The sequence below is a fragment of the Triplophysa dalaica genome, chromosome 19 (assembly GCF_015846415.1).
Source record: "Triplophysa dalaica isolate WHDGS20190420 chromosome 19, ASM1584641v1, whole genome shotgun sequence".
Classification (NCBI taxonomy): domain Eukaryota; kingdom Metazoa; phylum Chordata; class Actinopteri; order Cypriniformes; family Nemacheilidae; genus Triplophysa; species Triplophysa dalaica.
This window is the reverse complement of record NC_079560.1, coordinates 12,864,214-13,321,543: the sequence shown is the minus strand read 5'-3', so window position 1 is coordinate 13,321,543 and position 457,330 is coordinate 12,864,214. Positions and strand designations below refer to the sequence as shown.

The 457,330-nt window shown below is 38.3% G+C and overlaps 42 protein-coding genes and 2 long non-coding RNA genes across 52 annotated transcripts; 23 read left to right on the top strand and 21 right to left on the bottom strand.

Annotated features, from left to right (window-relative positions):
* Positions 1-446: 446 nt before the first annotated feature.
* On the bottom strand, positions 447-3,240 carry cryba1b (crystallin, beta A1b). 2 transcript variants are annotated; one of them, XM_056730937.1, is made up of 6 exons: positions 3,091-3,240; positions 2,599-2,671; positions 2,260-2,378; positions 2,026-2,167; positions 1,032-1,174; positions 447-821 (listed from the first exon to the last, which is right to left on the bottom strand). In XM_056730937.1, exons 2-6 carry the CDS (start codon positions 2,641-2,643, stop codon positions 674-676), a joined length of 597 nt encoding a protein of 198 aa, XP_056586915.1. In that variant the 5' UTR covers positions 2,644-2,671; positions 3,091-3,240; the 3' UTR covers positions 447-673. The 2 variants fall into 2 exon arrangements, with proteins under 2 accessions (XP_056586915.1, XP_056586914.1); XM_056730936.1 differs by lacking the exon at positions 3,091-3,240 and having other exon boundaries at positions 2,599-2,766.
* Positions 3,241-5,009: 1,769 nt separating this feature from the next.
* Positions 5,010-25,876, top strand: unc119b (unc-119 homolog b (C. elegans)). Its single transcript, XM_056731296.1, has 5 exons — positions 5,010-5,466; positions 21,941-22,054; positions 22,998-23,088; positions 23,328-23,500; positions 24,489-25,876. Exons 1-5 carry the CDS (start codon positions 5,172-5,174, stop codon positions 24,599-24,601), a joined length of 786 nt encoding a protein of 261 aa, XP_056587274.1. The 5' UTR covers positions 5,010-5,171; the 3' UTR covers positions 24,602-25,876.
* A 658-nt stretch (positions 25,877-26,534) lies between these two features.
* slc13a2 (solute carrier family 13 member 2) lies at positions 26,535-34,397 on the bottom strand. Its single transcript, XM_056730973.1, has 12 exons — positions 34,225-34,397; positions 32,456-32,584; positions 31,935-32,071; positions 31,621-31,847; positions 30,477-30,660; positions 30,102-30,224; positions 29,728-29,937; positions 29,398-29,525; positions 29,150-29,289; positions 28,707-28,868; positions 27,505-27,642; positions 26,535-27,285 (listed from the first exon to the last, which is right to left on the bottom strand). Exons 1-12 carry the CDS (start codon positions 34,330-34,332, stop codon positions 27,139-27,141), a joined length of 1,833 nt encoding a protein of 610 aa, XP_056586951.1. The 5' UTR covers positions 34,333-34,397; the 3' UTR covers positions 26,535-27,138.
* Positions 34,398-37,084: 2,687 nt separating this feature from the next.
* Positions 37,085-41,573, top strand: vtnb (vitronectin b). Its single transcript, XM_056732041.1, has 9 exons — positions 37,085-37,224; positions 37,307-37,426; positions 38,036-38,245; positions 38,318-38,457; positions 38,540-38,696; positions 38,805-38,951; positions 39,697-39,928; positions 40,026-40,180; positions 41,282-41,573. Exons 1-9 carry the CDS (start codon positions 37,170-37,172, stop codon positions 41,401-41,403), a joined length of 1,338 nt encoding a protein of 445 aa, XP_056588019.1. The 5' UTR covers positions 37,085-37,169; the 3' UTR covers positions 41,404-41,573.
* Positions 41,574-47,502: 5,929 nt separating this feature from the next.
* aldh3a2b (aldehyde dehydrogenase 3 family, member A2b) lies at positions 47,503-56,061 on the top strand. Its single transcript, XM_056731665.1, has 11 exons — positions 47,503-47,684; positions 48,830-48,992; positions 49,084-49,315; positions 50,000-50,085; positions 50,416-50,624; positions 50,709-50,826; positions 52,358-52,499; positions 52,807-52,973; positions 53,977-54,076; positions 54,212-54,450; positions 55,276-56,061. The coding sequence occupies exons 2-11, from the start codon at positions 48,831-48,833 to the stop codon at positions 55,291-55,293; spliced, it is 1,473 nt and encodes a 490-aa protein (XP_056587643.1). The 5' UTR covers positions 47,503-47,684; position 48,830; the 3' UTR covers positions 55,294-56,061.
* Positions 56,062-58,199: 2,138 nt separating this feature from the next.
* On the top strand, positions 58,200-68,968 carry traf4b (tnf receptor-associated factor 4b). Its single transcript, XM_056731995.1, has 7 exons — positions 58,200-58,533; positions 63,149-63,200; positions 63,843-63,947; positions 64,711-64,872; positions 65,687-65,848; positions 66,216-66,371; positions 67,008-68,968. The coding sequence occupies exons 1-7, from the start codon at positions 58,391-58,393 to the stop codon at positions 67,662-67,664; spliced, it is 1,437 nt and encodes a 478-aa protein (XP_056587973.1). The 5' UTR covers positions 58,200-58,390; the 3' UTR covers positions 67,665-68,968.
* A 1,436-nt stretch (positions 68,969-70,404) lies between these two features.
* On the bottom strand, positions 70,405-72,196 carry LOC130408470 (uncharacterized). The gene is made up of 3 exons (XR_008904755.1): positions 72,066-72,196; positions 70,774-70,896; positions 70,405-70,688 (listed from the first exon to the last, which is right to left on the bottom strand). It is a non-coding gene; the product is annotated as an uncharacterized LOC130408470 (long non-coding RNA).
* Positions 72,197-79,930: 7,734 nt separating this feature from the next.
* On the bottom strand, positions 79,931-85,125 carry ddx52 (DEAD (Asp-Glu-Ala-Asp) box polypeptide 52). The gene is made up of 15 exons (XM_056730735.1): positions 84,996-85,125; positions 84,358-84,544; positions 84,104-84,249; positions 83,583-83,768; positions 83,336-83,479; positions 83,151-83,262; positions 82,995-83,067; positions 82,052-82,255; positions 81,608-81,698; positions 81,348-81,470; positions 81,062-81,212; positions 80,907-80,982; positions 80,563-80,634; positions 80,316-80,414; positions 79,931-80,036 (listed from the first exon to the last, which is right to left on the bottom strand). The coding sequence occupies exons 1-15, from the start codon at positions 85,080-85,082 to the stop codon at positions 79,997-79,999; spliced, it is 1,791 nt and encodes a 596-aa protein (XP_056586713.1). The 5' UTR covers positions 85,083-85,125; the 3' UTR covers positions 79,931-79,996.
* A 3,279-nt stretch (positions 85,126-88,404) lies between these two features.
* On the top strand, positions 88,405-93,513 carry tlr22 (toll-like receptor 22). The gene is made up of 2 exons (XM_056730734.1): positions 88,405-88,439; positions 89,214-93,513. The coding sequence occupies exon 2, from the start codon at positions 89,244-89,246 to the stop codon at positions 92,115-92,117; it is 2,874 nt and encodes a 957-aa protein (XP_056586712.1). The 5' UTR covers positions 88,405-88,439; positions 89,214-89,243; the 3' UTR covers positions 92,118-93,513.
* Positions 93,514-95,096: 1,583 nt separating this feature from the next.
* Positions 95,097-102,735, bottom strand: hnf1bb (HNF1 homeobox Bb). 2 transcript variants are annotated; one of them, XM_056730736.1, is made up of 9 exons: positions 102,219-102,735; positions 100,912-101,111; positions 99,903-100,179; positions 99,569-99,789; positions 97,949-98,094; positions 97,459-97,579; positions 96,290-96,439; positions 95,932-96,029; positions 95,097-95,791 (listed from the first exon to the last, which is right to left on the bottom strand). In XM_056730736.1, the coding sequence occupies exons 1-9, from the start codon at positions 102,587-102,589 to the stop codon at positions 95,771-95,773; spliced, it is 1,605 nt and encodes a 534-aa protein (XP_056586714.1). In that variant the 5' UTR covers positions 102,590-102,735; the 3' UTR covers positions 95,097-95,770. The 2 variants fall into 2 exon arrangements, with proteins under 2 accessions (XP_056586714.1, XP_056586715.1); XM_056730737.1 differs by having other exon boundaries at positions 99,903-100,107.
* Positions 102,736-106,053: 3,318 nt separating this feature from the next.
* Positions 106,054-120,441, bottom strand: LOC130408193 (uncharacterized). Its single transcript, XR_008904730.1, has 3 exons — positions 120,318-120,441; positions 107,415-107,511; positions 106,054-106,302 (listed from the first exon to the last, which is right to left on the bottom strand). It is a non-coding gene; the product is annotated as an uncharacterized LOC130408193 (long non-coding RNA).
* A 2,516-nt stretch (positions 120,442-122,957) lies between these two features.
* Positions 122,958-131,390, bottom strand: heatr6 (HEAT repeat containing 6). Its single transcript, XM_056730140.1, has 20 exons — positions 131,092-131,390; positions 130,830-130,937; positions 130,614-130,754; positions 130,412-130,527; positions 129,692-129,806; positions 129,506-129,607; positions 128,445-128,588; positions 128,040-128,293; positions 127,757-127,934; positions 127,476-127,682; positions 127,281-127,380; positions 126,319-126,680; positions 126,078-126,200; positions 125,662-125,748; positions 125,451-125,585; positions 125,233-125,355; positions 124,706-124,830; positions 124,520-124,616; positions 124,044-124,248; positions 122,958-123,928 (listed from the first exon to the last, which is right to left on the bottom strand). Exons 1-20 carry the CDS (start codon positions 131,377-131,379, stop codon positions 123,294-123,296), a joined length of 3,645 nt encoding a protein of 1,214 aa, XP_056586118.1. The 5' UTR covers positions 131,380-131,390; the 3' UTR covers positions 122,958-123,293.
* A 1,684-nt stretch (positions 131,391-133,074) lies between these two features.
* Positions 133,075-135,655, bottom strand: dynll2b (dynein, light chain, LC8-type 2b). The gene is made up of 3 exons (XM_056730740.1): positions 135,496-135,655; positions 133,776-133,912; positions 133,075-133,581 (listed from the first exon to the last, which is right to left on the bottom strand). The coding sequence occupies exons 2-3, from the start codon at positions 133,905-133,907 to the stop codon at positions 133,444-133,446; spliced, it is 270 nt and encodes an 89-aa protein (XP_056586718.1). The 5' UTR covers positions 133,908-133,912; positions 135,496-135,655; the 3' UTR covers positions 133,075-133,443.
* Positions 135,656-139,730: 4,075 nt separating this feature from the next.
* Positions 139,731-143,543, bottom strand: srsf1b (serine and arginine rich splicing factor 1b). 2 transcript variants are annotated; one of them, XR_008904667.1, is made up of 5 exons: positions 143,221-143,543; positions 142,415-142,629; positions 142,066-142,238; positions 140,963-141,772; positions 139,731-140,329 (listed from the first exon to the last, which is right to left on the bottom strand). XR_008904667.1 is itself a non-coding variant. In XM_056730739.1 (4 exons), the coding sequence occupies exons 1-4, from the start codon at positions 143,409-143,411 to the stop codon at positions 141,584-141,586; spliced, it is 768 nt and encodes a 255-aa protein (XP_056586717.1). In that variant the 5' UTR covers positions 143,412-143,543; the 3' UTR covers positions 139,731-141,583. The 2 variants fall into 2 exon arrangements, 1 of the variants encoding a protein (XP_056586717.1); XM_056730739.1 differs by having other exon boundaries at positions 139,731-141,772.
* A 207-nt stretch (positions 143,544-143,750) lies between these two features.
* pigs (phosphatidylinositol glycan anchor biosynthesis, class S) lies at positions 143,751-147,842 on the bottom strand. Its single transcript, XM_056730738.1, has 12 exons — positions 147,800-147,842; positions 147,381-147,520; positions 147,180-147,291; positions 146,987-147,076; positions 146,666-146,757; positions 146,344-146,581; positions 146,019-146,161; positions 145,815-145,929; positions 145,574-145,719; positions 145,373-145,473; positions 144,621-144,831; positions 143,751-144,537 (listed from the first exon to the last, which is right to left on the bottom strand). Exons 1-12 carry the CDS (start codon positions 147,816-147,818, stop codon positions 144,259-144,261), a joined length of 1,686 nt encoding a protein of 561 aa, XP_056586716.1. The 5' UTR covers positions 147,819-147,842; the 3' UTR covers positions 143,751-144,258.
* A 334-nt stretch (positions 147,843-148,176) lies between these two features.
* On the bottom strand, positions 148,177-157,079 carry aldocb (aldolase C, fructose-bisphosphate, b). The gene is made up of 9 exons (XM_056730930.1): positions 156,963-157,079; positions 153,236-153,369; positions 152,947-153,158; positions 150,571-150,625; positions 150,319-150,479; positions 150,011-150,094; positions 149,732-149,906; positions 149,435-149,634; positions 148,177-149,210 (listed from the first exon to the last, which is right to left on the bottom strand). The coding sequence occupies exons 2-9, from the start codon at positions 153,345-153,347 to the stop codon at positions 149,118-149,120; spliced, it is 1,092 nt and encodes a 363-aa protein (XP_056586908.1). The 5' UTR covers positions 153,348-153,369; positions 156,963-157,079; the 3' UTR covers positions 148,177-149,117.
* Positions 157,080-157,864: 785 nt separating this feature from the next.
* On the bottom strand, positions 157,865-165,338 carry rskrb (ribosomal protein S6 kinase related b). Its single transcript, XM_056730294.1, has 12 exons — positions 165,078-165,338; positions 163,977-164,252; positions 163,785-163,868; positions 163,556-163,624; positions 162,915-162,984; positions 161,195-161,302; positions 160,636-160,676; positions 160,486-160,513; positions 160,017-160,106; positions 159,748-159,836; positions 159,426-159,536; positions 157,865-159,056 (listed from the first exon to the last, which is right to left on the bottom strand). The coding sequence occupies exons 1-12, from the start codon at positions 165,102-165,104 to the stop codon at positions 158,715-158,717; spliced, it is 1,335 nt and encodes a 444-aa protein (XP_056586272.1). The 5' UTR covers positions 165,105-165,338; the 3' UTR covers positions 157,865-158,714.
* A 1,008-nt stretch (positions 165,339-166,346) lies between these two features.
* mrm3b (mitochondrial rRNA methyltransferase 3b) lies at positions 166,347-169,643 on the top strand. Its single transcript, XM_056731274.1, has 4 exons — positions 166,347-166,753; positions 166,924-167,168; positions 167,253-167,420; positions 167,998-169,643. Exons 1-4 carry the CDS (start codon positions 166,350-166,352, stop codon positions 168,561-168,563), a joined length of 1,383 nt encoding a protein of 460 aa, XP_056587252.1. The 5' UTR covers positions 166,347-166,349; the 3' UTR covers positions 168,564-169,643.
* A 3,226-nt stretch (positions 169,644-172,869) lies between these two features.
* Positions 172,870-224,447, top strand: plrdgb (PITP-less RdgB-like protein). 3 transcript variants are annotated; one of them, XM_056731961.1, is made up of 20 exons: positions 172,870-173,206; positions 187,935-188,030; positions 193,951-194,055; positions 200,142-200,212; positions 200,295-200,515; positions 205,511-205,700; positions 206,148-206,267; positions 208,549-208,736; positions 210,673-210,809; positions 210,924-211,094; positions 212,332-212,496; positions 212,711-212,859; positions 214,648-214,764; positions 216,652-216,768; positions 216,944-217,092; positions 217,185-217,334; positions 217,419-217,602; positions 218,185-218,313; positions 219,521-219,902; positions 223,665-224,447. In XM_056731961.1, the coding sequence occupies exons 1-19, from the start codon at positions 173,188-173,190 to the stop codon at positions 219,869-219,871; spliced, it is 2,829 nt and encodes a 942-aa protein (XP_056587939.1). In that variant the 5' UTR covers positions 172,870-173,187; the 3' UTR covers positions 219,872-219,902; positions 223,665-224,447. The 3 variants fall into 3 exon arrangements, with proteins under 3 accessions (XP_056587939.1, XP_056587938.1, XP_056587940.1); XM_056731960.1 differs by having other exon boundaries at positions 210,673-210,815; XM_056731962.1 differs by lacking the exon at positions 172,870-173,206 and having other exon boundaries at positions 187,936-188,030; positions 200,078-200,212; positions 210,673-210,815.
* A 2,126-nt stretch (positions 224,448-226,573) lies between these two features.
* Positions 226,574-231,465, bottom strand: LOC130408108 (uncharacterized). Of its 2 annotated transcripts, XM_056731566.1 has the most exons (6): positions 231,244-231,465; positions 230,439-230,735; positions 229,902-230,188; positions 229,385-229,480; positions 228,029-228,069; positions 227,282-227,411 (listed from the first exon to the last, which is right to left on the bottom strand). In XM_056731566.1, exons 2-5 carry the CDS (start codon positions 230,727-230,729, stop codon positions 228,036-228,038), a joined length of 708 nt encoding a protein of 235 aa, XP_056587544.1. In that variant the 5' UTR covers positions 230,730-230,735; positions 231,244-231,465; the 3' UTR covers positions 227,282-227,411; positions 228,029-228,035. The 2 variants fall into 2 exon arrangements, with proteins under 2 accessions (XP_056587543.1, XP_056587544.1); XM_056731565.1 differs by lacking the exon at positions 228,029-228,069 and having other exon boundaries at positions 226,574-227,411; positions 231,244-231,464.
* Positions 231,466-231,847: 382 nt separating this feature from the next.
* On the bottom strand, positions 231,848-234,619 carry tmigd1 (transmembrane and immunoglobulin domain containing 1). The gene is made up of 6 exons (XM_056731651.1): positions 234,517-234,619; positions 234,191-234,265; positions 233,664-233,951; positions 232,714-232,998; positions 232,511-232,614; positions 231,848-232,390 (listed from the first exon to the last, which is right to left on the bottom strand). The coding sequence occupies exons 2-6, from the start codon at positions 234,246-234,248 to the stop codon at positions 232,373-232,375; spliced, it is 753 nt and encodes a 250-aa protein (XP_056587629.1). The 5' UTR covers positions 234,249-234,265; positions 234,517-234,619; the 3' UTR covers positions 231,848-232,372.
* Positions 234,620-241,785: 7,166 nt separating this feature from the next.
* Positions 241,786-253,598, top strand: slc47a1 (solute carrier family 47 member 1). Of its 3 annotated transcripts, none has more exons than XM_056731909.1 (17): positions 241,786-242,182; positions 242,849-242,950; positions 243,931-243,999; positions 245,068-245,216; positions 246,240-246,282; positions 247,248-247,292; positions 247,366-247,463; positions 247,644-247,741; positions 248,186-248,299; positions 249,257-249,324; positions 250,175-250,283; positions 250,380-250,455; positions 250,559-250,628; positions 250,926-251,058; positions 251,178-251,272; positions 251,370-251,543; positions 252,909-253,598. In XM_056731909.1, exons 1-17 carry the CDS (start codon positions 242,009-242,011, stop codon positions 253,236-253,238), a joined length of 1,947 nt encoding a protein of 648 aa, XP_056587887.1. In that variant the 5' UTR covers positions 241,786-242,008; the 3' UTR covers positions 253,239-253,598. The 3 variants fall into 3 exon arrangements, with proteins under 3 accessions (XP_056587887.1, XP_056587888.1, XP_056587889.1); XM_056731910.1 differs by having other exon boundaries at positions 242,136-242,182; positions 242,849-243,595; XM_056731911.1 differs by lacking the exon at positions 241,786-242,182 and adding an exon at positions 243,310-243,595.
* Positions 253,599-254,376: 778 nt separating this feature from the next.
* LOC130408406 (multidrug and toxin extrusion protein 1) lies at positions 254,377-262,259 on the bottom strand. The gene is made up of 17 exons (XM_056731913.1): positions 261,915-262,259; positions 261,556-261,657; positions 261,389-261,457; positions 261,155-261,303; positions 260,835-260,877; positions 260,625-260,669; positions 260,407-260,504; positions 260,161-260,258; positions 258,855-258,968; positions 258,704-258,771; positions 257,277-257,385; positions 256,729-256,804; positions 256,188-256,257; positions 255,650-255,782; positions 255,451-255,545; positions 255,296-255,374; positions 254,377-255,205 (listed from the first exon to the last, which is right to left on the bottom strand). Exons 1-17 carry the CDS (start codon positions 262,095-262,097, stop codon positions 254,976-254,978), a joined length of 1,761 nt encoding a protein of 586 aa, XP_056587891.1. The 5' UTR covers positions 262,098-262,259; the 3' UTR covers positions 254,377-254,975.
* A 1,554-nt stretch (positions 262,260-263,813) lies between these two features.
* LOC130408405 (multidrug and toxin extrusion protein 1-like) lies at positions 263,814-270,911 on the bottom strand. Its single transcript, XM_056731912.1, has 17 exons — positions 270,711-270,911; positions 269,647-269,748; positions 269,486-269,554; positions 268,828-268,976; positions 268,625-268,667; positions 268,471-268,515; positions 268,286-268,383; positions 268,102-268,199; positions 266,423-266,536; positions 266,256-266,323; positions 266,013-266,121; positions 265,710-265,785; positions 265,436-265,505; positions 265,078-265,210; positions 264,647-264,741; positions 264,495-264,573; positions 263,814-264,408 (listed from the first exon to the last, which is right to left on the bottom strand). The coding sequence occupies exons 1-17, from the start codon at positions 270,909-270,911 to the stop codon at positions 264,173-264,175; spliced, it is 1,785 nt and encodes a 594-aa protein (XP_056587890.1). The 3' UTR covers positions 263,814-264,172.
* A 241-nt stretch (positions 270,912-271,152) lies between these two features.
* Positions 271,153-279,194, bottom strand: LOC130408281 (multidrug and toxin extrusion protein 1-like). The gene is made up of 17 exons (XM_056731772.1): positions 279,030-279,194; positions 278,635-278,736; positions 278,466-278,534; positions 278,231-278,379; positions 278,107-278,149; positions 277,122-277,166; positions 276,608-276,702; positions 276,430-276,527; positions 276,221-276,334; positions 275,641-275,708; positions 275,342-275,450; positions 275,151-275,226; positions 273,544-273,613; positions 271,887-272,019; positions 271,668-271,762; positions 271,519-271,600; positions 271,153-271,417 (listed from the first exon to the last, which is right to left on the bottom strand). Exons 1-17 carry the CDS (start codon positions 279,192-279,194, stop codon positions 271,158-271,160), a joined length of 1,773 nt encoding a protein of 590 aa, XP_056587750.1. The 3' UTR covers positions 271,153-271,157.
* Positions 279,195-280,647: 1,453 nt separating this feature from the next.
* On the bottom strand, positions 280,648-282,027 carry med31 (mediator complex subunit 31). The gene is made up of 4 exons (XM_056731403.1): positions 281,874-282,027; positions 281,601-281,675; positions 281,319-281,415; positions 280,648-281,128 (listed from the first exon to the last, which is right to left on the bottom strand). The coding sequence occupies exons 1-4, from the start codon at positions 281,893-281,895 to the stop codon at positions 280,912-280,914; spliced, it is 411 nt and encodes a 136-aa protein (XP_056587381.1). The 5' UTR covers positions 281,896-282,027; the 3' UTR covers positions 280,648-280,911.
* A 273-nt stretch (positions 282,028-282,300) lies between these two features.
* Positions 282,301-291,621, bottom strand: slc13a5a (solute carrier family 13 member 5a). Its single transcript, XM_056731473.1, has 12 exons — positions 291,403-291,621; positions 290,244-290,372; positions 289,963-290,099; positions 289,698-289,885; positions 287,533-287,713; positions 287,277-287,399; positions 286,719-286,931; positions 285,750-285,856; positions 285,497-285,618; positions 285,182-285,343; positions 283,346-283,483; positions 282,301-283,261 (listed from the first exon to the last, which is right to left on the bottom strand). Exons 1-12 carry the CDS (start codon positions 291,505-291,507, stop codon positions 283,136-283,138), a joined length of 1,731 nt encoding a protein of 576 aa, XP_056587451.1. The 5' UTR covers positions 291,508-291,621; the 3' UTR covers positions 282,301-283,135.
* A 1,890-nt stretch (positions 291,622-293,511) lies between these two features.
* On the top strand, positions 293,512-297,292 carry serpinf2a (serpin peptidase inhibitor, clade F (alpha-2 antiplasmin, pigment epithelium derived factor), member 2a). The gene is made up of 8 exons (XM_056731639.1): positions 293,512-293,641; positions 294,182-294,252; positions 294,357-294,543; positions 294,689-294,832; positions 295,204-295,392; positions 295,487-295,629; positions 296,188-296,386; positions 296,521-297,292. Exons 1-8 carry the CDS (start codon positions 293,527-293,529, stop codon positions 296,955-296,957), a joined length of 1,485 nt encoding a protein of 494 aa, XP_056587617.1. The 5' UTR covers positions 293,512-293,526; the 3' UTR covers positions 296,958-297,292.
* Positions 297,293-297,417: 125 nt separating this feature from the next.
* On the top strand, positions 297,418-302,532 carry serpinf1 (serpin peptidase inhibitor, clade F (alpha-2 antiplasmin, pigment epithelium derived factor), member 1). Its single transcript, XM_056731641.1, has 8 exons — positions 297,418-297,650; positions 298,904-298,967; positions 299,052-299,238; positions 299,317-299,472; positions 299,565-299,768; positions 299,904-300,043; positions 301,249-301,459; positions 301,564-302,532. Exons 2-8 carry the CDS (start codon positions 298,905-298,907, stop codon positions 301,827-301,829), a joined length of 1,227 nt encoding a protein of 408 aa, XP_056587619.1. The 5' UTR covers positions 297,418-297,650; position 298,904; the 3' UTR covers positions 301,830-302,532.
* Positions 302,533-305,226: 2,694 nt separating this feature from the next.
* On the bottom strand, positions 305,227-328,053 carry slco2b1 (solute carrier organic anion transporter family, member 2B1). Its single transcript, XM_056731569.1, has 15 exons — positions 327,680-328,053; positions 327,083-327,189; positions 325,518-325,655; positions 323,791-323,953; positions 323,449-323,658; positions 323,270-323,362; positions 322,793-322,923; positions 321,515-321,620; positions 320,635-320,799; positions 318,321-318,510; positions 316,461-316,602; positions 308,572-308,741; positions 307,587-307,651; positions 306,402-306,522; positions 305,227-306,104 (listed from the first exon to the last, which is right to left on the bottom strand). Exons 2-15 carry the CDS (start codon positions 327,104-327,106, stop codon positions 305,903-305,905), a joined length of 1,920 nt encoding a protein of 639 aa, XP_056587547.1. The 5' UTR covers positions 327,107-327,189; positions 327,680-328,053; the 3' UTR covers positions 305,227-305,902.
* A 9,920-nt stretch (positions 328,054-337,973) lies between these two features.
* On the top strand, positions 337,974-338,930 carry LOC130408280 (olfactory receptor 1L3). The gene is made up of 2 exons (XM_056731771.1): positions 337,974-338,322; positions 338,452-338,930. The coding sequence occupies exons 1-2, from the start codon at positions 337,974-337,976 to the stop codon at positions 338,928-338,930; spliced, it is 828 nt and encodes a 275-aa protein (XP_056587749.1).
* A 2,021-nt stretch (positions 338,931-340,951) lies between these two features.
* On the top strand, positions 340,952-346,833 carry LOC130408445 (olfactory receptor 52Z1P-like). Its single transcript, XM_056731979.1, has 2 exons — positions 340,952-341,859; positions 346,649-346,833. The coding sequence occupies exons 1-2, from the start codon at positions 340,952-340,954 to the stop codon at positions 346,695-346,697; spliced, it is 957 nt and encodes a 318-aa protein (XP_056587957.1). The 3' UTR covers positions 346,698-346,833.
* Positions 343,388-346,007, top strand: LOC130408444 (uncharacterized). Its single transcript, XM_056731978.1, has 2 exons — positions 343,388-343,791; positions 343,895-346,007. The coding sequence occupies exon 2, from the start codon at positions 344,493-344,495 to the stop codon at positions 345,564-345,566; it is 1,074 nt and encodes a 357-aa protein (XP_056587956.1). The 5' UTR covers positions 343,388-343,791; positions 343,895-344,492; the 3' UTR covers positions 345,567-346,007.
* A 10,610-nt stretch (positions 346,834-357,443) lies between the features above and the next one.
* Positions 357,444-358,373, top strand: LOC130408042 (olfactory receptor 146-like). Its single transcript, XM_056731448.1, has one exon. The coding sequence runs from the start codon at positions 357,444-357,446 to the stop codon at positions 358,371-358,373; it is 930 nt and encodes a 309-aa protein (XP_056587426.1).
* A 6,688-nt stretch (positions 358,374-365,061) lies between these two features.
* On the top strand, positions 365,062-366,000 carry LOC130408043 (olfactory receptor 146-like). The gene has a single exon (XM_056731449.1). The coding sequence runs from the start codon at positions 365,062-365,064 to the stop codon at positions 365,998-366,000; it is 939 nt and encodes a 312-aa protein (XP_056587427.1).
* Positions 366,001-384,196: 18,196 nt separating this feature from the next.
* LOC130408035 (olfactory receptor 52N5-like) lies at positions 384,197-385,135 on the top strand. Its single transcript, XM_056731439.1, has one exon. It carries the CDS (start codon positions 384,197-384,199, stop codon positions 385,133-385,135), a length of 939 nt encoding a protein of 312 aa, XP_056587417.1.
* A 3,951-nt stretch (positions 385,136-389,086) lies between these two features.
* Positions 389,087-392,702, top strand: LOC130407990 (olfactory receptor 52N5-like). Its single transcript, XM_056731366.1, has 2 exons — positions 389,087-389,099; positions 391,756-392,702. Exon 2 carries the CDS (start codon positions 391,764-391,766, stop codon positions 392,700-392,702), a length of 939 nt encoding a protein of 312 aa, XP_056587344.1. The 5' UTR covers positions 389,087-389,099; positions 391,756-391,763.
* Positions 392,703-413,265: 20,563 nt separating this feature from the next.
* On the top strand, positions 413,266-414,204 carry LOC130407949 (olfactory receptor 146-like). The gene has a single exon (XM_056731310.1). It carries the CDS (start codon positions 413,266-413,268, stop codon positions 414,202-414,204), a length of 939 nt encoding a protein of 312 aa, XP_056587288.1.
* Positions 414,205-422,747: 8,543 nt separating this feature from the next.
* LOC130408017 (olfactory receptor 146-like) lies at positions 422,748-423,686 on the top strand. Its single transcript, XM_056731406.1, has one exon. The coding sequence runs from the start codon at positions 422,748-422,750 to the stop codon at positions 423,684-423,686; it is 939 nt and encodes a 312-aa protein (XP_056587384.1).
* Positions 423,687-429,279: 5,593 nt separating this feature from the next.
* On the top strand, positions 429,280-430,218 carry LOC130408278 (olfactory receptor 5B12-like). Its single transcript, XM_056731769.1, has 2 exons — positions 429,280-429,625; positions 429,755-430,218. The coding sequence occupies exons 1-2, from the start codon at positions 429,280-429,282 to the stop codon at positions 430,216-430,218; spliced, it is 810 nt and encodes a 269-aa protein (XP_056587747.1).
* A 4,932-nt stretch (positions 430,219-435,150) lies between these two features.
* Positions 435,151-436,101, top strand: LOC130408277 (olfactory receptor 146-like). Its single transcript, XM_056731768.1, has 2 exons — positions 435,151-435,502; positions 435,632-436,101. The coding sequence occupies exons 1-2, from the start codon at positions 435,151-435,153 to the stop codon at positions 436,099-436,101; spliced, it is 822 nt and encodes a 273-aa protein (XP_056587746.1).
* A 13,787-nt stretch (positions 436,102-449,888) lies between these two features.
* Positions 449,889-450,821, top strand: LOC130408052 (olfactory receptor 146-like). The gene has a single exon (XM_056731463.1). It carries the CDS (start codon positions 449,892-449,894, stop codon positions 450,819-450,821), a length of 930 nt encoding a protein of 309 aa, XP_056587441.1. The 5' UTR covers positions 449,889-449,891.
* Positions 450,822-452,067: 1,246 nt separating this feature from the next.
* Positions 452,068-453,009, top strand: LOC130408276 (olfactory receptor 146-like). Its single transcript, XM_056731767.1, has 2 exons — positions 452,068-452,413; positions 452,543-453,009. Exons 1-2 carry the CDS (start codon positions 452,068-452,070, stop codon positions 453,007-453,009), a joined length of 813 nt encoding a protein of 270 aa, XP_056587745.1.
* A 2,810-nt stretch (positions 453,010-455,819) lies between these two features.
* On the bottom strand, positions 455,820-456,803 carry or6at1 (odorant receptor, family 6, subfamily AT, member 1). The gene has a single exon (XM_056731765.1). It carries the CDS (start codon positions 456,777-456,779, stop codon positions 455,820-455,822), a length of 960 nt encoding a protein of 319 aa, XP_056587743.1. The 5' UTR covers positions 456,780-456,803.
* Between the last annotated feature and the right edge of the window lie 527 nt (positions 456,804-457,330).

The window sequence follows — 457,330 nt, the reverse complement described above, 5'->3', positions numbered from 1 at the left end:
TTATACTTTAGAACTTATGAGGTGATAAAAGGCCTATCCATGTGTTGACACATGACAAAATGCTATTTTGTATTTCAGGCTGTCTTCCCTGTTTTTCACATTTCATAAATATTTTGACACAAATAATTCATATTTAGTTTTTAAACACTGCATTATTGTTTTTTGACAGAGACTCATGCAAACTTGTTTTTTTTTATCTTTGGGTTTGTCATGTGTTCTCTGTTGGAGCCTGTTGTCAGAAAGATCATCACACATTAATCCATTAAAATCAATGATTGAGTTTTTTTGTCTTTGGCTTTTATGCTCTTTTTTATTCATCATACATCATACAGAAGTTGACCGTGAAAACTGCAATGACTACAATCATGCTGATAGTCATGACGAAAGCAGAGTAACGTTCACGGTTTCTCACCGCACCGTGTCCAGTCGCCTGTAATCACAAAGACCTTCTCTTCTTTTTCTTATAGTTCCTGCTGTGAATAGTCTTTCTTCGCGTCGTGGGTAAAAAAGTGCTGTGGGCTTGTTACATTGGTTTAGCACCAGTTTACCAGCCAGCCTGGTCAACAAACCATCCTGCATGGCCGGGAACGGAGGGATAGAGGGAATGGAGGAAGGAGAGGATCAGAAGGAGGAAGCTGAGAGGTGAAGTAGGGAGGACACAAGACGGTTCCTCTCAGTGCTGGATCCTACGGATCGACTGGATCTGGGGGGTCTGAGCATGGCATCCGTACTCCCTGTAGTGCCTGTACTCGCCTCCATGGCAGTCACACTCCATTATGTACTGGTAACCACGGTAACCGGGATACTGATAGCATACAAAGCTAGTGAAATGAGAAAAGAACACAGAGGCATGTGTGTTAGCATGGATTCCTAGTGCAGCATTAACCTCTTCGTCTTTCAAGATTTAAAGCTTTTTTCATATGAAAGTCGCCCATAAAGACGAAAGCCATCATAACCTACAACCACATTTTTGGATAACAGTGTTATGATTCTAACTAAATGAACTCAAGTGAAGCCTCGGGGATACTTACGCGCCACTCATGACCTTGATGGAGCCAACCTCATTGTTGCACCATCCCATAGCCTGCAGGGAGGGGTAGTCATTGCAAACCTCCCACTGCTTTCCAGTCATGTTCTCACAATCGAAAAGAGTCATACGGGAATCTTTGTGCATCTGATTCAGAAAAAAATGCATAAATTGAATTTAAATGGTCGTTCCCAGTCTAAATTCTGATTGGTTGATCCAAGCTGTTGTAAATAGAACTGGTGTAAAATTTGTTTGAACACACACCTGTGTCATTCCATATTCATTTTATGTTAGATTGATATACAGCATATATTAAATATGATAAAATATCTTTTTTTACTAAAACTAAATAGCGTTTTTACTGAACATTTTGTCTGCTTGTCAAATTTAAGTTCCACTGTTTAAAAAAAATCAATAAGCCAGTCTTTCAACTTAAATTACATATGTGACCCTGGACCACAAGCACAGGTATAGCAATAGCCAACAATTCCTTGTATTGGTCAAAATGATACATTTTTCTTTTATGACAAAATCCATGAAGATATTTTGTAAATTTTCTACCGTTAATATTTAAAAACTTTATTTTTGTTCGTGAATGCAGCTAAATCGTCAACAAAAATGGCCGGAAACACGTCTACAAACATTGCTCACTGCTGCTGGCTCTTTGGGAATAAGTCCACTCAAGTTTGGTCTCTATGTAAAGCTTAGAATTTCTGCTTTCGTGTTCATCTACTCTCCTCAACGTCATTACAAACCAGTTACTTCTTAGCAACGGCCTGCTACAGCGCCTCTGATGGACAATATTTTTTGCACCCTGGGATTCCAAATTTTCAAATGGTTGTATCTCGGTCAAATACTGTCCTATCCTAACAAACCATTAATGGAGAGCTTATGTACACAGCTTTCAGATGATGTATAAATCTCTTTTCCAAAAAATTGTAGTCCAGGGTCACATACTGTATATTGATAAGTGTATTTTATGTTTCCATATGTCTTACAGCAGAATAGACAGGACGGAAGGACATCATCCTCTCGATGCGATAGGCATTGTTGCCACTCCAGCCCTCCCAGCAAGGATAATCTCCCTTTTCCAGGATGAACTGCTGGCCATTGAAGGAAGTGTGCTCAAAACCAACCCAGCTAGAGTTAGAAGAAGTGATTTATACACATTAAGAGACACGAGGAAAAAAAAGAGATGTACTCTGGCTATTAAAGATGTTGGTTTTACTCACGCGCCACACTCCACCTTCAGGGAGCGGACGGTCTCCATACCGAACTCCATGATGTTCTGGCAGCAAGCCGTGAATTCGCAACGCCTGCCCTGGAAATGCTCCTGGTCATACACGGTGATCTGGAGAACAATACAAGTGAAGTAGTTTTTTGAAAATCACAGCGAACTGGAGAAATGCAACATGTGTCTGTATGATTTAAATCAACATTGATTCAATACACGGCATTTCAAGATACAAAGATTTTTAGATATACAGATAATAATTCATGATGCATTTTAGTGTTTCAATGGTAGCCAGTTGAGTTAATCTGAAGTCATTGAATAGAGTTGCAAACTGTACCTTCCATGGTCCCATGGGCATGGACATAGGGTTTGTCAGAGCCATTGTTTCAGGTATCTCAGCGCTGACTGACCTGCATGAAAGGAAGGTCATCGGATGAAATAACTCCACATATGTTCATTGAACCTGTCAATTGCTTCCCTGTCAACGGACAAATAACCATCCTGAATAATCACAACAGTACTAAACATGAGAGCCTTCTTGTCAAATGTAATGACACGTGAGACTTTATTGCTGTCTGACAAGCATGAACGCTTCTTATGTGATGGGCTTCAGAATCCTGTCTAACGCATGTCACTTCTCCTAATGAAAGCCGTCTTCTTCAAATCCCCTTGTTGAATCTCATAAATTTCTGCTGTTAATGAGCCTCATCATCATTATAATCAGCATGTCTGGTTGTATCTGTGGATCTTTGTTTGATATGTCATTCTGTGCAGTTAATTGTATTCTAGTTTGTTTAATCACTATCAGGACAGGCATCACCAGACTTACCAAACAGAACGTGCTGTGTGCGTTGAAGGGAATCCACCAAGCGGTCGACTGTTCAAGCATTTGTGAGGGTATTTATACGGACTGGGCTTCAATGGGGCTCCCTGACCAACGGACCCAGGCTGCTGTCAGCACTTTGCTTTGGATGCCTTTTGTTTCTGACCTGAGCTGTCTTTTCTTTCCTCCTCACGCTCTTCACAATGAGCCGACCTGCAATCTCGCGAGCAATCTCACATATACACTACATGACAGTCCACTTTGCACTAAAGAGGAGGCAATGCATAGTAGACTAAACGTTTTATTTTTAGGTCTTATTTTAGTGAGGCATGAATTTCAGTGCCTTCTCTACGGCGATGAAGCTGATACTACTTCTTATCAGTCAGACGAATATACAAATACACCATTTAAAGAATATAAAGAATGCATTCACATTGGAGGCGGTACTGTGTGTCATTGGAAATTGATGCAAATAGGTTCAGTAATCCAAATGAAATAAAACACAACTTGACACAAAACCTCAACATTCCTCATGTTTTTCTCAAAACAATAGCCGTACACATTGCAGTCAAAGCATTGTTTGGCCAACAGAATGTCCAAATGTGTACACTGTGTTTATGTGTCGGGCTTTGTGTGTGTGTAGTTTGAATGTAGTTGTTTGTCTCTGCATGTGCATGTGTGTGACGGGGTTTCTGCTGATGAGAGCATTCAGACTGTGATGACAAAGAGACGAGCCAGCTCAGCAGGCCCAGATGTAACACACACACACACACACAAACACACACACATATGCTTCCTCATGAGATCTTATGACATATTGCATAAATGTGAGACGTGAAGTCACCAAGTGGCAATTCTGATAATGAACTTACTATTGGCGTAATATATTAGTTGAAGTAATATATTAGACTTATTGAGAATGTCCAAGCTGCAATTAACTGTTTGGAAGCCACATTTAGAGCCATAACTCATGTTATGGGAGTACGCACACATTCAGGTGCTATGGTCATCTGTGTACATTATTATAATATCTGCAGTGGCTTGTTTGCGGAGTCTATGTAGCAGCCAGCGGCTCGGGACACTTATTCCATTGGCATGGATTATAATCGTTCCTTGGTTTTGTATTAAAGTATTGAAATAATCATCAAAGCAATACAGGTTAATGGGAGTTTTTAGAACTGGAAAGTAGGGTCTTTATTTGCACTTATTCTACAAATTGTCCAGTGTATTTGATCACAGGAGGTCACAGATGCTTTTTATTCCTGAAAAACTACATGTGACTCTAGTAGAATGGCCAGTCTTTTCTTTTTGTGTCCATTGTAATTTCTTTTGGGATTGTGCACATTTATAAGGGACATAAATTCTGATTATTATTACAAGAGTTTTTAGTTCAACCTGTCTTGTGGCGTCCTCTAGTGGACTCTTCTAACAGCTCACAGCTGTAAAACGGAAAACGGAAGTTCTTCTGGACCAGCAGCATTCCTTACATTTTCCTAATTGGTCTATACATATTATAAATATTTTAAAATATGAATAGTGCAAATAAAACCCTCCCACAACTGGATAAAGAAAAACGATTCAGAAATTGTGTTTTATAAAGTTGATTAAGTTTTTGTTTGTTGCAATAATGCACGTTTGAACAATCGACGAATCAATTTGGACTGTACCACACGACAAATAGGGGCGAATGCAAAGCGTTTTTATCAAATATCCAGAACACACTTTATACTAGAATGCCCAAAAGTCACTGACTCACTATATACCAAATGATTTCCCAAATTTCACTCTTTACTGTCCTCAAAACAGTGACTTTACCGAAGTCAAGAGATAATCATCAAGTGGTGGTGTCGGTTGTTGCCACGCACTAGTGAGCGTCAAGCGACCCCGCCCCCTCTATCCTACATTGGTACAGTCCTCGACCGAAGCGCCACAGTGATTCAGATTGAACGCAGACAGACGTTGAGCGGAGAACAGGAGGATTTAAAAACCTCTAAGCGGGCGACCTGCTCAGCCCTTCGGGTGTGGGAGGGTGACTGTTTTGTGTCTTTGCTAGACCGGGGGAGCAGGGGGAGGAGGAGGAACGGATAATGAGCTATTCTTGTACCAGCACAGGCAACAGCCAGGACCCATCGAGCTCTAAGAAATCCGGCGTCGTTAATCCCGGTAGTTGCAGCGGCGGCGGAGACACCGGTAACGGCAACAACAGCCACAGCATCCGCGGCGGCAGAGCGAACTCGAACCCCGATTCAACCGAGGCCATGAAAGTCAAGAAGGGATGCAACGCGACGGATGTCGGGGTCCCCGTAACCACAGAAGAAGAGCTGCTCGCGAACAAAACCATCACTCCCGAGGATGTGCTGGGATTGCAGAAGATCACTGAAAGTAAGTGCTCGTGGGTTCGGATCGCGTTCGGGATATTTCGCATTTCTTCGGGTAACATACAAAGCGGTCGTGTAGGTTGCGACGTAGGAGGCTGATTCAGGATTTAGCATTATGAGTAATCGCACAGATCATCACGTTTATTAACGCTTGACTATCCTTGGCCATATTCTAAATATTATAGTTCACCAAACAAATATCCGTCATTAAAACAGTTACATTTAAGAGAACAGATGGTAGAGACTGTGTGTTTATCAAGCATCAGTGTTTATTACAGCCATCAACATCTCAACCCGCTGGCGTCTAAACATTACAGTGCATTCATATATCGTAAACATTATACAGGATTCAGGGTTGAGTTGTGTCTTCCACACTGCTTACATTTTATTATAAAAGCGAAATTTGCAGTAAACGCAGTGATCGCAGGAATCAACTATAAGTAACCTCTTCAGATCTGTTCTTTTCAGTACTAAGCATGGTTAGGTAACAGGTGGCAAGTAAGCTCTCCATCCATGGTTTTAAAGGGACAGTTCACCCAAAAATTTCATTTTTACACACTCATGTCTTTCCAAACCTGGATGACTATCTTCGGAACACTAGAGGAGATATTTTGAAGAATGTTGGTAACCAAACAACACTTGCCCCCAGTGACTTCCATTGTGTGGAAACAAAACCACTGGGATATTTCTCAAAATATCTTCTTTTGTCTTTCACAGGTTTTGGACAAGATGAGAGCGAATAAATAATAACAGAACTTCGTTTTTGGGGGAACTTTCCCTTTAAGGTCTTTGTAAAGCCATGTGCGTTGGATCTAAAAGAGACTTCATAAAATGCTTCCTAAAACTCTAAAGTCTGAATCCATTTGAGACTTGTATTCAATATGAGCTCTTTCATCGTTACTTCTTCATATGAGTGACATGAAATTGGTTGCTCTTCGCCTGCAGCTGGTGGTTGTTGTTCATGATTTGTGTTGTGCCTAGTCATCTCTCCATCTCATTTATCTCTCTCTGTTACTCATGCATACATTGTTGAACGAATGAGTTTTACTCGCAATTCTCCCCCACTCACTCTCACTCATATATTTACTCTTGCTAGGAATGTACCCTTGACATGTCAGCCATCTTGATCGGTTTATGGTTCGTAAAAAGCGCATCATTCATGTGTTTCATATGCACTTCTCACTTTGAGTAAGTCACAAACATGCAAGATCAACTTGGTTTGGATGATTCAAAGTCTTGTAGGCTTTAAAAATGAGGTAGTACATGCAGTTCCTGCCAATCTCATATAAATCTTGAGGACCTATACAGTAGTATTGCATACTTCGCATCTTCTAAGAGTATTACATTTGATCAGATTATAAAACACAGATACATCTGTGTGGTAATCTCCGGAAAAAGATGAGCGCCTGGAGGCATGCAGGGGGGGCGGAACTACAACACAAACACACAATACATCATCGCATTGATTCATTATAAATTTGTGTTGTTTACATTATGCACGTTCAAACCGATTGCCCAAAAAAAACACAGACATGATATGACTCAGTTTGTGCGTTACGGCGTGCAATCTATCAATTTTAAACAATCTCCAAATCCAGTCATATATCCACCGTTTATTTAACTTTTGTCACCGAAATGCTGTACGCAAACAAGCACAGCTAAACTTCCGTCAGCCGCGTGAAGCGCATTGATGGATGTGCTCTTTCTCATTCTGGCTGGTTGACGCGTGGGCGTGCTATTTTGCTCACTGGTAGACGTGTGGGTGTGCTTTTCTGGGAGAATTGTCGAATATGGGACTCCGAACCCTTGTTTCGAAACGAGAATGCCTAATGGTACTCTGCTTTATTAATGTTGATTTAAAGAAGAAGAGTTTTGCTTGCTGAGTAGGCAGTTTCTAATGTGCCCTAAATATAATGTGAGGTTCATACTGGATTCCAACCCACTCAACCAACATGTTCATTTGGTCAAAGCCGTTACATAATTTCACCTGCTTGTAGGATTTGACTTCATATGCTATCCTGTTTGGCCTCGGTAAACATCTGAAAAAATCTGCCCACACAAATCAACAAACCTCTTCGCTTATTTTGCTCATGACATATTTTTATTTTGGTTGGTTTGTCGGTGTCATCACAGAGATTTAACCTCAGCTGTGATGAGTGTATTGTTACACCGTCAGATCCTGACAGTTTGTCAGCATTTGAAGCCATTTAACTGCTCTGTTTTTCTCTTAAGAGTCATTTATCTCACTTTGGCGACCAAGTGATTGTTTTCATTTTTTGTCTGTGATGTATTTTTAAGGACTGAACAGTCAGCTCTTCAAATTCTGCAAGCTGAAAAGATTGCTTTCCTTATTGGACTATTATCATGATCTGAGAACAGATAAGAGAAGGTAAATACCCAAAATGCATTACTGGGTCATATGTTGTGGCTTTACCATGGAGACTGTTTCTGTAAATTGCAGGTGAGGGTTTTCCTGGGGCGACAAAATCCTTAAGGGAAGGGATTTCCTTCAAGTGCGTTGCAACAAAGGTCTCAACCATCACCCTTACCTATTAGTTTACACTGATTATTCTACTGTAGTTTCTGTCAAAACACAGCAACAAAGAAGCGGTTGCCATAGTTGCGCAATAGAACATGCATACCTTTAAAATAAAACAAATTTAACATTACAGCTTCTAAAACATTTGACAATATGAGAAGGACAGGAAAAAGATGACACTAAAGACGTTAAAGATATTATTTAAAATAAATATGCATGAAGGAAAAACACTCTAAAACCGGTATAATGCGTAAACTTGTATTTTTTGTCATTAATTGTGTATCATTAGTCTCATCTTTGAAAATGAGCGTCATACTTTCTCCACTTAAATGAACATGATAGCATTCATTGCGTTTGGGACTTAAGGGAGCTGTATTGGTCCTTTAATTTGTTAAGTTAAAAAAGGACTTAGTTGCAAACACTTAATAGAATTTAAGACAAACAATTTGAGATTTTTTTTTTTTTCGCCACTTCCCGGCAAAACAAGCCTCTGATTCAAGCGTAGCAGAGGGATAATGGAAGTTAAACATTTACGTTAATAGCGCTCTAAATCTGGATATTCCTCTTAAACAAAGTCAATGATTCGCTTCAGTAGACCCTTGTTAAGACCACAGAGCCGTGTCGAGCAGTTCTTTGATCGATGGATTCACTTTTTGGAGTTTCCAAAAATTATTGTTAACATTATTCAAGAAGAAAGTCATATTCAGTCAGGTTTCGTTGAGAGTGAAGCTGAAGGGTTTTTTGCCTCTGAAATATCCCTTTAAGTGAACCCTTAGATTTAATTTGCAACCCGTTTCTCTTAGTGGGGGGTTAAAAAGGATACACCCAGCCGTCAGTTTAACCCAGAAAAAAATAGTTTGACCCAAAAATGGGTTAAAACATACAAGCATTTTGAGAATGTAGGGCTTTGGCTTCTGTCAAAAAATATATTTTCTAATGTGTTTGTGTAATGTTGGAATGATATCATCTCCAAATTGCCATGTATCCAGTAACAACCCTTTACTACAAGGTAGGAAAGGAAGTACAAGATGGTAAGAGCCTATCAGTGACATTTGTTTGCCCTTAATCAAACAGATGTAATGGTTCCATTATGTAGGTTTGAGACCTATTAACAAAAAAATAAATTTTCCATTTCAGGAATCATTAGCATGTGGTTTGGGTCTCTTGGTTTTGTGATTATTAGGTTGTTAAGTGAAAGTTGTGATCCTTTTTGTTTGAGGAATAGTTCCCGAGTAATTAATCTTCTTTCATCGTTCTGTTCCAAACCTTTATAATGTTCTGTCTTCTGAACTCTATCATAAAGTGAAAATTGATGGAGACCAAGAGTTGTCATTCAAACCTCCTAAAAATAATATGAAAGTGCATTATATTCTAAGGCTATATGATAGCTTTGAAACAAACTGAAATGTGTTTAGTGGAAAATCTGGCTTGGCAGACATATCATTCACTTTCATTGTGTGGAAAATAGCTTTTTCGATATCTTGCAATAAATGACTGCTTTTGTATTCCACAGAGGAATGAAAAAGTATGTTTTCGGTTTTAATGTCTGGACTTCAAAAGATCCGGCAGATTTAACCGTCACAAATTTAACAGACTCTCATTTATGGGTTCTGAAGAGAAAAGGGATTCCATTATTTGAGCTGTCTGACCTTTAGTTAACCCTATTTTAACCTTAAGCCGCGGTCACACTTGAATTTTCCCTCCATTGACTTCTATTCATACGCTTGCGAATGCGACAGACAGGAAACGCAAGCCCATGCAGAAATATTTTGAATTTCGCTGCGAAAAACAGTTCAAGTTTGGTGAACTCTGACCTGCGAATTTGCGTCACGTGAGTGTGTGAGACCACGTCAAGATCAAAACGTCATAGCGTATCCTCTCGGTACAAAAAATTCCAAGTTGGAGGAGTCGCTCATTGATGCATTGTCGCATCATCCCGTTTTGTAATACACAACTTTAAAAGATTACAAAGACCAAATAAAAAGAGAAGCGGCTTGGTTTGTGGAGGCAATAGAAACTGGAGTGGATGGTAAAGTTTAAACAGTAAAACGTGTTATTTTATGTGATTGTGCGTGTATGTACTTGATCAACTGTTCCCGCTCCTTTTTCGCAGCACCGTCGGAACGAATTTCGCATGTGCAAATTCAAGTGTGACCGCCGCTTTAACCATTACTAGGTGAAATATAAGCCCCTCATGTTTAGTATTGTGAACTAGACTCATAGTTCTGAAATCCAATTAGTTTCTTTTGTAATACTCTGTGCCATTTACAGGAGAGAGAGAGTCAAACAATAGAAATTCTGATTTTTCGGGCATCACGTGATAATTGAAGACTTCAGATAGTTCAAGTTTTTAGTTCCAGATTAATTCTTTATTGCTTTTATTTTTTTTATTTAACATATCATGTTTTTAAATGTGTTAAAAGTTGACCTCAATCTTTAGCCACAGCTCCATGCATTACTAGTAGCTTCCGGGAACTATTGAGAGGCTCAATAAACTGACATTGTGAATCCTATGGAAAAGTTTTTTTTACAGCAAAGTCGACGTGACTCTCTCTCTCTCTCTCTCTCTCTCAGTGGATCTGTTAATACTGAAAAAATTCTTGCATGTATCAAATGGTTCAGGTGAAATGTACCACTAAAGGCTTAAATGCAGTCTGGATAATTTTCATTATTTTTTGACAATTAAGGTATTTTATGAAGGCAGTTACTTCTTGACAAGAAATTACATTTGACATTTTGATTTTATATTAAATAAGTTACAAACACATTATGAATTTAATTTTAAGCCATTGGAATGAATTAGTACAGCGTCTGAAGAAACATAACAGTTCTTGGTTGAAGTTCATAAATTAAGCGGACTTGTAATTCAGTAATGGTCAGATGTTAATTCAGAAACAGTTCTGAAAGATTAAGTAAATTTGTGCTTAAAAATATTGAAATACTTCTGAATTAATAATTTAGAGTTATTAAAGGAACAGTTCATCCAAAAAATGAAATTTTGTCATTTACTCACCCTCAGATTGTTCCAAAACTGTTTACATTTCTTTGTTCAGCTGAAAACGAAGGAATTTCGAAGAATGTCAACAGATCTCATCCCCCATTTACTGCCATAGTAGGGAAAATAAAAATGATGGGAGTCAGTGGGGCAGGAGATCTGTTTGGTTACTGACATTCTACCAAATATCTTTCTTTGTGTTTACACAAACTCATTTTTCAAAGAACCAACTCATAAGATGAATTTTTTATGATGTGGACTATATTAGTGGTCAGGTTTGCTTTAATATACGTTATTAGTATAATGTCAAACATTATAATATTTTTACATATCAAGCAGGCAGACCAGAAAGTATCTTATAAATTTAACAATGTTGTTTTGCTCCTAAAGTCACACAACATACAAGATGGTGTTTTATGTAGAAGCTTGATGGCAGTTCTGTGCTAAGATTTTCTAAGATCTGCTAGGTGATTTTAAAACAAGTCACTCTGTAACCTCAACTTCTCCAGAGAAAATAAAAGCATTCTTGAAAATAGAAGATTATATTATCATCCTTCCACAGGCCTGTAGCTTAAACGTATAGAATTCAGCCTCTTAAGAATGCAATGAAATCCATGAGACTATGCATAAAAATGACATTTTTCAAATGCATGAGGGTTGAGTTTGAGAAAGTAATTTTGCAGTTATACACCTAAAGAGGTAAATACAATAGAAATCCTTTGTTTGATGTACACTCACATTAGACACATTTGCCACATGAATGCTTATCCTTTTTTAGCTTCGATTTAAATAAATGCTTGACATTCAACACCGCCTCCCACCCGTTCTTTTACTCTATGTTTTCCAGTGTCCGTTTTTACTGTCATTTCCTATGTCTATATCGGCACCTCTAAACTCCAGATGGCTAATCTGATGAGCTTAATGCGCAAAAAAAAGACGCCGCTTCTTTGCAACCTAGTATCCTTAGCATAGCCTGACTCCTTCAGCAGCTTTAGAACAGTAATGGATGGTTCACACACCACCCTGATCACTGTTAAACACTATTGTGGGAATTAAGTGTGACCACAAAATGACCTGTTCCCCATATTCACCACTACATTTGTATAATTTTTTTGTTCCAAAGAGTGTTTATATCATATAACACTTTTTCATATGCCCAATGTTGTTTATTATATTCTGTATTTAAGCATGAAAATAATCTTAATAAGCCGATGGTCGAGTGGTTCGTGCTCCAACATATGGTGTTGGTGCGTCCCAGGCGAGCTGAGTTCGAATTCCGGCTCGTGGTCTTTTCCCAGACCCCACCCCTCTCTCTTATCCACATTGCTTCCTGTTCTCTCTAAATAACTGTCAGTCCAATAAAGGAAATAACGCCAAAAAAAGAAAGAGAATTATCTCAATTATAAAAATATAGTTTTTCCTTCAAAAACACGATATCAAATGTGCTCTTCAATATAAAAAGTTAACGTTGTATTTACTTATTTTATGTGTGTCTGAGAAACCACTGTCAAATATGTTACCCACAAGGTGAACCCCTCTCAAAAAGGAATGGATTGTCCCAATCTCACATAATTTGTATAGTATGATGTAGTAGAAACATGTGAATTAAAGACTAGAATGTACGTCCTCTCTCTTCCCAAGTATTGGCTAAAATAGCAAACCATGTCAAGACTGAATTAGGGAACTGTCAACAATGTTACGAGAAGAAATGGAGTAAAACCTTTGTTATGCGTAGGAAAATGCATTTCTAATCATACCATGTGATCAGCAGTTCTAGGCTTCCATGTTTAGTATAGGGCCAAAACGTAAAAAAAGTGTCAACTCTGTTACTGTACACTATGTTACCCAGTAAAGGTTAAAGATAAAGGTCAATGTAAACTAAACAAACCAGTTAACCATGAGATTGTCTTGATAAAACAAGTGGCTTAAATAGCATACCCGTGTCGAGAGTGGATTAAGGAATGTCAACAATGTTACAACAACAAATAATGAGTAACATTTTTGTGATGCTTATAAAAATGCATTTCTTATGAGATGAGCAGTTCTAGGCTTCCATGTAATACCATGTAATAAAATTAGGTCTTAAAGAATTGGTGTCTGGGATCAGTACACTTTTATTTCATATAACATATTTCTTACGTTTCAAGCAATGATGCTTAAAGACACATGCACAGAGAGAGAGAGAGAGAGAGTGAGAGAGAGGGCGACCACACAACATAAACTCAGAACACCCAGTGGCTGACATACATTTGGTGGTTTCCTGTTGTCCTGTTGACTTTCACTCTGTTTTATGATCATGTGTCTGGTAAACTCATGCCAGTAGGCTGCCGAGTTTGGTGTGCAGCTTATAGTGGACAAGCCTTTTGATATTAATGTAGGGCGATCCAGGGTCACATACAAACTGCCAGAGGCGCGGTGGTCATGTCTGTGCTGACCGTGATGCAGGTTTCATGGCTGGGCATTTGCTATGCTGAGCCTAAACCATCCGGACACGCTTGCAGTTTTGTGACCTCTATCAGGTTTCTCTGTCTGTAGCGTCTCTGCGTGTTTGTGTGCAAATATGAGAACATGAAGTACCTGAGGTTTTTCGCCCCATGCCTCCACATCCTGTTTGTGTCTGTGTGCACAAGCGGTTTGAGATGGCGGTAAACGATGCAAATCATTTTTCAAAATGACTAAGAGCAGCTGTTGAAAAAGTCAAGTCATGATTGTAATTCAAATGTCAAAGGATTGCAAGCATGATGCTTCCATGGGACAAGGCACTTAAGAGCTAACGGTTTGTTTGTTGTCTGTTGATGTACTTCGTTTTGAGGAGGAATGGTAAGAATGGGTCATAAAATGTTAGAGAAAAAATTAAGGTTTTCCAATTTTATTATAAGTGAAACCTGCAGGTTCGATTTTTGCCGATTCAGATTTTCTATCCACAAACTATAATTGACAGTGCATATATAAAACCACATTGACTTCTCTTTAATGCTTATCAGTTTTTAATGAAATTAATTTAAGACAAATTATTGAAAAATAATTGAAGAACTCTTTGACTGATAAGAAGTATAAATGATAAATATAAATGAACAAATGTCAGTTAATTGACCCTTTTCTCTTTTGTGTTCATCTCACATAAGTCTAAGATTAAAAACCCATAGACTTTGGGCCGATGGTATACCGAAAGTGCTAAAATGCTAACTCGCTTCTGGGTTTTGCATACAAAAATACTTATCCCTGGTACACTCCATTCCCATAATTATGTTTGGTTTATTAAAATATAATGCAAAGTTCACTACTTAAAATAATCTAATGTGTAAGTGACCCTAAACCTCTTACTGGTAGTGTAGGAGCACCATCTATTTTGCACAGCTTTGGCTTAAGTGCACCTGCTTGTAACATGCTTTGAATGGCTCTTACAGGAATTGCTTGAAATGAGATGTCTGCACTAGTGATAAAGATTAATGTGATTTAAGAGTGATTCATATTTATTTGAGTATTAACAAGTCTTGTAGATTTGCTAATGAACTAGTTGTGTTTCTGTGCAATTATAGCAAACATCAAGTGGTTGTTTCTTGTTAAATATTCCCACAGAACGAGTTCAAATGGTAAGTTTTATATTTTTATATGTAATTCACAATATGAGATAATATTGGAGGCTTTAAATGTGAAACAGTTTGTGAGTTTTGTCAGTAAAATAATTATACAAATACAATTACAGTTTAGAGAAAACTATTGTCCAATAGGAATCGTTTAGATTTGTCATAAAATCCATTTTTTTACTTGGAGAGCTTAATCGATTATAAATCGATTATTCATTTTTTAACATGCGGTTGATTCAATGTCGATGTGAATAGCTGTGAATTTTATTCTTTCATATTTCCCCAAGCATTTAACATTCATTTAGGGCTGCAACAACGAATCGATAAAATCGATACAAATCGATTAGTAAAAAAGTTGTCAACGAATTTCATTATCGATTCGTTGTGTCGCGCGACGCGGAGACGTTTGGTTATTAAAAAAAAACTTTATTTGAGCGCAGAGCGAGGTAAACACACTCGGTCTCTCTCGCGCACTGATGCTAGCAGAGTTCGGCGCCTGATGATCCAGCATCTGAAACTCAAACATGTTTGAGTCTGTGATGAGGAGGAAGGGAGTTCAACAGCAGGTTAAGTCACTACAGAATCCTACTTTTGTTCCGTTTCGAAGTGAAGAACGTAATGTCCCTGGTGCGGATGTTTACTCGTTATCCAGATTGACAAGCATCACAAGTTAGCATTAGCTCGTTAATAACAGTATAATCAGGGGTGGTGTAGTTACTTTGCGCTTTGCATTGTAAGACTAAAAACACGTTTTTATTCACTCGCCTTTTTTGGACCATTCATTTATCAATCTGTTGTCATGTGTAGCTACACTGCAAAACTTCCTTAGTAATTTTGTCTAATTTCCAGTCCAAATATCTAAAAAATCTTAAATCAAGATTACTAGACAAGAAAATTAATTGATGCTTAAAACTTCTGTTTGAAATGATATCTCATTAAGATTATTTTTGTACCCCATTGGCAGATAATTTTTCTTGCTTTAAGCAAACAATCACTTAATTTGACGTGTTTTTTCAGAAAACAAGACATAATTTCTTATGCTTTTTCATGTGTCTAGTACATGTTTCTTGATATAAGATTTTTTTTTAAATTTGGACTGACAACGGGACAAAACTACTAAGTTAGAAAAGCAATTTTTGCAGTGTATAGGCTATTCTGTGCTTTCTCCCATATAGGTTATTATTGACAAATATATTTGTGTGTGTTGTACTTTTTAATTTAATTTTAAAGTTCTTTTATAGCTCTTGGTCATCTTAAGCTTTGTTAAAATGTGGTGTATAAATGAAGCTTGCACTTACTACAATGATGGTAGTAATTGAATGAATAAGCTTCAAGTGAATTTGAGAGAGTGTGTGTGTGTGTGTCAGTGTTTGTCAGTGTGTGCGTCTGCAAAAGTGTGTGCGTTTGCGAGTGTGTGCATCTGCGAGTGTCTGTCTGCAGTGTAGTGTAGAGAACAAGTTCTTACATTCAAACAAATCCTGTTAAGTTTTCTGATTTGTATTGTTCTTTAGTTTTTATAAATTATTTATTGTTCTGGCAGCTCAGGTGGCACTTTTATTTTAAAAAAGTCTATATATTTGGCAGATGTAAAGCATACATGTGTATGTTTTTTGTGTTAGTCCATTTTTGTTTGATTTTATTATTTTTATAACAGCTCAGGGATGTTCAAGGAGCAACATGCTTGTGCACTTTCTAAAGATTTTAGTTCTGTTTTTGAATAAAGGGTTGGAAATTATTGCTTTTCTTGTGTTTTTTTTATCCGATTCATCGATTAATCGAAAAAATTATTTACAGATTAATCGATTATTAAAATAATCGTTAGTTGCAGCCCTACATTCATTAACGTGAATGTAATTGCTACTTATATCCAGTAGATATCACATTTCTTTTTACAACAGGTGGATGTTACAACACGGAGCATATCGTTCATTCATTGCTTAATTAACAATAAGAATCGAATCGAGAGCTTGTGAATCGGAATCTAATCGGAACATCAGAATCCATACCCAGCCTTATTTCATAAAAGTCTAATTTCCGAGTGGAAAGGGTTTTATTGCGTGCTGCGTTTGGTCAGTATTGCTGTTACATCACCGGAGAGGTACATGGATCCTCCCTTCCCTTTAAATCCCCTGATCGCCTCCCAATCCAACCCTGTGATGCTGAGGCGCCTTAAGCTTCTTAGGGCCTAATCTAGACCCTGGTCTCCTAAAAAAAGCACATGTACTGTGAGTTGGGTTTTGTTAGCTACATTTGCTAGGTAGTATTATGTAGAGTGCAATCTCATTCTAGGTAGAATTTGATTGGACAAAGTTTTGAAATTAATTTTGGTTGTGTTTCCACTGTTGTTGTTGTTGTTTTCGTTATTTTAAAGCTGTATGGTACAAAGTTGGATTGTGCAATGTTATTATTAGCATTATTAGCTTTGGTCATTTGTCCCATGCTACAAATTTGTAGGTCAAAGTTCACCAAAATTGCATTATTGCAGTCTTGGAATGCAACAAAATGTTTTTTTTTTTCATTGAAGCTGAATGTCTGAATGTGACTGAATGGAAGTCAGTGGAACAAAAACTATAGTGTGGTTCAGGGACGTCACTAGACCCCTCGTACCCCAGTATAAACCTGCTGTAACCCAGAATAATTTTAATTGTAAGTTTAAGAAAAATAAAAAATTAGTCTGTGCTATCATTTACATTGATATATTGGATCTATATTCAACCAATTAATTAAATTCAAGCTTGTAAAAGGGATGCAGTCGCACACTCGTGCAGAGTTTTGTGTGTTTCCTTTCAACAAATGCAGCTGCGCAGTGCGCACCTACTAGTGAGGTAGGCTATGAAAACATGACGTCATATATTTTGACTGGATCATTAATAGCCCCTGTAGATGCACATCAGAATTTGTTTTTGCAAAGCAGGGAAATGGAAGCAGAATGGAGATGATGACTTTGAGGAAGGTAAGATTGACAAACAAACTACTGTAAATTCCCAGCCAGTCAGGTCTTAGACATTAAAGGAACATTTCTTTTAGGAAGGCTTTTGGTTTACACCTAGTTTTAAAGTAGTAGAAATTCTTTGCAAGAGGGGCTGTCAAATGATTAATCACAATTAATCGCACCGGGAATAAAAATTTGTGTTTACATAATGAAGGTCTGTGTATTGTGCATATAAATTTTGTATTTATAAACATATACTTATACATGTATATATTGAAGTTAAATATAAAATATAAACATTAACAAATGTTTATATATAATTTCAATTATTGATAAATATAAATAATGCATCTAAATATTTTTAGTTTAGTTTTTCTGTTTATAAATACACAATTAATATGCACAGTACACAGACATGTACAGTATTATGTAAACAAAAACTTTCAATCCGGTTGCGATTTAATGGTTAGACATCCCTACTTGCACGTGTTAGTTAACACATTCTGATACAGTGATGAAGAACTATTTTAAATATGACTGTAAACACTAATTTCAACTAAAATAACATTATTTAGCCCTGAAGTCACTCTCAGCACTGTCTGCCGAGGAAATCAGGAAAAAACAAACAACTGTGAATATTAAGTAGCAGCGACTCTGCATCTTAATAAAGAGCTCATTTGCAATTGAAATGTGGTTGTTGTGTAAGCGCTGATGAATTGCACGTGATGTTTTTGTTCCCATTATTGTTTGCTCTTGTTGTACTGCTAAACTACATGCTGCAGGGTAGACATTTGTTTCCCTTCAGACATTTTATACATCTCCATATTAGTTCATCTGGTGTGTGAGACAGACAGAACAGAATTTTTCAGGTCGATGGAGTTGAATGCATCTATACAATTGTCTTTGTCTTTTATCTCTCTGTAACAGGAAATACAGATTCATTAAGATGAGTGGCATTTATAATGATTCATGTTTAATGGCCTCTGTATGTGTAAGAGTCCCTAAACAGGATATAATTTATGTCAAATAACAGCCCACGGAAACAAGCATTCTGGCATCTCTAATGAACTGCCTTACAATGAGTCACAATTCACAGACCTGTGCAATTTATGGCTGTATTGAAATACCCACAATGCACCTGCAGAGTGACAAACACTGACTGGCAGCGTCACGTCTGAGTCTGAGAGCTACAGGGATTACTGATGCAAAAATAGCACGTACTAATGTGACTGCACGTGTGTTTAAAGTGTTAGTGTTGACTGTGAAGGTCTGTGCCAAAAGAGACACATACTGACTTTTTAGCAAACACCACTAAAAGTCAGCATCAGTTTACATGTAGAGATATTTACACTTACATTTATGCATGTGGCAGATGCTTTTATCCATACTTACATTGCATTGTATTATACATTTGTTTCTGACTATATGCAATCTCCTGGGATCGAACACGTGACCTTGGCAATGCTAGTGCCCTGCTCTATCCACTGAGCCAGTGGAAAGCTGTGAATGAGCTTTGAAGCCCATTATGTTATGTTGCCTAATAGCTTGTATAAGAAGCATGTTTGCCTAGAGGCTTTACTAAAGGATTCGAAAGAAAGCAAAAACAGCTTAAGGCGATTGTGAAAATTAATAGTGAAGATCGCGGTGAAAGTTCATACGTAAGGTCAGGTGAACCGGCTGGGTAAGTCCTGTGCGATTTGCTAGAAGCTTCGTAAGCTTTGGCCTCGGGTTTATTCACAAAAATCACGAAAGAAATATGTATTCTGCATGCATGGTGAAGCATTGAAATAGCAGAAAATTAAGCAGTTGCTAATTATGCTTTTATCTACTCCAACAACTCTCATCATAGACCCCTTTATCAGAATCAGAATCAGAAAGAGCTTTATTGCCAAGTATGTTTGCACATACAAGGAATTTGTTTTGGTGACAGGAGCATCCAGTACACAGAATAAGCAACAACACACAGACCATCAAACAATACAAAAAACAGTTACACAGATGATTTAAATAAGGGCCTATGGGTATAAAAATAAAGAAATACAATACAATAAACATAAGAGTAAAGTTATGTGTGTATGTAAATATGTACAAGTAAAAAATAGAATAGACTATTTCAGTAAAAGGTATGTGTTATATACAGCAAGATGAAATATAATTTACAGAAAAAGTTGTATAAAAAATAGATAGTGTATTATCTGAAGGATATTGAAGATTAACTTTATTATTATTGCACAGTAATTAGAGTTAAATGCACATAAGAAGTCTTGCACGCAAGACATTTTTTTTTTAAATAAAATTAACTGTTCAAGAGGTAGATGGCCTGAGGGAAGAAGCTATTTTTGTGTCTGGTTGTTTTGGTGCTCAGTGCTCTGTAGCGCCGACCAGACGGCAGCATTTTGAAGAGATGATGGCTTGGATGTGAGAGGTCCAGGGTGATTTTCTGAGCCCTTTTCCTCACTCTGGATGTATACAGTTCTTGGAGGGTGGGCAGGGGAGCACCAATGATCTTCTCAGCAGTCCGAACCGTCCTCTGTAGTCTTCTGATGTCTGACTTTGTGGCTGAGCCAAACCAGACAGTGATGGATGTGCAGAGAACAGACTCTATGACTGCTGAGTAAAACTGTTTTAATAGAGTTTGTGGTAGGTTGAACTTCTTCAGCTGATGTAAGAAGTACAACCTCTGCTGGGCTTTTTTAGCAATAGAGCCAATGTGATTGTCCCACCTCAGGTCCTGAGAGATGGTGGTGCCCAGAAACCTGAATGACTCCACTGCTGCCACAGTGCTGTTCATAATGGTGAGAGGGGGGAGTGAAGGGGGGTTCCTCCTGAAATCCACAATCGTCTCCACTGTTTTAAGCGTGTTCAGCTCCAAGTTGTTATGACTGCACCAGACAGACAGCTGCTCAACCTCCTGTCTGTAAGCAGATTCATCACCATCCTGGATGAGGCCAATGAGTGTGGTGTCGTCTGCGAACTTCAGAAGTCTAGAACTTCAGAACATCAAGCCTGAAATGTGTTCACCCAAAAATGAAAATTCTGTCATCGTTTACTCTCATTTACACATTTCTTGTCATTTCAAATCTGAATGACTTTGTAGTGTGTAACATTGTTACATTGACATCCATTATAAGGACACAAAACCATTTCTCAAAATATCTTCTTTTGTGTTCAGCATAGTGGTCGACCGATTATCAAACTGGCCGATTATCGGCGTCGATATTAAGGATTTAGCCGATAATCGATATCGGTCATATTCAAAGCTGATTTGCCGAAAAAGTCATTTAATTTGGAAATGCGCTATTTGGCTCTGATGCAGCCAAGGATTTAGTGAGAGCAGTTGGAACACGTCACTCTAGTTTGTTACCTAGAGTAATGCCCGCCCACTGCCCCTCTGATTTGTTGGGACTAAGTCACGAGTCCGGCCAATCAACGCGGGAGGCTGCGGAACAGAACGTTTTTTTCACTCTCACACTGAAAGCACTTACTAACTGACTTACTAACTTACTAACTGGAGCTGTTCGGGTTCATGCTCTCTGAGGTAAGGCAGCATCAGACGTTGAAATAAATCTCAATCCACTGCACTGAAGATGCAAAACACTTCAATATAATTAGTGCCTGAATTTCGGAGCAGCTTTGTGGGTTCTCAAGCTGCTCGCGACAAATGTTAGATCAAGTTATTTTTCGCAACTTATTTATACACATAAATGTTCAGAGACACACATGGGTGTGATTAAATGCCCGTCTTGCAGACAATAAACTCAAGGAATAGGATAATGTACTAACTAAGTGTGTCTAAAATATGCTTTTAATGTTATAGCTTCATGAAAACATTTGCGGTCTTTTCAGCAACATACACAATAAAGCTATGAAGGCATTTAAATTATTTTCACTTATTATATAAATTCAAATTGTGCTAGTTAATCCAATGATGAGCAAAAGGATTAATTGAATAGTTCTAGTATTGTATGCAATGTTTAAGTCATCGGATCAAATGTTCACAGAATTCTGCTGGGTGCTCCCTTCTTTCTTTTGTTATTATTAATATAAGTGTTATGATTAAGATTTCTCAGTCAGAATTAAAAATGTTTCAAATGTTTCAGAGCCTGTGTTCTTAATTTTTATATAAATTTACGTTTTTACACCATATCTGTTCAAAATATCGGTTATCAATCTAATTCACATGGTAACAATCAGTATCGGTATCGGCCCTGAAAAACGCATATCGGTCGACCTCTAGTTCAGCATACAGATTGTGAATGACATAAGGGTGAATAAATAATGATATAATGTGTTTTTGGGTGAAATATCCCTTTAACTTAAATTATACTGGGTGTAATCTAGCAGTACAAAAAAATAAAATCAAATTGACTTAAAAAATGATGTTAATATGTAAATGGAGCTAAATGTGTTTCTCTTTGTCTGCAGATTATCTGTGTAGTCCGGAAGACAATGTGTACAACATTGACTTCACGAGGTTCAAGATCAGGGACATGGAGACAGGAACGGTCCTCTTTGAGATCACCAAACCTCCGACCACAGGTGAGAATGAGTTTACAGCCCTCCCTCCATCTCCAACGCCATATTTCTGGGTTTTTTAGTGTACAGACCATTGTTCATATAAGCTTATTTGCTTAAATTGATTTTGATGTTTTGCAATAATACCATCCATGTGTTTATTCTTTAATACAGAATTATAAAGAAAAAATTGCACATCTTTATTTATAAAAGATAAATGGGCTATGTTTAGATTAGTGAAGAACAGTTGATTTCCTCTGTATTATTTATATTTAAAAATGTTATACTGCACCTGGCTAAGAGAATTTGGATGTGTGTACTTCAACTATTTGTTTATTCTATATTAACAAATGACCCTGTAAACATAGTAGATCACCACACTACAAAGAAAGGTGCGGTGTGGGGTCTGAAAGCCATGAATAATGTATTGCAGTAGTGACACGTGATGCTAATGTATCAGATGTCTTGTGTTCTTCAATAGGCGTTTGTTGATGGAAAGTTGACATACTGTAGGAAACTCTGAACCACATGTTACTAGCAAGGGCTTATGACATTTGACTTGCAAAACACTTTCCTTTTTTAGAAACCTGCTTTACTCTTCAGGTTTCTAAGATTAATGGTTCATTGTTTCAAGTGTATTTGTTTGTACTTATAAATCAGTAGTTGTAATTCAAATAATTTCCTTAAAATAACTGCAACTTCTAAGCAAAATGTCTACTTGTGGTGATATTATATAACTGCTTGTTAAGCTTATTTCTTTTGGTAGATTACAGCACACCAGGACTGTATTTTAGCTATGTGTTTTGTTTGCCTATGGCATCTTATTTGGCAGTTGGACCTGGAAGAGGTGGTTTGTGACGTCTCATTTAACATTGGATTAATTTTTAGATCAAGGTCATGATGCACATACTTTTATATCTGTGATGTAATAAGTTGTTTTTAATTATTCTGTATGTTTTATACAAAGGGGATAAAAGAGATGTTGATCCAAACGCTGGACGGTTTGTACGTTATCAGTTTACGCCGGCTTTCCTGCGGCTACGACAAGTAGGAGCCACGTAAGTACCAACAAGTTTTGTAAAGGCTTACAAAAAATGTAGGCGAAATGTAGTTTTACTCGCTCGCACCTATGTGTGAAATTTTACCATCGCAATTGCGACCATCTCGGTAAAAGTCTACAGACCTGCAATGAATGGAGGGCTTAACAGTTTGAGGAAACGAAGATGTGCATGCATATGGGTCAATACATAGTATGTAATGCACCATATAATATCTTCTCTTGATGTCGTCCCTTCAGTGTTGAGTTCACAGTAGGGGACATCCCCATAAATAACTTCCGGATGATCGAGAGGCACTACTTTCGTGAGCAGCTGTTGAAGAGCTTTGACTTTGAGTTCGGCTTCTGCATCCCCAGCAGCAAGAATACATGCGAGCACATCTACGAGTTCCCGCCACTCTCAGAGGATCTCAGTAAGTGACATTGTCTTTAAAGAGATGAGATTCTAACAGTGACCCCTGTTGGGTGTTGGCCCTTACCTGCAGCGAGTGTTTTAGATGGATCACTGTTTGTTGAATCATTTACATTTATTTTCAGGACGGCTTTAGATATTGAAATTAATTTCAGACAAAAGAGTTTAGGCCATGGTGCTCATGTATGGGTGTTATCCTTTTTCAATCTTTTCAATCAGTATTCAAATTCTGTGCCTTTTTACTGTACCTCTATATAAGAGGCAAAGACTCTTTATAATTCATTAATTCGCTCTGCAACTACATTAATAATTGTTGAAGATACACAAAACTTAAGTAAAAAACAAATCCTGTTTTAAGGGACTTTCAAACAATTAATTGAGATAAATAACATCCAGAATAAAAGTGTGTGTTTACATAGTATATGTCTGTGTACTGTGCATATGAATCTTGCATTGATAAATGCAAAAATATATTCAAACACGTGTATATACTGTATATATACATTTAGGAAATATTTATGTATTTATTTACATTAACCAATAATTGAAATTATATAATAACATTTATAAATTTTTATAGTTTTCTCAAATATATACATACATGTATGTAAATATTTATATAAATACAATATTAATAGACACAGTACACAAACTTTTACTCTGGATGCGGTTGTTGTCATTTGACAGCTCTACCTGTTTTACTTAATAAAAGCTTACAAAATAATTTTAATCTAGTGCAGTTGTTTAATTGTATAAGGTAAAAAATTATAGTTTTAACTTGTATAAAATAATATAAATCAAATTATTGTAATATAAAATTTTTATATTTTGTATTAAGTATTATATAAAAATACTTAAAGGAACAGTTCACCTTCAAAATAAAAATTCTGTCATAATTTACTCACCCTCTTGTCATTTTAAACATGTGATTTTCTTTTTTCTGCAAAACATAAAATATATATATGATATATTTTTGTTCTTCATTCCAGTCTGTGAGATGTCCCTGCATCCCTACGAGACGCAGTCCGACAGCTTCTATTTCGTGGACAACAAGCTGGTCATGCACAACAAAGCAGATTACTCTTACAGCGGAGGCCCTTAAAACAGCAGCCGAGAGTTTGACTGACAGACCTAAGAACCAATCACATGTCTTTCTCCACCAGCCATGCCCTCCTCGAGTCAACGTCATAGACGACCGGCGACAGTGCGTCAAGACAGAGCGTTTCTAGAGAGTCTTACCATCATACATATGCATACATGTTCAACTCTGATTACACACTGCCATTGTTCACAACACATCAGCAAGTATTTCTATTCGTTTATTTTGTTATATGCCCAAACAAGCAAATTAAATACAAGTGCAGGTCCGTTTTTGTATGGGCAAGGTACTGTGAGGTAATGTGAATGGTACTTAGGTTTAACGTTCATTGTTTGTGTGTGTGTGTTTTGATGACTTTATTTTGTGCGTGTTTGTTTGTATGTGTGGGGGATACATTAGAAACAGATGAGATCATTGTGTATCGCCGATTCCTTTTCCTTGTCGGAATAAGCTGCGTGTTTCATACTTGTGAACTTTTCATCACATGGTAAATAGATGATTTTATGGTCAGACCTCGACAAACAGTTGGATAGATTTGTGTTGCATTAGATATATTTTGATACGTGAACCAAGTTGAAACTTGCTTACTTTTGAGATGTTGATATTTGTGTGGAATTAAAAAAGCAAAAACGTATGAGAACAAAGATTACAATTGTCTTGGATGTCATTTGTATAGCCAATGGCGTGCAGTTGAGTACATGGGAGTCTGGTTTGGTTACATGAGAAAGTTACTGACAGAACGTTATACATCATTCTCACACGGTGAACAAATGTCAGTGCCGATGATGTATTTGTGTGAAAACATCTAACAGGAATGTGGCGCACGTTGCAAGCTTTGACATCTGAACTGTCTGGATAGTGTGGTCTCTTGTATTCGTAGAAAAATACTTAAAGTACTTTAAAAATCATAGTGGTCAAGAGGCGTCACCTCTCTTCACCCTTTCTCCCACATTCCAGTGATCTCTAGGCTCCACATGGATGTTTAGTACTTACGTGTAGCGGAGGTTAGATCTAACATTTTACATAGGGATGTGTCGGAATTATGATCCTTCTGCATTCAGGAGAATGTTTCCGGTTTAGTGAAAATTACGCTTTCAAGAACTCGGAGTGTCTGTTAAAATGGATGAATAACTTGAAAATGTTTGTAGTCAAAGATGTAACGGCTTTATTTATGATTGATTTATTGTAAATGATTTTGAGGACATAAAGTGAAAATATGTTTTGGACATTATGGAATAAAAGCGAAATAAATGTATATGTTGAATTTTTTTGAAAATATTGAAGTTCTCTTTTTTTTATTCATGAATTGTGCTTAAATGTTCCATGTTGGTGTTTTGCTTTTGCTTAAATATCAAATCGGAATCTTCCAATATATATCTATAGGCTCTTAATAATAGAAATAATAGGTAATTGTAGAATAGAAGATAAATGTGTCGCCATCTAATGGTAAGGTTTCGAATTTCAACCAATAGCTCATTCCATGCTGATGTAAGTGATGTAAAGGACACTTTCTCACACATTTGATATAGTTGTTTATTGAAAAAGGGACATTGACATTGGGTAAATAAGTGCTGTCAAATCGATTAATAGTGATGTGTGTAATATGTGTGTGTCATGTACAGTATATATAAATACACAAACATACATGTATATATTTTTGAAATATGAGTAATTTTTGTTTAAACAATGTAAATTATATTTCAATCTAAATTTCTATGTTTTGATATATATATATATATATATATATGAACACACACAAGTGTGTGCATGTGTCTGCTTGTGTGTGCTTGTATACATGGTTTACGAGGACACAAATATGTGTAATAGCACGTATAACAATGTAAGCATGGTTTACGAAGACATACTCATATATACAAGTATATGTGTGTGTACACATTTTTATATGAATAAATATATAGTACATGCCACACAAATGTTATATAAACACAAACATTTATTTTGGAACCGATTAATCACAATTATTATTAATCGAATTGACAGCACTGATGTGCATAAAACATTCCGTACAAAAAGATTGGATTGGAGTATATGTGAATTTACAGACATTCAACTATGTATTAAAAAGTAAATACACGCTCAGTGATCCAAAAAGGGATCAGAAATATAAATGGTCTGAACGAGACCCTATAAATTACATTTTCGTGAACTAGCACAAATGGAAGACCAAAAGAGCTCCTAAAAACCAAAGCCCTAAATATATGAATCTTGCTGATGAATCTACATCTTCTTCTACCACAATGGGCCAGCAAAAGCGTTATGTGGAGCCAACTGGAGTGACATTAAATACTGAAGCATGGGATACAGAATTCCAGGCATAAAGGTCGTGAATCCATATGGATTATTTGGCCATGAGTGCTTGTTTGCGAGGGAATTGAGCTTTTGCTCCAGAGGTCAGCAATGAGGGCTGAGGATTATGATATAAAACTGCTTACTGTAATGCTGTTCTGCACTTCATGACAAAATTTGAATTCCCTCCCCTTCAGTACTTCTCTAAACCAAAAGATCCAGTAAGAAGCTGATCATGGTGTTCCATGTGTATTGTTGACCCACGTGCTGTTTGCCCATGTGGGAAAGGTGTCGAGCTGGAACATGGCTCTTCCCCACGTGTTGATGCCGAGATTGATGCACAGAATACCAATGAGGTTGAGCATGAAACCTGCTTTTGCCTACAGAGAGAACAACACAAAAATGAATCACTCACATGATTTTTTTAAGAGTGACATTTTCTCACTTAAAGTGAAAGTTCACCCAAAATAAATGACAAGGAAGAGATCATAGCATTTTGGGCTTTAGGGCACATGGAATAAAATTAGATTGTGAATGATTAATATTATGTAACAATAAAACGATAAAGGAAAGGGCTCAAGTGAAATGTTCAGCCATACCATGTCCAAGACTTTGAGGTTGCCGTAGGAGAAAGCAATGGCGTTGGGTGGAGTGGCAACAGGAAGCATGAAGGCTAGCGATGCGCTAATGGTGCAGGGCAGCATGACATATAGAGGATGGAGGTGGATAGTCGTGGCCTGAACACAAAGGCAACATATTCTTATTATTTCATATCTTAACATGTATGAAGCGTATTATTGTTAATACTCAAGGATTCGTCTTTAGATTTCGTATTATAGTTTTGTTGGGAAAGATCAACCAATGCTAACTACACCTGTTGCTTAACTGCATGCTATAGGATGTACTCAACAGTGCCGGGTAAATTATGTCAAAAAAGTAATTAATTACTAATTACATTGTCGACATTGTATTTGAAACCTTGACCACATAGACAACTTTAATTTAACTTTTGAGAATTTGTTTATTTTTATCAGAGCCAATAGCCTAGTGGGCAGTTCTCTAACATATGATGCCATGCATATGGTGACCCGAGTTCGAATCCTGGCTCAATGTCCTTCGCCAATCCCATTTCCCTCTCTCCACCCTTTAGTTTTCTGCATTCCTAATATACTGTTCTATTAAAGTATAAAAAGGCAAAATGCCCCCTAACATACGTATATTTTTAATAATAATTGATTTATTCGAACAATCAACTAAACCCATATTCCCTGAAGCGCTGTTGTATGCCGCTTTTCCAAATCAAATCTACATAAAAAATATATGTAAATATAAAACAACGCATTTCTAACTTACTTATTTAAATTTAAGAATTTAAATTAAATAAAGAAATTAAAATCAAGAATTGTTGAAAGCAATCACAGTTTGTGTTAAATGCTGTAACCGTTATTAAAATAAATTTTTCATTTTCCTCCCAAAACCTAAGATTTCCAAAGTCGTTGTTTTTAAGGAAAGGAAAAAACACATTACTTCTAAAAATCATGAATTACTTTTATGGTCAAAGTTGACAAGCACTTTTTATTACTTTTAATTGGTTAGATATTTGCTAAGCCTGGTGAAAAATTAAAAGGGTGACTAATAATAATGATTTATGACGAAATATGGAGTTACAAGGTTTCAGAAGGACAGCATTGAAGTATAAAAAAATAATAAAAATCCAGGGCATTTCTTTTTCAGGGAAAAGTGATTTCATTACAGTAATGAGTGACAGTTTAATACATTTACATCCATCCCTGTTACTCACCATAGAAGCGAGAATGGGCAGGAAGAGAGTGGTGGTGGCTGTGTTGCTGGAGCACTCCGTGAACATTCCCACCAGCAGACAGAGTATCAGAGAGATGGCAAAGGGTGGGATGCTCTGCAGAGGGGCCAAACTTTCACCCAACCACACAGACAATCCTGATTCCTGTACACACACACACACACACACATTATAAAATCGTGACTTCTTATATTAGCTCCACAGTCAAGATTCGTAAGTGTTGATTTTACCAGCCTATGTGTATTATTGCTTATACTACTAAACATGCGATATTATATTGTATATTATGTTGTTAACATTAATATGACCCAGAGCAGAAGGGACCAGACCATATCCTAATCGTAATTTAAACAGATTATGCACTTGACATGTTCCAGAATGCATATTCACTGTCATTGTAATGTGTTTTTGAAGCGTGGTTTTACCTCGCTTCCACTCGCCAGAGCAAATCCTCCCCCCAGCAGCAGAACTATATTCCAGGGCATCCGTTCATGCACCACCTTCCAGTTCAGAAGAGTGGGAGGAGCCTTCAACTTTTTAGGTGCTCTCTTCTCCTGTTTGTCCTCTGTGTTTTGAGAAAACCGATCTGATATAACATCTGATATAAACTAATCTGCAGAACGTTCTGTGGAGAACAAATATGCAGCATGCTTTGAATGAAGGTGGACCTCACCGTCCTGGTGATCTTCTTCTTGTTCATCACAATAACCATCTGTACTTTTACAGCAACACTCCACTCGTGATGGAATGATGAAGAACAGGGTTGACATTAAAATGGCCACAGTGCCATCTGTGACGTATCTTTGAAAAGACAAACACAACAATTATTATGATAATGATTATTATTATGAACGATAATAATCCATACCATAAAAATATTAATAATAATTATTGTTGTTATATAAATTGTTATGATATAAATTATTTGATATAAAACTTTTGAAGGTTAATAATGACATCATTTTCATTTCAAACATATATTTTTTAAGCGAATCTGACTCACTGTCCATTTTTGTTAAAAGCCTCACTGGCCCAGCCCGGCATGAAACCCGGTTCTCGTGTGAACCACAGTATCACCAGCAACACAAAGATGACCAGCACAGCACCCTCGGCAAAAGACATGCGTCCCAGTTTCTTATATTCGTTCTTCATCACATTGTATGCCCCTTTGTCTCCCTCGTTCGACTGACCACAGCCGAAGGATTTTTTGAAGCTTAAGAATACAAGTACCATAAATGAAGATAACATTTCTGAGATAACGTTTACATTTAATGACTTGTCAATTATTTCAGCACAATTCACAGCAAACTAATCTATCCGCCTGATAACATTCAGTACATTGACTGACACGTTGTGTACAGGGGGCGTGTTACTCACTTTAAGCCCATGTATAAGCACTGAAGCCAAACCCAAGCCAGAATGAGCATCATCACCATGTTAGGAAAGGCAAAGCCGAACCAGCTAGCGAAATTGATCACATCGGGGTTTTGTGGAAAAATACTGTATAAAACAATGTGAGAACAATTAGAAAACATTGACAATTTACCCACAAATGTTTAAATTAAAAACAAAGGAAAACTGAAAACACTGGAAATGTTGTCAACTTCTTACATACAACCTGAAAGTTCCTAAAAAATGAGTGCTCTGATAGTTCAGTATGCATTTTTTAATCACAACTTGGTTCATTTATTTTATAATGTGCTGCTTTATTTTTGTTGGTGTGAGACATAACACAACACATGATGAACTTACTCGTCCATCTGGCCCTTGAGAATGAGATTTGGTGTGGTGCCTGTTAAAGTAGCTGTTCCTCCGATGCTGGCGGAATAACACACAGAAAGACTCATCCCTTTAAAAAGATGAAGATATTTGGCCTCACGCTCTATCCTCCTGCGTTCAGAAGGTGAACTGAGTCCCGCTTCGAGATCTGAGTTTTCTGTCGAAGTTTAAAAGCATAGATGTAGATTAAACTTGCTGTCAGTTAACAAAAGTATATATTAAAGGGTACAAATAAAAGTAATTTATTCACCCTCAAGTTTTTTAAAATCTTTAAAGATTTAAGGTTGGACCTAAGAGATATCCAGCCTCAGTCACCATTCACTTCCTTTGTATAGATGCAATGAAAGTGAATGGTGACTGAGGCTGTCGTTCCCTAACATTTTACCGTTTGTGTTCTTAATCATAAAAAATCAACATGAGGGTGTGCAAATTAAATATTATTACTGGTTGAATAAATCCTTTAAACTTTAAAGTCAGGGGCATACAGTACATACAATAGCCCATATGGATAAATCAATATTTAAAGGGACAGTTCACCCAAAAATTTGAAATTTTGTCAACATTTGCTCACTCTCTAGTTGTTCCAAATCTGTATACATTTCTTTGTTCAAATGAACACAGAGAAAAATATTTGGACGAATGCTTGCAATCAAACAGTTCTCGGACACTATTATAGCATCAGACCCAAAACTTATGCTCATGAAAACCACACACATGCATGTGATATTAGCGCGCGGAACAGTTAAAAGTGACCAATCAAAGGATCGGAGTCTGCCATTGTCCCGCCTCCAAAGTCTCAGAAGTCAACTATACAAGTGAGCAAGTGTTGAGCAGTTGCGAGAGCATAGAAAGAATTGCATGCACGCTCATTAAAGCCTCTGCTCGTGGACTTCATTTTCGAACGCGGATACTCTTCTGCACGCTCGCGGAGCATTAATGCGCTCTTGCGAGGGTGTGTTTACACTCGTGGAACTGTTCTGCTTTTGGGTCTGAATAAACTGTTTGCTTTCCTACATTCTTCAAAATATCTTCTTTTGTTGGAACAACTCGAGGGTGAGTAAATGATGACAGGATTTCCATTTTTAGGTGAACCGTTCCTTTAAGAAGTCAGACATACTATCAGGTTTGATCCCGGTGCTGTTGTCCAAAGGTGGCTTGGTATTAGACACCTCAGCCAGCTCAAAAGCCTGGTTGTCTTGGCCTTCTTTCTCATCAGCCTCTGCCTCCGTGGCACTGAGCTGCTCGAGAACAGCCTGAGAAATGGGCAACATCATGGCTGTGGTGGCCGTGTTGCTGATCCACATAGAGAGGAAGGCTGTTACCATCATGAACCCCAACATTAACCTGTAAGAGACGACAGAGAGCCATCATTGAAAGAGCTTGAAATGATGTAAGACAGAAATAGAAGACAAGTTTAATGTGTGATCTTACAAAGCAGGTCGAACTCCGACTATTAGGAGAACCCGGAGAGCGATGCGCTTGTGGAGGTTCCATTGCTCAACGGCAATAGCCACCAGCAACCCCCCAATAAACAGCATATTGGTGTCCTTTAAATACTGCACACACACCTGAAAGACAAACAAACTAATATGAAACTAACGTCCAAATGTAATTAAACAATGAGTTCAAGGCCTCAATCCCAGCCGTGAACAACATCAGACATTTTGATAAGAATGATGTGGAGAAAAATAAAGAATGTGAAACGTAGATTCAAATCTGTCCTGAGGTTCATAAAAACGCTTTTATGGCCCATAAAGTGTTCAGATACTGTTGATCTCATGATGATGTAAGGAATTCTCACAGGACATGTGACAGAGTCCTAAACACTTTTGTGTGTCTTATGTGTTCATGCCTGTGATAATATCATGCATCCTCGAATAGCACACAAAAACTAACAAAAAAAAAAGAATTAACAACGTTATTTGACATTCAACAGACAGAAAGACAGATACCTGTCCAGATTCCATGATTCCCATCATTGGGAAGAGGACCACAGGCAGCAGGGCTGTGATGGCCAAAGGCATGCACTCTGTGCACCAGTACAGTGCCATGAGGATGATGGCATATCCACATTTTGCTTCCTGAAAATCAGAACAGTCACTTTTAATCAAATGCAGGTAAGACCAAAATAGAGACAAGCAAATCACAAAGACTTATGAGTAAGATATCATATCATTCCTAAGATTTAGAACATAATTCAAGTATTCAATGTGGTTATTTATATCTCTCTATGACATTATTATTATACATTTCTGCATGATGAAGGTACCCGAGGTCAATACTGTATCTCTAGGATTGCTGTCAGAACACTGATAAAAGGAAACATTGACCGCAGACCACTATAAAGCACTGAGATTTATGACAAGATGAAAGGCAATCAAATACATTTTAACTTTCCGATACTCATCCGTTTGTTGTATTCAAATTTACATGAGCTTAAATATCTTTGGTGGAACAAAACAAACAAATAGTTCAAAGTAAAGTTATTATGGCTTGTTTTTAGTTTTTTTGTAGGTTTAGTAATATTTTGAGTTGGCTTTTTATTTGTTTGTTTTGTTTTCATGTTAATTTTGGTAACATTTGTAATTGTAATTTGGTCTTTTTGTCATTTATTTGTTTGTTTTACTATGTTATGTTAATTTGTTTCAGTTTTAATTGTAGGATCGTTTTTTTAGGAAATAGTTTTAGTGCCTCAACCAGCATTTCCAATATTCCTTTAGTTTGAGTTTTTTAAATAATATTTATTTAAATTGATGTTAATTTAAAGAAATGTTTGAATAGCTTTTAATAAGCAACCCTAAATAACTTCTTGTTTTGAGTTAGATGAAACTTGAAAAAAGTCATTTTTTTGTGATTTAATGTTTTGTACAAGAAAAGTCATTTCACACAACAGAACGTTTTGTGAAAAGATAATCTTGATATCTTTAACATTGACTGAGTAAAATCATCTCAAATATTGAAATCGTTGCAAATGTAATGCTTGTTGTCTCAAAATTGGATGTTGGGACTGCGTGAATTTCACAGACTGGGTGACAAATGTTTTAATAGTTTTAGATATTTATAAAGAACCTTAAATAATGTTTTATAATCAAGTAACAACTTTTTTTTATTTTATTTTCCACCAGCTTTGCATTATTAGATCAAAACTTGATCCTCAGTGGTGTGAAGTGGGGTCTTTGAGGACAAAATAAAGAGTTTCTGGAGTAACTGTAGGCCACATTGTTTTATTGTCTTTGTTTGTAACCTCAACTGTTTCTGACATCTGCAAGCTGTGTAAATACAGTCCCCAGTGTGCCGCATCCCATAGATAGTTTCTTTTCCAGCCATCACTACTGCATATACAGCTGTTGCTTGTTTTTAATACAATTAAGTTCAGCTGCAGGAGGCATGATCACTTATAAATAAAACCTTATAATAAAGTCTGTTCAATTGTTATTATCAATTAATATTTATAAATAATTTATTTAAATTGTATCATATAAAACAACATTTTAGGTAATCTGACAGAGCATTTTAGTAACAATTTATTTCACAGTCCGATGTGAATTTACTAGGTAACAACCCATTTTAGGTCCATATAGTTACTCTTTTGTGTTTTGTTTGGCTATTGTTGTAAAATGTAACCACATTCTCACAGGTAATACAAATCATTTTGTTTAAATGTGTCAAGCCCCCTGCCGGACTTTGTCACAAAATACTCACTGGACACAAACGCACTTACTGGTGTTGGGATAACCAAAGGCAAAGGTAGGATCACAATAGGTGTGATGAAGATGATCAGGTAGTTTCTGTGAACCAACATCCACCGCAGAACTGAACGGAAGTCCATGTCTTCTGGCTCTGATCTGTAGATGTCAGGCGTGTGGTGGATGGAGAAAATGCCAAACGCTGATAATGGGAGTCGAGCAAAAGAGGCTGAGCATGATCAATGTGTTTATAGGCATCGTCACATAAGAAAAATTAAACATTAACTGTGTGAACAAGGGGAGGATAAACAGGGGTATGAAAGGAGTGAAAAGGGGAGGGAGAAAGACAGCAAACAAATGTGATTTATTCTGTGGTCAAAAGATTAACACGTCTGTGGTTAGAAACTCAGTGTGATGGAATTTAATGCTGTTTAATATTGCTGATGTCATGTATAAAAGAACAAAACGCTCATATATAATGCAATCCCAAAAATTTGATACATCAGCACAGTTCCTGCATTATAATCAAAACTGCTTGTTATTTTTGGTAAAATGTGATCATGTGTAAGAATTACAGGAAAAAAAGATTAACGGTCAAAAACCACAGGCTAAAAATGTCAACTGAGGCGCACCTTTATCTACACTTCAGAGAAATGTGTCGAAGTTGTTTAGAAGATAACGCATTGTGCTTTTATCTTGTTTAACACAATCCTGATATAAACACACATTGTCAAAATTAAAACAAAATAAAATGAAAACATGCTATATATTAATACCAAAAATTGATAGAAATAACAATAATGAAAACATTGAAAATGTATAATAAATTATTTTCATAAAATGACTACAATTAAGATTTTGGTTAATGAATTTAATCAAATCATAAAAATCAACAAAAAAAGACATTACACCCAGTTCATGAATGTGAATAAATGACACATACTCGGCTGGAACAGAAACGATAATTAATATCAAGAAGAAGAACATCAGTGTGTGAATCACCTGATAATCTTCAGTTCAGTACAGAGAACACTGCTTATACTTCCAATTTTATAATTAATTATTAATCTTTAAAAACTTTGAACTCTCCATTTCACTATAAATAGGTTTATATCTGGAAAGGAATATTCTCCCTAGTTTCAAACAAATAGTCTGCATAAATTCCAGAAGCTTTGGCCGCATGTAAAATACATATTTATTTCACACTGTACAGCATTTATGAAATCAAAGTAATATTTTGAAACTCCTTGACCAGTGCCATAAAAAAATCAATTTTAACATTCTTTTCAGTGGTTCTATTTCATCTGTTTTGATCGTAACCACCTGATGTGTGCCAAAGGTTCAACATATACAACATTTATTTGTAGCTTTGTTTGTCCCTCATAGATTCTATTCCTTAGAGATAAAGTTCCTTATGTGTTGCATAATCTCACTTGCACAACCTTTGGAGTGTCATGGTGCTTATGTGAGGACAGGTTACAAATACATTACTTTGGACAAAAGTACAGTTCAAAACATTTCACAGTGCACAACCCATTGTTTGCTATATTTAGGAGGTTACAATGTGTATTATCATGCAATGATAATGCAATATTACTGTTTTTCTTTTGCCTTGAAATGGAAAATAAATAGATAAAGCAGGCTCTTTTGTAGTGTGATAATAATAGCAGGTGTTAGGATGAGTTCAGCATTATTATAGTTTCCATATCACAAGTCTCCATAGACTCTGTAGACATCTTCATTGTTGTCCAACCGGCAGTAACTAGATAAAAAAAATGATAGTCACACTAGTTGACAGCTGTTGGCTTTGCTCCAAACACAATCGACTGGAAAATAAACTTCAAGGTCACTTCTGTTTCTTAACACTAAAACAATATGACTTCCTGAACAAAAATAAGGAAAGTTCTAAGTACTTGCTATAATGTTTCTGTAATTCTGCTGTAGGTTCTTGTAAAAGAAAATCGATGTGCTTCTGTTTCAGGCTTTTATCACACTCACTTTAAACAAGAATTATCAAATGGATGAAGTCAAAATAGAACTTTAATACTCTTCTTGAATTGACGGATATCTTTTTTACAATTATCCACTTATGGATTTTGACCTCAATAAAAGTCAAAGTCCAGTCGTTCCACATATGACTGTCTAATATAAAAAATGAACAATATCTTCTGGCAGGACATCAAGTTATTGCCTTAAAATAAATATTAAGCACACTTATGATAAGAGGAGTTATCTGAACACAGAGATGAGGAAATGTTTTTTAATACAAATCACACAAAAAACACTGTGACACTGATTATTATTAATAAAGATCATGTACACTTTGTTTGATTGACTACTAAACCATGACATGAGCATACAATATAAACAAACTTGACCATGAAACTGACTTAACTAAACTCGCAAACAACTACATAAATACATAAATAAACTACATGGACCAATTTTACAACTACAAGGACCATGGAAATAGACAACAACAGGATGTGACATCATCAATACTATAAACAAAATCATGTTATATTTTAAATGAACAACTCTTAGAAACTTACACATAGGGTCAAAATCTTACAGCTCGTACATATACATTTGATAAATGAGTCTAAACATTAACCATCTTAATACAAACAAAGCTAGAGTAGTTACTGTGAGATAAACAACAGCAACTTGTTTTTTGCTGCTGTTCACAGTTCAATACTTTATTCAGGCATTCATGTTCAGTACACCATCACTTTAACATCGACTGTGCCCTTAAAAATCACACACCAATGTTCTTAAATCTTTATTAAAGCATCTTTAACAAAATTATAATATTTAGAGGCACAAGGACAACATCTGAGTTATTGATTCATTCAGACCTAAATAAACATGGGGTTGGCTGACTTTTGGAACAATCGATCGACCAAGCTGTCCTCCATCATTCTGTTACACTGCTGTTTAGAGAGAAGTTTATCCATTGCTGTCAGATGTATCAATAAAAATGAGATTTGTGATCTTATTGTCTCTTTTGCTGGCGACTGCTTTTGCTGCAGAGGGTAAGTGCACAATACCACTTCGTTTTGATCGATTTTTTGGCGTATTTTTACCTGCTTTAAAAATAACTTGTATTTTATGCAGAAACATGTGTAGGAAGATGTCAGAGTGGATTTGATCCTTTAAAGAAATGCCAGTGTGATACAATGTGCAAGTATTATGGAAGCTGCTGCGAAGATTTTGACAGCGCCTGTCGCAAGAAAAGTGAGAACTGACTGTAGTTCAGCTTTGTGATTTCCTACACTGCCAAAATTAAGATGATCAACAGTTCATGGCAACATGTTTTAACATCAAATTATTTCAAATATAAATAAATTAAGTTCAACATTACTAGTCAGGATTTAAAATAGTAAGTAAAATGACTTGTAGAATCTTTTAACATAAGAATTTAAGGCAGCAACATTTTTTCAAAGTGTATTATTTGGCAAGCCAAATAATCATTAATTTATTTAAAGCTACATCCTTATATAATATAAAATGATTAGTTAATGAACAAACAATAAAAATTGTCAACTTGCATTAACGTACAACCCATATTTTGCCTTTTTTGTTTATTCAACTTACTGTTATGTACCCTACTTTTGCCATTTTGTGCTTTTTAGTTAAAAAAACTGATATAACAGGAATTCTGAATTCTTAGAAAAACATTGTACTGTTTGTGTGAACTTAAGGCCGACACAACTGAACTGGAGCCAACGGTTCGGCCAACCAGTGGCGCAGAAATGACACATTGCACGTAAACCAATGTAACATAGAAAGGGTCAATGTTGTGAAAATGCTTTACAATGATCTAATTTCAAAATGATTTCTCAGCCCGCGGTGACACTTTTGAAGATCCCGATAACTATTTGACATCTCCAGTACCACTGAGAGCTGAACTGAACCCCACCAGCACCGTTCTGCCACTCACCACCACAGAACCAACACCCACAGCACCGGCTGACCCAGATGCCCACGCCTGCAGCAGCCGCACCTTTGATGCTTTCATGCAGTTAAAGAATAGTTCTGTCTTTGCGTTTAGAGGTGAGTTCAAAATGTGAACGCCCATTCCTCATTCCTCTTGAATGATGCCTCATGCCTTCCTTTGTGTTTCAGGGGATTATTTCTTTGAGCTAGATGATAAATCTGTCATGCTTGGCTATCCCAAACTCATTAAAGACATGTGGGGTATTCCCGGTCCCATTGATGCTGCATTCACTCGCATCAACTGCCAGGGAAAGACTTACATTTTCAAGGTCTGTTTTTAGAAATATAGAAATGTTTGCATATATTCCTTCAAACCAAGAATATTTTTTCTCATTTTCTGTCTAATGGCAGGGAAAGAAATATTGGCGTTTTGATGGTGATGTCATGGATGAGGATTACCCGAGAAACATTTCAATGGGATTTGAAAATATTCCAGATGATATTGATGCTGCATTTGCAATCCCTGCCCCGGGGCATCATGGGAAGGAAAAGGTTTATTTCTTTAAAGGTGGGTGAATTGACGACTCGGTGTGACAAAATATACACCAAATCCAGGATAATCCTGTGTTTAGCATCACATTATTTGTCAGTAGCTGTTTCATTATTTGTGCCACAGGGGACCAGTACTACCAGTATGAGTTCAAACACCAGCCATCTCATGAAGAATGTGCCCAAATGACCAAGTCTTCACCTTCAGTCGCATTCACACGTTACACAAACCTATACTGTGTGGATAGTCTTTTCTCCGTGCTCTTTCAGGGCCGTAAGTCTGTGTGCATGTCATCATTAAACAGTTTGTTCTGTAAGTCAGTGGTTTTTAACAAGAAAATATTTAGGACAGACCACAATCAATGCTGGAAATGTTTGTTATTAAAAATGTCTTCAAATTTGTTTTCTTACCACATACTGCATACACACAAAATGTGCAAAATTGCATGACTGCAAAGTCTTAATATTAACTACGGTATATTACATAACTTTTATTGCACATACAGCCTTTGACCTCATCAATAAAACATTATGAGACGGATTTTATCCTTCCTATTAAAATTTGCAAAGCTTCGCTATTTTGCTTTCCTAACTACTATGTGCAATTGTATGGTTGGCTTTATTATTATATTTGCATTATATGCATGTTTTAATAAATGTTCATTTTTAATGTAAATTCTCAATGTTTAAAGGGATAGTTTACCCAAAAATGAAAATTCTGTCATCATGTACTTTAATCATCAACTTGAATTGAATGTTGGTAATCAAACAACGGCGGTATCCATTCACTTCTTTTGTATGGACACAAAACCAATGCAAGTGAATGGGTGCCGCTGCTGTTCAGTTTCCAGCATTCTTAAAATAGTTTTTTGTGTTCTGCAGAAAAAAGAAAGAAATAAAAGTGTCAAGAGGGACAGACATTTTTTTGGGGTGAACTATCCCTTTAATATAAATGCTCCACTAGTGAGAATGTTTCATGTGCTATAATTGACATCTCTTTTTCTTGATACCTGCTTAAGCTCACTGGCATCACAAAGGACCACGCTTCATCTCCAAAGACTGGGTTGGCATCAAACCACCCGTGGATGCCGCAATGGTCGGTAGATTATATTTAAGCCCTGGGCCTACATCTTCCCCATCGACCGGCCATGGCAAAGGCCGAACCAGCCGAAGAAAGAAGGGCAGGCGTCGAGGATCCAGAGTTAGTCGCTCACTGTTCTGGGAAGACTTTGGGCTGGACTATGAGGAAAGGTCTGAAGGCAAAAATGAATATGTACATAGAAAGTAGATTTGTATGTGTGTATGTATGTTACACTACCTGTGAGCTGTATGTCTCTGGGTTGCATAGGTATTTTGGTGCAGAAAGTCCTGGGAAAAAGAAAAAGGGTCGTGGAAGACATCCATCCTTCTTTGACATGAGCTACGACTCAGAGGACTACTTGGATTTGGAGGTTGTCCAAGAGAAACCCACGCCTGTGCAGAATGTTTACTTCTTCAAGAAAGGTACACATCAAACTATCATTCTATGGAGTATCACAGAGATTAAGATTTTTCGTAGACCAACCCAGAAATTAACCCCACACGGGTTCCCTCGACCAAAATACTTTTACAAGATCTCAAAACATAACCTTGGTAAGTACGAAAAGGTTTATGATACTTCAACGTTTTGTCTATCAAGATAATCTTTACAAATGAACACAACACAACATTTGCTATTTTCGTAAAGTAAACAGCTAACATGAGGCTATAAACAGACTACTTACAGTCGCTCGATATCAACGTCACCACCAAGCTTCCGACACTTTTTCAACTTAATTTAAAACGTGTTCCCTGGAAGGTAATTCCTTCGTGAATGAATCCCCATCTACATTTTTGCTGATTTGTTGCCATGTTGCATTATTTGTGAGGTTTATCTGGGTGAAGACGTCTAACGTCCCCGCCAAAGGATGAAGTTGCTTTTAGCAACTTGTTAGCAACCACTGTACACAATAAAGCTTTTAAAAATCATGAGCTGGTTATTACTAGTGTGTGTAATACTGTTAAAAGTAGAGAAGGAAGGAGGCGGGAACCGGCGAACATTCATATAACGTTTTTAATAAAATAAACAAACAAAAACACGGAAAATGCTGGTGGGCCCGGTCCTCTCTCGCCGGCAGTCCTGTCGATTCGTCCTTTTATGCTCCCGAACTCCTCCATGGGGGACTGGTGTGCACACAGCTGATTTCCACTTACATTCACACCACCGGCCCTGCCCCACGGCTCCCGTCCCGCCTTCCTCGCTACAGTGTGTTTTATGTCAGGGATTAAAACGTTTAAATATTTAGAGGTTTAAACACAACTCTTATTTTAGACATTTAACCAAAAACATTAAGACAACAATGTACTTTAGTGCAATGGAAAGTGCTAAAATGCTAACTAGCTTCCGGGTTTTGCACAGAAAAAATGTCATCTCTGTGATACTCTATCAGTGTAAATCTTAAAAATGTATTTAATGAAATGATAGTTACATTGCTTTGTATAGAGATTTTTACAAATGTGGTGCTTTAATGTTAATACAGCATTTTAGATTGCAATATATAAAGATCTGTGGTATCTGTCCTCTAGATAAATATTACAGAGTGGACCTGCAGACCAAGCGGATTGACTCTGTTAACCCTCCTTACCCAAGATCCATTGCCAAATATTGGCTAGGATGTAAAGAGAAGGATTTGTCAGAGAAGAGATAAAAACAAGGTTTATTTCAGTTTAAAACCAAAAAACTATGGAAGGATTGTATTGTGCTTGTTTAAATGGATGATACTAATAAATCAAATGAAAAACATATATTTGCTCTTGAATATTGAGCTTCTGGTGGCACTATATATCAATGCTGAATTAAAAAACATACTACATTTAATAGTGTATTTTGTCTTATTTTGTTTGACAGTGTGTTCAGTCTAATTTAGGTTAAGAATAAGTATTTTTTGAACACAGACATGCACGTGCACGCACACAGGCACATATAGCACATGTATTATGGTTGTAAAATCTTAGATATGACTAATAAGATATAACTATATAACTCAAGTCTGCCAAATGTGGTTGGCATCACTACGTCTCTAATCTCTCATCAATCTCAGTTTGTGGAAACCCCTGAACACAATTAAAACCAAAATGACTGACAACAACCTGTGTTAAAATAAATCAATTTTAATAGTTTAAAATAAGTAATGTAAGATCTTCAAAATATAGCTTTAATAGAATTAAAGATATACTTGTTTGATACTGTTTTTACTGTTAAAATGAAGGTTAGTAACAACAATGTTTTAATATATTTCCAAAGCAATACTTAGAGATGCTCTCAAGGTTAAACTTGACCCTCAGACTCTACAGCTTGTTTACTATTTCTTCCCTGCAGAAGAAAGCTCAAATTGCTATATTTGGCCTGAAAACAGTTCATTCTTTCCACTCAGGTCAGGGTTTGGTACCATTTTGTAATTGAATGTCCTCTTTACGATATTTAATTCACTCCCAACATTTCTTTTTCTTGTGTAATAACAAATTGTTCAAGACAAGTGATGTTGTTTTTTATGATTTTCTCTTCTGTGTAGAAATAAAAGATTGTGCTTGTCGTACAATAAAAGTGAATGGTGACTCGCTCTGTCATTCATTAACATCTTGTGTCTTTTCGTGTTCTTTCTTTTGTGGGGCATAAAAGGACATGCCGTGCACGTGACTGACAGAGTGAGTCACCAATGCATTGTATTTAAAAAGTCATATTCAACAATTCTCCACCTGTTTCTCACTAAAGGAGGAAATTCAAAGGGAAAAAATTTGGGTCAAAGGTGGTGTTTATATGAGAAATTCTGGGCAAACTACGCCTTGTTCCAATTTAATATGAGATCACTGCAAACCATTAATTTAAGTTATTCTGACAAATGTACACATTGTGCCTATATTTGCTTCTAAAAAAATGTTTTGAGAGTTGTTTGTTTGAACAGTCAATATTTGTTGATATTTTTGGTTCTGCCTTAACCAGAAGAGTTTGGTGAAATTCTCATTTGTATCACATAATTACCAAAAGTCACAGCACCCATCTCTTTAGGTTTTGGTGTTGCCCTCTTGTCTGCCCGTCAGAAACGTTTGATGGTTAGTTGGGTTAACCTAATGTTTCTTTTGATGATATTCAGCAAAGAGTGACAGTTGTGCCAACTAACCCCTGTCCCCAACATGTGCTCAAATACAGTCCCCGTGGGTCAATATTTGGGTCCTTTTCCCAAGCATTATTCCTATTCCTGCCTTCCCTGGGATCAATGTTAACCTAAAAAACATTATTCACTGACATATATTGAGCATTCTTGTAGCACTTTAGTATCATCAAAGCATATCTTGATATTTATCTGGTTTAGTTTGCAGGCCAGAGGTGTAGTCTCATACTAAAGAGGTCATTTCTCTGAAGTCTTGAGTGTGAAAATTGCTCCATCTGTTGGTTGACAGACCTTGGTCAGTCTGAAAGGGCCTTTTTGTGCGTTCCATTGGAATTTTAAGACATTATTCAACTCAATTCAATTTGCATGACCCTTTTCACAATTTCCATTGATACAAAGCAGCTTTACATACATAATCAATTAAAAATGTAATAATAATAATACAAGGTGAAAAATTAAAGAGATTCATTCAAATAAATAATATTATTAACTGACCAAAGTATTACAAATGTGAGCACAGATTTTAAAGTAAGACTTTGAATTTTGATGTCAATTACACTATTGCACACGCATATATTTCACAAAGTATTTAGTTTAAGTACATCAAAAGTAACTGTAATTAAATTACAGAAAACATATGAGTAATCCCGTACTTTACTTTTTCAAGGGAAAAGTAATTAAAATGCAGTAACTAATTACTTAGTAACTAGTTACACCCAACACTGGCCATTAATCATCCCATGTGCTCTCCCGTCCATAGCCCCACCCCTTTCGTTTACTTATTCATTATCCTATCATTAGTTTACACCCTTCACCTGTTACCCACATTACCTCCCCTTAGTTTCTTCTCTACTTAAAGCCTGTGTGTTTTTTGTCTTGTGCTAAAGCATTATGTTATTCCCCCGCCACGTCTTGTTAGCCCTGTAAGTTCTTTAGTCAAAGTTTTGGTTTGTATTTATCCTGTTATGTTCTGGTCTTGTATTTCCCCCTTTAGGGATTTTTTAGTTCAGTCTTGTTTTCATTCTGCTTTAATAATTGTGTTTTGTTAAGACCTGTCTGCATCTGGATTCTGCTTCATGAACTTCATGACATAACAGTCCAGCCATCAAAGAACCCAGTAGACAGCTCACCAGGCACCTCTCCAATGCGGATCTCCCTGGGGTCCCCTCCAGGGTTGATCTCCTTGCTGTCCCTTTGAGGGTTGAGGCCAACGAGGTCCCCCTCCAGGGTCAATATACTCTTCAGGGATTGATGCTGCCCGGATCCACACCAGAATCTGCTCCTGTCTATGGCTCTCCTTAGTGTGTTCCTTTGCCTCTCATGCTACAGTCTGACAGGCCCCCACGGGGTTGTTCCTGGGCGTTGGCCTTCCTGCGATGTTCCTGTTGAGGCCCATCAGAGTGTGTTCCTATTCCTGTGCCTCTCAAGTGTGTTCCTGTTACCGGGCCCCCCAGGAGATGTTCCTGGGTATGGGCCTACTGATTGATGTTCCTGTCTGCGCCCACTTGGGGGTGATCCTGTCTCTGGGTCGCTAGTGTGCTCCTTTCTGCAGGCCCCCCCGGGGATGTTCCTGGGTGTGGGCTTTCTAGCCGATGTACCTGTCTGTGGCCCACCAGGTGGCGTCCCTTGGGGGAGGGGTACTGTCATGATCCCGCCTTCTTAGCAGCTTTATCTCTTGTTCTGGCCAACGGGATCATGACAGCCCCATTTCTTGTGCTGTTCTCCACCTTCGCCCCACCACCTCATTTCCTTATTCATTATCCTATCATTAGTTTACGACCTTCACCTGTTACCCTCGTTACCTCCCCTTAGTTTCTTCTCTAGACCGTTTTGTTGTTCCGCCCCCACGTCTTGTTTGCCCAGTAAGTTGTTTAATTAAAAGGTTAGCTTTGTATTTATCCTGATATGTTATAGTCTTGTTTTTCCCCTCAAGGGATTTTTCTGTCCAGTCTTGTTTCCATTCGTTTTTAATAAATGAGTTTTGTTAAAGGGCTGTCTGCATCTGGGTTCTGATTCATGCACTTCATGACAGTAGGAAAAAGCAAGATTTACATAATTCTACTGATATAAGATGAAGAGTTCATTTGCAAAAACAGACAAATTTTATTCAAATTATGTTTGTTATTATGTTTTTATTGTGTAAGTTAGCTGTAGTGTTTGAGTTGGGCTATTATAACTTGATCAAAACAACTCAATCTGTTATTTTTGCTAATAAAAAAATCTTTGAAATATGGTTCGACTGGTATAGTGTGAAAATGTCATGGGGTCATATCATGCATTTCTTAATAATGAATTATTCTCTTCTAAAGTTATAATATTAGAGATATATTTTGTGCCACAAACTTTTATCCATTATTTATAACATGACAGTATAAATCGTCATGAAAGAGAGAGCATCTATCCCATCAGTAGTCCTCAGAATTAAATTTCATTTTAACATTTTGTGTAGGCCTATGTGTACGTTTTTGCTCTGTGCATGAGTTCATGCATATGGTATGCACGTATATGTGTGCGTGTGTGTACATTCATTCAATTTCTTCCAATGACTCCTGTGTTTTCCCGCTTCTAGGACACATGCAGCACTGCCACAGACGTGCTAATGACGCGTCAGCGCAGGTGTGCTCCTCTCCCCTCACAATCCGCAAGCACCTGACGCCGCCTCTCTGTTTGATGTGGAAACATCTACCATTCATGCTGTCAGTTTGAAGAAAACATTTCGAGGAGTTCGTCCAGCTTTCATACTTTAGAGCTACAGTGCTATTTGGATGAAGTTTTGATACATTGCCAAAATTCTGCCACAGAGATCCACCCGAAAGAGATCTAAGAGAGCTATGTGCATTGCTAGGAAGGAGAAAATGTATTATTATTCTTTTTTTAAATATTTTAACAGCCTTAAATACATTTTAATAAAAAATAGGCTACCCACCACATTCAAACACAATTAGTAGAATATATTGTAGATTTGTGCTTTGTGCACCATTTATACATTGTGTGTTTAATTTAATTTCATTAAAATGATTTTAATATCCCTTACGCAAGTTAATCAAACCATGAGTTACTACAACAGCAATACTGGTTAAACTATGCCAAAACCGTGGTTAATTTGTGTGCACCATGGTTTTATACCTATGTCAATCATATTTTTAATTCATTTATTTAATTTGTAGTAAAACTAAAATACATTTTCGTTACAGGTAGTTTATACTTTCTACGCATTACCCTATTCGCCTGTAATATAAAACAAAACCTCTATCTTATATGTGGTACAGTATTAATCAGTGCTCGAATGGAAGGGAGGCTGGGGGGATCCGGGACCCCCATAAAGCATTAGGGACCCCCCTTAGAAACAAAAATAGACTTAGAGGGGTCCACAAATATTTTTATTTCAGTGAAAATGATAATGACAAATGTGATTAATTTCATGCTATCGATATTGTACATTTCGTGAATTCATTATTTACAATAATTTATATTAAGTTTGTTTATTGTAGTTGTCATGTCTCTTTAAATTTAAACACCCGCCCCACGTGTAAAGACAGCTAAACCTAGGAGATCGTTGACATGACTTCAGCTAAAAATGGAGAATAGTAAACCTCCACACCCAGTCGAGAAGAGGAACACACAAACGGACAGCCGGTCGTATTACAATTTATATTTTAAGATCTAATAAACTAGTTTCTTGCATTCAAACAAGTCCTTTGGAAGAAACATTATTATCACAAAGTCTCAATCATCCAGTTGTTTTTAGGGAAAACAGTAAATACTACCTTGGTAATGCTAGAATTATTCTGTTGTACGCACACTACTGTTCAAAAGTCATTCAGTTCACCAAGCCTGCATTGATTACAGTAATACAGTAAAAGAAGCCTATTCTTTATGTAAGCCTGTTTTTAATAAATAGTATATAGTTATGCATCTTATTATAAAAATATAGTGTATTTTGTATAAATTGTATAGTGCGAGACTAACCCCCACCAAAAAAGCTTATGGGGGCCCCCCTTTAGACTTGGTTTAATTCGAGCACTGGTATTCATGGTAACCTTTAACACCGGACGCGGCGCGGCTCGTTCTAAAGCGATTATCGCGCCGCACTTCGCCACGTCCGGTGTGCACAACATTTAAAATTATAATGAGTTCTAATGCGTTCTGTTGTCTCTTGTCCTATCGCGCTGCATCCGGTGTAGACACGGTGTAAAGACATTTTCCTCTACACAAATACTAATAATTTGGTTCATTTCTTTTTAATTCATTACGTTGGCGAAACACCGCTCTGATTTTGTTTACAACTGTAACCAGGAGCGAGAATGAGCGACGTGAACAGTGGCCAATCAGAACGCTGCCTCGTGCTGCCCGTATCTTAAAACGTGGAGCGGAGCACTGATGTCCAGCAAAATACGCCCACAAGATTTAGTACTGGACATAAATATCATTACTCTGACATAATTAGTAGTTATCCCTCTCCTAAACGAGTATATAATCGTCAAATTTCGTCTTAGCGTGGTTAATAACATCCTTAAAATATTATTTGGGCACGACAAAATAGGCAGAACGGAACTATTTAGGCAAAGTATCCTCTGCTTGTGTGTTTTCACTGTTCCCAGCTACACAAAACAGTTCCTCGCGACTACGATCACGCTCATAGTCCTCGAGGCTCCGCCCCCTGTGCCTGCGTAGTCTACTGTTAACGGAACAATGGTGTCCCATGTTTGCTATGGTCGGATCATATCTTTCAGCCTGTAAAACTATATGAGCCGAAGCTCCACGGACACATTCACTTACTGTACAGTGACAGGCGTGGACGGACTTTGAGGAAACACAAGGTAATGTATCGTTTTTAAAGGCTTGCTGTTGCATTTCGCATATTGATCGATTCCCAGTATTAGCTGCGAACAGGAGCTGCGTGGTGCATCGAATATTGAATGGAAAAGACAAGATCAGCATTTTATCCAACTTCTGCTGTGTTTCCAGTCTGTTCCGGTGTAATAACGTAGTCAATACGATTGCGTAAGACAGTCATACATCAAGATATTTAAATATTTCATATCTTATTCTGTGGTCATATGCAATGGCTTATTAAAGCGTATAACTATGCGAATATGATATGATTATGTGTCTTCTTGCATGCATGCACACATTTGTGTCGTTACGTAGGCATACTTGCTAACTTTCACAGCATTGCTGCTAAACTAAATGAAGGCTGTAAATAATAAACAAACTGTAATTATTTTAGGTGTGTCGTTGGCTAATGTCTGTTGGGAACGAGGTTTAGGTCACGAGCTGTGATCATATGTGACCCTGGACAACAAAACCAGTCTTATGGGTCAATTTTTCGAAATTGAGATTTTTATATAATATGAAAGCTGTATAAATAAGATGTATATTGATGTATGAGTTGTTAGAGTAGGACAATGTCTGACTGATATACAACCGTATACAACTCACAAATCTGAGGGTGTGAAAAATCTAAATATTGAGAAAAGTACCTGTGAAGTTGTTAATCAGGGACACTTTGGCTGGCCATCCACTCCCAAAAATAAAGTTTTAACATATTTAAGGTGGGAAATTAACAAAATATCTTCCTGGAACATGATCTTTACTTCATATCTCGATGATTTTTAGCATAAAAGAAAAATCGATAATTTCGACCCACACAATGTATTTTTGTCATTTACTACAAGTGTTCCCGTGCTACTTAAGACTGGTTTTGTGATCCAGGGTCACATATATGCCTCATATTCATCTGTGAAAGTGATCATTTTAAACATTCCTAGAAAGATTTTGTCAGTTTGATTTGTATGTTTGTCATTTTCCTTTCATTCCATCGCCAAAATAATACACAAAATCATTATAGAGAAAAGTACTTATATATATATAATGGGCTGTCAGTCATACTATATGGGATCAATGGGTACCTAAACGTGTCAGAAGTATAGCCGAGTGAAATGAACGCCTTCCTCTTTCACAGTATGTCTCGAGAGCAGAAAGCAGTGGAGCGTGCCAGAAAGGCCTTCTTCACAGGCCGGACCAGATCACTGGACTACCGCATCAGCCAGCTTAAGAACCTACAGCGTTTTATCAATGAAAGGCAGAAGGAAATCGCAGACGCGCTCAAAAAGGATCTTAGCAAGGTTGGTGGTCACCAATTTACTATGTATTGTCTTGAATGAAAATGAGGTAAAGAACAAGACGGTTTAAGGGGTTGTGTCTTTCTGTCGACAGAGTGAGTTTGGAACACCTTTGTATGAGACTTTGGGTCTGGAGAGTGAGATTAACCAGGCCGTCAGCAAGCTGAAAGAATGGGCAGCTCCTCGATCCGTGACCAAGAACCTTCTGACCATCTCAGACCAGGTGTACATCCAGCCCGAGCCTTTGGGGGTGGTGCTGGTCATCGGAGCCTGGAATTACCCTTGGGCTGTTACCATCCAGCCCTTAATAGGGGCAATAGCAGCAGGTAATTGTATTGAGGATGATTTATCTGGGAGAGGTTATAGAAGAGCTTAACAAATGTCACTATTTTACAGTGCATCGAACGTTTCTGAATTTATTGATTTATTTATGCATTATATACCATAGTATTTATAAGTGGTTTGTCTAAACAATACATTTTGGAACGTTATTCCATTTTGTGTTTTCATGGCGAGGCAACAACCAAAGGGTCAGTAACATCACTTAAATAACCATATTATGGATTTTTGTACCACATTGTACTTTGCCCTAATTCTTTGATACTGCCCTGTGCTAACAGAGCAAAGTACAATTCCTGTTTCCAAAACCTAGCCACTATCTAACTCTTTGTAAGACTTTGTCGTTTTTTTTCACATTTCTTTTAAGAAGATTGTATAAATGAGAAGCTAGTTTAGGAAGGTACACTTAAAACGCAATTGCACAATTGGCACCAGTTCATTTTTATCTCAGAAGAAAGGACAGATCACACCACACTCTTGTGTTATCTTCAAAAATGTTGTCATGTTGTTATGTTGTTAATGAACTAAGTGAAGGGTCAAGGGCTTATGTGGTTAGAAAAATATGAATGTTAAAGTTAAGATTGTTTTCATTTGTGTAAGCACCACATCTACACCATTATTATTAGGTAAATTGAATAATACATTACAATGAATATTGTGTTACTTGACAGGTAACGCAGCTGTGATCAAGCCATCTGAAGTGAGTGCGCACACTGCCAAAGTAATGGAGGATCTTTTACCTCTCTACCTCGACAAAGTAAGATCTGGGTGTCATTCATTTTTGACTAAATACTGAATACAAACGTTTGGTGTATTTGGATAAATGACTTTGAGGCCAGTTTGTCCACAGTCAAATCAGATTCAAGCATTCAAGCAATAATGTTAAAGAAGTAGTTCACCTTATTAAAAAAAATTCTCATAATTTGTTTATGCCATCCCATATATAAACTCTTTTTTTATCATGCAAACAAATGATTTGATATTAAAATGTTATAATGTTATCTTATATAGCATCGGTTGAAGCTATACAGTGTAATGAGTATACAATATAACTGACAACTACTCGTTCTGATGTTCATAATCTCAGGAGATGTATCCTGTTGTCACTGGTGGTGTCTCAGAGACCCAGGAGTTGCTCAAGCAGCGTTTTGATCATATCTTCTACACTGGAAATGGCACGGTTGCCAAAATCATAATGGTGGCAGCGGCTCAATATTTAACCCCTGTTACTCTGGAGCTGGGAGGAAAGAGCCCGTGCTACATCGACAGCAACTGTGACCTCGCTGTTGCCTGTCGGTCAGTTAATGTCCTTGTTTTATTCTTTGCATTAAAGTTGTGAAAAGATTCTGAGAAAATATTTTCTCTTTGGCGTTGCCACAGGCGTATAGCGTGGGGCAAGTATACAAATTGTGGTCAGACCTGCATTGCTCCAGACTACATACTCTGCGACCCCAGTATCCAAGACAGAGTGATTGAAGAGATAAAGAAGAATATTAAGGTATTTGTGATTATTATTTACACCACTAGAACATATGCAGATACAATGTAAACCTATTAGTAATGATATATGTTTAAATGTCAAATGTAGTCCTAGCACACATACTGTATATTTTTTTATTGTTTTGTAACTTTTGAACACGATGTGTCCAAAATACTTATATTTCGTTTTTTTATTCAGCCATAAAGGTGCAAATTACTTATTTAAGTCCACTAGGAATTTATAAATTTTGTTTTTACAAAGACTTCTCTATTATTTGCTTAATGGGAGTCTGAGTATTAAACTCAATCACGTGTGGCTGTTTACAGGAGAAACACGTACTGATATACTGAGGCACTTTAGAGAAAAGCGTCTGACAAATGCGTAAATGTTAAAGCTAACACTTGCTTGTGGTCACCAGGGATAACTTTTACATCTCTAAACTTATACATACAACATTGCCGCATCTGTTCAAGCATATAAAAATGTGTGTGGAAAGATCGGTTTAGTATTAAAATATATTAAATAAAAAATGGGCCATGATTACAACAAATTTCCACTTGTATTTGCTAAAAACGAAATAAAACAAACACATTCGGTGTTTTCGTCATTATTTGTTTAATTTCACTTACTGTCTTCAATGGTTTAATAAACATTTTTCGTTCGGCCCAACTAATGTAGCTTAAATTAATTCCCCTTTGGATCGTCATCACTTGCACGTGCTGATGTAAGGAATTTGTGTCAGGTGACACAAGTAGGCTAACCTAAACAATGCATCCCAGGCACAGGCTTTTGAGAGAAATGCAAGATACTTCTTCACAGAGAAGAGAAAGGGGAAAATCATAATTTCTTATTAATATCTCTGTATGAGATTTTTTAAGTATTGTACAGCTCTGGCAGAGCCATTGAAAGAGAGTTCTGCCAACGGAAGTCCAAAACCCTCCAGCGTCATGTGAGTCATGGAGCCTTCTGATAGATCCAGGAAGTTATGTTTTCGCTTTGAATGGTTTATTTCTTTCATTTTTTATTCATTAAATGGCTTTCGTCTTTAAATGGTTTAGAAGTTTACCTCAGTTAGTCGCAGCTCCATGCGTTACTAGTAACTTCCGGGAACTAATGAGAGCCTTCATGAACCTGTTCCATTGGAGTCAACGAAGATGACGCAACTCTCTATTTCAATGGCTCTGAGCTCTGGGAAGTCAATAAGATTTAGAACGATCTGTTCCTCCATCTTTTCAACGTTCGTCTACAAGATAAGTGAAATAATTGTAATTCTGTGATTGGCTGGATATAATCTGTTCATTGATTGGTTAAATCCGACACACCTGCCGCTGCCGCTCACAAGAAGATAAAATATCTGTATCTTCAGCGGTGCCTTTCGCAAAGAGCCGTGCCCTTGGAAGCGGCAGGATTTTGGGTGCACAAGCACCGCTTGCGCATCGCCTCAGCTCCGCCGATGAAACCCCCGCGTTTTGCCACTTAACGCATGTTTCCCATTGAAAATTATCATTATTGTCATAAAAGCTAATATACTTCTATTTATGATTATCAGGACTTCTATACAGAAAATCCCAAAGCATGCCCAGATTATGGACGCATCATCAATCAGCGTCACTTCAAGAGAGTGATGGCAATGGTAGAGGACAGCACTGTAGCGGTGGGGGGAGAAAACGATGAGTCAGACTGCTACATTGGTATAATCTATATAGCTGATAACTTTAACTATTAAATGTATAATATTATATTACATTATATTTTTTCACTTACAGTCATTAAAAACCCTGTCTTTGAGATGAGGGTCTTTGCCATCGGGGGGCTACCAAAATATATTATTATATATTTGACAAATCTATTCAAACTTTTCAATGTGTCGGATATGTGACTCTTCAATAAATAAAATGTTTTTTCATACATCTTAACATAATGAAAGTTAATGAAACAGATGCTTTGTTTAATCCTATATATAACTGTGTATATTCTTTTATCTATTTCCCTTTACAGCCCCAACTATTTTAAGAGACGTGAAGCCGGATGCAAAGGTCATGCAGGAGGAGATCTTTGGGCCTCTGTTGCCCATTCTGTCAGTGAGCACTGCAGATGAAGCCATCAAATTTATCAATGAAAGAGAAAAACCCCTTGTATTGTACATCTTCTCCGAAAACAACAAGGTTAAAACTTATTTACTGAATTCATGATATGTAAATTGTATTTAAAGGAGAGTTTTTTTCTACTTTTACACAAATGTAATATAAATCATAGGGGTCCACAGAATGTGTCTGTGAAGTTTCAGTTCAAAATACTTTATTATACCATGCTCTAATTTCCCAGTTTTAAATGTAGGGAGAAATGCGCTGTTTTGGTGTGTGTGTCTTTAAGTGTAATTGAGCTTCTAGTCTCCGCCCCCTTTTCAGCAGAAAAAGCAGCCAGGGCTGTGCTTCCAAAGACAAAACAAGAAAGAAGGGTCACATAAAGCGAATGAGAAACAAGGCCTCGTCTTTAAACACCAAACACATTGTTTTCTATAAGCGAATAGCCTCCCAACAACGCGTCACGTTTTCTATATGTGAAAACACACATGACAAACCGATCGCGTATTTACAAACCAAACACACTGCTTTCTACAGGTACAAGTAGCCTACTCAAGAAAGAAGGGTCACAAAGCTAATGAGAAACTACTGTGTCTCGTCTTTGAACACCAAACACATTGTTTTCTATAAGCACACCTGTTTCCCCCCGGGCCATTCGCGAAGGCGCTCCGGTCTATGTTGGTCCGGTCACGACCGCTTTCGGGAGTGAGACCCACGATCGCGTCACAGGTGAAATAACAAAATGGGAAGGTGGCGGGAACCGATGTAACCATGACAAACCCACCATGTGTTTACAAACCATATACAAAGTTTTCAATGAGTGAACGGACAAATGTGTCACGTGACATTTTATCTACTTTTAAGTTGCCACAGGTCCCTTAGGTCTTACTTAAAAAGTACCGGCACTTTGAATGTATTTATTTGCAGCTTTGCCTCGTTCAGTGTGCAGGATTTCTTTTGAAAACGAAATCAATCTATTGGTCTCTTGTCTCCTGTGTGGCTGCGGAACATATTTCTGGTTTTCGTGAAATGACCCCTTTAAGACACAATTCTACCATTTGCTAAACTCTACTTTTCATTTCAGCTGATTAAGCGTATGATTGCAGAGACCTCTAGTGGCGGAGTGTTGGCCAATGACTGTTTGATCCACTTCTCAGTCAACACTTTGCCCTTTGGTGGAGTTGGTAGGTTTTTGTTAAAGTATATTATTTTTTGTTGATTTGATATTTTTGTAACAGGATTATTATTAGGATTTGTTATTTTTTAAACACACACTTCATTATCTTTTCTGATTGAGAGTAACTCAGCTCTCTCGACAGGTAACAGTGGGATGGGCTGCTATCACGGCCAGTTCAGTTTTGATCGGTTGAGTCACCTGCGAGGCTGTCTTATCAAAAAGCTGAAGATGGAAGGGGTGAATAAGATGCGTTACCCACCACATACAGCAGAAAAGCTGGGCTGGGCGCGCTTTTTAATTCTCAGACAGGTTGACTTGGGCAGTCTGGGCCGAATGGCACTGCTGGCTATGTTGGCGATCTTTGTTGCTGTGATATTAAAGGTAAGCAGCTATAATATCGGGAAATCAGATGTTTTTAAAATAATTAAAACGTTTTTATAGCATTAGTTGTGATTCGAGTTAAATGTGTTCCGAGTGATTTATTATTTAAAAATGTATTTGTTTTATATTATTTATTATAATTACGTATGTTATGCAAGTATTATATAATTTATTTGTTTTTTAATATTTGTATTATATGCAAGTCAAGTGTTTAATATTTTCTATTTTATAATTGTATTTAATTATAATTTTCATGTTATATAAGTTAAATATTTAAAAAAAAATGTAATATTTGTATTTATTATTATTAATATTTCATACAGTATAAGTTAAGTTTTTAATAATGTATATATTTTTGGACAAAATATTTACAAATTTAAGTTGTGTGTGTGAATGAGCTTCAATTCAGTTTTAATTCAATTGTTGCACAAGTCTGCGCCGGTGAGCTTTTGGGATGCCAGAGTCGGCAGGGTTATTTCCAGTCGTATAACACTGTATGGGAAAAGGGGGGCAAATATGGGGGTTTTTAGATAAAAAGAAGAAAGTAATATATCAGCGATATGACAGATCATTGTTGAAACTTTAAATTGTTGAGCACTTCGCTTAGCCAAAACAACACAATAATGTTATACACTCGGAAATTAGTCTGCGTACTCTGGCTCACCGGCGCCATCTTGTGCAACTGGGCCATTCAATACAGTTTGGTTTCTATACGTTTTTCACAATGAGCTTGCTAAAAAAGCAGCTTTACTTAAATATATTTGACCCCAAAAATCCTCATAAGCCGATCCTGTCTGACTGACCGATCCTGATTTTTCTTTACAGAAATACTTTACTGACTAGGAATGTGAACTAATATGATGAAAGTTCATCTTCACCATAAAGATGTTGGTTGAATGAGATGATTCCTCTAGAAGTGCTGCTTCACTCCTTTGCCTTATAATGTCGTAGGCCCCGAAAAAGGGCCATGATTTATTTCAACAATTAACAATGTTGAATTTTTTCAGAAGTAATTTAAACTAACATGATGTTTCAATGACTGGAATATTTGCAATATAGCGCTTTAATCAGTGTTTTTTTTAATATACACTCTTTTAATGTTGCTAAAAGACCTGCTGTCACATCCAACATGTTTGGGTTTTTAAATGAAGGAAATGTCAGAATACACTTGATTTCGTGTTTGTTTGTTTGTTTTAGCAATATAAGTGTCATACTTTAGCTATTTTGAATACAAGTCCAGCATTTTGATGAAATGCACATTTCAAACAGTCCAAATGTGGTAGTTTTGTACGGTATACCAGGCGACGTTACACATTTTGTTCTGTAGTTTATTTGACTGATCTGTTATACCTGTTAGAAATGATGGTTATATGGTCCAATTTGTCATTATGAAGAACTTAAGATTTTATTATTTTTTAAAATTCAAATTTATCATCATCTTACTTAAACAGACCAACTAGATGTATATTGTGGATTGCTTATAGATATATTCTGTATCTGAAGGATTTCTATTAAACCGAACATCTGTCTTATAGTAATGCTACTGATTTAAAGAGAGTTTTATCACACACAGAAACAATGTTGAACAGAATAATAAACATGTTTCACACAGCTGCGTGAGTGTTTTCTGGTTTATGTTGTTTCTCATGTTTGTTTTTGTTTTACATTTTATTCTTGATTTTTGTAATCTTGGTCTTTGTTTTCTTCCTACACAAATGCAGAAAAGAACAAATGTGTTATCAAACCACATCAAGTCCTGTTACACAACTCTTAAAGGAACAGTTCACCCAAAAATAACAATTCTTCAATTACTCACCCTCAGGTTGAAAAAAACATTCTGATGAACTCAACTCAACTTTATTTATATAGCGCTTTTTACAATTTTCATTGTTACAAAGCAGCTGCACGTGAGACACATTGAATACAAGACAAAACAACTAAAGGCATATACCTGTAAAAACAAGAAAAAGGTGAAAACAACAAAAGACAGACATACAAATGCTCCACACACACAATATGCATACATACTTACACACATTGACATAGACGCAAACACACACGCACAGTGAAAGCACACATAGGAGAGAGAACCACAGGTCAAATATTAAACAGACTATAAGTTCTTATATGCAATATTAATTATGTCTAAATTCTAAAGCAGCCCCTCCCGGCCAGGCAAATAGTGCAAAACAATATGCAAACGGTGGCGAGGAACCCAAAACTCCAATCGAGAAAAATAACCTCAGGAGAACCCAGGCCCAACCAGGGGATTCCAGTTCCCCTTTGGCAAAAGCTGCTGCCTCTGCACAAGCTCAACAGTGCTTGCAAAACAAGGCTAAATAAAAAATAAATAAACTTACGAATGAGGTAAAGTATAGATTTAATGAACACAGAGAAAGATATTTGGAAGAATGCTTGCATCAAACAGTTATTGGCCACCATTGACTTCCATAGTAGGAACATTTGCTTTATGAATTTCTTTGTTCTGTTAACCACAAAAGAAGATATTTTGAAGAATGTAGGACCGCTTCTTGGGCACAGTTGACAACCATTGTAATTTTCCTGCTATGGTGGTGAAGAACTGTTTGATTACAAGCATTCGTCCAAATATCTTTCTCTGTGTTCATCAGAACAAAGAAATGTATACAGGTTTGGAACAAATCGAGGGTGAGTAAATGATGACAGATTTTTGGGTGAACTGTCCTTTAAAAGGCAGTGCTTACCCCTGACACACTGACACTTATTTGAAGAATCATTTTTAACACTACACATCTTCAAACAATTGTGACCCTGGACAACAAAACCTGTTTTATGGGTAGATTTTTTGAAATTGAGATTTTTACATAATCTGAAAGCTGAATAAATGATTTATATGATTTATATTGATACAACCGGTTAAAACTCTGAAAGTTTTTATATATTTGAGGTAGGATTTTCACTAAATATCTTCATGGAACATGATCTTTACTTCATATCTGAATGATTTTTGGCATAATAGAATTTAAATCCCTAATTTAAACCCATATAATGTATTTTTGTCTTTTACAAAAAATGTTCCCGTGCTACTTAAAACTGGTTCAGTGATCCAGGGTCACAATTATCATTCATTTTTCAGTTACTCATCCCCAAATAGGTGCTGGACAAAAGACATGTGATCTTCACAGCACCAGAGGCATCATTACAGATAAGTGCAGTGAACTTATTACAGCAAGTCTATGCTATGTGCTCAGGTATGCTTTGCACCGTGTACTTTATGCTGTCTGGGTTTACACAAGAAGGTCAACATAACTATTGCCGTGTGGAATGAGGAAGTCAAACTGGTTTTGCAGGATCAAACTTGTTTCGATGAAACTGTCTAGAAGTTGTTCATGCACTACAGAAAACACTCAAATCAATTCTTATGATGCAATGTTCTCAATGTTGTCCAATTTGACACTCTGGTCCTTTATTGAATGTGATTTGTGAATCAACAACACCTTAAGCGAAGGATGAATACTTATCTGTCAAGCTTCACCTTATGAATAACGAAAAGTCCCTGGGGAGGTGAAAAAGTATCACATAATAGTGGATCTGTGCTATCTGTTAACACTGCAAAGTGGGTTAAAGAGTCACACAATATCGTGTATTCATCATTTCATTCATTTCCCCAGAGAGCCATTAAATATTAAATCCATACGTTAAGCCCCTCCCATTTCTCTCCAGTGGGCGGGCAGAAGAGAAGACGGACAGGTGCGCGAGTGAACGTTTCCTATCGCTCAGAGGTTACCTTACTGAAGACGGAAATGTCGTGAAAGCTCCATTGTTTTGCCTAGTTCGTGTCGTTAAAAAAGTATCAAATAAATCGTCTCTCGACTCGAGTCGTCTCTCTTCGGGTTTGATTCAACACGATAAAGATCGGCTCTGTTTTAAGTCAACTGAAGCTGGTATCTATACACGCATTATGCCAGGTTTAGATTTAAAGTTTCTGGATCGACCGAAGAGGAGATTTTATTGCCCTTTGTGTAGTAAGCCGATGAGGGAACCTGTTCAGGTGTCCACCTGCGGTCACAGATTCTGTGACACCTGTCTGCAGGAGTATCTCAGGTAATGCTCTTTTAAATAGGCTACAATACAAATGTAAAATGAAAGCGAACGTGTGGGCGAAACAAATCAATAAAATTTAAATTTAAAGTAGTCCTTGATATATACCTACTAAGTAAATGTGTTATTATGTTGTTAGTATGTATTTTTAATTGTTTAATGCATGTTTTACTGCAACTATTAGTGTGCTAGTATTAGTAAGCTAATTATCTCCATTAACAGATTTCATTCTGTACTGTGAAGTGACCTAAATATGCGCATACAATAATTATCTTGAGTTTTCCAGAAACGTTTAAGATACTAGTTTCGACATAATATTTGATTTAATGACTAAAAGTGGCGAAATCATCTAGTGAAAACTAATCAAAAATACTCCTTACATTGAATAGCCTACACGTGTGCATGCCCATCTTAATATTATGACAAGGTTATAAATATGCACATAATCATATTATACTTGAAATTGTGTTTTTTGACATTTTTATAAAGTTAAATTGTCTGTTCAAAAACATATTTTACTTGGTGTACTTTGAGGGAGATACACTCCCACATAGCAGAAGAAGGTCAAACCATTTGTAGGGTACAGTGCATTTACATGAGTCTACATTAAAAAAAAAGTTATACATTAAAAACTTTCATCAAAACATCTATCTGAACCTTAATTGGGCTGTGGATGTATCATATATATATATATATATATATATATATATATATATAGAGCTATTAGTGGCCTATGATTGTTAATTATAAAAAATTAAATTGATGTCATAAAAAAGATGTATTATTATTTTCTGAATTATTAGGATTTATATGTGTTTTAAACAACTTAATAGACACAATTGTTCTTATTGTATGTTTTTTCGGTACAAAGTATGTGAAAATTCAAATATTACGTAATTGGTACTTTGACATGAATAACCAAACAGGCTGAACAGGATGTCAGAGATTTCAGTGACACCAAATACTTTTTCTGTATTTCACTAGAATTTTTCAGATTTATGATTAGCCCATATGACAAGTTAAATGATTTTTGTGCAGTTACCTGCATTTTAATACAGATTTTGATTGGATTTCGATGCTGAAATTATCATGTCATAAATTGACAAGGAATTACATATGCTTGCAAATATGTTTACCTTTTATTCACCTATATATTATACATAGGTCTTTTTTACTAGAAATACTTTTTCCTCATTTAACTGTGAAGATTTCTTACATTCAAATTGTGCCAACTTCAAATGGGATGAGATGACAGTATAATGAAAGACAATACTGTAGTTGGCAGCGTTGTTTATTTGTAACGATAAAGAAATCTACATTTAAAATAACTGATGTGGTGTGGACAGGAGGCATGCAGTGGGTCCGTTTCTTTAGGAAACCCAGTTGTGGGTTATGGTCCATTCTTGGCATTCCAGCCATCTACTGGCCCTAATGACAAAACACAATGTTGTGTTGTTAACAAACAACTGCACTTATTGTTCTGAGATGTTATCATTGTAGTGATTGACAGCATTCTCCAATCTTATTCTAACATGTGCTTTTCAAGCTACAGTAAATTATAGGTTAAGAAGTTTGAATCAATTATTCAAAAAGTATATATATTGAGATTTAATCTTTATACAGAAACCTCCTTAGATGCTGATGCTGAGGGTTTAAGCCCATTTTTATTAAAATTGTCAGCTGCATTCATGAGTAAATCTACTGTTGAAATGACTAAATGAATACACATCATTATTGTCTTAATAATTAAGCCATATTTTTATTCTGTGAAGAATGCAGACTCCTAAAACTGTCTTCAAAATGTTGTGACGTGTGTCACATGTACTGTAAATGTCACAGCTTTATTAATATTCCGGTGATGTGAGGGTTGTACTGATACTTCACATCACGTGTGCTGCGGGACGTCACCATCCCAGATGGATGATACACTCAGATGTCAATTTCAATTTTTGGTGTGGGAGGTGGTTGTGATATTCTCTCCCTGACGTTTCTGTAAAGATGTGCTTTATAACGGTGGAGCATCATTTTTGAACTGCTTCTCAACCCACAAGCTATAATGTACAGACATGAATCAAATAAATGAAGTTCATGTGACTGCTGCATTCCGTTATGAATAAGAGTGTAGATGTGCAAAAGGTAAATATCTCTTAGATTGCGGTCTGTCAGCTTTAGGGATGTTTAGAAGTCGTTGTTCATCTTGTATGAATATCAGCACGGAAGGTATTTCAGCACATGTAGTGTCAGGGCTCCAGACTAACTTTTTTCACCAGGAGCACAGTGGCCCCCAACAGAAAATTTTAGGGGCACAACCAGAAAATGTAGGGGCACATACCGTAAATCAACATGCTAACCAAATCTACTAATTTCCACTGTATTACTAATAAATACTTTAATAATAGATGCAGAAATTACAATGTTCTGTTTCAAATTCAGTGTCACATTTTATTCTGCACTTTTGAAGATGCAACAACAAGGTAAACTGACAGCACCATCGCTGTCATGACAGTACATATAGTAAACAAAATACCATACATTCAGAATAAAAAAAGTGCTTAGTAACAAAGTGCTTAGTAACCTTTCGGTCATTTCACAGTTACAATGTGACTTTTTTTCGCCACACCAACCTCTGAATCTGCATCATCATCCGATGGTGACACTGTAGACTCTGGCACTGGTACACTAGCCGCAGGTCGGATGAACGAATCAATAGTTCGCTTGCTCATAGCTCAGACACACGCACATATGTGACCCTGGACGACAAAACCAGTCTTATGGGTAAATTTTTCAAAATTGAGATTTATACACCACATGAAAGCTGACTAAATACACTTTCTATTGGTATATAGTTTGTTATGATAGGACACTATTTGGCCGAGATATAACCATTTAAAATTCTGGAATCTGAGAGTGGAAAAAATCAAAATATTGAGAAAATCGCCTATAAAGTTTTCCAGAAGTAGTCCTTAGCAACGCATATTACTAATGATGGGAAATAAATGAAACTTACACCATTGATTTACCACAGCTTAAACTGTATACACACACAATTTCATAAAAATAATTCTCCAGGAACATATAAAATTTTACACTTGAGCTGGCCACGAGTCATCATTAACAGAGGCAGATCTACATGCTAAGATGATGTTTTGTTTACATTTTGTCAAAGCAAAATTGGCATAACTTTGACATAAACAACTCATGAAAACCACTACTTTGTAAAGAAGGTATTTAAGAACGTATGTGACTGACTGACCTGAACTTTGAAAAATGTTCCCACTCAAGCGTGTTGAATTCTGAGTCCGCAGTGAACACTTTGTATTCCTTCATGGCATGGAGTCGAAGCGATCTAAACATTGATTGAATTCGTCGTCTTCCGGGGCATCCCCTTATGTCAAGCCGGTCTCTGGACATTCTGTATTATCTTCCCAATGATTTGCGAAACAATCATTTACTAGGTTCGTTAAATTATTGCTGTCATTAGCGTTTAGATTGAGCAAACGCGCTTCCATCAGAATCCATGTTTTGAAGCGCGATCATGACGGATTGTGTACGCTGCGCACGTGAGACGCTATAGCAGGCCGTTGCTAAGAGGAAACAGGTTTGTTTTAACACTCTCTATTGGCTTACCCTTGTAATGACATAGAAGAGAGTAGATTAACTTGAAAGCGGAATCTCTTAACTTTACATAGATAGCAAACTTGAATGGGTAGTTTTCATAGAGCGGACAGCAGCGAGTTAAGTTTGTAGGCATGTTTCTGACCATTTTTTGTTCGCGATATTAAGGGATCGACTCACAAAAATAAAGTTTTGACATATTTAGGGTAGGAAATTTACAAAATATCTTCATGGAACATGATCTTTACTTAATATACTAACGATTTTTGACATAAAATAAAAATTGATCATTTTGACCCTAACAATGTATTTTCGTCTTTTGTCAGAAATATACCCGTGCGACTTACGACTGGTCTTGTTGTCCAGGGTCACATATCAGGTTGTGATGATATTTGTCTCCGTTTCCTTCCCACAGATGTTTACGCGCGCTCGATTATCTCTAGGCCCCTCCCCCTCCACGCATTTTAGCCACTTACAGTGGCCATTTCCTATTCTTCTCACACGCATTGGCCGCCTCACAGACAGGCATCACTCAATGAAACGCGAGTGTGTGCTCGCGTCTCATGAGTATGTTTGCGAGTGTGTGTGTGTGCGTGTGCGAGTGTGTGTGTGTTTGCGTGCGTGTGCGCTCGCGTCTCATTGATTATTTCATTGCTCATTTCATTGATCATTGACGTGCCCCTTCCACGTTTAATGTATAAAAAAATACGGAGGGTGGGGGAGGCAAATTTACTGGTAGCAAATGTGCGACTGGATGTAAAATTCAGTCGCACACTCTCAAATTTTGGTCGCAAAATGCGACCATTTGGTCGCAGTCTGGAGCCCTGAGTGTTATTGTTTGCACAAGTAGAAAGTTAACCAAAGTGTAGCATGAAAGTACACTACATCAACTATGATGCTTCTTTATTGAATAGCTCGTGCAACAATGATTTGTGTGAATCCATGTGAATTATTTATAATCTGAATTTTAACTTTGTTGTTTTTTTCTGTTGAATATCAATAGTGAAGGTGTGTTCAAGTGCCCAGAGGACCATCTGCCATTGGATTATGCCAAAGTGAGTGCACTGTTATAAATCTTTAACCCACCTGAAATTTCCGCATGTTAAAATATAAATTCGACCTCACGTATTTTGTATCCGTACCACGTATTTTGAGTGGTTTACTGTAACTCATCCTAGCTTCTTTGCTTTGTTGCTGTGTCATGTTGTTATGTGTTTGTTGTTTTGCTGCATCATACATGGATTGACATCACTCTCCTCACAAATTGAATGAACACATTTCCGTTTCACCAGTCTTTACCGCAACATGTTAGTCATGCTATACTGCACCAAAATAACCACACAGTTTAAACTCTTTTGCACTCTTTTGCATTAAACTGTTTTTAATGTAACTTTAAGACATCTATACAAATTGCTTTAGTGTTTTTGTTTGTGATTGCTAAAGGTATTGGATGCTATTTAGATTTATTCATGTAGAAGACACCTTTATCCAAAGCGAGGGAGCGTATTTATTATTTTGTCAATGAGCCAACATTAAGTGTAGTCTATAAGCCATGTTTATATGTAGCATCATTTGTGGTTGGTCAGGTGTAACAGGTGTTTTTTTACCAGTTTTGTTTAAATAAAGACATTGCTGTGACTGATGTGTTTTTAAGGTGTGTCTTACACAAACATTCATTAACGTGGAATTCTGACTAGATTTTTCCAGACATGGAGCTGGAACAGCAGATTCTCTCTCTGCCCATCCGCTGCATTCACAGTGAGGAGGGCTGCCGCTGGTCCGCACAGAACAAGCTACTCCAGGTAAAAAAATCACACACAAACATATACAGTCACGGAAAAAATGAAGAGACCATTCCAAATTTTTAGATGTATTGTGGCCATTCCTGTCCAGTGTCTGTTGAATTTCGACAAATTCAAACCTCAGGAGTGACAAAGCCATCAAACAGAAATGTGAACGACTGACAGCATGACAAAACACATGAAAACTAAATTCAAGGTTATCACCTAAATATTGTTTCCAACTTTTCCTACATAATAATAGTTGATTACATTTATATAGCGCTTTCCTGGTACTAAAATCGCTTTACATCGAAGAGAGGAATCTCCTCAACCTCCACCAATAAATAAATGTACAAATATTACTGTTGTATTGCTTTAAAGTAAATATGAACGATGAATAGAGCATCACAGAGCTTCTTTTCTGTTCTACTGCTTTTGTTATTTCTCCAATGTTTATTTTCTGCAAATAAAGGAAAATAGACTCACTATATTTATTTGAAATGTGAGAGAAATACTGTTAGTAGTTCACAAAATAAATTAAAATTATTCTTTTTCCCCTAAACACATACATAGTTAATTCAGAAAAACTGAAAATGGTCTTTGAAATGGTCTCTTAATTTTTTCAACAGCTGTATGTTCATCTTTAGGGGGGAGAATCACAAAGAATCACAAAACCAGAAAACAGGTGACAGGATCCTGTAACTAAAAATAAATGGTCAGGGTCCTGATAAAAATGTCCACTCATACTGGTATATAAAATAACAATGAGTACAATTCATTACAGGCCCATTTGTCCGTGTGTGAGTTTAACGTGGTGCCGTGTCCGAACCGATGCTCTTTGAAGTTGCTGAGACGAGAACTGCCCGAGCATATGCAGCACGATTGCGCCAAGAGAAAACTGCACTGTGATCACTGCACTGAAGAGTTCACCGGAGAGGCATATGAGGTCAGCCAATACCACAGGAATGTACACGATTAAATGAGCACTTGATTATTTACTTACTCTCATCGTTTATGTTTTAGTCTGGTGTTAGAGAATCAATTGTCACACGCTTTGATAATAATTGCAAAGACATCCAACCCTACTGCTTGATATTGTGGGGTCAATCAAAATATAAAAAAACAGGCTTGGATAGCTGTAACACTTTATTTTGAGTTTTTAATGCACAGGCCTGAAGAAGAAAGCCTTGTCGCCCTCTGTAGGTGATTGATGACACACAGACTCTATAGCACTAGAATAATACCATCACATAAACATAGGTTTGATTTAGTGTCTTTTTAAGGACTGGCCATATACTTCTATTGATTTTATACTGATCTAATGGTATTTTCTAAGCACAACCCTAAACGTAACTATCACGAAAACATCTTTTTGCGATTACATTTTTATATCATTTAGTAAATAAACACGTTTGTCTAAATTGGTATGTTCCATTGACTTTTTGTTTTATACACTGAGTTATAAATACACAAACACAAAAATGTATTTACTGTATTTAAACAGCCTTTTAGCAAAATAGGATGTCCCAAAATAATGTTTTGCTCAGGTTTGGTTCAGATTTTTTAACTGACTTGTCAGTAAGTAAAATAATCAATTAAACAGCTCTGATATTATGGTAAATGTAAGTATAATGCTATCTTAATAGACAACTGTAATCTAATGCAATAACATGAATTACTTTTAACTCATTACCCACAGTTTTCAATTTTTATTTATAATATTTATAAATATTATGTACCGTCTGTCTGTGCTCATACAGAGTCATCAGGATGCTTGTCCAGAGGAACGTGTATACTGTGAGAGTAAATGTGGTGCACGTGTGATGCGTAGACTGTTGACCCAGCACACCGTGTCCGAGTGCCCCAAACGCAAGCTGCCCTGCAGATACTGCCGAAAAGAGTTTCTCTATGACACTATTCAGGTCAGTCTTCCTCCTATATTACATTTGGCAGATTTGATTGGTTTGTTTGTTCTTTGTCGAACAACACTGGTGATCACCTGCCATTTCAGCTACGGGAACACATATTTCTTAAAGGTCCGGTGTATGAAATTTAGCGTCATCTAGCTGTGAGGTTGTGAATTGCAACCAATGGCTCAGTCCACCTCTTACCCCTCCCTTTCGAAGCACTACGGTGGTTGACACAGAACTAAGATGTTGTCACGTTTTCGCTTCATGCTGAAGGAGTTTGCGTATTTACGAAAGAGAAGTTTGTCCGTTTAGGGCTACTGTAGAAACAACATGGTTGAATTCCATTTAAGGGGACCTGCTTCTCTTCTGTAATTCACAGAATCATCAGCAACAGTGTCCACAGTTCCCTGTGCAGTGCCCTGGTAGGTGCGGCACACCTGGACTCACCCGAGAGAGCGTCATGGCTCATGTAAAGGAAGGGTGCAGCGGTGCTACGGTGATCTGTCCATTTAAAGAGGCTGGCTGCAAACATAAGGTATGATCTTGATATTACCATGTGTAATGTGTTAGAACCAGGGTCCTACTTAAATTGAAACCATACAATACATGAATGTTATTGAATTGGTCAACTACATTTAATTTATTTAAAAAAATATATACTGAAAAAAAACAAAATATGACGGTAGTTAATTTGAACTGGTCTGTTAATTTTACGGATTTTCCATTAACCCTAACAGACGCATGTACAATTCAAAATACAGGTCTGGAAAATTGCTCATAAATAGTACATTGTTCCCTAGTTTTATAAATGTGTAGATTTTTGTAAAAACATTGAAATAGATCATTCATATTTTTAGGTGTTGCTTAGAAATACAAGGGAGGTAAACCAAACATAAAATGGTGTATAAAAACAGTCCAGATCCCCCTTTAACTTGTAATTTTATGGACAGTAAACTGTATTTCTTTCCATGAAAGGAAAAAAACCATAGGGACATGGAATGACATGAGAGCAAATAAATGCTGAGAAAATAGGAATTTATCTGCAAACAATTTAGTTGTAACTTTCACTCAACTTTTAAAATCAAATGCTTTCCCATATTTACTAAAGTGTTTAAATCTAAACATCAATTGCATTGTTATTATGACCATCTCGTCTCCGTTCCTCTCACAGTGCCCAAAAACCGCAGTGGAACAACACCTTGAGGAGGCAACACACACCCACCTGTCTCTTCTGTGTGGTCTGGTGAACCGTCAGAGATTGGAGCTCAGGGAACTCCGGCGTGGAGTGGAGGAACTCTCCGGGTGCCGGGATGGAACCCTGCTTTGGAAACTCACCAACTACAGCCAACGACTGCAGGAGACCAAGAGCAGGACTGAAGGGAGCTTGGAATTGTTTAGTCCCCCATTCTATTCCCATAACTATGGATACCGTCTACAACTGTCCGCCTTTCTCAATGGGAACGGCAGTGGGGAGGGCTCATATTTGTCCATCTACATTCGAGTTCTGCCGGGAGAATATGACGGGCTGCTGGAATGGCCGTTCCCGTACCGCGTCACCTTCTCGCTGCTGGATCAGAGTGACCCGGCGCTCACCAAACCCCAGCACATCAAAGAGACCTTCAGCCCGGATCCTAACTGGAAAAACTTCCAAAGGCCACAGCCAGGAGCTCTGGGGAGCATTCGTGGGGGCTGTTTGGATGACAGCATGTTGGGGTTCGGCTACCCGAAGTTCATCTCCCACGAGGAGATGAAGAAAAAAAATTATATCAGAGACAACGCTATTTTCATTAAAGCCACCATAGACGTGGTCCGAAGAATAATGAACTGAATGGGGTTCAAGCTATTCTGGAATACTTTAAAAAGGTAAAATGCAGCTTTTTTGCTTTTTCTGGAATCGATGATGACAATTTCTGCATCATTTTGACTTTTCATATCATCAGTGATCTGCCACAGATGAAGGATAGTTTGGTACTGATTATGTCACTTAATTTGTGTATTTGCATTGACATTTACATGTGTCTTCTCTGAAATATGTTTGTAAGTAAAGAAAGGAACTGTTTTAAAAGTTTCTGTGTGTTTTTTCATGAATGCTTTTTCATGATTATCCTTAGTAGCTATGTTCCTGTCTAAGGCAAACCAACTGGACAGAGGTGTTTGCTAACTTTACAGTTTATCTTGATGGCTGGAGCATAAAAGACTGCTGCCGTATAGCAGTTGGGTTGCAAAGGGTTGTGACAGAAATTGCTCAATGGACAATGAAGCCCAATCCAAAACTAAACGCATCCTACAGATAGTGTCCATAAATCCATGTTTTCGGAATTGCTTTTAATTGTAGGAGACCATAACACAATAGAAACAGTATACAATTGAACAAACAATGTTGTTGTTAATAACAACAACAATAATAATAATTTAAAATATTAATTAAAAAATGTTTTGTTTGTGTGTTTTTTCTTTTGTAAGTTATTTATATTTATCCTTCATCTTTAGCATGATCTTTTGCTTTGGAAGGTAACAGGAAGTTGGCAACAGGAATGGCCTCCATGTCATATATTATGAATCCCTTGTTTCCCTCGGGGTTCTCCTGACACTGGACAGAAATCAGAAAAAAGTTTACAGATCATATTCCAAACATATAGAACATAACATCATATATAATGTTAAAACCATTATGTCTTTGTCATACCTGAACTTGTTCGGGTAAACCACATGTTATGTCTATCGAGTCGTAAACCTCATTGTCTTCCCTTAATCGGACATATTTCTCCTAAGAATCAGATTGTTTAACTGATTTGCAGGAGGTAGAACCCTTATTTGATAAGAAACAAAACTTTTTAATCTTTATTTGATAGATTACTTTGTTACCGTGGAGAAACTCAAACTATAGATAAAACACAATATTACGACTCAGAAAAGTTTCATTGTTAGCATTCTGTGTCAGTTCTGTCTTACCATATTGATAAATGTTGAGTTTTCTTACTTAAGAAGTAATACAATTGTGCTGCCTTCACAACGTCTTGGTGTTGCGTTTATATTATCTCGCCGAATATTATGAATGAAGTCAAAAAAACTAAACAGGAAGATACAAATTTGTGTATCCGGGTCTTTTTTGATAGAGATGTGCATTTGATCAAGGAGCTTCAACATCGATCGACACAAATCTGAAAGGATTGTACATGCCGTAAAAACTTTCAAACTCATTGAAACCTCGGATTGATACAACCCATTGAAGGGAAACTTCAGCCAAATATGAAAATTTTGTCCTCATTTACTTGCCTTCGAGTTGTTCCAAATGTGTATAAATGTATTTGTTCTGATGAACACAGAGAATAATGCTTTTAACCAAACAGATCTCAACACCCATTGACTATCATAGTAGGAAAAAAACAATGGTACTAAAAAGTGCCGAAAACTGTTTGCTGTCCTATATTCTTCAAAATGTGTTCTTTTGAGTTCAACAGAACAAAAAAAGATAAAGTAATTTTTCCTACTATGTGAGTCATATATTGTACAATTCTGTTCAAGCTAATTTTAAAAATGCTTTTCATATTCCTATACTTCACCACTAAAAACGTATCATATTGATTAATTTCTTCTTAGCTTTAAAATGCAGAATTAGAGCAGAATTGCTTGAGTTTGCTTACCTAGAAATAAATTCCAGTTTTCTTTTCTTGATTTAAAGCTTTCCTGCAACGAGGTGTCATGCATTCTGACTTCTTTACAATGTTAAACGTGCTGTCTTCTCATGCTTAACATGGTCAACTTGTCAAACAACGAGTTTGGCGTATTACGTAGTATTTCTGTGCTCGATACACTCCCCCAGCGATCCTACAGGTCTCGGAAAGTTTTTTTCGAACATATAAAACTGTTTCTTAACAACTTTTCATAGTCCCGTATTGGACAATTCTCCGGAAAATCACTCGGCACGGCCACATGAGAGCAGGAGAAGGAGCATGCGCAAACGTCACTTTCACTTGTGTGCAGGAGAGAGATAGAGCATACGTTTGCGAAGTTAAGGTGTTTGTTTGTTCACTGCATTTGGGTGAAGAATATTATATAAAATGTGGATATAATACTGGATTTGGAGATTGTTTGAAACTGATATATGGAACCGTCCCAGCTATAAAAGATGCCGGACATGAACCGCCTGCGATGAGTGAAACTGATGTATGTGTTTTGTTGACAATGGGTGTGCACGTGTTTTGGTTCAGCCTACCCCTCTCCCCCGCATGAGCCTTTTGTTTTAGGAAACAATCCTAAAGCTGTATCTATCTTTTATAAATGTGATCAAACTAAATAATCTTCGAGCATGCGAAGTATGCAATACTACTCAATAGGTACTCAAGATTAATATGAGATTGGCAGAAACCCTGTATGTTACGCCTGCTATTTATTGCGCAATGCACATAAAAGGTAGTGAACCCTACATACAAAATGAGACGAAATGAAACAGATGACACAAATATTAGTCAAATAAATATTTTTTTTATTTTAATTAATAGTTCAAATTAATAAATACAATTAATTTAATTAATCAGAAACAGAAAGAGATTAGGTGCCAAGTATGTTTGCCCATATAGGAGCATCCAGTTCACAGAGACCATAACACAAAAGAATACACAATGTTGTTGTAGGTAATAACAACATGAATAATAATAATTTTAACAAAGTAATAATATAAAATTGTTTTTTTGTGTGTTTTTTCTTTTGTAAGTTATTTATATTATCCTTCATCTTTAGCATGATCTTTTGCTTTGGAAGGTAACAGGAAGTTGGCAACAGGAATGGCCTCCATGTCATATATTATGAATCCATTGTTACCCTCAGGGTCCTCCTGACACTGGACAGAAATCTGAAAACAAAAGTTTACAGATCATATTTCATACATATAGAACATAACATCATATGATGTTAAAACCATTATGTCTTTGTCATACCTGAACTTGTTCGGGTAAACCACATGTTATGTCTGTCGAGTCGTAAACCTCATTGTCTTCCCTTAATCGGACATATTTCTCCTGAGAATCAGATTGTTTAACTGATTTGCAGCAGGTTGAACCCTTATTTGATAAGAAACAAAACTTTTTAATCTTTATTTGATAGATTACTTTGTTACCATGAGTAGAAACTCGACTATACGTAAACACAATATTACGACTCAGAAAAGTTTCATTGTTAGCATTCTGTGTCACTTCTGTCTTACCATATTGATAAATGTTGAGTTTTCTAACTTAAGAAGTGATACAATTGTGCTGCCTTCACAACGTCTTGGTGTTTCGTTTATATTATCTCGCTGAATATTATGAATGAAGTCAAAAAACAAAACAGGAAGAAACAAATTGTGTATCCGGGTCTTTTTTGATAGCGCATGTGCATTTGATCAAGGAGCTTCAACATCGATCGACACAAATCTGAAAGGATTGTACATGCCGTAAAAACTCATTGAAAGTTGGGCTTTTTTCCTTAATGAGTCTGACAACATTACACACAATATTCTAGATAAAATAAGGCCTGTGTGAATCTGTGTTGAAATTCATATCAACATAAAAACAAGCAGCAATCGTGAATATAGCGAAGAAAATCTGATGAGCCAGATGATTTGTATGAAACGTTTACATTCAAAAATTACAATGAAATTGAATCAAAGATAATAGTTTTGTACAGAAAATCATGTTCTGTGAACGTAGACTTAAAAATTTGTGGGTTATTTTATCCAATGGTTGGGTAAAATATAAACAAACCCAACCGTTGGTAAAAAAAAAATGACCTAGAATATGTGCATATATTTCACTCAACCTCGGATTGATACAATCCATGAAAGGGAAACTTCACCCCAAATATGAAAATTTTGTCCTCATTTAATTGCCTTCGAGTTGTTCCAAATGTGTAAATGTATTTGTTCTGATGAACACAGAGAATAATGCTTTTAACCAAACAGATCTCAACACCCATTGACTATCATAGTAGGAAAAAATCAATGGTACTAAAAAGTGCCGCAAATTGTTTGCTGTTCATTATTCTTCAAAATGTGTTCTTAGTTCAACAGAACAAAAAAAGATAAAGTAATTTCTCCTACTATGTGAGTCATATATTGTACAATTCTGTTCAAGCTAATTTTAAAAATGCTTTTCATATTCCTATACTTCACCACTAAAAACGTATCATATTGATTCATTTCTTCTTAGCTTTAAATTGCAGAATTAGAGCAGAATTACTTGAGTTTGCTTACCTAGAAATAAATTCCAGTTTTCTTCTCTTGATTAAAAAACAGTAATCCATTTCGTTTGGTTTTCATATTTATCTTTTCCAGTACTAAACATGATATGACTGCAAGAGAGACTAAAGAGAAGTCTATTTGGGTGTAACGGAACAGGGATTCTCCGTGTAGTCTCTGACAATTGAAACATCAAAACCAACATAATTTTAACCGCATCACACAATGTTGTTGCATTTCGGCTTGCACTGCAAACTACAGCATGACATTAACCATCTGACTCAAAACCATCGAGAGATGACAGAGAATGATTTGCATGCTACCATTATAATACCTCAATGCAGACTGCGACTGCAAGCAACTCCATAGACCACAAAGATGATTCTCAGTTCCTTTCATAGTTAGGCTTTATTGTTTCATTTAAAACTAACAGTGGATTGCTTCAAACTGCTTACTAAACACAATTAGGCCTGTAGTGATTTTCCCTCATGACAAACCTACTGTAGTACTTTGACTAAAACAAGAACTTTCATGCCTAGACATAGAGGCCAGACTTCAGTGCTGCTTGATCTGAAAAATCAAGTTTATCTGTTTGGATTACAACACACTGGAGCAACCAAAGTTTGTCTCCCACAAGAAGAGAGAAAAAGGACTTAGACTGGGCTTGACATTAAAGGTTGGGTGTCATGCTATGTCATGCATTCTGACTTCTTTACACTGTTAAACGTGATGGCTTCTCATGCTCAACACGGTCAACTTGTACAAAACGAGTTGGACGTATGACTGTACTAGGCTACATTGACATTGGAACTAAAGAAATGTTTGTCTCTTCTGTGTTTGTCTATTATACTCTGTGTGTATATTGCAAATATATATGCTTATGATGATAACAATAATTAAAAAACATTTAATAAAATATAATCTAAAAAATATTTTAGACGTTTACTTGAGTAACAATTTCTATAGTTACTTTTACTTTTACTTTAGTAAAGATTTTGGCTACTCTAACCACCTCTGTCAATTTGTGGTCATACTTAACGCAGAGAGCTACATATTTACTGTGGTTATGTTTGTCATGTCTTTGTACATGTTGAATTGAAGATTTCATCTCATTCGTCTCATTAAAAATAAAAATACATTGTCTGTGGACTTTGATCTTGTAGACCTTGACTTCATGCGTTCTGAACTTTCTCTTGATCCAAATTCACTCCAGACAACAGTAATCAAAGATAATAATTTTAGTGATGCCACTGAATATCAGCACAATAAACGTATTGTACATGTATCATCCTAAGGATGTTTGTAGATGACAGTTTCTGCACTTGAGGTAACATGGTGCTCAACAAATGTGGTTTAACTGCTAAAAATAATGGCAAACTTGAGAAGTGTACTTCACATGGATAGTAAATCTCAAAACCAAGAACCACACCAGGTATGTTTTCATATTCTTTATATAAGCTGTAACAGGTGTATATAAAGTACTGAAACAAAGAATGCATCACACAACATGAAGTTTATCATTTTAATGTATACATTAGAAGAACAACAGACATAGGTGTAAATCCTGACACCAGTAACATGATTCAAGACTAGAAACCAGAGTGTCGGCCAAGATCCAAGCAGCATGCTCTGACAAAACGCAACACATGGAGTAAAGGAGTCAGAGCATGAGTCCATACCCTGACACAAAAGACGAAACGTAATTCTTTTAGGATTTGATTGGGGTTGAAGGGATGGCCAATCACATGTCCAGTGTAGCCAGAGAGGGCGATCGGAATACTCTCACGAAAGACCAATAAAACGCCTCCGAGAATGACGTACACCTCCAAGAATATGTAAACGTTATTGTAAGGTAAACAAACTTCAGTTGAAATATTAAACACTCAAAGTAATATGTTCTTTGTTTCCTCACTATTTACTTCATTAACTATCCTTTTTAAAAATAAAATAATTTATTTAAAATCAATGACAACAATACAGTTCACCTCACGTTAAGCAAAGTGACTCATAAAAATTACTTCTTTTTCACATTTTAACCTAAACAACCAAAGTACTGTAACATTAATACAATTTCAAGTCTTCATTTTCTTCTATTTCAGTTATGATGCCTTCATCATCAGCGTCCAGGTCATTCAGAGGTTGGAGTTAAATTGGATATGACACATCTTCAAATACAATTTCCCTGTGAAGGCCTTCATCGTTCTCCATACACTGGATTGACAACTAAAGTACAATGAAAATTACATAATGAGTCAAAATGAGTAAAGACAATAAATAAGTAATCCTGCTCTGCCCATCACAGTTAACATTACCTGTTCAGTACACTGTACACAATTTTCATGCGATATGACAGCAGGTCAAACAATATCTGACCATCTTGACCTTCCTCATTGTCAACACATTGGACAGAAAACTTGAAAACATTGAAAAACAGAACTGATTAAAATCACTGGCACATACTTAACAGAATTTCACAGCGTTCATCTTAATAACTGTCGTAGCCCTTTTTGATCCTACACATGAAAACGCATGTTGAAACTAAAATGGCGGTAACTCATGAATTCTTTGGAATTCGTTTGAAAAAAGAAAAGTAGCTGATTATTGCAAAAACAAAAAAGAGTCTAAGACCTTTCCAATGATATATAGTTTGTCATGATTCGATGAGAAATTACATGCAAAATATTGACGCAAATTTAGGTGTCCCGTATACGGAACGGGTGACAGTTAACAGGCTACGATGACTAACAAAATAAAATAAAGTGGCAGAAGTCTGGCAGACTTATAACTAATAACAACACAGTAAACATATGGTAACCTAATAATGTAACTGGGCATACATATATAATATAAACAAATATAACTGATAACAGCAAAGTCTTATAATAATGTAACAGAGCATATAATACTAATATAACCAATACTAATAATATATAATACTAATACAAAATCTGGATTAAAATAAGGATTTACTCCAGAAGGGGTACGGATAATCCCTTTGTGTTCATCTTTCGCTTTCTTCACAATCGGTAACATTTTCAAATATGTTTTTTAGTTGACCATGAATGTAGGGCAAACAAAAACGTATATACCAGATGTTATCGGCTTAATATAAACCATGGCTTCCATCATCGAGATGTTCGAAAATCAAAACTGAAATGATTAAATCGTACAGTTATAGTGTGCTCGAATCTAACAAAAACCTGCTGTTCTGACTCCACACCGTTCACCGTTACATCAATACTAATCTGTTGATATATTTAAATCCAGCTATTCTGCATCTTCTAACTCTTAGTAGATCTAAAACCTAAAATTGACGAACAAGGACATTATAAAAAGCTTCAGATACACGGTAAGGAATATATCCCGGAAATGAGACTAAAAACGTGTTGGCACGAAGTTGTGGAGCATGCGCATACTGCATTATGAATGACTGACGTGAGACCAGTTGATCAACTATTACAATCAACTATTCCCATAAATAAATGTTCATAGACTCAGAGAAAGAGTCCATGTCTTACTGTACATCTGACGTCCTTGTTGACTTTTGGTTCATCCAGTAGATCTTCATGTGCTCTGAACTTTCTCCTGAACCTTCATCTTCATTCCAGACAACAACGGTATTTCAAAATACACGTTTTAGGGATGCCATTGCCATAATAGGCAGAATGAATCTTATACACTACAAACTGTATGTAATGTACTAAATATTACATGAATAAAGCAAAACTAAGGTTCCTAAGATAAAGCAGTGCCACTGTCAGGAAAAAAATTTAACCTGTTTAATGGGATATCTTCTAAATCTGTTCACATACAGACTCCACCCAGACCATTTCTGCTTCCTTTAAAACATGTTTCAAGTCCAAACATGAACCATCAATTATTTTATGATAGAAAGAAAGCATCAGTTCACATTTGAAATTTTCACATGTTTTAGTATCATTGAAAGGGGTCAAATGACACGGCTAAAATGAATATCTTTGTTTTTTCAGATGTAATGCAGTGTCTTTATATGATTAAAAGCGCTGTATTTTCCACATACCGTGCATGTTTGTATCTCCTCTTTGCCCCGCCTCTCTGAAATGGACACATTTTTAACAAAGCTCATCGCTCTGAAAAGCGAGGTGTGCTATGATTGACTAGTAAACCAGTGCGTAGTGATTGGTCCAACACTGCAAGCGCGTGACGGAAATGTTACACCTCTTACCATATATGGACATCAGGTTGTACTGACAGGTACGCCCACCTTACTTGCGTATACATTCGGGCGGTCTTAGTCAAATCATACCACAGACGCAAAGCAGATCGGTCTTGTACATTCTGAAGGGGCTTATTTCGCAAAAACAGCCGGCTGCTTGTACATTAGACCGCTTATTACACGACTACTTACCACATGAGAAAAAACTGGACACAAAATGTGAGTTTTATTAAGACTTTATTAGCTCATTTTTAATGAATACAGACCATTAACATTCGATAAGAAACGACGTTCAAATGTCACGAACATTCAATTTGGTTTAATCATTTGTAAATATACTGTCATATATCTGATTAAAATTGTGTAATATTAAACTGTACCTGTCAAAATGATTTGCAGCATCCAGGTTGCTGGGTGGTATTTGTTTCGAGTGGTTTTTATATGATAATAACAACCCTTGGAATGTCGCAAATGGCCAATCAGAATCAAGTATTCCAGAGCGCCGTGTAATAATGTGAAATAAGGCAGCTTGGCCTCGGGTCCTGATCACACTGTAGGGGCTTATTTCTGCATAACAACCAGCTGCCTCTACATTATCCCTTACTTAATCCTCTATATATAAAATTTTCAATAGGCTACAGGACGTTTCCTTCTTTGTATCTAACAACCTACTTATTAGTTGTGTCCCAAATGACAATTAAGGTTCACAGTTCTGGAAGATGAGGAGGTTTCCCAGATGAGGGGAAATGATATCAGACGCATAACAAAAGGTCACAATCTTATCTCAAGACTAAAGAAAACACAAGGATGTGTTTGGCATTCCTGCACTTGCTCCCAAGAATACAGAAATGTTACTGGTATGTAAACACACTTCCACTGAAACATTCAATACTGAAATAAATGTTTCATTCATTGTCCATTTAACTTCATGAACCGTTTGTGCTTCTAGTAAAACTTCGAACATTTATGTGATATTATATAATTTGCTTCATTTTTAAGTAAAGTAGCGGTGCCTCATAGAAACTCCTTAATGTTGTCCACTTCTTCATTCATTCATACAAAAGTGCACTTTCAAGTCCTAAATGTCTTCCATATTAAATGCAATGCCTTCATCATCAATGTCCGGGTCATCAAGAGGTTGGACATTCATGGTATATGACACATCTTCAAACATAATTAGCCCTTGAAGGCCTTCCTGGTTCTCCATACACTGGATTGACAACTAAAGTACAATGAAAATTACATAATGAGTCAAAATGAGTAAAGACAATAACTAAGTAATCCTGCTCTGCCCATCACAGTTAACATTACCTGTTCAGTACACTGTAGTAGTGCGTTGTTCTCTTCAAAAGTGTCGTCCAGAATTTTCATGCGATATGACAGCAGGTCAAACACGATCTGACCATCTTGACCTTCTTGGTTGTCAACACATTGAACATAAACCTTGAAAACATTGAGATCAGAACTGATTAAAATCACTGGCACATACTGAATAGAATTTCATTTTAAGAAGACTGACAAAATAATATGAAGTGGCAGAAGACTTGCAGACTTAAAAATGATAACAAAACAGTAAATAATAATATGGTAACCTGATAATGTTACAGGTCATACATATATAAAACAAACAAATACAACTAATAGCAGCCAATTCATATAATAATGTAACAGAGCATATAATACTAATATATAACCAATACTTATAATATTATGCTAATTTAATACTAATGTAAAATCAGGACTTACTCCATAAGGGGCACGTATAGTTCCAAAATCCCTTTGTGTAGCGCTCTCGCTTTTTTCTGCCTCCGTCACGTTCTGTTACATTTCAGAGATGTTTTTTCATTACAAATTTAAAACAAAGCTTGTATAACAGATATTAACGGCTTAATATATACCATGGCTTCCATCATCGAGATGTTCGAAAATCAAATCTGAAATTGTTGAATCGTACAGTTATAGTGTGTCGGAATCTTTCTGCTGTTCTGACTCCACACCGTTCACCGTTACATCAATACTAATCTGTTGATATACTTAAATCCAGCTATTCTGCATCTTACTCTTAGTAGATCTAAAACCTAAAATTGAAAAACAAGGACATTATAAAAAGATTCGGATATACGGTAAGGAATATATCCCGGAAATGAGACTAAAAACGGGCGCGAAGATGTGGAGCATGCGCATACTGCATCATGAATGACTGACGTGAGGCCAGTTGATCAACTATTAAAATCAACTATTCCCGTTAATAAATGTTCATAGACTCAGAGAAAGAGTCCATGTCTTACTGTACATCTGACGTCCTTGTTGACTTGGGTTCATCCAGTAGATCTTCATGTGCTCTGAACTTTCTCCTGAACCTTCATCTTCATTCCAGACAACAACAGTATTCCAAAATACACGTTTTAGGGATGCCATTGCCATAATCGGCACAATTTGCACACTCCATAGTGGTATAACTACATATTATTTGAATAAAGCTAAACTAAAGTTCTCAAGATAAAGCAGTGCCACTGTCAGGAAAATAAATAGAACCTGTTAAATCTGTTCACACACAGACTCCACCCAGACCATTTATGCTTCTTTTAAAACATGTTTCAAGTCCAAACATGAACCATCAATTATTTTTGTATGCAAGTTAGCATCAGTTCACATTTGAAATTTTCACATGATTCAGTATCATTGAACTTTCTTTTCAGGCAAACTCTGTTTTTCAAAATTGTACATTTTCAAATGTTCATGTTTTTAAGTGAAACTGTCTTCATGTGCATAAAATGACAGTGTGCATGTTTAACTGCATTTGTCTGGGCCAAATGTTCTTTCTTGCAGTGAAATATGACAATATGTCCACACTAGATTAATAAGGCTTAAATGAATGAGCACAATAGTTTTTCTGTGTTTCTCTAGGGCTTAGATGTAAATAGCTCGAGCATTAACACTCATTCGCATTAACAGTCTTAACAGCTGATACTACCCGCAACTCATAGCGAAATGGAAGAGTTTAGTGATGCTAGACTGAATGAATAAAGAAAAATTGAAATCTGAAAAGTTGTTTTTGATGTGTGTGATTTAAAAATAATGTTCTTGTGTAATAGTATGTCCCAGTATTCTTCTGCAATGAATTTGTCCTCCCATACTTGAGAAAATCCACATTAATGTAAATCAGTGGTTCTCAAAAGGGGAGCCCCAGATGACATCTTTGGGGCCTCAAGATGACCAATCTTTTACAATTAGACAATGAGCATTGAAATACATTAAAAAGCTCTATAATTTGGCCATTTTTATAATTAAAATGTTTTCCCAGTTAATGTTAAACTCTAAAATATTTTATTGAGGTTTTGTGAGTGGGGGGGGCTTTGAATATTGTTGAATACAATGGTGGTCCTTGGAGTCAAAAAGGTTGAGAACCTCTGATGTAGATGGATTTACACTAAACCCAGTTGTGTCTTGTATGCTTCTCTAAAATCTTTTAACTACAAGATCCCAGGGATACTTATAGCACCCAGGGTCAGCTATCCAGTTTCATTAACCTTTATATTTCCTAAGAATCAAACTGTCATTGTTAGCACGATGCTCTACACAATGAATTACAGAAAAGGCATATTTTTGCCACCTGGAATAGCACTAGAGCCATCGACATCTCCGTTCACAAGAAGAGCAAAACAATGGAAAACTTCACATGACGTGGTCACCATTCATTTTATTAGAGACAATGATGTGGACAGGTCTGTACAACAGTGTGAATCTCAGCTCATGCTGATGCTTCTGTGCTTGCTTTAGCTTTTTTCTTCCTGAAACAGAAAGTGAAAATCAAACCTCTTACCCTAGAAAAAAATTACAAAGTCTTAATTACAAAATAATTAACTGCTCAATGCTAGAACATGTAATGATAAAACCATACTTCTTATATTGCTTTTAACCTCTTCATCCCTGATTGTACATACCCTCCCATCACAAACACCATATATACTTTTAGGGCATAATGTAGCCGAATTGGCACGCAGGACAGATGTCAACAACACATACAACACTTCCCTTTAATTTAACCAAACTCTCTCATAAAAACAAACCTTTTCCCCTTGCTGACTTTTTTCTGAAAGAGGATGCGTGGGGTTGTGCGAATAGTCGACCGTCTGGGTGGTTTCATTGCAAGCTGTCGCTTCACTTTGCTGAGGGGAGAAAAAGAAGCGTATTTTAGAGCTAAAACAGACACCTGAGTGAGTCTTTCAAGTTTTGAAAGTTAAGAAAAGTAGTACAAGTGTTTGATGAAATGTGGTATGAAAAGCACATGTTAGGTATATAAGAGAGAAGCTTCACCTTTTGATTTTCTTGAAGCCGAGCATGTAGTCAGGCACAGGACATCCGGCCTGTTTTATGACTGTGGCAATGCTGGACCAAAACAAAGCAGATATTAAAAGACACAGACTCGGAATCAGCATTCATTTCTCATAAAGCCACAAAATTGGTCTGAACTATAGAAGTCTGAAAAGAAACAATTCTGTGTCAACTGACTCCATGACCATAATTATTTACACTCCTCTGAAATACCAAAAAACGATCTTGAAATAGCCATAAACAACAAATCTGAATGAAGAGTTACTAAATGTATTTTTAAATATTTAATTTAAAAATATCACTAAAACTGCTTGTAGTTTTACTACCTGCGTAAGAGAGGTTTGTCATCCTCTGTGAAAAAGGTTATTGCTTTTCCTTTGTGTCCTGCTCTCCCAGTGCGCCCTATAAATCACAAAGTGTCAAGCTTAGCATCACAGGACACAACGAGAATTCACAATCTTTACTCAGCTGGTAAACTCACCAATCCGATGGATGTACTCGATGGCAGTAGTTGGGAAGTCGTAGTTGATGACGAGGTTGATGCCTTTGAAGTCAATTCCTCGAGCCAGAAGAGCAGTGCAGATCAACACCCAGATCTTCCCCGAACGGAAACTCGTAACAACATTGTCTCTCTAGAATAAAACAAAATGAGCGATTACAAAATGTAAATTCAATTCTGTTTGTTTGCCATCCTACCTCCACAGATTTTATTCTAAATATGGTTACACTCATATTTAGTGATATGCATTATTTCTCTCACAATCTACCTGCTGTTGGGTGCGTTCTGCATGGATCACATCAACGTTTATTCCCTCGTACACCAGCTCATGGAAGAGCTCACGGGCTCGATCGATAGACTGAACAAACACCAGCACAGGTGGCAGAAAGCCCTGATAAGTTTAAAAACATTAAGTCATCAAACAATTTTAATCATTAGAATCATCATTCAATTCAAAGGCTGATAATCCATGACATTTTTTCCATCACGAGATGACTCATTTGCGACTGAGGCGATGATGTCACTGACCTTCTTTATAAGGTCTCTAATAGCCAGCACTTTTCCACTCTCTGAACCCACAAACAGCAACTCTTGCTCCACCGTCTCAGCTGCTGTGTTCCTGAATATGTGTTAAAGAATCTTTTATAATTGAAAAGGTTCCAAAATTGGTTCTTAGTTGGGCCGTGTGGCTTCATAGAGATTCACAGAATCTTTCTGTTCTTGAAGCGTACAAACATAAAAAAATTGTTCTATTAAATTCGATGGGGAACAAATACTGCATTTTGGCGTCTTTATTTTCAGAAAGTAGGTCTGATTTCTTATTAACATAATGACCACAGTTTAATATTTTGTTAAAGTTACAGTTAGAGATCATGCATTCATTGATTTTAGCAGAGTTAAGTTTTGCAAACAGGAAATTTTCTTAAAAGTTGTCAATCAAATATATCGAGATATCGAGGAAAGCTGTGATACCTGGGTCCAATATTGACAGAGACGAGATTGTCCAGGTTCAGTCTACACCACTGCTCTACATCTGTGCCGAAGGTAGCGCTGAAAAAAGCCCGGCGGATTTTAGGAGAAGAGCAGGCCAGGAAAATGGTGGCGAGCTGCTCTCTGAAACCCGTCTTGCCATCCTCAAAGAGTTTATCCGATTCATCCACCACCAGCCACTCCACTCTGAACAGAACAAAGATCAATTAAACATTCACACGTGAGACGGACTGCTGAATATCTGTGTATGATAAAGGTTGAAAACAGAAAAAAATATTTGGTTAGCAACCGACACTTCTGAGGCACCATTGACTTCCTTTGTAGGGAAAAAAAAGTGTATAATTGTTTTCTCTGTTAAATATAAAAAGATATTTTGAGGAATCTAGGAATGCAGGAAGTTCTTTGACTACCATTTTAGTTTTTCCTACCATAGTAGTCAATGGTGCCACAGAAATCTCAGTTGCCAACATTCTTCCAAACATCTTTGTTTTCAACCGAACAAAGAAATTGATACCGGTTTAGAACAACTTGAGGGCGAGTAAATGATGACAGAATTTCTTTTTTTGTTAACTATTCCTATAATGCACACTTGAGGATTTGTAAATGTAATGTTTATAAAAATACAATGAAGCAATAAACCCCAAGCAGCAGTGGGTTACAGTGCATATTAGAACAGATAAGGGCATTATGGCCAGACAGAATACTTTTATAAAACAGTTATTCCATATGCGTAGCAAGGTTTCATAAAGTAAAGTAAATAAAATGATACTGAGGCTATGTAATGCGGTCAGCCGTCAGAACTTGGCTCGGCGAATCAGAATCAAGTACCAGAACTGACCGTTTTATAAATGCTCGTAAAGAACATTTTAGGTAGACAAAAAGGTAATAAACCTAGTGCTTTATTTCCTTTGCAAATCTGACTTGCCTACTCAAATCGACAGCAGGGGGATCTTGATTCAGCAAATATATCAATCTGTTAGGTGTGGTCACCAAAATATCTGAAAAAAGAATTTGTATAAGAAAATTAGCTTGCAATAAATTGTTCCAAACAAAAAGCAACAAAAAAAAATAGTGTACATACCAAATTTCTTAGCTGTCTTTGGCCCGAATTTTTTAACTGCGTCAACTCCTTTATTGATGATGTGAACTCTGAAGCCCACACCTTCTGACAACTTCACCAGCTCTCTGTGCGTCTAAATACAAACGACAACTTTTTTATTACCGCCTTTGTCAGTATGTTTAATACAGCTAATGCTGAGGGTTTACCTGACTGGCGAGCTCTCTGGTCGGGGAGATGATGAGAGCTCTGAATCCCTTGTTGAGGGGTTTGCGAAGGTGGGCCAGCAAAGGCAAACAGAAGGCCACGGTCTTACCAGAGCCTGTAGGAGCACACGCTAAAATCTCTCTATCCTGAAACAGACAGTTCGATGGAGAAAATGCAAAATTCAGAAAAGGCTAAATTTTCGATTACTGATTCACGTTCAAAACATAAACGAAGCCAGACGTGACTTACGTGCACCATGAGAGGAATGGCTTGCATCTGAATGGGTGTGGGGGTTTGGAAACCCGCTGTCTTAATATTCTGAATGATTCGTGGGTCTAGATTATATTCTTTCTGTAGCTCCTCAAAAGTAGACACAGGATCTGGGATGTCTGTACCGTGCACGTTTATCCGGTTCTGGTGCCGTATTCGATTAACCTAAAGAAGACAAACAGTTTAAACAGCATTGTTATTCAATCAATAATCAACTTAAAGAAAACATCAACTTGTATACATAACAATTAATATTACAACCACTACCTCTTTATTTTTGTTATTTCTTCAATCAATGTAAATTGAACTGCTTTTAAATAAAGATAAAACCACAAAGTGAGTTTAATGGAAGGTTCACCCAAAAATTTTAATTTCTGTCATCATTTATTCACTCATGTCAATTAGGCAATGTATGTGGCTCTTTCTTCTTTCTTCTGTACAAATGTTTTAATAGCAGTATTCTATAGAGCTGTGTTACACACAATAACAACTTTCTGTACCTTTTCCTGATGAATCTGCCGTAGTTTTTTTAATGAAGTTTTATCTTTAGTGTCCGTCTTGGGGTCTTTCGCATTGCCTTGTGATGACATCCACTGAATGCTCTCTTTCTCCTCCTTTCCATCACTGCTGTCCGCATCCTCTGCTTCTGTATATAAACATCAAAGAGCGCAAAGCACTGAGTACCAGAAGAATGTTGTATAAAACATGTGCAGATTTACACGGTTAAATTTCTTCCGAACAAGTTTCAGCTTACCTTTAGCTTTTCTTTTCTTTTTTGATGTCTTTACCGGCTCATCCACTTTGGTTCTTTTTCGTTTACTGGTGACATCATCTTCATCACTTTTGTCATCCTCTTCTTCACCGAGCCTGGATTTCGGAGGTGTTTCTGTGCCAAAGAAACTGACTCCAGCCAGCTGATCTAAGATCTCAGATTTGGTTCCCTAATAGAAAAGATGCACAACCGTAAAAACAAATAGAAATGAAATATGATATGATACTGAAATTTTCGAATGGATTTTTATGGAGATTAAATAGCTTTAAACGAAACCTATATTGATATATGTGGGTCTCAACTGTTAATATGCTGGGTTACTGGATCTGTTGTTATATTGCTAATATGAACTAACAACACACTATTACACTCCTATTGGAAGCCCAAAACACACAACATTAGAATTTATGATGTTTTTTTTTAAAAAGCACATTTATCAACTCGTGTTTTGTGGCTTTGATAACATTAGCATTAGCATTTCCAGGCTCGCTCAATAAGAAATGCAACACATGTTAGCCATGTGCCAGGTTTTCGAGTGGAAATCAATACATACCTGTCATTTGAAATAACAACAGTCAAACATACATTAAAATATTAAAACACTTTACTTAAAAACACACCTTAAAGCGCTCTGCATCTTTGGCAAATCTTTTAAGATTAAACTTTGCCCCTGCTCCAAGCTTTCTAAACAAGTCAAACGCGTCCATTGATACAGCGTTAAGACACGACTAATCGATTCAGAGGTTACTCTTCTTTCAGAGTTTATGGCAGTTGGCAACAAACATTTGGCGCATTCCCGCCACCTATTGGGCTGGAGTATGAGATGTTGGTGGATAGTTAAACGTAGAGTTTAATAGAAACAAAAATAATACTGCAATTAATTAAAATAAAAGAAGAAAAAGGGGAAAGTCCCGTCACCTTATGAATTCTATTAAACAGATTCAGACGTTACGATGCAGAGGCGCTCGATTATTACCCCTGTCTTGTATTTTGTCGTCCACTAGAGTGCGCACGAGTAAACTTTGAAACACGAATGCATTTATATAGTATATTTTAAGCATAATAGTTTCAACATAGTAATATTTTGGGTCCGTGCACTTTCTAAATATTTGATGGAAAAGATGGAAAGACATTTTTTTCGTTTAGTTTGACAAACGTAAAATAAGATAACAATCATTACACATGTGATACTGACAAGTTTTGCAATTTAATAAAATATTGCAGAAATATGAGCACATAATCCACGCTGCCCAACAGGCATTGATTTGCAAGCGAATCCCTTTAACCCAAAAGGTCTCATACCCCACTGACTCCCATTTCCCCTTCTATGGCAGTAAATGGGAATGAGATCTGTTTGGTTACTGACATTCTTCCAAATATCTTCCTTTGAGTTCAGGAGAACAAAGACATTTATACAGGTTTGTAACAACCTGAGGGTGAGTAAATTATGACATAATTTTTGGGTGAACTGTCCCTTTAATGTGAACTACATTACTGACACAGATTGTTTCTTTATGTTACACTATTGATGAAATACAGTGAAAATACATCAGTCTCTTTGGATAAAAGTGAGGATAAAAAATATAGGCCTAATAGTGTAAACATTAGCATGATGTTTTAGTAACCTTTTCCACTCGATGGGCAGGTTTGTGACATCCAAGGACTTGTTACCCCAAAGTGGGATTTGCGTGAGCAGTACCCTGAGGATGTTATTAAACAGAATTGTAAACACTAGAATTACAAAAATAAATAAATTAAAGAATGATAAAGTTCCTTCTGTTAAAGTCTAAAATCAGAATCTGTCCATTGAGGGTAGAAAACAAAGAAAGAGTTGGTTAGCAGGAAAGAGTGTGTTCATTGTGATAGATTGTAAGACAGGAGACAATGAGACAAAGATGTGCTTCCTCAACTTCATAAAGAACTTTACAGCCATGATTAAAGCAGAGCAAACAAAGATAATGATAAGACAGCAGATATGTATGGATGTGTGTCATAGCCAAAATGTTGCAATGTTTTAATATGTAATTATATGTAATAGTACTGTATGTATGTTTTTTACCTTTGGCAACATTGTACTGATTCATGAGAGAGAGAGAGAGAGAGAGAGAGAGAGAGAGAGAGGCTGTTCATTCTTCCTTATTGTCACAGGGGCAACATTATTTCTGCAAACCTAATATTGATCAACATTACTGAGAATGTTGCTTATGTTTAATGTGTAAAACATCTGTGATCAATAAGTTATTATAAAATTCCAATATGCATATAGCACAGGAGTGATGAGTAAAATATGGATAAACTCATTTTAAGTATGAAGTGTAAAACCTGTTCTCATGTTCCATTCAAGGCCAAACTAATGAAATGCATTATTTTTCATAAAATGCTATAAATGGAGAGAAAAGTAATCTTAATTTATTATTCATTACAATGTTAAACGTGCTGTCTTCTTATGCTTAACATGGTCAACTTGTCAAAAAACGAGCAAGGCGTATTACATAGGATGTCTGTGCTCAACACACTCCCCCAGCAATCGTACAGATTTCGAAGGCCCTTTTTGGACAATTCTCCATGAGAAGCATTAGATAGCAAGTCTCTATTTGATGTTAATGTAACCTCATTTATGTCTTGCAAAAACCTTTGAGATGTTGAAGGTTGATTCTATGTCATTCCTTAACACAATTTCAATCAAGCACAATACATGCATTGACATATTTTTGTGATCGTGTAATAGTTTAATGTCGATATATAGACATGTGTGTGTGTGTGCGTGTTTACTTATTTGTAGTTAATTTCTTATAATTTTCCTTATGAATCTTCTTTTATTGTTCTTTACTATTTTCATATATTTATTTAATTAGTTATATATTATTTAATTATATTTTTTACATTATTTTTCCAGAATGTTTGTCGAGTTATCTGGAATATTCAAGCTTCAATATCTGCTTCTCAAAAAAAGTCTCAGCCAACTACAGGGGACGCAGGGAACAACTCCAAATCACTTTGCAGCTTTTGTATTTGGTCATTCTTGCAGCTTGGACAGTAATTATTCAGTTTGATTCAATCAGATTGAATTCCTTGTTTGGAATATGCAGTGCATGTACAATGCTGGGCTTTAAAGATAAATTTAAATGAGTCAGCCTTGACATTCCGAAATGTATAATGCATGTATTTGTATTTGAAATACATTTTATCCATGCTAAGTATACTGCAAATCTATTTACATCTTTTATACTTCATTACAAAATAATCTTGTATTTGTGTTATACTAAATTGGTGTACTTAAAGTCTGCGAAATTGGAACAACAAGTTTTGTACTTAATATACTTTAAATGTGCAGAAATAGTACTGTAGTCCAACTAAAGATACATGTAAGTGTATTTGCAAGTATGCGTCAGGTACACTTTAAATATCTTGCATTGAAAGATTGATTTCATTAACAAAATCATAAAATCCTTTTTAAAAGTGGCATTAGAACACATTTTTATTTAAACACAAGCTTAATGTAAATAAATGTTCATTGTGTATAAATAGTACTCCGAATAAAGTTTCATTATAATTTTATATTAGTGAGTCAGTAAATATGTTAATACATTTAAACTATATTTAGTATGAAATAAATGCAATTTAAATGACTTAAATAACATTTTATTTTGGAGATGTAAGTGTGCTTATTTATGTTGTTCAAGTCCAAAAGGGAACCAAAACCCTTGACCATCACATGAGTTCATATAGATAATCATGGAATCTGAAGCTATTTTATATGTTCTGCTTTTTCTACCTTAGATTACAGCACTTCCTGATACATTTACATTTACATTTACATTTAGTCATTTAGCAGATGCTTTTATCCAAAGCGACTTACAGGTGGGGTAAGCAATGGAAGCAATTGGGACAGCATAAGGACAACAAAAGCATAAGTGCAATATAAAAAAGAAGACTGGTCTCATATAACGTATGAGAGACACATAACAGAGAGACACGCCTTATGTAAAAGTAAATCAGTAAATTTGAGACTCAGTTGTCAAATGTTTCATTTCTGCAAATCTTCATCTAGCTGAAGGAGCATTGTAAGTATACTACACACTCTATTGCTATTATTTACCCTTAGAAGAATGAATTAAGTATTAATTTTGATATGATAACTATGAGTTTTAAAGTATGTGACTAAACATTTAAATACAATTCGTTTTTCTGAAATTAATGGTTAATATTTAGTTGGTCAGCAAGTATTTAAAATTGGCAACACGTATTTAAATATGGATTATTTCTTGCAAGCTATTTTTGGCCACAGGCTTAGGAATTGTCAGCTATGTTTCCCAACATTATCAATTCTGTTATAAATAACTGACAGCTGACAACGATGCTGTTTATTGGCATGTGTCGGATCGGTGAATACACTCCTAAAGTGAACAGAGTTCCTTATTTAGGTTTTTCAGTAACACTTTTCAGTGATGTTCACATAAAACCCTGACAGTTCTCTCTTTATTGTTAATATTATTTTATAATATTTACTATCTTCCTATTGCTTACTTTAAGAGCTTGCTTAAAAAAAGATATTATATTTAAATCAAACCAATATAATTCAAGAAATATTACATTAGCTTGCAGGTAAAGGACGTTTCATGTAGGTAGTGGGGAGCCAGGTGGGCTCAAAAACGTTTTGGGAGCCACTGCTTACATGAATTTACAAAAACCTGTTGATTTTTAAATGAGCATAAACTTAGATTAAAACTGTAAATGTTAAAAAAGTTTTTTTTTAACAAATACAACCTTACTGTAACAATAAACGTTCTCATTTCCTGTATTTGAAGATGATTTTTAAAATAACTTATTTATTGTAGGCAATACTAACTCAATGACTGCTGGAAGGGATGCATGGAATACCAGTTGAGCTTTGTTTTCACATGAAAACCATGAAGAAAACCATGGGAACCATAAAGATACTTGCAGTCTATATTCTCTGTGGCTTAATTTCCCCCTTAAATGCATTTTCCTTAAGAAATTGCACTGTGGTTACTTCTCAAAATGACATCCAACCAAAAGTGCTTTGCTACAAAATGGGCTTTTTCAAAGTTCCTTCATACATACCCACCAATGCAATGGTTTTCGATATTTCCTCTAATTCCTTTTCACAAATCAAAATCGGAGATTTCAAGGATTTGTCAAATTTAAGATATTTGAATATCTCCAACAACAAGATCTCCTGGATTGAAGATGGAGCATTGGACAGTCTTTCTAATTTAACTCATCTTAATCTGGCCAGCAACAAATTGAACAGAATCTCGAATGGTTTACTGTACGGTTTGGCCAATCTGCTGGAACTGCGGCTTGATGTTAATGATATCAATAACATTGAAGAGTCGGCCTTCATCAACCTTCAAAATTTAAAGGTGCTAAACCTTACAAAAAACACCCTGCGGCGTATAGAGAGAGTCATGCCTGTTCTCGCGGCATTACGTCTGGAGGAGTTGTACATTGGAAGCAACCATTTTGATGTTTTTAACTCTTACGAAATATCAAAAAAGCCCTTATCCTTGACCAGGCTTGATATTTCAAACAACCCATTGACAACATTTGGACTCACAGAAAATATATTTCCCACTCTCAATCATCTTGATTTGTCTAATTGTGGTCAAAATGGAAGCGTTGTTTGGAACATTACAGAAAAGTCCTATTTTGCATCTGTAAAGACCTTATACTTCATGGATGTTCATATGTCATTGCAGAGTGTTTCAGCTGTGCTTAAGAGCTTCAAAGGCACGCTGAATAAAATCCGTCTTAACAGAAACGTCAAATTCAACATGGAACCCCTTCTACCTAACGCGTGTTCTCCTATGCTGAGAGTTTTACGGCTAATTGGAAATGGAATGACAAACCTCACTGAGCACATGTTTGAACCCTGTTCTAATCTGACAGAATTAGATTTAGGAGAAAATGAAATATCCCATCTGTCACCAACCATATTACGAACATTTACCCAACTGAAAATTCTGCTTTTGCAAATCAATAAACTTACTCAAATAACAAACACCTTTCAAACACTCTCGACTTTGGAGTTCGTCGACCTCAGCATTAACAAGATCACCAAGCTGGATTGTAACGATTTCGGCAATTTAACGCATCTGAAAGTTCTGTACCTGTACGGTAACAGAATCTCACAGATCAGTTCCTGTCATTTCCGAGATCTGAAGAGTCTTGAGGTCCTCAAGCTGGGAACCAATGACCTGTTAAGGATCAGCGATGCTTTTATAAATGGCCCACATTCCCTGAAGGAACTGCAGTTGTCTTTTAATAAGCTGAGCGTCATCGAAACGGACACTTTTCGAAATTTATCGCAGCTTAACAGTTTGGAGGCACAGGACAATCAGATTTCACAAATTAAAGCCTTTGCGTTCAGAGGACTGAAGAATCTAACATACCTTTCGCTATCATCAAACAAGATATCGGCTAAAACTTTCAGAGGCTCTAACGTGTTCTCGGGCATGCCTAATCTTCAAAATCTAGATTTGTATTCCAACAGCATAACATTTATGGAAAATAAATTGAAAAACCCTCCATTTGCAGAACTGAAGCAACTCAAAATAATCGCCATACACAGTCAACGTCGCGGTATCGGCAACGTGCCCTCAAATCTACTACAAGGCTTATCAAACTTGGAGATGTTTTGGGGCGGTAACATGAATCTGTTATATCTAAATCCCTGCACATTCCAGTTTAGCCCCAAACTCTGGTTTCTGGATCTCTCCAAGAACGCTCTCTCAGATGACAACGCCATTCCCGCAGAGCTGTTTCATCCCATCTCAATGCTTACTAAACTCATTCTCTCTAGAACTCAGCTTCGGTCGCTAAACTTCCTGTTGGATGCAAATCTCTCTAGACTTAGTACCCTGAGAGCCCCAGGCAATGAAATCGATGCCATAAACAAAACGTTGATTCAATCTTTTCACAAACTGAAAGTCCTCGACTTGCAGAAAAATACGTTCACTTGTGACTGTAACAATGCATTCTTTATTGACTGGGCCATGAGGGATAATTTTACTCAGGTCATCTATTTGAACAAGTACGCTTGTAGCTATCCTTCCACCTTGCGAGGTATGAAATTGACTGATTTTAATACCGAATCCTGCATCATGAATATTGACTTCATCTGCTTCCTTTGCAGCAGTATTGTGGTCGTCATTACACTCCTCTTAGCATTTTTCTGGCAATTTCTGCGCTTGCAAGTAGTTTATGCGTATTATCTCCTCCTGGCCTACCTTTATGATAGCAAGAAGAAGCACCAACAAGAATTCATGTATGATGCATTTATTTCTTACAACGCACAAGATGAGCCTTGGGTCGTGGAGAAATTGATTCCTGAATTAGAAGGAAACCAAGGTTGGAGATTGTGCTTGCACCACAGGGACTTTGAACCAGGAAAGCCGATCATGGATAACATCATTGATGGAATATACAGCAGCCGGAAGACCATCTGCCTGATCACAAGAAACTATCTGAAGAGCAACTGGTGTTCCAGTGAGGTCCAGGTGGCAAGCTTCAGACTCTTCGATGAGCAAAAGGACGTACTGATTCTGGTTTTCCTGGAGGACATTCCCTCACATCAGCTGTCTCCTTATCACAGGATGCGAAAGCTGGTGAAGAAGCAAACCTACCTTCGCTGGCCAAAAGATGGAGAAGATAGCAGGATTTTTTGGCAGAAATTGAGAATAGCTTTGGAGACCAAAGAGGTCTTATGCGGATTATAAAACACCAAATGGACCACATAACTCATGTATGAAATATGCTAAACATGTTGTTTTAAGGTTTACGGCCTAATGTGACATAAATGTCACCACAATATTTGATTAAATTGTTTTATGTCCATTTGTTCAAGAAGTGTGTTCAAAGATTGAATGTAATGTGTAAAATGAAGCGTTTATTTGCAAAAACAGATAACTCAGTGTTTTTAAAATGTTCAAAATGTTCGCGTTTTTATTGTGTTGGTTAGCTGTAAAACAACACAACTGTAGTTTGATTGATACACAATCATTTCTGAACATTTAAAAAATTCAGTTATTGAATTTTGCAAATAAGCTCTACACACGTTATTAAAACATTAGAGTTCTTAAATGGGTTTAAATCTACTTTATAACAATTTTGGAAATGTTGTCATAACTCACAGACCTAACCCAGATGTTGATATATCACTTATGGAAATTCATTTAATTTCAATTATTGAAGTGTTAGACTTTTATGTCAGTTTTATGTTTTTTTAAATGTTTAACATTTATTCAAATTTTTTGTTGTGGTTTTTTTTTGTTTAGTAAAAATGAGAAGATTTTCGAACTGTTGAATTTTGAACTTTGGATTTTTTTTAACTCCTTTAAATGTACAATTTCTGTCACAGTTTTTCGAATGCATTGAAATGTTACTTAGTACTTCTTAAAAACAAAATATCTTAGTCAGCATATTTAAAAACTGTCCATGTAAACAAGTCAAGATCTAGAGGTGTCCGTGGGCTGAAATCTGGCCCACACAGTGCGCCCCCGGATAGTCGGAGACGGGGGTTGAAAGTGCTCCTCTGCAGGCAGATTATATTATATTTAACTGTCTAATTTAATCAAACTAAAATCATTGTGGTTCAATTAGCATGCTAAATGTAACTAGTTTCTCAGTTTCCCATTTCTATCTGCATTAAGTGTCCCCAAAAGGAAACTGAAGTAACGTGTGCATAGAGCCCATTATCTCTGAACATGATCACTGTTTTCATGGAGTAATGGAAGTGTGGGAGGAGAGCAGGAGTACACTCAGCTTTTCTTCTTCCTGTCATTCTGACCTTTGACACCAGCACAGTAGCTGACATAAGATCTATCTGCTGAAGTGTTGTGAACAACATGCCTCCACGTTCTCCACTCCACGCCTCCACACTGTCTGTCATTGTCCACATCCCAGCATGTCCCCTGCTGCCTCACAGAACCCCTTTAGACTCAAGAAGCTCTTATGCTCATTTCAAATGAATCACAGTTACAACAATTGAGTCTGTTAAAGATATTCTGCATGTGCAAATGATATCAGATGGAAAGATGTTTTAAGGCACATGTTGCCAAAAATACGTTTGTTGCATCACAATGTTCTGGTGTTGGTAAAGGGACAATTGTTCAGATGTTTTAGGGAATCTTTGCAGCAGGCATTTCCCTGTCATCTCAGTTCCTGTAGGATCATATATGATGTGACGCAATAAAATTGTGTGCTCTGCACTTTCTTTGCTTATGTGTTTTTTGAGTCGATAAATTTACATATTATTTGGATTTCGTATAAATGTTTTATTTTGGGAGCATGCTGGAAACATAACAAATACAGTCTGTTTATACACAGTTTGTTGGATCAATATGATTGGGACATTGTGTAATACAGTGGGTCCAGAAGTCTGAAATTCCTTTAATTTGCATTTGTCTAATTGATTGCATTTTTAAAGGGACAGTTCACCCCAAAATGAAAATTCGGTCATAATTTACTCATCCTCAAGTTGTTGTTAACCTGTGTACATTTATTTGTTCTGTTTAACACCAAAAATGATTTTTTAAAGAATGTAGAAAACTAAAAAGTTCTGGGGCACCATTAACTACCATTGTAGTTTTTTCCATACTATGGAAGTCTATAGTGCCCCAGTTCTGTTTAGTTGCAAAATTTATCCAAATATCTTGCTTTTTTAACGTTCAACAATCAAATGAATGTATATAGCTTTGGAACAACGTCAGGGTGAGTAAATGGTGACAGAATTCTTATTTTGGGGTGAACTGTTAGTTTAAGTTCCACATTCTGGTTTTAACACATTCACTTCTTTTGTGTATTTTCAGGTTTAAATAAGATTCCCTGATTTTCATTCTTGTAGCACAGAATAATAACTGCAGCCCTAGATTTTACTTTATTAAGTCTCCATGAAAACTAAACTGAAATCACACGCAAGAGAAGTCATGTAATGAGAGTAAAGGAAATTATCTCACTTCCTTAAAGTGATTGTGAATGATACTTGCTCTTTGACCAGAGTGACAGCAGGGGATATAGACCTAATGGGGCATGGACAACAAAAACACACCCTTTTATTGCCTTAACTCTCTGCTCGACTTTCACACCTTTGAGTTTAAAAACATTCCAATGCACACGACAAACGAAAGGAAAGTGTGGCCATGCTTAAAGTAGTAAACTTCGATTCACATAATTTTTACGTAAAAGAATCACATCACTTAAAAAAATATATAAAAAATTCAATCAATTTTTATTTTATTTATTATTATTTACTTGACCATATGTTGCTCCAAACCTGTAAGACCTTTTTATGTGAAACTATCTCACAGAAAAACTGAACTATTTTATGAGGTCTCTATATGATGTAATGTGTGCAATGTGAATCGTACATAAATGTATGTTTTTTTTAAAATAAGGTGATAACTGGGCCGAGAGCAGATCAATCGAAAAAGTACAAATAATATTATACAAAATTCCTACAATTTAGCCACCAAGTCACTAAATATGAAAAAGCTATGAATTGCCATGAGATTATGGCAGTGAAACACAAAAGGGGATGTTAGAATGCTTGGGACTGCGAGCATCGGTCACCATTCATCTTCACTTTATGACAAAAGTGTTTAAAAAGTGTTCATTTACACAATGTTAAGGGAACTGAATCTTCAAATGCAATATCTGTAGTAATGTGATATTGGGGAGAAAGCACCACTGCAATGAGATATTCTTCAAAAATGCATTGTTTATTTCTCAATTTACACAAATATAAATATGATTGCGGTGATTCCAAAACATATATAAAAATAGCCCAGCCTTTGGGCAGTTACACACATCTTCAAAACATTAACTGCAATGGAGTAGTGTGAAATCAATCCCTGAGAAGCAATAACATCGGTAGCATCTTTTGGGATTTTACCATTTATGTGCAAGTCCATGCATTGAAATGGAGACACCATTTTCTAATGTACAGGAATCTGATTTTACATTGCAATGTGATGATTTTTCTATTATAGATATTTCAAATCTCAGACATACGTGTGGTCAAAAAATTTGTTTTGTTTTGGCTCACATGTTGACCTCTTTTTATCAATTTATAACAAAACATTGTTCCTCATTAAAGTGTACAGTATATACAATATCATAGATTTCATCATCCGATACAGATCGGAGGGAAACCTTCGGCTAAGTATTTCATCGTCATGACAAGTTCCAGCAGTTTGTGCTTATATCTGCTATGGCTTAGAGGTGTAATGTATAAATCAGTTTTTCAATTCAGAGGCAGTGCTGCACCTTTCGGTTCTCCAAGCTGAGAGGTTACCAGAGTAACTGAGAATAGCAGATGGTAGGCCCTCCTGTTGCTAAGCTGCCGAGGAAGTTCTCACATCAGCGTGTTCATTCACCAGGCCTGCAGAGGACACTGCCGTGAACAGAGAGAACACCCATTTAACATCAAAGGCTCATGCAGTACAGACACATAGTATACGTACAGAGAAAAATGTGGAGATTTGCCACTTCACAATGCCGTAATGAAATAATCCAACGTTTAAAAATAAGAACCTGTTTGCTGGAGCCCAAGTGTGTGAGGGCGCTGGTGTCCATAGTTGCGTATCGAGAAGCATGAGAAAACTGACCAACTTCCTGTTTAGGAGAGTACACTGAAAGACACAAGAAAAAATGTTAAACTTAAAAATGACGTTCAAAAATAACAGTAAATATGACTTTCTTCTGTAAAACAAAAGTAGATATTTTTATAAAAATCTTTGTGGTTTTGTGTCCACACAACGGAAGTCAATGAGGGTCAATGTTGTTTGGTAACCAACGTTCTTCAAAATATCTTCTTTTGTGTTCTGCAGAAGAATGAAAGTCATACAAGTTTGGAATGACAGGAAGGATATGAGGAATGTTGTATATGTACTGTGTGACTGTGTGAAGGGCTGCTGGGAGATGTGTGCTGTGGTCAGCTGTGTGAGGCTGGAGCTCGGGGAAAACTGCATAGGCTGCAGGGTAGTGAGTCCAGACATGCTGTTAATGACGGGCACGCTCTGAGACTGAGGAGATGCCAGACCTAAAAGCAAGAAAAAGTGTTATTAACATTCACATTTTTTAAAGTGCAACTTGTGTGGTGACATTTTTTTTTGAAAGCCACATCATGCACTTTTTAAGTGTTTTTTCCCCCATGTGGTGCAATTTAAATGTTTTCCTGTCATTAAACAATCACATGATTTTCCACCACCTACTGTACTTTTAAGACTTCTGGGTGTAAAAATGTACTTTATTATTATTTGTACATTTCAGTTTACTAACTTAGGCCAAAAATATACTCACGTTTTCAAACACACGCTTGATGTTTTGCAATGAACAACCATTTATTTTTTAATAATTTTAAGCAAACTAAGGACAGTGAATGAAATGTTGATATGCATAGATATATATAACCAGGTGGCTCATTTCAAAGCAACAACATAAATAACATCTCTCCTACATGTAAGTCGCTCTGGATAAAAGCGTCTGCCAAATTAATAAATGTAAAAGTGAACAAACGTTACTGCGTATGCAAACCATTTAACAAATGTTTATTTAATAAAATATTTATACAATAAATAATATACTGCAAATATATAGTAAAATAATAACATAAATTCATATAAATTAAATTGAATATAAATAGTATATTATAAGCCACTAGCCAGACCGATCAACAAACACAAGAACGGAAGTTAACTTCGGGACAGGCGCGTACATCCGAAATATAGTTGTTTGCCTTGTTTGCAGCTAGTTATACGCGTGTACGATAATGAAAACTTATTTTTATTTGTTAAACTAATACATGACAACAACTATAGGGTAATACATTTTTCAGGGAATTTAAATCCACGTGGTTCTCACAGACATTGGCTGCACAATGTTGTGCATACTAGCAAACTATGAGTGACGTCAGTGGACCCTTCCGATATGGCGGACATGTCTACGTGTCAGGATCCTTCGAACAAGCCATCTAGTTATATATATCTATGTTGACTGAATGAAATGAAAGCAATAAAGGAGAAAGAGGAAATGTGAAAAGAGAAAATGTGATGCACTCACTTTGAGCAGCCAGGCTCATAATGAGACTCTGTGCTTGCTGGTGATGATGAGATGAGTGAGAAAGACTGTGAATGTTGGTCAGGGTGCTCACAGGAGGCAAAACTCCACCTGACACCGTGATCTGGACACACACACTATGTAAATACATATATGATACACAAACATAGCGAGTAAGGACATGGTTCCTTTCGTCCGTGGTATGGAATGGCTTATGTGTGTGAGTTTTTAGACTGTGTGTGCACTAACATAACTCATGTTTATGGGGGGCAATTCATCCCAGTCATAAAACTGAATAAAGACGTTGATGCAGTGTTATATGTACCGCCTGTAGCACGTCAGTTTTCAAATTAAGGCTGACTTTATCAACCATATCTGTTAAAAATGCATTGATCTCTTCCGTGCCTGTTACTTCTCTATTTGATCAAATAAATAATGCTGAATGTGTTTTCTCGTGCATGTGACAAGACACCATTTTTTTGGTTTTGCTTACCATTTTGGCATCCGACGATAACAAACTGTGGCAGTGATCCAGACCACCTGGAGACACCTGTTGCAATACCGATTGGCTGCTTCCATGGTGACTGATGGCTGTAGAGGAAGTGACCTCACTGGTTCCTTGTTGACTGTACCGGAGTTCTGCATGAGAAAAGACAAGAAACAAGGAGATACTGTTATTCATCATTATGTCTTTGACTATTGTGGCGGGTAAAAAATCCGTATTTTGTCACATCACAAAGAAAGAAATGTGCTTTTTGTCACATCGCAAAGACAATTGAAATAGTGAGGAAGACTAGTTGCACACACTGACCTGATTCTGTTTATCTCTATTTGACATACCAGCTAAAAGTGATAAGCGTCTGCACAGTTCAAACACTAAAGACTGTCTTCATATAACCGACCGTTTCACACACATGCCCTCTTCGCTATTTAAATACATTACTCCAAAACATACCACAGGGCAAATCATACAAAATGTTGTTCCGTTTCTTTCTTCATAAAGGCGAACAATCAAAGAGCTTTTGAAGGGTTTAAGGTCAGTGACTGGAGCAGAATACACAGTATGAGCAAACACGCTGTTCTCTGACTCACTCTCCTGACGTAATATTAATCCATTTGTAAACATTCTGCGGAATTCGTCCTATTTCACAGGCTGGCAATTTACGGCGTTCCAACAGAACAAACTGCTCTGTGTTCAACAAATGTTAAAAAAGACGTTTTATAATCACGTTTCTTATTATTTAAATGAGCTATCAAATCTTTCGCAGGAGAAAATGGGCGTTTTAATCTGATCACTCCCTTTCTGTCACCAAACTTTGACTTGACCCTGGTTTGACCCCAAGATTGTGGCAAACGATTTTTTTTGTCCTTCAATCTCACCTGTGTCTACGGGTGTGGCTCTGCAATTTGTTCACACGCTGATGGAACGGTGGAATTCCAATAAAACGAACACCCCTCATGCTTATCTGTGACCCGATTTACACCTGGTATTAACATTCGTTTCAAGACCAGGCCAAATGTGGGTGTAAGTTGGCCTGAAATGTATTGTCATCCAATCACTTAAACCACATTTACTGCAAAAAAAATACAATCAACTTTCATTTCAACTTTTCTTTACATTACTTCAACTCAAAGCAAATCCGCGTTTAGATTTTTTTTTTAAGTTATATCGACTAACCAATGTAAAATATTACGTTGCAATCACTTGTAAAGCAAAGTTGACTGTGCTTTTTGGATCAAATAAGTTTTATTTAACTTAAAAATAATGATTGAATAATTGTATTTCTTATATGCACAAATACATTCTTTTAGAAAGAGTTAAAAAAGCACTCTGTAATATTTTTCTGCCCTAAAATTTTAAGTATGTAGTCAAGTCATAAGTTACCACAATTTACCAGCGGCCAAAAATTAAAACAGTTGAAATGACGTGTAAAACCATTTTGTACATAAAAATTTAAAGCACTTACATTTTTTTAATTTAGTTCAAATAAATGTTATTCAGGCGTAAGCGGTGCTCTGTCTCATGTGATGAGGTCACTCGTGATTGATTTTAATGGCAGATGTAAACAAGACGTGTGATTCTGTTTGTGTTTGCATCGCAGTGAAATCTTACTTGTTTCTGAGTTACTGTGATGGTGATGCGCGTGTGATGATGCGTGAGACAGAAGGGGTGTCATACTGTGGGGGGGGTACGTGTCCATCGCCAGCTTCTGTCGGAAAGCTTCCTCTTTACGCCGGTTAGCAAACCAGTTGTACACGCGAACCTCCGTGACCAGATTAGACCCCAGTCCATGAGCTTTAGAGGGTGACACACCTCTCTGCATACACTCGGCCCTGAAAACAACCATCAAAACACTGAACTGATCAAATTTACTGATTTATCTTTCATTTGTTTATCTGAGATCATCGCCATCAAGATCATCATCCCATCTGCAGTCACAAGTTACCTGTTGCATTCCTCCACCAGGGCCTCCCTCTCTTCTTTGCTGGGGTTCTTCTGTCGTTCATAAGCCTGGTAGAGGATCTCCTGAGACGCCGGACCCCATTTGAAACGGTTTCGTCTCATTCTCTTGGATCCTGGCTCGCCCTCCTCTACGAGCGGCCCTCCGGAACCTCCCGCAGTCCCCGGATTCTGTCCGGCATGATTGAATTCTGGGAAAAAAAACAGGACCTGATCCTGACTGGCTGAGTCACTGTGGTCAAGGCCCTGAACACGGTCGAACTCTGCGAAAATAAGAGGGGGACACGATTGGGGCAGAGTAAGGCAGAATCATATAGTGTTCGGATGGGGGCTCCAACAATGATGGAATGAGCGCGGCTAAGATGGGTGCAGTCATGGGAATTTTAGAGCAGAGCTCAGGGATTGTCCTTGTCTAAAATGACCATCAGAATGTTTGTTGCATGGAAATTAATTTTGTCAGTTTACAATATAAATGGGTTTTTTTTTTGCTTTTGTGAAAACAGTAAACTTCACATTTGATCAAAGTCCGAAAACAGTTGGAAATATAAATGGCAGAATAACAATTGTATTCTCATATAAAACTTGTTGTATATTGTACAAACAATTTAAAGATATGGTATTCAATTATATTTAACACAATATAATACAAATAATAAATAATCTTAATACATAATATAATAATGAACAATATAGGCCCACGTTTTATAATATTCAATAAATTCAATATCCTAGAAATTCAACAATATACTTTATTAATTTAGAGACCCCAGAAAGTACAGTTTATGTAATATAAATTGAAATAAAAAATGTTTTTGTAAGTAAATGCATTAATTGTGGTTTTTATTTTCTAATTCCATTGCATTCGTTCATTTTTAAGGCTACTTGTTAAATTCTATTGATCCAACAGTTAAATACATCTAAAATCATATCTAAAAATAAACAAGAAAGCAAACGTTTTGATATTATAGGCTATGTGAAAAGGGGCGCTGACTTACGTCGGTCGATTTCGCGCTGTTTCTGGATGTACCAGGTGTAAAGCGCGGCTCGTTTGGTGGTCTTCATCGGTGTGCCTTTATTGAGATGCTGCGACAGGTGAGACTGATTCAAACCCGTGACGTCCACCACCTCGCGCTGAGGAATATTGTGCTGCTGCATGTATCCTTTAACAGTGCGCGCCACGCGCCACGGGTCCCCTCTGAAACAACACAAAATAACAATGCGTAATTTAATATTTATTAAATCATTTGTATTGTTCAGCATTTGTTTTGTTAAGACCTAACATTATATGCATATGTTTTATAAACCTTAAATACGAAGGCTAAATACCACGAGATTAAAACAATATAAGTGTAAATACAAATTGCAAATTAAATAACATTAAATTAAGCAAACACAACAGACATATATATGCAAATAAACAGTACAATAATTAAGGGTTATAATTATTAATGGTTTTTATTATAGATTAATTAATATCTAATTATCGTGCTATCAGTTTTGAAGCTAACAAAAGTTTACAAACATTTTAGAGGAATAACTAATACAATATTTTTCATTATATCGATATTAAGACGACGGTCATTTCGAATTAATAACCGTATTAATAACGAAACATCTAGCTAGAAAATCAAATATCTATATTGCATAATTACGATAATAACGACAAAAAAATAGATATATTATCAAATGGAAAGAAAATCCGCTTTAAGGAATGAGAAGGCCGCTGTCTGTATTCGGAAATAAGCCCTCACATTAGAGTGTGGTCGAGGATGTTGGTTCAAGCATATATAACTTTGGACAATGAATAACTAGATATCTTTTGCCTCTATTCATACGACATTGTGTATCTTTCTGTTGATGATTTATAGAAATAAATTAATAACAACTACACGTGGTTTCGTTTTGCCTTTACGTGTTGTCTATTATTAAGGTAGCTTTTTACAAATATTTTCTATATGTTAACACGTCTGAAACAGACCATTAGAAACCTTTTTAAATAATTGTTTAGAACTGCACTTAAATAAAACAATACTGAAATTAAAGATATTTTAATAGAAATAGGCTAAATATTCCAAATAATTTCGTGGTTTGTTTTGTGTCAAACAAAACAAGAAAAACAATTATGAACCATTCAAATGTGTAAAATAGGCCTACCTTTGCAATTTTTTTGCCATTAATTCTAACGCGTAGCATGGATACAATAGATGTCATTTTATTCTTGTACACAGGCCTAATATTTTTGCTAACAACGATGCAATTTTTTGTACACATAATAAAGTCGAGAATTTGATGAATGACTCACGATAACATTCGCTCGACCTCCGCGCGCTGCTCCGCGGCTTCCTCTGTGTTCAAAGACTGCAGCTCGCGCAGGATCGGTGGGGTGTCGTAATCATCCCCGTCATCAGAGCCTTCATCGCCGGACAGTTTGCTGCCTTTACCGTGCGCGCTGTTCAGAGTCAAAAACACCGGCTTTGAATCACCCGAGTCGCTGCCGCCGTTGGCACTTGACGGGGATAAAGGCTTTTCTATTTTAATTCCGAATTCAGCCGGGCACGGACATAAATCCTCCAGCGCCTGAACCAGCACATCCTTGGTGACCCCCGAGTCCAGCAAGGCGCTCAGGAGTTCCTGCTGAAGCGACGTCAACTTGGACACCATGTCAGTAAACATCAATCCGGTCTGGTTGAAAGATCCTCCGGCCTCGGTAAACAGACGTGTGAAATGAAGTTTAATGCCTATACCAAAATTACAGACAGAAGCCCACGAGACCACACTGTCCTTTACGCAAACCTTTGCGGTTGTCCAGAGTAGGAGCGCACCTGCTGAAGGAAGTAGTTTCGCGTTCCTGGTGGGCGGAGCTCTGGACAGGACCTAATGGTGATTGGCTTTGTACATTATGCAAATAGTCATTTATGAGTTATGCGAAAACAATGTTCGATACTTGTACAATTGAAGTATAGGTTTTTCCTATAATATTGCCATTGGGTGATAGTTGGTTTCATGACACTTATGAAACTTTACTTCATTATTTTGAATAATAAACAAGCTGTAAAAAATGTTCATGTGTTCATTTAAGAATTTATTTATACAAGAATATTCTATAACTATTCAACTATTCGAGCTACATGCTGCTTATAAGCTTAGTGTTTGTGGATTTATGAATCATATGACAGGTAATTTATATCCAGACAGATGTTGCATTAGTATGGTTACATAATAAAGGTTATAAATGTACTTTGTCGGATTTCACAAATAAAGTGTGTATTGTGTATTCACTATTGTGTTTACTGACTGACAAATTAATTGTATTTACAAGTTGACAAAAGGATAAAGCCTTTCTCTTTTGTAAGTCACTTTGACTAAAAGTGTCTGTTAAATCCATATAAATGAAATGTTCTTCCATTAACTACTGTCAGTCTGTTATTTTAATTTTAGCTTACTTTTTCAAATAAAGGAGATGAGTACCTTCGTTTCTGCAAAAAAAAATGTTTGTCTTTTTATTTTATATAGTTTCGTGTTCCTGATATTGTCATATGAATGCTTTTTCTCATTTTAGCAGAATTACCTTATAATTGTAGTTATCACCTCATTGAAGTAATGTAAAAATCTGAGAATAAATGCAACATGTGTGAACACGTCCATCTCTCACTGACATATATTTCTAAAGAGAATCAAAAACCTTCAATCTCAGGTCTTAATCCAGTTATCACAAAACCAGATTTGCTGCTGGAACAGAATTTTAATGCATTCTGGATGTCAACCTTTCTCACACATTTTGGGGACTGGTCAATACTCAATGATTAACAGTGGTTAATAACAAACTTACAGAAATTACATATTTTTTTCCAGGATGTGAAACTGCTTCTGTTGTGAAAGCTGCAGTGGAGTGTGACTTTATCGGATGAATAATTTGTTAGTTTTTTATTCCTTTTTTAACCAGGAGGTTGTTATGTTGTCCTATGACTCCATCAAAGCTCTGCTGTTTCCCTTGAAAAGCCCCTTCCTTGATGTTCTGTTAAAATTAGTTTGATTTGCCTGTGGTTTGAAAGCCAAGGTATTTTGTACTGTATGTTATCAGAGTAGATCAATATGCTCCATTGTATTCATTTACTGGGAACTGTCTGGTCATCTCAATGAGGTTTGAAGTGCATTTATTACACCAGTGTTCTTAAAAAATGCTAAATCAAATATTTCAGTTGTTTCAGTGGCTCAAATGTTTGTGGAGGAGAGCAACAGCAAACTCATGATGATGGGCATGCTGGGAAATCAGTGACCAGAAAGTCGAGTTCCGAGTCAGTAAGTCGGACCTTGACTCGGACTCATGAGTACGCACATATCGCTGCTGTTCTTCTAAAACATTGCCTTTTTTATATTTTTTTCACCCTTTACTGTGTGTTTGTCACAGGGTTTTGCAAATATCTAACCAAATAAAAAATATTCTTGTCAACACAGTATTTAATCATTTTAAAGTACAGCGTTTTTGCCTTTTCTATAAAAACTGAATTTTGACATCTGAGGGTATGGAAAGACGATAAGAGATAGAGAGGTCTTTATTCCTTTAGAAAAATGACATTTTGTAAACAGAACGTTTTCCTTGAGATTAAGGTGAGGTCTGCAGGCATTTATTGTCTGTGTTTGCAGTGAAAATGTAGTGTGTCACATCATATAAAGACTCAGTTGATCACTCTGTTAGACATTAACTTCAGTAATCTAACCCACATGAGCTTCCATTTCATGATGAGCAATCATTAGGATTGTTTTATGTTATAAAACCAAGAGTTGGTATATAAATATGCACGACAAATCTGCACGTTCCCAAAAAACGGCTAAATAGATCTGTCATCTAAATCAAAAAATAAACTTGTTACACAATTCCATGTGAAAACAAAATGGGTTGAATGATTTCATAAAGGAACCAGTTCACATTCGTAGAACCTTTGTTTCACAAAAGTAAAAAAGGGTTTTTAATACTAAAGAACGGTCTTAAAATGGTTCTTTGAGTAAACAAAAATGATTATTACATGACAGCACTGTGAAGTATATTTGCACCTTTACTTAAAAGGGTGTATTTTGTTTAAAAATCCAGATGATGTCTGTAAGAGCCATTGCCTCTATAATTGTTGACAAAATTCTCAATATGACTTGATCATTTATATTTTTGTCAGATTGGTAAAGTAAAAATCTGTTAAAAATCTATTTATTTCAAACCTTAAATGTACGCACACATATCATTACAATGCTAATAATTATACTAAGACTCATTCTCTTACATACTCATCTTTATTTTGTAGAAGAAAGTCTTAAAAAATGAATGGGATAGTTCACCCCAAAATCAAAATTCTGTCATCATTTATTCCCCCTTAAGTTTTTCCAAAAGCGTACAAATATCTTTATTCTGATAAACACAAAGAAAGATATTTGGATGAATGTTAGAAATTTTCAATTTTGGGACATCGTTTACTGATAAATGTATATATTTTTTCTCTTCTGTTAAAAACAAAAGGCAAACATTTCTGGGGCATCTTTGGCTACCATTTTATTTTTTCCTATTATAGGAGTCAATGATGTCCCAGAAGTGAAAATTGCTAACATTCTTTCCAATATCTTCCTTTGTGTTCAGCAGAACAAAGTCATTTATTAAAGGACATTTCTTTAAAAATATTTTTTTGTATTTGTTACTAACCCTAACTTATAAGCAGTTTTAACTCACACCGACTATCGTTCATTGAGTCTAATGAACTGAAATTCACTGAAAGCATTTATCAAAATTAAAGTGACTGAAGACATTAGACTCATTTCCTTTAAGGAGGTAGAGAAGCAAATGAGATGAGCTGTAGAGGAAATAAGGAGTGTGAGTGAAGCTACTCTCCCAGAACGCACTGTAGCGCTGAAGCCCCCCGCTGACACTCACTCACACATACACTTTACCATAGTAATTATAGTATAGAACACATAGTTTTTGCTTTTACAATAAAGCAATAGTAAACGGCCACCGACACAAGTAAAAAAACAAGTAAAAAAGTAAAAAAAGAATTAAGAAATAATTAAATATAATTCATATTCATTTATTTACGTACAACTAAACCTATTCTTATAAACTTATTCTGAACTTGTACATTATGTCCAGAGTATAAACACATTTACAAATCACCTCGGTCATCATTGCACAACAGCAGAAACCAAATGCTTTTTACAACTCATGCTGTTTGCTAAAATGCCTTCAATTTCATGCAATCTGCACAGATCCCAGGACTATAACACTGTATCGTGCTACTGTGGTTTTACAGCACAGTAAAGAATTCATGGCCGTTTTATAGATACAACGTTCAAAAAAAGAGTTTGATTGTTCCCCACGAGAGGTCAAAATCTGAAGAAGTCTTGCCCTGTAAAAGTAAAGAGGAGAGTTATTTCAGACCAAACATGTGATGAAGAGATTTCACGTGTATGTGATCTGTGTGTATTAAGTATTCAGAAGAGATATTGGCACATGATATAAAAGATTTCAAAGATTTCTGAATCATATTGTGTCTTTTACTTATTACTCTGTTGGGGGAACATCATTCACCCGTACCGTACACTCAGTGATTTAACTATAAGGGTACTCAGGTTAATTTCTTAACCAACTTGTTGCAAATCGTTCAACCAACAAAAACATTGATTATGACACCTGCGGTCATCATATTATCACATGCAATATAATGCTTAACATATAGAAAGCTTTTTGTAATGTTTTTAAAAAGAGATATGAAAAAAGAAAATGAATTGAGAAAAATTCTGTTTCAAAATATTATGTTCACTTCCTGAAACGTTTTTGATTCAAAAGATAAATCCAATAGACTTTTGCAGGGATTCATACCCGACCATTACAAAACATCTTGAGTTTTATAGATCTTAATTGTTCCTCTATTTACCCCCCACAACTTGGGCCCCCCAATGGGAAGCGGGGGGAGGATTTGGGTGAATGCACAGGGACAGACGTGCTTGAATCAGCAATATACACATCCAACCCACCCACCCAACTCTCCGTAAGGGCCAAGCGGACTTTGCCCCACTGAACCTCACGCTCGCTTGATCTGATCTTCACAGGAATCACACGTTCTGTCCTCTTCTTCATCCTGATCGCTCTCCTCCCTCTGCTTTCTCTCTCACGCCTCAGTGACCCCGGGGCCCCGTGAGGGCCGGAGTCAATCAGGCCATCACCTCAAGCTGAAATTCACTTTATTTCAGCTTTATACAGGGTTTTAATGGATTTTGCATTCTAAAGAGTCGGTCAAAGTAATAATTAAACTTTTCTAGATTATAATATAATAACAATATATAAGGGAAAATATAAACCTGTTAATAAACAACTTTGTTTCTTCCGTTAAAAATTATAAATAACTATCCTGACTATAAAAACTGTGCTTTTTTAAGCTATTCAAAACTTGAAATACAAATGAACCTTTTTCACCAATTTATGAGGAATATAGACTGTAATATATGACATTTCACTTACCTGTCTATAAAAGCTATGCTTTAAAAACTAAGAGAGACTTCACATGGGTATTTAAACCACTGAACATTGACGTCTGATCTGTCAGTATGATGGAAACCTTAGGAAAGAAACAAGATTTTTTTATATTAAGTTCGACAATTTCATGGAATTCCCCTTTTTCATTAATCAGATAGTTAAGTTAAATGAATGCAGGTCACATTACAACTCTTAAAACTGAGAGTAAAAGAAAATATTTGTGAGGTGTACACTTTTAGTAAATGACAAGGGAATTAAAAGGAATTGAAGGGATAGTTCAATTCTGTCATCATTTACTCGCCCTCAGGTTGTTTTAAAAACGGTATAAATTTGAACAACTGACAGTTCTGGGACATCATTGAAAAACGATGGGACTATCGTAGTAGAAAAAAATAAAATGTTGAACTGTCTGCTTTCCTAAATTCCTCAAGATATCTTCTTTCATGTTCAACAGAGCAAAAAAAAGTTCTACGTTAGTAGTCAATGGTCTCTCAGTGGCTAAAATTCTTCCAAATATCTTTCTTGGTGTTAAACCGAACAAAGACATGTATACAGATTTTCCTTTTTGGGTGGAGTATCCCTTCATCATAAACTGATATTCAGCAGTCCGTCTCACGTGTGAATGTTTATATGATCTGCACTGTAAAACTGTGCTGTAATTTCGCAGCAGGTTTTCCAGTAACTTCCTGTAGATTTAATGTACAATTTAGTTTTAAACATAAATATACCTAGTTTATATATTTTTCTTTCATAAAACAAGACTTAATCTCTTGGGTCACTTTTCCTGTTATGTAAATGGAACGTAATTTAAAGTTTTAAATATTTTTACATAAAAGAAAAGAAAAAGGCTTATGAAGAATGTCATTTTTTGCAGTGTTGCTGTGCTAATACCAGTCTCTTTTTGCACATTTTGAATCTCCAAACTCAAAGTGTTTTCATTTTGATTAAAGTTATTGAAATAGTACTAATTGGAAAGTATATTGAGTAGAATTTAAATCTACAGTAAGTTACTTGCAAACCTGCTGCAAAAACTACAGCGATGTTTTACAGCGTATGTTCTGTTCAGAGTGGAGTGGCTGGTGGTGGATGAATCAGATAAAATCTTCGAGGATGGCAAGACAGGTTTCAGAGAGTAGCTCGCCTGCCATTTTACTGCTTGCTCTTCTCCTAAAATCTGCCTGCCTTTTTTCAGCGCCACCTCCAGCCCAGATTTAGAGCAGTGGTGTCGACTGAACCTGGACAATCTCGTCTCTGTCAACATTGGACCCAGGTATCACAGCTTTGATCAGCCCCAAACTACAAGGAAGAAGCTTGTTAATAATTTCAAGACAGATGGAACTACAATTAGCAAGCAAACCATTGGTAACACGCTATGCCACAATAGATTTAAATCCCGAAGCACCCGCAAGGTCCTCCTTTCAAGAAGGCCCGCCTGGCTTAACTAAAGTCTGACAACGAACAACAAGATGATTCAGAAAAGGTTTGGAGAAAGCGATGTGAGACCAAAATTGACTCCTGTTTTTGGAGGGAGAGAAATGTTGACTATGACGCCAAGAAAAACCATCCGTACATAGAAGCACGGTGTTCGAAACATTATGCTTTAGGGCTTTTTCTCTGCTACGGGTACAGGATGACTTCACGGCATTGAGGGGCTGATGGATGAGCAGTGTACCGTAAAATCTTGGACAAGAACCTCCTCCCCTTAACTAGATCACTGAAGATGGGTCATGGATGTGCCTTTAACATGACAAAGACCCAAAACATATTGCCAAGACAACCAAAGAGTGGCTTAAGGAGAAGCACATTAAATGTCCTAGTCAGTCTCTAGACCCTAGTCCTATAGAAAATCTGTGAAGGAGCTAAAACTCCAAGTTGTTGAGCGACAGCCAAGAAACTTTTAAAAAAAAATTGTGAGGAGTGGACTAAAATGTATCCTGACACATGAGGAAACTTGGTGACCAACTATCAGAAATGTTTTACCTCTGAGCTTGCCAACAAGGGTTTCTCCACAAGTACAAAGTTATGTTTGGGGATGAAATACTTATTTCACTGACTGAAATCCAAATCAGTTTATAACTTTTATATAACATTTTCCCCTGATTTTGTCTCTATCAGTTATTCACGAGTTCACCTATGCAGATAATAAACGGTTAGCAGAAGTGTAAAAGGTATGCGTGTTTGGCGTGCTGTCCGGGGAGCGGGCTCCGAGCTCGCCGGTTCCTTCTGAACCCGGAACACTCCCCCTGCTAGGGTGAGTGTCCCGAGCTCGGAAACGGCCCGAACCCAGAGCAAACCCCCCGGATTCTGCTAACAGGGGAGTTCGGGGGAAGGAGCTGGGGAGGTGGGGTGGATGTTAGAAACAGAGGAGATGTCGCAGGTAAGAGGTCTTGCTTATTTATGGGCTGGCTCGCTTAGCAGGTAGGGTGGAAGCCATGATTGCTGATTGCGAACCAGCCGGGTTTGATTATATGCTCCGGCTCCTCCCGAACTTTGTTTATAAAACATCATTTCACGAGTTCACCTATGCAGATAATAAACGGTTAGCAGAAGTGTAAAAGGTATGCGTGTTTGGCGTGCTGTCCGGGGAGCGGGCTCCGAGCTCGCCGGTTCCTTCTGAACCCGGAACACTCCCCCTGCTAGGGTGAGTGTCCCGAGCTCGGAAACGGCCCGAACCCAGAGCAGACCCCCCAAAGGCGTAGAACTAGACAGCAGCCGGACAGCGCATACCCCCCAAAGGCGAGGCTAGAGGCTGCGTGGTGTGCGAGTGGGTAGTTGATGTGAGCTCCGGCGAGAGCGGATGGAACTGCGGTGCAAGGGATGACACTCTTGATAGGGCAAGTTCCTGCTGTGGCGTGGATGATAGCTGGCCTGATGAGTTGAAATAGCTGGGTTGGAAATGGGAACTGATTATTTTGTGTGGGAGGGTGTGTAGACAAGGCGAGCCCCCTGTGGGGGGGAAACTTGGGTGGGAAGGGCTGAGGAAGGTTGTGACTGCTGCGGCAGAGCACTAGGAAGAAGCACGGGCCCCTGCGGGGGCGGTCGCTGCGGCGATACTGGCTTCGGGAAGGAAGGTGAGTGGGAGGATTTGGATAATGGTGTTGACTGCTGCGGCAGAGCACTGGAGGAAGCACGGGCCCCTGCGGGGGCGGTCGCAGCGCGATACTGGCTTCGGGAAGGTGACTTGGAGGGACTGGATAGTGGTTGTGACTGCTGCGGCAGAGCACGAGGAAGAAGCAGAGCATGAGGAAGAAGCACGGGCCCCTGCGGGGGCGGTCGCTGCGGCGATACTGGCTTCGGGAAGGTGGCTGGGAGGAATTGGATAGAGGTTGTGACTGCTGCGGCAGAGCATGAGGAAGAAGCACGGGCCCCTGCGGGGGCGGTCGCTGCGGCGATACTGGCTTCGGGAAGGTGGCTGGGAGGAATTGGATAGAGGTTGTGACTGCTGCGGCAGAGCATGAGGAAGAAGCACGGGCCCCTGCGGGGGCGGTCGCTGCGGCGATACTGGCTTCGGGAAGGTGGCTGGGAGGAATTGGATAGAGGTTGTGACTGCTGCGCCAGAGCATGAGGAAGAAGCACGGGCCCCTGCGGGGGCGTTCGCTGCGGCGATACTGGCTTTGGGAAGGTGGCTGGGAGGAATTGGATTAAGGTTGTGTCTGCTGCGGCAGTGGACGAGGAGGAAGCACGGGCCCCTGCGGGGGCGGTCGCTGCGGCGATACTGGCTTCGGGAAGGTGACTGGGAGGGATTGGATAAAGGTTGCGACTGCTGCGCCAGAGCACGGGAGGAAGCACGGGCCCCTGCAGGGGCGGTCGCTGCGGCGATACTGGCTTCGGGAAGGTGACATGGGGAGGGATTGGATTATGGTCGTGACTGCTGCGGCAGAGCACGGGGCCGAAGCACGGGGCCCTGCGGGGACGGTCGCTGCGGCGATACTGGCTTCTGTAGAATTGGTGTCTGCTGCGGCAGAGCATGAGTTTGCTGCGGGAGAGTATAGAAAGCATTGGCCCCTGAGGCTTCTGATGAAACGCTTTTGCTGCGTTGGATCGTTGGGGGGAAACAGGGCTCTGGCCGAACTGAGGGTGGCTGGGGATTTCTTATTTGATACTTAGATGAGTCTGGTGATGAGTGTCCGATGGGCTTCTCTGATGAGGGCCCGGTCAGACCTGATGTAAGTCTTGAATGCTTCAGATGACCAGCGTCCGAGCGCTTGAATCTGAAGTTGAGAAAGGCCCTTTTGTGATCCTGTAGTTGCTGCGCCAATGCGGAATGAATGACTAGAGAAATGGTCTGCTGGAATGCCGGAGTGGAGCAAAACTGACTTCAGGTGTTTTTGGAACCAGAAGCATGTGACGGGTAGGTTTGAATCGTCTACGAAGAGCGGTTCGGATGGTGATTTGACTTGAGATCTTCTAAAACGGAGGTAGGCTACGAGGGTTTGGTATGGCTGGAGTGGAGTTTGAAGATTGAAGATGTAAATAAAATGTCCTCTTCTGGCTTGATCTGTCTTGCTTTGCTTGATGAAAAAGGAGATTGTTTCCGAATCGAGCACTGATAGATCTGAAAAGTTGGGATGAATTGCGGGATCGTAATTTGCTGTGGTGGAGATTTCCGAACATCGGAGAAATCCAAAGAAAGCCAGAATGAACATGGCATCTAGCGTGCGAGCTGTATGTTTGGATTTGTATCCTCTGCGAAGGGTTGTAATACATTTGCTCAAAATTTCTATAGTGATGGGTTGTCTGGCATCTGGGAGGGCGGGTCGGTTTCTCTGGATGCCTTTTATAAGCATGGAAGCTTGGGAGCTGGCTATGACTGGGGAAGGGGCATTGAAAATTAATTTATGGAAAAATTGGATTCCGCTCAAGTATCCTTTAATTGAGCTTGCTTGAAGATTTTTAATGGTACTTAGGAAGGAGATAAATGATGTGATGGAGAGGAGAGAGAAATCTGGGAAGGGGAGGTTATAGGTGTGGTGAAATACTTTGAAGTTTCTCCAGGCTGTGAGATAATGCTGTATGGTCCTTGGGGAGACAGCTTGAATGATGGCGTCGAGTGAAACGTCCAGCATGGCTTTTAAAGGGTGATTTATATGAAGATCAATTCTGAATATGGAGGTACAGGTGTTGGATAGAGGTCCGCATCCGGCGCTAGCTGCCTGAATTTCTGAAATGAAAAGCGGGACAGTGCGTCAGCAATCTGATTTCTGGAGCCGGGGATATGCTTGGCTGTTAGAACGAATTGATCGCGTGCCGAAATCCATGTCAGGCTTCTGAGAAGGGGCATTAAGGCGGTTGAGTGGGAACATCCTTTATTTATGCACTGTACCGTTGCTTCGTTATCGCAATGGACCATTATGCTGGAGGCGGACCATTCTTTCCCCCATAACTGAGCTGCTACTACCAATGGATATAGCTCGAAGAGGGCTGATGACGCGAGATGCTGCGGTAATGTTGCGAGTTGGGGCGGCCAGGTAGATGCGAACCAACGTCCTTGGTAAAATCCCCCGAAACCTACAGATGGGGCTGCATCGGTAAAAAGGCGGATGTCGACGGGAAGAGACAACATGTCGTTGTAGAAAAAGGATATGCCGTTCCATGATTTAAGGAATTTGATCCATAAACTTAGCTCGTCGCTGCATGCGCTGTTTATCTGGATTAAATCCTCTAGAGCGTGGGCGGAAGAAGCGAGTGAGAGGAGATGCGCTACGAACAAGCGACCTTGCGGAATGATGCGCATCGCGAAATTCAGGTGACCGAGTATTGAAAGAAGCTCGCGTTTTTTGCATTGCGGGGTATCTATTAATGATTGGGCGATCAGAATGGTCCTGTCAATTTTTTCCTTGGGTAAGGAGGCTTGGAATTTGAGCGAGTCTAACTTGATGCCTAGAAATTCGATTGAAGTGCTGGGTCCCGCCGATTTTTCTGGTGCTAGAGGGACACAGAGTTTCTCGAAGACGTATAGAACTTTAGAGAGATGCGCGGCTGGGACGGAGTCGGGAGGCGAGATGATTAGAAAATCGTCTAAAAGGTGGATGAGGAAAGGGATGTCGTAATTGTTGGATAGGATCCAGCAAATCGCTTCTGATAACATGTCAAAAATTTTTGGGCTGCTTCTGCATCCGAAGGTGAGGCGGACGGAAAAATAATATTTTTCGCGCCAACACATGCAGAATAGATGCCAAAAGTCTGGGTGAATCGGCATTACTTTGAACGCGGATTTAATGTCTACTTTAGCCATCCAAGCTCCGCGACCGGCTTTTTTAATCAGGGTGATGGCTTGCTCAATGTCGTGGTAGTGTAGCGAAAATTCTTCGAGCGCGATGAGACTATTAATGCTTGGGAAGGGAGCTCCGTGAGGGGATGAGAGATCAAATATAAGACGCTTTTTTCCCGAGAATTTCCGCGTGGCTATGCCTATGGGGCTGACGCGGAAAACCGTGAACGGTGGTGCGGAAAAGGGGCCGATCAAAAACCTTTCGTCGATCTCTTTTTTGACAAGGAGATCTACGGTCTCGGGCTCGGCTAGCGCGGACTGAAGGTTGGGGCAGACGAGACTGTGGGAAATGGAACTCGCAATGCCGGGATTGAAACCTGATGAGAAACCGGACACAAGGTATTCTGTAAAGGAAGGGTCGGGGTGGTGTAATAGTTCGGCAGACAAATGTGAAACATTGACAGGAGTCGAGAAATAATTTTTTGATTTTTTATTTGCAGCTTTGTAAACGGGGCAAACAAGGCGGGCATGGGCGCCGCCGCAATGGTTGCACACGTGCAAGTACCGACACCTCTGCCTGGTGCACCGTCCTGTATTGAAGCTGATACAAACTTCGTGCGAACGGGTGTTGGAAGCTGCAGAGGTATTTAGATCTAGCAGGCGCGGAATTTGACCGGTTGAAACGGGATGAGGCGAGACTGGGCGTGGGGGTATAGAAGGAGTGACCAAGGGGCAGGCGGTGGTGCTGTGTGCCATGGATCGGCACACCGAGCATGAAATGTTTTTGCAACCCAAAAACACCCTATTGTGAAGCTCAGTGTCCAGTGCTCCCCAATAAGGGCACTGGTTCCACTGAGCCACCCTAATTGCGCATTTCGCCGAAAATAACTTGTGGTAGGTGTAGAAATGGGCCCCCCCATAAGAGAGTGCGAGCTCCACGACTATGGCAAGATAATCGCTAAGCTCGCGTCTCCTGTGAGGGAGCACCGTGCATATGACATCGGAAAATCGTGAAAATGCAACTGTAAATTCTGGGAAGGACAACGTACGGGAGTGACTGTGGGAAGTGTTTTTAAATGTGAATTCTAGATCGCCGTATGTGATCTGGCGATCCGTGGGCGGAGGTGAAAGTGGAGATAAAAGGTGAAATAAATCAACATCCGCACCTGCTAGAATCTGTGCCCTGATGTTGCTGGACACTGGGGGCGGTTCCAGGACCGGGGCGTTGATGGGCACCGGCATAGGAGCTGCTGAGGCCAATGAAAATTGAGGGCGGGCCTGAGGCAGAGCGAGGAGGGAGGGAATTGCGGCCGCTGGAGCAGCTGACGGAGGAGGCCTTTCGATAGCGGCGGCATCCATGGCGGGGGCTTGAGGGAAGGAGGGATGGCCGAAGCTCTGGGGGAGGTAAGGGAAATTTTGAGCCGGGGCCTGTGTCGCTGACGGAGGCGGTCTCACGTTAGTGGATGACATTGGCGCCGCTGGCCACGAGCTTGCAGATGTGAGGGGAAAAGGTTGGAAGCGATCTGGAACCGCATGCTGAGGCAGGCTCGTTGGATGTTGGTAGTTGAAGATGGTGGGGGCGGGCCGAATTTCCTGTGAAGCCGCGGGGAGAGGAGTATGTAGCGGCTCGTGCTGTTCATCCGGCGCGCGGCCCAGACTGGCCGAAATCCTTCTGCGACGGGCTGGGGTTTCCCTGACATGCCCTGCTGATGCGGCGGAAGGCCCTGCCCGGGCTGAAGGAGGCCTGAAAGCCTGAACCGGCTCATTAGCAACTTCCTGTTGCGGGGAAGATCTGGCTGGTGGGTGTTCTGACTGCAGCGCGACGTAGATGTCGTACAGCTCGGCTTTGCTCAGCCGGCTGCTCAGGTTCACATCCCGATTGGACATTGCGAGTCGCAGTCCTGCGACTGTCCACTTCCCGATGGCTGGGATTACTGAGTGCGCCGAGGCGTATGATGACGCCGGTGAGGAGGACGGGGGCCTAACCTGGCTCTGTACGGAAGAGCGGTTGCGTTTGGAGGCTTGACGAGTCGGTCGGCTTTGCTGGCGGCCTCGTTCTTGTTCTGCCGGTTGGGATGTAGCTTTCGGGCTTAGGATGGAACGCTGCCGAGCGCTCGAAGAGGCCGGAGTATCTTGCAAAATTGGGCTGTCGTTAACAGCGGATTCGTGGGTCTCAGACATGTTAGAAACAGAAGAGATGTCGCAGGTAAGAGGTCTTGCTTATTTATGGGCTGGCTCGCTTAGCAGGTAGGGTGGAAGCCATGATTGCTGATTGCGAACCAGCCGGGTTTGATTATATGCTCCGGCTCCTCCCGAACATTGTTTATAAAACATCATAAATAAACCTACCATAAATTATAAACCCTTCATTTCTTTGTAAGCAGGCAAACTAAGAAAATCAGCAGGGGATCAAATAATAGTATGTACTGTATGTTACAGGCTTTACTTTGCGAAGATTCGGAAGGAGACCAATGAATCTAGGACGTACTTTTTTAATGGTAGCTTAGTTTCATCCTGATGTACCTCGTCGAGAGCCACACCTTCTGACCCGACTGGTACTGTGGAGTTTCCCTGCTCAGGGTCTCAGCGTGATCTAATGTCGGAGTAAGGCTCTCTAAAGGTTTTGAGTTCCAGACCCTCTTGCTCTCCTGGAACTAGTGATTGACAATAGAGGTCTACGCGGGACTGTTTTTTCCTTCCACTGCCGGTTAAAAGGTATTCCGCCCACCCACTCACACTGAAATTTCCCTCTGCGTTCACCCGCTATCTGCTTAGAATGATTTTCGTTGCGACCTGGCTGATCATAGTAATTTTATTATTATTTAATTATTATCATCTTCTCAATATACAACATTTTTCTGACATTTTAATGTCAATGCAGTAGAAAAAAATTCACAGAGAAAATTTAATTAAATACATACAAAAAAATCCTGAAAATGTAATTTTCTGCGCCGCAGGATCTGTATCGGTTCCCACGAGTCCAGCTGGAGCGCCGTCGGAATGCAGGCCTCTAATTTACAGTGGGTACCTCAGACGTTCCCCCGTCCAGGGGAACAGGGGTGGTTGGTACCCGAGTACACATTGAAAAGGAGTGAGTCCAGTGGCTGGTTGGCTTAGAGAATTTTGGGTGTACTCGGCCGAACTGAGGTACTGGTTCCATATCTCCTGGTGGTCTTGTCAAAAGGTGTGCGAGAATCGTCCTCCTTCCTGAATCTTGCGTTCAGTTTGCCTGTAAGATTGATGATGGTATCCTGACGAAAAGGCTTACGGTCCCAATGAGGATAGAAAAGAAAGCTTTCCACCTCCTGGAGATGAACTGAGGACCACGGTCAGAGACTATGTCTTATGGAATGCTGATATAGCGTAACACATGATGGAACAGGAGATTTTTTCCCCTTTGCTTTACTCATGCTCATCTATGCTGCTTTGACTATGTGCTTCTACAGTTCTGGACAGTAACTTAGTGTTGGGCTTAGTGGTGCGATGTGACAGGCTGGTGTGCTGAAGTCTTTGAGGTCGTGGGTTTGAATCCAGTGTGTAGCATGTTGAGTATTTTTCACATGTGTTCCGTTTAAGCAGTTTTTTCACTCTCTTTGCTCTGCACCACATTATTGTTGTAGATATAATCTATGAGTTCAAATACCCTCCCGGTTGTCTTAAAGGAGCCAGTCTTTTGCTGTTTTGGAGACTTTGATTATGTTTTCTGGGTGTTTGACAATGGGTGTTAATGTTTCTAATAAAAAAATACTTTATATTTCACATATTTCAAGTTCACCGCTGTCCCTCTTCTAACAAAATGACTGGATTTCTTCCGGTCTATATAAAGTCCCTCCTTCCGAAACGCTCTAATTGGTAAAGCTGACCAGGTCTGTCGTGATTGGTTCCCCGCTTAGTGTGTGTGTGAAGATGTCCCACCAACACCATATCAGCAAGCTTCCGCTTCTCAGGCTGTTGTGATTGGTCAGTGCCCCTCTCAATGCACGTGTATTCATAAACTTTGTTTTTTAGCAATAAAAAGTAACAATGGCATCCACTTCACTTTGTCAGTTAAAAACATGCGGTGCGATCAATGTGTAATGGAGGTCTGTTAGTGCATGTGCAAACGTTGTGAATGAAAATAAGCAGGAAAGCGATTTACTGCCCTTATGGAAAGTCAATACAAGACGCCGCTGGTTTGCTGAACGCTGGGATCTTGATGGGGTTTAGGAGGGTTTAAAAGTATGCCAGTGCAGGTCCAGTGCATTCCTGTAGGCAAGCATTAGTGACTTGAATCTGATACGGGCTTCAACTAGTTGCCAGTGGAGAGAGATTGAAAGGGGTGTCACATGACCCCTTTTGGGCTGTTGGAAGAAGAGGCGTGCTGCTGTGTTCTGAACCAGCTGGAGCAGTTTGATAGCCTTTGCAGGAAGACCGTCAAGGAGAGCATTGCAGTAGTCCAACCTAGAGATTACCGGGGCCTGGACAAGGGGTTGTGCCGCATGGTCAACGAGACAGGGTCTAACCTTTCTAATGTTGAACCAGGCATATCGGAATGACCACGTTGTCTTTGGAATATGATCATTGAAGGCCAGCTGTTCATCAAATATGGCTCCAAGGTTCCTGCCTGTTTTGGAATTTGTGATTGTGGTATTGACAAGTTGTATGGTGAAATGACACCGGACCGAATGGCGTCAGACCAGTTATATTAAATAACACTAATAACAGAACCGTCAGTTTTGCCTTTTTATATTGGACCTGAGTTGGATAATAAATCAAGCAGATTGACCAGGAGACATTTGCAAGCAGGACTTCAAAGGACGTGTCATAGAAGTGTTTTAGAGGTAAGCGGACACACATACAATATCAGTGTGTTACACAGAAAAGCTTTCACAGCCGATGTTAAAGTCATGGAAGCTGTTATTTGACCGTTTTTTATCTTACAATATGTGTCATCACAAGTTGGAAGCGGGAGTCGAACCCCCAACCCTGGAGGTGTGAGGCGAACGTGCTAACCACTAAGCCACCGTGCCCCCCAACCTTCAATTCAACATGTACAAAGTAAATATGTAGTTTTCTGCTTTAAGTATAACCACAAATTGAATACAGTCTCAACACAATAACCACAATTTAACTACAGTATTTGTAGTTAAAATATTGTTAAACAAATGGTCATCAATCTAAGAACACACAGTAACTAGTGCTATACCTAATCTATAATATAACCATGGTTTTATTTCCCCCATCGGGGAAACACAACTCTTGAATAATATTATATTTGGTTAGTTTTCTAGATGAGCAAGACAAGACTTTGTGAGTTTAAATGAAAATTGTTTCTTTTATATTCAAAAGATGTCTATATATTATTGAAGCTGGTGGCTATTGACGCACATGAACAGACATGGATTTGGAATGACAGCTCAAAGCTCCAAAACTTTGTCTGAAGTAATAAATAGGCTTCGTGCATAAGATAAAGCACAATACATGCTCGGTTGCATTTAACAGTGGTTGAAGATACCCGTCACAGTTATGCTTGGACAGAAAAGAAAATAATTGTATAAATAAAACTGAAAAAAACCCTAGGGGGCAAAACAGGAAATAATAATGTAAACAGAGAACTTCCCACGAGGGGGCAAAACAAGAAAGTCTGACAATATAATACAATCAAAAAAAGACACAGCTGGGCAGAACAAGGACACAAAATATCACTTAGGGAGCAACAGGGCATGAATACTACGTAGCGAACTGGCACGAGACAATAAGCAAGAGGGACTTAAATGGGTTACAAACGAAGGAAAATTACATAGGGCAGGTGACGGGAAGGTGATGGGAATCAATACTAAGGGCGAAATTACAGGAAACAAGGGGGCGGGGCTAAGAGACATGACAGGAGGACACATGGCTCAAAATCACAGCAAAGGCCACGTGCCTCTACACACAACACAACTAGCACAAAAGACAAGGTTACCGTCACGACTCTGTCTACAGAAATAGAAAGCTCATGACAAGTGGGACAGAATCTTGACAGTACCTTGAAAGGTTTTATTCATCACTGTTGTTCTATCGAGACACTTTCCTTAAGAAAATGAACCATGATTTTATTATAGAAGGGTTTAAAGTAGTTATTGCCAGAGGAACAAACTTTCTCTTTTAGATGTTCCTTTAAGCCCCAGGCAGGAGCTTGATCATCCTGTCAATCATTTTCCAAATGTATTTGAGCAGTCGCCTACTGTATCTTTGCTGCATCCGTCCACCATGCCACTCCTCCCATGATCTCTGGACCGAATCTCCCATGATCTCTGGACCGAGCCTCCCATGATATCAGGACTGAGCTCTTTTTCCTAAGACACCAAGACAAATTTGTTCAACATTATTATTTTCAAAAGACTAAACTAGTTTACCTTTATTATTTCATTAAGACAGGATGGGCATGTGACCATGCTGTTTCATGTACATGTTTTAATTTATAATTGAATGTAACCTGATGGCTAAAATTAATTCATAATAATTCAAATTTTAGTTTTATTTTTTTAGCGCTTTTCACAACATGAATTTTTACAAAGCAGGTTTCCACAAAACAATTAAGTAGACAAACAACAAAGACATGAAGAACAAAACTGCAAAATGACAAAGAATTTCAATAATATAAAAACATACAATACTTTAAGAAACCACCATACATCATTACAGACTCTCATTACCTTCTGGTTGACGCAGACTTCAGCAGTGGTCATCATTTAAAGACACGAGGCTCAGAATCTGACTGAAAAGGAGCTGGCTCTGTGCGACTCAAGGATTAGACATGAAACAAGAGAGGCTAGTTAGTGTACAGATATCATTTTAGAATGACACATTATTACTAGTTTTCCTTTGGTTCTGGCTAAAGCAGCATAAACCTACAGTTAATTTCCTAGGAACTGCCTACCTGCCAATGACAAAAGTTTAAAATGAAATGGTTTGATCTATTGTGTAAATAGCTGCATTAAATTTGAGCCAATAGCCTAGTGGGCAGTGCTCTGACATGTGGCCTGGTTGCGCATTGGGCGACCCAGGTTTGAATTCTGTCTCGTGGTCCTTTCACGTACCAACCCCCTTCTTTCTCCCACTTCACTTCCTTGTCCTGTCTGCCACTAAACTGTACAATTAAAGGCAAAACGCCAAAAACAAATCTGAAAAAAAAATGCTGAATTAAGATGCTGTAATTCTAGAAAAGATATTCAGATGCTTGAAGACAGTTTCTGTACACATTCAAGCAATTATAAATCTTAGACTTAAACTCACTGAGGTATAGAAGCTGATGCGGTGGGGGATTTGTTGTCATTTCCTCTGCACCGAATGTCGGACCTTGTGCAGAACCTATTGTGAACAAATTATAGTAGATAAATGAGACAACTGTTCATCCAATGATTGACATGAAAAACTAGACCAAAATGTAGGTTTCGACAAATAAAAGAGCTTTGAAACTGGTGGACGGAGAGAACAAAATGTAACCCAACTTCGAAAACATATTGTGATATATCAGATAGAGGCTTCGGTGTCATAACAGGGCTTAATTCAGGAGCATTACACTGAAAAAGGAAAAATTCTTAACGTTTCTGCAAGCAGTCAAGCACTTATGAATTGAGTTATTTTATTACACTCACTAAAGTACAAGATCTGGTATGAAGGGGATATGCCTACGGGGGATGCCTATAGATACAAGAAAACAACTTTGAAGCACAAATTCAAGCACTTATACATCTGAGAGAATGTGTCAAAATATACTGAGGTACAGAAGCTGGTGGGGGGGTTGATATAAAAATGTATAACAGTTTTGAAAAATTGAACGCACTTTGAAACTGTTGGTCTGAATAAAACTAAATGTGACTTATCAAATACAGCAGACATCAGCAGATATCAGTTTTTTTCTGGAAGGGTTCAGTAACCAAGGCCAGACTTACCATTGGGCTCTAATGCTCTCGCTGGGACTGGAGGTGACAGGCCTTCACGGTCAGACCCTGACAACGCAGGATGGTATATCCAGGTGGTCGTAGGATTTATAAGCTTCCTTTCTTAATTCATCATACTACAAATGATGTTATGGGCTGATAATAATAATAAGGCATCGAAAGTTAAACAACTGGTGAATTCATGCCCTAGATCGTGAACGGTAGAATGCAACAAAGTCACTAAAGGTGTTTCTGTGGTGCTGCTTTAATCGCTTAAGCAACCTGAGATGTTCGGACGATCGGGAGGAGTCAACAAACAAGTTTCCTTCACCTTCACGCCATAAATCAAACCCACCACTACTAGTGTGATGCAGAACCTTATATAGACCAGAGAGAACGCGTCATAATTATGTCAATATCAGAAACCCTGACCGACAATGACACATTACATTATACAATATTATAGTGAAAAGCACACATTTTATTTAAATATAAATATTATAAAATCGTATTTATTACTTTGTTTTGCTTAATCTCGTTAAATAAAAATCTAATATATGTCCATATTAATTTACATTATTAGCCTATTTTGTGGTATAATAATTGTATTAAATAAATGATTTGTTGAATTTTGACATACATCAATTTAATTAAATAAAAAAATTGTTGAATGGGTTCTGCAGTTTTGACGCTCATTGACATCTAGCGGTTGAGCTTGGTATCGATAAATTCAAAATATTGGAGAGACATGTTTAGCAAAGTAACGTTTTTTGTTATCAAAAATAATCTACAGCGCCTGCCCTAAAGTTAACTTCTGTTATACAGTTTGGTTGTAATATCACAATTTTATTTAAATTACTTTATTCTATATTAATTTAATTCAATTACATTACTTTTAAAGTAATCAATAGTTATTGACTCTTAAAGTTGTTCCAAATCTGTTTACATTAATTTGTTCTGATGAACACAGAGAAAGATATTTGTAAGAATGCTTGTAATAAAACAGGTCTTGGCCACCATTGACAACCAAGTCGGAATACAGTATACAGTTAAAAGTTCAGAATGGTTTGTGGCGCAATGCCATCCAAGGCCTTATAGGTAAGCACGATAATTTTATAATCTATGCGAAACTCAGGGATCTGAGAAGTAGACCAAGGTAAAAAAGGTACATGCTAAATTGAACAGGACCCAAACTGATGCCTCGTGGGGAATTCTGTAGTAAAGCATGATGACTCTAATCTTCTGATTTATTACATAACGTCAACCTGAAATACGTGTAAAAAGGTTAAATTAAAACTAAACAGTGTAAGTGGGAAAGTTTCTTTCACTTGATGGTAATATTACTGAGAATACAAATACATTTGAGGTTTTTACTGACAACTTAGAAAGAAAAGAGACCATTCAGTCGCCAAATATGTTGAACACGATTTTTTAATGAGAGTTTGTGTCCTTTTATAAAAAGCATATTTTACATGTGCAAAATGAGACCTCATTTTGAAGGCACAAGGAAATTTCTTGAGGACAGAGAAAAAAATTTTTTTATGGATTAAAAATGCAATTTGCCAAAAATGATGTTGCTTCAGTATATAGGGTCTTAATGATGTACTACTTGTGAACGATCTGTAGTCCATGGTTTTAATAACATTGCGATATATACAAATTCGTTTTTAATTTAAGTTAAAAAAGACCGTCTTAAATGTCATACAGTCTTGTCATACGGCTTTATCACAGCTGATTGTTTCTTTCATCTCAACTTGTTTTCTGTGGTGCTTCGCTGTGTGTAAAAATAGAAACTTTGCAATCTGCTTCTTTCATCACCTCAGCATCTCTCACTAAATCCTCCAGAAAATCAAGCACAGTCATCAGGTCTTCACTGCTGTCCGTCACAGCCTCTCGCTGGAGTTCCTTCAGTCTCCTCAATGTCTCACTGAGCACCATCAATCCATCTTCAGTCGCTGTGTGATCCTCTGTTTCATCCTCCTCAACGCCATCACCCCCGGCAACCAAAGCCACATCTTTATCGCTAAGGTAACGAACTAGGAAGTCTTTTAGGATTGGTCTTGATTGGTCATTCAGTGATGACCTCACTGCTGGAAGGTCATCAAAGCCGCATACAGACAGTAGATGTAGGAGAGCGTGACAGAGCTGGGTGCGTAAACTAGCGCAGTAACGGTATTCAAGGAAATCTTCAGTTTCTTCACTATGTTCAAGTGCCTGTGCCAAAGCGTGCCAGACCTCGGCGAACATGCAAGCGTCTCCGTAGCGGTCTCGTGTCACTGGGATGGAAAGCGCAGCGGCGGATTTGATGCGTACTTTGAAGTTCTTGCAGGAAGTTACAACGTGGGATAGGGCAGAGTAAGCATCAGTGGACCAGAAAGCTGTACCTGATGGGAAAATATTAGAGATAAGATGTAAAATTGCGTGTGTGATGTAAATTTCATCATCTTATAAACTTCAGATACTAGATACTAAATTCTGCTTTTGTGTATCTGTACTCACCAAATGGTAGGTTGGGATTTCTAAAAGCATTCCCCAGTGCATAGCAGGCGTTCCAGCGGACTTTCATGGTAGCGTCCCCTCTAACCGTATCGATGAGCGCCTTCATGGCCTCCTGAAGAGGCTGAACAAACACAGGTTTACCCAGATGCCCCGGCTGCAGGAAGTGCAGCAGATTCCCCAGCGCACGAACAGCGTTGCTCTTTACCTGTAACACAAGACACATCAGTTTTTTCGCACAGTAATTAAATTTACAGACACCTGAAGACACTTTTAAGGCGGTTAGATAAATTGCTTCTTAATCAAATAAAGATTTGATTACTATCTCTAGTACGTAAAATAGAATAAAACAATACAAATTTGATCTTATAGAAGCACACTTGGGTTTAATATTTAAGGTTGAGGTTTGCTTTCAAGGTTTGAGCCACAACAACATGAAATATACGCTTAATAAGTTTTATCTGTCACCCTGGATTTACCCTGTCTTTATCTCCCGAGGCTTTAGTGGCCGATCTGAGCATGTTGAGCAGCAGCATATCAGAGAACTCCTGCTGAAACTCCAGCCCCACTGACTGCCTACAAAAGGATATAGAACCAACACTATATAATCCAGCTAGATTTTTAACATAAACACATGCAAGCTATTGTGAATGTTTGACTCTCACATGTTGACGATGAGTGTGTCGGTAAGGTTGCCGAGCGACCAAGCGGCTTTTGCTCGGACGTTGGGCGAGCGGTCGTCTAGAGCAGTGAGGATGGCGTTGGCTGTGTCTGCCACAAACATCACATCCTGTGAAGGCGACACATAAGAGTTAGAATTATGATTAGCAAATGTGGTAAGTAGCATTTTTGTGAGGGGTTATTAACCGCCATTAGCGGAAAAGCTCACTAAAACATCATTTATTCACACTAATGTCATTCAAAACCTGTATATGAATCTTTCTTCTGTAAAACACAAAAGAAGATATTTTAAGAAATGTCTCAGTGGTTTTGTGACCTTACAACGGAAGTCAATGGGGGCCAGTGTTGTTTGGTTACCAACATTCATCAAAACAACTTTATTGATAGTTACATTACATCCTAATTCAATAAAAATTCTAATCAAATGAAGAAAATAATATGTGGAAACTGAATGCACATTACAGATGCTATTATAAAGCTCACATTGTATTTGACCAATTTTATCTGTTACCTCTCTCAGACAGGGGAACAGAATATAAACCCCCAGAGCTCTGACCGCCGCTGCTTTGACCAGAGAGTTGTCGCTATACGTCAGTCCCAGCAGAATCGTGATACACAGCACCTGTGTCTTATCCTGCAAATGTTGATGCACACATTCTCACATAAACCGCGTCCACATTTATCTTAATCTTATCATAAGCTCTCCAAAAACGCTTGCTCAACACTCACGGGCAGCTGGCTGAAGGCCTGAGGTAAGATGGAGGAGAGGGTGTCGCACGCACTGGTCTGTAGGGTGGGGTGCTGCTCATTTTGTAAGGCTCCGATCAGCGGACCACCCAAGACCTCTGACCAGAACTGAACCACCTGTCAGCGACAGCAGACCAGCATTACATTCACAATCATGACTGTTAAGAAGTGTTTTTAGTTCACTGTTGGTTACCTGGCAAACTGGCACACGTTTAGCACTGTGAGTATCAACATCAGCTCTGTAGTGCTGGATAATGCATGTCCCCAGTTCTTCCAGAAGCTGGGAAAAGACGCAAAACAAGAATGTTATAGATCTTATATTTAGCTTATATAGGAAATAGATTGTTTCCCTCTCAAGTTTATTTGTGGGTAGTTGACAAATAAGTGTCTCCTATGGTGTGACTTGGTGAAGCCAAAGATTTTATTGTGTGATTTTTTATATTTATCATAAAAAATAACATAAGCGAGATGTATCTTCATTGTACGTTTTTTCTAAATTGTTGCCATCCCACGATAGGATAAATTTGCATACAAAAATGTAAAACCTATTTAATACAAAAAATCTATGAAGAATAAACAATAAGGAACGTGAAAGAAATGATTTAATACTTTAGTGCCGTGCAGTTGTACAGAAGGGTCCGATTCTGTTAGACACCGGGTGCCGAGTTGACCCAGCTCCAAAAGAGACGTCTGAACCAATGAGAAGTAAGCCTTTACCAGATGAGCCAAAACCTGAAATAAACCCACACACAAACTATCAGACACAGAAATTATCTGCATCCACACAAATCCTTATGTGTCTGGTTTTACATGTATACTTATACATTTTGGAGACCAACAGAAGCCTCACCTGCAGTGCTTCAAGTCGAACAGGTGAAGGTTCGAGCGCTGCAGCACCAGACCCCCCAGCATCACTATCTGAACAGGGTTCCTCGCGGGGCTGCGTGATCAGAGCCACACACAACTGCAGGAGCCAACACTGCCCCTCCACAGCACCCTCAGCTCCTCCTCCTGGAGATGCAGAGGTTTCTTCCTCTCTTCGTACCGGCTGTCTCCAATTTTGAGACAGCTCCTGAGGTGTCGTGACGCCTGGTGTGCTGTGGCTGGACGTGGAGCCAGGCTGATGTAATAGCAGATGGATCTCAGGCAGAGGGGCTTGAGTTGACACTAATGCACCGAAGAGCGTGAGACTGGACACACGCACGTTCACATCTAATAAGAACGGGAGGAAGATGGATGATGATGAATACTTGGATTGGCTTGATCTTTGTAAATAACTCAAAAGTAAAAATTCTGTAATGAATTATTGACCAATGTGTCATTTCAAAGTCTGCAGTGCTATTGTTGCTATTATTACCCCCAGAAGTTATTAAAATATTTTTATTTAATATAATGTTTCTTTATTATTTTATTTTGTTTCGTTTTTTATATTGGTATACAAGTTACATTTATTTGAGTTTGTATTCATTTATTTGTTTAGTTTTGTAAATTGCCATACAAGTTAGCATTCTTGTTTTTGTTTGTTTTTTATTTATTTATTTTTGCATATTGCTATATAAGTTACCTACATATAAGTTTTCTATAATGCTATACAAGTCCAATTTGGTTTTATTTTAGTTTTAACTAAAAACTATAAGTACTCTGAAATAAATGGCAGACGTCAGATTTGTACTTTTGGTCAGTCCTGCATTACTTCTATGAAAAACAAGCGAAAACCAAGTTCGGCTGAGGCAAGGTTTGAAACAATTAGAGGTTGAATAAATGACAAAATATTCATTTTTGGGTGAACTGTCCCTGGTTTTGTGATATTACCTCTGTGACGCACATATGGACGGATCTGTTTCCATAGTGGACTCAGCAGTCCTGGTCTTAGACGGTTATAAGGCACACTGGACACCAAGTGAGCAAGGCACTAAGTAAAAAAACAAACATTTCCATATTCATTGTGAAAAAAGTGGCTAAACAGCTGTGAGAATCACTTATTTACTCTTATTTAGGTTCTGTTACTTTCAAGACTTGAGTGAGGGTCTGGTATGAGGACTCTGCGAGGGCCGCTAGCAGTAAGCAGCGATGTAGCTCTCTGATACTGGCAGCTAACGTGGCAGAGAAAGGCGTGAAGGCCTGGCGGGGTGCGCTGGTGTCTTCGGCGGTGGATAGAAACTGTCGTGAACCTTCTAGTAGAGCTGACAAAACCTGCAGCGAGCCAGCCCGCACCTGAGCGAAAGATGTGCGTCATAAACCAAACAGCAGCCATAATGAAAGAAATGAAATCAGTAGGTTTGTGTTACCTTTGGAGAAGGGTCCTTCAAAGCAATGGTCAAGAGAGTGAGAGGAGGAGGACCTCCAATCCCAGGAGCATCAGGAACAAAGGATGACCAGTAGCCATAGAGGACACGTTTTTCAACACATCTGACAACACCTAGGAAACACTGTAGCGCACTCTGACGCACACGCGCTTGATATAACCTAGATGACACCAAAAATATACATTTATATTCTAGGTCACTACTAGTAAATGTTTTATCTGACATAAGGTAAGAAAGCTTTGAGGACAATGTCCAAGGGTCAAACCTGAGTTTAGTTTGCATTCCTCCCTCTGGGTCGGAGAATTCAGAGTCAGAACTTCCTTTTACCCAGGAGGACTGGAGATGTGGAGTCACTCTGGATGGAGAAGTCACACATGGTGATTGCATGTCGGTTGACCAAACACTGCATGACGGGTGATCCACACCACCTGCTCCAGTTTCACTCTCTCCATCTTCCTCACCCCTCGTACCCTCAGCTCCAGCTTTCTTCCCCTTCCCACGAGATTTACGTTTCTTGTTCTGCTTAGAGATAAAAAGTTAAAATATGATCAGAGTTTATCTACTGTATGTTTATACACTCAAGAGTGTACAATACAGGGAGAAATTATGTTTTTTGTGTTCACATATTCCATGACTTTAACTTATTCGCTGTAATGCTCTGGCTACGCACCCCTGTAGTTTTTTTCTGAGCAGTTGAGTCTTGCGAGGATTCAGGTTTTGGAGCAGGAAGGGTTTCGTACTGAGGAAGAGGTGCTGGGTACAACACCGGTGGCATTTCCACATTTATTCCCGGCAGCCCGTGGAACATGTATCTCTGCCACGGTCAAACACATATTAAAGGTTACATTGAGTCCCTGTACATTCTGAATCAAATTAAAATGCACAAGAGCAAAATTATTAACACATTTGCTTGTATTGTGTAAAATGTACCTTAAATGCACTATTGCTTTGGATAAAAGCGTCTGCCAAATGCATAGATGTTAATGTTAAAATGTTCATCTACTTTAAACAATTTAGGATTTTAGAAGCAGGAGATATAATCAAATTCAACTCAAAGTTCAAAGTGTCACCAAAAGTTAAAATGATATTAAAGGTTATAGACTATTTACTTGATTAATTTTAAGACATAACAGCACTTCCTTTTTTATTTTGGACACTACAAAAGCGTTAGAAAAAAATACAACCAACCAAAAGGTTTGAATTTAACCTAAATGTTTATTTTTATTAAGTAAATACAGGAAGGAAGTGCTTCTGGACCAATGTGGTTTACATCTTGCAAAAAGGTCTACAAGTAAATATACAAGACCCATATTTACTGACCACACGTATAGCTTCTGAAGAGACTCCTCAAGAGACCCTGATTTTACCCCTAATAATATATTTTCCGTGTGTTATAAGTTGCCCATTCATGTATAAGACACGTAACATTGCAAAAATTAAAGGGTCCGAACAAAAAGATGCATTCGATCTAAAGTGAATGCTCACACAGACCCGCCTGAAACGACTTGTGTAACCACACCCCCACAAATCTATGTCAGTTAGTGGTATGATTTGACTAAGACCGTCAAAATATATGGTAAGAAGCATCTCGCATGCAGTATTCGACCAATCACTACGCTCTACTTTAACATTCAAACTTTTATATGCTCTCCTCCTTGTAAGTCGCTTCGGTTAAAAGAGTCTGCCAAATAAATAAATTTCAATTGAAATGCATATAGAATTGTTATTTACTTTAAATACAGCCAGTAAGGTGCCTAGATCCTGGTTTGGCACAGCTTTCCATTTTCCCCCATTAAGAAAACACTGCATTCCTCTCAGAGCACTATGCAATAACTGAAACAGAGATAGAATACGTAAACTTGCAAGATTAAAAACAATCCGGGCAAAATGGTGTCAACATAAACGTTGAATACTGACTGTACAGAAGATGATATCCTCCACATTAGGCGGTTTTGGGGACTGTAGTGTGCGCAGAAGGATTCCATAGCATACACCTTTATACGGATCCTCTAAACATGGCTGACCAGAAACACTACAGAAAACACAAGTGTAAATCATTTCACTGTACAGAAGAATAGAAGTGTCTAATATTTACTTTATAAAGAAGAGCAATAGCCTGTTCTAAACTATGAAAAAATGAAGCAAGCATACAGTGTGACATATTTGAATAACCATTTAAATATCACATTTTGCATTAGCAGGTAAACGAGTAAAGAAGTCATGTCTTAAAAGGATAGTTAATTAACAATTCTGTCATCATTTACTTGCCCTCAAGTTGTTCCAAACCTGTATAAATGTGAGATATTTGGAAAACGAAAGGAAAAACAGTTCTAGGTCAATACTAGCTACCATAGTAGGAAAACAAAACTGCAATGGTAGTCAATAGTGCCCCAAAAATACTTTGTTTTCTGCCTTCCACAAAGTCTCTTCTCTTGTGCTCAACAGAACAAAAACATACAGGTCTGGAAAAACTCAAGCGTGAGTCAATGAAATAATTTCTCCCCTTGTGGAGAAAAAAAAACAGTGCCCGAAGAACGCAATGCAAGTCCAAGCCAATTCAAATCAAACTCTTCAAATGATTTGTCTTCATTCTGCATTAAAAGAATGTAGTCAACTAGTAATAAAGAAGCAGCCCACCTAAGGCATAGATTAGCTATGCAATGCACAGCAGAGCGACGCAGCTCCATGTCAGGCTGAACAGGATCACCGTATCTCACCAGAACACCAGCTTCTCCAAGAAGATCTGGAAGATGCTACAGGAAAAGTATTATTATTGTTAATATTAACTTATTTTTATGTTGTACTAGATAAGATTAGTTACCGGATCAGTCACTCTTACCCACTGACATTTGTATCCATTTCCATAGACCAGTGATGAGAGGGAGAGCATCACTTCTGGGTGCGTCCAGGAGTTGCATGTCCTCAGAGCACGAGTGCAGTATGACACCAAAACATCAAGCGTTTGCTCATCCACTATTACCTGTGATTGAACAGTAATGTGGGTTACCTATCAGAATAAAGAGCCATGAGAATCTTTAATGTGACCGCTACATACCTGCAGTTGGTTTAGAAGCTGATGAATCAATTGGCACAGTTTGATGACCAGATGCTCCTGGCTGAGAGGAACCAGACGGCTTGCGTGCACAAGCAGATCACACACAACCTATTGAAAATAACATCTTTACTTAGTGACATGCGTATCTGCTGGGCAGCTTTAAGGTGTAACAGGCTTGTATGATGACACTTCTGACAGCACTATTGAGCCGCATGCGACGTAACTTTACGCATTAGGAAAACATGAGAAAAGTGAATCGTACCTGTGTAGGAATGTTGTCATGAGTGATGTTAATGTAGTTTTCTGAAATCAGCTGGTCGAATAGTAAATTAAGCTCAGTTTTTAGAGTTGGGTTGTCAGAGGGCCTCAGTGATCTCAGTTTATTAAAGCAGCGACCGATCTGATCCTGCGTTTCTGTATGTTGCGCTTTTGATGGTGACTTAAACCTCAATGAATTATCGAACGATCTGGACTGAAATCTGTCCGCGTTACGATTAACGTTAGATGAAAAGTTACAGTTGGAATCAAAGAGCTTTGCCTTACCCGCCATCTTAACACTGTCTAAATAGCGGCTTTACTATGGCAACCACCAACCACATCCTAGGTCGACCGGAAGTTCTCCTTTCAAAATAAAAGTTTTAGGTTCATTTATATTTACGAATTTTATTTGTATTAATTTACTTCCACGTTTGTATTTTACCGTTATGCATGTTTCATCGGACCCACGCGCCTGTCCCGAAGTTAACTTCCGGTTTGTGTTTAGTTATCGGTCTAGTATCAATTTATTTTATATTTTATTTATATTAATTTGTATCAATCTTTTATTAAATATTTTTTCCATTAAATTAAAACGACTCAATAGGTACCGATTCTTTGCGGATGTCTACCTACCGGAAGTTAGGTCACACAATGACACTCAATGTTTATGTTGTTGGTACGTTTTCATTTTAGGAAGATTCCAACAACGTTTTGTTTCAATACTTTCATAATTGTATGATGGTTGATTTATTCAAATGAATAACTATAATTTTAATTATTTTAGTACTAGAAATATCAGGTTACAATTGTAAGACCATGTTTGTTATTATTAAAGACAACTATGGGTACAACAGGAAAATCATGGTTAATTTTCTCAAGTGTTGTATTAGAAGATGAAGTCCTAAATCCATGTGAACAATCGGAATAGTTGCTCAATAAACAGAATGACACTTCATTGATACAGTACATGCACTTTTTCAGGAATAATACTTATGTTATCTGTTTTATTTGCAAAAGCCTTTTTTAACTTCATTCAAAAAAATTCAACAAATCATGTTTTCATTGTGTTATTACTTAATAAAAATAACTGCAGTTTGTTTAATAAGAATTGGAATGCACAATAAAAAAGTTATCTGCAAATCAATGTTTTACTTATTTAATTAGTAATTTAGGCGTATTGTCCATAATCTTATTTTGAATATGGTAACAACTATATTTGAACATAACTACAATTTTATTTTAAGATCTTAATTTAAATCTATCGCTTGATTCCTCGTGCTTTAACATTTTTATGATTAAATGACTCACAGAGATCCATCTCCTGTTAGCCAACCACTATGGGCATAGTCAGTAAGCTTGCTGACATCACCCATAGCAACGAGGAAAAACCCAGCCCTTCCTCCTTAGTAAAAGTTGCTTTCAGCAGCGTTGTAAATAGGTTTTAAGAGGAAACTAAAAACTTTAACTGTCGTTTAGGAGTGCTCTTGGTGGTACGATAAAACGTTTTGTGAATTCAGGCCCTGGTCTCAAATATCAGACAAGGATGCTTATCCTAAACAGGAATAGATACAGAACATATTTGGAGTGGGTCTACCATTCCTCTAGGAGAGATTTAGTGTCATTGTGACTAAAGGTTTGCGAGGAGAACCCTTGCTTTCCCAAGGCGGAAAAAAAGGGACAAAAGCCTTTTGTAGATGCTTGTCCGTGAAATCCAGTAGGTGTAGTATGCTTTTAATGGTCCTGTGTTTCCAGACGGATCGGCTCATTAGTAACCAAACTCGACCAGCAAACTACCTGCCTCAGCAGAAAAAGTGCTCTCCTATCCAGAGAAGATTGTTCAGCTTGCACGTCATAGAAAGGTAATGAAGACAATTGACCATCTTACAGTATCATTCATGAAGCTTTTAAATTTAGACCATACAGCTAGCGTTAAAAAAAAAAAAAACAATGTTAGGCAAAAATAATTGCTTTACACAAATAAGCAAAATACGTATGACATAAACTTTAATATCATTTAAAGGCAGCGATTAAAGCATTTTGTACAACTTCAGTGCAAAAACAAATCTGGACTTGGAAAAATGAACATAAATCATCTTGTTGCTTCAACTCGTGCAACTACAGAAAGCAAACGTTACTGTATTGCCACATATACAAATTAAATATTATACATGGTCTATGCATTTATGCACAGCCTCTATAGCTAAAGTCATGAATGTGTATGTGGAACAGAATGTAAGCATTGTTGTGTGTGTATGCGTGTCTGTGTGTATGTATCTGAGAGTGGCTCAAGCCATCAGTGCATCACAGTCCAGTTTTGGAGCCGATGTCCAAGCTTTCATAAATGACAGATGTTCCTTCAGCCCGATTTGAAGAGAAGAATGGCCACTTGACCCAGGTAGAAGTAGATGAAATGCTTTGTTTCATGTGTTACGTAACTGCCAAAGTTTCGTCCCACAATGCAATGCCATGTCGGATTATACTTCTTATCAAATTCCTGTTTAAAGAGCAAGAAGAAAACAGATATTTTAGTGGGACCACCAGTATTCTCAAACAAACATGATCTCTTAAAAGGCTTCTTTAAGCAAAAGTAAGCACTGATATATTAGAATAGTATTGCTTTTATTTTGAAGCACGTTGTACTGTCAATTATAAATATTTAATTAATTTAATTTAATTATAAATAACAACCTTCTTGATATAAGCAGCAATATCCTTTTCGATGTTGTACTTCTCCATGGCCTGTGTTGCACAATCCACTGCATCCTGCTGCATGTCTTCAGACATATCAGCATTCTTTATTACTGCCTTTCTGTCAGTCATGATAGCTGTGAATACAACGAAAGAACATACCACATATTCACATACCACGCGCTAAAAGTTAGGATACAAAAGCAGAAAATACAGTGAGAATTGTCAATGAACGATTTGGAAGTAATATTTGCAATAAGCCAAAGAAATGTTAGTTTTAAATCAGAAACCGATGTGAATGGCCTGCTTTGAACCTGTCTGAGTTTACGAAGTCATCTACCTTTCCAATCAGCTTATTAAAGAACTAGTGCATCTACGAAAAAAGAAACGTGCAGTCATGATTTGAGAAAAAGGAGGCCACCTCAATCAGATCCCTCTACAGGACTCTCAGACACTCTCAGTTGGGCCCAGGAGAGGGAAAAGATGGATGAAATCTAACAGTAAGAGGATGTATGACAAAGTGTAGTAAACACATCTTTATCCATCTTAAGTTACTGAAAATATTCCTCGAAATTACAGACAAAAAATAAGGTTGAAGTTTTCTTAACTTGAACTAACTTTGTAAATAAATATCATACTCACTGCCATTGTTTTGCCTCAAGATGCATGGCATTAAATGTTCTTTCTTGTTTTCTTAAATTCTCAAATTTAACTAACGTATGATCCGTGCTTAAGTCAAGTCTTTGAAACTGGGCCTTAAAGGCCTATTTTAAGTGTTCCACACCAAACATTCTGCATTCCTGACAATAACCAAACCATGACATGAAAACAATAAAAAAACAAGAATGATAAAATGCTTAGGAAAAAGCTTGTTTATTATTTTAATCTTTTTTATCAGCATTTATCATTACCTGCATTGTATTGTTTGCAAATTAAACTATGACAAATTGGAAATCTGTAACAGGAATCATTTTAGCGGGCTCCTGAAAGGAAAAATATAGCCATATAAACTATTGTTTCTTATGAACACCAACTATAATCTATGTGTGTGTGTGTATTATATGGGAAACTATGCAGTTGCACAAGTAAGAAGATTAAAGCATAAGTTAAGGCTTGAATTTCATTTGAGCAGGAGTGTAAGTTAGGCTGCAAAGGACAATGAATAATTTACACATCACAGGTGTCTGACTTTTATATAGAGAGGGCTGATATAACCTCACATTACATACTGAGGTCGCTACAGACTGTGGCCTTTTAACTTCAAATCAAAATAACTTTCAACGGAGTGCTCGGGTGTCAACATAAAACCTCTGTCTGGCCTCTGGTGTCCAGGGCTGAGGCCACACGGCGGTGATGTCCTCAGCATCTACTCTCATCATTATCAGAATTACATAACAGCCTTTCTCTCCAGACGGCGAGCACTTCTAACTTTCATGTCACGCCAGCGCCCCATTTATCTCCCATTGAAACAATTTACGCAGCGTTTTCTGTTGCTTTCGCCATTACGTCTTTGTCATCAAACCGAACAGCAATGACGCTATGCATATGTAATGCGAACTAGATGTACAACGCCGACAGACGCAGCGTGCCCATGATGCAACCGCGCTTAATACCGAACTTGTCAAAACGTATGCAAATAAACGCATGCGTAATTTCCCTCATAAACCTCACATACAAGACTTCGGATGCATGCACATGAAATAAAATCCACACAGCTCACCTCTTGTGGTGTTTTTACACTAGGACACTGTTTGGTTCAGGCTTTTCTTGAGCCGCTGTGCTTCACGCTTGACTTCTCTAACCACTATTTAATTCGTAACTCTACCCATGCGGCTGCCCTCGTAACTCACATCCAACTGCGCGTCACGAAACCCGGCGAGCCCCGCCCACCGTACTGCACCGGCTCTCTGATTGGTTTCTTCGCGGCCTCACCCCGCAAGTTCGAGCGTTTTCCACTAGCTTCCCACTGCCCGCATTTTATTTCATCCCATAATGCACCGGTGCTAACTGGGCCCATGCTGGACACAGACGCTTACGTCCACCGACCAATAGACTTGGTTAGTGTCGTGACATAGCTGGGGGCGCGGTCTGGGAAGGAGTCGGCGTATGGGGACGCGATGGTTCTTTTTCCCCTTTCATTAGAAATGCATGGCGATAGCCAGATCGCTCTACATAAAATCACGTTTACCGTTCAACAGAGCAAGATACATAGAAAATCCAGCCGTATTAGGTGTGAGAGTCCGGGCGGTTTCAAAGACTGATGAAACGACCCAAACGGCTTGCGACATTTTTTGTACCTTATTGAGTATCCAGCTAGGTGACAACTGTGACGTCAGTACCCGAGGGTCATTCAACAGTCTATATTATTGTTAACCCATGTTCATTAAAGCTTGACTACAGCACTCAACGGTTTCCCGCATAGACGTCCATTGACAGCAAACATCTTACTGTTGATAAAACCTGCATATGCTGGGTTGGTATGTTTTGATGCTGGTCATGTGTTGATCAAAAGCTGGTTTAATCTGGTCGAACCAGCATCAAAACCTACCTAACCCAGCATATGCTGTTTTTTTTAACAAAGGGGAGTAAAATAAGAACACGTATATTTCTGTTATTATGTTGATGTTTGATATCAGTGGTAAAGAAATGTATTTAATTATGTGTTTATACATGGTGATTGGTTAGTTTTTAAGCTTTATTTTATTAAAATAACAGTTCAGTATTGCAATTAAGAAACATACGATCTAAGATTAATTGCCAAATGAGGTCCACACGCATTGATTGTAATGGATTGTTTTCTTCTTTCCCACACGGCACAAACGGATATGACGTTGTATGACCCAGTAATGCCGAATAACCCAGCCTTAAGTCTATGGGGTTGGCTGATATATTATTCAATCAGCTCTTCACATTCAATGAGAAATGTAACCTTTCATGCATGTAGTGGGTACCAAAATGGTGTTTACCTCCAAAAAATGTAAATGTTAAGGTAAAAAGTTTTTTCTTTGTTAAACACCAATTCTGAAGAAAAAGTACATATAGTTATGCAGGGTGAAGTCTGAAGTTCCAAAAATATAAATAAGTTCTCGTTTTTTTTAGCATTTTTACTAAAATGTCCTATGGTGTGACGTCGCAAAATATCTTAATAACATATACAAATAGCATGAGAGAGATCTATATTCTTCATTAGACTCTAATTTTAATGAAGTGTTATTTATGAAATTATAAATTACATTATTTTTCCCATTTACATGTTTTCAATAAATATGAGAAAAAATTCGCTGTCATCCTCTCAAAACTGCTTAAAATGTTACTATTTTAATAAGAGTGATGACTATATCTCCCCTGCTGCAAGCTGTTCTTTAAGATATTATGAGATAAAAACAAATGTGTGGTTCTTTTCTGTGCGTCACACCATTGGACATTATGTCACACCAAAGTACAGAAATGGTAGTTATTGCATTAAATGAGAAAGTGAGAGGTATTGCACTTTTAAAATTTTAACTTTAACAATATTTGTGATTTATTTATTTAATTCATAGACAACACATGACAATATTTGTATGATTAATTAACTAATTAATTCATTCATTCATAGTGTGGCGGGGGTACAGATCCAGGATCAGCATCGCCTAGGAAACGGCATAAAAGCCACGTGCACTCACCACTCTGGGGCTTGTTTCTCACCCAGACTAACCCTGTGTCCTTTCTATCCTGCAGAGACAAGCGAATGAGCAATAAGGAGCCAAATCACACGAGCACCCGGGTTGTCACTTTTGGACTTGTTCACCATTTGTCACAATAAATTCCCTTCCAGGGTTGTTTACACCCGCCGTCTTGTGTCCGTTGTATCTCTTACCCTGCCACAATAGACATAACATTACAGTCTATGGTTAAAAGTAAGAAAAAAATGTAGAAACATATTTTGTTTGTCAAGGTCATTCAGTATGTTACTGAAACTTTTCTAGTGTCTCCTACTGCACAGCCAAACTGATTGATTTTAAAACTATATTAATGTAAATGTTAATTAAGTATAAGGCTGCTCTTTCCATAAGGAATCATTTTTATATTATTTCTGTAACATTCTCTTAGGATCTTCTCCATTCTGTATGAATCATTGTTAATTTGCTCTCTGTGTGCTCTCCTTTCCATGCATTTTTCTCCCTCACTTCTTTCTTTCTCAAAACCAAAGAAATATCACATTTTAGTTACTTTATGTCACTTACAATGATACATTTTCAGCAAAACATCAGAAAAATTGTAATTAATGTAACTATTTCACTTGAGAACACCACAAAAATATCAAAAATGAATAAGAAATTTGTTATTTTTATACAATTATTATTATTATATTAATATTCAATTGTTTAAAATGCTTCTTAAAAAGACCTTCTCCTGACAGTACGGTTGTTACACCAGAGGACATTATCCGTCACACCGGTAGACAATATCTGTCACACCGTACGATGTCTCAGCCTTTTGTATCAAAAGACCTTGCTGTTTCTAGCAAACCTGTCAGCAGCTGTTAGCAAAAATAATTTGCATTATTTTCCATGATTATGTAGTTTAACATATTGTTTTTTATAAACAAAATATAATTTCGGGGCGTCATAGGAAAATATAACTTAACACTTTCATAGTGGTTCCAAAAAAGTTAAGACAAAGATGTTCTATGTACACACGTCATGTGCTTCATAAACCCTGTTAAGTTAAGATCAAATTTGTGGAAACTTATCTCAAAACTGAGTTGATAAACTCAATTCATTTGAGTAAAGAACGCTAAACACATATGAACAGTAAAATTAAAACAATTTATTTGGAAGATTTTAAATAAGTCTGTTTTCATCATAGGCAAATGCTCTACTCGTCTGCACAATGGTAACCCCTTAAAATCACTAATGTTACAAAACTCTTTAAATAACAGAAAACTAAACATTTATAATCCTCTTCCCGTTGTAATCGTGATATACATATATAAAATAACACCTTATATTGAGATTTACTTCCAGCATCCAGACTAAACAAATCATGCAGGGAATCACTCAGACTTCACATTTTTGAGTTAAGTGACTTCTTATTTCTGTCTCACTGGAACTCAAAATATCAAAATCATCAAACACACTAAAAATTTTAAGATAAATGAACCTTGCACAATTCTGAGATTTGGCTAAATAAATCTAACAATAAAGCAGTTTTTTAACAAAAGGTCTATGTAAGATAAAGATATTCTTAACCATTTACTGCATTTCAAATTATAACAATTCTAATCATGTTAATTTTAATCTTGTGTGACAGTGAAAATGCCATGTCATACCAACTACTAAGCTACATGTCATGTGTAGTGTAGAAAATATCAAAAATACTTGTGTTAATAACGATTGCCTATGAAGTAGTGAAAGACGTTTTTGTTCAGGCAATATTATGTTTTTAAAGATTACCACAGCAATTTTTGTTATAGTTTCATTTCTCCAAATGTTGCTAAACCCCTTTAAATTGCCACCAATATATTTTACTTACATCTTGAGTGTAATAACACCTTTAAAGGAAAAGCTTGCCCAAAAATGAAACTTTTGTGATCATTTACTCACCCTCAAATTGTTACAAACCTGTATTCACAATTTTGTTATGTATACCACAAAACAATATTTTAAACAATGTCGGTAACTAAACAGTTCTGGGCACCATTGACTATCATTATAGATTTGTTTACTACTATAATAGTGAATAGTGCCCCAAAAATTTATTTATTTTTGTGTTTAGCCAAAAAATCAAAACAGGCTTGAAACAGAGTAGATAACAGAATTTTCCTTTTTGGTTGAACTATCCCTTTAAGATATGTACGAACTGCCCTTTAATCTGCATCATTTATAATTGTTTGAACACCTTGTTCCAGACCAAACAACAAAGAGTAAAACAGATATCAAGAAATAAGAAGCAATAACCACAAAAAGTGTGTCAATTGGACATTTAATCTTTATTTAAAGGGTGAAAGAGAACACTATAACTAGAAACTTAATTGTGAGGGGAACACCACTGCCAACACAACAAATACCAACAAATGTAAAAGTAATATGTTTTTGAAACCCTAAATAATCTACAACATCCCATTCAAAGTGTGCCTATTACCCACCCTCCCACTAATTCCCATCTATTTACCACGCTCCTCATGTGGATTCCATCCAAAGCAACTGATCCAGCCTTCTGGTTCCTTGCTCTGCTCCTTTTAACACCAAAAAACTTATCTCAAAACAAAACAGCCTGGATACCTTCTGCGCGCATCATTGGGTCTCCACGAAAAAAGAATGAATTTGGTTTTAGAGAAGCCAATTAAGACATCGGGTATCCTTTCCTGTGTTTAACTCCTTTAATTGCGGTTTGGTGGGGGGAAGTGGGGGCTGGGGTTGGGATCCTCTCCTATGGTTCCCGCTCCCGGTAAAATGATCCCGCTCCATGTATGTATCCATCCTTATCCTAATCCTAATCCTGATCCTGAACTGATCCAATGATCCGGCTCCAAGGATCGGGACACTGTGAGCCCTTCCTCCAATCCAAACCTTTGAATACCGGCAAAATCAAAGAGAGGGAGGTAACAAGTTAGAATCACAGCTAAATGAAGAGCTTCTGTGTTATCTATCAATGTTTCTAGAAATTGGAGCGGTCTGTTTTTCTCCCCTTTGTAAACGATAAAAAAGGATACCAGACTATGATATGCCCTGGAAGTAAGTAAGAGCACCTTCTAAACACGTTATATTGTGCTTATAAATTGGAAAAACAAGCATAACTCACATACAGCACAAAAGACACTTTCCTTGAACAACTGCACAAGCTTTTTTTCTGATTGGTTTATAAATCTACATGGGGATCAATAGAGGAAAACTCCCAGCACATTCTGGACAACAGGCAAAAATGTTTTTGGATTTAAACACGAAACGCTCAAAACAGAAAAATAATGCTGTCTTAATGTATGCACAAGCTTTGCAACATCCAGACAGTACGCATGCACGCTTAAGCAGCAATGACCAGTGAGAAATAAATAAAAAACGGGAAAGGGAGTGTTGTGAAGGGGGGAAATGCCAAAGCAAAACTAATGTGTTACCGAACTAAGAAATTCCAGAGTACTGGACGTCTTTAAAAAAATAAAAACTGCCTTTTTTTTTAAAGGTGACTAAAGCTGCTTGCGGTCATACCATTGCCTTAAATGAAATGCCTGCTCCTCCTCCTCCAAAAACGCTTTATCCTAATATGAATGAACTTTGCTTCAAAATCCTTTATTCCAAAGCTTTCTTTAATCCTGCTCTTCTGTTGTCTATAGAAAGACATGAAAAGGTAAAAAATACATTTTGCAACAAAATAAAAAAATTCTCACCCCAGGAAAAGTAAAAAACGAACATTGTTAACAAAATAAAAACAGTATCATATTAATCCTTCAAAACAGAACTATTCAAAGCATTTCAACATGTTCCTTGTTTCAAATATAGTACAAGGGATGAGTATAAAGATCCAGTTTAAATGTGAATGCAAGACGAAGACATGACAGGGTCATGGGATAGAAGACAACAAAAAAAGAATCGATAGGGAGAGAAGAGAGAGGAAGGAGAACATCCGTTAAGCTACTCTTAGCTGTGTTTAGCGAATAAAAATCATCAAAACAATTTTGGAATATTATACGATAAAAATGAGAGAAAGCAATCTGGGGAAAGTGGAAAGACAAAATGAATTGAGAGAGCAATGAAATACAACAGTGGGTCCAGTAGAAGGTGACACAGGGTGTATGATTGTGGCCAGCCTATTAGCTGTGAAGTGGATGTTTAGGTACGGGAACGAGAGCGGCTGTGGCGGGGCGAGTAACGGGGTGATCCTCGGCTGCGGCGTGGTGAGTAGCTGCGACTGCGGCTGTTGCTCCGGCTGCGAGTCTTGCTGCGGCTGCGAGAGCGCGAGCGCCCGTAACTGGGGCTGCGCGGGCCATCCACTTTTACGCGGATGTAAGCCGTTTCCCCCTGAGGAACACACAATCGGAATGATTTCTAATGGAGGACTTTCATTCAAGGTTACCAAAATCTAATTTATGGCTCAATTGATGTAGACTTAGATTTAAGAGCGCTATGCCAAATGACAGAGGTTCTTTCTGAACATGGCTCACTTACATTCAAAAGATCCATTCCATGGATCCTTCTAGTCCATGTTGCTCCATCATGGGTCTCTGACATCAATCTTACCTTGAAATTCCCAAATCCTTAAGCTATGCCCTGTCCTGTCCAATGGCGGTCTACATTTATAAACTCACACCTACCTCGTGTGACCGGAATTTAGTGTTATCCAGCTTTCGAACGGCGTAGGTCATGTCTTCTTTGCGCACAAACTCCACAACGCCGGTGCCATCCCGGAATACGTCAGCATAACATACATCACCTGCTTCACGCATGTGATCCTTAAGGTCCTGCCAGCTGCCACTAGGAGGAAGTCCTGGAAAAACATTTGTTCGTTAAAATCATTTACACAAAAAAATTATCCAGTCGTGGCATTCCTTATTGTTAATCAGAATCAATATGCAGAAGTTCTCAGATTTCTTGAAAGACCTGTTTTGAGAACGGGGGAAGGACAGAGACATTTTTATATGAACAGTCTACTCATCTACTTACCTGACACTATGACCCTGTACTCAGAGCGCCTAGATGGGGGACCATATCTGCCTCTTGGAGCTCCAACTCCACCGCCACCGCCACCGCCACCCCCTCCACCTCCACCTCCACCTCCACCTCTTCCACCTCCCCTTCCGCTCCTTGGGAACTCCACTCGAAGGCGATAGCCATCATAGTCATAGCCATCTCGTCCGTATACAGCATCCTCTGCATCCCTAAATAGTGAAGGCATACAAAATAAACAGGTACATTTCCATGCAGCAGTGTTTAAACAAGTCATAAAAATAAAATAGAAACCATCACAGAAATTCAAACGGATTTAATGGGACTTGTAGTGATTCAACAAAAACTGTAATGGTCTTTGTGGGGCTCTCTGGTAATGTATTGGCTTTGAATGGTGGGATATTATCAGGTGGATCACTAAAACCTAACAAAAACACTAAGACGTTTTGTAATGGTTTTGAAGTTACACAACTATTTGTATTTTTTTTGTGCAAAATAAAAACACAAAATTTCCTTTATCAAAAAAAACTATATTTTTTGTTTGATAGATACCGGTCAACATGACAGGTACATTTCACGGCTACTTTTAAACTTCCCTTGTTATGCTTAAAATATATATAAAAGACAATATGTACTCAACTTTCATTTGTATATAGGAATTCACAATTAAACCATAAAATAAAGATATTAATTAGTGGTGTTTTAAAGTGATAACTGCAGGATTTCAAAACAGCACTCTGTTCACGAAAGTTAGATCCGATCCATGTAACAGTTAGGAAAGATCTTTTGGTTTGTGTGTTTACCTTGGATCTTCAAACTCCACGAATGCAAACGGCGGACCCCCTCTTCTGTTTTTAAGGTCGATATCCCGAATCGCTCCGTATTTATAAAACACATCCTCGACGTCCTTGGTGCGAATATCGGGAGGTAAATTACCCACGTAAATCCGACAGTCGTTGTTTCCTGCAGGGCCTCGGATAACACTGCCGGACATTTTCAACGCGAAGATATGCTAACAATGTTGAGAACTAGCTATCGAGAACGGAAAAACAATAAGATCCTTAACAATATGGCGCCGACACATTCACCCTCACAACACACACTCGCGCCTGCGCAAACGGAGCTACGCCGCGCGGAGTGATACGAGTCTGACTGAATTGTGAAATATTTCAAATTATTTGTGCGAGACGCGCACTAGAAGAAATAAAAATACATTTCTGGCTCCAAAAAGCTGGAAATGTAGAACACAGGTGCAATACATGTAGTATTTAATAAGGTTTAGTAGTGTAATAAAGCTCAGCCTGAATATTCTGGCACGGAACAAAAACACATTTCAAACTGTGGGATTCTTGGACAAAAATGTATGACACTACCTCGTACTACAAAATTTGCATAATGTAGTAAATAACACAGGCTGCTATAAAAAATATATATTAACAATAAAGAAAAATGTAAATAAGCTAATTAAAAAAAACATTTCTGGTTATTTTGATAATTTTTTAGGTAGAAATTTATTTTGGGTTATGGCTTTGATAACAACATTACTCAAAATGAATAAAAAATATAATAATAAAACAGAAATATCCAGTGTTACAGACTGCAAACAGAATAATTTTTCATTTCATTCAAATATTTCAGCATAGCTCTGGTAAAACCGAAGCAGCATCCCAGAATTCACACCATGACACACTTCAATGTAGCATCACAATATTTTTCTAATTTGATGACTCTGCTACACCCCGACATAATAAATATAAAATGTACACATGCTGTCTTTTAAAGAATTTGTAAAACCACATCACTCTTGCAAGTGCAGCTGTCTGTGTGCATGCACCCTCTTCTCAGTCATTTTTGGTTTGCTTTTCTGCTCGCATCCGCTTAGTTTCTTTCCCAATTTTCAGCAACGAGAGTACAATAGGTACACACATGGGTAAGAAAAGAGGAATGTAGATGGCAAACTTCTGATCATCTGGAAAATAGAGAAGATGCAAAAGTGATGGGTTGAAAAAGGCCCTCTCTGAGGCCAAAATGGCTTCCCTGCTGTACTGGAGTGCAAACGCCAAGTTCCCAGCCTCCAACTCGGCGACAGCAGACTGTAGTGAGGTCACTGCATTGGAGACCTGTGCAAAACATAGTTACTTTAGAATTCATTCAGTCTTCAATGTGTATGTCAAACAAAGTATAAGTCTGTGCGGATCCCTACCTGCTGAGCGATATTATCATTGATGACAATGTTACCAATCTGGTCGAGCAGCTGAGCAAGAGAGGTGATGGTGGTGCTGGCGGTGGCTATGTTCTCAACGCTGCGGCTCCAAAGGAGTCGGTCCAGCTCCCAATCAGCCAATCCAGCACTGCCTGGACTCTGGAGCATGAAACCTGGAGGGGGAGGCGTGTGCTGCACACCCAACATAAGTCTGGAAATGCAGTGAGCAACAGAAAATGATACAAAAGTAAAAGTAGAGGGGAAATATACATTAGTCTATTTTGCAAATAGCATTTTATAAAGCTTCCAAACAATACACATTCAGATGCTCCTCTAATTTTAGATAAATACAAAAAATAAAATTTGTAACAAAACGATATGCTTATTGTTTTAAGATGACGATTTAATGCTCCAATAATTTTTTTTATATTTTTTATTTGCGCCTTTCCTGCTATAAAGTATTTTCTCTCGAGGTTGAGCTGCCTTAATTCCTTTCTGAAATCTTAAATCGGTTTAAATTTTGTTTCATTTTTCTGTGACAGATCAATTTTTTTGTGCACATTTACATACAAAAAGTTTAATTAAAATATAGAGTGTTGTCAATTATTTAAAAAAATAACTATAATTGGAAATGTTAATGTTAGTAAGCCTAGTATTGCATTGAATCACAAGCTGAGCATTTTATTACACCCCTACAATACAATAAACAAATACTTTCATTGATATATAAAAGGAAACATACAGGAACTAACCGTAATTGTGCCAAGAATACACCCATTACTTTAGCCATATTAATATTTATGTCTACAGGAAGTTGAGCTTCAGGTCCATACATGTCATTCACATTGTACACCTAAGATAGAGATAAAAAAAATCAAGTTTATAACACAGATCTGTTTATAACATGCATCATTGAACATGAAATAACAAATCTACCGTAAATATTAATATACCATGATCCCACCCCAGCGGGGGCTGTGAAAAGCATTGGAGGGCGCCTCCCGTTTGCTGCGGTCTTTGATGAAGAGAGGAGAATGGTGGGCATCTGGCACATACAGCAGGAAGTTCAATACGGGGTTAGAGGAAGCTGCATTAGAACCTGTGAGGGAGAGGTTAGTAAAAAAAAAGAGTAAACTGGAGTAAGTGTACAAACTCAAACTATTCTTCTAATTCAAAGTTCTAATTCTAACTCACCTAGTCTGGCCTCCACAGGGTTAATGACATGTGACAGACTGTCTGCACTCAGTGTGTATGCAGAAACATTGTTGTCAAATCGAGGGTTAACACCCAGAACAGCAAAATAGAGAATCTGAAAAGAAGATCATGTTTTAAACTTTTTATGATAAACTACAGAATACTTTCCAGTTAAAAGAAAATGTAGTAGGAATAACTATGTACCTGCGAGTCAACAGAAAAGTTGGCTATGGGAGCAAGTTTATTCAGCAGAGGTTGAATGTAGCTATGAACGGCACCCTCGATATTCCATTGAACATTGTGTGACTTTGGGTCTGGGTTGAGCAGGCTGAATGTGATCTCATAGCCTAAAACACCAAAGAGAAAAAGGAAGACACCGCTCAGATATGTCCATCGACAGTCTGATCACAAGTAAATCCAAAAACAGTGTTAACAGGGATCTTTCCAAACTGACCACCTGGTACCAGATCATCTTAAATGATCTTAAATGATAATGCTAAAGGACAAAAACAAGAGTAATGATCCTCACCCGGACTGGATTTAATGGCCCTCATGCTATCTGCCATACTCTCCTTAGTCACTTTGGCTAAGCGGACACGGTCACTCAAAGCAGCTATAATATCCTGGTGACTGAAGGACATGGTGTTCACTATCTGCTCCACTTGTGGATCCAGACTAGAAAGGGCCTCCTTTAAAGTCCACGAACTTCTAATGGTAGTGGAACGAAGCAGTGCAGTGCGCCGTCGCCCAACATATACTTTCACGTCCTGAGATCAAAGAGCCAAAAAGAATTTAATTAGGTTTAAACTATTATGTTTATGTTTTCAGTGTATGCATGCCCTAGATCTCACTTGTGGCAATAAGGTGGAGGACTCCGGGATCACATACACAACCACGGATCCACATGCACTTTCTGTGAGCATATGTAGAGAAAGATCCGCCTCTGTGCAGAGAGAGGGAAAAAAGATTTGTAGATTTGGTTAACATTATTTATTTATAAATGAAAACACTTGTTTATCCTACTGACAGCATTTAATGAGATCTATATGCAACTTTAAACAAATCTGTGCCTCCCTATCCTTTGAACATGGATCATTTTACATACATGCTAGATTTTCCAAGGCAAAGGAAGTATGCGAAAAACTCTTTGTGGCCAAAGTTAATGTCTCTACCTGCCGCACTGGGCTGATTCAAGGCATCTTCCTCCATTATAGTGGCAATGCGGTATTTGGTTTCAAATTTGTACCGCAAACCTGTTTTACCTGAAAAGTAAATAGAAAATGTGTTTTTAATCAATCCCTTTGTGGAAAATAGTTGTTAATGGCATGGCTTATGAATAGTTGAATGAAGAAAGCTGTCACTGACCATCCACTTCATGCTCTTTTTCTTTAACATGGCTAAGTGGAACCTTTTTCTGCTGTTCTGGGGTCAGTGTGCCCCGAGAGAAGATCACCTCTATATCAACACTTAGCTGGAGCTGGGAATCACACCCAAAGGAAACGCACAGTTAAATGATCACAGTTAAAAAACATGATTCATGCTAAACAGAGGTTCCTGGATGTGTACCCGTAGCGTGGCGAGCTCGCTGATCTCAGAAAACGGCAGCCAGGCGCGGTACGTCTGCGTTGTCTTCCACCATAAAGGGATCCCCACCACTATCACCACTGCAGCGATGGCGAGGGCAGCATATCGGCCTCGCTGCTTTTCTTCACCGCGAAACATTAAGATGGATTAGCAATCGATTACCATTAAAAATCAAAGTTTAGACATGGACTGAGGTTATGCTAGTTTAAACGAACATAAGAGTGACAAGCCTGTCATTTCAATTGACCAAATCTCAACACATATAAGCTAACGATACATTAGCATTTCACGTCATAATTCCATCCCAATAAAAAAAAGGGAAGGCAATGATTAAAAATCAAAAATGTTTGGAAAAATCTCGATTAACGCGTAAAAATCGTATGAATAAACACTATACACACCTAGCTGCAGGGCTGCCATTGCTGTTTGACAATACTACCGCATGGGCCACTATTGGAGGACACTATCCAATCGGAGGCTAGATCGTCCAGGGACGTCCAATCACAGGTAAAGGGAAGCTTTGGCTGTAGCCAATAAGCTATATCTAACTCATTTTATTTCCGGTTTGCGCTTATATTAGTTTCAATAAAAATCAATAAAAACAAGATGTTTAATTCATTTTAAATCAAATTAAAACATTTTTTTATCAAAGAGTTTGTTTAATTTCACAACAAATATTGTTTATTTTTTAAATTAAAAATGTATTTTTTTTATAGATTTTCGAAAATAAGCCCATAATATCACGCTGTTAGCTGCAAGAATAATAATGAACAGGATCTGAGGTTTTTATTATTTTATTTTAATTGTTACTATTTGACACACAAAGTGCTTAGAGAACAATATCACACCACAATATCATATTTTTGTCAACAGAGCAGTGACTGCTCCCCTCCCCAGAAGCGCCACAGTTTGGTCCGCCACTCCGTTTACAGCCAATAAAATCTAATTATTTATGTTGCACTGTGTCACAAATAAGGGGAGGAGAGGAACAGCATGGAACAGTCAAGCACACAATCACAACAGAGCACAATTTCAAAATAAATCCCATGTTTTTAAACTAATATTGTTAGTATTTTATATTAAATCTTTTGAACAGTATGCGCACAGCCCAGACAATACATTCATATTAAATGTGAACACAACACAAAATAATATTTCTGAATGTCTAGTGGAGCTAATCACATTAACCTTGCTGTCATGCTGCCAGTATTTAATACAAGACTACTGTGCAATTATATATATATATATTTCTCTGTTTCTTTCCTACAAATTTAAACCAACACCGACTCCAGCACTATGTCATCCACACAAGACACAAAGTCTTTACTATGAATACATACTGCACTGAAAAGGAATGTGAAGAGTCAACTAGAGCAGCTGGTGCCTAAATTGGAATGATGTTGGAAAAAAGGCAGAATCAAATATACATACATAACTTAAACCAGCTACAGGTCCACAAAAATACTGTCTCTATAATCATAGCATGAAACCATCCACAGAACTTTTAAAAAATAATCATTTTAATCCCCTGCGTTACTTTCTTTAACTCACGTTTCTAAAGTTTAATATATTTTAAATAGTTACAATATGAGACATTGCAAGGACAACCCTAAAGTACAGAAGACAGCGCAGGCCTGTGATTGATTGGTGACAGGAAGGTTAGCAGCTGTTCACTATACTATCGGCTGGCGGAAGCTGGAACGTTGCTATGCAGGTTGTTCAGTAGGCATGGTTGGCCACGTAAAGGGACTGTCCCGCCGCTCCACCAGTTCCAGTGGAGACATACTTGCCCTGAGCAGCCAAACCATTAACCTGAAAAATTAAAAAGGTCAGTTTAGGTTTAATTGCAAAACAAAGACTGCAGACCATTGATGTGACAATTACTTCCTCACAAATTCATCAGATACTGTATCTGCTATCCAATTGAATCTAACATTAATGTGAATAAGTCCACTAGGACTGTCAATTTAATATATTTATTTAGTATGATTAATTCAGGAGTCTATAAATTATAAGAAAGGATTTAAAAAACTGACCATGGCACGTTTGATAAACTCCTCTGTGGCCGCTTTCTCATTTTCTTTGGCTCCACGCCAGGCGTTAAGGGCAGAAGCCTGCAGGGCACGACCGTAAGAGAAGGTGAGGGCCCAGGGTTTGTTCAGAGGGCAGGTGTTGATGGCGTTCAGGTTAACGGAGGCCTCTTCCTCACTCTGGCCTCCAGAGAGGAACGTCACACCTGGGCGTTTCGAAACGAATTATGGAGATGTTTAGTATTCTGACCTCACCACATATAGATTGCAAGAAACTTTACTGACTTTTGAAGTGCGACTAACCTGTTACTGCGGGGGGAACAGTGCGGCGCAGCGCTGTCACTGTTGCCATGGCAATCTCCTGATTGCTGAATTTGGTAGGGCAGGAGTGTCCAGCGGTCACCATGTTGGGTTTGAGAAGAGTACCCTCCAGATAAACGTGATGATCAGACAGGGCTTTGTAACAGGCAGCAAGGACCTGGAGATACATGGGAAACGGTGGTTAGATGCTGAGCGTAGCTGCATCTGCCTTGTTGTCAGGTATAATTAACTGCAATACTCCATCCCAGTCTTTTCATGTACCTTTTCTGTTACATACTGGCAGCGCTTCAAGTCATGGTCGCCATCGGGCAAAATCTCAGGCTCCACAATGGGCACAATGCCATTCTGAAAAGACAAACCAAGACTTTTCAAAGAGCTTGTAAAGACATCACACCTTTACAGCTTAAATGTGTTATCAGTTCATTAAATTGACCTACGACAAAACACTCATATATTTATATATACACACAGATAAAACACACTTTATTCACTTTGACAGTTTTATTTTATGAGGTCCTGCCTGTGAGATTAACACAAAGTTGTATTTGTGTGGGTATTAAGGAGCTCACCTGCTGGCAGATGCTGGCGTAGCGGGCCAGGACGTTGGCATTCTCCATGATGGCCAACTCTGAGGGTGTGGTCTCGCTGATTTTCAGCACAGAGCGCCACTTGGCGAAGTCGGCACCATCTTTCTTATACTGAGCACAGCGTTCTGACAGGCCATCGAGCCCTAAAGATAAACAGAGCTAGAATTAACAAAAACAACTTGCAAATTTGTCATTATTTTTATCAATGTGGCAGTAAACGTTCCATCTGTGTACCCTGTGTTGTGGTCTCGCCATTTGTTCCCGCCAGAGGGACGACACCCTTGTCAACCTGATAATAAGGAGAAGAGCTTTTATAAGAATCAAACAGCCATATTAGCACTAACAAATCCTTTGTGAAAAATATAAAAAAAAATACAGAACATAGTTATGATTAAGAAAACAGTGTTGCACTGTAAAAGCGAAAAAAAGGCTAAATAGCACAATAATCTATTTAGCAAACCTGGCTATAGAAGCCTTGAATACATACAGAGTTTGAAGCAAACATGACTGACTGCCTTTAACCTGATAATCTCATCCTAATCCTCTACCTGCTGAGTTATTTATGAACTCTATTCTTTTCTCCTGATAAGTACTGATATACAATACTAGCTAAGAGCTACTGGGGTTTCAATAGATACCAGTGGCTCATTTTTTACATGAAAACCACTTACATTGAGGAACATTTTCTAAATATACCTACAGATATATTTTTTGTATTTATATCAAGTAAAAACGTATTGTGTGGCAATTGGCAAACATACTTTACAGGGCTGTCAAACGATTAATCGTGATTAATCACACCCAGAAAAAAAAATTGTGTTCACATAATATATGTCTGTGTAGTATGCATATTCATTTTTTATTCATGAACATCCACATATTTCAGAAAAATCTATAATTTAAACTATTGGTAAATATTGATAAATACTTTATTCCTAAATCAATAAACATGTATGTATAAGTGTATTAGTTTATAAATACAAACTTAATATGCACAGTTACACACAAATTATACCTGTCTAGGTCGATTCTGAAATCGGCTTGGATTTTGTGCTTTATGCACAGCTCTTCCGTGTACTATGGCTCTTTGATAAGTAAGAAATCTAACAATCTAAGTGATTGAGTTGTTTATAACATGCATTTGGAAAGGAACACGTATCAAAAAACATCATTATAAATTAGGGATGAGTCATGAATTTCGAATATTCGATTAGTTTTTTAATTATAGAATTTCGAATAGTGTGTGCGATCTTTAAAAAAATCGCAGTGTTTTCACACGTAACGTGCTCATGTAACCAAAGGGTGGCGCTGCCAATAACGACGCACCTTAAACCTAAAGGCTGTCAATCAAGAGACAATAGAGGAAATCATTTTCTCACAACAATTGTTAACGAAGTTACGCACACTGTAGTGTCGCATAACGGATAGGATAAATTGAGAAGGTGTCAAAAATGAGTTCTGTGTGGGGTCCTTTAATAAAATGAATGAGAATAAAGTGCAGTGCAAACTCTGCAATGCAAAGCTGGCTAATCATGGATCAACAACTACTATGCACAATCATTTGAGGGTGAAGCACCCAGCAGGTCCATCCACAGGTCAGCAATCAGTTGCTAGTTTTATGGTTACACCAACCAATTTGGATGCCAGACGGGCAGAGCAAATAATGGCTCTAATTACTAAGATGATCGCTAAGAATGTGCTTCCGATCGGCTTTGTCGGAGAGAGGGCTTTAAAAATCGTATGGAGTTTGTACAGCCCGAGTTTACTGTTAGTCTAGAAAAACGATCACTGCCAGACTGGAGAAACCTTTTCATGTTTTCATGAAATCGTTCCGGACTGTTAATTAATGCCGTCATTCGGTTAATATGTTTTAACACGTTTTAAGTCAGGTCTAAAATCTTTATGGCTTTATAATATTTTCCTTGATCAACCACACTGCTGTTTTTTAGTTGGTATAAATGTGCATACTCATATTTTACAAGGAAATGTTCTAGCATTAGGAGCGGTTGATGCTGATCGACGTACTGTTAATAAGTGCCGTCATTCGGTTGTTAATATATTAATGTTTCAGCGCGTTATCTTAATGCATGGCTTTATTTAAGATTGCATATTCCATTATAATTAAAGCAGTGTGTCGTCACGGATTTAAAGCTTAAATGGGAGGAGGGGTGCGAATTTCGAATAATCTTCGAATAGTTCTCATCGATCTTCGAATATTATTTTTGCTTTAAATGCCCATTCCTATTATAAATATACTTCATAATCATGAAAAAATCTAAAAATGTTTGAAGAACAGCAATAAAATATGACCATTGGCATTCCCTCAAATTATATGTGTAAATCGTTCTTCTTCTGTGTAACAAATTCAGAGTTTCTGCGCGAGAGTGCCCTCTGGCTTTCGGATGTGGCGGCATTTAACTGTAATTTATTGAGAAACTGACCATAAGAATTGCAAGATATATGGTCCCAACCCTATGTAAACACAACTTTTATTCTGGATGCGATTAATTGTGATTAATCGTTTGACCACCCTAATACTATATGATGTATACACTACATCAGAGTTCACTTTAAGTCAAACTAAATCAAATTAATAAAACAGCCTTGTACCTTGATGCCCACAACCATTCCCCTGTCCTTAATCAGTTGGGCGAAGTTGGTGCCATCATCTGCGTTCTGATACAGGGTCTCGTGAAAGAAGATGACACCGCCGATGCACTTGTCAATGCGCTCGTCAGCTGAGAAGAGGAGCTGGCGATACAGACGACGGTTCTCCTCTGTGTTCTCAACACCGATGGGGTTCAACCGCTTAGCCATGCTACCTGAAAGATGAATGCTTGTGTTAAGGGTACCATCGGACAGTATTTGTTTTGTTATTTTGAATGTAACCCAAACAGACCAGTGGATTCATCTGCAGCCAGGATGCCCTTTCCGGGAGCTACGATACGCTGAGCGATCTCCTGCAGCTCTTTCTTCTGCTCGGTCGTGAGAGCGGGATACTGGTGCGTCATGATTTCTGAAGCTCAAAGAGACCTGCAGACACATGTTGTAAACCTTAGAATTTAATATTACAAAACATAGTGTACAGTTGGGCACAGTCATTAGCAAAACAATGTGTTTTAGAGTGCGCCTGCAAATATACATAATGTAAAAAAAAAAGATATATGCAACCATATACATAGAAATCTATACCACATTGGTTCTTAATTTGGAAACCAAATCATGACTCGCTTGGGAAACAGGCAGTGCTCCCTAAAGCTTAGAAAGCTTTTATCCGAGGAAACTAAATCAAACAATGACTCGACAACAACGGTCTCCTGGTAACGCCACTGCTGGCTACGGATAAACAAAAATGTGTCCCATTATCATGGCATCAAAAACGGTTTGGTTAAAATTCCTCCCACTCTCCCTCATGGCACGGCTGGATTGCATAATAACCGCTGACAAAAGCCAACGCTCAGCACATCTCACTCAGACGGGGTTATGCAATGATACTCCTTTAATCTCTGCTGTCATTATACATTAGACATGCCTCAACTGTTCCTGCTGCTGTCTGTGTCCTATATTGACAATATATATCAGTTATATATCCATTTTCCCTAGTGATAGCTGAGTTATTTGCTTGACTACATCTCTTTTGTCTGAATATAAGATATCAATATAATATTTCACTATCACACTTTGTTTTTCAGTGCACCCCTACATCTGTGTTGAATGGAATGAACCAAAACCGGAACAAACTGGCTACCCTTTGTGGATATAAAGCACAGACGGGGGCACTCTTATCTAAACACAGACTAGTTCAAGCATTGCCTCAAATACCTCAAACATCCAGTACAGTACAGGCAAGACCTAACCTTAATACATAAAAGGATTGATTTAATGAAGCTATATTTCTATCTTACTAAAATGTATTAATGGAATAAAATAACTAACTAGTGTACAAAAAGAACGATTCGTTCACGAATGTAACATGAATAATACATGTTAACAGCCAGATAGCATTACTATTGGTATTGTTTCATTTCAATGATATTGTGTTACCAGCAAAGGGCAGATGGAGGTCATTTTGATGTGTGACCACAGTCTGTGACCCACAGTAATGACCAAGGTCTGAGTGACCTTTCCCGACCATTGTCTGCAACACAAGGTAAACCTCAGCCATGCATGTGAAATTGCTTCAGCATGGATTAGCCTCTGGGTGCAAATTTCATTGTTTCCAGAAATAAAAGGGTATTGCATCTTGAAAAAAGTAAACATGCTAACAAATAATACAATAACAATTTACCAAAATAAATAATGAATGCATTTAGCTTAACAAGTGGCGCATACAGTAATGTACAGTTTGTTTTATCTATTCAAGAAAAAATATTTATTTTTTGTCTCCATGCTCAATATTTTAAAAAAGTCACTATAATATCTAAAAGCCCAATTTTTGATATAATCTTATATTAGGTACAGTAATAATAATATGGGTTTATTAATTATATAATTTAATATTATAATATTATTTATTATATAAGTATTTAGCATAAAATTTACTCAATGGTATGTCGCAGCTGAATAATCATCAACCACCATCCAAAAACGCACATTCCAGTTATAATTCAACATCGGTTATTTAAATTGAAATGGATGCACTTCTGTGTTATGTAGGATTAGTAACAGCCTTAATTCATTAAGGTATTTTAAACAAATCACAGAGTGGATTAAATAGATGTTAAGAAGGCATTCATCTAGTATGATCCTTGGATTCAAGGCTAAATATAGCTAAATGAATCCAGTCTATAATCAATTATGGGCGTAAAAAAGACCAACAACCCCCCTACTCAAGATCAGTGACATCATGTACCCGATTAAACAGTGCACAGAATTGCAATAAATCTTCTAAATTTATAAACAAGAGGAATAGGAAGCTTTAGAAACACAGGTGAATGACGACACAACGTCGTCGTCAAATACTGAACACTGAGCTGATACCCTGATGAAAAAACAGCATAAACTGGTTTGGAATGTTTTGATGCTGGTTTGCGCTGGTCATGTGCTGTTCCTTAGCTGGTTTAAGATGGTCAAACCCACATCAAAACATACCTAACCCAACATATGCTGTGTTTTTCCACAGGGTAATGCAGTCTTATTATAAATGTCATTATTTATTCCTTAATCTATTATCAAAAAATGCTTCAGAGTATTTGCTGGAGGCATGAATGTCCTTGTAAAATATGCTAGTGATAAAAAATGGTTGAGGCAGAAGTGATGGATGATTGATCCAATGTGCATCCCTATGATGAGATCTGTTCTTCTGCACTGCATCATGTTGGGGTCAAACCCTCCCCCAGCGCACAACAATGACCAGACGCTTTTTCTTCTGCGTTTATGTTTTTGCTAGAAGAGATTTTTCTTACCACAGTCCATACATGTCACACTGTGCTTATTGTGTCAACAGGACTAAAAACGGATCACATGATTTATTATGGTTGTGTCTCATCTTTAAATAGGTGCTGTCACGCCAAGAAAAACGCAAAAGTTAATAAAAAAGAAGATAATATTTACAAATATACAGAAATATTGGGCTTATGGGTTAAGATAACTGTAAATTACATTTGCTGTGCATAAAGTCTTGATCATGAGCTTAGGTCGTTTAACCCGTAACCCGCATATGGCTAACCCATGGCGTCATCACTGCTGTACGTGTCATCAGAGAGAGAGACATCAGCTTCAGCACGTATGCACCAGAGGATGAGAGCACCGCTTGATTCACGCGAGTGACGCAATAGCGACCGCAGCTACGCTCCCATTACGTCCCGCGTCTGGTTGAATTTTATTGGAGCGTCGAGAAATAACGTAGCCTGCCGATAAAGACTTGACGACTCTTTCATTTGATGTACAATCTTCCGTGAATGTACATTCTTGTCGAGATCGTGGTTTTAAGTAACGTTACGTGAAGCTAGGCTAAGCTACACTGATGGAGGAAATGGTCATTGCGCAGTACGTGCAGATTCACCACACACCCTTCCGCAGACATCTGTCGCATCCCTGATGCTTTACGGTCTCTAGAATGGGTCTTTATTTATTTATTGTGCGAATTAAACGTAGCTACACGGTTTAGGTTTGTCTGTTTTCTCCTGGCTCTTAGGTTGCATCCCAAAATATGCGGAAGAGAGAGGATGACGGTGATAGCTTAACCCGTGCTCAGGGTGACATTGAATGCCAGGAATGTCAACATGCTAATGTTAGTCTTTACAGATATTTGCATTGTTTTCTAAAGGCTTACAATTGAACCATATACGCCGAAATAACACACTTTGTGTAAGTATAGCTGAATTCTGACTTGACAAACATACGTCTTATAAAATAAATACTGTATCATATTAGACAAGGCCTAATGTTAGTTAACTGTGACAACCACCTGTCGAATGATAAAGATTGAATTACTTCCGATTATCTGAGGTAAATCAAATAGCATTTTTCAGCATTATAACATTTTATATATCACGTTAGAACTAAAATAACAAATTGTTTTTTGTTTTCTTTTGTGTGCAAAAATAAATTACATTGTTGTTACTTAAGTCAGATATAACTAGAATTTGTTATCATTTTTGTTAAGAAAGAAATGTAGATTTTACCTGTTTATGCGATGAGTGATGCAAAGGATGTACTTCTGTCGACAGCCTCCCGTTTTAATGCCGCAACGCGACGTGACCGCTCTGAAAACTCAGCCCACTTTGGGGGCGTGGCCATGGGCAGGGCCTTATTGTGATGTAAGTGAATATTCATAAGGCTATAAAGTGACCTTGCACGTCATGGTTAGTGTCATCATCGCGCTGGACGATCCCATGGCTGAGGTGCATCGTAACGGCACGTAGGCATTTGAGAAATATAGAGGTGAAAACAAAAGGATATTCAATTTATAGCCAACTAGTCAAACAAATAAAAGGATGCAACGTGACCTCTTTAAAAATATGAATCTCTTTTTTGAAGCAAAATTATCACTTACATATGAATTATTTTGACAACATTCAAAAGAATTGACATTACAACAACTCTTTATTTTTTGTATCCTATCATGGAAATATCATGGCCGTATTAAATATGTGCTATTTAAGTCCTGTTTCATTCACAATACTTTTTATATTTTTAGAGAACAAATCTCAACTATTTATTAGTAATCGTGGTGTCTACTACAGCTAAGCCTAAAAAACAATATGAGATTATAATGGCTATCTTTATAAAGAAGAGAGATTGTAGCTTAATATAGGCTGGAGCTGACACAGCGGCACTGTTTGCACTGGTGGGCGGAGCTTTTGAAATGACCCCATATCAATTACAAACTGACCCCTCAAACTGACCGCTCAGCTAGTTCACATCTGTACCTGGTGTTGTGATGTTTACATTTTTTGCATTAACGTCAGCAAGTCATTATTGAGACATTCATAAAGGAACTGGCCACAGAACATTATGACAACTTGCATTATATGCATTTTGTTGAGAAATAATTCAACATTTATTTTGTATTCTGAATTTGCTAAACATGTTATATCCTTTTATAAAAGGACCAGTGATTTCAGGCAAGAATCAGCAGGAATATGAGAACTGTCTCTATCTAAACAAGACAAGGTTAACCTCAACATAGATTCAACCAGGGCCTCAACTTCGGCTAAAACAGCAGTAAAAACATTAGGAAAATAAGTAAAACATATATAAACACTTCTTTTTATAAGGATAAAAAACATTTTCCATAGATGTTTTATGTGTGCTTACATGGAAGTGCAAAACCAAGCACGTTATGACATAAAACTACATGTATTCACTTTGGAGGTATCAACGTTTTACTCATAACCAATAAACTGGCTTTCTCAAAAGGGGTTTTGTATTACAGAGTATCAGAGACTTAAGAGTTTTCCCTGAGGGTTTGTCTTGATAAATTTATAAAACATTTTAACATTATAAACTTCATAAATGGTTGTTATTGAAATAAACTGCAGTGTTGGTTTACAAAACAGTCAAATTGTATGACAAACTATGAACCACATTTCACAAAAAGTCTCAACAAACTGTAAGGAATTTAGTGTTGCGCTAAACCGTCGCAATAAAAATGAAATACACAACAAATACCCCTTCATCTAATCCTCTTTCATTAACTATTTACATTCCCATCTTGTACCATGTCTTACCCAGATGAATGTGAGCTTTTATGCATGTTTGTGACATCGTGACTCCTGACTGAGTCTTAAATGTCTCTGTTGCTCAACTTGTAGAGCACTGTGCACAAAACACATATTGGTAAAACATATACCTTGTATAGACTTTAAGTCACTTTGGATGAGAGCATCACTCAAATGCATACGTGGAATAACTTACTGGTGTCTCTCTGGCACTTAAACAAAAACCTCTCTTTTGGAAGCATCGTCTTGGGGTACATCATGGCTTTGCATAAGTGCTTCAACACGCTCCATGTTGGCTAGCGTTGGTGACAGGTCTGAAGTCATAAGTGTGCACGGCGAGCTTAAAAGGAAGTCACAGTCGAAGTTGGGAAATGGTTCTAGAGTCAGGCCTCGACGGGCTTTGGCAGGGCGGTCGGGCCGGTTCTTCAGCTCAAGGATCAGCTCCATTGGGGTCTTTTGGAGCAGATGGGAATCAAACGGCGTGCCGTGGAAAAAGGTTTGGCGCTTGAAGCGGTCCAGTGTCCGAAGGCGACGTGTCGGTGTCTTACAAAGAAGCTGGGAGAGGGTTTGATTTCAGATGACATTGATAAATTAAAAATATATTTAAAGTTAAACTAACTACATAAAATGACACTTTTATCTATTCAACACATCAAAATATCTTATCTACATATGCTTTCCATTATGGTTCTATATGTCAATAAAACACTTTTTATTTCCCCTTTTGATTTTCAGCCATTTTATAAGAAACTACTGAGACAAAATCAATCCTTGAATGAGCATAAACCAGAACTCCATTAAATCTCTTGCGCTACGAAACACACAGACGATAACATTTTCTCCAGATCTTGTTGTTAAGCATTGGCCTCAAGGGGAATACATTTTGGGCAAAAAAACCTTCAGCAACAGGAGTTTAGCTGTCACCTCTGTGAGCAGGAGAGCAAAAGGAGGAGAGAAGTGTTTTGGCATCTCGTAGGGGAAGCTACGGACCCTCCTCAGCATGCTGCAGTGGTCTGACTCTGGATACACAGGAAACTGAGAAGGAATGGGAGGGGCATGTTTAGAATGACTTGGCAGAAAAGTAAACAAAATAAATTTAGATTTAAATTTAGGGTTACACATGCAAAAACACTAATGTTGAATGTCCAATTATAATGCATCTCTTCAAATGTGCCCCTAGGGCATCATCCACTATTGTATTAAGCATGTTCTAGACATTATAGCATTCACATGCATCTGACCTCACCTTGCCAGTGGCCAATGCAAAAAGAAGAATCCCGAGAGACCACCAATCGGCAGCGTGGTTATAGGGGCCACCACTAAGAACTTCAGGAGCTGTACAAATAGAGGTACATTCATAATCTTGTTTACAGTAAAGACATTACTGAACATATAAACATCTTCGCATTAGCCAAGACATAAATATAATTTATGAGTCAGGTGACAATGTTATTCCAATAATAATTCAAGTTGATTTTTTATTTGTTTGCATTTCCTTTTTTACTATAGATTTACCCATGTACTGGATTGTTCCACATATAGTAAAGGCCCTTCCTCCACGCTCAAGACGGCGGGATAATCCAAAGTCAGCCAGTCGTAGGTGACCTGTAAAAAGCACAAGGGATATAAAGAAGCTAATTATATATCTTTTGATTATGTCTTCACATAGTTCTTAATGATCATGGATTTTTATTGTGGCTATACTATATGTAGCATTGTGTTGTTTGTTGTAGTGACATTTAAATTTTGACATTTTGCTTTGGCAGGAAATATTGAGATGATTGCTAAAATAACAAACAAACATATTTCATTTGAAATACACTCGATTTAAAATGTAACATTGTATTGCTTTTCATAATAATGTCTCTCATGCTTCTACTAATCTTCTATTCTATCTAGATGTTCTGGAATATTCCACGTTTTTATGACAAAAATAAGACATATACTGCCCTCTACTGGAGGGTATAAAAACAGTCTGTCTTACCTTGATCTGTCAGGAGGACATTTTCCATCTATTTAAATGTAAATATAATTGAGACATTTTTGGGTTAAGATATTTTGCAGTACACATACATTTTTTAATATGACACATTGGTTGCAGGGTGAATATTTACTAGCTACCATAAGTCCATACCTTTACATCACGATGGATGATCGCACAGTCATGAAGGAAGCCTGCAAAAAGCGTACTACACATTACAATAAAATAAACAAATATTCCTATATAATGTAGTTTACAATATATATTAACAAGCCTTTTAATTCATTTTGCAATTAAATTAGCAATGAAATGTAAAAAACATTGGGTATAAGTTTGATTTACGTAATAAAATCCCCCAAGCTCCACCGTTTTTTTTTACATTTCAGATGAATTAAATGAATTAATTAACTTTTTAGTAAATTACCCCTAAATTTCCCCTTTGTGTCTTTTTGTAACGTGAAAAATGCTATCAGAGATAAACATGCAAAGACAGAAACGTCATTAATACATAAACAATGTGTTCATTCCCTTAAAAATATTAAACATTGCAGCTTGAGTTTTGGGCAGAATTGTTTGTTAACCAAATGAAGAAAAAATTTAGAAATGAGCTGTAATTATTTTTATATTTGGAAACAATGGTGACACATAAATTACACTTTGCTGCTGCTGTACAGGAAACCCAGATGTAAATTCAATTAAATCCAGTTCTTACCCAATGCAGAACCCATTTCAGCGGCAAAGACTTTCACCACATCCTCTCCAAACTGACCAATCATCACCCAGTATGTGTACAAATCTCCCGTGCTGAAGTATTCACACACTAGAGAGAGAATAAACCGAATCAAATCATTTCAACAGTGCCCAACTGTTCACTTCCAACACTCCACACATAAAAACAACTAATACACAGAAAGAGCAAGTATACGCAGGGAAAATCTGTCATTTTGGGAGATGATTCATACTACATCAGGAGCATCTGTTTTAAACACAACTCACACACAAACATATAGTACAGACTAAGAACGGGAAAAACATCACAGTCAAAATAAGCACACAACATTCTTTGTAGGAAAAGAGGATCTGGAGCTTAAAGTCTTTGGTCTTTCAATAGTGATCTTGACTGAGAGTTGTCACGCATAATGAAAAAAGGAACATGTGCAGGTCCATGATGACAGTAACATTTTAGCCAGGAGAAAGCATTGAAGGGGTGAACATCATAGTGGAAAGAGGACATTCACATGCACAAAGTCAGTTCGGATCATTGGGAAATCAGATCAATCTGGGCAGGAAAAGTACTCGAGGTTTGAGGCATCAACCAGGAAGCGTGACTAATAAGCAAATGAAAATAACTGCAGTTCTGCCAATGTATATCATAGAGTGTCAAATCACTTTAACATGCAATTTCTCTCGCTTGAGCTCCGCGTTCTATATAGCAAATGTGTCTTACTTATGTTTATCCAGTATGACTGGCCAGTGTCCACTCAACAAGAAAAGATTGCCACTTTCCTTAGTAGGGAATGCATAAAGTAATTCTAGGTGGTTGTATAAGAAGCGTCATGAAATCAGTACTATGGAGAGTGACCACATTCTTTACACAATGATAGTTCACCCAAAAATGAAAATTCTGTCTTCATTTGCTCATTCTTTTATCATTTCAAACCTGTATGACTTTTTTACTTCTGCAGAACACAGAAGAAGATAGTTTGAAGAATGTTGGGAACTGAACAGTTATGGCACCCAATGACTTGCATTGGTTTTGTGCCCATACAATCGAAGTCAATGGGTGCTGTCGCTGTTTGGTTAGCGACATTTTTCAAAATATTTCAAAATAAGTCCTGCAGAAGAAAAAGTCAAGATGTGTCAAGAGGGTGAGTAAATTATGACTGAATGTTCATTGTTGCGTGAACTCTCCCTTTAAATCTATAAACCGCATAAAGACTTCATTCTTTGGGATCGTGAAAATTCTTGATCTCATACCACGTATACAGCAGGCCACACATGATCAGTTTAACAATATAATCATAAAGTGTTTCAATAAAAGAATACTTCCTCATTGTGTAAGTCATTCATAGGCTGATCCCCCAAAAATTGTAAGTAGAGCAGTGCTATCAAATCGATTAATCGTAATTAATTGATTCAAAAATACATGTTTGTGTTTTAACAATATACGTGGGGCATATTTTATAAATAAATATTTGAATATAATTTACATTATGTATTATAAGTAGTAAATATTTCCTAAACATATGGAACATGATTTAGAATTGTGAAAAAAGAAATAAGTATCATAATGAAGCTGTAATTTAGTGTGCAAGAGCTCCAGAGAGAAACACATCACGGACGTCTTTGTGGGAAGGGTCTTGTGACACCTGGTGTAAGGGTATATCGACTTTCTGGTGGGGAAGGAATCACTGGTGTTCTGAATCACTCACTAATGTAGATGTGCCGCTGGGTCTGCCAGCAATCCTTCAGGTCATGAACAAAAGGGTGTCGGACCTGACGCTGCAAGGCAACAGTTTGACAACAAGACAAAGGTTTGACAACAAGGCTGTTCCCATAGCACGAAGATAGTGGGTTTGATAACCAGAAAGCACACGTACCTACTGATAAAACCAACAGAGGTATAGTTCATCCAAATATGAAAATTCTGTCATCATTTACTCACCCTCTTGTCATTTCAAATCTGTATAAATGTATTTGTTCTGCTAAACACAAAGGAAGATATTTGCAAGAATGTCAGTAACCATCTCGCCCACATTGACTCCCATTGTATTTATTTTCTCTACTATCGCATTAAATGGGGCATGAATCTGGAATTCTTCAAAATATCTCCCTCTGTGTTCAGCAGAACCGATACATTTAAACAGGTTTGGAACAACCTGAGAATGACTAAATGGTGCCAGAATTTTCAATTTTGGGTGAACCGTCTCTTTACATGCAATGGATAGAAGCATCTAATGTAAATCTGATAAATCTCTTAAAACTTAGTCTCTCCTTGTACCCAAAGTGATAAAGAGACCTGAAACCGGAAGCACTGTTTTTTAGCATATTAGCACTGGGCATTCAATCTCACCTGGACAATTACTTCTTCTTTTGACTGCTCCAACACTCCCAAGCGCAGAATCTCAGATTTCGGAATAACCTACATCCGTCAAACATTAACAAACATCACCAACTGTGCTACTATGATGATATTCTTCCTTAAAACATGAAACTGACTTAACATGCAAAAATATTTTTCATCATAACTTTCCTATTATCAATGATAAACTTTTCATTGGTGGTGTAGATCCAGTTTTTACCTTAACAGCATATGTCTTTTGCTTTGACTTATCTTTAACCTTTAAAATGGGACCAAAAGATCCTTTGGCTATGTAACCCAGGACCTAAGGGTTTAAATACAATGTAAAATATAATACAATTAGGAGACAATGAGAAAATAAAGAGATTTTGGAACTAAACTTATTTTGACTTTTGACCTATGGGTCTCTCACCTGAAAATGTTCATGCCCTGGGACATTGCGGTGGGGGAATTCGGGCAGAAACATGTTAATGAAGGTGGGGAGACTCCACTCCCTACGTAGTTTCTCAGGGCATGGCATTGAGGAGAGCAGGTGGTCAGGAATGGATGGTTCCTTGTCACCAATCATCCGATGTGACTCCATTTGCAGAGGGCTGACTCGCCAGAGAGCGGCTGGCAGAGAAATACCCACAGTGGAGAGAAATTTCCTCCATCTGGATGTGTGAGAATTCTCCTCTGGCCCTGTATACTGCAGTAAATGTGATAAGAGAAACTCAGCGTCATTAAATAATTATTAAGCTACATGGTTCCTGTGTTACTCATATTTCAGAATACACTTACTCTTTCAGCATGCTCACAACAGTTTTTTGTTTTAACTATGGGATGACAAATTTATCTGAGCACATGGAGAATTTACAATAAATCTGAAACATGTGGAATAATAGTAATTATTATAGAAGTTCTAATGGTAAAATACTGGTTTAACTGGGAACTAAAGTGGTCTCTATGTGATTGATACTAATGGTGGGCTGTTATCTGGCAGATGGTAACCAATAGATCACAATTAAATCGTATTGGAATAATGCCCAAAACACACAACAAAGAGGAATTTTGCAATGGTTATAATGGAAAAAGAATAATGGTCATAATGGTATTTTAATGGCAGCCATTAGAATTTCTGTGATGGTTCTTACTGTTTCTTAGCAGGGTAATTGGCCCTATTAATTCACAATAAGTGCTATTTCATTTTTAACAATATTATAGAAACTTTTTTTAACAATTTCCAAATATAATTTGTGTTCAGCATATATATATATTTTATTTATTTAACATTGAATTTAAACATAATTTGAATACTCTAACAAACAAGGAAAGACTCACAATAAAGCTTAATGCTTTAAAGTTTAGAACATTTTTCAATGTTAACTGATTGGTTGAGACCAAGATTTTACCAATTTAAAAATATACTACGGAAAGCCCGAGTGCCACAACGTCCAATACTAAATTTGGCTTCTGTGAAATAGATGGGTTAAACAAAAGGGTAACACTTCAACTTTTATATTAAACGACCTACCTGGTCCTTACTACCATCGGTACCCATCACATTCGCTTTGCTTGAAATATCACTTTAATATCCAACATTCAGTTCCTCCATGTTTTGTTCTGTAGTTTCATAGCTGGCAGTTATCTATCGGCACTTGTGCTCTATTTTAAAATCTCTTGAAAGATGTGCAGACAGGGCATTACGCTACATGTCATTTTTAACATGCAGACTCTTCTTCCATCTGTTATCAGCCTGAAAGATATGGCGACAAAAACAAGATAATCTCTTTTAACGTCGATGACCGCTGTGCATCCACCCAGGTTGATGACATCCAATGAGATTTTTCGCCGAGTGTTTAGACCACGCCCACATGGAGCTGTCCGGTGCTGAATTACTCACGTCCAACTACATCCACATACATACATATGTGAAACATTTACCCCGTTAGTGTGAGCATGAATAGAATTACATGCATACGTTGTTTTTGCAATACTGTGGAAAACGCAAAGAGAAAGCAAATGCATGTTGTAATGTTTTCCTTTATGGTGATTTGTGGTTCCATCATAGTGTTTTTGTGTGTAGAAAACGGGATGGAAAGTAAGGCATGACGTAGTGTTGTGACGGCGCATCTGTTCATCATTGACAGATTGCATAAAATCGGATTATCTCATATAAAGCGTCCTTGGAGATTGGACAGATGATGTGAGTTTATTGATGGTCCCACAGTGCAAAACCATAACTTAATCCCCCTAACACACCCACATACTGTCACATACTTTACAAACATAAATTTGTCAACGATCTGCATAACAACGTATTAGAAACAGTTTCTGCACAATTGCCCATAATGCAAGAATGAAGATGCTGAGCGACGCTGAATTAATTCTTCCACAAATCCCACATGTGACTTTTTGAAAAACACGTTTGACGTGTTATTTTAGGGGAAGATTTTTTTAATTGTCATAAACATGTTATGCCTAAACACGACACGTAATGATCTACAATATTTATTTATAAAGCACATTTAAAAACACTAGAGACCACAGCGCTGTACACGTAGACACGTAAAAAAGCTAAATCATTGCATGGTTGTATATTTGCTATGGCACTGCCATCGAAATACTATTTAATAGGAAACTTTCATCTGCTAACCTGAAAGGACATGTCTTATAAACAATAATGAAGTTATTCGACGTTGCTCCAGGTTCTTCCAATCGCAAAGATCTTATTCATCAATATTAATAAGTAGGCGGTCGCTATGGCAGCGTCAATACACACCCCGGAAATTCTAACGTTGTCAAGATGGCGATGCACATTGCAAGCATGAGATGTTTGTCCCCAATATTCCAGTCAGTTTTCACATCGCGATGTAATGTAATATATATCAAACGATATGTACGCAGACGAAGACCAGTGTGTGTGTTACCGTCAAAAAACGAGCCGACGGAAAATGCGGAACAATTCGCTAACGTAAGTCAATTCAATGAACGTTTATTAAATGAGAACATTCACAGAAGCCCAGAAAAAGCGAGAGGGGGGTCAGAAAGTGACACAAGTGTGGGCCAGAAACACGACAACAATCCGGAGTCAGTCCAGTTTTCTCGATCATCTCGGGCAATAGTGATGAACGCCACCACATTGCCCCGTTATGGAGAAGTTGATGGTTTGGTGTTTGATAAATCACGTCCTGGTGACAAGAGTCTGACGTAAGTTAATACTGTGCATTCACTGTTAACTTTCTAAATGTATAATAATAGTAATATACAGCAAGAGAAACGTAATAAAATAATAGACAGCTTTTCACTTAAAGAGAACACTAGCAATTTGTATTAAAAGTAAAGGTGAACTAAATTAAAAAGTGTGTTTTATAATGCAGGAGACTTGTCAACATAGCTCGATCTAAGAAGCTTCGTGAGCATCAAGGTAAAGTTATTCTAGAGGGAGGACATCTCATCCGCTGTGCTCTGGATGCTGGGGCTGTAGCACAGAATGTCTTCTTCAGCTCTGTGAAAGCGCTGAGGGAACTTCCCCTTGATAATCTGAGAGGAGCCAGTCTTGTGAAAGTTAAGATGGAAGACACAAAATTCTGGTCTGATCTCGACACCTCGCAAGATGTAATAGGTAAGTTGTAAATCAGGTATTGCCATACATCAACAATCTGAATTTGTAACGTTAAATCATGTCTGGCATGATCTCTCACTGCAGCCATATTCAAACGTCCTGTGGCCGCTCATTTGACATTTCCAGAGGAAAAGTTTGGCAGGCCTTTGCCTTTCACACTGATTTGTGACAACGTGAGGGACCCGGGAAACCTGGGCGTAGTGTTGCGCTCCGCTGCGGCAGCTGGATGCCATAGTGTGTTGCTTACTAAAGGTATTAACAAAGCCAAGACTTTCTCTCTCCAATAACTTCTTTTAATTATAGACTGTTTCATCGGACGCACTTGCCTGGCCTGAAGTTCCTTTCTGTGTTTGGTTATAAATAAAATAACAATTTATTTAATATTTCATTTATATCATATTAATATGAATTCATTTGAATTTATTGTATTTAATTAAATGAAAACTACTCAACACAGTTATTGATTCTTTAAAGAGGTCTCATGGAAGTTAAGTTTGGGCCACATAACGTCTGTTTATGTTGTTGCCGCTGAAATAAACAAGACACATCTGTAAATGAACAAGTACTAATGCTTAGATTTGTGTTATAACCATGCTTGTATCGTTTATTGAAATATTGTAATGCTTATAACGTTAAATAGTTATTTTACTAAACACTAACACGGTGTCTACACCGGACGTGTCATGATACAACGTGACAAGAGACAAAAGAACGCGCTAGAACCCAATTATACCCGCACTGGATGTGGCGCGACAATCCCATTAGAACGAGCTGTGTCGTGTCCGGTGTAGACACGGTGTAAGAAACTCCTCTGGTCATCTCTCCTCAGGTTGTGTTGACGTTTGGGAGCCCAAGGTCCTTAGAGCAGCCATGGGGGCTCACTTCCGTCTCCCCATCATCCCAAGCTTAACATGGAACGATATTCCAGATCAACTGCCCACTACAGCCACCATTCATGTAGCTGACAACTGCGGCACCACCACGAATGAAGATGAGCCCCGTGTGACTGCTCAAAACAAAAGAAAACCACGTGATTACGGTTGGGTCAGAGGTCATCAGAACCCAATGAAGTTGCAGTGTGATGATGACGGTGATTCTGAGGATTATGAAGGTAGCAGATGTGCACACACAAGCAAATCCCTAGACACCCTATATTACCACACTGACTGGGTTGCTAGGCACACGGGCCTCGTGATTGGTGGAGAAACGCACGGCCTGAGTCAGGAAGCATTGCGATTGGCTGAGAGGACAGGAGGCCGGAGGTTATTAATCCCCATGGTGTGTGGTGTTGACAGCCTGAACTCTGCCATGGCTGCAAGTATTTTGCTCTTTGAGGGAAGGAGGCAGCTGCAGCTACAGATAAGAGGAAAGTTGACGGAGATGACAGCTTCATGAAAACAGGATGTTGAAATATTAAATGCACCAAAGTCGAAAATATGTGCAATAAAGAAAAAGTGTTTTTTATATGTGATGTAGAAGTATCAGTGTTTGCTACCGAAATCTTAAATTTAGTCATTTTGATTAAAACTTAATTAAGAAGCAAACAACATTTTAGTTGATCTTTGCTGTATGAAAAAGCTTGGTCAAAGCATGTTTCACTTCACCTAAAAACGAAAATTATTTTTTCATTTGTCATTCCAAACCTGTATGATTTTCTTTCTTTATCAGAAGAAAAATAATATATTTTGAAGAATGTTGGTAACTGAACATCTTTGGCACCCATTGACCTCCATTGTATGGACACAAAACTACATAGACATTTCTCAAAATATCTTCTTTTGTGTTTCACAGTCATTTACAGGTTTTGCAAACATGGGGGTGAAAAAATGATGAGTATTTTTAGGAAAGAAATTTATACAGATACAAACTTAACGATTAGACGGTTTATTTTTTGTTGAACCTGTCCATTTAAGACAGAAACTATTTGCATTGTATGAAAACAGTGGAGGTCCTCACTGACATAACAAAATTAATTTACATTCCACTCACATACGATAATTATAATGTAGGGAACTTGAGCACTTTGTTTTAAAGTGAACGCTCATAAATTATAATGTTCCTCTGGCCCTAAGCTTAGTCATTCTCATAAATCTTCTCTACGCTATTTACAACCAAAAAAATTTCTTCTGACCTGTATAACAGTTTAAAACATCCCAAGTGTATTTGAGAGTGTTGCCACTTTTTGAGAGGATTGCTATTTTGAGTGCACAGTCTGTATATGTCAATGAGGAATCAGATCTTAAGCAACTCCTCTGCATGCCTTCATGTGTTATTTATGAAGAAACGTTGCATTTTAATCAGCTGAGTTCCTCGTTCCTTGCGCTTCTACAAACAGCAGATGCAAGGCTTCCCACACACAAGAAATCATTTAATCATTTAAATTCCTCTTAAACAAGGCACTTTCCTTAAAGTTTGTGAAACCTTGTTTTGTGTTCAAATGCTTTAACAAAAAGTAAAGTATTTATTAACATTTAACACACATGTCTTTTTTTAAAGAGGTCATATGGCGCGAATACGTGTTTTTCTGTGTCTTTGGTGTGTTATAAGTTGCCAATGCATGTCTTTGACACGTCAAATTGCAAAAATTAAACCTGCCTGAAATGCCCCGTGCAACCACACACCCCAAATCTATGTCAGTTAATGTTATGAGTTGACTGAGACATCCCAAATGTATAAGCAAGTAAGGTGGGCATACCTGTCGGTACAATTGCTTTAGAATATGATGTTACAAATATGGGGAGAGGCGTTACATTTCCGCCACATGCTTGCAGTATTCGACCAAAACGATAATGTTCGTTTTAGCCTTGTCATATGACCCCTTTAAGAAAAATCAGTGACTGTTTTTATATTTATATATAGCCTATATATATTAAGGATATATCAATGTAAATATATAAACGCAAATATTTCCCGAATATATACATGCATGTGCTTATAAATACAAAATAAATATGCGAAGTAGGCCAACACAGACACATATTATATCAACACAAACTTTTATTTTGGATGCAATGAATCGCAATAAATCATTTGATAGCCCTAATACACAATAACTCACACATGTAGAATAAAACAAGTATTGAACAGTAATGATCAATATTTAATGTTACAAAATCTGTGGCAATAAAAGGACCAAGTGTGGCAACCCTGCAAGAATGAAACCACTAGGGGCCGCAAGTGTATATAAAATAAACCTACATTTGCCGCATGTTTAAAGTTGAATGATACTTCTCATTGCTTTTAAACCAATGTGCATGATTGAATTGTATATCTTTAGTTTTTTAATTGGCTAGTTGATCTGACCCACTGAAGAGTCATGATTGTGAATGAATGATGAACTCATGATGAAGTAGCCGTGTGCATGTGAGAATACTGGAAAGACAGCACTGGAGGCTGATGAAGTGGGATATGGGGACCAGTTGTTGATTAGGAGGGAAAGAGGAGCTCATTACAAGCAAATTATATGTAATCTGAGCTGTAGTTGTGGCCCATCAATTCATATTTTCATAGGCAGTTCTTTTCTGTCCATTGGACGTCATGCTTACACTTTTTTAGACCAGTATTTCCAATCTATAATAGGAGGCACACTTATATAAAGATGACAGTGACGTTGACATCATAATTTGACAGCAACAGATTTCAATTACATATATAGAGATATACAGATTAATTCTACACACTCACAAAATAAACAAGCTGAAAGTAAACAAGGTTGTAATAATCTTGAAAATTCCCCAAAGTCTAAATGCTAAATATGATTCAACACAAGAATATTTATCAACACTTGAAATCATTGAATTTGATTATGATGATCACTTTCTACCGCTTTAACAGATTTCGACATTCAAACACACAAAAGGTCTGAGGTTTTGTGCCGACTACGACAGTATCATCGAAGATACATCCAGTTTCAGTCCGACAGGCTGTCAAAATTGAAAGCTCAATTGGTTTGTCTTGAAAGAAGATGAGATTTATTGTACTCTTCTTCTTCAAGGAGAACGTTTAACACGTGTTATGATTGCATAAGATTTTGTGCACCTCGGACTAACTAGCACATCAGCCCACGCCATCTGACAGCCATTCAACCTCTGAAAATTGAATTTCAAGGCAACAGAAAATGTGAGGAACAGAAATGGACATTGTGACAGACTATTCAGATGTGGCCATGGAGAGAAAATTCTGGGCCGGAAGCAGCCACGCTACCTTCCAGCCAGCACTGATGGTAGTCTAAAAATAGCAACAGAGAGAGAGAGAGAGAGAGAGAAAGAGAGAGAGGTGAAGCTTTTGATGTCATCGCAGTGCCAATTCTCTTGCGGTGGGCTGTGGATTAATTGTAGCCACATGTTGAGCCTCATTCACCTATCCGGCCCTTCAGCTGTCTTTTCTCTCATCCCTCAATAGCTGATGTTAAAAACAGTTTTATCTCTGCAACCAGTGTTTCACAGCAACCTTAATCCTCTCTGAAAGCCACTGACAATGGGTCACTAAACAATTCTCCATTTTATAGGCCTCAGGTATCAGTCCACACATCAATTAAACTCTAATTGAAACCATTTAGGGACTTTAAAAACAGTGCTTACACCTTTCACAGTACATTTCCTTTGTACCCGGGACTGCAGAAAACCACCAACGCTTGACTTGCAGCTGTCCAGCTCCTTTAGATGTATCATACTTATTTGAATTGGCATTGATAGGTGATATATGGAGCAATGAAGCTAGTGTGAGAACACAGCTAAAGAACATTGCTGTTGTTTCCAGATACTGATGCAACGCCTCCAGAGACGTTGTGCAGAGACGAATAAAATGTTCTCGCACAAACTTTATGTGGAATTAGTTTGATAAAAGCTAGTGAGTGTGAACATCTCAAGAAGGTTTCATCGGACGCACATGCCTGGCCTGAAGTTAACTTCCAGTCCATGTTGTTGATTGGAATCTATTTATGTTTTATTTAATTTATATTTATAGCAATATTTAATCTTACAATAATTGTATTTTTTATATTTTAACTTTTATTAAATGAACAATTTGTTGAATGGGTGTTGTAACCTTGTTGCATTTAAGATTAGCCAAGTTTTTCTATTGAAAACCCCCAAAAAACTTAAGACATACTTTTAACTTGCTGTCTAAAGAACCACAAATTCGCGCATGCGCAGTAACGTTTGTTTATGTTGTTGCGTTAAAATCGTCTAAAAACATCATTAGAGCAGGTTCATGGTTTTTTAGGGTGCAGTATTCTTTAAAATATAGGCATATTATTTTAAGAACAATTTGCCCAAATTTGAAAAAATAATTACTTATCAAACCCTTCAACTTAAAAAAGAATCTTATTATAGTAAAAAAACTAACCATGTTTTTTGGCTCATCATGCATATATAACCAGTTTCCATAGTTTAATATATAGTTTTGTCAACCTATAGTTCTTATGGTGAAACGATAGTGTTTGATGATTAGATAACAAATAAAACCCAGAAATATGGTTAAAGCATCGTCAATTTGCATAGGAATGTCTCCTTCTATTTCATATAGGCTAAGGGAGTTCCGTCAGATGATCAAAAAACTTATGAAGCTGACTCCTATGTTAATAATTAATACCCCACAGTGAGCATACACGCACATACAGCAGTTACCTTCCCAGACGGCAGGATCCATGATGCTCGTCATGACTCGAGCGCATTCGTCAGAGATGCGTTCACATGACGGGATAGGCTACTTTCCGTGCGGTGCGTCACGGTAGCTCTCATCCGCATCACTTTTGGCGCGATTCTGGGGATTTAACTCTCGCAGACAAGACAGAACCCCTGCGAGGACACGCGCGACCAATCCCATGATTTCAGTGTCCGATGACCCAAAGCGGGGGCTGCACTTGACTGGCATTAGATTGGCGTAGGTGCACGACAGGTAGTTGGTAACTAATGTCAGGTCACTTGTGCGAGCGTAAAGGTGGTATTTGAGAATACGCGTAGACTGGGAGGGACACGTTGATTCAAAACTAACAGACGCGCATATATTACGGGGCAGGATGGAAAAAAAGACGAAAGGTAAGTCCGACTGTGATTTAACAGCATTCGTTTTCTGGTGTGCATGCCTCCACGTTCCTCATGCGACGTTGGGGATGAAATGCCTGGCATTTTAGTTGGACCATTGTCTGGAAAAGTGTGCGGTGTCTTTCTTCTGATGGAAAATATGCGATCGTTGAATCACTGACACAGAATGGCATTTTAATTAGGAAATTATTTCAGCGAGGAAGAGCTTTTGCTCACATAAACATTAGATTTTTTTTAATGTTGTCCATGCTGATTGGTTGTTACTGAATCTTTAAAAGCTTTGCGTTGTGTGAAGTCCGCGTTTGCATGTTGCATTTACATCATTTTGACACATGCATGCTTCAGAGGGAAACTGTGTTTTACACACCTCAGTCCAGTGAATATTTATTTTTTATGTTTAATTTTTAAGCTCTTATACATTAAAGCTCCAAACAGCCTTACCACAGTCGTTGCCCCGGAAAGAAGGTTCATTTAACACACATGTTTGTTTGTGCATATATGACCATTGGCTATACAGGCTAAAAATGTGAATTTGCCATCGTTAGGATGAGCTTTGCAGTAAAAAGTCAACCAAACGGAGCACTGAACAGAAATAGCAAAAAATGTTTCCAGAAATTGAAAACATACTTTTCAAATAATAGGCTAATAACATGTCAACCCCAATATGTGACAGCCTGTCCCAACTTGTCGTGTATAAATATCTTTGTCCTAAAACAATATGAGCTTGTGTTATGTCTTCTAAAAACGCGTCCAAATTTCCTGCCGAATTCAAATGTGCGCTTTTGCGCAATGCATTGCGCAGGTATAAAACTTGAGCAAACATCGTCATTTATAACCATGATAGTTGCTGTTACATTAATCTACTCTTAAGCCTAAACATACATTTAACACTACTGATAAAAACAGCATTTATTCACTTGTAAATGAAGAAGTTTGCATCAAATTAAAACTGGTTTGATTTTTGGGGTAGTTCAAGCGTAGTCCCCTAGAGAAGCGATTCGCAAACTTTTTCATTCCAGGACCCACCTAGACTGGTATAATCTATCTTGAGACCCACCAAAATATTTTTAAATGGAAATATGGGGAGAAAATACACATTCATCCTCTGTAAGTAGAATAGTTTTTATTTTCCCTAGAATAAATGAAATTTAAGCTGCAATACCAAACTATATAATGATAAAATATCAAAGCTATTGTTATTGCCAGTCATTAACTGGACTAAACAGTTTTTTTGTTTGTCATTCAAAAGCAAAGTGACTTTCCACGACCCACCTCGCGACCCACAAGTGGGTCCCGACCCACAGTTTGAAAACCCCTGCCCTAGAGGTCCCCTAGTTTGCAAAATCGGTTTAGAAAATTATGGAACTTGAAAAATAAAATAAAACATACACAACTACAATTAAAGAAAAAACAGACAGTGGTGTTAAACCATAGCGTCACAACCTGCCCCTAGGGCTAGATGTCAGAGTCTGTGATTATTTTATGAGATTGTTTTGTTATTAAAATTTCATATATGTTAACTTCAGGAACTGTCAAGGCTTTCTGAGATGTTATATAAAAGCACAAGAGAGTCACCCTCAAAAACAAGTGAGAAAGCTGCCTTTGCCTTGTCAGTTACATGAAATGTTATTTAAGAACTTGTCTCTGTGGACAAGTGTGGTGTTATTAATTTTATATATTTATCCATTTGCTGACATAAATAGAACATTGTTTACATGTTCACCAGTGAAATTCTTTCATTAAATTGTACAACAGATGCTTTTAAAATGTTCTGTACTTAAAATTTCCGGTAGAAAAGGACGGTGCCATTTACACCATATTTTCAAATACACTCTTGGGGACATAAATAGTTTTTCACATACCAAGGTCACATTACTTTGTATGATTTTTTGTTGAAGTTTCTGTTATTTAACATTGGCACGATTTCTTTGTGTCAAGATGTTTATGTTTTAGTACATCAAAAGCTGTGCCTCTCTCATCTTATGGGTTTCAATAGCCTTTTATTAACCCATGTCTCTGTCCTATTCAGCCTCTCTATGTCTGATCATACATAATTACAAATTCAAAGGCACTGTTGTGCCCTGTGATGCTCTTGTTGTTGTTGGACCGGCTTATATAGGCATTGGATTGGACAGCTGTGCTGTCTGATGCTTATGTTTTGTTGGTGAAACATTGATTAAAATCCTTGTGATACCGTTAACAAAACAATAAATATCTGGGTTGATCTGATTATCATTTGCGAATCTTTATTTACTTGCTCAATAGGATGGCAGGAAGGTGACATCTTGGTTTGACCGGCAGGCATAATGCCAAAGATCCAAAATGTTCAATTTTTGAAGTACACACTTTAAAGTAACCAATGGAAAACAAGATGTATGTAAACTCACATGTTTAAGCTGACGTTAATGAAATATGTCAGAGAGACTCACATTTTAGCTCTCGGTTCTAGATAATTATACAGATTACCCAACTATTATTGTTCATTATTATTTTATACGGGAGAGTCACAGCAGACAGGGCAGCTTTTATTCTTCCACGTTGTTTTTGAAAACTTGAGATGCATCGATGCATATACAGCTATCGGTGCATTTGTAAGTCCCAATAAAAATATTGTTTCGTATTTGCATTTATTTTCTGTAAATTTAATCATGACCAAGTTGGTCGAAATAACAAAAGAAGATGCAAAATTTGCAGATCTAAAATACTATTAAGAAAATATGTTCATATGTTTTAACAACACATGTTTACATGTTTTACATGAATTTTAGGATCAGTTTAAAAATTATATTTGATGGAATAAGCCAGATCTTTTCACAACTTCTTTTCTTTTTTATGTTTTTCACATTGCTGTTGAGAGACTTAAAATTCATCAGACACTGGACGGAAATTTCCACAAAACATGTAGAAATGCTGATTAAAGGCAAAACTTCAGTTGTCTCTTCATTTTTTCAGTGGCTGTATAGAAGCCTTAAAGGGATACTCTGTTGTTATCGCATGGTGCTGGCAACGCCAAGGTCCTGGGTTCGATCCCAGGGATTGAACATACAAACAAATGTAAGTTGCTTTGGATAAAAGCGTCTGTCAAACGCATAAATGCAAATGTAATAATCCACCAAAAAAAAAAGAATTCCCCTACCAGGGTGAGTAAATAACGACATTATTTAGATTTTTGGGTGGAGTTTCCCTTTAAGATCATTAGAAGATCTCTGTAGCAGCTGGTTCCTGCATCTAGATGTAGTTTAAGTCACCTGTGTACGGTTTTCCAGACAAATAGGACATCCAGACTTCTGTGTGTCTTATCAGAGACTGATTCTTTGTGTCAGGACTTGATGACAGACAGACAGCAGGTAGACAAAACAACTGGGACACATCTGCTACATACACCAGCAATGACAACATGTGAACTGAATGAAAGCGCAGACAGACACAGAAAGAACGTGACGGAGTCTAAGGTCAAGAAAAGAGGTTTACAGACATTAATCTTCTCCCTTGTCTGCTAGATTCAGGATGTTCTGCTACAGTACATTTCTCCATTATTGCAATATTGAGTTTGCCAACAACAAAGCTTGATGTTGTGTAGTGTCTTTTATTAATAAAGGCAACATGGTTTCAACAATAGATATTGTGCATATTTAACCTATACTGTGGTATACGTAATATTTAATCAAAATGCAATAATGTGCTCATTTGCATCATTTACATTCCTTTGACATTTCTTATACATTTTAATTTTGCTATTTTAGCAAACAGTGCAGTGATATGGAAAGCACACTTTTCACAATATAATCCATTTGTGATTGATAGTTTCGTCTTACATTATTTCTCTATCTCACTTAAAGGCGGGGTAACTGATTTCCGAATTATGCTTTAGACAAAAGAGTCGGGCCGAGTACCAAAACAACCTTGTAGCGAAACAGCAGTAAGGTGCACAGGACGGACATTTGTCGAGCCGATCACTGAAGAAAGCGAAAGATGTGGGTAGGGGTGTGTTTGTTTTGGTGATTTGAACATGAACAAGGCTAAGAGAAATCGGACACCCTGCCTTTAAAACTCATTGTCACAATAAAAAAAGTTTATGTTGACTATTAATAGATGTACCGTAGGCCCTCATTTGAAAGACAAATTTTATTTTGCATTTTTCCGTGTCAAGCTCTGCCATTCCCCTGTTTTGTAAACCAGTCAGAATGATATGTGGTTTCATGAGAGCCCAAGTTGGTCTGAATGTTCAGTTCATATGTTCAGTATAAATAGACCTTCATTTATATATTTACATATACAGTTTGCATTTGGCAGATGTCTTGCAAAGTGACCTTCAAACCATTCAAGGTACATTTGATAACTGTCTGCCACTGTAAAAAAAATCCCTAAAAAAACAGAACTATTCTGGAAGAAATAAACCATGAAATAAACTCTGTAAATTCTCATGTTTCTCCCTCTTTTTTTAATTTGCGTCATTTCATTTTTTTGTATAAAAAATTACAAAAAAAATCTGTATAGTACAATTCTGTAAAATTACAGTTTTTAATCATTATATACGTAGAAAATCTGTATAAAAACCCTGAAAATTCAAACCCATGACCTTGCTGTTGTAGAATCACACTCTTCAAGTAGACCTTGAACCTAAACCTAAACATGTTTGAAAAAAATGAAAAATGAATAAAAATATACTGTAACATTAAAAGAGAGATGAAATGTGCATTATGTTGTAATACACACTTTAATAAGGAAATGTGTCTAATCAGATGGAATTACTACCAGCAAACGGTAAAAACAACACTGTTGATTTTAAGATAAAGGAAGAACGATGAACAGAGACTATTGATGTTCAACACCAGGCAGATTTTTAGATGGATTAAAAGAATTCTGCTTTCATTGTGAGCTATGGCAGCAATACACACATATGACATCAATGGAAAAAGCAAAGATACTCGATATTCAGTCTATACCGTCTGCACCAAAAGATGCTTGAAAGTCAAAATCAAAGCGTGAGACACAAAGGAACTGACAAAAAGGAACCCGTGTTGTAAGATGTGATCTTGGCAAAGTAGATGAAGTCAACACAGTTTGAAGTTCCTGCTGTGGTTTTGGAGCAGATGTTGTTATTGAAATGATCAAAACCAGTGATAGAGTAAGAGTTTTTAAATAGACGTTTAGCATCTATAGATAATTCACTTCATGTTATTGTGACTAGTTCTTTTAGATCACTGACTGTATTGCCAGGGTGATATGCTCCTTTTTAGGAGGTACAAGTGATGATCCTGTCTCAGTTGTTGCCATTTAGGGAGATTATACAAAGGAGAAAGACAAGTTGTATTCAAAGCTTAAGATGTGATAACGTGCCCATACGTTTTGTTTAGGGCAGACACCTTGGTTTCAACTGGCATGACATTTTTGAGGCTAATGTATGAATGCCACATCATGTGCTAATGTTGTCATATAATTTAATAAATCGTTTTATTATATCACCAAGGCAACTGTCGCTTGAACTGTGAGAAAGGAGAACAAAAAAAAACCCCATTCAGTAATAGGTCTCTTATGAACACCTGGGAAATCAAACAAAGTTCTGTAATTAAAATCTATTTAGCTCTTCTTTTTTTAACGTTCAGATCAACGTCAACAGATTGCCAACATGCATATGAATATCAAGATAACAAGTTTGCTGTCACTTTCTCACTTGCGTTTCTGTTTTTACTCTGTTCTTCTCAAGAATAGTATTGATATGATATGATGCAGAGAGTAAATCAGGCCACGTGGTCAAAAATGATCTGATAATGCTTCTTAACCATCTAAACGCCCTTGGCTTCAGAGACTTGAGAAGGATTTTAGAAAGAAAACTGTTAATCAAGACTGAGGATTGTGGGAAAGTGGGACTAGGAAGGTGAGATAAAGGTTTTAATATGAACATCGGATGATTCAGATAAATGTGCAAAGGAAGCATGGGTACATGAATTGTGAGATCTTGCAGCTCGCTCATTACAAGCCTCATTTGAAAACAGCAAGGTACCCCCGGCGGATGTGAAACCATCTGCTTATCTAGACATCCATGAAGTGGATCCATTAGTGAAGTTAATTATGTTATCCGGAAATATTGTGATAGACATGCAACACAAATATACTATAAAAATGTTCATTACCACATAACCATATTGTTCATTGCTAGCTCATGTTAATCATGCTTTACATTTATGTTTTTTACATTTTCTAATGTTAACAAATACAACCTTATTGTAAAGTGCTACCCTATCCATTTAACACACAGAATTAAACGTTTATCTATATGTGACACTGGACCACCAAACCAGTCATTTGTAGCACGGGTATAGCAGCAATAGCTAACATTGCATTGATTGGGTCAAAATAACATTATTTTCTTGTATGCCAAATATCATAAGGATACTGGAAAGATAATTTTCCATGAAGATATGTTGTAAATTTCCTACCGTAAATATATCAAAAGTTGGATGCAGCAAAATCGCAAACAAGAATGTTTGGAAACACGCCTACAAACATTGCTAACTGCTGCTGCCCGCTCTATGGGAATACGTCCACTCAAGTTTTGGGTCTATGTAAAGCTTAGAATTTTAGCTTAGCTTCATCTTTACAGCGGTTAGCCAAAAGAGAGTGTTAAAACAAACCTGTTTCTTCTTAGCAACAGCCTGCTACAGCACTTCTGATAGCCAACTTTAAAGGCGATTTTCTCAAAATTTATATGTTTTTACACCCTTAAGATAATAGTTGTATCTCAGTCAAATGTCCTCTACCATACATCGATGGAAAGCTTATTTATTCAGCCTTAAGATTATGTATATTTCAATGTCAAAAAATTGACCTTTATGACTGGTTTTGTGGTCCAGGGTCACATATAAAGAACACTTTATGTAAAATCCTACATTTTGTATTCCAACCTCATAGTTTGTTGAAATTTTGTGTGTGTGTATTTCCCTTATGTTTGTGGTTATCAGCTCTGTGGTAACGCACTCTGTGTCGTCATGTGTCACTGGCGAATAAATAAGATGATTTATGGTGTATATAAACCTCATGTCATCACAGTTCTCATTCTGCTTGTTTTTGAGAAGATCTCTCATGTACACCTGTTGTGAGCAATTGTTCGCCCCTTTCACAGACAATATTAGCTGCAGTTCTGCTTGAGCTGAAGTGGCAGCTTGTTGTCAACATTCATGCTATTCACTTTCTGTTTTAAACTGACGGTCGGATGCATGTTGAAAGCATACAGTTGATTTTTGAGCTGGGTAATAGAATAAACCCCCTTTTTAGGCTTTATATGTGGAACCTGAAACTAAATGGTTGTTGCTGTGAAATTAGGAATTTGATAATGGTAGAGAAGTCGATCTTTGGGTTCACTTTGGAAGGTTACGTTTAATTGCAGAAGCATTTCTAAACAATGTTTCGATTTCATTTGTTTTCAGAGAGAACGCAGACAGCTGATGGAAGCCTGTATTGATTCTATAGATCCATTTAGCAAACACCTCCAGCCTTATTAAACCAGATTAATGCTTGGAATACTTAGCGGCGCAGATGCATAACTAAGGTCCTACTATTCTCTCCTTGTAGTTTGTGAAATGTGCGTTCAAAGGCAGAAGATGAGGTTTATTGGATGGTCAGGTCACTGTTTCGTTTTTCTGGCTTTAATCTTTACCCTGGAAGTATACAGCAATTATCCCAAGAGTCATTTGATGAGCCACCAGTGACAGATGCTTGGCAAAAGCACATCAGTACAGCCACTTCAAGATATTCACTAGAGCGTTCTTCAAACCAACCCTGAGCTCTATTCAGCTTTATTGAAAGATAACTTATTAAAACAGTAGCAAACTTTCCTTATAAGCTATGAATATGTAACTTTATAGTAACTTATCGTCTTCAGCTGGAACGTAGCTTTAAAGAAGCCTTTTTTCACAATCACAGCTGAAGTCTTTGAGGAACTTCTGTTCTTTGGAATCTCTGTCTCTGTTTAACTTTTAGGCTCACTGTTTGCAAATATAATATAGCTGCAAGCATTGAAATTCCCAAGGTTATTAAATCCAGGCTTTTTTTATTCCTGGGCCTACTTCTGTGCAGCGAAGAGAAGATGAATAGCTTCATTATAAGCCTAAACGGAAGGGGAAATGAGCATTTGTGTATATGTGAAGGGCTTTAGAGACAAGAGATTAAACAGCCCAATAACTTTTTTAATAAGATGAGAGAGAGGGAGTTGGTATAGTCAGATGAGATAGCTCTTCAGCAGAAGGGAAATAATTACAACTGTTAATAAATCAACTGTTGATTTATCTGCTCAACATTGGAAAGGTTATGCAAGATTATGCTCAACATTAGTGTAGTAGAGTAGACGGGGCGTGACCGTGGTACGATTCACGTAGGAGATTGGGAGCATATAAAAGGAACGAGCGACCGGACCGTCGAAGAGAGAGGACCGGGCCCGAACTTGTGTTTATATTTTGTATTTATGTTATTTCGCTGGCGGTCGTCCGTGAGGGGCCGCCGGCTGTTATTATTTCTGTTATTAAATGTTTAAGTGTTTGCCGGTTCCCGCCCCCTTCCTTCCATATCTTGAATTTTGTTACAATTTGAAAGATGAAACTACAGTGTCACAGAGTAAACTTGTAGTTGTATATTGTGTATATAATAAAAAATATGAAATATGTAATGACACAATAATTGTATGTTTTTGTAGAAAGTACTGAATCAAAAGGTCACAAGCTTCTTCAGTTACTGAGGATAGGCTACATTCAATAATAAATGAAATTTCGCATGGGGTTGGAAATTCCTGCACAGGCACTTTAATGAGCCTCTCATTAAGATCTCATCATCTTCATCTGGATTAATGGACGGTAATAAGAGTGTAATGTCTCTGAAACACCCAAACGGTATTTCACACCTCTTTAAAGGTGAAGTGTAGTCAGTAAAATGTACCATAATCTTCCAGTGCAATGTATTACTGCTACAGCACCCTAATGCGTTTTTAGTGCACTTTAACTACTTTAGCTACTATTTTTACTACTATACGCAGCATAAAATGGCAAGATGAATTAGAAAATATCTGCAGGTACAATACACCTCTGTTTAAAGGTCTGATGAACTGTGCTTGTTTATTGTTTTATACCGTTATATGAGGTCTACATATGACGTTCGCATGGATTTTACATCCAAAAACATCAAAATCAATAAGTTATAGGCTATATTCTACCCAGGTTTTGAGGCAGGCTCTACAAACACTTGGTTTTAATGGGTGTGCCGCATTGAAGACACTTGGAAGTAAATGCCCAGTGCTTCGATTGGATAGCAGTTTGCGAAGTTAGAGCCTTCTGTGAATTTTGTTGGAGATGTTACATTAGGTTACACATTAGCACCATTGACAGTTTTCGCATGGCATTATATGAAGACCTCCTGTGATTTACAAATTACCTCCCCACATCAGGCGGGATGATTTTACTTAAATTTACAAATTTACCGGATGTGATGGCATGGCTTTGCGTATAGTTTTTATAGCCTATAGTTGCATTGCATTTAATGATATATGACCGTACCTTACAGCATTTGAGACCCTTGATCCTGAACCAGACAAAAGATCACCACGATCGCGGATCTCAAATGTTACGAGGGTTTCCATGATAAACAAACAAATGGGACTACCGATAAGTTATGGATATCACCCAGCACACAAAGGAATACCAAAACACTTCAAAACAGCCATTTACTGTAACCAATGTGAAGTAACTAAAGCATGTACAAGAATAGCTGTAGAATTTGGTGTAAGAATTGATGAGATGGCTGATGTTCCCCAAGTGAGAATATGCAGACCGAGTAATATTATTCACGTTTTCAAAGGATAAGGTAATATCGAGGACAACACCCAGACTTTTGACTTGAGTAGATGGGCAAATTATATAATTATCAACTGAAAGTGAAAAACTATTGTATTTTGACAAATTAGATTTGGTTCCAACGAGGAGAATTTCAGTTTTGTCGGTATTCAGCTTAAGAAAATTACATGAAACCCAGAATTTTATCTCTTCTGAGCAATCCAAAAGAGAGGAAGATGGAATGGTAGAATTTGGCTTAGAAGACAAGTACAGCTGTGTGTCATCAGCTAATGCTATATTTCCTAAACAATGTGGCAAAGGAAATAATAAAGAAAACAGGGCCCAAAACAGAGCCTTGAGGGACACCAGCTGTAACAGATCAAATGTAAAAGTTGTACAAATTGAGTCCGGCCACAGAGGTACGATCTGAACCAACTAAGAGGGATACAAGTAATACCTATAGAGAATAGTCTGTCTAGGAGGATTTGATGGGAGATTGTATCAAAAGTCGTGCTTAGATCATTTAATTTAGGGTCAGCCCCCGGTTTCTTGAGTCTAGGGGGGATAACAGCAACCTTGAAGGAGGAAGGAAACACACCTGGAGTGAGAAACGAGTGTATGACATCGGTTATTATATCAAATAAAGAAGAGGAACAAACTTTACCAAATGGTTAGGTAGTGGATCTAACTGACAGGTAGAAGACTAAAAGTGTTCGAAAAACAACATAACTGATTGGCATCTGGGACTCACGGTGAGTGGCAGTCCTTTGAGTAAAAATGTCTTGTTAATGAGTGAGGTCAGAGGAAAATTACTAGATTGGTTGATGCTCATAGTAACTAACAAAACAATGAGCTACAAAAATCCACAAAAAGCAACAAATGAGCTCTGCTGAATTCATCTTCTGAAAGATGCAAACAGGTATCTGAGGCTTCAGTAGACAAAGCTTAACAAAACTGGACAGAAGACAAAGCTTAAAATGGGGATGGTGGGAGTCCAAATGGCATTCCAGTTAAAAATAAGGAGGATTTCCATCTTTTATGCATGTAATAGCTCATACATAAAATAACGAGATTTCCTGCATCTGTGGGTTAAAAATATGAAATATGTCCCCAGCCACATTACCCCAAGAGTATCTGATCTATTTCTAACACTGGCAGTAGATGACTTTAAAAATGTTTTAATAGGGTTGGAAGAAACGCCTGTAATCTTTAATGGCAGTAGAAAGATTTGGTTCGGGAAGTCTCTGGTGGATCACGTACGTTACTACGACAAGGATGAAAGTTTGAAACATATAGAAAACAACATGCACTTGCTTATTATGTATTCAGTATACAGGCATGAGTCATAGTTGACAACCAAAACAAGCGCATGACATCACAGTTGTTCATCACAAAACAATTTTTTCCTCTAACATGACTTCAGTTGAGGTCAACACAGTGAAGCTGTGAATGAAACAAAGCGTGTCAGCACTGAAAGAGAGTGAGTCACACATGATGGCCACTTTGTTTTCACAATAGGTCATGAAGTACTCAGATGTGAGTAGAGATGCTGGGAAAGATCAGAGATTGAATGAGAAGGTGTGAAACAGATTCAAATACATTTGAGATGAAAGTATTGAAATAATGGAACGTCTCGGCTGATTTGACTTTAGAGAAAAATTCACAGCAGAGGATAAAGCACTTCTCAAGGTCTTTGGGTGAATTGCTTTTCCTCTTGTAGTTTTATTCCGTCACTATAGATGGTTTTAGAAGAGCGGATTGGCCTGTCTCTGCTGCGATGGAGGACCGGCTAAAAGAACATGAGATGAAAATTGAAGGGAGTTTCACTGGCGTTTGATCGCTGTGGTTTTAAGATCCAATTTGAAATGGTCGGCAGAACTTTTCTTATATAGTAAATGGAAAAACAAGCATGACGCAGAACTTTTTAGAAGTGAAGGTCCTGATTTATCTACATCATAAATTGATGTGAACATGTCGAAGTAATCTTTCAAAGGCTGTTTATTTTCACTTTACAGTTCCCAAAATTTGTTTCAGACACATAAATCACGGCCATAATATAATTTAAAAAAACATTTGAGGCAGTCCAGTCCTTTTCTGGATCTCATAAGAAAGAAAAATCACACATGGGATCACATTAATATCTCAATTTTCTCACAAAGATATCAATAGGATTAAATGGAGAAAACATGGTAACTTCAGTTTTCTCTCCTGAGAAAAACACCCAGAAATCTCACAAATGTCCCCATTAGAGCTTCAGAAGTGATCTCAACAGTGTCAGAAACTTTGCTCAGATTTGGCAAGTCTACATTTAAAAGTCAATATTGTTTTGAGATATGGAAGATTATTGAAGAGATTTGTGGGTTCTATGTATAATGCATAATAAAAGTAGTTTTAAAGCATTGTAATGCACCTTTTAATGCATTGTATTGTCTTATAAATAATTATTATTACAGTTAATACATTATAACACTTAGCTATTCATTATTACCCTACACATTTTAAACCCATTAATACCCATTTAAAATGCATTATATATACATGCTTCAAGGAATGGGTTACCGAGATTTCTCTTAAAAGTTATTCAAATCTAGATTATTTTAAACGTATAATTTGCAATTTTATGCATTTTAGCAATTGTGTTTTTAGTCTATATTTTTATTAGAGACATCTGATACACAAAGTCCCCTGTGATGAAAATCAGGTTTACATTGATGTTTATTTGTCTATGTTGTCATGGATTGTCTTGAGAGACAAGACGAGAGGACCCAATTGCAGGCAGACAAGGCAGATGAGGGGTTAACAAGACTTTAATGATAAACATAAAACAGGAACAAAACAAAGACCCACGATGTGGTATGGATACACAAACAGGACGAGAACTAACTGACACTAACTGAACTAAACAGCACTTGATATAAACTAAACTTGAACACTTACTAAGACTGGACAGGAGCTTCGACCAGGTAATACAGGACACGACTTGGCAAAACACACTTAGCATGGGGTATACAAAGTACAGGCTACAAGGTACAACGTACAACGTACAATGAACGAGCACAGGACAATGAACACGAGGAAGCTTTAAAGGGGATACAGACAAAGGATAATTAATGAGGACCAGGTGACAGAGATCAAACACTAGGGGAAAACTAGACGAAAAGGGCAGGAAACACTGACGAGACACGAGAAAGCGCATGACAAGCCAATATAAGGAAAGCCATGTCTTTCTCACACAAAACCCTAAGGCTATGCCATGACTCCGCTCCAAGAACAAGAATAAACATGACATGATAGCGGAATCATGACACTATGTGGTGTTTTATTATGTTTTAAGACAAACCATGTGCAAAATCATCATTTTAAACCATTGAGGAGATTTTCTCCATTATTTCACACGTCAAATGAGGCATCTACCTATAATCATCGGTCCGAGCTCACACGATTGAATGAATGCGGGGACAAATTTGCATATCCATAAATCCGTGATTACTAATTGAAGGGTGTAGAGTTTCTTTCAAGTCATTTTAAGGAATGAATAAGAAATTATAACCACAGGAAAAACTTTTAACTTTGCTATTTTAATGCTTAAAGACAAGTTTTAAGTGATAAAATGATCAAATGCGGTGAGACTTTACTGAGAACTCTCTAGCATTTTTGTATCAGCTATGGTTTGAACTATCCATATCTGTGTTTAAACATTCTGCATGAAATGATTAACATAAAGAATAATGGCCATATTCACAAACATCACACATGTATTTTTATTCAGTAAGCACGGACAGTCTAATTCTGTAGACACGTCTCATGTTTACATTAATTAAACAATTTGTTAAAGAGTGAGCACGACCCGTTCTTCTTTCATCTCTAAACAGCCACTAATGTCTCAACAAGAGTCAAGCAGAATGACACTGCTGTCAGTTGAGTTGTAAAGAGGGAAAATGTGCCAAACCTACAAAGCAGCCAGAAACAACGCAAGCATTAACGGAAAAGTCTTTGCCGGCTTATTGGAGCTCAGCAAAATCCAGCACTGGCTCTCCATGTAGGCGTAGGCGTGCTTTTCCTTTTTAATTAGCTACGTTCAGCTTCAAAGTAGATCTCCCTGGGGAAGATGTTTTGTGGAGAATCGGCTACCAGAGAAAAGTTTAGCAAAAAGAACATCGTTCTTCAGGCTATGCACCATTTTGTCTAATGTTTTCTAAGGACTTTTTGTGCTCCCTTAAGTGACAGGACACAAAGTGGTTGCCAATAACTGCTTAAACAGTCAATTTGCATAACTGTGGTAGGCTGCATTGTAAAATGTAATTGGGATATTGTACTGTCCCAAGAACTCTTTGAAATGTTCAAACCTCAATCCGTAAGTTTTGCCTCAATATCACCATCTCTGTTTGAAACATAAAAGTATAGGTTAATTTGCATATTTACCTTAAAGGGACAGTTCCCCCCAAAATGAAAATGCTGTCATATTTACTCACCCTCTTGTCATTTGACTTTTTTCTTTCGCAGAACACAAAAGAAGATATTTCGGAGAAATGATGACACCCATTCTCTTCTATTTTATAGACACAACACCAATGCAAGTCAATGGGTGCCGTCGGTATTTGTGACCACCATTCTTTAAAATATCTTCTTTTGTGTTCTGCAGAAGAAAGAAAGTCATACAGGTTTGAAATGACAACAGTGTAACTAAATAATGACAACATTTTTGGGTGAACTATCCCTTTAACATGGGTTATATGACCCGACAGCTTAAAATATTATTATAATCTTAACATTACAATGTTACACATATCGGAGTATCAGAGTATCTGTTTATTTTTGACGCAAAAAGTTGTCACAGGCGTCACAAACGTACTTGTTCTGTACTGTGTTCTTATCTTCTAATGTATTGTCATTTTGTTTCCTAGTGCCCTCTCGAAAACACAGCGCATCCCACTGGATATTCCAAAACATTGCGCAGGAATCTGTTGAAAGCTCTGATGAGGAGTTTTTCGATGCAAGAGGTAAGCTGTTATTGCTTTTAAACATTTATTCATGAAAGGCATTGGGTATTCATTGAGCCATATAAAAAAATCTCTTTGAAGGCAACTTTGAGTTTCCGGACATCACACGACTGAAAAAAATCTATCAGTCAATGGAATTACAGTAATTTTCTTTCAGATTGCAAGTTCTTTGTTGTATTTGAATCATATGCCTGTAGAACGGTTTGCAAATCACGATTATAGTGCAAAGTGCAAATATGATTTTGAGCATTCAGCTGGGTTTTTCTGAAGTTTGCACTGTCTGTGTCTACAAAAAAACAGCAGCTGAAATCACTCTTGGAATTAGGACACTGAGAGACTGCCGAGCTGTTGGGTTTACAGTCTCCAGACTTCAAAAGACTCACAGAAATCAGCAGCAATTTGCCAATGTCAAAAATCAAAGATAAATGGAGAAAGAGCATCACTGCAATGATTAAATCCTGAGACTCTAAATGATTTTACGGAAGATATTAATGTATAGGCTACTGCATGTATAATAATTTATAGAACAGTAGCATCTTACAACACACAGAAATCCACATTCACACACAAATCTCAGCATGGGTGTTATGGCCCTTAAGGACAAACTCATTTAAATCAGTTTGCATGCTGAAGCCTTTGCGTCTTTCATCTTTTAGCCTCACTAAAAATCTTTCCGTATGTAATCTCTCTTCTGGTTATAAGGTAGCAGTAAATTGTCTGAGGTTATTTATCTATGAATGCTTCCCTTCCTTATTATCATTAAAGTTGTTTTCAAAGAATATTATCAACATTTTTATAATTTTATCAAATATCATGTCAAGTATTAATTAAAAATTTCAGATCAAATCAGAAATCTCTTGCGCTTCAGGCGAGACACATTCCTCTAAACCCCATCGGATTATGATGAGGTGGGGGGGCTGAAACCCGCTGGTTTTACTTATGCGATATTGGAGTGTTTAATTCCTATTAGGCCGTGTGCAGATTTTAATTTGTAGAAATATTACTTGTTAGTGGGGTGGAGTTTCACGCAGAGTCATGTAAAATGATAAAGCCACACCAGACATCTTAATGACTCGCACACATATGCCGATGTCATCTGTTGTGTCTGTTGGGTGCAAGCCAGCAGGCTCAGTTATTCATGAAGTGTTGTTTTTCAAGGGCCAAGTGCTCTAGCACAACTAGCTTTTGTCTGAATTTTTATGCACAAATTGTTCAAGATTGCTGTGGATGGAGCGGTGAAGTACCTGCAAGAGTGTTTTTGTCTGCAAATTATAAAGTTCAGAATTGTAGAATATGTAAAATGTAAGCGCATATGTAATTTTGCGTCGGGACATACCATACAGATAATGACAGCAATGCTTTATATCCACATTTTTACATCACTTCTTTGTTTTTATATATTTGTCCAGAATGTAACTGTTTGTATTTTTATATTTTATTGCACCAGTATATAGACAGACGCGGATTAAAATTAACGACCATCACAAATTTTAATTGAATTTCTAGTACTGTGTTGAATTTTCTAGTACAGTCCAGTGTCTGTTGAAGTTTAACAAAATCAAACCTGAGGAGTGACATAAAGTCATCCAACAGCAATGTGAAAGACTGACAGCATGAAAAGACACATGAAAAATAAAGGGTTATCACATAAAATACATTTACAAATATTAATGTTGTATTGCTTAAAAGTGACTATGAAATTGTTTTCTTTACAGTATTTGAGGTCCGAAAAATACAGAGCTTCTGTTTTTCCTAACTGTTTCTGCAATAAATGCAAATAGAAACAATCTTTTTATTTGAAATTTGGGAGAAATATTGTGAGTAGTTCACAGAATGAAACCAAAATAACAATGTAACCTAAACGATGTAACATACTGTACAGTACATTCAGAAAAACTGAAAATAACTTTGAAACGGTCTCTATTTTTGCGCGGCTGTATATTGCCCATTTATAAACTGTCTAATATTCTCATAAAACATTGTACTCCATATTCACATTTTAGCAAGCTGGAGAGAGTGAATGAAATTAAAAGTAGTAGCTTTAATAATTTATGTGTGTGGTATTGTCTTGAGAACATCAGAACATCCTTTTTTACTGTAACATTTGTGCATTCTGTGCATTCTCTGCGGTAAGTATACATTATCTGCTTTTAAATTAACATCCTGCTGAATTTCATTTGACCGTTAGCCCAAATATTTAATGAGCCCATCAGTAGAGACCTGAGAAGCAGGGCCACCCATTTGTCTGCATCCTACTGTTATCTCGATAAGATCCCACGGGCACACAGCCCTTGAAGCTCAGCTCATTTATTACCCCAACACCTGTCAGCCTGTGCCAGCAGATATTATGTTAAATAAGGATGCTAGAACTGCTAATTGACTTTCAGTTCCCGGCCAGAAATCGACTGGCATCTCTGCATGATTGTTATGGGGTCCAGTTTCTAGAGCGAAAAGAGATTGTAGTGTTTGACAGCAATAGTTACCTAATTTCACACTCCATGACATTAACTGTTTACATTTTTACGTGAAAAAAACAATAATAATCGCATAACAAACATTTCTGTACGCTATATTTAAAATATATTCATGTGTAGGGGTAAGGTTAGGGGAGGGGCTTCGGTATTGCTTTTTTCTAATAATTGTCTTTTTTTGTTCTTTTCTTCTTTAATTGTTCTTTATATGAATTAGCCGCCTTATAAAATTTGTGAGATCAGGTTGGATGGACTGACCTTGACATGAAACAACTGGCCAATCAGAATCAGTTATTCCACAGCACTGTGTTGTAATTATGTTTCAAGTGTAACTATAAGCTTTTCAGATAACTTTATATCTTTAAAGGGAACCCAGTGTATAGAGAGATGTATGGCTTAATACGTTGTAATAGTCTTGCACCACTAGCATTTGTCATTAGAAACAAATCTTTTTAATTCTTTAAAATAAAAATGTTATACTCATTTTAACCTAAGGAGGCCGCCATTTTCTTTTTCGATGATGTAAAATGGTTGCACACACAGGCAACCAAACTGAACTGAACGCAATGATCAGCTCTTCAGTAGATATAAGGTGGTGTAGTTTACACACCCCTTGCAGAATCTGGAAAATGCTGAAACGTTTGGAAAAGTAAGAGGATGTTTGAAAATGAAGCTTTATTTTTATATTTTGTCCTGCCCTGAGCAAGTTATTTCGCTAAAGAAATGTTAACATAAAGTTCACGCTAAAGAATAATAACAGAATTTCTAAAAACAGATCAGTGCAAAAGTTTAGACGCCCCTGATTCTTGATACTGTACGATGTTACTTAAACAATCAATGACAGTTTTTATGTTTAGTCATAATTGTTTAAGGGTTTCTTGTTTGTCATAAGTCATTAGACTGTCAACTGATCTTTAGAAGAATTATTCAGGTCCTCCACAATCTTTGCTTTTTCAGCATTTCTGGATATTTGACTCATGTCCAGCAGTAACTGTATGATGTTGAGAGTCATCTTTTTACATTGAGGACGACTCAAGAGACTCAAACACAACTATTACAATAGATAGAAACATTCAGTGATGCCCACAAAGTCAACACCATTCATTTTTAGTCAGGTGGGTGTAAACCTCTGAAAATGGTTTTGATGTAAAAAATTATATATTTCATTTCCTGTAAAACATTTATGTATTTTTAAATCTTATGAAGGACAATAGTAAATGAAAAAAATAACAATTTACACCAAAACCATTTTCAGAGGTTTTACACCCACCTGACTTTAAATGAATGGTGTTGACTTTGACTGTTATATATGGAACATTTGTGTGCTTCGCTGTAGCGAAAGAGAGCAGGTTTAGATTGCAACTATTTGACGTCACGGACTTTGACACAAAATAATGGCAGCCTCTGAATAAAAATATTTTTTCAAAGTGTATGAATATTGTTACAGTAACACTGTTTTTTAATTTCACATGTATAAAGTCAACGCCATTGTTATAAAACTAAGCCATACCTCTCTCTATACTCAAGGTTCCTTTTAAGAAGTCCTCCACAAAACAGTAAAAGCAATATCTAATGTTCGTCAGATTATATTTGTCAAATACATAATGTATGGTTTAGTGCTGGCAGAAATTGGACTGCGTTCTCTCATTAGCATGCTGCTGCGGTTTGCTTCTGTAGCAAGAACGATTTTTTCGGCTTGTTTTGCTTTCTCAGTTTCTCGCCAGAGTTCGTTTAATTTCCTCTCTTTTTCGGCTATGGTCTCTGTCTCTCCCTTTCATTTGCCACTGGTTTCTCTCAGATATCAATACTCCAAACAAGTTTTCGCCGAATTGTTCTTGTCCCACCTGTCAATTGCAATTTTGTATGAAAGACTTGACATGATAACATGGTTTCAGAGTTTCTAAAGAATGCTGTTGGTTTGTGTTGCAGATGCTCTTGTGGTCTTTCTGCGTTCATGTTTTCCATGCTTTTCTGGTGTTATATGCAAATACATGTACACATGAACACACAGACCCCCACTCGAGCTTTGTTTTGGTTTTCTCCTCAAATGCCCTTTTCCACACAAACACACACAGTCTGCCCCATGGACAAAATCATTTAGCATCTATAAACAGTCATATATCTGCCTTTGGAAGTTTCTGGTCTCTCTTCATTAATAGTACACAAACTGTGGATTAATACAGTATGTTCATTTATCATTTAGTAACTGTGTACATCACATACTCTCCATGTTCTCTCTTTTTTTGAATATTTGGTGTGTTGGAAATAAAAGCCATTCATTCTAAAATGAGTAATCTTCTAATTGGCCGTTATAAATTTGGTTAATGTAATTGTCGCAGATGTGAGTGAATGGCCTCTTGCAGAAGACACTTGATTGACTGATCTGAACAAAATAGTTTGCAGACTTATTTATTTAAACTGTTAGAGAAGACAGAGTTCATCCTTTGAAACAGGCTAATCTGCAACTGGAAGAAAACAAGAGGAGAGTGATTCATCTTCATTAGTTTCTTATCATCTTGTTCCCCAGCCTCTTCTTCATCCTCTCTCCGCTATCACACTGGTTTATTTTTGGCTCCAACCAAGGATTTTTTTGCCCTTAAGTCTTTCGGTGTTGTACTCTGCTTTTTAAACGATTCCCCCAGAGCATTTTTCTTTCAGTTTTAAGTGCACTGAAGAGAGGACCTAGAAATAGTTCCTTTCTTATTTAATACTGATATTCCTGTTTTCCTGTAATGAATTTCTATACCTATTGGCCTTAAAGGCAAAATCTCAACTTGAAATGTTTGTGAATAGTGGTTGTCAAAACAGATGCAAAAATGATTTCCATGAATAATAAACGCTGCTTATTTTCAACAAACGGTTAAAGGGCCATATTAACACTACAAATATTCAAGGTTTGAAACATTACATTGGTTTTGTTATTTCTAAACAGTTTTCATTTTCTGCATTCTACATTTTTATTTGGAATTTGGGAGAAATGTTGTCAGTAGTTCACATGAAATAAAAATGATAATTTGAACTAAACACATACATACAAGCAGTAAAATCATAAAAGCTCAAAACAATTTTGTATTGGTCTTATTATGTTTCCAGTGCTATATAATTTAATATTGTCCTAATATTAATAACCAGTAAAATAATTGATTACCAATAAAAAGCTAATATTAAAATGTATTAATGATTGAAATTAGTTTCAAAACATAATACATTTAATATCCATTCAACATATGTCTACATTTTGACATGATATGGATTCTTGATATACATTCAAGCAGGTCAGGTTTTTGTTGAGACAGTCCATTTTGGGGTGGAATGGGGGTGAAAGACATTCTTGTCATATTTTGATTCTCTATATGCTAGGTTTATTTTACAATTGTGTTTAAAATGCAAAAAGACCATGAAGGCCGATCAATGTATTAAACAGTCTCATGTCTCATACTGGTGTGTAGATGTTATGGAGGGGAAGGCGGCCATACTTCTGGGAATGAGCCAGTGGAACTCCAATGACCTGGTGGAGCAGATTGAGACGCTGGGACACCTGGACTACTCAAGAGGTATGTACATAGATCTCACACAAGTATCCTCCAAAGCTCTGTTTATTTGAAGTTATAATACATTAAGATCTTAAAGGGATAATAAACAGGCTTCCAGTCTTTATCTTAAGATAATTCCTGAAAGGGTGAACATGACCTGACAGAAAGACAATTATCTTCCTGAAGGGGTTTATTCTGTATTACGTTTACCTAAGTACATGCTGCATACCAAATAATTGAGTTGAAACCACTGAATGCTCTGAGAGAAAATAAACTAGCACATGATACAGAATAGTGGTTTTTGAGTTGGGGATTTTACAATTTAGCATTCAGCTCCATGTATTTCAGTGTGGTAAACCATTATAATGTATCAATGAGATCATGTGTTTTATTTCTTTATATTATTTAAAGACATAACTATAAATGTATTACAACTGTGGTTACAATTACAGTATTCAAAGAACAAAAATAGTCTAAAAGTTTTATTAAAGGGCATAATTATCCATTACAGTTACTTTTCTGAGTTATCGTGTGCATGTCAAATTATACTTTGTCCAATCTCAACAGCATTTTTTTGTTTGACAGAGCAGTTTGTTTCAGCAAATTGACCAGCTTAAAGTAAAGAAATTTAGTCATCAAAATCGTGAAAAAATGAGCTGTACTCTATGACCTCAAACGCTGGGGGCGTGTCTGCTGTCTGAGCTGAAGCCACGCCCACTCGGGTCTCTCAACATGAGTCCCCAGTATATGTGAAGAGTTTCACGGGACGATTTGAGTTCAAACACAGGTGATATTCGTCAATACAGAATCACTGAAGCGTGTGGCGATCACGCGCAGTGACCACCTTCCTTTCATTTGCGTTACTCTCCTCTGTCCATACGTGTGCGTTACCGTTCGCTTGTTGTTTGGCCGGAGATTTGTTTATTTGTGCAGAGCGAGAGTGTGAAGAGAGCCTGAAAGCGTGTGCATGAGAGTTGGCAACCCTGACCTCGTGATTGACCAGACCACTCATGCTAAGGCACTCTAGTGTTCACTCCATGCAATGCTCGCACGCTCCATTGCATCATCGAGCCTCCATTTTAGCTCCGCCCCCAAAAATCGTGAATTGGTGAAAAACTGTTTAACGCTTTAACTGTACAGTTCATTACTACTTTACATACTTCAGAGTCTTTGTAATTTTAATTAGCAATACATTACTAACATTTATCATGTGTTTAGAAACAATTATCAGAATTCTCTTTACACGGACTTTAACACAGCAACCAATGGCAAGCGTTTATCTAAGACTATCCGTTTGATGGTCCAATGGGTGTCTGAGATTGCGAAAACCACATTTATTTCTAAGTCAAACGCTGTTATAAACAAATTACAGATGCATTTTCCACAGTACACAGTCTGGGCACAGCGGCTGATGCGGTGTATTCATATTACGAGCGTTTGTTGACAAGTAAAATTGGAGTGAAAGCCAAGCAGAATCTCAGTACCGCTCCTCCCTAATTAGTTTAGTGTACCCTAAACAGCAATTTCCACGGCACACACTCGTGTTTGTTGTGGAAATGAATGTAGGGAAGTTCAGCAGAGGGAAAATCCACATTGACTAATGCAACTACAAATCCTGTTTTACTTCTTATACACTCTCTAAGTCTTATTAGTACCACAGGACGGACACAGTGAATTAGTTAGATGAGAAAGCACATATTTAACTCCTGACTCTCTAATAGTGCACAGAAGATTTAGAGTTCTTGTAACACAGCATGACAGCTACTTTCAAATGAGGAGAAATAGGCGACTCACTTTTGCCACTTATTCGAGAAAAATGTGTTTCATTAAAGCGTGAAACAGTTGTGCTGAAGGAGCGATGGGGCTCATAAATGTGGCAGTTTGATAGGGAAAAAGCATCAGTTCTTCAACCATATTTGCTTCAGGTTGCTCAAGATGTGATATAATCCGGGTTTTGCGAACGATTCTGTATTCGCCCTGGTATAAAAATAGTCTCAACGCAATCGCAATGGTTTTTCACACAGCTCAGATATATGCTGGGATTCAAGGATATCTTTAAAAATCTGAAAGTTAATATCATGTGAATTTGGTCATTTTGGGTTCTGTTATGGTACGGTCACATTTTAGAGAAAGAAGGAGAGAGAGAGGATTATCTCAAACAGTTATCCATTTTCATTTCACAGTTAATGAATCTAGAATAGATATACTTATTTATCATCAATGCTGGATTTTAACATAACCCTGAAATGTTTCATTTAGAATAAAAACAACCACATTTCCAGTGACAGCTCTGAATTTAGAGTGAATTTAATACAAACCCGATTCCAAAAAGGTTGGGACACTGTACAAATTGTGAGTAAAAAGGAATGGAATAATTTACAAATCTCATAAACTAACATTTTATTCACAATAGAATATAGATAACATATCAAATGTTGAAAGTGAGACATTTTGAAATGTCATGCCAAATATGGGCCGGAAAAGTTAAATGTACATATAAGGAACAGCTAGAGGACCAATTTGGAAATCATAACATGGGCTCAGGAATACTTCCAGAAGACATTGTCGGTGATCACAATCCCAGTGCCATTTGCCGTTGCCGGCTAAAACTCCATATGGCTAAAAGTCATATCTAAACATGATCCAGAAGCGCAGGCGTTTTCCCATGAAATTTAAAATTAACTTATTTTCCCCTTAAAATGATACATTTTCTCAGTTTAAACATTTGATATGTCATCTATGTTTTATTCTGAATAAAATATTGAAATTTGAAACGTCCACATCATTGCATTCTGTTTTTATTCACAATTTGTACAGTGTCCCAACTTTTTTGGAATCAGGTTTGTAGATATGCAGTGAATGACCTCACCTTTGAAACCCTCAACAAACTAAAGCAGTCAAGACATAGCCACCATTCCATTGCATTATACTGTGAATTGAAATGCACCTGAGCACAGCAAGCTTGAGAAAACACCTGTGACCTTACGCTTATGAAACACAGAGTGAATGTGGGAGCAAGACATGAGAATCTGTGGATCATACAGTATATATGCTGGCAAATAAAGAGAATAATGTGAAGCTAAATATGTCAATAGACTTACTAGACTAAACGTTATTACAAATTTTCAGAGATAAATGCATGTGTATTATTTAGCTTCATCATTCCGATGGAAAATATGTGTCATTTCGTTGTGTCAGTGTGTGTGTGTGGTAACGTGTGTGCACATGTTTTTTTCCTCAGCATGGAATATGCGTGCGTGTGTTTGTGCGTATGTGTTCGTGAATAATTCAGTAAGTGTCCTTACCAATCAATGTCTTATAAATAACTCTGATCTTCTGTGTTACTGTTATTAGTTGGATTATTTTATAAATGAATGATAATTTCTCTGTGATTTACATTATCAGTGAGATATACATGTAGAATAAGTTTGCTTCTTGTTTAGAGAACAATATTTGATAATTTTAATTGTTCAAGTGATTAAAGTGTCAGAGTGTTTATCTAAATTCAGACTTATTTCTATTGCTCTTATTGAAATGTTTTTTTTTTGAAAGCGGTTTTACAATAGATACAGATTAATACAGATGGTAGTGAGTAATGACAAAAGCAAATAAACAGGAGATACAGTATATTTAACCATTCATAGTGCTGTTGAAAAGAAATGAACGAAAATTCTGCAGAAGAAAGAAAGTCACACAGGTTTGAAATGTCAAGACAATCAAGTAGATGATGAAAAGATTTTCATTTTGGAGGAAACTATAATTTTAAGCATTTAAGATGAAAAAAGGAGAACTATGTGTAATACAAAAAGTATCTAAGAATATAATCGGTTTCAGAACAGAATGATGACAAAATTGATGATACCGTATCCGGTAACTAACATAACCTTGGTTCCCTGAGATACCAGAACGAGTACTGCGTAGCAGGACGCTATGGGAAAACTCCTTTTTCTCAGATGACTGAAGCTTTTTAATACTGCACGGCCATTGGTAAAACTTTGAACCAATGGCAGGGCATCTGCACAGACCTATAGCGATGGAGACCGCCAAACTGGGTGGGGCTTATGGCTATATAAGCAGGCACATCGGCGTAGGGTCCTCAGATTACTTCGACTGAAGCAACTACCAGGCAGCTTGTAACCACGGCCAGGAATGCATTACTCGTTCCCGTATCTAAGGGTACTGAGGTTACTTTAGTAACCGAGTATGTTCCCTATCGATACTTCACTCGTAGCGCGTAGCAGGAGGCTATGGGAAACCAGTATAATCCTGCCGTGCTACAAGTGGAACGATAAACACAATTTACCGCAGAAGCATGGGTCGGGGGCCAAGTATGAAGCAGGGGAGCCCTGCAGAAGCAGATAGGGCCAAGCTAAGAGGTGGCCCAGTCAGTAATTGTCCCAATGATAGAGCATTTGGTGCCAGTGCGGATGGAAAGAAACTGTTAGTCCGGTGACCTTAAGTGAGCCCTGCAAGGGTGGGATGTCAGACTATAGAATCCGGTAAAGGTGGAAGGCGAAGCCCAGCAGGCTGCCACACAAATCTCCGCTATGGACACACCGCTAGACCAAGCCCAGGAAGAGGCGATTCGTCTAGTGGGCATAGTGGGCTTTACTTCCGGTTGGGCATAGAAGGCCTAAGGAAGAATATGCTAGCGTAATTGCCTCAACTATCCATTTTGAAAGTCTCTGCTTCGTGACTGGGGACCCATTAGTGTGGTCACTGAAGCGAAAAAAGAGCTGCTCCGACAGCCTGAAGTGGGTGTAACGCTCAATATAAACCTTCAGTGCTCTGATGGGGCAGATCAGGTTCAGAGCGCCACTACCTGTGCTCTAAACGGGGTAGAGAGCACCTTAGGTACATAACCATGTCTTGGTTTGAGAATGACTCACTAGGCTAGTTATGCAGACTTGGTCCACGCAGAGACATAGGCGTCCGAGACAGCAAGCGTGTTGCGGAACTCCCGGTTTCAGCCAGTACTGAAGCTGCCACATGTGAAGGATGGCTGAATGCAGTACTGGAGACACGGAGGCCATGAGACCAAGTATCTTCTGAGGGGGATGAAGTCCCTAGTTTGAAGATGGCTGCGAGCTGCCGAATACCCAGTGCACATTCCGGCACAATTCTAGCTGTCATTCAGTTCGAATTGAAAACTGCTCCCAGGAACGAGATCCGTTGGCTGGGAGACAGAGCACTCTTGGCGAAGTTGATCCTGAGCCCAAGGCATTCTAAATGGCTGAGGAGGAGGGACCTGTGGGACAGTAGCTTGTCCACTGACTGTGCTAGAACGAGCCAATCGACAATGTAGTTCAGAAGGCGGATTTCACAGAAATCCTCCGGTGCTTTTTAAAAAGGCTAAATAATGGGCCAATCACAATATTAGTTGAGAACTTTAAAAGGGCAATTTAGCTGCAGCTCTGCATCGATTCAAATAAATTTTGTCCTCAAAAGAGGCAGTTTTCCTACATTTTAGTCCTAAAAAAATCTGATCAGGGAGGAGAAACAATAAAACTTAAAGCAGGTGTCGCATTCAAAAAAACGGTTTATACAATTATTTGTTTAGGTTTTTATAGTAAAAGAAACATAAAGTGGTTACTGTATATATAAATGTATTTTATTTTGAAGTGCAAATTGTTATTTTAGAACAAACTCATTTTTTGTTTATTATTGTCTAAAAATGTTTTGCTGTATCTTAATATTAAAGCACTGCTTAAAACCTAACAGGGTTGTATTTAAGTGCTGTCAAACGATTAATTGTGATGCTATGCATAATAATTTTAAATTTATAAACACATACATGTAAATATATTTAGGAAATATTTACGTATATTTATTTATATTTAACAATAATTTAAATAATATAATTGTATGTGTTTGTGTTTGTGTTTATAAACACAAAATTAGTACACACATACACAGACATATATTATTTAAACGCAAAATTTTATTTTGGATTCAAATAATTGCGAATAATCGTTTGACAGCCCTAGTATTTACACAACAATATTTAAGCTTTAATTATATAAGATATGTTCGATCGTGTCAGTTTTCTTTCAGGTCCCCCAAGTTCAGTATCTCGTTCTTTCTTTCCTTATCTCATTCACAACTAGAGAACCTCTATAGACTGCGACACCCGCGCTGCGCCCCACAGAGCAGTGTGGATGGTCTGGAAGACATGGAGGTAAGTCTCTGCTATCCTGCTTCGAATGATTGTCTCACTATCACTATCTTCTACTTCATCTCCTTCTCTCACTCTCCCGCAGAAGAAGTGCAGAACACAACTGCTCATCTTGGTGATTCATGGAGGTCACATCTTGGATTCGGGAGGCGGCGACCCTGGCGGGAAGGCGGGCGACGCTGCCACCATGGCGTCAGTGTTGGAGCGTGTGGCGCGGGCTCACTTCCAGGCCACCGCTGACAGCATGCTGGTCAGACTGGTGCCCTGCCCATCGGTGTGCTCTGATGCATTCTCCCTGGTCTCAAAGTAAGAGGGAAAAACAACTGTTAGGGCGAGATATGCTAATTATTACTCATAATTATGCTAAATCAGTCATGCTAGCAAAGTGACTAATTTATCATTTAAAAACACATGAACCTCTCAACCTTGTATGGGCGATATATTCATATTTTTTAGAATTACACACTTTAACTTAAGTACCTTCTCATTTGAAAAAGTTTTGACTTTAAATAAATAAGTACTTATTATTGATAGTAATAGTACTTTTAAAAATATATTTAAAATAACGTACACTGACATGAGGACTTCTTCCCATGTCTTACTCACCCTCAAGGCTTCCTATTTATATGACTTTCTTCTTTTAGAATAATGCAGTTGTAGATGTAACACCTCCATGGGGTTGATTAAGGCCTTCTGAAACGAATCAATGCGTTTGTTTAAAAGAAACATCCATATTTACGATGTTATTTATGCAAATGTCTTACTTCCGTTAGGCCCAGCTTCAGATATGAGATGAAAGACTTGCAAATGCATCTTTGTATTCCCGCAAGAGTTTGCAAACAGCAGAACATTCATCACAGGTCCTGTTTGATAATCCCGCACACGCAGTAATGAAAAGAACACCCGACATCCTACAGCAGCAGTAATTGAATTCGGTACCCGACCCCTACCCTATTTTGACAAAAATGATGCGACCCGCATTACATCTAATGTAGACAAACCATTTATTTTCTCACGCTACAAGCAACAAATATTAGGAATTCCTGGTTAACGCATTTTTAAACATGTAGTACCTTAAAATTGCAGAGTTTCGGGAGAGACAACCAGGAGTGAATCCAAAATATTGTTAGCTAATAGTAGCTATTCTATGTTTGATTAGTGATCTATGAAATGTGTATTGTTCAATGTGATATTAACAATAGTTTCCCTTACCTTTTTTCTGTGAAATTATACCAATTTTTAGTTGATAAAAAATACATATAAAAAATACGGGTCGCAAAAGGATAAAATCTAAGCACACTCTTTAGAAAAAAGAATCAATTACTCTCCCTACATAAATTATTAAAAAAACACCAAAGAAATCTGTATTCTAGAGTCTTAGACCTTTCCAGTGATATATAGTTATGTTTCGATTAGAATTTACTTGCACAATATTGAGGCAAACTGAGGTGTCCCGTATACGGAACGGGTTACAGTTATCCCTTGGGTGAATGTGGCTGCCTGTTATATAATATATGTAGCATGGTGTTGCATTCATGCCACATGGAGTCAATAGGCCCTTTTTTCATGATCTAAGCGCATGGCGCAAGTCCACACAGGGTGTTTCCGAATTCACTTTTGCTAGTTTAACGACGGAAAAATGGTCGGCATTTCTAATCCGGCCACATGGTCTAAACTGGTTGCCCCAATTCTCGGTGTGTCTTGGGCGTAACATGCAGTAAACCAATCAGAGTCTCATCTCTCATTACTTTTAAGAGCCAGTTGCGCTCGCGCCATGGCGGATCGGCTATTTACACGGCAGAATTTGCAAGAGCAAAGACTGGACGCTTCTCTAGAGAGCAGAGACATCCATAGGACAAGCCAGATTTTTATTATTATTTCTAAAATAATCATCTTTTACATTGTACTCCATTAATTATTATATTTGGCATGTTTGTGTGCTGCGCTTCCCTCTGTGTAATAAATAAAGTGAAAGGTTTAAATAGTATAAAAAGTAAAATAACAGAAAAATATTGCGCCATTGACTTTAGACCAGGTTTGAGTCTATTTTCAGTTCCTCAAAATAACAACGCACCAACAATGCGCTTGAAAACTCCTCTTTTTTAGACCGACATGCCCATGGGCACATACATGAGCGCAAGTGTATTTGCTATTTAAACAAAGCAGGACGGGAAAATAAGAACAGCGTCGGGCTGAAACTAACAAAAACACTTGCGCTGTGCCTTGCGCCGGGTGTATGATAGGGCCCAATAAGTCCAAAATTGCTGCCATCAGCCATCACAACATTAGCCAGAGTACTGCTTGAAATTCTAAAATTAGACTGAGACTTGTTAAAATGAACCAGCTGATGACTGCCAGCATGAACATTTCAGATAAGAGAAAAAATTCTCCCTACCATGAATTCATCAAACCTGCAACACTTAGAACCCTGGAGGAAAATTAAAAAATTGAAGGTGCAGTTATTCCCGGAGTACCAACAAGGTTAATTTAGCCTTATTAGATGATGTCTGTAGAAATAAAGCAGAGCCACTCAAGCATCTCCTGTCCCAGCTCTCCTTATAAATCATCATTCAGACATGCTGAAATATCTCCTGTGTGAACACATGCAGTCAAAGCACAATGAATTTTACATGATGACATTTGGACCTTGTCTTTGTTGTTGGCCGTAATTTTTTGAGCTCAAGGGAGCACAAGCATTACAATCATTTTTTTCATCACATATATGTAAATTCATTGCTTTATGAAAGGGCTTGATCTGCATGCTCAACATGTTCCAGCTTCCAGCTAAACTATTTTTTCGTTATTGTTTTCTCTCTCTTTTTAATTCAATGAGTTTATTCATTTCCTCTCATGTTTTACACATCAGTCGTTGTGTCTCATTGAGACTTTCATCAATGTGTCACTGTTTCAATCACGGTTGCTGTTGAAACATGCAAAATATGAACATTAAGAGCATTTGAACAGCTTGATGAAGGAGTACCGCGGCGGGTTGTTAATGAAACTGCCAAATTTTGTGACAGAAGCTGGCATGATTAAAGACATAGGAGCTCTAGTGTGCACATTTCCTAAGGTGACGTCCTAAATCCCACCTCTGAACTGTCCTTTAAAGCACATTTAGCTAATAATACATCTTCCAATGAATTTGCTTGTTCAATTTGACTAATATTCAGATATTTAATGTCAAAGGCAACATCTGGCCATGTGTTATGTTTAAGGCTATTTATGGTTAAAATTATTATATTTTAATGTTGCTGACAGCAGGGGTTTTCAAATTGGGGTCCAGGGGGCCCCCAAAATGGGCCTCCAGAAGCAAATGACAGTACTAATACTAATTCAGCTGATGATTGTTACAGTCTCATCTGAACAAACGATATGTTGTCTTTATAATAGACATGAGGTCTAAAGGTCGCAAAAGGTTCAATATATTTTATGATCCCATCAGAAAGTTAGAAGTTTCCTTACAGATAGTGTAAGAACTCTCACAAACTCTGGATCAAACAGAGTTGACAGAGAAAGTTCATACCAAGCGTTGTGCTACAGCTGAACCTGATCTAAACCAGGTTGGGTTTGTCTGGTTTGGTCAACACAAAACTTACTCTCCAACTCAGTGTTTGTTCACCTCGCTTTGTGATACAGGCCACTGATCTCATGGGTCATGAGTTGTGTTTTGGAATCTGTACTGAGGCAACTGTTAACATGACATGATGTTGACCATCTCTTAAATGTGGAAAGAGACTCTGGAGATTGGAGACTCTGGAATGATGAATTCATACACTGCAGATAACACACAGTCCATTTTTAAAATAAGCTTGGGAAAGCCAGGGCCAGATTATCTAATGGACATTATGGGCACAGGCTCAGGCTCAGGGGCCTGACTGTGAATAAAATGAGCACAAAACATCATTTCCTACAACCTGTCACTGTTATTGACTGTTTAGATATATAAATATGAACAAAGTTCATTGGTAAATACATGTACAAATACAGAACATGTTTGAAAAACGTATAGGTCTAGCCGAAATCACCACTTTTTATTGTGTGTCATGAACAGAAACTGAAAACATGTCAATGAGAACGGCTTTATTTTTGTAAATAGTTGATATACCCTCGGGGCTGTCTTAAATCTTAAAAGGTAAGAGTTTGTTTCACATTTATTTGTGGTGTTTCCTTGCGAATTATGAATTATTTTATATTTATATAATGTTGATCAGTAACTGCCTTACTTAACCAATATTTAGCCTTCATTATTAGATAATCCACAGTGCTTTTACATACATTGCAAAATGTTTACATACCCACAAATATTTTTACTATGTTGTAATATATAGGCTAAATAAGTATACTTAAATTCTTATTAATGCCGTTTACTGTAACACATTACACGTTACATAAGCACGCGTTACATAAGAACGTGAGTCGCAAGGTGCTTGTTACACAAATAAAGTTTAACAAATGGACAAATTCCTCTTGTAGAATAATCATTGACAAAGACAGTCTGTTTATTGTTAGAAAAAATTAAGATGAAAATATTTAAGAATTGCACTTTAGAATATTCTTAAGAACGTACATTTTGTGTATTGTAATTTATCTTAAGAAAGCTCTTATATGTCCTCTTAAGACCAGTTTAGTGAATTTAGTGAATAATTATGTTAGAATCTGATGGAACTGAATTGATAGAGGTGCAGTAGTGTGTGTGCTTGCATGTGTCAATACAGTTACAGTATGCTGGGAAATGTCTTGATATTGTCGTTGCTGGTCAAGGAAAGCATTGATGCAATCGTGTGGTGTAAATCCTGTATGATTGAGGATGTAAACAGGTGTTGATATTGTCAGGTTGTGATCATAGTTTGTAACTTGTCAATGTAATCCTGTATATGATAGAGGTGTTTCATACATATAGTACCTGTAGGCTAATTTAAAACTTTATTATGCACACGTGTCCATAAGACACTTGTGCCCAGGGGCCTCTGAATTCTTAATCCGGGCCCTGGGGAAAGATACAGTTATTTAAGGAGTTGGTTGAAAAAGATGTTTATCCTCTGTACAGCAGTCTTAGAACTGGGAATTTAATAACATCCTGTGACAGGATTATCGCAATTTAACAGCAAGACTGTCCACCAATCCTTACACCAATACATTCAGTATATTTGAATTTTCATTACACATAGTATCCGGTACCCTGAGCTCACTCCATAACATGCTTTGATTTGGGATGGATTCATTCTAATTTCAAATACTGTTAAGGACTATATGGTTGTTAATTTTTAAAAATGATTTTCTCATAATAATATTTTCTTGTAGTTTGAATCCATACAGCTACGATGAGACGTGTGTATCCAGCAGCGTGGATCACTTGCCGCTGGCTGCTCTGCCCATCCTCGCCATCGCCGCACCCCATTACCAGAACGCCGTGGCAACAGTCATTGCTCGCGCCAATCAGGTTTACCGAAACTTCCTTCAGTCCCCAGAGGGCGTAGGCTTTACTGGACAGGTATAACTCAGATTTTACTATGAAGCTTCTGTGAAAATATTTTCACCAGTTTTACTTTTGAAATGCCTTTGCTTGCCTGAGGATAAAAAAATAACATCAGAACAGAAAGAAATGTCAGTCAGATGCATTAGCAAACAGAACTCTGTGTGTTTGTGTAAACAGTCAAAATGAGTCATGAAGTTTTCAGCTAAAATGAGCTGCCGGCGCATGAGCTCCAATTCAGCAAAACTTAATTCACAGTTTCACTGTGTAATTGAAGTGTATTTCGTTTTTTACTGTAATGCCACACATTGTCATTTAGTAAATCATGTCTAAAGTTACGAATGTCACAAACGTCAGAATTGTAATGCAACTAAAGCAATATGAAATATGTCATTTAGTAGAATTAAGTGTTCTGTTAAAATACTAATGTGGTTGTCACAATCTTGTATTGTGTGTTTCTTTCAGGTATGTCTCGTGGCAGACTGTGTCGGCGGTGTCCTCTGTTTTGACGCTTTGTGTTTTAGTGGTGACAAGCAGTACAGAAGCAGAGAGGACAGCAGCAACAACAGCACAGAGAGTCTGAAGGTGCAGAAGAACACAAACACACATACGATCTCCCTGAACCCGTGCCCTTCACTTCTGTTATTGAAGCTGTCTTCCATTTTGTCCATATCAGACCTAAATCCATGTTTTTCCTTGAGTAAAGCATCACATCTGCCGCTTGTCTCAGTCCTTCAGAGTTTTTACCTTTATTTCATATTTCTGAAATGTCATCGGACTTTCCCACTCTTGTTTGTCTCATTCTCAGCTCTCGCTCACACTTTCTTAAAGGGGCAGTTCATCCAATAATGAAAATGTCATCATTTACTAACCAAAATGTTATTATTCTTCTGTGAAACACAAACAGTATTTTAGGATTAGATTAAAGCATTTGTTTACCATACTTGGCTGTACGCTGTAAAACTTTGATTTGTTGTTTCAACAAAAGATCAAGTTAATTCAATATAAAAAAATTGTTATTACATGAATTTGGTGCAAAATTGTTTTGATAACTAATATTTTTAAGTTGAACTAACTAAAAATGTAAAGGTAGCTAGGTAACATGATTTATTAAGTTAAAACAACAAATTATTTTTACAGTGTACCTGAAAAATGTATTAAATCTTTAGTACATGTTAAGTAGAGATGCACTAATACAAAATTTCTCCACCGATAGCCGACTATCAAGGGGTGCGTTTCCCTGAACAACGGCATAACTTGCTGGTTAACCACCATTGTACGATGCATCGTTGGGGAAATTAACATTGTAGTTACGACTGTTTCCTGAAACCGTAACTCTGTCGGAGATCAATCGTTTGAACCAAGTTGGTTCAGCAATCTAGTTGATGACGCCACATAGGTGGTGAAGTAATGACGTCTTATAATTAATATGTTCAAGATCGAATGAATGTCAGATTCTTGCAGTAAAAAGATACATACGTTTAACGGAGACTTTTGTTATCCTATTTTGGTTATCTGTTGTTTTAATTCACGATATTTCATTCATTCATAAGTTTCCTCCTACGTCACTCCGCCCAGGGATTGCCCTGGGTTACAGAGCACATAGGTCCGTGCACATGCACACTTGTCAGAAAACAGCGCTTGTATTTTCTAAACAAGTTAAAAGATGTAACATTTAATTTGTATGTATTACGAATGATAGTTGAACCATTGAACTATGCTGGAATGACAGAACTTGCGACCATAGTTGGCCAACAATGCTTTTGGGAAACGCAGCCCAGAATGATATCTGCCTATACCGATTATGATAATGTAATTCATATTTCATAACTTTCTGAATAATATTCCTGTTTTAGACAACATCTGCTGTTTCCAATATTACTCCCAGAACATTGATTCTCTGTAGTCCTGTCCTTCTTAGGTCCTGATGCTTATGGTTTAATAAAAGCGCAGTCATCTATGCATATGGCAGTGTTTGATAAAAGGACAACACATGGCACATCAGCTGGTCACCAGATGCCTCAGTGCAGCTCAGGACTCAATTCACTGTTATAGATGTGAATATTGAGTGCTGTGGTTTGTGGAGCAGGACTGAAAAGTTAATGACAAAACACATGTCCAATTTAATTGTCATTTTTATTAATAGATTATTTTTTGTTTGGTAGCCTTGGCAGCTGCTGTCATTCTTTTCTCATATGGATTGATTTTTTATAAACAGGTGTACAGTATACGTTTTATTTATAGGTCACATTAAAGGGATATTTCAGAGGCAAAACAAAATGACACTCACCCTCAAGGAATCCCAGGTGTACATGACTTTCTTCTTTCAGGCGAATGTAGTCAGAGTTACAAAACCATTTATCCTTTTTCTTCCAAGCTTTAGAATGGGAGTGAATTGTGGATGAGTTTTTGAAGCTTCACAAAGTGCGATTAAAGAACTGCTTGACACGGCTTCATGGGGTTATTAAAGGCCTTCAGACACGAATCGATGCGTTTCTTTAAAAGAAATATCCATATTTACAACTTCATAAAATGTAAGAAGGTCTTGTAGAATGAATATATATTGGGTTGTTTTACCATATGTCAAACCCAGGCTTTAAGTCTAAAAGTTGTCATAATAAACACCAAAAATTCTTCATTAGTCATTGCAAGATTGATTTTTATCATTTAATCTCAACCAACAGCTTTTGTGCATCATAAAGTTGTATTTAAACTCAAAGTACTTGGTTATCAAAGAGAAAAAGTGTAAAATGCTGCATTATTATTTGTATATTACTACTTTGATACCATTTCCATACGGTGCAGCACAGAACATCAGTTGTGAGGTTCATTGTTTTTAAGTCGTTCAATTGTGAATGTCTTGCAGGAGAAGCCAGATGTTGTGAACTCTCTCAGTCCTACTCTGAGAGGCAGTAAGCGGTTGAGTAAGAGTAACATTGATGTGTCGAGCCCGTGTGACGTGCTGTCTGGAGTTCGTCATCCTCTCATCCGCAAGCAGAGCGACTCGTGTGATGCAGACGTGGCCAGCGGTCAAGGTGATGTGTTTCTCAGCAGGTAAGATGTATAGCATTGGCTATCAAGGCTTCATGTTGTTTAAAAAAATAACACCATAAAACACTATAACTGATAACATTAGTATTTGCTTTCTGGCCTAAATCAATTCGACATGCCTTAAGTATCACTTTTTCCATTTCGTCGTTATCCATTTCTCACTTTCATTTTAATTGAATTTCACTTGTCCCAGAGGACTAACGTCTGATGACACAGGGGGGACGGATAAATTGGCAGGGGACGGATATAAGAATAAAGAATGAAATATGCCTTGGAGTCCAGTTACTATTTCAATTATTAAGAAATGTAAAAAGTATGACAGCTGTAAGTCTACCGAGAGCGGAGCATGACCATGCATGAAGGAGACCACCAAGAGACCAGCAACAGCTCTGATGGAGTTATAAACCTCAGTGAACCAGATTGGAAAGACAACAGGCGTTTTACCAGTCACAGTTTAACAAGACACAGGCGAGAACCGAGAAGAAACCAATGTTATAAAATGCCATATGAAATTTCAGCTTGGAAGAAGGCATGTCGGAGACTCTGAAGCCAGCTGGAGGAAGATTATGATATTATGAGACCAGAATTGAGCGCTTTGGGCAAGTACTGCACATCAGCAGAAACACAACATCCAGAAAGCGTGATGGTGGCAGATTGTCTGCAGTAGGCCCTGGAGGAATGTAGAATATGGAGGATAAATCAATGAAGTGCAATACAAAGAACTGTTGGGGTAAGGCCAGTTGAAGACACCCATGAAATGAGGAAGAAGTTTTTTTTAATGTTAATTGGATTGGCCAAATCAGAGTCTTGATCTCACGCCAATGGATAATCTCCATACAACCTGACTAAGCTTGTACAAGTCTACAAAGAATAATAGACATGGGCTCCATACAGACTTAGGAATGCCACTAACGGGATCGTTCACCCAAAATCAACAATTCAGTCACTATTTATTCATCCTCATGTCATTGAAAACCTGTACATGACATTTTCTTCTGCGAAACAAATAAGAAGATACTTTGAGAAATGTCTCAATGGTTTTGTGTCCATACAATGGAAGTCAATGGGGGCCAGTGTTGTTTGGTTACCAACATCCTTCAAAATATCTTTTTTGTGTTCTGCAGCAGTAATAAAGTCATTCAGGTTTGGAATGACATGAAGGAAAAAAGGATTATAATTCACTTTATAAATAACTTTACTTATTTTGTTGTCATCCGCTGTTCAATGTTGTAAAACAAGACAACAAGAAAAGCTTGGCATGGTAAATAAACAGGGATTCCATTCTGGCCTTAATGATAAACATTCATAGACATCCTACTTTTACGTTCCTTACAGCATGGTGTAAACAAATGTGGATTGGCATGAATGTGTGCTTGAAATGTGCTGATGCGTTTAGTTGTGTTGTTGTGAATTTACTGTACACTAATAAACTAAAAGTCTGAAAAAGCAAGCATAAAAAACACACTATTCACTGTTCAAAAAAATATTGGAAAAATACATTGTGTCGGAATGATTGAATAATAATGAGATGATCAGATTCAGATGGAATGCTTTGGATTTTTATTTGGTTTATGAAGTACGCAACAGGATTCACACCATGCTATACGCACGTTTGTCCATCTTTGGATGACTTTAGCCTCGTTTCTTCTCCATGCTTCTGTGATTCAGTCTATTATTTAAAATGGTTTTGTGACAAAATACTTGCATCTGTGGAGGACATATTTATATAATTTATATTAAGAATTATTACACACAACTCAAGAATGCAGGATAAATCGTTTTTGAAGATCTTGCTTTGCCATAAATCTTTTAAAGCGTGTCATAGGCCTCTTTGAAGACATTAGCATTAGAAGAAAGCATAAATTTTGGATTATGATTAATCATTAATAAAGAGTTAATAATAAATGAAGATAACTTACCATGCCCTGCTGTCTCACAGTCTGTCTCAGGACGATCAGTACGGCTCCATGCATCCTCTCAATCCGGGTTGCTTTGAGTTTGAAGTGTCGGACTGTTTTATGCTGGGCTGCCCGCTTGGTCTAGTGCTCGCTATGAGGAGGACAGTGTTACCTGCCTGTGAGGGTACAAGTCACACTTTCTCTTCCGCACACACACAGATTCAATTTTTCATTTTGAAGAAGTAAAAAATTGACATTTAATTTATTCCTTTTACCCTGTCTATTCTGTCAGTGACTCAGCTCCGTCCGGCTTGTTCTCAGATTTTTAATCTCTTCTACCCATCCGATCCCTCCGCCTCACGACTGGAACCCCTGCTGCATCCAGTTCTCACCCAGCTGCCCCCGTTTCCGGTTCCCCGCTACCAGCGTTACCCTCTGGGTGATAGGCGCTCATCTCTCATTGGTAAGAGCCTGATTTCACATTCATTAAATGTCGAAAGCTCAACTAGATCTTTAGTGGTTGAGCAATAGCAATGCCAATGTCATGAGTAAAACCCCTAAAAGAATTCACATTGTCATATTTGATCGTTTGATATCTTGTTTAGCACAGTTTTAAATGACTTCTTACCTTGATAGATGATTGAAAGTCAGGCTTTTGTTCTCCATTAAACTTTACAACTTAACTTGCAAAGTGGTCTGCAGTTTTTTAGGAAATTTCTAAAGTTGAAACATATTAATAATTCACCCTAAGAGACGTGACATTTTTGGCGGTTTGCTGTTTTTAAATGATGCATGCATGCTGCGTTCTGATGGGTAGGAAAATCCTGAAATTGGAGTTATATGCAGATGCTTTATTAATATATATTACAAATTAAAGTTGCTATTCATGTGGGGTTTACTTTCATCTGAGAAAGACATGAGCATGAAATTTTCTCCTGGCATGACAACATTAGAAACAGTGATCCTATAATCCTAAATCCTTGTTTAAATGCTTGTATATTTCATTCTGCTGTATAGCAAAATCCCTCTGGATTTCACAAGAGCTGGTAATCTTAAAAATCACTCTATATTTGGTGAAAACTAATAAACATTTATTTACAATTTTTCATTACAGGTTATAATTATAAAACATTTGAAGACCTTTTTATCCCAGTATCCACAACTTACAAATGTGGTCTTAACTTGCACTTCAGACCTGAGCAGTTTTCAGCAGTTTGGCTTTCCAAACTGACCTTTCGTGTTAAGCCCTTCATAGCCATTTCCCACGTTAAATGGGGTCACAAATCTGAAGTGTTTCCAAGCGATGTTCCCCTCCGATCTCTTCGGGATGATCAGTATTCTGTGGTGTTAGTCAGCATCAGTCTGTGTCAGAAAGTGTTCTCGAATTAGTCCCATTATGCAGGCAGGCAGAGGTCACATCAGCTGAAGAGAGAGTCTAAAATGGAGCAGACATTGAATGCCAGGAGAGAGAAAACACATTTAGATGCTCACAGATCAGCTGGCTTTGGGAAGGAATCAAATTAAATCCTTAACACGTCATTAATTTTACAAAATGTTACAAAACATTTTCAACATTGCCACACCAAGACCTGGTTTTTCTATCTTACATTTGTTTGTTTTTCCCTTCACATTTAAGAATATCTGCTTTTTACTGTAGTTTTTGTATTTATTGTATTGTATTTATTTATTTCTGCTCAAAGCTGACCTGGCGCTCAGACGTATGTCAGACGGCAGTGTTTATGTAGACGGAACAACAATACATTCTTGTGGAGGAAGCGGGTCGCGCAGGGGTAGCAATCGAACCATCCCGCACGGCCCTGAGCGAATCGAACCTGCCCTGAGCGAGCCTGTTAGCATCTCCAACAGTGAGTCTTACAAACAGTGTGTCCTTGAATGTTGGTCCTAGGTTCTATATTGATTTTAGTCTGTTCAAATCTGTCATTCATCTCTGTATGGAGGTCAAAGGCTTTTATAGATACTGAGATATATAGACCACCTATATGTCATTCAGGCATTAAAAATGTATCAATTAAATTGTGCAGTCGAATCTGAATTCTTCCCTTTTTCTGTTTCTTTCAGTATGTAATAGATGGTGGGGCTCAAAGCGATTAGATTACGTGCTATACTGTCCAGATGTGCTCACTACATTTCCCACTATAGCGCTGCCTCACCTGTTTCATGCTTCATACTGGGAGTCCACAGATGCTGTAGCTTTTATTCTCAGACAGGTGAGTGTACATGTTACAACAAACACCAGTTCCGCTACAAAATACAAAGATCTACTACAATGAAAATTTTATTTTGTATAAACTTCATATTTTTTATGATACATTTTTAATAAATTCTTAAAACAAGATACAAAGGTTTTCACCATCCTGATAGGTCAGATGTCAAAATTTGGTTGTTTAAATATCCATGTGAAGCCTCGCTTAAAGTTTTTAAAGCATTTTTTGTGTGTTTTTACTGTATAGTTTTCTATAGTCAGGCTAGTGAACTTTCACATGCATAATTGTCCACATTCCTCATAAATGGCCACTTCTGGTTTGCATATTTAAATTCACAGAAAGTATGTTGTCTATCAATTTTCTAATGTTTGGACTCTATCATCGGGGGCTTAGTAAAATATTAACAGATGGTTCAGTATATTGATACGTTGTCTGAGAATTTACATTTCAATGTCACATCCATAACAGTGAAATTGCACAGATTACTAAAAATGTTTAGTCTTGTTTCCCCCCAAAAATATCCAAAATAAGTTAGAAGTGGAGTTGTAAAAATAAAAGTTTCAATCAGCTTAATTTGAAAAATAATACTTTAATAACTTAATAACATTTTTCTTGTCAAGTATATTTGTAGTGGTAAACAAGAAATAAATTATTTTTTGCAGTGATATATAAAACAAACAATTTCTGCTATTTCTGCCATCACTAGCAATATGATAGCCATTTCTGTGCAAGACTGAAATTTTGAGTACATTTCTAGCACAGATGGGATTAAAATATGTCTCTCCTGTCTTCATTGCGACTAAAGTCAGTCTATCCAAGACTTCTATTGTTAGGAGCTGCCTGTAAACAGATCGATCAGTATACACTCCTAAAATTGGAAAAATACTGGCACAGAAACCGCTTCCTCTTCATGTTGGCTGTATATAGTATATATTGAAGGACGTAACGTAGAGCCTTTGAACAAGATCAATATAAATACACCAGTATCAGTCCAGCCAAATTATTACTTTTTTAATTAAAAATGCTCTCAGTGTACATTGGGTCGGACCTCTCGACATATACCAACAAAATACAATAGAAATACTGATGTTATTTTACAGTCGAGTTGATGTTTTCTCTTTTTAAAGCTGCAATCTGTAACCGTTTTTGGTTAAAAATAAATAAAAATCTGTTATTAAGTGTACATCAATAACCATTGTTGAAATATTTAAAATGTTGGAATTTGTCAGTCTGTGGTCAAAGATAAGGATGTAATTTAACCTGCAATTCTATGTTTCAACCAGAGATGGAGATAGAGATGCAAAAGTAATTGATAGCAGCTTTAAATCTCTGAAGTATCACCAAATGATATTGCAAAAGTAGTTTTGTATTCAAGTGGAATTTACAAAGCTAAACAGCAACTTTAAGCATAGGTGCCCCAGCTGAGCAAAATCCATCGAGATGAATGAATGAATGCCTGAGACTCACGTGCGTTTGTAACAACTCACACGTCGATGAGAGCTCTACAGGGACGCTGTGTTAAACAACGGTCGCTCCTTTGTGCTGCCTCCTGAACAAACAGAGAAAGACGAGAGAAGGCCAAACAGCACAGACTACATAATGATTCTGAAATGCGTCATCCAGTTACTATATTTGGAACGTGCATTGATCCAGCCGAATGATATGAAGAATCACAGCTCTTATGTCTCATGTATTTAGCAAATGTTGACTTATGTCGTAGAATCGATGGCAAACCGTTTAAAAATGGAGGAGATTTAAAAACATAAGTGACTGTGTCATGTTTCTGCTCAGGTGATGCGGTGTGACTGTCTGAAGGCTGGAGAGGCTGATTGTTCAGACATGATGCCCATCTCTCCCTCAAGCCCACGTGAGAAGTGGCTTCGGAGACGGACGCATGTCAAACTACGGGTAAATGTCACCAGAAATGATCTTCGATCTCTCGCAAATTGCAAAGTTGATTACAAAACGAAAGAATGTCAATCTGTGTGTTTTTTTTAAAGATTCTTCTTATTATGATCATTTTTCAGGCTAGTATTGATTGGACAAACCATTTTTCATGTTAAGTCTGCATGTGCAATTTAATAGAGGTTCCTGCAGAACGGCAGGAGATTTATAATTGGGTTATATTCAAATATTCCACCGCAGGGTGACACATGAAAAAATGGTGCTTGTTTTGTTGTGTCAGTCTAGCTGTAGGAGCTCATTAAGAGTTTTCTGAATATAATTTTTTATGATCCTCATCCTCTCGATTTCAATATTTTGCCTGTCAGTGTTGCTATTCGAGTGAGTTTGTCTAATTCATGTTTAAAGTTCTGAATCACAGGTTGCTTTCAAATACAGCTTATTTACTGTCAACACTAAATCCTCTGAGAGGTTTTTAACTACTACTTTAATAGATGTGAAGTACCTGCAAACTACTGAAGAAGAACGTTTATATGTTTGCATAATGTCTTAAAGTCAGACAATGTTGCAATAGTTGAATATTTTTTTTTTGCGCAGCATTATGTTTGATGAGTAGCCCATGTTAGCCCAAAACATGCGTCCTACCGTTTCATAGTCTACAGTTAACTCCAGGTCTGTTTTTGGCTAGTGCGTCTAATAATATAACTAATAATATAACTAATCATTTAATTTATGTTAATATGAATGTATATTATTATTTTATTGTATAATAATTGCATTAAATAAATAATTTGTTGAATTGAATTGTGTGTTCATTGTATTAAATAAACAAATTGGTTGAACAGGTCCTTAGTTTAATCGCAATTAATGAAATCGTATGGGACATTGACATCTAGCGGTTGAGATTGGTATTGCAGTCTAAATTCAAAATATTGGAGAGACAAGTTTAGCCAAGTAATGGTTTCTTTTGATTGTTATCAGAAATAATGTACAGATACTCTATTGTTTGTGAATGTGTACCGGAAGTTAAAGGCAGTCCACAAACGCGCACAGGCGATGCAAAGTTTGTTTATGTTGGCACTTTACGATTTCAGCCGCAACAACATAAACGTTATGTGGCCCAGACTTAACTTCACAAGACCTCTGCAAAGAATCAATAACTGTTAAATAGTTTTCATTTAATTCAATACAATTAAATTACAAATAAATATAAATTTAAATGAATATCGATATAAATTAAATACATAAATAAATGGTTATATTATAACGAAACACGTGCGATCAGACACGTGCGTCCATAAAACCATCTATACATGATCGAAAATGTCTGTAATATTATATGTCTATTATATTATATAACTGTCCATAATTGTGAGAATGTTAATTGTCAGACGTTCGCTGTCTGAAACAGACTGTTTATTACTACTGTTATTATGGTTGGGATTTTTTGCTTTTATTTGTTCAGGTTCCTGTTTTGCAAAGTTCCTTAAAATTATGCTAACATCACGTGAAACTAGTGAGTTCCTCCAATAATAATTCATAAGTCTCATATGCATCATTTTCCGGAGTGTCCGAAAACCTTTCTCGATGTCATAAAGACAATACTTCCAGTTCTCCTCAAAATTGTAATTCTTTCATAATTTCTTGCCCATTTCAAACCTTAATGACTTTCTTTCTTCTGCAGAACACAAAAGAAGATATTTTGAAGAACGTTGTTAATCATACAACAGTGTTCTCCTCATTGACTTCCATTGTATAGATCAAACTCACTGAGACATTTCTCAATATATCTTCTTTTGTGTTCCACAGAGGAAAGAGTCATATACAGGTTTTAAACATGAAGATGACTAAACAATGAAAGAATGTTCAGGATTTTTTTTATCGCTTTTACAGAACGTAACAGCGAATCACAGAGTTCATGATGTCATTGCGACAGAGGATGGCCTACAGACGCTGGTGGGACGGTTCATGTACGGACCTCTTGACATGGTGACCCTGACCGGAGAAAAGGTGAGAGAGGATGATTCCTGCCCGTTATAAGAGAATCTGAATTTTTCAGTTGCTTGTAATACATCTTCATTCTTGCAGTGTTGTTGCCATAACAACGGGCCTTGTGCCTAAAATTGTTTTATTGAAACTTAAATGTGCACTTGAGTTTGAAATAAACATGTCATCTGGTTCTCAGGTCGATGTGTTTTTAAAGACTCAGTCTGGCTCTGGGCGTTGGGTGATGTTTGATACCGTGATAACCAGCAATAGCGGACGGGTCTCCTACACCATCCCTTCAAATAAAAGACTTGGCTTGGGGGTCTACCCTATCAAAATGGTGGTCAAGTAAGTAGAAGAAAAATGAGAGAAATATACTTTTAAAAGTATTTGAAGAATGATTCTTGAGCTGGTTATCCATCTTTCTTTTTTCTTTATAGAGGTGACCAGACAAGCGCGGAAGCTTTTCTCACAGTGTTGCCGAGAGGAATGGACTGTGTTGTGTTTAGCATTGACGGCTCCTTCGCTGCCAGCGTCTCTCTGATGGGCAGCGATCCCAAAGTCCGTGCAGGTGCCGTTGATGTGGTCAGGTAAATGTTTTTTTAACCAGATATGTTGGAATCCCTCATATCTAACGCACAATTGAGTGGACCATGTGTTTGATTCTTCTTTAGACACTGGCAGGATCTTGGCTACCTGATCATCTATATCACTGGTCGTCCTGACATGCAGAAGCAGAGGGTCGTGTCCTGGCTCTCTCAGCACAACTTCCCTCAGGGGATGGTCTTCTTCTCTGAAGGTCTCGTTCACGACCCCTTGCGTCAGAAAACCCTTTTTCTCAAGAGTCTGGTGAAGGAGGTCTGTCCCTTTTGTGGTATATTTTGTACATTTTGTAGTCATTCTTTTGGGCTTTAATCAACTTTGCTCATTTGTTGTATGCAACCTGATCTCATGGGAATTCGTAACTATTTTTCTAGGTGGCTAATTCGTATACATGCATGCCTTTGAATCGTACGCAAACGTACGATTACTAGAATAAAGCAATGCTGGAGCCCCACCCCTTAACCTAACAATACTGGCACAAAAGCAAACCGTACCGAAATGTACAAATAAAATCGTACGAATTCATACGATTAGCCACCTTGTAAAACAGTTGCGTTTTCGGTTTTGATGTGTTGGTTTTACGTATTTTTTTCCAAGCCATTGTTTAATTCTTTTCAAAACGGAGCTTCAGTTAACACTCCGTCCAGACTCATCAATGCAACATGCATACAATATTTTGAATGCATCTTTAATCTTTGAACATCCCTTTTGGCCCCTACTATATGTGTTGTTTATGCATGTGATTTATTTTGAATTACTTTCTGATAGCACTGTAATTAAAGTGAACGGCTTATTTTGTTAGAAAAATAACATGAAGTATTTGTTTTTTCCATCTAGTGTCACATCAAGATCAGTGCGGCATACGGTTCGATGAAGGACATGTCTGTTTATAGTACTTTGGGTCTGGCACCTAATCAGATGTACATTGTGGGCAGACCATCTAAGAAGCATCAACAACAGTGTCAGGTAAAATTTTACCTTGTTTGTAAGTCGCTTTGGATAAACGCGTCTGCTAAATGTATATGTAAACTACACCAGTGTGAGGGACTACACCTGTGGTCACCTGTTTGAACTGGGTGGGAATAGACAGCATACAAAAATTGGAAACGGTATTGGGCTGCGTTTCCCAAAAGCATCGTAAGCCTAAATTGATAGTAATCGATCCCCATGTTTGCCAAAAACATCGTAACTAAAGAAGCATTTGAAATTCAACGTAGATCTACGAGTGCTCTGGAGTAATTGTAAAGCCCTAAGTGCATCGGAAGAAGACAGATTTATGAGGTCACCTGCAGGAGAACCAGAGAATTGCGCTTAAACTTAAAACACGCCTATACGTGACTTGTCATGTTTTAATTATTTCATTTTTTTCTGTTTTTTTGTAACCTTGTGATTAAAGCTTTTCTGGCTGTTACAAACTTTATATATTACACACTGCCTATCATATGTTCCAACAACTCCAAATGCCTGATTTGCTGAGAAATTGGATTGATTAGCTCTTCCCTTTGTCGATCCCTAATCGAAAGGTTCATATTCATAATGAACACACTTTGTGCTTATTATTAATGAAGTGCTGGCAATGTATGTGTACAATAAACATTTTGTTTTGAGCTATAAAGATAGATAATCCATAGGCCCTAATAAAAACTTAACTTGAAATTTCCACCACCCAAAAGTGTTCAACAAACAAAACATGTTTTTTGATTGTAACTTTTTTATTTACCCTTGGACGATTACAGTAGATAAGTCCCATCTACACATAGAAAAAGTATAACACGTTGCACAAAAAATAAGTTAAATAACATTAAACAATATTCACCTACCACATGCACATTGGGTGAAAATAATTTGCGTAAACGTTTAAAAAACAATGCTACAAAAACGATCCATTGTACAAGGTGACATTTCCGCACCTGACAGACGTATAGCGACTCGAAAGTAGCACTTAAAGCACTGCTACGTGCGATCGCGTTAAGTGCATTGTTGGAAAACGCACGTGAAATGATGAAGAACATTCAAAAATTGCTGTTAGAATGCTCTTAAGTTCTAAGATCCATCGTTATCGGGAAACGCAGCCTGGTAATTTTCTGCAAGGACATTAGCCATTAATAACACTCAAAGATGTGGCAATTTATCTAAATAGCCAATGCACAACTTTGTTCTTAATCTTTCTTAGTTTCTAAGTGAAGGCTACGCAGTCCACCTGTCCACACTAGAGTTCGAGCACGGCTCGCGCGCCAAAAAGAACCGCATGGTGCTGCGTCAGGGATCTTTCGGCCTGTCCGCCAAGACGGACTTCCTGTCTCCATCTCCAGACTTCCTGTCGTGCAAGCGCACCCCGCTGCTACGTCGAGCCATGTCTGTTCAGCAGCCGTCCCCACCCTCCTCATCAGTCTCCACCCCCAAACCCGAGCGCGCTCTGAGTCAGCCCGAATCTCACAAAGATGGACCGGAGATTATCATCCAGACGGAAGAGCCGGAAGCAGAGGAGGAGGAAGAGGAGAATGCACAAGATGTTGTACTGTAACTCCTTTGGTTTTAGAGACAGTTTTCCTTCAGTAAGTCAACATTTCAGTTTGCATTTTACATATTCGTACTGAAAGGAATAGTTAAAAATATGAAACTCTTTCATAATGGATGTTTATATTCCAATGACGTAAACGTTCGACTTGCTTTCGAATCTGGAGACAAGCTGCATTTGGCCATTGAGGGGGAAGCAAGATTATATTATATAATATGGCTTTATTTGACAGGAGAGTATAGATTTGACGGGAATGTGGTGCGGAGAGAAGGACCAAATCAAACTAAGGTCGCCGCAGGCACAGTTGCACCAAATGTCGTTGGACTGCCAACAAAGCTATTGGCTCAGATTAATTGAATTTCTTTCTGTTTATCGAATAAACCTGAAATATAGGTGTTTTTATACTGTTTTCACAATGAACTGTTGTGGTGTTTATCAAAGATCCAGTGTATGAAATTTAGCGGCATCTAGTGGTGAGGTTGTAAATTGCAACCAAAGAGAAAATTTCGTCACGTTTTCACTTCTTTGCCGAAGGAGATAACGTAATAATGAAAATCGGCTCTGTAGAGCAGTTTGTCTGTTTAGGGCTACTGAAGAAATAACATGGTGAATTCCACGTAAGGTGACCCACAGTGTATGTAGATTGAAATAGCTCATTCCAATGTAATGAAAACATAAATTTTCTTTATGTAAGGTCTTTATACACCTCTGAAGACATAGTTATGTATATTTTATTGCATTTCTGTGAATAGATCCTCCAAAAGATGACACAGCACCTTTTAGAGTTGCATGTATACATTGGTGGCTAAAAGGGAGATCCAACTTTGGATAATTAATATATTCGCTCTTTATTTAAATATTTTATTAAAGATAAATTAAACATTTTGTATGCTTGTTGCATTGGTATGTCTGAAATGTAAACACAATTTCAGGAGGATTAGCAAATAATTACACACAATGCATAGAAGAGGTCCAGAAGAATGACTTCTAAATATTACTATACACGACAATCGACAAAAATACTACCAACATGTGTCTACATTGGACACGACCGGCGCAATTTGATGACACCAAAGACAACAGAAACTCATGAGAACCCATTATAATTTTAACTTTGTCCACTCTGGATGCAGCGCGGTGCGACAAACCTATTAAAACAAGCCATGTTTCATGTCGCGCCGGTTGCGTCCGGTATAGACAGTGTTTAATAATAATAATTTAAGAATGGAATAATAATACAATTATTATATATATTAGTGGTGGGCATAGATTAATTTTTTTAATCTAGATTAATCTAGATTAAAATGGCTCATTTGAATTCTGCCGAAGGCATTCAGAATATGTGTGCTACCCAAATAATGACTAAAAGTAAGTCTTTGAGAACGGGTTTCTCAAGCCAGGTGGCGCATTAGACCAGGGGCTCATCTCCTGTTTCCAAAATGCATCACAAACTGCTTGAGAAAGCTGTTCTACTATGATAATTGGTGATGAAAATTAAATTATGTTCAATAAGATGAACTTGTGTTTACTTCCGCATTAGCTAAGGGATGATTTCCGTTTAGGTGGTACTTGAGACTGGAAGAGCTCCTACAGTACATTTACATTTAGTCATTTAGCAGACGCTTTTATCCAAAGCGATTTACAAAGAGTGAGGGAGTAACAAGAGATGTGTCATACAGGAGCCATAATACATTAGATCTCAATACAAAGTTACTGGTTTCAACTAAAGCTAGACCACTACCTGTTGAGAGAAAGTGTTTTTTAAACCAATTCCGCATTGCACAAGGTGCAAACAACCTTAGTCTTGTCGATGTTTCTATTGGGAAGCTTCTTAAAAATTAATATTCCCTGAAACAAACCCGGCGGCTTCATAGCTGCATCCATGTTAGCACGTCACGTATGATGCGGTAATTTCACAGTAACGTTATGTTGTGTTCAGACCAAACGCGAATGGCGTGTCAAGCGCGAGTGATTTATATGTTAATGCAAAGAGGCAATAGACCTACTTGCTGCGCGAATCGCGCGAATGAAGCCCTGATTATGAGATGATGAGGCGGCTTCTGCTTCCGCGAATGACGCGAGTTGAAAAATCTCGTTCTCGCCCCGTACAGTGCAGTTAAGCTGGTATACATCCGCGCTAAAATATCAAGGTGAAAGTCATCATAGCTTGCGTAGTATAGACCCAGCTCACAACCCAACTTTGAGAATAGATTAACGGCGACATTTTTTTTAACGCGCGATAATAGTCTCACTGCCGTTAACGGCCCACCACTAATATATATATATATTATTATTAATATATATATATGTATATATATATATATAAATATATATATATATATTGTCCATTTTATACTATATACCTCATATTGATTGATTAATCATACCTGGGGGGCATTAAAGGGACAGTTCACCTAAATATAAAAATTCTGTCATAATTTATTCCCCCCCAATTTGTCCCAAATCTATATAAATGTCTTTTTTCTGATGAACACGTGTTAAGATATTTGGAAGAATGCTTGTAACCAAACAGTTATTGGCCACCATTTACTACCATAATAGGAAAAATGACAAAAGTCAAAAGGGCTCCAGAGCTGTTTGCTTTCCTACATTCTTCCTACATATCTTCTTTTGTGTTTAACAGAACAAAAACATTTATAAAGCATTTTTTTCCTACAATGGTAGTCAATGGTGGCCAAGAACTGTTTGGTTACAAGTATTCATCCAAATATCTTTCTATGTGTTCATCAGAACAAAGAAATGATACAGATTTGAACTCGAAGGCATGCCTGATAGCATGCTGACACGCTCATTGAAGATGCTCCTCTGCAGTTGTCATGGAGACACTTGTTTTGACTGATTTGAAAAAGCCCCAATTCAGATCTCCATTCATTCAACAAACCTGTGGAGATTCGCCGTGATATTTGATTTAATGCACTGACAAACACTTTCGTGCAGAGCTCATTTGAAAACGGGCCCTCATTTGGATCGGATTGCTTATAACCGAAGCAGCTCATTGGCTCACGGACGACACTGGGTCCCTTCTGGGCCGCTCTGACGCACTTGTGTTGCTCTGGATCGCCCCGTTACCCTCTCACTGCCATGGGCTCATTTACTTGCAAGTGTCTGGAGGAGACCAGGGGAAACCGCTTTATATTGGCAGGCATGATTCGGTGGAGGGGCGAGTACAAATGTCATCTCTGTTATGAACTTTAGGGAGAGGGGTTATTGGGTTCTGGAGACACTGATTGCGTCAGATGATGTTCCTGTTGGCTTGTTTCTCTTCATAGTCTAACAGAGCACAGAATTTAGGGTGAATCCTTCAGGAGTTTGTTTGAAAATAGATGTGGTCAGCCTTGAAAATGTGTGTTTATATTTTATTTATACTGTGTACATAGGCCTCAATAGACCAAATGTTTTTCATTATCTCAAAATTCACAATGCCAAAAGCAGATGAGTTTTTAAAATGTCATTTACTGTAAAAAAACAACATAATTTTACAGAATGTTTCTTTTACGTTACAGATTTACCTTTCCATGTAAATGACATTTTACAGTGGTTTACAGATGTTTATTTATTTTTGAAATACAGAAAATTTTACAGGGAAAACATTTTTTTACAGTTTAATATATGTTTTTTAACAATATTTGTTTTTTAACACATTCAAAAACTCTAAAATTATAGAAAAGACAACAAATTTACAAGAAAAACAGGGAAAACTATTTAATATATATCCTCAAATCCTGTAATTTACTTGAAAAAAGTATTTTACGGTATATTTCTCTTTCTCTATCCACAGATCCAGAACACACATTAAGATCGCATATGAAAACTGAAGAATACATCATCTCATCTTTAAACATGCATTTTGCAGCATCATAACAACCAACATTAATATTTTAAATCAATAATGTTTTTGGTGTTACAAAGTTACAAGCAAATACGTGAAAGAGGCGTGATGAAGCCGAGTGAAAAACGCTTCACCATGAACCGTAAGAGATTATTTTCTTGAGTGGTAAAATGTCTCCACAGGTTTTATGTGAAGGTAACCATGGACATGAACACCTGAATCTCATCTATTTATAGCAGAGCTTTGTGTTCTTCAGAGCTCTCTGGTGACCTGCACCCTCCCCCAGATGATCCGGCACGTCTGGATCTTAGAAGACTGTTTTCTTTTGGGTTTTAATTAGGCTTGAAAAAGGACCTTAGATTGGGGATCGTACAGATTTCTGTAATAAAAACATTCAGCAAGATATTTATTTGACTTTTGTGTGCATGTTTACATTTTTTTATCAAAAATTTGCCTCACATTAATTCCCTCATTCAATGCGGCATACTCATACATTATGTAAAGATTATGAACTGTACTGTTGCCTTCATTTAGGATGCAGTACGTAATAGTAATGTATTGCCAGTGCAAACACGCCATGCTGTGATTTGATGTTTATAGCACTTTCAGAAAGAATCGCTTCTTTTATGAACATAAGTGTATTGCACAAACCTGTATATAATTGTATAAATGTATTTCATAGACAGTGTAATTTAATGTTATAAAATGTATCTGGTGAAATTAATTTGTCAAGTTATTTATGAGCACAAAACATAAGTTCTTAAAGTTTGCTAGGAGACTACGTGAATTTAAAGACCCACATAAGTGGGTTAAAATGCAAAAAATAATGAATGTGTTGATCCACTAAAAAATAAAGTTAAAGTGATAGTTCACCCAAAAGAAATTCTGTCATCATTTACTCCCCCTCTTGTCATTTCAAACCTGCATGACTTTCTCTCTTCAGCAGAGTGAAAAAGAAGATATGTTAAAGAAAGTTGGTAACCGAACAGCACTGACCCCCATCCAATTCTATGGACAAAAAACCAATGCAAGTAAATGGGGTCCAGTTAACAACATTCTTCGAAATATCTTCTTTTGTGTTCTGCTCAAGAAAGTAAGCCCTATAGGTTTGTAATGACAAGAGGGGATGTAAATGATGACAGAATGTTCATTTTGGGGTGAACTATAACTTTAAGTATGTTTGCTCAAACATTTCTAAATATAAATATAAGAAACAAATCTTAAAAATATTTTTTGTGATTTAAGAAGTTTATAATGAACGACAGGGATGACTATGCAGTTTTTTATTAAGTATAAAATGAACTCTGCTGTTCTTGACACATTTGCAAATCATTGAAAAACTTAACTAAAAAACTACACTCAGCAAAAAAAGAAACGTCCCTTTTTCAGGACTGTGTATTTCAACAATAATGTTGTAAAAATCCAAATAGCTTTAAGATCTTCAATGTAAAGGGTTTAAACAATGTTTTTCATGCATGTTCAATTAACCATAATCAATTAATTAACATGCACCTGTGGAATGGTCTTTAAGACCTTAACAGCTTACAGAGAGTAGGCATTTAAGGTCACATTTCTAAAAACGCAGGACACTAAAGAGACTTGTCTACCGACTTTGAAAAACACCCAAAGAAAGATGCCCAGGGTCCCTGCTCATCTGCGTGAACGTGCATTAGGCATGCTGCAGGGAGGCATGAGGACTGCTGATGTGGCTAGGGCAATAAATTGCCATGTCCGCACTGTGAGACGCCTAAGACAGCGCTATAGGGGTGCCATCTGATCATCCTCGCAGTGGAAGACCACGTGTAACAACACCTGCACAGGATCGGTACATCCGAATATCACACCTTCATGACAGGTACAGGATGGCCACAAAAACTGCCAGAGTCACACCAGGAACACACAATCCCTCCATCAGTGCTCAGACTGTCCGCAATAGGCTGAGAGAGGCTGGACTGAGGACTTGTACGCCTGTTGTAAGGCAGGTCCTTACCAGACAACACCAGCAACAACGCCACCTATGGGCACAAACCCACCTTCGCTGGACCAGATAGGAGTGGCAAAAAGTGCTCTTCACTGATGAGTCACGGTTTTGTCTCACCAGAGGTGATGGACAGATTCGTGTTTATCGGCGAAGGAATGAGCGTTACACCGAGGCCTGTACCCTGGAGCGGGATCGATTTGGAGGTGGGGGGTCCGTCATGGTCTGGGTCGGTATATCACATCACCATCGGACTGAGCTTGTTGTCATTGCAGGCAATCTCAATGCCTTGCGGTACAGGGAAGACATCCTCCTCCCTCATGTGGTACCCTTTATGCATGCTCATCCGGACATGATCCTCCAGCAGGACAATGCCACCAGCCATACTGCTCGTTCTGTGCATGAGTTTCTGCATGACAGCAATGTCAGTGTTCTGCCATGGCCAGCAGAGAGCCCGGATCTCAATCCCATTGAGCACGTCTGGGACCAGTTGGATCGCAGGGTGAGGGCTAGGGCCATTCCCCCAGAAATGTCCAGGAACTTGCTCACTTGCTTACATCTCACAGCAAGAACTGACAAATCTGGTCCAGTCCATGAGGAGGAGATGCACTGCAGTACTTCAAGCAACTGGTGGCCACACCAGATGCTGACTGGTACTTTTGATTTTGAGCCTACCTTCATTCAGGGACACATTATTCTATTTCTGTTAGTCACATGTCTGTGAAACATTTTTAGTTTATGTCTTATGGTGTTGACTCTTTTAGTGTTCATACAAATATTTACACATTAAGTTTACTGAAAGTAAAAACAGTTGAAAGTCAGAGGACGTTTCTTTTTTTTGCTTAGTTTATTTTGACATGTTTTACAATGTATTGATCACTATTATAAGTATACCATCTTTGATTTTGTGCGGTAAATTTCAGTTAGTAAAATTACATACTTGCCTTTAATGTAACATGTGAATAAAACTAACAGTCCATAATTTACTCAGTAAAGTCAAAGCACGAAAATACAGTTATTAAAAATCAACTAAATAGCTTAAAGGTTAGTAAACATAGTAACATTTCCCACAGGCGAGACTATCTCCCGATATCAGTTTAGTGTTAGGAACTGATATTATTACAAAACAAAGGCCTATACTCATCATCTTTAACAATATACAGCCCTAAAAAACCCTCTTCAGAACTGCTTGTTCTCTCAAATCTTGACGGCTACATATTTATTTAGAAAATGCATATTTGGTATTCACATTTTTTTTCCAAAGTACATGTTTCATGGCTTTTCACAGCAGAAATAATTTAGAGTACTAAATTTCCCATTGAATGTGCATTAAATTCTAAAAAATAAGCAGCTTCCATATGATGATACAGTATCTTTCCAACAAAAGTCACCCATTACAATGAACACTTAAAAGACACAGACAGTCAAGAATAAGAAATGTGACCTCTTCAAAGTACTACATGAGGTCTCTGCTCACACACACACACACATAGAAAACATACATGTATAATACCATAAGAAAAAACGTAACAAAGATCCTTTTTCACGGGGCATTGCGGGTGTTTGACAGTGTTGCATCAGTCCAGCGGCTCACTGCCTGCTGCATGCGTTTCGTCTGCTTGCGAATAGAAGTCCGGGTCAGTCCACTGGAAACATTGTCTTTGGTGGAGCTGTATCCCATGGTCATGACTGTTTTGTAGTGTTCCACCGCCTGGATCCTGCAGACACATCAATAAATGTTACAGCATTACATGAAGTAAAAAAGAGGTGTTTGAAGGTTAACATAAAGGTTCAAGTGATATTTCACCCAAAAAAAATTATTCTGTCAATTACACCCCCTCTTGTAATTTCAAACCTTTATGTCTTACTTTCTTCTGCAGAACACAAAAAAATATATTTTGAAGAAAGTAGTAGCCGAACAGCACCGGTCCCCATTCACTTCTATTGTATGGACACAAAACCAATGCAAGTGAATGGGGACCAGTTATCAACATTCTTTAACGTATCTTCTTGGTGTTCTGCGGAAGAAAGAACCGTGCAGAAATGATGACAGAATTTCATTTTTGGGTGAACTATCACTTTATATTCAGACATTATGTATGTAGCAGCAAAGTTTGGCAAGATGGGGGTTTTCCTATCATGCCTGCTAGAATCTCCCATCTAGTCTAATAGCTAAAACATGCAGATTATAACACTTAAGACCAGACCGGCGACATAAAGCATTCATGCTTGCACAAACACACAGCCACAACGACTACGTACTACGGTATAAGTACTGTACATTTGCATTTATATTAACCCTTTTTAATACAGTTTCAACCAAGAGGGACTTTACCTCAGTTTTAATCCATGAGACGCGAGTCCCTGAATCTGTCGCTTGCAGAATAAGAGAGAAAATATAATTCAAGACACTGCATATTAATACACCCGAAAGCCTTTTACACTGCTTTCCTTCACTCCAACAAATGGGATTTTAATCAACTATAAAAAAAAGGTTTTAAATAAACCTTTAGCATGATTTATCAAAACTGCTTTCCCAGCAAGGAATGAGAGTTCAGTCATTTGAAAATCTTGGCGGGAGGAAAGTTATGTGTGGAATTCAAAAAGGAGGGGGAAGAGGGCCCTTCAGATAAAGAGGAAAAGCTGGGAGATATTAAAAGTTACAGCACGATAAATATCGCGTCTGCAAGGTCTGTTTCACAACCCGATGAACCAAAGCTTAGTTTTGACAAACCCAACATCTTATAGAAAGAAACGAGGACAACAAACCTTCACATTAAAAAAGCATTATAATAATAAATCGAACAGTCAGGCTCTTAATCAGTTCCACCATGTGCTTCCTATTAGACGACAATTCTCTGAGCAGAGCCCTCAAACTGATACAAGCGACCCACAAATTCCTTCACTAGCTTCAAGCGGACGAATGAAGGCTTTTTTAAACGAGGGTCTAGTCAGCCGTTGAGAGAGGCGGCTCCCAATAAAACAGGAAACAGCCAAATGTCACGAGAGGGAACTGGGATGACATCATGCCCGAATGACAAGACGTACTATTCCTCTAACAACCCAAGAACTAGGGCTGCACGATCATGGGTAAAATGTTAATCACGATTATTGTGCTCAGAATTTTAATCACCATTAATTAACACAATTATTTTGTCAGTTCAGAACTTTGGTTTTTAATTTCACTTCAGCATACTTTACAGCACATGAAAATGTAAGAGCCTGCTGCCATTGAACTTCATCAACGCAGTATTTCTAAGCACTCAATCAATCAACTAAACACAAAAATTCACCTTTTGTGACCTTCAGTATGAAACCTTGCTACTCCATCTTTCATTTTTTTATAAATCATTACTATTGATCATCCGTAATGTTTGTCTGTGGGTTTTTAAAAAAATATTAAAATAGTACAAATGCAGCGAAAAAATTATGGCTTTTTTATTCCCTTCAAAGTGGCCATTTATAAGATACAAGCTGTGAGCCGATTTTCTGAACTTATCTGGAATTTTGTGCTTGCTTTTAAAACATTAACGCACCGATTATGCTTTGTTAATTGTGAGAAGCATAAATCGTTATCACGGTTAAAATACGATTAATCCTGCAGCTCTACCAAGAACTGATTTTGATCAGAATTGTCCTTAATTTTATTCAATCCTCTTTGTTAAGAAAATAAAAAAGCAGTTTTTCTCACCTGTCATCTCTTCCAATAGCATCATCAAAAGCTCGAGAAAGACGCTTTAGTCTCTGGAGGCCATTTGAGACACTGTCCAGTTCTTCATCAAATTGCCTGTAATTTGTAATAAGATGAGAGTTGATGTGTACATTCATTACAGTTGAATAATACTGAAGCAATATGTTGATCTTTATTGGTTCCTTATGTGTCTTGTGATTAAAAGTAGTTCAAAAATGCTGTTTTTGGACAACTCTTATGGTGATTTATACATGGTTTCTGAACCGTCATTCAATGTCTAAAGGCTCTATTAAGATTCTTTACTTCTGTGTTACAGGAATTTGAGGGTGGGTCATACATTTTTTATTTTTTATGAGCTCTTCCTCACAGTCTATTTACAAAAAATGTTTTGACAACCATATTCAAAAACAATCCAACCAAATTAATTTATTAACCAATCCCGAAAAAAAAGGCATTGAGTCAATGCTCTAATCCAATTATACATGCATGTTCTGAATGCAGATGTGTGCCGTCTCACCTCCTCCGGTTCATCGTGTTGGGTGATGCAAAAGGACTTCTGAGTGCAGCCATTCGCACCAGCTGTCTCCTGGTGCCTCTGGACTTCACTGTCCTAACCGTGGAGTCACTGGACCCGGGGGTCTGCGCCCCTCGCTTGCTGGTTGACCGTGGAGTTCGCCTGGGGGTTATGGTGGTTCGGGAAACAGATCGTTTCGGGGTTTGTGAATAGCCTTCCTCCACGTCAGATGCTCTACCAGGTGTCATCACCAGACACTCACCACGTGACTGTCTGCTCTTCTGAAATCTCTGATTATAGGTGATGAAACGGTCAAAAAGTTCAATTGATTTTTGTTAATACCCTTTAACAAATAACGGTATAAAGGCTGACACATTGATCTGGCTGACATTTGGCAACGTTGAGATGAAGCGTACCTGACTAGACAAAATAATTGCTTTCACACTGCCAAGTGCGAGTTCAAATATGTTTGAAAATGGCCAAATTGCATGCTTACTACTATTTCTTACTCAGCAGTGGTAAAGGAGATTTCGTACACACCTGATACACGTCTCCAATTGAGTTTTTTGCTCTGCGGGTCATTTTGAGGACAACATTCGCCTTCTGGTTCGCCTGAAGTGACTCCCAGGTGGGATTGTCAGAGATGTTGGCGGTGGGCTGCACGGGTTTTAATGGCAGTCGTTTGCGCAGACTCATCCTGAGTGAGTTTAGTGAGCTGGATGAGCGCATCTTCTTAAACTGCTGCGGAGCTTCGGGTGAACAGTCGTGGTCCGACTCGTCGAGGACTGCGTGCGACCTCCAGACACCGCTCACAACATTTGACGTCATCATGTAATCCTAAAGGGAATCTAGTAAAGTTACGTTGAAGTGCATTTCATTCATTTTAGACCACGTGTCTGATGACAAATGAACCTTCGTGATTTTTCAGTTGCACATTTAAAAAGAAAATGATATACGTACATAATGTAATATAAATATACATGCATTACTTTCTCAGTGAGATTCTTTATATTTTATATAAAGTTTGTTACATAGAAACACTGTAATGTTCATTGTAAAGTGGTCTGCTCCGTGCATTGTCTATAAAGTCGAATAAACCAATATGAAAAAATATGAAAAATAACCGAGTACGACCGCAGACATGATGAAAGATAAATGAATATGAATAATGTTTAACGTTACACCACAGATTTGAGTAAACATGACCGCTGCGACTTTTGAAAACGTTTAACGTTAAGTTACGCCTTTTATAACAAACGATTTTATAGTATAGACCAATGGGAACCTAATAAAAAAACTCAAGTGACACATCAAATGCACAATAAACGTAAACATTGAAGCTTACCGTTCTGTTCACTAAACCTCAGTGTGGTGGAGTTTACTTTGTTCAGCGCGGCTGTTTGAATTTGGCGGACCGCTCCCTGTGGAAGAAAGACCCCGCCCACTAGTGTCCAGTTTCACCACTGTGATTGGCTCAGCGTGGCGTTGCGACATACTCGACGTGTGACGTAAAGGGTGACCTTTTTGTACTGGATCAGTTGCATTGTTAACAGACTCTATTCATAAAGCTTTAACTGGAAAGTGTAGAGAATGTAAAGTTAATCATGAATAAATCTTAAACAAATCGTCAAATATAATAGAATGTTGTACAAAGAAAATGTTTAAAGTGGAGAAAATGTATCAAGAATGTAATTAAGAAAAAACTTTCTCTTTCTCTCAACAGGTTTTGTTCTGGCTTTTTTTGAAACTAGTAACTTTGTATTAGCACATATTGTATTATTGCTCCTGTATGACATATCGCTTATTGCTCCCTGAACTCTCTGCAAGTCGCAATAAATGCAAATTTATGCTATTATATCTTAAATGATTTCGTTTATATATTTTTCCTTTCCCTGAGACCTAAAGGAGCGGTTTAAACAATTGAAACTTAACCAAGCATTCAAGAAATCTGAAATATAATTTACGTTTTATTTGTTTGAGCAATAAATCTGATATTCTGTGTGGATCAACATACATAGGCATCAAAGAATATAAACCTGACGACGGACAAGGAAGTTTCCTCTGTGACCATTACTTCACATTATACACAAGGTTAATGACTCCTAGGTACATTTCTATTTACATAAAAATAAATCTTTGACCTTGAGAATTTACAATGGTTTGTGATTTACGTTAACAAGTTTATATGACTCTAACAAACATGGCTGTCAGTGTTCTTGGTTGGCCATTGACATGACTGGCTCAAATAATTTTTTTAAAGATAAAGTATAATTTAGGGACAAACTCACAAGGAAATCATCTGAAAGATTTATAAATATAAACACACTTATACATGATAACTAAACAAAGGCATTTGGGTTTTCAATCAGATTTAAGAGGCATGGTGTTCCATTGACCAGAACGGTGGTACTGCATTCCAGTCAGGCATGTCTCAAATAACTCTGGTTTGGAATGCTATTCTTCTTTGAAGAGGTTTAATTTCTTTTGCAGCACTAAAAAACATAATGACAAAGAACTGTTTTTGAATGGATCGTGTGCCTCTACACCCCCTCAGGCCCAGGACAAAATTACAACACCTATGGATGTTAATCAAAAAGAATTACGCTACAGACCTTTTTGATTTTGTCCAGCCTGGAGATGATTGCTAATACAATTGTGCAAGCAACCACAACCAGTCCAGCAATCATGGGTTCTAAAGGGAACTTTAAAGTTTTGTCTAGAGAGGAAGTAAAAATTGATTTTAAAACGATAAAACATGACAGAGTATGACAAATCATATAAAGGATCCTTTAAAAACATCAAAACAAACACAAACCTTCAACTGTGATTTTAAAGATCTTGCTTCTAGTTCCAAAGACAAGTGAGATCACCTCACAGATGTACGTTCCTTGATGTACATCACGCTTAATATTTGGGATTGATAACTGAGCAGTTATGCCATTATTGGTGGTTTTGTAACTACCAGTGGTCAGATCGAGAACTTCGCCATCTTTTTTCCAGACCACAGTTACTGCAGGATTGGCATTGACATCACAGGACAGAACAACATCACTTACTTCTTCAACCAATATATCTTCAGTGTCATTAAGATAAGGGGCAACTGTAACACAGATTTATTCATGTATTTATTGCCATAAAAATTCATGTTAAGTTCAAAATAGTTTAAAGAAGCAAGCATTATTGACAAAGCAATTCAGAGTAGAATGGAACAATATTTGACTAAATCTGCCAAACTTCTAACCTTTCGCTTTTACAGACAGGTACAGGAAAAAAACTTGTGTTGATTTAATATTAAAACAATTTTTTAACCCATTTTAATTCATTTGTATTAGTAAAAATTAAACACACTTCAAAGCATACACTGTGAAAATATAAAAAAAATTGGCGAGGGGGGCACACATTTTTACGGTAAAATGACAGCTGATTCCTGTAAAATTAAATGTTTTTCTTGTAACTTGGCTTTTTCTGTAATTTTACATTTTTACTGTATTTCAAAAATAGACTATATTAAAAAACATGCAGCCTAAAACTAAAATTTTCCAAAAGCTGGGGTGCCAGAAATAAACCATAAAAATAACATTTTCCCCCGTAAAATTACTTGTTTTCCTGTAAAGGAAGTATTTTTCTTTAAGTTTTTTGACCGTGTACAATATGTAGAAAGAATTCACAGGTGTGTGGATAAATGATGGACATTTTCTCATTTCATGTTCTCAAAATAATATTTCTTTGTCATTTTCATGAAAAGATGTCAAAGATAAAACTTACACTGGACGTCGAGCTCAACAGAGCTGTTCACGCTTGCGTCCCCCTGCAGCTGACATCTAAAGATGACTCCGTTTTCCTCTTTTGTGATGGGCTGTACACACAGACTGCTTCGGTACAGTCGGTTTTCTTCTTTCAGATCCACGATGTCACCATTGCGGTACCACTGAAGTTCCATTTGGTTTGATGGGTCGACGCCAGCATCAGTGACACAAGTCAGCGTGATGGTATCCTCAATCTGTGCCTGAATGATGCTTGCAGTTGCTGACGGACATGACTCAATAGTGATCGCTGGTCAGAGTATGTTTAGTTAAACACTGAACAATTCAATCGTATATAATAATTATTTTCTAATACAGGCATAGTGTTCAAAATATGCATTGTCTCTATGGGTATTGTTAACAGAATGAATAGTCAATTCCTTCAGTTATAGTTTTTGTGTACTATATGACCAAAATCAGCAAGATGTCTAAAACTGTCTGGAATGAATTTAATTTGTTTAGAGTTTCAAAACATAAAGTGTAATTTACCTTCTACACAGCAGACACAACACAGCATGAGCACCGACACACTTAATGACAATTTCATCTTTGTACATCTGCGGACTAGTTGAAAAAAAAGAAGAAAAGATGCATTTTTGTATTGTTTTGAGTTGTTTTTCTTATACCTTCATTCCTATCAAATGGATCCATATTATTTGAGAATTACTTTGAAAATAAAATGAAATGCCTTTAAACTTGTTGAATTCACAAATCTTACAATTTCTGACAGTTGAAGTGTGGCATTTCCATGAATGGCTTATATTTTTCGCATAAAATATGTCTTAATTGCGTTCTCAGAAATTCTAAAGACTTACCAAATCTTGTGAAGAATCGCTAATGCCTGACAAAATCCAAAGGTTGCGAGAGAGGCCTGTGTCTTCACAGCAGTGGTTTATATTCTACAAGAAAGAGGCTTTACAGCACTTTACGGGACCTGAAAACACCTCCCCTCACGGTCACAGACCTTTATAACAATGTGCAAAAACAAGAAGGGTTTGGCTTTTTTAGTGGCATCTAAAACTGAATGGAAAGGATGGATAAATCTCATAAAGATACTGTATAGTCTCATAAAAACAGTTGTGATAAGAGAAATTTGGTGTTCTATAAAATGTTAAAACCCTAAAATTATTTATGCATTCTTTTGGTGGTTGCACAATATTTGATATCTGTATACTGTTTGAAGGGATTTTACAAGGTTATATTGTCTGGTGTATTTTTGTTTAATGGTTCTGTGGATTACATGTAAATTACATGCATCTATTGCCTTTAGACAATCTATTTTATCCATGAGGGTATAATTTTGAAAAGGCAATGAGGTAAAAAAAGTTTTGAAATCTTATTGAAAATCTGAGATTTTTCATTAAACCCTTAAAAATCTGTGCAATGTAAACAAAATGAAATTGGGACTGTCAAATTATTAATTTCATTCAAAATCAGAGGTAATTAAGATAATTAAAATAATGTTTTTATAAATACAAAATGAATGTGCACAGGACATAGACATATATTATGTAAACAGAAAATTTCATTTAGGATGCAATTAATTGCAATTAATCATTTCACAGCCCTAAAAAATATTTACATTCTGCATAAGTCCATCCATCCATCGATCCATTTTCTACCGCTTTATCCGAACTACCTCGGGTCACGGGGAGCCTGCACCTATCTCAGGAGTCATCGGGCATCAAGGCAGGATACACCCTGGATTGAGTGCCAACCCATCGCAGGGCACACACACTCACTCATTCACTCACACACTCACACACTCACACCCTACGGACAATTTTTCCAGAGATGCCAATCAACCTACCATGCATGTCTTTGGACCAGGGGAGGAAACCGGAGTACCCGGAGGAAACCCCCAAGGCACGGGGAGAACATGCAAACTCCACACACACAAGTTGGAGGCGGGAATCGAACCCCCAACTCTGGAGGTGTGAGGCGAACGTGCTAACCACTAAGCCACCGTACCCCCTCTGCATAAGTCAACTTGTTGAATTGTGTTGATCATTTGAACTCCTTTGAACTCTTGTCTAATAAAGCACAAGATGCTCTTTGGAACATCATCAAATCCTGCTGGGCTAAAATGCATCATCGGGTTTTACACAGACTTGTTAAGTCCATGCCAGCTGTTATGAAAGTGATGCATACTGAAGCATTCCAAAATGTATTAATTTTTATTTAAAAAAATGATAAAACAAGAAAACCAGGAAATACAGAAACCTTTTCACCAGTAGTCTCACACATTTGAACTTCTGACCGGTATCACGGTATAACAGTTGGTTAAAATTACTTTATAAATAAATAATTTTGTAAATTATCCATGTTGAAACACAGTTTTTGTCCCAGTTTTTAAATCAAAGGTGCTTTATGACATTTAGATTAGATTATGTAAAGATGTTGTAGCATCTCAGTCTCAATTATTTTCCACCAGGGGGCCCAGTTTATCTACTGTAAACTAATGGCTCATTCTGTATGTCTTTAAAGTCACATATGTGATTAAAAACAACGGATATTACGTGTAAATGTTGTAGCAGAGAAGTAAATATGATCATTGCTGTTTTGCTTGAGTGGACATTAAAGCGGCCCTAACAGACGGGGTTTCTGCCAATTTCATATAAATCTTGAGTACCTATAGAGTAGTATTGCATATTGTATTGTATCTTCGAAGAGTATTTAATTTGATCACATTTATAAAAGATGGATACAGCTGTACGATTACTTCCGAAATTATACTGCGCTTGCGGGGGGGAGGGGTAGGCTGAACTAAAGCACATTGTCAACAAAACACAGACATCAGTGTCACACACCGAATGGGGTTCATGTCCGGTATCTTTGAGCGCTGGGACGGCTCCATATATCAGTTTCAAATGATCTCAAAATCCAGCGTTATATTCATCGTTTATATAACAATCATCACCCAATAGCACTGAACAAACAAACACCTGAACTTAGCGAACATATGCTCTCTCTCTTTCCTGCTTACAGGTGGAAGTGACCTCTGCGCATGCTCCTTCTCCTGCTCTCCTTACTGCCGCGTGGGCTCGCCACGTGCTTTTCCGGGAAAATTGTCTAATAAGGGACTAAGAAAAATTTAACAAAACAGATTTATATGTTGGAAAGCGCATGCATATTTTAGTCATGGCTAATGAAAACAAATAAACAAATAGTAACCTTAGAATTATAAGGTTCTATCTGACATTTTGGTCAAAATTGAGTTATTCACATTTTTTAAATGTGTGCATTTTTAAAAAGGTTCTATCTAAAAAATCGAATTGCAATTTGATGATATAAGGTTCTATCTGCCATAGCACTTTCAATGCAAACTAGAGGACTAATCAGGATCAGCTTTCTTTGTCATGTGACCAATGACTTCTCTGTGACAGGGGAGTATCTGAGGAAAGACAAAACAATCTTTAAAAGAAACCTCAAGTTTGACTGTTTTATTGATACTAATGTCAACGAGAACAGCTCAAACAACAGTATTTTCTGTTTTTCGGGGAGAACATGCAAACTCCACACACACAAGTCGGAAGCGTGAATCGAACCCCCAACCCTGGAGGTGTGAGGCGAACGTGCCAACCACTAAGCCACCGTGCCCCCCATACACTGATTTCATGTTTCACCAAAAGTTTTTAGGTAGCCTAAATAGTTTGTATTGCTTGAAGATGTATTGCTTTAATGACTGTTTTGCAGATATAACCTTATAATTCTTAACCGAAAGTGATTTTTCAGAATAAGAAGTTTTTATCTGAGTTTGACCTGTTCCAAAAAAAAAACAATTAGAAATTTCAGAAAATGTGATATTGTCCATTGGAATACATTAAGGGTCTCGGTCTTCTTAACGTATAAGGGGGATTTGTTCCTCATATCATTTATGAAATGCAAAAACTTTAAAGATATGTAAATATATAAATATCTCAAAACTGCTCAGACCTCAGATTTGCATTTATTCATTTGGCAGACACTTTCATCCAAAGCAATTTACAAGTAGGAGAGCATATAAACATTTTGTCAACAAGCTAAATAGTCCCGTTAGTTTACCAGGCCATGCTACTATAGGAGGATTAAAGCTGGAGTTAGGAAAGGAAAGAATGAACAATACGTTTTTTTTAGACAGTCATTAGCCTAGGGTTTCACATACTTTTTCCACCCTGCACTATGTTTACATGTTGTGTTCAATAAAAACATGAAAACGTATAATGTTTGTGCGGTATTAGTTTAAGCAGACTGTGTTTCTCCATTGTTGTGACTTAGATGAAGATCAGAACACCTTTTATGACCAATTTATGAAGAAATCCAAGTAAGCCCAAAGGGTTCACATACTTTTTCTTTCAACTGTATATTTTTATTTTGTTATATTTGTATGCACAATGGGTCTTATAGTAACGCAATTTCTATCCTCCATATGTATGAACTGTACATGTGGCAGAATTGACAATAAAGAAGACTTTGACCAGGACTTCTGGATAATTTCCAAGGGCTTGACAGCATTGGATGGAAGGCCGGCCAGTAGAGAATTGCAGTAGTCTAGTCTTGACATGACATGACCAGAGCTTGGAATAGCAGCTGAGAGGCAAGCTCCGACAGGAACGGCGTGATTTCCTGAAGTTGTAGAGCACATACCTGCAAGCTTGAGGGTTTGCTGATAGGTGGGAGGTGAATTTCAGCTGGTCATCGAACATCACCCTAGGTTCCTCGCAGACTTGGTAAGTGCAATAGTTGAGGATCCGAGCTGAATGGTAAGGCGGTGTTCAATTGATGTCTGGGCCGGTATAACCAGGAGTTCTGTCTTGGAGAGGTTGAGTTGTAGGTGATGCCCTTTCATGCAAGGATAGATGTCCAGAAGGCAGGCAGAGACATGGGCAGAGATGGTGGGGTCATCTGGCTGAAGTTAGAAGCTGCGTGTCATCTGCATAAAAATGGTTTGAGAACCCACGTGCCTTAATTGTTGGATCCAGGGAGTTGGTATATATAGAAAAGAGGAGAGGAGCAAGAACTGAGCCCAGAGGAACTCCAGCTGGTGAGATTTGGATGTCTCGGGTCTCCAGGATATCTTAAAGAATCTGCCTCTGATATAAGAGTTAAACCAATTGAGGATAGCAAGGGGTAAGAGAGAGAGATCAGGGATGTATTAAGCAGAGAATTGCCTGCTGATGGTCTCCACTTTATCAGTGAAGAAGTTGGCAAAGTCGTCAGCGAGGTGTTGGCGGCAGGTGAAGGGGGACAGAAAAGAGAGGAGAAGGTTGAAAAAAGTTGACGCGGGTAAGATGCAGTTTGGATTTTGTACCTGGTTTTGGCTGCAGATACATGTATATTAGTAGCGAAAGAGTTAAGATGTTGTTATTTGGTGAGATCAGCAGGGTCTCTAGACTTGCGCCACTTCCTCTCCGAAGCCCTTAGGTTGGTACATGGTCGCGAAGAGTCTCAGAAAGGCAGGGGCAAGAGGGTGTTGCACGTGCAGGCCTAGAGGTAAGAGGGCAGACACCGTCAAGAGGATGTTTAGGTTGTACAGAGCTTATCAGTAGCTTCCTCACCGTTGAGACATCTACTAATCAGTAGAGGGTTGTGGTGGACAGGGAGAAAGAAACAATGGACGAAAAGCAAGTGGGACAGGGGGAACGATGATTACGTTGGAAAGAAACAGGTAAGGGGGGAGGTGAGATTAAAGGGAGTGTTACAGTGAATAATGAGATTAGACTGATTTGCGAAGGCCGCGATGAAGTCTGTCTTGTTGACAGATGATTGGCAGTTCCAGAGCCCTACAGGCAGACAAGCAGAATGTAGATGACTAGTGCAGAGTGACTGAAGATGGTGCTAAGGTATCCGCTGTTTACGTTTGTAAAGTGCGTCTAGGATGTTCAGTCTGAATGTAATGGAAACACATGTTAGTAGCAAAACAAAACAAAAGACAAAAGTAAGGGAAATAAAAATGTAATCAAAGCTTAACGTGGCGTGACCTCTCAGTACCTTTGCTTGGTGGAGTCGCACAGAGTCTCAGGTCTTTACCTCGTCGATCTACACATGAGATCATAAAGCAGTGCTAATATTATACAGGCTCCCTCATTGCTTAATGGGTCAGTGATTGCTTCACAGCCAAAGTGACTAAAGGTGCTAGGTAAAAGGTAACTTAATCTAGATGGTTTGGTGCTAACAACAGCTACTTAACAAACAACAGTTACTTTAAAAGCAGTGCTGAAAGTTCAAAAGTCCTTTGTTAACAAACAGCTACTAGTCCAGTTCAAGCATACACAGCAAGTTCACTAAAGCTACAGCTAGCTAGGCAGACAAAATGGTTTTCTAAATGTAAACGTAAATGTACTCAGACCGCAGATAGAACCTTACAAATCCAAGATGTCGAAATGTTGTGCACTTCTGCAGCCTAAACTTAACTTCCGGTACTCAAAGAATAGAGTCCCTGTGCATTATTTCTGATAACAATCAAAAGAAATAACAATTAAATTACATTAGCTTGCAAGTTAAAAGTGTCTAGCCAGTATTATTTGGGGTTGCCAGTAGAAGAAGCGTTACTTGGCTAAACTTAAATGCGACAAAGTTACACGACCCATACAACAAGTTGTTTATTTTATACAATTATTATCAAATAGAATACGAATGTAAATTCACAGTAAAATCAATTGAATAAAATATAAATAGTTTTATTATACCAGACCGATTAACAAACATTGACCAGAAGTTAACGGCAAGTGTGCATCCGAAGAAACATCTAGGCATCACAAAGCACTTTTCTGAATATTACATTAATTACTTCATTATTTAATTTTAATGTAAACTAGGCTGAATACATTTTTTGCTTCTTAATTTTAACTCTGGTTGTGATTATTACTAAATATTTGTTCAGTGTACGCATGTATTTTCCTTTTTTTATTCCACACTGCAGACTCTCATGGGTCATATTTCCCATGTAAGGGACCCCTTTTCAAATCCATTTTTGTTACGAGTATGTATCTCCTTCAACAGTAAAATGACTTATTTCCAAAAACAGACAGTGGATTATGACTATTAGTAAAAGCATTGCAAATGCTGATGGGTGTGAGTGGGAAAGAGTGACCTTTTTAAACATTCTCAATGAACAATAGTGATTTGTTTTGTCTATTCATGTCATATACACTTGTGTCATATATGTGAGACAGACAATATAAAGATTACAGGACAATTTACTATTTTATTGCATGTCAGTCCTTAGGTGTCATTTTTTTACTATTGCCCTCTCATTTACTCTTGATCATTTCTTATTACATTTCTGATAAGAACTGCATACCATGTCTGTGAAGACTAAAGGTTACTCCTGTTTGGAACAAGCAAATAATGTAAAATGTAATGTACACATAACTCAAAAATAAGATTGTCTGACAAATTTGTGCATGAGTTTGAATATTTGAAAAGATTGTATTTTGTTCTTTTTTAAACGCCTTTATTGATTTCTTTCAGTTTATTGAATGATGAGAGATAGTTGTGCAAGACCTTTGGAGCTGGCTGAAGTTAAACATTACATTCAACCAAGGGGAACGTTAATGACCAAAGGTTACGTGCAATGTGCCAACCTTGACTTCCGGGCATTCTAGATGCTCTGCAAGCTTTTGGAAGTTGATATCCCATTAAACTACAATATGTACCAACAGATTGATCCGGTTGGATTTAGATCGATTTAACAAACGATATTTTCTCGGTATTAAAATCTGAAACACTCACTGCAAATCTGTTAAAATAGAAACTAGCATAGCCTGATTTTGATTTCCAAAGTGGTTAAGTAATATTATCCTGGTGGGATTCTAGCATAATCCCACCCAAGAATCGTACAGTTAGTCAAGGCTTATACGTGCGACCCTGTGAATTTGAGAGCGTTGAGTGCCTCTTATTAACTTGTGCTGTTCATTAATAAGCTGTGCCTCAAAAAGCAAGAAATCTGGCACGAGCCCTTCAAATGAGCTACAATCTGTTATTTACATAGACATTCCTGATAAGATTACCGCTGTGTTTAAGAAGTACGAAAGGCTAACCCGCCCCTTTCAACCCCCCCCCCCCACACCAGTGCTGTTGTGCTCCATACAGGGAATTATAAAGAGCTTGTTTGTGACCTGCCTCTCTCGGGCTCACTCTGTGACTAAAGACAGCAGGTTACTTCATCATTGGCCCAGTCTGATTTGATTTGATTGCTTTTGCCTCCATGGACTGATAACAACATTTGGGAAATCACAGCGCTCTTTAAATTGCTCCCCTCGTTTTCTCGTCTATTTCTCTCTCCTTCTCATCCTCTTCTCTTATTTTTATTCACTCAACGCTTGAATGGCCAATGCTGAGCGGATGCTTGAGGCTTGTGGCCCCCCGACGGGCAATGAACAAGTCACCGAGGCAACAGCGGCTAGTTCCAAACTGTTCGGCTGCAGCTGTGTGCATCGCTGGCTTCCCCTGGCCTACAGAGAGGAGCTCTACCATGTCCTGCACCTAACTGGGCCTCTGGTGAGTTCTCTGACTATTTCAACAATCACTTTTGTGTCCTCAAAGCACACTGTATAAGGATAGGAATTGCCACAAGAGACAGATACCCATTATTTGTATTGAAGTTATGTGACGTTTGTTTCTCATTCTGTGTTTAGGTGTTAAAGTGAGTAGTAAATCTTATGACTGATATGATGAATTGATGAACTTATCACTGTGCATGATGTTTATCTGACTGACTCGGATTTATATAACCATAACTAAGAAATGATTTTAATAATCCTTCTTTTTTGAGATTTCACACTGTTTGGGGTTATTTGCATGCAATATAACCAATGAGATAAACTTAAATTAAGATGTCATGACATCACACTGTGGAACGAAACTGTGAAACTGAAGTACTGGAAAATACACTTTCTTCATGTCTATTTATTAATCAATTTAAGCAAACAATGAAGTTCTCATGCACATTCAAATCCTTTATATTCATTGCATTGCAAACGTGCGCCCAAATGAGCAAAATATCCACAGCGATATGAATGCTAAAATGCATTTGCAATGACTTGACCCACGGGCCTACAGTGCTAGTTACTGCATGTCCAGTGCTGACAGCTGTGACTCCATTAATCTGGGAGGTATTCTTCAATTCAGATGTGTGGTTGACATCTCTGTGTTCTTGTTCTACAGCTCGTCTCCAGGATCCTAAATTTCCTTCTTCCATTTGTCATCACAATATACTGCGGTCATCTTGGAAATGCTGAACTTGCTGGATATGCCTTGGCCTCTGCGGTAAAACCTTCATCAGATCAAAGTGCTCCCTGTGTTCTCTTTATATAGCGTTATAGTTCATATATACAGGGATAGTTCAGGTGATACATTTCTGTCATCATTTATTCACCTTTATGGCATTCGAAATGAATATGAATCTTTATTCTGTGGTACACAAAAGAGGATATTTTGAGAAATGTTTCAGGGGTTTTGTATCCATACAATGGAAGTCAATGTCGACCAATGTTGCTTGGTCACCAACATTCTTCAAAATATCTTGTATTGTGTTCTGGAGAAGAAAGAAATGATGTTTTATTAACAAGGTTCGGGAGGAGCTGCGCAGATAATTAACTCGGATTGCTTTCAATAAACAATCACAGCAATCATCCTACCAGCCTATAAGTAGTCAAGCCTACTCACCTCCATTCCCTCGGACGTTTCGCAACATCCCTCCTCCACCCCTACTCTACACCACTAGTCCGTTTCTTACCTCAGAACCGGGGGGTAGGATCCGGGTCCTGGCACACACATCTTATTTTGAGGAGGATTACCGAGCTCGGAGCCCTTAGCCCCGGGACAACACGCCAAACACGCATACTATCCGGCCCAGTTCATTAGCTGCAAAGCGAACTCGTGAAAGTCATACAGTTTTGGAATGATATGTTGGTGAGTAAATGATGAAATCATTTTCTTTATGGGTGAACCATCCCTAAAACGTACATTAAAGCCAATCAGTGTACATACGCTGCATTGCTGAAAGACATTACAGTCTTAAATTCTTGACTGATTTGTTCATTTCTGAAAATAAGAATGCTGTCATGTTATATCTGTTGTTTGGACACCAAGTCGATATCCTTTTCTAAGAAGAAAAGTTGATGAAAATCCAATTCCTGTATCTCTAAGAAGGAACCGGTTAAATATAGTGAACTACAGTAATGTAACGCTTACAGTAGTTGTCAAGAAGGATTTTTGTATAACTAAAGCAGAATTTATTTCCTCAGACTATTAATGTGACCACAACAGCCACAGGATGTGGACTTGCTCTCGCCTGTGACACGCTTGTCTCTCAGGTATTAGTTTAAATGGTTGAATAGTCATGTCTGTTGGCTTACCTGCCAATTTATGGAATCATTAAAATACATATCCCATTGTTGTGTTTAATGTTTGTATAGTAGAGTAAATTCCCTAAAAGCTGAATCGACCACTTTGGATGAGAAAAACAACGATGGTCTAACACTGGTCCAGAAAAACTTCCTGTTTCAGTTCTTTAACACTTTGTACAAACGTTTGAACAAAATACAACCAACAAAACTGTTACGAGCAACGCGGGACGAGAGCCGTGAGGGAACGACGCGAGGCCGGTGACGCGTGTGATAATAAGTGTAGGCTGCGCGTTGCACCGGTCTCGCATCTCTCACGGACGAGGTCCGAAGCATATAAAGGACGAGCGACAGGAGTGTACGACGAGAGTGGACCAGGCATGGATTTTATGTTATGTTTTATCATGTTTGTGTGGCCGCCTTCTTCTTCTTACGATTGTTACTTCGTTTTGTGGTTTGTTTGTTTTATTAAAAAGCTGTTGAACGTTCGCCGGTTCCCGCCACCTTCATCGATACCTGGAAAATTGATACAAAAACATTAATTTATAAGATGTATTAAAAGATTTAAAATAATGATCATAATAAATAAATAAATACTAAACCCGGCGTGCTTCTGGACCAGTGTTTACATTTTGCAAAGTGATCTATATACATTACATTTGACTGCGGTTTCCCCAAATGTTTTGAAAATGTTTACAAATATTAAAAACAGCCCTTAAAATAAAATCAGATGGTAATACCTTAACTATTCAATGCCAAGATACTACATTATTAATATAACAATATATTATTTACATGTCCTCCAGGATGAAAGAAATCCATGATGCATGTTCAAGAATTAACAATAGTCATGGTACCATCTTCAATGCTTTAGTATTGCCATTACTGTATTTATTGAAAACCTATTATTATTAAACAAAGCGTGAGAGATGAAGTGTAAAACAAGACTCTTTTATTTTTGGACACAGAACAAGGTACAATACTACTTTATTGCGCGAGTTAAACTGTATTTGCTAATGGTCTTTTTTACATGTCCAGACATTTGGCAGTAAGAATCTAAAGCGAGTGGGGGAAATTCTTCAGAGGAGTATACTCATCTTATTGCTCTTCTGTCTGCCATGCTGGGCTATGCTCATCAATGCTGAGTCAATACTTCTCGCTCTGAAGCAGGAAAGAGAGGTGGCAAGGTCAGACTAATCCAAAATATAAGCAATACTATTCTGTCTAACATGTGGATATTTAGGCTCTCTGGACAGTTTTTCACTCTATGGGAGACTAAAGGGACCTTAGAATAGTTTCCTAAAGTTTGCCCAATGTTGCATCATTATTTATTTACATTGGGAATGTTTGACTGCTAGTGAAAACTTTCCAAATGCTAATTTAGTGCATAGTCAGCTGTGTCTGTAAAGCCTTTAACCAACACCAATCCATGGCAATTGGTGAATTTCACCAGTTCATGTAAATTTGTGTCATCTCATTCCTATTTTAGTATCTTTTGCTTTAATTAAATTTGGGGGAGGGGCTTCAGGATTGCTCTTTGTGCTATATGTTATAAGTTTTTGAATGATTGACATCATACAAATTCATACAAATTAGCTGCCTTGTAAAATGGTTATGAATGGTTGTGAAACAGCATAGACAAGAAAAACACCCATCTTGGAGGAACACTTCAAACTTTGAGAAAAGTAAAGTAAAGGGGGAAATGAAGATGATACTGAAACATTTCTGAGATATATGAGGTCATGAAAATAATTGAAATCAAATAAGCGTTCTTCTGGCTAGTTTGAAATTGAAGAATAAAATATATACGCTGGGTCTTCATTTTCTGCTTCACTAGTTCATTTAATTCCATGTGAAAATTCCATGCAAAGATGTTCTCTTGGCATTTTATCAGACAGTTTATTGAAGTCTCACTCTGAGATGCATTTAAACCATTTGTTCTGGGCACATTTTGGGTGCTTCTTCTTCATTATTTGATTCTTTTTTTTATATTTTTGTTATCAATAGAACTTAAAATTTTATTATCATTCATTATTTGTTTTGGCACATAACTAATTCCAAGATTAAAGGTCTTTTTAAGACCATAAATACTTTAAAATATATACAGAAATGTATTGAAGTTGCATTTAAAAAGTGATGGCTTGTGGTAACAAAACCATTTAGGCATCACACTGTTCTGAGATTGTTATTCACGAAGTTCAATTTTTCAGGATTGCACATCTGTATGTTATGGCTTACCTCCCTGCTGTTCCTGTAAGTATAACAACATGTTTTTCCAAAACATTCAGTGCTTGTGCTTTCATCTCTATCTTTGACTTGTTTTAAAGAGTAGAAGTTCAAAGGTTCCCTGCTGTTTTCTTCAAATTGTGCTTCTCACTTTTCACGACACGTTTTTTAATTATTTAGTCTATTTAACATGTCTTATAAACAATTGCCTTATTTTTTACATGAATTTATACTATTTACTTCCACTAAAAATGTTTCACAATAAAACTGCATGTGTTGTACTAAATCAATTTCTTGGTTTTATAGATTTGATTTATATATTGGTGTATTTTGTACTTAAATATACAGAATTAAAAGTTTAGTGTCATCTGAGTGAAACGTTTCTCTTGAACTTTCAGATCATTTAATTTGAATGTGTAGGCCTAAGACAAAGATATAATTGTTCAAACATATCGGTTTCTTTCAGTAGAAAACAAAGATTTTAGTCATAAAAATGTTTTAGAAATGGTGGACTAAATTATGAAGAACTGGCAGCCAATGAATGCCCACAATAGATTAGAAGTCCTTACAGTCGAAAAAGTAAGGGTAAGACCTCAAAATCCACAAATCCAAAAATTTTGATTTTTTTTTGAATTTTGAAACAAAATTCCCATAAACTATTAAAAAACTTGAAAAACTATAATTTTATGGCAGCTGGGGCGCCATAAACCATAGTATAACAATTTTCCCCTGTAAAATCACACGTTTCTACTGTTTTTCTGGTAAATTTGCTTTTCTGTAATAAATCAATTTTTGACAGTATTTTTGTAAATCAGTAAAAACACAGTAAAACCATAACATTTAAACTGTAATATATGGAAAAAATATGGACTACAACATTAAGTGAATAAGTGAGTGACCATAAACTTTTGAACAACAATGTATTTTTTCCCTCGATATTACATTTTAATGAAAAACTCTTACAGTGTTGTCTCTCCATCAAATCTCCATAGGCCATGTTTCTGCACCATTTGCAGGTGTCTTATCTGCAGAACCAGGTACAACCATTACAAGATATACACTAGCAGAGATGATATGAAACTGAACAAAGAATGTAATGTCTTGTTTCAGGGCATCATCCTGCCCCAGATGTACACAGCAGTTGTTGCCAATATTTTAAATGTAGCGACAAACTACGTCCTTCTTCATGTACTAAACCTGGGAGTGATGTATGTATGCTTGTTTATCTTACATCAAAACCACATTCAGCTGCATTGCCTGTATTACAAGCCATTCCGTCATTCCAATCATCTTCCAGTGCCTCTGTGCATTTTGTCAATACATGCACTGGCCATAAGAGCTGAGAATTAAGGGTCCTTATGATAAACGGGTGTGTTTGGTGTCCGCAGGGGCTCTGCTGCAGCCAACAGTATCTCACAGATTTCCATCTGCCTCCTGCTGTTTGCCTACATACGCTGGAAAAAGCTGCATGTCAAGACATGGGATGGTAAAGAATATATAGAGAGATGCACACACAGACACTCATGTTTGCTTTTTACATATAATGGGAAATATTTTCATGCAGATGCACTTGAACCATTACATTGTAACTCTACTGTTCTATTGTTTTTATACCGACTTACTGGTATTTTCATCCCCCATGAGCACCCCTAAACCTAACCATCACAGAAACCATTTACGTATTCAAAAACGCATCATTGCTATGTTAAATAATTTTTGGGAACACAAATGGTACGTTGGTAACCACAGGAGAAGAAATTTTGCTAAGAAGGATAGCCTGTAGATGTGGATTGCATCTTTTGCTATCTGTTCGGATTGTTTCATCAATCAATAATGACAAGAGAATTGGGAAGTGGAAAGAGCTGTACACTCATGGGATTGCAGTGATTCCAGTGAATGCTTATGCGTTTGTCTTTGTCGCCCCCTACAGGCTGGTCTACTGTATCACTGCAGGAGTGGGGCTCTTACATGAAGTTGGCTATACCCAGCACCCTCATGCTGTGCTTTGAATGGTGGGTTTATGAGATTGGAGGCTTCCTTGCAGGTGTGTACATTTGCGTTGGCTTATGGCGTGTTTATATTGAAATTTGGTCAATGCTTGCCTTTATTTTGTTTTATAAAACAGTCAGTTCTGGTGCTTTTTTCTGATTGGTTGAGCCGAATCCTAAGGGGCTGTGTCCACCGATGCGGTTTTCCTGGCTGACAGCGCCCGCTGAAGGCCCTGCGTTCTGCCCCAAGTTGAGCATCTTTCAACTTCGGTGGCCTGGTCGAACGCCTGGTGTTGAGCGCGGAAAAAAAACACCAGCTGTTGGTGTTTTCTAAAAAAACACTGTTTTCATATGAAACAATTGAAAAAACACGCAAAACACCTGCAGAAACGCCTCGGTGGACACAGCCCCTAAACTGTTATAAAATGTACTGTAACCCATTGCTTCTTACGGCTTGCATATGAGTTTTGTTGTTGATCTTTAACCTAAAGTGCGTCTGCAATCATATAAGCCTTAAAATTCCAGACAGATTTGTTAATAATTATTTTTCTTGTGCACCACTGAAGATCTCAGGGGTCAATGGTCGCTTTATAGCTTTGTAATTGTTTTGTAGTTTTACAGTACGGTCGTTTTATAGCAAACTCATCTCTTCGGGTTCCTTGGTTTTTGTTGCGCAATTCCAATGTCCTCTTTTCACCTCTTTCATGCATTAAATATCCTTCATGTCTTCCAATATTCTGGAATTTAACTTTGTATACACAGTACTTACAGTAACACAAGACTCTGATTTAAATTGAATGCTTTGCTTTTCTTCTATACATAAATGTATCCGTCATTGATGTTGTATTATATCAGAGTCATTCCTATTATCCTTGTTCATGTTCATTTGTTTGTTCTGCATTTATAAAATGTATTAAATAAAAACTAGAACCTTTTAAATAAACATTTTTATTTTATGACTTCTTTTCACGCATAATTAAATGACAGCCCCTCCCTTCTCTGCTGATTGGCAGGAATGCTGGGAGAGGTGGACCTTGCTGCTCAACATGTGCTGCTGGAGTTAGGGGCCATTACTTACATGGTAAGACTGTGTTACAACATCACACTTTCTTGACTTATTTAAAAAAGCTATTGACTGTTTCAATCGGCTTATCTTTGATTGCCGTTGTCGGCAGGACTCGTCAGACATTTATAAAGATGACAAGCTACATTTTCTTTTTTTAAGTGTCTAAAAACGAAAGAAAATTTAAGTACTGAAGTTTATTTAAAGGCATTTTTATGCACCCAGAGGAAATTGTAATCGTTCAGAGGCTGATCTTTCATAACTGAGCTTGGTTTGCTTCAGTGTTGAGATCTTTTTAAGAGACATTTGTGAGATCTCTGGGTGTTTTTCTCAGAAGAGATATCCGAGATGTTAAATAATTAAAAGTTTCCAGTTGTCCTCCATTTACTCTCATTGAAGTCTAGGAGAAACTATTGACACTGTAAAGGTCCAGTGTCTGAAATGTAGTGGCATCTATAGTGGTGAGGTTGCGAATTGCAACCAACGGCTCACTCCACCCCTTCCTTTTGAAGCACTACAGTGGCTAACACAGAACTGAGATGTGGTCATGATTTCGCTTCTTTGTTGAAGGAGATAACGCATTTACGAAACACACTCTGTACATCAGTTTGTTTGTTTATGGCTAATGTAGAAACAACATGATGAATTCCATGTAAGGGGACCCATGGTGTATAGAAATAGCTCATCCAAAGATAATAACAACACTTCATTATATAAGGTCTTTGTACACCTCTGAAGACATAGACATTTATATTATATTGCCTTTTTGGTCAACAGATCGAAAAAATTACACAAAGCAATTTTAAAGAGTTTGCTTCCTTGTTTTTTATACAAATGATTGTGTGTTTTAATAAATGTATATTTTTAGTTTCCGTTAGGTGTGCACGCAGCTGCCTGTGTTCGTGTGGGAAATGCACTGGGGGCGGGAGACACTAACAGGGCCCTGCTCACCAGTAAAATGACTCTTGTGATCTCAGGTCAGTAAAATACAGACTTTCTAAAGTCTTTAGAATACCTTTATGATCATCGCTGTTTAGAAAGGATATATCATTTTAACCTTTAATGTATTGCAGGAATTTTGGCTGTTTTTCAGGGAATCATTCTGGGTTCAGCAAAGTCTGTGGTGGGCTACATTTTCACCTCTGATGAGTATGTTCATTTCCGTCATGATACATAAATATGCTGCATTATAATAAAATAAGGATTTGACAGTGTTATTAGTGACCTAATCATTATTTTCTCTATCTAACAGGAGCATTGTAAAGATTGTCTCAGACAATCTCACTCTCTATGTTTTTCTGCAGTTTTTTGATGCTCTTGTGGTAAGTTGGTAAAGACTGTTGTTCAGTTATTCAGTCATCAGCTGTTGAGTCTTTATGACCAAGCCAATGAGGTTTTTAATTGTACACTATAGTATATCTGGGATTGAACCCATGACCTTGGCGTTGCTGGCGTCATGCTCTAACAACTGAGCCACAGCAAAGCTTCCCAGTCTATATGTGTTCTAAGATACAACTACAGTAGTCTTTATCAGTAAAAGGCAGTAACTCTGCATTTCTTTCTTATGATGACATACAACCTGATTACAAAATCTCACATATCTCTGTGTTGTGTTTTAGTGTGTGTCTTCAGGCATTCTTCTGGGTGCAGGGAAGCAGAAAATAGCTGCAGTGTCCAACTTGATCTGTTACTACTGCATTGGGTTACCAGTGGGAATAGCGCTGATGTTTCTTGCTGAGCTCAGGATACTTGGTAGCTTTCTTACATCTGTTTTGAAAAAAAATCGAATAGCTGATTCTTTACTCAACCTCCTCTAAATCTGTTCTCTGAAACTTTTAAGTGTAACACTATTTTCATTTGCGCCCATTCAGGACTGTGGCTTGGCCTGTTGATTTGTGTCATTATTCAGACATGTTTCTTCACTACTCTTATCTTCAAGCTCGATTGGAAGAAAGTGACAGAGCAGGTAGAATGTCATGACTAATGCCTGCCCTGTCATCTTACAAACAGCAAGCATGTATGTAAAACGTTTGCTATAAAATGTTGACTAATGACTACTTTAGGCGCAGAAACGTGCAGGCAAAAATGCAAAGGTGATGTGTGTGCGGCAGAAGCCGTCAATCGGGCAAGTTGTGGTTGATACGCTGGTCTCTGAAGGGCAGAATGATGAACAAGCACCTGACGCTGGAGCTTCTGCATGTATACCAGAACCCTGGGATGACATCACTGGGAACAAAGTAATTAGAGCTAATTACATTTATTATGTATGGACAGACAGAGAAAGACAGATAGACGGACAGAGATAGAGATGGGTAGTTGACAGACCAATATGCTAATAACTAAAAACGTCAGGTTCCAAAGCAATTTTACTGACAGGTACGCCCACCTTACTTGCGTGTACATTTGGGCTTAGTCAACTCATACCATGAACTGACATGGATTTGTGGGGTTGTGGTTACACAAGGCATTTCAGGCAGGTCTGGGTGAGCATTTGGTTTTAGATAGAATTAATCTTTTGTCCCGATACTTTAATTTTTGCAATTTTACGTTTCTTATACATGCATGGGCAACTTATAACACACCAAAGACACAGAAAAACACGTATTCTTGCCATATGACCCCTTTAACAGTTTGTTTTCTAGATTTTGCAGATACACAGACAGCCATATACACATACCGTATATATGAAAGACAGACAGACAGATGCACAAATAGATAGACATAAAGACATATACACAGAAAGATGAAATACCGATAGATAGATAGACAGACAGACAGACACAGATAGACAGATATATAGAAACATACATAAAATACACATACGCATACTGTATAGATGAAACACAGACAGACAGAAACACAAATAGACATACACACATATACAGAGACAGGCAGACAGATACACAGATGGATGAAACACAGATAGACGGACAGAGATATACACTGACAGACAGACAGACATATACACAGACAGACAGACAGACAGACAGATACACAGATGTATGAAACACAGACAGACAGACAGACAGATACACAGATGTATGAAACACAGACAGACAGACAGATACACAGATAGATGAAACACAGATAGACATACAGACAGAAACACAGATAGACAGACAGACAGACAGGCAGACAGATACACAGATGTATGAAACACAGACAGACAGGCAGACAGACAGATACACAGATAGATGAAACACAGATAGACATACAGACAGAAACACAGATAGACAGACAGACAGACAGGCAGACAGATACACAGATAGATGAAACACAAACAGACATATAGAGAGTCAGACAGACAGATACACAGATAGATGAAACACAGATAGACATACAGACAGAAACACAGATAGACAGATGTATGAAACACAAACAGACATATAGACAGTCAGACAGACAGATACACAGATAGATGAAACACAGATAGACAGACAGACAGGCAGACAGACAGACAGATACACAGATAGACAGACAAACAAACAGACAGACAGACAAATACATTGACGGACAGCTAGATAGACTGGTAGAGATACAGAAAGATTGATGGAAAACTACTTTAATTTGACGATTACTGTTTCTATATTTCGCATCATTAGGCACAGCTATCAAGTAACAGCACTGAAGCAGTGGGCTATTTGAAAGTGAGCACTCAAGATCAGGATAAAGCTGAAAGTGGACTAACGCTGGCGACTGAAACTGGAGAAGCTAAACAAAAATTTCTGCTCTCTATGAACCAGCTTGTGTTGAGAAGAGGACTGACTTTGTTGACTGCTGTCTTGATTCTGATAGCTGGAATAGTTATCCATATAACCTGTCCTCTTCCAGAGCCTGTCAGTCCACCTCACAGCAACCTTACAATCAACTGGAGCAACTTCTCCACCCCAGACACCTTTATCAACACTACAGCGAGTTCAATCTACATGTAACTCTGCTCATTTTGCAAAGACACATTTCCCACATCAACACACTTCCCTCATCAACATCTTAAGGAACCAGAACGGTTCTTATCCATTCAATGCAAAAATCATGTGAATGCTTATGAGCCTTTACTGAAGTTCTACAAGGATTTTCATCAGTGTTATTGAAGAGAAAATCTCCCCATCATTAGTCACGGATATAACTCGGGTTTACAGACTATAGCAGTACTTTATGTAGAGCATTACTCTGAATGTAGATTCACTGACACACTCCAAACCATCTTAATAGGCCAAATATTGAAATATATTATCCATTGTTCATGTTTTTTTATTTCCTAGTCAGGTTAAACATTTTAAGTATTTCTTATACATCTGGTCTTGTGTTTATATTTTGCACATTATCTTTTAGGTTGTAGTTGTCTTTGTAAATATATGTATCGTATCAATGTAAAGCAAAAAGAAGAAACAGTTCAATAGCAGTTTAATACTTCTACATATTTAGTTTTGCAAAATTATGAATGACATCCATTCTTATTTGCTCTTTTCTTATAATACATGTTCAAACACACTTTTTCACTGTCAAACATGCCGGATAGATTTTTTAAATTCATTCAGTAAAAACATTCTACTACGTACATCAAGTCACAATTATACACTGTACTTTGACAGATCAATTATTCACTCTGTGAATCATGCACTGTTGTAGAACATGTCCATTTAACAGGACTTATGATTTATATGGTACATTTTTACTAAAAATAATGTAGTGAAGAGAAATTGCTGCTTCATCTTTTTCCACAACTGGTGTTACAACGAAAACTTTTACAAGAGCATACATAATAATTGTACTTATTTAAAGCAAGCAAGAACCGTATGCACTGGGTGATGTAATAGCTAACATTTGAAACAATCTAAATGAATATTTATAAAACATTGAAAACAATCGCTAACATTAGTCTTAATGAGAGGTACAAAGTTACTGTAACACAGTGTGCTAACCAAACGCGATGTCACATTGCATTTGGTTAGTAACGTGGTGTGACTCTCGGTAGGTGCAAAGTGTGACCAAAAATGGAATTTGATTAAGAAAATGAAATGCTAAGTAACTTGTTTTTGAAATGGTAACATACAGCAAAAAGTAAAAACAATAGTTTGATCTTTTATTCAAGATTACCACCAGAACTTAAAATATCAGGCCAAATGTGTCGTAACTCTGTCTGAAAATGTTATTAAGATAGGAATAGCTACGTTTCTAAATTGAATGCTTGCCATTGGAAGCTAAAGCACTCTTTGAATGTTTCCCTGTACAACAGTGATTTCTAAACACTTAAAAATCCTTTATCATCCAAATATATTTTTTGAATCACTTTCTTTTCATTATTGCATTCAATATACATTTAAGTGCTGTCATGGTTTGTCAAGTTTCTCACATTGGTTTGAATGGCTATAGTCGAATTGTGCGTATCAATCAATCATCAAAATGGCTGAACATACATTAGCTGTTTCTAAATGCCTTCTGCTTTTATGTGACCTAGTATTTTAGCGTCACAAATGAGTACTTTGGTTTGATTAATACATCAAGAAAGAGCTCATTATTAAACTAAAAAATTACGATCACGCTAGTTTCACATCATCAGCCCAAGCTGTGCTGTCAATATATATGTTCCCCCAAATAAAATAGACACTGTGCTTATAGAATGCCCTTAAATCTTTGATAAGAATGGCAAAAGGTTTCTTAACTACTGATTATGTGGACTTGAGAAAGCTGGTAAGCATCTCATTCAACACAATCCCTCCAGCTAGGATAGCCAACATAAGAATAACAGCAAGTCCTCGACGGACCACAAGCTGCCGGGTGGTCAAGACCTCTCCAACTGTGACGATGACACCAGTCTCTGCTTTTTCACTCCCTCCTTCCAGGTCTGTGTTTGTGTCACTTTGGCCTTCTTCAATGTTTTGTGCACCCTTTGAAACGTCTGTAAAGAGACATGCAAAATATGTTCTTCACAAGGAAACGTCCAACTTAAAACTTAAAGGGTCACCATATGCCATAATATAGATGCTACCTTCTGTGCAGCCATTGTTTTCCATCGCATAAGATTCATCTTTAGTTTCCAGTTTTTGCACACCTGCTCTCACCAAGGCCTGCGAATCAAAAGACAAACTGGTGTCATCCTCAACAAACACGAAATCATGAAGTGGATGATGGAATATAACCCACCTCTTCAGTTGCTTTCTTCCAGTCAAGTTTGCAAATGAGGATGATGAAGAATATAGACTGTAAGAAGACGCATACAAACATCCCAACCCACAAACCTATAAAGAGAGAGAGAAATAGAGAGAGATTGAGAGAAGACGGCAGGTGAGTGATGGAGGTCCTCAGTGTATCACTTACAGTTAACACTACAGGACATTCTTACCAACGATACCCATGCCCACAGCAAACATCAGGGACACTCCTATTGGAAATCCCACAAAATAATATCCCACAATGTTGCAAAGTGCACCGATCAGTTGCTTTCCAGCACCTCTGACTATTCCACCTGTAATGCCCTGTAGATAGAGACACGGCTATTAACAAGAGAACAAGAATCACATAATCATAATGGCTGCAAAGCTTGAAATATTAAAGAAAAACTGAAAACACTGAAACATAAATTGTTATTTAAATGTGAAGTCCATGACTTTAGGGGTTACTAAGCAACACCATTCCTTACCTTTCCAAGATTCACAACAGTAAACTAATAATAATAATCTATGATATATATTGTCTGGTCAGATTTCGTAGAAAATGTAATGGAAAGATAAGAAGTTAAACTAAAGTATCCTGCATTTTTATTTTTCAAACAGTGATGGCGATAGAGAAGCAATCGTTACAGATTGTGGGTTTAATCTGTCTTTTGCCACTCAGAAACATTATTTTGAAAACAACGACAGCAGAAAAATTGATGAACTCACCGCAATTGCATCAAACAGATGAAAGAAGCCATACATAATCATGACCTGTGAAACTCTGAGCACAATTTCTCTGTGAAAAGAGATCATGATGATGAGGAGAATGAGGTGAAAACACTAATCTCACTATTTAATTTCTCATATTGTGACACAAACACCTTAAAATTGACGTTATACATGAGAATTTGCATTTAATCTATAGTAGATTCAGAAATAAGATTTCATATGTTTGGGTTTCTTTATCTTTGAAAACAGACGGCATCAAAAGGTACAAGGCATACATTAGGTGTTTAACACACATTCTCATCCTCCTGAGTTTGATGGGCAGATACATAAATGATCAGTGAAATCATTCCAAAGTAGGAAAAGACCTTCATCTACCTGAAGGTAAAACATGTTGAGGTCTTTCAATGGTGCACAGGTTAGTTAGCTATTTTGAAAACCCACACCAATATTACTCTAATGTTACGTAAGTACTATCAAACGTGTGCTTATAAGACTTTTTCTATTTAATATTAAACAGCAGATCGCTGTATCTACTTACTCTTCTATGGTGAAGACGTATCCAATAATGTCTTTTGTGGATCCAATAAAGATTGCAACTATACAGGAAACAAGTACTAGAAGATAAAAAAATGAAAAACACAATAATTAAGAATCTTACCCTTGTGAGTTACTGATCTATAGTTTTAGTGGTAGTAAATACGCTACAATATTCAAACCTTTGGGGTCAATTTTGTAAACTCATAAAAACTATGGCACAAAAGAAATGCAACTTTGGGAACTTTTGTTCAGAATGAAAACTCCAAAATAAACCCAAAATATGTTATTGTGAAGCCATTGGCCATCCTTTGTCTAGAATTTCTTATTATCAAAATTTTTGCTTAGTGATAAAAGAAATCTGTCAGTTGGCACAATTGTATTTCCCTATATATTTCTTTGCCTTCGGATCAAAAGCCTTTCAGTCACTAAACATAGTCGCACCTATACAGACCCTGAATGGTAGTGTATAGTATTATATTGCTTTAATGTGCTTTATTGACTCATATTGTTTCATGTATGTAAATATTCTTCTCATCTTATTTCACATACGTCCACAGACTAATGAGACTTTGGCAGACAGTTTGGCTTGTTCTGTGTTTCCAGCTCCGAGTGCATTTCCCACCCTCACACTGGCTGCTACAGCAAACCCCAGAGGAAACTAAAAAATAAAGATAAAAAACATCTATTTAGTTATAAAAAAACAAAGATGAAGTGTTTAAATTGCAGAATATGGTACATAATGTTTTCAGATGGGTCAAAACTAGGGATGTAACAAAATCAAAATCTCACCGTACGATAATACCTATATATAAAGTCCACGCTACAATATTAATTGCAATATTTAAAATGACAAATGATGACTTTGAAACATGCCATAAGCATCCTCTTTTGTTTTTTAATCCTCTGATCGCAAATGTTGCTTGAGGTATGAGTTATAGTATGGGATGGGTTAAATGCCTTGGTATAATTGGTATAATAAAAGGTAACATTTTTCAAACATTCTCTATGTTAGGGCCGGAAGACCTACCGTTTCATAAAGTCATGTGACGATAATATTGAGGTAATATTGCTATTGCGATAATATTACATCCCTTGTCAAAAATGTTTTGTGAAGTGGGTTATCTCGATAAAAACTTTTCTGCATGCCTTTTGCCTGTGACTTATTTAAAACCTAATGAAAGTATAGATTCATGCTGCTGTTGCTTAGCAACAACACTGACCAGTATAAGATGCAAAATTAAGTGCATTTTTGTTTCTGCTTGTGGGGTTTTTGAAAAAACTAATTTAAATCTTTTCAAGTTTGACCCAGTTTTTAGATAGGAGTACTTAGAACACATTTTAAAGGAAATTGCTGAAAAAAAAGTTGAAATGCAGCACAGCCACATACACTTCAATTACATACACATTATAAACCTCTTTGAATGACAAGTGGAATATCCAGAAGAACTTCCTGTTACACTTACACAAACGTTTATGTTAGACATATATCCTTAAGATATTATAATATATAAAATATTTAAAAATACTAATAAAAACTGAAACTGGAAGTGCTTCTGGACCAGTGTTTACATCTTGCAAAGTGGTCTGTAGCGAGTGAATTCAGACATTTGATTTAAAAAACATCTGATGGAAAATCTATGTGGGTAAATAAATCTCTATGGTTTGGTTGCTTTCACCAACCAATGTCTTTAACTGACCAGGCAGAAGATAACACATTTTTATTTGCTAATGGAACGCAACACCTTATGTTCCTTTAAAACAATAATCCAACAGAAAGATGAATGTGGGAAAGGGAACCATGATACAATAAACAGGTTCCAATTTCAGTTTATCTTTCATGTAAATGTAGAGCTGTTATTTCGACCCGTTGACCAGCAAACAGCTGGTGCTGTTGAGATGTTGAAACCAGTAGTGTATGGTTTCCATGTCTTAAACCAAGTACATTTGCGATTCATGAAAAACCTTTGTAAACCTACCATAAATGCAATATTAGCAAGCTCATAGACGACAGACTGAGCCCCCAGCTCTGCCTCACTGATCAACCCTATAGCGATAAAAGACAATATTCACAAATATGTGTGACATTAACTAAATTAATTCACCTCAATGCAAAATAAGTCTGCAAACCTGCCAGGAATCCACCAATCTCATATGTCCACCACTCCACACACAGCATGAGCATGCTGGGAAAAGCCAAGCGAATGAATGCCCCCCATTCCTGCAGACAGTCAACGGACCAACCTAATATTGTGTGAGAGACAGATGGAGGTAGAGGAGAGACGATTCATTAAAGGAGACAGGGGCCTCCTTAAAAGAAAATTCTAAATACACTACAGTGATTAAATTAATCCCTTTAACCATTCACATTTTCATTAATATTGTACATAATTTGGATGCATATAAAGAAAATAATTGAGGTAAAATCAATGGATGAATGCTATGAAATTGAAGGGATAGTTAACCAATCATTTATTCACCCTTTTAAAGTCAATGCATCCAGTTTGTGACAACCCTAGTCCGCGTTTCCCCTGTGTTTGGGAACTTTTATGTTACTTCCTATTCTGTGCCATGTTTTGTAGTCCGTTGTAGTTTTAGTGTTAATAACTTCCTCGTGGTGAGTCTTGTTATCTTATTAGTTTCTACGTATTTAAACCCCAGTTTTTCCTTTCTCTAGTGTGAATCGTTGTATGTTTGTTCCGTCCCAGTGTCGTTTCTCATTGACAACCAAAACTATAGTGCCCCATTGACTTCAATTGAATTAACACAAAACCACACCACACCTCTCTTTGAATGACATGAGAGTGAATAAATGATGTTCAATAAACGCAATGAGGTCTGCACATCCAATTAACCCAGACTGGGCTCAGGTGCCGGACAACAAAAAGTTAAATCACAAAAGGAAGAAATGTGTAGTCCGTACACAGATGAAGATCTGACGGTCGAAACGTGGCGCTATCTAATACACTTTGGAGCATTTTACATCAGTGTGTGGACTACACATTTCTTCCTGTCAATTTTTTTCTTAAGTAAACTTTCCCTTTAACAACCCTAAGATTGTTACACACCTGTATAACCAAAAAGATCTCATCCCCCATTTACCAAAGTAGGCAATAAATGGGGGCTCATTGCGGGATGACATTTAATTAAAAAATAATAATTTATACAGGTTTGAAACAACCTGTCTACATTTGAGACAACCTCAATGTCAGAATTTCCATTTTTGGGTGAACTATCACTTTAAACTAAGCTAACATGACTCAGGTACGTCTGGTCAAATATTACAAATGTACAGAAGACACTTTGCACCATGACATTACTGTTACACATTTAGTCTGTGGAAACTGCAAGTGTCAGACACTGAAAAAGCAAATCTGGGTAAAATTTAGTGAACTGGTAAGTAATAAACTAGACAGACCAACAGACAGACACTTACCGTCCCATGTGGCTTTATGCAGGCCCTTCCAGCGAATGTAGACATAGAGAAACACAGCTAATGAATACTGAGAAATTGTGTTCGCTGCAGCAGATCCACTGTGAACACAGGACAAGATCAAAAATAAGATACAGATAAAAAATCTGGAAAAAAAGCCATTTTGTTATTCATAATCCTAAAATAATAGTAACGATTCATTACAAAGACGACAGATATTATGAGAGGAACAGAATCAAGCCTTCTTACGCAACGCCAAGTTCAAGAACATGAAGGAAGACGTAGTTTATTAAAGCATTGAGGACATTTCCAGCTAATCCTGTGATGACCTGAGGCCAAATAATACCCTAAAACAAGAAAACAGCCCCATTAATATGATAAGAAGCAAAGCCAAGGTCAGGCAAAAAACAATAAATAGACATATTCATAAATATAATATAACACATTCTCAGCACTAGACGCATTACCTGATTTTGAAGATATTTGCCCTGAAGCTGGTACATAAAAGCAGCCTGTAGACAAATACAAAATCAGTATGAGCGTAAGAAAAAACTCACGTTTTCATGCTACGAAAGTTAAATATTCTAATGGAAATGTCAAATTGCATTCGTATGTTAATCTCATACAAATTTAAAAAGAAGAAGGAAGTTCATCAATAAAAAGGTTGTGACACTCACAGGCAGTGCGGGCATAAATATTTTAACATAGAGCTGAGACAGACTGTTGAAAAATAGAAAGAGACAATCAAACACAGCCTAAGAAACTTTTGTAACACGTGAATCTCGCATTTCTAGAGGATGAAATCATGTTTAAACCAGCTATGGTTTATAGCAGACAGACTTGACAAGAGTACAGGACTACAGATTGACTACTTGCTCAGTCAATGCAGTTTTGGATTCTTAAAGTTAAAATGTGTCAAGCAATTAACCCTGTCATCGTCCTTTATGGTCTCATTCTATCACAGATACTGTAGTAGTAACTCTTTAACATGTCAGACCTGGCCACCCTGGGGCTCTGTTTTACAGTCAGGAGGATGGGTTCTGTGTTGATGAGCAGCGCCCAACAGGGAAAACAGGCCAATAGCAGAATGAGAATCCCTCTCTGCAGTATCACACCCACCCGCTTCAGATTATTACCACCAAACGTCTGCAAGAACACACAGATCCATTACAAGCTTTGCTTCACATTCACACCACAATGGCCACATAATACACTTATTTCGATATCCTACCTGTGATATGAGTGTATCACATGCAGACGCCAAACCAGAGCCGATAGAGATCCCGGTCACATTAATAACCTGTGAGAAAAATAAAAATAATGCACATTGCTGTTCTAATGAAGACTTATGGATGTTCACCACATAACACATTTTTATCAGGAACTTCATAAACTCACAGCAATAGCCAGAGCAACACCAGCCAGTTCAGTTTTTCCCAAGTGTCCACAGAACACAGTGCTGACGAAACTGATCAGAAAGATCATCAGCTGAGATATAAACTACAGAAAGACGACACACATCAGCATTATTAAATAAAAGCTATACGAGATTTTAAGTGTTGAATGTATAATAGTGTCATTCATAATGACAATCAACATACATATATCTGAAGGATGTAACAGCTCGAAATTCCCCCCCCCCAAAATGCAATACAGTTGTTACTAATGTTAATAACAATTATAATGTTGTCTTTAGTTGGCTATGTAGAGTGAAATACGTGCCACATACGGATACAAATCTATTCGTTGTTTCTTACCACTGGTCCAGCCAGTTTTACCAAATGTACAACTTCTTCTTTATAATTTACTGGTAACAGGCTTCGCAGTTTCCTTCGACATCCTCCACAAACAATCTGTGAACTGGACGTTGACAGGGCATCATCGCATTTCTCTTGTTTTGATTCTCCATTCATCTGAGTTACTGCTTTAATACCGTCCATTCTCTCTTTCTGAAGTCAGTCCTGAATGCCTTCACAAACTCAATAACTTGTTGTTAACAGTATAGGGCTACATCAGCGTGTAGGAAACTTTAAAGCCCTGAATGTCAGCTACAGGGAGACGAGTGGAAGACATTTGAATAACGGTGTGACAGCGAGCGTAACCCCGCCTGTCTGCCTGCCGGACTCCACGAGGTTATTACATAAAGTCAACGCGTGGTCAAATTTCATTAAAGGGACACAGACACGCGCGACTCTCAACCTCGGCAAACATTCACTCTATGGAGAAACCAAACGTGATTCATTTATGATGTTCGTGTTTCTTTGTTCGAAAGTTGTGGAGTGCAAACACGCATAGCCCGAGACACGATATTGCGTTTACAATACAGCCGTATACCGAGATATGCGTTGTCGTTTAGCAGACGCTTTTATCCAAAGCGACTTATAGGGAGTTCTGGCAGCAATATGGGAGCAATAATTTAATAGGAGCAAATACAAAACTAGTTTCAACCGTATAAAATGTTTTCAACAAAAGCTAAACAACCACCTGTTGAGAGAAAGAGTTTTAGTTTGATCTTTTTTCTCATTTGTCTGTCAAGTATTCACAGAAGAGATGGGTAGTTTTTTTAAACTAGTGAAAGATGTGAGATATATGTAAGGAAAATATGAAAGCGTCCGGACGTGTTGGCAGAAAAGATTAAAAGAAAATATTGTAATATAGAAACCTCGTATATCGCCGTTTATTAGGAAATAAGAAAGCTATTTTATTAGTTTGTTTTGTCAACCACTTTTTAATACTGCTTATTGGTTATATATTTGCAATACTCAGTAACAAAGATAAAGGGTGACTAATAACAATTGATGAAAAATATGGAGATACAAGGTTTAAGAAGGACAGCCGCGAGGTAGACCTCTGCACATAATCTTTTGAGTAGTTTTAATTTAATTTATATACAATAAAATACGAATATCAGTTAAATGTAAAATAAATAGTTATATTATAACCAAACAAAGTGTGCCAGGCGTGCACTCGAACCATATGCAATGTTAAATAGAATGACATCATCATTGGTCCCCATAATGTATTGAACACATACGTCCCTGATATGTAAAGTACGAGCCTAATATTGCTGTGATAAAAAAACTGTAAAGAGTGCAGCTGTGATTATACACGAATAAACCACAACTGTGCAATCAGCATCGAAGAAGGGAACTTTCCGTTTTATATGAAAAATCAATCTCACTTCATGATGACTCATCAGAGAGACTCATTTCCACTCAACATAATTTTCAAATGTCGCACAGTAGACTGATAAAAAGGTAAGGGCAATATTGAGGTCAAATAATATGTGTTTCAGTGTCTTCAAATAATTAAATAAAATTAGATAAATGAAATAAAAAGATAAATGATAAACATAAATGAATCAAATAGAATTAATAAAAAATAAGGGGTTCCCCTGGCAGCTGCTCTTAGATAAACCCACCATAATTCAAACAGTCTACACATCCTGTATAAGCCACAAGGTCAAGCAAAAAAGTTATCGAGGGGAAGCACTTCTCCACATTCACGGAATTTAAACAATCGTATGCACCTACAGAATAAAAATAATACAGAATTACAAAACAAAAATTACAGCAATTAAGCTGAAGTGTACGTCCATCTCCAATAATATGATATGAATCAACCTATACAGTTCAATTCCAAAAACTACAAATACATTTTGGAGAACATAATTCTTTATTGAAAAATCTACTATATTCTTCAGATTGCTTAAAATGAGAAAAATTATGAGAAAGCGATAGGGAATTAGTGACATTGATCGCAGGTTATGGGAATTTCATATCATGTAAAAAAAAGGTCGCTAGAGTGCACGTGTTTTGAAGTTCATGTTATCTGTTATTGTTATCTGAGTGTTTCCAGTGTTGATAGCATGTATACTTTAAACTTTAAACATATTTTGTACAAGGATTATGTTTGGGGCATATGCTACTGCCTGTGAAAAAGAAAGCATTTAACACGTGAATGTGGTGTGAGGTAATATAAAATTCAAATTTTGGCTCAAGAATAAAAATGTTCTCTATCTGAGAAAGTCTGTCAATATCTCATTCAGCACAATCCCTGCAGCTAATAGAAGCAGCATTAAGAAAACAGCCAGTCCTCGACGGACCACCAGCTGCTTGGTGGTCAAGACCTCTCCAACTGTGACCAGTGCAACACCCTCTGTTAGTCCTCCTTCTGCTTTACTCAAAGCTTCGAAGTCTGTGTTTGCATCTGTTTGACCTCCTTCAATGTTTTGGGACCCCTGTGAGATCTCTGCAAAAACAAGGACAAAAGATTTCTTCAGAAGAACCATAGATGATAGTATAGAGGTGTGATCATATGCTATAGACAGATGGTACCTTCTATGCAGTCCATGCTTTCCATTGCATAGGATTGAATCGTGGTATCAGGTTGTTGTACGCCTGCTCTGACCAAGGCCTGAAAATAAAACAGTTTAGAAAAATCAACAAACATAAATCATTCATGATGTGGATGAGGGAGGGATACCCACCTCTTGAGTGGCTTTCTTCCAGTCTAGTTTGCAAATGATAACAATGAATAACAAAGACTGTGAGAAGGCACCAACTAAAAAGCCAACCCACAAACCTAACAAGAGAGAAGACAACAGCAGGGTATTTGATGGTGGTCTTCAACATACTATAACACCTAGAATTACGGAAACACAAGATGGAGATTCAGTTCTTAGCATCATAGTGAAGCTTTTCAACAATTGTTTCCGATTATGTTTTGTTGAATGTTCAGCGATGTTCAGAAAGTTAGAAAATAAGTTAAGATGGATATTTTTTGGTTGTGAGTACTGTAGTGGATTACATTAGTGGTTGTTCTGGCAAATACTTAATTCACCAAGTTAACACTTAAGTTCTACAACATCGTGTGGTTTCAATGGTTATGACATAATACACTGCAAACTCATTTTCTTACCCATAATGCCCATGTTGACTACAAACATCAGGGATACTCCTATTGGGAATCCCACAAAATAATATCCAACCATGTTATAAAGAGCACCAATGGCCTGCTTTCCAGCACCTCGGACTATTCCACCTGCAACAGCCTACAAATAACAATTATTACAAAAAGGTAAAGGATTGTAGATTCACATTATGTTTGAAACACACAATTATTTCAAATGATTAAATTCCAAATAATTATTTAAATTAATTACAAAAATTAGCATGCACTATTTATTATTATTATAAAATAAAACAACTAAACTGGTTTAAATAGGCAATATTTACTTGGAAGTTCATTTTTTTAAGAGACGAATGAATAAACCTACTGCAACAGCATCAAAAAGATGAACAAAGCTATATATGGTCATGACGTTAGAAACTCTCATCACAATTTCCCTGTAGGAGAAAAAAACTTGAGCTTATTTGAAATGTAATAAGGAACACCTATGTCTCTAACCTTTAAAGGCTCTGCTGTTTTTTTGTTGCATTTTGTATTAATAACGCCACATTACAAAGTGCTACTTGGAAAAAAAACTTGTTCAAAAATGTTGAAATAATAAGATCACAATGCCATACTGAACTGTGGAGCTTTGTACTCACTCTTCAGTGGTGAAGATGTAGCCAATAATGTCCTTGGAAGCTCCTATAGTTGTTGCAGTCACAGTAGCAACAAGTACTAAATCATTGAGAGATTTTAAGGAATATTTTCAATTCATTAAATTCTTATTCGCTTTGGATTAAAGCATCTGCTAAGTGACTTAATGTAAGAATGTAAGAATTGGGAATTTACGAAAAACCCTTAATTTGGTGCATATGTGTTATTTAAAAATGATTAATGTATCATATTTATTATTTGATTTAAAAAACATTGCAGTTAAGGCTGTTAATGACATGACTACATACGTCCACAGACTAAAGAGACTTTGGCAGAAAGTTTGGCTTGTTCTGTGTTTCCAGCACCGAGTGCATTTCCCACCCTCACACCAGTGGCCACAGCAAACCCCAGAGGAAACTAAAACAACAGGAGAGACAACAACCTTTTAAGTTACAAAAAGAAGACAATGATTTTGTGCAACTCAACAACCATCAAGGGATTGTAGGTCAGACCATTCAACGTTAAGTTTGAAAAAACGTTGATAGTTTTACCATATATGTAATATTGGCTAGCTCATAGACAATAGACTGGGCCCCAAGTTCAGTCTCACTGATGAGCCCTGAAATAAAATAAAATACAGCAAAACTAGCCTTTAGTGTCAAATACATTCATGATATGTAAACAAATCACAAAAAATGGATAAATATAACAAACATACCCGCAAGGAATCCACCGATGTCATAGGCCCACCACTCGACACAAAGCATGAGCATGCTGGGAAGAGCCAGGCAAATAAAGCCGCTCCATTCCTGCAGACAGTCACGAGACCAACCTAACAGAAAGAGAAACAATTAAGACTAATGTATCATCTAATTTTATCAAATAATTGGAATAAAATAAAATTAAATCAATTTGAAAGGAATTGAAAATGAAATGAACTGAAATTAATTTAATGAAAAAATAAAAATGAATTGAAATGGAAATAAATTTGAAATGAAATGGAATGAACTGAAGTAAATTGAATTGAAATGAAACAGAATGAATTGAAATGAACTGAATTTAGCATGCATTTGAAGTGAAATTGACATGAAGTTAGTTGTAATGTTAAAATAAATTAATACAATTAATATTGTTATTATAAATATATTAAATATTATAAATTAAATTAAAGGAACAATACGGCGTTTTTTAGGAGGATCTATTGACGGAAATGCTATATAATATACAAAGCTATTTCTTCAGAGGTGTATAAAGACCTTACATAATGAACCATTATGTTTCTAATACTTTAGAATTATCTGTTTATATCTACATACAGAGCGGGCCTAAATAATTTGAATTCACCGCCATGTTTTGTACAGCAGCCCTAAACGGACAAACAACTCTACAACACGCGTTTCCTCTTCCTCTCCACCGCGGTATGAAATGGATCGCGGATGATCCGTACGGATCTGTACTCTACGGTTCAGAAAGTATGTGACCCACTGATTAAATGTATGTTTATTAATCATTGAGTAAGATGAGTTTTTATGACGATCTTTCGCTCCAACGGCTCTCTGAGTATCTCTATAGATATCTATGAGTATCTCTGCAAAAAGTCTTAGCAGGTCCTAAGCAGTGTACGAATTGAAGGGGGACTGGGGGGATCCGGGATCCCCCATAAGGCATCAGGGACCCCCCTTAAGAAGTAAAAAATGGACTTTGGGGGTCCCTCAGATGTTTGTATTTGAGAAAAAATTATAATGACAAATGTGATTAAATTCATGCAATGGATGTGGTAATTTTTGGGAAGTAATTATTTACAATAATTTATATTCAGTTTGTTTATGGGCTAGTAGTCATGTCTCTTTAAATTTGAAATGCACCCCCCAACGTCTAAAGCTAAGCGCAGGACAGTGAAAGAAGCCTGTTCTTCTATGTAAGGCTGTTTTAAATATAGTAGTATATAGTTATGCATATTATAATCAAATATATTGTGTATTTTGTATAAATTGTATATTGCCACACTAACCCCCACCAAAAAAAGTCTTATGAGGGGGACCCCTCATAAGACTTGGTTCAATTCGAGCACTGGTCCTAAGTAAACGTCTCTGCTGGAAAGTCTTTATAATATTAGCGCAGGTCCTAGCTCCTGCCTGACTTTTATCCTTCCCTATGTACTTAAAACCCACAAACCTTTTATTTCATGTAATAAATAAGACATCGATCTTTCTACAGTCTTTCTAATGCCCGCATGATCTCTTCCCTGCGTCAACATGACAACGACATCTTTTCGTACTATGGTGGCCACTGTCGAGTTTGGACTATGCGATTTGTTGCAAATGTATAATACAACGCTAGTGCCCGCTGTAAATCAATAACTGCGCCTTTAAAAAATAAGTCCTGTGACAGTCTCACCACTCCATGTGGCTTTATGTAGGTCTCTCCATCGAATGTAGACATAGAGAAACACAGCTAATGAATACTGAGAAATTGTGTTTGCTGCAGCAGAGCCTCTGTGAACACAGGACAAGGAAATATTATAGAAATGAAATGAAGACCCTGTTTCTAGTCTCTGAATGCGAGACAAACAGCTTCTTACGCTACACCAAGATCAAGTAGATGAAGGAAGATGTAGTTTATTAAAACATTGACGACATTCCCAACTGCTCCTGTGATGACCTGAGGCCAAATAATACCCTAAAACATAGACACAAAGAAAACGTTCCTTCAAATTAAAGCATTATGAACACAGATAAGTGAAAAAACTTCAACAATGATGTTTACCTGATTTTGAAGATACCTTCCCTGCAATTGATACATAAATGAAGCCTGTAGACATGAACATACTGTAGAATAATTTTGAATGTACATATGTAATTGGCAGATTATCTTACTATTATTTGCATTCAGAGTAATGTAATTTTAATAAAACACTTACAGGCAAAGCAGGTATAAATATGTTTATATAGAGCTGTGACAAACTGTTGGAAGAGAGACAGACAGACAGCTTTTGACAGTGGATCAAATAAGCAACCGTCGCATTTAAGTAAACTGTAGAGTTTAAAAAGGCTACAGTTTAAAAAAACAGAATAGCCATTCTTAAAGTAAGGTCTAACTAAGATTGTAAGACCAAATAGATACCTGGCCACCCTGGGGCTCTGTTTTACCATCAGCAGAATGGGTTCTGTGTTGATGAGCAGCGCCCAACAGGGAAAACAGGCCAATAGGAGGATAAGAATCCCTCTCTGCAGTATCACACCAACCCGCTTCAGATTATTACTGCCAAACGTCTGCAGGACAACACAGATGCATTACAACAACACCCTCAACCTCAGACACTAACTACTGTGATTCAAATGCACATTGAGAAGAAACAGCAATAACATTCCATTCCATTCCATTTTCTACCGCTTATCCGAACTACCTCGGGTCACGGGGAGCCTGCGCCTATCTCAGGAGTCATCGGGCATCAAGGCAGGATACACCCTGGATGGAGTGCCAACCCATCGCAGGGCACACACACTCTCAGATTCACTCACGCACTCACACCCTATGGACAATTTTTCCAGAGATGCCAATCAACCTACCATGCATGTCTTTGGACCAGGGGAGGAAACCGGAATACCCGGAGGAAACCCCTGAGGCACGGGGAGAACATGCAAACTCCACACACACAAGTCGGAAGTGGGAATCAAACCCCCAACCCTGGAGGTGTGAGGCGAATGTGCTAACCACTAAGCCACCGTGCCCCCCCACAGCAATAACATACTGTAAAATAAACATTTAAATTTAAGCCTACCTGTGAGATGAGTGTATCAAATGCAGAAGCCAAACCGAAGCCAACCGAGATGCCCGTAACATTAATAACCTGTGAGAAAATGTACAAATGTAATTTATGATTTTAATAAATACATCTGGACTTCCACTTAACCATGCATCTTTCAAACTATAAAAACTCACAGCAATAGCCAGAGCAACACTAGCTAGTTCCGTTTTTCCCAAGTGTCCACAGAACACAGTGCTGATGAAACTGATCAGAAAGATCATCAGCTGAGATATAAACTACAGAAAGATGAGAAACAGGTCATGTCAATGTTTGGACTGCTAAACGGTTGGTTTCATTTATGCACACTGCATGATAGGTTGGTTTTAAAACAATTTCTCTAAATAAAGAGTTTATTTACATAAGTAAAAACAGGTGTTTTATTGTATTTGTTAGCTTTATTTTTTCGAGTTTTTAATACTCAATCCAAACAGCCCAGCTGCAGTTTAATTGGTGTAAAAATAATAGTTGGTTCAACTTAAAAAATAATTTTCCTGGTCAACTTCAATTCAACTTGACAAAAATATTAGTCAGCTCAATGAGTTTAATTCAACTTAAAAATATCAATCAACTAAACGAATTTCTCATTGACTTGAATCATATTTTTAGTTGAGTTAACTTAACACGATAAAGCAACCGTTTTAAGTTCAACCAACAAAAAATAAATATACTTTTTTACAAAGTGTGTTAATTGGAATGCACAATAAAAAACAGATTTTGTACATTTTCTTTGCAAATTGCAAAGATTTTCTAAAAGGATTTTCTAAAACCACCCATTCCTATGTCTTTTAAAACATATTATAATCATTTTTAATTATTTTTATTATTTCATATAGAAATTGATTTGTAACTGACTTGAGATATGCATGACATTGAAATACATTAAAAAATGTAAATAGTTGATACAAAATAGAACGAATGGTTTTAAAAGTTAGGTGACGGATTTAAATAAAGTTACACCTCATGCACATTGTTATCAAATACACTTAAATATATAGATAATAACTCTTAAAAAGTTGTTTACATCCAAAGAGCCTTTCTTTTTCACCAAATGTTCTTTGTCATGCAGAAAGTTTATTTAGATTATAAAAACATAAGAAAGAAATCCTTATTCTATATGCCATCGCTGTAAAGAACCTTTTGCAGCACTTTTAAGAGTGCAAATGAATATATTACACTATATATTTTAATGTTTACTTACCACTGGTCCAGACAGTTTTAGCACCTGTAAAAGTTCATCTTTATAATTCACTGGTAAAAGACTTCGAAGTTTCCTTTGACATCCTCCACAACAAACCTGTGACTGAGAATCATCACGCTGCATCTGCTTTAAGTCTCCCTTTATTTGAGGTATTGTTTGAATACTGTCCCTCTCCATAATTCCCATGCGATTACAAAGCATTATGTAAACAGTACAGAATGTACATGCATGCAACAAGTAACAGAGAAATATTTAAGAGACACTTTGTTAAAAGTCTGCCCACTGAACTCTATTTGATACAGAAAACATTTCAAGGCCAAATTGTAAGGCGGTCAGGCAGAGGGCCACCTTAAAATATTTTCAACCCTTTTTAAACAGCCCCACATTACTGTGTGTGTTTGAATTTATGTTGAACATTATTTTCTCTGCCTTTTTTAAAAACTTTTTTTAATTTATAATTGTGTTATTTATTGCTCTAAGAAAGTCAGTCGGCATCTCATTCAAAACAATTCCTGCAGCAAATATAAGCAGCATAAAGAAAACAGCAAGTCCTCGACGGACCACCAGCTGCCTGGCGGTCAAGACCTCTCCGATAGTGACCAGCGCAACACCCTCCTTCTGTCCTCCTTCTGCTTTATTTAGAGTTTCTAAGTCTGTGTTCGCATCAGTTTGATCTCCTTCAAGGTGCTCAGACCACTGTGATGTGTCTGCAAATGGACAAACAAAAAGGAAAAAACATCTTGAACGTTTGTTTTTTACGGAAAAAGACCACAGGGACATTATATGACATGTCATATACATGCAGTACCTTCTGTGCCTGTCCTGTACTTTTCAATCGCATTAAATTTATCTCTGGTTTCAGGTTCTTGTACACCTGCTCTGACCAAGGCCTAAAAAGACAAATATGTGTCACCATCTAACACAAACAACATGATGTGGTGAAGAAGTATGACTTACCTCTTGACTTGCTTTGTTCCAGTCCATTGCTCCAAGAAGGATAATAAAGGACAAGGTTTGCAGGAAAACACATATAAGAAACCCAACCCACAGACCTAACAAACAAAAAAATAGAAGAAGCAAAAGGAGGGAGAGAGAGAGAAATCCATTACAGAGTTTTCATTTTTGTGTGAACTTTCCCTTTAAAATACAGTTATATGTACAAAACCACATTCTTACCCATAACGCCCATGTTGACAATAAACATTAGGGAAACACCTATTGGAAATCCCACTAAATAATATCCAACATTGTTGCAAAGAGCACCAATCGCTTGCTTTCCTGCACCTCGGACTATTCCACCTGCAATAACCTACAAACAAAACATTTCAAAGAAACAAAGGAAACAGAATGGTTTCCAAATATTTTGAATATCAGAAAACCAAAATATTTTTTTCGTTATGCTCTTTTACATCCAACAGATGATTTCATAAATATTTGAGCATCACTCAAAGTGTTAAGATTTGGAATGAATCACTGAACAAGTCCACATACAGAGTAATTAAAACAAGAACCTTTGAGCATTTCAAAATCTTTCAAATGGTCAAAAGTACCTTTTCTTGTGGCAACAGTTTAGACACGACCAAATATTTCTGTTAATGTCTGTGCAAACACTAGGGATGGGTATCGTTAAGGTGTTAACGGTACTACTACTTTTATCGATACCACTTAACGATCCGGTACTTTAACGGTACTCTTATCGGTACTTTTTTTGTGTTTTTTTATGAAAGACAAAACTAAAGCTGGAGTTTTTTTTCACTATTTAAAACATTCTTATTCTTTACATCCGTTGACCTAACATAGCTTAATGCAGGTAAAATATGACTCATACCCGCTTATTATTCATAGAGAATTAAAATAAAATGCATGTGGTCTTAAATTTGTTTGAGTTTTTTGTTGTTTTTGTTTAATAATAATAAAGAAATGGTATTCCAATTACGTGTTGTGGCTGGAGATCTTCTCTTTTGTGATGATGTGTGTAGTGTAGAACATATTTCCTTCATTTGTGTGTTTGTGCATTTAGTACTTATGATAAATAGGGACATAATATGTATAAACACACAAACACAAAAAAGTTTATGTATTTCATCGCTACAAATTAATTTTTTAGGTAAACTCTGATTTATAATTTCTAAGGCATAATTTATTATTATTCATCCATTTTAAATGCAGTACTGTGAAAGCATATTTTATGTTTAAGATTTATTTAGGCTACTGCTGATAAATATGTAGGCTATTTTTTTATGTGATGTGTGTTTATTAAATTATTACATACTAATTTAAAGAAATCTTATGCAATGTTTATGTCTGTGTTATTTCGGAAGACTGCTAGGCTAGCATACGTACCTGAGGACGTGGATGATGAACTATTAGCTAGCAGGCAGTCGAAAACTTTGCATTTATCAGTCTGCACATAATGCACTTTAGATGTAACCAGACTTTAGACCGTCTGATTCTCTCCGCAATCGTCACTCTATTAAGCGCGAGCTCTCGTGTTGTTTGTGCGCGAGCTCTGTGTAATGTACGCGCGAGCTCTGTGTAGTGTTGCACAGACGGACATTTCGCGTGCGAGATTGCGAATATCAAAAATGCAGGTAAATGTCTTTAATATTATCGCAAATTAGACATGGTTGGTCAATTAAAATATGCAAGTTAACGTTTATTTAGCAATAAGAAATAGTAAATGTTTTTCTTAATTTCTCCAGTACCGACAGCAGAACCGTTAACGGCAGAGTTTATCGATACTTCGGTCTTTTATAATTTAGCCCCGAGACCGATAAAGTACCGAGTTTCGGTACCCATCCCTAGCAAACACACAACAAATTTATGATCTTACCGCAGAGGTATTGAATAGATGAAAAGAGCCAAACACGATTAAGACCTTTGAAGCTCTGAGCACGATTTCTCTATGAAAAAAAATAATGACATGAGCTCATTAGAAATCAGAGAAAGCTGCATCACTGCAAAAACAATGTCTAATAAAGTGAAATCATTTAAAGCGATCATATGGCGCGAATACGTGCTTTTATGTGTGTTATAAACTGCCCATGCATGTATTAGACAAATTGCAAATATTAAAGTGTTGGAACAAAAGGTGTATTCTATCTAAAAGCGAATGCTCACCCAGACCTGCCTGAAACAGCTCATGTAACCACACCCCCACAAATTTAAATCAGTTTGTGGTACGAGTTGACTAAGACCACCCAAATGTATACGCAAGTAAGATGTAACATCCTCAGCTCCTCAACCGGCCACACCCCCTACATCAGCGCTCACACCACGGTTTACCCGATCTCTGTCACCGGACTTTTAACAGACTACATTCCCCATCATGCACCACTCCGTCAGCCATCTTTTATTTCCTCACCACCTGCACCTAATTACCCGGACAATATTTAAGATTGTTGATTTTCCCTTTCACATTATCTGGTCTTGACGTCATCTGCACTTGATTTACCCGTCTTTTGAATCATGTGGATGTTATTTTTACCTGATCTGTACTAGTACCTGAGTAAACCAGGATACACTTTCCAATTGTTTGTCTGTATTTGCAACTTGACCAATCTCCGGTGAACCTTGTTTAGTTTCTCCTTTTTGTATTTTGGACTAATACTTTTTGGACATTGTTTTTTTTTGGTTTAGTTCTGAAATAAACCTTTTTTGAACTTGTATCTTTTTCGTGTTATTTCCACCACTCCTGGCCTGCACGAGACTCTGGGGGTTTAACAGTCTGTTAGCCCTCGCACGACATATGGTGGGCGTACCTCTCAGTACAATTGCTTTGGAACCTGATGTTCCAAATGGTAAGAGGCGATACATTTACGTCACACGCTTGCAGTATTTGACCAATCACCACGCACTGGTTAACTGCCCAATCATAGCACACCTCCCTTTCAGACCGATGAGCTTTGTAATATATCTGTGCTTTACAGAGAGGCGGGGCAAAGAGGAGATACAAACATGCACGGTGTGTGGAAAATACAGAATTTTTTAACCTTAAATCGTGTATACAAACTGAATTAGAAACTACATGTGTTATATTAATTTAAAGGTTACATATTTTGCAGCTCCAGACCATTTTTTTATCTCCTTCGGCAAGGAAGAGAAAACGTGACCCCATGTTTGTCCTGTGTCAGTTGCCATAGTGTTTTGAAGGGGAGGGGTGGAGTGAGTGGTTGGTTGCAATACGCAACATCACCACTAGATGCCACTTAAATCTCCACATTGCTCCTTTAAGGAAGAAAAGCTTTGCAAAGTTCACTTTTTAATTTTTTTAATTATGATACCCATACCAATAAAGAAAGAAAAAACAATATTCAATGTTTGGCATTTCATGTTTGGCATCAACACATCATGAATTACGTAATGCACTTTATGCATTATGAAATGCTAATGAGACCACAACTATGCAACATTAAAGTGTAGATCTATAGAGATACTTACTTTTCTGTGCTAAAGATGTATCCAATAATATCTCTGGTAGCTAGAACAATGGCTGCAATCACACAGGAGACGAGTACTACAAAAAAGTATTGAAAGAAATCAATCAAGAAATCAATGCTTTGGCAAATGTTTTTTGTTTAACTTAACATTGTATTTAATGTTGGTTTGATATGAAATGAAGGACTGCATACGTCCACAGACTACAGAGACTTTGGCAGACAGTTTGGCTTGTTCTGTGTTTCCAGCTCCGAGTGCATTTCCCACCCTCACACCGGCGGCTACTGCAAACCCCAGAGGAAACTAAAGATAGACAACAAGTTACTGGATGACACAAATGAAATCAATTTGGAATTATTGAAAGTTTTTACCGTCATGTTAAAGAGCACTCATTGTTATCACTAACCAATGATTTTAAATCAATGTTTTAGTTTGAGTTTAGATATTGTTTTATATATTCAGTAAATATATTGACCAGTATTGATAATCTCACCATACATGTGATGCTGGCCAGTTTATAGATAATATACTGTGCCCCCACTTCAATCTCACTGATAAGCCCTACAAATTTAAGAATAAGACATATCAAATATAAACCAAAATGGACATATTATGTCAAATATATCAATGACATTAAAGTTCCAGTGTGTCATTTTTTAGAGGATCTATCGACAGTAAAGCAATAAAATAAACACAATTATGTCTTCAGATGTGTTTGAAGACCTTACGCAATGAAACTCCTTTTCAGAGCTCGTTTCGTGAATACATTTTGCAAAAGAAGCGAAAATGTGACGGCCTGTGTCAGCCATCGTAGTGAAAGGGAAGGGGGCTGAAGTGAGCCATTGGTTTCAATTCGTAAGTGTCCTAGATGATGCTAAATTTCATACACTGCACCTTTAAAATAAATCATTCACATTCAGCTCAGATTTTATTAAAGCGACTTGGACAAGAACACAATGAATCTTAAGAAGGCAATAATATTAGAAGTTCAAAGTTTCCATAATTTTTAAAGACACTACCCCTTTCAGGAAGCAGAAAAAAATTATAAATAAACAAAGAAATATTCTGCAAACCTGGCAAGTATCCACCAACTTCAAATGTCCACAATTCCGCACAAAGCATGAGCATGCTGGGAAGAGCCGAGCGAAGGTAGACCCCCCATTCCTGTAGACCCTCGCGAGACCAGCCTGATGGTGTAAATATGAGTGTGACGCGTGACAAAAATAACAATTTTAAAACCACAAAATGGCAGTAAAAACTCATTGACTTGAGAGACACTCACCATCCCAGGTGGCTTTATGCAGGTCCCTCAAGTGGATGCAAACAAAGAGAAACAACGCTAATAAATACTGCGAAATGGTGTTCGCTGCAGCATATCCTCTGTGAACACAGGACACAGATAATAAAGAAATGAGATGTAAATCAAGACTCTAATCTATATGAGATAAACAGCCGCTTACGTTAAGCCAAGTTCGTGCCAAACAACGCCGATGTTCAATAAAATATTAAAGACATTCACAATTGCTCCTGCTATAACCTGAGGCCAAATAATACCCTAAACAAAGAGACAGAGAAAGAGACCAAAATTACAAATATATAACTTATAAAGCAAACAGTACACGTGCTGCAAAGTAAAGCTATTTGATCGCCCCCTCGTGGTTGGCTGCAGTATATGTCATAAACCCTTCTCTCTCCATGTATGGGAGGTGAGCCAAACTAAGAAAATCAAATTAGACTGCAAATTAATATTATTTTTTGTCAGAATTAGTTCCTGTCAGTTGAGTTAGCTTACAACACACTTATGTATATTCACCTGTTCGTTTTTCAAATAAGCTTTTTTTTAATTAGTTATTGTGACTAATTAGGTGTTTGGGGTGTGCAAAAGGGGTGTGGCTACATGGAAAATGGCTGGGATATTGATACCGCAGCTTGCCTCAACTCATGACGTCATCGGCATTTCTTGGATTATTTTACCTGATTTTGCAAATATAACTCCTGCAGCTTGTACATAAAAACAGCCTGTAGATGTAAACAAAAATAGTATTAAAAGCAAAACCGTTTGCACAATGGCCCATAATAAAATAAATGGAGGAAGTCCCCACAGAATAAAAAGAGAGAATGAAAAAAACTCTTTCAAACTTTATTAAAAATGCGTGTGCTGGTATATGTAATTACTCTGTGAATGAATTTGCATCTATGTTCTAAGAGATTTTGGCCTATTTTGCATTATTATTGTTCTTTTTTTCTAGATCCAAGAATGTTTATTTGTCCAAAACTGCTATTTTATGCCAAGTGCGTAAGCTGTGGAGGATTCGTACTTCCAGTTGGGTGTAAGTACTCTCTTTTGGTCTTGAAGAAACGGACAAGCCTGTGGATTCTGCTATGAACCAGAATCAGGCGGAACTTTGCATCCTCATCCTTTCTGTTCCTTTCCAAGTGCTTCCTGACAGCTACTGCCTTCTTGATGAGGTGGTAGAGATCCTCGGGCAGATCAGGGGCAAAACGCTTGGACTTCAGGATCCTAAGGATCTTGTTGCCAGTGACAAAACGCACATGGGCAACACCTTAAGAGTCCCTAAGTATCACACCAATCTGAGAAGGGGCTAGACCCTTCTTGGCCTGCTTGATGATTTGCTCTTTGACATCATGTGATGTCAATACTTTGACCAATGTGTGGACACTTCATCTATAGGGCAGTGCTGACTGGGACAAACCCTTGCCGGGAGCGGGCATATGACCCATGATGGCAGTTTTGAAAGTCCTAAAATGCTAACTCGCTTCCGGCGTTTGCATAAAAAAATATGTCATCTCAGTCTGCGGCTCCCTATGGCCAGAATCATAAACAAACACAGACTGGAAGTTAACTTCAGTCCAGGTGCGAGCGTCCGATGAAACGGTCTATAGGATAAATCACACTTTTTATACCGATAGTTCGGAAATGAAAGAGAATGGCACTCACAGGCAGTGCAGGCATGAATATCTTTACATAGTGTTGTGCCACACTGTTGGGTGAGAAAGAGAGAGAGAGTTTGTTATATATATTTATTTTATCTTTAATTATTTTATCGTTTAACACGACCAACCTTGCCACCCTGGGGCTCTGTTTGAAAGCCAGTAGGATGGTCTCTGTGTTGATGAGCAGCGCCCAACAGGGAAAACAGGCCAATAGGAGGATAAGAATCCCTCTCTGCAGTATCACACCAACCCGCTTCAGATTATTACTGCCAAACGTCTGCAAAAATTAATATCCATGAACTAATCCATGACTGTTTGGTTAGTAAACCAGCACATGCACTTACTCAACATCCTCTATCTTACCTGTGAGATGAGTGTGTCACATCCAGATGCCAAACCAGAACCAATAGAGAGGCAGGTGACATTAATAGCCTGTGAGAAAATTGTGAGAACGTTTGCAAATTGCTGTTCTGTGAATACGTATGGATATTCACTAAACACATGCTTCTGTCTTTATCAACAAGGAACTCACAGCAATAGCCAGAGCAACACCTGTCAGTTCAGTTTCCCCCAAGCGTCCACAGAACATAGTGCTGACGAAACTGATCAGAAAGATCATCAGCCGAGACAAAACCTACAAAAAGAGGTATAGCATCATTAATAGTGTGACTTTTTAAAAAATAAATCTCTAAATTATATCTTTTGTTTTAAAATTAAGTAGCCAGACGGTATACGAGCATTGTCGCATTACATTGCTTTGTAAAAAGTGATTTTTCTTCAACAATCCATTTATTTGATTGCCTCCAAGTTGAACTACAGTGTAAGACCCACAACTCAATTGTATTCTCATCTAAATGTAAATCTAAGACATTGAACAACACTTTAGAGGGACAATTCTACTAATAATATTTTAATGTTCACACTTACCGCTGGGCCAGCCAGTTTCACCAACTCCACAGCTTCTTTATAATACAAGCTGCACAATTCCCCTCGGCTGTCATCGTGTATCTGTGAACTCCACGTTGATGCTGCATCACTTTCCATATGGCTTGAGTCTCTGTTACCTTTTGTCACTGTGTTTTCTCTGTCCATTTTCTATATTGTCCTCTCAAGTATTTAAAGGAAACTTTGGTTTAAAAATTAACTACAAGGGACGACACCTAAAATAACACAGCCTCAAGGTCCTATACAGAAAGTGGTTTCAGTAGATTCCACTGGTCGGCAGTGAATTGTTCATTGCCGCCTGCTGCACTTGATAACAACATTACTGCATTTTCAAATCAGATTTTGTTAGACACAGACACACCCCGTTAAAAGCATCCAATAAACACTTTAAAATATGTGGGGAAAGTGTCATAACGCCACTTTGATGGCTATGTAATCTGGTTGTTGTCTTTTACATGAAATTAAAGTTCAGATTAGACTCCTGCGAGACAACTGGCAACTTGTGTCATTCTGTTTTAATTGAAAAATCAACATAAGTGAAAAGTGGAGCACACCACATGAAGTGTGTAAAAATGTTATAACTGTTAATAAAGAACTAGGCCTAACACATTAAAGGGCAAAAAATGAAAATTTTGTCATCATTTACTCACCCTCGAGTTGTTCCAAACCTGTATATATTTCTTTGTTTTGATAAACACAAAGATATTTGAAAGAATGTTAGTAAGCAAACAGATCTCATTCCGCATGCCATATAGTGGAAATACATACTGTGGGAGTCAATGGGGGATGACATCTGTTCGGTTTCTCACATTCTTTCAAATATCTTTCTTTGTGTTTACGAGAACAAAGAAATTCATACAGGTTTGAACCAATTTGAGGGTGAGAATGTTTGGTTGGAGTGTCCCTTTAAGTAGATCAGTATTAAATGTTCCCTTATTGCTATAATGCAGTTTTGTTTGTTTTTAGTACAATCCTTCCGTATTCAGAATCAACAGAAGTTTATCAAGTATGATGAAATGACGACAAATAAGTTGGTCATATAATCGCTTTAATATTGATTTAATATTGTGGGTACTTTTACCACAACCCATTTCAGTGCCTGTATCACCACTACAACCACAAGAGGGCATAGTTTGCCCATTTTAATTTAAATCTGCTTTCAATGTTTCCTTGAAACAGTCCTGAGAATATTTGATTTTATTAAATCAACAAAGATAAATCTAAAATGGTAAATAGACTGTGAGACCCTGTTAGTTTTGTAGGCACCTATGAGAGGCTTTCATTGTTTTAGCCACATGAAGACCATCATACCAGTCAACTTTGAAATTATTCTATAAACCAGTAAATGTTTTCAACACAAATTTTTTTGGTCTAAGAAAATCTCAGGTCCCTGACGTATTTTTATAATACTTTAAATCTTCTCCAATACTGCTAAAGCATTTTACGGTAGGTGTTGTCACCGTATGTGAAATGACTATGTATGTTGTTTACTTCCACATTATCATTTATCAAAACTCAAAATACCTGATAACAGTGGTTTTTATACATAAAAAAAAAACTGAATACATGCTTCACTGACAGACATTTAAATTCAAGCACACAAGTTGATCAATTATTTATTTTCCAATACATAAGACTGTTAAAAAAAAAAAAAAAACCTGCTGAAAGGCAATTTCATCAGCCTCATCTTACCGAATTCATTTCTCTGACGTTTCATCCAAGTGGTTTACAAACACACAACATTATGGGCCTATAGAGAGCATTCCGACAGTCCAAGCCTGATTTTAACTACAACTAAAAAACCCCACTTGCTTCTATTTACAAAAATCCCTATCTGAAACACAGACGGAGCGTGTTGATCACTTCACTTGGAGGTTGCGTTGCTGTGTGGTGGAGCCTGCGGCTGCTGTTGTTGCTGCTGTTCTGCGAGAGCCTGCTGCAGACGTGTTCGCTTCCGTGAGTAATGCTGCCAGTGCAGGATCTGCTGCTCATCTATGAACTTGGCACACTGAGCGTTCACCAGTTCTTTCCGAAAGTGTTCGTACTGCAACAGCTCTAACATGTGCAGACAGTGAGGATACCTAAGCGAAGTAAGATATAGACAGCATGAGTCCAACTGTCAATCATAACCAAATTTACATAGAAATCTATGTGCATCTCTACAATTGATGAGATGTTGTAAATAAAGAATACAAACTGTATGCTATGATTAATGTATATGTATTACCTTTTTCATCGTAACATGAGCATAACCATCCATATACAACTTACTTTAGGAATTTAGCATAATCTGGCTCTTTCCAGTAAAGCAGATACTTCAAGTAATTCACGAAAGGCTTCTCTCTCAGGTAACCCCTTTGAGCCAAAACTGTGTGAGGAGGAAACACAGCTGAATACAATAAATGAAAGAATAAATACAATACCATCTTGAAAAAGTGACATGACTACATTACATCTGGCTACAATATTTATATCATGACCACAGATTGACTGTACAATACAAAATCAAACAAAGCATTTTCAAAAGGTTAAAACAAGGATTACAGTCCTTACAGTTAAGGTAGTTTGGGTTTGCTAAACACTGAACAAACTCCAACTCCAGCTGGAAACGGTTTCTCGCCTGTTCCTCTGTCAAAGTATAAAAACATGTGGTTTTATGAGAGAAGAAAAAAATGAGATATGAATGTACGCATGAATACAACTATTAATAGATGGATACATTAGAATAATAGTAACGTCACTAAAGTTGCATCGCTTTAAATTATATTTACAGCGTTGATGAAATCTGCCTGGCTAACATAGCTCGTCGTTTTTAACATTACAAACCTGTTTCCATAACGCCAGCCATGGCAGACGACTGAAGAGCAAACGTGGTAAAATACGCTGGAAATGTTGAATATCTACACAGATTTAAGGACGGATTACTAACAGAACATTTCCCGTTTTGTCTGGTAAGATTTACGCTGACGCCATATTTGCCAAAAACATGCGCTGGTGTCGTAAAATAGTTTACGACGTTACTTCACTGTTGCGGGCACTTTCTTTTGCTTTGAACCAAATTGTTTAAAATCTTTGTCATTAGGCTACATGTGCACCGGCTACTTTAAATATAAGGCAGGTTGTCTGGACTAAACTTAAATATATGAAGAGTTTGGTTCCAAAATGAGTTTTTTTAAATCATGTTTTTATTATGCCAGTTGTATTTATTGATTTATTATGACTTAAACCAAAACAAACCAACTGCAGTTTGATATTAATATTAATTTGTGACAAAATAGTTTTTAATATAAAATATGCAGGCTATCTGCATACACACACACAGAGAAACAGACTATGTCTAAAAATGTATTAAGAAATATCAACAAAATGAAAACGACTGAATTTACAATGCTAAAAAAATAAATTTTACATAACATTGCATTGATGAACGTTATTTGCACAACAGTGTTTAAGTGACATGTTCAAATCACAATATTACTAGATTAAAGTCAACATTTTGAGCAAAAAAATCGCACAATTATATTCGATAGATACAATCATTTCAAACTACATTTTCCCAAATATGAAAACATTGACTACATCATTTAAGGTCTTTCACTGATCCTGTTAAAACATTATCTTTTTTAACTTTATTCCCATAATTTTGACTTTATTTTTAAATTGCAATACATTTTACATTTTAAATACATTTTTTACTGTACATGATTACACTGTACATGAAAGTATACAAACCTTTACATTGCTTAGACTATAAACATCATCATTACTTTTCATAGTATATGATTTCAGCCTTTTGGCTTTGCAGTCATACACCTCTTGTAGCATGTGCAGTAAATCATTATTGCTTTTGAGGCTTAACCTTCTTTAGATTCAAAATGTTAGCCTCAGCGTTCAATACATTTACAAATGTATTTAAATTTAAAAACACCATTTGAGCTGTTGAAGTGATCGCACTTCCTCATTCCCAGCCACTGGCTTTACCCTGCTTGGCCTCCTCAGTTTGAGGTGAGATGTGCATGGTGAGAATATTGTGGAATGCTGCAGTTTGACGGCCGATTGATGTCAGGATTTCAGTCTCTCTCTGTTTCTCACACAGCTGTAGTGTTTGCCCAGCTAGGAAAGGTGTCTAAACTGAACAAAGCTCTGCCCCAGCTGTTAATGGCCAAGGTAATGGAAAGAATACCAATGATATTCATGACGATGCCTGTTTTTGCCTGTGGATCAAACAGATTTTGATCATGTGAATATAATATAGTGGGTTGCATCAATAATTGTTTCAGTAAATGGTTAACACTCACCATATCAGATACTTTCAGGTATCCGTATGAGAAGACTATGGCATTTGGAGGGGTTGCCACTGGAAGCATGAAGGCGAAGGATGCACTGAGGGTGCAGGGGATCATTACATAAAGCGGGTTGATGCCTATAGACTGGGACTGACAAAAATAAGACAAAGTTCAGTCGAACTCCGACACAGATTCTAATCTCTCATTACGTAAACTTGATCTATTCTAACAGCTCACAGGTAACAAAGAAAAGACAATAACACTCGATCACACAGCAGTGCCTGGATATCTGCCTAGTCTTGGATGAATTAACAAGTAAAGTTACCAAAACACCCTTCCCCCAACCCTTATTCTTCCTCTTTTTTTCCAGTCAGACAACAATGGCACATCTCCATGGCTCTCCCATATGTGGCACTTCAGCCCCCTACAAATCCCTCCGTTCACAGGCTCTCTTGCATAGGCTAATTCATGAGGATAGGGCAACCTGTGCCAACTGCACAGAATGAGGCAAGAAAGATGTATTCCAATGAGAGATTTATGAAGGAGGAGACTATGCTTATATAAATTAATGTGTGAGAAAACCTTTCTTGGACGCTTTAGCCGATTTAAAAAATGTAGCCTATTAACGTAATTGCATTCAATTATAAAAGTGGATTACGTCTTAAAGGTCCAGTGTATGAAATTAAACGGCATCTAGTGGTGAGGTTGCGAATTGCAAACCAACAGCTCACTCTACCCTTCCCATTGGAAGCACTACAGAGGTTGACACTGTACTAAGATGTCGGCATGTTTTTGCTTCTTTGCCTAAGGAGATAGAGTATTTATGAAACGCGCTGTTTCGCATTTTGTCCGTTTAGGGCTACCGTAGAAACAACATGGTGAGTTCCATTCAAGGTGACCCACGGTGTATGTAGATAGAAACAGCTCATTCTAAGGTAATAAAAATATAACGCTTCATTATGTAAGGTCTTTATACTAGGGTTGCACGGTGTACCAGTGCTACGGTAGCACCGTGATGCTAAATCTTCAAAATACTTGCGATGCCTCTCAATTTTCGAAACGGTAGCATCGTAGTACCGTAGTTAATGTTGCATATGCGCATTAATATTCATTTGAAGACTTACATTTGCCTTTTTGCTGTGTTTATCTCCCAAATGAATGTGTGTTTTTATAATGACTCAGACGAGATAATGATTCAAATTAGCGTTTTGAACAAGTAGGTTAAATGTTTCACTAACTCAGTGGAAAATTGACGCCACCCACTGGCAGTCTTAGTTCTGCATTTAAAGTAAGCCTTATACTTCCCTTTATAAAGACTGCTTTATCATTGAAATTTGTCCAACAATTGAATTAGTTCCCACGTGAAAAATTATCTTGTGTCCTTTAGTATTTACTACAGTAAACTACTAAACTCTTACCATAGTAAATATTTAAGTATACTACAGTATTTGCTATAATTTATCCAATTGCTACAGGTAATACAACAACTTATTCTAGTGCAAAGTATAGTACAGTTAACTATAGTAAATACAAATTGTTTAATCTAAATCTGTGTTTTTTTGTATATATTTGAATTATATGGCACAGCATCGTGATACTACTTGGTATCGAGATACTTCAGCTGGTATAATATTGTGAGACATGTTTATGGTACCGTGACAACCCTACTTCATACACCTCTGAACACATAGTGATGTATATGCAATTGCATTTCTGTCAATAGATCCTCCAAAAAAATGACACATTTAACCTTTAAAAGATAGCGCAAATGAAACATTTGAACCAAAAAACTTTTGTTTTAATGGTAAAAACCAATGCATGCGTAGTTAATATGAGTCACGTACGTACCATCGATGCGAGTATAGGCAGAAATAATGTTGCAGTGGCAACGTTGCTGGTGCATTCAGTAAAGGTAGCTATCATCAGACACAGGACGATGGCAATACCCCAGGGAGGAATACTTTCAAGAGGCGACATCTGATCTCCAAGCCACTTTGACAGCCCAGAGACCTCAACAACAAACAAACGAATAAGACTTTATTGCACTTAAAGCTGATCTTTGGTACTATAATTGTTATAGCACATGATCTTGATTCATCCTTGATCTCGCCCTATCAAACAAAAACACAAACACGAATATTGGAATAACGTTTTTTTTTTTACCTCACAGCCCTTGGCTAGTGCAAAGCCCCCTCCCAGGAGCAGGATAATGCCCCACGGCATTTTTTTCTGCGTCACCTTCCATGTGAGCAGAGCTGGAGTAGGGCCGCTGTCTGATTGAGGCACTGACATGAGACACAATCAGATTCATTGCATTAATATAGGGCATAACTCTCCATTTTCTCCCATTACACACAAACAGATTGGGTTGCATTCTTCACAATCTAGACAACAGCCTAACAGGTGTATTGCTGACCTGTGTCATCACTCTGCTCCCTCCAGGAGCAAAGTTGTGGTGGTTTCGAGGGGAAGACAAAGAGCAAAGCAGCTACGAACATAGAAACTGTAGCGTCCGTCACAAACCTGCACACAGGTGAGCCAGGGGTCAGAGGTTAAAACAGGTGATTCTTAGGGGGTGCAATAAAACACGAGTGTAGAGGTCTTAACTTATCCTAGATAATCATGTATTGACTCCCTGCCCATGTACGTTTGGAGTATTTGTGTACCCTACATCTCTTCTGTTCTGTTTTTTGTTCTAGACCTTTCACCCACATAACATCATTGTCTTCACGGTTATAGGCTCAATATCTGGGCACATCACTGGTCACTGTGCGCTCCATCAGAAAATGTACACAAGTACTGATTGCAATGTGAGGAAAAATCGATTGCAATGTGAGGAAACGCCATTCACAATTTTTCTGGACATTTGACCTACAAATAAAAGGACACGCTACAACTGATAACAGAAGAACATGCTATTTGTGTTGAGCAAACGTTCAATGTGTATGTGATAGCTAAAGTCTTGATAACTTCATTCAACTTTAGGGGTATTCTGTCCGTGGGCCAAGGTTTGCCTTCCTAAATAATTGTGTGGTTTGATTTTTTTTTATGAGTTGAATTTCTTTTCAAAGTTATCTATTTTCGCATGCTTGAAAATTAAAGATTTGTTTGCATTCAAAGGATATCATAGAACATTTGATATTTCATCTAGTAAAATTTTGCACAGTTTTAGAGTGCTTCATTACAATCACAAATTTGGTTTAACACAAAAAACTAAATTTAAATGTAAAATTTTTGAAGAAAATGTAAATAGTCCTTGGCCACAAAAGTAATCCTCATAATTATGTGAGAGGTTGCCAGGGCGTTGCTATGCAGATCACCCAAAAAAAAAAAAAAAGTCAAGTACAACTCGAATTCTTCATCTCATTAGTGTTTTCACTCTTACTCTTTATCAGCATTGAAAAAGTGCGTAGCCCATCCATCCACAAAGCCTGGCTCTCGGGTGAACCAAAGCACCACCAGCAGGACGAACAGGGCTAGGACACTCAGCTCCCCAAATGACATGGGCCCGAGACGCTGGTGCTCCTCCTTAATCACATTATATGCTGCGATGTCCTTCTCTGTTTTCACTGTCCCACAGCCCCACGTCTTTTTGAAGCTGTAGAGATGTTTGAGGCATGCATGAATTTTACAGTTACAAATAAACATGCTAACATTTAATACAGACTAATTCTTGTTGTATGTTATATTATGTTTTTGGTCTTGGATGACACGCCCTTGGAACACCCAAAGTCCATGTTTCCTTACAGTTCAGTTAACTGTCTGATGCATATTGTGCAATAAATATTTTCCTGATCTAGCACGCTCTAATCTGATTGACAGATTGAAACACGCACAGAACTTTCTGCGTTTTTGAGAGTTATGTCTGTGACTAATACGTCTATGCACACAGTATCACTTTAAACATGTTATTAAGTTCAATTCGTTGCAGAAGAACACATACTTGCAACCCAGAAAGACGATCTGAAGCCACAGCCAGGCCAGTGTCAGCATGATGATCATGTTGGGGAAGGCAAACGCGAACCACGAAGCAAAGTTTATAACGTCAGGGTTATCAGGGAAAAGTCTGTAGATCAAACAAACATTGATTTTATTAAACTGGATTTGCTGCATTGCTTTCACTGAGATTACATTATGCACATAAGACCACCAAAAAGTAAGAAGGTAAATCTAGAAGAGCACTGAGGTGAGGTACCTACTGGCTCATCTGTCCCATAAGTACCAGATTTGGTCCAGTGCCTGTGAGTGTTGCTGTACCACCAATGCTGGCTGCATAGCACACACATAGTGTCAATCCTTTACACAAATTTAGTTTTTCCTCCGTCTCACTGTGATTCTCCTCTCCGCCTGAGTCAACTGAGATGTGTCCATTCAGAACCACTGTGCACATAGCCAAGCTAAAGTTACTTTCCGCATTTCACCGAACAGAGGTACAGATGAAATCTACATTAGATTTTCAGTATTTATGTAACATGTCTTCAGGATATGTCAAGATGATTTTAATACAGTGGGTCATTGTGATTTTGCCAAGTAAGATCTGGTTCTGGATCAACATGTTTTTTTTGGCCTGAAACAACATTACTGTCAAAAAGACTTAAAATGAACCTGACCTAAACGCTATACCTTAAAGGTGTGATGAATTAAAAAAGTAATCTTTTGTTATAAATATCTTTCCTGTAGTGCAGTGGTAAGTGCATTGCGTTAACAAGGCAAGGTTGCCAGTTTGATCCCAGAGGATCGCACATACCTATGTGCAAATGTATAGGATAATGCAATGTAAGTCGCTTTGGATAAAAGCTTCTGCCAATTGCATCAATGTAAATGTAAAAGTAAATATAAGAGGGAATTGTATTCATGCGAACATCATGTAAGTGTCAGAACTGAAACCGCCCTTGTTACTGAGATTACATCTGTTATTGAACCCGGCCCAGCGAACACCAGGTTCTGGAATTGTTGAACACCGCCTCCTTAGAAAAATATCAACAACTACTTCTCTAGTCCCGCCAACTGGTTTTGCGCATGACATTCTGAAGAGGTGCGGAACCAGATAGAGTGAGCAAGCAATAAACAAACATGCCGTTAAATATAGCTAAATAATGTGCCAGCCCTGGTTTTGGAAGAATAAAGTCGCTGCATAACCTTCCTTCGGATTCCGACATTAGTAATGCTGGGTTAAAGTTTATTTTTAAAGAAGTTTCACTTCATATGGGAAAAACATGAAGCGTTTGTTCGTTTGTTATTTAAAAGCAGTGCTGTCTTGTGAATATTGGATCCGATAGGAATGGCGCAGCAATTTTCTGCAAGTAAAACGTTTTTGTACTAAACGTCACTATTGCTTTGTTATAGATCGCTTGATGTGCCCTGATCACTATTGCACAAGATTAGTATTACCTGGGGACTTCTAGTCATTTGTATTAACTGCAGAGGTTGTCTATGATCTTAAGCTTGTTGGAATCGCCATCTCTGTGATTTGGTGGGCTCATATATATAATTTCTCAAGGTTTTATACACTGTTTGCGAATAATGGAGGCTGTTTTGGAGTGTTTTGGTATTATTTCGGGTGCTGGGTGATATCCATAAATTACCGTGAGTCTCCCGTTTGTTTATTTATCATGTAAACTCTCCTAACATTTAAAACCCGCTATCGCGGGGATCTCTTGTCCGGTTCGCGATTACGGGTCTCAAATGCAGACAGGTATGTTCATATATCATTAAACACCATACAACTATAAAAAATACACGCAATGCCTTGCCATCACATCCGGGAAATATTTCATTAAATTTGAGTAAAATCATCACATGCGATTGTGTCATATGAAATACTGATGTAGGGAGGTAATTTATAAATCACACAAGGTCTCGAGATAATACTATTGCCGTGCGAAAACTATGAATGGTGCGAATGTGTAACCCATTGTTAAGTCTCGAACCAAATTCGCTGAAGGCTCCAACTACGCAAACTGCTATTCAATCAAAGCAGTGGGGGTTTACTTTAAAAGTCTTCAATGCTGCATGCCCATTTAAACCGAGCGTTTGCAGAGCTGGCCTTAAAACCTGGGCAGAAAATAGCCTATTACTTCTTGATTTTGATGTTTTGGAATGTAAAAATCACGGGAACGTCATAAGTAGACCTCATATAACAGAATAAAACAATAAACAAGGGCAGTTCATGAGACCTTTAACTAACTATGACTTATGCATAAAACCAGAGGGAAAAAATAAAATGACGAGAACGTTATCCATGCCCTTAACCCTGTCTTAAACTCAAATCTAGCACTGACCCTAGGCCAAGTCTTTTTGTTAAAAGAAAAGTTGTTCCAGGACCCAATATGATGTTAATCCTGCATCAAATCAACATTCTCACTCTGGTTATTGTTTTGCATTTCCGTATTTTTCTCCTCCCTCTCTGCAGGTGACATCTGCTCTTGTTCCGCTCTGTTGTTGAGCTGCTGCAGCACGGCTTGAACAATTGGCACCATCATAGCTGTGGTGGCCGTGTTGCTGATCCACATAGAGAGGAAGGCGGTCACCCCCATGAAACCCAACATCAGTCTACGAAAGAGCAGAAGAAGCATAATCGATGATGCTATTATCAACAAGAAGACTCTCAGTGGATCTTAAGCACTTACAGAGCGGGCCGCACACCCACTAAGAGCAACACTCGGAGCGCAATCCGTTTGTGTAGGTTCCAGTGCTCGACGGCTACGGCCACCATTAGACCACCCAGAAACAGCATATTAGTGTCCTTCAGGTACTGCATACAGACCTATGCATACACATGTGGATATCTGTGATGCAAAGTTTGAAACCCAGAGCGCATTGCAACATAAACACACATTAAAGACTAGCACTTGAGATTTTAAAAGCAGTATAAGGATATGTTTTACTGTAAATAGGACCTCAAACTCACATCTTTAGACTCCATGATTCCGAACAGAGGAAAGAGCACAGCTGGCAGTAATGCAGTGATGGCCAGCGGCAGCACCTCTGTACACCAGTACACTGCCATCAATGCCACCACATATGCACAATTGGCAACCTGCAGACAACACAGTGCATTGCATAAGTGTGCAAACGGATGAAAAAGTAGCATGCAGTGAAAAGAGAGGAGTTAAACACAGCTTTAGGTTAAACTGCTGCGTCTCATCCAAATATTATGTTATGTATGATCAATTTAAAACATTACCAATGAGTTACTTTTCTTTCGAAATACATGTCAACACTCAAACTGTTATCTCAATAAATCACAACAAAGTTGTATTGTGTAACTAAAGCATATTGTTGTGCCTTTAAAGAAACTTTGATGATATGCCATAAGGACAGGAATGAGGTACAAAGTTCCTTTTTTTAGTCACTCAGTAACATTCAAAGTTCCTCACCACTTTAAAAGTTCATAATCAGCCACATAATCCAAATGATTTGGTTAATTCTATTTAATCGTTTGTCATAGTTTCCAAAGGTTGTATGATGAGAAACATCATACCATTTGACCGGCAGGAATACAAGTGCGCAAACGCAAACTTTCTCATCCAATCGCGTTACTTTGAGCGACACGAATTAGCAGTATAATGTGCTTAAAACTAAATACAGTTTAATTTATCGTTTATATGCAATCATATATTTACTGTTTATAAGTGATATTACGTTATTTGCTATAGGCCAATTATTATGCGCAAATTTGGCAGCAGAAACTTTGCGTCAACAAAGGGTTAAAGAGAAAAAATAGAGCATTGTGTGTTTCGGGTTAAGGAATGTGTCCCCCCAAAGTCACGCAGGGTCTCGTCCCATTGACTGTTCTCCAATACAGAAATACAATTAAGATACAGAGAATTTCTACTGACATTACATCTCGTATTTTGTGCATATATTCTAGATCCACAAAAGCGCATCCCTAAATCTACTTGACACTATTACGCACACTTGTCTCTGTCAAGTCACTCAGGGTGCAAACAGAGACCAGAAGTTTTCTGTGGGGCATAACCCAATGCCTACCACGTTCAAGTCTACAAGTGTTTAATTTTTTTACATGCCTCAAAACATGACCTGTCAGAATGTTACTACAGACTTACCTTTGTTCCAACGACCAGCGGCAAAGGGAGAAGAAGAAATGGGGTGCAAAAGAGAATGAGTCCATTTTTCTTCATCCATAATATCTTGAGTAAATGCAAACCCATCGTTTGTTTTTTGGGATAACTTCAGAAGAACTTGGCCGGTGGAGCCGCGCACAACACAATACTGATCAGAGTGGACAGCGCATGGGCTCGCGCTTTTCTCTTTTACGCACGCACGCGCGCGCTCACACACACTCACACTGGAGAGCATAGTTAAGCGAAGTTTGTAGTGGACCCTGGAGTAGCAATTTCTGAATATTTACCTGCGCATGTCTTCATTTAACATCACAGAAAGTCTTTGTTGTTAAAACAATCAAGCATTTTGTCAGCATGCCGTTTTATTTTGGTCTTTATTTGATTGGGATAATTTTGATGTTTAGATTTTAACAACACTGTTTTTTTGTAAATGAGTTAGGATATCAGATGTTTTTTTCCACATTTCAGATGTTTTACAGGCTTTCATTTGAATATTTTGTCAGCAAAGCACATACGTTTTGTCAGTATTATATCTATCTTAGCAAATATATTTTGCTGATCACAAAATGATTAAACCAGGACAGTTCACACAAGGGGCTTTGTGCGTAAGGACCAGCGCAGCCTGAAGGTGAGTTTGAGCGTTGAAGAGTACCGAGAAAACAAAGCGGTGCTCAATTTCTGTGCAGAGTTGAATGACAAGGAGATAAACAGTGGGCATCCACTGCTGCACTTACTGAAACTCAACACAGAAGCAGCAGGGAGTCAGACACACAGGCCTGCTGTGAGGCTGACAATAGCTCTCTGTGTAAGAGCTAGGATGAGGTTTCCTTAAGTCAGTTGAGTTGTGGGAAATCCTGATGGACCCACGTGTTCCAGGTGAACCTTTTATAGGCTGTGATGTTGAAACGACACAATAACGAAAATAATCAAACTATTGAAGTTTTCAGTTTTTCTTGTACATTTGTAGTTTTTTTCTGTAGCCAAATTTGAAAATACGCAGCAAATAAGAGAAAACGTTACACGTGAATAATCTGTTAAAAAAAGTTAAATGACATCAGAAAATAAGTATACTTTTATATTTTTTTAGCATAGTGAATGAGTCAATTATTTGACTTTTAAATTTCTGTTTAACAAAACACAACCCATAATAAGGTCAACCCTCGCGAAGAGATTAACACTCACAAAGGCATATTAATTTTGTTATGTTTTCAATGGACTACACATTTCCATTATAGCTACTTATTTTAGCTTTTGCGCACTCTAGAGTTCAACATGACGAATTACAGCTAGAACAATGAGGTAAGGCATGAGTTTGATTGGTTGGAAAATGAAATTTTCATGACAACATTACCCAATATCTTATAAGTAGAAGGTCGGATGTTTTAGATTTGTCTTTTATGATAATATAATATAATATATTTTTAATTTTGCACAGATGTTGCTGTAATTTTGTTACCTAGAATGACTTTTCACGGATGAACCCCTGGATGTTTTTTAGCACAGTGGCATTGAGTCTAACATGGGGTGGGATTAAGGATTCAAGGTTTTGCGTAGGCGGAGAACTAGACTTGCAGGACAAGCTGGACAAATAAATTCCATTTATGGGTTTTGAAAATACTTCTAATGCCTGTTCAATTTCGAGCAACATTTAATGACAAACTAAGTGTTCAATTAATGATTTGTTTCATAAAGATGTTTATCTAGACTATGCAAAGTATTTTTAGGTTAGTTGAATATAATAAATAAATTAACTAATAATTTAAGAATTTTTCAAATTTGAATGCTATTGCTGGGATAAGCATGAAAACAAATATCCTTTAACAAACTTTTTTTTTAAATTCTTAACCACTGTAACTGAGTAAAGTCATTCCTATTTAAAAGATGTAAACATTTGTTTTAAAACTTTTTAATATTTAATAATATATCCTAAAAATGTAATATTTCTGTGCACAGACATTCTATTATCCTCAACATTATTTACCATGTTTTAATATGGACTTTTTTGCATTTTGTTCTCTTTTGGTGGCTATGTGGCATTTCTTGAGTTTGACCGCTGGACCACATATATTCATATTTACATTCAAAACTAAACAGTGACACAAGTCAATGAGTAATAAAACATTAACCAGCAGCACAGTGTCTGACACCATTAGCAGTCCTGATCAGAACAACATCATTCCCTCTTACTATATTTTACAACGCTTTCCTACCACAAGGTTTGGTAAGTTAAATGCATCTATTTAAACTTCTAAAACAGCTCTAGCTTTTTAGGTGACAATATATCTCTAAAGTTGAAATCTGACAAAGTTTTTAGTCTAGCGGTGACATGGCATGCATGGTGCTACTAACATGGGCTATTAAAATATTGGAAATTTTATTTTGCAGATATTGCAGCATTATTACGGAAATTATATTATTACATACGTCATTGACAAATTTAGAAAATGAATCTTATGTTTTAATCAAATGTTTTCTAAACCACTGCATTTCAATACTTCTTATTGATTTCGTAACCAGCTGCATTTGGTCCTATTAAATTTATCTAACGCTTTTTGAAGCCCTTTCTGTTTTTTTTGTGGTGTAGCACTTAATCTTAAAGTCTAATCAGACCAAAGGCTAATATTATCTCGGCTTCAAATGTTTTCTAAAACCACTCACTGCACAACAGTTGTTTTGTGTGTAATATATATATTTTTTATATCGTGCGTATAGTCTTTTTATTAGAGAAATGTTATAGCTAGATGCTTTTTTTGTTTTCCAGGCCAAAAGAAAAACATGAAGCATAGTCATGTGGTGTTTACACTTCTTTGTACGTTTAAGTTTGGACTTATGGTAAGACACAGCTTTTTTACTCGGGATATCAAACTATCATCCAAAACCTTCACTGTTAACAATGTCTCTTAAGCGTCTTTATAAAAGCACATCTTTTTTCCCAGGCTTCTGATGAAACAGATAAAGAGAAATGCAATGATATTTTAAGCTTGGAAGCTCAACGTAGAGTTGGTGGTGCAGTGGCCAAACTTGGCTTAGAGCTTTTAGAGAATCTACAGCTTGGGCTTGAGCAACCAAATATAATTATATCTCCACTGAGTGTTTCCCTTGCACTTGCTGAGCTTGCTCTTGGTGAGAAATCTGAATAGTTGTGACCATACACACACACACACACACACATCATTTGAAATAGGGAACATTCTATTACAGTGCAAGATGGCAGATATGATATAAATATTTACATACTTTACATATTTTAAAATATTTTGCTTAATAGGTGCAAACAACAAGACCGAGGAGAAGTTGTTAGAAGTCCTTCAGGCACTACCACAGGCTAATTTTCACGAAACCTTAAGCTGTCTCCAAGAACATCTGACTACTAATGCTGTAAAGATGGCATCCCGTCTCTATCTCTTACCAGGTAAAATGTATTGCATTTTGGTAAAAAATAAATACATTACAATGAATTAATAAACAGTTAGAGACATAGAAATAAAATGGATAAGTGGAATAAATCAGGGTCTGGGGTAGGAGAGCTCTTCCCCCATGTTTTCCTTTGGCCCCTCCAAAGATGTCAAGCTGAAAAAGAATAAACAATAAATACTTCTTATTTGCATTATTTGTTAAATAATGATCTTTCAATTTAATCATATATGTGATTAAACCTTAAACAATTATGCATGTAATGAACTATGAGTATACTACTAGAAAATTGTTGCCAACTACTTTAACTCCAAAATTGAGGATAGATGTGTCCTCTTTACATTTTTTGAATTTTCTATCTTTGTAAAGGATTTAAGGTGAACCAAGACTTTGTAAATAGATCTTCGCGTCTGTATAAATCTGAACCTGCACAATTGACCTCTATTGAAGCAGTCAATCATTGGGTGGAAGAGGTCACCAAAGGTCACATAACCAACTTCATGTCTAGTCTTCCATCGAATGTGGTTCTAATGCTGATAAATGCCATTCATTTTAAAGGTTGGTAAATTTTTATGTATATTAAATGATTATATATATATATTTTATGAAATAATTGTAATGATGCGATTGATAATGTCATTCTTACTCTAAGGGGAGTGGCAGTCTCGCTTTGACTCAAAGTTCACTGTAAAGGATTTCTTCTACATTGACAAAAAAACCTCTGTAAAGGTGGACATGATGATGGCAACCAGATATCCACTCAGCATGTTTGTAGATTTAAAGGATGGAACGCAGGTACTGTATATTTTTTCCTTTATCCTGCTTGTTTACCTGCTAACTTAAAGGAACACTGCACCCAAAAAACAATTAGCCAATCTTTAATTCACCCCCAAGCTGTCCCAGGTGTATATGGCTTCTGTAACTTTTTAAGCGGATCACAATCAGGGTTTTAAACAATATTCTGTCTCTTCCCAGTTTGGTAATGCCAATGGATAGAGACCCAGATTATGAAGCTTCAAAATTTATATCCATCATAAATGTTGTATATCCAAGGTTACATGCACAGCGATGTATCATGACACCAAAGGATGCGTTTTTGAGCAAAAACGATTCGGTCTCTATTCATTTACATTACAAAGCCAGGAACAGCTAGGATTTTGATTAATATTACTCCAAATGCGTTCGCCAGAAAACAAGACGACATGTACACCTAGGAAGGCATGAGGGCAAGTGATGGCAAAAATGTCACTCGTGAACTGTTCCTATAATTATGTTGTTCTTTAGCCTAGATGAAGCATTGTTATTATCGAATTATCTAAACAACGTTTGGTTTTTCACCATGTCTATCCTCAGGTCGCAAGGTTACCCTTCCAAGGAAACATGAGTCTTCTTGTAGTAATGCCATCACATGGAAATCTATCAACCACGGCTGCCAAACTGAACATTTCCGACCTGTATGAACGTCTCCCAAGTCAGAAGTCTATGCATGTGAAACTACCCAAATTCAAGCTTGAGTCCAAACAGGATTTACGTCAAGCACTTACAAACATGGGTAAGAGAATCCTCCATATGTTCGCAATTTACATTTTGTGGTTAATCATATGATGCTAATGTTTGGTCAACATGAAGCTGCATGGAAATGTGAAAATATTTATACCTGGATACAAACTTTTATCTGCATTTCAGGTCTGGGCATGTTGTTTTCTGGGCCTGACCTCTCCAGAATCTCAGAGGGCCCATTAGTGGTATCAGGAGTACAACATGCCTCAAGTATTGAACTGAACGAACAGGGGGCCGAAGCCTCGGCCGCCACCTCTGTCACACTAGTGCGTACCATTCCCACGTTTGCTGTAAACATGCCATTCATCTTTGCACTGGTGGATGATGCGTCTTACACACCTCTCTTCCTGGGAATGGTCACCAACCCCAATCCTGGAGCAACGGCTGAACAAAGCGATGAGCCAAAAACTGAAAATGAAACTGTACCAAGCAATGTTCGCCTGACTGACACAACACTCAGTGACGGCCCACATGAAAACATGCTAAGTTACATGTTAAATATGTGGAGGGAAACAGTTCCTCAGCAGTTCCTTGGACATCAGGAAATGGATCAAGGGAACTGAAAGAAAACGTGCAAGGATCTGTGTATATTACATGTATGTGCTTGGGTGTTACGCGGGGTTATGCTGTTCGTGACCTCTCTATAGTACAGTAACATTATATATGGACATACACCTCCTGGACATTGTTTAATTTTGTAAGACAGACATATAAAGGAGAAAACTCAAGGACAGACTAATAAATCCCATTAGAAATGATTTTTCTAATGATTAAACAACATGTGCAAGTGTATCCAATGGCACATTAAATTATCATGCAGCTGAATCATACAAATTATTGTAATATAATGTTGAGTAGCATGGTCATACATTTTCGTTGAAGTCTACAAAACACTTTTTTTGTCTACCTGTATGTATCGCATGTAGCCAACATTGTATTAGGCTAATCGACGTGTATCGTTCACTTTTACCTTCATGCTACCAGTTATAACAAATAAAACGCAACATTTGAAAAGAAACAAAGCCCAAACGACACGATATTTATTTTCGACAGCATTATAGCATTAAATATTTGCACATTGTGATATTTTGGGATAGGTTTTACCGTAAAGACTTTCTCCTCAGCAGCTGCAGAGCTCAGTCGTCATCGCAGGGCGGGATTCTTTAGTGAAACGCTTCTCGTGCATCTGCTCGCGCACAGTTGGCGCAGCTGTGGACGGAGAGTCTGCACGAGACGACGGTAAAAGAAGAATACAGGTCAGAAAAATAAATATATCAATGTTTATATTTTTAAAGCTAAATAACTGTTATTTTTATGAATTTATTTTTACGATTTTTATGATTGCTCACATCATGCCCTATTTGTTCTCCTTTAAGTGTGCTCAAAAAAGGTGTTTGTTTATTTATGCTTTTACATAATTAAGTTGCCTAAACATTATGCGTTTTGGAGGTTGCTTTACAAACGAGTAGAGCAAAGAGTGTTTATAAGTGATAAATATGTTGACTTTTTATACTGCAGAAATAGTTTCAAAATTGTGTATTTTTATTGTAGGTGCTAATAAAATGTAGTTGTAGATTGTGAATAAGTGTTGAGAATGTGTGCAGTGGATGTATCTTCGTCACTGTTTAACTGCGTGGCATGCAGGCAGACAGTCAGATAAATGTGAAAAAACAATAGGATTAGGTGTATTTTTTTCCAGTGATGGATCTGAACTCAGCAAGAAACTTGAAGACGACTTTAATGACAACCAGATGTGCTGAAGGAACATGGGAAAGTTTCTGAAAGAGAGTCTGTTTCCGCAGTAGGAACTCCTCCAATACTTGAACCCATTCCTGATGTTAACTGTGTCTAGTGTTAGTCTATATAACGTTTGGATTAGATTTTTTTATTTTCTGGCTTCATTAAATAAAACGAAGACCTTCTACACTCTTCACAGCGAAAGAACCACTTTTTGGTGCCGTAAAGACCCATTCAGTCAAAGGTTTTTTTAAGAACCATCTTTTTCTTAACTTTTTTTAAAACAAAAAACCTTTTGTGAAATATTCTTCGGATGTTAAAGGTTCTTTAATGAACCATTTAGAAAAAAATGTTATTTTATGGCATCATGAAGCACATTTATTTTTAAGAGTGTACCCTTCATTTTTTTTCTTTTTTTACAACATCTTAAATATTCGTAATATAAATACGATGAAATTATTTGTAATTTTTTTTTACCTTAGCAGGATTTTCTTTCACTTATTTTCAAATTAATTTTCATCTTTTGAAGCCTTTCCATTATGTATTGTTATAGCTGGCCAAACAATTGCTGTTTGTTTAAAGGACAGTTCCCCCCACCCCCAAAAAATCTTTCATTCATGTCATTCCAATCTGATATGGCTTCCTTTATTCTGCAGAACCCAAAAGAAGATATTTTGAAGAATGTTGATAACCAAACAAATTTGAACTCCAATTGACTTCCATCCATGTCTGTGATGTCATCCATCTAATCTTGGGTTTTTGTTTTTGTCAGGATGAAGAAGACAGCCCTTCTGTTTGGTTTATGGAGTCTTCTCTGCCTCTCACATGCTCAGACGGTGCAGTACAGTCCCCACAAATTCCCAGCTGTTATCTTTACTCTGACAGTACACAGGCTTTAACGTTCCCCTCTCTCTCAATAGACAGATACAGAGGCTGAAGGTGATGAGGAGGTGGTTGATCTTTTCACCACACCACACACCAAGCTGGCTGCAGCGACCTCTGATTTTGGCTACAACCTGTTCCGTCAACTGGCAGCACGTGACCCCAAGGTCAGCGTCTTCCTGTCCCCCATGAGTATCTCAGCAGCCTTCACACAGCTCTCAATGGGTGAGGTTTGGTCTCTTCCAACCACACACCCAATTATTACCAACCTGATCTTACCTTAAGACTTCTCATCTGTCGTAGGGGTGTCTGAGCGAGCTGAGAAGCAGATTTACAGGGCTCTACGTTACCACACCTTGAAAGACGGTCAACTCCATAACACACTGAAAGAGCTTCTCTCTTCTCTGAGGGCACCGGCCAAGGGCTTTAACTCCGCAGAACGCATCCTGCTGGCCAGGAGTGAGTGTATGATTTTGTCTAGATGTGCCTCTGTGAGAAAAGCTGATGGTTAATAAAAAGCGGTGCATATTTTATTCTTCTGTTCATTTCAGAGCTTCGACTTAAGCTGGAATACCTCAACAATGTAGAGACTCAATATGGGGTACGCCCTCAAACTCTCATTGGTGGAGCTCGGGACCTCAAGGCTGTTAATGATTGGTTTAAACAGAAGACCGGCGGAAAAGTGGCCCAAATTCTTACTTCAGCTCTCCCGCGCAACACCGCTGTGCTGCCTGTGGGGGCAGCGTACTTCAAGGGTAAATTAACTTCTATGTTCTGGACTTGAAAACTAGCAACATTTGTCATTTAGAAATGACTGAAACAGTGTTTTACATAAAATCGGTTGAATAATTCTCAGGTCTTACTACAGCTTTTAATTGTTCTTTTCACAGGTAAATGGGTGACAAGATTCGGCAAGGCTAACAAGATGGACAACTTCCAGGTGGATGGACAAGCGCCAGTTCTCATTCCCATGATGGAGCAGGAAAATTACCCAGTGAAGATGGGCAAAGACCCTGACATTGGCTGCACGGTACCAGAACCTATTTTTGATGAAAGATTACAAGCGTATCCCAAATAACATAATTATGCACTGTTATGTGCCATTTTGTAGTATAAATAGTAGTAATGTATGTTCACTTTTAAAAATTCCAAGAAGAAGTGCACTTTAAGTATTGAAATGATGCACTTATTCAACTGAAAACAAGAAGTGTGGAACGCTAAACATGCACTAAGCGGACTCAGGTTTGCTTACGCAGCGGAAGAGAGGCTTTCATTGCCGAGCAAAGTTCAACCACGGAGACGATTACAGATCAGTCTGACAGTGACTGAGGTCATGTTGGGCAAAACAAGTGACATTAAAAGTACAATAAACAAATGGATTTTCATTGACTTACATTGTGTTAAGTACTTTTGCTTAGTACCCCTTAAAGGAACAGTTATCATTTGTTCTGATGAACACAAAACAAGATATTTTGAAGAATGTTTGTAACCAAATAGATCTAGGGCACCATTGACTAACATAGTAGGAAAATTTTCTTTTAAATGTCTTTGTTCTGTTGAACACAAAAGAAGATATTTTGAAGAATGCAGGAAAGCATTGTAATTTTTCTAATGTGAAGAAAAAAACACAATTTTATTAACAGATTTTTCATGTATTTTTTAAATAGGGTCTAAAACTGTCCATTTAAAGGAAGAGACTGTGAAGCGGTATAAACATAAAAACTGTTATTTTTACGGTATATTATGCTTTTTTCCCCTGTATTTTTTTACGATATACTATGATAGTCAATGGTGGCCAAGAAGTGTTTGGTTAGAAGGATTATTCCAAATATATTTTTCTGTGTTCACCAGAACAAAGAATTGTATACAGATTTGGATCAACTCAAGGATGAGTAAAGGAAAACAGAATTACATTTTTCTGGGTAACTGTCCCTTTAAGTGTTCAATTTGAGATTATTCTACACTTTTAAAATAAAAAGTATATACTAGATGATAGAATACATAGTTTAAGAGCATAGTTTATAGTACAGTATGTTATTTGGGAAACAACTTTGGATATCATGTGTATTGTATATTGTAAGTTGTTTATTTGATTATTTAATTGGACAACTCCCTAATAAATTATGATAAATTCTGTCATCAAAAACAGAATTGTATTTGTAGAGAGAATGTAATTTGAAGTAAAAGGATCATTCCTTTGTTAGACATCTCTGTCTTTATCTGTTTTTTGTGCAGATTGCCCAGGTTCCTATGCAGGATGGAGTAAGCATGTATTTTTTCGTGCCCGATGAGGTGACTCAGAACCTGACGATGATTGAGGAAGCACTTACTGCTGAATTTGTCCAGGACCTCTCTAACACCCTCCACGTAGTACAGGTCCGCCTCACTCTGCCCGTTATGAAAGTCAGCTACAGTACAGATCTGCTGCCCTCCCTCTCTGACCTGGGTAAGACACAACCACTGTTTCACATTTGACTTTTATTGTCCAATAGTGACACTAGTTAAATTGCTCATGTCATTTATCAATCGATTATGTTCTTCTTTGTCCAGGTCTATCTGAATGGTTGGCAGAGACAGATCTTATAAAAATAACCACTCAGCCGGTGAAATTAAATGCTGTCCGTCATAAAGTTGTCATGGAGACAGCTCCAGAAGGCACAGAGTATGCCAGCACCACCCCTACAGCCAGAGGCCAATCACTGGCTCTGGCATACAATGTGGACCGCCCCTTCCTCTTCCTAGTCAGAGATGAGCCATCAGGGGCACTTCTTATGATTGGAAAAATATTGAGTCCTCGTGACATGGAAAGGGTATGAGACACGCATGTGCACACACACATAAATACAAACAATTGAGAAAACTTCATGACAACCTCCAATGTTAAGTCTTTTATTTTTTACAAAAATGTATTTGAAATTACATATTTGTACTCACATGGCCTTTAAAATTGTACTTTCACCTCATCTGCCCTTCCCATTAACATGTTTTGCATGCTTAGGCATTCCCTTATAAGCAAGCATTGCTATATGCTCTAACCCATAGCCAAGCTGTACATTTATAATAAATATGGACCTTTTTATGGATATTTTATGGATACTCAATTTCGTTCCAGCTGGATCTTAGCCATAGAATTTGTTTTGAGGCGTAATAACTTTGTGATGCTCATAAATCTTTTTGCATGTTAGCAAAAATCCCTCAAGCATAAGCAGCTGCTATAAAGACTAGTCGCAATAGGCATTTCCATTTTAAAGTGCTCAGTACTTTCATATGTTTCATACTTTTGAATACTGATCATATGATTTTACAATCCATCAGCAATGGTCGAATTAAAGTTTGCAAAAATGTATTTCATTTGACTTCATTCATTACATACATTTACAACCTGCAAGAACATTCAGAATGTATATATTATGTATGTAAAATTGAATAAAAAAAAAAAAAAAAACTGTATTTCAAATATAATGTTTCTGACCCTTGGCTTATGCTTGAGCAATTAAACGTATGTATGTATTATAGGTATTAATGTGATCTTTCATGTGTTTTATGAGAGTAAGATTGAGTCAAAACTGAATTTAGATTTAGATTATTACAGAAAATATTTGGAAAAACTTCAAATACTATTTCTTATAGTACAGTTCCTGTTCGGTTTTCTTGTTTTTAAACAAGCAGGCTGGAGTTCAGCCTTTTTCATTGTGGGGGTTTACCCTATCGGTCAATAAACTTTAGTGCAAAAGTAAAATCCTACTGTTTCATTGCTGACGATACAACATTTATAATAGATAAGATGCATGTTTCTCTGCATTTACAGCAAAAGAATGGTTTACAGTTATCACCAAATCCAACTAAGACCAAAATGCCCAAAATGTATATTCATAAGTTTTTTTAATATGTAAATACAGATATATGAGATATAAGATATATTTGGTCATTTAATGGTAATCTTTTTCATGACAGTATTGAGGATTAGAGTCTGATGCTGTAAAGCAGTTTTTCAAAGCAGAAAAAATATTCCTGGAAATATAACTAATTCATTCAAATATAATGAATTCAATTAAAAATGTAATCAAACATTAGGCTACCAGCCAATAGAATTGATGTTTCAATATTGTATATTTTTTTGCCTTTTTATCGAAACTCAAAGAGACTTTTTTCAAAGAGAAATGTTCTGAATTGAATTATTTTAATGTGTTTAGTATTCATCCAAATCATCCAATATTAGAAAATTAGAAATATTCTAAGAACCATATTTTACTTGTGATTTCTTCATCTGGGCATTAAACAGAGGTAATTGATTACATAGCACAGTAAACCATATATTATGCTAAGATAATTATAAGCATTAGGCCTGTGTCTGTGCTCTCCACAGCCACTAGATGGCGGTATAGGCTAGATTATCACACAGACAAATATTTAAATTAAATAAAGCATCAAAATGTAATATGATTTTTTTTATTTTAAGTTTTATTTACAAAAAAATGAAAGCATTATTTGACATAATGTGGGACATTTAAAAATGCTTCTGTTCAGTATATAATGATGAACTGCTGAACAGCTAAATATTTTTGAAGATGTTGATGAGAAACAAGTGTCAACCTCCATCTCTTCACAGTAATTATTTTAACACTCTTGACACCCAATGTTTGTTAAGGCTCAGAAAAAAATGTGTAAAGAAGTCATTGAGCTCGTATATTACCTTTCACAGGAAACACACAGTCCTCGTGAACTCTTTCACAACAAAATGAAAGAAGGAAACAGTCTGGATGTTTCTGTCTGAGCAAACGGATCGTTACAAATCGCTGCATGTTCACTCTTCTTTTTGATTTACTTATATTTTGAGTTTTTGTTTTATTTTACACTCTAATATTTTATTATTAGTATTTAAACATATTGTTTACTCTTAATTTGTTTAACCATATTATTATGTTAGTGTTAACTTCAGTTCTATGTTTGGTTGTAATATAACAATTTAATTGATATTTAATTGTTATTGTTATTAATATTCATTTATATTAATATTTTATTGTGTGTTATTTGTATTAAATTAAAACTATTCAACAATTAATACTTCTTTGAGGGGGTTGCATATTTTCAGCAAGTATTACAGCAGGGATTAACTGGGTCATCCAATCCATCTTTGACCTTTTAAGAGAGCTGACATGTGCAAACAGAGCAATGTTGTAAAAGCACTAGAGTATTTAGTCTTTTCCAATAACTCAAGATATAAGTCAATGTCTTAGAAGAAAAATTACTTCACGCATCACATAAAAAGAAGTTTTAGAAGAGTGTTTTATGTAGACAGACAGAAACCCTCATTCCAGTGTAATCTGGAATCTCCGAACACATTTGAGGATATTGTGCATATTGTCTCCATGCCCTCTTCCGTTCGCTTTGAGGGTTTATTCACAAACATATAACCGGTATCCATACACTGCTTCAGAAGGTTGGATCCATTAAACAAAGAAAGAGGATGAGAGGAATGAAAACAGGAAGCTGTTGTTCACACCCGCCATCCTGCTTAGATATTTGAGGTCAACGGTTGTTTAAAAGGATCCACAACCCCTTTATCAATGCTGTATACTGTAATGTTGCATAATCATCATTCATTCATTTTAAAGAAATTTGTGAGGTCATTTCTAACACATCACCATAACCATTCACCCCATAGTACAACATATTACAGTACTCATTATCCAACACTAAAACATCACTAGACGGCAAAATAATAATAATATTATATGACATCGAATATGTCATTCGACATGAATAATATAGCATTTTTTAGAGCTAAGAAACTTGCTTAGTGAGTAAATGTGAGGAGCAAACAACATTCAAGTAAAACTTGAAACTGCATCCTTTGACATTTAACTCAACATTCCAGCGGCTTTATTTCCTATGACACACACTTTCTTTTTTGCCTGTCCATGTTTTATTTTAAACAAAGGTCCATTCAGTACAATTACATAACGTTGAATTGCAACATTAATCTGAGAGAAAAGATTGAAAGTATAAAACAATTATTACAATAACCAAAATATACACTTTGTCACTTTATATTTGATTACTAGGCTTGTAAATGTGTGTATAATAAACGTCTTTCTCTTCAAAACAAAACATGAAGGATAAACAAAATTTGTATTTTCGTTAAGGCTTTAGTTGGTTATCGCATATATAACTCATGGTTAATTGAAAAAAACATCACGTTTAGTCATGAAAAAGTTTAAGGTCCATCACATGTAATTATGGGAATTGTTAACTGTACAAACATGTGAACATATCAAACATATGAAAATATAAAAGTATGAATACATGTAGCTTACTCTGAAACATTTAAAGTGATGATATATTTTTCAAATGCAATGAAACCAGAGAAGAATGCCTCTATAAGTGTGCATTTAGTTTATAATAAAAAAGCAAAAACAGCTTTATTATGAAACATCACAGTTATGTACTTGAGAAAAAAGGGCATCAACAATAAAACTCCCTACAGTATATACTTGGCTCCTTGTCTAAACTCAATCGAGAGTTCAAACGTTTTCACATTATCAGCATCAGTATTAAGTGTCATTTAAACCCCCCAACACACCGTGCTCACGGACAACATCTATAAAGACTTGTTATACAAACACGTTAACATGTTTTAAAGTGATGTCTTATATCTTCGGCAGAAGAACGGTGATTCCTTGCAATATCATGTTTCACAGAAAACAGCTGTTCACAAAAATGAGCATGTTCACATCCTGGCAACAACTACGCTTTAAGCGTGAAGAGCTGCATGCAGTTAAGATTATAGAGGAGAGCTGAGAGATCTTAAGATCTGTCTCTTATCCCTTCTCTCCTTTCGGCCCCTAAAGGGAGATTCCTATCCTTCTGTTTCCTGCTGTTATACTCTCTAAACACTCTGTTGTGTATTTTGTCCGTTTGAAGAGCTCAACAGCTGCTTGACATCTTTCATTTCTCTGTCTTCATGTTTGCTCTTGTCATTATCTTGGTCATCCTGCTGCTGGGTCGAGTTAAGCTTCCGAAGCACCAGAAATGTCAGAAGGAAAGAGACGAAGCCACCACATATGAAGAAAATCTGCAGTCCCAGGAACCTGAAATGCAAACAAATGTTTGAACAAATGTTTGTGCACATGCTGGAAAGAAAGCTTTAAAAAGAGCTGGGTGATTTTCAACCAAGCACTTAAAAGGGATGTGAAAATGTAACCTATAATTGCATCATTCTCTGGCTGCGTTTAACCCAAAGGTTGGGTTTGTACCATTTTGACCCAATGCTGGTGGGGGGGGGGGGTGTTTTGGTGTGATAGTTTTGTAGGCAATAATTCAGAAAAGCAGGGTGTTATTTTATTTTAGGGTTAGGGTTAGGTTTTATTTTGAAATTTAAACTTTACCTGTGTCTGAAAAGGTCTAAATCATAGTAGATACACGATGTTCTCCTTTCACATTTTTCTCCCCACTTAATGCAGGTGGTATCAATGGCATGACCATACAGTACGGGTGATGGGAGGAATGCTGTCAGAAAAACGTATATGGTTATGTGAGCAAATTACACATAACAAACATAAAAGAACCATGAGACATATTCTCTGAACACACCTTTTCCCATAATGATATGATGTCTGACATGGTTTGTAATGCATCCTATGCTTAAGCTTGAACAGGTATTGTGAAATAGTGAACATATCACCTCTGCAACTTTCACAATACTTGCAAATCTTGTTACTCAATACTCAACTAAACAGAACCAACCAGAAGTAATGTGAAACTGATGTGAAAAGGTTGAAACATCTATAAATCACTTAGCAAGATGTAAGCATTGGTCCAGAAGCACTTCTGGTTTAGTTTAGTTTTAAGTCATACGTGTATAATTAAATCCTAAAAATAGGTTTATATTTTGTTCAAATGTTTGTGTAGTGTTAAATTTCTTCAGGGTCAGCTTCGGATAAGTGTTCGAAGTGGTCTTTAAAAGTTTTTTAGTTCTTACTTTTAAAGTTAAAGCTTGCTTTTAAATGTGGCTTTACTACCGTCTAAAAGTAAAGGGACATCTACTCAGTATTTGTTCATATCCCACCCCCACATTTTTCAATAATAGTAAACTCATTAAAACTATTGAATATCACAAATGTAACCCCAAAAGTTCGATTATTACCCAGAATGATAATATTATACATATTTACTTAGCATTTTATCAAGAAGCTTCCTGAGGTATCATGCATTTTAGATTGTATTAAAGGAGTTCCCCTATGCTGGGCTTTTTTCATTATTTAAAATAAAAAAAAGCATCTCAGTCAAGTCAAGTAACCCTAAACTTTTGAACGACACTGTACCTAAACAAACAAGATCGATAAGACACTACATGGGAGAGTGAAGAGGAGTGAAAGTGAACTCATTCAGATTCAGACCATACAAACACCATGATTTAAAACAACAAGGGAACACAATCTGCTCATAACTGCAGCTTCTATTTCGAAATGTCTGTAAGTGTGGTACTGTTAAGAGAACACTGACATAGTTTGGCATGTTTTTCTAATAATGAGAATAAAATCTGTTCCGCATGAGCATTTTCTTTCGCTTACCAAGGACTCTAAAGAGCATGAACTGGATTCCCAAAGCAAAGGACTTATCCTGCGGGGTCACAGTCCTGGAAAGAAAACAGAAATATGTTTTATAAATAAAGCATTTTGTCTGTGAATATGACATTTCTCCCAAAGCATTTACTCTGCACAAAACGTGCATCTCCTGAGGGTTTTCTGAAAGTATAAGGGCTGTTTAAAACCTGTCGTTTGCTACCCTCATTGCGGTTTTTCGTGAAATTGTGCCAGGACCTGCACAGACAGGTCTACATCTATAAAACAGATAGAATGATACTTTCACACAGTCTTGCCAAACGGTGTAACAGTTTGTTATTTGACCTTTATCAGGGAAAAAAACAAGACAATTGGAGATGCTACATTAGTGCTTTGAGAGAATGTCATTTTCAAACTGGATCTGGAACTTGATGAAAAATGTGGATTCCTGCACAAAAACATGATTCTTTTTGATTTATCATTTCGATTTCGTAAAGAGAACAAAGCCTAAAGTGTTATTATTTGCCATAGTTGAATAAAGCATACTGCTTAAAAACTCAAAAAAGTACTATTCCTTGGGGAACATCAACCATGCAAGTGTTAGTCTGTAACACGTTGCAACTTGCTTAGCAAGTTCCTCCCTGTTCTTCTACATGACGTCAAAGCATGTGAGAGACCTATGAACGGGATTCTTTTACCATTGTGTTTGCCAATTGTACAAAATGCCACAAAATCCAACTTCAGCACCTTTTCACAATAAAAAATGTTCTCAGCCTTCTTAAATAAACAACTATTTAACACAAAAACTAACACTAAACTATAGCTCCAAATCATCTACTAGACTATACTAGTATACAATTATACAGTAGGCTATTTAAAATAGAAGGAATACAGAAGGATCATCATAAATTTATTATACCATTAAAATAAAATAAAAGGTTATCCTGAGTGTTAATACCATTATATTAAAATAAAGTTAGAATAGATTAAGCACCTGAGGATCATCATAAATGATGGGGTGTGAGAAAGAGAAGCCACAAAGCATGTTAGGGATGAAAGGATCATGAAGGGAATCAGTCGGTTGGCGCAGCCATTTCCACATGGTCCTGGGGTGGCATAACTCAGAGACGTTCCCGAGGCCACACATGCACAGTCTGTGTAGTTCTAAACAAAAACATACGGTTACACATTGACAACTTAAAAACAATTTGTTTTAATTGAAGAAGATCTTTGATGTTTAGCTAGTGCAACTATTGTTGTTGGCAAACAGTATAAACAATTGCTCTTCCATTTCTCAAACTTTAACAGTTATAGTAATGTTTTACATGTCACACACAGGTTAAAATACTGATGTACAATGTTTACCAAGTGGGTGGACAGGCTGCTCTCAGGAAAAGTTTGTTTGTTTCTTTATGCTTGGAGAGGATTGAGAAGGAAATGAAGGACATGTTTTGGGTTATTTTTTTCCGTTCAAAAAAGATAACATTGTGTAAAAATAAAGTTTTGAAAACACGATAAATAAGATAAAGTTTAAAAAAAAAATTAGTATCAGCAACGATTCATCAGCTTTCCTGTAAAAACAGAGCTCATGTAAACATGACTAGGATTTCTATAAGCAGCTGCTTTCTCAGTGGATAGCAGAGCATTTTTGAATTAGTATGTGGTTTAAATAAAAGGCCGACAAGGCCAAGTAGGAATCTGTTATGTAAACTTTAACTGCCTGAACCTTAGTGTTCCTACTGGTGCACATGTTTTCTATCTTAAAAATGAATGTTTTGCGGATGTGACAAAAATGGATGCAGGTTTTTGAGAGACAACATACTGGGTAGAATTTCTGTGAATTGAAATATACAAACCAGAAACAATAATACCGAACAAATGGAGAAGGGGTGGCTCATTATAAAATAGCTACTATATTTAGATTTTCATCTGCCCATATGTGGAATATGGACAGTTACGGATTTGCTTACCAGACTATAGAAAACTATACTTTAAAACTTTAAGACATACATGACATTGGTATTTAAACCACCAAACACTGACAGAATGGTGAAAACCTTTGGTAAAAACTTTCATCTCAAGGTTAACATTTGCATGGAATTGCCCAGTTCTTACCAATGGTTGCTATTAATACGTTGCTTCCCAAAAAGCCTGATCCATATTAAAAGATTGTTAGTGATCAAGAAGCACATTTCCTTGAGCAAAATGCTTCAGTTTTACTGTCCCCAAACTACCATTTTAACTGTATAAATGAATTTGCAGAAGTGAAGTACTGTACACTGGCTTAACCCACACGTTTATTTACAGGATGGATATAACCATACAATAATTCAATTGTTTGACTGGTATGTGGTCATTAAATCAAGGCATCCATAATTTTTTTCTGCTTCAGGAGATTTGTTCTGAAATAACCTTGAGCTAGTTTCTTTTCTCATAACCTGATATGTTTATGTAGTCTAATTTCCCCTTTCCCCACATCGGAAGACACACACGTGTCTGCCAGCTCTACAAATACATCCAATTAGGTACATTGCGTACTATGAACAATAATCATGCTTGTTCTGGTTGTTTAACATTTCCAGCTGTGGAAGTTAAACTAGTATGAGAAATCATGTGTTAATGTGTATAATTTATCAAGGCTAGATTCTGCTGTTTTATCTCATTATGTTTGTTGCTTTTTTAAACAATCATTTTGGTTAAATTTCAATGGCATATTGTGGTCCAATTTCAGTTTACAGTACACTGCAAAAAACTTTAAATTTACAGAATTTTAATACTGATTTTCCATGTAATATGTAAAACAAAAACAGAATTATTATATCAGTGTATTTTTAAATACGGTCAAAATCGTAAAATTTGTGATGTTTTATTGTAATATTGTTTATTTGTAAATTTAACAAGATTTCTTTTTATTTACAGTTTATCTTTTGAATACGGTCAAAAACTTTTAAATTACAGAAAATGAGAACATAATTATTTATGTAGAAAAATGGGGAAAACTATTTAATATATATCCTTATTTACTTTAATTACAGGGAAAAAATATATTTTTCGGTATATTTCTGTTTTTCCAGTTTACAGATTTTTTTCTGGATTTCTTGACTGTTACCAGTCTGTGAAACTTCTGTGGTACAGAGATGTAATTAAGATAAATTCTAGGTATCTTTATGCATTTCATAGTCTCGTGCCCTGTGTGTTTTTGTGTGAAAGAAAATATGCTTTTTTAAAGGTGGGGTGGTTTTTGGCCTGCTGGCACTGAAATTATAATCCCACCCTCTGTGCGATTCGCCGTCCAAACCCACGCCTCCTCCGAATACATGAATGTATTTCGTTTATCCACATACCGAATTACAAATTATTAAATTCTTCTCAAGCATGTACATACCAGTCCAAAAGAAAGAGAGCAGACATGGTATCGTCTTTCAGACCCTTTGGGTGCTGGAGCTATATCAATCGTATAAAAGATGAATCGATTTTATTTCAAGTTTTTACTGTGATGTTTTTTTTGGTCACTGCTTTTTGAAAAACTGACTTTCGTTTTGTAGATTTACTTGTTGTTGGTTCTGCAGGAACGTTTGATTGTTGCTGATTTTCTACCATTCTCCCTACATTGATACAGTGGACATGAGCGAGCTGAGTCAAAATAGGAAAAACCAAGATGGGTTACAATTTACCCCCAAAATGTTTATATTTGGCCTACCATGAGTTGAAACAACCCAGCAGTTTGGCCCAAAATAATCCATCATTGGTTAATTTGGGACCCAACGGTTGGGTTTGTGCCATTTTGATTAAACCATGAGTTGAAAATAACCCAGCATTTTTTTTAGATTGTATGTGGTTGATCGGCCTGGTACAAGTACTTATTTTCTGCTCCACATCACTTTCCTACTCAACCACTACAGGTTTCTAAAAATACGGTCAGCACTTTATTTTACAGTAATGTTACACATGTATCTAGTATGGTCTGTATGAACTGTGTTACTGTGCAGGTACCAGCCTTGGATATTAGTCTATACTATGTATTCTACTCCCTATTACAAAAATAAAAATTCCTTAAATTCCTGAAAATATATATTCAAACACATAGTTTAAGTTTGCCAAGAACTGAAGAATTACATTTTGGTTCACATATTAATTGTATGAGTAGAAAACTAAAGATGAAGTTGGGGTTTTATTTTAGAAACAAATCATGTTTTTCATTTAAGGTGAGAAAGAAATTAGTGTCTTTTACATCTTTATCAGTTCTGTAATGTGGGGATGTGGTCTATCAGCACGCCACTTTTTATCTCCTTTCCTCCCTGGATTCTTTGTACCATGGTTCTATGAGATTTATTACTGATATATACAAATTTTCTACCCATCATTGTGAATTGTATGAAAAAGTTGCTTGGCCTTCCTTAAGATCTCAGAGAAAAATGGATTGGCATTTGTTGATATATAAGGCAATTCTGGGTCATTGCCAAATTATCTCTGTTGCCTCATCCAAAGGACTAAGTCTGGAAATCATTTATTACATTCTCAATCAATGTAAAACCTCTTGTAAAACCTCTCCTTACTATGTAATTTAGAGAGTAATTCAACGATGTGTAATTGTTTTTAACTGGTTTTTTTATTGGTTTATGTAACGTATGTTGTATTTGCTGTCTATTTGTATATGGAAACGTCTCTGGTTACATGGCTGTGACCCTGTTCCCTGAAAAAAGCGGGAACAAGATGGTGTTTTTCAAACGCTATGGGAGAACAGTCTTTGTTCGACCAGTTGTGAAGCACGTGTGTCAAACATGCCAAAAATTATTTCGGCAGGTGACGTGGCTAATTACACCCGCACCTGCCGGTTATAAATATGTGTGAATGCGGACACGTCATCATGTTCCAACTTTGTCTGAAAGGACGTCTCGTTCCCGCTTTTTCAGGGAACAGGGTTACAGCCAAGTAACCCGAGACGTTCCCTATCAAAAGCTACACTCGATGCTGCGTTTCAAACGCTATGGGAACGAGAATACCAACGCCGCCCTACTGGAAGTGTCTGGACCCCCCAAGGTTGTGTGACGTGTGTGCACAATCCGAGAGGAGGACTCAGGCACGACTCTGGGATGTAGACTCCAGGACACGTGAGCCGGGAGTGGCATGGACATCCAGACAATAAAATCTAACAAATCTAACGGTGAGGACCAGCCCGCCGCATCACACACTTGCTGCAAGGGGTCTCCTCTTGCTAAGGCCATAGAAGAAGAAACCCCCCTTGTGGAATGAGCTCTGACTCCTAGAGGTGAAGCTTGACCGCTTGGCCAACGGGGAGCTATCAATAAGAGGCGAGACCCCTGTTGACGGACCTTCGCCAGGACTCCCGGGAGCAGAGCTGTCGCAGGAAATGCGTAAAGATGCAGTCTGGGCCACATATGGGCCATCGCGTCCAGACCCAGGGGAGCTGGATGAGTCAAAGAGAAGTAGAGGGGACATTGTGCTGTCTCCTGTGTAGCAAAGAGGTCCACCTCTGCCTCGTAAAATCTTTCCCAGATTTGTTTGACTACTTCGGGGTGGAGTTTCCATTCCCCGTTTGTCAGAGGTAGTCTGGACAGCAAGTCTGCTCCCACATTCATATGCCCCGGGATGTGAATTGATCTGAGGGACAGAAATTTGCCCTCCGCCCAGGGCAGAATCTGCTGGGCCAATTTGTTCAAGTGGCGTGACCGCAGTCCGCCCTGGTGACATATGTACGAGCCTACTGAAGTGTTGTCCACCCGCGCTAGGACATGGTAGCCTCGCAACTGCCGGAGGAAGTATTTCAGGGCCCGAAATACAGCCATCATTTCGAGGCAATTGATGTGCCAATCGAGAAGATGACCCTCTTGGGCTGCACCCCAACCCGTGAGGGATGCGTCTGTCGTTAGCATCTTGCGACGACAACACGGACCGAGAGTGGGACCTAAAGTCAGAAACCAAGGTCTGAACCACATAGAAAGAGTGAGAAGCCCCTGACGCGTCACCCTTATATGGCTCTGGGGGTTGGCCATTGGATGAAACCCCCTGGTTCTGAGCCACAACTGAAACAGTCTCATATGCAGGAGGCCCAGAGGTATCACTGTGGAAGCCGCCGCCATGAGACCTAGAACTCTCTGAAAGTAATGATTTGTCACTTTCTGGCCTAACCTGATGCTCCTCAGGGTGTTTTGTACGGACTCGACACATGCCGGAGACAGTTGTGCCTGCATTTCGATCAAGTCCCATATGACCCCGAGATACGTTGTATTTTGCGTACGGGAAAGAACGCTCTTTTTGACGTTGAGTCTCAACCCTAGAGCTTTGAGATGAGCTAGGAAGACATCCCGATGTCGAAGCGCTAGCTCTCGAGACTGAGCTAAAATCAGCCAGTCGTCTATGTAATTCAAAATGCGGATGCCCCGGAGTCGCAAAGAAGCCAGAGCTGCATCCATCCATTTTGTGTATGTGCGGGGTGACAAGGCTAGGCCGAATGGAAGAACCCGAGACTGGTAAGCTTCGCCCCCGAAAGCGAACCTCAGGAATCTTCTGGTTGTGGCAAGATCTCTATGTGAAAGTATGCGTATTTGAGATCGATCGTAACGGACGATTGTATGATTTGTCAACATTTTGAACTTGAGTGTCTTCAAGTTCAACGCCGTTGAAACGCGGAGGGCAATATGCAAATTGAATTCTGTAGCCTTTGGTTAGAGCTCTTTCTACCCATGGAGAGATAGCTGGCAGTAGTTTCCACGCTGCCAGATTCTCTGAAAGGGGTATCAATGTTGACACTTCGTCCTGTTGGGAGGATGCCAAACATTCGGTGCCCTGCAGTGTGGCAGGAGACGACCGAATATTTAGCATTTTTGAGACCGCTAATCCCCGAAAGGCTGGTAGCTGCGGGGATTGCAAAGCAGCCCTGTGAGGGTACCGAAGAGAAGCCTCTAGTTTCTCTTGGAACTTTGGGCACCCCTCCCCGGGGGGGCACACCCCCACAGTCCCGGGCACACATGTCTCAGAATTTCTTCTTTTTAGAGATAAAGCGCCTCAGGTCCGGCCCTCCCGAGGTGGCCTGAGGGGCACGGTGGGCCGCTCCCCTGCCTATGCGAGGGGGGGCGCGACTCGCCACACTCTCCCTGAGGACCTCACGCCTCAGGTAGACAGGACCCACCCGAGACTATGTGCCTGGCCGGGACTGGGGAACTGATCCAGAGTGGGTGGCCAACACTCCAGACGCTTGAGCACGGTGGGGTAGTTATTTGACGAAAGCCTCCTCATGTCGCCTTGCCTCCCGGATTCTGGTGACAACGGTATTAACCTCATCTCCAAACAGTCCGGAAGGCGAGATCGGGGCATCAAGGAGGAAGGCTCTGTCCCTGTCCTTGATGCCCGTGAGGTTAACCACAGGTGTCTCTCCGCAGTAAACAAAGCAGCCATGGAACGGCCGATGGCATGGGCCGTCTGCTTGGTTGCACGGAGAGACAAATCTGTGGCGCAGCGTAGGTCAGAAAACGCTGCTTCGTCAATAACCCCGCCAGTGCTGACATCATCCAGTAGGTCAGCCTGGTACGCCTGCCTTTAGCTTTTCCCACCAGCGCAGATGTAACTCTGCAAGGCTTGGTGGGAAGAGAAGACTTTTTCAGGGATGACGATGTCCCAGGGGAGAGATAGCTAGCCAGCGTCTCTTCCACCCTGGGCATCGCAGTGTATCTCCGTGTCTTCGCACCAACGATGGTCGAATATATCGACGTCGATGGCACAAAAACACGGGAGGATTGAGGTTTCTGCCATGAGCGAGATAGCTCGCCGTGGAGATCCTCCTAGAAAGGGAGAGCCCGATTCTGGGGCTCCTCCCTCCGGCCAACCGACAGATATCTGTTGGCAAGCTTTGAACTCTTGGGGGCCTCTTGTTCCTGCGGCCAGTCGAGGTGGAGCCTGTCGACTGCCTTGGTTACCGCCCCGATTAGATCCTCAATCGCCTTAGAATCGCAAAGGAACGCTCAGAGGCGGTGCTATCTAACCCCGCAGAAACAAGAGAAGCCTCGTCCTCCGCCGGCTCAGAAGAAGTGCCGTGGCACGCTCCAGAAGCAGACGCGAGGACGTCGCGGTTCGGCGAATGCACGGGAGAAGCGGACGGATCCGCCTCCCGTGCCTCAGCAAGCTCAAACCGCGAGTCCCAGTATGAGGAAGAGGCAGCTCGGTCTCGTTTAAAAAAGGCGAGCCGAGCACGCAGAACTCTGAAATCAAAGACATCACAGAGTTCACACTCTCCCTCAAGTCCCTGGGTGGCATGGTCAGCCCCCAAGCATTCAAAGCAGAACTCATGCTTCTCGAAATCGGAGAGGATCCTCTCACAAGGAGGAACACATCTCCGATCTGAGTCAGTCATGGTTTTGTTTAGTTTTCCTTATTCTTACACTAGGCTAAGTGCCTCAGAGAGTGCTTGGTCACTAGTGTAAGAATCTAGGTAATATCTTCTTTTTTTTTTTTTTTTGACAATAACAAAGAGGGAGACTTCTCCCTCACAACACACGCACACACAAAGCGGTCCTTGAAGACAAAAAAACCTGATGAAGCGTCCGCATTCACGCGTACTTATAACCGGCAGGTGCGGGTGTAATTAGCCACGTCACCTGTCGAGGTTACTTAAAGCCAAAATAATTTTTGCCGTGTTTGACACACGTGCTTCACAACCGGTTGAACAAAGACTGTTCTCCCATCGAGTGTAGCTTTTGATAGGGAACTCGGCTGATTATCTTGGCTAGGACACTCCTAGAAAAGAGAGTGAGTCCTTTCCTGGTTAAATAAAGGTTTAAAATAACTAAACTCTCAGAATCAGCACTTTCATTTTGTTTTATAAGAAATAAAAAATAAAAAAACAGATAAATAAGAGCTTAACAATACCTTAATTTCATTAGTTTCTGATTTTATTTCTACCCTGCATCCTGCATGGCAAGGGGAGCGAAACTCCACTCCATCTGAGCTACACACAGGGTTGAAAACATCAGTAGAGCAGGAACAAAGGGTGCACTGGTCGGGTTTTACCCTGGAAAATATCAAAAAAGTAAAATAAAGAAATGAACATAACAGGATGCATGTTACCGGGAATTTATATCCATCAGTCTTATGTACCTTCTGACCAGATTTGTGATATTTTATGAGCCATAACATTTTTATCTACATTGACATTTTTACATTTATGCATTTGGCAGACGCTTTTATCCAAAGCAACTAACATTGCTTTATCCTATACATTTTACATAGGTATTTGCAATCCCCTGGGATCTAACCCACAACCTTGCGCTGTTAACGCAATGCTCTTACCACTGAGCTACAGGAAAGCTTACACTTAGCATTAGCATTATTGACCAACATGTAAACATTTGTGACCCTGTGAAAACCCAGGCTAAAGTCTCATAATCTAATTATTTATAAGATAACAAGCATCAAAGATGAATTTTAAGTATTAAAAGTCACATTCCCCGCAATCCCATTTTTCAACCTTTAGTTAGTGTGTAATGTTGCTGTAAGAGGATAAATAATATCTGAAAAATGATTAAACTCAAAGATTAGTGCCAAGCGATATATTGTCTTTAGCAGAATTCGCTTTTCAAGGACTACAGAGAACGGCTGGAATCGGACTACAGCCCACTACTTCCCGGTTATATGATGTCACAATTTCGAGGGCTTTTAATTACCTCCGCCCAAAGGAATACGCCTAAAAAGGGGCGAGGTCTTCCTTAGAGAAGAGGAAGAGCTGCTGGAGTAGTGTTTGGTTGTCAGAGATTGTAAACATCTGACTGAGCTGCTCGCTAAAATACTTTCACTTTCATCACAGTCCTACAGCTGATATGAATAATTCAGCTTCACACATTCTAAGATAACCAACGGTCAAATAACAGCTTCCATGACTTTAACATCGGCTGTGAAAGCTTTTGTGTGAAATACACTGATATTGTGTGAGTGCGCACACCTCTATAACACTTCTATGAAACGTCCTCCTTGCAAATGTCTCCTGGTCAATCTGCTTGTTTTATTATCCAACTCGGGTCCAATATAAAAAGACAAAACTAATGCTTCTGTTATAAGTGTTAATAAATATAATCAGTCTGACGCCAATCAGTCCGGTGTCATTTCCCTCGCAATTGTAGGAAAAAAATAGCAATCTCGAACAAAGATTGGCGTTTGCACATACACTAGCAGATCTCTGTTACACTTCGATAGATCCGCATGTTTTTGACTGATAAAGTGTAAGTTGACTCCATTGTTACGTTTTATTGCTAAAAGCCAAAGTTTATGAATACAACTGCAAGGGGCACCGACCAATCACAACAGCCTGAGAAGCGGAATATATATATATAGCGGAGTATACATACATACTGTGGATATCAAAATATAACATAAATGGCCTGATAAAAGACAATACCTTTTATATATATCTAACTGGGCTTAATTGATTAAATATGTTTTTATTAAAAAAAAAACATATTGTCCTGACCTCTGTGTGGAAAATATAAAGACCTCTTGGAACTCTAGTTGAATACCCCTGACATAAACTGTTTATTTAAAAGGAAACTGAAGCTAGAATTAAAGGATAACAGCTTTAGGAATGTTCTGTTCTTCTGGCCACTTGCAGGCCCAAATGTGTTGTCTATCCCAAATAAATGTGCATTCACTTACAGTAAATAAAAATCACATGGGATTTACAATTTAAACACTGCCGATGCGGTAACTGAAAACACTATTAGGATACAAGTGACTCACCCAATATGGTTGATGTCAAAAATTCTCTGTGTGGGGCAGCCAAGGAAGAGAAGAGGAATGGCAAAGAAAATACTGATAAGAACCACTGTCGTGCTCATCAAAGCTGAGGATTTGACGGAAAGACTCAGTCTGCGCAGGATAACTCCTCCAATCATAATGCCTAACATGGCTGAGGGAATATTCAAACCACCTGCAAACACACATTATAGAGTATGAGACAGTATGTTTACATAAGTCACATGCACCCACTCACACAGACGGATTTGGAACACATTAAAAAATTATCGCAGACGAGATTCCTTTAATATCTCAATTATCTAGACTAGACAAAAATGAGATTATGGAAAGCAAATGCAAAGTTTTGCTTAAAGGGGTAGTTCACTTTCAAAACAAAGTTTCGTGACAATTTACTCACCCCCATGTCATCCAAGATGTTTATGTATTTGTTTCTTTAGTCGAAAAGATTTTTTTTTTGATGAAGACATTCCAGGATTTTTCTTCAATTAGTGGACTTCAATGGACTCCAAACGGTTGAAGGTCAGAATTACAGTTTCAGTACAGCTTCACAGTTTACCAAAAAATACCAGACGATGAATTATATTACTTGAAGTCATGAACATGCATCGCAGAATAGAGCAAGGCGAGCATTTGTGTTTATACAGCATCTACTATTTTTTGAAAATGACAGATCGTTTCGCTAGATAAGACCTTTATTCATCATCTGGTATCGTGTAAAGGCCTTTGAAGCTGCACTGAAAGTGTCATTTTGACCTTCAACCGTTTGGAGTTGAAGAAACAAATACATAAACATCTTGGATGACCTGGGGGTGAGTACATTTTCATGAACATTTATTTTGAAAGTGGACTACTCCTTTAAATCTCCTGTGTTTCAGAAAATGCTCCGGAGAAAATGACAAAAATCTCAAAAATATATCTATTGGAGTTTCAGAAGAGATCCCAACAATGTCTAAAACTGAGCTCAGATTTGCCAAATCAGCAATCAAAATCCAATATTATTGAAGATCTCAATATGAACTCTTCGTCTGTGTGTTTCCTTGCACGCAGGGATGATGACACGCGACTGAGGTAGGCAATGAAAACATGACTTAACCAAAAAATAAACATAACGAAAACAAAGTACGTTTCTAAATAATATCGATCATCTTATTTTGACTCGAACATAAATAACCCCTGTAGTTGTACATCAGAATCTGTTTGTGCAAAGCAGGGAAATGACAGCAGTAAGGAGATGATGAGTTTGAGGGAGGTAAGACCTGATAAACAAACTGCCCAGCCAGTCAGGTCTCAGACATTAGAGGAAAATGTCTCAGGAAAACCTTTGTCAAGTCTGTTAAATTGCATTGTTGCTTAGAAAAACCTTTGTGTTCTTGAGATAACTGAAATAACTGTGTGCTATTATAGGCAGTACAGTTTAATGCAGTACAGTTGGTTAAAAAAATGAACCAACTTTGTTTGGAATATTGTTTAAAAATAAATATATTTTTAAGATAAAATATGCTCTTGAAACATTCTAGGCTAATTGTAAATTCTTGTTATCATTGTGTAATGTATAATGAATGCAGATGTGCAAGAAACCTCTCTCTGCTTTCATTATTTCCAAACAGTGCGTTTAAACCATGTTAATACAATAATACACCTTACATATTTTTAAATACATAATGTGTACCCTTCTCCAGTATCATTGCACTGTATGAATAGTGGTTTAAGCAAGGAAAGTTTGGATAGTGCATTGTGTTGCATACTTCTCCACACAGCCAGTTTAAAAAGAAAAAAGTGATAGAAAAAAGTCACGGGGGCCTGTGCCCCAGTAGGGCTTTAGGTCTAGCAACGCCCATGGAACTTGGGCTTATTTGGATTATTTTATCTACATTCTCTCTTGGGCAAGTATGTACAGGTATTTTTACTCTTGAGTTCGTTTCCAAGTATCTGTATTGTGTTTTTTATCTGTTATAGTGATTTACTTTAAAATAAATACTTTACAACATTTTAAAGCATATATCACCAGTGTTGGGTGTAGCTAGTTACTAAGTAGTTAGTTACTGTAATTGAATTACTTATCCCTTGAAAAAGTATGGTAAGGGATTTTTCAAAGTGTAAACATCATACCTCCATACTCTTAATGCTTTTCAGAAAAACATGTGAATCGTTTTATTTCTCATAAGCAATTTGAGAAATGTAAATCAACTGACCACTCAAATCTCCTGTGCTAGAAATGAGAAACCTCTGATAAATAACATGTTCTTCTAATTTGAGTGAACACCTAAACGAATCCGTGTGTTCTCCACCATCTTACCTATCATCATTGCAGAATTGGAGGCCGTCTGTGTGAACTGCTTCTGTATGAATTTGGGCATAAAAGTGGCCAGTCCCGCTACCATGGCAGCCAGGTTCACCTGAGCCAGCACGACCAACAGGTAAATTGGGTTCCGTAAAGTTCTCATTAAAATGTTGGGGAAGCCTGAGGTTAGACAGAGAAGGAAAACAGTTGGAAACAATCTGTAAATTACAGCACACAAAGAAACAGTAACGTGATCTATATCTAAATAAAACAGCATCCAAAGAAGCATGGCTACGTCTGTGGTTTCAACATGTTTTGCTTCAAGACCCATTCATTGTAATTCAAGTGGTTGTATCTATAAAATCATTATTTGGCTTAAAATCGAAAACTAATATGGGCTTTTAGTGTAAAGCTCATGATTTGTATTATTCCCAGAATACAAAACTGAATGAAGTAGTTCTTGTGAAAGGCAGCGACTGGATCTAAAGTCTGATGACACACAGTTGTCAGTCTGGTTCATGCCGAACTGGGTGTGAATGTAACCATTTTAAGTACTCAAACAGCTCCCATATGAAAAAAGCTATTGTTTTACTGCTACAAACATTTTTGTATCTGGTTGTGTTTTAGAAGTCACATGAAGCAACTTCTTTTTCTTTGTTAAACTTGACACATGCAGCATTTGTCTTACAGTTTCATTTTGTATTTATCGTGGGAGGGAGAGTCCCTGGACTACATTTTAGAATAAATGTGGTTGGTTCTCAGCCATCAAAACGCTTAAACAGGTCAGTGTCTTGCTGACCAAGATCAACAGGTTAATGTTATGTTATAGATCAAAAAATGTTAATGTTTGTCAGCTGAACTTGCACAACTTTTTGATCGAAATCGTAAAACATACTTTTTAGGAACTCGGTGAGCGACAGGTCTTTCATTGCATCAGTTTTGGGTATCTTGTCCTCTATAATTTTCTCAGATGATGGTTCTGCAGAGACCTCTATGTTTTCCTGTCGATAAAAAAAGTTTACATTTATTTGTGGAGAGTGCATGTATCTGCGGCTATTTAGTCTTGCAGGGTTTCCTTTAGTGTCATCAACCATCAGTCATATTTCTGTCATTGAGACAGTATTTATAAAGCCGCAAAGTCAATATCAAATTACAATTGGCTACTTAAATAGAGGGTTCTTTAAAAGAGCCTTTTGTGAAACAGGTTCTTTATGGAACCATTCAGGCAAAACTGACTTTTTGTATATCAATGTGTATATCAACAAAGAGAATTTACAGAAACTATATTGTATCTTTTACTATCCACCAGATATAACACTTGATGAATAGAATGTGAATGTGAATTTTGAGTCAATTTTTGCAACTTACTCCAATGTGTGATGTTTTAAAACTGTAAGCGCTTAAATGTGTAGTTCACCCAGAAAATTAAATTCTGCAATCATTTACTCACCTTGAAGCTTTTCTAAAGTTATATACATTTCTTTCTTATGCTAAAAGATATTTGGAAGAATGCTTGTAACCAAATAGATCTGGGGCACCATTGACTACCAGTAAGGAAAGATGATATGGGTGTCAATGGTGACCCAGAATTTATTGGTCTCCCACATTATTCTAAATATCTTATTTTGTGTTCAACAGAACAAAGAAATTTGTCTAGCTTTAAAACAACTTCAGGATGAGTAAAAGATGAGTTTATTTTTAAAATCTTTAAGATTTTAACCCCCTTTGCTTTTGAGATTATGCATGCAAATTTACAACATACTCATATTTCCTTCAGAAAGGCATTTTGTGCAAGAATACTCATGAAAATCAAGTTTGATCACACATGCATTCTCATGGGAGGTCAAGATGTCATTCTATCAAGTTAAACAAAGGTTGTAAGAACATGCTCTGACAAGTGCCTTTGGCACTCGCGTTTCTTCTTTCTTGTTTATGAACATGATCAGTGGGACCCAGGAGTGTTTTAGCCCGCCCTTTAAATGTACCACCAAAGGCAATAATATAATAACAGAACACTATTGACTCACGGTCGTTAAATCACTGTCAGGTATAAAACTCATAAAAATCTAAATTTTCAGGATTTTTCTAATGTCATTTTTAAGATCACATTATTCGTCAATGTGATCTTTGTATTCTAAAATCAAAAATACCACAGGTGAGATTTGTGATGTACCTCCTTGGTCATCTTCCTTGGGAAAAACATGTATGGCAAAGATGTTAGGAAAAGTATCGTCCCGGCCACCAGGAATCCCAGCCACCAGGCTCCCACCCATTTGGCATCTTTATTATTAAAGATGATTTCATCTGAAAAGCAGGTAACATATTACACCTCCCCTAAATTTAAAAGGCAAAAAGTCAAACATACTGCGTTTTTACCAAAAACCACCCTGTGTTGAGTTGATGTCCAGATTAATGGAGCAGAATAACATTACTCCTATTTAATATTCTTCTGCTTGTTGAATCATACCTGTCCAAACATGTTGAGCACAATTGCGAAAGTATTTGATTGACTGTATAATGGTATCTCAGTTTGACAGTTTAAATCTGAAGTAAAGGTTGGTACTTAATGACAGACAGCATTGAGTCTTATGTTGACTTTACATGCTTGATCCTTTTATAAAGGTGTGGACATGTGGAATGCGAGACTCACTCATCTTGCGAATGTCAACAAAGAAACGAAGCATGAATGACGCCATGATGTAGCCGAAGGCTGGCCCTATGACAGTCACAGCGAACAGTATTCCTGCAGAAGATTTTAAGAAGTTGAAGAATTATGGGAACTAAAATTTTTACAAAAGAAGTTCCAGAATTGTTTATGACTATTCAAACCTAGGTAAAATGGAGAATTCCTCTTTTTGGAATAATCATCTATGTAGGAAATCCCAAACGGTTGGATGGGGACTCCGCCAATACCCAACAGTAACTGGCCCAGTAGAAAGATTGGATACACTCCTAGGCGCTCGTCACCATTTTCTTGATCGCATGTCTGATTGGACACTTCTTTCTCTGACAGGCATAGTGAGCTGTTGTTTTTGCCATCTGTAGAACAAAATACATACTGTAGATGCAGTGGTACACTTTCAGTTGCTGAGCACGAGTGAAGAAAATGCTATTCGATTTTCTTTTTAACTTAAATGTTGAATTGTAGTATAACAAAGATTTAAAACTCACTGCTTCCAGAACCTGTATAATCATAATCTCCACCAATGAAGTGGGGCAGAGCTATCAGAAACACTCCCAGACTTGCAAACAAGGCTCCAATTCCTATACATCTCGGCCGATGAACCCTGCTCCCAAAGAAACTCACAAACACGATAAGAACCGTGTTCCCGACCTTTAGTAAACATGGAAAGAGTAATTCAGTTCAGACATAGTCCTCACAATAGTTTATCCATTTATATTTTAAAGGGACTATAAGCTCTTTTATACGTTTTTTTAAGCGGGGTGACCTAAATATTATCTCTGTAACAGACACTGCAAATAAATGTGGGTCGTGTGCTAAATCAGGTCATTTCGCTTGCTTACAAAGCAAGCCATAAATGACTAAAAAGAAACGAAGAATCTCAGTTTTGTTGTGCAAAGCTGTGTATCCGATATTGCTCTTTTAAGTCTAATGCTGCAATTACATTGTATTGAAAAGAATTTACTTACTCCCACCATGACACTTAACTTTTTAACAAATATTTCACAGCTCAGAAATGATGTTATTGGACTTCATTCCGCAAAAAACTGAATAAAAGCACAGACAATGTTTATGATCTTGTACTATTACATATCAAGCAAAAATACATAGAGCTGTATATAATAATTTACAGTAACTGTTGAGTTATTCGACAAGTTGTGAATGATCCAGCATAACAAGTCAGAAACATATAACTACAGTAACTAAATGACGGCAACACAACTATTATTGAGTTTTGAAATGTCGGATTGATGTGACAGTATTTATGTCATGACGCTCAATTTAAAGTCGCACAGGTGGCAAACCAGGAAAGGGCCGCATTGTGTTTCAGGTATATATGGCAGAAGGAAACATTTTTAAATAATAAACAAATTCTAGTTGTGAAAGCTGACAGTGAAGAGTATGAGAACATTCTAGACCATGGTTCTCAACTTTATGCGGATCTGCGCAAATCTATTGGCATATGACATTAAAGTACCGTGAGAGTAATTCAAAAGCATATATGGAGCAGTCAGCACTTGAATCTCCCTCAGTGTCCTTTAATGTCACATGCTTATAGATTTGTGGAGATCCACCTTAAGTTGAACAGGTCTATTTCTAAAGACTTTGTTTAGCTTGTTCAGGTGTGTTTTATCTTGGTTGGGGCTAAACCTGCAGGAAAATGGATCTCGTGATCCAGAGTTGAGAACCTCTTTCCTGGACGAAACAAAAGCTGCTGAGTCTTACGTGGCATGTCATATTTCAACATGGTGGATGTGTCAGTGAGAAAAAAATGACAAAAGCTATATGTAATGTCTGTGGTTGACAGCATTTTTTCAAACTGGGGATTAAAACATATTGTCTATGCCAAGCTGTTACGAAAAAAACAAAATATAATTGCAATTTTTTGTGTCATTTTTTCCCAGATCAAAACCACTTGAACACATATCATGACGTAATAAGGACTTCCGTGTCCTTGAATACACTGCGGTGAGTTCCAATAAAAATGTAATGCCTTAACTTGTCACTGAAATAAAACATTTTAATTGCCTACCATTAACTTTAACCAGTGCCAAATATCAACAAACCAAACATTTCCTTCCAGGCATTTACTACCAATACTATTTTGGAATACTCTTCTACCTATTTTTTGTATATTCAACATAAAAATACAATAATTCTGGATGTCTGGGGTGGGGGGCTATTTTTTATGTTAGTACCATACAGTTTATTTTACCTCATTGAAAGCAGCCAGAAGTCCTGATTTCTGACTTGAAAATCCATATCTTTTCTCGATGGTGGTTATGGATCCCTTCAGATAGCCAGACACCATGAGCTGAGCCAATTGGAGCATTCCATGACACAGTACAAAAAACTGAAACACACAAAGTACGACTTGTACAACTTCAGTAAAAAGACCTGTTGCAATTAAATAGGCTTGAAAACCTTATCAGAGGTTAGGTATTAACCACCTTTGATGACCAGATACTGTAGTACAATGTTGGCATATGTTGGCAAAAACTCCATTCTTGGTGAAAAAACTAAAGCATATATGCATTCGAATGTATATGAAAAATGGGATACACACATTTTCTTATTACTAACAACCTCATTTAAACTTACAGACAATTTTTTTAATAAAATAATTTGATAACATGTATTTATGTATTGAAGAATTATAAAAGTATTAAAGAATACACAATTCACCAACAATCTTTCCTGATTAGGATTTTTTTACGTTTGTTGTCACTAAATGTAGTTTATATTGTAGCATTTGGCTGAAAATACAAACATACCTCTTATTAGTTGAATTAAACCAAAGTGCAGATTAAGATTTGAAGTTTCAAGTGATTGTTTTATTGGTTAATGGGCCAATTCTGAATGAATTCTGTACATTGGCCAGCCAGCTAGCTAATGCAAACGGATGAGTCGCTTGAGCCAAACAGTGATCTGTGATAAGATCCTGGAAACCCTTTAGAGAAGGAAACGTGAGAATCTCAAATTGAGAATCTCAATTTCAGTAGGAAACGTTTATTGCATTTGCTAGCCAATCAAAACCGCTTTAAACATTACTGTGTGCACTTCATTACAAAATATTCTGATGGGACCAGTTAGTCTTCATGAACAAATTGATTTATGAGTCACAAAATATGGACTGAAAAGTTAAACAGTTGTCAATATCAGATTTGTTATGTTAAAATGTATTGGTTGCAGATCCAGATGCATTTATCACTGTAAAAGATATTCGGCTTAAGCGCAGCAAAGCATTTTGTAATGAGATTCAGCAATGGAAAAATTAACAATATAAGGATGTGCAATGAATACAAGGAAATCATCAGGCCAAATTTTTAGAGAGTGAAAAGGAAGAGACGCTATTCATATTACACATCTTGAAAGTGATTCAGACGTAGAATGGTGTGTTAAATAAAAGAATGTAACGAGTTAGTTCATCCAACAAAATGTTCCTCAGTAACAGATTTCGCAATGGGGCTACATACTTGAAACACAGAATCACTGCGTCTGAATTCAGCATCGTAAAAAAAAACCTTTAAAAATTCACATAAATGTTCGTTTTTCATGTTTTCTTGTTGATTTGCAGTTTTTTCCCGTAATTTGTCAGGTTTTACTGTATTTCAAAATATGTGAGAAAAATGTTGAAAACAGTACAATTCTATAAAATGACAGATTTTTACAGTATACTTTAACAATACTTAGCGTTTATTATCATTTTTTTTTAGATCAGACGTATTTAGCAATTTAACAGTGTAAGTTATATGCTTCATTTTATTATTGACATCTTACCTTGATATTGTTAAAAAGACCCATTGTTCTACGAGGCCTCACTGTCTGTGTGTTTCCCTGGAGTTCAATACCTGTCGTTGCTTATTTTTATAAGATGCCCACACATTCTGTAGAAATAAAAACATGTGGGTCTTATCAGAGTAAAGCACATTGCGACTTCCTTTGCTACCTAATTTTCAGAGAACAACAGATTTTTTCAATTATTGAAAAATTAGAAACTGGTGCTTTTCAGGAGTAATCTGTCACTTTGGACAAGACTAAACCCCAAAGTCTTGGGAGTTCATGCTTTTTTCAGTTACTTTTAAATAAGCTTTTGCAGTCAGAGCTGAAAAAGTTAAAGCATGCAACAAAACCACATATGCTTCAATATGGAGGAGAATGTGCCCAAATACATATAACTATATTTTAAGAACACATTTTCTTTGAAGAAAAAATGTTTGTACACAAAATCAGTATGCATTTAAGATCTTTCTATGCATTTCTGTTAGTCTAACCATTAGTTACAACTTGTTTCATTTACAACAGTACATTGCCATTTTCGTGCCTAAGCAGTTTGTGGAGCAGCTCAATTGTGTGAGTTCATAGAAGTCTACTTACTACTTGCTGTGACTGAAGAGTGAAGAGTTGGAGAAAGTTTGTCCTACTTTCACTTTAAGTAGGCTAAAGACAACAAAACCAGATGCCTGAATCAGCGGGCGGGCTTTCCAGACTGCGCAATCTCTGCTTGGAAGTGAGAGAAATCTTGGAGTGGAGAAAAAAAGAAAGAACTTAATTATGTATATTACAAAAAGTAAATTCTGATGATTTTAAGATTTTTTGTATATGTTTTGTATATCTAATGAATGCATATATGTGTCTGTATTTTTTTTTTAACAAAAAATGTCTAGTAAGCAGACAAATTCTGGCAAATTTTAACACTATTCAAATTCCAAAACCCAACAAATGAAGATCCAAATACTCTCCTAATGTTTAATTCAAGTTTGCACTGACTCAAAATAAATGTGTTTAGATGTTCAACAATGACATGATTAATACCTCAAACCACGTCTGAACAGCTACTGTATAGCTTAGATCTGCCACAGATGCTGGAGGCTGTTATTTTGCAATGTCTATGACTCACATGAACACAAGAAGTGAACCAGCAGGGTCCAGTGACTATTAGCAAAATAAATAATCTGATTAAATTGAATAAAGCAAGATAAACATGAACCATACACCATTACTGTGGGAAAACTGTGACTCATCATTTATAATGTGACTCATTATAAAAACTCATAATTCTCATGTCATGCAGCAATCTAACAATATGGTTTAATTCAACAAGCCGTTTCTTTACATTCTGTGTTAAGTTGTAAAGGTAAATACATTTTAAATCACGTTATATACAGGCAACTGGGGGAGGTTTTGAAGCACACACACACAAGAATTTCCTAACACAACCAGCAGGCAGAGACAAAGTACAGTTTAAAGACATCAATATCACTCCATGACATCACCTGCCAGAAATGGGGGGATGGAGTCCTGGGAAGGAATTTCAATAGGAGATGGAGTTCCATGGACATTGAAGAAATTAAAATTCATGCTTATATTGGGATTAGTTTTGGAAATAGTCAGTCTTTAAAAATCAACTTTTACCCTTCCTTCCTAATATTTGAATCCGAAGGAAAGTTATTCAGCAACTGTATTCTTCCACTACCAGGGATGGCACAATATTGAGCTATCTTTAACAACATGTTTGATTATTGCTTGCTCTCTCTATCTGGTTCCGCTCCACTGGTCGTTGATATTTTTCTGTTGTGTTCAACCTGTCAATGTCGTCATAGATATGTGCATTCCAGAACCTGGTGTTCGCTGGGCCTGGTGTCACTAACAGATGTAATCTCAGTAACAAGGGTGTTTTCAGTTCTGACACTTACAAGATGTTTTTGTGAATACGATTCCCTCTCATATGAAAAAACACTCCTTTAAAAAGTTTCTTGCACAGCTGCCACAAATAGATGATGTACAACATCTTCTCTTTGTTTGTTGCAAGTCGGATGTTATGATATACTGCTTTGCAAAAAGGCAAAAAGTAGCTCAAACTTATCCCAGACCAAGTTACTTTGGTGTTTATTCTCTGCAGCTAGCCTGCTCCAGAACAGGCTAACAGCCAGGCTGTTAAAATTTATAGTGATTCACCTGTATTTCCCCCATCAGTCCTGTGAGGAATTAATGTGTTTGCATGCAGCAAACACATTAATTCCTGACAGGATTGATGTATCATTTTAATTATCCTGTATTAAAATATTACGCATATAGTCATAATATTAATATATTAGTGGACTTGAAAATGAACTCCTTTAATTGCAGCCTAATTATGACAGTTCAAGTGGAGTACTGTTTATTAACTTTACACATTGGACTTCTTACGCATTAAGTCGCTCCCCTATTGTCTGCCAGGCTTTCTCACGTTCTTTAAGTATGGCATTGGTAGGCCCTATTGCCTTTTTTCTTATGGTATCTTTCACCTCTTCATAGAACTCCATCAGTAGCTGTTGTTCAGCGGCAGTGAAGTGTGAATCGTGACTTTTATCCATTTTCCCATCGGCGATTCTGTGAGCGATCACGGGGTCTATTTAAGAATGCTGTGAACATGCACTCATGCCAGCTATCTACACCTGGCTTGACCTAGCTTCGCGTTATCATCCTGGTTTAGCAAATGTGCAACCAATTAAGCCAGGAAACGTCGAGCAGACTAGGTCAAGCCGCGCTTGCTCAATTATCCTGGATTTCTTTATTCTACTTTTGTGCAATACCCCTCAGGGGTTAACACATGTCTGTTTTGTTAGATCTGTTGTTAGTGTGAATGTCCCGAGCATGTGGGTATGGTTTGATAGATTCCCGTGCTAACTGTCTCGGTGTCAATGTGCCTTGCTAGCTGCCACCTATTATTCAGTAAGTCTAAGTGTTTTCACCTGGTGCTTTTTAAGTTTTTCTCTACATCTTTGTGCAATCGTTGCTTTAGTTGGACCATTCCTGGGTCTCGTCCATTACCCTAGCCCTGTCAACTAGTGTTCCCTGATTCTGATTATTTTATCTTGTCGTTTGAATTAATCTTTTGGATTACCATTTCCCATTTTGATTATCGTTTCCCTTGGATTTAATTTACACTCTGCTTTTTAAGCGGACTGGTTAACCCTCCTGGTCTTTTTTTTTGCCCAGGCTCCAGTCTTATTGTTTCTTGTTACTTGAGCAGGATGTAAAGGATTGGTAAGGTTTTATTAAAAAAAATTATGTTTAATAGTTAAAAACTATAGCTAGTTGTTTTACCTTTTATATACAACGTTATAAAGACTATAAACAACCAACCATATACATCATTAAGATTTTGTGTGAAACAAGCTCGCATTACAGCAGGGAATGGTAACATAATAAATGATGCGAGCGCTTTGGCCCTTGTTGATCAACCAGTGTTTCGCCACGTCTCGCATGACTCAAAAAAGACAATAAACCCCCAAAAAATAAGAAATTATAAACACGACATTATTGCCTCTAGTTGGAATATTATTACAGATTAAGATTGAGGTAGTCTTTTGTCACGTAGCGCACGTGTCTGCATTTGCAGATCACAAATTTAACTTGCGTAAGTCCTTAACAAAGTATTTTACAATGAAAATGTACTTACATGCTGTTAATCTGAAGCACCAGCAAAGTTTTAATGGTTGGAATGTCCCCACTTTTTAACCAAAGCTTTCGCGCATAGCAGGTCATAATCTCTCTCCCACGTTCGTGAAACAATTGTTGGACAAACTAGAACATTCGGATTGTACTTTTCTAGAACAGTGTTGTAAATAAAATGTAACCATTTGTTTTTAGTTGTCTCATCTTTTGGCAGGGCAAACAAAGAGTCTTTCTTTTTCGCAACGAAACACATAGCATCTCCGTGACATGGCTGCGGCGGATACACTGAGATTTACAAGTACTCCCACCACACTTGCATTTAGATTTGGGCGGTCTTGGTAAATCATGTTACGAAGTGACGTACATTCACCGGGATGTGGTTACACGAGGCGTTTCAAGCAGGTCTGGGTTCGCATTTACTTTAAGATAGAATCCATCTTTTGTTCCGACAATTTAACTTTAGTAATTTTACGTGTCTAATACATGCATGGGCAATTTAAAACACACAGAAAAGCACGGATTCGTGCCATATGACCCTTTTTTCATGAAACAGGTGAGGTGCAAGGACAGAGGACCCAGGTGCAGACAACGGGTACGGGACAAGACTTTAATAATAAAATAAAGCAAAGACAAAACAAAAACGCACGAGGGGGTAAAAAAAGAACAAGGATATAACAGGACACAGGAAAAAGATAACATCTCATGACATGATGCGGCAGAATCATGACACCTTTAACAAAGGTCCTAGCTCCTGCCTGACTTTTATCCTTTTTTAAACTTAAAATCCACAAACCTTTTATTTTTATGTAATAAATATACATACTACAGTCTATCTAATGCCCCCGTCAACATGAGAACGACTTCTTTTTCTACATGAACAGAGATAAACACTGACCACAGAATCACCCCTGATGTGCGAAACACAAGGTCAAAGTTCTGAAATCACTTTATATTTTATCATGTGTTCATACAAATGTAACTTTAAACTATGAAATAATGTGAACTATTAGAATTACTGTCATCTATTTACAGTCAGAAATACGCAGGCAGGAATAGGAACTAACAAACAGCCGGATCCGGTCAATTGATTTGTGTCACAATACACAGTATGAAAATGTGAACCCTTGGATTTAGATCTACACAAATAGATAAATTAAACAAATAATGCATGAACCCTGATATGTTTTTATTTCTGTGCTGAACACATGATAAACATGTTAGCCCGGGATTATAATTTCTCCAGAAGAGATCAAATCAAGTCAGACAGTGGGAAATTATCAAAGTGTGATATTCACAGCACCAAGCAATAAAGATACACACTTTAACATTGTGTATTTTAATAAAAGTAACGTTTTATAAAAGTATATTTTTGGGATTTGAAATGTTGTAAAATACCAAGACCTACACTGGCAGCAGTAGAAAATTACTAGGACATCATCAGCAACATGATGCAACACTTGAGGATGATTGTGTATCACCCGGCAGCATCAGCTCCTTCCAAGACAACAGTTAACTAAGAGATGTGTAACAAACAAGCCATGAAGTCTTGACAACCAGAATGTAAAAGAATAACAGTAACAGGACAAAAAGATCAGTCTATACATTCAACATTAAATGTGAATGTATAAAACATGATACATATGAAAATGTGTATATAAATTGAACAAAAACTAATAAAAACCTATATGTGTGTGGTGTAAGCTGGGCAGAATGATAAATCACTGTTACTGTAGTTCTGGCCAATATATAATCATCACTTCATTCATAATCACAACATACAAAGGGTACATTTAGAAGACTATTCTTAACATCTCATATAAATTACATACTGTAGTACATCAAGGCAGCCTGCAGGTCCAAATTCACTGAGTTTAAGCAGCTTTTAACAAATGTATATATATTCAAATGTTTGTGTTCACAATATATTTATACGGATATAAATATACATATAAAAGTTGCCAAACACTAAAACGGTGCATTGTGTTGGGAAACTAAAGTTAAAAAAATGCTGAACATGATGGATGTATATGCTATTTATCAGTTGTGTATATAACTGCATAAAGATCCAGTAAAAGGGACTAAAAGCGACAGCTCACACTAAATGACAATTCTTTCATCATTTATTTCCCCTCATGTCATTAGAAACCTATATGACTTTCTTCTGCAGAAGACAGAAGATATTGATTAACGTTGGATCCCATTGACATTCAATCTACAGACTCAAAACACGAGACCTTTCACAACATATCTTTCTTATGCTCCACTAAAGAAAGAGCAATATACAGGTTTTGACATGAGGATTAAGAAAGGATAACAAAATTGTCAATTTTAAGTGAACTATCCCTTTTATATGAATGGGTTTAATGTGACATGATGTGTGTTGCTATAAGGGCTCTGTTGTTCTCATTCAGCCCATTGTTATGCTGCCTTGGCTGGAAACTCAGCTGATGCACACAGAATTGTGATGATGGGCAGCAATGCTGTACAGCTTCACTTCACAGGCCTGGCTCAAAATAAAGCTTGCATTCATAGAAATGAAGGCCTAAAGTTTACACCACTGTGCACTTGTGTAGTGCCATAATGCAACATTTGCTGTTATATTTAAACTCAGGTGACCGAGACACATTTAAACATTTAGAGGAAAGAGGAACATGAGGAGGATGCATTCATTTACAGTAGTAGATCTATTCACATCACTTTCCTTTAGGCGACACTAGAAAAAAGTACTGATATATTTCAAACCAAGGTTGGGTACATTTGGACACCCCCAACTTTTAAGTTTAAATGGACATGGGCTTGTTTGCTTTAAGACACAATGGTTGGTTTGGTTGTTTAAACCTATGGTTGGCTCAAATATGGAGATTTTCCAGGTTATTTTAAACCAGCAGCTCAGTTTGTCTATACTCAACCATGGGTTGAAACAACACAGCATTTCCTAGGTGTGACATTGTCTATTTATTGTTTTATTTAGTTGGCATTGGCATTACATTGGCAAAACATTCTGGGAATTATGAGGAAAAGTACAAAGTACAGAGATTCACACTTCCTTGTGACAACCAGGGAACTTTCTAGGAATACAACAGATAGGGCTCTACTTAAAGTGACAGCTCACCCAAAAATGAAAATTCTTTCATTATTGATTCCCCCTCATGTCATTCCAAACTTGTATGACTTTTTTTCTTCTGCAAAAGACAAAAGAAGATATTTTAAGGAATGTTGTTAACCAAACAACATTGACTTCCATTGCATGGACACAAAACCACAGAGATAACCACAGAGATAAAGAAACAAATATAGATTTTAAATGATATAAGAGTGAGTAAAAAATGTCAGAACTTTTATTTTTGGGTGAATTAATTGTTCATATATGCAACTAAAGTTTTAGTTGTGCTCATGAACTGTTCAGATGATTCTTTGGATTACCAAAATTATTAATGTGTGAAAGGCCATAAATTAAACATTGCAACTTTAAACTAGACACCCAAGGGCTGAAAATTCCCATTATTGTTATTGACTCAAATGAAGCCTAGTTCAAACTCCTTTGGTAATATGATCTGACAGCTGTCCTCCCCGCAGACTATTAGATGTTTGCCGTTCCAAGGGTCACTTAATGTTGTAAACAATGTTGATGCAATGTATCCAGAACACCTTCAGGATTATTACATCCCAAACCAATTGCTGTTGTGCAAATAACACAACACATTGCCGGCGATAATAATGTGTAATTAGTCACATGTGTTAATACCGTCTCATAGGGACAGGGAAACTGTTCCATTGTCATTAATGAATGCTAAAACAGGTTGTTTATTGGGACACTCGAATGTGTCAAATAATAATTAATCCTATGGGAGCTATTTGACACACTATTAAATGTTTATCTCATACATCTGCTAATGAGAAAAGCTGATAATGAAGTCCCGCGACGCTTTAGACCCCTCAAGGCTCTAATTCATAATGGGATAATTTATTATTCTTTATTGTTCAAAACAGCTCAGTGCAACACTTACAGGCCTGTCAATATTATGTAATATTAAAGTCTGCCATATCAAAAGCAGTATCATTTTCAGTCTATCAAATATACTAACATTATAGAAACAGACATACACAAAAAATCTAACATCTAAATCAACTTGTTTAAACGAGTATTTGATGAGATCGAATCAACAGAAGACTACAATATGTTACCAACAAAAGACGTTTAAAGTTGTCAGAGGTCAGATGAGAAAACTATATTAGAAATAAAGCACATTTTCACTTTTAACCATGAAGAATTCTGTCTCCTTGGACAATAATAGAAGTCAAACAGTAATTGAATTATGGCCATTGGTGTTGTGAGGTATACACAGAGGTCATTAGAAATGCCCCAGTGTTACGCTAATAACTGCTCATTTGGGTTTGACCATAGCAGCAGTCACTGAAGGACACACATGATATCACAATACTAAGAATGGATTTTTATATATCCTTACCTAAAGGCATTACGACTGACCACATGAACAAAAGTATTTTGTTTTGTTGCTAAAAAGGCAAAGCAGAGTGGTTCTGCAAAGTGAAAATAGAAACGATAATCGCTCTGCTATTAGCAATTGATGTTTTTGTTAGAGCACTGCATTAGCACCGCAAATGTGGTACAGATGGGTTTAATATCCAGAGAACAAACACTGAAAAATGCACTGTACATCAATCAAATTGGTCACTACTTTGGGTTAGGGTCACTTAACTGAAATGTTTCTTTTAGCTCCAGTATATAGCTCAATATATCCTCCTGGGAATCAGAAAGTTTGTGAAAGTTTTAATTTTTATTTTCATTACATCATTTGAAGCTGAATAAACAACTGAAAAACATTTTTATTGTGTAGTGGACATCAGGACAGGTTGTTGGCTTTTCATTATCAATGTCAATGAGTTCCAATGGTTTTCTGTTACCAACATTCTTCAGAATAACTTCTTTTGTGTGCTGAACAAGAAAAAAAGTCATACAGGTTTGAAATGACAAAAAGGTGAGTAAATTATGAATTTTTTGGGAAAAACTGTAAATTTAAGTCCTGCCGTCCATTATAGTGTCCATATTTTCACTTTACAAAACCCATAACAATTTCCTAAAATGTTGATTTACCACAAACAATGAAAACATCTGTCAGATTAACATATCTAAAAATGTTTTATTTTTCTATAAGAATTTGATCATTCATTTAATTTCAGTCATATTTACTGACCAAGGTGAAGAAGTCGACATGGTGATAAGGATTGCAAAGATATTTAAGTCTGAAAGTGTCATGAATGTGGGTGGTGAGGACAAGGACAGATGACCCAGACGCATACAGCGGGTTTAACAAGACATTTAATAAAATATAATTATTAAAAAAAGACCCACAAGGGGGTAACATAATAACACTTTCCAAAAAACAGGAACAAGACTAGACTAACACTTCACATATAACAACAACACAGGAACTCAATGACACAAATAATGGAATTCCTGGTCTTATTATGGAACAGAATCACGACATGAAAGTGTATGTTTAAATGTTTTGATAAACCCCAACAACGTAAAAAACACTGATCCAACTTGTTTCAGGTTTTGACACAACACAAACGTTTGAACAAAGAACAACCAACTGCGCGTTTATAACCAAATCAAAGTGTTGAGCAAATATCTTTCCATGCATGTATTAGACACGTAAAATTGCAAAAATGTAAGTTTCGGAACAAAATATGCGTTCTATCTGAAATGCGTCGTGTAACCACACCCCCACAAATCTACGTCAGTTCGTGGTATGATTTGACTAAGATCGCCCAGATGTATACGCAAGTAAGGTGGGCCTACCAGTCAGTACAATTGCTTTGGAACCTGATGTTTCAAATATGGTAAGAGGTGTTACATTTCCATCACACGCCTGCAGTATTGGACCGATCACAAGTCAATGGTTAACTGGCCAATTAAAGCACACCTCGCTTTTCAGAGCGATGAGCTTTGTTAAAAATCTGCGCGTTTCAGAGAGGGGGACCTGAGAGGAGATACAAACATGCACGGTATGTGGAAAATATAGTGTTTTCGAACCTTAAATCGTTTATACACATTGCACTACATCCAAAACAAACGATAATATTCGTATAGTCGTGTCATATGACCCCTTTAAATATAAATATATGGCTTGCACTTCCACGGAGTGCCTAGTGTGTCCATGACTTCACGTACTATGTTATCATGTTGGAAAGGTCATGTGTGATGTAAGCGGAAGCTGTGACCTAGTGTTTATGAGTGTGGAGAAAGAAGTCTGTTCAAAAGTTATTTGATATTCAATAACACGATATATGTCTTTGTCCAAGATTATTGTTTAAAATGGTCAGTTTGTTTGCATATCAGGGATGTTTAAATCATTTTAAATCTCCGTCACACATAACCTTTCCAAAGTGATTTTTAAATTAAAAATCACAATCCAATACTTGTTTTCATTGCACAATTATAGCACGATACATCTTTTTAAAATAATGGTAGACAAAAGCTTCTGCTTTTGCGGTCGGTACAGGTGCTCATTCAGTGAATGGTCCACGGCATCGTATTTGAGATAGGAACAACTTTTCTAGTTGTATGTCCAGTTGGAGGACAGTATGCAACCAACATCGTTGTGACAGAAGGACTAGCATGTTTGATTTTCTCCAGCCCACAGTTTAAGACGGAGTGACTATTGTAATAGACAAACAAATCGTGTAATCTTAAATAGGCATTAGAAGCTATAACATGCATTATGGATAATTCTAGGCAAAGTAAATTTGTTATGATTCGTTTCACTTTTTTGATTCACATCATAATTTCCATAGTAACATCTGTGTTATCCCAAAGTTTAATCGACATGGTTTAAAACATATTAAATTATTATAATGAACAAACAATTGACCATATAATTCGTCATTTTTTTTTTTGTCTGACGTAGGTAGGTGTGACATAGACACGGTCACAAACTCTGCAGCTGGGCACTCTGTTAAATAGAGCACATCTGCATTACAACTATCACACTTTAGATTGTTTATCCACTTTTATATTTTGTTCCAATACATGCAAGATAAAAGCTGTGCTTTTGGTTTTATCCTTTTTTCCATTTGCTGTTTTCTGAAGACATCTGCTACATTTAGGAGATCTTCTCTCGAGAAACATTTCAGGACATCTGTGCTCGCCATCTTATCCTCTCAGAAGGGAGTGCTTTTCAACTGTCCTGTTCAAAGCTTTACAATGGAAAACCTGACGTACAACAGCGACATTTTGCAATTAGAAGGACTGAAGGTGTCTGAGCAGTTTGTGAACCCTGCTTTTGTATTGCTACTTATTTTCTATGTGATACTAATTGTGATGAACTGTGGAATAATTATGGTAATAGCAGGACATCGAAATCTTCACGAACCCATGTATCTGCTTTTCTGTAACTTAACGTTTAATGACATTTTTGGTAATACTATCACGATGCCCAGACTCTTGTTGGACATTTTAAGAGAGCCGTCTCAACGCACCATCAGTTATCCAGAGTGCGGCATTCAAGCGTTCGGTGTGCAAATGTTTGGCGCCACCTCCCATACCATATTGATGACGATGGCTTTTGACAGATACGTGGCCATATGCAATCCACTCCGCTACACGACAATAATGAGCAATAAATCGGTGATCGCGCTATCAGTTTCGGCCTGGGGGTTGCCGCTTTTTTTCGTTTTTATTTTGTTGGGACTCACTTACAGACTCAACCGCTGCAGAACTTTCATACCAAATCCTTTCTGTGATAATGCGTCTTTGTTCAAGTTATCTTGCGATGATGTGACAATCAATAATGTGTATGGGTTAACGTATACAGTACTGCTGTTAGTCTTCTCCTTAGGAAGCATCACACTCACATACATTAAGATAACTGTCGTCTGCTTGAGATCAAAAAGCAAATCTCTGAACAGCCGGGCACTGAAAACCTGCAGCACTCACTTGATTGTGTATTTGATAATGTTTTTATCTGGCATAGTTGTTATACTCCTACATCGCTTTCCTGCTTATTCAGATTACAGGAAAATGTTTTCTCTATTGTTCTATATTGTTCCAAGCATCTTAAACCCTGTTATATATGGTCTGCAGTGCACTGAGCTCAGACATGCTCTCACACAGGTACTGCGCTTAAAGAAAACAGGTCAGGGAAAGATATTCTCACAATGAATTCTGCAAAGAAAAACTTGCTTAAGAAAAGTGTGTGTCATGAAATTTAGAAAATGTAATATTTGCTCTTTTACTGTCGTCAGATAAAAGCAACAAAATGCTGGTAGTGTATTATCTGTTAAAATGTCGGGTGCGTTTCTGGTCAGTTGTATGTTAATACTTTAACTGACCTGTACTGTGAATGTGAACTGTATGCAATATTAGTTATATCCAAAGAATAAACTTGAGAGAAAAAGTAGTCTTTCTATGTTTTAGATTTACATACATTTACAGCATTTATCCAAAACGACTTCCAAGTTGGGTAAACAAGGGAAGCAATTGCGTCAAACATTAGGACAATGAAACGCATAAGAGCAATAAAAACTTGTCTCATAAAGCCTACTACGGTGTACAGAGTAAAGTTTAGTTTATCAAGCTTTAATAAGCATGCATTTTTATAGTATATATTTTGCATGTTTAAAGGCTCTAATAAGGGATAGTTCCCCCAAAAATGAAAATTCTGTCATGATTTACACCCTGGCAGATTGTTCCAAACCTGTATTACCTTCTTTGTTCTGCTAAACACAAAGAGAGATATTTGGAAGAATGTCATTCACCAAACAGATCTCATCCCCAATTGGCTGCCATATTAGGGAAATAACTACTAGAGATGCACCGAAATGAAAATTGTTCTGAAACCCATACTGAAAACTTGGCCGGTAACGAAAATTACTTTAAAAACTTTCTGAAATAGTTTTTATTTAATTGTATTAATTGCACACATTAAAACCACAAAATTAAGGAGGACATATATATTAAAAAAATATAGAATTTATTATTTTGCCTTGATCATTTAAACACAAAATTATCTAACTTTTTTTACCAATCATATAAACATTTTAGTTTACAAATTATTCTGGAATTATTATATGCATAATTATGTCGGGTAGTCTGTCAACAGACTGTCATTTGTAACTTTGTAATATTTATGCTACAATTATTATCAATTTTTCTCCCCATTGAGAACAATAAAACATTTACATTACATTTTTTACAATTTTGTAAAAAAAAAAATTAAATATAATGCTTCAAATAATGCATTATTTCATGTTAAAAGAGAAACAAGGCCGTTAAAATCCAAGTGCCATCTTATAAGATTCTCTGAGTTTTCATATTTTTTCATATTTTCCATTCAATGATTGTCGATCATTTTTGACCGCGATGGAGCCACGTCTGACTATTCCTTTGTGACCCTTTAACATATACGAATCATGTCCATAATTGTTTTGTAAGTTAACAGAGCTAATATGACAAAACTATTCAATTGTAATCTCCTTCTCTCAGTTGCGGTTTGTAAACGGTCAAAAATGACCGAAGAGTCCCAGAGGGTAAAATGTCCAGTGGATGACCCCTCCTCCAAGCCCTATGCAAGCCCATTCAAGAATGAATAAAGTAACAGAGGAATACTCAAATCACATTAAGACTCATGGGGTATGACGACAAGATTTCTGTGATTATGAGATAAACATAAACGCCTTGTTCACTGAACTCAAACTGTGTTCATGAGTATTCACTAATACAGAGTAGAAGGGGATGCAACAGTGAGGAACTAGTCCTACATGTTAGGTGAAGTCACTTTAGTATCTCTTGCTGTGCCAGTTATTCATCCTTATCTTTGGTAAGTATTCCAGTAGTAATTATTATATACTTTAATATGAAATAATATTAAATAAACTGTTCTCTAATGGATTTTTTATCTATTTTGAGAGCATAGAAAACGTTTGTTCTATAAAGCAAAAACCACACATAAACATATACAATTAAAAGGCATTAAAAAGATAATCAAACAGAGTAATGTGTTTAATATCCTGTTATATCATTTGTAAAATCTGTGAATAGAAGTAGATTAAGTTTTGCTACTTTCAAGCTTATCGCTTAGAAATATTCATGCAATACTTTTTAAATAATGCCATTGCTTTAGTGTCCATGTATGTGCATGATAATGTTGTGACTCTCTATGTGTGTTTTCTTTAGGGTCACAGATGGACAACACAACATTCAGATACAGTCTACTCTTAGTGGAGGGAATGAAGATTCCACCTCAGTCAAACCATCTTGCGTTTATCTTTCTTTTGATTGCTTACATATTTATAATGGTATTTAACATTGGGATTTTGAATCAGATCTCGACAGAAAAAAGTTTACATGAGCCCATGTACATTCTGTTCTGCCAGTTACCAATAAATGATATGATGGGGGCAAGTACTGTTATACCACGCATACTGAAGGATATTTTAACAGATCCCTCTGGACGCTACATCACCTATATGGACTGTGTTTCCCAGGCTTTTTTTACACATTTGTATGGAACAAACGCCCACACTATTCTCATGATCATGGCCTTTGACAGATATGTGGCCATATGTAATCCATTGCGATACACATCAATAATGACCAGTAAAATGGTTGTCAAATTATCTACAGGAGCCTGGGGTTTTTCTTTTGTGATGGTGGGGATTCTGATCGGTCTGACTGCACGTCTGTCTCACTGCAGATCAGTCATACAAAACCACATTTGTGACAATCCCTCACTGTTTAAACTGTCCTGTGAAAGTGTGGTGATCAATAATGTGTATGGATTAACTTTTACTGTGGTTTTACTTACCTCTTCGATGGGAAGTGTATTTGTGACATATGTCAGGATTGCAATGATATGCATAAAAAGCAAAAACAAAGCAACAAACAGCAAGGCCATAAAAACCTGCAGCACTCATTTGACAGTTTATTTAATCATGCTGATATGTGGATTCTTGCCAATTATCCTCCATCGTTTCCCAGAAAACCTGGAAGGTAGACAAATATCAACTTTACTTTTCTATATTATACCTTGTAGCTTAAATCCAATAATATATGGCTTACAATCCAAGGAAATAAGACAAAAGATTTTTAAACGTTTTACTAAAATTAATTCTATTTGATTTATGTTTATTTACGGTGTTATATAATTAATTTTGGTGAATCATGTCTTAAAAAGAAGGTGCATATTTTTGCTGTCTAAATGATGCATAATAAGGTATGTGACAATAAAATGTGTATGTCAATACATAACAACCTGAGATCAATATGTACAGAGTATATTTTATGTATAGGGCAAATAAGATGTATTACAAGTTAATGCAGATGCAATAAACGTAATGCAGATAGTGACTGTGTCCACCTGTGTTAAAAATTGTAACATTCAACATTTCTATTTTCATTTATTGTGGACCAAACCTAAATCCCATTTGGGACAAAACTCACCAACAACCCTAACAATTGGAATATCCTTATTTTTCAAGAAAACACATTGTATTGAATGGGGTCCATGTTTACCAAAGCAAACATTAATTTAAAGGGGGACTTCAGAAAAAAAACCTTTTATGATCACAATACTAACTATGTATCTATTTTACTATGTAACACACGCTTTGTTGATTTGGTGAAAACACCCTAGAAAGGTCATTGGCGACATCCCCTCAACAAAGTCATATTCTACCCAGGGTATCGCTGTGTTCTGCTCAAAGCGAAGGGGAAATGTTCTTTTATGCATACTAAGCTTGTGAGCAATGTTAAAGTCAGGCCATGCAAGCCACATGAACCATAAAAGAAACCTGCATTAAACATCATCAGGTATATTTCTTAAACAAGACTTGCAGGCATGAATAAATCATGCCAACAACACGCAGCACCATGTTCCCTTTTCAGGGATTTACCTGCGTAACCAGAAACATTCTATTTTCGAAGGATCTTCACACCCATCAAAGCACAGTAAAAACAGACAGTACTTCTGAAAATCTGTTAATATTTTAAAATTGCCATCCAAACTAGGTCTGCCTTTCCGTGGACACCGTGAAAATGCTGTTGCAGAAACAAAGGGGAATTATTTGAGCATATGCATTTTTTTCTCAAAATACGACCCTGATTTCAATCATCCATGCAGTCCATATATTTTAACTGCACAAGCCGAGATTTTCAGAATGAAATTATTGCATTGTGTGCAGAGCTCGTTCGTGAAGAAATATCCAAGAAAGTACACAAGACTGATAAACTGTTTGGATTAGATACACAGAGGGGTATCATGTAAAGGAATGATTTATTTGCTTTGTTGACTGTTCCAATTCTCGTGATGCTGCAGGGATGGTTTCTGGTAATTGAAGAAGGATTGCAGTCATGTGGGCTGACGGACATTCCCATAATTGCACAAGCATATGAAAGAGACCCTGTAAAGACGGACACTTGAGAGGTGTTCAGCAACAAATCAAAGAGGAATTCTCCTTCGCTGTGTATGTGCATTGCATGGCGCATAAACTTAATCTTGTCCTCGTTGAATCATGCACAGAGAACAGAGACATTAAAATATCTCTAAACGTGATTGACAAACTATAGTCTATGTGTGGCCTGGGGGTAAAAATGCAATTTTTCTGTTGTGTTGTAAAATTTGTGTATGGCCCTTTAAGAGATTTCTCTCCTATTCACGTGATAAGGTGCGCTGACTCTGTGTGCGCATGCGGGGATCCGCGAGAAAAACGTGGAACATTCTGGGTGTGATGCGTGTCGTCGCGATCTGTTGTTTGAGGCATAGTTGTAATTACGGGTAAATACCTTTTGTTTGTGTTTATATAGACCCGTATATGTTCATATTGCTCTGTCTAAATGTGTATTTGATGGTACATGTTAATAGATTACGTGGATCGGTTGTGCACGTGGCGATTGAACCTCGTGGTGAGTGCTAGCGAGCATTTGGGTATGTACGTTTATTTTGGTTAAAAGCTATTACTCCTGTATTAATCTTTCTTTCTAAAAAAGGGCCTTTGTTAATAGCTCTGTAAGAAGAATATGGACGGTAAATGTAATGTGTATAATGTAATGTGTTTGTGATAATTGATGTTGATTTTTGATATGGATGCAAAGTGGCTAATAAATGTGTTTTTATCTTCTATGCACAGCCACTACCGTATTTTGTTTCATTGTATTTTGTTTCATTGTATTTTGTTTCATTGTATTTTGTTTCATTTTGGTTGGTTTCATTTTATTTCTTGTAAACCCTTTTTCTCCCATCGACCGCTGTAAAACTTGTATGTAAACAGCAGTCAGATTAAACCTCCATAATTTAATAGTTTGCCGGGTTGTGCTTTATTTCTCGTACTCCCCGGTTACATTTGGTACCAGGAGTGGGGTATCTGACTGTTGGGAGCTCTTGGGCGTTTTATACATTTTTTTTTTGGTTAAAATACGGTGGTGGTGAGTTGCAGATATTTATAGACGCAGAGGGGAGCAATTTCCTGTGCTGTGAGTGTCCAGTGTGAAGACATCGGCTGGGTGTTTTCTGACCAAGGGAGTGGATCGCTGGACGAGAGCAGGGATATCGTTTGTCTGTGACTGAGCTCAGGAGTGTGCTATCGGCTAGAGGCCTGTTGCGTCTGTACTGCATGAAGAGGATCCAGTGTTGCAGACATTTCTTGATGGAATATCCTTTGAACTGAACAAGGACAAACAATCTAAAGGACATTGTATTTGTGGACTTTTGTAATTGTGTTCAGCAACATGTCACAGTCTAGCAATGAAGATTCCGCCTTACCGGGTACTTCTGCTAATGTAAATCCTGATGAGTATGATGTTCATGAACAAATCCAAGAATTGAGTAGAAAACATGCTGAAACCGTAGCAGCGATAGCGGGCCTAAATCGAGAGCCCAGTAGGTCCTATATCTACGTGCCGAGGGAAAGACACATTCAGTCTTTTAGTGGGGAATTCAGCAAAGACGGTAGAAATGTGGATGAGTTCATTGAAGAGGTAGAAAGAGTGTTGCTTGTTAGAAACCAGACTCCTGAAGATCAAGCAGACTTCGTTCTTTCTTTGTTAAAGGGTGCCGCTTTGGAGGAGGTTAGGTTAAGAAGGGGGGCTCAACCTCAGGGAACAGAGGATCTTTTTACTTACCTCAGAGATGCTTTTGGGGAGAAGCGTAGTCTTGCACAGCTACTGCAGAGTTTCTATACTCGTAAGCAATTAGAAGGTGAAGACCTGCGTATGTACTCTCACTCTTTGTCACAGATCTTGAACTCAGTCGTGAAGCAGTCCCCAGATGCCATTGCAAATGTGAATTCTGCCATTAGAGATCAGTTTGTAGAGGGGGTTAAAGATGCATCTCTTAGAAGGGAACTTCGTAAATTTGTGAGGGATAAGCCCCAAGCAACCTTGATTGAGGTACGAGACGAAGCAATCATGTGGTCTCTCGAAGACCCCAAATTGCGTGTTAGCAGAGCAGCTCTTCATCATCATGTAACCTCTGAGTCTGCAGAAGCCCGCTGTGAGGCTATTGAGAAAAGCTCTGTCACGCTTGAAGAAGTCTTAAAGGTAGTAGCCGAGCAAGGGAAGGCCATAGGTGAACTAACTCAAGCAATTCAGAAATTGACGCTTCATTGTACTAATGCTGAAGTGGTGAGTCGCCCCAAGGCTAAAATGCAGCCCAGATTTGCAGATGATGGCCAGCCCATCTGCTTCAAGTGTAATGAGGTGGGGCACATAGCCAAAAACTGCGTGAGAAAGCTCAAACAGACAGTCAGGGAGGATTCTGTATCCTCCACGCCTCAGGGAAATGCGCACCCTCGGTCGCTGTGAGCCAGGCGATGCGAGGGCGGACTATTGGCTCGACTCAATTTAACTCTGATCGTGACCGTTTACTCCAAAATGCTGTGGGGAGGTGTCCTGTAGTTGACTTGAAGATTTGCGGAGTAGATGTTTCATGTTTGCTTGATACTGGAAGTCAGGTCAGTACGATTTCAGAACAGTTCTTCAAAGAGCATTTAGCAGGTGAAGACGAAGAACTGCTTTCTACATCCGGTTGGCTAAAAATTACCGCTGCAAATGGGTTAGATATCCCTTACCTTGGATATCTCGAGCTTCAAGTTGAGACGATGGGTATAACCCTGTCGGAGTGTGGGTTTTTAGTAGTCAGAGATGCACAGAGTTCATCTGCTGTTCCTGCACTCATTGGCATGAATATCATAGACCGATGTAGGCAGTTGGTTCATGCTGAATTTGATACCACTCTAGGTGGAGAGCTACGGTCTGACTGGAGAGAGGTCTTTCAGCAGGTGCAGAGTGCCAGTCGACTTGAAAAACGAAGTGTTGCACGAGTAGCTGGAAAAGAAACTGTGCATATACCTGCTTTATCGGTCTCCACAGTAATGATTCGAGGAATTAATTCTTCTTTACCTGAGGGTTCTTCCAGTTGGCTGTTAGAATCTGGAAATTCTTCTTTACCTGAGGGTTTGATCTTGGTACCGTCCCTTGTGTCCAACGTAAAACCCGTGTTGCCTGTTACAGTTGTTAATTTCTCCACAGAAGATGTGTGGTTGCAGCCTCGTGCCCGGCTGGGTACGTTTTGCCCTGTTCAGGTAAATCCAAACGCTTGTGGTGAAGTTAAGTTTCAGAGAATTTCAGCTGGAGTGGAGGAGGTAACTGTCGAAACAGAAGAGAGACAGGCGTTGGCGAATGGCATGCCGACTTTCTTTGACAAGCTGAATCTAGGTGGTACTGCTGAGCAACAAGCGGAGCTAAAAGCTTTGCTCTCTAGGTTTGTCGATGTGTTTGCATTGGCTGACGAGGATCTTGGATTCTCTGATAAAGTGCAGCACGAGATCCATCTGGTAGATGATGTTCCGGTTTCGCAGCCATATCGACGCCTTCCACCCACACAGTATTGTGAGGTCAGAGAACATATCACCAAGCTTCTTAAGAAGGGGGTGATAAAGGAGAGCAATAGTGCGTATGCCTCGCCCATAGTAATCGTCCGGAAGACAGATGGTAGTCTTAGGTTATGTGTTGACTACAGAAAATTGAATTCAAAGACTAAACGAGACGCTTTTCCTTTACCACGGATAGATGAAAGTTTTGATGCGTTGCGAGGTGCAAAGTTTTTCTCGACCATTGATTTGGCGAGCGGGTACCATCAAGTAGCAGTGCGTGAGCAAGACCAACCAAAGACTGCGTTCACTACCCCTTTTGGTATATTCGAGTACTCTCGTATGCCTTTTGGGGTATGTAATGGGCCGGCCACATTTCAGCGCCTTATGCAAACTGCCATGGGAGATTTGATTTTTCAGATCATGTTGGTCTACTTGGATGATCTTCTTATTTACTCCTCTAGCTTTCAAGACCATCTTCAGAGGTTAGAGGTAGTTTTTCATAGGCTGAAGGAAACCGGGCTTAAGGTTAAGCTTGAGAAGTGCAGTTTCCTGCAGAAAGAAGTCAGGTTTTTGGGTCATCAAATCTCTGCTCAAGGCATTGGTACGGATCCCAGAAAGGTTGAGGCAGTGAGCCAATGGAAAACTCCTAGTACAGTGAAGGAGTTAAGATCATTTTTGGGTTTCGCTAGTTACTACAGAAAGTTCATTGAGGGGTTTTCCAGGATCGCAGGTCCCCTTCACGACTTGGTGAACTTTTGCCTGAAACAGCAGGGTACAGTTAGGAAGCATGAGTTTTGTTCACTGTGGTCTGCCGAGTGTCAGTCAGCCTTTGAGTTGATGAAGGAGAAGCTTACATCCGCTCCAATATTGGGCTATGCCGATTTCACCCTTCCGTTTATTGTGGAAACTGATGCGAGTAATGAAGGTCTAGGAGCAGTTTTGAGTCAGCAACAAGGCGATGGTACGAGAGTTATCGCGTATGCTAGTAGGAGACTGCGGCATGCAGAGAAGAATGACCGGAACTATAGTAGTATGAAGCTCGAACTGTTAGCTCTCAAATGGGCTGTTTCCGAGAAGTTCCGTGGTTATCTGTTAGGCTCAAAGTTTGTAGTCATCACGGATAACAATCCGTTATGTTATCTGAAGACAGCGAAGCTGGGTGCCATAGAGCAGCGGTGGGTGGCCCAGTTAGCCGTCTTTGACTTTGACGTTAAGTACAGGCCCGGACGGCAGAATGCTGCTGCCGATGCACTCTCTAGACACCCATTTGCAGGGGAGTCTGTTAACTCGGATGATGCAGAATATGACGACTGTATTGCCATCTGCAATGTGGTAAATAAGGGTACACTTTTGGACTCAGCGTTGTTATCCGCTGGGGATCAGTGTTGTAAAGTGAGGCAGATTCGTGCTTTAGAGTGTGGAGTCAGAGTAGAAGGGACTGATACTCGTGGAGGTACGTTCACTCTCCCGGGCTATACAAAAGCAGAGTTGAGCGAGTTTCAGCTGAAGGACCCGTTTCTCAGTCGTTTCAGAGAATTCTGGGAAAATAACCGAAAGCCAACTTATCAGGAAAGGCGCAGCCTGCCTAAGCCTGTACTGTCCCTTTTGAAGCATAGGAAATGTATTACAGAGTCCGAAGGGTTGCTCTATAGGGTTGTACATGATCTACATCATGGTGAGTGTCAGCAGCTGATTGTACCTGTTTGTTTGCAGGAACGAATCCTGGAGAGTGTCCATGACAAGATGGGACACCAGGGTATTGAGCGCTCTCTTAACCTGTTGAGGCAGAGATGCTTCTGGGTTGGCATGTATGAGGACGTAGAGAGGTGGATCAAAAGGTGTCAACGGTGTATTTTGACTAAGATGCCTCAGCCGAGGATTCGGCCTCCCATGAAACCGTTTCTAGCGTCAAGGCCTTTAGAGGTGGTGGCTGTAGATTTTACACTGCTTGAACCGGCCTCTGATGGTCGTGAGAATGTGTTGGTAGTAACTGATGTGTTTACCAAGTTTACACAGGCTTTTCCTACCAAAGACCAGAGGGCAGACACTACAGCCAAGGTTTTACTCCGAGAGTGGTTCATGAAGTATGGCATTCCAGAGAGGTTACACTCAGACCAGGGGAGGAACTTTGAGAGTGAGGTGATAGCTGAGTTGTGTAAATTTTATGGGGTGAAGAAAACGCGAACTGCCCCTTACCGGCCTCAAGGCAATGCTCAGTGTGAGCGCTTTAACCGGACGCTTCATGAGTTGTTGAGAACTCTTCCCCCTGAAAAGAAGAGACGTTGGCCAGAGTACCTTCCTGAGTTGGTCTATGCATATAATGTAACCCCACATGCGACGACAGGGTACTCGCCATACTTCTTGTTGTTTGGTGTAGATCCACGTCTTCCTGTAGATGCTCTTCTGGGTCGTGAACAAACTGTGGATAGACGACAGGATTGGTTAGTAATTCACCAGAACAGACTCAGGGAAGCTCATGAACGAACAAGAGAGTTCGCAGAGCAAAAAGCTCTTGAGAGACTTGCTTCCTTGAATGATAAGGTTTACTGTCCTACTGTTGATGTTGGCCAGAAGGTGTATTTGCGTCACAGACCTGTTGGCAGAAACAAGATACAGGATGCGTGGGCTCCTACGGTACACCGGGTCATAGAAGTGCAGGGTACAACGTACACTGTTGAGCCTCTTGAGGGGGGCCCCAGTAAAAGAGTTCACAGAGTTGATGTGCGTCCTTGTGAATTGTCTGATATGGAACCAGTGGTAACAGACAACAGCTTTTCGTCTCCACAACCTGAGTCTCAGGTTGAGCAGGTTGAAGCTGAGGGTTCTGATCCAGATTGTGTTGTTTTAGAAGAGGTGACAGTTCCAAACCTCGAGGAGACTGAGGGTGTGGATGTGGAGATGGCCAGCCCAGTTGAGGAGGCTTATGTTGTTGGCTCTTATCCTGTTTCAGAGGGGGTGGAGGAAGCTTCTGAGTCAGGTAACTTGTCTAAGTGTGTGGTTATTCCTAAGGTAGACATACCTGTGTCTGGAAGACCAGTTCCTGCACCCAGAAGAACCAGCCGGCCTAATGCTGGTGTGCATTCAAACCCGTATAAGGAACCAATGTCTGTTTGTAATTCAGTTTCGCTTAGCCCTGAAGTATTTTCACAGGTATTAACAAGCCTTGGTACTGTGTTCTTTAGAGAAGCTGTAAAAGAGGTTAAAAATATGTATTAAGTCATTGAGGACAATGACTTTCTGCAGGGGAGAGTGTGGCCTGGGGGTAAAAATGCAATTTTTCTGTTGTGTTGTAAAATTTGTGTATGGCCCTTTAAGAGATTTCTCTCCTATTCACGTGATAAGGTGCGCTGACTCTGTGTGCGCATGCGGGGATCCGCGAGAAAAACGTGGAACATTCTGGGTGTGATGCGTGTCGTCGCGATCTGTTGTTTGAGGCATAGTTGTAATTACGGGTAAATACCTTTTGTTTGTGTTTATATAGACCCGTATATGTTCATATTGCTCTGTCTAAATGTGTATTTGATGGTACATGTTAATAGATTACGTGGATCGGTTGTGCACGTGGCGATTGAACCTCGTGGTGAGTGCTAGCGAGCATTTGGGTATGTACGTTTATTTTGGTTAAAAGCTATTACTCCTGTATTAATCTTTCTTTCTAAAAAAGGGCCTTTGTTAATAGCTCTGTAAGAAGAATATGGACGGTAAATGTAATGTGTATAATGTAATGTGTTTGTGATAATTGATGTTGATTTTTGATATGGATGCAAAGTGGCTAATAAATGTGTTTTTATCTTCTATGCACAGCCACTACCGTATTTTGTTTCATTGTATTTTGTTTCATTGTATTTTGTTTCATTTTGGTTGGTTTCATTTTATTTCTTGTAAACCCTTTTTCTCCCATCGACCGCTGTAAAACTTGTATGTAAACAGCAGTCAGATTAAACCTCCATAATTTAATAGTTTGCCGGGTTGTGCTTTATTTCTCGTACTCCCCGGTTACATATGTTTGCAGAGCAAAGCAACTATTGCAGGTTTCTGATAATGCATAAAACACTGGCTCTTAAACCAAAGTCGATAGTATAGCCAAGCCAAACACGTTGGGCTTGTAAATATAGATGTGTTTCTCCTGTCAAATCTCAGTACGCTGCCATCACTCGCTGTTTGGAAGACATGGGAGAAGAGGGTGAAAAGTGGTCCATAGAGGCCAGTGGATTTTATCACCACATGACTAGTCTCTGATTCATTACTTCTTGAGGAAGTTCTCAGAGTTGTACACGTAACACACAAAAGACTGCAAGGTGCAATTACAACCATGGCCGATGCACCCTCAACAATAAGGTGCCTGAGAACACATCTCCAGCTTTGCAAAGGGGAGATTTCATGGGAGGCAATTTGGATGTTGGTGTTTGTGCAGAAAGTTCCCCTCAAACTGTGGGAAACGAAAAGGAACCTTGTGAACACCTTCTGGGTTTTCTCAGTACTTAGTACCAACCACAAATTGAGACGCACCTGGAATCAGAATAACAGACCTTTAAATGTCAGTTGTATCTCCCTGTTTTAGACATGCTGGCTTAACTGGACAGACGATTTTCAACTGACGTAATGGCCCTGAGCGAGGCATGTGATGCTGTATTCAGTTGTGACAAAAATGTCATCGGCCCTTTACTAAGCACGTATGCAAGCTTTAAGATCTACCCTCAGCTTCTGACTGCTGAAATGGATCTAGTGAAATGTGCGATGGCATCGCCAATCCCCCTTAAAAAACGTATAAATGAAGCGTAGAAGGATCAATATCCACAGAAGAATCAGAAACTTGCTCCGGTCTGCAATGGCTCAGGACAGATTTTCAGATCTCACCCTATTGCAGAGAACGATTTGACTGCCAGTTTCTCTGAAGAGAAGATAGTGGACATTACACAAATCGGAAAAAGATGCAGATTCTCCTACATTAGTTAAGATAAGTTATTATGTCTCCTCTGTTTAGCCTTGTTATTGGTACATTTATTTTAAATGAAGAATAAATTTAAAATTTAAAACTTCGCCTATGTCTTTAAGTGCAAATGATTTTCTAGTCTCCGCCCCCTTTTCAGCAGAAAATCCAGCCAGGGTTGAGAGACTATTCTTCCAACAACAAAAACAAGAAAGAAGGGTCACATAAAGCGAATGAGAAAGAAGGTCTCGTCTTTAAACACCTAACACATTGTTTTCTATAGAGAATGTGAGGCTGATGTTACGCCCTAGATTGCAGTGGCGCCACCATCTTGAGAAGATCATACTCCACTGCTATTATTGTTTTGATTTGTACCGTGTAATAAGGTTCAATAAAAGGAAGGAATGAGGCTGGATCCGGCTAACATTTAAATAAAGTTTTAATCAAATAAACAAACAAGAACACGGAAGTGAAATGCCGGCGGCCATCTCACGGTCAACTGCCGGCCACAGAACATAAATATAAACTTGAGACATGTCCAGGCCCGGTCCTCTCTCGTCAGCAGTCCCGTTACTCATCCTCTTATGCTCCTGATTTCCTCTCTGAGATATGTGGGACCGGTGTGCACTCAGCTGATTCCAACTATCAATCACGCCACCGCCCCCGCCTCACGGCTCTCGTCACACCTATCTCGCCACATACCCCCATTGCCCCTTACAGGCCGGGGGTACCACAGAGACTGTACATATTCCACCCCCGGGGAGTCAGTCTCGGTGTCCGCAGTGCCTGGGGGTAGGCACCGATGAGACAAGAGAACGGAGACGAGAGAACGGAGACGGCAGCATCAGCCGAGAGGCTCTTCCTCGCGTTGCTATGCGGTGGTGCTGGACGTCCGGTGGACGGCCCGATTCGCCTCCTGGCGGTTGGTGTTGGATCCTCCATGTGAGGGCAGTGGCAGCGAGTCAGTAGCGAGGGCTCTCCAACAGCATGTCTCTCCTTCCTCGTGGGTTTTGGCACCAATGTAACAAGGTTCAATAAAAGGAAGGAAGGAGGCGGGAACCGCCGAGCATTTAAATAGAGTTTTAATTAAATAAACAACCAAAAGTAAAGTACACAGAAGTAAAATGCCGGCAGCCACCTCACGGTTGACAGCCATCCCCAAGAACATAAATATAAACTTAACACATGTCCGGGCACAGTCCTCTCTCATCAACAGTCCGGTCGCTCGTCCTCTTATGCTCCCGATTTCCTCCGTGTGGTATGCCGGACCGGTGTGTGCACAGTTGATTCCAACTATCCATCACACGACCGGCCCCGCCTCACGGCTCTCGTCACGCCTTCCTCACCACATACCGTAACTTTTTTTGTTTGATTTATGGTGAAACCGAAAGTGAAAGAACCATGGGCTTTTCCTGAACGACTCTGCATAATGCTTTTGCAGTTTTTAGCACAAGAACGACCTACCTTTGTCATGGTTCCGCCATTTTGTCTTGTTTATTCTTGGTCCTGGGGCGGAGCCATAACATAATCTAAGGTTCTTTGTGGAGAGAGAGGTTAGACCTTAGAAATCCTCTCACTGTCTCTCTGTGTCTCGTTGGTGTTTCCCACCCTTTTGTCTCGTTAGCTTTCCCATCAGTGTTTCATCACCCACACGTGCCCTTGTTAATCATCCTGTGTTTGTTACCCTTTAAAAGATCCTCTTGTCTGTTGTCCTGTGCTCGTGGATGGTACTGTGTTTCAGGAATCTTGTCTTGTGAGTCATCCTTGTCACTGTTCCTAGAAACCGATGTTCCTTGTTCATATAACATCGTGTCTAGTAAGTTTAGTTTAGTTTAGTGTAGTTCTAAGTGTTTGTTAATCTAGCGAGACAGTATACCTTGTTTCAATTTGTTAATAATCCTTTCTTGTTTTCCCGCTCGTGGGTTTTTGTTCTGCCGTAAGGTCTGCCTGCACTTGGGTTCTACTTCCCGGTTCAAACCCTAACATACCATAGTTATAATTTCCCAATCAAACCGGAAAAACAAAACCACACGGCAATCCAATCGCATATTTACAAACCACACACTCTGCTTTCTACAAGTGCAAGTAGCCTTCCCCAAGAAAGAAGGGTCACTAAGCTAATGAGAAACTACTGTGTCTCGTCTTTGAACACCAAACACATTGTTTTCAATCAGCACACCTGTTTCCCCCTAGGGCCATTCAACAAAGCGCTCCGGCCCCTGTTGGTCCAGTCATGAACCCTTTCGGGAGTGAGACCCGCGATCGCGTCACAGGGTTTCACAGGTGAAATTACAAAACGGGAGGTTGGCGGGAACTAGGGTGACCACCACCTAACAAAACCAAATTTGGGACAGGTTATCGGTTTATGCGTTTTTAAGGATTTGATCATTTAACCAGTTGCGTAATTGCATTTAATAATTTGATTGGTTTTGTCTTGTTTGGAGGTGATAATATTGTGAGTGTTTTGGTGCATGCATTTGATGCCCAGGCTGTGTCCTGATGGGAAGTGATTGCAGCAGAGGAATGTGAGTTTGGGGGGGAGAAGGGGCATCTTCGGCTGCAGTTGTTTAGGGGGTTGCTGGAGGTATCTGGAATGTTGTTTCAGAAGTGTTTTACAGGAACGAGATAAGGCAGAAGTTGGTGATTGGTGAAAACAAGGAAGATCCTGCCCCCAGCAGAAGAAAGATCGGCGTGAAATAACAATAAATGCTGTGAATATGTGCTGTGGGGGCAGTGGCGGAGCTAGAGTTTAATTTATGGGGTGGCAAGGGGGTAGCCAAGGCAATTTCAGTGGGTCCACAGACAACGGCAGAAAATCTGTGTGTAACCCTGACCTGTGGCATATGTACAGTATACAAAACAGCTGCACAACTTAATGGCATTAATTTAATTCTGAATGTATTTGGATTAAATACATTATAAAATATAAATAATGAAAATGTTGAAAAAATAGTTTAACCATGATAACTTGCTTAATTTAAACAGGAGCAAAGCAGCACCAGAGGTGTCTTTTAAGTGATGTGGATCAGAGCATCTTACATGTTTGATAAAACATATACTCATTCTATGGGACTGCAAGATTATAACAAAATCATTGCTGCGGATTATTGCCCCTTGATGTTTCTTGATCTAGATTATTACTTTCAGATAGTATTATATTGTTCATGATTACAAGCTACAAAACAAGCTGAGAAGCGTTTATGAATTATTGAATTGCTGTTTTATTGCTGTTTTAATTCTCTAAATCTAAGGAACATAAACATCAGTTATTCAAACGGGAAATATATAGAAAACAAACAAAGAACATTAAACATCATAAAGCCAACCGCCTCGCTATACATTATCCCGCTGATTACATGGCTACCTACCAAATAAATAAATCATTTGACACAACATATTGATTTAAAAGGGAGTTTACTGATTTAAAAACTATTTATATTGCTTCCGCTAAAGAAAATAGTCCGTTCGGTCTCTACGGTTAGAATCCTGCGTCCATGGCAACGCTCTGTTTTTCATGACAACGGTCTGTTATACTAAGATTAGTGCTGCATTACACGTGCCAATATGAATAAGTCTACCTAATGTCTGTGATTGTTGCTGAACATTTGCCAACGACATGTTTGAAGCATATTCACGCAGGCGTGACAGTATTAGTCAGTCAGTTTCACGACTAGTAATGCTCATGAAGTATTAATGCTAAGCACTAAAGTGCAACGTCTCCCTTACTTCCCGATAAAACACTACTTCGTTTGATTTAATTCCAATAAAAGCCGTACATACCAGCAACATGCTCTTCATCGATCCTGTGAGCTGTCGGCGTTATTTTGGAGCCGTTTGGAGCACGTCACGAAGGTTCTGCGTGTCAGCTTAACCAATGAAAAGTGTAGCAGCAACAAGCACGCTGCGGCTGCACACTTGTGCGTGCAGCGTAAGGATGCATTCATGTCCGCTGGGAGATTTGGGAAATGTTCGTAAAAATCTAACAGTCTTATGTTTTCAGCGGGGTGGCAACAGGGGTGACAAGGACTTCGTCTGGGGTGGCAATTGCCACCCCAACTAGCCCTCTGGCTCCGCCACTGTGTGGGGGTTGTTGTTCCTTGGAAGGACAGAGGAGTGTTGTCCAGCAACCCAGCGCGCTGTATTTTGATACTTTCTGACCAATAAACTTCAATACTTGTTAGAGATTGCCTTCCTTCAATATTTGAACATGCAGGACGCCTTAAAGTCCAACAGTTTGTGTCCTCGTACAATGAAACCCTGGCGCTAACCACAAGCATCACGTGTTCAGTACCCGCAACCGCGCCACTCTTTCACACACGCAAAACAAGCAGAATACATATTTAAACCGTATCTGAATATGTCGTTAGCTGTTACGTTTAACGTTAGATGTAAACTGTTCAGGGCAAATTTCTTGTCAGGAAATAATACATTTCCATGCCATTCCGTGTTTTACAGCAAATTCAGTTTTTATGCCTTGATTACTCGATTCAGTCCGCGTTTTCCGCATTGCGGAAATCAAATGGCTCGTTGTATATGACATGAAGTATCAGTCTTTGGAATCGGTGTCATTACGAGTACGAGTACATGAGTCTGGTATCATCCCTAAAAAATACTATTTAAATCCAGCAATACAATGTCTTTGAAAAAAAAATTAAATATAGAGTTGCTTTCCATGTACTGAATGTGCATGTTAGTGCGTGACTCTGTGTCTGTATGTTTCCTTTATGTCACAGATGGAAAGTGCAACATTCAAATTTTAATTACAGTATACTCAGCGATCACACCAGACGGACTGGCGCGAATAAATTGTGCTATTTTCGCGCTTGAACTTTCTGAGTTTCCCGCTTCATCTGCTTAACACTTCATCACTTCACTGCTTTCACATCGGTTAAGAAGAAATAGCACCTTAGTCAAACCATCTTGAATATATCTTTCTTTTGATTGCTTACATATTTAATATGATATTTAACATTGGGATTGTGATTCAGATCTTGACAGTAAAAAGCTTACATGAGCCCATGTACATTCTGTTCTGCCAGTTTCCAATGAATGGTATGATGGGGGCAAGTAGGCCTACTGTTATACCACGCATACTAAAAGATTTTTTAACAGATCCCTCTGGACACTACATCACCTGGACTGTGTTTCCCAAGCTTTTTTTACACATTTGTATGGAACAAACGCCCACACTATTCTCATGATCATGGCCTTTGACAGGTATGTGGCCATATGCAATCCATTATTCTATTTATTTATGAAGCAATTTTCACAACGTGCATTGATAATGATATTGACCGGTAAAATGATTGTGAAATTGTCTGCAGGAGCCTGGGGTGTTTCATTTTTGATGGTGGGAATGAGCTTCTGCACACTGCAGATAAATTAATAAATGTATTACTTTTCCCCATTTGTAGAGATTAATGTTAGGTTGTGCCCAAAAAATGTTTACTGAAATGTTGTCCTAGAGACAAGACTCATGGGGTTTGATGACAAATACAAAATGGTCAACTTAACTCAGGTGTGATCTTGAATATTATGTTCACTAAGTAACACAGACTAGTAGGGTATGCAACAGTTAGGCACTTGAACTATATTAAGTGAATTCACTGCTGTGTGCGTATCTTCATTGGTAAGTAAAACATTTTTCAGAATAAATACTCATACTAAAATATACACTTTGTATAATAAAATGAATGATATAAATTATATAGACCATTTTGCAAGACAAACAAAACTGGCCGAGAAGCACAGCCAATGTACAGTAAAACAAACATCACATATTATCACAAATAAATTTCAGAGTAATGTGTTTAGTACATTAACTGTATGTGCAGGATAGTGCTGTGACGCTTTTTGAATGTTTTCTTTAGGTCACAGATGGACAACGCTACATTCAGATACAGTCTACTCTTAGTGGAGGGACTGAAGATTCCACCCCAGACCATCCATCTGTCCTTTATCATCCTTTTGATCACTTACATATTTATAACAATTTTCAACATTGGGATTGTGATTCAGATCTTAGTTGAAAAAAGTTTACATGAGCCCATGTACATTCTGTTCTGCCAACTACCCATAAATGATGTGATTGGGGCATCTCTTGTTATACCTCGCATGTTGAAGGACATTGTAACAGATCCCTCCGCGCGATACATCACTTATGTGGAGTGTGTTTTTCAAGCGTTTTTTAACCATTTGTATGGAACAACATCTCACACTATCTTAATAATTATGACCTTTGACCGATACGTAGCCATATGTAATCCCTTACGATATCGATCAATAATGAATAATAGTATGCTTGTAAAATTATCTCTAGGAGCCTGGGGTGTTGCATTACTGCTGGTTGGAATTCTGATCGGTCTGTCCGTACGTCTGTCTCATTGCAAATCAGTGATTTACAATCACATCTGTGACAATGCTTCGCTGTTTAAACTGTCCTGTGAAAGCGTGGTGATCAATAATGTGTATGGATTAACTTTTACTGTGGTTTTACTTACCTCTTCAATGGGAAGTGTGTTTGTGACATATTTCAGAATAGCAATGATATGCATCAAAAGCAAAAACAAAGCAACAAACAGCAAAGCTTTAAAAACCTGCAGCACTCATTTGACAGTTTATTTAATCATGCTGATATCTGGACTCATACCAATTGTTTTTCATCGTCTCCCAGAAAACCCTGAAAGTAGAAAAGTTGCTAGTATACTTTTCCATGTTATACCTCCATGCATGAATCCTGTAATATATGGTTTGCAGGCCAAAGTAATAAGACAAAAGGTTTTTAAACTTTTTACGTATAAGAAGTAGATTTTATTCATTAGCATATGTATTTGTTGTCAGTCACTCTAATGACAATTTTATATGAATGACTTTTAAATGAGAAATATACCTTTACATAAGTGTTTATGATGTACATTCAAATATGTAAGAAGCACTGATCATGGAATGACTAGAAAGAGGGTACACAATCTGAACTCACCAAACCAATAAGATCAGCAGTTTTTTCTTTTAACTTAATTATTGGTTATACATATATTATTGTACATATTACAAATCAAATCACAAATGGTGAAACATAAAGAGCATCAAAAAAAGCAAGTGATTTATGTTTTATTATCATTTTTAGGGGCAGATTTGTACTCCAACTCCTAACCAATTTTGTGCTTCAAACAAAAAATTAAAACATTGTTCATTGTATGATTTTTTTATTAAAGCTTGATGCACGATATGGGATTTTTGTGGATATCTGATATGCTTATAATTTCCACTTCAATTAAGCCGATGCCGATATTAATTGTAGATCAACCAGGGCGTTTTTTACGCAGCTAAAAACTTCAGGTGCTGGACAGCTTTTTTTCAACCAACGTGCTTTTGTTGCAAATTTAAGCTAAACAAGCACCACCAATGAGCCAGTGGAAAAAAACAACCTGGTCTCATCAATTTGCGTATAAATAACACGCTGTTTTATTATCGTCTAATACATACGCCAAAGTTCGAATTTGCGTGCATATGATGCATGCATATGATACTCCAATGTTTGCTTGTACCTGGGTGGAGAGCTGGCATTTTAAACGTACATGATGAGGAAACACTGAAATATTTAAAATAATACTGTTAGGTTTAGGGTTTGGGTTAGGGTAGAGGTTAGAATATGCACGTAAGCTAACTACAGGTTTAGGGTTTGGGTAGGGGACCGGTTAATGAGACAAATTGCTGTTTAATATGCACACACGCAAAATTGGCGTATCATGTGCACGCAAAAATAGGCGTACTGTATGCACGCAAAATCGAACATTGGCGTGCGTATTACACGATATTGCACAGCGCGTTTTATTTATACGCAGTTCATGTGAATTGGCTGGGAAAAATCAAGGGGGCATAGCCTGGTCACTTCAGCGACGGTCCCTATCACATTTTGAAATGAGGATAAACTAAATAATTTAAAAACGTTTGGAAAATGTATTTGGTGCATATGAATTAAAGAAGCAAGCAGAGCAGTGGTTAAAGAGATCACAGACTTGCTCATGCAATGGTGTCTCTGAGGGGGGCACGGTGGCTTAGTGGTTAGCACGTTCGCCTCACACCTCCAGAGTTGGGGGTTCGATTCCCGCTTCCGACTTCTGTGTGTGGAGTTTGCATGTTCTCCCCATCCAGGGTGTACTCTGCCTTGATGCCCGATGACTCCTGAGATAGGCGCAGGCTCCCCGTGACCCGAGGTAGTTCGGATAAGCGGTAGAAAATGGATGGATGGTGTCTCTGAAGTGGAGACTACAAAATGGCAGAGTGCACAGACGAAAATCACCCGTGAGCTCAAATTCAAATTCTACTCCCGATGGACAATTGTCAGGATTTAACTTTATTTTTACTTTGTGTTTTTAGTTAAAAACGTTAATAGGCATTGCGCGGCTCAAGTGCGCAGAGATGTATTTCTTTGCACACTTGGTTAATGGGCGAATGTGCTGCTTCTACAAGTCAGCAATTATTATTCGAATATTGAAAATGCGATAATAATATAGTTATTTTTCATAAGAATAAACTGCGTCACCACAAGTTACTGCTACCGAAGACCTAGTCACTTCTTATTTAACGCATCTTCGCTTCAACTGTGATGACCTTATACTACACAAAAATAAAAATAATAATTTGTACGTGTTCCTAAATCTTTGTCCACTCAGGTTGCAAGCTAGTTTACTTATTTTAAATTTAACACCGGATGCCCGGATAGCGTGTTATGCGTGGCTCACTTCACAATAACCTTTCTTTTTTAAACTTTTAAGCCACAGAATTTGTTAACATTACTTACATTAGGTATAACAATTACCAACCTAATAATAAATCCATCCATCCATCCATTTTCTACCGCTTATCCGAACTACCTCGGGTCACGGGGAGCCTGTGCCTATCTCATGAGTCATCGGGCATCAAGGCAGGATACACCCTGGATGGAGTGCCCTAATAATAAATGATTAACAAAAAATATTTTATTATAACTTGTTCCTGGCGATTGTTAAATTCATATTTGTTCTTGAACAACTTGAAACATGAACATGTACGTTACATTTCACTTCAACTAATGTTAATGAATTTTGCCTTAACATAAGACTGGCGCCTTTTTCTATACCTAAAAGCCTGAGATTTCAACTAGCGTCGTCGCCTTCACGTTACATACTGTAATTTAATTTGCACGCATGCCTTTTTTGTTTATTGTAAAATGCGATGTGATTCCTCACCTTAGTTGAAAAATGGCCTACCTTATCTATTAATGCAAATTCAAAGCTTAACAAGTCATTCACTGCTGTGAATGACAAATACATTTTTTAAATGTGGTGCTGATAAAGAAATAACTATAGCACTATAATTGCTCCGTCTTTGTTGCGCGGGGAATATTTTAGGATCTTAACAGTCGGCTTGAAGGTATCAAGCCTGTTTACTTTATTAATGACCAATATAATCAACAATAAAGTCAGGGGGGTTTCTCCGCTGTCGGCTTGTTAAATGTCGGCTTGTTGAACACACTTTCACCAGAGAAAAATAGACCTACCCTGTAGGCCTATGCTTGTTTTTCTTATTAAAAACATGTAAAACAAAATAAGCAATATTGTTATATTACACAAACTGTCAATATACTCACTGTACGTTGCGTTTTGCTCATTTTATTAAGTATGTTTTCTTTTTGCATGTAGGTTTAAATGCAGTTTTTTGTATTTTTCTTTACTTTCTACATTCAAACAACTATATGCAGCACAAACACGCAAATAGACGCAACACAAATCAAAACAGCTTCCTATGGGCGAGGCATATGCGTTATTTTCTGTATCGGGCCGATGCTGATAATTAATTTATAAGCCATTATCGGACGATGATATCTGCCTGCCGATAATATCGTGCATCCATAAAAGCTACGAATGTTATGGAGTCAAGAGCAGTGAGTGATTCTCTCTTTTTCTTTTGTTTTATTCATATAAAAAGGACCAGGAATATCTGTTAGGATTAGGCACGGGAAGAACCCAAGCAGAGGCAGCAGTGTAGACGAGAATAACAGAAACTTTATTTAAACACAAAACAAAGACCCTCGATGGGGTAAAACCAAACAAACATGATAACAGGAGAGAACTAACCAACACTAAACTGAGCAAAACATCACATACATAAACTGAACTTAAACACTTACTAGGATAAAACAATAACTGGAAAAACAAGAACAATGAGGACAGGCAATAACTCCAAGAAACTAGACAAGAGGTTCAGGCTAACCTCTAAGGTACATGTAATGCTAGAACTACGAAGTACATACACAGCAAGGAACCCGAAGTACACACAACGAACCAGCACAGGACAATGAAAAAAGAGAGGTATAAATAGGGGAACAAACACAGGATAATTAATAGGGGACAGGTGACACAGATGAAACACCAAGGGAAAGCTAACGAGACAGAAAGGGCGGGAACAGACGAGACTCGGGGAGAGAGTATGGAAGGCCAAAAGGCCAAAAACTTCTCTCCCCACATAAAACAGGGAATTCTGTTTTGGTTCTGCCTCAAGACCAAGAATTAGCCAAACATGATAGGTAGAACCGTGACAATATCTGGCTGTTGGAACACATGGAATCCAATAATGTACTTACTAACTATTTACATCGTGTTCACTTAATGAAACTTACATGTTTATGAAAGAACCCACTGGGCATTTGACATATCTTTTTAAGTATTTCAAAGTAAAAATAAGCAGGTATTTCAGACTGCAATTGCGCCTTTAAATGCCTTGATATCTCAAATGCCACTAAGTTCATGGTTTCATTTGGTGCGGGTCTGTGTGTTGTGTGTAAAGTGATATTCATAGATACAGCGTAACTTAAAACAGAACCTCAGTGAATGCATCTGTCCTAAATGTGTTTTTGATCCAATATGTATATTTATTAAAGCAAATAAGTTCTGGATTTTGATTCAGATCTCCATAGAAAAGTTTACATAACTTCGCGTGTCAGGCAAAATCTAATATGATTGCTGTCCTCCGTAAGACACACTTCTGAAGCATCTTGGACCCTGAAATTTTGGACATACGGTAGAAACGGGGGGCCGCACATGGTTTATGGGACCGTTACTGGCCAGCTTAGAGATTTTTAAAAAAATTTGCAAAGAGATGTCTACATTGGCAGCCTACTGACCAATTGTCAAATAAGTTATGACTGGTACTTAATTTGATTCAGCAAAACCACAGGAAGTCCCAGTGTTAACTTATTTGACAGTTGCCCCGTAGGCTTCCATTGGACCGTACTGTAAAAGGTCATTTTCTAAATCTGAAAGCAACTTTTTGATGCCAAATCTACAGTTACTTAAACCGGAAGCACCTCAAACGTGCTATTTTACTCTGTACGCAAAATTAGCAGTTTAACAGGCCACAAATGCTTATCCTCCTAAAAAAACCTTCTGCTCAGGTCTTTTTGTTTAAACAAAACAAGTCTTCGAACACTCGTGCATCACAACCCCACGCATCATATATGCAAAGGCTGTGCGATCGGAAAAGAATCCTGAAAAATATTCCATATTAAAACAAGGCCCATAACGTCCCCAAATTGTCAGTTTAGGACTTTACGTGGTTATACCGACTTCATACTTTAGGCAACAAATAAGGGGCCTGTGAGGAAGCAAAGATTTCAAATCAGGATCGTTCATAGTCCTCCGTGCCGTACATGGACGTCTAGAACCCAACCCAAAGACTCGTGATGAGACACATACGCAAATTTAGGGTCCATCGGTACTAGGGTACATCGGGTCTTACTGTACCGGTGTCCAACATGAGCTTATGAAAGAAGTCCCCGGAAGTCTGAAACTTTGCAGAAAGTTGCATCACGTGGCCCTCAAAGAGATACCAAGAAGGCTAGGTGAGATAAGAAAATAAATATTATTTGATCTTTACAAACAGCTACCTGCCTCACATGGATCTCTATTGGCTCGCAAACGCCCTCGCGCGGTGGGTTCGAGAATCCAGCGACTTTCTGAAAGAAACCCTCCGTACACTCAAATTTGGAGGACCACGAAGGATGGCAGGCCTCTAGGGGGCTCAAACTCCTAGGTGCTTTGGGAAAAGGTGAAAGCAGTGCGCCCTGCGTTTTCAGCACGGTTTTAGACGCGGAATGTGAATCGCCTCTTAAGGAGTGGCAGAGTTTGAAATGTCCTCTGGCCATACAACTATGACATTCCAAAGCAACAGAACCATATATTATAACATATCAAAACAACATGTGTGCAAGAATCCACGAAACTGAAAGAATGCATGAACATGCAGAAAGACTTACAGATTACAAACAGTACCTTTTAAAACCATAAAAACACAGTTAAAATTGTTATGTGACTGTTACAATAAAATATTATAATTGCCAATTTATTGGCATATGTTGTTCCTTTTTCAGAGCGCCGTCAGTAAAATCCATTTCACTGGAGACATGCCTAATTAATTTAACTCTATTCTACCTATTTAAGCCATAGAAATTGAGCTCCATTCCGTTTTGACACATCAAGGTAAACAAGGTCCATAATATCAAAATTATTAAATGGATCCCAACTAATTGGGAAAATAAAAACTTACTACCCTTCACGTTTCAATACACTTTTTTACTAAACACCTGTAAGCCATTTTTCAAATAATTTCTTCATTCTGTTGAATACAAATACCTGTGAAAATGTAGATTTGCGAGTTTGGCAATTGTGCCATATTCAAACCTGCATCGCGATCTAAAAACTATTTGTTGATGCTTCTGACGCCCATGCCAAAAATATGCTGGAGTCAAAAATGTTTTTATCATCTTTAATGAGCATCAGTATACACACTTTGTTTTCACTGTTTTGTCTTAAAGCAGTCTTTGGCAACTGCCATAATCTGCCATACACAAGAACCACCCCTGCCCTTAAGCCTTATACTAATTTTAATACAGGTGTCTTGATCGAAAAACAACTGCCCCTAGTGTATTAAAAAAAACAAGTCAACAGATTTCCAATCACAGAAAAGAGAGTTTACTTTTAGGAATATGATGACAAGACAAAAGTTTTTGTCTTATAAAATGGCCAGGTCACAGTATCTAAACACTACACGGAGACACACAGGATGAGCTCTTGAATGTCAGGATTACTATCTAACCCACTTTGAGGAAATATATCGTCACATACTTAAATCCCAAATTATACACAATTGGAAAGCGACCACCAATATTTATTGGGTAACATGACAACTCTCGAATGTGTCAATAATTTTCCTTCGTACTATTTTAGGATTATATTTTCAGTTTAATAAAAATATTATTATTATTAATGTCCTTCTATAAGATTCTGTTGAAAAGATCACAGGCTTAACAGGAGCCAGAAAACAGTTCTACACTGTTATGTGTCATGTTTGTATATCAGAAAATATGCTGCCTACTAATGTTAAAAAAAGACAATGTACTTTTAAAAAAATATTAATGTTGTAATCTCCCTTTCTATGTTTTCCTTTAGGGTCACAGATGGACAACCTGACATTTAGATACAGCGTACTCTTAGTGGAAGGACTGAACGTTACACCTCAGTCAAGCCACCCTGCCTTTATCTTTCTTCTGATTGCTTATGTGGTAATAATGATATTTAACATTGGGATTGTGATTCAGATCTTGGCAGAAAAAAGTTTACATGAGCCGATGCACATTCTATTCTGTCAATTACCACTGAATGATGTGATTGGGGCAACTGTTGTTATACCACGCATTTTGAAGAATATTTTAACTGATCCCTCCGTGCGTTACATCACATACATGGAGTGTGTTTCTCAAGCTTTTTTTTCTCATTTGTATGGGACTTCATCTCACACTGTACTCATGATCATGGCCTTTGACAGATATGTGGCCATTTGCAATCCATTACGATATTCGTCAATAATGACAAACAAAATGATTATGAAATTATCTGCAGGAGCCTGGGGTGTTTCTTTTGTGATGGTGGGGATTCTGATCGCTCTGACTGCACGTCTGTCTCACTGCAGATCAGTCATACAAAATTACTTCTGTGACAATGCTTCACTGTTTAAACTGTCCTGTGAAAATGTGGTGATCAATAATGTGTATGGATTGGCTTTTACTGTCGTGTTATTTACCTTTTCAATTGGGTGTACAGTAATGACATATCTCAGGATAGCGATCGTTTGCATAAAAAGCAAAAACAATTTAAGAAACAGCAAAGCCATAAAAACCTGTCTCACTCATTTGGCGGTATATTTAATCATGTTGATATCTGGATTCATCATCATTGTTCTTCATCGTTTCCCTGATTACAGTGAAACCCGAAAGTTATCAAGCGTAATGATCCATGTTATACCACCAGGCTTGAATCCTTTAATATATGGTTTACAAGCTAAAGAAATACGACATAGCATTTTAAAAATTTTTAGGAATAAAGTATATACTAAATAATGTTAGCATGTTTTTTCTATCATAAAATTAAGCCGTCAATGTCATGATCTGATGAGATTTTCAAATCAAACGTGCAAATTGGGAACATACCACTAGCATTATTTTTTTTCCATATACAAATGTCTCATAAATATTTACATATAAATTAAATATGTGAACATATTCCATATGGATTATGGAGTCTTGATCAAGATTATATTATGTACACGCAAATAATGAATTTTTGCGTCAGAATTTTGTCCAATTTACTTAAGGGAAAATATTGTGAAAGCTTAAATCATGTTACACCCACATATATGTGTTAAACTACATTACTTGAGTCATTGTGTTGTGACTGCATGAATGTTGTAGAAACCTAAACGAATTTTGAGAAAAGTTTCTTTCCTTATTTTTCATTAAGTCTGTTGAAAATATGACTGAACTGAACTAGTTCTTGAACTTCTGTACATCAAACAGTAAATCCCTGTTTGAAAACCATAAAAGGAGCTTTTTACAGGATACTGGCCAGAGGCCACAAGGCAAAAAGACCTCAGACATCTTAAAACCCCCCGAAATCTTATATGTGCACATAAATATAATCAATTCAATAGTTTAATAAACTTAATAAATGTATGATCTGTAAATAAAATATGACGTTTCTCCTGATGTCATTATTTACTGTAAGCCTATTGTTTTATTAATGTGCAAAATAAACAAACCAATAATAATGGCAGTGTTGTACAAGTGAAAATTTTATTAAAACCCACTAAATGGCCATTAGCAGTGCTAAACTGAAACTCAACATGTACAAAAAGAGCGAACAAACATCATGTGTTCTGGTAAGTAAAAATGAAAAACAATCAATTTCATAATGATGCACTACTTGGGCATTACGTTGATAACAAAGAGGTCATGTCTTCGATTGGAACAAGCATGATTAAATGTACAGCCTGACTGAAGTTAAGTTACTTTGGATTAAAGAGTGTAAATACAGTTGGACTAGAGGCCAATAAATCAGAAATACAAAAGTAAAATTATTATAAGACAATATAATGTTACTAAAAGCAGATTTTTTTCGTATCATTTCTTAAATTCATTCCCGTTTCCCATTTTTAAGTGAACAAGCTGTGTTTTGATAATGTGTTATTCATCTACTTAAATTATATTACATTAAGCATCAAAGCGATCCCATGGAGCCTGACTATTGGTACAATGGCAACTTTTATGAATGGGCTTTTGTTCACGAACTACCCACCATTTCTTGCATTTTTAGAGATCTTATACGTTCTACACAAGTGATAAGTTAACCCCAAAAGTTCTACAGGAGTTGCAGTCATAATTTTTCATTACAGCAAATCTTTCACTGTGAATTGTTTTCCACTCAAAACCATTTTTCAAAATGATCAGCTTTTCAAAAATTCTTCCTTTGTACATTTTTTCCCCAAGTATTCAAGTTAACACAGATTCTCAGTGTGATACCATTTTGTCTAAATAATACCAAACATCAATATCACCCACTTCTTCCTCAATGCTAAAGTTAATACATCATTTTTCAACCAATCGTTTAGATTTACAGTATTTTATTTATAAAAATAGACAAACACTTTATTACAATAATAGAGAATGGGCACAATAACCTATACAGGCATGATTTCAAGGAAGTAATCTCTTTATTCACATGGGGCTAATGTGCAGATATATTTGTGTCCCTTTGTTTGAAGGGCTTATACATTTAAACTGTGTTCCTTTATTTATAGAGCTTATATGTGTATACTTTGTCCCTTTATCTACAGTCAACAGTTACATGTATACGCAATGACCATCAAAAGATGCAGAGCTTGTTTTCACAGTCACACTACAGTCATGCTCACACACACAATACTCAGCTCTCACATAAAACAAATCAAATACAATTTAAATACAAAACTCAGTACCCATCGATTCACCTATGTGTAACCTATCAAGGTTGCGCTCTATCTTCGTTGATTCAATTCATAGATTAATTTCACAATGAAAGGCAACCTTTGCAGGATTTAAAGCCTACCTTTTGTAGGACTTTGACCTATAGGACATATCAGTGCTTCTTTTGTTACTCTATTATCATCTAACATAAACTGTACACTTATATAAATATCTAAACTTAAATAAAAAAAATCTAAATTCATTGTTCTCCTCAAGACCAACTCAACAAAAAACACAGATCAATGCACGCATTTAGTGCTTTTGGAATAAACCAAATTTCCCCTTCAGTCGGTCTCTCGACGTTGTGTTGAGAGACGACTAGGGGGGGTTTGATCTTGAGAACCTATCATCTCCGAGAGGAATTTCTAAACGCCAATAGGATTGGCGAATGGCCCGCCCACGCCAGTCTCCGCCCCGTACATACGGGTATAAAAGGAAGATGGCGGCGGTCATTCACTCACCTTTTGTTCTTCGGAACTGTTTTGCACTATATGTGTCAAATTTATTTTCTTCGAGAGAGTCTTTCTTCTCCTGCCGGCGCGACGTGGAAGCAGCGGATCCCCTGGTGTGAAGACGGCCTTCCCTTCGACTTCCCGGCAAATTCCCACAGAGCCTTATTTCTAAAAGAGCATATTTCTCCAGCTGCTGAGCATGTCTCGCAGCTGTGTCCTTGGGTGCGGCAGACTCATTCCCGAGTCAGACGGCCATGAAACCTGCGTCACATGTTTGGGCGTCAAGCATGCTGAAGCAGGTTTCAGTGATAAAACATGTCCTGTCTTCGAGGACATGTCTATCAAGGTGTTGCGGTCACGGCTGGCGACGTTCTTCGGAACTGTTGCCGCCAACCCGCTCGCTTCTCAGGCGAGTTCGGCTGCCGCTTCGGCGAAGTCGACCGCCTCGACGAGCAGCGGGGGTGATATGGGGACTGCTATGGATGCCGCTTCGCCAGCTCCGGCTCGGCGAACCGCCCATACCCCAGTTCGCTCACCTGGTGCGTCCCCGATGGACGGCGGTAGACCGTTCCATAGCGGGCAGACTCGCAAGAGGGATGATGACGAGATCTCTGTCGCGGCATCGGACAGCTGCCTACTGGCATCAGACAGGGACGATCTCCAAGCTCCTGTCCACGGGCGGTAGAGCTCGTGATGGGACCGACCCGGAGATGTCGGCCATGCTAGCCCGGGCAGTCGTGAGCATCGGGTTGCAGTGCGTTAACCCGCCCTCCCCGAAACGCTCGCGGCTTGATGAATGGTACCTGGGTACGGGTTGCGGCCAAAAACCGCGAACCACCCGGTGCCGTTCTTCCCGGAAGTGCATGAGGAGCTCACGAAGTCGTGGAATGCAACCTTCTCGGCGAGTTCTACACTCGTGGGCTCGGCGGCTGTGTCTTCCCTGGACGGCGGGGTGGCCCGAGGCTACGTCGACATCCCCCAGGTGGAGCGTGCTGTAGCGGTGCACCTCTGCCCGCAGACGGCTGCCACCTGGAGGGGTCGACCTGGTGTCGAAAGCTTACAACGCCGCTGGACAGGCCGCCTCCGCCCTCCATGCCATGGCGATTCTCCAGGTCTTTCAGGCTAAAGTCCTGAAGGATTTGGATGAAGGGAAGCCCGACCCCACTCGCATGAGTGAGTTGCGTACTGCCACCGACCTCGCGCTGCGAGCGACGAAGGCCACGGCAGGCGCATTAGGTCGGTCGATGTCCTCTTTGGTGGCCCAAGAGAGGCATCTGTGGTTGAACCTTTCGCAGATGGGTGAGGCACAGAAGGCCCGCCTTCTGGACGCCCCCATCTCGCAAGCAGGGCTGTTCGGTGACACCGTGGAGAACGTGGCACAACAGTTCTCCGCGGAACAGAAGCAGACGGAGGCAATTCAACAGATTTTGCCCCGCCGCGGCATGACCACCCATCGGTCGTCACGTCCCCGGGCGCAGCCTGCTTCCCAACAGCCCCGCCCCTCTGCTGTGGCCCCTCCGGTTCCGGTGCCCTCCCCCAGGACGGCCCATCCGAGACGCAGACCCACGCGGAGGAGAGCGAAACCCAGCCAGCGACCCGCAAAGAAGGACTCCCAGCGGCCCTGACGGGATGAACCCAGGGGAAACATCGGGCCCGACGTCGGCCATACCATCGCCCGAGTCGGTACGAGACGCTGCCTGTCGCGTCTCCACAAAGTCCGGGCCCTTTTCAGGGCCCGGCGCCCACTTCCTCGTTAAGAGAGTTGTTTTCCCTGGGTTTTCCTCTCCCACAGCACCCTTCGGCGCGCAGTGGCGAGGGCAGACGGCGCGGACGACTTCAACCTCCACGCGACGTTGCGTCGACCAGCGCCATCAGACAGGTAAGTCCACAGAGCCGTCAACCTCCCAGGGATCCGTCCCGGTGCGAGGTGACCGCTCTGCCACCCACCGAACCACCTCTTCCAGGGACGGTGAAGGAGATCGTTCCTCTAACACCGTTGGCAAGGTTCTTGGCTGCGTGGCAGACGCATACCAGCCCTTCACGGTGGTTGGACCGAACGATCCGTCTCGGTTATGCGATCCAGTTCGCCAAGTGCCCCCCGAAATTCCGGGGCATTCTGTTCTCCTCAGTACGAGGAGAGAGGTCGCCGCCCTGCTGGCGAAACGCGCGATCGAGCCCGTCCCCATAACCGAGATGTCCTCCGGGTTCTACAGCCCGTACTTCATCGTCCCCAAAAAAGGAGGAGGGCTGCGCCCTATTCTGGATCTACGCGTCCTGAACAGGTACCTGCACTGAAACTATTTCAGAGGCTCCTGGGGCACATGGCATCCTCAGCCGGGGTAATCCCGCTTGGGTTGATGCACATCCGAGGACGGCGTGGCACCGCGGCACCAGGCGGATTACGATAACGCCCCTGTGCCGTCGTACCCTCATCCCTTGGGCAAAGTTGTCCTTCTTACGAGCGGGAGTTCCGCTCGGGCAGGTTTCGAGGCGCGTCGTAGTTACGACAGACGACTCCCTGCAGGGATGGGGGGCAGTGTGCAACGGGCACGCAGTAGCAGGGCGGTCGGACGGGCCCCCGGTTGCGATGGCACATAAATTGGCTAGAGTTGCTGGCAGTTCATCTAGCACTGAGGAGGCTACGGCCCCTAGTGCAAGACAGACACGTGCTAGTCCGGTCGGACAGCACGTCTGCCGTGGCGTACATCAACCATCAGGGCGGCATACGCTCACGACAGATGTCGCAACTAGCCCGACGCCTCCTCCAATGGAGTCAGCAGGTGACCAAATCCCTGCGAGCCACGTACATCCCGGGGAACCTGAATCAGACAGCCGATGCGCTCTCTCGTCAGGGGACTCCCCGTGGAGAATGGCGACTCCATCCCCGCGTAGTCCAGCTCTTATGGGAGCGGTTCGGGCAGGCTCAGGTAGACCTGTTTGCCTCCCCGGACTCCACCCATTGTCCGCTTTGGTTCTCCCTGACCGAGGGCACCCTCGGCACGGACGCCTTAGCGCACAGCTGGCCGCGAGACAAGAGGAAGTACGCCTTCCCCCCCAGTGAGCCTCCTTGCACAGACTCTGTGCAAGGTCAGGGTAGAGGAACACCAAGTCTTGTTAGTTGCGCCATACTGGCCCAACCAGCCTTGGTTCCCAGACCTCATATCGCTGATGATAGCTCCCTCCTGGCCGATTCCCCTCTCGAAGGACCTTCTTTCGGAGGGGAAGGGCACGGTTTGGCACCCCAATCCGGGCCTCTGGAATCTCCATGCCTGGTCCCTGGACGGGACGAGGAGAGTTTAAGTGGCTTGCCTCTGGCAGTCCAAGAGACGGTCATGCAGGCTAGAGCCCCCGCCACGCGGCGTTTGTACGCCTACAAGTGGCGTCTCTTCTCGTCTTGGTGTTCCTCCCTTGGAGAGAACCCGCGGAATTGCCCGATTGGGTCAGTGCTGGCCTTCTTACAGCAGAGACTAGAGAGTAACCTCTCCCCATCCACCTTGAAAGTGTATGTAGCCGCTATTGCCGCTCATCACGATCTCGTGGAGGGTAAGTCTCTTGGTCGGCACGACCTGATCATCAGGTTCCTTAAGGGTGCGAGGAGGGTGAATCCACCTCGACCGCGCCCTGTACCCTCTTGGGATCTTAATGTGGTCCTACAGGGCCTGGCAATGGCCCCGTTTGAGCCCCTCGGAGATGCCTCTCTTCCTCATCTTACGATGAAGACAGCACTCCTGACGGCGCTCGCATCTATCAAGAGGGTCGGGGACCTACAGGGCCTTTCCGTGTCCCCGGGATGCCTAGAATTTGGAACTGGTAACTCTCACGTTGTCATGAGACCCAGACCAGGTTACGTGCCCAAGGTCCCCACCACTCCCTTCCGGGACAGGTGGTGACCTTGCAGGCGCTCCCCTCCGGGGAGGAAGACCCAACCTCTCATGTGTTGTGTCCTGTACGCGCATTGCGCCTCTACATTGACCGCACACAGAACTTTAGGAGTTCTGAGCAGCTCTTTGTCTGTTTTGGAAGACAGCATCAGGGGAGAGGTGTCTCCAAACAGCGGCTGGCACACTGGATTGTGGATGCCATCTCCTTGGCGTACCAGTCCACGGGCCAACCATGCCCGCTTGTAGTGAGAGCTCACACCACTCGGAGTATGGCCTCCTCGTGGGCGTTGGCCCAGGGTGCCACCCTGGCAGACATCTGTAGAGCTGCGGGTTGGGCTACGTCCAGTACCTTCGTGAGGTTCTACGACCTCCGAGTGGAACAGGTGTCAGCCCGTATCCTGCTGGGATAGGGGCCGGCATCTGGCCTGGACCTACGCCTGCGAAAGCGCCTTCTCCCCTCTTCAGGTGAGTAACGTGCGCTAACTGCCTCCCTGCAATTCCCCCATTAGGGTGAAGCATAGGCATTCCATCCATCACTAAGCACGGCATTGGTAATAGATCGGGCGGAGCGGTCTGTTGGAACCAGGTCCAGTACTGGTAGAGTTACCCCTATTCAGGCGAACCCCTATACTTGGACTAGTGCCCCATACTTAGTGACTCCCTTATAGGTAGTCCCGTATGAAGATTTTCACGTATTCCCCTCTGGCGAATTGGTGACCTCCCCTCCGGTGGCTCTCCACCGGGTTTACTGTCCCCAGACTTGGGTTGACACTTCCGGCATGCGCTCTCCCTATGGGTAGATCATGCCTTATACCTCCACATGTACCTCCCCACGTGGCAGGATGTGGGCTCCGCAACACACTCTTCAAGAGAAGAGTAGTGTTTTTTTCCCAGTGCGGCCCGGAAGGGACCTCGTTACAGGGGTAACGCCACCTTCCGTGATGACCGTCAGTAGAAGCTTCTTCGTATGTCTGATACTGAATCCACTGGAAGATTACATCTCGCGGTAGCGCTCAGTCTTGACTCGCAGGGCCAGTCACTGTCGCCCCGCTAGAGGTCGTAATGCGGCGTAGTGCCGTGGCGTGTGTAGATACTTCCCCAGTCGTCTCTCAACACAACGTCGAGAGACCGACTGAAGGGGAACGTCTCGGTTACGTATGTAACCTCGGTTCCCTGATGGAGGGAACGAGACGTTGTGTCTTCATGCCACACCACTGCGCCGACCCGCTGCAGTGACGAGAGACACTCTCTCAGGTTCCTCAGCACAAAGGTGAGTGAATGACCGCCGCCATCTTCCTTTTATACCCGTATGTACGGGGCGGAGACTGGCGTGGGCGGGCCATTCGCCAATCCTATTGGCGTTTAGAAATTCCTCTCTGAGATGATCAAGTTCTCAAGATCAAACCCCCCCCTAGTCGTCTCTCAACACAACGTCTCTTTATGATGTTTTATTAACAAAGTTCGGGAGGAACACGTGCAAATAATTAAGCAGCTGCACGGCATCAGAAATCACGCAGCTGCCCGGCATTAGCAATCACATCACTTATCCTTCCAAACCAGAACGAGCTCTATAAATTGTGAAACCGCCTTACCTCCTTCACTCATAGATTTTTGCAGCATAGAGCAGCATGTCTGAGATCGACAATTCTGAAATGGAAAACAACGACTTCTTTGCCGACCAGGGTCCCTCAGAAAACCCGACCGCTCACCAAAGCACCAGCACAGGACAAGAAGCTGTTACGGGTAAGACGACAGAGACACCAAGAGGCCGCCAGAGACACCAAGAGGCCGCCAGCCCGTCCGTCGCACCCCAAAACGACGAAGCAACACGGCGTAATCTACTCCGCCATCCAGGGCATCAGCAGCTTCTTCCGCCTCTTCCTACAGAAATCGATTCCTGAGATGAGGAAATGGACCGTCCGAACCCTGAGACAGGCTCTAGAAAATGCAGACATCCCTTTCTCCAAGAAGGCAACAAAGGCGGAGTTGTACCACCTATACACCTCCAGCCTGCCCGGAGTTCTAACAACCGCTCCGACATCAAAACTAAAAGCCGCTGACAAGACCTGCAGCACCACAATCCTCCAACACCAGGAATCGTCAACTCCAACCGTGGCTAGGAAGAGGCGCCGTTCACCAAGCAAGCAAGGACGGCACTCGGCCAGCCTAAGCCACGCCCGGACCACGCGGACACCAGCAACCAGCTGGCTGCAGGATCACCCGAGTCCAGCACCTCCGACGACTCCACGCCGGTCCATCACCACCACGGCGGCGCGAGCACGCGCCCGCCAGCGGCAACCCTCCCTACCCTATCCCACTATCCTCCGTCCCACTTTCCCTCCGGTCTCTGGCCTGCAGCCCCAATGCCTTCAGATACCGCGAGGTTGCCGCACAAAGCGTGATGCTGCATCCGTACGCGGCTCCAGCAGCCGCCCCCTTATTCCACAACACTCTATCCTACCCTAGCCACTGGCCTGCAGCCACACTGCCAATTGATAACGCGAGGCTGCCTCCGTTACAGGCACAGGCGCAGGTTCAAGCTTCCTCTCCATTTCCTATTGCCTCAGGCTCTGGAGCCGCCCAAAGCGTGATGCTGCAACCGTACGCGGCTCCAGCAGCCGCCCCTTTTTTTGGTTTCCTCAGATGTTCAGAACTCACTATCACATCCAAATTCAATCCAGACATCCACCCCACCATTTCAGATCTCTCCGTAATGGATGACGACACAATATCTTACTTTATTAAACAGAGTAAGACAGACCAAACAAAGAGAGGCCATCTAATATACACATTTAATCTACCATCAGCTCTCCAACCATACCAAACCCTCCAAGCCTACCTCCAGCTCAGAAGCACACAAACCCTAATCCCCTCCGACCCTCTCTTCGTAGACGATTTCAACCGCCCCACCACGCGTTTCTGGTTCCAGAAACACCTCAAGCTAGTCTTGATTCAATCAGGCATCCCAGCCGATAACTTTTCCAGCCACTCCTTCAGAATCGGAGCAGCCACAACAGCGGCCCAAAAAGGACTCTCCCAGCACCAAATCCAAACACTCGGCCGTTGGTCTTCAGAAGCTTTCAAAAGCTACATTCGTTCCGATCGTTCCCACATTAAAGAAGCACACCGAACCCTCATCAACCAAAACCGTTAACCCCAGCCCGCCGGCAATCCCCCACACACACCAGCAGCTCACAACCACAGCCTTTTCCTATTTTTCCACACTGCCGCAGCAGTGCTACCCCAGCAGGGGTCCTTTCCTATATTTCACACTGCAGCAGCAGTGCTTCCCCAGCAGGGGGGCTTTCACCTGCATTTCCCACCGCAACAGCAGTGACGCCCCAGCAGGGGCTTTTATCTCTATTTCACACTGCAGCAGCAGTGCCACCCCAGCAGGGGCCTTTACCTGTATTTCGCACCGCAGCAGCAGTGCCACCCCAGCAGGGGTCTTTATCTATATTTCACACTGCAGCAGCAGTGCTCCCCAGCAGGGGTTTCAATCTATATTTCCAACTGCAGCAGCAGTGCCACCCCAGCAGGGGTCTTTATCTACATTTCACACTGCAGCAGCAGTGCTTCCCCAGCAGGGGCCTTCACCTGTATTTCCCACTGCACCAGCAGTGACGCCCCAGCAGGGGCTTTTATTTCAACTGCAGCAGCAGTACCGCCTCAGCAGGGGCCTCTATCTCACACTGCCGCAGCAGTACAGCCCCAGCAGGGGTCTTTATCTATATTTCACACTGCAGCAGCAGTGCTTCCCCAGCAGGGGCCTTCACCTGTATTTCCCACTGCACCAGCAGTGACGCCCCAGCAGGGGCTTTTTATTTCAACTGCAGCAGCAGTACCGCCTCATCAGGGGCCTCTATCTCACACTGCCGCAGCAGTACAACCCCAGCAGGGGTCTATATCTATCTCACACTGCGGCAGCAGTACAACCCCAGCAGGGGTCTTTATCTATCTCACACTGCCGCAGCAGTACAACCCCAGCAGGGGTCTTTATCTATTTTCACACTGCAGCAGCAGTGCTTCCCCAGCAGGGGCCTTCACCTGTATTTCCCACTGCACCAGCAGTGACGCCCCAGCAGGGGCTTTTATTTCACACTGCAGCAGCAGTACCGCCTCAGCAGGGGCCTCTATCTCACACTGTCGCAGCAGTACCACCCCAGCAGGGGTCTCTATCTATATTTCACACTGCAGCAGCAGTGCTTCCCCAGCAGGGACCTTCATCTGTATTTCCCACTGCACCAGCATTGACGCCCCAGCAGGGGTTCTACCTATATTCCACACTGCAGCAGCAGCGCAACCCCAGCAGGGGTCTCTCATCTACATTTTCACACCGCAGCAGCAACGCCACCCCAGCAGGGGCCTTTATCCGTTGTTTACACTACCGCAGCAGTGCTACCCCAGCCGGGGCCCCTTTTATCTATATCTAAATCCGCCGCAGCAATGCCGCCCCGGCAGTAGCTTTCTACCACCTCAGACGTAGCGTCGTCCCAGTAGGGGTTCCCATACACGTCGTTTAAACCGCAGCAGCAGCACCTTCCGCACAGGGGCCTCATCCACATTTCCAATGACCACACCAGTATCCGTACCGCACAGAAGCTCACAGAAATCAACCCCGCAGAGGCTCCAGCCGGGACCCTACTCAAAACGAAGGCCAGCAACTCACAGCTGTAAACCTTGCTAATTTTTGGGGGGGCAATAACGCCCAGCTTTGGCTGCTGTCCTGCACTAGTCGCATTTTTGGGGGAAAGCGCTCGGGGCACGGGCAAACAGAGACCAGAGCCCTCGCCCCGAACAAAGGGGGAGCGCTCCGGGGTCGGGAGAGAATGCCGACCCCGGAGCCCTCTCCCCGGACAGCACGCCAAATACGCATACTAAATTCTCAGCGTATCCACGCTGCCCCCCCTTTAATTATTTGCTAAGGTGAACTCGTGAACCCTCCATCAGGGAACCGAGGTTACATACGTAACCGAGATGTTATTCTTTTATTTTAGATTTTTTGTTTTCAATTTAGTTCCAAGAATTCATTAGAATTTAAAGTGTCTCACCACGAGCAATCTCTGGCAAACAACTCAACCTAACTATGTAAGTAAAAACTTCTTACCTTTGGCCTATTTTGTTGTGTTGTTCGTCCAGTACCCACTCGCCGTGGTCCACTTCACTGTTCTAGAAATGTCCTGTCGAGGTCGCCTAAATGTTGTGATTTTCACTCGAGTGTCAGGTTTTGATGCCAAAAGACAAACTTTATTGTCAGGGAAACAAAAAGCTGTGTTGGTTTTCAAATCAACTGACTTCTCTTCATTCAGCCTATTTTAAATACACTTCTTCTCACGCACATGCCAATATTTGTATTTACCCTAGGAAGAAGGGGTCTATTTTCTGATAGCCCAATTTGGTTACAAACACATATCAGAAAAAGAGGCCTCTTCTGTTACCTACTGATTGGTAAATCTTTGTTCCTTAGTAGTTTTTAACCAATGGTCCACCCAATCACCACAACGTCTGAGAACGAAGTCAACTCCGCCTTGCAAGCCATTAACAAAGCAAGCCATAACCGCAAGGTCCCTTACCAACTCTCCCACTAAACTCCTAACGTTACTCCGGCCCATGCGAGGAAGGGCCCTTGATCATCATTAGTAGGCCCTCTGCAAGTAAAAATTTGCTAAAACCAAGTGAGCAAGTACACGAAAGAATGGTGTTTAAAACTTTGTTATAACCCTTGCTGAATTCACCACGGAAAGCTTGTGAAAATGGTTTGTAATTTTCCCTGTCGGGTCGTCTTTCCCGTAGATCCTTATATAGTGTCTTTCATCTCTGGTAATTTCATCAAATTCGTACACGTAATACGGACTGGATAGCCGGCTGGCACACGGTATGGATTGCTGGCTTGTGCAGCGCTCTTTGCCGGCTGGACAGGACTGGGTACCGGACTCAGGACCACCGGAACTGAGACCATCGGACTCGGGACCAGCAGACTAGGGACCACTGGAACTGGGACCACCGGAGCTAGGACCACCAGACTCGGGACCACTGGAACTGGGACCACCGGAACTGGGACCACCAGAACTGGGAGCCTCTGTGTCCAAACTGCCCTCCGTTGCCTCTTCTTCTTCAGCTGAGCCACCCGTCTGGTGGTCGGAATAGAATAGAAATCATAAATGACAGGTACACAGGAACTAGACTAAATATACTTACACTGACAAAGACTTAATACTATATTTCAAATGTACTGGGTAAGTCAATGGCTAACACGCAGCTTGTAGTTTCGTTCCACAGATTGTTATTTGGCTATAGGGACACATATAACATGCGATTATGTGTTTGTTTTTATGCTGTATTTTATAATCACATTGGCATTCATCTTTATTCTCGGCAGCAACAATTGTTTTCTGCCGTTATTTGTTAACATTAAACTTAAGCGGCTTGCCCAAAGCACAGTTATAACTTCAGCCCTAGCAAAAAATAATTATAGCACCCCCTGCTCAAAATACGTTCCCGCAGCTTTGGACTGACAGAGAATCATTCAGAGCGCGACAAAGACACAGCATTCCAGGATTGAATGTTACACACCTTGCTACAGTAAAGTTTAAATCCCTTGCTTCTAGCTGCTACAGAAACATTTGCTTTTCACCGCGGATAAGCCGTAGTACAGTTAAAACGGTACAGTTACACACTCTAGACCTGTTGAATAGCCGCTGCATTTCCTCCATCTATCGTGGGAATACACTTTTTTCATAATAGGACAAATAGATCAAGTGAAATTAACTGCAATGTCCCTTTATTTACTTCTGTTTCCTGGTGAGATGACATAAGAGGTGTCCTCTGGTATGATAATCTTAATATTATCCTGTATTTTTGTGTTTTAGAATGTCTTTTGATGTGCAATTATGTTTCCAATTGATTTCCAATCAATTTTTTTTTTTTTGCTCTTGCTACCTTTTGTCTTATTTATAAACACAACTTTACCCCCCAAAGTTTTTAGAAATGCAAGTTTACAAATGGCCAACCCATTTTTGTAGTGCTATAAAAGAGATTCAAATGTAGATGTGATGTCAACATCTAAAAATAGTAAACCCCTTAAAACGGCTACTATCTCCTTTTGCAAAACTGTATGATCCTATGGATATGTAAAATATGTGTAGTATATATTTATTTGTGTTAGTGTGAGATTGTTTAAGATTTTAAATAAAATAATCTGGTAAGATTATCCTTATGTGTGTGCTTCAACTAGAATTTAAAATCTGTCAGGATTTTTAACCTCCTGTAGTCTGAGCCAGGTTTAAACCACACCTCCCCTGCCACATACCCCCATCACCCGACTCAGGCCGGGGTCCGATCCGGCCTGCAGCCTCCTCCCCCTTCCTCCTGGAGAGGAAGTCGGCTACTACAATCTGGGTCCCCTGTCTGTGGACAACCTGAAATTTAAAGGATTGTAACGCCAGATACCAACGGGTGTTCCGCGCGTTAGTATCCTTCATGTGGTGGAGCCATTGGAGGGGTGTGTGGTCTGAACAGAAGGTGAACTCCCGCCTGAGATAATAGCGGAGGGTGAGAATGGCACACAGGATCGCCATGTGTCATGATTCCACATCACCTTGTCAGGTATTTCTTGGTCTAGAGGTGGAATCATACAGGATCCTCTGTTTCATGTGGGAGAGAGATGATTTCTTCTCTCTCTGGTCTGCGTCATCGTTCCTACCCTCCTGTTTCCTAGTTTGTGTTAATTACCTCTCCTTGAGTGTTTATCCCCTTCACCTGTTCCCTCTTAAGTTTGTTCCCTATAAAGAGTACTCATGTTTCATTGTCCTGTGCGCGTTCATTGTAAATTGTACCTGTAGTTGAATGCTGTTCCTGTGAAGTCTTACTGTTTCAAGTTCCTTGTCTCCCTAGTTCCTGTTTCCTTGTCTTGTAAGTGTTGTTTAGTTTATATTAGTGTTGTTCAAGTGTTTGTTTTCTTAGTTTTAGTTAGTCAGTGTCCTTGTTAAAGTTATTATTTATCCTGTCTTGTTTTCCCCCTTGTAGGTTTTGTTTTGCCTGTTTTGTTGTCTTGTGTTATAATTAATATGGTAATCCCTTCATCTGCCTGTCTCTGCCTTGCAATTGGGTTCGTCCTTGAGATTCATAACACCAAGCATTCCTTTTCATTGGTGCTGTACATAGTCTCCCTCCTCAAGAACTTGTGACTGATGTACATCACCGGCCGCTCTGCCCCCTCTACCTCCTGGGACAGGACCACTCCCAGCCCTCTGTCCAACGCATCTGTCTGTAAAAGAAAGGGGAGAGAGAAAAACAGGAGCGTGCAATGGCGGCCCGCCAAACAGAGCAGCCATAACTTTGGTAAAAGCCTGCTGGCACGGCTCTGACCATTGGACGGGATCTGGTGCCTCCTTTTTAGTGAGGTCAGTCAGGGAGCTGGTGAGAATCGAATAGTCTGGCACAAACCTCCTGTAATAACCTGCCAGCCCCAGGAATTGCCTCACCTCCTCTTTGGTCTTGGGTCTCGGGGAGGTTGCAATCACTGCTGTCTTGTCAATTTGGGGATGCACCTGCCTGTGACCCAAGTGGAAGTCCAGATACCTGACCTCCACTCGCCCAATTGCACACTTCTTCGGGTTAGCCGTGAGACCCTCTCCTTTCAGTGAACTCAAGACCGCATTTAGGTGCTGCATATGCCGCTGCCAATCATTACTATAGATGATGATATCATCCAAGTAAGGAGGGGAATATGCCACATGTGGACGTAGAATGCAGTCGATGAGACGCTGAAAGGTCAATGGGGCTCCGAATAAGCCGAACGGAAGGGTGACAAACTGGTGTAATCCAAACGGCGTAGTGAAAGCTGTTTTTTCCTTGGATAAAGGAGATAAGGGGATCTGCCAGTATCGGAGGTGTCCGCGGGATGTCGGGGATCCGGATCACCACCGCAACCTTCCTAACCGGTCACAACCTGATGAGGTGGTCCAGGTCTCCGGACCGCCAACAGACTGGCCCAGGCCTACCTGCCGCCCCGGTGGCTGGAAGCAGGCCAAGGGATTGGCACGAAGAGGAAGGTGTGGGAGAACGGGACGGCGCGGCTCCACCGGTCATCCCCCATGCCGGAGATCAGCCCTGCCCCTGAGAAGGGCCGCTGCCTGCGGCACCGGACAGGACCTAGGGGAGGGAAAAACAGGTAGGGAAGAGGGGAGGAGAGAGGTCTAAGAGTCGATGACCCCACGGCACGCCGCCGTGTGATTCTCCTCCAACTGGACGGCTTGTATCAGCGATGTCGGCCGGTGGCAGTGGACCCACTGGGCGGTCCCTGCGGGCAGCTGTCCCACGAACTGCTTCAGCACTACCTTCTGTCTGCTGATACAGTGATACCGCAAATAAGAATTTTAACCCAGGGTTTAATGATGTAGGGTTATGAATACCCAGGCTTATCTCTTAAAGGCAGGGTTTATCCTGCATAGATAAATTGCAAGCGCCCGCCTCCGTTAAATGTCTTGCCGTCTCAGACTCTCGCTAAAACTATGTCGGGTGTGTTCACAAGAAATGCTGTATGCATTTAACAGCCTGTAATTTGTAACTGCAGTTGCTGTATTACCCCAGAGTGGAGGGGCTGTGTCGTTATCAGCACACTGAGGCCCTAAAAAGAGTTGGAGAACTAGAGCTGGCTGCGTTTTGCAGCTGTTTCTTCTGCATCAAGTACGTTTAATATCTTGAAATTTCTTAAATTAACATGATGTACTGGATCGTTGAATCAGCATTTACTGCACCTAAGGATTTGGCCAGAATGCCAGAACGACTCACACACTAATGTTTCATTTAAACAGAATTATTTAAACTATTGAACTTGTAAGTCACTAGCAAATATAAGAGGTAAGTGAATAATTTAAAGTGAACCAAAGAGAAAGCAAGATGTTAATAAGCTTTGCTCATTTTAGTCATTTAGCAACATCCGGTTAATTCAGTTGGCTATAGTGAGCTGAAAAGTTAGTTGAAAATTATAAAAAGCTTTATTTGTTTAAAAACATTTCTGTTTGGTTGAATAAAAGTAGTGTTTTATATAACTAAATAATTGTTCTTTTCAGCATCCATTCCACTATAAATATAAATTTATATACATATAATTTAAGCTCCATTACGTTTCGACACATCAAGGAAAACAGAGTCAATAATATCAAAATTATTTAATAGATGCCAACTAATTGGGACAATAAATACCTACTACCCCTAACCTTAAACTACACTTAATTGTTAAACACCCGTTAGCCATTTTACAAATAAATTCTTCATTCTCCATCCATCCATCCATCTATTTTCTTCCGCTTATCCGGGGCCGGGTCGCGGGTGCAACAGTCTATGCAGGGATGCCCAGACTTCCCTCTCCCTAGATCCTTCCTCCAGCTCTTCCGGGGGGACACCGAGGTGTTCCCAGGCCAGCCGGGAGACATAGTCCCTCCAGCGTGTCCTAGGTCTTCCCCGGGGTCTTCGAGCAGTGGTACATGCCCGGAACACCTTCCCGGGAAGGCGTCCAGGGGGCACCCGGACAAGATGCCCGAGCCACCTCAGTTGGCCTCTCTCGATGTGGAGGAGCAGCGGATCTACTCTGAGCTCCTCCCGAGTGACCGAGCTTCTCACCCTATCTCTAAGGGATCGCCAGGCAACCCTCCGGAGAAAGCTCATTTTGGCCGCCTGTATCCGGGATCTTGTCCTTTCGGTCATGACCCACAGCTCATGACCATAGGTGAGAGTAGGAACGTAGATTGACCGGTAAATCGAGAGCTTCGCCATGCGGCTCAGCTCCTTCTTCACCACGACAGACCGGTACAGCGACTGCATTACTGCAGAAGTCAATCTCCTGTTTCCATCCTTCCATCACTCGTGAACAAGACCCCCAGATACTTGAACTCCTCCACTTGAGGCAGGAACTCTCCACCTATCTGAAGTGAGCAAGCCACCCTTTTCCAATCTGAGGCCATGGTTCTCAGTCGGAAAAGGGTCGGATTCTTCATTCTGTTGAATATAAATGCCTATTTGATCTAATATGTGATGTGAAAATGTAGATGAGCGAGTTTGGAAAAAGCCATATTCAAACCTGCATTGCGATAGTGTCAAAACTATTTGTTACGTGTCTTACTACACCATAGAAGCTACTGGTAAAATACTGTCATTTACACTCTAAAATACACTTGCTTCTGACGCCAATGCCAAAAATATACAATAGTCAAAAAAATTTGATCATCTTTAATGAGCATCGGTATACACACTTTGTTTTCACTGTTTTGTCTTAAAGCAGTGTTTGGCAACTGCCATAATCTACCATACACAAGAACCACCCCTGCCCTTAAGCCTTATACTAATTTAAATACAGGTGTCTTGATCGAAAAACAACTGCCCCTAGTGTATTAAAAAAAAAACAAGTCAACCGTTTTCCAATCACAGAAAAGAGAGTTTACTTTTAGGAATATGATGACAAGACAAAAGTTATTGTCTTATAAAATGGCCAGGTCACAGTATCTAAACACTACACGGAGACACACAGGATGAGCTCTTGAATGTCAGGATTACTATCTTACCCACTTTGAGGAAATATATCGTCACATACTTAAATCCCAAATTATACACAATTGGACAGCGACCACCAATATTTATTGGGTAACATGACAACTCTCGAATGTGTCCATAATTTTCCTTCGTACTATTTTAGGATTATATTTTCAGTTTAATAAAAATATTATTATTATTAATGTCCTTCTATAAGATTCTGTTGAAAAGATCACAGGCTTAACAGGAGCCAGAAAACAGTTCTACACTGTTATGTGTCATGTTTGTATATCAGAAAATATGCTGCCTACTAATGTTAAAAAAAGACAATGTACTTTTAAAAAAATATTAATGTATTAATCTCCCTTTCTATGTTTTCCTTTAGGGTCACAGATGGACAACCTGACATTTAGATACAGCGTACTCTTAGTGGAAGGACTGAACGTTACACCTCAGTCAAGCCACCCTGCCTTTATCTTTCTTCTGATTGCTTATGTGGTAATAATGATATTTAACATTGGGATTGTGATTCAGATCTTGGCAGAAAAAAGTTTACATGAGCCCATGTACATTCTATTCTGTCAATTACCACTGAATGATGTGATTGGGGCAACTGTTGTTTTACCACGCATGTTGAATGATATTTTAACTGATCCCTCCGTGCGTTACATCACATACATGGAGTGTGTTTCTCAAGCTTTTTTTTTGCATTTGTATGGGGCTTCATCTCACACTGTACTCATGATCATGGCCTTTGACAGATATGTGGCCATTTGCAATCCATTACGATATTCGTCAATAATGACAAACAAAATGATTATGAAATTATCTGCAGGAGCCTGGGGTGTTTCTTTTGTGATGGTGGGGATTCTGATCGCTCTGACTGCACGTCTGTCTCACTGCAGATCAGTCATACAAAATTACTTCTGTGACAATGCTTCACTGTTTAAACTGTCCTGTGAAAATGTGGTGATCAATAATGTGTATGGATTGGCTTTTACTGTCGTGTTGCTTACCTTTTCAATTGGGTGTACAGTAATGACATATCTCAGGATAGCGATCGTTTGCATAAAAAGCAAAAACAAATCAAGAAACAGCAAAGCCATAAAAACCTGTCTCACTCATTTGGCGGTATATTTAATCATGTTGATAACTGGATTCATCTTTATTGTTCTTCATCGTTTCCCTGAATACACTGAAACGCGAAAGTTATCAAGTGTAATGTTATATGTCATACCACCAGGCTTGAATCCCTTAATATATGGTTTACAAGCTAGAGAAATACGACATAGCATTTTTAAAATTTTTAGGAATAAAGTATATACTAAATAATATTAACATGCTTTTTCTATCATAAAATTAAGCGTCAATGTAATGATGTGTAGAGATTTTCAAATCAAACATACAAAATTGGAACATACCACTAGCATTATTTTTTTTCTATATACAAATGTCTCATAAATATTTACATATAAATTAAATATGTGAACATATTCCATATGTGAAGTCTTGATCAAGATTATATTATGAACACACAAAAATGAATTTTGCGTCAGAATTTTGTCCAATTTTGTGAAAGCTTAAATCATGTTACACCCACATATATGTGTTAAACTACATTACTTGAGTCATTGTGTTAGGACTGCATGAATGTTGTAGAAACCTAAACGAATTGTGTGAAAAAGTTTCTTTTTAAAAAGAAATCTTTTTATTTTCATTAAGTCTGTTGAAAATATGACTGAACTGAACTAGTTCTTGAACTTCTGTACATCAAACAGTAAATCCCTGTTTGAAAACCATAAAAGGAGCTTTTTACAGGATACTGGCCAGAGGCCACAAGGCAAAACGACCTCAGACATCTTAAAACTCCCCGAAATCTTATATGTGCACATAAATATAATCAATTCAATAGTTTAATAAACTTAATAAATGTATGATCTGTAAATAAAATATGACGTTTCTCCTGATGTCATTATTTACTGTAAGCCTATTGTTTTATTAATGTGCAAAATAAACAAACCAATAATAATGGCAGTGTTGTACAAGTGAAAATTTGATTAAAACCCACTACAAAGCCATTAGCAGTGCTAAACGGAAACTCAACATGTAGAAAAAGAGCGAACAAACATCATGTGTTCTGGTAAGTAAAAATGAAAAACAATCAATTTCATAATGATGCACTACTTGGGCATTACGTTGATAACAAAGAGGTCATGTCTTCGATTGGAACAAGCATGATTAAATGTACAGCCTGACTGAAGTTAAGTTACTTTGGATTAAAGAGTGTAAATACAGTTGGACTAGAGGCCAATAAATCAGAAATACAAAAGTAAAATTATTATAAGACAATATAATGTTACTAAAAGCAGATTTTTTTCGTATCATTTCTTAAATTCATTCCCGTTTCCCATTTTTAAGTGAACAAGCTGTGTTTTGATAATGTGTTATTCATCTACTTAAATTATATTACATTAAGCATCAAAGCGATCCCATGGAGCCTGACTATTGGTACAATGGCAACTTTTATGAATGGGCTTTTGTTCACGAACTACCCACCATTTCTTGCATTTTTAGAGATCTTATACGTTCTACACAAGTGATAAGTTAACCCCAAAAGTTCTACAGGAGTTGCAGTCATAATTTTTCATTACAGCAAATCTTTCACTGTGAATTGTTTTCCACTCAAAACCATTTTTCAAAATGATCAGCTTTTCAAAAATTCTTCCTTTGTACATTTTTTCCCCAAGTATTCAAGTTAACATAGATTCTCAGTGTGATACCATTTTGTCTAAATAATACCAAACATCAATATAAGCCACTTTGTCCTCAATGCTAAAGTTAATACATCATTTTTCAACCAATTGTGTAGATTTACAGTATTATATTTAAAAAAAAATAGACAAACACTTAATTACAATAATAGAGAATGGGCACAATAACCTATACAGGCATGATTTCAAGCAAGTAATCTCTTTATTCACATGGGTCTAATGTGCAGATATATTTGTGTCCCTTTGTTTGAAGGGCTTATACATTTAAACTGTGTTCCTTTATTTAAAGAGCTTATATGTGTATACTTTGTCCCTTTATCTACAGTCAACAGTTACATGTATACGCAATCACCATCAAAAGATGCAGAGCTTGTTTTCACAGTCACACTACAGTCATGCTCACACCCACAATACTCAGCTCTCACATAAAACAAATCAAATACAATTTAAATACAAAACTCGGTACCCATCGATTCACCTATGTGTAACCTATCAAGGTTGCGCTCTATCTTCGTTGATTCAATTCATAGATTAATTTCACAATGAAAGGCAACCTTTGCAGGATTTAAAGCCTACCTTTTGTAGGACTTTGACCTAAAGGACACATCAGTGCTTCTTTTGTTACTCTATTATCATCTAACATAAACTGTACACTTATATAAATATCTAAACTTAAATAAAAAATCTAAATTCATTGTTCTCCTCAAGACCAACTCAACAAAAAACAATTTTTCAATTCAATTCAAGTTAATTTATATAGCGCTTTTCACAATGTGTATTGTTTCAAAGCAGCTTTACAGGGGCAAACAGGAAAAACAGATAAGTTAGAACACAGCACAGTGCATGGTGTTTATACAACGAGTAAGATCATTCTCATAATAATATCTAATTTATAAATAAATAAATAAATGAATGAATGCAGTCTCCCGGTGAGCAGGCCAACACTGCCCTGCTGTGGCGAGGAACCTAAACTCCAATGATTGATTAATGGAGAAAAAACCTCGGGAGAAACCAGGCTCAACCGGGAGGGCCAGATCCCCTCTGACGTGTCATAGCTGCACTCAAACTGGTGACATGTGATTTTAGTCTAGCATTTAATACCAAATATTGTAACTTCAGCATTAATAAGACAAATAATCCGTCTTTGCTCTTGGCTGGGGATGTAGTGGTCTGAGCTGGGATGGTCTGATGGTCATATTTCTCTTGGCTGGTGGTGGAATTGCCTTAGATGGAGCTGGGATGGTCAGTCAGTCTGCAGCTGTAGCTGGGCATCCCGAGGCAGAGGCGGAAAGAGAATAAAGAGAATAATTAGCGTAGCTGCTGTTCATTAACTATGCATTAAGTGAAAGCTTGGCTGAAAAGATGTGTCTTTAATCTTGATTTAAATTAGGAGAGTGTGTCTGACCCTCGAATAGTATCAGGAAGGCTATTCCAGAGTTTAGGTGCTACGTATGAGAAAGCTAGTCCCCCTTTGGTGGATTTTGTTATTCTAGGTGTTATCAAAAGTCCTAAGTTTTGAGATCTTAGAGAGCGTGATGGGTTGTAACGTGATAAAAGCTCAGTTAAGTAAGTAGGTGCTAAACCGTTCAGGGCTTTGTAAGTAATTAAAAGAATTTTAAAATCAATACGATACTTAATGGGTAGCCAGTGAAGCGATGATAAAACTGGGGTTATGTGATCGTATTTTCTTGATCTAGTAAGAACTCTGGCAGCTGCATTCTGAACTAACTGTAGTTTGTTTATCGATGATACAGGACAACCACTAAGTAGAGCATTACAATAGTCAAGCCGTGAGGTCACAAATGCATGAATAAGCTTTTCTGCGTCTGCAACACATAAACTATTTCGTAATTTGGCAACATTTCTGAGGTGGAAGAAGGCTGTTTTTGTGATATTTGAGATGTGATTTTTAAATGACAGGTTGCCGTCTAATATAACGCCTAGGTCTTTAACTGTATTTGTTGGAGAAACAGTGCAGCTTTCAATTTGCAGGCTGTAGTCGGAGATATTCTGTTAAATTGATTTTGGTGCTATAAGTAATATTTCTGTTTTGCTAGAGTTTAAAAGGAGGAAATTACTAGTCATCCAATGTTTTATGTCCTCGATGCACTCTGCCAGTTTGGATAGCTTAAAGGAATCATCTGGTCTTGATATATAACTGAGTATCATCTGCATAACAGTGGAAGCTAATTCCATGTTTTCTAATAATGTTGCCGAGGGGGAGCATGTATATGGAGAAAAGCAAGGGTCCTAAAAGCGATCCCTGAGGTAATCCATAATTTACTTGCGTAAGATTTGATGATTTCCCATTTAAATGGACGTATTGATATTGGTCTGTTAAGTAAGATCTGAACCATTGCAGTGCCTGTCCCTGAATACCGATATAACTGTGTAAGCGATCTATAAGTATTTTATGGTCTACAGTATCGAAAGCAGCACTAAGGTCAAGCAGGACTAAGAGTGAGATGTTACCTTTATCTGATGCAATAAGGAGGTCATTTGTAATTCTAACGAGCGCAGTTTCAGTGCTGTGATGTGGTCTAAAGCCAGACTGAAACTTTTCGTTCATGTCATTATTTTGTAGGAAGGTACACAGTTGAGTTGACACTACTTTTTCTAGTATTTTAGACAAGTACGGTAGATTTGAAATTGGTCTATAGCTTACAAGTTCATTGGGGTCTAAGTTTGGTTTTTTGATGAGAGGCTTGATTACAGCCATCTTAAAGGGCCCTGGGACATGTCCTAGATTAATTGACGAGTTGATTATGTTACAAATGGGCTCAATTACAGCAGGTAGTAACTCTTTTAATAAACACAGATCAATTCACGCATTTAGTGCTTTTGGAATAAACCACCTTTATTATTTTATTTTATTTTATTTTAGATTTTTTATTTTCAATTTAGTTCAAAGAATTCATTAGAATGTAAGGTGTCTCACCACGAGCAATCTCTGGCAAACAACTCAACCTAACTATGTAAGCAAAAACTTCTTACCTTTGGCCTATTTTGTTGTGTTGTTCGTCCATTACCCACTCGCCGAGGTCCACTTCACTGTTCTATAAATGTCCTGTCGAGGTCGCCTAAATGTTGTGATTTTCACTCGGGTGTCTGGTTTTGATGCCAAAAGACAAACTTTATTGTCAGGGAAACAAAAAGCCACTTGGTTTTTTTGTTATTCTAGGCTTGACTTGATCAGGGCCAGTGGGGGATGGGATTTGGGCTGGACTGAGACCCTGAGCTCCGGTCGATTCATGGCATACCTGATCATGTCCGTGAAGCCCAGTGGTCTCAGCATCTACATTTCCCACCGCACCAGTGGTTCATTGAGGCCGCCATTAAACATAACCATCTGTTACTGCTTGTCTTGGACCATCTCTCCTGCGGTCTCAAAAAATATGCCTGCGAACTCCAGAATGTCCCTGGCGCAAACTACACAGGAGACGAGCCTCACGACTGCAGCAGAATACGAGACGTGATTGTGGCAAAAGGGACACAACGTCTCGTTCCCTCCATCAGGGAACTGAGGTTACATACGTAACCAAGACGTTCCCTTTCTGTCGGTCTCTCGACTTTGTGTCGAGAACGACAGATGGGGTTGCCTATGGAAAACGCCACAACGCTGTATCGCGTCACAATCTCTAGCGAAGCGACAGTAACAAGCCTGGGCATGTCAGCTCGATGCTTTCGCAAAACTGTAACCTTCCAGTGTGGTGGTCGGGGGGTTCCAGAGCTTTCTTGGAGAAAGATGGGTACAGCCCTGACCGGTAACCTTTCACGGAAGGGGCCCTTAGCTCTCTACTGGCGAGAGGCCGTCCGGCTCGGGTTTACACCGGGTATCGCCACTTCCTTAATCAGGAATGCGCTGCAGAGGCCACCTCCTACCCGTGGGGAGGAATATGGTGGATATAGGTAAGGTCTCGTCCTTGGAGGAGGCCCACCTGGGGAAGCTCATGGGTTACCAGGAGTGGGAACCATTTTCATGAGGATACATCAGACGGAACAGCTCACGGAGGGGGTGTTACAGACGTCCGGTAGCACTAGGTCCGGTTAGAGCTACCTGTGATAGCTCACATGGTGGGCTATCACATGTTCAATTGACAATTGACAATTTTCTTGTTTTTAACCTGTCTGGAGCAGGTGGACTTTTCCTTGGCCCTTTCTGGGCGCACTCCCTCGATTTGTTCGTTGAGACATTGACTATTTTGCTCCTGCTGATTTACACACCTTTCGGTGAACTCCCCTGTACTTCCCGGCCGAGCGCTGGAGCATGTATTGACTTTTGCTGCTTTTGATCTCCAGGTATTCTGTATTTGTGCTTTTATTTCCCTGTATGAGCCTTTTTGAGCTGGGTCAAATAAAACCTACCTTTTCCTGCATCTGACTCTTGAGTCATTCATAAGTCTTACTATACCATAGAAACTACTGGTAATTTACACTCTAAAATACACTTGCTTCTGACGCCCATGCCAAAAATATACAATAGTCAAACAATTTTGATCATCTTTAATGAGCATCAGTATTCACACTTTATTTTCACTTTTGTCTGAAAGCAGTGTTTGGCAACTGCCATAATCTGCCATACACAAGAACCACCCCTGCCCTTAAACCTTATACTAATTTTAATACAGGTGTCTTGATCGAAAAACAACTGCCCCTAGTGTATTTAAAAAAAAAGTCAACAGATTTCCAACCACAGAAAAGAGAGTTTACTTTTAGGAATATGATGACAAGACAAAAGTTATTGTCTTATAAAATGGCCAGGTCACAGTATCTAAACATTACACGGAGACAAACAGGATGAGCTCTTGAATGTCAGGATTACTATCTAACCCACTTTGAGCAAATATATCGTCACATACTTAATTCCCATATTATACACAATTGGACGGCGACCACCAATATTTTTTGGGTAACATGACAACTCTTGAATGTGTCCATAATTTTCCCTCGTAATATTTTAGGATTATATTTTCATTTTATTAAAATATTATTATTATATATGTCCTTTTGTTAGATTCTCTAGAAAAGATCAAAGGCTTAACAGGAGCAAGTAAACAGTTCTACACTGTTATGTGTCATGTTTGTATATCAGAAAATATGCTGCCTACTAATGTTAAAAAAAGACAATGTACTTTTAAAAAAATATTAATGTTGTAATCTCCCTTTCTATGTTTTCTTTAGGGTCACAGATGGACAACCTGACATTTAGATACAGCGTACTCTTAGTGGAAGGACTGAACGTTACACCTCAGTCAAGCCACCCTGCATTTATCTTTCTTCTGATTGCTTATGTGGTAATAATGATATTAAACATTGGGATTGTGATTCAGGTCTTGGCAGAAAAAAGTTTACATGAGCCGATGCACATTCTATTCTGTCATTTACCACTGAATGATGTGATTGGGGCAACTGTTGTTATACCACGCATGTTGAAGGATATTTTAACTGATCCCTCCGCGCGATACATCACATACATGGAGTGTGTTTCTCAAGCTTTTTTTTCTCATTTGTATGGGGCTTCATCTCACACGGTACTCATGATCATGGCCTTTGACAGATATGTGGCCATTTGCAATCCATTACGATATTCATCAATAATGACAAACAAAATGATTGTGAAATTATCTGCAGGAGCCTGGGGTGTTTCTTTTGTGATGGTGGGGATTCTGATCGCTCTGACTGCACGTCTGTCTCACTGCAGATCAGTCATACAAAATTACTTCTGTGACAATGCTTCACTGTTTAAACTGTCCTGTGAAAATGTGGTGATCAATAATGTGTATGGATTGGCTTTTACTGTCGTGTTGCTTACCTTTTCAATTGGGTGTACAGTAATGACATATCTCAGGATAGCGATCGTTTGCATAAAAAGCAAAAACAAATCAAGAAACAGCAAAGCCATAAAAACCTGTCTCACTCATTTGGCGGTATATTTAATCATGTTGATAACTGGATTCATCTTTATTGTTCTTCATCGTTTCCCTGATTACACTGAAACGCGAAAGTTATCAAGTGTAATGTTATATGTCATACCACCAGGCTTGAATCCCTTAATATATGGTTTACAAGCTAAAGAAATACGACATAGCATTTTAAAAATTTTTAGGAACAAAGTATATACTAAATAATATTAACATGTTTTTTCTATCATAAAATTAAGCCGTCAATGTAATGATGTGTAGAGATTTTCAAATCAAACATACAAAATGGGAACATACCACTAGCATTATTTTTTTCTATATACAAATGTCTCATAAATATTTACATATAAATTAAATATGTGAACATATTCCATATGGGAAGTCTTGATCAAGATTATATTATGAACACACAAAAATGAATTTTGCGTCAGAATTTTGTCCAATTTACTTAAGGGAAAATATTGTGAAAGCTTAAATCATGTTACACCCACATATATGTGTTAAACTACATTACTTGAGTCATTGTGTTGTGACTGCATGAATGTTGTAGAAACCTAAACGAATCGTGTGAAAAAGTTTGTGTGAAAATTGTGTGAAAAAGTCTGTTGAAAATATGACTGAACTGAACTAGTTCTTGAACTTCTGTACATCAAACATTAAATCCCTGTTTGAAAACCATAAAATTAGCTTTTTACAGGATACTGGCCAGAGGTCACAAGGCAAAAAGACCTCAGACATCTTAAAACCCCCCGAAATCTTATATGTGCACATAAATATAATCAATTCAATAGTTTAATAAACTTAATAAATGTATGATCTGTAAGTAAAATATGACATTTCTCCTGATGTCTTTATTAACTGAAGGCCTATTGTTTTATTAATGTGCAAAATAAACAAACCAATAATAATGGCAGTGTTGTACAAGTGAAAATTTTATTAAAACCCACTAAATGGCCATTAGCAGTGCTAAACTGAAACTCAACATGTACAAAAAGAGCGAACAAACATCATGTGTTCTGGTAAGTAAAAATGAAACAATTAATTTCATAATGATGCACTACTCGAGCATTACGTTGATAACAAAAAGGTCATGTATTTATTATAAAAATTATTATAACACGATATAATGTTACTAAAAGCTGATTTTTTTCGTATCATTTCTTAAATTCATTCCCGTTTCCCATTTTTAAGTGAACAAGCTGTGTTTTGATAATGTGTTATTCATCTACTTAAATGATATTACATTAAGCATCAAAACGATGCCATGGAGCCTGACTATTGGTACAATGGCAACTTTTATGAATGGGCTTTTGTTCACGAACTACCCACTTTTCTTGCATTTTTAGAGATCTTATAAGTTCTACACAAGTGATAAATTAACCCCAAAAGTTCCACAGGAGTTGCTGCCATAATTTTTTATTACAGCAAATCTTTCACTGTGAATTGTTTTCCACTCAAAACCATTTTTCAAAATGATCAGCTTTTCAAAAATTCTTCCTTTGGACATTTTTTCCCCAAGTATTCAAGTTAACACAGATTCTCAGTGTGATACCATTTTGTCTAAATAATACCAAACATCAATATAAGCCACTTTGTCCTCAATGCTAAGGTTAACACATCATTTTTCAACTTTTTATTTGTGTCCCTTTGTTTGCAGGGCTTATTTATTTAAACTTTGTTCCTTTATTTAAAGAGCTTATATGTGTATACTTTGTCCCTTTATCTACAGTCAACAGTTACATGTATACGCAATCACCATCAAAAGATGCAGAGCTTGTTTTCACAGTCACACTACATTCATGCTCACACACACAATACTCAGCTCTCACATAAAACAAATCAAATACTATTGTAGTAGAGTAGGCGGGGCGAGACCGTGGTTCGAGTCCGGTGAGTAATTGTGAATTAGCGCCAGCTGTGCGCACACCGGGCTCGAATCACGTAGGAGATGGGAGCATAAAAGGAACGAGCGACCGGACCGTCGAGGAGAGAGGACCGGGCCCGAATTTATGTTATGTTTGTATTTATATTATGTTTTGTTCGCCGGCGGTCGTCCGAGAGGGGCCGCCGGCCAGGGGTGCCGCCAGAAATTCTGGTCCCTGTGGAAACCAAACTTTCTGGGCCCCCTACATTTTTTACAGATAAAATTTAACCCAATAAACATGCCCTGTATACTTAAAAAAAGATAATTAGCACATTGCATAGTTAAAATGTTTAAAGATGAGTACAAAGCCTACAAAAACAAGAAAAAAATATAGAAATATGTACTTGTTTACATAAAAGGGAGAACATTTATTATCTCAATTGCATTTGCAAGCACAACAGAACATTATGTACACATATTGACATATACTTTACATGAACAAGCTTCAGCTGGGTCAAACTGCTCAATCAGGAAACATCAGCTACAGTAGAGACACGTTTTATTCAATTTTATATTTTTTTTTTCTTGGGCATTTTATTCATATTAAGAACGTCAAGTTTGACAGCATCTATCGTAGCAGCCGCACTGTCACTTCACAGAACACACGACACAAACTGATTTTGTCATTTTTGAAGCGTGTAGATTACTTTTTGTTTTGCAAAGTTATCATCATGTGGCGAATACAGTAGATAAGACGTGTTTAGAGGCTAAAATCTTCGCGAAGTTTCGCGCTCAGGCTCACCTTGTTCGGCTGATTAAGACGGGGACGTCGGGGAAGGAGGACGTGGGTGTGCAGCAGCCGCTGATTCTGTGTTCATAATTCAGTAAATATTTTACTAAGATAGCTAGATAAAAGCAGGTCATGTAGCAACAAAAATAAGTTTTGGAATACAGGAATAGGTCAAGCTACCATCTTTTTGAAAAACTGTGTGACATACTGTCGACTTTGGCGTTCTCTGTCTTCTCTTTCCTTCTTTTCTTAACATTTTTGATGCCCTGACTGTTGATGTGACATGTCTGCGTGTGTCACTGTCTGCGCCGCATCATAGCAAGTCCAATAAGCAAGAGACGCTACACTAGCGATCGTAGCTCGGACAGCGCAGGTGGAATGAACCATTGTGAGAGGGAGCAGGGAGGGGTGTGACTGAAACAGTAAATACATTATTTGTTTTTAAAATATTAAATCTATGGTCAAAACGGACAAAATACACATTTCGTGCACGAGGGCCCCTAGCACATTTAATGTATGTATAAAAAAGAGAAAAGAAATAGGAAAATAAAAACGGGGTGTGCTCTTCTGGGCCCTAAATCAGGCTGGGCCCTTAGAATCGTCCTAACCTTCCACCCCTTTACGGCGCCCATGCCGCCGGCTGTTATATTACTTTATTAAATGTTTAGATGTTTGCCGGTTCCCGCCTCCTTCCTTCCTTTTATTGAGATTTGTTACAACCATTTAAATACAAAGCTCAGTACCCATCGATTCACCTATGTGTAACCTATCAAGGTTGAGCTCTATCTTCATTGATTCAATTCATAGAGGCAACCTTTGCACGATTTAAAGCCTACCTTTTGTAGGACTTTCATCTATAGGACTTATCAGTGCTTCTCTTGTAACACTATTATCATCTAACATAAACTGTACACTTATATACATATTAAAATCTTAATTCATTGTTCCCCTTAAGACCAACTCAATAAAACACAGATAAATGCACGTATTTAGTGCTTCTGGAATAAACCACCTTTAATATTTTATTTTAGATTTTTTATTTTCAATTTAGTTCAAATAATTCATTAGAATGTAAAGTGTCTCACCACGAGCAATCTCTGTCGTGACTCAACCTAACTCTGTAATTAAAAACGGCTTACCTTTGGCCTATTTTTTTGTGTTGTTTGTCCAGTACCCACTCGCCGTGGTCCACTTCACTGTTCTAGAAATGTCCTGTCGAGGTCGCCTAAATGTTGTGATTTTCACTCGAGTGTCTGGTTTTGATGCAAAAAAAAAAAACTTTATTGTCAGGGAAACAAAAAGCCATGTTGGTTTTCAAAGCAACTGACTTCTCTTCATTCAGCCTATTTTAAATACACGTCTTCTCACGCACATGCCAATATTTGTATTTACCCTAGGAAGAAGGGGTCTATTTTCTGATAGCCCAATTTGGTTACAAACACATATCAGAAAAAGAGGCCTCTTCTGTTACCTACTGATTGGTAAATCTTTGTTCCTTAGTAGTTTTTAACCAATGGTCCACCCAATCACCACAACGTCTGAGAACGAATTCAACTCCGCCTTGCAAGCCATTAACAAAGCAAGCCAGAACCGAACCAGAACCAGAATCCTTACCAACGCCCCCACCTTGCAAGCCATAACCGCAAGGTCCCTTACCAACGCCCCCACCTTGCAAGCCATAACCGCAAGGTCCCTTACCAACGCCCCCACCTTGCAAGCCATTAACAAAGCAAGCCAGAACCGCAAGGTCCCTTACCTTTAACAGGAGTAACAAGGGCAGGCTTGGCTGCCAGCTGGAATGCCGGCAGGACCAGATGTGGTAACGCCTGCTGGAAGGCCGGCTGGAGAGGGCTTGATTACGGCTGGACAGTGCTTGTCACCGGCTGGACAGGTCTGGAAGCCAGCTGGCACACGGACTGGATTGCTGGATTGCAGACGGATTGGCGTGCCAGGTGGCACACGGACTGGATAGCCGGCTGGCACAAGGACTGGATAGCCGGCTGGCATACAGACTGGATTGCTGGCTTACACTGACTGGCTGGGCAGCGCTCTCACTGCCGGCTGGACCGGACTGGGTCCCGGACTCATGACCACTGGAACTGGGACCACCGGACTAGGGACCACTGGAACTGGGACCACTGGAACTGGGACCACCAGAACTGGGTCCACCGGAACAGGGACCACCGGAACTGGGACCACCGGAACTAGGACCCACCGAACTAGGACAACCAGAACTGTTACCTCCAGAACAGGGACTACCGGAATTGGGACCACCGGAACTGGGACCTCCGGAACTAGCACCCACCGAACTAGGACCACCAGAACTGGGCCCACCAGAACTGGGACCCCCTGGGTCCAAGCTGCCCTCCGTTGCCTCTTTTTCTTCAGCTGAGCCACCTGTCTGGTGGTCGGCTGAAGGCACGAGGTGAACGGGTGGGCTCCTTGGGATTGGAGGCCTCGGACCAGAGCCCCCAGGATTTCTCCCTTCCTCGCTTGCCCTGAAGGCTGACAGGTGGAGAGGCCCGAGGGGGTGAGGTGGACGGTGTGGTGATGCCCATGACCCCAATCTGTAGGGCTTGACTTGATCGGGGCCAGTGGGGGGTAGGGGGATGGGATTGGGCTGGACCTAGACCCTGAGCTCCGGTCGATTCATGGCATACCTGATCATGTCCGTGAAGCCAAGCGGTCTCAGCATCTACATTTCCCACCGCACCAGTGGTTCATTGAGGCCGCCATTAAACATAACCATCTGTTACTGCTTGTCTTGGACCATCTCTCCTGCGGTCTCAAAAAATATGCCTGCGAACTTCAGAATGTCCCTGGCGCAAACTACACAGGAGACGAGCCTGTCTCGATCATCTTGCCTCCATACTGCCTGCTGGGTTCGGTTCTGGCTAGTTCGTTCTGTCAGGGTTGGCGAGGTTAGAACCCAGATGCTGGAGCAAGGCAGCAGGGAAAGGGAAGAATCTTTAATAAACGAACAAAACAGCAAACAAAAACCCACAGTGGGGAAAAACAGGGCATGATAGAAATCACAAATGACAGGTACACAGGAACTAGACTAAATATACTAAATATACTAAATATACACTGAAAAAGACTTAATACTATATTTTTAAATGTACCGGCTAAGTTACCTGCCAACACACAGCTTGTAGGTTCGTTCCACAGATTGTTATTTGGCAATAGGGACACATATAACATGCGTTTATGTGTTTGTTTTTATGCTGTATCTTATAATCACATTGGTATTCATCTTTATTCTCGGCAGCGACAATTGTTTTCTGCCGATATTTATTAACATAAAACTTAAGCGGCTCGCCCAAAGCACAGTCATAACTTCAGCCCTAGCAAAAATGCATTATAGCACCCCCTGCTCAAAATAAGTTCCCGCAGCTTTGGACTGACAGACAGTGAATCATTCAGAGCGCGACAAAGACACAGCATTTCAGGATTGAATGTTACACACCTTGCTACACTAAAGTTTAAATCCCTTGCTACTAATTGCTAAAGAAACGTGAGCTTTTCACTGCTGATAAGTCGTAGTACAGTTAAAATGGTACAGTTACACACTCTAGACCTGTTGCATAGCCGCTGCATTTCCTGCATCTATCGTGGAAATACACTTTTTTCATAATAGGACAAATAGATCAAGTGAAATTAACTGCAATGTCCCTTTATTTACTTCTGTTTCCTGGTGAGATGACACGAGTTATCCTCTGGTATGATCATCTTAATATTATCCTGTATTTTTGTGTGTTAGAATGTCTTTTGATGTGCAATTATGATTTTTTTTCCAATCAATTAATTTATATTTTTGCACTTGCTACCTTTAGTGTTGTTTATAAACACAACTTTACCCCCCAAAACTTTTTAGAAATGCAAGTTTACAAAGGGCCAACCTATTTTTGTAGCGCTAAAAAGGAGATTCAAATGTAGATGTGAAGTCAACATCTAAAAATAGTAAACCCCTTAAAACGGCTACTATCCCCTTTTATAAAACTGCATTGTATGATCCTATGGATATGTAAAATATGTGTAGTATATATTTATTTGTGTTAGTGTGAGATTGTTTAAGATTTAAAATAAGATAATCTGGTAAGATTCTCCTTATGTGTGAGCTGCAACTAGAATTTAAAATCTGTCAAGATTTTAAAACTCCTGTGGTCTAAAACAGGTTTAACCCACACCTCCCCTGCCACATACCCCCATCACCCGACTCAGGCCGGGGTCCGATCCGGCCTGCAGCCTCCTCCCCCTACCTCCTGGAGAAGAAGTCGGCTACTACCACTCCCGCCCGAGATAATAGTGGAGGGTGAAAATGGCCCACAGGATTGCCAAGAATTCCTTTTCATTGGTGCTGTACATCGTCTCCCTCCTCGAGAACTTGTGACTGATGTACATCACAATAGTCTGGCACAAACCTCCTGTAATAACCTGCCAGCCCCAGGAATTGCCTCACCTCCTCCTTGGTCTTGGGTCTCGAGGAGGTTGCAATAACTGCTGTCTTGTCAATTTGGAGATGCACCTGCCTGTGACTCAAGTGGAAGCCCAGATGCCTGACCTCCACTCGCCCAATTGCACACTTCTTCGGGTTAGCCGTAAGACCCACTCCTTTCAGTGAACTCAAGACCACATTTAGGTGCTGCATATGCCGCTGCCAATCATTACTATAGATGATGATATCATCCAAGTAAGGAGGGGAATATGCCGCATGTGGACGTAGAATGCAGTCCATGAGACGCTGAAAGGTCAATGGGGCTCCGAATAAGCCGAACGGAAGGGTGACAAACTGGTGTAATCCAAACGGTGTAGTGAAAGCTGTTTTTTCCTTGGATAACGGAGATAAGGGGATCTGCCAGTATCGGAGGTGTCCGCGGGGTGTCGGGGATCCGGATCACCACACCAACCTCCATAACCGGGCACAACCTGATGAGGTGGTCCAGGTCCCTGCACCGCCAACAGACTGGCCCAGGCCTACCCGCCGCCCCGGTGGCCGGAAGCAGGCCAAGGGATTGGCAAGAAGAGGAAGGTGTGGGAGAACGGGACGGCGCAGCTCCGCCGGTGATCCCTCCTTCCGGAGATCAGCCCTATCCCTGATAAGGGCCGCTGCCTGCGGCACCGGACAGTACCTAGGAATGAGAAAAACTGGAAGGGAAGAGGGGAGGAGAGAGGTCTGAGAGTCGATGACCCCACGGCACGCCGCCATGTGATTCTCCTCCAACTGGACGGCTTGTATCAGCGATGTCGGCCGGTGGCAGTGGACCCACTGGGCGGTCCCTGAGGGCAGCTATCCCACGAACTGCTTCAGTACTACGTTCTGTCTGTTGATACAGTGACACCGCAAATAAGAATTTTAACCCAGGGTTTTATTATGTGGGGTTATGAATACCCAGGCTTATCTCTTAAAGGCAGGGTTTATCCTATATAGTGAAATTGGAAACGGCCGCCTCCGTTAAATGTCTTGCCGTCTCACACTCTCGCAAAAACTATGTCGGGTGTCTTCACAAGAAATGCTTTGTGCATTTAACAGCCTTTAATTTGTAACTGCAGTTGCTGTATTACCCCAGAGTGGAGGGGCTGTGTCGTTATCAGCACACTGAGGCCCTAAAAAGAGTTGGAGAACTAGAGCTGGCTGCGTTTTGCAGCTGTTTCTTCTGCATCCAAGTACGTTTAATATCTTGAAATTTCTTAAATTAACATGATGTACTGGATCGTTGAATCAGCATTTACTGCACCCAAGGATTTGGCCAGAATGCCAGAACGACTCACACACGAATGTTACATTTAAACAGAATTATTGAGCCTATTGAACTTGTAAGTCACTAACAAATATAAGAGGTGATTGAATCATTTAAAGTGAACCAAAGAGAAAGCAAGATATGAATGAGCTTTGCTCATTTTAGTCATTTAGCAACATCCGGTTAATTCCGTTGGCTATAGTGAGCTGAAAAGTTAGTTGAAAATTATAAAAAGCTTTATTTGTTTAAAAAACATTTCTGTTTGGTTGAATAAAAGTATAATAATTGTACTAAATAATTGTTCTTTTCAGCATCCATTCCACTATTCATATAAATTAATATACATATAATTTAAGCTTAATTCCTTTAATATTAAACACCTGTTAGCCATTTTCAAATAATTTCTTCATTCTGTTGAATATAAATGCCTGTATGATCTAATTTGTGATGTGAAAATGTAGATGAGCGAGTTTGGCAAAAGCCATATTCAAACCTGCATCGCGATAGTGTCAAAACTATTTGTTACGCGTCTTACTACACCATAGAAGCTACTGGTAAAATACTGTCATTTACACTCTAAAATACACTTGCTTCTGACGCCCATGCCAAAAATATACAATAGTCAAAAATGTTTTGATGCCAAAAATATACAATAGTCAAAAATGTTTTGATCATCTTTAATGAGCATCAGTATGCACACTTTATTTTCACTGTTTTGTCTGAAAGCAGTGTTTGGCAACTGCCATAATCTGCCATACACAAAAACCACCCCTGCCCTTAAGCCTTATACTACTTTAAATACACACTGTAAAAAAAGATCTGTAAAAAAACGGTAAAAAGTCTGGCAGCAGAGTTTCCAGACAAATTTTGTTAAATGACAGCAAATAACCATTTCACAAAATTACATGTAATAACTGTAAAAATACGAAATAAAATTAACAGTAAAAATTAATTAAATTACAGTATATTACTGTTGATAATTAGTTTTTAAACCATGGGAAACCTGAAAAATTATGTCAATTTACATAGAAATCAACTGACTTTCAGGTTAATCTCTGTAAATGTAGGGATTCAATGAATTATTTTATAAAAATGTTCCGTCCTTCTATGGTAATTAGTTTTTTTTAAATATTGTGTTTCCATGTACAATAACTGATGAATAATTTATAAAAACCCAGTTAGTGTGTAAATTCAAAATGTATGTGAAGATGTATAAATTAAATCATACGGAATACATGCTTTTAGTACATCATTAACATGCAAAAACACCTAAATTAGCTGAAAACATTAATTCTTTATGTAAATGTCTAACAAAACAGCAATATTTACATTTTCTCCAAAGCAACATTCAAATTAGGAGAACAAAAGAAGCATCAATAAGTGCAGTAACAAGTCCCAGTGAGCCAATAGCACAGCACATGTGGCTATACATTATTTAAAAAAGTGTTCATAAAGATGCATTTTGCCATTTCTTAAAAATGGGTTGAGTTAGGCAGATTATTCCAAGAGCAGGCAATAGTCAAAAGTGAAGGTCCATGAAATTGAATTTGGGATAACTGCAAAACACAAGTTCCTTGATGGCACATAGGTCTGAAGTAGTGAATTTATCTATGGGGTGCAGAGCAGAGCCAGTGGCTGTTCTGTCGGCAGGCATCAAAGCCTTGAATTTAATGGAAGCGGCAATTGTGAACCAGTGCAAATTAATGCGGTGAGGTGTGACATGATCTCTTTGGCTTGTTAAAGACAACTTTTGCTGCTGCATTCTGGATCAGAGGTCTAACAGTGGATGCAGAGCATTACAATAGTCCAGTCTGGATAGAGAAAGAGTTCCAAGAAGGAGTTGTGTCTGCTTCGATAGTGATGGACATCAACTGTCCTGCGTATCCAAAAATTGGACTAAGGGATTCGGTTGAACAAAAATTGAAGTTTATTAATTAGAAAATCAGCGCTGGACAATCTCAGACACAATGTCTTTCAGAGATTCTGCCCCGCCTCAATGGTTTACAACATTTTTATATGTGTATGTGTGGGTGTATCTTCCAGCTTGCTTCGGACCGTGGCCAACCCCTGAGCGCCTCCACATTTGCTGCTTTCTTTGTGTCCAATGGAGTGATGCTTCATCTGATATTTCGTAGACTACTCCCTTCTTCTTTTACTATCTGCAAAATAACACACTTCCCCCACCCAGTTTCCACATAAACTTTGTTTCTTAGACCCCACGCTATATGGGTATGTGCGTTGATGTGTAGCATACTCTCCTGTCCTCCTTTCCTGCCTGGAATGCTGCACACACACACACACAACCCCCACATCCTGTTGAAAATACCATTTTGCCCTTAACTCTGAGGCCCTACTCAACATAGTAAAATAATGCAATGTTATATTAGGTAAGCCGTAATAAGTAATAATCATGTGAAAAAACACACACAGAAAATGCAATTGATATAAACCCTTAGATAAAACATATAGAACACAGATAAAATATATAAAATCCTTCAATAGTAAGCCTGTTCCTTCTATGTTGTCCAAGGCAAATTTGCAGGATTGCGCAAAGCCATGTGGTCTGTGAAGTTTGTGTGTCAATTAGAGGTTGGGTTGGTTGAAAACATGTGCAGTTCTGTTTTGGTCGAGGTTGAGTTGAAGGCCATTCATTATCCAGCAATGAGTTTCTATCCAGCAGGATGTGTGCAGCAACCATCAGAGCATCTAGCTGGAATGAGAGGTAAAGATGCATGTCATAAGGATAGTAGTAATATGAAAACACATGCATGTTTCTGAATTACAGTCATGAAATATATACATGGAGAGGGAAAGTGGTCCGAGCACTGAACCCCCCAATCCTTCCACAACAAACTGGAGGACCTACCTGTGAAAGAAAACTTGAACCACTAAAGTGCAGTTTCTGAGACATGAGGGTTGAAAGGACAAACTGATGGATAATTGTCAAAAGCAACAGACAGATTCAGCAAAAAAAAGACCCTGCTCTCCTCACCAGACTATAGTTTCTGTCCAGGTGGTTGTTCTGTGTGAGAAAAACAGACTTGGTTGAACAATCATTTTTGAATTATTGATACAATTCTTTGATAAAGTGTTTACAACCAAAATGTTTGTTTTTATCTGAAATAAATATTTTTAAACCAATTTCCCAATTGCATGGTTTTATGATTGTTTAAATTTAGACCTGTAGTAATGTAAGAGAGGTTTACCTAGCATTACCAGATGTAGCAGGGAACAAGTAAAGTTCAAGCTTCTATTGATATTAGTCATGAACAAAAACATTTTTGTCCCAGGGTTTAATAAACTAAGGCAACTAAGCTATTATTTTATGAAGTAGCTACATTCAAAGAAACATTTAGGCATTTTTACATCAACATTTTACTCACATTTTACTTTAGATGTGTTTTTCTTTCTTCTGCAGATCACTGAGGTTTTTTTAGATCTTTTTGTCCCAGATCTGTTGAGCCACAGAAAGCATGCGGGTTGTTATTCAAACACTTTGATGGTCAAAATAAGATTAAGAAATCATTAAATTAATCCAAGTGGCTCCAATGATAATCTTCTGAAACTTAATTCAAGTTAATTTATGGTATAACAAGAGAAAACTACATTTTACAATAGATGGGTGGATCTGACACAATGGAGACACTTACTAGGTATGATGACATCGTAATCACTCGCGGCGAACATTCTGACACAAAAATGTGTTCCAAACCGCGTGGTACTAAAATGTGTATGTCATTCAATATGTACCCCTGGCCGCCTGGTGGTAGTATGTTTTTCCTGAATACGACGATAACTACATAGAGTGCAAGCCCCTGAATCGTTGGACACTTCGGGATATCAGCCCTAATGTAATTTCAGGTCACCGCGGCTTTCAGAAAATTTGCGTTGCGTTCAACCGGTGGGTGGGCTTCATCTAAGTATTTAGTAAATCTAAGTATTTAACTAAATCGCGGAAATTGTGTAGTCACATTTGTGGCGGGTAGATTAGCGAATGTACTGCAGGCGCCGTTCTAAAAATGTATTCAACTCATTACTTGAAATTATTACTGATGCTATGAAGTTTAATATGTAATCATATGTGTTGTAGGAATATGGCTTAACAATTAATTTTGATGTGTATTGTTGTTTTCTCTTGTATTCTCAAAATAAATGTTTATGAATATGAATGTATGCTAATTAATTGTATTTGTTTTGAGTGAGGTACCATGGGTCTGATGCCCATTCCAGCTAAAACAGTATATTTTCATGATTTCATTTGAAAGAACTAACAAAATTCTACCTTCTATTCAAATTGCATGCAAATATCTGATAAAATAAGGAAGTTACAAGCAAAAATTTGTGAATAATAAGCATTTTCGGTCACACCACTTCTATTGTAGTTAATGTTAACTATTTTACTATATTCCTCGGTATTATAAATGTCATAACTTTCACAATCCTCAACTGATGTTCACAATTCAGGTGTTGCCGGAAAGGGAATTTTCAGCTCTGTCTAGTCGTGTGATCCATTTTGAGCTAAGGGGTGTTTGAAAATTTTGTCATCATACCTACACTTACTGTTGTGAAACAAAACCTTGCTGAGCCACAGTAGCATCATGATGATTAAATTGATACACAGTATAGAAAGCCATCATCATCACCTCTTCATGCACATAAAAAAAAAACTTGTTACACACCTGGATTGCCATGGTCATCTGATATAGATCTCCAGTCTTTCCGCGTGACCTGGCATAATAATATATAATAAACAAACAATTATTTTTAATTACATTCTTGCATTGCACAACATGTTCCACAGAGACAGTGATCTGAGAGCCTGGAAAGGCCAAAACAATAATGTTTTCAACTGCCTTGTGACATGAATTTAATATTATATTATTTATATAAAGTCCATATATATTAGTACTTTCACTTAGCCACTGCATAGGGGTGTAACTGTTCATCTGTATCGATGCAAATTTCCAACAATCCAATATGTAAAACAAATTCCGTTCATTTTACCAAAAACATGCTATACAGGCAAACCTATTACCGCATTATGTAAGGATAAGAAAATAAAAAAAGTTCGTTTTCCAATCTGCTTTCCTGTACATTTAGTAGCATCTTCAGTAAGGTTTACAGCCACTGAATAAGATCAATAAACATCACTGACTTGATACAGTTAACGTTAACCCGCCTTTTACGTTTAGAAAACGTTAAAAACGTTTGTATATTGCAATAACGTTAACGTTTCTTACGGTTACTGCCATAACAGACTTTAACAAACTTTGATTTAAACGACAAGTTGACTTGTTTTGAATCAAGGTTAAATGATCTTTCGAGCCAGGAAGGAATGCTAATGTTAGTTTAAAAATGTTAAACTTAGCAGAAATACGCAGCCATGCTATATGAAATGTCGTGTCATGTAGTATGAAACATTTACCTCAGTCGGTGATCAGGTGGCAAGATGGTATGTAAGTTGTCGTATCTTACAGCGAAACAACATACCGATATCAGCCGCGTGCTCTTCCAACACGTGCCGATTCAGATTGCAGACTCGGAATGAGTGGAGAAATAAATTCTTGGGCGGAAAAGAATTTGGCGGCAAATTTGAATCTGCAAATCTGAATTTAAATGAATACACTTTGGTGAATAAAAGTTTGGTTGTTATTATTTGTCTTCTTGGTTGAAGTTTAATAACACTTCAACAATTATTGTAATAACAGTGCATAATGATATGGGAACCCGTTGGATGAATTGATTTGTAGTAAAACATTTTCATATTTTTACAGAAAAAAACTGTAACCTTTCATGTACATTTACACATTGCTCTGTAAATATACAGAACAATTCATTTTAATAACAGACAATAACTGTAATACCAAAATACAAGCAATAACCTGTACATTTAACAGCAGAACTTTAAAATGCAGCAAATATCTGTAAAACAACAGTATTTCCTTGAATAATGTAAAAATGGGAAAATTCTGTAAAAAAACAGACCCTTACCTGTAAAATAACTTTTTTTTAACAGTGCAGGTGTCTTGATCGAAAAACAACTGACCCTAGTGTATTTAAAAAAAGAAGTCATCAGATTTCCTATCACAGAAAAGAGAGTTTACTTTTAGGAATATGACGACAAGACAAAAGGGTAACACTTTATAATAACTGCACGCTATGAATCATTAAGCATCAGTACTAGTTAATTAATCATGTATGAAGCATTGGCCCCGCATTAATAGACATAATTAAGCAGTTTATAAATACAGCTAAATGCTTTATTCTTGATTTATAAGCATGTATATAATATGCTTAATAATCAAATTTTCATACTTTATTAAGGATGAATTCCTCATTTCTAAATTTTGGATTACATTACTTACAAACCAGTTAGTTAGGAGTTGTCAGTGGTTCATGAGATCATTTAGAAAGTGTAAGTAAATGATTAATAAACTCTTTGAATGCACATTTATGCATCTTATTATTCTGACATATAGTAACAGTTACTTAATTTGTTAATAAATGCTTTTTTAACACACATTCATGCTGTAATTCATGATTACTTAAGGTAGTTATAAAACATTTACTAGTTGTTAGATAACTATTTTTTGTGAGCTCATCTAAAGTGAGGACTATGTATGCCTTGTAAAGCATTTACAAATGAGAGTTGCATATCACTTCACAGATATATTTTTTTCTGGAGGTGTGCAGGAATTTTATTATGAATTTTAACTTATAAAATATAAGTTTATTTTTCATTTTATATCAATTCATTTAATGTTAATTTATATGTTCGGTTGTAAAATTTTAATTTTGCAGAGGTTTATTTTTTATTTTATATTAAATCTGTATCCAGTCAAGGGTCTGACAATGGAGGAGTAACCCTTAATGAAACGACGATTAAACCAACAGAATCCAAGGAAGGACCACAAAGATTTCAGGTCAGTAGGCTCTTTCCACAGAGTTACCGCAGAGATTTTTTCAGGGTCGAGAGCTATAACAGCAGATGACACAATGTGGCTCACATACTTGACTCTTGGACGGCAGAAATGGAACTTGTCTATGGATACCTTCAGGCTCCATTCCTCTAATCTGTCAAGAACTTTCAACAGTCTCTCTTCATGCTCCTCGGAGGTGCGACTGAACACAATGAGGTTGTCAAGGTACACAATTACCTGTAGGAGATGCATGTCAACGACTACTCTCTCTCCATAAGCCTTTGAAATGCTGCTGTGGCCCCGGTGATGCCCTGCGGCATGCGCTCAAACTGGTAGAATCCCAGAGGACAGATAAAGGCAGTCTTCTCTTTGTCCTCTTCACACATGGCTATATGATAGTATCGGCTGCAAATATCCAAGACTGAGAACAATTTGCTGCCGGCCAGACAGTCTAAAGCATCATCGATTTACGAGGTGACATACTGCTCTGGGACGTGCGACTGCTTAAGGTGCGGTAATCTATGCACATCCGTATGGCTCCACTCTTTTTCCTAGGTATCACTATAGGTGATGCATATGGGCTTCAGAATTCCTTGATGATACCAGTAGCTAGAAGGTTTTTAAGATGACGTCCTACATCATAAATATCGGCTAGAGCAATGCGTTCGAGAACGTTCTCTATAGGGTCGGTAGTCATTCAGTCTGATGTGGTGTGTGACATCTTTGGCTAGACCTACATCACATTCTTCAATGGAGAACACGTTATATCGCTCAGCCAACTTCAGGCGTAATCTCTGTTCCCAGGTAGTCGGAATGGTGGACACTGTCGAAGCAGCCGAAAAGCAAAGTACAAGTCCTCACGAGACTCCGATGATCCGAATGTACTTTCCAGAGTTTCAAGGTACTGCAGGGCGCTAGCATCAGGACTGGACGAGCAAACTGCTTTTATTATCTCCAGGGCTGGTCCCTTTAAACTTTCAACAATCCTTCTACGTTTTTCTTTCTCAGAGCACTCGCATTCAGTTATCATCATTTTAGCCTGCTCGACCCAACGTTCCATGGTTTCTTCTCCAGTCAGTGGTGGAATAGTGGCAGTGGTACGTAACCGACGGTAGGCACTGCTGTCACTTTATGGTCTGGCAGTTTTTTCTAGTATCTCACCGACTGCACGGATGATTGACTCAGGGGAACTGAGATTGGACCTAAGAGGAGGGAACAGAGCCTGCAGATCCATCATAGACTTTCCTTCATCCCTGAGCAACTTGGAAAGATTGTCTGCGAGGTGTCGCAGTAGCAGATGCTTGGTCAGTAGCCGCAATCACCATCCAGATCTCCTCATCATCATCATGAGTGTTGGGTCTCAGTTCGGTAGGACAGCGTGTTGGGTCTACGGCCTCTTTTGATCCACACAACACAAGTAGTGAGGTGGTTGTGGCTCCCTTTTTCGTATCTCGAACGCGCACTCTTCGGAAGACTTTCACCCTTTCGGCAACTTCTTCAATGTGTGTAACCTCTGTACCTTCTGGTACACCTGTCAACAGCAAAGTGTGCGCTGGGTCGATTCCGGCCTCTCTGCACCAATCAGTAAATTCATTCTGAAGGAGAGGATTACTTCCGAAAGACATCTTTCACCAAAAAAGTAAAGTGTCGTAAAAGGTAGTTTTTTTTTCTTTTTTTCTTTGGGATCAACTTAAGGGGTGTGGTCTTCACAGGTTTTGATTAGTCGCTTCCCTTAGGATAACAGGGAGGGGAAAATCCCGGACGAGCCCCCATTTTAAGTGCTCCCCTGCCCTCATAGGTTTCCCTGACCAAAACTCTATAGGGTGGAGCACCGGATCCTTGATATTATTGTCCCTCCACAATGCATTAAACCCCCCTCTCTGTTAGCTTGGATTATAAATAAATGACCTAGAGAAATTTAAGTTAAAGAGATTTATTTATGAAATAGAATTAAAATAACATAAAACAAAGGAAGGTTATCTACAAATCAATAGAATTATGACGATGTGTATATCTCGGTTTCAGGTATGAATAATCCCTAAAAAATGCAACACAAATTAAACTGAAATAGAGACATGTACAGCTGGAAATAATAACTATACCTAAAAATAAACCAGATATATCCCCTAGGGAATATTAACCACGAAAATCTGATATTTTCAACACACTTTGTTTTTACTTGTCAGATATTTTGCACCCGCACCCTAACCTGCGGATAAAACATGCGTGAGAAATACAACCTGGTGAAACCACGGAGATGAGGCGGATGTCTCTAGCAGACATCTGTAGAGCTGCGGGTTGGGCTACGCCCAAACACCTTCGCAAGGGTTAACAACCTTCGCGTAAATGGTGTCAGCCCACGTCCTGCGAGGTGACATGTAGGACTGGCATCCGGGGGGGCGTATGCCAGCGAAAGCACCTTCCCACCCTCCAACGTTTTGTTAACACATACAGTTGGCTACTGCTAGCCTTTAACAGGCCATGTTACTAGAATGTTTAAAGGTAAGCATGCAAGGGAGAGAATGAACAGCACAAAATATTGTCATTATTTAATAGACATAAAAACAGATAGTTCTTGGTTAGGATGTTTTGAGTTGTTTTTAGAAAGTTGTGATGGATGCTGGAGCTTGGTGGAGACCTGCGATACAACAGCAACCCGCCGTCTCCAATTTTCAGTTATTAGTTTTAAGGATCCAGGAATGTTTGCTCCACTTTGCCTGGTATTCACATCTGCTTTTAAAAACACAAATTCGTGGTAAGCTATGTATACATTTCGACTGACTTTTCCAAATTGAATAAATAAATATGATATATCAGGCCACTTCATCCTTCAACTCTGTAATAAATACATTGCGGGTGTGAAAAATATTTATCAGAGCGACACACTTCCATTGTTTTTCACCGGCCGGCTCAAAATACGGAAAACTTAACATAAAAAGAAAGTTGGTCACATCGTTTACTACAGCGTTCAAAACTAAGGTGGATAGACAAGCTCAATGAAAATGGAGACACAGATGATCATAGCATAAGTAAATCTAGTAGCAGAGTATTTGCAAGGGTATTTTCAGTTCTCAACTGCTATCGTAAATCTTGCTTAGCGACTACAGACGCCAGGAGAGCGGCAAATCAAGGCGCTTTGGAAAAAAAGGAGATCGCAGTGCAGCTTGCGTTTTCCGCACGTTTTTTTTTTTTTACGCGAAATGTGAATTCGGGCCTTAGTAATTATCTTTCCCTTTACAGCAGGCCTACAGTTTGTCATCTTGTTTGCTATTTTGCTATTTTGTAGCAGTAGTAGCTGCATTTTTGTTGATTTCTCCATTGTCGTCAGCCCTCATTTTGTTTCATGTAATGGCACTGAAACAATTTATATTTGTGAGCTTGTTTTTTAGAAAACCACTTCCAACCGCCAAACATGTAAGCAATATGAATTCATTGAACTTATACCTTACAATATTTCATCTTATTCATAAACTGCAACGAAAACATCTAACAAATTTACGTTCAAATAACACTTAAAACCTTTATTTTCATTTGAAAACAACATATCTTAAAGGTCCAGTTAGTGAAATCTAGCGGCAAGGTTGCGAATTGTAACCAACCGCTTACTCCTTCCCCTCCCGTTTGAAAGACTATGATGGCTGACAGAACATGACTATATCTAAGGTGACCCGCTGTACGTGTATGTTGATAGAAATAACTATCCATCCATCCATTTTCTACCGCTTTATCCGAACTACCTCGGGTCACGGGGAGCCTGCGCCTATCTCAGGAGTCATCGGGCATCAAGGCAGGATACACCCTGGATGGAGTGCCAACCCATCGCAGGGCTAGAAATAACTAATTTAAGGTAATAAAAACATAACGCTTCGTTTGTGTAAGCTCCTTGAGCAGCTCTGAAGACATAGTTTTGTATATTATATTGCTTTTCCGTCAATATATCCTCCGAAAAATTACAAACTGGACCTATAACTATAGTTGCTATTACCACAGTTGCTGTTGGTAAACAAAAACCATTGGTTGACTCGCCGTGCTGCTTTGAGCATGATAGTTTCATCTGACTTTCATTCAGGAAACTAGGCAAATATAGCTGTTCGCGCCATTCCCTGGTTCATTTTGAACACACGTCATCAAGTGTTGTCTCGCTAGCTGTGTCTCCTTTCGTAAGGCTGCGTCCTTGTGTCCTCCAGAGGTATCATCCTTTAAAGGATTACGATTACGATATGTCCTTCGTAGAACATACTGGCAGAAAAGGAACCAGGAAGTACCACATATGATAACACATTGCACTCGCACGACTGTCAAAATAATTAAAATGATGTCAACATGATTTAAGAAGTAAAAAGTGTTACTTTCTACCCTAAACAGTGCCAAAATTAAATATTACAAATGTTACCTTACTGTTTTACAGCGCTTAAAATCACTATACACATTTGACTGCTTTGATTAAAAAACGTGACACAAATTGTAAAATGTTAACATTTAAACACAACATATTTAATGAATGTGAAGCTGTTGCTGTTTATTAAAAATAACAGACGTTGGCCAACGTAAAGAATTGTGGGTTATCTGTAGGAACAAATTTGGTTGAAAGTAAGTCCCATTAGAAGGGTATATCCTGTGTGTCTCGCCTGCTTTTATGAAACGAGACAATACACAAAAATCTGCAAAGGTTCAGCATGTCATTCATTCAAAGTAGCCTTCACGTAGAACAAAAGGCACCGCAAAACAACACATAAAAAGTGCTCTTGTAGCTGACCAGTGTGTTATTGTATGTAGTGGATGATGGTCCGGGTACAGTATTTTAAAGAAAACAACAGCATGATAGGATCAAAACACCTATTACAACCATTTTAAGCTCAAATTGCATTTACAGAAACATATAGTACATAATCATGAGTAATACTGTTCATGACAAAACATGCTATGCATAAGTTTTCCCTGTTGGGTTGATGACAAGGCAACATACCAACAGTACATAATAAGGCCATTGAACATTTGGCTTTCGCTTCTCACATGTGCATCTGTAAAGCACCAAGCTTCTTAATAAAGTAAAGGTTATTTTTATTTTCAGGTTTTCTTTTTAACATCTCTTTGTTTTTTAAAAGAACATTTCCAAGATTGTTATTCTTTTGACAAGTGGTCTGTGGAACTTACAAAAATGTAGGTAATGTTGAAGAGAGCTTGATGCGTTTGAGTTGATGCATCCATATTAAATAAAAAATAATTTACTATTAATTTACAAAACAGTGAATGGAGTGTACACTACCTGAACAGCATAGAATTTTACACTGTGCATCCTTGTCCTATATACTGATTTACATATGTACAATTACAGATTGTAAATATTTATTATTAAAAATATATATTCTGACTTTATATTCTAACTTTCTGATAATGAGATGTACTGTAAGAATATGTTTGTTGCGCTGTTTACAGATCTTGTGTAAAGCAGGCAATGGAGAACCTTACATTCACAAACAGCATTCTGCTGGTGGAGGGACTGAAAGTTACACCTCAGTCTTCTTATCCTGTTTTCATCCTTCTACTGTTGGCTTACGTCTTTGCAACAATATCAAACATTGGACTTATATTTCTGATCTCAACAGAGAAAAAGCTACATGATCCTATGCACTTTCTCTTCTGTAATCTTCCACTGAATGATATATTAGGAACTACTGTCATTTTACCACGATTGCTGAAGGATATTTTTACAGAATCCTCCGAGCGTTATATCACGTATGTCGAGTGTGTTATTCAAGCCTATTTTGTGCACATATTTGTAGCGGCAAGCCACTATGTTCTGATTATAATGGCATTTGACAGATATGTGGCTATATGTAATCCACTGCGATACACAGCTATAATGACAAATAAAATGGTGCTTAAACTATCAGCATCTGCTTGGGGGTTGTCAATATTTTTAGTGTCTGTTATGTTAGGCCTCACATTACGTCTGTCTCGCTGCAGATATAAAATTGAAAATCCTTTCTGTGATAATGCCTCACTGTTTAAACTGTCCTGTGAAAATGTGTCTGTCAATAATGTGTTTGGAATCATTTACACAGCAGTTGTACTCAGTCTTTCAGTGATGTGTATATTGATAACATACATGAGAATTGCAACTGTGTGCATTACCAGCAAAAACAAAGCGCTTAACAGTAAAGCTATAACAACATGTAGTACTCATTTAGCTGTTTATTTAATCATGTTCATATGTGGAGCCACTTTTATATTTCTTCATCGTTTTCCAGAATACTCGGACAGCAGGAAACTAGCTAGTATCATGTTTCACGTTGTACCATCAGGATTAAATCCTTTAGTGTATGGTTTACAAACCAAAGAAATAAAAGATAAGGTTGTAACATTTTGGTGTAGAAAAAAATGGAATTCGTGATATTGTGTATTTTCCCAAAAAACTCATATGATTTTAACATTTTACAAAACCGGTTTTTATCACTGTAAAAGTGTTTGAATCTAGCTGAAAACTAAATTGATGTAATTCTGTTTAAATTTCCTTTTTGTTTCATTTATTCATCTACGCAGGGTTTTCTCCATTATGTGAAAATGTCAGATGTCTTGATTTCAGCATGTCTCCGTTCTTGTTAAGATTTCTTCAAGTACTGTATTTGACTACAACCTCATGTGCACCTAATCACAATTGTCCAAGCAATAGTATAAAGATTTATATAAAATATACTGGGTTTTGTAAAGATTTATGTAATGTAAAATAAGCCCATATAAAGTGTATTCAAAGGAACTATGATTGTATATGCTATGTACAGTAGATTGTAAAAATTACCAAATAAGCCATATAAAACCATAAATATAAAGAAGGCCCAGAGGGTGTGGTCAATTGTTTATGTGGTTGTATCCACATTCTACAAATGAACAATGCTAAATAATCAGTTACTTGCTTATAAACATAATGTTTGCTTTTCCTCATTGCCATTTTTTTTGATGGTTCAGCTGTTATGCACATATATAATCACCAACTGCATTCAGATTTAATTCAAGACATTTAAGACATGACAAAAACTACTGGAACAAGAAGATGTACTCTTGTAGCTGACTGCCTATGGAGGACCAGAAGAGTCTTGTGTAAAGTAATAAAGCATTTCATTGTTTATTAACTAATTCTACAATAAAATAAGCATTAATCCATTTGTTTTTAACATCATTTTTAGTTATTGTTTTAATGGGCAATAAAAAGCGTGATTGTAAAAATAATTAATAAATTAAATATTAATCCAACAATAAATACTTCAAATTAAAAACAACAAAAACACGAAATAAAACATCATTTTAAAGCCAGTTATGAATTCTTTCATAAATTGTGGAATGTCAAAATCTATTTGAAAATGCGATTGAAAAAGAGGAATAAATTATTGGATTTACAAATTAAACTAGGAATATAAATTTTAATCCATCATTTAAAGGAGTATTTCTTTTACTATTTGCATTTCCATTTCCCCGCTGCCTTTCCTTTTCCGATTTGCTATTCGATTAGCTTAATCATTTAGCTTTTCCTTTTAACCTCTCTATTTAGCATTTCCCTGACACTTTGGGGCCTTGCATTGCTAAAACGAGGTTAAACAATGCAAATTATCCATGGAGAAAGACATGTTACAAGCTCTCTGATTGGCTAGTTCCTTGCACGTCATGTTCAAAGGTATGTCAGATGAGCAATGGAGAAGAGAGGATAGCCTGTTGTTCACTTCTTGTTTAACCAGCGAGTTATCAGCGCCTGCTTATTATCTAACAGAAATCGTAGAAAATGAAACTTATTGTTAGAACAGGTTAGAAGATTCATACTGCATGTGAAAGCAGCAGTGCTGCGGTCATTTTGGCGCCGAGTCAATTTATGATGCGATGTTTACGCGCAGTTAATGTGACATAAGTTACGGTGCTTATGGCCAAAATGCTTATGGATTCACATGAAATGTAACAGTTTTACCATTAAAGCATGTAACTGATGTCAGTTGTGTTTTAATCCGCCAATATTTACTTTTTTTATGAAACCACAAACACACACCACGGTGTGTACTATATGTGCATATTGTAGATATGCAAGACTCTTCTGGTCCTCCATAACTAGCATGATATGTAGTGTAATTGATGCAGCTCTACTATGTACAGTATACTTTAATATTTACATTTAGTTATTTCGCAGACACTTTTATCCACAGTGACTTACAGACGAGGGATACAATGAAAGCAATTTGAACAACATCCATAATATATCCTTTTAAAGCCATACTTAAAGCGTCTTTTAAATCAATTTAGAGCAGTATTAGGCAAAAATCGCAAAAAATAATCAAGATCAGTTCTGTTCATGACAACGTGCTATGCCTCTGTAAACGGAACGCACCACACCTGCACCAGGCGGGCTTCGAGCCGGGTCGATTCGGCATGGGAGTCGGGCGCTCTAGCGAGGAGGCTAAAGACCGCAGTCTCTAGTGTCTGTCGCTAGAGAGTCCTTGAGTTCGGGAAGTGAGGTTTACATACTGCACAGCTCTACACTAGCTTGCCTCCGTTACACCCCTATATTTCCATTTGTAATGACAAGGTCACAGACATACAAATAAACAACACAGTAAATGTCAACATTACAATTTCATATGTGCATCTGAAAAGCAACTAGGTTGATAATTGACTGAAACAAAAGTTTTCTGCTTTTATAAAAAAAATTCTGCTTAAGGCATACAAAAGTTTGAGCAACATTGTTTTTCTTTGTGTCAACAGTGTGGAATTTGAAAAACTCACTTACATCTAGATAATGTCCAAAGATGGCAAAAGTACAAACATCATTTCCTTAAGTGCAAATACTCATATTTAAAAGGACTCTGGTAAAAGTTGAAGTACTGACTAAACTTGTTTACTTAAGAAAAAGTAAAGAAGTATGGTGTATAAAATGTACTTAATTAAAAAGTAGCCAACTAACTGTTTTAGAGTCACGTTCGTAACGGGACCTCACAACTGAACTACCATTATGTAGAACACAATCATTAAAAAGACTGAAGGAAAAAAACATTTGCCACCATCCTAGACCCCTTGTCAATGGAAACAACTTAAAGTTATGATGTAAGATATAAGAACGTAAGAATACTGTCAATAATTCTTTTCTTGAGAATAAAACAGGGGTGACCGTGCCTTCTCAGTAGCTGCTCCCAGACTATGCTACCTCATCCGTTTCTGCTTTAAAATCAAAGTTAAAACCTTTGAACTGGCATTTGGTAATTTAGTTTTTTATTGTTTTTAACAATACATAGCTGCTGGTGTCATTTGTATATTTATACACATGTCTATTTATATATACAGTCGTGGCCAAAAGTTTTGAGAATTACATAAATATTGGAAATTGGAATAGTTGCTGCTTAAGTTTTTATAATAGCAATTTGCATATACTCCAGAATGTTATGAAGAGTGATCAGATGAATTGCGTAGTCCTTCTTTGCCATGAAAATGAACTTAATCCCCAAAAAACCTTTCCACTGCATTTCATTGCTGTCATTAAAGGACCTGCTGAGATCATTTCAGTAATCATCTTGTTAACTCAGTTGAGAATGTTGACAAGCACAAGGCTGGAGATGTCAGGCTGATTGGGTTAGAATGGCAGACTTGACATGTAAAAAGGAGGGTGATGCTTGAAATCATTGTTCTTCCATTGTTAACCATGGTGACCTGCAAAGAAACGCACAGTGAGGCGAAGACGTTTGGAAGATGGCCTATTGTCAAGAAGGGCAGCAAAGAAGCCACTTCTCTCCAAAAAAACATCAGGGACAGATTGATCTTCTGCAGAAAGTATAGTGAATGGACTGCTGAGGACTGGGGCAAAGTCATATTCTCCGATGAAGCCCCTTTCCGATTGTTTGGGGCATCTGGAAAAAGGCTTGTCCGGAGAAGAAAAGGTGAGCGCTACCATCAGTCCTGTGTCATGACAACAGTAAAGCATCCTAACACCATCATGTGGGGTTGCTTCTCATCCAAGGAAGTGGGCTCACTCACAATTCTGCCCAAAAACACAGCCATGAATAAAGAATGGTACCAAAACACCCTCCAACAGCAACTTCTTCCAACAATCCAACAACAGTTTGGTGGAGAACAATGCATTTTCCAGCACGATGGAGAACCGTGCCATAAGGCAAAAGTGATAACTAAGTGGCTCGGGGACCAGAATGTTGAAATTTTGGGTCCATGGCCTGGAAACTCCCCAGATCTTAATCCCATTGAGAACTTGTGGTCAATCCTCAAGAGGCAGGTGGACAAACAAAAACCCACTAATTCTGATAAACTCCAAGAAGTTATTATGAAAGAATGGGCTGCTATGAGTCAGGATTTGGCCCAGAAGTTGATTGAGAGCATGCCCAGTCGAATTGCAGAGGTCCTGAAAAAGAAGGGCCAACACTGCAAATACTGACTCTTTGCATAAATGTCATGTAATTGAAGATAAAAGCCTTTGAAACGTATGAATTGCTTGAAATTATATTTCAGTACATCACAGAAACAACTGAAACAAAGATCTAAAAGCAGTTTAGCAGCAAACTTTTTGAAAACGAATATTTATGTAATTCTCAAAACTTTTGGCCACGACTGTATATATATATATATATATATATATATATATATACACAGACGTGCTCAAATTTGTTGGTACCCCTCCACAAAAAATAACTCTGAAATAACTTGAAACATACAAAATGAATTGGCATTCATCACTGTTTATTCCATATTTAATAGAAATCAGACTTTTGCTTTTTATTTCAACATACTATTCCATTGAAAATGTCATGGTCAAAAATGATGAGACCCCTAACCTAATATTTTGTTGCACAACCTTTAGAGTCAATCACTGCAAGCAAACGTTTTCTGTAGCTCTCAATGAGACTTCTGCACCTGTTCATAGGTGGTTTGGCCCACTCTTCCTGAGTAAACTGCTCCAGCTGTCTCAGGTTTAATGGGTGCCCTCTTCAGACTGCAAGTTTCAGCTCTTTCCATAGATGTTCGATAGGATTCAGATCAGGACTCATAGAAGGCCACTTCAGAATTGTCAAATGTTTTGTTCTTATACATTCTTGGGTTGTTTAAGCTGTGTTTGTTGGGTCATTATCTTGTTGGACGACCCATGACCAGTGACTGAGACAGAGCTTTCTGACACTGGGCAGTACGTTTCGTGCAAGAATCCCTTGATTGTCTTGAGGTTTCATTGTGCCCTGCATAGATTCAAGGCACTGGCTCTGTCTGTGTTTGTCTGTGTGCTCAGATAGATTAACGCATCTGCACGAGTAATATCTATTAACGAATGATGGTCGGGCAGTGAAACGTGACTGCCTGCAACACGAGAAGCAATGTGCTGTCGAGTATAATGCTGATTTTATTCTATGCCTGTTGTACTTAGCATCTACAGCACCATGCCAAAGTCCGTTTATCGAAAGTCATGCCACTCGGCGGCTTTTCAGACAGCTATTTACGTCAAGAGTGCCACCAAGCAGCTACTTAGCATGCATTTATTCCAATTTATTGTAAATCTTACATTTTTCAGTACACCTGGAATTTGTACAAAATGATTTTTGCTTACAGATAATAAAATAACTCAAGTAAAATAAAGAGAATTTCAGTAAAATAATTTTTTTTCTTAAGTTTTTTCCGTTCCTGTCACAAAAGCATAAAAGAATGAAAAAACATTTTAATGTGTAGAAGCCATCAGAACCAAAAACCGTGGCTTAAAAAACAAAGTTCGTATTGAACCGTGGGTGAGCCGTATTTGTACATTCGCCAAAAAATAAATTGTGGAGTAAGTTCTGATACCAGAAAAATCTACGTAAGAACAGTGACGAAGTATTTGTAAATCATTACTTCCCATCTTTGGTAACGTCTCAGCTCCGCGCTAATGTCTTACAACCAGCTGCTACCTCAGAATCTACATTGTGCTATTAATGAAGCCCAGTAGTTTACCCCGCGGGAGCCAAAAGAGAGCTTTAGTACATTAGTACAGTTTAGGAACTGACATGATGTAACAGCGGTTTCTGCTTAGCCATCAAATTCACGTGTATTGCGCTGCCCCCGGGGAAGTTTATACAGTGGAAGTATTTACAACAATGATAACAGACAATTGTGCTTATCAACCACATGGGAGAACCGCAAGCAAAAGTACTCTAATGTTGCTTTAAAAAATCTATGACTTTAGCAACTTATATGAGAAACATGAGTACTTGCTCTCACTATATCAAATTACAGTTCAGTATAGAATGTGTAATTTAACCTTAAGAAAAAAATGACCTGACAAATGCTACAAAAATGAAATGACTGTGTCATTATGTACAATGCATTTTTACACTTTTACTCTATTTGAACATCATTGTTTCTTTATTAACTTGTCTTGTTCAGTTTGACTAAAAGCAAATTACTCTTGGACAACCACTAAATAAATCAGTTTAGTTGAAGTTGTATTTTTGATTAACCACATAAAATAGAACAAAATTGTAAAACACATTAAAATAGTAATTTAAAATAACTTGAACAGCCTTGTTAAACATTTGGTTTAACACAAAAACTATTTAACAGAATGGAATGTTAAAAAGTGTCCAAAATAGTATCTGCATACACTATAGCTTCAGCTGAAAGAAACATTGGACAACCTTTAAAAAAGTACTTAAATTTGTTACAGCCAATATTGTAACTTTTTCTAAATTTACAATTAATATGTTGCATGTTCTTTTAACTTAAGTGCAGTTATTGCTGTACATAAGACATTGCTCACATTGTTAGGTAAACAGGTGAGGGCCCAAAAGCAGATGCAAATAATTCTGCCACTAGACCTTAAAAGACATGACATGAATCATGGCAGAGTCTCATGTTTTGTGTAGAGAAAGACTTGGCAATGCCTGTTTTGACATGTCATGCACTCTCTCTAGTCTAGTCTTTGTCCCCGCCTCCTCGATTTCCTCATTATTGCTTGTTAAGGATTTCATGCCCTTCACCTGTTCCCTCTTGATATGATCCCTTTACAATGCCCCTGTGTTTTCTGTCATGTGCGGGTTCATTTTGATTTTTATCGTTAGTTCCTGTGCCTTATAGTGATGCACAGAGCGAGGCATCTTGAAACAATTAAACAGTTGAATCAAATGTGCCGTATCGTGTCGAGGCTTCGAAACATTCCGACTCCCGTCTCCACGGTGACACATATTGGTCATTTGCGCCTGTTGCTCTAAGACACTTATATATCAACAGCTTAGACAGTCTGTATGTTCGTGAGATATGTTTGATTGAGTGTTTGGGGGAGTGATTAGTGTTCCCGGCTGGCGCGCTGTGGTCGCAGGTTGGAATCTTGGTTAAAGCGTTGACACATCATTCAAACTAGTGTTTCTTTATAATGTTTTTTTTATTTGGAGTTTTTAAGAAAAACCGATGTTTTGGATACCCCTTATGCCCACCCAATAAATGAAGGTGGTAGGAGTGCATGTGTTTCAACATTGATAAGTGTTATGATTAACCATCACACACCTCAAAAAGGCTGTTTTCAAAAAGAGTCTCATATGCTACAATTGTCCTTTGACATTTTACCGCACACATCTTTTATGTTGGATAATTTGGCATTTGAAATAGAGTATATATATATATATTAATTTATATATATGTATATATAAAACACAGCATATGGCTCTGTTTGTTAGGTAAAATTTGGCTAGATTTCACATTAAGTGATACTTATTCCGAGATGATCACTGTCCATAGATCACTACATACATGGTAATTTTTGTATTTCTTGATTTACAAAAAATTAGTTATAGACAGACACTGGTTTATGAGTTAACTTTCAAATCAACATCCCCTAGTGGTGAAATGTCGTCAAGTTTTTAAACGTTTCGAAACCGTAATGACGTAAATTCACGTGATTTAGCCAGTGTGATATGCGCATCGAAGCACTGATTCGATACAAAAGATTTGATACGGGTTTCGAAGCTTCATGAAGCCTATTTCGAAAGTGCCCATTACTAGTGCCTCTTCAAGTTAAGTCATCTGTAGGTAATGTCAAATGTTAACTTTAGTCTTGTTTTAATGTAGTTATTCTTAGTCCTGTCTTGTCATGTTATTATATTCCCCTGTTTAGTTATACCCCCTCGCAGGTTTTTGGTTTTGTCACTGTTATTATTAAACGTCTTCTTACCTGCTGTCTGCGCCTGCGTCCTCAATCCCGAATATGTGAGCAGATTGTGTGAAGTTGGGCATTTCTAATGGTTTTCTTATCAAGCGAGGTAATCCCCAAGTAAACGCCAATAGCACAACAGGTACATCTGGAGTTTGTTTTAAGGTAAATAACACACTCGTGTAAGGACCTTTGTTCACAAACCAAACAATGACACCAAATGAAAACCAAAATAGAAAGAGTTTAATTGTATTGGAGAAATCTTAAGCTTTTCTTTGTAAAAGAAGGTGAAAGGCAATATGTGTTAATCAAGAACCGTACTGCTTATGGTCACAAGTGTACAAGTATTCCCTTATGGGACAGTGACAAGGTCATATATAGATATACATATAAACGACACATTTAAAGACAAGGGCCAACAAACTTCAGAGAAGAGCATGTCCTATTGCTTAACTAAAGCAGTACAAGGAGGATATTAAAGTGAGGCGCAATTCAGCTTTAAGAATAAAAACTGTGTACTGATGATAAAGTGCTTCTATAAACTGTATGTCATGTTTTAAGTCTGATTTTGTTGATTTTAAAATGCAAGCAATGTATATACTCTTGATATTCATTCAAACCAGGAACAAAACAAGGACAGAGAAGGATGTTGTTATTATATTATATATTATCACTATTATGTCATATTTACCATAAATTGTTTGCATTACATAAATAACTGTATAATCCATATTGTAAAGGAAGTGACATGTCTTGCTTTTACTTTGTTTGCAGGTTTTTTTGTAAAGCAGCTGATGGACAACCTGACATTCAGACACAGCATTCTCTTGGTGGAGGGACTGAAACTCTCACGTCAATCCTCTTATCCTGTTTTCATTGCGATTTTAGGGGCTTACGTCTTTGCAACAATATCTAATATTGCACTTATAATTTTGATTTCAACAGAGAAGAAGCTACGTCAACCTATGCACCTTCTGTATTGTAATCTTCCAGTGAATGATATATTAGGAACCACTGTCATTTTACCACGATTGCTGCACGATATTTTAAAGGATGAATCAGAGCGTCATATCACATATGTCGAGTGTGTTATTCAAGCCTATTTTGTGCACATATTTGTTGCCGCATGCCATTATGTGCTGATGATCATGGCTTTTGACAGATATGTGGCTATATGTAATCCATTACAATACACAGCTATAATGACCAATAAAATGGTGCTTAAACTATCAGCATCAGCGTGGGGGTTTGCAATAGTTATGGTCTCTATTATGTTAGGCCTTACTCTGCGTCTGTCTCACTGCAGATATAAAATTGAAAACCCTTTCTGTGACAATGCATCACTGTTTAAACTGTCCTGTGAAAATGTTGCCATTAATAATGTCTTTGGAGTTATTTATAGTGCTGTTATGGCCTGTGTGTCAATATTGTATATATTTCTTACATATATCAAGATTGCCGCTGTGTGCATAAAAAGCAAAAACAAAGCACTCAACAGCAAAGCCATCAAAACATGTAGTACTCATTTAGCTGTTTATTTAATCATGTACACATGTGGAGCCACTTTTATATTTCTTCATCGTTTTCCTGAATACTCGGACAGCAGGAAACTAGCTAGTATCATGTTGCACATTGTACCTCCAGGATTGAATCCTTTAGTGTATGGTTTACAAACCAAAGAAATTAAACAAAAGATTGCTAAAATTTGGGGTAGAAAAAATGGAAACTCTTGATTTTGTTATATAACTGTTCCTATCTTAAAGAGTTATAAAATGGCAATAATATATTATAATGTATTATCAAAATAAAAAACATGATTATACATTTTTTTAAAACATGTTGGGGTGATTTAGCCTTAACTTAAATTTTAGAGGTGTCTTGACTGAAAACAACTTGTACTGACATGTATTAAAGGGGTCATATGGTGCGAATACGTGTTATTCTGTGTCTTTGGTGTGCCATAAGTTGCCCATGCATGTATTAGACACGTAAAATTGCTAAAATTAAAGTTGAAACAAAGGATGCATTCTATCTAAAAGCGAATGCAAACCCAGAACTGCCTGAAACGCCTGGTTAACTGTAAGTATTGATCACATGTGTGTGCTTAAAGTTTGGTTCTAGCAGTCACACATGTTCATACGTTTACATAGACACAGAAATGGGGCTGTATCTGACAGAATGTAAGACTTAAGCATTTATACAGGCTATCAAGTATTGTGCCTGAAAATCTATTATATTTTATATATATATATATATATATATGATGTTGTAATACTTGTGCTGTCCATTATAGGTCAAAGTAGGGAATTTTCATCTAGTGATGTGAATCTCGGATCATTTTATTGACTTCGATCTTGAATGTCGTTAATCAAAATAAACGGATCTTTTTCATTTCGGCATAATATAAATAAAAATGAAATGTATGTTAATATAGCCCAGTGATAAAGTTATGATACTTAGTCGTCATCTCTGCATTGGACGCGCAATATGCACGTTTCATACGTAATATTTTGAGAACATTTGTTTTCTATTTGAACTGGTTTCATTATTTTACAGCACAAAACGTTATATTGATATTGTGAGTGTATACAAAAAAAATGTAGACGGTTATACGATAAGAATGTTGAAATTCTTGTCAGTATGACCGAAAATGTTTTAAAGATATTTTTAAGTAGAAGTGATCGCACCGGCGCGTCCATCAGCCTGTCATGCAGTACATGCGAGCTGCTGCTGAGCTTCCACACGCAGTCCACACCAACACTTGAAAATACGCACATTTAATATAGACATTAGCCTACATCAAATATAGAGAAGCCCCTTCTTTTTAAAATGCCCCCCCGACATTAAAATTCGGGCTACGCCACTGTTATAGCCAATTCCCCAAGAAAACAACCAAATTATGAAAAACATAAACGATTAATTCATTATAGTAATCGTTTTATTACATTGACTATAAATAAATTACTTTCTTATCAGTTCTTGTGGTTCTTGAAATATCGGATGAAATTTGACGCTGTGGTTGTCGTGTCAGACATTCTTGCGTTGCATACTCTGCATCTGGCAAATCTTTTTTCTAAGTTCAAAGTCCTTGTAGCCGAACTTGACTATTGGCGCGGTTTGAGTTGTGCAGCGTTAAAGGCACAGGCGCTAATTAGTGCTACTGAGTCACAATGATTATTTTTAAGACGAATTGTATTACTTTATTTTACTTTAGGTCATTGTCGAGTCTTCCACTTTAAGTCAAGACAAGTCTCAAGTCACTTGCTCTCAAGTCCAAGTCAAGTTAAAGCTCCAGTATGTAATAATTTTGTAATAAAATTTCAGAAAATAACTTGCACAGTGTGATATATTTCCTTCAGTTGTGTACTTACAATATTTCAAAAGTCTCTAAAGATTTTTTATTTCAGAGAAATTCCGATTTTAAATAACTGGACGTCCCGGAAAAGAAATGTCGCCTCTCAGTGACGCAATGTCCGCTCTATACTTTGTTCCGGTGTAGACCAGAATATCACATGGTCAAATGCGGAAGTGGTTGTTATGGATCACGATTACTCTTTGGCGAGTAGAAAGTATACAATGTGGGAATACATGTATATATTTCAAACCAGTCTTTCATGGCTAAGGAGAGAGAAAGAGACATTCTTTTAGAAGAATTTGAGGTTCTCAGTCCCTATAGGGGCTATATGGCTTTTCTCACTTTGGTGAAGGGCCCTGTCCTCCCCCAAGAAACCCCTTTGAAGTCCAGAGGAAAGTATTGGAAACTGTCCTGGTCCTTGATGAAGGTGTTAAGATGGGGCAGTTGGACCAGACTCACTGGCACCTAGTAGAGGCCCTGGTGATAGCCTGTGGGGTTTTGTGATTCCAAATGGTAACATTTGATCCTATACTTTCTATAATATAATAACAACATCCTTCTCTGTCCTTGTTTTGTTCCTGGTTTGAATGAATATCAAGAGTATATACATTGCTTGCATTTCTCTCCTTAGCCATGAAAGACTGGTTTGAAATATATACATGTATTCCCATTTAATAGATCATTTTTCATAAAAAGATATTTTTTGCTGTGGTCAGTTACTCACAAGTGTGGTCTAGCAATACCAGGTGGTATTTTGTTCAAATGTTGAATGACTTTTGTATAATTTCACTCTGAAGATATATTGCACATAGTTACTTCCGACCCCATCAGTAGGGAGGAAAGTAACACACAGGTGGGTCAAAAGTAACACACTTTTTGACTAGGTTTTTTGTGTTACTCTGGTTTTTATGTTTTATTTAGGACTTTGTACATATGTAACTGCAAACACCCTATGTCTTCACCCTATGTAACAAGTGTTGCCCTGACATATAAACTCGATATAATTTTATAATGAAATATTCTGACAAGGCAAACATCAGGATGTTTTACAGCAATGAATCACCTGTAAATTTCATCATAGCTGTGACACATGAAACTAGAAACACAACTTGTAAAAAAAGCTCAGCTTCAGAAATGTACATTCCGTGCAGTAAGGTCAAAGCTTGGAATGCAAATGTAGTCAAGGCTCTGAGTAAATCGCTGTGTTACTATCGTCCCGCATTACGTTTGTCCCTGGGTACTTTCATTTGTTTTAGATGTAATGCGATGTGTTTAGAATATTTAAAGGACAATACTGGGTTTTTAGGATGATCTATTGACAGAAATGCAATATAATATACAAAACCTTTTCTTCAGAGGTGTATAAAGGCCTTACATAATGAACCATTATGTTTATAATACCTTAGAATTAGCTGTTTATATCTACATACAGAGCGGGCCTAAATTAATTGAATTTATGTGCGTTAACTCCACCTCTCCGCTGCGGTATAATGATGAAATGGATCGCGAGTGATCCGTGATCCGTACGGATCTGTACTCTACGGTTCGGAACGCATGTGACCCGTGGATTAAATGTATGTTTATTCATCATTGAGTAAGAGAGTAAAACGCGCTCTCTCTACAGTTTTAGCGCAAATGCTCTCTCTCTCTCTCTCTCTCTCTCCAGTATCTGGACGAGAACAATATTAAAGAAGTTTGAGATAAACAAAGTCGCTCAAAACTGCTCCGTCCCACAGCTAATATAAGAACAAAAACAACAACATATCTTGGTTCTAACAAACAGAAAAATAACTCACATACTGATCCGAATCAAAGCAACCTCATCGGGGGTCATTTTAAGAGGATCTTTCTCTGGACGGCAGCTGGGCGCAGAGGAATAGTGTCCCCTCGAGCCTTCTCACAGATCCCATCAGAGCTAACACGTTGGATGGGAGTCCTCTAGGATCTGGATTAGTCACTCATGCCACTGCTCCTTTGCGACTCTCAGTTTCACAACATCAGGAGATGACTACTTGGGAGATGACTACTGGGAGATCGGGAACTTCTGGCTTGAAAAATTGGCTTGAGGGGGCTTCACAATCATTTCAGGTGCTCATGGACCACAGAAACCAGGAATACATGAAGCAGGCTAAGCGATTGAATACTGGACAAGCAAGATGGTCATTATTCTTTAATTGTTTCCAGTTCATTCTTACCTATCGACACGGGTCCAAGAACTTGAAACCGGATGCTTTATCTCGAGTATACGCTCCTACGATTCGAGAGGATGCCAACATGCCCATTCTTCCCTGTGTAAAGATCGTGGCTCCTGTTTCATGGCAAGTTGAGGATACCGTCAGACGAGCCCAAGCCACTGAGCCAGGTCCGAACGGAGGTCCTACCAATCGGCTGTTTGTTCTAAAAGCTGAACGGCCCCAGGTTCTTCTATGGGGACATTCCTCACGCCTCACGTGCCATCCCGGCGCCAGCCGTACCCTGGAGTTAATTAGACAGAGCTTCTGGTGGCCCAGGATCGTGGATGATGTTAACACCTTCGTCAAGGCTTGTTCCGTCTGCAGTCAGAGCAAATCATCCCATCTACGCCCTCAAGGACATCTTCACCCGTTACCCATCCCTCACAGACCATGGTCACACATCTCGCTCGACTTCATGAATGTCAGTTTGGTTATGCTCCCCCATTGTTCCCGAATCAGGAAACCGATGCCGGTGTACCATCGGCCAGGAGATTCATAAGACGTTGTCGTCTCACGTGGAAGAGGGCTCGTCTCCATCTCCTACGTTCTTCACAACAGTACCAGCAACAGGCCAATAGACGTCGCCGTTTGGGTCCTACAAGGAAACTACCACTTAGAGGGGAGTCCCGCAAATTGTCACAGAGGTTCATCGGTCCATTCAAGATCTCCAGGAAGATCAACCCCATTACCTTCCGTTTGCAGTTACTCAGATCATTTAAAATGAATCCTACTTTTCACGTATCACTGCTAAAACCTGTTGTTTTTACTCATCTTGTTCCCGCAGACAGACCTCCTCCTCGGGTCATCGGGGGCCAGCCTGCATATACGCCTGCCGGATACTGGACTCTCGTCGTTGCCCTTAGTCCCTCGCGTTAAGTTTGTATGTTACTCCCCGTTCTTGATTACGGTGAGCTTAGTTTTCTCCTGTTGGTCTCGAGATACCCTTTTGTGGATTACCTTTTGTGAATGTACCTTTTTTAGATTTATCGTTTTGTGGATTATTTTTTAGATGGACTGTTGCTTTGATGGATTATCTTTTGTTTGACCATTAAATCCTCGTTTTGCAAGCATTGTTGTGTCTGCCTCACCTTTTGGGTTCAACCACTTTCCACGCCATCCATCCGAGTGTGTAACGGGTTCTGACAATGTGAATACCATGAATCTTAAAATCATACCCTAATAAATGCCATCTTTGCTAAATTATACCCCAATATATGATTTCATGATGACTGTAGGCGAAAGTTTCACCTCCTTCCTGTAGATTCAATAATTTCGTTGATGCTCCTATGGGTCATATTTACGGAAAAGGACAAATGACCCATATGGTCGTATAGGTTGGAGGATAGGTTGTTGGTACATGACAGTAGTTAAATTTATATTGTAATGCTGATAGATCATAGTGCCTGTGATCATGGCAACAAGTGAAATCAAGGTTATCACCCCTAGGGTGATGACAGCATCATAGAAACATGTTTGTAGCACATATTAAAAACCGAGGGCCAGCAAACATTTTCTCAGAGAAGTGGAATCTATGTAACACTCAATACTTACTTGGCTGTGAATTTATCAGGTGACTATTTGAAGTAATACATTAACTGTACCTGCAAGTGACAGGACATTTCTGTAGTAAGTATGCGTGTTGTTTTATTAGACCTGCAACTAATACCAGGATATTCACATTCATTAATTTCAGTTTTCAAACTTTTCCAGGCATATAGGTTTTGGGAAAAACTGTGAATGGACAACCTGACATTGAAGAACAACATCCTCCTAGTGGAAGGACTAAAAGTCACACCTCAGTCTTCCTTCCCCGTTTTCGTCCTTCTTCTGATAGTTTATGTATTTATAATAATATCTAATACTGCTCTTGTGATTCTGATCTCAACGGAGAAGAGTATGCATGACCCTATGCACTTTCTGTTCTGTAACCTGCCAGTGAATGATATATTAGGAACCACTGTCGTTTTACCACGATTACTGCAGGATATTTTAACGGATGAATCAGAGCGTTATATCACATATGTGGACTGTGTTGTTCAAGCCTATTTTGTGCACATATTTGTAGCGGCAAGCCACTATGTTCTGATTATAATGGCATTTGACAGATATGTGGCTATATGTAATCCACTGCGATACACAGCTATAATGACAAATAAAATGGTGCTTAAACTCTCAGCATTTGCCTGGGGGATGGCAGTATTTTTAGTGACTATTATGTTAAGCCTCACGATACGTCTGTCTCGCTGCAGATATAAAATAGAAAACCCTTTCTGTGACAATGCATCACTGTTTAAACTGTCCTGTGAGGAGGGTGTTGCTGTAAACAATGTGTTTGGACTCACATACACAGTAGTTTTATTTTCTTTCTCAATTCTGTCTGTGCTTATAACGTATGTCAAGATTGCTACTGTGTGCATAAAAAGCAAAAACAAAGCGCTTAACAGTAAAGCCATGAAAACGTGCAGTAGTCATATAGCAGTTTATTTAATCATGCTTGTGTCTGGATCCACTTTTATTTTCCTCCACCGGTTTCCTCTCTTTACTGAGAGCAGGAAACTTGCGAGTATAATGTTTCATATTGTACCACCCGGATTAAATCCTTTAGTGTATGGTTTACAGACCAAAGAGATCCGACAGAAGTTTACGAGATTTTGGTGCAGAAAGAAAGGGAATTAGTGATCAATTGAAAATATTATTTTGTTTTCATCCGTCTGTAATTTGCGCTCCAAGAAAGCAAGAAAGCAGTGGTCATGATCATATTGATGATGCTTTAGAAATGTTTGTAAACTAGTGTTCTCACATAAAAAAGGTATATTTTTTCTGTACTAAAGATTGTTCGTATAGATCAGTTTACAAGATATAAAAAAAGACTACAAATATCATGGTTCAATTATAGTTTATGTCCTTGATTTGGTAACTATTGACACTTTTACTTTTTTACACCATTAACTACGGCTTTTTTGCTCAAAATGATTAATACATATAATGCATTTAAATGGGTTAAACTCTTTATGAAATAAATGTTTTTCTCTAATACACATTGCTCTTAATTATTCATACCTTTTAATTCGATACTTTTTACAACCTTCTTTTTTGCCAAGACCTGCACCTATAATGCCTATAATGAGTTTGGAGAAAACCTAGAGAACACTCAGGTCAGGGAACTTGGATGGCCATAGCAGAAGCTACGTCTGACTATAGAGTGTTTAACTTGGACATGTGCGCTATTATCCAAATTATCCACATTTTATAATAATTACATTTAAACGATTTGTTGAATTTACTGTATTTTATTTTTATGAAATAATCAATTTTTATTCAAATAATCAAACACTCAATATGGTTTCGGCACAGGGAGAAAAGTACCCCATGTGTAAAGTTAAACATTTTAAGTTTTTTAACGTTTTGGGCCTAATTTTCAGCTGGAGATCCTGGATATCTTGTTCAGATAGACGGCATATTGGATTCCAGCAAATATCCCCAGACAAAAAAAATCTAAACATGATTGTCCCTGCCAGAAGTCATACAATGGGCAATAAGGTTGGACCTTTCAAAATGACGATGAGCACAAGACTAAGAAGGTTGCAAAAAGTATTGAATAAAAGGTTATGATTAATTATCAGAGATGAAATAATGACATTTCCTCCCCCATATAAAGTTCTTATTCTCCATGAAAGGTTAGATTTTAGTAAAATTTAAATTGAAGGGATTAATAATGCAGATTGATTTTCACAGCCTTCCTTGTTCATATTTATAGGTTATGAATAATGTTACATAGTGCTTAACACTTTAAATGTAATATTTTTATTAATATCACTTTTTTTCCTTTGCTGTCTTTACAGTAATTTGGTAACATAAATATAAAATATCTATGTTTTGTTCCAGCCCTGTTAAGCATTTCAACACTGATGTAATTTATCCTTAAACAGACCTTTTATTTTTTTGTGTAAATTTTTGGTTGATAAAGAAATTTTTGGTTCAAACATGCTGTTCGCACTTGGGCTGGACAACATCTGGCAATACAACTATATACAACCAATATAACTGTCACAGTTGTGTTATGTCCTGATTGTTTTTTCCTTCTGTGTCTGTTTTCTTTATTAGTTACTGTAAGAATGTAAACTTCTTATGTCCCCTTTTCTAAACAATATTCTACGGTTGAAGAGTCTAATCGACTGAACACACAGAGTTTCAGGCCCGGAGACAAAGTTTGACACAGACACAAGTGCTTGTTCAATCAGAGTCCAAAGTTTATTGTTAAGGACTAATACTTATAAGCTTGCATCAGGAGGCGTCATATAAAACCACCAAAACAGTGGAAAATCACCAGACTTTCTGTTTAGTCTTTCCTCCTGAACAATCAGATATGATTACATATTTAATATTACAATAACAAAACAATTGTCCATAGGCCTCATTAGGAACCTTGATATGGAGAACAACAGATACTTATATCAACATAAGACAGCATAAGACATGATACAACTTTCAACAAGGTTAAACAACAAGAAACTAAGGCACATCTTATGTGAATAGAAGCTAATATTAATAGGAATGAATACGAATGAATACATATGATATATGAACTTTGTATTAAACACAGATGCAATATTTGTAGAGGACAGGACGAAATGCAGATTCTCACAGTTAATTAGTCCCTCACCTGTTTTAGTTTCCCTTGATTACGTTTTCCATTGTATTTAAGCCATGTGTCTCCCTCTGTTTGATGTTGGTTATTGTTTATGTTTGCGTGTTCCCCCTTCATGTGATTTGTTAAATAAATGTTATTTGTGGATTATGCTCCTTGCCTTACGTCTGTCAGCATACACGTGACAGAATAACCAACCTTTAAAATGGATTATCTGCGGCTCAATATCTCTCAAGAGGACAATCTGAAGTATCACCTCAGCCAGGACGGCCGTCCTCTGGAGAGATATGTGGAGGACTTCCTTGTTCTGAGTCGCGAGGTGAGTTGGAATGATCGCTCGCTTAATTCGTGTTTTTGGTTGGGATTGGATGATGACTCCCTTCGGTGTCTGTGTCCTGAGTTCAAGGACAGACCCGTTGTGGAGTTTATCATCATCCAATCCCGTCCGTGCACGTGGCGAGCAATCAGACTAACCTCGCGATCTCTCCGAAGTCCTCCACCGGAGAAAAAATCCGGATTCGGCGAAGCCAGCTGCCCAGCCTCTAGAGTCGGCTAAACAACCGCCGACGAGTGCTGCCCAGCTGACAGACTCCGCTCCCAGTCAGCAGCCAGAGCAGGTTAAAGGGGACCTGTTCTCGGAGCTGATCCCATCCGGGCTTCCATAGCCTCTCCAGCCGGTCCCGTCCGGCCTTCCAGGGCCTCTCCAGCCGGTCCCGTCCAGCCTTCCAGGGCCTCTCCAGCCGGTCCCGTCCGGCCTTCCAGGGCCTCTCCAGCCGGTCCCGTCCGGCCTTCCAGCCAGCCGCCAGAGCCCGCTGCCCAGCCGCCAGAGCCCGCTGCCCAGCCGCCAGAGCCCGCTGCCCAGCCGCCAGAGCCCGCTGCCCAGCCGCCAGAGCCCGCTGCCCAGCCGCCAGAGCCCGCTGCCCAGCCGCCAGAGCCCGCTGCCCAGCCGCCAGAGCCCGCTGCCCAGCCGCCAGAGCCCGCTGCCCAGCCGCCAGAGCCCGCTGCCCAGCCGCCAGAGCCCGCTGCCCAGCCGCCAGAGCCCGCTGCCCAGCCGCCAGAGCCCGCTGCCCAGCCGCCAGAGCCCGCTGCCCAGCCGCCAGAGCCCGCTGCCCAGCCGCCAGAGCCCGCTGCCCAGCCGCCAGAGCCCGCTGCCCAGCCGCCAGAGCCCGCTGCCCAGCCGCCAGAGCCCGCTGCCCAGCCGCCAGAGCCCGCTGCCCAGCCGCCAGAGCCCGCTGCCCAGCCGCCAGAGCCCGCTGCCCAGCCGCCAGAGCCCGCTGCCCAGCCGCCAGAGCCCGCTGCCCAGCCGCCAGAGCCCGCTGCCCAGCCGCCAGAGCCCGCTGCCCAGCCGCCAGAGCCCGCTGCCCAGCCGCCAGAGCCCGCTGCCCAGCCGCCAGAGCCCGCTGCCCAGCCGCCAGAGCCCGCTGCCCAGCCGCCAGAGCCCGCTGCCCAGCCGCCAGAGCCCGCTGCCCAGCCGCCAGAGCCCGCTGCCCAGCCGCCAGAGCCCGCTGCCCAGCCGCCAGAGCCCGCTGCCCAGCCGCCAGAGCCCGCTGCCCAGCCGCCAGAGCCCGCTGCCCAGCCGCCAGAGCCCGCTGCCCAGCCGCTCCAAGCCAACCTCCGTATGACCGTATGAGCTCCTGGATGCAGCCCAAATACTTTGGGGGGGAGCCATATGGAAGGGATAGCCCGATCGGCTAGGCCGGTCGTTGGACTCTCGGAGAGGCCGGCGCCCTCCAGGCCTCCCGAGCGGCCGGCACATTCCAGTTCCCCCGAGCAGGACTCCCACCCCCGCTTCCCCACTTGGTGTTGTTTGGGCGCGAGGAAGCGCCTTTTTGGGAGGGGGGTAATGTCACAGTTGTGTTATGTCCTGATTATTTTTTTCCTTCCGTGTCTGTTTTCTTTATAAGTTAATTAGTCCTGTTTTAGTTTCCCTTGATTACGTTTTCCATTGTATTTAAGCCATGTGTCTCCCTCTGTTTGATGTCGGTTATTGTATATGTTTGCGTGTTCCCAGTTCCTGTGATTTGTTAAATAAATGTTATTCGTGGATTATGCTCCTTGCCTTACGTCTGCCAGCATACACGTGAGAATAACTGCACTGCATTCATAGATTCTCCGTAGTCAAAGATACCAATAAACTATTGAAAGTACTTGCGGGCTTCACATATACTTAAACAATAGTTTGGCTTACTTTGGGCCTCAGGCCCTTAGAAATCACTTGTGCTCAATTGTGCTCTAAAACTCTCAAAAACATTACAAAGTGCTTCTGTGTAAATCATAATTTACTTGATATACTATTTGTAACATATTGTTTCAAAACACAAATGTATTTGTGTGTTGTTAATTTAAAAATATGTGTGATTTCACATCATCTTCAAATGTCATCATCATTAGTTCCTATGAATACTTATTTTAATGTCTTTTACGTTGTCATAAATGTGTTTAATATTTTGGTGTGAAAGTGAGTGATAATAAATCCAATAGTGTGAATGTGCTCTCTTAATATATAGTCAATGTGTAACAACATTTTCAATAGTGCCTGTGAAAATAATAGTAACACTTTCGCCTCTAGGGTGATGACAGCACCATAAAATCAGCTTGGAACCATATAAAAAGCCTGAAGCTTTAGTGATAGTGGTGATAGAATTCCATGACTGATTATTCAACTGCCTGTAGGTAAAAACGTAATACTTCTGGAGCAAATATTTGTTCAAAATAGCAGGTATTTCAGATGTTAGGTCTGTAGATTTGCTGGGTAATGCTTATTGTAGACTATGGCAAATTAACTAACAGCAATCAATGTATGTTATTTTCTAAAATAGACACATATATATTTGCATATGAGCATCAAGCATACTGTTATATGAATGCAGATGTTACATTATTCATTGTACAATGTAGCATATGATGTTATTAATGCCCACGGCAGGTCTTTTTGTTACAGGTTTTGAACAAGGAGGCCAATGGACAACGTGACATTTAAAAACAAAATTCTGTTAGTGGAGGGACTGAAAGTTACACCCGAGTCTTCCTATCCTCTTTTCATTCTTCTTCTTTTAGTTTATGCATTTATAATAGTATCAAACATTGGAATTATTATTCTGATCTCGACAGACAGGAATCTACATGACCCTATGCACTTTCTGTATTGTAATCTGCCACTGAATGATATAATGGGGACCACTGTAGTGTTGCCACGCTTACTGCTGGATATTTTAAGGGAGTCCTCAGAACGCTATATAACATATGTGGAGTGTGTTATTCAAACTATGTTTGTACACGTATTTGGCACAGCATGCCACACTGTGTTGATGATCATGGCTTTTGACAGATATGTGGCTATATGTAAACCATTACGGTACACAACAATAATGACCAATAAAATGGTGGTACAGCTGTCCGCATTTGCCTGGAGTTCTGCGATATTTGCAGTGTCTGTTTTCGTAGGCCTTACTCTGCGTCTGTCTCACTGCAGATATAAAATTGAAAATCCTTTCTGTGACAATGCCTCACTGTTTAAACTGTCCTGCGACAAGGGTGTGATTATTAATAATGTGGTAGGAATCATTAGTACTGTGATAATGTTTTCCTCCTCACTTGGATCTATATGTGTATCGTATGTCAAGATTGCTATTGTGTGCATGACTAGTAAAAACAAAGCACTCAACAGCAAAGCTATAAAAACCTGCAGCACTCATTTAGCTGTTTATTTGATCATGATTGTTTCAGGCGCTGTCATGGTTTTTCTCCATCGTGTTCCTGAATACTCTGAAAACAGAAAACTAGCTAGTATAATGTTTCATATTGTACCACCAGGATTAAATCCTTTAGTGTATGGTTTACAGACCAAAGAGATAAGACAGAAGTTGATAAAAATTTGGGGTAGAAACAAAATTAATGTTAATGGAATGTAGAGTAAATGTAGACTACATTTTGTAAATGTTAATTTTCTTTCATTTCAAGAGATATGTTTGAAATTAGAGAACATATTATTAGTTTAAGTTTATCCTTTTAATTCACAAAAATGAGAATATTCAATATTTATATTGATAAATTATGATTCAGAAGAGCTAATGTGTACTTGGAAATTTTTAAACAATTATATTTATGTTAAAGATTCTATTCAAACTCTATATTCTTTTCTGTCTGGTGTGTTTGAGAGAGCGGGGTGACTGCATTGCATAATAGACTCCTGTCAGATTTATAAAACATTGTTTTAAAATAGTTTAATCACATTCCTTTAAAATGATGCATTGTTATATTGTTCTGTTGTTGTATACAAAAATGTATTCAAGCTAGAAGTGCACACTCTCCGCTTTTTTTAAGGCTGTATTTACATCCAAATTGACTGAAGGGTTGAAGGCTATTTTATTGACATGCATGAGCTTTTCATTAAATGATTTCCTAATTAATTAAGCATGTTAAATTTCTGGTATTATTTCTAAGTCTGGCGCTTGGATTTGGAAAGTGTTGCTGTGAACCAACATGCAGTTCAGGTACATCTCAAAGTGAAATAGGCCCTAGTTAGGTTTCAGAAACAAAACAAATCCATTAGAAAGATTCAGACACATTAATAGGTGTCAAATCAACTATAAGGAACATTCTGAGGAAAAAACAGACTGGTAAGCTCAGCAAAACAAATTGTGGATAAGATAATCAAATCAACTCCCTTTATTGTCACTGAACCATATATATGGAAGTAAAATAGTGACAAATGTGTTTGAAGCAAAGAGACGTGCTAATACCATGCATTGTATTAACAGTTCTTCCATTTTAAGGTTCTGCAATTCAATATGCTTGTACACTTAAGCTGTGAATATTTCAAATTGAAACATTTCACTCTCGGTTTCACTGTCTAAAAATTAAATAATCAAAATTCACCTTTTAAATTTCATTAAAAAAATTCAACTTGTTTTTAAATACAACCTTTAATATTCGACAGATAATTTTCAATCCATATTATTTCGATTTAAAAATACGCTTCCATAAATTCAGGGGTTCAAATTCGGCTTGAAATTCAAAGTTTCACATCTGGGAATCCGAGGAAAAGCAATAGAGCGCCGATTCTACAAATGCATGATCTCTTCCTGCTACCCGCTTCCAACAGGTGGTGCAAGTCGGTTTTGACATAGATCAAATCAAGAAATGCAGATACTCTTTATATGTTTGCCACGGAGTCCACTCATCTGCTCGATTAAGTGAATTTAGATGTTCTCATAGCTTCTTATACATCATCTTATGCATCATCATACAACCTAACCCTTCTTATACATCTTTTTTTTTTGACAATTTTTTTCTTGATGATGCATAAGAAGCTATCTATGAGAACAACTAAATTCACTTAATCGAGCAGATGAGTGGACTCTGTGGCAAACACATAAAGAGTATCTGCATTTCTTGATTTGATCTACGTCAAAACCGACTTTCACCACCTGCTGGTGAAGCGGTCAGGCAGCAGGAAGAGATCATGCATTTTAAGATCGGCGCTCTATTGCTTTTCCTCGGATTCCCGGATGTGAAACTTTGAATTTCAAGCCGAATTTGAACCCCTGAATTTATGGAAGCGTATTTTTAAATCGAAATAATATGGACTGAGTAATAATTATCTGTCGAATATTAAAGGTTGTATTTAAAAACAAGTTTAATTTTTTTATGAAATTTAAAAGGTGAATTTTGATTATTTAATTTTTAGACAGTGAAACCGAATGAAATGTTTCAATTTGAAATATTCACAGCTTACGTGTACAAGCATATTGAATTGCAGAACCTTAAAATGCAAGAACTGTTAATACAATGCATTTTTTTCAGTTAGTGGTATTCAGCACGTCTCTTTGCTTCAAACACATTTGTCACTATTTTACTTCCATACATATACACAAGTAACAGTGGTGGATTATGGCATTATCATGATAATGATAAAGAAATGATAAAGAAAAACCCCTTCACAACATCCAGAAAAACGAAGAATTAATCTGGGTGCTTATGTTCTCTGTTACAAATAGATTATTTTAAGTGGTCGATTTGAACGTCAAGTTTTATAATAACTTTTGATTAAGTGAAAGTATAATATTTGGATAGTAAAGGACTTATCACCTTCCGCCCACTAGCGATCAGGGGGTTCCCCTCTGTCCGTTTACAAAAAGACAACTTAGGGTATTAAAAAGGGCACTTTGGGCAATGGGGCAGATGCTAAAGCAACCTTTATGCCAGCAAGGCCAGCAAGTGACAGAATGTCTGTGATCATGGAAACAAGTACATATACAGGTGCTGGTCATATAATTAGAATATCATCAAAAAGTTGATTTATTTCACCAATTCCATTCAAAAAGTGAAACTTGTGTAATGTATACATTCATTCCACACAAACTGATATATTTCAACTGTTTGTTTCTTTTAATTTTGACATCTAATGAAAACCCCAAATTCAGTATCTCAAAAAATTAGAATATTGTGAAAAGGTTCAATATTGAAGACACCTGGTGCCACACTCTAATCCGCTAATTAACTCAAAACACCTGCAAAGGCCTTTAAATGGTCTCTCAGTATAGTTCTGTAGGCTACACAAACGTGGGGAAGACTGCTAACTTGACAGTTGTCCAAAAGACGACTATTGACACCTTGAACAAGGAGGGCATGACACAAAAGGTCATTGCAAATGAGGCTGGCCAAGCACATTATTAGAGAGGCGAAGGGAAGGAAAAGATGTGGTAGAAAAAAGTGTACAAGCAATAGGAATAACCGCACACTCGAGAGGATTGTGAAACAAAACCCATTCAAAAATGTGGGGGAGATTCACAAAGAGTGGACTGCAGCTGGAGTCAGTGCTTCAAGAACCACTACGCACAGACGTATGCAAGACATGGGTTTCAGCTGTCGCATTCCTTGTGTCAAGCCACTCTTGAACAACAGACAGTGTCAGAAGCGTCTCGCCTGGGCCAAAGACAAAATAGCTGCTGAGTGGTCCAAAGTTATGTTCTCTGATGAAAGTAAATTTTACATTTCCTTTGGAAATCTGGAGGAATAGAGGAGAGGCACATAATCCACGTTGCTTGAGGTCCATTGTAAAGTTTCCATAGTCAGTGATGGTTTGGGGTGACATGTCATCTGCTGGTGTTGGTCCAATGTGTTTTCTGAGGTCCAAGGTCAACACAGCCATATACCGGGAAGTTTTAGAGATCTTCATGCTTCCTGCTGCTGACCATCTTTATGGAGATGCAGATTTCATTTTCCAACAGGACTTGGCACCTGAACAAAGTGCCAAAGCTACAAGTACCTGGTTTAAGGACCATGGTATCCCTGTTCTTAATTGGCCAGCAAACTCGCCTGACCTTAACCCAATAGAAAATCTATGGGGTACTGTGAAGAGGAAGATGCGATATGCCAGACCCAACAATGCAGAAGAGCTGAAGGCCACTATCAGAGCAACCTGGGCTCTCATAACACCTGAGCAGTTCCAAAGAATGATCGACTCCATGCCACGCCGCATTGCTGCAGTAATTCAGGCAAAAGGAGCCCCAACTAAGTATTGAGTGCTTTACACGCTCATACTTTTCATGTCCATACTTTTCAGTCGGCCAAAATTTCTAAAAATCCTTTCTTTGTATTGGTATTAAGTAATATTCAAATTTTCTGAGATACTGAATTTGGGGTTTTCATTAGTTGTCAGTTATAATCTTCCAAATTAAAAGAAATAAACACTTGACATATATCAGTCTATGTGGAATGAATGTAAACATTATACAAGTTTCACTTTTTGAATGGAATTAGTGAAATAAATACATTTTTTGATGAAATTGTAATTATATGACCAGCACCTGTAATTAGCATACCAATATGGAAATATTTTCGAAAGTTATAAGCATGTTTATAAATTGCATTATATCTTTTGTCCACAAGGGGGCACCGGCTTAAAAATTTCAGGTTCTCCTGTACTGTCTCAAAGCTCGCCGGTTCCTACCGAACACAGAGTGCACCCCAAAAGGCGCAATTAATACAGGACACCAGCTGGGTGATGCATACCCCCTAAACACGCAAGGCTTGAGGCTGCGGAGGTGGTAGCCTGCATTGGGGTGTCTGTTGCGGCAGCTGACGATAGAGATGGGGACAGTCGCGGCTGAGGTAATAGATATGTGGGCTCCTTTGAGAGCGGTGCTTGCTGAGGCTGCGGTAATAGTGATACGGAATCCTGCTGGAGCGGTGGCTGCTGAGGCAGCTGAGTAAATGTGTGGGCCACTAGGGGGGGGGGTCACTGCAGCGGGGACACTGGCTTTTCCTGGTGCCACCGCCCCACACCTTTATATATTTTCCTGGTCTCCTGTGTGTCTTGGTTTTTTTTAATAAAGTGCTTTTCCACGAATTTGAGTCTCCACCCTTCTGAGAACCATGACATCAGAAAGTTGATTAATAAAATCCTTATTACATTTAGGAGGTCTGTAACTCAGAGTACATAACGCAGGGCACTTCAAATCAACCTTCAATAACTGAAATTCAAAACTACAAAAACAGTCCGTTGGCACGGTCTTGCATTTAAAACAGTTTCAAAAAATTGTTGCAACCCCACCAAGATATCCAGAGACATGTGGTGAACTGAAAAAAGTTGTTAACATCTGGATCGGGAAACAGACCCCACTTCAAAGAACAAATAGTAGAACTCCAGCACACTGGTGCACAGAGGACAAAGCACCACATTTCAATCATGTAAAATATCCGACTTCCGACCTCAATAGGTTCTATACAACCATGCGTCACATTCCCATGTTCACCACTTGATGTCACTATAAGACGGCGAGAGAACATCTTTGTTATCATCATATGGTAGCTATTCAAATTTAGGCATTTGTTCTAGACCAGTGGTTCCCAAACTGGGGAACAAAACCTAAATACCTAAAATAAAAAAATCTAAATAAAAAGACGTGCTCACTCTAGTGTACACACAGAAAAATAGTAGTCAGGTAGTGCCATAAAAGCTCAAATTCATGACATCCAATCAAAAAATTACGTCCACTCAAGTGTTATGTGTAAGCGCACGTTGTTTTTTTACGTACTGTATGTAATTCGACTGCACGTGGCTTGCAACGAAGCAACAACAATTGCTTGTTAAATTAAAATGGATAGCAGCCTCAGAAAACCTTAATAAGAAAAGACTGGAAGCATCCTACATGGTGAATTACAGTGTGGACGAAGACGGGCAAATCCCATACTATTGTGGAGAACTTAATTCTTCCTGCAGCAGCTGATATTGCGGGTATTATGCTTGGGGGAAAAGCCAAAAAAACTATACAGAAGATGCCGTCATCAGACAACACAGTTTCACGTCGCATCGCAAGAGCTGGAGGAAGGTCTAGGGAGAGGGAAGTCTGGGCATCCCTGCTTAGACTGCTGCCCCCACGGTCCGGCCCAGGATAAGCGGAAGAAGATGGATGGATGGATGAATGAATATTTAAAATGTACATTTAAACATTTTCGAGGCCACAATTGTGCTGTAAGAAAGGCGGTACACAGAATGATGTTGAATCCCTGGGGGGTAAACCATTATAGAAAGTTTGGGAACCTATGATCTAGATAGTTTCTGGACATATCAACGTTCATGTTCATACATATCATGTGTTGTAAAAATAGTTAAAGGTTGTTTACGGTTCACATAAGGTTGTGAAGGGCTAGTCACCATCAAGTCCATGACGCCAAATGACACGTCTCGGTCGGGGTTAATCGATCTGCCCCAAGCTCAGAGGTCGGATAACCGACTTTGTTTGCCATTGCAGACTGTTACTACTGGGATTGAGGTTGGCAATATCCAAAAACTGATTTGTCTGGAAAGTAGCATTAAATACACTGGCTACACGAGGTAACAAGAAACACACAAAACCAATAAACAAAGAAAACAATGGGAAAAGAACTACAAAGAAATAAGACATCAGACAGGAAACAGGAACTAAGAAATATAAAACTGCGAGGCGATCTCGTGAAAAGGGCAAATGTCAACATATTTCATGTATTTTTCTCATTCAATGCAGCACGATATGTTAATAATAAGGGTAAACATACATTACTGATTGTTACTTTGTTCACAGGTCTTTTGCAGGTCAGCTATTAGATAATGTGAGGAAATAAGCACACTGCCTGGACCATCAAATAAGATAACGGGCAAAAGATTATCTGTCGGAACAAGAGATTCTACAAAAACAAACAATTACTTTCTAAGAAACGTTCGAAAGACTACAAAATTAATGTGAGCTCCCATTATTATACAAATGTAGTGACTGTATCATTGAGAGGAAAGCTATAAACCCCCTCACTCCCTTTTGTCCTGGTTTCTAGACCATCATCAAAAGACCATAGCAAGCATGGCTCCATGGGTCTGGTTTTAGGTTTTGAACTCTAACCAAGAGGTGATAACCATTTGGTTCCTCTGTAGGACATTTACGACTTCTTAGCTTCAAATTATTGGTGATAAGTCTCTGTGTCATTTCTGACTTCTAACATCTGAGGCTAACCAGAGAAAATTCTCTGACAAATTGGAACTTATGTGATTGAAACCATCCTTTTCTGTAAATGTATCCAAATGTTTGTTGGCGCTCGTGCCATTTTAAATACTCTGTAACTGTTAGATATGCAAGTTTTGATTTAGGATTCATATGATGTATTCATACATTGGGATGATTCACAGTTCAATGCCTTGCATTTTTCATATGTGACTACAACTCTCTGAATTCCCTATATGATGAGCTATGTCATAAAAACATAGCATGCATCGTACTATGTCCATAACTACGTTGAGGTATTACATGCAAACTGACCATACTGTCAGAGCTATGCAAATGAGGCCCCATGAGAAACAAACGATCTTTCTCTGGCCCACTTATCCCTTTCATGGCATTGGCCCGCAGACCATCTGGGGGCAGGGCAGGTATGCATTTAAAACACCAACACTAATCCACTTCGGATAGCTTTTTGAATTAAGAATTGGAAGGGAAAAGAAAGAGGACAATCCAACAGTTTAGGCCTATTGGAACCATGGAACTTTGGACTCAGAACCTAAACTTAGCGTTTCAACAGGACTGCATTCGGAAATCATTCAAGATTTCCATCCACGCATATACGGATATTGGTGCAACACCGAGATTGCAAGTATCCGATTATATACATAGAATAGCTGCTTTAAGAGCGTGCCTCTTTGTTAAAGATGATTTTATTGGTTTCCAGACATGTTATACCTGTCTATAAACTCATCCTAATTTTAACATGCAGCTAAAATCGCTACACAAACAAGGAAATGCTAGTGTTAATTAAATTAACCAATCAATCTATTGCAATCAAGTGAAAGTGTGCATCATCAGCCATTATCGCTCTACAAGTAAGATACCATTTATATCAGTACCAAAACACCAGTACACTCCGCACTCTGTACACTCAAGCCCCAACCGCACTGGAGTAGGGTTGTGCTATAGGGAGTGTGTCAGACCATTAACCTCGCCACAAAACTTGAGGCAAAGAAGCAGCGATCAGAATCACAGTATCACTTCAGAAGGGCTAGAATGCTTGAGGAGCCAGTCCCCCACATCACAAGAGGGGCGTGCAAAAAGCAGAGGGCCGAAATTGCTTATGGATGTGACCATAAACTGCATTCCAACAAAAGCCGTTGTGGACATAGGAGCTGAAGCACCAGTTATCTCTGAAACGTTGCAGAATCAGGAAAGGACATGTTTGCGAAAGGTGGACTGAAAATAAAATTTAAAATTACCACCTGGTGCACGGAGTGGGAAGTACTGGTCGCTCAGATACATGACCCAGTCCTTTTGGGGCTGGATCTTTTGCAAGCCGCAAACGTAACCATCCATACAAGTGGTAGAGTGTTCATAGAAGAAGAACTAATCCCCACTAGGATCGTTGGGGGTGATGGAGCTGATTATCATATCGCTTAGAGACGGAGAGAATGTTACCGCTGGAAGGTGAATGTCTAGTCTGGGGTGAAGTGGACAACCCAAAGCCTGGTGTCTGCGCAGTTCTGGAGCCCTACCTGATCATGGAAACTGTGGCCTCCGGCAGTGTTGTCATCACCATGGAGCTCAGAGTGATTCTGAGGCTTTGCAATCTTTCCAGAAATAAAACAACCTTAACAAAGGGAGCCTGTCTCAGTCTCTTGGTAGACATATGCAGAGGAGGACCTAATGGAAAAGGATTGTACCAACACCCAAGAACAAAGAGACAACAAACAACACTCAGAGCTGAGACGACTGACAACAGCAACAGATCTACCTGAGCATCTGCAGGCCTTTTGTGCCGCTGCAAGCAATACATTAAGTTGTGCTCAGCAACAACGAAATATTGAACTCTTGCTCTCATATAAATTTCTCTTCGCTGTTGCCTTTTAACAGCTGTGAAACACAGGGTAAATACTGGGGCTGCTGGACCTGTATGCCAGCCAGTCAGACGGACTCCCCTTTAATTTAAGCGTCAACAGCTTGACAGCCAAAGATGCTTATCCTCTCCCCAAAAATTGAGGAATGCCAGGATGTCCTTGGGGTGCTTGTGTATTCTCTACTTTAGACCTCCAGTCTGGCTACTGGCAAATTGGGGTGGATGAGATGGAGAGAGCAAAGACCGCTTTCATTATTCGCTATGGCTTCTACGAGTATATCCGCATGCCCTTCAGACTGTGCAACACTCCCAGCACATTCCAGAGGGCGATGGAGCTTGTTCTTCGAGGACTTCAGTGCGAAACGCTCTTAATCTACTTGGATGACATCATCATCTTTGGAAAAGGGGTTGATGAGAGCCTTGGTCGACTTGAAGCTGCATTCCAACGCCTTTTAAACTATGGACTTAAGCTAAAGCCATCCAAATGTCACCTGCGTAAAGAGGAAGTCCTTTTCCTGGGCCTGGTAGCGGCCAAGGTATACGGCCCAATCCATCTCTGATTAGTGATGTGAAAGCTTGAACCCCCCCCCACAACTGTACATGAGCTGAAAGCTTTTCTTGGACTGTGTAACTACTACAGGAAGTTTGTTCCGTCATTCTTGGAGCTGACCAGTCCTCTTAATGAACTCCTAAGGAAGGAAGCAACATTCTCGTGGACTGAGGAGCTCCAGAATGCTTTCACACAGCTCAAGGAAAAGTTAACTTCTGCACCTGTGCTTGGATATCCTCTAGTGGAAGGAAAGTACTAGAGGTCGACCGATATGCGTTTTTCAGGGCCGATACCGATTATTTCCATGTGTTTTTCCGATTATTCAACGCATTATCTGTCACAAGCACTACATCTTCATACGATAGCTGCCATTCCTCGACTGCATGAGACAGTAGCTCTGCAAGATGTGCACCTGCTTGAGACTCATAAACCGCTCTCGTTTGCAGCACACGTGACACAATTTTCCAGTCCGACTCTGTTGCGACCGAAGTCCATGAATTGCATGTTATTGCAACTCGATGAGCTCGGCTAATTAACTTCATTACCTGGGCCGTGGTTTCGTGGTAGAGTTCGGGCAAGATTTTCCCTGAAAAGTGGCTGCGTGAGGGAAGCTTATATCGCGGCACCAGTTTATTCAACAGGATGCGAAACGCGGGGTTTCTCAAGTTTGTGGTATTACCCCCCTAGGCTACGTGTTTTATTTGTGTGTGACAAGATTTACTCACATCTTGTGTGAAAAAGAAAAAAAAACTCACTAACCCCTCTCTCTCAACAGGTAGTGGTCTAGCTTTTGTTGAAACTAGTAACTTTGTATTGGCACCTAATGTATTATGGCTCCTGTATGACATATCGCTTATTGCTCCCTAACTTGTTGGACTTTCAAGGCGTCCTGCATGTTCAAAAAGAGGAAGGCAATCTCTAACAAGTATTGAAGTTTATTGGGCAGAAAGTATCAAAGTACAGCGCTGGGTTGTCTCAGACACAACGTCTCACAAAGAACAACCAAGAAAAAACCTTATCACACAAATATATGGTATGTCTCGACGATCTCTCTTCTGCAGGGGGAGTTGTTTCCAACAATCATCAAGTTCTGCTTTGTCCTCTTTCCACCAATCAACTCCTGCTGTGTCCTTTTTGGTTCCTGGAAAACATTCCTAAAGAAAAAACAACATTCCAAATACCTCCCCCACTTTTACACAACTGCAGCCGAAGATGCTCCCTCTCCCCCACACACTCGCATTTCCCTGCTGCAAGCACATCCTTATCAGCACATACTTTGGGTATCAAATGCATGTATTAAAACACTCACAATATTATGACTTCACCTCTAAATAAGACAAAACTAATTAAATGATTAAATGTAATTATGTAACTGATTAAAAGATTAAATCCTTCAAACTCTATGTAAGTCGCTTTGGATAAAAGCGTCTGCTAAATGACTAAACGTAAATGTCCTGTCCAGGTCGTGTGAAATGTGCCCAGATGTCAGCTTTCAAAGTAGTAGGAGCAGTGTTGATTACTTGCGTCTTGCTGTCCTCCGCCATTGTATGCTAAAGCAGTAAAAGCACGTATACGACATGACGTCGGCAAAACGTTAGTACCTAATAACAGGTTATGGTCTGCAACTGATCAGATAACCGAATTGTCCTCGTTTGCATCGCGATGAATCGTAAAAACGACTAATAAATCATTTAAAAATATAAATTAATTTTATTGTGTATGTTGTTGAAAAGACTGCAAATGTTTTCATGAAGCTATAACATTAAAAGCATATTTTGGGCACACTAAGTAAGTACATTAGCCTATTCCTTGAGTGTATTGTCGGCAAGACGGGCATTTAATCACACCCATGTGTGTCTCTGAACATTTATGTGTATAAATGAGTTGCGAAAGATAACTCGATCTAACATTTGTCGCGAGCAGCTTGAGATGCGGAGTCTGTGTGTGTGTGTGTGTGTGTGCGCGCGTGCATGAGAGCGCTCTGACTGAAGACCAACGATTCAAGTTCTTTATGCTTTAAAATGGCTTGTATTTTTGAAATGGGATTACTTAATATGACGTGCAAAGCGCCAGCTCCATCAATTACAAGAAACGCGTGTGCAGTGTGCTGCAAGCTTGCAGAGCAAAATCATTGTTATACTATGGATGTGAATTATAGACCTACTTGCGGCACGAATGACGCGAATTGCGCGTTCGAGGGCATGAAAAAAATGGATTTATGAAAAAAAATTGAAAAAATTCGTGCCGCGTTAACCAATCAGTAGCTTGCTCTAGCAGTCAGGTGATTATAATGTTGCGAGCGGAGGCAGAAATCTCAAACAACAATGGAGGACAAAATCTTCGTTGCTTTATGTGTATACCTGGAGCTGTACGATACATCTTACTTTTATCGAAACTGAAATAAAAAGGATCTTGCTTGGAAGAAAGTGAGTGAGGAGGTCGGACAATCTGGCAAGTTGTCAAAAACGATCTTTACACAATTTAAGCAATTTATCTATATGGGACTGGAGCCGGGTGGCAGAAGCACCTCCCATGACGCGAATTCGCGTCTGCAATGAAGTGAATTTCAAAATTAAATGACTTTTTCGGCAAATCGGCTTTGAATATGACCGATCTCGATTATCGGCTAAATCCTTAATATCGACGCAGATAATAAGCCAGTTTGATAATCCGTCGACCACTAGAAAGTACATTTTGGACACTGATGCATCAAATCACTGTATCGGTGCAGTGTTGTCACAACTTCAGTGGGGAGAGGAGAGAGTCATCACTTATGCAAGCGCTCATTTTACACCAGCTCAGAGGAGTCTCAGGATGACGTGAGATTTACCGCCAAAATTCTAGGCACCCTTGGGACACCGTCTCTCATGACGTGCCTCGGACCTGCCAGAGCGGGCCTAAACTAGGAGAAGGGTCAGATCTGACCAGGGTATGGGGTGCGCAGACACTGAGGGGTAACCATAATCCACCTGGTGCTGGTGTGCCGCCATGCAAGGAACCCGACTCTGAGGCCAATGCTGAAGTGGCTGCATGTGCATTGTAATAAGGTTCAATAAAAGGAAGTAATAAGACGGGAACCGGCAAACATTTAAACATTTAATAAAAGAACAACAAAGTAAAAAGACAGCCGGCAGCCCCTCACGGACGACCGCCGGCGAATAAACACACAGTACATAAACAGCCGGCAGCCCCTCACGGACGACTGGCGGCAACACACAAAAACCACTGGTACTCTCTCGTCAGCAGTCCCGTCGCTCGTCCTCTTATGCTCCCAATTTCCTCTGTGATATATGCGGGACCACCGGCCCCGCTTCACGGCTCCCGTCACGTCTTCCTGACCACATGCATCAACCCGAGAGGGATTACCCCTGTCGTGGATGCCACGTGTCCCAGGAGCCTCTGAAGGTGTTTCAGCGGGACCTTGGAGTCAAGTTCAGCACCAACTGTGCAAGCTCCTTGGTAAGACATGCTGACATAAGGGCAGAGTCTAGTTCCACACCGAGATAAGAGGAGCTCTGCGCTAGGGAGAACTTGCTCTTTTTCCAGTTAACCCGTAGGCCCAGACGGTCTGGGTGCTGAAGCACGAGGTCCCTATGACCATATTTGGAGACAGGGCCCGACCTAGTACTGATACGTTCTTCCCTCGAATGTGAATGCATGTCGAGGAAGGAAGGAGACGTAAGAGTTAGTGTCCTACGGGTTGATTGCCACAAGGAACTTTGTTGCCAAGATGCGCTTCTGTATCAGCATCCTGAATGGCAGCTTGTGTACGTGCTTGTTCAGGAGGCGTAGGTTTGATCGCCCCTTTCGCCAGAAGGGCGGCAACCTCCGCCTGAGCACGGGAGCCTTCTCCGTAGAGGAGAATGCCCCGAAACTTAGCGGGTGCCTGGCAAAACTAGCTCATGTAACGGGCTGGTGCACTCTTGAGCATCCAAGAGCCATGGTTGCGGAACCGGAGGGATGATCTGCTTCAACGTGCCGTGGGAGGCTGAGGGGAGGGCGGGGCCACTACAACCCGACACTCGCTGCAGCCCGGGGAAGCACGGCCGTCATCTCTGCGATGCCTCCTTTGTGGCTCGACCGCCCAGAGGCCGGAGCTCCAACACTTGTTATTTCTGCTTTTTTAGATGTGGATTATTTAAATACTTTTGCAGTAAATTCTTTCTAACATAAACTTGTACTTTTATCAGTGTGATCTACAGTTAATATTTTTACTGATAATCAATCCTTCGGGATTACATTACATTTAGCCATTTAGCAGGCGCTTTATCCAAAGCGACATTATGCTATACATTTGTTTCTAAGTATGTGCAATCCCCTGGGTTCAAACCCATGACCTTGCCTTTGTTAGCAACATGCTCTTACCACTGAGCTACAGGAAAGATTACAGCATCACAGACCACATTTTAAAAGGCGAGGTTCAGTGAACACTTCTTCAGTCAATATCAGTCACACTGACTATAACATCTTGCTTATATTGAAACAAATATTGAAGTAAGTATGTCTTGTTCCATTAAACAAGCATTGTCCAAGTAAATACAGCAACCAGATTTAAGTGGTTAGGATTAGAATTTTTTAAATAATATTTTGAATTCACATTATTTGTGAGCTTTCTTGTGTGTCATCTGTTGTGGATTTACATACCCATTGAAAATCTATCACTCTGAATGTGAAATACATGGGTAATGTTACTGTTTAGGCGTTTAACTGTCAAGATCTTACAAAGATATGTAAACATATGTCATTCTTCTTGTTGACACAGGTCTTTGTGCTACGAAGGATTGTGCATTGCTGCCAATGGACAACCTGACATTCAGAAACAGCATTCTGCTAGTGGAGGGACTGAAAGTTACACCTCAGTCTTCTTATCCTGTTTTCATCGTTCTTCTCTTGGTTTATATATTTATCATGGTATCAAACATTGGACTCATAATTATGATCTCAACAGAAAAGAATCTGCATCACCCTATGCATCTTCTATTCTGTAATCTACCACTGAATGATATTATGGGAACCACTGTTGTTTTGCCACGGTTAATGCAGGATATTTTAAAAGAGGCCTCAGAGCGATATATCACGTATTTTGAGTGTGTTATTCAAGCGTATTTTGTGCATGTTTTTGCAGTGGCATCCCATTATGTGCTGATGATAATGGCCTTTGACAGATACGTGGCTATATGTAATCCATTACGATACACATCTATAATGACAAATAAAATGGTGCTTAAACTCTCAGCATTAGCCTGGGGTTTGGCGATATTTTTAGTGACGATTCTGTTAGGCCTTACGATACGTCTGTCTCGCTGCATATATAAAATTGAAAATCCTTTCTGTGATAATGCCTCACTGTTTAAACTGTCCTGTGAAGATGTGTCTGTCAATAATGTATTTGGAATCATTTACACAGTAATTGTTTTAACGCTCTCACTTGGGTCTGTATTCATAACGTATATTAAGATTGCTACTGTGTGCCTTACCAGCAAAAACAAAGCACTCAACAGCAAAGCCATAAAAACCTGCAGCACTCACATGGCTGTTTATATAATCATGTATGTATCTTGTGGCATTTTTGTTTTTCTACATCGATTTCCTGACTACTCAGACAGCAGGAAACTAGCTAGTATAATGTTTCATATTGTACCACCAGGATTAAACCCCTTAGTATATGGTTTACAAACCAAAGAAATACGACAGAAAATTACAAAATTTTGGTGGAGAAAAAAGTAATGTGCATGGTTATTTTATCTTGTTAAAATGTAATCCGTGCAATTCTCGCTTTGTATAAAAGCATCTGCCAAACGCATATAAATTATGTAATGTTATAATTTAAAATCTTTATAATCTTAAAGTGATAGTCCACCCAAATATTCTCTACTCATCTTCAGTTTTTTCTAAACCTGTTTACAATTTTTGTTCTGTTGAAAACAAAGAAGGATAATTGGATGAATGTTAGCAACTGAGATTTACCATAGTACCATCGACTACTATGGTAAAAAACCTGGTTTTTCTAAACCTGTTTACAATTTTTGTTCTGTTGAACACAAAGGAAGATATTTTGATGATTTTTGGAAAACAAACCGTTCTGGGGCAACTTTGACTACACAGAATTTTTTTCAGTTGCTAAAATTCTTCTAAACATGTAAATATATTTATGATTATTGGTCAGACTGTTATAAGTGAACTGTTCCTTAACCATTGTGTTTATTCAGCGTGTTGGAGCAGAAATACGGCCTCTTGTCTCCGTGCTGATCTTGACATTCGGCCTACTTTAGTGAAGTTAATGTTAATTTAGTAGTGTGTTTTCTAGATATTTAAATATTGGTAATAATTAATTGAATATAAAATAGAGCCAATATGTTTTTTTGTTGTGTTATAAATAAAGGAAACCTTAGGGAGATCCTTACTTCATTTCAATTATTACAAAATATAAGCAGCTTTTAGGCCTACATTTATTTTTAACGAAAAAATGAATTATCTTTTTGGTAGCTGCTAGTGTTGTGGGAGTTCTGTTTTCCACAAAATTTTAGTGTTTGACTTTCAAAAAATAAACAACCTATAAACATAACAGCACTGGGCTGTTATACTCATATACCATTACAATCAGGGCAACAACTGTTATGCATCAGTTTTTCCCTCTTGGGTTATGACAGCATCATTGTTGAACTTGTATTTAAAGGTATGGGCAAGCAATTTTTCTCAGAGAAGTATAATCTGTAGAGTTTGACTAGTCAATCATTGTTATTTGCAGCAATAATAAACAGAGTTGCCTTTTTGTAAATACATTTATATCCACAAAATCTATTTTATAATATATAGCTGTGATCTACTGCTCTTAAGTAAAATATTTTTTTGGGGTATTGATTTTGTTGTTCGCATTTTATTGTATATCAGAGAAACTTTTGCTGAAATATCATACACAAAAAAAGGTAACCCTGGTTGTTTTTCTTTTCACTGGTTTTGTGGACGGCAGCCAATGGACAACCTGACATTCAGACACAGCATCCTGCTAATCGAGGGACTGAAAGTTACACCTCAGTCTACGTATCCTGTTTTCATCCTTCTTCTCTTGGCTTATATTTTTACTATGGTATCTAACATTACACTTATAGTTCTCATCTCAACAGAAAAGAATCTCCATCACCCTATGCACTTTCTGTTCTGTAATCTGCCACTGAATGATATATTAGGAACCACTGTCATTTTGCCTCGATTAATGCAGGACGTTTTAAGGGACACCTCTGAGCGTTATATTACATATATGGATTGTGTTACTCAAGGGTATTTTGTTCACGTATTTATTGTAGCATGTCACTATGTTCTGATTATAATGGCTTTTGACAGATATGTGGCTATATGTAATCCATTACGATACACAGCTATAATGACAAATAAAATGGTGCTTAAACTCTCAGCATTAGCCTGGGGTTTGGCAATATTTTTAGTGACTATTATGTTAAGCCTCACGATACGTCTGTCTCGCTGCAGATATAAAATTGAAAATCCTTTCTGTGACAATGCATCACTGTTTAAACTGTCCTGTGAAGATGTGTCTGTCAATAATGTGTTTGGAATTGTTTATACAGTAGCTGTGCTCTGCTTTTCAGCAGTTACTATATTTTTAACATATGTCAAGATTGCTACTGTATGCAAAAGTAGCAAAAGCAAAGCACTCAACAGCAAAGCCATCAAAACCTGCAGCACTCATTTAGCTGTTTATTTAATCATGTTTATATCTGGAGCTGCAGTGGTTTTTCTTCATCGTTTTCCTGAATACTCGGATAGCAGGAAACTAACAAGTATCATGTTTCACATTGTACCACCAGGATTAAACCCTTTAGTGTATGGTTTACAAACCAAAGAGATAAGACAAAAGATTGCAAAGCTTTGGAGGAAAAAGAATGTTTTTTCTGTATGAATTCTTATTATTTTTGTATAATATGCTTTAAATTAAAATGTTTAAAACCTTAGGTTTTATTTGATCTTGTCTTTAAAAATGTTTATTAATAATGATGATTTTGCAATGACATATTCTAAATGTTTGTTTGTAAGTATTTTCTGACTGTTAGGTATAGGCAAAAATGTAGATCAAATTCCAATTACAAATCGGTAATGGCTTAAATTTTATACAATTTTAGACTGTGAAACTCAAAAAAACAAAAAATAGACTTTTTCTATCACTTCTTAAAAACTTGCTTAGTGCAAGAAGCATGCAACACCATACAAACAGACACTGACAACGTTCCAATGATCATGGTGTATGTGCTCCACCTAGTGGCCATTTTTCAGTATTGAAGTTTGCGCAGTGTTGAGATTTAAATCTTCTTCTTGGTAAAGTATCGGTTAACGCGAACGATCTTTGTTTTGGGAAAGGTATGCCTGTAAGTTTATTTGCTATCTGTAATATTGGTTCTTGGAAGTTAAACTGTGATCCAGGGGCGATTTCAATATTAGGGGCTCAGCCTCCAATGAGGATCTATATAGAGAGAGCCACACTCTAATCACCACATATTGTATACGTTACTAAAATAAATAAAGAATATGCAGAAAAGCATAAATACAAGTTATTGTTATTCAAATGAATATCACATTAATCGGTCAATCTGCAACATTTATATTTCAAAGTGACAACAACAGCCACATTCCATGAAATAAATGTCACAATCAACTGCTGAATCATTATTTAGTGAGAATAACTTAATATGTTTCTCTGCCATTCATTCTGTTTAGCACTAGCGCTGTCACTCTCTGCATGACTGTGTGTTCATCTATTACCTCCACAATATGTTTTCAATTAAAGATAAAAATACTGAAGCGTCTGAAAAACGACATAGAGCTTCTGTACACTTTTATTTCCTCAGAACTCAGAACAATGAATAACACTGCCGCACCAGCTGAACTACAGTAACTCTTATCTGCTCGTCCTCTTTACAGAGCTGTCAAAAGTAGGCTACCGTCACCTCTCTATAACTATAGCACATCATCATTAATGACACTTTCTGTGCGATACAATATCATCTTGATCGTGGAAGTATGACGTCATTGGTGTTTGGTGCTTTCATTTGGCCTGAGGTAAAGTTAACAAATAGTTAACGAGGGGTGAATGCACATAAAACTTTTAAACAGTGGATGGGAAAGGTTTACACTCATATTTTAAAGCAATTGGTCTTAAGTAATCGGAGTAGTGAATGGGGGGGATGTTAACAACATTCTTCAAAATATCTTCTTTTGTGTTCTGTGGCAGAATGAAAGTCATACAGGTTTAAGATGGTGTGTAAATGATGACAGATTTTATTTTGAAGGTGAAATACTCCTTTTTGTTTGTATGTTATTCTGATCACAAACAGTAGCACAGTATGCTGAGATTGATTAAAAATGTGTTATTTGATCTACAATTTAATAATGCTGACGAAAAGCTAAAAATAAAAGTTTTTTCAAATACAGTACTTGCATGGGCAATTTGAATTTATGGATTTTGGTATCTGCTTTTATCCAAAGCGACATTAGTGAAACATTCAGTCCTAACAGCATATTCCTAGGCAGACACAAATAGGCTCACCAAAAATTTAACTGAATAAATTATGTCAACTTTACGTTTTTTCTTGCTAATCACTAGTGACTTTTGCAATCATATAGATATGAATAGGAATTTCATGTCATTAACAATAGTCTGAATGATTTAATAAACCACTAAACCACTGAAAAAACTGTTGTTTAGCTCCTGTTTTATGACTATCTTTTGTGGCCCAAGTTTCATGGCGGATTGTCCCATTTGTTCATCGCTGTACTGCAGTGATATTGACCTACAGTATAATTATACAGTACAATCAACATGAACTAACAATAAGCATGATCATTACACTCTTAATTTTAGGGCAAGGCATTTCAAGTTTATTAATATAGCACATGACATTCACTAAGGTAACTCAAGATGCTTTACATAGAGATGATCCAGCTGTGGACATCAGTCCCTTTTTAAAAAATATTTGATCAAAGATGCATTACAACTTTGTTTTCATGTTGTATAGTATAGTGGTTCTCAAACTGGGGAACTCAAGATGGATCCATGGGGCCACAGATTTTGTGGCATACATGAAATACAAAAATGTATCATAAATGTTATGCTATTAAACATCATAAAAATAAGACAACCAACCAAATGTATTGATGTTCCAGCATTGTCTAACAGCATCTGTTTTTGGTTAAATTCAAATTCTAAGTTTAAAAATATACGGTTTTATTTGGTGGGCTGCAAAATGTTTCACAAGGTGGCATTACAAAGAACAATATAGTTGTATTAAGGTTATAATTTGAAGCTCATATTTTAAAAAATGTAACATCCGACATGCCCACAAAGCTTGATTCAAGGTTCAGAAAAATGACAATAGAATATTACCCCAAGAGAGGATCAACAAATTGTAAAACTGTTTTTTTTTATTTCCTGAGCATTTTGTTTCTCTACCCAGTTTTTTTTGTAGAATAAAATATTTTTTTTCTGATATGCTGTGGTTTGCCTTTTTTGCCAAATAATTTTGTTCAATAAATACCTTAAAACCATTTTGTTCAAATGTTTTAATCTAACCTCGGGGTACTTTGTCCACCATACATAATCGACAAAAATACCAGTAACAATAAGAAATCCTTCAAACGCTATTATTTAAAATAGCCATTAATGATAACCGATGGAGCCTTATTGTAAAGTGTTACAGAACAACATATGTGTTTATTTCACTTTGTAATGGAGGGCACAGTTTTCCCGACTGTAGGCCTATTTGAAGCAGTTACACATTTGCAAAACGCTCTCTTTATTGCACCTTGCAGCTCTTTGTTCCTTAAGCTGTAAATGATGGGATTCAATAAAGGCGTCAGGATGCTGTAAAGCAGAGCAATGATTATACGAACCTCCGGGTCAAATTTTGCCACCCGATAGGAAATATACACGAAAGTGGCTGACACGTACGAAATGCACACAACTATTAGGTGGGACACACACGTGGCTAGAGCTTTAAGCTGATCTGCCGTGCTCATTTTTCGGAGCGCTCTGCCGATACAAATATACGAAGTTAAGATTAGAAGGAACGTACTGATAATCCCAAAGAGAGCGCTTGTTAGAGACACAATGCTGTTTCTAGTGGTGTCAGCACAGGATAGGACTACAACAGATGAGAAATCACAAAACATGTGTTTAACTACATTTGGCCCACAGTAAGGTACCTGAGTAGCCCAGACTGCCGAGGGCAGGACGATAATAACCCCAAAACCCCACGCAGCAAACACCAACAGAATACACACACGCTTGGTCATGATAGTCGTGTACCGCAGGGGGTTGCAAATGGCTATGTAGCGATCAAAAGCCATCATGGTCAGCATAGCACGTCCTGTCATTGCCATAGAAAGAAAAAAGTACATTTGTATAAAGCATTCTGTTTTCGAGATGGTTTTGACTCCAGTCAGCATCACAGACAGCATCTTGGGCATGGTCGACGATGTGTATATCATATCAGAGAAGGACAGATTGTGAAGGAAAAAGTACATGGGGGTGTTGAGCTTGGGGTCGGTCCGAACGAGATAGATGATCATGCTGTTTCCGCTCAGAATAGAAATGTAGAGGGTGAAGACAAAGGGAAGCATGTATCGATCCTTCAGGCCATCCAGGATGAAGAATTCAACGGGCCGGCTGCTGTTCATAGTGGGGATGCTTAAGCAAGCAGATCCTGACCTGGTTGAGAACACAAATGTGAGATATAACAGTAAAATCATGGAATTTATGTCACAGATCAACATCTTTCACAATAGTGTTCCTTAAGTTAAATTCAAAAACATTAGTTAACGTGATCTTACAATACTTCTAAAGCTTTTATGCATCACAGGAGATGTTATTCGGAACATTTATTAATACATTTGAACCCTTTCATGAATAGTGGTCACTATGAAGTTAAAAGTCTGCAAACAAAACATGTGAAAATCTCTTTGGAAAAAAGTGAAAATATAACATAACATCAATAAAAACACTAAGAAATTAGGCTGTTATAAATAAATTTATGAAAGGGTTAAAATCGAATTTTCTGTTACTTAATGAACTAACGTAAACAATAAACAATTACTTTGAATTATCTAACAATACAATGATTAATAAATTGGTGTTCTTTCACTAATGTTACTGAATGAGACCTTATCATAAAATGTTAAATAATGATTACGCTTCCTCTGTATATGCAGAGAAATCCCACTAACATTAC

Excerpts from the sequence above, each read along its gene's own strand:
- cryba1b (XM_056730936.1), bottom strand. The coding sequence starts at position 2,691 with ATGACCTTCCTTTCATGCAGGTCAGTCAGCGCTGAGATACCTGAAACA. Across the intron at positions 2,379-2,598 it reads TGCCCATGGGACCATGGAAG|ATCACCGTGTATGACCAGGA; the intron begins GTACAGTTTGCA and ends ATTGTTCTCCAG. Across the intron at positions 822-1,031 it reads ATCAAGGTCATGAGTGGCGC|CTTTGTATGCTATCAGTATC; the intron begins GTAAGTATCCCC and ends TCATTTCACTAG.
- unc119b (XM_056731296.1), top strand. The coding sequence starts at position 5,172 with ATGAGCTATTCTTGTACCAGCACAGGCAACAGCCAGGACCCATCGAGC. Across the intron at positions 5,467-21,940 it reads ATTGCAGAAGATCACTGAAA|ATTATCTGTGTAGTCCGGAA; the intron begins GTAAGTGCTCGT and ends CTTTGTCTGCAG. Across the intron at positions 23,501-24,488 it reads GCCACTCTCAGAGGATCTCA|TCTGTGAGATGTCCCTGCAT; the intron begins GTAAGTGACATT and ends TCTTCATTCCAG.
- slc13a2 (XM_056730973.1), bottom strand. The coding sequence starts at position 34,332 with ATGGACTTCCGTTCAGTTCTGCGGTGGATGTTGGTTCACAGAAACTAC. Across the intron at positions 31,848-31,934 it reads GTCGGAGTTCGACCTGCTTT|GTTAATGTTGGGGTTCATGA; the intron begins GTAAGATCACAC and ends CGTCTCTTACAG. Across the intron at positions 29,526-29,727 it reads GCTTTTAACAAAAATGGACA|ATACGTCACAGATGGCACTG; the intron begins GTGAGTCAGATT and ends GTCTTTTCAAAG.
- vtnb (XM_056732041.1), top strand. The coding sequence starts at position 37,170 with ATGAGATTTGTGATCTTATTGTCTCTTTTGCTGGCGACTGCTTTTGCT. Across the intron at positions 37,427-38,035 it reads CAGCGCCTGTCGCAAGAAAA|CCCGCGGTGACACTTTTGAA; the intron begins GTGAGAACTGAC and ends ATGATTTCTCAG. Across the intron at positions 38,246-38,317 it reads TTCTGTCTTTGCGTTTAGAG|GGGATTATTTCTTTGAGCTA; the intron begins GTGAGTTCAAAA and ends TTTGTGTTTCAG.
- aldh3a2b (XM_056731665.1), top strand. The coding sequence starts at position 48,831 with ATGTCTCGAGAGCAGAAAGCAGTGGAGCGTGCCAGAAAGGCCTTCTTC. Across the intron at positions 49,316-49,999 it reads AATAGGGGCAATAGCAGCAG|GTAACGCAGCTGTGATCAAG; the intron begins GTAATTGTATTG and ends GTTACTTGACAG. Across the intron at positions 50,625-50,708 it reads GACCTCGCTGTTGCCTGTCG|GCGTATAGCGTGGGGCAAGT; the intron begins GTCAGTTAATGT and ends GCGTTGCCACAG.
- traf4b (XM_056731995.1), top strand. The coding sequence starts at position 58,391 with ATGCCAGGTTTAGATTTAAAGTTTCTGGATCGACCGAAGAGGAGATTT. Across the intron at positions 58,534-63,148 it reads TGTCTGCAGGAGTATCTCAG|TGAAGGTGTGTTCAAGTGCC; the intron begins GTAATGCTCTTT and ends GAATATCAATAG. Across the intron at positions 66,372-67,007 it reads AGGCTGGCTGCAAACATAAG|TGCCCAAAAACCGCAGTGGA; the intron begins GTATGATCTTGA and ends TTCCTCTCACAG.
- ddx52 (XM_056730735.1), bottom strand. The coding sequence starts at position 85,082 with ATGGACGCGTTTGACTTGTTTAGAAAGCTTGGAGCAGGGGCAAAGTTT. Across the intron at positions 84,545-84,995 it reads AAGATGCAGAGCGCTTTAAG|GGAACCAAATCTGAGATCTT; the intron begins GTGTGTTTTTAA and ends CTTTTCTATTAG. Across the intron at positions 80,635-80,906 it reads GACAAACCTCTCTTACGCAG|CATTGCCACAGTCATAAAAC; the intron begins GTAGTAAAACTA and ends GTTTTGGTCCAG.
- tlr22 (XM_056730734.1), top strand. The coding sequence starts at position 89,244 with ATGCATGGAATACCAGTTGAGCTTTGTTTTCACATGAAAACCATGAAG.
- hnf1bb (XM_056730736.1), bottom strand. The coding sequence starts at position 102,589 with ATGTTTACTGACATGGTGTCCAAGTTGACGTCGCTTCAGCAGGAACTC. Across the intron at positions 96,440-97,458 it reads TATGAGCCTGGCTGCTCAAA|GTCTGGCATCTCCTCAGTCT; the intron begins GTGAGTGCATCA and ends TCTTGCTTTTAG. Across the intron at positions 95,792-95,931 it reads ACTTGGGCTCCAGCAAACAG|TGTCCTCTGCAGGCCTGGTG; the intron begins GTTCTTATTTTT and ends TGTTCACGGCAG.
- heatr6 (XM_056730140.1), bottom strand. The coding sequence starts at position 131,379 with ATGGCGGGTAAGGCAAAGCTCTTTGATTCCAACTGTAACTTTTCATCT. Across the intron at positions 127,683-127,756 it reads TGAAGGACCCTTCTCCAAAG|GTGCGGGCTGGCTCGCTGCA; the intron begins GTAACACAAACC and ends TCTTTCGCTCAG. Across the intron at positions 124,617-124,705 it reads GACACACTCATCGTCAACAT|GCAGTCAGTGGGGCTGGAGT; the intron begins GTGAGAGTCAAA and ends ATCCTTTTGTAG.
- dynll2b (XM_056730740.1), bottom strand. The coding sequence starts at position 133,907 with ATGACTGACAGAAAGGCAGTAATAAAGAATGCTGATATGTCTGAAGAC. Across the intron at positions 133,582-133,775 it reads TTGCTGCTTATATCAAGAAG|GAATTTGATAAGAAGTATAA; the intron begins GTTGTTATTTAT and ends CTCTTTAAACAG.
- srsf1b (XM_056730739.1), bottom strand. The coding sequence starts at position 143,411 with ATGTCCGGCAGTGTTATCCGAGGCCCTGCAGGAAACAACGACTGTCGG. Across the intron at positions 142,630-143,220 it reads GTGGAGTTTGAAGATCCAAG|GGATGCAGAGGATGCTGTAT; the intron begins GTAAACACACAA and ends TTCACTATTTAG. Across the intron at positions 141,773-142,065 it reads CTAAATTCCGGTCACACGAG|GGGGAAACGGCTTACATCCG; the intron begins GTAGGTGTGAGT and ends TGTGTTCCTCAG.
- pigs (XM_056730738.1), bottom strand. Across the intron at positions 146,162-146,343 it reads GGCCATTAAATCCAGTCCGG|GCTATGAGATCACATTCAGC; the intron begins GTGAGGATCATT and ends TTGGTGTTTTAG. Across the intron at positions 144,832-145,372 it reads GTATTCTTGGCACAATTACG|ACTTATGTTGGGTGTGCAGC; the intron begins GTTAGTTCCTGT and ends CTGCATTTCCAG.
- aldocb (XM_056730930.1), bottom strand. The coding sequence starts at position 153,347 with ATGACGCACCAGTATCCCGCTCTCACGACCGAGCAGAAGAAAGAGCTG. Across the intron at positions 153,159-153,235 it reads GGCTGCAGATGAATCCACTG|GTAGCATGGCTAAGCGGTTG; the intron begins GTCTGTTTGGGT and ends TTCATCTTTCAG. Across the intron at positions 150,095-150,318 it reads ACGCCAGCATCTGCCAGCAG|AATGGCATTGTGCCCATTGT; the intron begins GTGAGCTCCTTA and ends TTGTCTTTTCAG.
- rskrb (XM_056730294.1), bottom strand. The coding sequence starts at position 165,104 with ATGGGTACCGATGGTAGTAAGGACCAG. Across the intron at positions 163,625-163,784 it reads AAAAGACATATGCTGTTAAG|GTTATTCCGAAATCTGAGAT; the intron begins GTAAAAACTGGA and ends TGACGGATGTAG. Across the intron at positions 159,537-159,747 it reads TTGCATTGGCCACTGGCAAG|TTTCCTGTGTATCCAGAGTC; the intron begins GTGAGGTCAGAT and ends ATTCCTTCTCAG.
- mrm3b (XM_056731274.1), top strand. The coding sequence starts at position 166,350 with ATGGCGATGCACATTGCAAGCATGAGATGTTTGTCCCCAATATTCCAG. Across the intron at positions 167,169-167,252 it reads CACCTCGCAAGATGTAATAG|CCATATTCAAACGTCCTGTG; the intron begins GTAAGTTGTAAA and ends CTCTCACTGCAG. Across the intron at positions 167,421-167,997 it reads TAGTGTGTTGCTTACTAAAG|GTTGTGTTGACGTTTGGGAG; the intron begins GTATTAACAAAG and ends ATCTCTCCTCAG.
- plrdgb (XM_056731960.1), top strand. Across the intron at positions 216,769-216,943 it reads TGACCCTGACCGGAGAAAAG|GTCGATGTGTTTTTAAAGAC; the intron begins GTGAGAGAGGAT and ends TCTGGTTCTCAG. Across the intron at positions 217,093-217,184 it reads CCTATCAAAATGGTGGTCAA|AGGTGACCAGACAAGCGCGG; the intron begins GTAAGTAGAAGA and ends TTTTCTTTATAG.
- LOC130408108 (XM_056731565.1), bottom strand. The coding sequence starts at position 230,729 with ATGATGACGTCAAATGTTGTGAGCGGTGTCTGGAGGTCGCACGCAGTC. Across the intron at positions 229,481-229,901 it reads AACACGATGAACCGGAGGAG|GCAATTTGATGAAGAACTGG; the intron begins GTGAGACGGCAC and ends TACAAATTACAG. Across the intron at positions 227,412-229,384 it reads GCTATTGGAAGAGATGACAG|GATCCAGGCGGTGGAACACT; the intron begins GTGAGAAAAACT and ends ATGTGTCTGCAG.
- tmigd1 (XM_056731651.1), bottom strand. The coding sequence starts at position 234,248 with ATGAAATTGTCATTAAGTGTGTCGGTGCTCATGCTGTGTTGTGTCTGC. Across the intron at positions 233,952-234,190 it reads TTGTGTCTGCTGTGTAGAAG|CGATCACTATTGAGTCATGT; the intron begins GTAAATTACACT and ends TACTCTGACCAG. Across the intron at positions 232,615-232,713 it reads CTTTAAAATCACAGTTGAAG|ACAAAACTTTAAAGTTCCCT; the intron begins GTTTGTGTTTGT and ends CTTCCTCTCTAG.
- slc47a1 (XM_056731909.1), top strand. The coding sequence starts at position 242,009 with ATGGCCAATGCTGAGCGGATGCTTGAGGCTTGTGGCCCCCCGACGGGC. Across the intron at positions 245,217-246,239 it reads CAGGAAAGAGAGGTGGCAAG|GATTGCACATCTGTATGTTA; the intron begins GTCAGACTAATC and ends TCAATTTTTCAG. Across the intron at positions 248,300-249,256 it reads GATTGGAGGCTTCCTTGCAG|GAATGCTGGGAGAGGTGGAC; the intron begins GTGTGTACATTT and ends GCTGATTGGCAG.
- LOC130408406 (XM_056731913.1), bottom strand. The coding sequence starts at position 262,097 with ATGGACGGTATTAAAGCAGTAACTCAGATGAATGGAGAATCAAAACAA. Across the intron at positions 258,772-258,854 it reads GATTGGTGGATTCCTGGCAG|GGTTGATCAGTGAGGCAGAG; the intron begins GTTTGCAGACTT and ends TTATCGCTATAG. Across the intron at positions 256,805-257,276 it reads AGTCTCATTAGTCTGTGGAC|TACTTGTTTCCTGTATAGTT; the intron begins GTATGTGAAATA and ends TTTATCTTCTAG.
- LOC130408405 (XM_056731912.1), bottom strand. The coding sequence starts at position 270,911 with ATGCTTTGTAATCGCATGGGAATTATGGAGAGGGACAGTATTCAAACA. Across the intron at positions 265,506-265,709 it reads TACATCTTCACCACTGAAGA|GGAAATTGTGATGAGAGTTT; the intron begins GTGAGTACAAAG and ends TTTCTCCTACAG. Across the intron at positions 264,409-264,494 it reads AAGCATGGACTGCATAGAAG|AGATCTCACAGGGGTCCCAA; the intron begins GTACCATCTGTC and ends TTGTTTTTGCAG.
- LOC130408281 (XM_056731772.1), bottom strand. The coding sequence starts at position 279,194 with ATGGACAGAGAAAACACAGTGACAAAAGGTAACAGAGACTCAAGCCAT. Across the intron at positions 275,709-276,220 it reads AGTTGGTGGATACTTGCCAG|GGCTTATCAGTGAGATTGAA; the intron begins GTTTGCAGAATA and ends TTAAATTTGTAG. Across the intron at positions 271,763-271,886 it reads TGTCAACATGGGCGTTATGG|GTCTGTGGGTTGGGTTTCTT; the intron begins GTAAGAATGTGG and ends TTTGTTTGTTAG.
- med31 (XM_056731403.1), bottom strand. The coding sequence starts at position 281,895 with ATGGCTGGCGTTATGGAAACAG. Across the intron at positions 281,676-281,873 it reads GGCTGGCGTTATGGAAACAG|AGGAACAGGCGAGAAACCGT; the intron begins GTTTGTAATGTT and ends ATACTTTGACAG. Across the intron at positions 281,129-281,318 it reads GATTATGCTAAATTCCTAAA|GTATCCTCACTGTCTGCACA; the intron begins GTAAGTTGTATA and ends TACTTCGCTTAG.
- slc13a5a (XM_056731473.1), bottom strand. The coding sequence starts at position 291,507 with ATGGGTTTGCATTTACTCAAGATATTATGGATGAAGAAAAATGGACTC. Across the intron at positions 285,619-285,749 it reads GGAGCAGAGTGATGACACAG|TGCCTCAATCAGACAGCGGC; the intron begins GTCAGCAATACA and ends GTCTCATGTCAG. Across the intron at positions 283,484-285,181 it reads TGCCTATACTCGCATCGATG|TCCCAGTCTATAGGCATCAA; the intron begins GTACGTACGTGA and ends TATTTTTGTCAG.
- serpinf2a (XM_056731639.1), top strand. The coding sequence starts at position 293,527 with ATGAGTAATAAAACATTAACCAGCAGCACAGTGTCTGACACCATTAGC. Across the intron at positions 294,253-294,356 it reads CGTTTAAGTTTGGACTTATG|GCTTCTGATGAAACAGATAA; the intron begins GTAAGACACAGC and ends CTTTTTTCCCAG. Across the intron at positions 294,544-294,688 it reads ACTTGCTGAGCTTGCTCTTG|GTGCAAACAACAAGACCGAG; the intron begins GTGAGAAATCTG and ends TTTGCTTAATAG.
- serpinf1 (XM_056731641.1), top strand. The coding sequence starts at position 298,905 with ATGAAGAAGACAGCCCTTCTGTTTGGTTTATGGAGTCTTCTCTGCCTC. Across the intron at positions 299,239-299,316 it reads CTTCACACAGCTCTCAATGG|GGGTGTCTGAGCGAGCTGAG; the intron begins GTGAGGTTTGGT and ends CATCTGTCGTAG. Across the intron at positions 299,769-299,903 it reads GGGGGCAGCGTACTTCAAGG|GTAAATGGGTGACAAGATTC; the intron begins GTAAATTAACTT and ends TTCTTTTCACAG.
- slco2b1 (XM_056731569.1), bottom strand. The coding sequence starts at position 327,106 with ATGGGTCTTTTTAACAATATCAAG. Across the intron at positions 321,621-322,792 it reads CAAGGAAGATGACCAAGGAG|GAAAACATAGAGGTCTCTGC; the intron begins GTACATCACAAA and ends TTTTATCGACAG. Across the intron at positions 306,105-306,401 it reads TTAGACCTTTTCAGACACAG|GTTCCTGGGACTGCAGATTT; the intron begins GTAAAGTTTAAA and ends TTTGCATTTCAG.
- LOC130408280 (XM_056731771.1), top strand. The coding sequence starts at position 337,974 with ATGGAAAACCTGACGTACAACAGCGACATTTTGCAATTAGAAGGACTG. Across the intron at positions 338,323-338,451 it reads CACCTCCCATACCATATTGA|TGTTGGGACTCACTTACAGA; the intron begins TGACGATGGCTT and ends TCGTTTTTATTT.
- LOC130408445 (XM_056731979.1), top strand. The coding sequence starts at position 340,952 with ATGGACAACACAACATTCAGATACAGTCTACTCTTAGTGGAGGGAATG. Across the intron at positions 341,860-346,648 it reads ATAAGACAAAAGATTTTTAA|TATTGTGAGGTCAGAGAACA; the intron begins ACGTTTTACTAA and ends CCACCCACACAG.
- LOC130408444 (XM_056731978.1), top strand. The coding sequence starts at position 344,493 with ATGTCACAGTCTAGCAATGAAGATTCCGCCTTACCGGGTACTTCTGCT.
- LOC130408042 (XM_056731448.1), top strand. The coding sequence starts at position 357,444 with ATGGACAACGCTACATTCAGATACAGTCTACTCTTAGTGGAGGGACTG.
- LOC130408043 (XM_056731449.1), top strand. The coding sequence starts at position 365,062 with ATGGACAACCTGACATTTAGATACAGCGTACTCTTAGTGGAAGGACTG.
- LOC130408035 (XM_056731439.1), top strand. The coding sequence starts at position 384,197 with ATGGACAACCTGACATTTAGATACAGCGTACTCTTAGTGGAAGGACTG.
- LOC130407990 (XM_056731366.1), top strand. The coding sequence starts at position 391,764 with ATGGACAACCTGACATTTAGATACAGCGTACTCTTAGTGGAAGGACTG.
- LOC130407949 (XM_056731310.1), top strand. The coding sequence starts at position 413,266 with ATGGAGAACCTTACATTCACAAACAGCATTCTGCTGGTGGAGGGACTG.
- LOC130408017 (XM_056731406.1), top strand. The coding sequence starts at position 422,748 with ATGGACAACCTGACATTCAGACACAGCATTCTCTTGGTGGAGGGACTG.
- LOC130408278 (XM_056731769.1), top strand. The coding sequence starts at position 429,280 with ATGGACAACCTGACATTGAAGAACAACATCCTCCTAGTGGAAGGACTA. Across the intron at positions 429,626-429,754 it reads AGCGGCAAGCCACTATGTTC|TTATGTTAAGCCTCACGATA; the intron begins TGATTATAATGG and ends TTTTAGTGACTA.
- LOC130408277 (XM_056731768.1), top strand. The coding sequence starts at position 435,151 with ATGGACAACGTGACATTTAAAAACAAAATTCTGTTAGTGGAGGGACTG. Across the intron at positions 435,503-435,631 it reads ATGCCACACTGTGTTGATGA|TAGGCCTTACTCTGCGTCTG; the intron begins TCATGGCTTTTG and ends TGTCTGTTTTCG.
- LOC130408052 (XM_056731463.1), top strand. The coding sequence starts at position 449,892 with ATGGACAACCTGACATTCAGAAACAGCATTCTGCTAGTGGAGGGACTG.
- LOC130408276 (XM_056731767.1), top strand. The coding sequence starts at position 452,068 with ATGGACAACCTGACATTCAGACACAGCATCCTGCTAATCGAGGGACTG. Across the intron at positions 452,414-452,542 it reads TGTAGCATGTCACTATGTTC|TTATGTTAAGCCTCACGATA; the intron begins TGATTATAATGG and ends TTTTAGTGACTA.
- or6at1 (XM_056731765.1), bottom strand. The coding sequence starts at position 456,779 with ATGAACAGCAGCCGGCCCGTTGAATTCTTCATCCTGGATGGCCTGAAG.